Source organism: Alligator mississippiensis, chromosome 1 (genome assembly GCF_030867095.1).
Source record: "Alligator mississippiensis isolate rAllMis1 chromosome 1, rAllMis1, whole genome shotgun sequence".
Classification (NCBI taxonomy): domain Eukaryota; kingdom Metazoa; phylum Chordata; order Crocodylia; family Alligatoridae; genus Alligator; species Alligator mississippiensis.
This window is the reverse complement of record NC_081824.1, coordinates 328283217-328859932: the sequence shown is the minus strand read 5'-3', so window position 1 is coordinate 328859932 and position 576716 is coordinate 328283217. Positions and strand designations below refer to the sequence as shown.

At 42.1% G+C, this 576716-nt stretch overlaps 2 protein-coding genes across 5 annotated transcripts; one reads left to right on the top strand and one right to left on the bottom strand.

Annotated features, from left to right (window-relative positions):
* Positions 1 to 189321: 189321 nt before the first annotated feature.
* Positions 189322 to 510957, top strand: TBL1X (transducin beta like 1 X-linked). 3 transcript variants are annotated; one of them, XM_019495106.2, is made up of 18 exons: positions 189322 to 189463; positions 189685 to 189749; positions 273923 to 273996; positions 354040 to 354147; positions 407794 to 407901; positions 434479 to 434624; positions 438691 to 438946; positions 459066 to 459198; positions 481702 to 481843; positions 483862 to 483925; positions 484047 to 484144; positions 485858 to 485918; positions 491393 to 491514; positions 495293 to 495367; positions 501405 to 501532; positions 502597 to 502762; positions 504079 to 504180; positions 506603 to 510957. In XM_019495106.2, exons 5-18 carry the CDS (start codon positions 407844 to 407846, stop codon positions 506627 to 506629), a joined length of 1578 nt encoding a protein of 525 aa, XP_019350651.1. In that variant the 5' UTR covers positions 189322 to 189463; positions 189685 to 189749; positions 273923 to 273996; positions 354040 to 354147; positions 407794 to 407843; the 3' UTR covers positions 506630 to 510957. The 3 variants fall into 3 exon arrangements, with proteins under 3 accessions (XP_019350651.1, XP_006273553.1, XP_059576913.1); XM_006273491.4 differs by lacking the exon at positions 189322 to 189463 and having other exon boundaries at positions 189568 to 189749; XM_059720930.1 differs by lacking the exons at positions 189322 to 189463; positions 273923 to 273996 and having other exon boundaries at positions 189568 to 189749.
* A 7577-nt stretch (positions 510958 to 518534) lies between these two features.
* GPR143 (G protein-coupled receptor 143) lies at positions 518535 to 547020 on the bottom strand. Of its 2 annotated transcripts, XM_006273490.4 has the most exons (9): positions 546725 to 547020; positions 545184 to 545293; positions 541469 to 541563; positions 539455 to 539547; positions 538366 to 538475; positions 535708 to 535816; positions 532574 to 532691; positions 530721 to 530973; positions 518535 to 519879 (listed from the first exon to the last, which is right to left on the bottom strand). In XM_006273490.4, the coding sequence occupies exons 1-9, from the start codon at positions 546966 to 546968 to the stop codon at positions 519800 to 519802; spliced, it is 1212 nt and encodes a 403-aa protein (XP_006273552.1). In that variant the 5' UTR covers positions 546969 to 547020; the 3' UTR covers positions 518535 to 519799. The 2 variants fall into 2 exon arrangements, with proteins under 2 accessions (XP_006273552.1, XP_019350686.1); XM_019495141.2 differs by lacking the exon at positions 518535 to 519879 and having other exon boundaries at positions 530287 to 530973; positions 546725 to 547019.
* Between the last annotated feature and the right edge of the window lie 29696 nt (positions 547021 to 576716).

The window sequence follows — 576716 nt, the reverse complement described above, 5'->3', positions numbered from 1 at the left end:
CTGAGAACTGGATTAGACAGTGATGCAGTGAAGAAGCCCACATTGCTGGGCACACACTGTGCTGTGAAATGGTTGCAACATAGCCATCTTAGAGCAGCACATGCCTCACAGTAATAATATTACTCAAAATACACAGTTTATTAGTGAGCACCAGTACTGCAAAAACAGCTCAATCACATCCATTTTGGGGTGTTATGCAGCAGGAGTGGGCATGGTCTGTACCACCTAAGGACTCCCTAGTGCAATTCTTGGATGGTATGGATGTATCTTTAGGAGTATGGGACCATCCAACATGCCAAAGTATGGACCTAGTAAATTAATTTGCAGGCCCTTGGGTTTTAAAATATTATCCTTTGTCTCTATTAAACAGTCTAGTGGTTAACAGACTGAACAAAATGAGAAATCTGAGTTCTGTTCCCATCTCTCCTGTGGTCTCAGCTGAGAATGTAGCCTTGGACTATATTAGGCAGTATGCAGACATCTATCAAGGGAGAATTCTTGCCCCAAAGAATTAGGCTGCTCTTCACTAATAGGAAAATAAAGGGAGGAGGGGGTGTTTTAATTAGAGTGGATCTCAAGAGCCACTCTAATTAAAACACCTGCAGCATCTCGTGTATTTAGCGTCCCACATTTCAAAATGGGGGCACTTTAACTAAAGCTCATTCATTGTAACTAAAGCTCATTTGACAAGCTTTGGTTAAAGTGCCCCTGCCACCATTTTGAAATGTTGGATGCTGAATACACAAGATGCTGCAGCATATTCTGATTAGGACGCTCCAGCAGATTCAGTTAATCGAGTCTGCTCTAATGCCTTCTAATCAGAACTTGTTGGAGCATGTTTAAAAGTGCCCAAAAGATCTTCTTAATTTGAGTCTGTTAACTCCAAATCAGCAAACTCAAGGTAAAATCTTTGTGAAGACAAAACAGTTTACAGGCTCCACAAGCAATGGCAAGCCAAATAAAAAACTATGAAGAATCCCAAGATATGCCTTAGCCAAGCTAGTATGAAAATTATGAACAGACTTGTATTCACCAGGATTTTACTTCAAGTTTACTCAAGTTAAGGACAAACATAAGTAAACTGGATGAATAAAGAGTAGGAAGATAAAGCGACTTGGCCAGGGGTGGGTAAAATACACCCTGCAGCCTGGATCTGGCCCACCAAGCACTTTCATCCAGCCTGTGGCACCCCACAATGAATTGTGTCCTGCCCAGCCCTTCCACCCACAAGGGTGGGAGTGAGGCATCTATGCCCACCCCCAACATATCCTATTATGCCTCACTCCCACCCTTATGGGTGGAAGGACCTTCCCTGCTAGCACAGACTGCAACTGCTACTGCAGGCTTCACTGGCATCCCACTCTCTCCTTCCACCAGGTAGGGAAGCTAAGGGTGGAGGCAGGGCTGCAGCTGGCCAGAAGCATGGAGCATGGTGCTGGGGGTAGCTGCAGCACAGAGCCCATGGCCAGGGGGGAAGCAGCACAAAGCTCGGGTGGGCAGGGCATTGGTGTGAGGGGAGGGGTATGGGGACCCTTCCCACACTTTCCTCATGGCAGGGGTGGGCAAAATGCAGCCCAGGGGCCAGATGCGGCCTGCCAGGCCATTCTATCTGTCCTGCGGGGCCCCTAAAAAATTTAGAAAATTAATATTTATCTGCCCTTGACTGCCTGTCATGTGGCCCTCGATTACTTGCCAAAACTCAGTAAGCAGCCCTCTGCCCAAAATAATTGCCTGCCCCTGCCCCATTGTGTATGCAGCCCTGGCAGGCAGCAGGGAGCAGCAGCGGGAGGGGGGGGTACTCTGCTTGACACTGGTGCCTGGTCCCTGGGTTCAGCCAGCGTTGCAAGGACCACAGCCCCTACTGGGCTGTTTGCTTCCCTGGCGCTCACCGTATTCACAGGGCACAAGAAGGAAGCCCCAGACCTTGGCGCAGGCTGTGGTATGGAAAGTGCCTGTCAAGGGTCGGGGCTATCCATGCAGCTCTCAACAGCTCACCAAAGCTCATTAAGCAGCCCTCCACCCAAAATAATTGCCTACCTCTGGACTTGCCTAAGTGACACAGCAATGGCAGAACCAGGAATATAACTTGTGTCTCCTAACTATCACTCTCCTTCCTGGACAGGGTTGCCAACTGTCCAAAAGTGTACAGATAATCTACTAAAAAATGCTTAAAATAATTGTTCATAAAGTCTGTAAAAGAAATTGAGCTCCCTCTAAAAATGAAAGAAAGCATGAGCTTGATTGAATCTTGCTGCTGAATCCCATCCTTTCACTGTAACAGCTGCTCAACTCAAAGGTAAGCAGGGCCACATGGCCCTGACCAGTATGAGGCACAGCAGAGAAGGAAGTGGGGTAGTACATCTGGGAAAGAACTGCTGGGCCAGGATAGGGGAGAGACAGTGTATGGTGACACATGCCAAGATGGGGGTAACAAAGCTGGCAGGGGGTAATGTTGCAGGTGTGCAGCATGGTGCATTCAGGGGTGCTAGGGTGTGGGGGTGAGTAGGGGATCCCTGCATGGGAGAAGCCTGTTGTAAAACCATTGCTGTGGTCAAGTAAGACTGGGACTTTCAACAACTTAGGTTTTACTTAATGTTTAATAGTTGATATTTTCTCTAAGGTTCTATATTTGTTCCTTATTCCTTCCAATAAACCATGTTTTATTTGAACATTGCTTGCACATAGGGAAGTTCCAGGTTTCTGAGTAAGGACCAGAGACCCTAGTTTTCTCTGATAAAAAAAAAAATCCCCAGTTTTTGGGTTTAAAGAAGTCATCCAAAATCCACATTTTTTCATGATCAAAATGAAAGACCACTATATATATATATATCTATAGCTATATATACACATACATATATATATATATATATATATTTATATATACATATATATCTATATATAGATCTCTCTCTCTCTCTCTCTCTCTCTCTCGCTATATATATATATATATATATATAGGCCCCTGCCACCTATATATTGGATGGATGGATGTATCAGCAGCATTTCATTTTAATCATGAAAAAATGTGGATTTGGGGTTACTTCTTTAACCTGAAAATTGGGGGGGGGGGGGGTTTATCAGAGAATACGAAGATCCCTGGTGAGGACTCAAGCCAGATTTAGAAAATTGGAGTTAAACTCCTAAATTTGAACTTTGGCCTTATTGCTGCCATTCAGAACCTGGCAGAAGGGTTACATTTACATTATGTAAAAGTACATCAGTAAAAAAGTCTTGTTGTCAGTAAAAGTTTGCAGATTTTCAGTTTAAAAAAAATGTTGAGGGTTTGCAACCCTATTCCTGAGCCAGAAGGTCACATAGGTCAGCTGTTTTCAAAGTGACAACAGACTTTGGGTACCTCCAAATATAATATTTTTGGGTTTCATATTAATAATTTCAGCTAAAAACAATGCTCAGTTTTTCATCTGAAAAACTGTTCCAATGTGGCACAATTTGGAGACTAAAAATCCAAGGACCCCTAAATCAGAGGTCACATTACAAAATGTTAATCTATACTATTAAACAAAACAAATGCTGGTGCCAGAATTTTCAGCATTTCCTTGCAACAGTCACTTAAGCAGATGGTTTTAAAATGGTAAGCATGAAAGACTAAGCAGACTTTCATTCTTTTAGATCTGGAGACCTCACCTGTAGAGGCAGGTGGTATTCTAGTCTCCCTGGGCTAAAAACTTACTTATTTAAGAAACATCAATCTTAGTATTCTCTGATCTGTCACTTATGAATGTTTCCTTAGTAATTTCAGGAAGAGCATTTATAGAGGGATTGGGCCTCCAATCCCTCTATATATGCATTCCATAGGAGGAATACAGAGCTAATGCAGTGTTATGTGGACAATTTACCCAAAAATATTTTCTAAGACTTTACCAACTTTATGGCATTCTGCTGTCTAATTTTCTTTTGAAAATAGGGTGAAAAAAACTGTATCCTATTATTCAATATAGTCCTTGCTAGGTACAAAAATATTATTAGAACCAATCTTGCAGCTGTTTAACAATTTTTGGATATCTATAAAATGAATACATTTATATTTATATCCTCCTTCCTATAATTGAATATACCTATAAAAGTACTCTAATAAGAGGATACAAAGAACTTGTGCAAGAATCAACTTGTATAGTTGATCTCACTCATTGTAGTCACTTTTAGGCATGCTATAGAGGGTTCTGGAGAATATATGCTAAGCAAAGCAATCACATTCTCTGATACATTTTATTAATGGGAAAAGCAAAGATCATCCATTGCTTGTTAATTATGAATCTCCAGAAAGCAACCCAAGACTCCTCAAACATCTCTTTCAAGCAATGGTTTTATCAACATATATTGCAATTAAGGTCAGTATTTAAATTAGTGTGTCTTCAACCTTGGATTAAAGGAATTACATGGTTCAAAATAAGCCCACACAGATATAAAACAGTACAATATGCAGTCAATTACATTTATGAGCTTGAACAGTCCTTCCACTTCTGTCATATAATTTCATCCTACCTGCAAAACATACATAGAATTAGAAGGAAATTAGAGAATGTGCCTTGCTTACATATCATACAAGGCAACAATTATTGACAGAAAAATGATGTGACCCCTAGGTGGAAGAGAATATTCCTATGAGGTAGACAATACATTATTGATCAGAAAGTTGTTTACTGCTATTTTGTACTGGAGAGTGAATTTAACAATTCAGTGCCTAACACAAAGAGATGAAACTAAGTATTGATAAAGTGACTGGAAATTGTAAAATGCAATATAGATTTTTCACTTCTAACCTTTTCATGAAAACAGTCCTATTCAGAGATTCCTGGAACATGAACATATACACATCCTCATTCTAAGTTTGTTATAAACCACAAAAATTATTTTCTCAGCTAAAATATTCCTACATCTATCTTTTATTCTGCATTTTCAGCTGGCCATTGTAGGGCTGCATGATCCAAGGCAGAAGTGGGTAGGTGGGGTCTCTGATGAGGAGGGATAGGACTGTCATGGTGCCCAGCTGCAGGTCCGGTACCCCTGGCACAAAGTACCCACTCTCCACCAGGCCCAGCATGCCAGAGTTCCTGCGGGCATTGTGGGCACTGCCTGCCCTGCCAGCACTCACATGTGTGAAGGCATCTCAGTAGTCCACAATGGTGGACAGCCATGGACCAGCCAGCAGTTGGTGCAGCAGGCCAACAGGTCCATCATGGCATCCAGAAGGAGCATGAGGTGCTGGTCATCACTGTCAGGGGCAGGAGCAGGAGCAGCCATGGTGCAGGGAGGGAGAGGCACCAAGGATAGCACTACTGCGTGCTGTCCCAGTGCTGTGCACACTGCTCCTGGCCAGGGAAGTGGCTGGTCAGGAATCAGTGAACACAGCTGGCTTTTGAAGAGGGCTGCTGGCTGCTGGTGGCTACATCTGGAGCCTGGAGGTCCTCCCCTCTCCCCCCCCCCGGTGGTGGCCAGAGCCCATTGCAGGGCCCCAGGAAACAAGAGCAGATTGGCAGCAAATCTGCTTCCACTTCCCTGCACATGTAGAGGCCTGCTCACCACTGTTTACTCATGAGTAATTTACTTGTGAATAAATTGGTGCTGCAGCAAATGCATGTGTAGACCACTGAATCCTAACTAGCTGTTCCCTGAGAGACCATTTACCAATTCCTACCTCCCTCAGTCTCCTACTAGGGAGCATCTATAACTTATAACTTATGTCACAGCACGCCACTTTTGCATTGTTCTCTCAGGAAAGGGACAGACATTACACATAAACTGGTTTAAGTGATCGAAACTGGTTTAAACCTGTAACAGAACAGATGTTCAGTGCACATAAACCAGTTTGAAAATGGCTGAAACCAGTTTGTGATAAACCTGGTTGAATGTAGTATCAGACTTAACTGATTGGGTCAAACTGGTTTATCCCAGACCCCTTGCTGGGTTAAGATAAACCAGACTTCCCCAGCATCTCGGTATGCTTTCTGGGCCGGGCAGGACTCTCTGCTTCACAGCAGGGCTTCTCCCTCCCCTCTGCTCCTTGGGCAGAGCTCCTTTGGCACAGGCTTGCAGATACAGCAGGGTCTGCTGGCTTCCCCATGTCCCCCAACCCCTCCTCTTCCCCGTCCTCTCTCCTCCCCTCTCACCACTTGCTGCTTAAGCAGGGATCCTTTACTCCCTTCTCCCACAACACGGACCATAGCCAGTACGTGGTATACTAGCTAGTGCAGTATAAGGCTCCAGCAGAGAGAGCAGACACAGCAGGAACTGCCTGACTTCCCCCGCCCTACCCGTCCACCCCTCCTTTGCTGCTCAAGCAGGATAACCCACCCCCCTGTCCCTCCCTCCCAACTCTCACAACATGGACCCCAGCCCCAGGGACCCTAGGCATGTGGTATGCTAGCTAATGAAGAGAGGTGCCTGTGTGCGTCTCTCTCCAATTTCACTGGGACAGGCAGGCAGACAACAGGGCTTTTGGAGCTAATCAATAGCCTGGTAAGCTGTTTAAGAAGTTTGCAGTGATGGCAGAGAGGCTATTGTTTTGCTAATCAAGTGATAAAGACTCTTATCAGGCCCCGTGCTGCCTTGCTCTCCTGTCAGTTTGCTGCAGACAGTCTGATGAAGCAGGGGGTGAGGTTGAAAAGCTCTGTATCATCAACAGATGCATGCATTGCACACCCACCTTTGCCTTAGAGTCCTAGCAGAGGGCCGGGGGCCAACAACACTCCTGCCCCTTGAGCAGCCAGCAGGGGAAAGCCTGGGACCATGAAGGCAGACCTCTCTAATGAGAAAGTCCTACCAGGGCCTGGCCATGTCTCCCTGCCTCAGCTTAACTCTGTGCAAGGGAAGGGCGGGCTGCTCTAGCACCCCTCGGCTTCTAGCCTGAGTCACTGCAGGCATGTGCCTGAATTTCCTCAATCCAGAGGGATTGTCTGTATGGTTGGAAACTGGTTCAGCCTAGCCAGCAAAGGTTGAATCAATTCTGGCTCAGGCTTTTTAAATGTCTGTCCCTAGCCTCAATGGCAACCACTTCCTGGTTTGGTTTGTCAGATTTAAGAAAGAAAACCTTATAATAGGCATGTGGATTATTGAATACAGTGAAAACTATTTGCAATTTTATTTACTATATCTAGGCTCAGTTTAATCAACCCATTTTTGAGGCCACACCTTTCATAGGATATTCTGAGGTACATTCCAAAGCATTGTATCATTGCATAGATGAGGTATTTTCTAGGCCTTTTTTATTCAAGTACAATGTAAAACATTTCAAATCATGCAATTCCACTTTAAATATTTTTTCCAGTAAAATAAATAAAAGATAGCATTGCTATAATCAATAGATTCCATTTAGAAAATGAACTACATGAAAATGCTCAGACATAAAATAGCATCAGTTAGGCAAGAAGCACAGGACAGTGTAAACCCTACATTTCTGAACAAGTCATTACAAAATTCCATTTGACTAGAGTTTGAATACAGGGGATATAAAATGGAAACTAAAATAAGGAAAGTGTTCCATTCTAGCTGCACCATTATAAGGCTCTACCTTGTCACCCATTCAGAAAAAAATCCCCAAAATTGGACTTTTCCAGTCCTGCAGAACATCACACATTCACACAGAGACAATTCCACTCAATAACTAATTCATACAGGATTCTCTTTAAGCTTGTCATTTTCTCCACTTTCTAGCCATACGCAGTAGCAGTACATCCTCTAACATAAGGATTGCTTGCAGAGAGATAAATGCAATTGCTATCCTGGCTTCCTCAAACCTTGCTCTTCTCCATGTTTCTGAAAGTCCTGCCCACAACCACACCCCCGATGACACGTAAGCAACAGCATACCACCAGATCTTCCAGTTCAGCAGTGCACAACATGTGCCAAACATACTAGGCATTCACTTCATCAAGGTCCTAAGGCACAGTGGAAATAATTTGGAAAATGACTCACCAACTCAAAAGTCTCTCAGTTCTGTGAACATACTATGAGGATGTCACCATAAGGGGTGGACATTCTCTTTAATGCCATGGAAGTGAACACATTGGTTATTCTTCTTGTAACCCAAGTACACCCAAGGGTGTGCCCTATTCTCAATAGGATGGGATGGGTAGGCAAAAGGGGGTGCTATGAGAAGGATGCCAGAATTCCAAGCAGATCCCTCTTTCCTCTATAGAGTTAGCCCAAGCCCAAAGTTCTTAACTATATATAATTTATTGAATTATAATATACATAAACATAAAACTAAATATCATACACATATATTTACACAGTGAACATTAACCAATAACCAAGGTCAAAACATAGATAACACTATTTGCAACATCACAATACAGCATTTCAATTGCAAAATATAAGGTACAAACATGAACAATCTTAATAGCATCTATTTCCTTAATGTAGTCCCTGACCCATGGCAAGAGATAGTCCTCCTTCCAATGGGGTCCCTTTGGGGGGGGGGGGAGTGTCCAGGAAGCACCAGGGTCCCTCCCCTTAGGGCCTTGACAAGGTTGGGGGGGGCGCTGCTCACCCAGTCCTTCTCTGGGTTTGCTCGCCCCAAATGTCTTTCCCCTGTGGGACTCAAGGGCCCAATGACTCACGCTCCCTCAGGTGGTGATGGTCAGGGCACAGCTTAATGGGGTCTCCTCTGCTGGAGTGCCTCTCCAGGCCTCTCCTGAGCTGCTGGGCTCCTCTCCACCCTGTGCCCTGCTCTGGGCACCGAGGGCTCAGCTCCTCTCAGCTGCTATACCACTGCTGCTGGCTTCTGGGTGCTGAGCCTCACGCTGTAACACGACCATTTCCCCATGCCCTGGCTCAGCACTGAGGTCTCTCTTAGCACAGGCCAGGCCCTTCAGGCTCCGGCCAGCCATCCTGATGCCAGGTGGCTAAACCAAGCAGCCTCCACTGCTCCGTGGCTCCCAATGTTCAAGCCCATGCGCCACCTTGCACAATATGGGATCTGGCCTCTTGCTGGGAGATGAGGCCTAAGCCACCTCACTGCGGGCCCCAAGGCCCTGCCAGGATTGCAGTCTCAAGCCACCGCTCACGGCTTCCAAACCCTGGGCTCTGCACACCGAACTGTGCACCATGATGGGCCCGAGCAGTCTTACACTGCTCCCAAGGCTGCTCCTCCAGTGGCAGCTTCAGGATCCTTGGGCCTATTGCCTATAGCTCCCCAGAGCTTCTTGGCTCCGCTCTTCTTGAGTCCCTTGCTGTATCTGCCCCTTGTGCTGGGCATGCAGCTCCTTTTATATGCTCCAGGGCTCCGCCCATGAAGTGTTCCAGACCTGACAGTTTACAGTCTTCAATCAAGTCTGGGAGAGCTCTTCTCTCCCCTCCCCTCAGGAAAGGCGTGTGACTTTATTTCTCCTGCTGCCTCCTGATTGGTGGATGGGCTCCACCAATCAAAACAGCAGGATCTCAAGCCTGGGACTCAACCCAAGCTCTGAAAAGAGAGCCTGCTACATTCTTCTTGACTTCTGAATCTGAGCAGACCAAGCACTAAAGGATGTAGCCTGTATCAATGACTCAACATTCAGAGACAGATGGAGACAGATTCTGTTTCTTGTGCCCAGGGGTGATGCATAGGGGGTGCACATGGGTGCACATGCACCCCCTAAGCTTGGTGGTCCCCCCTGAGCGTGCAGCCCTGGAGTGTGCACCCCTGCAAAAAGGCACTGCCAACACTGTCAGCAGTGCCTGTGGCTGGTCATCTCTTGCCACCCCACTGCCAACACCACTGGCCGTGTATTTGGGCAGTCTGCAGTTCCTGCTGGCTACCACTGCCAGCTGCAGGTGGTCGCCATCCTCCCCACCCTACCCCCAACAGCACCAGCAGTGTCTGCAGGAGCTCCCCTGCTTACCGCTGCCGTGCTCCCGCCACACTCCTGCCGCTGCCATGCCCCTCCAACTGCTGTGAGGCACATGCTGTTCATGCTTGTGCCCCAAAGTAGCTGGAACAGGAAAAGAGACTCCAGTCTTAATTTTTTATAATTATTATTTAAAAAACCTCCGTATACATATTTGGGCCTCTGACAGCAACAGATATTTAAAGGGGTTTTTCCCCCACTTCTTATCCATGGACCAAATACAGTCACAAAAAAAGGATTTCCTCTCCACTGGCAGTGACAAGAAACCATTAAAGATGTTTTCCTTTAGAACCTCAAGCTGGTTTGAATGTTGGTGGTAGCAATAAAAGGGGTGTTTCATCTGCCTTTACAAATCTCAAATACTGACCTATTTGCAAAACCCAGCTAGACGTTGTCTGGTCAGGTCAAAAAAACTGCATGACTGTCAAAGGTGTAAAATGTGGATTCATTAAGTCATTGGCCCTGTCAGAAAGCCAGAAAATAAAAGAGAAATCTTGGCTAAGATTTGAGATCTACCTGCAGTGAACTCTGGTAGTACCTCCTTAGTGATAAATACTAGGATTATCAACACAGGCCTACAGAAACTTGGGGAGGATTGAATGCTGTGAAGTCATTGTCTTCTTTGTGATACTCAGTGCTGCAAAGTACATACATTTCAGTATTTATATTTCTGTCTACACTCAGTAAATTAGAAGCTGTAATACCTGCATTATCAAAACCATCTGCTTCACTGCATCAAAAATGAGTAGGTGGGAGAAACTCGTGAGTTTTTTCTTGTTCTTGTTGCTACAGAAACCAGTGTTTAAAAGTATGTTTGTCACATCCAAAAAGGAACCCATTATGCTCCCATTCCCCTGCAAATGAACTTAAATGTACTAAATTTTTTAATATGGGCCATAAGCGGTTAGCAAAGAAGATCAGAGAGACAAATCAGGGAGCACAGAGTAGATCTGCATACTACACTGCCTGCACTGTACTTAGCTCTGGTCAGCATCACAGGCAGTTTTAGGACCTAGGAAAGGAGGTTAAAGGACTTCCTTTTCCCAGTCTACTATAAATGCATAGAGAGAAGAGTAACTGAGACTGTATGCCCTTTGTCTGTTTCCACATCTGTAAAATGGGTTTAATACAATTTGTATTATAGTGGGTGAAATGATAATTAATTCATGTTGACAACATCTTTTGTGGTCATTAAGACCATTATCCAATTGTAAGATATCATTATAACTAGTATTATTCCCTAGAAAGTTTCCTTCCCATTTTCCTATTAATTTTAATGACATTTGATTGGATTCCAAGATTGCCTAATAATATTCAAGCTTATATTCCATGAATACACTTCAACAGACAGACTGTGCTTAGCTGAGCTGTTCAAAAATGATTATCATATGAAGCAAAGTCATATTTCCCCTTATTTTATTATTTTAAAGTATACTGTTTACCATTTCTGTTGTCCAAGATTCTGCCATCATTTTCCCGTCCTGTAAAACTCTTCTTCACATCACAAAATGGAAACTGTGGATGTCTGACACTGAGTTAGAATGGGGTGTACTTTCAAGGGAAAAGACATTGAAAGATTTGAAGTTCATTGAACCTTCCTTTTTCACATCTCCAGTCTTTCTCCCATTTAGTCCTTGTCTAGGAATTATTGTACAACTGGTCTTCATTCCTGATCCCATGACTACATGGGTTTATATAATTATTTAATCATGAAAACGTGACTGGCACTACTCAGCACTACTCAGGTCTGATTTCAGCCAACATTGTACAACTATCTCTTTCAGCTATTGCAAGGCCAAGTGGGAAAGTGTTTCATGTTTAAATGTGTTATATGTTTTAGTAGGCAAAATAGAAACTATCTTATCCAAACCTCAGAGACTGGAACTGTGTTAACCTGTACAGAAGTGGTATTAGTTAAAACAGCTCTTGAATCCTGTATCTACTATAAGCATTTGTTCTCAAAGCCAGAAATTTGAGGTTTATTACTGCAATCTTGGAAGTTTTCTTTGTAAGCACAGTGAGTCTAGTATCCTTTTTTTTTTTTTTTTTTTGAGACCAAACTATAATAGCCTCTTGTCTGTTTTCATTTCACCCATTTCTAGACCACGAATGTATGGGTAGAATCTAGCAAGCAGACAAAATTGCAAATAGCTCACTTTCATCATAGTATTGTCCTGACCTACTTAATGCTTTTGATGCAAATGTATGGGCATGCTACAGTAACAATGCTACAGGACCACGTGAACTTGTGTCCTCTGCTATTACATTTCTGAATATTCTTTTGTGTAATTTGTCCTAATATCAATTAACTTCTGTTTTAAAAATCACTTTAGTATCTCATCTGTGACAGGGCTAGGACAAAAGTAATGCAAATATGAAGATATTTTTTCTTTTTTCCTGTAATTTTTCAGTCTCACAAATAGCTTCTCTCTTTTTGCAAGCAGATTTAGCACCGTGGGCAACTGGTGCCTCCCAGGTCTGGTGGGGCACCAGATCACTGGGGTGGGGGGAATCCCTCAGCAGCTGATTGCTAAGCCAGCAGCAAAACCAGAAGTGCACTTCTGGTTTCAAATCTAGTGCTTCCAGGGGGTGCACGGCTGATCTCAGGGGGTGCACATGCACCCGTGTGCACCCCCTATGCATTGCCAATGTTTAGCACCATATTCAATCATGGTCTAAACCAGCTCCCATGAAAATAAATGGACAGGATCCCACTAATTTGAATGAGAGTTAAATTATGTCTACAGTACACAGTTTAAGATGACCCTCAGCACAAGACCTCTTCTATGCTTGGTAAAGGGAGCTGGAATGACACAAAGCGGTCCTTAACCCCAATTCCTGTGGGTGATTGTTTCTGTGGGAGAATCACTGTGCCAGAGCCTCCAAAGAATGCTTGCGCATGCTGCGGGCAGAGGGATATTCTAGGCAGTAATGTGGGTCATAAGAAACTTCGGGAAGTGAATTACTTGCATGACACAAGGCCCAGAGCAGCCCAGTATCGTGGGGGCAGGAGAAGGATGAGGGTAGGGAGGACAGATATAAAGTGCCTTAAACCCATGATAGCTCTCCCTCACCCCAGCCAGGGTGAGCTCAGCAGTTTAGCACAGAATTGTACCCTTTAATTGCATCTGACAGAGAAGATTTTCTTTAAGACAGCATTCCCCTATACTTCATTCATTTGCATTCTTTTTCCTTGAATTTCCTGTAACTTCTTGCATGGCAATCCTTTGTGTGCTTTGTCATTTAACATGAGCAAGCAATCTGCAATCATTTTGACACCATCAACAGATATGTGAGTCACGATCTGATAGATTTCTGGTGGCGATGAACTGCCAAACGGTAGTTTTAGAACATGTTAGGTGTGAAACCACAGAGAATGTTCAATACATACACTCTGAACCAAGAGGTCTAGAGTTTTGCATTTCTAATACATACACTGGCACACACAGTCACAATTCAAACTGTCACAGTTCAATGGCACTTGTTAAGAATGTGTGGCATCTGTAACAGTGAACCTTATTGCTTTGGGAATGATGGAAACAAGTCCATAGGATAAACTTTAATGCATAAGATAGTTTCAGTCTTTAAGGACAAACTCTCATTTTGCATTGATGCCACCCCATTAAATCCAAAGATTATGCAGTTGCCTAACTGGCAGTGAAATTCGGCCCTCAGGGTCCACACAAACCCAAACTTTATTAGGATTCCCCACTGTCACCAGACTTTCAACCTAATCAGCAAGATCTGTTAAGTGTAATGGCATTGTTTGATGCTATACAAACCAGTTGTTTCTTACTATTTTGCCTTACAGCTACTATAAACTTTCTGAGAGGATGTAGGATTGAGTGTATGTGTGCACCACTGGTAGGACTTTTAGGACCCAATTATATATGACTGACTACTCTTATATGCAATCTAGGCCATGGGGAAAAAAATTATCTCTTGAGAGTGGTGCTACTGTGAATTAGCATCTGCATTCAGAAAGTAGATTTTTTTGGTTCAAGTCAAGTTCTTCATCTGTTGAATGCAGACAATCAGGTAGCATTTCGATCTCAAACCCTGTCAGCTAACACTGTCCTCTCTGTTGCCAGGCCAGAGATGTTTTCCTAAAGGATTGTGTTTATAGGTCCCTGAGTGACAATTGCAGCTTTTGATTTCTAAAAAATGGACAGCAATTACCATTTCTAGGACACTCTTGTAAACTGTAGCAGGTTGAATTATTAGCCATGTAATGTACCGGACAAATGTAGCCTCAAACCAAATGATAGTTATAAAAATTCTGTATGTTATTTGCAACTGTTCATTGAATGAATTGGGGAACAAATTTCAGCCACTAGATTGTGAATTGTGTTGTGATTATCTGTTACTAATGATTTGTTAGTCATTATTTGTTTTTATGTGATTGTTATTTGTTATGTATTTGCAGATGAAGGTTTCAGGGCATTGTTTTCTTCCCTGGCTGAACAACCTGTGCTTTTATTAAGGTGCATGCCTGAACAAATAATTAGGTTTTTGAGTCTCTCAGGGAGAGGAACAGAGAGACGGCAGACTCAGGAATCTGGGGGCTTGTTTCAAATCTCCGGTTCCCTTTGGGTAAGAATCAGCATGATAGTTGGTACAAGGATTATTATAGTACATTACAGTACAAGGATGCCAGATTTAAAAATAGATGAGTTTCTTCACCAGGGAGAGGATGACTTAAGCCTCATTTGTCCGATGCCTAACACCCTTATGTTTACTCTTCTCTTCACGATGTCAGTGTCAGCAGCATTATTATTGCTATTAGTATTATTTAGTATATATGAATAATAATAATAAGAACAACAATAATAACAATATAATATTATCATATTATCATTATTTGATGCTAGAACAGTTTTGCTATATCTGTATCATTCCTGGCCTATCCAGACACAACAATTAAAACACAACAGTTGATGCCCTTCTTCAAATGTTCCCCTTTTAACCACCTTCAAACGTACGTATATCCATATTTATTCTCTCTGTTCGTCATCTGAGAATGCTTATTCAGTGGCTGGTTTGAAATTCGCTGCCATTATGGTTCCTCCTAATATCCTGTCTCAAACCAATGCAGTTTTTACAGCTTCTACATATGTAGGAGCCTGTAATCACATCATATAGTCATTCATACCTCTGGATCTATATTGGTAGAAAAAAACTCCTCCCCAAATGTCCATATGCATGTAAAATCCAGTGTTTACAGGAATCCAACCAGTAAGGCACAATAAAATTAAGTCAATTTAATCAAAATGCTTATGAGTACATTTGCTCAGTATTTACCCAGTTTTGTTTGTTATAACATCACACTTGTCTCCTATGTCAGTTCAGCATGGCATTGGTATATTATTAAGGATATACCAGTGTATCCTTACATATACTTACCTGATAGCGTGGCCATATGTACTCCAATTTTTCACCTCTGGTCCCCTTCCTTTATTGCCTGTACACAAACCTCCCTCAGAGCAGCTCTGTAATTTTTCTGCATAGACTAGCATTTCTTTTAAAACACAGTTAGGTTTGCTGTATGCTCTTTGTCTAATGCCTCTTTGAAGGATACCTGATTTTTATTTCCTTGGGCTGCAGTCACATTTACCACTGGTTACTGTATTGTGTGCTGACTTCTGTATCTTGTATAATTTGGTGACTGTCATTTTACAGTGTGGTGCTCTGTTGACTTTGCAGGGAACCTGAGCAAATACTTTAACTCTTCAGTTTAACAGATACCATTTGCTTCTGATAAAGTTAAATTGGATTCTCCAAGTAGCCTTACTCTTGCTGCTTTTTTATTTTATTTTATTTTTACTAGTTATATCTGCCTTTAATTAAACTGTCTAGGAATTACTCAGCTCTCCAGGGCTGCTTTACTTCTGAGTACAGCTGCACCCTGATCAATTGTTTCGCTTTTATGAATTTTCCTAGAGAATCTCTGCCCTTCCCATGACTGTTATTTCACAGAATTGAAATTGCTGAAACTTTCTGATTATTTTGTTGCTTTTCCACTTGTCATCTTCCTGGTTTCTCTGCGTGGAGTTATAATTGTTACAGCCTCTTTTCCTTCGATGTGTAACAGTGCTAAGGTTCTGGCTGCAGCGGCCAGCATGTACAAATGCTGCTTGTTATATTGTCTACAAAGGTCACACCTTTTCCATTTTGAAGGTAATAAAACATTTGCTTGAGAACTAGCTCCGTTTGGTAACTTCAAAGAATCTACTTCAAGTTCTCAAAGGTGTGAGAGCTGTTACTGGTAGCAGTTATCTTTACCACTTAGATTTACTTTACAGTCCTCATGGTTTGTCTGTACATGCTGACTGGCAATATGTTTCTCTTGCAGTTATCGGTTCAAATTGGATGTCCAGAAAAACTTTTTCACAGTTAGAACAGTGAGGCAGTGGAACAGACTGCCTAGGGAAGATGTGGACTGGAGGTGTTCAAGAAGAGACTGGACAGCCACTGGTCGGGGATGATCTAGGCATAGTTATGCCTATTGTACCACAGGTATTTCCATTGCTTCTGAGTTTTGCTGGTTGCCTCCAATCCCTTCCCTCCACACACACATTCCTGCTACATGTGTCATGGTGTTTTTAAGCCTTCCCAGAGGCATTAAGTGCTGACTATAGCCGAGGCTGGGGACTTTGACTGAGGTGTCCTAGTGCTCCTGCTAGGACCAAAACCAGAGGTGCCTGGCTAGAGGGTCTTGTCCCTCCACTCAGACCAATTATCACATTTGGGGTCAAGAAGGAATTTTGCCCCACAGTGCAATTGGTATGGACTGGGGGGGGTGGGGTTGCCTTCCTCTATAGTGGGGGCTTTGGCCTTCTTCCCAGGATCTCTTGAGCTTATATTGAGAACTTTTTATATACTTTGGCTGCCATTGCTCCCCTGCTTTACCTTTGTCAAGTTAGGGTGTTAGGTCTATGTTTTGCCAGGATTGAGGGTAGCTTTATGTAAAGTTTAGATTATGGTTTGTATGGGATACTCTGCCTAGCAATGATCCAGCCTTAGGCAAGGGGGTGGACTAGATGACCTCTGGAGGTCCCTTCAAGCCCTACTTCTCTAAGACTATGAAAACTGGCAAGGATCTAAGCTATGAATATGCAAGTTGCAGGCGTGAAACCAGTAGCCAATTTTCTTGTTGCATTCCACTATTGATTCTGATTTTGGCTGGTATTATTATACAGGTGTGACAGGCTAGCTGGTGGTGATTTAGCCCAGGGGTTTTGAAAGGGTAAAAGATGATTGGAGGACTTGGGATTCCTTTTCCTCATCAATTTGGTAATGATTTGGCCTAGGGGTTTTGAAAGGGTAAAAGATGATTGGAAGGCTTGGGATTCCCTTTCCTCACCAATCAGGCCCCAGAGACTCACCCTCCATGTCCCCTGATTGGCTCCTTGGGTCACCTGGAGGGGGATAAAAGGGGCAGCATGGCTGACTCAGGGGAGACCAGCGAGGGACCACAAGGAAAGAGTTTCAAAGAGCTGGGCCAGCAGGGCGGGAGCTGTTGCCCCAGAAGCACCTGAAGGAGTGGGACCTGCCTGCAGCAGTTGGACCCTCAGCAGCGTGGTGTGCGGCTGGCAGGAGAGGCTCCCCGCTGGGCTCCAGGATCCCCTATGAGAGGCTGTGGCCAGCAGGAGAGGCTTCCCAGCTCCAGCAAGGATCTGAGCAGTGACCTGAAAAGTTCCCAGCTCTGCTTCCAGCTCCTCCAATCAGAGGCCAGGCAGCTCGATGTGAGGCTGGGGCTCCTGGAAGGTCAAGACCCCCTAGCAGTTTAGAGCAATACCAGTCCTGGTGGCTGTGTGGTAGAGTTTCTGCCTACCGCATAGGAGATCTAAATTCAAGTCCCAGCTGGGGTGAGTGCAGTAACAGGGAGAAGTTCTTGTTGCAATGGAAAGGGGTCATTGTGTTTTCCCTCTCCCCCTGCCCCCCTTCCAGGTACCTAGGTCCTATATTCCTTGTTATTTGACATTTTGTATTTTGTGCCTTTTATATTTCACCAACCAGTATTGTTTGTTGTGCTGTTCGTGTTTTATATTTTGTTAACCCTGTCTCTTGTCAACTGGATGAATACATCTATGATTATAAGTGTCTAACCTTTGTTGAATCCTGCCCCCTTGGGGTGTTGTAGTGCCCCCTATACCCCCTGGTTTATACTGGTTATGTTCCCAGTACTGTTCTCTCATTAAAAGATATATGGTTAAGTCCCCATTAGTGATCTGGCTCTGCTCTATACGGGGAGGAGGGTCCTTACACCTCCCACAGCGCTTGTGCACCTGCTCTGATCCCTTCAATTGGTGAGGGGGTACCTCTTGAAGTACTGCCTAGGTTACACAGCTTTTCCCTCCAACTTTCACTTCTGAGCCTTAATCAGTCATGAGGTTTGTTAAACAGGCAAATCAACATAAAACATTTAGATTTATAGATGATGGTACTTATGTAAGTCTCACTCTCTACCTCTCTTCCTCACAGCTCCAGCCAATGCTCCAGAAAGATGCCAGAACAGCCAGAAGCATTCTTAATAAAAACAGCTATGAATAAAACTATTGAATTCTTTTAACAACTAACTTGATTACAACTCACATTCTTTGCCATGTTGCACCAAATAGAACTGTAGAATACAATTTAATTAGAAAACAGAACTGTCCTGAGACCTTTACCTCTTTTCTGTGTAGCAAGAATTATATAAATAATGATCACAAATCTTATTTTTTGGAGAAACAGAATTTAATAAAACAGGTATTGGTCCAACTCTTTTCTTATCTTAGGGAATGAGTATTTCAAGTGTTACTTAGAAGCAGGTCATAGAGAGTTATCTTCTCTGCATTTTTAACTCAGGCTCTAACTCTGGTTTTGGCCTTACCTGTCCCCACCGTCCACACAGAATACACTTTGACTCAGCTTTTGAGGGGCTTCCAGGTTAGGTTAGGTTACCTTAGCTTTTTTAGCCTTGGAGGCTGGGTTTGGATTTTTACCTAGATCTGCCCACTATATAGCAGAAGAACTTGCTATAACTGATTTGGTAAAGTCCTAGAGCTTCTCTGCAAAGAACCATGGGATATGCCTACAGACATACATAGGCAAGTGCAGAGATAGTGAGGGCACAGTAATGTAGTTAGGTCTTTGCATGGGGATTCTTGCCCATGGGCTAGGGTAGGCTAATTGTGCTATAAAGATATAACCAGTTTAGTGGACTTCAGAGGATACATCCCATGATTCTCTGTGCTGCAATCCATCATCAGGCTTAGTCAATCTATCATTTTTCCTAGTTAATGGTAGTTTGATGTATATGACTCTTGAGATGGAACACTGGAACAGAGTCTGCTAGGAAAAGTAGCTTGAAATGGTGCCCAGTTGAGTTGCACAGGTTGGTTTGTTGGTTTGTTTTTTTAACACCATTAGAGATGTTAAATTATTAAATTAAACATTATAGCTGTTCTTGATTAGTAGTTATTTTTTTCCTCAGGGTTACCTTCAACCTAACCAGTACACCAATGATACTCTCAGAAATGTGTGCACAAAGTTCTAGGTGCTGCCTGTAGAAAGGAAAACTCTTTTAGGAGCTGAACAGCAGTCCCATTGAAATTAATAGGCATGTTTTAGTACACACTGGCCACATCTATACAAGAAACTGTGCAGTACGTACTGTACAATCCTTTAATACTTGCATAAACAAGTACTAAAGGACTGCATAGTAACCCAAATTACTGCGTAGTGGTGCTGACACGTGTCTTTTTTGTGATGCTACTGTGCAGTAGCCTAAAACTACGGCACAGTAGCACCCCATCACAGTTGTTGCCAAACAACACTACTGCACGGTAGTATCAAGCTACTGCACAGTCAGTGTCTTGTGTAGATGCAGCCACAGGTCACATCTACATGAGATGTTTACTGCAAAATAGACTAATTAGCTCCACAGAAACATCTTAGTGTCTACACATGCAGTGGACAGGAAAGCCACAGGAAAATAATTAACTTTGCTGCTGCATAGTACTTGTAAATACAAGTACTATCCTGTGCCAGAATTTTTTACTTTGCAGCAATGCATGTGTAGACAGACAGGGTTGGCAGGGGCACAAGGGTACTTCAGTGCAAGGGCTACCTGCTGGCTAGCCCCACACTGAAGCACCCTCATGCTCCAACCAGCCCTCTGTGGCACAACGAACCAGGTTGGAGCAGCCCTGGGCTGGCAGGCTGACCCCCAAGATCCCCTGCCAGCTGGGTCTGCTCTGATCCAGCTCAGCATGCTGTGGTCCTGGGTGCACATGTAAACAATGGTACTCAGGAGAATTAACTCTGATGCAAAATATGCCAGTTTATTTCTGTGCATTAATATCACGTGTAGGTGTGCTCACCAATGAAGCAGAATCAGATCATTCATGCAATGTTAAAAAAGGAAAAGAATGTCAGGAATTGTCTAAGTGTTAGTAGGAGTGGATAAGGTATTTTTCATTCCTGTTTCTATATTTAAATATGTAGGTCACTATGTTATTACTTATTTTCCTATAACTATATAGATTTAGACCCTGACCCTGTACACATATTGCACGTGTGCTTAACTTTATGCACGTGAAAGGTCCCCATTGATGCCAAGGTGACTGTTCAGGTGCACAGTCTTGTTTTGCATACTTGTATTCAGGATCAAGGCCTTAGAATGAAAAATGAAATGAAATACGAGTTTATAAATGCAGTAGTTCTGCTCTTATGTTTTTAGATGCTACAGCATTCATTTATAATAGGTACAGCATTGAAAAAAACTTTTTTTATGCCAAAGAAGTTTGGGAATGTTATCCCAGTATAGGAAACCATCTCTAACAGGGCAAACCCTTTAATGTGGGGTCTAAAGAAGTACTATAATAGAGTACACACAAAATTGGCCACCTGCCATATTTCTTGTTTCAGCTTGGAGTGCCCTGCCAAAAACCATTTCGGAAATCTGGGCAGCACATTTCACAGCCCTAGAAAACCTTGCATCTTTAATGGAGTTAGAATTTAGTATATCTAAGTTGTAAAAGTTAAGAGTAGTGTCAGAAATTATGCATTCTTGTAGACATGGGGAAAAAGAAAAAACATTGATTTACTTTAAACTCGGTGCACTCCCACACCGAGCCCAGCGCATGCCCAGGAGAGACAGCATGTTAGTTGCACCTGGCTTTCCCAAAGTCTCTGGAAACCAGGCACTATCTTATCAGAAGACTTTTTTTTGGCAACTTTAGCTCGCTTGTCAACATGAAGTCTTGATGTCTGGCTTCAATTAATTGTTTATATTAGAATTTAACTTATTTGAAAAATTCTAATATTATAAAAGCCTGAATCTGTCTATCTGCCATAAAGCTTTATTTGTGCTCTGATGGGTTGACAAACAGCCCATCAGAGTGCGAAGAAGTGTTCAGACAGGAGGTGGCGGCATAGACACAGGGGATGGGGGAGGAGGCGTGAGGCCAGGGCAGCTGGCCTCACCCCCCCCCCCCTCCGCCCTGCTCCCTGGAAGCAGCAGCAATGGAGTGAACAGAACAGGGGAGTGGGGGGCAAGGCCAGCAGCGGTGGCTTCACCCCATTTACCCTGGCCCCTGCAGATAGTGATGATGGAGTGGAGTGGTGGGGCAGGCCACCAGAGTTGCAGCAGTGGCCACAGCAGTGCAGTGGGGAGTGGGGTTGAGATGCCGCGGGGAGAGGGTGAGGCCACCAGTGCTGGCCTTGGCCTGCCCCTCCCTCTTTCCATTGTTGCCATCTGCAAGGCTGATGTGGGCTGACATGGCAGCGGTGGGCAGAGAAGCAGGTCCAGCTGTGTGGGTGGGAGAAGAGTGGGTGTACCACAGCAGCAGTCGGGGAGGAGAGAAGTGGGCCCTGGCCCAACATGGGGGGCAGGAGGAATGAGCCTGAGTGGGGGACAAGCTGGTCTGCTGTGACAGTGGAGGGGAGCAGCAGACCCGGCCTGACCCAATGCAGCAGTGGTGGGGGGAGGGGGTCCTCCTCCCTTCCTCAGGCCCGGGCCCACTCCTCCCCCACTCCCTCTCTCCCAGGCTAGCCCTGAGCCCACTCCTCATGTCTCCCTGCTGTTACTGGATCGGCCCAGGCCTGCTGCTCCCCACCACCACTAGGGTGGCCCAGCTTCTCCCCGCTCTCGGGCCCAGTCCTCCCCCGCATCAGGTCCAGGCCCACTCCTCCCCTCCCCCCGCTGCTGTAGCAGGGAGGGGAGGAGCAGGCCCAGACCTCAAGCAACAGGAGGGAAAGGGGGAGTGGGCTCGGACTGGGGGAGGCACAGGGCTCTGTCCCTGTCTGCTCCCGCCCCCCTACTAGAAGTAATTCTGGTCCACCTCCAAATCCACTGCCAAGCATGCGGGGGACCCCCCCCCCCCCCCCATTCTCCCATGGGATGCTCCATCCACCCGACCATCTCAGAGTTCAAGAGCTGTGCCTGGTACCTCGAGGCACATAGAAAAAACATATAAAGCTGTGTCTATAGCTAAATCATTGAATCCCTCCGAATCTCTCTGAATCAAATCAGAGGCTTCTAATTCAATTTGGAGAGATTAATGGGTCTCCTGATTCAATTTGGATGTGGAGATTCAGCCGCAAAATTGGGCCAAATCTCCTCTGAATTGAATCAGTGACCAAAGCTTTGCACAGCCCTACGATCTAATGCACAATCCACACAACTGCACCTCTTGCCATGCCATACATGCATCGCAGGAGGCATAATTGCAGGACTGCACATTAGATCCAATCACATCTCACTGCTGGTGAGGGGAAACCCAATCTTGGGCTCCCCCTGCATCAGCAAGAAGCAGGCTCCCATGGCTGGGCGTCTCCTTTGCTCTCTGGTCCTGCAGCCACAGAGCATTGCTTCAGTCTCCCAGCTGCAGGGGTGCATGGAGCACCTAATGTCTGGGAGATCACAGTAGCTGCAATCTCCCAGCCACTGCCTGGAGTGCCCCTGTACCCCTGGGGCTGGGGAACCACATTGGTTGTGATTTCCCAGCCCCAGAGTTGTGTTGTGCTCCCCTTGTCTGGGGGATCGCTGCAGTCTGCCAGCCGCTGGGCTGCCTACACTTGCAAAGCTAGATAGAAACCAGCTATAAAGTTACTACATATTTTTGAGTAATATTTTTATAACTAGTTGGACCTTTTTTAAGGCATTATAGTTAATTTACATATATAGCCAGTCTAAATTTATTGCCTGATTAACAAAGTAATTGGGCAATACATATGTAGCAAGGGACTCGTACACAAATTGCTCATGAAGGTTAATACATTAATGTCTGTAAAAGCACTTTGAAGTCATCGAAGCTGATGACTGGGAGTCTCTTCTGGAATAGACTCACAGTCTCTGGAATAGACTTCCAGCAGGGGTGCTGCAGGCACCTACTCTGGAGATCTTCAAAAGGAGACTGGGTGCACACCTTGCTGGGGTTATCTGACCCCAGCAGTTTTTCCTGCCCAGAGAAGCAGGGCTGGACCCAATGATCACGAGGTCCCTTTCATCCCTAAACTTCTGTGAATCAGTGTGAAAGTTATACCTTACAAATATTCCATTTATTTGAATTATCATCCTATAGAAAACAGCTACTTTATTTACACTGTAAGTTCCTCGGGTAAAGACTGCAACCCTTTTGAAGTCAATGGGATTTTCAGCAGTTGACTTCATGGACACCAGGTTTTCACCTTCTCTCTTCTGTGTTTTGCAGCATAAAGCAAATTATTATCACCTCAAAAATAATTGATGTTGGCTGGCTGAAATTGTTACATAAAGAGCTTTTTTAATCCATAAAGGATCTATTTAAAAATGAAATGCATTCTGTAATTTTTTTTTTTCATTTTTTAAAAGAAAAGTCACTTGTGGTGACTTTAAAAAAGGCTTCCATAAATAAAATAAGAAACACCAGCAATAAAAAAAAGCATTCAGAGAGACAGATCAATTTTAACCAGAAACAGAAAAAGTAATTTTAAAAAAAGCCACAATAATTATCCTATATTTTTTACCTACTCTGAAATGAAAATAATATTTTCATATTCTGGAGTAATAGAGTGATTGGGGTTATATATCTTCAAGCTTTCAATGACCATGATTTTTCATTCTTGGTCCCCAGTCCTTCAGCAAACTCAGTAGAGACAGATACTGTACTGAACTCCATTCACATCAGAGGTAGTTTGTGCTGACCTAGAGATCACTACAGTTAATTTCAAAATTGATGTAAAATATGTTTAGAACAGATTAAGTAAGTGTACAAAACAAGTATACAAATCCAAAGAAAGATGCTAACCTGTAATATTTACTTAGAGCTGGAGAAGGTCAGGTCAAAAACAGGAAGGATTTTTTTCCAGGATCTATGCATCTGAAGACAGGTTAGTATTCACTAGTCAATTACAAGCACTTAAAACAGTAGGAATTCTCATTTAAAGCTAACAACATGTTTTGAAGAAGAAATTATTTTCATTCCTACTATTAAGAACCATCTGAAACTAGCACAGTATCCGTCTGTATATATTAAGACTATATAAAAATTATAAATCTCTTGCAATGTATTCCCCTGGAAGAAAACCCCACATCATTTAATGGAGAAAAATAGTTCAATAGATTTGTTTTTTAACCAATCTGTTGAATTCTACAATAGGTTGTCAATCCAAATTCTATTAGTAGAACCTGCTATTAAGCCCCTAGCAGATGTTAAAATAATGGCACAATGAGAATCAGAGGAATTTTATGTCTTATCCCAAACAGTGTGTGACATGCATGACAGGACACGTGATGTCTGGGATAGGGCATAAAATTCATCAGATCCTAATTGTATGCCTGCCAGGGCCAAACTTGTCCATGGATTGAGGGAGAGGTGACTCTGTCACAGACCATAGGCATTCCACTGCTCAGCTGAACATCAGGATCAGGCATGGGGAAGTGCCAGGTCCCAGTGTGGGACCCAGAGCTGCCCCCAGCCCAAAACCCAAGGCTGCCCTGGGTCCAACTCATGACCCAGTGCTGTCCTGGGTTGATGAGGACAATTAATGACCTGCTTATTGTCATCAGCCAGGGACAGCCCTGCATCTTGGATACATGCCACACATTCAATTCAAGTTGCCATATAAACTATCCACAAAGATATTCCATATATAATCTAATTCTGTAGGATTTTTATTTCATAAGAAACAGTTTTCGTTACTTTGATCCCAACAGTTTTTTGCTGTTGTTTTGATTTTTTTTTAAATCTCAGTTGTGTTAAAACAGCTCACAATCCACTGCAAAAGAGAAAATGCCAACTGGAGTTGAAAGGCTACTCACCAGCTGGCATTGCATCCTACACTCAGTAGGGACTGACTACATTCACATTTGATTAGGTCTCCAGAGATTCAGTATTCCCAAATTTGTCATCTATTAACTGTTCTATTTACCACCAGAGGGAAGAAAATCAACCTCCCCTCCCCTCTCTTCTTTACTTTTGGAAATATTAATGTACAACAGGGTTGAGAACTAGGCTAAATAATAGGGAGAATCAGTTTTATTGGCTATGTTTTCTAGAGAGATGATTCATTTTGTTTTGTATTTTTTGTTGTTACTCAAGTCAGCAAATTTTGCTTAAGATTTTTCAAGGTTGAACAATTTGTTTCATGTGTGACTCAAGAATAGATACATCTAAGCTTTGACTTGGATGAACACTGTTGCTTTCACATAACAACTTGGTCATTCACCTTCCTCTGTATTCACAGCACCATCCTTAGTCAGGAGGAATGTGCAACATGTCAAAGAAAGCATAAACAAGGTTATTTAATAAAATATTTTCTAATTAACAGTGGGCAAAGTGTCCCATTGAAGTGTAAGTGTTCTAGTCACCTTTTAGATACTAAAAAATGCTCATTTCTGTTGTCCCCAAGCACTCTGTGGTTGTAGTTACTTTCTAAAGCAGACAACTTAGCCATTGTTGTTAAATCCCTACATGCCATCTGGTAAAGAGTAACTCTGTTCTACTTAGCACTCCCTGCTCCTCGTGCATCTAGTGATTCATTCCCATGGTGCCCCCTATGTTGTTCATGAAAGTGTTGAGGACCATTGTGATAATTATAATTAGAAAAAAATAGTTTATTAAATTTAAAATCACGACAGATTTTAAAAATAGGCCAGCTTGGAACCCTTCAGAATGAAAACAACTTCAAATTTTGTCATGAAACTACTTATTCCTTTTACTCTGTTTTTACATAAGTCAAATTCTTTTACCTTCCTGATTTAACCTTCATGTACCAAATGGCACCTGGCTATAGGTTCCTGCAGTGCTCTTAAATATTATTTATTTATAAAGTAACCAAAATATAACATTAATCTTCATGTCAAAGCATATTGGACCAATTTGAAAATGGAGGTGTGAAACGAAATGGTGAAGACAACCTTCAGGCACAGTCAGCATGGCAGTGCTTGCTCTCAGGCTCCATCCATACAAGTGTGGATGTATGCTTCCCTGGGGACAAGAAACAACAGCATACCTTGTGTCACTGCTGCTTGTCCCCAGGGAACGCCTATGCCACGTGTCCTCAGGTTACCCCAGGTGGAGTAGAGAAGATGTATTAGATGTATATAGGTCTGGAGATACCTTTAACCTGACTGGCAATACCTTTGGGAAATCCATGTTTCAGAGGGTGTTTGGAATGCATTGTTTTCTGGTATTGCCAGTCAGGTCAAATGTATTGCCAGACCTGTATACATCTAATACATCTGCTAGAGAAGAGCAGAGAGGAACATAGACACTTAGCCCCAATTTAAATGCTGTCACACTTGCCCTTTGAGCTCAAAGCATTCCTCCTTGCTCTGTTGACTTTAGGCAGAATGCTACAGCTCAACACCCACACTGATTCCTGTAGCACTCCATTGACTTTCAAAGTCAAAATTGAGACTTCTCTAGCTGGGACTAAATTCAACTCCAACTGATTATGTTCATCCTTTTCTAAAGGTTTAATTCCTAAAATCTATGAGATTTCCTTTTGCGGTAGGGGTTGATCATATGCTGCTAACTCTCTACAAGATAGCAGTGTGCTAATTAAGCGAGATACCATTTACCAGCACTGTATTTTTAAGGCAATTTGCGAACCAGATTTTTAGGCAGACTGAGGGGGAGGGAGCAGAGGTTCTATGTTGCTGTGGCAACTCTTGCAAAAATTAGTACTGCACTATCTGTGCTTGGAATGCAGTTTACTTTAAAAATATCATGATTTCCTCAGTAAAGGGAAGCAATTAGCCAGTTTTATAAAGGATGATGTCTGCTTCTCTCCACTTCCATAATGTTAGAAGGTCAGTCTAAAATAAAGCCCCTTCAAAGCACAATAACTTGAGGACTTTCAAAAGATGAATGAAATTAATGTCTCAGTGAATAAAATGTATTATTGCATTTACTTCAGCCACTCGGCCCATGGAAAAAAAAATACTAGGTAATTCCATCACTCAGTATACACTTTGACACAATCTATATTTTTTTTAAATCATTTTGTGGCCAAGCCAAAGCTCACCAATATGAAAACTAATTTATCTCTTGCTCCCTAAGGATCTTGTTGACAAACAATACTGAACAGAGCAACAGGGAGGAGCCTATTGCTTCCCCAGAGTGTGATGTTTGCATGCAGCCTACGATACCAATAGCTAAAATTGTTAAAGTGCACTGAAAACAGAATGTCAATTAACTACCAGGGGATTTGCTTAAAGGGAATTTATGAAAGGGAGAAGGTAGGTAGTGTGACACCCTGGAGACTAGCTCATTCAGAGAAGTGTGAGCTGTCATATGTAACAACCTATTTCGTCAAATGGTATGAATGAAGGGGGAGAGATGATGCCAGATAGATGAGGTGAAGAGAGGTTATTTTAGATGTAGGAGCATGAAAAGGAGCATGAAGTGAAAGAAGATGAAGGAAGGAAGAAAGAGCAAGAACTGGGCTGAACATAAAAAAAGAGAAGGAAGCTACAGCAGAGACATAGAGGAACAATATTATAGGAGGACATGGTGCTTGAAATTGGCATGAAAAACAATTAATTTAAAGGTGAAAAGGACAGAATAAGAAGCTAAAGGGGCCTTACCAGCAGCATTTTGGACAACATGAAAAGGGGTAAGTGAAAAGCAAAAAGTAAACAAGTGAGCAAGTGGGAGCATAAGTCCAGTACCATAGCAAGGGGGTGCCAATGGTACATCACCACCATGCATCCTCTCATGAGGGGCACCAAATCAAATGGAAGTAATATTTTTTCACAAAACGCATACCTGCATATTTAATTTTAAATACCCAGAATATTGCAGCTTTTATGATATAGATATGATACCTTAATTACCCTCTGCACCCTAACAAGTAAATTACTGAATATATTTTCTGAATGTATCATTATTTTGACAGTTAGTGAACCTGGCAGGCCAGTGTCACACTCACTGTGCATGACTATGCACTGCAGAATGGCATAGCACACTGAGCTACTCCTATACACTACCTCTTGTGAAAATATAATGATCAATATTACAATGGATTTTTGAAGGTTTGGTAGTGATATTTTTCATTTGAATGTTGACAGCTCTCCTTTTATGTGTGTGAGTTATTGTTATTATTGTCATGTGAGCCAGTGAAACAATATCATACTTACCTACCAAGCAACTGTGTATAAGTTCCAAGTTTGTTTGATTAGGGCAGTGGTGCCCAACCTTTGGACCCCATGAGCCAGATAACTGGTGTCAGGTCAGTCCATGAACAAGATCCAGTTGGTAGGCCTGATACAACTACATGGGAACAACCCAGATGGGGCCCAATCCCTCCATGTAGTGCTAGTGCTAGGCCCAATCCAGCCATGAAGGGAGGGAACAGGCAGGGCCTGATCTATCCACATGGGAACAGCCCAGCTGGTGTCTGGTCCAGCAATGCAGGAATGGCCAGGCTAAGGCTCGATCCAACCATGTCAGAAGGGCATACCTAGGACCCAATCACTCTGCATGGTGCTGGTCTAGCCAGGGCCCAATCCATCTGCTGGAGAATGGCCTAGGCAGTGCCTGTTCCAGCTGTGTAGCACAGCTGGCAGTGCCTGGTCCAGCTGTTGGCTAAGTTCCAATCCCTTTACACAGGGTGGGCCTGGCCTTAGCTGATCCAGCCACATGGGGCTTGAAAATGTGATGGCAGGGAAGTGGTGGCAGTGTTAATTGCTACCACTCCCCCTCCGTCAGATTTCTGGATCCATAGTGAGCCCCATGGGCTGGATAACATGGCTCTAGGGGCTGGTTCTGACCTGTGGGCCATGGGTTGAGCACCCATATATTAGAGTTATACCATTTCACATTTAATATAGGTAAGTATATCTATTTTTCTAATATTGTGAAATAAATATTACATCAAACTGCTGTGATGCACAATGGAGATTTGAGAAATTGTCTGAGATTTCAGAGAACTTCACCAGTCTCACTGGCTTCTGTTTGTCAATGATGAGGGTCAGTGACCTTAAAAAAGTACTAGTGAGTATTAGCTTTACAATACTCAAATGATTTGGATCCTGCAGAAATTGCAGAATAGGACATTTTAAATTTCAAGATGCATCATTCATGGAAGACGTTGAAAATGCTGCTGCACTTGATCTTTTATTGTTCATACAAAAGTGTTCTGTAAGAGAAAGTTATCCTAATATTGAGATTGCCTTGATTTTTTTGACATTGCTTTTACCTATTGCTACTGCTGAACACAGCTTCTATAAATTAAAATTAGTTAAAAAACTACCTAAGGCCTTTGACAGGACCAGAAAGGTTGTCTAGCCTAGCAATCCTGTTGATTGGACAACACGTAGTGAATTCACTAAGCCACGGTTCCCTAATTGGCAGGTCTGCTACATTAAAGTCAAGAAGAAATAATATATAAACAAACTGTCCGCTGGCCCAGGATTTCCTGAAAATCCTGGAAAAATCTGAAAAGCTGCCTTTAATCCTAGGTTTTTTTCAAAAACTCTGGAATTTATATCAATTTGAGGAAAAAATTTAATAAATATCATTTTTTATTTTGAAGAAGGACCCATTTTAATAAATGCTGTTTATGCTTTTGAAATCAAGATGCCATTTTAGTCAAGAACATTCTAGTGTGTGTTTTCGATACTTTTCATATATTGCATTTTGTGTTAATACAAGCTGCAGCTCGGTCAACTTGTGATCCTTTCTCTTTCTTTTTGACACTAATATGGGGTGTAATGAAATATGCTTGAGGGTCTGTGCTTTTTCCTATTGTTATAATTTTCATGTTTTTAATCTACTGAAGTATTGACAATTCAAATAAAATGCTTAACAGCTATTATTTTGTTTCATTAAGTTACCATATGAAAGTAAAGTTATGCAGTTTTTTACATAACATTGTTGATGATAATCAGAATATGTGAAATATTATGTCAGACCTGGAATATTTTTTTTTAATCTGAAATTCCTGGAAAATCCTATAATCTGACAACTGCTCCTTACAAGAGACCATGTAGAGAGTTGTATGGTCTTATATTTAACTACTTACTGCTGACATACAATACTTATCTGTGGGCACGATAACACATGCCCCCCACAGCACAGTTGTTACTGTGCCATCATTTGGTACTTGCTTTAGGAAGTACCGAATGACGGTGCAGTAATAGCTCTTACTGCACCATCCTGGAGGCGCACAGTTATTTTTATGTCTCCATAGCAATGTGCTATAGCGAGGTAGTTCGTCACTCCGGCGACGTAGTGTCAGCGTCATGGTTTGTGCCTGCTGGTACTACGTCACTGTAGTGATGAGCTACATAGCTGTAGTGCATCACTACGGTAATGTAGTGTCTTGTATAGATGTGACCTGTATGTGTTCGTGGTAGTCCCATATATCATGAAAATAGGGTAAGCAATAATACATAATAAATATTGTAACTGAGTAGTACATAGGAGAGTGCTCTGCACATGACCAGCACTGGGTACCAAAATGCCTGGCTATGGCTCTACATTAGATTCCTTGGGAGGAGAAATTCCTCTCTCCATTGTTTTTACTGAGCAGGTTAAGTGAACCCCTGCTCAGCATCTTAGCTGTTGTGAACCCAATTCTTACGATGCTGATACAGGTTACCTTTAATGCATTCTAAAGGTACTTAAAATGGGAATGTTAACCTGTGCTAAGTCTAAGCATCTTAAAGTTATGCCTCTTTGTGCAAGGGTTATCTCTGAGCTGTTCTACCTATTTCATACTAAAGTATTGTTAATCTGCTCCACAGAGATAATCCGGCAAGATGCATGGCTTCCAGCCCTTCTACCCCAACAAACTTTCCACTCTCCCAAGCTTTACTGCTCAGAGAGTGGTACTGACCTCAAGCTAATATCCCAACCCCGCAACGGATATAACCCCACCCACATGGCACCATGCTGAAGACTCCAAGGACTTTAGGAGGCCCAGCCCAGGCCTGTGGGCTGGGGACCAGGCATGTGGTCTTCCCTGCAGTGGGCTAAGCTTTTGCCCCGTATCCAGGCAGCTCTCACCTAACCAGGAGAATTTGAGCGAGGATGTGTGGCTTCCGCTCCCAACCTCCCACATTCCTGGTGAGGAGTGGGGAAAGGACTGCCTAGCACTTGAATGTAGTGAGAATATGGAGCCTGGGGAGGCATGCTGTCACTGCAGTTAGCCCTGAGGGCTCTGCTCCTAGAGGAAGGATAGAGACCTGACTCCTGGCCATACCCCTCATCTCCAGGCCCCTTAGTGGTAAGTCACTGAGTGGTAAGTCATGCAGATCAGAGATAGCATTAAGCCTTAACCTGCAACTGCTCTGAAACTATACTAACTTTGACACTACCTAATATTCCACAAATTTAGGATGATTTAAAGGTATCCCGTAAAGGCACCCTAACTCCTAATGCTCCCCATTCACTATGTAGGGAGCTTAGGCATCTGACTTTGGTTAATGAATTATATCTCCAGGCTGAGCATTGCCACATCTGAGTCCATCCAGGACAGTTACAAGATTACAATTAACCCTGAACCTTCTGGAACTTCAGAGACAATGTAAGGCAGAGAAAATGGGCAGAACAAGGTAGGGTTTGAATTTTAAGTAGCAATGAAGTGGTTAATGTGTGTCTTGGTGGATACAGATGCTCACTGGGGAAAAAAATCCAGATATAGATTTGGAGTTTAGAATTAAAACAACACAAAACATATATGCCCAGCCTGCAGTTGGGGTAAAAAATGTGTTATGGGAAGAATATAATCAGTTTTCTTATCAGGGTCACATAATGGAAAGAGTGGGCCAAATTCAGACTCCACTCATTCCCATAGTTGGAACACTATGTTTCTGAAATAGCACTGCTTCCCAAGAGCAGGTATTTGCTGAGCAGCCTCTGTCTACCCTTCTCCTGTAGTGCCACACAGCAGATCTAATGGTGCTTGGCTTTGCCTTCCCTCTTTGGAAAAGTCTTTGCAGTCTGAAACAAACTTGTCTGAATTCTGCGTTATATATAGTCTCCTTTCTAAACCAATATTAATGCAAAGTTGCTTACCTAGCAGAGACCTGATATCTTTTACAGGGAAAACCCATTTCTCTTGGAATTTCCTCTTCTTTCCTGGCTAGAAAATGTAATGGCAGATCTCCTGGTCTCATCTGATGAAGATCAGATGTTTTACAGTGAATAATAACCATTTCTAGTTCTCGTAATTATTGTTGGACTTTCTTCTACTGTTTTTATGACATTGTTGGTTGAATTCAATTATAGCTCTAGGGAAGCAAAGGAGATAACATTCCCTATTCCTCCATGTATCTTTGTCTCACACATCCTAGGAACCAGCTTCTAAATTAGTGAGTAAGGCTACTGCTAATGGCAAACATAATCAGAATATAGAAATTCAATTTTCAAATGCATGAAAAAACACCATCTGTAAAAATCTTTCAAATGAGACACTAAAACCCTGAATTCCACTTGCTCTGCGTACATATAAATATGCAATATGAGGGGTTTCCCCTGTGTCTTTGGATGAAATTTTTTTCCCACAATTGAGTAGTCTCTTCAAATTATTCATGCTTCATGCTATTCATGTTGTTCATGATAACATTTTGCTTTCCCTAGTATCATGTCATTACTCCTAATCATGTATCCCTTCTTGACATTTAAAATTTCTTGGATAGGTATAGACATTGAAAAAGCCCAAGGCAGAATTGATCTGTGTTACAGTTTTCTGTAAATGGCATAATTTAGATCAGTAGTACACAGAATACACATTCATCTTGGGGGAGGGGAGGGGAGGGGAGGGGAGGGGGGGGGCGCAATCTTAGATCGGGTTCTGCCATTTTTAGACCAGTCTATGTGTACTGAACTTCTGGTCTGTTATGGGTGTAGACCAGTTTAACGTGCTGAACTTCTGTTCTGTTCCAGTTTTTGATCACTTATAGCAGTAAAAGTGTAATGTCTGTACCAGTCTCAGAGACAGACACTTGTTATGGACCCCATTTAGTTGTGACTTACACAACTTAGGTATATAGTAGAACCCATATTTTTCATACAAGGATGGTTTGCAATTCAATCAGTTTGCGGCCAGTTGCCAATTTAAGAACAAGCTACTCAGAGGTTGGTTGCAGCTTTTGTTTCAAAATGCACCACTTCTCTGGTAAAGCTGGAGTGTAGCCACTGTCTCACACAGCTGATTGGAGAAGCAGAATCCTTTGAAGTAAGAGCTACAGCAAACAGCTGGTGTGCCTCCATGGTCCCATGCAGCTGTTTGCTGTAGCTATATGTATACTTAGCTAGTTCACAAACCTTCATCTTTATAGGGGGTGTTAGGAACACAACCCTGTAAAGAATCCAGGTTCTATTGCATTCAGTACTCTCTGTCCCCTGGGTGATTTTCGCTTTTACTTTTGTCTTTTCCCATATCTAATTTGTCAGTGCCCAGTACTGAAGTACCTGGAACGTAATGAAATATTTCAGGGGTTGTTACAGACAAAAAGAGTATTACCTCTCATTCACACCATTATACAGAGCTGTAGCGAGGTATTTTGATGCTCAGTGCCCAGTGCAGTGATGTGCAGAGCACCCCCTCTCCCCCCAATATGTTACTACATAATTACTTCCATTTGATTTGGAGCTGTCCATGCAAGGGCCACCAGTGCTGGTACATTGGTGGAACTGCCCTTGCTATGGTACTGCCTGTACACAAATCAGAAGATCACCAGCCTATTTCCAGTTCATGGAAGCTTATGCTTTATATATCTCCAGTTCAGTTTGTCTGTAAAGTGTCTGCAAATCTACCCTATTTTCAACTATATTACATGACAAAGTCATGTCCCATTTGCTGTCCACCCTGCCTCCCTAAGTCTCTTCCAAATTAGCATCCCACATTGTAACTCCCACTGAATATACATGGTTTGAATTAGTTTCCCTTAATAGATGTGTTTGCTTTTTTAAAGTGAAACCTTTGATCAATTTTTCTATGTGCATTTTTGTTTCTCTTTAGGTAGCTTTTTTAAATTTCATTGTGTTATTCTTTTGTATATTTTAATTTCTTTGCTCTCACTAGAATTCCTGATTCTTCCTTAGCTGATAGCACCTGCAAACTGCATTAAGTTAGAAAGAACATTAGACCAAGCATAGATCACTGTACTACCTGTACTATCAACCTCAACCTCCCACAAATCCTGATGTTTATATATAGTATTTGTCTAGGGAGCATTTGGTCCATCTAAGTATGGTGTTAACTAAAACAGTTTGTGAAAGTTTTCTAACTAAGGGCTGTATCACATGTTACACTTAGAGTGTTTTAATGGCACTTAAAATATGAGTGTCTACACGTCAAACAGTAAAACGTGCTAAGTGTGATCGTATCACAGCAAATAAATGATTTTTAGGAACGAGTATCTCCAGATTGTATTCCAGGGAGCAGTCCGACAATAGCTGAGCATGTTTTACTTAATACTAAGTCAAGACTCCATGAGATGCTGAGGCTGGGATGGACAATCAGCTGATTGCCGGTCCCAATCTCAGCACTGCACCACAGACAGTTCAAGACTGCCAGTGGCACAGAGCCAGCAGCAGAGACACAGCTCACCCCAATGCACCAGGGGCAGGTACTTTTGGGCTGCACAGTGTTGGGCATGGGGCGGGGAGGGCACAGACTCCTACTATGGGTGTTGCATGTCCTCATGGGTAGGCACGCAAACTGCCCAGTGCCAGGATCAGTGTCTGGGAGGGCACAGCCAGCTCCAGCCCCATCCAGAACATACTGAGATCATAGGAAGCATAAAATATGTTCCAAATTTTATTATGGCATGGTAATGCTTACTAGTCTTAGATAAAACACATGCTAAGTGCCCCATGCAACAAGGCAGTAACTTTACTAGAGGTATAGGGGCTGAGCTGATATAGCCCCTACTGAAATCCTTTTGTGGGTGGGAACCGTTACAGTTTATAGGATATGACTACCCTGCCTTGCAGTCTGTACCTGGAAATTAAGTCCTACCCACCTTCTCACTCCACATGGGCCAGACTTGGAAATGCAGTGGGAAGACATTCCAGGGATGTCCCAGTTTCCACTTTCAGGCACACAAGAGGCAGAGATCTTGAGAGTGTTGGAGGTATGAAGAAAGGGGAAGGGGGGGAAGGGAGGGAAAGGGCTCCAGTTTCCTCACCTCCTCATTTTTGGGTTTGGAGTATGCAGACTGGAACTGGAGGGATGGATCTTAGTTAAGGGACAGGGAGCCAGTAGTTCTACTCCTACTGGCAATTGACCCCTTGATAATAAACTCTGAAGTAAGAGTCACCAGTGGTGAGAAGTTTGTAGTGTTTAACAGGACAGCATCTGTGTGATGAGGGCTTCAAGCTGGATTGGGAATGAAAAGAGTGGAACAAGAATACATTTAAAAAACATAGCTGCCTGGAGGACTAGCACTAAAGTTAAAGGAATATTTCAACTGCTCTCCTCAGTGTTTTTCTTTGAATAAAACTTAATTTATTTCTCATTGGAAATCTTTTCAAATGCTCAATAGTTGCAAAATTAGTTTAAGAATCACCAAGAACTTTGTACAATTCATGCTGGAGAAAATTCCTTTCCCAGTGACTAACAATTAATACCCAAAAGGAAATACAAACTATCTTTTCTGTTTTTTTTCTATTCTCTACCCTGGCTTATAACCAGCATACCAATGACTTTTGATATGCTACGTGCTAAGTATTTTAATTACATTTTAAATATGCTATATCCTGGAAAAGACAAATATTCTGAAATGAGGTAATTAATATGTGAACATACCCTTCCTAATAAATGTATTTTTCATAGCAGCAATTAATTATTCTCAACACAATAGTCTTTTTGCCTATAAATTAGGACATTTCTCCCCTAATTAGTTGAAATTGCACATAAGAGATTATCACTACTGAGCTAAGGAACTTCCTTCAGCTTGTAATTCCAGCCACTAGAGAGGAGAGTTTAAAATAGCAAGAAAAACAACTTCTTCCCCTGTATGTGGACCCACTGAGCTACAAATCACAGAATCATTTAGGCAAAAAAGATAAGATTTTCCATAACTTTTGAGACATCTACATCAGCAGGAATAAATCTTTTACATCCTCCAAGGAAGAACAGAAAGTGTTTCCCTTGCAGCTGCCCATAACACGAAATATTTCTCACATAACTGTGAACAGCTGGCTATTTTTAGGGTAAAAGTGTTAGGTAAAATTATTTTCTGGGTTGCTAATCATACTTATTATATCTACTTTACAGAAGTGTTTTAAAGTTTGGTTAATTAATGTTTGTAAAGCATGTTAATATTCTTTAATGAAAAGCAGATCCATAGGAAAGCACGTGCTACAATTTCTGTTATGCATTTCATTGTTATGGCTTTTATACCATTTTATAGTTAAGAAATTCAACTACTAGATATTATTTTGAGACTCAAACTGAAAAGCAAATTTTCAGGAATGAAAAGTGAGAATCTAAATGCTTAGAAATATCTCAGATGCCTTTATTCTCTTAAAATCTCTGCAGTTTTCTATTAATTATATAGAAAGTTGAGAACAACATTTATTTTCTTGTTAAAAACTAAACCTGGTATTTAGTGATGGTGATGACAAAGGATTCTCCACTAGAGGCCACTACAACCTCAACCTCTTATATATTCCTGTTCCCAAATAGGTCAGTATCTACTTTATCAAGACAGACACTTTGAACCTAATTGAGAACTTAAGCTGCTAGAAAGGAGAGACGTACCATTTGCAGAGGTCAAAATACATTCAAAAGATGTGCCCTTACATTGTACACAGCCAAACAAACATGGGAGGAAGATGGAGTAGAAATATAATCTGATAGGATATAGTTTTATCAAGTAACCTGCATTGACTATACCTGTGAACAGGCATCTGCTGCATGAATTCTAGATGCTTGGCGTATTCAACAGCTTGCAAATATATGCTGGAATCTTACTTACACTGTTATACAGAGGTTTAGTTTGTTTCTGAGGTCCATGCAGCTGTGAAATGGCATAATTCACTGGGTTTGCCAGCTTTTGCAAAAATGATTGTAAGATGCACACATTTGCAACAGCTAGAGTTCACCGTTCCTCACTGGTATTTAACCTTAACTTTTTGTGGTATGCTTATGTTCAAGGAGCAAGGGAAAATGTGATATTTTTCTGTTTCCTTCTGTTCCTTTAAGCATCCATGCTAAAGATCTTGGTCCTTACCTTGAAATGGGCAAAGACAAATTAGTTTGGTTGTCAGCCCGTCTGCACAAAGACTCCATACCTGATTTAAAGTCACAAAACTAGAATGAAGTTAGATTGAAGATGCTATAGTGTACAACTTGTTTTCAGAATATACAAACTCCATACTGCTTGCTATACTGTAGCTGTGTAAAATGTGTTATAGGCAATTAATAACAAATGTCCATTGGGGGGAGGGGAATTATTTGTCTCTTTGGAGGAGTTTGGGGATGAGGTTGGATTAGTTGGATTGGTATGGGGAGTTGCTTGTTTGTCTGGTTTCCTTTTTGGTTCCTGAAATGTAAAAGAGGGAAGGATTTAAAAGAAAACAAAATGGAAGTTAAAATCATACTCGCTCTTCCAAGTTTACTCCCATTCCCATTCTATTGTATCTAAATCACCACAGTTCTGCAATTATAGCTTCCATTAGACTGTTATATGACTGTACAAGAATTCTTCAGACTTACCATGGAGAAAAATGTTGGTTAATTCAATAGTATCTTACTGCATCATTCATTTGTTCAGTCATTCATTCATTCTTTCTTTCTTTCATTCATTGTCCTTGCAATTACTGAATTTCTAAGAGGTTGATGACTGAAAACAATCAGCTAAAACAGCAGTGAATCTAGGAGGCAAGACTGTTCTTCTAAAGAGTTCCAATTATGTTGTATGGATGGATATCACTTAGTATAAACCATATGTCTCATTAATTGCTGTCCTATGGCTCCTTTGTGCCAACTATGACAATGCTGTGACCAACACATGGGAATCCCCAGCTGGCAAAGGATGGGATTGATTGCTCTTTTCCACTCCTTCACAGCTCTTCCAGTCTTCAGGAGTGGTCAGCCTCGAGACAGGTGTATTATGGACATCAATGTGCAGCTCCAGAATTGGTGCCATTGTGCAGGTTTCAGCTTTTTCAACCATGATCCGCACTTCCATGAAAGAGGCATGTTGGAACATGATGGTCTCCATCTCTCCTCGAAAGGTAAGTGTCTGTTCTCTTACAGGTTAGCTGATCTCCTACACAGGGCTTTAAAGTAGGTTAATCGGGGGATGGGGATGCAGAAGACAGAGAGAACCTAGGAACAATGACCCATGAACCATGCACAGGAAAAGTCCATATAAGTACTGTGAGGCCTGATAGACACCAGGACAGGGGGGTACCAAGGGCATCCATCAGGGGGCTTAAGTGTCTCTATACTAATGCTAGGAGCATGGGAAACAAGCAGGAGGTACTCCCACTCCTGCTTACAAACAAAGACTTTGACGTGGTTGTATTAACTGAAACTTGCTTGGACCCTACCCATGATTAGGCAGTAGGCACTGAGGGCTATAGACTGTATAGATGTGATAGAGTGGAGAAAAAAGTGTGTGTGTTGGGGGTGCTCTCTATGTTAAGGAGCAATACACGTCCTCAGTAATCAAGAGGGGATCAGAAGAGGGGCAAATTGAGGTACTGTGGTTCAGAATACAAGGGGGTCGGGGTGAAAGGGACTTGGTACTGGGGGTCTATTACAGACTGCCACACCAGGGGAATGAGCTAAACCTAGAATTCTCAAGGCAGATCTCAGAGGGACATGGTTGTCATGGGTGACCTTAACTACCCTGGTATCTGCTGGGAGGAGCAGTCAGCTAGACCTGACCGTTCACATAGGTTCTTAACCTGCATAGAGGACCTTCACCTAACACTTTAACTACAGCAATTAGTGACAGACATAAAGGACAAGGCTGAGCTCTTCAGTTTTTGTCTCTATATTCCTGAACTCAGATGAGGACAGATCTCCCAATTGGATCATAGACAGGCACAGAAGGGATACCAGCCCACCAACTGTTAGCACTAACTTAGTGAAGAGACACTTGAAGGGGCTGGATGTGTTTATGTCAGCAGTCTCAGATGATCTTCATCCATGAGTGCTGAAGAAATTGGCCAGCATCATAGCTGAGCCACTGGCACAGCTGTTTGAGCACTCTTGGTGCTCAGGGCACGTCCCAGAGGACTGAAAAAGGGCCAGTCTTTTCAAGAAGGAGAGGAAGGAGGATCCAGATAACTATAGACTGGTCACTCTTACCTCTATCCTTGGGAAAATCTTTTAAAAAATTATTAAGGATCAAATTTGTGGGACTGCAGTGGGGAAAGCAATGCTAAAGGGCAATCAGCATGGATTCATAGCAGGTAGATCCTGCCTGGCTAACCTTGTTACTTTTTATGACCAGGTCACAAAATGCTTGGATGCAGGAGTTGATGTCATCTACTTGGATTTTAAGAAGGCCTTCGATACGGTATCTCATACTATTCTCACAGATAAACTGAGTGGCTGTGATGTAGATGATTATATGGTCAGGTGGGTGGCAAATTGGCTTAGCGGTTGCACCCAGACAATGGTGGTGGATGGGTCAGTATTGACCTGGAAAGATGTGGGCAGTAGAGTCCCACAAGGCTCAGTCCTTGGACCAGTGTTGTTCAATGTCTTCATCAGTGACTTGTGCGTGGAAAGCACTCTGTCCAAATTTGCAGATGATACCAAATTATGGGGTAACGTAGACACACTGCAGGGCAGGGAATGGATTCAGGTGGATTTGGACAGGCTGGAAAAGCAGACCGAACAAAATAGGATGCAGTTTAACAAGGGTAAGTGCAAAGTACTGTACCTGGGGAGAAGGAATCACCAACACACGTACAGATTGGGAAATGACTCTAAGCAGCACAGTACCAGAAAGGAATCTCAGAGTCATAGCAGCTCAAAGATGAACATGAGTCAACAATGTGATGAAGTTATCAATAGAGCTAAAGGTAATCAGGACTCGTGGTAGAGATGGTATCTTTTATGTGACCAACAAGATATTTGCAAAAAAAAAAGGTTTACTTTTTTTTTTTTGCAAAAATCTTGTTGGTCTCATAAAAGATATAATCTCTACTATAAGTCCTGATTGCCTTTTCATCGTGCAGGAGGGCAGCAAGGAATAGGAGATACTCTGTTTATCAAGGCACCCCTTGGAGTAACTAGAAACTATGGCCACAAACTGACAGAGAGCAGATTTAGACTAGACATTAGGAAGAACTTCTTTACAGTAAGGGTTACCAGAGTCTGGAATGGGCTTCCAAGGGAGGTGGTGCTCTCCCCTACCTTAGAGGTCTTTAAGAGGAGACTCGAGAAACACCTGGCTGGGGTCATCCAACCCCAGCACTCTTTTCTGCCCAGGGCAAGGGGGGCAGATTCGATGATCTACTGAGGTCCTTTCCAACCCTAAAAACCTATTAAATCTATGAGTGCCTTACGAGGCTGCTGATACTTACCAATGATAACATGAAGCTCTGAGGTTGCATTTACACCAAACCTAGGTCCCTAGGGGAGAACTTTGTCCCCTCCCACCCTATGGTGCCACACTAAGCAGACTCTGATTGGACCTAAGGACATGGACCAGTATGTTAGGAACCTGTTCTTCATGGGAGTGATTTTGATGTACAATGAATCCTAATAACAGGAATATCTTTATAACAAATATCTTTCTTAAACCTGATGTAAAATTATTTATCTGCTTCCACTTGCCATTATATTCAAAACACAGTAATTTTCCCCAAAAAAATGAATCCTCATTGATTATATAATAAAAATAGTTTTTCTTAGTAGTGAATTTTTCCTATAGTCTGGCAAACTCTACCCAGTAGTCTGAAGAAAAGAAAACTGAAGGGAGGATTTGCTTACAGTCTTTAAATACCTGAAGGGTGATTATAGAGAGAATGGAGATAGACTTTTATTTTGTGACTGTAGGAGACATGACTAGAAGCAGTAGCCTAAAACTGCAGTGAAGGAAATATGGATTGGATATTAGGAAGAACTTTCTGATTTATGAGAGTGGTCAAGCATAGAACAGGCTACCTAGAGAAGTTGTAGAATCTCCATCCCTGAAAATGTTCAAGAGTAGGTTAGTCAGACACTTGGTTGTGATGGTTTGTTTAGTCAAGGACGATCCTGCCCTAAGCAGGCAGCTGGACTAGATGACCTTGTGAGATCCTTTTCAGCCATACTTTCCAATGATTTCATAAATGTTTTTCCGTAGTCTGTTGTCTTTTATTCTTACAACAGGAAAAAAAAACCCAGCAAATATTAGAAAAGTCTGTACAGGCTAAAAATGTTGATGGCTAGTGTAGGGCACAAATGATAACATTAATGAGTGTTTCTGGTAGACATTTGGTAAGGCAGTGATCTTAAAATTGGCTCAGTGGCTATGTCTCTTCTGCAAAAAAGCCATGCTTGCACTACCTATTTTAAATAGATTCCTACAGTTGCCATCAAAACATGCCCTGAGGAAGTATGTTGGCTTTCCATCTGCTCTGTAATTGGAGGATTACTTAAAGATCAGAATATTGGCAAAAAAAAAAAAAAAAGAAGAATGAAAAGAGTCTCAACTACCAGTATTAGCACCTGAAAGTAGGCCTTGGTGTTTCTTCCTGTAACAAAGTGCAGGGAAGTTTTGATGAGACTCTCTGACTGATACTCTGAAATGTTGACTGGGTTCTGTACCTCTTTTGGTTAGAAGGAGACCCCACAACTAGGCAGTGGTCTTAAATTTGGGGGATTAACTCTGAGCCAGGAACCAGAGGCAATTCAGGAAAACATTCCTAGATTAGGTAGATTACAGCCAGTTTTGGCTCAACACCTTAAAAGAAAGTTGCCTTAGACCAGAGAAGAGAAGTGACAGACATAGCCATAGGTAAATCCAAGAATTTTAAAAGGGGGTGTGGGAACAGCAACTGGCACTGCAGGGATGACTTCACCCTCCTACTCCCAGCCTTTTCCTCTACGGTGTGGGCAGACCATGCCATAGAAGCAGCATTTGGGGATTCCCCCTAATACACCCCATTCTCATCACTCCCTCCCTTTCCCTTCATGTTCTGTGGCAGCTTTCCTCTCATACCCCCTCCGCTCCATCTCTACTTATACATCTGGCTCCTTGCACAACTTGACTGGAGTGAGCAGAAGCTGTTCTGGAGTTTCCCCGATCCTTGGGTTAGCCATGAACAGCATCAGTGGTGGGTGGGAGAGAAGGGAAATGTGAGGGGAGAAGAGGTCCTCCTGAGCACAGAGGGGAAGGGAAGGGGTACCAAGAAGGTGGGGGAGGATTCTTATCTGTTCTGGGGACTTACATTCCCCAGTTTTCCTGCAGTATGGTCTGATAGAGGGTTGTGGCTATGCCACCACACCCCCTCTGGATCCAACTCTGGACATACCAGTAGGATGGGCAGATGTCAAAGGCCAGCAATCTCAGTAAAACATAGGCTTTATTTTGCATATGCAAGACTTTGTTTTATATATCTAAGTTTTACTACTTGTAAAATTACATGAAAATAATTCAGTCAGGAACTTTTGCCAAAGGGGTGTCACTCTGGGTTTTCCAGAATCTCTTTATTAAGGCCTGACTGACAAAGGGTGATGTTGTATTCAAAGTTGAATCTCTAGAGAATGTTCTTCTCACCTACCCCTGTTTTACATTGCTTCCTGAAAGAAGGTTTCAGCCATTTAAAATATACCTCATTATTACATTCCTTTGTCCATGATTAACTCTATTTCCCTGGTCTGTTTTAGTAAATCAGACAGAATAAAGCCTAGGCAGTTGACTCTAAGGGTTGAGGTAACATCTGCTTTCAGTCTAACAGAAAGCATTTCACAATTACAATTTGATATTACTTTTCAGAATAAAACAGAGGTGACATATGCAAAGCACAATGTATAATTTAAAGAGCATAATTTTGTTCTGTTACAAGTCATACAACTCTTTGAATTTGTTCTTTTCTATTAAATAAATATATTTTCCACAATTATCATACAAATGAAGTTTAAGTTGAAATATTCCACACTGGACTATGTGAAGAAGAACCCTATGCATGTAAGATATAATGTTTAAAATAACCAAAAAAATCAGTGAAACCCATACAGATCAGTAGAAAATGTTGTAAAAAGAAGATGGCCTTTGATGACGAGAGAGGATTTTAATCACTGCTGAAAATCAGACAGTATTAGTAAATGCTTCCAAAGGGTCAAAACTTTATATAAGTCTTTGAATGGTTAACTCTCTGGAGCAAGGCTTGTCATTTATTATGTACTTGTACAACATCTGGCATATTGGAGCACCTAGTGTAAAAGTTGTGCCCTTCAGGTGCTACTATCAAATAATAGTATTTCCCATTTTGAGATATATATAGTTCAGCAAAGGGCTGCTCGATTTGTTCATACGCATGGCCGCTTCTAAGTCCATATGGACAAAATTAATGAGTTTGTTCCTTGGATGATTCCATTAAACAACCTGTGATGGACCATTAAGGGAGTTCCCAGTAATTTAACAACTCTGCTTAGCAAGGTAGGAGACATACAGAGGCCGATTCACTTCATATATTTTAAAGATGGATTGTTTTATTTTTACCCAGTGGCTTGATTAAACCATAGGGTTCCTTTTTTACTACTACTACTACTGCTTCTTTTTAAAATGTGCCATTGTATTGTTTTACAGTATTTTAAAGCTACTCGTTTTTATTGTAGCCCTAGAATATTCCAGTTGCTGCTCTTTTTTGAGGAGAACAGAAATTCTGGAAGGTATTTTATTTCCCCAAGTTAGCTTAACTAGGATGCACCATATGCTTATCAAAAGGGGGTTTTGGTTTTATTTTGTAGAGTTTGACTGTTGGCTTGATCCTTTGTACAAGGAGATCAAGAAATTCACTTAATAATCAAGAATCAGTCCACTTATGAACTGTGCCCCTTAATTCATCAGACCATCCGGTTAAGTCTGAGTTAAAAGAAGTGGGATTGGGATAATTTCAAACCCACTTGAGAACTGTTCAAAATGTTTTGGGCTGGTTGAAACTAAAATTAATTGAACTCAAATTCAGGTCCTAGAGTTTGACAAAAGAATAATATGGACTTTTTATTCAAAGTAGAGTTATAGTTTTACTGTTTCTTGATTTACCCTGTCTGAAAGTGAATGGCTGTAAATTTTTAAAAAATATTTCTGGTGCAATGATTTTATAATTTGTGAAATTATAAATGTTGCCAGTGTCATAAATAGTGACATCTGTAAGCTATTCAAAGAAAGCTCAGAAAAAAAAACTAATACAGTTTACAGAATAACCTTACTCAAAAAGATAAACAGAGTACACAATTTTGGCCTGATTTATGCCTGTGCAAATTTGGCCCACTGTTCCTGAATGAAAGTTTTTCACCTGACAATAAAAACAGGAAGAGATCTTCATTAGTGAGCTAAGATGGGACTATTCATATGTTTAAATGACAAAATGAGAAAAATCTCCCTAAAACTAGTGGTCAATCAATCTGGTTGAGTTAAAGCACAGCAGTTTCTGTAGGCATTGGCACATGGTGAAATACGGTGGTTAGTATCACCTTTAACAGCCCAGCCTGAGCAATTGGAGGTGGCCTTCAGGAGAAGTCTGGAGTGAGGTTCAAACTCTGTTATCCCTGGAGCCGTAGTGAAAGGCCTCCAGAACTCCGCTATTGCACCCCGCATTTTAGAAGATAAGAACATGCATAATAGGGCTGTGCGAAATTTTGCAGCGTGTTTCATTTTGTAGCTGTTTTAATGCATTTTGAGCTCAAAACAGTGAAATTGAAATGAAACAAAAGCCTGATTCAGATCAGCTTCGAAACAAAACAAGGGCACTCAAAATGTTTTGAAAGTTTTGAAACGTTTTGAATTTCAAAGTTGGGCTTACTTGGCTTCAGCGCTGGTCCCAGCAGGTAGCAGCAGCCTCCTGTCATCCAGCACGCAGATCCGGGGGCCTGCACCCCCCAGGAGGAGTCTGGCACAGTCCTGCAGCCCTCCTGGGAGTGTGGGCCCCCAGATCTGCATGCAAGATGACAGCATGCTGTCACTGCCGACTGGGGCCAGCGGCAGCACCAGTCTTCCCCATTCTGTTTTAGTGTGTTTCTAGACCATCCTGTTGTGGTCTTTCTGAGTTCTTTGCAACACTATTATTTTTCTGTATTCAAAAATCAAGTGAAAACTAAGAGTAACCATTTTCCATTGGTTACCTTGAGTCTAAGAAAGGGGTGCCTTGAGTTTAGAAAGACTGAGAATCAGTGGCCTAGAATCATTATCTACCTCGTGTCTTGTGATACCTTTAAAGAATCATAAAATCATAGAAAATAAGGGTTGGAAGTGACTTCAGGAGGTCATCTAGTCCAATCTCCTGCTCAAAGCAGAACTACCCCCAGACTATATCATCCCAGGCAAAGCTTTATGTAGCTGGGTCTTAAAAACCTCCAAGGATGGAGATTCCACTGCCTCAGTAACTTTTTCTCTCCTTGTGAGAGAGTTTTCCCCAATATCTAACCTAAACTTTCCTTGCTGCAACTTGAAACCGTTGCTCCTTGTTCTGCCATCTGCCACCACTGAGAATCCTCTTTGGAACCACTGTTCAGGTAGTTGAAGAAATAGCACACATCTGCACAAAAACTGTATGCTTTGTATTAGTTAAAGTGACTATAAGCATAGTTGCATATGAAATTTATTAAACAAAGATCTGAAAAACCTTCTCTTCTTCCTCCTTACTCTCCCATATACATTTTTTAAACCAAATTTTGCACTAATGATGTTTTCTTTGGAAGCTGTAGTGCTGTATCATGAAGCAAATGTGGAGGATGGCATTGCTAGCACTCTTGCTTCAAAAACACTGCTAATTACCTGTAACTGAGAAAACAATACAGTGATTTATCACCTGTTTATGCAAACAGCAATAGTATTGAGTTGGCAGGAGAAGGCAGAATGCTGTTGTAGTGGTTAAACTACAAATCACAGATTGAAACTCTTCTCTAACCCTGGCACCTCATGTAACAATAAGAATGGGTCTGTTTGGGGAAGAAAATGTTAGAAATGGCCAAACCACTGTACATACTTTGTTCTATAAATCTAGGCAAAAAAGTTTGCATGGTTCCAAAAACACATGTAAACAGATGTAGCTGTACAATGAAACTTAACTTTTACCAAGGGGAAATAATTTTGGCCACAGAGAAGAGAACCAAAGTATGAGATCCTTATCATCATACAGTACATACTTTACACCAGAGTTTCTGCAGAATGTATCTCTTGTGTTCTTTGATGAACTGAGCTCATCCTGTTTGGGGAAGAGTCGGGTAGTGAGTGTGTATATGTGTGGTTTGTTGTTTTGGGTCTCTCTCTAATTCTACATATTCTTGAGGAAAGAAATGTAATTCAGAGCAGCTAAGTATAAAAGAAAATGCTTTGGATCACTGAATCTGACAGACAAACCAAAATACTGGATTTCTTTAAATTTATGCTTCAGTTTGATTTTAAAAATGGGGGGCATGTTTCTTCCAGTTTATATTTATAAATATAGTTCCATTTTAAAATTAAGCATCATTTGAAAAGAGAAGATCAATCCATTTTAAAACTATCAAAACTCTTTTTTGTGGGGAGAGAGGGAGAGCAGCAAAACTACTTTGACTAATTTAAATCAAATTTTGGAATAGTTTTACATTGACCAACTGCATGCTTGGGCAAATATGGTCTTTGGTTAAGTAATTTCACTTAGCTTGACTGCATGCCTCCTGGATCAGTAATCTTACATTTCTTCTTCTATTTTGTCTTCCACATTTTACTCCCTATTCATATAACATTGTTTCAGCATCAAGTGTACACAGAAATGCTTCTATTTTCTCCCTAGTAGACATCCCAAAGAAAAGAGACAGAAGAGAGAGAGCAAGATTCTACCCTAGAAGCATCTGCCATTCTGTAATGCTGCCATGCCTGCTCTTTCCCTGACAGCAGAAAGACAAATTCAGAAGCTTTGCTATGACAGACTCTTCCATTCGTGCTTCCAAAATAGCTCTGTCTGAGTATGACGCTAGCACCACACGTACATGCGTACTGCAAGGAGTAGCATTAACCTCTGCACAGCTATTTGCCAGATCCCCTGAGGATTGTATCCAACAGAACAACTGCTCCCTCCCCTGCTTTCATTGTGTTATTTCTTCATTTCATATTAAGTTCCTGTGCATGTATTCAAGTATTATGTTAATTTAATAAAAATGATTAAAATATCAATGTCTGGGGTTTGTTTTTTTTTAAATAGTTGCAAGCTTTTTTCCTTTTTGCATTAATATGAACTCAGCCCACCTTTATTCCTCAGTCTCCAACCCCCCCCACCCTTCCCTACCACCACCATCACCACCACCTTCACTCCTCCAGTTCCTGTTAGTTTACAAGATTTGGTATAGCATCATAAAATAAATAAGGATGCCCAGCCCCGTAGACATGATCTAAAATCTCTAGAGCAATAAGCCCCAGAGTTTATTCGTGTACACTACTTGCACTTCTAGACACACCCAAACAATGGTAAAGAAGCCTGGATAGCATTAAAAAGGACCTACGATATCTACTCTCAGATATGAATGTACAGCTTTGGATAGTTCCCTTAGGAAATGTTTGTAGACCAAAGAGTGGAAAGTGGATTAGAGAGTAGGAATTATCTCAAAGCAATGTTGGATGCATACCTGTCTGAAAAAACAAATAAAAACATGTCATGTAGTACTTTCCTACTTTCTGAGAAAAAAAAATCTGGCTATTTATGTTCCCTGACTTCACTATAAGGATGCAGGTCATTTGTAAAATTCATTGGAGGTGACTACTGCCTTCATGTGAAGGAAAATATCAGTCTTACAGGTGTGGCAGGCCAGTAGGGGGAGCTCCTGCATTGAGCCTCCCTCCTCACTACTCCCGTCCACCTTCCGGACTCCACGTGACTCCCCAGGGGCGCCTAAGCCCTGGCAGACCCCCTTTCCAGCCCCACCGCAGTCTGGGAGTAACATGCTGCCACCACCCCGAGAGGGGACCTTCTAGGTTCTGTGTACTTGGGGAAACACAGGCCTAATAGCCCTATGGGTACTCGACCCAATACAAGCACTTGAGTCTCCTCCCCAAGTTGGGGGCCAAAAAAGATAGTCTCCCTTAGTCCGCAAACCTAAGGGGCCCCCTCGGCATAATTAAACCCACCCCTCAATAAGTCTCCTACACCAGTCACAAAGGAGAACTTTCTTGGTTTCAAAGGGTAGGGTTAGAATAGGGTAAGAGGTAGAGCACTATCAAGTGATTACCACTGAGCAAAACAGTCTGGCTGACATAGCTGTTTGATATGCAAATGCAGCCCTGGGAGCTGACTAACTCTCTAGAAACACTTACAAGTATCATCCAGAAGATTGTAGAGATCTGGCTTGGAGATTTCCAGAGAGAGTGCGTTTCAGTTGGATCAGACTCTCTCCCCTGTGTCCTGGTGTTTGGGCCATGCTGCTAAAATGGCTTCTCTCCCCCTTCTTCTTGGCCCAGGCCCTTATATAGCCTTTCTGACCTCAGCAGTCCAGTCCAATAGAAGCCAGCAGTGTTGGCAACTAGCCAACCAATTTCAAAAGCATCACTGGTTACCTGGGCAGAGGAGCAGGGGCTTTTCCCTCCCCGCACTCAGGTGACCAGAGGGACCACACCCTCGGCACCAGGCTTTTGTCATGTAGGCAGGGAAGAAAATCCCCCCTCCCTTAGGAATTCGACCCTAGTGTCCCAAGCTGACTGGGACAGATTTCTGGAGAGACACACAGACAGTGGCATTTCTGCCACACAGGCATCAAATTTGTGAAGCTCAGTAATAACCAGGAGTCCTGGTTTTCTCTGATTTAAAAAATCCCCAATTTTTGGATTAAAAGAAGTAACCCAAAATCCACATTTTCTCATGATTAAAATGAAATGCCACTAATATATATAATACTATATAGTATTATATAGTAAAATTACATATCTATAATATATATAGTATATATTTTATATATTACTATATATTATATATATGTGGTGTTTATATAATAATAATAATATAAAGTAATATATATATGTGTGTGTGTGTATATATATATATATATATAATATTACTATATAATACTATATAGTGGCCTTTCATTCTAACCACAGAAAAATGTGGATTTTGGGTTACTTTTTTTAATCTGAAAATTGGGGATTATTTTTTTTTTTTATCAGAGAAAACCAGGATCCCTGGTAATAATATTATCAGAGTTCTTTGGATACAATGGAGAAGACAACCAATGATACGGAGTATCCTGCCAGAAGTTAGTTTAAAAAAGGTCATGTGCTCTATTTAGAACTTTACTGCGGCTCAGTGCAATCCAAAATACCATTACAGTTATTGTATTTTGGGCTGGACTGCTGACCAGTGTTAAAATTACACACAGTCGGGTTTAAAAAAAGAAAGAAGATATTTTTTCAACGTCTGTTATGCTTGTTAAGACTTTATAGAAAAAAAGTATCTTCCATCATTGCCAGTTTTTTCCATACTGCTAGTATCCTAATGCTATTGGGCGTGTCTACACATGGCACAATTATTACTGCACTATCGTTTAGTACTTGCTTTAGTTAGTACTAAATTATGGCATGGTAACAGCTGTTACTGCACTGTCCTGGTGGCGCACAGTTATTTTTAGCAGCTGTGTCACTGCTAAAGGGCTCTAGGTGGCAAAGGACTCTGGGGTCAGCCCGCCAGCCCTGGGCTGTTCCAACCAAACCCAGTGTGCTGCAGAGGGGCTGGCTGGAACATGATAATGCTTCATTGTGGGGCTAGCCCACAGACAGCCCACGTACTGAAGCACTCTTGTGTCCCATCCAGTTGGGTCAGTCTACCCACGTGTGCTATTGCACATGTAAATATAAGTCCTGCCCTGCTGCAGAGTGTATTCGTTTTGTGCACCCTAATAGGTGGGATGTTTACTGTGTGGGTAGTTAGTCAACGGTTCAGTAAATGTCTCATGTAGACTTGTCCTTTGTCTTTGAAATTCCAAGAATAAAAATGCATATCACCAGTACATATTTTGTTGAAAAAATGGACTTGTTGGCATGTCAGGTTATATAATCTGTAATTATATGTTTCAATAAGCAGCAAACACCTCAGAAGCAAATATAACACAAACTTTCATTTGAAAGGAACAAAAAAAGAACATCCAATTCTTATGACTGATTTTGACTATTAAAGCACTACTTTTTAACTGCACACTCACAGGGTCCAGTTCTCCAATGACTCACACCAACTGTTACCAATGTAATTTAAGTAACATCAGTGGAATATTCCTCATATACCGCATTGTTTTATATAAGAGGAGTCCAAGATAGTTCCACATAGGGAAAAGTAAACAGCTATTTACAACTACTAACTATTATTTTTCTGTTCTTAGCCCAGCAGTTCTGGGTATATGTAAATGTGCATTACGGAAATGTTGTTGTTGTTAATGGTAACAACTCATTTTTCCTTCCCTTTATCCATTCTTTCCTTTTCATCCATTCCTATGCCCCAGTGTAATCTCAAGGGATCATGCTGGGAAGAGTTTTTGCAGATTTCTTCACTGCAGACTCTAAGGTCAGTCAGAAAGTGTTCCAGTTTTCCAGTTCACAGAGGTTGGTGAGGTCAGTCAAAACCATTGCTTTATAAAAATAACTTTAGGGGAACATAAATGACACAAATGAGACAAAAACACATTTTTCGTGGAGCTGCCATTAATTCTTCTGAAAATCTGCATTCACACAAAGTTATGCCACATGCTTTTTTTTTTTTTATGTTTCTGTTCTTACAGTGTTTCTTGATTTCCCAGAAAGGCAACAAAAGTGATCAAGCAAGAACATGGGGCATGTCTTCTCTGAAGAAACCTTGAAGCGTTGTGCTGCTTGAGCCAAAACAAAAAGCTAACATCACTTCAAGGTGCAAGGTTGCCCTTTTCTTCCCACCACCAATGCCTGTGCTGTAGCCCCCACTTTTAGTCCACTGTTTGCTTTTTTATGTTCTTTTTGCCCTTGATATTTAGTTTCGGTTTATTTTGGTATTTCCCTTGTGCTAGTACTCGGGCCAGGAAGAGTTAGTTAAAAGCAGGAGTGCTTTTGGAAAATTTGTTGGGGAAGGGAGGTTAAAGTCTGATTTCAGTTCAAATTGAATAGGAAACAAAACTTAACATTCTCTGCAAATCAGAAATTCCAAACAAATCTTATTCTGGAAACAGTATTTCTGAAAGGAAATATGTTCTCCTTGCATCTTGCAGTTGTTTATTGAAACTAATATTCTTCTCATAGTGTCACTACTGCCATTAACAGTGCAGAATATCAGGATTGCTGAACATGAATCCAGGATCCCTGGGCACCTATATATGCACAGAGCGGCTGCTCTGACGTGCTGTAATTACAGCACATCAGAGCAGACTCGATTAATCGAGTCTGCTGGAGCATGGTAAGTCTCATGCTGCAATGGGACTCCAATATCATGTGCATCAGTGTCCCTGTGCTGAAAAAATGGTGGGGGTGTTTTAACTAGAGCTCATTTGATGAGCTTTAGTTAAAGCACCCCTGACACCATTTTTCAGTGTGGGGATGCTGATACACATGACATTCCCAGCACTTTAATTAGAACAGCTCTTGGAGCCCACTCCTGGAGCACATCTATAAATGCGCCCAAAGGTCCATGTAGCCAGTTTGAAGTGAGGTCCCTGACTCCAGGACAGAATACACAGAAGCAGTGATACTCTCTGATATCACTGCTTGCCCTGGAGCCATCAGCCCTTGAAACACAGGGTCACCAGTCTCAGACCTGTCTGCCGGATTCCACTCTCCCAAAACTGTAGATCTTGGAAGCATTTAGTTCCCAGCCCTATCATGGTCTGCTAAGAATCCAGGCCAGTGTAATGGGATATGGAAGTTCCCATGAAACTCTCTACCATGGATTCAGTGAAGCTTTGTTGCATCTGGAATGGCTTGCATTAAATATTTTGTACTCAACAAATTGGCATGTTCTGACAAAGCTGTCTTTTGGCAGAACATTTCAAACCAGCTTTATGTCCAGGTTCACAAAATACAAAACATGCCCTGTTGTTAGGCCAACCAAAAATCCATCCACATTGTAACTGTCCCAATGGAACTATTTGAAGTCACTTTTAATCTGCTTTTTTTGGATCTGGGACTATATGGGCTTGTCTACACTGCAATAACAGTGGGTCTCAGTGACAACCAAGCCAAGCATGCCCCATCCATATCCCACCCACTAGCATCTGCATGTACTCTCCAACCCCAGAAAAAACATCAGAGAGATCACTCCAGGCTGCTCCTGCTCCTGCTCATCCATCTGCTCATGCTCCTGAGCACTCAGTCTCTGGCTGGCCTGAGAGCAGATACAGGGATGAGCCCTGAAAAGTATAAGTGGTGAATGTCTGAGTCTGGAACGTATCAGGTGTTGGTGGGTTGGGGGGGTGGGATACAGAGCATGGATGCAGTGTAAGGATAAGCTGTACAGGGCCAGATTTTCAAAAGTGTCTCATGTTCATTTAGGCACTGAATAAGGACCTATTTTTAAAAAATCTTTAGCAACTCTTATAGTGCCACTCTGGCTTCTGAGTCCTTCTGAAAATACCAGAGGCACTTCTGAATCCTGTACTTATCTCTCTGCTTTCTACTTGCTTCTTGTTGCTTTTGTTTCTTCACTGCCTGTTTTGTTTTTCTGTGTTGTTTCACATGGTGACATCTGTGCATTACTGGGGGGACTTGTAATTACATCCTTATCATGCAAATAGGTAGGTTAATCATGATGAAAGGAGACAGAAACGTCTGTAAAAATTCTACAGGTTCTCCACAGAATTGAAATGAAACCTGGCCCCAGGTCTCTCTTGACTATTCTCATAGCTGCCATTCTTGTTCCTATAGGGGCTGAAAATCAAATTGCAAAGAGGGCTGACTGGGTCTCTGATCCTTATGTCATAGCTCAGTGTTGGATACTGGATGATTCACAGCGCTACAATTCTTATGTATTTTTCTTAATTTACATAGTGTCACTGATGTGTAAACATTGATCTTTGAGTTTTTAATAGCTCAGGAATATCTTAAAACAAAGATTTCACTCTGTGCTTGTTTTAAATGAAAGATTAGAAGCACCACAGCAATTGTTATGTCCCTGTAAGACACACCTCCATTTGTTTCTTCACAGCAGTTACATTTCATCTGCCAGAGACTGAACTTCAAACCAATGTTCAGAAACTGCTTGAGCAGACAAATATACATTGTAGGAGCTCTTGGATACCTCTACTCAACCTTACTGCATCGGTCAGGTCAAATGTTTGTAAAGCTTGTGCCTACACATTTCTACATGTGCATATACTTTGTCTAAAATACATTAAGACATGGTTTTAGGTTTGTCTCTGAACTTTTGATGGTATCACTGTGCCAACAAGTTTGTGTACTCTAATGATTATTGTTCATGGTCTGGTTGCTGATATTTAAGAACATTTAGAGCTCATGAAAAATGTTGCATAGCTCTGGAGCACTGATTTCTTTACGTCTCCAAAGCAGATACAGTGCTGGCAGCCACGGTGCCAGGTTCTTTGTATACTGGGCCAGTGCACTTCACCCTGACCAGGAAGGACTCTCTTTCTCAGTGACAATTTGGAGCAGTTTTCATACCCATACATTTTTTTATATCTCTGTGGAGTGCCAGTTTGACCCTCTTTCTGTTTGTATAGACATGAGCACAGAGGCAGTTCACCATGTTAGTCTGATTTACTTGGTCTATACAGTGCATTTCTATCTTACATGTAGGCATGGCCTCAGTTCTGATGTAGGTTGTAGACACTCAGGATCAGTGAAACAGTTTGCCACCCTGGAGAGCTCCTTGAGGTGGGAGTTAGCAGCTTCAGTGGCTGATAGGACTATTCTTTTAGTCTGCAATATTGCCACAGCACAGGCTTTGAGAAACTTATGTTTTATCATGCCTATATTGCCTTTTTGCCTTCCTACCATCATCTGTTGAATTTCTTCCTCCCCCCCCCCCACATTTTTTGCAGAATGTAAGAAAACCAATTAAGTCTCTCTGAGGAGGAGGAGGAGGAAGGAGCAGACCTCAAATGGAGCCGGGATTTCACAATGGTAGAGGTAAACCTTCCTCTTTTCTAATCTGAGACCACTGAAATAATTGCAGGAGAGCCCTTATGGCCCCATGTTCTTGGTACCCAGAACATACTAATAAGCATCACGCTATGTTAGGAGACCTCATTTCTGCTGGTGCTGTCGCTTCACTGAAGAGATTTAAAAATAACTATGAATTGATAATATGAATGTATACATTTTTTATTTCCCTCCCCTGTGAGGTCTGTCTCTTTATGTTTTGAACCAAATTAGCTTCTATTGATATTGTTGCCTTTATTTGTATGAGGCACTTTGCTGCACAACCACTAGCAATTATTTCACATTTACTTTGATCATAAATCTTGTTAGGCAGTTTAACTGTTATGTATATTCAAATTTGCTATGCTTTAAGAGCAAATGAAAGATTTTCAGATCCTTTACAAAATGCCACAAAGCCAGTCTACTGTCTGAGGTTTATCAGTTGGTTTTGCTAATCTATATATAATAATAATCTATTGTGTTCATTGCTTTTTCATATTTTAAGCAAAGAGAATGAATCTTTTGGTAATAAATTATAAATAATCCACATAAAGATTATTTATAATAGTCCATTTGATCAGAATAATTACCAAAACATTCAATATCTAAGCTGTGGTTAGTGGGTCAGTTTCTAGTGGAAACATGATTTTTTTCAACAGGAAAAAAATGGAACATCCCGCCAAACTTCCTAACTGGGACCTCATTTAATCTCTCTAGGAACTCACATAGAGTCATAGAGAAGTAGGGCTCGAAAGGACCTCCAGAGGTCATCTAGTCCAACCCCTGCCTGAGGCTGGATCATGCCTATCCAAACCATCTCAAACAACTGTAATCTAAACCCAGGATGGGCAAAATGGTGGATCTGACCAGTGCCTGAGCTCCATTTCCCAGCAGCTCCTGCCCATATCACTGCAGCCTCTTTCCATGGAGACCGCAAGAGGGGCAGGGCCAGAGTTTCTATGGATACCAGCCCAAGCAGTGCTGGCAGGGCACATGGTTGGGTGGGGAGCTGCTCCATGGCAAAGGCCAGGATTTTGCGGCAGTGACAGCCTTGTCCAGAGCTGGGACAGAGCCACAATCCTCTACCTGCATGTCCCAGGCAGGAGCGTGCAGGCAGCAGATTGCTGCCTTGTCTCAGTTCTGAACCATGCTGAAACCATCAAAAAAAACCCCCACTTCCCCCACTACACAGCAAGATAAAACCCCTCACAGATCATATCTATCTGGCCATGGGGTAAAACTCCTTCCTACCCCAGCTATGGTGATTGGTCTGACCCTAAGTGGAGGGACAAGACCCTCTAGCTAGGAACCTTGGGCTTTACTCTTAGCAGGATAATCACCACACCCCAGTTGAAGTCCCCAGTCTTAGGTGTAGCCAACACACAATGCCTCTGGGAAGCTTAAAAAGACTCTGTCCCATAAAGCAGAAAAATGTGAGGGGGGGAGGGGGCAGGAGCAACCAGCAAAGCCCAGAAGTATGGGAAATACCCATGGTAGGAAATAGGCATAGCTACACCCAGATCATCCCCAACCAGTGGCTGCCCAATCTCTTCTTGAACACATCCAGCCCACAACTTCCCTAGGCAGTCAATTCCACTGCCTCACTATTCTCACAGTGAAGATGTTTTTCTGGATATCCAATCTGAATTGACTTTGCTGCAACTTCAAGCCACTGGTCTGTGTCTTCTTCTCAGTAGCAATAGAAAAAGGTGCTTTCCCTCTTCTTTATGGCAACCCTTCAAGTATTTGAAGATTGTTCTTAAGTGCCTTTTCTTCAAGCTGAACATGCCTAGCTCCTTCAGCCTTTTCTCATATGACTTGCCCTCCAAGACCTTGATCATCTTTGCTGTCCACCTCTGTACCCTCTCTAAGTTCTCCATGTCCTTTTAAAATTTGGAACCCAGAACTTTACATAATACTTCAATTTAGGCCGAGAGAGGTAATATCACCTCCAATGCACATAATGTTTCTATTAATGCATCCCAAAATCACATATGCCTTTTGTGCAGCTGCATCACACTGCAGACTTATATTGGCTCTGACTTGGGGGGCTCTACCAAGACCCCCAAGTCCTTTTTAACAGAGCTGCCACCCACCCAAGTGTTCCACATTTTGTATTTGTGTTTTTTATTATTTCTCCTGAAATGTAGCACTTTGAATTTTCTGTGGTGAACTTCATCCTCTTAGCTCTAGAGCAACTTTCCAGTCTATCAAGATCCTTTTGAATTGCGCTCATATCCTGCAACATGTTCACAATCCTTCCCTGTTTTGCGTTGTTCACAAACTTGCTCAAGAAGCTTTCTATGCCAGCATCCAAAGAATTAATAAACACATTAAAAAACACTGGACAGAGGACAGACCTCTGTGGAACTACACTTGAAACCTCCTGTCATTCTGAAATGGACCCATTAATAATTATCCATCACTCATGGCTATTGAGCCAGTTATCTATCCACCTTATAGCAGTTTTATCCACCCCACATTTCTCCAATTTGTTTATGAGAAGTTTATGCAGGACCTTGTCAAAAGCCTTGCTAAAGTCCAGATACAAGATATCCACAGCATTCCCTTCCTTCATCCAAGTAGTTAATCAAAGAAAGAGATCAAGTTTGTTTGATACGGTTTGTTTGTTTTTTAAATCTATGCTGGATGCTTGTGATTGGACTTTCCTCCTCTACATGCAAATGGCTTTCCTTAGTATATGCTTCGTAACTTCCTAAGTTTTGAGGTGAGGCTAACTGGTCCATAGTTCTCCAGGTCCTCCTTCTTGCAATTTTTAAAAAGGGGCACTACATTGGCCCTTTACCACTCCTTTGGTACCTGGCCCATTTTTCCACTACTTCATGAAGATCATTGCTAAGGACTCTGAGATCTCTGAGAGTTCCTTCAGGACCCTGGGTGAAGCTCATCCAGCTCTGCTGACTTGAATTCATTCAGACCCAACAAAAACTATCTGACCATCTCTTTCGTTATCTTCTTCAGCTTGCCCACCCCCCCACCCCCCTTCCTTATCCAGATAATCTCTAGTAGGTGTCTGGCAGCTTACATTTTGTGAATACTGAGGCAAAGTAGCTGTTGGGTAGCTCTGCCTTTTTTATATTTTTGAATAGGAGTTCCCCATGGCTTGATAACAGAGGACCCACAGCTTCCTTGGTCCTTCTTTTCTGGCCAGCATATGTATAGAACCTATTCTTGTTGTCCTTAACCTCCTTTGCCAGGTGCAGCTTATTCTTTATCTTTGTCTTCCTGATTTTGTCCCTGCATGTTCTTGCTGTTGTCCTAGGTGATCTGCCCATTGCCCATTCTTCCATTGCCTGCATGCTTTTCTTTGCACTCGAGGCATTTTAGCAGCTCCTTCTGCAGCCACATTGTTCTCTTGCCATTCTTTTTGTGCTTGCATCGTGTCAGGACAGTTTCTTGTTGGGCTTCCAATACTGTACCCACCCCTTAGAAGCACCCAGCCCTACTGGGCACCTTTATCCTTCAATCTATCCTCCAATGACACCATACCTATTAGCTCCATGAGTTGGATGAAATCCGCCTTTTTGAAATCTAGCATCCTACTTTTGCTAACCTCATGCTTTCCCTGCTCAGGATCTGGAATTCTAGCATATTGTGATCACTTCCTCCCAAGTTATCCATCACCTTCATATCCTCCACCTGTTCTTCCCTGTTGATTAGGACAAGATAAAAGATATATGATGCCCTAGCTCAGGCGTGGGCAATTATTTGACCTGGGGGCTACATAGGGAGTTTTGGTGAGTTGTTGTGGACCAGGTGGATACCACCATCCCCAAAAAAAGCTCACCAAAACTCCCTATGTGGGAATGGCAGGGAGTAGTGTTTGGGAGCAATGTGGGTAAACAGAGAGCAGTGTTTGGGAATGAAAGGGCCTGGTAACTGTGGGGCCATGGAGTGGCCCCCTACCCCATGGCAGATGTGTGGCAGGGTAGGTGTGCGCATGTGTGTGGGGTGTATGGAGGGCACATGCATGTGTGTGTGTGGGGGGGGAGGGGGGGAGGGAGGGAGACCAAAACCTTGGTTCAGGAGCTCTTGAATGTGCTCCCTCCACCATGCATTGATGGTGGATCTGTCTTTAAAGAGAGATTTCCGTCCTTGGATCTGAAACATATGGCTCTTTTTGTGCTTGGCCTATAGATGGCTTTGATTGTACTGAAGAAAATATGCATGTTGTGGCTCCTGGTAAACTTTTGAATCTCCTTTGCTTTGCCCTCATACTACTTGTTCTTTCACTCTTGAATCTTTCTCAGGGTCTCAGCTTTAATGTGGTGATAAATATCTTGTTTCTGTTTGAAGTTTATGTCATTCTACCAAGCTTTTAAGAGTGTCCTTTTTCTGTTAGTTAGAGTTTGAATTTCACTGAATTGATCCTGATGTTTCTTTGTGAAGAAGCCTAGAGATTCTATGAATGCCTCATGGACGCCTTTTTGAGGCTTTCCTAGTGGTCATTGATGGCAAAATCATCCAGGAGGTTAGAAAGTTTTTTGCTCAGGCACTGCTGGAGATGACTACTTTTAGCAGGGTCTTTCAAACACTCAATATTGAACCTCTTCCTTGGTTTCTTCTTTTGTTTATATCATTTGGGGACAACGAATGGGCATGATAGAACATATCAAATGAGGATCTGTTCAGCAGTCATCTGTGCTGGTCACAGCTGTGGTGTTATGGACATCACAATGGTCCCAGGCACACACTATGATATAGTCAATCAGGTGCCAGTGTTCTGAGCAGAAGTGCATCCATGATGCTTTGTTCCACTTGTTGCTTTGGCAGAATAAGGAGTATGTAATAATGGGGTCATGTTATGAACTCTTGTTCGGGAGAATTGAATTTATTTTGCCCACCCCTTCTTTTCTAAGTGTTCCTTTGTATAACGAAGAGTCCCTGCCCACTCTAGCACTGAAACTGTCCAGAAGAATTATCCTGTCTTCTTTGGGCACAGTTGACAGGACCTGATTGAGTCTTCTTCTGATGACTGTTGCATGTTGTCTGTTGGCCAGTGGAAGACAGAGGGTCCTGTAGCACTTGTTGGTCACAACTGGATATTCCATCTTCTGAGTAACTATATTGGTAACATAAACCAATGCTGTGAATATATCCATCTTTTTCAGCTTTTCCTTTCCAAGAAAAGAGGCATAACCACTACTGTGCTCCTTGAGTTGTTGTTCTCCTGCTCATCTGTTCTCAATAAGTGCAATAATATCAATGTCAAATCATGCAAATTCGCTGTTTGTGAGTTCTGTCTTTCCCTCTGGTCAGTCACTGTTGGGGTTGTTCACAAGGGTGAGGACGTTCCAGGTTTTATACCTCACTACTTGATTTGGATCACAGACAGAAGTGATCCCCTGGGTCCCACAGTTTTCCAGTCAGGTGAAATGAGACAATGTTTAGGGTACCTTTTTTATTCCCCTCCCCATACAGGATGAGCTGAGTGGATCTGTGGCAGGGCACCTTTAGTGCCTGCCACTTTAAGGGCAGAAAAAAGGTAGCAGCCAGGTGCCTGATTAGGGTAGCTATTTTGGACCCAGGAACATAAGCTGGGCTGCAGTTTACTGCAGGAAGAAGGAGGTAATATCAGGCTGAGAGGTTGCTCCGGCCAAAGTCAGGATATAAGAGTGAGGGCTATGGGGTGGAGGTGACCCCTTGCCCTTGTAATACATAAAACTGCATCCTGCTGAGGAAGGGTGGCCTGGTGGGGCTCCGAGTAGCCTGGGAGTCCCCAGGAAATGCCACGTCATTTACCTCCCTGGTGAAAGGCTGGTCAGGGTACCTTATAACTCCAGCCCCATATCCCTGGTGGTGGTCTAATGAGCAGTGGGAGTCCAGGCTTGTTAAGGAGCGCTGGTGAAGAGCTCAGGCCGGAAGAGGGACCTGGGGCTGCACCCAGGCAGTAAAGTTAAGCCTGAGGGCACAAGTAAGACCCTGAGTGAGAGCAGCCCAGTTGTAGAATCGTTCAGTCAGCGCTCTGGTGAGGGTAGCAGGAGACACGCAACAGACTGTGCCGGGGCTGACTGAGGCATGGAGAGCTAAGCCCAAAGCCAGATGAGGCTGGGCAGGATGAGTGTGGTTCTCAGAGAGGGTGAGTGAGAGCCAGTGGAGTAAATGGGACCCTGGTGAGAGAGGGATGGCATGTGAGTGGCCCTTCAGGGCTGTAGCTGTGTACCCAGCTGTGTACCCAGTTTCTCCGGCTATAGGCCGGAGAAGTAACACACAGAGTAACACCTGCGAAGCATGGGACCCATAGAGGGGGGGTTGGAATGGGTATTAAGGTCCTTGTCAGGAGGGTGAGGAATGTGTAGCCTCCCGCCTTAGTAACAACTCTCATATTTTTCCATCAAGGTGTGGCAGATGAGCAAAGTGGGTGATTATCCCAGGAGCAGGGCAGTTGGTGAAGACCTGACGAGGAGGCCACCCTATTACAGGATCCTAAATAAGCCTGCTCAATCATGATTGCAGCTCACAAATTGCACACCTGTCTCTGTTCCAAGTACAAAAAAGACCATCATAAACAAGAATCACCTCCATGTAGGTCCATGGCTAGGGGCTTCTTGTAATCATTAGCACCTGCCCCATTGTCACTTGCCCATTACTGTAGGACTTGCTGTTGAAGGAGTCATACAGCATGTGTCTTCCTTTAATGTGGGTATACATTGTGCATCAATGACTGCACAATACTTTCTGGGAAGGAGACCTTAATCCAGGGTCAGACAATTAATCCAGGGTCAAGACTTTGGCAGGAGGGTCACTTAAATGAGTTCTGGTGAGCCATCAAGGGTCACAAGGTTAGCTCTGCCCCTTGGCAGGTGCCCCACCCCCTGGTCACCATCTTGTGACTGGAAGTCCCATCCCCTAACACCTGACCTTTGCCACTGGAAGTTTGTCTCCTTGCCCAGGAAGTACTCCTTTTGGGGGTGGTGTTTGCTTGTATATTGTAGCAGGAAATATGTGGTTGAGGGTATGGTGCGTGCATGGGTATGGTGCAGGTGTGGTGTGTAGGAGGGGTGTGTAGGTATATGTGTGGGTGTGGTTGAGGTATGGAGTGTGTGGGACTGCTGCATGTGTGTGCGAGTATGGTGGGGGCTGGGGTGTATGTGTGGGTATAGAGGGGGTGTGGGGTGTATATGTGAATGTGTGTGGAGTTTGGGGGGTCTGGTTGGGGTGTGGAGTGTGTGGGACTGGGATGTGTGTATGGGCATGATGAGCGGGTAGGATGTGTGAGGGGGTGTAGGTGCATGTGGAGGCTAGGGGAGCCCAGCAGTTCCTTGGGCAGCAACAGCAGCAGCCCTGCTCAGAAGCTGTGCCTGCAGGCAGGGATGGTGCCCTCCAGCAGAGGCTGGGAGTGCAGCACACTCTGCCCCAGGTGGGGCTTGGCCCCATGCAGAAGGCAGCAGGGGCAACCACCAGCAGGGCCAGATACTATTAACTGGTGGGTGTGTGACTGTGGCCTGGATCCAATCAGCTGGCAGGATGTATCTGGCCCGCAGGCCGTATTTTGCTTACCCCTGTCTTAATCCAATGGCAAGGAAAACCTAGACAACCAGAGGTTTCTGTTCTGTTACAACCTTCACCTGTCTTTGCAGTCTTCATGAAATATTATTTCTTAAGCTGCCTGCCCCACCAGTGAGGACTTTTATTTTTATCTTTGGATCACTCTTAGCCTTGAAACCTCACTCTTCACCTGGTGACCCTACCAGGAGAACAAAACTCCAGATGGCATTGCTCTCAAAGTCATTGGTAGCATACAAGCCTCTCCACCACATCAAGGTTGCGATCCTTGGGAGGTTAACAAATACCATATTGATATTGTATGTTTGAAAATAAGCAACAAAACAAAACACCTATAAGTCTTTGCAACAGAATGAAGTATTTAAGAAATAATTATCATTAAATTACAGAGGTTTAAAAGAAAAAAAGTGAGGAAGCTAGAAAAGAAAGTTGATATTCACAGAAGGACAAATCCATAAAAGGATGAAAACTGCAGGATCTGTGAGGACATATTCTGGACAATGTGAGATTTCTGGTGTTCTCCAAATAAACACCCCGTACTATAACCCGTCCCCCCACCCACTCCCACACAAATTAACTAGAGATTAAAAAAATAAAATAAAAGATAGGAATATTATATAGGAACCACAGCATTATTGGTTCATTACAGTTTATATTTCAACAAGTAAACAGTAGTCTAATGAGGCAAGGAAGCTTCCATACATGGACTGTTTAACTATATCTGCATCTAGTCCTGCCATGTGTTTAGCTGCATAAATTTTAAGGCATTTTTTCAGTTCACCGTAGAAAACCCATATTCCAAAACTGCAAGCATGAGGCAGTCATTCTATCAAGAGCAATATATCCTGAAAGCCAGCTTTCTTGGCAGTTAAAAGCTTTGTTAAGCCTGCATGTGTTGTACATTTAATGACACTTAAGTGCAATTTTAGAGACAACTACTGATTTTAGTAGTATAGGGCACTGTCCTTTTCCTCCTCACTCAATACTTGTATGAGGTAGTCAAGCAGATTGTCAATTTTTATAGTGCCATAATGGGGCAGTTCCTTTTTATCACCAGGTACTGTGTTGAGTCACAGCACTGTGTGACTGGTGGTTAAATCTGACATTCAAATGTTTAATGGTAGTGTCTGGCACAGAGATCCCATTTCTCAGCAGCTTTGCCTCTGAAGACTCAGAAATGTTTATCCTCGGATCAGTCATCCTTAAAAATGAAAATTTGGGCGTAAGGGCCATTTATGTGAGTTCTGTTGTGACATTTTCTAGCTTCTGCAATGTTTCAAACAAAAACATCTCCTTGAAGAATAAGGGAGACTTCAGCACAAGTCTGTCATAGGCTCATGATTAAAAATGTCTTATTTCATGAAAGAATGCCCCATAGTGGGTATGTCAGCCTTCAACCTGGTTGTTCAAATGCCACTGACAGCCAAATAATGGTCTCTGATTGCGTTCTGCTTGACTAACAGCCTGCTGAACCTGGTGGTGCTTTTAAAAATAGCTTTAAGTTACCTCAATGTCATTAGCAAAAATGTAAGTTACCACCACGTGTTAGAACTTAACCAGTAACATTTCAAAATAAATTTAAACTTTTCCTGAGGCTTAGCAATTTTTTGAGATCCTGACTTGCTAACCTAAGGTTGTGGTTGATTTGATGCACTCCATCAACATGCGGCTGACCCGCACTTCAAGGAAACATCAGACCTATGCTTTTGCACCAGACTTTCAAGACAGCCAAATGCTTTTGCCTTGATTCCTCATAACTTCAAATATTGTTTGAATATTTTGTATGAAGCCCTCAGCTATCCCAGAGTCAGAGTTAGCTGCATCAACCAATAAAACCAGGTGTCACATCCTGTATAAATCTGATGCATTTCTGCACATCATTATATACAGCAGTTTTTGGTCAGCTAGACCTGTTAGCAGATCCATCAATAAACAGACATGATAATAAGCCATGGTAATAAGTAATAAGGTCTCTGTGTTACTGAGCCACTTTGGAATTGCCTCTATCAAGTCTGTCACCCTGTGGATGTCCATATAGATTGATCAAAGACTAACAACAAATTTTGGTTTGTAGATTTTACAATATTGTAAAATGTCTAAAACTGAGATCATGCTTAGTCATCTGCCAGGAATGGAATTTAAGATGGGTCTCATGTTGCAGTTTTCATAGCTTCCCAATAATAGGAGCTTCTTTTGGACAAAGCAGTACTTTTTTTCTGTTTCCTTGCTTTTCAGATGAGGAAAAGAGTTATTATGTATATTTAGGGAATCACATCTAAGGATTGCATACATGCTTACAAAAGCTTATTTTGATTTCTGCAAATTGCAAACACATTTCATCATTCTGACATGCAACTTATGTATATTTACATTTCTATGAGTTCTAGAAAATATATTTACATTTATGTTTTCCGTACTCCTTGGCATACTCTTCTGTGCCTTATGTTTTTTGCTTACTTTGCAAAGGGCTTTAAATATTAGCCTCTATAAAATCAGGCTGCTGGGGGTTTTTAATCCTTAAACCCCAGAACGTTATTTGATGTGTCCCTGACCTATTACAAATAATACTTTTTTAAAAAAATCAACCAGCTCTGTATGTATGGAGCTATCATACTAATGTATCATCATCAAGCAACAACCCTGGTACTTCTCCATATAACACTTCTTGGGTTTCTAGACAAGGTGTGGCCAACTTATGCCACACATGCCACCAGTGACACAGGCAGCCTATATAGCATATGGCTGATCAGGGAGGGACTAAGGAACACTAAGACAGATAGGAGAGACAAAAACACAGCAGTGGATTGGGCAGGGAGTACAGGGCAGAAAGCAGAAAGCAGAGTAACAGATTGTGCAAGCAAAAGGGACTGTAGTGGCACTTAGGGAGTGTGTAGGGCTTACTTTGTGGCATGCCTGCCAAAAAGGTTGGCCCCCACTGTTCTTGATGATAAGGATTTTTTCCCAGTATTCCTCCATAAGTCTCCAAAGTCACCATGAATCAGAGGGTTGGAAGGCTTCTCACAGATTGATCTAGTCCAACTCCCTGCAGAAATGTGGGATTTGCTGTTCTTAAATCATCCCAGGTAGGTGCCTATCCAGGTTCTTCTTAAAATATTCCCAGTGGTAGGGAATACTGAGATTTTTCTACCTTCTTTATGGTAGTCTCTCATATTTGAAAAACCATTATTATATCCCCTCTTAGTCTCCATTTCACCAAACGAAATATACCTAGTGCCTTCTGCCTTTCTTCATATAGCTTGTTTTCCAACGGTTTCATTACCTGTGTTGCTTTTCTCTGGACCCTCTCTGGTTTCTCTACAGCCTTACTGAAATACAGCAGCCAAAACTGGAGTACTCCAACTGAGACTTAACCTGTTTTTACTATGTTGCTTACAATGCTTTGGGTAATTCCACCCAAAATAGCATGTTACCATTCATACAGCATCACATTGCTGTCTCATGTTGAACTTATGATCCAACATAACCATAGATCATTCTCAGATGTGCCTAGCCAGTTATTCCCATTCTGCCTATTTCATAAAGCCTAAGTTTACATGCAGGAAAAATGAATAAATGGCAATTAAGTACAATTTCTGTTACATTATAATTCTTTATGACTGCTTGAAAGTGCTGAGGGCAATTTAAGTGTAGGAAAGTCTAATCATCTGATATCGGTATTGTGATGCATTGGCTACCTGACTGGATTTTATTAGTTAGATCTATTTGGACATTAGCACCTAAGCTTCCATCATTTGGCTGTCTCGTTCCAAGCCATCAATGATCAGAAATGCTGTTCATGTTCTTTCTGCTCCTAAGAGAGAAGTGCAGGGTTCATGGCACTCATCACCTGTGGCATCTGTTAATCAGAGGCAACAATAACAGAAGGGATACATATAGTTAAACATTCTGTGCAGTTGCCATGCTGATCCACATCATCACTAGATAATTTTAGCTTTCATCTCTGTTTAATTCTACTTTGCTCTCACATAAATTTATTCCAGCAACAACTCCAATATATTTTCTGCAAAATGATACTGTAAAGCTGCCAGAATTCTCCCTGCTGTCATACTGCCTGATATACTTCTGTAAAATTGCCATTAAAATTAGGCTAGCTTTAGAGAAAGAGGTCAGTATTGTAGTGAAAGCATTTGAGTGGCTTCAGTTATGACTTTATCATTGTTTCCATTATGTGCCTCTGTTTTTAGGGATTGCAACCCAACAAGAAATCTAAACAAAAAAATTATCTACTCTATTTTTTCAGGTATTTGTTTGAGCTAAAACTGCATATGAAGATGCTGTGCATACCTTGGGGAAATCCTCATTTATGACTGAAGACCATATAGCACAACACAAGACAGAGTTGTTAAGGTTTAGACTGTCTGAATCTAAGCAATGTGTGTGCTGGCATGGAAGGAATTTCAGACCACTCCCTTTGGCTAGCAGGGGGGTGGGCAGTTGGAGTGTGTGTGATTTTACCATGGCTGGCTGCTTTGTGCTGATGGTATGATGCAAACTGGCTGCTCTGCAGAGCAAGCTTAGGGTCTGTTACTATGAAAGGCTCTGTAAAGCTTATATGCCCCAGGTAACCAAAATGGAGCGGCCATTTAATCAATAATGCATACTGTAGCCTTGTCTGCACTTGAAATTAGCACCATTTCAGCAATTGTTTAACTGGACTGGTGCTGACCAAGGCTTAACTGGAAAAATTTAGGCAAGGGTAAAACTATTTTCAGGCCAGGTTAAGCTGACTAGTTTGTTAACCCCCATTTAGGATAGGGGTTAACCGCAACCAGTGGAGCTAGTACTGCCCATGCTTTTTCTTATCTAGATTTACAACTAAATTGGTTATCTTGACTGGTTATCAGGTTGGTTTGACAACCTGAATGGACGAACACAATTTGACTATTGTCAAGAGTAAAGAAAGCCTGTATATATAGCCACATATCTTACAACAAATTAAATGAAATGTTTGAATCACCCTTCAGACAGGTCTGAGGATGCCAATTCAGAGAGAGAGAATTGCTAAGTCATCCTTACCTTATACTATGGCTTAAAAATGCAACTCTGAATTAAAACTTGAGCACACTCCTCCAGTACCAAAAACAGTCATTTTAATTATTTGTAAGTCATTCTGTTCCTTTACATTTAATTTTTCTACTAGAATGACACATGATTACATTCTGAAAAGTAATTATTTGTAATTCTAACCTTTGGGCTAAGTACATATGTGACAGGCCCACAGCATACTCACCACAGTGGCAGCATCCAGGTAGCCAGTCTGCTGGGGAACTGGCTGTCGCCACATGACTGGAAGAGGGCCCGCAGAGTGGTCCAGCCCCAGAAGCCTGCAGCTGGAGCGGGACCAGCACACCCCTATGGGGAAGGGTTTCCAGGCCAAGCTGCAGGAGTCCCAGTTGCCACTGGAACCCTCCCTCGGAGACAAGCTGCACACTTACCTGCAGCACCACAGCAGGGAATCCTTCAAGGGGCAGGAGGTCCTGCCAGAAGAGGAGACACCATGCACAAGTGAAAACCAGTAAGAGAAAGGGCAGGTATCGGTGCAGAAGCTGTGATGGGTGAGACCTGACAAAGCCTATGCCCACACACCATGACACTGAAAGGTACTGCAAGGGCAGCTGGGATGGGAGGAGTCATGTGCAAGAGGGACTGGTAGAGCCCATCAGGGGAAAAAACCCAACTGGCACTCCTGTAGCGACTGTTGCCACATTTGAGCAGGTACAGGCCCAAAATCTACTGCTAGAGCAGCAGCAGTCATGGAGGACCCTAGGGAGGATGAGGGGATGTTGCCCAAGGTACTGAGGTACATGGCCAGGTGCCAGCAGGCCTAGAACCCCAGCTCACCTGGGAAACACCCACGAAGGGGAAGCCAGCGGGGGCTAGGTGAAGCCTGCTTTGCCAAACACAGAACACTGAAGTAAAGCATTGGGATGCGGGTAGCATCATGCCCTGTTTGCTCACACCACAAGCACATGTTTAGTTTTATTATTGTTAAGTTGTATATTCATCCACCAAGAAGCCACACAACACTTGCGCAGGGACTGTGCACGCAGGCATGCCAGGAGAATGGGTGGTGTCAATGGCCTGTCGCAGACATCACTGAGACCACAGTGGACCATCTGAGTGGAAAGGGGTGAGGTGTAGGGATGGCAGATCCTTACAGAAGAATTATTGGCTGAGGTATCCAGGGCCAGAGGGAAGCACTGAGCAGCACCTCCAACTAATCTCAAATAACATCAAGTCATGGCAGGTGAGTAGGCCTTGGGGTGGCACCCAGGTGGGCAGGGCATGCCAGCATTGGCACTGCAAGTTTGGGTCTGCCACAACATACATTCAAAAAGTCTGAGCCTGAATTGATTCAATCTGTGCAGGTTAGTCTACCCGACATAGATTGAACTGACAAGCAAATGAATAGGCATTCAGTTTTGATTCTGGTAATGCAGCCACGTGCCTGCAGTGGCTCAGGTCAGAAGCTGGGGGTGCTAGAGTGAGCCTCCTTTCCCTTCTACAATGGCCAGAAGGCTGGAGGTAAACTGAGCTGGGGGGGAGGGGGAGAGGGTGTGGCCAGGCCCCAGCAGGCCTGAGTATGATTGGGGAGGGGTTTAAAACCCCACCGGGGCCTGCAGGGACCCCACCTGGAGGGGGAGAGGGGAAACAGCCCCTGTCAGGCTTTTGGTGGGGGGAGAGAGCATGGCCAGACCCCAGCCTGACCAAAGAGTCGAGGACACCCCAACTCGGTGGAGGGGGAGGAAGGGGAGGGGAGAGCCCCGCCTGCCGCAGTGGCTCCATGACAGCCTGGCCTGAGCTAGGCACAGGGTGCTGGGAGCAAACTGGGCACACAGCTGCCACGGCCCAAAGCCAAGCTGCAGCCAACTGGAAAGGGACCAGACCCCATGGCCTACCCCAGCCCCTCCATGCCCACCCTTATCAGTGTCCATGGATGTGGGCTGGGGTCTGCCTGGCCAGGGTATAGCAGCCCCTGTCAGGGCCCCCCCTCCCCCTTGCTGCTCCAGTGGCAGGGGTGGGGGCATGGCCAGATACCAGCCTGGCATAGCCCCCTGAGACAAAGGGGGCGGGGGGGGGGTTTATTCCTGAGGGAGGGAGCCATTTTGAAACTGGTTTATGTGCACTGAACTTCTGTTCTGTTATAGATTTAAACCTGTTTCTGATCACTTAAAGCAGTTTATGTGTAACTTCTGTCCCTAGCCTTGATGTTCTCTTTTCCCCTTCATGCTTTTGATGGCTGAATTCCAATGACTCAGTCCTGACTACTCTAAGGCCCCGGACCCTTATCTACCCGGGTGGGAGTCAGGGAGAGCTGCTGGCCGGCTGCCCTGGGTCCCAACAGTACTCTGTCCAAGTTTGCAGATGACACAAAGCTATGGGGAGAAGTGGACACGCCGGAGGGCAGGGAACAGCTGCAAGCAGACCTGGATAGGTTGGACAAGTGGGCAGAAAACAACAGAATGCAGTCCAACAAGGAGAAATGAAAAGTGCTGCACCTAGGAAGGAAAAATGCCCAGCATACCTACTGCCTAGGAAATGACCTGCTGGGTGGCACGGAAGTGGAAAGGGATCTTGGAGTCCTAGTGGACTCCAAGATGAATATGAGTCGGCAGTGTGACGAAGCCATCAGAAAAGCCAATGGCACTTTATCGTGCATCAGCAGATGCATGCCGAATAGATCCAAAGAGGTGATACTTCCCCTCTATCGGGCGCTGGTCAGACCGCAGTTGGAGTACTGCATGCAATTCTGGGCACCGCACTTCAAGAGGGATGCGGATAACCTGGAGAGGGTCCAGAGAAGGGCCACTCATATGGTTAAGGGTTTGCAGACCAAGCCTTACGAGGAGAGACTAGAGAACCTGGACCTTTTCAGCCTCCGCAAGAGAAGGTTGAGTGGCAACCTTGTGGCTGCCTATGAGTTCATCACGGGGGCACAGAAAGGAATTGGTGAAGTTTTATTCACCAAGGCGCCCCCGGGGGTTACAAGAAATAATGGCCACAACCTAGCAGAGAGCAGATTTAGACTGGACATTAGGAAGAACTTCTTCACAGTTCGAGTGGCCAAGGTCTGGAACGGGCTCCCAAGGGAGGTGGTGCTCTCCCCTACCCTGGGGGTCTTCAAGAGGAGGTTAGATAAACATCTAGCTGGGGTCATCTAGACCCAGCACTCTTTCCTGCCTACGCAGGGGTTCGGACTCGATGATCTATTGAGGTCCCTTCCGACCCTAACATCTATGAATCTATGAACACACTGGCAGATAGGTCAGAGAGCAGTCAGCAGAGCAATACAAAGAAGCAGGGAATGGCAGTAGCGCAGGACTTACTTGTGGCATGCCTACCAAAAAAAGTTGCCACCCACTGGCCTAAGTATTCATGACATGTGAACAGCATGGATATAGCAATGGACTGATGACCCAAGTTATATTCCTAACTTTGCCAGTGACTTGCCGAATGTTTTGGGACAAAACACTTACTCTCTCCATGGCTCAATTTCCCCATCTGTCAAATAGGGAAAATATCACAGACTCCTTTGAGATCTACCAATGGAAACATAATGTAAAACAGATTGATAGTTGTTATTATAGAAACTCCAGATGAATTTTAATTGGTTTGATCAACCCTCAAATTTATCTCAGATCAAATTCATCTTGAACAACGGTATGGTAATAGCATTGATAAAAACAGCCTAAGGAAAAGAAGCATGAACCAGTGATCAGGGTATTAGCCTGGGGTCTGGGATACTCAGGTCCATTTTTCCCTTCTTCCACAGACTTTCCTTATGAGCCTGGGTTAATTGTGAAATCTCCTTAGATCTCAACCCCATTTTTGCAGATGTGGAGCTAAGAGCATTTTCCTCCTTCACAGAGGTGTTATGATGCTAAGTTTTCTTTAAAAGTTTAGAGGAACTTAGATTGTCTGGCAGTGAATGCCATGTAAGTGTTTAATCTAGGAAGATGAGCATCATGTTGTCTATTATGTCCAACTTCTAGTGGATAAGCCAGTTACAACTTTTTGCGATTATCTGTGTAGGTTAGTGCAGCCTTGTCCTTGCTTTGACCTGCACCAGCTGGCAACTGCCCTAATAGGGCTGTGGAGCAGCTGGGAATGGCTGGCACACACTATTGCTTGGCTCTCCCTCCTCCTCCTCCTACAAGTGTCCCCTGAAACAATTTTATGTCCTATGAGTACTCCCTTATGTCCAGAAATTCCCAGCACTTAATCTGCAGCCAGGTTCTACCTACTTTGTCCTATCAGAGATTCTCTACTCCTGTGTAATGATATATGTGGCACATGTGGGAACCTCCTGAGATCTGGCTGGAAAATTGTGAAATGTTACTGGGTAGGAGCAGGGCGGGGATGGGTTATATATATCTATATGTGTGTGTGTGTGCATGTGCAGGCCCCCAAAAAATTATAACGGCTCTAATTCCTCCTCAGTGGATCTGTGAACCAAAGTCCTCTAGCCATACATGAAAATGGGAGTGTATTCACAACACCACATCCCCTCTGGATCTGCCCCTGAGGGAAAGCTAAATTTGCTATGGAGGTAACATTCTTGTGTCCATGCATAACCACTAAAGAAATTATAAATAAATACTTTTATTTTAAATAAATGTAAATTAAGTCTTATTTATCTAATACCTTTGAAACATATATTAGAGTTGTAAATCAAGCATTCAGCAGTTCAGAAATGGGAGGACTGAGGTCTCCAGTGATGCTTTTATTCAGTCCCTTGTATGCAGTCCTTAGTAACATGGTCACAGCAGCCCAACCTCCACTGCATTATTTAGAATTATTCATTTCATCTTGGGGTTTTGTACAGTGCAGTCCTCATGCTTTTTAGGGCATACCTGCTCTTTGTGAAGGTCATGATAGGGCATGCAACCATAGAACACAGCACACCAGTTAGTCTGCTTTTTTGGCAGAAACATGACAACAATAAGTTCTTTTGGGAAAGATCATTGGCACGTGCCTAGAACCATATTAAAGCATCACATTGGAAAGGAAGCACACATGGAGCAAGTGGGGCACTCCCAGTGGGGTCTTGAGGCAACACAGATACACCCTTAATGCTTTAAAAACATTAATCCTTTTTTTTTTTTTAAACACAACATCCCTGTGGAAAAAGGGAGTTGTATTCAGAGCTGGCCTTAGGGGAGGGCAGTGGGGGCAACCACCCAGGGTGCTATGGTCAGGGAGTTGCCACACACACAGATTTCACAGATGTTAGGGCTGGAAGGGACCTCGCAAGATCATTGGGTCCAACCCCCTGCCCAAAGGGCAGGAAGTCAGCTGGGTCATATCACCCCAGCAAGGTGAGAATCCAGGCATTCCTTAAACGTGTCCAGAGTAGGTGCTTGCACCACTTCTGGGTGGAGTCTATTTCAGACTCTGGAGACTCGAATGGTAAAAAAGGTTTTCCCTATATCCGGTCTAAAATGGTCTTCCAGCAGTTTGTGACCATTAGACTTTGTCTTCCCTTGGGGTGCCCCGGTGGACAGACGTTCTCCCAGTTCCTGATGCACACCCCTTATGTACTTATAGGCTGCCACCAAGTCCCCCTTGAGCCTTCTCTGCTCCAGGCTGAAGAGTCCCACATCCCTCAGCCTCTCCTCGTAAGGAGTCTAATCATGCGTGTGGCTCTCCTCTGGACTCTCCCAAGCTTCTCCATGTCCTTTCTAAAGTGTGGATCCTAGAATTAGATGCAGTACTCCAGCTGTGGCCTCTCCAAGGCTGAGCACAGAGGGAGGATGAGTTTTTGGGTCTTACTTGAGATGCATCAGTAGATGCAAGCCAGGGTTTCATTTGCTTTGCGGGCTGCGCCATCACATTGGTGGCTCATGTTCATCTTGTGATCAGTCATGACCCCCAAGTCTCTTTCATTGTGGTGCTAGTGAGTGTAGCACTGCTGAGCCTATAGTCATGATGTGGGTTCTTTCTCTTGAGGTACAGCACATTGTATTTCTCTGTGTTGAATGTCATCAGATTTTGAACTTGCAAGCCTGTCTATATCGGCCTGAATTGTCAGCCTATCCTCTAGTATGACTGTACTGCCACATAATTTGGTGTCATCTGTGAACTTAGTCAGTCCACTTCTGACACTTGAATCCAGATCATTTATGAATATATTAAAGAATACTGGTCTGAGTGTTGAACCCTGGGGGATGCCACTGGTCACCATGCGCCATGTTGACTCAGTTCCATTGACTACCAATGTCTGGGTCCAACCATGAGGCCAGTTCCCCAGCCATTGGACCATGAGGTTATTGAGGCTGCAGTTCCTTAGTTTTACCACAAGGACACGCTCACACACACACACAGAGCAGCACCCAGTCCCCACAGGTTAGCTGTACTATGGCAGGCAGAGAGTATGTGGGCAGGGGCACAGGGCACAGTCTGGCAGGGAGGCAGAATCGCCCACATTGCCCAGCCCACCCCTCCCACCTGCAGGTGCTGCTCAGGAGGAGCCGAACTGGGCAGTGCCAGTGGCTCCGCCTCTCCACCAGACCGTGCCCCACATCCCACCCTGCAACAGTGCCATTGACTTGGGCAGATGACACCAGGGAGATGACAAAATACTAGTTCGCTCAGGAAACCATTTTCCTAAAGGATGGTTCTTGTCATATTATCCCCAATTTATGGAATGGGGCTCAGAAATTTAAGCTAATTTAAAGCCAAAGACTCAGCTACATTTGAGTGTCTATCCAGAGAAGTATAGAACCTGATTTTTTAGAGTACTTGGCATAGCATTTTATTACTCAATCTTAAAGCACTTTATCACTGAATCATAAAACAATGGAGAAATGGAAAAGGCCTCAAGAGTTCACTGAGTCAAAAATCCTGTACTGAATCAAGACCAAATGTACTTAGATGATCTCAGACTGAGGTTTGTCTAACCTGTTTGTAAAATCCTCTAGTGAAGATTTTACAACATGCCTAGGTAATCTGTCCCAGTGTTTCACTGTCCTGTTAGATTTTTTCTAAGTCAACCAAAATCTTCTTTGATACAAATTAAACTATTTTTTCTTGCCATACCCCCAATGGCTTGCAAAGCAATTGATCTCCACCTTCTTTATAACAACCTTTTACATACTGGCAGTCTATTACCATGTTTCTCTTCAACTTTTCTGCTAGGCTAAATACATAATTATTTCAACCTTTCCTCATAGGTCATGTTATCAGAACCTCTTATCATTCTGTTGCTCTCCTCTGAACTCTTTAGCATTTGTCTACATTTTTCTTAAAGTGTGTTGTCCAAAAATGGATACAGTATTCCAGCTGAGGCCTCACCAGTGCCAAGCAGACTAGAAAAAATACCTCATATAAATTGTATATGATTTATGTACTAATGCATGCATAAATGAGATTTGCTTTTTTATTTGTTTGCAACAGCATCATGTTGTTGATTCATATTCAGTCTGTGGTCTGCTACAATCTCTGGATTCTTTTCTGCGATTCTGTTGCCTAGCCAGTTATTCCCTAGTTAGTGTTTATACATCTCCTTAATTGAAATACTGTGCTTTTCTCTTAATGGAATTTCATCTTGTTGATTTTGGACCGTCTTTCCATTTTGTCAAAATCATTTAAAATCTTATCCTCCAAAGTGCTTGCAACCCCTCCAAGCTTTATATCATCCACAAATGTTACGGCACAGTTTCTCATCCATCACGCAAGTCAATTAATAAATATATTTAAAAGTCTTGAATCCAGAAGAAACTCCTTTGCAACCCAACTTGAAACATCCTCACAATTTTCTCAGAAAACCAATGCTAACCCCTTCTTAGTATAATTTTTCAACCAGTTGTGTAACCACTTTCTAATAATTTAATCTTGACTGTATTTCCCTAGTTTGTCTAAAGGAATGCCATGCAATACAGTGTCAGAAGCCTTACTAATGTCAAGGTATATCGCATCTACTCCTTTCCCCTATCCAACTTACATACCCATTTTCTGTCAAAGAAGGAACTTAGATTGGTTTGAAGTGTTCAGAATAGTGTTCTTATGTCCAAATGCAACTCTTTGTGGTCAGCATTTCTTCAAGAGGGAACACAGAGGTCTCAATTTCGGTACCCAGAAACTAAGCATAAAGCTGTGAAAATGTTTCCTTAATTTTTGAGGAACTCTGACACTGCCAGGGATAAGACTGTTTGCCAATCTGACTTTTATTGTATTAGCAACAGGACCATCCTTTGTCTTCCTTTAATTCCCTGCCTCATTCATTGTATAGCTTCAAAATACTACAACAAATGAGGTAGGGATCCTAAAGACAATAGCCTTCATAACGCAAAGCTAATTTATTCCCTGAGTACAGTCTGTTCTGTGTGCTGAATGTGGCAAGGATTGAAAAAATAGAATGTGATCACTTAATTAAAGGCTATATCATAATGCATGCTTGTAATGGGGAGAATTAGATAGCAGAGGCAAGATTAATCTTGGCATTTCCTAGTTTAGTTTGAGTGCTTGACTTTGCAAACTTAATGTAGCTTTGATGTAGATTTTTAATGTAAATGTTGCATCATAATCCATTATCAGGGCAGGGATTTTTAGATCTACAGAATATGCCTCAACTGTAGCATGGAACAGTTAGCTACAGAGAACTACCGTCTTCTCCGGTGTGGGATTCACAGAAAAGGAATCATGTCATACAGAAGTTGCTTTGTTCACCATTTATAGTGCTTTATTGTTGTGACTTAACAGACTTAACCCTTGTTAAATGAGATATTAAGTTTGAAGCACTGTATTTTACAACACATTAGCAACCTACAGCAGGTGTGGCTGGTGAACTCAGACTGGTCAGATGATAGAGCATCCTATGGGAGCGGTGGGGGCATTTACAGCCGGCTGGCAGCGGGGCAAGGGGTACTGGCTGGAGTGCATATCCAGCTGCAATCCCCCACCCCCAGCCAGCTAAAAAGCCTACCTCGCTGCCAGCCAGCTGCAAAATCTCTCCCACCACTTCCATGGGCTGCTCCACCACCCCACCAGTCTGAGTTCACCAGCCATGCCTGACCTACAGCACTTTAAATACTTCTGTACGCTGGTCAAAATTCTGACTTGTGGAGAAACCCCAAGAAGCCATGGAGTGCCCCCTGCCTCCTAGCCTGGAAAGTGCAGAGAAACTCAGAGATCCACGGAACACTGCACTTCTGTTATGTTTAACAGCACTGTAACTTTAGACTGCTATAAAAAGTGCTCTAAATTACATAGCTGTACAAGGTGCATGGAACACTTTTGTACACAGCTGTACTTTTCCTGTGTGTTTCATAGCTATTTGGTAAACAGCACAGGCATGTTTGTAATCCTGAGCTCTGTAGGAGGCTGTGCTGGAGTGGTTACAGACCATTCTAGTCTGCATCCACAGACTCTCCCTGTCCACCTCCCCTTCCTCACATGTTCTTATTGTTCTTCTCCCACTCCTTTTCCCTCACTGTGTTCTGGTCCTCCACTCTCCCTCCTGTCTTGCTTCTTCCTTCCAGCTCCTACTTCTAACTCCTAACCCTCAGCCCTAAATTTATCCCTCTGCATTCATGTCAAGCTGTTCTTCCATGTCATCTTCTAGCTGTTCTTCTTTGCATACCAGCATAAGAGTGATGGAGTGAGCACTCCACAGTGGCACTCTAGCAGCTGGGAAAAGCAATTGCATTGAAAATCCTGATCTATCACTACAGTAGCCTGACGGTCATGCTGTGGGCATGGTGCATGTGCAGCCAATAACTAGGCTCAGTTTAAACATGGTTTATTTCCCAAGATGAGTGTGGGCAGGAGTGAGTTGGAAGTATCTGTTGCAGAATGATGACGTTGGGCTTGTATTTATCATGGGAAGAGGAATTACTTTTAAAGCATTGCATCTGTGATGGTGGTCCAGGCTATATTTCACTTGATGGATCACTGAACTGTATAATACAGTATGTGGAACTATTCTTTCCTAAATGCCATTAGCAATTCCTGTTTCTCCACTGGATTCTTGAAAAGAAATGGTCCTCACCAATGATGGTGCAAGTGTAAAACATCAACCTATGCCCCATCAATAAACTGAGGGACAAATGAACTTAAATGCAGTGTGAAATGAATATTGGGACAAGTATATTGTAATTTGTTTATTATAATAGACTTCAGTACCATGAAACTGTATGGACGTGCAGTAAAATGAAAGACCTAAAATGGTTTGCCACAGTGCAACATGGTAATTACAGTCCTCATTTGATCAAAACCCTGCTTATAATGATGCATATTTTTTAATTCTATTAAAAATGTATTCTCTATAACAGGGCTCCCTCCAGTGTAGGTCTGAACTTGTGGTTTTAATGAATGCAAAACTTCTGTTGAATTAAATGGGAGTTTTGCTTGAATTTAATTTTGCAATTAGTCAGTCTATGCTATTGCAAGAAAAACAGTACAATAAAAGAGAAAATAGGAAGAGAAGGGTAAAATAAAAGAAAAAATAAAGACAAATATGCTAGAAGAAATTATCCCAATGTATACCATATACATAGTCTATTTGCCATACCCTGAGGGTGGGGGGTGGGGAGAGAACAGAACTCCTAAAATCAGTTTTTGAAAAAGCAGGACTCCAAACATTATAAAAGCCTCCAGGAATGGGGCGTTCATCCAAAAATCAATCAACTCAAAACATTTAAAGAAGAAAAAAAATAACAGCAGTGTAGCAATGTGTATACACAGAGAATATGTTATTATGTGGTTCCTTAAAGAAATATTGTAATTAACTCCATCAAAAGAATGTTTAAAACTTTATTGCATTTCCCTATCTTACCACACTTTTTTGAAAGGGGAAATATGTTCTTTCCCCAAAAAAACCCTCCAAGGTACAAAACAACTCAATTTCTAGATGAGTCAATTCAGACAGGAACACACACTGTTAAAAACAAACAGTACAACAAAGAAAAATGTGTCAGGATTCAAAACTTTATAGCAGAGTTCCCTGCTGCTGATATATGGGGGGTGAGGGGGAAGGGGGGAGCGGGTTTCCAAAGCAATAAACAGTCTCAGCTCAAAGAAACGATTAATTCATAGGACTGTTTAATGTTCTCCAGTGTCAGCAGATTAATCAGTCTCTCTGCACACTTATCCTGAAGTCAATTTTCCAAGTTTTAATATTGTCCAAAAACAGTTCCTTGCTTGAGCTGTATTTGCAATAACCATTTCATTTTCCAATGTGCAGTTTCAACGGGGTATTATGAAGTGGCCACTGCTAACATCCTAAAGTCTTTACCACTTTGTGGAGATTAAGTTTATCTTCAAGAGGGAGCCCTTTCTAACCTGGCAACTCAGGTGTGTGAAGGCTCAAGGAATTCAGAAAGAATAAAATGTTTCTGTATTGTATGCAAGGACACCTAGGAATTGTTCTTAGGATCCCTAAGAACAATTCATCCTAATGTAAAGATTATCTCTGTACTGATTTCCACACAAATGTTAACCACAAATATTAAAACCAAGCAAGATAGATTGAACTTTTTCGCCTGGTTTTATTAAATGTTTGAGTTTATGATTTAGCAAGTGTATTAAGTTCTCATTCTATTTTTCTCTCTCTCCACAACTTATTTGCCTGCTCTTGCATATATGGAAATGCCAATCTGCCCTATTGGACAGTGCAATCAGCAATGGTTTTCTGTTATTTTTCTGCCTCAGTTCTCTGGTAAACACCAACAAGTATCCCCGGTGTAGTGGCAGTCATATTTTCAGCACTACAAGTTTAGTGTACAGCTACATACATGCTCCAAAATCAGGTGTGTATTTTCTTTAACATGCATCTGAGGGGATAAAGAAGGAGCTAAGGAAATGGAGTCTGGTAAACAGGTAGTTAACAGTTATTGTGTCCGACAATTTATAAGATCCGAGGAACTGATATAAGATTATAAGAAATAGTAGTCAACGTGTGTTTGTCAAAAGGAGTCATACCAGACTAACTGAGCACATCTCCTTAGGATGGAAATAGTTTTGGTCCCTATTTCTGTTCTTTCTTTGAGTAATGTGGTGAAAACCATGGGCATCTTTAGGTCCTATTGAAAACAATGGGACTTCATACCCAAGTAAGTTTTTAACACTATGAGTCAGAGTTACAGAACTGGGCAGTTAAATGATAAAAACAATTCACTGGAAGTTTTAGATCAATGCCAGGGAGTAGAGGCCTAGCCACATACTCAATCTACGGCATATCTGCGTATGTATAATACCTAATGCAATCTATGGTTACAAAGATGTAAACACTGGCAGATGGAAGCTTTTGGTCACAGCAAGTGACAAATTACTTAGTAGGTATTGGTTTAGACAGCATTAACAGCTACACAGGATCCTGTACCCTGTCTTTGATTGATTGCAACAGTTGCGCTAACCATTGGCAAGGATCTCTAACACACTGCCATTACCTTGGCCCACAATTCAAGATAGCACAGGCTGAAGCAGACCAGGAAAAAAGAAACAAAATCTGTTGAGCTGCCCAGGGCAAGCCAAACAGGGACTGTTTGATGAAGATGAAGTTGAATTTGCTTCCAGCATGAAGAAGCTTCTGATTCGCACACAAAATCCTGTGTGTGGCTGACCTGAAGCTGAAAATGAAAATTGGCGTCACATCCATGTCAGTGTCAGTGAACTGAAAATAAAATGGATTATTTCTTCCCCCTCCCTCCCCACTTTTTTCTCTTCAATGCAAACAGACACTCCTTCTTGGGACTATGCAGTCAGTTCCACCCTGTGTTTTATGCAGGGAGGAGCTAATTATGAAATAGATAAATGGTAATGATTAACAAAGTCAATTATAAAAGCATTACTCCATACATGCAAGATACACACACATAGAATATGACCTACATACAATGAAATGACAACTAATTCCCATTAAAAGCAAACAAAGAACAACACAAAGAAACAATATGTTATTGTCTGAACTGAAGATGGAATCTAAGTTGTCCTTAGACTAGTCAGTCATCTTAATTTATTTTTCCCCCGAGCTGCTTTGAAGGAACAGAAACATTTGACTACTCTTGTTGAATTGCTTGTGACCTCAACAACATACATACATTTCAATTTCCAGTAAAGCATTGACATACACAGATGTTTGCTCCTTTGCTGAAAATTAGAATGCAGTACATTCCTGAGGTAGCAAATGAATCCTAACGCCTCTCTCTACAACTGGCAGGGCTGAGAGGCATGGAAGTGTAGACTCTACTTCCTCCAGATTTTGCAAAACAAAAAAACAGCAACAGAGCTGAGGAAAATGAATCTGACTCATCCTCCTCTAGGTTGTTACTCGCCCTGCTCTTTGCAAAGCAAAACAATATCCTTTTGTGAAGCAGGTCCTTTGTTTTTTAGCATAGAGAGAACAATATGGAAGTGAAAAATACTTTTGTCACCCTGTAAAATTAATTCTCCCTTGCTTCAGACTTGCCACAGGGGAAATACACACACACTTAAAAGATCAAGCTTACAATTTCTCATAAAGAAAATACTGACAGCTTGCATATTAATATGCTGAAGATACATATACGTAGGAGCCTCCGGACTGCGTGCTGCTCACCCTCTTGTGCACACCAAAAACAGAAATGAGCTGTTGTTCCCACTAACTACTGGCAAGCATACTGGGAATCCAGGTCTCAAGAATACCCTTGGAGGTGTGCCCCAGCAACAGCTTCATCCATGCAATTCCAAATGTGTTGCATATGTGTGAGTGCAGATGGTACCTCCACTCGGAAAGAACCCCCTTCCCCTCCAGGAACATGCAGGCTATGTGGTGTACACATTCTCTAAGGAAAGAAAGACTTGCTTCATAAGAGTTATGTAATTAGGAAATGTATGAATGAGAGCCAAACTGAAATCCCAGATCTATGTTAAAGCAAGGCTATGAACCTCAGTCTTAGATACATCTCAAGCAAACATCCTAAACTCAAGGCTGTTGGGTATTCTGATGGCCCCTATTTTGACTAACAGTTCCCTTTCGATCTGAAAAACCGTTTATTGAAACACTTTGATTTTGACAAAACAACATGTTTTAATAGAAAACAATGCTTCTTTGACCAGATCTACTTAGTAACTATTTAAATGTAAAGGTGCACCTGTAATGCTTGGAAGTCAGCAAGTGGAAACAGCAACAAGCTGCTCTGTGTCCAGGAGAAGTAAGCTGAAACACTGCACCGCCTCCCACCCTGCCACAGGGCCGGGGTCCCAAACCTGAAACCTTTCCAAACAGCCAGACAAATCAAATCAGTTTCCTATTGTAGTATATTATTTACATATGTACATTATTTAGTATGTACATAGCATGTACATATTATTTATCAAACCTCTATCGTCTAGTCTGACCATGTTACAAAACTGACTCCGCTCCTCTGAGGGTTTATTGAAATAATATTATTTTTACATCTAGTAAGCACTAGAAGGTTAATGTTACCTCCAAACATTTTTTTCACCCGCATTTTTCCAACATATGTACACAGTACTCTCACAGTTACATGGTTTGATATGTTTATTTCTCCTGTATGGCAGCAAGGAAATGTTTTGAAAGTACTGCTGCAGAATCTGAAGCATACAAAAGGGAGAATCTATCTGCAAACAATAATCATGTCTAGGAAGGTATGCTGCCTTTACAGTGAAAGTTAAATAAGTTTGGTGTTTCCCCTTCTCTACGTTTTCCTGGTGTTGTAAAACACACGAAGTCTCATGAGTTGGCTCTGTCTGTTCAAGAACACATTAAAAATCCCCCTGGCTATCAACAATGTGAATTCTGTCATAATCAAAAACGCCTTGTTCAATCTTCCATGCATTCTTTCCCTTCCTGTTCCAGGCTGTCTGGAGTTTTTTCAGCAATAGGACTACAGACATGGCTGGCTCGGTAATGTGAATGACCTCATCTGCACGCCACACAGCTGCAGAAGCAAGCTGTGTGCACTCTGCTTGAAACAACAGATTTCTGGGGAATTTATTTGTTCACACATGAACAGTAAATCAACATTCAACACTTCTAAGCTGCAGAGGGTTTTCACTTTGTGGAAAATGTCTGAGCACTGGGTTTCCATTTCACCATGGAAAAATGAGGAAGAGAAATGAGAAATGAGGGAGAAAAATATATTGATTATCTAACAGGCATAGGTAAGGGGCATCCTAGAGAAACCTTGAAAATCCAGGAGCACTAACTAATGTTAGCAACATTAGCATCTTTGGTACTCTTCCCCGATATGGAATCATGCATTATATTCGGAGGGCCAAGCCTCAGTTCATGCAAATAGTATAGCTTCACAGAAGTAAATTGAGCTGTACTGATCACATCTGCAGAGAACAAGCCACCAGACAGTAAACTCTTGATTTCAAAATTTGCCCCTGCTTAATTTTTACTACTAAAATAACCTCCTGTATTGTTTGAAATGCTTAGGAATAATCTTTGGCAGCCCAGTGGTGCTTGCAGTTATCACTGGGTATCTCTGCACTGTAGTCCAAAAGGGCGATTGCGTGGTTTGTAAACATATACAAGCTACCAGCAGGGCAGCAGTGGCTTTAGCCACTGAATATTTTACCCAGTACCATGGGTAGATTTGTGCAGCCTGCGTTAAAATCTGTACTGCCATCGTGGGATGCGACTGGTGCCCACGCTAGCCGGTCTAAAGCTATTTCAGTTAAACCTACAGGAACTGCAATCACATCTCAGTATTGCAGTGCAGATATACCCTGTAAGCTGCTATCAGTGGTAGCAATGGTGAGAATACTGATGTAGATACAGATCCAGGGTACTACTGGCTTTTTACCACCTCTTTATCTGCTTGTAACAAGAGTCCTTACAAACCCAGTGGCCAGGTTGCACAGTTAGATTCAGCTCTTTTACCCTGCTGTGGCACATAAAGCAGTCATAAAACTGGAGAAATCTTTTATGTCAAGGGCTGACATAGCCACTTCTCTGCTGCCCCTTTCTAGGCCCCAGAGCAAGAGGCATGGAGAAAGACAAAGGCTGCTGTGACTTGGCTTTGTCCAAGTAACGTTTTTTTTCCCCAAACTATGTAATGGGCATGTGTCAAAATGATGAGAGAGAAGCATGATCCAGCCATAGCAAGAACCTGGAACAATTATTTTTATGCAACTCAGCTGCTTCCTAGATAAAATAGGGAGGACTGTTGTTAGCAACATTAGCAACCAAGCACAGCTGGGCAGAATTAAGTCTTATCTCCATGTAAAGGAGATAAGATTCCAAGTGCCCTAGCTCCAACATCCCACAGGATGGTTTGTGCTCCTACTCCCCTCTATTGTATACTAGGCACAGTCAAAACCAAGTTGGTAAGGATACCATGCCATTCTGAAGCAATCATGCTTAGCTAGGATTGCAGAGTAAATACAGCAAGCCATGTTAAGCAGAACTGTGCATAACAGTTTTCAAGAAAAATTTGTAGCAATCAGATCTTGATACTGTTATGGAGGTGAAGTTTCCAACTCTACATCAAGCCCAATTCTAGGAATAGAAAGGAATTGTACAAAGGTATAGAGAAGGTATAAAAAACCTTTTGTCTTCTATTCATCAAATGTAAAACAATTCCAAGAAAAAACATCACTGAAGGCATGGAGTGGGAAGCCCCCGTGTAGTATTTTGTTGTGACATAGCTTAGTTTCCTCAATTTTCAAGTAACAGTAGTTTAATAAATATTCCCTCCTAATCCCAACAGCTTTCCTTGATGGCAGTTAAGAACAAAAGTGAGACAGCATCATAATGCCAAAAGATAGTGACTTTCACACTAGGAGCATCCACTATGATGCCACCTGCTATTACATTTTCAACACACCAATATTCAGGGTTATTCATTTTCAGTGTTGTGGTTCAGTCACTCATAGCTGCGTATCTAATTCTGTTCTAGATCTATAATTAAATATAAATCCACCCCAAAATGGATTTTTGTCCATGCCCATCTCTGATGGGAAGTGGGTTCACTTCTCAGCTGATGTAAATTAGCATTTTTCATTTAAATTAGCAAAGCTTCAATGATTTACGTTGGTCTGGGGAGGATCTTGTATAGGGACTTCATACAGTCAGCTTATGAATCACCTTTTGCAGTGTTGAATTTATGCAAGGGGGGAGGGTATCTTCCCACATATTCTGCATCCTCTCATTATTTCCCTTCTGATCTGGAATAAACTGTTGCTGTCAAAGGCCATTCTGTTGAGGCACACTGTATTGTTCAATCAACACATCCCACCAATCAACAAAACAAAATGTAAAATAATCCATGATACACAATGGTAGGTAGATTCCTGTCACACTGTGGATTTGCTTCTGACCTCTGCTCTGCATAAACTGTTTTTGATCACAAAATTGCTCTGCTCCATATTACAGCTGTATGGAGGATGTGCAGCAGAACTGTACTCTGTCTGACAAGCTATTTAGCTGTAATATTTATAACCACCAAGTAGAAATGAAGAACAGTACTTTCAGCACCTCCAAAATCTGAGTTCAATAATCAGCTCAAACAGCTAAGAATGCTGTCATATGTCATAGTTACAGACTTCCCTAATGGTACACATTTAATGATGGAATGGAAGAGCAAAGTGGTGCATGAGATGCCAAGAAATAGTAAACTTCATGTATTTCAACTACAGTCTTTGAAAGGGACCTCTGACATTTCAGAAGGCACCATTCCAGCCTCTGTGCTACTATTAATATAGAGGGAGATATGCCAAGAAATTGCACAGTTTGCATCAGAGAACATCTAAAACCCCAAAGCCTTTGAACATTAGACGCGACCTAAACAAATCAATGGAAATGTGCTCCCCTGCTCCTGTGATGTTTTCTCCAGCTCTGCTAGTGATAGATGTATGGAAAAAAGTAGGTCACAGAAATGGTATGAGGGGAGGGGGCTGTTATGAAATTAAGAAAGACGGGACATTCAGATAGAGAAGAAAGTTAAAGGAGAAGTACAGGACAAGTAAAAGGAAGTAGCACAAATAGAAAGGAAGAGAGTCAGCATGTTCAGTAGTCAGGGGCAGACCAAGGAAAACAACAGGTATATTGAGATCACTGGAATTTCTGAGAAACAGAAAAATTCAGTTTGGTTCAAACTGTGAACAAAACTCTTTGAAATTTTTAGCAAATTAGAAAGTCAAAATAGTATTTTAAGTCAAAATAGTCCATTTCAGTATTGGTCCATTTCAGGGAATGGCAAACCTTAAACATTCGATTATTTTGGAATTTCTATTAGTATTTTTTTAAAACAATTGACAAAAATCAGTGGAAATTCACAAAATGACTTTGTATTACAGAATCACTTATTTGTCAATGTAAACAGTTTGGATCAAAAGATTTCACCCATCTCTGGTCGGGAGAAATAAAGGTTGGGCACAAAAGGGGAGAAATTAAACAGGATACTTTAGAACTATATTTGGGTGCACTGTTTTGCATATTGTACGTTTTCTGCTGCTATGATAATATGTCATTTTTACATAATTTCCATATGTAGCAGAGTGCCATACTATAATTTTCTCATTGTAACAGGGATGATTTCATTAAGAAATATTATATCTTTCTATAACAATGCTTTTCCCCCCTACACTTTACAAACTAGAATGGAAAGTGTGTGGGGGGGGGGGAATATAATAATTATAAATACAACAGTACAGATTCTGCCCTGAGATGTAGCAACTGACTCCCATGAGAACTGCACACACACATCTGAGGGCTAAATATGGTCTTTTATAGTATTTTAATTACATACTTATTAATAATGCATACAATCAGGTGTCTGCAATAGTAAGTAAACCTGCTGCATATCTGGTGAAATCTTACAGCTTAAAGCAATAAAATAATATACCAGTAGTTAGAAGCCACAGAAATAATGCTGGCTCCTTCTGACCTCACCCACCATATGCAAACCTGGCTTCTACCTGAGCAAAAAGCTGACTGTATATTGCAACAGTACAGACAGTCCTCAACTTACAACATTTCTCATTTACAACGTTTATAAATTGACACCGTTTCAACTTTCTGACATCAGCTTCAACTTTACAGCACTTGATCTGACACGATACCATATCAGCAAACAAGTTCACTGCATCACCCATCTCCCTGTAGAACATCTGTCCAAATTTTCCTGGACACTTTAAGAAAGCAGACAAGACTCCAGAAAAACCTGCAGCCAAGACTCCCGAGACAACTCCAGCCAAGAACCTTTCAAAATGTCCAACCAAGAACCCTTCAAAAAGTCCAGCAAAGTCACCTCAAAGAAGTCCTTCCAAATCAATATGATTGCTATTTACAGTACAAATACATTAATGTAGCTATAGTAAAATGGTTCCAGGTTACAACGTTTCAACTTAACATGCAATTTTCAGTAACCAATTGTGCCGTAAGTCCAAGGACTGCCTGTACTCTGAAAACATGTTCAGTTTCTGACACTACCACCAAACCCTGTATAAAGGTTGTAAAGAACTCTCAGAGTTCCACACTACTTACTAGTACCAATTAGGCAACATGTCTCTTCTGCTTTCTTCAGAGGGGATAAAAGAAATGCATTTGTCTAGGTCTTTTTGGTAGCTGCATAGCTAATGAATAGGTCTGCTAGTGTATTTAGAATTAAGAGTCATAGACAGCACTTCTTTATAGTGTATTCTGTAACACAGATCTTAGCAGCAGTTCTTTCATGAGCTGGGAGAACTCCTGACTACATGCTATCCCTTCTCTGTAACTGCAGCTCCTCCACTGATCACCTGCTGCAAGAGAATGAGAAACTAACTGCTGCTGCTCTATGACTTGCTTCCACATTTAGCCTTGAGAATGCCAACAAGAGTAGAACAGCAGTTTGACAGCGTACCTAGACTAGGAGAGTGGAAAGAGAAAGATCTTCCAGCTATTCCATCTTATCCCTAGGATTCCACCTGCATCTGCACATGATTGCTCTGGCTACGCCCAGCAAAGACACTGCATAGGAAGATAACACCAGCAGGAGGCTTGTAGGTAGCTTCATCTTCCTTTGTGTTCTCCAGGCAGTGCAAAGAGAGCAGGGAAGAATGGGGAATCTATTTCATCATACTGATTGTGAACCTTGGATTTCTTTGCAATAGCATTTTTGGCCCTTAAGCAGAAGAGTTTGAACATCACGGACTGATATACTAAACTGTGTCTAGCGTAACTTCTCATTCCCACCAGTGCATCTCCACTTGAGGCATCATCAATGGAGGCTGATAGCAATCTGCCCAATTAGGCTAGGAACAGAAGTTACACATAAAGCAGTTTAAATGATCAGAAAGTGGTTTAAACCTGTAACAGAAAAGAAGCTCCATGCACATAAACCAGTTTCAAAATGGCTGAAACTGGTTTAAGATAAACCTGGTTGAATGTAGTATCAGACTTAAACAATTTGGGTCAAACTGGTTTATGAAACTTCTGTCCCAGACCCCTTCCTGGTTCAAGTTAAATCACAGTCCACCAGCATCCCAGCATGCTTTCCAGTCTGGGGCTGGGCTGGGCTGTCTGCTCCAGAAAGCAGGGCTGGCTCTGCCCCTCTGCTCCTTAGCTGGGGCAGTGAGGACTGGCTGACAAACAGGGAAGTGGGGAATGATAGGCTGGAGATACAACCCAGTCTACAGAAGTGGGACTGACCCCCCCCACCAAGCAAACCCTGGTTGGAGTCTGGGGCCAGAGAAGGGGGTTACCTCCCCCCCTTCCTGTGCTCAAACTTACTGATGGCTGCAACACTGGACTACAAATCCAAGAGGCACCTGGAAGTAGGAAGAAGTGATAAGCAACCCTGCAGAGTCCTGCTACTGTAATTCTAGACTGCAAATCCCAGAGACCTTTGGGGCAACAGCAGGAGGAAGTGAACACACAGCCAGAGAGCCCTGCTCTAGTGTTCCCCAGCCTCTGGCATGAGTCACCACAGGCACGTGGCTTTATTTCCTGAATCAAAAGTAAATGTCTATTCACTTCTGTTTCAATTTAATCCGCACAGAAACTTTAAAGAAAAATAGGTCTATGTAGCATTGACTTATTCTATAGCTGTAAAACAAACTTACCACAGATGGGTTTTTTAGCATGGGCATGAGCTTATCAACACCTTCACTCAACAGACATAATTAACCAGCCCAAAATGCTGTGCAGATGTGGTTACACTGCTTCTGTCTTAGGAAGCTGCCTTTTTGGAGAAGTGCAGCCTGCACTGTAAGTTTGCTGTCTTCTTTCTTTATCTCAGTTCATTCAATGTTAAACAACGGAAGTGTACTACCTTACATTTGGCTATATTAAACACAGTTTGTTTAACAAGATCATTCTGTAACTGTAATCTCACCACCTCATTATTTACTACCCACCAATCTGTAAGTCATTTGTAAATTTAACCAGCAAAGATCTTATATCATAATCTAGGCTGTTGATAAAAATATTAAACCACTTTGGACAAAGAATCATTAACTACATTATGATATATGTCAGTGAGTCCTCTACTCATTCCACATAGTGCAAGATTTTTAATCAAGATTAAATGTGGTAGTAAATCAAAGATATTAGGGAAATCCAAAACTGAAGGGGTTTTTTTTTATGAACGAGATTATTACAGAACTGCCTAATATCCCCAGTCAAAATCGATCTCTGCTGCATGTTGAGTGTTGTACATTGATAGAAAGCAATCCCTATTGAGTCTACCTAATAACCAGGGATCCTGATTTTATTTGATAAAAATAAATCCCCAATTTTCAGATTTAAAAAAGTAACTCAAAATTCACATTTTTCCATGATTAAAATGGAACACCACTAATATCACCACTAATTATATATATACACACACACACACACACACACACACACACACACACACACACACACTTACACTTGCTTAGTGGCGTTTCATTTTAATCATGGAAAAATGTGGATTTTGGGTTACTTTTTTAAATCTGAAAATTGGGGATTTATTTTGAAATCAGAGAAAACCAGGATCCCTGCTAATAACTCATGTACTCAGCATAAAAATAAAAAATGTTCTGTGTTCAAAATACTGCTTCTCTTCAAGCTTAACAGAATTCTCTGTGGAGCAGAATTGCCAAATAGGGTGGGTTTTTTTGAGGACTCCATTATGCATAAGGAAATGTTAAAAATGTATGTGTACATTTTTCCTACATTTCTTTTCTGGTTAGCTTCTGGTTGCTCAGATCAGGGTGGTGTAAAAAAGCTTTCACATTCATAATCCATCACCTCCTCTTCTTTCTTTCCCCTCCTGCCTCATCCCTTCCACATCCTTAAGCCTTTGCTCATGGCAGCAGTCATAGAATTATATTTAACTTAGAAATTCAGAGAAATCAATTTATGAAAAAAATCAAAAAAGTAATCTCTTTGACATTTTTTACAAAAGCATAAAACTAGGAATTTCTTTTTCCTATGACTTCATAATGTATGCATCTGAAAAACACATTTTAAGAAATATTAGGCAAACTGAAATATTTAGCCCAACACTAATATGGAATTGATGGAAATATTAAAAAAAGGAGGGGTTATGAAACCACTAAGAGTGTTTGTTTGGTTATAAAATAGTTTCTCTTTTTGCATAAGGATCTTGATCAGGAACAATGGAAACATGGGAAATATTCATGACAATGTTCTGTAAGTTACCTTTAAAAGTGTGAATTTATATTGAAAGCCTAGAAGTTTTTTTTCCTCTGTGAAGATGAATTGTGGCATACATCTCCAACAATCCCAACATCCTCTAATTAGCTCTGGTTGGATGGAGCACCATTTGAGTCATCTGCCTGTAAGGAGCCCATTACAATGTAATTTGGATTAAGATGCTTGAGATGTTCGCCTTTTCCTTCAAAATGTGAAGATGTTCAGAGGCCCTGATTCTGGCCTATATTTAGATGGTACTACACGATGTAATTAAGGATAGGAGGAGAATCTATTGATTATTACATTTCCTCAGTCATAATTCTTCTGCTCTGATTAGAAAAATAAACTTTTAAAAAACTGAATCATTTCTATAGTGAAAAATTACAGGAATCGCAAAAGACAGTGTCTCAGTGGCTTAAAGTCGTGAGAAAGTTGCAAAGCTCCAAGACTTGAAGCACCTTTTTGATTATGCTTTTTCAGGCAAGCATTTTCATGCTTTTCACATTAAAGGTAAAGCTGCAGCCTTGACCATTTGTGGCCATTAAGCAGCACATGTTATTTTTCACAAGAACAGATGTGTTATTCTGTATTCTGGCTAAATTCCAAACAGGTAATTACTAGCTGGCTACCTAAATGTGCCTTAGCTATTTAACAGAATCACCATTTCTTTAGATCCTGTCCTGAAGTGTTTTGCATGGTGTGGCTAATGAATGTAAGCTATGGGGTAGGTGCCTTAAACACCATGGTTACTGTTCCTCTGGATAGAGAACATTATCTGTCAAAGAGTTGAAAAATGTAACAATTTAGTTGGGAGATGTTGTATCCAGAGATTAGAGACTAGCTCACGAAAGAACTAGAGTTTAAAAACAAAATGTTCTCACTGTGGTAGTTAGATTTATTTTTGCTGTCGTTTATTTTTCTTCTTGTTCTAACCCAATGAAAATTCCTGTAGCGCTTACTGATTTCCATGACATAATGCATCCCAAGGGCGTCTACATTTAGATAATGCATGCATGAAACTGTAGTTGAGCCCAAATCAAGCCCCTGAGCAATACCCAGTGTTGAGAATGAGATTGAATTCCCTGGATCTGTTTCTCAATTTCTCCATACCTCATGCAGTCATAGGTCTGTGTCAGGTCAAAGGTACTCAGTAAGGTGTCCCATAAGCAATAAGGACTGAGAAGGAAATAAAGGAACCTGGGATCCATTCTAGGACATGGGCAGCATGGAAGGGTCATTCAATAGTTACAGTTCAGCAGTTACAGTGAAGCCCTATACTAGCCTAAGAATCCAGGTTCCAGACTTGGGCTATAGACACAGCACAGACAAAACCTGATAAAGGCTTGTAACCTGCATAGTCAAGGGAAAAGATCTATGAAAGTGGGATATAACATACATGGAGAGAGAATGCAGGGGAAAGATAGGGAAGCGAGAAAAAGGAAGGACGAAAAGCGGTGGAGAGAAGACCATTAGAAATTCTTTAAAGACGTAAACAACAACCAGTAGGAATGACTGCAAGTTTTTGAGGCAAGAATGTTTGTAAGTGATATAGATAAGCTTTCAAATAAAGCACATGCTTCTTCAGATCTTGTCTAAATCTATCCCAACCCTGCAGTTGGTTCAATAAAAGATATCACCCACAAACATTCTTGCCTCACATAATTTCTGGATTGTCAAGGCTAGAGCATCACCCAGGAATACTACAACATGGTGAGTTTTTGTAATGAAAAAGGGTTAGGAACAGCCATGAGAGTCATTATTAACAGACGCCATAATGATATTGGAAAGAAAAGTTGGTATGATAGTAAAATTTGCAGATAATATTCAATTAGGCAAGTTAGTCAAGTCCAAAGAAGACTAAGAAATGCCAGAAGGAGTGGGTTTAACAGTTTCAAATGCTCAGATTCATGATGGTTTCTAGATCACTTGTAATGAACAAAAATGCATTATTGTGAACATTAGGTTTCAGCACTAGGGCTGCATATTCTTTTATCCTAGGATTTTTTTGGAGGGGAGGAAGGGCTGTTGAAATATATTTGTGTACAATAATTAGCTTGTCGTTATCTGTTAGCCATTTGTTTCTTTTGTGTTTACTAAGATTTTTTTAACAACTCGCTCCAGAATGTAAGTGCCTCTGGTAACCATTTCAGGATAACAGCAGGATTATGGAATTTGTATATATGGTACCTTAACTTAAAAGTGCAACTGGCTACAAATGGGTTGTCAGCAGGAAATTTAGCACAAGAGAAAAAGAGTTTGGGTTTGACTTAGTATACTATTTTCCTGCCATACTTCTACTCATTATTCTTCGATGTAGTCTATCAGCTACCCAAAAGGTTCCATGGGGCTTCAGAAGTCATTAATGGGGGAAATGAAGCAATGCCTTGACACTGTCATGTGCTTTAACTTTTATTATATTGGCTATTACCATACATTAAGTTGCATTGAATTGACATCATTATGATCATGATAAAATATAAACAAGGTAATATTTCTACATTCAGTTTTCCAGTTCCTATTTTATTTTCTATCTTTATATAAGTAACAGAGTTCCACTGTGTGCCACAAAGTCGGTATTTAGTCATTTTTTCCCAAGTCTGATATGCATCAGTACTTCTGATCATCTGCTTAGCCCCACACATTTCTCCAGTACATTTTGGCCGAAGTATTTCATTAAAAACTGCTTCTGTTTTGGAAAATGAAATATTGACTACAGGAAAAAACAAAACAAAACAGTACTTTATGCCTCTACCGTTATAAAAAGAGGCAGTAAAAAGTTGCCAGTCTAACCAAGCATTAAAATAAGCATTAAAAAGAAAAAGAAGAAAAAAAAAGATCCATTAACAAAAGGCTCAGATGTACACAGAGACCATATAAGGTAATGGTGTGCAGCTGAAAGATGAATCTTTCTAAAAAACAGCCAGCTAGAGAGCGCTCTGATGGAAAAGATTTACAGTAAGAACTGGATAACTTTAGGGGATTTCAAACACAGGTAGAAAATGAGAATTTCTTTGCATTGGCCACAAATCATACTTGAAAGAGAGAGAGAAAAGAAATGACTTGCATGCCTGATGTCAATGATATAGCATTTCTGTGTCACAACAATATGACAATGTTCTGACCATCTTAAGAGGACTGGTGGCCCCATCAACAGTGAGGATAACTACACGTTCCAGTAATAGCCTGGGCTTTTCATTGCCACAGATAGAAAGTTTAGGCACATTGCAGAAATGACATATGGCACTGTGGTGGTAACAGCAGCTAATCCAGTGGAGCTTTATTGGCATAATCTCTTTAAAGGCTGCTTACCTTCCTTATCAGTATTCAAGAGGTAAGGGTTAGGTGAGAGGATAGTAAAGAGCATGTCCAGATGCCAGACCCTGGGGGTGGAACAGGATTCCTATTATGAAAACAAAGCTGAAAATTGGTAAGCACCTCTGTGATGCTGCCAGTGCAGATATGGAGAAACTGCCAACCATACAGGTTGGATCTGCCCAGGTCTAACAAGTTCAACTTGAAAGCCTTGCTTGATATTTGAAACATTTTTTTTAACATTAAAAAATAGCATTCTGCTCTCCAAATGAGAATTCAATATAAGCAGTTAATTTGTCCTAGTTTTTTCTCCTTTTTTTTCCTTTGGTCTGATCTCCAGCCTTCCAACTGCAACTCAATCAGGAAGCTACAGAACTGTCCAGGAAAGCTGTTTTGACTTTGATTATTTCTATACTGCTCCCCTGGTGCTCCTATGTGTGCCTCTGAGAACAGCCCCACCTCCTGCTCCACTCCTCCTGCACCAAGCACAGAAATGAGGCTCTGGGTAGCCCCTGAGCTTTCTGTCTCTAGTGTACTTAACGGCAGTGAGGGCTACAGCCAGGGTGACTCCCCTATCTTATTTACAGATTTAGCACATGCCTAGTGGGAGCAAGTAGGCAGGGCCATGCTTCCCAGCTGCTCTCTCATCAGCACTGTAGACCTACCCTCAGAATCCCAAGGTCATCTAAATTTATTTGAGCTTCTCCATGACCTGAAGCAGCCTAAGTCAGGAAGGGTGTGAAGAGCTTAAATTTGAGCAACTCCCATTCACCACCCCATGCTCAAGGACTTCCCAAACAGATTCTCACCTCAGGTCTTTCTATGAATTCATACAACACATATCACAATGGGATGGTGTTTCTGCTTGGATCCTCTGGGCACTACCCTGGTTCATATTTTGCTACAACTAAAAATAGCACCATACAATCAACTTCCAACTTAGATTTTTTCCTCCTATGTATGAAAAACAAAAGAAAGCAAAGTGGAAGGTAAACTATGGCAAAAGGTTAGTTATAATAGTAACATGAAGTACATGCTATCACAGTTGTCTAGATATAATCAGACGCAGACCACGGAGGCTCATCTTGCAAGCCCTCTCTACTTTCTGACTAGAAGATGAGTTCTGACAATCCACAGGACCAGGCCACTAATGTAAATAAGATCAAAGATCTTATTTCCTTTTGCATAATCCACTTTTTCCATTTAGCTACAATAGAAAGTAAATCCTTCCAGATTTGCTCACCCTGCCATCCCCATGTGCTAAGATGCAACTTATTTGCCAAGTTCCATTTTTACAAAAATTTGCTTTTCTGGAATGCAATAACAAATCCTTTCCAGATCATTTTGTTTCTGCCATTTGATGGTTACCAATTCTCTTCTTAGTTATTTTAGGCTGGTAAATATTATGATTATTATTTAGTGTCATAGGTGTACAAAGTAGTATATAGATAAAAAGCTAAGTGAGATCTCTACCCTAAGGAGCTTATGCTCTGATGTAGAAACAAACTAAAAAAATTAAAATGAATGAAGGAGCAAAGCACAGCCACCATATAGCAGTGTTTCCCAACCAGCATGCCGCGGCACAAAAATGTGCTGTCAGAAATTAACAGGTGTGCCACATAGTTTTGCCATGGCAATGAACTACAATGAGTTACAATGGGTATGAGGATGGGAAAGGCCTTAACAGGTGTGCCATGAAAATTTTTTATTGATATAAGTGTGCCTTGGGCTGGAAAAGGTTGTGAAATACTGCCATATAGCCAGGGAGGTAAAAAGTTATTTTGCTTGTAGGTCTGGATTGTGGTTTACACATAGTCCTCTGCTGAAGTCTATATAGAGCTGAAGTGCCTTGGTGGAAGAATTAAGAGTAATTGATGGATAGATTGAAGCTCTATTCAGCCAGCTCTGAAGGCCCCTAAGAAGGCAGATGAGCAAAGAAATGGGTTGCAAGGAGAGGTGTCCAGGTGAGAGATATCTCAGCATTTGGAGATGGGTGTAAGGAACAGTGTGAAAGGCAGTGAGGAGTCGTCATGAGTGAGAGAAGGAGACAACGGGGGGCACGAAGGCAAAACAGATTATATTTAAACAGGACTTTATAGAAACAGCCTGTATTTCCAATCTGTCCTTCAATTCTATAGGGTTTAATATAAAGGTATGTGCCATGTATTTTCTCTGCTCCTGAACAGTGGGTGACAACAGCTCAGTACACTTCCCTGTTGTTTCATTCAGGATACTTTGGCATGCATGAGGACTATGCTGATTAGACCCAGACTGCTGATAACCCTATTCAGGATTTTTTTTTCCCTTTACAAAGGAAAAAAAAAAGTGAGAGGGGAAAAAAAAGCTGATGTAATTCCCTGGAGCCCCTGCTCTGGTATTCCTATTGCATAGCTGCATAATCTCACTGAGTAATTGTCTTCCTTGAACAGCATCCCATCCCCCTGCCTTGAGGAGCCATTTGTTTAAATAATTTTTCCTGTGTCTTTCTTCCATGTGTTTTCTTTAGGTAACTAAAGAAGTGTGGAGGCAGGGGGAGCAGGAGGAGTGAGTTGAGAAAAATAAGGAAAAGTGATGAAATTTTCAGTTAAGAAGCGGAAACTCCACACAGTATTAAATGACAGAGAGAAATTTGAGAGACTAGTTTTTGTGCACCGGCCTCAGACTTTTTCCATTGATCAGACGAAACTCAAGTGGAAAGCAACAAATGACAAACTGCTGTTTCTCTTCAGCAGAGACCCTTTCCCAACTATATCAGCAGCGCAGTGACTCAGTTTCAGATCTTGTGCCTTCGTCTCATGCACACCAAGCCATCATTTAATTCATTCTGAAAACCTGCTTGTTTGAGCACACCCACAGGTCTCATAAATGCAGTACAGTTAAATTCATCGTGGCCTGAGGGTTGAAGGATCATATATCTAACCCCTTGTCTAAGCCCCTCAGAATATGAGCCTGGAAAAACAACAACAAATCTGCCTTCAAAGCAGCAGAAAAAAACATACAAGCTACGCTCCTCTTTAAAGGAATTAATGTTGCATTTCCTCTCAATCTGTGGCCACTAGCTTCCAAAAGCAGCATCTTAGGAATCAAAGTAGATGTTCAAATTTGGAAGGGCAATACCATTTGAATACAAATAACTGTTTATGTACAGGGTAAAATCATTTTGTAATATATCACAAAACAGCTTGCTGCCTCTGTGTCTTTTTTCCTCGCCACCTGAAAAGTAGGTCAACAATTCTCGCTTTGAAAAGAAGAAATGAGGAATGCTTGCTGAAAATGAGTACAGTTTAATTTTAGTTGTAAACAGACAAGTGCTAGCCCTACCTAGTCCATTAGTGATTTGAGAATTAGGAATCAAGTCATATTGTATTATACAGAAGTCGAGCTATATTGCATTTTATATATATATCAATGCAAAGTGTGTGTGTGTCTTAATAATCATATATTTTAGTTTTATATATTTTTACTTATGTATAAGATTCAGTAAAGCATGGCTTTTAGTTGTATTCTGGATTTCCATTGGCCAGTAAAAAGTTGGAAAAGTATTCTAGAAGAATGTATGTAAGAAGGAACTTACAGCAACATAAAGTTACTACCTTCCTTGCACAACAAATGAGCCAGGGCAGTCCCCCAAACTAGGTAGTGCTTTTTGGAAAAGGAATTTAGCAAAGTAGCCAAAAGTTTTTCACATCCGATTGTAAACTTCCACTGATACAGAGCTGATTGAAGATGGTCTTAAGCTGTCTGTATACCTCCCCTGCCACCACAACAAAGCCAAGAGAAAGTACCAGTCATTTTACCTGGCTTTCCTCAGAGGAAACGGCTCTGGGGTAATCCGCCCCCCCCCCCCCCCCCCCCCGGGCTCACCACACCAGCACTTAGTGAATCCAGATATATTTTCCATGCTACCAAAAATATTAATAATAAAAAATTGATATGCTTCAAAAGATTGTGATGAGTAGCTGGGAGGAAGGTTTCAGTTTTTGCTGTTGGGGGATTTTCAGTAGCAGAATGAATCGCGTATCACTTGTAGTGAGGCATAGAAGTCCTGTATAGAACTTGAAAATATAAGAGCAGACATGCAAACGCACACAAAATCTGATGTATTTCATGACAGCTACAATTATGCACTTTTCTTTATAATCTGTTGGAAAAAAAACTTTATCTCAGTGTTACAGAGAGAGAACCCGTTCCCTTTGCAAAGTTTCTCCAGGTTAATTTACTTGTAGATCTCAGTTACTGCAATGCCCTTGCATCACTCCATTATACAATACAATAACTGCACAGAGAAGGTACTGTGCAGGACTGAGCTTTTTAATATTTTTTTAGCTTAGGCATGCAAAGTTGTATACACATTAGTGAGATCAGCTGAATACTGAAATCCAACTAATTTAGAGTGGAATAATTGTTCTCAGTCTGGATACACAAGGAATTTTCAATGGCTTTTTTTTTAAAGCTTTTTTATTTCGTGGCTTCTTTTACAAATGTAAGCATTAGTTGTATTTGTCATGTGTCCAGCGTTTCTGGTGGATACTCATCAAACTGTAATAGGCTTTCCATTTGGATCTCCTCCATCATTAGGTCTTATTTTCCTGTCAGTTTGCCCATTTTATCATGAAGGCCTTTCATATAACAGATTGGATCGCCTACCTCCTGAAACTAAATCAGACTATGTAAAAATAATAATTCTTACTTTCCACAAGAGATGATCAAGTAATATGAGAGTTCCATTTTTCTTATTACCCAATCAGTTTGCAAATGATGACTGCAGTCTCTTTTGCCTACCTAACTTAAAGAAAGCTAATATGCCAGGAAGTTACATTTAGCACTAAGTCTGTGGCAGAGGCCAAGAAAAGCTAACGGGCCAAAGTAAGCAATGTCATAAACTGGGGTTTAAGTTACACATGAACTTTGACTTGGTCAGAAAAGGGGCATAAAAGAGGATAAATAGCTTTCACTTGTGCAATATGGCATTCATTGGGGTATACAGTGAGTATAAATTACACTGATTTGGCACAGAAGGGGCTGACCAAGCTTACTGGCCCTTGGTTTAGGGGTGAAGGGGTTCTGCATAAGGCTTTAGAATAATTCTATTGGAGCTAGACCATGGGGCATTTCTGTGATGTACAGGAACTCTCTTCATGGCATGAGAGCAGTGTAATATATGGGCACAGTTGAAGCAAGCTAACAAACTGTCAGCTTGAACTCATGTGCTGTTGTTCACTTGTGTCCCATTACTTAAATGAAAGTTCTTCCTCTATAAAGGTACTAAATTCTAGTTAAGACCTGTGGAGAGTCTACCATATATATAGGAAAGGTTACAAATACAGCCTGTGGGCCTTTGATAGACTTTGTCCAGCACAAAAACACATACTTTCTTAGACCATTTATACATTGCCTGTTATTTATAAAATAAACAGTTGGGACACCGGGGGAGCTATTATTCCCAATTGTGTAAATATGCATTTACATTTGTTTTAAAATGCATGTAAGTATAGAGAATAACAATGATGATATAGTACATGGCTAACCATTTTCCTAACTACGTTAACAATTAACAAGAAATAATTAAGGACCAGGGTGAATAAAAGTCTTTAAAGGTTCTGCATAGTGGAAGCCCACACAAGAATTGGAAAACAAACTTAATTTGAGAGGGTGCTTGCTCAGCCTGGCACAGAAGTATAAGCTTTTATTGAATGTGGTTTTCAATGATTAAAGCAGATTGCAGACTAACCCTTTGCCAAGTTCTTTTTTCCCCCCCATGTCAGAGCCATTTTGAAGTCATACGAGCACAAAATGGCATTTACAGTCTTACATAACTAAATAATTGGCAAGGAAAATACTTGGGTTTGGGAATGATTGGGGCTATGTATATATACCCCCAGGCAGCTACTTTGTATGTCAGTTTCCAGCACAGAATGAATTGTCATTATCATACTATTTTCCAACTGGGCTATATAAAACTTTATAGTAAGGCTCACACCTTAACTGCTTCAGTACAGGATGAACACAATGTTTGGGAGCTGGGGGCAAGTGAGCTATGCATGGTGTCACGATGACATCAAAAATATACATCTTTCTATATCTGTCATTTCTCAAAATCTTTTTTCCTTTTTTTTTTTAATAACCTGAATTCTGAGAAGGATCTTTTCACCAGTGAACATCTTTTTGCCTTTTATATAATTTTTTCACCCCTTTTATTATTTCTAATAAGCGCTTAATTAGGCCTTGGCAGAGATGTGTTTGATTTGCAGTCACAAAACCTAATGTGTTTTAACATTGTCTGAAAAGGAAACTGTAAATTTATACAGTCTGGTAAAAATATTTGGCATTTGCATCTTAATGAGACTGTGGAATGAAACTGGTCTGGGTTGGTCCCTTCCCCCCACCTCTCCCACTAAGCTTTAAGTGCAGCAGTGCAGTGTGAGAGCTGCCCGCTCCCCTCCCCCAGCACCACATATTACCATCCAAATTCTGTGCTGTCTAGAAAGGTCATGTGACCCTCATCAGTCTCCTGGGGTGGAGGAGGGGAAGCAGATTGAACCTGTTCTTTGTTAAGAGGTCAACCCAGCTCCAGGAGCAAGGGAGGAATTACCAACAGCTCTAGAAAAGCTGGGCACTCTCCCCTCTGCAGGCACTGTCTCTTGTCTTTGGCTGACAGAGGATTCATCCTCCGTTCCTTTGCAATGTGATCCTTCTCCCTGACATATTTCTAATGGAGGGAGCCCTGCAATTAAACCTGTGAGGAGGGAACTAGCAAACTCAGAAGCTCAGTAGGGTAACCATATTTCCAGTTTCCAAAAAGGGAGCCCCTGTGGGGAGAGAAGGGGGGGAGGGGGCATATGACTGTGGGAGGGGGGCAGTGATGTACCCATGCCCTGCCCTGGGCCCTCAGCCCCAAGCCACAGCCCCTGCCCCCCAGCCCTGCTGCTGCCCCTCATTCCAAACCTGCAACCCCCCCCATCCCTGCTGATACCCCTCACTTCTGATCTGCAGCCCCTTGTACCCCGCAACCCTGCTGTCCATGCAGCTCCCTGCTGTCCCTGAAGAACCCCTCCCACCCTCTTCTCCTGCTTCACTGCCCTGGTACAGCCCCAGTGTGGCAGGCATGCACATGCACATGCACACACGTGCACATACGTGAGCATGCATGTACATGCGCACTCAGGCAGACGTACCTGCCTGCAGCTGCCAGGGCCTGCACACAGACAACGTGATGGCCTGGCCTCCAATCACCTTCCCCCACTGCCCCCAGCCCCAAGCAGGTCTTTGCTGGAGCACACCAGGAAGTGCTGGAAAAGCAGAAGCAGAGCAAAATCCTGGACATTTGCTGATATTTTAAAAAACCTCCTGGATGGAGATGGTAGGATCCAAAAAGAGGACATGTCTGGGAAACCAGGACATACGTTAACCCTATGCAGAAGGGCATGGAATAGGTCTGAGACCTTATGGTGTATATAATGTTTAGGGGCATTGGTTGTAGCCATATTGGTCTAAGGGCATAGGCAGACAAGGTTCTGTGGGTAAATCTAATATCTGCTATTAGACCAACTAAATAGCTGGAAAACATCTCCTTTGCAAGCTTTCAGGTACAAACACTCTTCTTCAGGTGCTCCCTCTGCCTGATGAAGGGTATTTGTACCCGAAAGCTTTCAAAGAAGAATTTTTCCAACTATTTTAATTGGTCAAATAAAAGATATCAGATTTACCCAAAGAACCTTGTCTTTAATGTTTAGGAAGAGCTAGAGAGGCAAGAAGAACCTTACTGATTCAGAGCTTTATTATAATTATTTGATTTGATGTATAGGTTGCCCCTCCCAAAAAAGGCTCAAGGCTGCTTACAGCAAGAATCACATATGAAACAGGAGAAACTGTAGCAGAAGCTGGTTTTGATCCATGAACTTCTGGATTACAGGCCCAGCAGGCTTCCCCTGTGGCTCTCTGCTACTGAATAGTTTGGACTGATGTCCTTAATCCTGTGTACTTGAAGGTGTCTGTCTGTTCTGACTAGTACATTAGATAAGGACCAAATACACAGGGCCCTGCTCATTCAAAACTTCCATTGAAGTGAATAGGGAAGTAAATCAGACCATGTAGTACTACAGATAAAGGGGAGGGGGGATGGGGGGAAGGAGTAGGGAAAGTGGAGTAGAATGGCCCTTGCAAAGTACTGCATATGATCCTCCTTTCTTTAGTGCCATCTTTGCAGGCAGAGAAGGGAGTCAGGGCCTTGCTCTCTCCTCTCTCGTTTGGGAGACAGATAAAGCTGCTATAGGACTGGTTGGGAGCAGTAAGTACTCTCTCCTCTAGCCCTGTCTACAGCAAGGAAATTTTCTGGCAATGCCTCGTCAGTTACACCAGTTGCCACTTTGATTTTATCCACTGTTCCCAGTTTTGAGCAAGGTTATGTGCACAGGTACATCCCAGTGAAGCAAAAAGACTCTGGCCTTGTTTGTTGGCACATTTAATCCTGCTCTCTGTCACCAGTGTGGTTCTGTCACTGCAAACCCTTACAGTAGAGAGGGGAGGCTATGAATTGCATTTGTGGGGTGAATTCCAGTTTTAAATGGGCTTTCCTTATATTCATTAAGGTTTTGCAGCTATGCTCCTGGTTGAAATTAGGACTACTTAAAAGCATAAACAAGGCCCAGGGTTGCAGCCTGGCCCTAGTACAGGAATGCAAGTGAGCAGAAATCCTTTTGCATATTCCCCCCGCCCTCCCATCCCCCATCTCCTTGTTACAGCAGAGTAGGGGAGGCCAGAATTGCTTTTCAGTATTGCAGGATTTGGATTTGACTTGTTGAAAATAGCAGAGAAAAATGACATGATATCACTATTGCTGCATAAAGTATTCCAACCCCCACTACTTCCTTAGACTGCAAAAACACTTCTCCAATCCCCTCCCCCTCCCTTTTCCAGGCTTAATGATCAATTAAATAAATACTAGTTTAAAAACACCTTTCCCTCACTTCCTTTCCCTCCCTCCTCCCACCCTCCCCTTCTAAGCTATGCAGACATCTGTTTCTCACTGCCTCTTAAACTCTCTCCTTTTACTGTTTGGTATGTTCAGAACAAGAGGAAAAAATGTGGAAGGGAGACATGTGGGGGGGGAAGGGGGTGCTAAGCTAGAAGCTGATTCTTGTCCTTTGACCTCTGTTTAGATAGAAGAGTAGGTTAAAAGGTCAAGGAAAACAATTGAAATGCTGCTTTGCTTGAATAGCATGCTAAATAAACTTATCCAAGGGATTTAGAATGATCCTTTTATGGGAATTTCTACCTCCCTCTGGATTGTACATGCTGACTTTTATGGGAGCTGAGGACAAACTGAAGTATTTTGTGCTGGGGAAGGGAATCCTTGAGCTCTTCCTAATGGTATAGCTTGAAGAAGCAATGACATTTAAAAATAATAATAATATAGAGGGATTTGCAGCACAGTGTACCCCATCCGAACTTTTTCCCCTCCCTTTTGACAACTTCAGTAATTCTGGAAATTGTTTCTTACTACTATCTAGAATGCCTAGGGCTATTGAGATGTTTAAGGAGGAGGGGTGGAGAAATATGGGCCCGGTTTGGGTTTCACACCATCTTTACACCACTGTTACCCCATCAGCGTCAGTAAACTTACAGTTCTATTACACAGGTCGCTGTATGTGTGAGAAAAGATTTAAACCTACATATGCTGCTTGACATAATGCTTAATTACATATAATTGTGTAGTGGTTAACTGGATTGTGTCCTTCAACATTCTTAGGCAAGTGTCTAATAAAGTCTTCCGTTTTCCACTGTTACCCAAGCTGACAAAAAAAAAATATTGTAAAGAGAGTTTTCTATCAGCTTGCAGACTTCTATCAGGCAATATATACATTCCACCTGATTGAAAAATTTGAATCAAATCCTTTTCCAGATGGAAAAGAATATTTTTACATGAAAATATTCAGCAGAACTTGTTTGTTTCTTTCTTTTTTTCCCTGTCCAATTTTTCAATTCCAGGAACTATTTTTAGTATTTGAAATCTGAAATTGTTCAGGTGTTAGTTTCAGTTTTTCATCATCATCCAAGGGTTTGGGGTTGTTTTTGTGGGTTTTTTTGTGGGTAGGGTTGCACAAAGCTTTGAAAAAATAAAATGTCTTCAAAATTTCCTGTGGTAAAACTTTCAGCAGTTTCAAACAGCAATCAAGTTTTCCAGTATTTTCATACCAGAATTTCCCACCATTCCCAGAATCCTTGCAGCTGCTTCAGTCATAATAAACGTGGGAGAGCCTTTGAAAGACAATCAGTGTCACCCGGTGGTTTTACTACAGTGTACTTCTCTGAGAAAAATGAAATGCTAAACTTTATAATAATGAGTTTTATCAGTATAGATATGGTGTTCAGGCTTGTGGGGGAAACAAAACCTCTTCCTCATAACTGACACATCTATACTAGAGGAGACTAGACAGTCACTTTGCTGGGGTCGCCTGACACCAGTTGTCTTTCCTGCTTGGTGTAGTGGGGCTGGACCTGATGATCTTCCGAGGTCCCTTCCGGCATTGCAATCTATGAATCTATGCCAACAAAAGCCCTAATGTAAACCCAAGCAAACCCAAGCAAAAACATTCTTCTGCATGAGCAGACTATTTTATTCAGTGTACACTGCCAGGGAGGGTGGCATGGGAAGGCATGTACCCCCCCCCCCCGATTTGTGCATGCAGCAGGAGCAGATGCAGGCTGCCTGCTGTGAACTCATGGCTCACTGCCCTGCCACCTTCCCCCCAGAAGCCCCATGCTGGCTGCATGGCCATGGCAAGTTGCCCCCTTCTTGCCTGGTGGCAGTGAGGATGGCTGCAAGGAGTTATGCCACCTGCTGCTGCTGGGTGGGAAGGAGGCACCTCGCCATGGCAGCGTGGCTGGTGCAGGGCTCCTGGGGAGAGGGCGGCAGGGCAGGGAGCCACAAGCCCATAGTGGGTGACCCACATCTGCTCCCATTTCCCATAGGCTCCACTCAGCTCTGCTCCAGCTGTGCCACGGGGTGGGGGGGGGGGGGAAGCTGGGATGCAGTCATGTGTCCCACCTTTGCATTTTGAAAAGGTGGTCACCCTAGCCCTGTGTACATCTTGGAGCTGAAGCCTGCGTGGGCTGCATGTGGTGAGGGAGCTGCTCTGGTGCAGGTAGCTCACAGCGTGCAGGGCTGGAGCTAGGGCATATGCTGTATGTGGCACCTGGACTGGACTGGCCCTGCACAATGGATTTAGGCCCAGTCTCAAACAGCCCATAGATCCACGTCATGTGCCCGACGCAGTGCTCAAGGCCAGTCACAGGTGCCACCCTCAACCAGCCCCCAACATCATAAACAGCACACACTCCAGACCAGCTAGCACACATAATGTAAGGAGCACACAGAGTCATGTCACCCACATCAGACTGTCCCCACACACTGGATCCAGCAGGTGAGGCTAGTCAGTAGGCCTGATCCAGCCCTGAGACTGGCTCCCTGCTATTCATCCAGCCCATAGAACTGACTGAGTTTAACACCCCTGAGATAAAACTGTACTGACAAGAGACTTCTTTTGCCAATAAAATTGTATCTCCATTAGGGTAATTTGTTGATAATGCTGCCAGTAGAGCTATACTAGCAAATGCACATCAGTGTAGACAAGGCCTAGGTCAAGGAGATATGATAGTGAAAACACCAGAGGCCACTAGGGTATAGTTTGTACTAGCACAGGTGATCTTATGCTGCTATTAACAATAGGTAAAAAAGTTAATGTCAGTATTATAGGGTAGAAAGGTCTCAGAGTTTAAGGTCCACAACTCCAGGCTTCATACAAATTCAGAGTTTTATTTTTTTTAGTATCATAATAAATATTTAAAAGTGCACAAAAGGCTTCCTCTTATCATCGAGTTTTATAAAGGGCTGCTTTAAAAAGCCTCAAGGTTAAATTACACATGTTAATGATCAAACAGAATGCTGGTTCTCTCTCTTTAAAAAAATCCAAAATTCTCTAATTAAAAAAAAAAATCCAAAACCTGTTTTTCCGCCATTACAATGAAATGCCATTTTATATCTATCTATCTATCTATCTATCTAGATATAAAATGGCATTTTATATCTATAGATATATCTCTATATATATGTGTGTGTGTATGTGTGTATGTATGTTTTATTGATATATTTACAATGTTAAAGCAGTTTGGAAGCCTACCGGTGCCTCAATCATTATAATAAAATAAATTCTAAATACCTAAATATATTAAATATATTTTGGAGGTTGATTTGGGGTTTTTTTATCATGGAAAATCAGAGTTCCCCCTGCTCCTTTCACGCACCAGGACATGGGTTCCAGCTTCAGCTGTCCCCTCTGCTGTTTTGTGGTGCTGAGCAGCTTTGATATGCTGGTGCCGCTCACTCCCAAGCCACAGCCCCTACAGCCCAGCTGGTGCCCCTCGCTTCTGACCTGCAGCCCCTGCCTACCCTCCACTCGCTTCCTCCCAGCAACAGCTCCCCCGTGTCTCTGCACCAGGATGTGGCTGTCCAGGATGTGGCTGTCCCCCTGTGTCTCTGCACCAGGATGTGGCTGCACCAGGATGTGGCTGTCCTCGCTGCTTTGTGGCACTGGGCAGCCCTGACATGCCACTGCCTTTTCCCTGCCCGTGCCATTCCCAAGCTACAACCTTCCCAGCCCTGCCAGTGCCCTTCACTCCTGACCTGCAGCCCCTGCCCACCCTAAAGAAAATTCTGTCAAGCCTTACCAGAGCCTTGAAACATGGGAGCAGGAGCCTGAGGGCAACACAAGCCAGGTGCCAACTGGCACTGCCTGTAGGGCTTGTTCTGGTGCAGCCCTCCAGCAGCTGCTGTGAGATCCCAAGCAGAGGCCATGCCCATACTGCAAAGGAAGGCAGCCGCTCTTCCCCCTCTTCCCTATCTGTACCAATCTGACCAGGACAAAATTCATTCCTGCCCCCAGTGCAGCATCGGTATGACCCTGACCCAGAAGGCCAACACTCTGTAGCCAGGACCCTCCAGGGCTGAGTCTCAAGAGGAACATTAGCACATCCCCAACCAGTGGCTGGACAACTTTTTCTTCAACACCTCCAATGCTGGAGAGTTCACATCCTCCCTGGATGTCTGTTCCACTGCCCCCTGCTCTAACTGGGAGTAGAACTGGAATCAAGTCAAAATCTAAGAACTGGTTTGAATGGGTGTTTTGACTTGAACCTGGACTCAAACCAAACAGTCATTTGCCCTATCCTACTGAACCACAATGGGAACTAAGTCACAAAAAAATCACCGGAGGTGCCAGAGGTGACTGGATTAGTCTTCTTTAAAACTGCCTATAACAATTTTTTTTTAACTATAAAAACCACTGCCTCACAAGAAGACACACAGAGATTAAATGACATACTTACTGCTACCACAAAAACATGCCTCACTGCTCTATCATGAATCATCAGGATTTCCTCTGAATTTGCAATTTCTATCATGTTTTTTTTCCTCTTTGGCTCTTTTAGTCTTTACGATCGATTAACAGAAAATGGAGTTAAATGTAGGTAGACAGCTGTAAATAAATATTACTGCTTTCTCACTTAGGGAACTCTTATTCTTACAACGGCTTATTTTTCAGGTCAGCTACTCCCAAATGCCCATTTCCAAAGCTTGCTTAACACTTCATGAAGTTGTAGCATGTATTATGTGGAGGGAAAGGGGGACAGGCAGGCTCCTAGGGTCTGTGGAGCAATGGGAGGTTGGTGGCATGGCCGCAGGAGCTGTGACGGGGTGGAAGGCTTGGAGCAGGATCCCTGTCTGGGAGGGGGTGGGCAGTGAAGAAGTCTCTAGGCAGCTTCTAAGGGTGAGAGGGTTGGGGCCAGAGTTGTGAGTACTCTGGTCACCTCTCTGGGTTTGGGGGATGGGATGGGATGGGATGGGGGGCTGGTGCCACCTCTTGCTGGAGCTGATTTAACATTAGATTTCCTACAGTGATGTAGCTGCATCTGTGTAAGTGCCATTGTAGCCAAATTACACTAATATAAATTAAGACTTTATACCATTGCCATTTACCCTGATTTGAGTCATCTAATGCTTGACAATATTGACATTAACACTTTTTTAAAACAGGGGTAAGCAGCAAGTCACAATTTGCCACAGTGTGACATGGCCACAAGGCTTTAGCTACCCCACTGCATAATATCCTTCTGTAGACAAGTCATTCCAAGGTAAATACTTCTTCCTGAGAAAATCAGAACTGTTAACATCAGAATTATTCTAATTTCTTGATTAGAAATTCACATTTATGAAGGCAGCTATATGGGTGTGGGTATACCCCTTAGTAAGGGGAGGAAAAGATGGTGGATTGGAAGGCTATGACCTCCCCACCAGGACCTTGTGTTCTAACTCAGTCTATAACCATATGCCATTTCTCTATGCAATGAAACCTCTGTTTAATGGGGATTCTTGAGAGCTAATGAAACCAGTTAGTGAAACCAACCCCAAAAGGAAAGCCCTAGAGTCATTGCAAGAATTCATTGCAAGAAGAAAACAGCCTCTAGAGGAGGCCCAGAGCTTGGAAGCAGAACTTCAGCTCTTTCTATAGGGAGATCAACCTCATCTCCACAGGTAATAATTTGAGGGAAAATCTACAAAGAGGGAAATTGTTTTAGCTATCCATCATTTGTGCTGAAACCCATCAAATTCCTAATCAACAGCTGAGCAACAATAAACCAATAGTGACTGCCATCTCTGCAACAGTAGATTTTCATGTTCATGTTACAGTTTCTGCCCTGGCTGTTTTGTGGGTACATAAGTCACTAATTTTCTACTCTGAGTGAAAAGCATGTCTTAATTTCTAGATACATGGACTGTACTTTTTTAAACTAGTAAGATGGCCAGGACTTCTGAATGAAATTGAGGTCTTGCTTCCCTGAGTATGAGGGCAAGATGCAATAGACCTAGTATAATTAGGGACAGTTTTCTAATTTAGCAGAGCTATGTGATAGTGTTGTTCTTCCCCTACTAGAGAAAAAGAAAAATAGTCCCATCCTCTTTACCATTGCTATGGGAACTTCTTCAGTTTCTGCCATTTTTATTTCAAGGCTGGTGGAACAACGCTGAATATCGGGCAACAAAAGTTTAATATTTGTCCAAAGCATTTTAATAAATATCAAGTTTTATTTAAAAGTGCAGAACCATGAGCTCTTGCCAATGCTTGTCTAATTACTGTTGCATCAAATACAGTGGCTTTCCAAGAAGTTCCCCGCAGTTACGCTGCTCATGCATTTGGGTCACCTACTGAGATACATTCTGCTTTGTGATAAGGGAAATTCCATGTGCATTTCTTCATGATGGTGTAATTAATTTATTTACTAAAGCAATATGCTGAAACATTAGAATAGAAAGGCATATGGTGTGAAATAGATACACAAGTCAGAGTCAATTTGTTAATTTCAGCAGTGGTAAATTATTAAACTTGATGACACTCAACTGATTTGGTTTTACTAGTAATTCTTGTATCTTTAAGATGCAAATCAGAAGTAAGTTAGATTTCAAACATGCATATGCACATAGAATAGCACTAGGTTTTTTGGATGTTAGGCAGAAAATCTGAGGAGAGAATCCATTGGGATTCATTGTTGAAATCCTTCTGCTGAAAGGCTTGGGTACTTTTAAATACAAAGCCTCTTCCTTTCTTGGTTCTGCAGATACTGTAATATAACATCCTGCTTCACTTTGTATGAGTCAGTCACAGACTGTGATCAGGCTGAAAATTTCTCAAGGGGAAACTGAAATCTTTCTTGACCATTTTTTTCATATCCATCCACTCCTTACAGCAAATCAATCAGGATTATACAACTCATTTTTCTTAAGATTGATACTACATTTATGTTTTCATCCTATGACAAGCACATCTACTTTTTTTTCCAATTACATATTTGCCTATTATATATGTTTCATTGTTTGTTTTGGGGAGACATTTCTGGATGGAAAGAAGAAAGGGGGATATTGTATTTGTATTTTTAATGTTGTGCTCTTTTGGGGGGAGAAAGATCACTCTTTTAAACCAAATTATAAAGCAGACCCAAACAGCTGCTTCCTCTTGTATCTCTCCCCAGAAAGATATGGTGGGTCTATGCCCTATCCGTATCTATCACCAGTTTTAATTAATAATCACTAAGAGAGCTGCTAAAGGTATAAGAATAAAATGGTTTATTAAATAGCAACAAACAACAGGTAAGTAAGCAACACATATACGCACCTGGTTCCCACAATGACCCTTACCAATACAACAATATAACATTTACTCAAGGATGGGGTAGGCTTTATTAAGGGAGAGGGGAAACTTTATTAGGCTCGTGTCCCTGCCTCTGGTCTCCGAGCATGGTCTGCTCCTCAGGCAACTGCTCAATAGGGCTTACCTTCCCCTCACAAACAAGAAGTAACACACAACCAGGACAAGAGTGAGGGAAAAAAGGAATGGGTTATACTTACAAAGGAAGTAGAGGGTCACTGCTTTATGTAATACACAGACCCAGAGGAAAAGAAACCCGGGGAGCCAACCCTATCTACCTCCAGTGAAGGTTCACCACAATGGAGGGAGGAGATCGATGGAGCCTCACAGATCACTGAAATCTAGTATGGTGTACCTCCACAGTGCACCGGCCACAGAAACCAGTCACTCTATCCCAGCTCTCACTCCAGTCTCTCACCCTAGCAACGCAACCACCAATTCCCTCACCAGACACCCTCCTCCAATCTCTCATAGCCTCTCCACACCCCAAAAATGTACACATATCTCTCGGTCAAGCTCTCAGTCCAGTGACACCACACACCCACAGTCTCACGCACACCGACCTATCAGTCAGAGCCCTCTTTTATATGGGTAGTGCACCCCATTCACTCAGACTCTGCATTCAGTACGTGGGTGCGCACACGACACTCTATTCCAGGGCCTCTGCAGGTAGCTGACATCACTCTGCAGAGGGCAAGTCAGGTAGAGATCATCTGCTGACCTAAGTAACATAGAGTTTGATGATCCAGACCTGAATTTGCTTTCAACACTCTTCCTCTCAGAAAAATACATTCTTTTATTTTCCTGGCAAAAACCTTCTGATTGACTTAGCTCATAGATTTAGAAGATAGAAAAGCTAAGGGAAAAATACTCTATGTGAAATTCATGCTGTGGCTAACCACAATTTCATGCTCCTGCCTCACTCGACTGGCTCTGTGGGTCCACATTGGGCAGTTCTTCCTCCCCTGCCCACCATAGGAATGTAAGTGGCCAGGGTGGGAAACCATAAGCCCCTCTCAAGTCTTTTGGCCAGGGTCAGGTCTCCTGGGGTCCTTGAAACTAGCTGGGCAATGTGGTGTTGTGTGTGGTGGGGTCATGCCCACAGAGGGGTATGTGGGAGTGTTCACTTGGGGACAATATCAGCGGCCAGGCAATAGAATTCAGAAAGGAGGAAAGTTTGTCCATGAAGTAGATGTGGAAAGGGCTGGGGACAGTGCATCCTGGAATGCTGAAAAACTAATAATACATTGTTTTATCTCAGTGGAGCAGCCAGAAGTTATGGTTACTTAAGCTGGGTAGGATGGTTCAAAGATAATCCTCTCCAGAATGACACTAGGTTTGTCAGGCATGATCTACCCTCAACAAAGCCATGCTGGTTGCTTCTTAACACCTCATCAGTTACCAGCTTGTAATTGATGGCCTCCTTAACCAATTTTTCAAAAAGTTTACCCAGGACTGACCAGTTTGTAGTTTACAGGGTCATCCCTCTTCCCTTTCTTAAAGATGGGCACCATGATGGCCCTCTTCCAGTCATCTGGGACCACTGCCGAGTTCCGCAACTCTTCAAACAACCTTTTCAGTGGTGCCGCTATCAGCTCAGCCAGTTCTTTCAGGACTCTTGGATGCGGGTCATCTGGCCCAGCAGACATGAAAACATTCAAGTGTTGTAAGAGATCCCTCACAACCGGTCAGGACTGATTTCATGTAGTCTGTTGTCTTCCTTGTATTCCCTGGGTCTCTGGTCAGGTGAACAGCCCCTGTTTGATTTCAAGAATACTGATATGAAATATGTATTTAGGTGTTCTGCCTTTTCACTGGGATTGACTGTGGGCTGCCCCTGAGTATTCAGTAGGGGGTCCCACGGTATAGCTCAGTTTTTTTAAAAATGTTATTGCTCCCTATGTATCTATAGAAGGACTTCTTGTTGTTCTTTATTCCAGTTGCCAGCTTGATCTCCATGCTTGCCTTGGCTTTCTGTGTCTCCTATCTGTAGGCCCTGGCAAAATAGGTGTATTTTTCTCTGGGTGGTGAACCATTCTTCCATTGCTTATATGCTTCTTTTTTCTTTTTCAATAGCTGCCTAATATTCCTGTTGAGCCAAGCGGGTCTCTTGGCTCTTTTTCTGCTTTTTGTCAATGTGGGGATAGCCTGTTTTTTATCAGTGAGAATTGCCTTCCTAAGGAAGCACCGCTGTTCCTGAGCTCCCATATCATCCAATAGCTGGTTGCAGAGGGCCTCTCCAACTAGCCTCTTGAGTTTGCCAAAGTCTGCCTTTCTGAAATCTAGGTCTTCTGTTCTGCTGACTGATCTTCCAGTCCTACGATGGATGGTGAACCTGATCAGGTCATGATCACTGTCTCCCAGAGTACCACCAATCCTCAGGTCACTTATGATATTGTGCCCACCTCCGTTCTAATAGGCGCTCCCGTGCAACCTTTGCCCAGGCCAAAGTTTGCGTCTGCCCAGGGCCTGTGGGTGGGCCCCACAGGCCGCCCCTGCTGACATCAGGGGGACCCCTTAACTCGCCTGCCACGACTTGTGATGGTATCTCAGTGGGGGGTTCCCCCTTGGGGCAGTCTCCAGGGCCGTCACGCCTCCCGGCGGGCACTCTCAGGGCTCCGACCTTCTCTACACCCCGGCCACTCGCCACCTTAGGCTCTCCCTCTTCAGGCCTGCTTGGTGTCTTCGGCTTCCCCCTCTCTTGCCCACAGCTAGTCCGTTGAACGTCTAGGTCTTTGGGCCCGATGTGTAGTCCACTGGGGCCATTGACTCAGCCCTTCCACAGTGGCTCCTAATACTCTATCCTGTTCACCCTGTGAGGATGTGTGCTTAACCCACCACCAAGATTAACCAGGTTTCCTAATCTAATTGGACCCGGAGACTCATGAAGGGACTTCTAGCCTCTGGGCTGTGCGGTACTCTTCCTGGGCTCGGGTCCTGCCACCCAGCCAGCTCACCCGATGGGGTGTCAGATCCCCTTTTTCCTCTCCGGGCCGCTGGGGCTGCGAGGGTCAACTATACGGCTCCGCTTCGAGTCACAGCCTGTCTGCTAACTCCGCCCAACGAGGGCCCGCTGGCCCTGCCCCATTGTTACCTCTCCTCCGGTCCCTCCGTGGGCGCTGCTGCTGGCTCTGCTGCGGGCGCAGCTGTGGCTTCTCTCCGGCGGCATTACCCCAGCCTTCCCCACCACCTCTACGGTCGCCTGTGCTGTGGGCTTCCCAGTGGATCCTGCTGCCAGTGCTGTCAGCGGAATCCCAGCCGGCTTCCACGTCAATATCGCCTCTAGCCTCCTTACCGGCACTCCTGCTGGCTCTGCAGCCGACTCCTTCACTGGGTCTGCCGGGTATTGCACAACCGGCTTCACCGGCTCTGCTACTGGTTGTGCAACCGGCTTCTTCCCTAGCTCTGCTGTGTATTGTGCAACCGGCTTCACCAGCTCTGCTGCTGGTTGTGCAACCGGCTCTCTCAGAGCCCTCCGTAACTCCACCTCCGGCTTTCCCTGCTGCTGGGTGTGGCAGCTGATTCCCTCCGCTCAAGGGCTCGCTCCTCCAGCATCCTCACATCAGCTGCCCCGTCGCTTCATTGGGGCTGCCTTTTGAACCTTCTGGAGAGCGTCCTCCACCCCTGCTGCTCTGCTGCAGCTGTATAAATGCCCGGCTGATTACCCGCACCGGCATTTTTGCTGCGAACCCCTCCTCTGGCTCTTCCGGCTCTACAGGGTGTAAGTGGGGCTCTTTACTGACCCGGGGTTCTTCCGTCACCCCAGCTCCCCTGGGACAGATATCCTCCCTTTTGGTCAAAACTAGATCCAGAGTGGCCTTACCCCTAGTAGGCCCAGATCATCTCTTGTTGCCAAGAAGTTGGCTGACCTGCTGGAGGTGGCCGATAGGTCCTCCCAACAGATGGCAGGGTAGCTGAAGTCACCCATGACAATCATGTCTCTAGTGCTAGCTGCCTTAGTTCTCCAGAGAGTGCCTGATCACTCTCCTCTTCTTGGGAGGAATGCCTGTAGTAGACTCCCACCATCAGGTCTCCCTCGCCTGATCCCCTTGTATACTGACCCAGCAGATCTCAAGGGATCCTTCCCTTTTGTCAACCCTGACCTGCAGGAAGGGGTAACATTTTTTCACATAGAGGGCCATACCTCCACCCTTCTTCCCAATCCAATCCTTCCTACAAAGCCTATAGCCCTCAGTATTCACTGCCCAATCATAGAAGATGTTATGAAGATTAGAAAATTACATTTACTAGGTATAGTTCCCACAGGTGCATTATTCCTTTGCTTTTTTCCCATTTGAGAATGCAGGAAAACAATGCATTTTAAAGAATCTTTCCTTCAGCTGTTTCATAGGCAACAATTCATATCCTTTCAGTATCTTCCTACTCACAATCATGGAACAAAGCTTGATTGCATCTTGTTGGCACAGGGCTCAAGAAGAAATTAAAACTGTAGTTTGTCAGGAGACTCACCAGTGCTAAATGCGGTAAGTAACTGTACTGCTCTTTGTGGAGCAGCATTTAGATCCCACAGGTGCTAAGCTACAATAGGCCACTTCCACATCCTTTATGAGATCCAGAGTACTTCAGGGATCTGGGCTCCAATCCACCTATGCCTCTCTCCAGCTCAGGCCAGGCAAACCCCAGCCTGCAGCTTGCTCCCCTTCCCCCCTCCTTTCCTACAGACCAGCCCTGTGGGTGGGGCTGGGCTACATCATCCCAGCCTTGATAATGCAACAGATTAAGCCTAGGGAACATAAGTCCCCAATGGAACGCCTTCATATGATTCCTCATTTGATGAGGGTTAATTTTTCATGTGATCAGCCACTTTTAAAGCACTCTGTGTTATATGTGTCATGACACAGCTGTAGCACACTTTCAGGGCACCAATTGTGCAAGTATAACTTGTCTGCACCCCAAGAGGCTGGGGAGAGAACAGACCTATCTAATGAAGGCCTACATGTCTTTCTGGCCTGAGTATCAGTCAGAAAAGAAGATAGCAGGTTTTTTCATGCCATGTCTATCTACTATATACTCACCTAAGGGCTGGTTAAACCTAGCTTAGAGAGGTAGAGCAGAGAGAGAGAAAAAATTGCATTATAGTTTTCAATTTAGTTGCAAATAAACCTTGTTCTGTTAAAGTTCAACAACTGCAGTGTAGGTGCAAGCCTGAATGTGTTTGGCTCCACTCATTGTGTTTATTTACAACTGAGATAATAGTTAAAGAGGCACTGGTGGTGAACCCTGTGTAGACACATCCCCCCCGCAAATCTCTGTCCTTTTGAGATCATTTCTTTAAAGTCTCTCAGTAAAGAAACTTGAATGTGATTCATGTTAAATTTTCTATTCTATAGATAAAAGGTTTTTTTTCAGGTTCAAAGGTATAAACTATGGTGATTATAGCATGTTACTTCCAAAAGCATTGAAGTCAGCAGTTTGTAATGAAGTCAGCAGTAAACTCTCATCCACTACCATGGGAACAGAGTTAGGCCAATTCTAAGCACTTTTGAAAAACCTACTTGGGCATGTTTAGTTGTGCTGCTTGAGACAGCAATTCCTTGAGTGTTCGTTATTCTGTACTTTAAAAATGGTTCTTTGCTTTCCTTAGGTACCACGTTTTCTGTTAGTAAAAGAATATCCACCTCATCCGTTCTGACCATTTGCCCTAGTTGCTATTGGCAGCAAGGCTCTTTTACCTGCACCATCATGTATTCAAAGTTCATCCATGTTTGTTGTTGTTGAGTTTTTGTCATTGCTTTCATTCATCCCAGACTTTACCAACACAGCTGTTAAGCCACTAATCATGGAACTTCAATAATGAGAAGTGTGTTTGCTATATAACTGTTTTAAATGGGATTTTTTAAGGGTTTTTTTTTTATATTGTATTTAGTAGGGATGTGTGAAGCCTCGGTCACCGATTCAATTTGGAGGAGATTCAACCCAATTTGGCAGACAAATCTCCAAATCCAAATCAAATCAGGAGACCCTTTAATCTCTCCAAATCGAATCGGAACCCTCCAAATCAATTTGGAGAGATTTGGAGAGCTTCAACGATTCAGCCATAGACACAGCTTTATATGTTTTTTTCTAAATAACTTTAGGTACCAGGCATTGCTCATGAACGCTAAGATGATGGGGTGTGTCACAACCCAAGGGTGTGATTTTTGTTTTGTGTGTGCTTTGGCACCACTGAATTATTTTCCCGCCGTTTGTAGCTTTCTTTGCAGGGTGCATTTCTTTTTTGCAGCATAGAAATGCACGTTGCAAGGAGTTCCCGCCATTTGTATTAAAATTTGAGCCCCATTATTGGCTTGTGTTAAAATATTCCCACGTGGCGGCTAGCGATTGGCTTGCTAGCCATATAAGAGGCTTGAGTGGTTTCTGCCCAAGTTGGAGGACTCCACGAACATCAGGAGGAGGAGACTTAATGTCTCGTGAAGATCTCTAAGTGCTGCGGAGCCTATTGGACCCAGCGTGAATATCAAGAAGGCAACAGGGGTCTGATCAGCCTCTAGCCTCTCCCCGTCACTGAGTGCAATCCTCGACGTATCCCTCTTCCCTGCGCGCAAAAGGATCCACGGAGCCTCAACAACTCCATAGGAGTGATCCGAGTACAGTCTGAGTCCTCAAACTGGGGATTTAAGCGGAGCTTTGCCTGGGAAACTGTCCAGCCTACACCTCAACCATCTACGGTGTAAGTAAACAATCTTGAATCAACCATTACGCGTCCGTGCCTAATTCTAGCGTGTCGCCTGCTTTCTCCGAGCCAGCGTGCCCGGGCTGCTGGCCACAGCCCGCATGGCGCGAAAAAGGGCCCGGATCGCTCCCGGCCCACGCAGGGTGGATGGAGCATCGCATGGGAGCATGGGGGCGTCCCTCATATCCTTGGCGGTGGACCCAGAACCAGAAGTATTTCCAGTCCACTTCCAGGTCCACTGCAGAGTGCACAGGGGACCCCCCTGCCCCCTGGCTTGGAGACTGGTGCCTTCTGGGTCTGGGGGGGCACCCAGGATTCCCCCGCAGCTAATTGCTGAGCTGGGGGGAGCGCAGGGGGTACTCAAGGTATGTAGAAAAAAACATATAAAGCTGTGTCTATGGCCTAATTGCTGATTCTCCGAATCAGAATTGAATCTTCAAATTCAGATTCAGCCAAATCAAATCGGGACAGTGATCCAAATCAGCTAATTGAATCACTGTCCCTTGAATCAAGCCAAATCAGAATAAAATACTGCCCGTTTCACACACCACTAGTATTTAGGGAAGGGGGGTTTTACTAAGGGCTGGGAAAATAAGGAAAATGTGCAGATTTCACAAAAAAAGAAACCAAGCAATTTTTCACAATTGAATTTGCCAGTAAAGTGTGGTGCAGTATGAAACTACTTCATTTTCTTGAATTTATCATATACCTTACACTACATTTCACCCTGCCCCCGAAAGGAGCTGACAGCAGAGTCTAAAGGTGCAGACAGATGTGCAGGTCCATAGGCGACTGGTGCATGGGGGTGCATGGGGGTGCACGTGCCTCCCTGACAGGGCTGGTGCCCCTCCTGATGGCCGACTCTGATGCCGTCAGTAGGGTCGACAGGGTTGCCACCATCAGCGGGTGCCCCCCAGATTCAGGAGGCACCAGTCATTCATGTGCCAGTCCCTGCTGTAACACATAGCACTTCCCAGGAAGTGCTATGAGTTACAGCAATCCCCCAGATTCAGGCTATGTTCACAGTTGAGTCCTAGGGATTGGGAGATTCAACTGCAATTTGAGGCAGCTTCATATCTGCAGTCACTCTCCCCTAGCCCTTCCCCTCTTCCCAGCTCTGTCTTCAGAATGGGAGGAGGGGAAGGGAATGAAAGTATTTTGGTCTGAGTTTTTTTCAGTCATCAATTGGAGACACCTCAGGGGGCTCCAATCCACTTGCCCTACCCTCCAGCACTGGCTGAAAAAAAACCAGACCAAATTCCCTCTGCTTCTTTCCCCTGCTTCCATTTTGAAGACAATGCTAGGAGCAGGGCTGAGCTCCAACAGCCCAGCCCTGTTCCAGCATGTGCAGACAGATGTTAATGAAGACACTTTGCTTTGGAGCATCTTCATCTGAACCTTCATGAATATTTAGAATGTCACGGGCTTGGGTACTTTTAAAGCACTCTGAAGCTGTGCACTTGTTTGGTCATGTCTATAGAGTGGTTTCAGGGGCCAGATCAGGCAAAAAGTTACTTCTGTCTGCGCCTTAAATTCACACTGGAACAAAGTAGGAGGCAGTTTATGCTTCAAGGCTGAAAGGCCTTCACTTTTGCCTCAGAACTGATCAGATTACTTGCATTTCTTTTGCCTACTCCTTGTTGTCATTTTGAGTCAGCAAAACAGGAAATGTCAAGGGACTTCTGAGGAATGCTCAAGGTATAATAAATGGGTGAAATAAATTCTCATCTGTTTTATGTATTAAGAAATCTCTGTTAGATTTGGGATGCACTGCTAGGAATGAAGGACATTTCAGCAATTCTCCAGAGATTACAGTTCAGAGAACAAACTAATTCAAGGGCAGGAAGAATTTTCTAAACAGTAAAATACACACAGGGAACTCTTCTTTTAGCTACCAAGCTATGCATAAGCTACATGTCTGTTTGCATAGAGTAACATTTTATAATGATTTAAATACGCAAGAGATAATTAATCAAGGCAGCTTTGCAGGGCATAGCTGGATTCTGCAGTTAGTGGAACAGCAAATCTAACAGAAAGCGACCATTTTCAAAATGTTTAATCTATAGTCTTGTAACCATGTCCTTTTCTCAGTTATGCCAAGAAAAAAATGAAGTATTTACACTGAAGACAATTACTCTAGATTTAAATTAGACTAAGATCAGAATTTTTACATGTTTTTTTCAGCATTTGACTTGTGGTCTCATGTTTAGCACAACACTGGTTAATTTAATTTAAAATTAGTTTGAAGAGGAAGAGTTGAAAGAAATGCTTTAATAATTGGACCTATTTTTTAAATATTTTAGCCAGGGCAGAATTTGAGTGTACCGTATTTTCGTGCATATACCCCACCCAAGGGTATAAGCCGCACCCACGTATAACCCGTGGGAAATTGTATTTTTGTAAATAAATCCATGTATACGCCGCACCCATGTATTCCCCACGGCAGTGTATACACGGAGAGGTGGCGCAGCCCAGCCTGCCCCAGCAGCGGCGGCACAGCCTGGCCTGCCCGGGCCCAGCAGGGAAGCTACGCAGCCCAGCCCTCCATGGCCCCCAGCCCCCGCAGCAGTGGCAGTGCAGCCTGGCCTGCCTGGGCCCAATGGGGAGGCAGCGCAGCCTGCCCCAGCCCCCTCAGCAGCCCCAGTGGCAGCGGCAGCATAGCCCAGCCTGCCCAGGGCCCAGCAGGGAAGCGGCGTAGCCTGCCCCGGCCCCGGCCCCCTCAGCGGTGGCAGTGGTGCAGCCCAGCCTGCCCTGGCCCTGGCGGCAGCAGCAGCACAGCCCAGCCTGCCTGGGGCCCAGCGGGGAGGCGGCGCAGCTGGTCCTGGCCTCTGTGGCAGCGGTGGCACAGCCCGGCCTGCCTGGGCCCAGCGGGGAACGGAGAGTCACAGCCTGGCCCTCCCTGGCCCTGGCCCCATCCCCCTGTGGTGGTGCAGCCGGCCCCAGCCCCCACAGCAGTGGCAGCAGCGGCGCAGCCCAGCCCTGGCCCCAACCCCAACCCCTGTGGCAGTGATGGCGCAGCCGGGCCCCGGCCCTGGCCCTGCGGGGGAAAAAAGTTTGTGGATAGCCCAAACCCCCATATAGCCCGCTCCCATCCATTTTTTTTGTAAAATCGTGTATACCCCGTGGGATATATGCACAAAAATACGGTACTCAGAGAAACTTTAAAAAATCCACAGTCTGGCAGATTAAATGATGAAGTCATATGTCTGCATGTGAATGTGGCTTCACAAAAATAAACACTATCTGCACTCTTCCATCAATCACCTATCATCCCTGTCGCTCCAGCCTCTCTATAGTCTGCATGTGACACAAGTGTTGGCCAGCTTTATACTTAGGGAAGTAATAGTATGTGGGCTGATCTACAGGCAATATTTTGAAGACAGCTTGTGAGGATTCTTAAAAAACATGTAAAAATAAATGTCTGCTTTAATACCCATATGTAGTGTATTTACTTAACATATATTAGGGGGTTATAGTGTACAACAAGATCTCTCTTTGTTACAATTATTAAAATAATATAGCTTTTTGTTTTGTTACTTCTTTTTACTTAGTAAAGAATAGAGTCTCTGAAAAGCACCCTCTCTTTCTCAGATGTTCTCTTCGAGTCATAACAATGATTACTGAAGGCCTTGAGGTTGCTATAGAAAAACTGTCTCATTACCTATTTATTTTAAATGTTCCACTGGAGCCCCAGTAAACAGGGTGATTCCTTAAAAGAGCTGGGAAGAGAGGGGAAGGGAAGGCACAACTGGGCTTCCTCAGCCATGATCATGAGGCCAAAGAAACACCAAACAGAAGGCAGTATATAAAATTCATGAAGGGTCTTGGCACAAGGAACTGTAGCATTATGAACTTGGCTGCTGTAGCTGAAGGATGGGCTCACTGCATGCTGAAACAGCACCCTGACTAGCACAGACTTTCTGGGGCTACTCCTGGTACCCCATTTACTCCCCCTGGAAATGCTTCTGGGTTCAAGGCTGTGGACAGGGCATGGTAACAGAAAGCACAGGGAGCAAAAAGCAGAGCAGCAAATTGAGCAAAGGAAAGGGATCAGAGCAACACTCAGAAAGGTTGCAAAGCTAGCTAGTGGCAGGCTTGCCAAAAAGGTTGGCCCCCACTGTCAATCTCTGGTTAAAAACAAAAATAAACCAGGTAACAGGGACTGGAATCCAGGATATACTCACTCTCAGAGGAGTGATAACCAACAAGCTACAGAGCCAGGCTCTCTCTTCCTTTTTCTCTCTTTAACTCCATGAATTTTGTACTCTTGATTGTCCGCTAGCCTAAGGGTGAGAGTGATTCTCGCTATATTGTTAGGGTACACTGCTGTACATGAGTATTCTAACCACTAGGCTATTGGAAAATCAGTGGACATGACCATCAACATGGTGCCTACACTGATTTGCAATTGATTAGAGATACTAGGGCTAAGTACAGACAGTCAAAAAAAGCCCAAGGCTGAATTGATTCAGTCTTTGCAGGTTAGTCTAAACTGCAAAGATTAATTCAAGAAGCAAATGAACAGACATTCACTTTTGATTCAGGAAATGCAGCTACATGCCTGCAGTGGCACAAGCCAGAAACAAGGGGCCACTACAGCATGACTCTCTGGCATGTAACCAGCATGGGCTGTATGTTTGCTTCCTCTTCCTGCTGTTCCCAATGTCGCTAGGACTTGCAGTCCACAATCACAGTAGCAGCACTCTGCAAGCTTGCTTATCACTTCCTAATCCTGCTTCCAGGTGCCTCTGGGATTTGTAGTCCACAGTTGCAGCCAGCAACAAGTAACCAGCAAGGCAGGGCAGCAATGTACTCGGGGAAGGTGAGCTTAACCTCCCTGACCCCAGACCCCAGTCAGGGTTTGCCAGGGGTGGACAATGAGCCAGCCACTGAGGCCAGCAAACCAGTCCTCACTTATCCAACTAGTGAGCAGAGGGGCAGAGCCAGCCCTGCTCTCTGGAGCTGACAGCCCAGCCCAGGGTGGCAAAGTACGCTGGGATGCTGGGGAGCTCTGGTTTAACTTGAATCAGGAAGGAGTCTGGGAAAAAAGTTTCATAAATGAGTTTGACCTAAATCAGTTATGTCTGATGCTACATTCAACCATGTTTATGTTAAACCAGTTTCAGCCATTTTGAAACCTGTTTATGTGCACTGACCTTCTGTTCTGTTACAAGTTTAAACCAGTTTCTGATCACTTAAACTGATGTATGTGTAACTTCTGTCCCTAGCCCTGGTGCTCACCTCAAAAGTGGGTGAGCACAGTGAAATGGGGGTGCCTAGTTTTAAGCCTGAGGCAGATGCCTACACTTCTTAGAAAAGCAGGAATTCAAATGTAAACCTACTTGGTGTGTCCTATTAGCTCCCATTGTGCTTTCTGGATTGCTCTTTGGAGGTAAGGTGTTCCTTCCCATTCTCTTCATAGATCATAAGGGTAATACATACACTGGAGCACACAAGTGAGATTCAGTTGCTCCACTGAGGCACCTGAATTGTAACCTAGACATGCAGATGCATGATCTACTCAATATCAATATAATCATATCATATCATATATCAATATCAATATAAACAGTACAATTTTTTTTAAATCAAATGGAATTTAGATCTTTAATATGATACCTAAAGAATTTTTTTCTCCAAAATAATTATACACTTCACTGAAGAGGACACAAAAAATAGAAAAGGAAATGCATATCTTGAGGATCTTGATAGGAGCTTGGGAGATGGTGGGGAGTGGGAGAGGTACTCTGCTCTTAATAACTCTCAGCAAAACTCCCTTTAACCTAAGAGGAATTTACCCATATAGTATAATGTGTTGCTTCCCTCTACCCAGAACATTTCCTTTCTGCTAATTAATAGTGAAATTCTCATCTTGTTTGATAAATGAGTTTCATAAATATCTCTCCTTAAATCCAAAGCTTTGTACACGCTGTTGTAAGAATGTCCCAAGTCTGTAGAGCTTTCTATTTAAAGGGAAACCATTAAGGTGTGGTGGGGGGGGGGGAAGGGGAGGAGGGGAAATCTTCTGAATTAGACCTAGAAGACTGCATGAAGTCTTGCCATGAAGACTGCCTAGAAGTCTATGAATATTTTGCATTTGTCAAGGAAAGTAATCTGCACCTGCTAAACCCAATGCCATTATCTTTCAGTTTAGCACTGTGAGTTCCCAAAAATATCAACAGGAAAAGTATATTTTAAAAGTTTAGAAGACAGATATGACTTGTTTAAATCCCTGACAAACTTCTCATTTCTCCAAGTACCCACACGAGATAAGCTTGTCTTCAACTGCTTATGGTGCCATCCTGTGCTAGAATTGTACCCAGATGCCCTATTCTCCACCACGGGCCAAGCTGTGTACTAGATCATATCTCTCATGATGCACTTGTGGCTACAGGACTTTCATGATGCACAATGTAATAGTCAGGAAGAGACCACAGCTATTTACAGGAGCTAGTTTTCTACTGGGAGAACCACTGCTCTCCCAGTAGAAGTTACCAATATACAAATATTTATTCAATTTTTGTGGATAAAATGTGCCTGAGAAGAGCATCCAGCTTCACACATGGAAAATCTCCCCTGCAAGAGTTTCTCTCACTAGAATGAATGCCTGTACATTTCTGCTCAATTTCTCCATGTTCAGGACAAGTCCAGCAGCAGCTTCTCCTGTGCTGTCCCTGTGCTATGCTCCAGAGGGGTCCAGCTGCTTCTATCTTCCCAGAGTTCCAGTTTGATGCAGGTTTCAGTAAGATGTGGGAAGCAGAGAAGAGGGGATTTCTGAAAGGCTGGAATACTTATACAGTCCCTCTCTTTGAAAGATTTCTACTGTAGCAGATTTCCCAAAAATTTGCAGTGGTAGAAATGAATGCCTGTCTATTTCCTAAATTGCATTAAGAGAAATATACTCTGGCTAGGAAATTTTGCCAAAGGAGTGCAGTGAGAACATTGGTAATGTTCTTTGGGATCTAAGTTATTTGTACCTATTCTTTAGAATGCATTTTATGCTAAGATACAAACACAGTCTGGCAGCAAGGAAGAGAATAAAATGAATTAATTTAAGCATGGAATGACGAGGAGCCCATTATAACAAGAGAGTCCATAACAATGATGCTTCTGAAAATTCCATCATGATGGGAAGCACTTAAATTGACTGGGCTTGTCCTGATGGAGGTTATAGCATAGGAGATGTGCTTCAGGACAACCTAAAAGAGTACAGCATGCCTGATTTTTCAGGGCATTCAAAAGTGTCTTAAATAAAACTGGGCTATTAACATTATAGTAGTGGAGTTTTGTACATACTAGGAGAATAGGAAATGTAAGTACATTTTTAACATTTTTGTCCAGGTTCTGCTCTCTGTCATAAATACACTTTAGTACCCAACTTCTAATTATCTGATGGATAAAGGACAAAAAAGTATTTAACAGATGATTGAAAGGCGATACTAACATGAAAGAAAGCATCAGTTCAGCAGAACAAGCTGAACCATTTTATTAGGTGACTTTGGCACATCTGCACCCACACAGTTATTTTAAATCTGAACTGAAGTACCTTCATTGAATTAAAATCTGCTGGATGGCCAGTACATAGTTGACTATTGGCTTTTCTTGATTGTTTTCCCCATTGTAACAGAGATAAGGACTAAGGTTGAAGGTAGAAAGATCAACAGGTATCTTGCATGGTTTCTTCAGTTTGTTTTGCTGATAGGGCATGCATCTCTACAGATAGGTAGTGTGAAGTTGTGTTCAGCCTTACTGTTCTTATGTGGGCATAAATTATGGCATTTGGTATAAATATAATTTTGATATATTTATTATAGCCAAGGCTATTTTAGTGAGGTAGTGATTAACCTAAATAGCCCTCATCTATTCACTCTTTGAATAGAAGTAATGGCTTAAAATTACCATTTGACTTGAGTTGTTTAATACCTCCCTTGAACTTACATTTTAAAAGAAATAACACCTGCCTACTCAAACTACTGGGGGAAGAGAGAGTATACTGGATGGTGCTGCAGTGCTCAGTTTTTCCCTGAAATCCCTCTTGTGAATCTCCTTGCTGAATACAGATCAAATCACTGAGATGCCTATCAAGCTGCAACAGAATGAGGGGGAAACACAATGAAATGTTAATTAGTAAATCTATTGCTACCAGTGTGAAGGGGGCTGTTTTCTAGGGCAGTGTGAAACGGCTGTATTTCGATTCAGTTTCAGATTCGGCTGTTTCAGAGTACAGTGATTCATTTTGGTGTTTCTTTCAGATCACTGTCCTGTTTCATTTCAGCTGAGTATGTTTTGAATGGGTTGCAAGCTTTGCACAGCCCTACCACCCAGCTGGGTGGGTCTTGGGGCCAGGGGCTGCAGAGCCCCAGTATGAAGCAGGACAGGGCTGTGAGTGGCTCATCCAGGGGAGGGTGAGGGCCACTGCCCTCTATGCAGGCGAGGAGACCCCTGCACAGATCTCTGATTCCTGTCACGCCAGGTCATGGGGCAGAGAAGCAGCACAGAGCAGCAAGCAAGCCTGCCATGCGACTTGACTCCACAGGGAGCAGAGATCTGTGCTGGGGGTCTCCTTGATGACACTGCCCGCCCCAAACTACCCTGGCAATGTGGGGCTGTGTGGGGTGGGCAGCAGCAGCAAGGGGACCCCCAACATGGATCTCTGCTCCCTGCAGAGCCAGGTTGTGCAGCAGAGCAGTGCTGGTCCCTGTCACGTGACCTGGCTCTGCAGGGAACAGAGATCCACGCTGGGATCTCGTCACCACTGCTGCCTGCCCCATGAAGCCCCGCATCACTGGGGCAGCATGGGGTGAGTAGCCGCGGCAAGGAGACCCCCAGCGCGGATCTCTGCTTGCTGCACAGCCAAGTCACGCGACAGGGCAGCAGTGTACAGCTGTTTCCCTGCAAGCCTGGCTCTGAAACTCCAAAATTTTCTGAAATGTTTTGGATGCCTTGTTTTGTTTTGGAGATGTTTCAGAGCCTTCCATTTCAATTCGGATTCAGTGTTTTTGGCACTGAAATGGGCCAAAACACCTTGAAGCGAAACAGCTGCCAAAATTTCACACAATTCTATTGTTTACCCTTCCTATTTTGTAAGCTAGTAGTTTCCATGTTTTAATATAAACTTCAAGAATAGGGATGGAGAATTAAAATGCTCTCAGGACTGAAACTGAACATCGATTGTAGGCTTTCTGGACTTCAAGTGCTCCTGATTAGTCAGAATCCTTTTCATCTTCAAGCTCCCTGATAGGAAGCTCTTGAAGATGAGAGAGTGGCAATCATCAATATCATCCCCGCCCCTCCCAGATCTACAACTACTTTAAAAAGAGGAGTCAGCCTTTACTCCCATTAAGATAAATGCTCAGTTGCACAATATATATATATCTATATATTAGTGGTGTTTCATTTTTATCATGAAAAAATGTAGGTTTTGTGTTACTTATTTTAATCCAAAAATTGGGGATTTTTTTATCAGAGAAAACCAGAATCCCTGATTATTACTGAAATGCAGGTAGAATTGTGTTTACATTATATAGGTTTATCTACCACTGCTATTTATGCTTGTTCCCAAAAGCAGGTACAAGCATTTTACTACGTCTCCTAGGTCTCTAGGTGATAATATTCCACTGATTCTCAGGAGAGAAATATGGATTTGAATGCCCAGGCTAATGCCTTTAGCTAGGTGGAGATATAAAGAGAAAGGGGAGGGTAAATGGGTAAATTATAGTGTGACCCCCAAAATCCACATTTTTCCATGATCAAAATGAAACACCACTAATATATAGATATATCTTTTTTTAACTCAAATATTGGGGATTTTTTTTTAATCAGAGAAAACCAGTTTCCCAGTAATAATCCAGCAGGTTTCCTGGACCCACAATTAAATTCCTAGGAGGTATATAAATATATTTATCCAGAGCTCACCTAGCATTTTAAACCAAAACTGGTATCTAATGTTATTTTGCACACTTGGGGAGGGATGATGCCTGCACTGTGATATACCTTGATACAGGTAGACATAGCAATAAAAAGACTATATTCAAAAGCTAAGTTCAGTTTTTAAGATATATGCATAAATGAACATACGTGTGTGTGCATGCATGCGCACACAGGTCAAGATTCTAGAAATGGATGTCTAAATTTAAGTTATTGGTGCCATAATTATATAGGTAAATAAGCAGCCTGATTTTCAAAAATGCTGAGTACCCACAGTTTCTGCTGAAGTCACTGGACTGACTTATTAGAGCTGTGGCCTGGAAAATTTCCCAAGCACTGTCTTATAGACAGAAGCCTAAAGGTTTTGTTTACAGACTCTTTCACAGAAGAATAAGCAAACTCTGTAGAGAGCTGTTACTCTGCTTACTTGCTAGCCTTAGTCTGACAGCCTGTGCTAGCTTGGCCTACATTGACAAGGGAAATGGGAGGGTTGGGGTGGAAGCCAAAAAAGTGAAATCATATTTATTGTCATAAGAACAAGCATGTTTTAAGCTTTCGTCTGCCATTAGCAAGTAATCAAAGATGGCAATGGCAGCAGCTCACTTAGTTAACCCAGTGCTTGTTCATTAAACAGCAGGGGGTACCCACAGTGTTTATTTCAATAAAAACAATTAAGCATATATATTTTGTTTGTTCAGTGTTAATGATTCCCTGTTGACAGAGCTGTAAGGGGTGTACGTCTTGAATTTCCAAGTGTGATTATTAAACAGAAATGACTGTCAGTCTAGTAATTTGGATGAGTGCCAAGCAGACCAAAGGTAAAAGAAAAGAAAAACGGGCCGGGGGGGGGAAGAAACAAAGAAAGAAAAATCCAGGGCTGATTATCAGCAGAATTTTTAGTGCTGCCAAGAATTAGCTTCATGGCTTACCCCATTACCAACCTAGCTGCTATCATTCAATCTTTTGTACAATGCTAAGGTAGGGCTCCAGCTATATGTGACTTGGAATCTCCATCCTAAATTCCTTCTTTGAGCTATTAATCATTTTCTCCATAAAACTCCTCCTTTTTAGCTGAAATTCCTCAGGCCTCTTTTTAAGCTAGAGATGAACTGTTGATAGCTATTTTTGAGTTAGTGGACCTTTCATTAATTGTCCATATAATAATATATGAGTTTCTCCCTCCTGACTGAATAATAGTTGAAAAAAATATAATAAATTTGTAGAGAAAACAGATTTGTACAATGAGAATTTGTGTATAAATATATAGTGGAAATTTGACAGCGAAGATACTTGTCACACCTTGGCTTTGCACCCCTGCTATGCTGCAAATCAGCCTGAAAGGTGGCTTAATAGGCTTCCCCTGAAGAAACCAGAGCTAGCATTATGGTTGTAATCCAGTAATCTTCAGCTTCTTTACTAGCTTCTTGGTGCAATAGGAAGCTATGCATATCTTAACTTGGCCTTAAGGCATAAGACATAAATGTAACCTAGGCTAAAGAGCAAACAGGGCAACCTGGAGGCTGAGATTCCAGATCATTGGCGATGCACAGTGAGTGCACGTGGGTCACATGCACCCCCCTGAGATCAGCTGTGCACTCCCTGAAAGTGCCAGCTGCGAAACTGGAAGTGCTGGTGGAAGTGCACTTCTGGTTTTGCTGCTGGCTCGGTGATCGGCCATGGGGGGACACCCCCCCCCCCAGTTGGCTATCAGTGGCTGGGGGACCCCCTTTCTCCCCCACCAGATTCAGGAGGCACCAGTCGCCCATGATCCAGATACAGACTATCACGGCCACAGCATCAGGCTGAAGACTAAAGACCAGCTGGTGGGACAAAAAGGAACTATCAGGTGACTACAAACAGGTGTCCTTTTTCTGGTGGGATCAACTGTGCCAGGATGTATCAAGTATAGACCTTGCTGTTGCCCTGCAGGGTTGGGCCCCTGCCACTGCTGGAGCTTCAGGAGCCCAATCCTTCAGCATAGCAACCCCACATGGGGCACATGTCTGCAAGAATGAGGAACCTCTTGTGTGGTCCCTGCTTCATGCTTGCAGATATGGGACGGGGCTTAGGGCCAGGAAGTATGAAACAAGTTCCTGGGAATCCCCAGCCCCCTGCCAGTGTGGAATGGAGCCTCCATGGAAGGGTCTCCAAGCTGACCCCAGGTCAGGGCCAGGCAGTGTGAAATGTGTGCCCCAGGAATCCCCTACAGGGAAATTTCTGGTGTATCACACCATAAGCATATAGATGTCCACCATGATAAGCAGCAAAAACCCTTCATAGGAATTATTGTGCAGCCCTTTGGTCATGTGTGGTAGAACAAGGGGCAAGGGCATCTGTATGCTTGCATTTTGGTGGGACAAGGGTGACATGTTTGTAGCCAGAGAACCATTAAATTAATTAAAACTACAAGCGGATCTATGAAAGAAAAACAAATGTCTCCCCAATCCTCTAGTTTGTCTAGGCCACTCTGAATCCTGGCTCTACCCTCCAGCATTTCTATGACTCCCCCCAGGTTCGCATCATCCACAAACTTGCTGAGGGTGCACTCCATCCTATCTTCCAGATCATTAATGAAAATATTGAACAAAATTGGCCCCAGGACTGACCCCTGGGGCACTCCATTTGATATTGGCTGCCAACTAGACATTGAGCCATTAATCACTACCCATTGAGCTTGATGATCAAGCTAGCTTTCTGTCCACCTTACAGCCCATTCATCAAACCCATACTTTCTAAGTTTGCTTGCAAGAATGCTATGGGAGTCTGTATCAAAGTTAAAGTCAAGATGTATTGTGTTCACTGCTCTCCTTGCATCCACAGATCTAATTATCTCATCATAGAAGGCAATCAAGTTGGTCAGGCACGACTTGCCCTTGGTGAATCTATGATGACTGATCACTTTCTTCTCCTCTAAGTGCTTAGAAATGGATTTCTTGAGGACCTTCTCCATGATTTAAAAGGGATTGATGTGAGGCTGACTGGTCTGTAGTTCCCTGGTGTTAAATATAGGTATTGTAAGGTTTGTGTCCTCATAATTGCAGCAAGGGAGTTGCACCACCTCTGGAGGTAGTCTATTCCAGGCCTTGGGGGCTCAGACAGTAAAGAAGTTTTTGCTTATGTCCAGCCTAAAGCACTCTTGGAGGAGTTTGTGACTGTTTGACCTTGTCATCCCTTGGGGCACTCTGGTGTGTGCGGGCCGGGAGCAGTCCCAGGTTCTCGGGGGCACGCGGCGGGCTGTGGCCAGCAGCCCTGGCACGCAGGTCGGGGAATGCAGGCCGGCGGACTAGAATTAGGCACGGACGCGTAGCGGTTGATTAAAGATTATTTTACTTACACCGAAGATGGTCGCGGTGCAGGCAGGAAAACTTGCTTGAGTTGCAATTACAGACAGAAAAGAAGAGAAGCGGACAAGAGTTCCTTCCACGCAAACCTCTAGTCCAATCCAGTTGAAGGCTCTAAACACGCGAGCCCGTCGCGTCAACCGAAGAAAACAACTCAGAGAAGAGCTCTAGATACACTCACATGAAGTTTGCTAGGCTCCGTGGAACTTGCGCGCAGGGAAGGGGTTTGTCGAGGGATCGTTCGGTGATGGGGAGAGGCCAGAGGTTGATCAGACCCCTATAGCCTTCTTAAGGCACACGCTGGGTCCAATAGGCTCCGCAGCACTTAGAGATCTTCACGAGACGTGAAGTTCTCCTCCTCCTGATAGTTGTGGAGTCCTCCAACTTGGGTGGAAACGGCTCAAGCCTCTTATACGGCTAGCAAGCCAATCACTAGCTGCCACGTGGGAATAATTTAGAACTGGCCAATAGTGGGACACAAATTTGCATGCGGGTAGCAGGAACTTCTTTGCACCAGGGTTTTCTCTTTGCAACTGAGAAATGCACCCTGCAAAGAAAGCTCCGAGTGGCAGGAAATAATTTAGCAGTGCCAAAGCACACACACATCAAATCACACCCTTGGGTTGTGACATGGTGAATAGGTGTTCCTCCAGATCCTGATGCACACCCCTTATATAGTTAGAGAAAGCCACCAGGTCACCCATGAGCCTGCACTTTTGCAGGCTAAAGAGTCCCATGGCTCTCAGCCTCTCATCATAAGGCCTGTTCTCTTGCCCTCTGATCATGTGTGTGGCTCTCCTCTGGACTCTCTCAAGCTTATACACGTCCTTTTTAAATTGTGGAGCCCAGAATTGGGTGCAGTACTGCAGCTGCAGCTGCAGCTTCACCAAGGCCAAGTACAGCAGGAGGATGACATCCTGAAATCACCAGATTAAAGGCTTTTTTTAAGTCCAGTTGTATGATGTCAATCTCTTCTTCCTTGTCCAGGTGATATGTCACCTGATCATAGAAGAAGATAAATTGCTCAGGCAAGACCTACCCGCAACAAACCCATGCTGGCTGTCCCTAAGGATGTTGCTATCAGCCAGTTTGTCAAGAAGGGTCTCTTTGATAATTTTTTCCAAAATCTTTCCAAGGATTGAGTTCAAGCTGACTGCCCTGTAGTTCCCCAGATCTACTTTCCTCCCTTTCTTAAAGATAGGCACCACATTGGCCTTCTTCCAATCTTTGGGTATTTCACCTGAGCGCCACTAGTTCTCAAAGATCCTTGTCAGTGACTGGACTATGATGCCTGTCAGCTCCTTAAGTACCCTGGGGTGTGAACTGTCAGGACCAGCTGACTTGAAGGTGTCCAGCCTCTCAAGGTGTTCCCTCACAAGGTCTACACCAATGTTGGGTATAAATTAATTCTCACCCTGGCCGTGTCACATCATGTTAGGCAAAGTGGTCCATTTGGGCTGGTGAAAAACTAATGCAAAATACCCATTAAGCAGGTTGGCTTTCTCCTAGATGTCAGTTGTCAGTTCTCTCATTTGGGTTATCAGGGGTCTAATGTTGCCTTTGCTTTTTTTCTGACTCCCCACATATCTGAAAAAGGACTTTTTATTGTTCTTGATACGTGTAGCCAGTTGGAGTTCGATTGCAGCTTTGGCTTTCCTGGTTTGCCCCCTACAGCTACAGACTAGTGCAGAATACTCCTCCTTGGTGCTGATTCCAGTCTTACATCCTTTATAAGCCTCTCTTTTTAGGAGGTCCATGAGTTCCCTGCTGATCCAAGGGGGTTGCTGTGCCCTTTTGCTACCTTTCCTCTGAGATGGGATGGACATCCCTTGTGCTTTCAGGGTTGCTCCCTTAAGGAGCAACCACTTATCCTGAGCTCCCCTCCTTGTTGAGTCATGGTCCCTTAGAGCCTTGACAACAAGCCTCCTGAGTTTATTAAACTAAAGTTGAGGACTTCTGCATTGCTGACTGACTTGCCAGATTTGCAATGGATAATGAAAGTAGTTTAGACTTGAAAGCAGTTTAGACTTCAGGAAGGCCTTCGATACAGTATCCCAATCCCACCCCATACTGGTGAACAAGTTAAGAGGCTGTGACTTGGATGACTACACAGTCCGGTGGGTGGCGAATTGGCTAGAGCGTCGTACCCAGACAGTTGTAGTGGATGGGTCGGTATCGACCTGGAAGGGTGTGGGCAGTGGGGTCCCGCAGGGCTCGGTCCTTGGACCGATACTCTTTAATGTCTTCATCAGCGACTTGGATGAGGGAGTGAAGTGTACTCTGTCCAAGTTTGCAGATGACACAAAGCTATGGGGAGAAGTGAACCCGCTGGAGGGCAGGGAATAACTACAAGCAGACCTGGACAGATTGGACATATGGGCAGAAAACAACAGAATGCAATTCAACAAGGAAAAATGCAAAGTGCTGCACCTAGGGAGGAAAAATGTCCAGCACACCTACTGCCTAGGGAAAGACCTGCTGGGTGGCACAGAGGTGGAAAGGGATCTTGGAGTCCTAGTAGACTCCAAGATGAACATGAGTCGGCAGTGTGACAAAGTCATCAGAAAAGCTAATGGCACTTTATCGTGCATCAGCAGATGCATGACAAACAGAACCAAGGAGGTGATACTTCCCCTCTATCGGGTGCTGGTCAGACTGCAGTTGGAATACTGCATGCAATTCTGGGCGTCGCACTTCAAGAGAGATGTAGATAACCTGGAGAGGGTCCAGAGAAGGGCCACTTGTATGGTTAAGGGCTTGCAGGCCAAGCCCTATGAGGAGAGACTAGGGCACCTGGACCTCTTCAGCCTCCGCAAGAGAAGGTTGAGAGGTAACCTTGTGGCTGCCTATAAGTTCATCATGGGGGCACAGAAAGGAATTGGTGAGGCTTTACTCACCAAGGTGCCCCCGGGGGTTACAAGAAATAATGGCCACAAGCTAGCAGAGAGCAGATTTAGACTAGACATTAGGAAGAACTTCTTCACAGTTCGAGTGGCCAAGGTCTGGAACAGGCTCCCAAGGGAGGTGGTGCTCTCCCCTACCCTGGGGGTCTTCAAGAGGAGGTTAGATAGGCATCTAGCTGGGGTCATCTAAACCCAGCACTCTTTCCTGCCTATGCATGGGTTTGGACTCGATGTTCTATTGAGGTCCCTTCCGACCCTGACATTTATGAATCTATGAATCTATGAATCTAGTCAGCCCATGGTCACTACCTCCCAGCTTTCCTTCAGTTCTTAGGTCACTGACTAGATCACCCCCTTTGGCCAGTACCAGGTACAGCAGCGCTTTAGCGCTTGTCAGTGCATAGGCTTCTTGAGTCAGATAGAGCTCGTCCATGCATGTGAGGAAGCTTTGTGACCATTTAGATTTAGCCATGTGCTTTTCCCATAAAATGTCCGGGCAGTTGAAGTCTCCCATGACAACCATGCACAGAGAGTGTGCAGCCTCAGCCAGCTCCCTGGTGAATTCCTGTTCAAGCTCTTCCTACCATTGCATCCCCTGTGCCATGTTCCCCATGTATTTTAACCCACAGGGTCTCTAGTCATCCTCCCTGGGCACCAATGTCAGTTTGCAGGAATGTGTAGCTTTCCTTGACATAGAGAGCTACAGCCCCGACCCTTTTTTTCACAGGGTATAGCCATCTATACCTGTACAGGGTATAGCCTTCTATACCTGTGGCCCAGTCACAGGTGGAGTCCCAGGTCTCTATTATGCCTATGAGATCATAGTCTTTCTTGTTTAGCAGGAAGACCAGTTCCTCCTGTTTGTTCCCCAAGCTCCTGGCATTGGCGTACACAAAAGAAATAAAATGTGACTGATTTAAATACCACATAAATCTATTTAACTGAAACTTTGAAAAATAGTGGATACAACCCAAGCTACTTTGCTCCCATTTTCCATAAACTTCAAACCTTCCCTTTGTTTGTTTTTCATAATTTTCTTTTCAACTAATATTCTGATCAAAACATTCCAGTAGCACTTAAGTGTTTTTCTTCATTTAAATGTTGTGTTTGGTATATGTTTTAGAAAATTTTCCCTCTGTATTTTATCTGTTGCTGTATCTATTACATTTTATAAATACAATGCCTACATTTAAAAGGGCAATGAAGTTGCCAAAGCAATTAGTAAGAAGAGGGTAACTTTAGCTAAGGCCAACATTCTTATGCTAGTAAAAAAGATATATCAAGTGCTTTAAATGAAGTAGACTGGCTTTATTTGTTTACTTAGGGATTGGGAACAAATTCCATGCACAGTGAAGTTGATAAAGAAAAAAGTTAGGTGTTAACTTTGATATGACCAGTACTGGAACCTTGATTTCTGATCCAGAATATATGATATTAGGCATACATGGGACATAGCTTGCTGCTTAAAGAGAACTGCATACAGTGAGTGGGATTCAGCGTGGTGAGCTATGGGACCACAGCACAAAACTAGTTGCTCTGGCAGCTGCAAGTCCCAGACATAAGATAGTCAACTCTGAGCCTGTTATGGCAGCATCATTGACTGCAGTAACACTGACTGCAATTTCTGCAGCACTGCGTATTGAAACACAACTCCCAATATAACTTCTCTACCAGGGCTTATCCATGGGTCCTTGGGAGAGAAATGGGTCCTTGGGAGTGAGAAGAGAGACTCTGCATTCCCATGATCCTACCTTGCTTTTTCAAATTATTTTTCCAGTGTGTCATATGGGAGCACTGATTCTCAATCAGGCTGATGTGGCACTATGGGGTGCCATGAAATCCTTTTAAGAGTGGCATAGGGTGCCATACAGTATTAACACTGTTAGGTGTGCACTGTGGGCCAGAGCTGTACTGCTGTGCAGTGCGTCCACTGGTGGCAGATAGCGGAATAACTTTCAGCAGATAGCTGTGAAATAAGCAGGGGTAACTGATGATTAAGCAGTCTCAGACCAAGCAGCACCACCAGGATGTGGTGAGGACAGCAGATGACAATGCTTTCCCTCCTGAAAAGCCACATATATCCTTCAACAGTACTGTGACATGGCAAATACGATGCTGTGACATGGCAATCTCCATTATAATATGCCTGCCCAACCCCCAGCCATGAGTCTAAAAGTCCTCAACAGTGGAACAGGTTAAAGAAGACATTAGAATCTCAACAGCTGCAAAAACAGATGAAGGATGCAGCAGAATGAGATTCCCAGTTGTCTTGGTCTCCTTGGCACTGGATCAAGATCCTGTTCTGTCAAGAGCTGTGTAAAAGATAATGTGCAGCAGGTTCTCCACGATAAAAGAAATCATGTGCAGTCATGTTCTATGAAAACTGCTTTTCCAGCACATTCCTCAAGCCCTTTGGTAACCAGCTAATGATGATGGGAGCAGGATTGTGAGGTGTGAGACTTCCTAGTCATGAACTGGTATGAAGGTGGCAGTTACTAGAAGGATGTCTAGCACTTGGATGAGGCGGGAGTGCAACTTGGCAGCTATAACTGTGATTGAGCAGCCCTCTTTAGGATCATCTTTGCTCACTCCACCTGGGGAGGGGGCTAGAAAACATGCTCTAAACATAACCTGTCTAATATAATCTTCTGTATTTGTTCCAGACTGGATAACCATGTCCAATGGGATTACCTTTACTGAAGTCCTGCCTGACCAACCTGATTGTCTTTTATGACCAAGTAACTAAATCCTTGGATGATGTTGTCGCTATGGATGTAGTCTTTCTAGACTTTAAGAAGGCCTTTGACACTGTTTCTCACCCCATCCTCATCAATAAATTAAGTGACTGTGGCATTGATGCCTGCACAGTTGGATGGGTAAAAAATTGGCTGATGGGGCACACCCAGAGAGTAGTGGTGGATGGGTTGTACTCAACCTGGTGAGATGTGAGCAGTGGGGTACCCCAGGGCTCAGTCCTCGGGCCCACACTGTTTAACATCTTCATCAGCGACTTGGACGAGGGGGTGGAAAGCACACTGTCCAAATTTGCTGATAACACTAAGATGTGGGGCAAGGTGGACACTTGAAGGGAGAGAGAGGCTGCAACTAGATTTAGACAGACTACAAAAGTGGGCAGATGAGAATAGGATGAGGTTCAACATAGACGAATGCAGGGTGCTGAACTTTGGGAGAAGGAATCCACAGCATACATACAGGCTGGGGAGTTCCCTTCTTGAAAGCACAGAGGCAGAAAGGGATCTTGGAGTCATTATTGACTCCAAGATGAACATCAGCTGCCAATGCCAGACCGCAGCCAGCAAGGCCAGCCATACCTTGTCATGCATCCAAAGGTGCATCTCAAACCAGTCCAGGGAAGTGATACTCCCCCTCTATGCGACTTTGGTCAGGCCGCAGTTGGAGTACTGCGTCCAGTACTGAGCGCTGCACTTCAAAAGGGATGTGGCCAGCATGGAGAGGGTTCGGGGGAGGGCCACCCGGTTGGTGAGAGGGCAGCAGGACAGGCCCTACCAGGAGAGACTAAAGGACCTGAACCTGTTCAGCCTCAGCAAGAGGAGGCTGAGGGGGGACCTGTTGGCTTCCTACAGACTCATCAGGGGAGATCAACAGCAAATAGCAGAGCCCTTTTCTCCCCAGCACCACCTGGGGTGACGAGGAACAATGGTAATAAGCTGATGGAGAATAGGTTTAGGCTGGAGATCAGAAGGCAATATTTTACAGTTAGTGTGGCCAAAATCTGGAACCAACTTCCCAGGGAAGTGGTCCTCGCCCCTACCTTGGGCAAATTCAAGAGGAGGTTGGATGATCACCTGTCTGGGATCATGTGAACCCAACTTTCATTCCTGCCTGTAGCAGGGGGTCAGGCTAGATGATCTGTTCAGGTTCCTCCTGACCCTAGCTACTATGAAACTATGAAGTCAAAAATACCAGCAAAGATGCACCATCATTTTCGGAACCTGGAAGGTCAGGACCCTCATAGACAACCCTAACAGTAAATGCCCAAAGTCCTGTACTGCAGTTGTGGCCCAAGAACTCAGGCAACACAGCATTGATGTAGCTGCATTGGGAAAGACCTGGCAAGTGGGAGATGGGCAGTTCAAATAACATAGAAGTGGATGTATCTTCTTCTGGAAGGATAAACAGGAAGGAGAACACGGACTTCACGGAGTTGGTTCTGCCATTAAGAGTGAACTCATAAACCAACTCAATGCATTTCCTATTGGAATTAATAAGTGCCTCATGACTCTCCATCTTAAACTGTCGGGGAGCCAATATGTCACTGTCAGCAGTGCATATACCCCTACTCTTGATGCCACTGATGAAACCCAGGAGGAATTCTTTGTCAGCCTTGACCAAGTCCTTTCTGATGTTCTGGAGGGAGACAAACTTATTCTTCTCAGTGATTTCAATGCCAGAGTCAGAAGGGACAACAACCTCTCGAAAGGAACCATCAGGAAGGAAGGAGTAGGAAAGGTCAATTCCAGTGGCAACTTTCTCTTGACCAAATGAACAGAACATGGTCTCACCAGCACCAGCACCCTGTTCCACCAGAAAAAAAAAGGCACAAGACATCATGGCAACACCCATGATTTAAGCATTGGCACCTGACAGACTATGTTATCAGCTATGCCCAGGATCACAAATTTGTCCATATCCCTGAGCTATGCTAGGAACTGATGCTGCTGGACTGATCATTGACTCATCCATTCAGTTATATCACTCAACTGGCTCCCAAATGATGACTGCAGCAGAAGTATCACCAATGGAAGATCAACACTGATGGACTCAAGGATCCAAACAGGCGAGTCCCATTTCACCAGTGCCTCAAAGAAAAACTGGTGAATTCCAATCAACAACAATGTGATAATGTCAGTGGTGTATTGGGTACCTGCAAGGCCACCATCTTCAGTGCATGTGAAGAGACACTTGGATTCTCTACCAGGAAACATCAAGACTGGTTTGTAGAGAAAAACTGGGAGATCCAAGGGTTGATCAATTGCAAGTGCAAGACCTTTTGTGCTTGGCAACATGACACCAACTCCAAGCAAATGAAATTGAATCTCCAAGAAGCCAAGGCAGAGGACCAAGGGGAGAACCCGTGATATGAAGAACGTGATTTGAAGAACAAATGGTGGGAAGACGAGGCTATGGAGATTCAACATTTCACTGACATACAAAATACGTGTGGTTTCTTCAGTGCCATCAAACCCATCTACAGTCTGAGAACTCAGGAACCAACCCCCTTGAGACCTAAGGATGGAGGAGACCTGATCAAGGAACTGGGAGTCATCAACCCATTGGAATGAGAGTATTCCAACTCCATCCTGCAGCACAAAGTCAGAGATGATCTTGGAATCCCTCCAACCCTTGATGAGGTGAAGAAAGCCATCAAGCAGATGAAGACCAACACAGCATCTGGAGAGGATGGAAACTCCTTGGAAATTTTCAAGCAGAGGGGAAAGGAGCTCACATCATAGCTTCATGCCCTCATCTTAAGGATCTGGAATGATAAGGACATCCCAGACAACATCAGGAATGCCATGATTGTCACAATCTTCAAGAAAGAAGACAAGTCTGACCGTGGAAACTAGAGAAGTATCACCTTGCTGTCCAGCACAGGAAAGTTCATTGCAAGAACCCTTCTGAACCATCTCCTTCCACTTGCTAAAAAGCTTCTCCTGAAATTTCAGTGTGGGTTTAGGGCACCAAGAGGCACAACTGACATGTTCTTCACAGCTCATCAGCTGCAGGAAAAATGCTGGGAACAATACAAACCTCTCTACGTGGCCTTTTTTGACTTCACAAAATCCTTCAACTTTGTCAGTCAAGAAGTGTTGTGGAGGATCCTTCTGAAGTACAGATGCCCACCATAAGTTGTCACCATTCTCTGCATGCTCCAGGATGGTGTGCAGGTGGTGGTTCTCAGTAATGGAACTATCACAGATACCTTTGAGGTTTAAATAGGAGTTAAGCAAGGTTGCATCATCACTTCAACACTCTTCAATATTCTTTGCTGCATTGCTACATTTGACCATCAACAAGCTTCTAAACTACAGAATGGATAGTAAGCCGTTTAACCTCAGCTGACTCCAAGCCAAAACCAAGACCCTGACCTCAGTCATTGAGCTCCAGGACACTGATGATACTGTAGCATGTGCTTAGTCGGAAACAGACCTTCAGGTAATCGCTGACATCTTTACTGAGGCATACAAGAAAATGGAACTGATGCTTAACTTTAAGAAGGCTAAGGTTGTCCACCAACAAGCTCCTAATGAACAGTGCCCAGCTCTGGTAATCTAAATCCAAGGTGAGACTCTGGAGAACGTTGAATATTTCCCATACCTCAAAAGCCATCTCTTGGAGAAGGCTGACATCAACAAAAAAATCCAACATGGCCTCAAATGTGCAAGTGCAGTCTTTGAATGCCTGAGGAAATGGGTTTTCGAATATCATGACATCAGATCCAAAACCAAGCTCATGGTTTATTAAGCAGCCATGATCCCCACCTTGCTGTATGGAGCTGAGACATCTAAAGTTGTTGGAGGAGTGCCACAGCACTGCCTGCAGAAGATCCTCTGTATCCAGTGGGCAGACAGATGCACTCACATCAGTGTCCTCCTGCAAGCAAACACCATGAAAATTGAGGCGATGATCATCTGACATCAATGTCATTGGGCCAGCTATGTCATCTGGATGTCCAGTACCACCCACCCCACACAGAAACACATGTCCAAGCTGCAGTAGAGTCTGTTGATCCCAGATAGGCCTCTTCAACTATCTTCATACATACAGATAAGACAGTCATGGAAGACAACCATCCTCAACTGTGAGGGATTGCCAAAGAGGTGTGCAAATACTTAGATGTCACTTACAAGATAAACCCAGACCCTTCAAATCTGAATTCACAGTATTAAAAACATTCTTATCTGTTTCTGAGTTCCCTGTAACAGAATTGCTCAACTGTTTTTCTGCAGTCAAAGAAAAAAGAGCATATTCCAAGGGGTGCCTTGAGTGGAACATCTAGGATTTTTCAAGGGAAGTCTAAGATTGAGAACCACTGGGAGAAAGGAAAGGCACAACTGAATCTCCTGAGCAAGTCACATTAACAAACTTACTGTTAGCACATATCACTAGCACAATATTCAGTGCTCTAGTTAAGGTTATGCTTTCCTTTTAATGGGGTTTAAATAACATTCTATTTCTCTTCTTAAATATTTTGGTGAAAAGTCATTAGAAATATAAATCTGAGCATGTTTCCCTCCTTTCCACCACTTCTGTTTAATTTTATGGCATTCTTTCCTTAGCTAACAATCCTAGCTTTCAGCTCACTAAATCCATTCAGGTGTTAGAAAGGGAACCATCCTTAAATCCCTGCAGTGCCAGACAGAAACATCTTTGCACCTTCCAGCCCTTAAGTTGGCCTACTTTTATGATGGTTTGATTTACTGAGTCTCATATTTTCCCAAGGAATTTTTTTCTCCATTGCCTTGTTTGGGCTTTTACTTTTTTATATTCTGTCAATCACAGCACAGTGCCAAAACCTGAAGTTTAAACAAATGGAGAAACTTTCCACCATTCCAAGTCTGACCATAGATCCAGGGCAGCTTTGCAGTAAGGATGTTCTTCAAAGCATGTTCTGTTTTTCCCTCCTCTTGTGTTGAGTGTTAAACATTTCTTCCTTTTTTCTGTGCTGTATCATTATTGCTGGCTCTGTTTGATCCCTGGGGAGAGCAACTTTCCTGCTTTTGCCTACTGCCCACACAAGAGCGTTTTTAGTGTGAATGCTAACAGAATAGAACAGGAATACAATTTATTTTCAAATTGTAAAACAATTGCGCTTTCATATGAAAAAGACTGCATGCCAAAGCTTTGCCCAAAGCAAGTTAGGAAAAATGGCATGGCAGCAACACTATTCTATTTAGGTTGTTACACCATGTTACTATGTTACAAGTGCCTGAACAAGCTGACTGGGATACTGGAAGCTGTAGAGCCCTGTTGCAAAAGAACAAAGAGAAGGAGATGATGGCAAGAAACAAATAGGGGAAAGATGCGTGAGGCAAGAGCTGGGAATAGCAGTTGGGAAGAGGGGCAAAATTGTGGCAGGAAATGACAGGAATAGGAGAGGAGAAGAAGAGGCTAGGGGAGATGCCACAACTTGGAATTAAAGAAAAGAGTCCTGCCATCAAGTATAGGCAACTTTAATTTTTGAATGTCCTAAATTTTTCAACCTTAATGTTTTAACATAGATCTTAAGGGTGTCATAAAACATAGCTATAAGTAGCATTGGGGCACATATACATGGGGGCACATTTTCAAAATGAAGTCATTTGGGAATATCCAATCTGAACAAAAACAATTTGCAGATTTTCTTTCATGCATTGTTATTTGATGTAACAAACATAATGTAATCAATCTAAGCATATAGACCAAGCAAATAAAGGTTTTACATATAAATGCCAAAATAATAAAATGTGTAAGAAAAATTTGCAAAAACTGGGAACAACAAAGATTTGAAGTCATGTATAAAGAGGCTGGATAGAAAAGGATAGTGTGAATGGGGAAAAACTCGCAGTTGGGCTCATAATGAACACTGTTTTTTTTTAGATGCTACCCGATGTGGACTGTAGAATAGACAAATAGGAAAGAAAACAAATAAAGAAAATGTTCTGTGAAATTGTTTTGCCTGACATCTGAAGTAAGAGCTCTGAGGATATGGAAAGCCATGCTTGGCAAACAAACTCACTTTATCAAATAAAAACATAATCTAGGTTTACAAACCAAATAGAGTTGTAATATAATTTAAAAGTAGTGGAGAAATAGTCAACAAAAAGAAATATTAGATTTAGAATCACAATTATTTCCTTTACCAAGGAGGCAGAGAGCAAGTATACTTAAACATGTTAAAGGATGGAGAAGAGAGCTGTTTATTTTATTTTATTTTTCATTTCCAGCAGAAATGAAATAATATCTACCCAGCTTTTTGTCTATTGACTTACTGAATAAAGTCAGGCAAGTCACTTTACCTCTTGATGTCTCAGGCTACATACACATGTTTGTGTTGACCATGAACAGTGCGGAGTGAGGCAGAGGCATTTTCCCACAGCATGAACCCCGACAAGAAATTCCCTCCCTCTCCTGCCAATCAGCTAATTGCTGGGCGATGGTCATTTTTTAGCCTTGTAGAGAGGGAGGGCAGAGAACTATGGGATGTTAGGTGTCTTCCTCATCTGGGAGAAGTGTACAGATGGTCAATTTAGATTGGGAAAAGGAAAATCACCCTCATAGGTTCCCCATCAACTTCTTGTGGAAGGGCCATTTCTCTTCCACAAAAGATGTCTTGAACATCTGTGCAGCAATCTGTGGTGCCAGGATAAAAGGCTTTTCCCCTGCTACTAATGGAAAGTCTGTACCTGTCCTCAGTTTGCACATCTCTAAAGTCAGTATAATAACACTGAACTACCTGTCAGAGGGGCTTGATTTCCCTCTCACTTATTCTTCCTACCTGAGGAAATTAAGAATCAAACATTGTAATATTGACTTCCAGCATTGCACTGCTTAATCTTTATGTGCATCTTGTTTGCTCTTGGAAGTTTCTTCTCTTCATGGTCCATTGGATAGGCAGAAAAACAAAAACCTTCTTTTCCCTTTTATAGGGTCCGAACAAAAAACAAACAAACAAGAAAAAGACCAAGGAAAACATGAACATCTCTCCCAAGTGAAAGATGCACCATTCATTTAACACTCTTAGTTCTATTTCCTCCTCCCCTACTCATTATAAGCCAGACCTTTTGTCTTCTTTCTTTTTCTATCAGACAGCTGAAACTTGTAGCTTAAATGAGCTCCAACTATATTAGCTTTACTGTCATTGAACCCCTGGCTTCCTAACCTCTTGTCTCTTAAGGGAAGTGAATCCTGTAGGACTATACCAGTGGCTTGGAACACCTCCTAAGAAAAAACCGGCTACTATATACCATTGTGTTATCTCACAGACATGCTAGAAAGCTCAGTTTGTTATCTGTGTGATGCTCTGAAATTGTCCACTGAGGAGGTATATGATATTATCATTTATAATATTATTTTGGCTTTTAAATTAATTCCAGTAGTTTAGTCAATCTCCTCTTGTTGAGGAAATGTAGAACTGTTAAGTGGGAGCTAAGAATATCATGCATTTACATAGTGGCTTTCAACAGGAAAATCCCCAAATTTCTTTGCAAAGTTGAAACAGTCCTGTTCCTACTGAAGTCAATGGCAAAACTCCATTTTATTTCAGTTAGCATAGGAATGGGCTTTGTGTAATGTAAAGACATTGTTTCACCAATCATTGAAGTACAGCCACTTCAGAGATCAAAAACAGATGCTTAGACTACTGTTCAGAAGTTGCTTTTCAATAGATTGAACCACCAGATCTTCTATCATGTTTATATGCCACTTAGCTCCATCAACGTCCTGTTACATCAGTATCTGGAGCTGTAGTAAATGTATCTTGGATAAATGAAAGCTCCTTAGTTTACTGTGTCACGCTATTGTGGTGCTGAATAAGTAATATACTGGTTTGAAGGAAAAGATTGTAACTGAGATTCATATCTGAGGAATTCAAACACCCTACACTTCCTTGATGGAACCATGAGACAATAATTTAAGAGGGGTCTTTGCAAGAAACATGCTGACTTTAAAAAAATGTCAGCCCCATTCTATACAATCTCTCAGCCCCACAACAATTTTATTTATACATTTTTTTAAAGGGGGAATTTTGTATCAAAGGGGAATTTAGCTCTATCACTTTTTTTCTTTACCACCCAAAACCCAAATGTGGGATAAAGAAGAGACACTGAAAAAAACATTATTCAGACAGAAAATGTAAATTGCTCTGGGATTCATTTGCATGAGGAAAAATCGTTAAGTACCACATACCAATCCATCCCAGTTTTACATTTGCTGATGTTTCCAGATTCAGCTACTTCTTCTTTCCATATCTTAACCATTTGGGTGCCAAAACTCTCCCTGATACACATCTTTGAAACAGGACATGACAGTTACTAGGAATACTAAGGCTAACTTGGTCTCATAGCCTAGCTTTTTTATAATACAAAGATTTTAAGCTGTTTAAGATTTTTATAATACAAAGATTTTAAGATCTTTAAGAGCTACAATGAATTTTTGCTGTGGTAGAGTATATAACTAGAATTGAGTTTATGTTTGTCATTTTTCTTCTTTATTGTCTCACACACTGTGTAGGGCTTCCAAAATGTTTGTCTTGTCTTCCATGTTTGCTCTGATTTATTGAAACTTTGAGTATCAATATTGGGGTTTTTTCCTCCATGGTTCTATATATTGTTTCTCTAGATTAAGAAAGCCCTAATTTTTTTTTTAATTTAAAAAAGTGACTTATTAGGAAAATTATTAATAAAAATGGAATATTTCCTTCTAAACTCCTGCTGATTCTTTTTGTAAAGATATAGCTACTGCTAATGCTGGGTTTTTGTGAGTTTAGCCATAAAAGCCTTAAATCATACTAATGGTAAAGATAATTTATAATGGCCTTGAAAACAAAGACCAAGATGTTTACTACATTATCTCTGTATTAAAGTTTCTGAGTTTTGTCTTGAAGACCAGCATAAATCATTATGTTTTAACACTTACATCAAATAATGCTTGTGAAACTGATCAGTTGTAGAAAAAAAGTGTGTGATTTTAATATGTTTGGCAGTCAGAAATATGCTTTTTGGGTTAATGTTTTTTGTTTGCTGAGAATTGGACTACTCAGGGTAAACTGAGTAGTGTTTATATTCTAATCTGCTGGATGACTGACTTTCATTGGATTATAGCTGGTTCTGACTGCATGGGAGGGATAAAGTGATGTATGATGGTCTACTTTTCTGCCTTTTTTATTCTGATTCCTTGTCTCTTATTCTATGAGAGCTTAGATTGTGCAAGTTAGAGATTTAAAATATTGCAAATCAAGATAAAGTGGAAATCTGTGAAATTCCAGATCATGTGGTACTTTTAGCTCCTGTCTCTCTTTTCCCTCTGCCCATACTATATATGTGCATTGTACTTACTTGTATAAAACTGGGAAAGCAGGATTAGAAATCATGGGGGCAGAGGTCATACAATTGAGGATAGAGGAGAATGTAGCCTTCATAACTGAGACACTCTGTGTCATGTCCCACTCACTCACAGAAGCACAAGTTGCAGAAGGAAGATAGCCTACTGAAGAGATAAATTAAAAATAAGAACTCAGAGGGATGAAAAATAAGACATTGTAATTGTTAAACCTGTTTTCAGTTACTTTTATTTGTTAATTATACAGCATCTAAAAATATACTAAACACTTCGCAGACAATACTCCAAAGAGTATACAAACTAATTAAGGGCATGACATAACTAGTAAAAATAACACTAGGGGTAAAGGGAAGGGAAGTAGACGGATAATAATAAGATTTTATACTTGGGTTTTGTTGTGGTCATGTCCAGAAGTCTTAGCTATATTTCTTCATGCAGATCTTTTTCAAGGATAAGGTGATAAATAGCAGAGACTGGGTAGGAGGGAGATGGATGTGAGAGGGAAAAGAGAGGAAAAGGCTGAATGAATGCAGGTAACACAGAGAGAAAGGCATGTGTATAAAACCAAAATGGTGACAATATAAACTATGAGACTGAAAAGAAGTGAAAACACTATCAACAAGTCATGGTGACACCTAGGAGCAAAGTGGAACAAAATGAAATGAGATAAGCTAGGGTGGCCATATTTCTCAAGTCTCAGAATTAGACATAGACACAGCTTTAAATGTTTTTTCTACATACCTTAAGGTACCAGGCATGGCTCATGAACGCTGAGAAGGTGAGGCAGATGAAGCATCCCACAGGAGTGCGGGGGGGGAGGCAGGCCTTGAGTGGTTGGTGGTGGACCCGGAAGTACTTCTGGTCCACTTCTGGGTCTACCACCAAGCACGCGGGGCAGCCACCTTCCCCCCCCCCCCCGCATGCCCCCCCCGGATCAGCGATTGGCCATGGCAGGACCCTAGTTGCTCCCCCAGACCCAGGAGGCACAGGCCTCTGAGCCGGGGGGGGGTGGGGGGGCATCCCCCGCATGCTCCACAGTGGACCCAGAAGTGGACTGGAAGTGCCTCTGGTCCACTTCCAGGTCCACTGTGGAGCACACTGGGGACCCCCCCCCCCGCACTCCCGTGAGGTGCTCCATCCTCCCCACCATCTCAGCATTCACGAGCCTCCTAGTACCTTGAGGTATGTAAAAAAAAACATATAACGCTGTGTCTATGTCCAAATGGTTATCTCCAAATCAATTTGATTTAGTTTGAAGAGATTAAAGGATCTCCTGATTCGATTCGGATTCGGAGATTCAGCCGCCAAATCGGGCCGAATCTCTGCTGAATCAAATCAGTGACCAAAGCTTTGCGCAGTCCTACTATAAATGCATAAAGCAGAACAAAAAAAAATAGGGAAAATAAAAGTACATGAACCCTGAGGGGATTTGAACATCACAAACTTTACCAAACCACAATGGTAAAGCAAAATTTAATGGCTAAATGTGAAGACTAATACATTAAAAGAAACTGAAGTGGGTGGAAACGAGGGAAGAATAACATTGTCTGGAAAGGAAGCTTTGTAAATCACTTTAGTAGGAAGTAAAAGTGGAGTAGACTGATTAAAATTAAAGATAATATACCAGTTATCCTGATTCTTGGCTGAATTTCAGACTTTAAAATTTCTCCTGTGCTGTAAAAGGATTAGAGGGCAACCAGGTATTCACAACAGGAAATTTTGACCAAGGTTGGCTGTTTGAATAGCTCTAGGTTATCCCTGTACACCAATGCAGGCACTTCCTGGAGATAGGCAAATAAGTTTTATTTGGTGTGTCCACAGTGCACTTCACCTTTTGAGGACTATCAGAATGTTCCTCAGGGACCATTAGACCAGGTGTGAATTAAAGCAACTGAAAAAAAAAACAGATAGCCCTGGGAGAACAGATAGACCTTGCAGGAAGACGTAAAAGTTTAAATGGGTTTGCCAAATCAGATTTAGAATAGAACATTTGACTCCATTATATCAGGGCTTCCAACTGCTAAGAACTGGGACCTGTACCAGTGGGGACCACACATCATGCAGGCCACACCAGTAAAACCCCTTTGCCACACAGGCATCCTTCCCCCAGCTACCACTGCACCATGCTGCATGAGCATGCCCTCCCCCTCACTGCACCATACTGCATGGCTTCCCAATCCACACCCTGCCCCACCACCTATTGAACTGTAACCTGGTCCCCACTTGCAGTGCACAGCTATGAGATCCCTTACCACTGTGTACTGGGTATTCTTCCTGCCCTGATTCCTGGGGTGGGGACAAGAAGGCAGAGGAGAGAGGGGGAGCCCTGAGACCAAGCTTGCTGCTGCAGCCAGAGCAGCTGGTGGGAACCCAGTGGCTATGGCTAGGGACAGACATCCAAAAAACTGGAGCCTGAATTGATTCAATCGTTGCAGGTTAGTCTGACCTGCAAAGATTGAACCTATTTGAAGTAAATAGACATTCACTTTTGATTCTGGAAATGCATGCACATGGCTGCAGTGTCTCAGGCTAGAAGCCAGGGGGTGCTAAAGAAGCCCTCTCTTCCCTTTGGCAACAGTCTCAAGGGTGGAGGGAAACTCAAGGGTGGCAGGGGCAGGCGAGGTAGCAGGCTACCCAGGCAGCTTGGAGGTGCCAGTGGAACCAGAGCCAGGCAGCTGCCCACCATAGGCACCACCATGGTCCCTGTCCTGTGCAGCACCCAGCACACCCAGTGGCTGCTGTTGCACCACAAATTGCATGCTGGCCGGGGCTAGCCATGCTGTTTTGCCCCCCTCGCCTCCAGCTGCTGCTGCCTCTGCCCCTGCCAAGCTGTATGGAACTGCTCTGAGTGGGCAGGCAGGAAGCTTCAGCATGGCAGCTTCTTCCCAGTGCACGGAGCTCCAACTGCTTTCCACCTGCTGCACTTGCCTGCAGGGGCTGAGAGCTGGAACCACTGGAGGTGAGGGAAAGCTAGGTTGGCCTGGCAGGGCTGTTCTGCTCTCCTCACCTCCAGCTGCAGCTCTTGTAGCCCTGCACAGCACTGCACAAGACAGGGGGAGCTTCAGTCCCACAGCTTCTGTCCAGCTCATGGAGCTCTGGCTCCAGCTGCTTTCCATTCCCTCTACCTACCTGGCATGATGAACAGCCCCTGTGGGAGGGTACAGTGGGTGAAAATCAGCCTGAGCTGGAGCCAGAGCTCCATGTGTTGGGCAGAAGCTGCTGGGCTGAAGGTTCCCACCCACCCACCCACCCAGAGCAGTGTGGCACAGCAGGGGCAGGGGCACCAGCAGCAGCAATGGCAACTGGAGGCAAGGGGGCTAGAACAGACCACCCGGCCTTGGCCACCCCATAGCTTGTGATGTGGCTGCAGCCACTGGGTGCTGCACAGAACAGGGGGTATGGTAGCACCTGCAGCAGGTGGATGCTGGGCTCAGGGCCTGCCGGTGCTTCAGAGCCACCCAGCCAGCCCCTCACCCGTGTTGCTGGAACCACTGTCACAGAGCTGCAGCTGCTGGGAAGGGCCCTGCCCAGCCAGCTGTGGCTCCATGACAGCCCCACCTGGCCTGGGCATGCAATCTGGCCACACAGCCATCATGGCCCCAGCCCAAGCCACAGCCCTCTGAGAAGGGCCTGGACCCCATAGCCCAGCCTGGGCTGGCACCTCCATCTCTGCTCAAGAGCAACTGCAGGCTGGCTTGTCTCAGCCCCACAACGTTAGACCCAGCTGCTGGTGAGGCAGGCAGATGGTGGGGTCATGCCGGTCAGCTCTAGCCACACTCCCTCCCTTGCCACTAGAGTGGGGAAGGAGGGAATTGCTGACAGGGGCTACTTTGTCAAGGCCAGGCTGCTGGTGGGACAGAGGATGGAGGGGAAAATGAAATCCCCTTTGCTTTACCCATTTGCTTCAGGCTGCAAATGCAGGGAAGCCTGACTGGGGCTGCTACACCCTGGCCAGGCAGACCCTGACCGCAGTCCCCCAGTGAGGGTGGGGGGAATAAGCCCCTTCCTTGCCCGCTTTGCCTCAGGGGCCATGCCAGTTGGATAGCCCTGCTTTATATCTTCCTAATTGGCCTGGGTCACTGCTGAAACATTCTGCAGGAAGCTGAAAATTCTGTTGTATTTTTGATGACCAAATCCTTCAAACCAGTATGTTTGTTAAATCTAAAAATGAAATGTTCAATTGCCATGAAACAAGAGCAGTCCATTCACATACTTTCTTTGCTAATGTATCAAGGACATTTTTACAAATTTTTCTGTTTTGCCTGGTAGCAAAGGAATGCCACTTGGCATGTACGGGCTGCAAAAGCTCCTATTCTCACTGCTCATCCCAGGTGCATGGGTTATAGAAAGCTCCCTTTGTCTGTTCATTCCTCAAATGTGAATTAACAGTGGCAGCTTTTATAGTTCTGACACTGGGTTTGAGCCATAACAAGGGAAAACATGAAAAGCCAGTGTGCTCCAAATGGGAAAGAAAATGGAGTACAAGGGAAAATAGGAAAAATTGATCAGATTTAAAAATACCAAAACAATGGCAAGTTTTGGGGAGACATTATAAAACAAATAAAAGTATAAAATTAATTGTGAATTCCAATTAAGCCAGAGGTTAAAGAAAAACTGATCGAATGGAAATACGCAATCTAGAAAAAGAGCATTGCTTGGTATCAGTGGGATCCTTTCTTTGATTAATCTTTCAATATTACTTAGTCCATTAATTCAGTTGATCATTTGCCACTATTCCAAACTCCAGGTTAATTATATATATTTAGACATACAGGGTCCATTTAGGTGCCCTGATGGAGAATCAAACAGGTGCAGCTGGAAGGGACCTTGACAATTCCTTGAGAGACCTTGCCTCTGACACTGCATACCTGGACCATTCATAGATTCATAGATGTTAGGGTCGGAAGGGACCTCAATAGATCATTGAGTCTGACCCCCTGCATAAGCAGGAAAGAGTGCTGGGTCTAGATGATCCCAGCTAGATACTCATCTAACCTCCTCTTGAAGACCCCCAGGGTAGGGGAGAGCACCACCTCCCTTGGGAGCCCGTTCCAGACCTTGGCCACTCGAACTGTGAAGAAGTTCTTCCTAATGTCCAGTCTAAATCTGCTCTCTGCTAGGTTGTGGCCATTGTTTCTTGTGACCCCCGGGGGCGCCCTGGTGAATAAATACTCACCAATTCCCTTCTGTGCCCCCGTGATGAACTTAAAGGCAGCCACAAAGTCGCCTCTCAACCTTCTCTTGCGGAGGCTGAAAAGGTCCAGTTTCTCTAGTCTCTCCTCCTAGGGCTTGGTCTGCAGGCCCTTGACCATACGAGTTGCCCTTCTCTGGACCCTCTCCAGGTTATCCGCATCCTTCTTGAAGTGTGGTGCCCAGAATTGCATGCAGTACTCCAACTGTGGTCTGACCAGCACCCTATAGAGGGGAAGTATCACCTCCCTGGACCTTTTCGTCATGCATCTGCTGATGCATGATAAAGTGCCATTGGCTTTTCTCATGGCTTCGTCACACTGCCGGCTCATGTTCATCTTGGAGTCCACTAGGACTCCAAGATCCCTTTCCACCTCTGTGCCACCCAGCAGGTCATTCCCTAGGCTGTAGGTGTGCTGGACATTTTTCCTCCCTAGGTGCAGCACTTTGCATTTCTCCTTGTTGAACTGCATTCTGTTGTTTTCTGCCCACTTGTCCAACCTGTCCAGGTCTGCCTGCAGCTGTTCCCTGCCCTCTGGCGTGTCCACTTCTCCCCATAGCTTTGTGTCATCTGCAAACTTGGACAGAGTACATTTCACTCCCTCGTCCAAGTCACTGATGAAGACATTAAAGAGTATCGGTCCAAGGACCGAGCCCTGCGGGACCCCACTGCCCACACCCTTCCAGGTCGAGACCAAGCCATCCACCACGACTCCTTGGGTGTGACTCTCTAGCCAATTCACCACCCACCGGACTGTGTAGTCATCCACATCACAGCCTCTTAATTTGTTCACCAGTATGGGGTGGGATACCGTATCGAAGGCCTTCCTGAAGTCTAAGTATACGACATCCACCCCTCCTCCTGTGTCCAGGCGTTTCGTAACCTGGTCATAGAAGGAGACTAGATTGGTCAGGCACGATCTGCCTGCCACAAACCCGTGCTGGTTTCCCCTCAGCATAATTTGCCCTGCCGGGCTCTCACAAATGTGAGCCATTCTTCATAGATGTTTGTCTATGTTGTCCCTAACCTACCATATTTGCTCACACATTACACACACTTTTTCCCTTGAAAATTTTGAAAATTAGCTTTCGAAAATTAGCTTTCAAAAATTAGGGTACATACCTTAAGCAAAGAAGCAGCAGAATGGAATTGTGGAGATTCTGGAGTGGAGGCTATGATCCTCTGGCCACATGAAGGAGAAGCCGAGTCCGCTCATCCGTGTGTCTGATACTCTTGCTACAGCTCTACAACTAGATGTTTATTTCCCCCACAGTTGCTGTCATATTGGCTGTAACTTTTGGCTGACCAACAGATGTAAGGCCATGTGTCTTTATATGCTGAAGACATCTCTCCTGGCCCATATTCACACTGAGCAAGTGGATAACTAAGATCACTATGTTTTCTTTTCTGTTCTTTTGTTTATTTGAGGGGGGAGTTGTTTGTTTTGAGGAAACTCAGCTTGACTGCATGTGTGAATCTCTTGCAAAAACAAGAAAACAAAAAAGATTTAGGTAGGGTCAGCAGGCGGGTAAACAAGACCTCATTAACCCAAGGTATGAATAGCAGCTGGTAAAAAAAGCAAGCTGGACGTTTGATTTTCCTCCACTACTGTGAGCAGATTTCCACTTAGCATGGTGAGTGAATTTTTCATATTTGTACCCAGAACGTTTTCAACATGACTTTCTTCATAACACCACCCCAAATTGCAAGTGGGAGTTGATTAGAAACACTAGGAACATCCTGATGAGCTCTAATGTGTGGTTTGTAGCCCTTCAAGCAGGTTTCAGGGGCTCTAAATCTCACGTGGCATATGTGCACCAGTTCACCGTGCTGTTAATTTGCAGCATGGTGAGTTTTTTGATACCGGAGGTTCCAGTGTAAAAAGAAAAATAACTCTGAAAAAAAGTGGCCTGGCGCACGTGGCAGCAGTGTGCACCACAGGAAACCAGAGCCTGGCTGGCCAGAGCCATGTTCTGGCTGCTGGCCAGGCTCCAAGCAGCTGGCTTGGTACTGCGGTTGCCCTGGGAGGCCCCCAGGATCCCCTAGCCCACCTCAGTCCATTTGCTGTGTGTCAGAACATGCATGCAGAGGCGTGCCCAGGGGCAAATAGCAGTGGCATAAATATCTGCCACTGCTATTTGTGCTGTAGGAAACACATGCCCCTGCACATGCGCGCTTGTCAGGACACACCCAATGTCCATGACAAAAAACTGTACCTTAGTAAGGAATCTAAGGCTGCAAAAGAAAATTTGCATTTATTCCAGGATGAAATATTTTATCCCAAGACAAAGTGTAGTCATACACATATCCATCTCTGGGATAAGAAGTACTAACAGTTTATCCTGGGATATTGCAGAGTATTTTACTATGATAAAGTATGTATGATAACTATGTATCAAAGTATGCATGATAACTAAAATGCTGGTTCGGTTTTTCCAGGATCGTATCATTGAATCAAAGGCAGAAAAGTAGCAGTGCATTCAGCCGCTCACTAAACCCTGAATAGAAGGACAATGTGTGTACACACCAATCCCAGGATATTTTTGTTCCATGACAAAACAAGGCACAATTTATCCAGGTATAAAAGCAAAGTTTGTTGCTACTCAAAACAATCATTCTCTTGACACAATTGAACCCAACCAACCCTTGGTCATATTGACAATCATCTCCAGCAATGAGTCTGGTACTGCCCTGTTGGGTTTTGTTAAGTATCAGATACATTTATCAAACCCAGAAGTAGCAGCCTGTTTGTTTCTACAGCACCTCTAAAGCATTTACTTTAGATCCATTAAAAAACAGGAAGTGTCAATATTAAGAAACTAAATCTGAAATAAAAAAAATAAGCGATGTCCCCTTTTCATTCTCAAATTAATGAAAGGCACATGTGTCCTTTGGGCTCCCGTGAGTCATTTTGACACATCTACTTCCCCTACTTGTCTCTATGACCTTCAAAATTGAGCTCATATACATTAAAAGAAAAGATGCGTAGATCCCCATTATGACTCCTTGATCTTGCCTTGAATGTAGTGATAGCCTTTCTTCTGCCCCTTGTGCTTGGAATAAATTGAATTTCCTCATTGACTTTCTGGTGGACAGTTTTACAGATTTGTACTGACTTTACTTTTCATCTGAAATCTGAAATTCAGATGTTGATTAGCTGTAGAAATCCTAAAATCATTCTTCATTAGAAGTCTAATAATGGAACAGCAGTGCAGAATTTTTATACCAGGATGAGAGAGGCTGGGATTGGGGGGAAGTGTGTGGGAGCATACATGTGTTTGGGCAGGAAATAAACTTGCTCTCCATTATTTGCATCTCAGGCAAATGTTTTTTTGCAATTCTAATCTGAAACCAGAATGATTCCAATAGTTTGTTTTTTTCGTTATACCTTTGCCTTTCAGCCAAGTCTTAAGTTTTGTTTCCATATGCATTCTACATGCACAGAGCTATATCTTATGCCTATCCATTATTGGATTAAGTAAAAAAAAAGATGCTTACAATCTGTACATTTTGATGACTCATTTTACACTGAGTAGTTGCCAGATACGCATCAGTGCCAGTTGCTGGGAAATGCTGTTTCAGTCAACTGGAATTGTTTTTGATCCAGTGTGGGGGGTCTTCAACCTACAGGCAAATGGAGACCACATGGTAATTACCCCTGTGTTGAAGCTTAAGCCAAAAAAGCTGCTGTTTTAAGAAAGCAGATCCAAAAAGAAAAGGAGCTGCATTGTTAGAATCTGTTTATAGCTGGATTGCAATGAAAAGTATGTCAAAATAGATGGGAAGAAATAAGGAAGATTAACACTTATCTGCTGTAAGTGATCAAAAATATAATCAGCAGCACTGAAGCACCTGACTATCAATAACATCTGAAGTACAGAAAGACTAGAAAACTCTGCTAAAATAATTCAGGTAATTGGCAAACCATGAGTACTATATTTACTCTAATATAAGACAACCCTGAATATAAGACAACTCCCAAATAATTAGATTTTATATATGGAAAATTTATAAATTTGATAGAATTTTCCAAGTACAGAATCTAATTATTGAAGGTTTTCCTTGAATTTGTCCTGCTCCAACTGCTACAGCAAGGAAAATAAATTTGGGAGGATCAGGTACCCCTCAACTTCTTCCCTACACAGCCCTTTCCCCTTCCCTACTGTCAGACCCTGATCTTCCTGAGCATACAATTTAAAACAATGACATATGAATTGATGTATATTATCTTTTTTTTTTAACTGATGCAAGTTTTAGCACAAACATACTTTTAGGCAGCACTTTTGTGTCTCTTTAAATAGAGTACAAACTATGCATGATATCAGTCCAAAGCCAAAGTCTCACGATTTACCATATAGTTCATTGGGCTGGGTCCCAGCAGAGACAACAGCATTTCAAGCCATAGTGACCCCATAGCTCAGCACTGCTCACTCTGCGTGTATACTCCAGTTATGCCCCCACAAATGATCCGTGCACTAATTAACCTCCCACTCATGACTGGAACTGGGTGTGCTTGTCATGAGTCCTAGGATCCTCTAAATATTTATATTTAGATGGGATGCGAGGCCACGCAAATCATATGCAAAAGGCTAAGAGAGGGAGTGACAGAGGGATTCTCAGCGAACGGGTTGGGGCCCTGTTTGATGTTTGCCTGTCTGTCTGTCTGCAGTGGTGCAGGGGGAGCAGCAGGCCTGGCCTGATGTGGTCCAACAAGGCAGCAACTGGTGGAGGGGAGGAGCGGGCCATCTCCCCGCCTCGGGCCCGGGCCCACTCTACCCTCACCCCCGCCCATGTCAGCCTCAAGCCCGCTCCTTCCATCCAGTTTGGCCTAGACCCACTGCTCTCCCCCCCCACCACAGCAGCCCAGCTTCTCCCTACCCTCTGGCTTGGTCCTCCCCCACATTGGGCCCGAGCCTGGTCCTCCCCTCCCCCTGCCGCTGTGGCGAGGAGGGCAGGGGATGGGCCTAGACCCCAAGCAGCAGGAGGGAAGGGAAGAGTGGGCCTGGATGGGGGGGGCATGGGGCTCCAGCCCCCCCCCCACTCCCCCCCCCCATCATTCTTGATGGGCAATTGGCTAGTATCTATTTCTAAAGTTCAAAGAGGGGAAAAATCTTCATTTTGTGTACATTTCTACTACTGGTATAGTTCACAGCTGCCACTGCATATTAAAGATGGCATTAACACAAAAATTATGGTAATAGAAATGTAAGCCTAGTTCTGTAGTTATATTAAGCTTGTACAGCAAAGTTGCCCTGCCTCACATGGTTAGTTGCATCAAACTGTTCCTCTTGTGCTTTGTGGCAATGGACCCTGAATTCCTTTCACCCTCAGCTCCTGCTGATATCTGCACATGATGGACATGATATGGACTTAGCTACTCTTCTTTGGAAATACTACCTCTAAAATTAATTCTTGGGTCCCTAGTAATTATGGAGACCAGAACTGATAAATTATTTTAAACATAAATTGGTTAGTTATTAAATGAGAAGTTGAGGAGTCTTTCTATTCACATACCAACTTAAGCTATAATTATAGAAATCTAATATGTTAAAGAAAGCCCTTAATGCCTTCACCCTGATAAACTGTAGAAATGAATCATAGAAATTAAAAATGTGAAAGACCTGTTTGGTCTTCTAGTGCATTGTCTGCCAGTGCAGGATTATTCCTCAGTAATTAATTGGCCAGGCTAGTACTAAATACAAACCTTAGATTATAGTTGTGACCAGAGAACAAACATGGAAACAGCAAATAATTCCTTATCCATGTGTACGTCTTAATCCATCACATCAGCTACAGGTAGGCTTGGAAAAGAAATGGGATTTAATAGTGAAAGAAGCACAATACAAGCAATAGCAAAATGTTCCTCTCTAATATTATTTTTGGACAAACTCTCTGTCCTAATTTCAGCATATCCCAGCCAACTCTCACCCCTGTAAACTCAAGCATAAAGAACAAATTCTCAGTGGGCCATTTTCGGCGCTCATTTAAATTGGTGTAAATCCAGAGTAAGTCCAAAGAAGTCAGTGAATGGAGTTGCTTAGGGCTTACTGCTGTGTAACTGGGAGTAGAATCTGACCTCATGCTTATAATCCTTTCTCCAAGTTCTTGGAAGAAGTTCTGAGATCCTTGCATAGGCAGAACTCCTGTTTGTCATCAGCAGATATTCTGACACAGCAAATACTGATGGACTTGGCCTTTAAACTCCTCTTTATTTTTGTAGGTTAGCAGTGTACTCTCAAGAGCTAGGCATGTAGGGTTATCACTCTATTTATAGACAAGACAGTACAACAAAGACTGAAATCTTTGTAACAGGGGCCATTGGTGGCATTTGGTACATTACAAAGTCATACCTCCTTAGAAAGAAGAGCAGTGCTTGAGAGATGGGACAGATTTTTAAGATAAGTTTTTCCTCTGGAATAATTTAATCTGTTTGTTTTTTTAATATAGGAGTAACGGCCAACTCAGATAAACTCACTCCCTATTTTTACACTTTCTTGAAGTTCTGCTTCTGTTTTTAAAACATTTATCTCTCACTATGCAGCTCAATTGTGATACAATTCCTTCAGACTTCAGTATGGCAAACTGCAAGATTGGAGACCCAAGATACAGGCCCCCAGCAGGGCTTATCCATCACTAGCTGATGCAATGCTGAATTTAGTTGCCTCTACCATCAAGTCAGTTTTGATTATCATTATATCAGGTAGCAAACTGTCACAATTCTTATGATTTCCTATAGGAGACAAACTCTTAGTTGCATCACAACTGAACTTAAATTGAAAATGGCTTTGGCTTGTGCTCTGAATAGCCTACTGTACTTGGATATATTAGGAAAGAAGTTGCATATGCTATATAGATATTGTAATATTCATTTTACTATAATTGTATGTTATTTCTCCTATTTAGTCTGGATATATGATGGAATCATTTTTTGTATGCTTTAATTTCATAAAAGTACCCTTTCTGCTGTATGCAATAATAATCAAAAATAAAAGTGTGCATCAGCTGACATTCTATACAATATGTAGAAAACAAAAAGAAAGATGCAAAACAGAAAAGATAGGAATAATCTAAGTCGGCTTTGCTAGATTTCCATACCAAAGGAGAGTAATTAACTTTAATAATACTACAGTATTATTATGATCTGAATAGAGGACAAACCAATGTCATTGATAATGTGCCCTAAAAATGAATGTCTCCTTGAACATGTTACCTTTACTAGGGGGAAAAACAGCTCCAGAAAATTAACAGAAACTGTCTACACAGATGGATGAGTCAATTGGACATAAACCCAAGGTGCTATGATTACGGTTTATGTATATATATTGCTCATTTCTTCTGTTTTCTCTGTCCATCCTATTTTTCATCCAAGTGTAGAAAGTTAGACTTGAAACAAATGACTGAATGGTTCATTTAATCCACAAGTGTCAAAGATATGGCCTACTGGCCAGATATGGCTTGCAAAGCCTTATCATCTGACCCATGGTGCATAGGGCTGGGACTGAGTTGTTTTGTGGACCCAGTCTGGCCTGCTCCACTCATCCAGCCCAAGGGACCTGAGGAGTTTGATATGCCTAATACAGCCTATCCCACTACCAGCCCAGGGTTGTTGATCATGGCATCTTGAATATTTTGTGTAGTCTAGTTTTAAATTACTCTGGAGTAAAAGTGTGGGAAAAATTTCTGTCTCAAGTGAACAATTCTGAGATGTCTGGCAGAACCGCAGACAGACCCCATTCCACTACGCTTGTGCCACATTCCTCTACTTCATTCATTAAACCAGGAGGGGGGGTGAAACCGCTATGGAGAGTGGAGGGATAGCATAGTGTACAGGAATAGAATCAGGATCAGTCACCAATGCAACAGCTTCATTGCTGGTTCCCACATGTAAGGGATGTAGCTGTCTATATACTAATATGCTAAAGAATAGAAAGCCTAAAAACATTTAAAGGTATTTGCACTAACTATATGCCCACATATTATATATCATTTTAAAACTTGTAGAGTGTAGATTTGCACTAAGTCAAAAATCACAAAAAAAAGTCAATACGGACACGCACCAAAGACAAATTCTTAGCAAACTGGCAGGCAGTGCTGGGCTTCAATCCATTGTGAGACTTCATGTGAAGTTAATCTCTGCCTGATTTTCACCTGACACACTAACACCACCAACTTAGAACAAACTGTGTGTGTGCGACTTTTAAAAAAGATTTAATTGCAGTTTCTTTGCTTTTTTGTTGTTCCCCCCTTTTTTTTTCTTTTTATTAAGCCAGACTATAAGTAACTACTCAAGTGACTACCTTTTTATTTCTAAGCTACAGGTAACTGCTTAAGTTATGACATATTCACATTTTAAAATATGTATCTTTATTCCTACTGTACTTTTAAAAAATCTGCCAGCAGGATGTTCACCATCATGTAGATAGCAAACACTAACAGGTTGCCATAAAAGTCAGCTAAACAGGCAAGCTGAATATTATGGAAATGAAAGGACTTATTTGAAGCATAGCAAATTGCACTGTATGGAACAAGGGAAAATGAACAGAAGAAAAGCAGGTAAAATGTGAGAATGCTGTTCACACACATTTAGAGGATATGCCACTGACAACTGCCCATGGGATTCCATCCAAAAATCACCAGTTGCTCCAAGATCTGCCTTCACTGAACATTGCTGTACTTGACATTGGTGATATGTCAATAGCTTGCCAGTACAGTGCCACAAGACACTTCATTAGTGAGAAAGTTGGTGACTATTCAAAGGAAGTTGCCTCAATGGCAACATAAATCTGTGAGGTTGATGTACACCAACCTGAAGCATCTTTTATCTTTAAGTCTTCAAAAAGCTTGCAGTCGACAAAGAAAATACTGTGCAACAAGTTATTTGAGTCTTATGCTTAAAGCAAATGTGCATCCATAATAATTGCTTTTAGTGAAAATTCTCTGGGTACACTTGTATTCGAATAATGACATCTCTTTACCTCTTCTCTACTTCTAAGGTCAAATTCATGCTGAGTAGTACTTTCCACACAAGTGGTGTCATACCAAGAGAGCAGAGCCAAGATATGTCTTACCCGCTTCTTCACTCTGAACTGGCGCTGTCTGAGGAACAAAGCTGATCCTGTCTTCAGGATTCAGCAGTTGCTGCAGCTGCTGCTACATAAATTCCCCCAGTCTGCTAGAGATATTTTGTCTCTCTCTTGTGCAAGCAAAATGCCTGCAACTACTGCCTTCTATGCACCTCCCCTACCATACACTGGCTAAAAAGACCAGAGGTATCCTTGTTCAGAATGCATGCAAATAAATACTGTAATTTATAGAATACCACTTACAGAATACTTAAGATTTGCTAAATTAAAAGTAGTTGAAAAATGAATGCTGAATTATAAGCAAGTCTATTCATTTGCTAAAGACAGGTGACTTAAGCACTGCAATCTCTGTATTCACTATTACAAAACTGAGCTGGAGATTATTTTGTTTAAATTTCAGTTTTAAGCATTCAGCCTTACAGCAGACAAATGAAATCTAGAAAGGAATTTGAGATTACTTTCCTTTGGAGTCACACTGATACAAATTATTTTTCAAAAGTCTGTACAAAACATCAGTGTTGTTAGACCTTTCTGTAATGCTGACTCTAACCTGGCATCACCAACAAATACTGACAACCATGGACCTTTTATATTTCCTTTCCAAATTCTCCACTCATGGAATGAGATCTGAGACTTGCATTTTAAATATGGTATTTGTTAAATCTGACCAAATGACTTGGCTGCAAGTACAGGCACTACATTTATGTGTGTAAATTTGTTTTTATTAGGCAGGGATTTAAAAAAAATGTAGGCTCCATATGAAAGTATTTTAAAGTATTTTGCATGTCAATTTAGTTATATTTTGCCAGCTCTGGAGGAAGAGGAATGGATCTTGATGGCTTTTTTTTTTTTTTTTTTTTTTACCATCAACAAGAGAAGAGGATGCTTTCAGCCCAGTAGTGATCTTGTTTATTGGCATAGATTTGGGATAATGTTATATATAGTCCTCTCAGTGTTCATTGGCTTCAGGCACATATACCATTTACATCACTCTTTTAGACATCCATTTGAGGCTTTGAGGAGAAGTTGTTTCTCTTTAGACTCCCTCTCTGTCTTCATTCATTTCTACCAAAGTCTTCCTTCAACCTCTCACAACAGTCAGCTGAATTTGGGAACGACAGCTGAGTAAACTGGTAAGTGAGGACCTGAGGAGGCCCAGCTCTGCAGATTAGCTGTTCAGAGGTATGTCAGTCTTCAGGGGTTCACCACCTATTCCTGCTTGTTTAATGTAGTATTCAAATTCAATTACACAAACACACCTAGTTGTTCTACCACAAGGTATGTATATCATGCTGTGCAGTGTGCTTACAGTTATTGAAGACCTATATAATGTTCAGGCAATTTTGCTTAAAAGAGATTATCTTAGAAGAGATCCTCAAAAGCATTTTTTGACAATTTTTTGAAAGAAAGAGAGATATAATTTTTGTTAATGACTTTAGGGGAAGTTATGTGAACAATCGGGAATTGCTTTGAACAAAACATTACCAGTTATGCAACAAGCTCTAGTTCCATTTATCTGAGAAGAAACATAAGAAGGGCATTCTGATGATGCTACTATACTCATCCAGGACTACAGAAATAGGGAGTGTTGCCTGCTTTGCTCCTTGCCATTAACTCTTAAGTGTACAAATGGACAGAGTTGTTTCCAGTGTACACCCTACCGGGGTCTTTTGTTACAGACTTGCCATGTACGGATCCCAAGGCATTAAGAAAGACAGCAGCATTTCAACAGCAGCCTTGGTTTTTGTTTTCATTTTGGAAGTGTAGGCCATGAGTTCTATTCCCAGTGCTACATACATGTGTGCATGTGTGTGTGTGTGTGTGTGTGTGTATATATGTATATGTGTGTGTGTGTGTGTATATATGTGTGTGTGTGTGTATCTATATCTCTATAGATACATACAAATACACATATACATATATATATAAGGGTCTTCATAAAGTCCTTGTGCACTTTTAAACTTTAATAATGTAGGTTATGCACAAAGACTTTATGAAGACCCTGTGTGTGTGTGTGTGTGTGTGTGTGTGTATATATATATATGTGTGTGTGTGTGTGTGTGTGTGTGTGTGTATCATTGTCCTGCGACAGACCAGTGTGACAAAACATGATAACATGACTACCTACAGTCAAAGAGCATTATTTTTGTTCTTCAGATACCAATGAACAGTTGTAGCCAATATACATGTCTGGCTCACACTACTGCTAAAATAAATCCAGGAAGTAACACAGCATTTCTCTAAAGATGGCATATTTATTATCAATATTATTCCATTTGTAGACAAAGATAGACATAGTAGGCATTAGAAAGGCCCCTAAGGCAGCTCTGCATTAACTCTCTGTGATTGCTATGCTTAGCAGGGCATATACAGCCTCTGGTCCTCAATGAACTCTAGGTTCTTTTAAAATATTTTTGGAAGTGTGGAACGCATAGCTTTAAGAAAGAAGACATTTGCCAGACCACACATCACTTCATTTTTCAGCCCTTATGTTTAATAAACTATTACTTCTTCCACAACATTGTAATATTTTCCACAACACTCCACTTTTCCAAAGTATTGTCCAAACTTCCTCTGCACTATGCTTCAGCCAGTGCTCAAATGCTCATGATTTATTTTTCCAGGCAACTTTAGTTCTCTTGTGGATATTAAAAATGTGAGAGTTTATTGATCAGTCTGTGTTACAAATATTATCAAAAACACAGAGAATTAAGTTAAAAAATACTGCTATTTTTAATTCTTTCTCATGTATAATTAGTCTGCTTTAATATAGCCTCAGATCAACTAAATACCTGATTCATTGTCTATTGTAGGATGATGTCCTGCCTTCATCCTCAATTTTCTGGGGTGTGTTTCTCTCTCTAATTCCTGTGAGAGTTCTATAACTTGTTGGCTTTTTAAACAGTGAGTGATAAAACTACTTTGTTTGCATTTCTTAAATGATCTGCCAATCACTGAATGTAATTTTTATATTTCAGGAACAGAAATGCCTTGATGCCTGAAGCCAAAAATAATGACTAGCTTAACAAAAAGCATACTGTACTGAGGAGACAAGAGCAAAAAATTGCCTTTGTGATTAATATATTTGCTCAATACAATATATAACTTCTATGAGAGAAAACTTGAGCTACATTTTGAGTTTTGGTTCACTTGTACCTCTCAACATCTTTTTTTTTTTCTGTAAGATCACAGGATCATAGAAAAATAGAGCTGGAAGGGACCTCATATCTAGTCCAGCCCCCAAGCTCAAGGCTGGATCATCCTCAACTAAAGCATCCCAGCCAAGTGTCTGTTTGACCTGCTCTTGAAAACTTCCAAGGATACATATTCCACAATTTCTTTAGGTAGCCTATCCCAATGCTTGACCACACTGCTAGTCAGAAAGTTTCTCCTAATCTCCAACCTACATTTCCCTTGCTGAAGCTTGAGGCCATAGCTCTTAGTCCTGCTCTCTACACTCACAGAGGAAACTCCATCTCCTTCCTCTCCGTAATCACCCTTCAGGTATTTGAAGACAACTGTCAAATCCCTACCCACCCCCCCCCCACCACCACTCTTGGTCTTCTCTTCTCAAGACTAAATAAACCTTGTCCTTTCAGCCTTTCCTCATAAGTCATGTTTCCCAGATCTCTAGTAAGTTTTGTCATTCTCTGCTGGATTCTTTTCAATTTGTCCACACCTTTCTTGAAGAGTGGGCCCCAAAACTAGACACAGTACTCCAAATGAGGCCTCACCAGTGCTGAATAGAATGGAAGAATCTCTTCCCTTGATTTTCAAGTGGCACTTGTTTTAATATAACCCAGTATGCTGTTGGCTTTTTCGGCAACAACAACACACAGGGCACATCTACACATTCATTAATGTGCCTTATATACTGCTGATTTAGTTTAGTACTTCCTTAATAAAGTACTAACTAAATGCACAGTACCTAGAGTTACTGTGCAGTAGCACTGACACATGGTTATTTAGTGATGACTTACTGCTCAGTATTATTAAACTAATGAGCAGTAATCATCTCCTGTAGATGCACCCACAGTTGGCTCACAACATCTGCCTGCTGCTCTCCCCTCTGACCTTTACACAGATATGCTTTCAACAGGCCTATTTTCCAATTCATACTGAACCTCAAAACACATGTACGTTGCTTTCATGCATAGGACAACACTTTCTCCATTTTCCCCCTGCTATCCTTCATCAAGAAAAATTCTGGAATGAAATGTGGTTTAATTGAGAGAGACAGAAGATACGTTGTAATAGGTACCGCTTAATGAAGTAACTGGGCACAGTTTGCATGCTTGTCAATAGTTCATGTGTTTAAATCATGTATTGTTCATTATTTCATAGAATTCTATGGTCAAATGAGGATATTATGGCTCTTCATCTGGTCTCCTTCAAAATATATGCCTTCAAACCCTACCAAACATCTCCCACATGCTGAACAACCACTTATTTTTTAGAAAATAATCCTGATTAAAGCTGAGGGATTCTGATTCAACAATGAAAATAATGACACAAAATGTGTATGAAATGCAGGTAACTTTATGACCGACCTGAACGAGGCCCCTTACAATCACTTTAAATGGTTTTGGTGGCTTCTGTTTTTGACTCCCTGACTTGAGACGTCACAAAACTATTTTTATAATAAATGTTTTTCAGAACTTCCAGAGCATCCCTTCAAAATCAGGTCTCTGTAAGGGATCTCAGAAACAGAGGCACCTAAAAACCCATACTCAGTTTTGACAGTCTTTAATGTCTTATCCAGAATTTATAGAACACATCCCTGAAACATAAACATTGAACACAGTACAGTCTGGAGGGGAAAAAAATCCTTTACCAATCCAGTAATCCCATACCAATGCAGTAAGATTGGCACTCTCCCATAACCAGTTCATGGATTTATTTGGTGTAGACACTACTTTAACAAAAAGCAATCCAAAAGTATGTTCAAGCATCTGATGCTATTTGACTATTTTGTTCACTAAATGAAAAGTAGACTTAGATGAAAACTTAGAAGTAGATTTTTAGAGGGTCTTACATGAATAGCTTTCTAGGTATTTTTGTTGCTTTAGAAGAAAATGGAATGACCACATTTTGTTTTTATTAGCTATGTGTCACTGTGTTCACTGTCTAGCACGGCTGTGAACAAAAGTAAAAAATAGATAAGGATCAATGCTCTTTAATGTTGATAAACAGTATATACTTATCAGATAATTTGTTGGCCTTTTTGTTTTGGTTCACTAGGAACATAAAGTCTTTCTTCCACAGGTGGAAGTTAAGTTTGAAATTGCACAAAAAGCACTGTGGTGACTGAAACCTCCAAGAGAAAGCCATTCCAATGTTTAATCACCCTCAAAGCTTGGAAATTGCAAGGTTAAATTTCTCTAACTGCAATTTCCAGACACTGGATTATGTTACACCTTTGTCAGCAAGGTCAAAAAGCCTCACACTATCAAACATCTTTTCAGTGTGTAGCGCAGTGATCAAGTCTCCTCTCAACTTTCTCTTTGATGGGCCAAACAAGTTAAGTGCCTTATCCCTCACATTGTAAGTCTTGCTTTCCAACCTCTGGATCATTTTTGTGACCTTCCTATGAACTCTATTCCCACTTCCATCTTGAAGTATAGACATGACACCTGAACACAGTATCCTCATAGCTGTGTTCCTAAGGAGTACAGGGTAAGATACTTTCCCTAAGCATAATTAGTACTCCTGTTTTCATATTCAGGGATTGCATTAGCTTTCTTCGCAACAGCATTGCACTGAGACCTCACCTGAAAGTGACTTCACAACTGTTGACATAACCATCGTTTTCAGTAGCACCTCTCAGAAGACCTCACCTGAAAGCAATGATGACTTTTAATCCTTGTCTCAGTCAGTGCTTCCAAGACGATCTCACCTCTTGTAAGCATAACTTGCATTTTTTGTTCCCAGGTGTGTTGAGTGCTTTATATTACCTGTGTTACCATGTATCTAGCTGAAGTATGAATGTTTAAATATACCAACCAAATCACTGTAATCAGTAATCTTATCATCCTTATCATTTGTAATCTTTACCAGAAGAGACCATATATTGTTGTTGAGATTCTTCATAAAAATATTATGTACCTTTGGACCAAGAACTCATCTTCAGGCAACCCCACAAGAAGCTGTTGCACCCATTGATATCTCCCTACTAACAAGTGAGTCAGTTTTTTAATTAATCTGAATACATGCCTTGTTAGGTCCATCCAATACATATAGCATACTTTTTAATCAAAACGGCATGTGGTGCTAAGTTGCTACTGCCACCTCCTGCACTCATCCTGTGCCACTGGAGACCAGGAAAAGTTTGCATCAGAGTGCCAATACTGATTTTACAACAACTAAGGATCCCTGCTATATCAGTTGTTCCCCTTGAGTCATGTCACAATACAAAAGGTGCCTTAGCTGAGGTTAAGTGTAAATGAATGTCCAAAGGGCTCTGCCTCTGTTTCTTGCCTCTTTACCAAAGTAGTTGTATATTTTGGCAGCTGTGCAGTGAAGTTCTTGTAGCTCGGGAGTTTCGTCACTATTTAATTTCCAGGTCTTACATGGGTGAGCAGGAATGATTGGGTGTGATGGGGACACAACTGTTGACATAGGCAATGTTTTCAGTGCCACGTCTCAGAAGCACAAGTAAGTTTGCTTTTACATATGAAGATAGGACAGTGTTAGGAGGCAAGCTTCCCGTCCCCCTTTCCCCCTTCCTATACCAAGGAGATGTTCAAATCCTGCCAGGATCTGGCCTAAACACAGTAGGATTGATTCAGCATGACAGTGTTAAAATATAACTAGCAATTTGTTAATAAAAATCCTAATGTAGAACAAAAAGGCTTGGCACTACATCACTAGGAGTGCTGAGCCAAATCCTCAGCTGGCATAAATGAACTGATCTCCAGTGACTTCAGTGGTAATATGCCAGATACCCCAGTTGATGATTTGGCTAATTTTCCCTAGGAAATTAAAAACAGCACACAATGGCTATCATGCATACTTACTCCCACGTTTGATAACCAAATTAATTTAATGTCATAAAAGCCTCCTTCCAGAACTCCACAACAATGCTGGAGTTTCAGTCTTACCTTGAGAAAGCTGCGGCAAAAGCAGGAAATGCCTACAACCACTGTAAGCATGTGTAAAAATCAAAAATCTTCTTAAAATGTTCTGCCAAATGGTAGTCTTCAAACCTTTCCATATTTATTGTTTTCACCTATGACACATCTTCTCTGCATTATTCAGTCTCCTTGTTTTTAGGTAAAGCTATTATGTTCTGTACTTTGTATCAACTTTAAAGTCATTCACATTTTGGCTACTAACCTTACCTCCAATTCCTCATGTGCCTTTAAATCACCCTGACTTCTCGCCTTCCTATTACATTTCAGTCTCTCTGGCCTCAAATTCCTCCTGCTCGCTTCCCCATACATATACTTAGGGCATGGAAGCTCCTTAGTGCAAGCAAGATTTATGGAGGGTTCTCAATACGATTTCTAAGAGCTGTTTCAGGACTGTGGCAGTGGCATTTTACAATAATATAATATTATATATTCTTACATGTTTTTGTCTCTACGAGGATGGCCTGAATGCACAGTAGTTAGCTTTTACATATAGTTTTTAAATTATAGATAGGTGCTAGAGCCACACCTTTGGTAGTCTTTGAGGGTTGCATATTTGCATAAATCTTAGCCTTTCAGGATTTCTTGAGGGACCAATGTAAACCTTGCTGAAATGATTACATGCTATAAAAACTATCAATTTTGTTGTGTTTTCTAACAAAATGAGAGTAGGAAGCAGTAATAATTTTTTTGCCAAGACAGACATTTTAAATCAGGACAATATTCTCAGCTCATTGCATTGGTGACACTCTATTTAGTTTCAAAAGATCTATGTTGATTTACACTTGCTGAGGATTGGAGCATAATTAAAAAATTCCACTATGAACTTATCTGCACCTTGTCTCCACTTAGACTTTTATAGGAAAACTTTGGTTTTCTTACTGTCAAAAACCCATCTTTTTCTGATAATAAAGGCATGCCACAATATCAGTCCATTATGTATAGCCTTACCTGTTATGGCCTTTGAAAAATGCCTGGGATGAGATAGAAATGAGGTTGGCAAATGGCCACATTCATACTTGCATTGCTTCAAAGCGTCAGATAAGATTATTTTTTTTTAAATGTTGCTTGCAACCTTTTGTTTCTGATAATGTGTTTTCAAGTGTCCTTTCAAAATTACTTTTATTTTTGCTGCGGGGGAAAAATGTGACTATACTTATAACAAGGGCTGAGTCCTTTGTTTCTTCTTGTTTTTATCTTTGAACGTTCAAGAGTGCAAATTTTTGTCTTCTCAAATATTGCTGTAAAGTCATTAGAGGTCTTAGATGTATACTTTGAACTTTTTTACCATGTCATAGAATAAGAGTTAATTTACACATACTTTTCAGATGTCCTCATTCTATCCATTTCTTTATCCATAGAAACTTCCAGCAAAGACAGGGTAGATATCACTTAAATTTCTACTATTATAGCAACAAATAGGAAGCCTCTTTCTCTGAGGCCCCTGATAGACATTAAATTAAAGGGCTCTGGTGTGTTCTGCAGGCTTATACCACTGGCCACACTTTCATTTAATGGTCTGATAGGAACCCTGCACAAAGTTATTACACATATTTTGTGTAATAACTTAATGACTTATTCCTCATTCTATCATGCCATTAATTGATTGAACATGTGGCCCGGTCACTATTTAAGATGTGATTAATCGGTTAATCATGTCTTAAGGGTAACATCTGTCAGAAGCCTGAGACACAGGAATTTAGTGATTATATTTAGAAATAATAAAGCAGAAAATCTTTTTCTCTCTTCTTTGTGGTTCATTAACAAGGATATCACATTCTATATTGTTCTCCATATGTATCCTTACATGGAGTAGAAGCATCAAGGAATCACAAAATCATAGAAAATGAGGGTTGGAAGGGACTTCAGGAGCTCATTTAGTCCAACCCCCTGCTCAAAGCAGGATCATCCCCAACCAGTTCATCCCAGCCAAGGCTTTGACTAGCTGAGTCTTAAAAACCTCCAAGGATGGAGACTCCATAATCTGTCTGAGTAACCTGTTCCAGTGCTTTATTAACCTCCTTATGAGAGTTTTTTCCTTTTTAGGAAGCCAACCTAAAATTCCCTTGCTGCAACTTGAGACCATTGCTCCTTGTTCTGTCATCTGCCACCACTGAGAACAGTCTAGTTCCATCTTCTTTGAATCTAGCCTTCTAGTAGCAGAAGGCTGCTATTAAATCCTCCCTCAATCTTCTCTTCTCAAGCCTAAATGAGACCAGTTCCCTCAGCCTCTCCTCATAAATCACGTGACAGCCTGCAAACCATTTTCATTGTCCTCCTCTGGACTCTCTCTACTTTATCTACAGTAGTTTGACTTTGGTAGTTTAACTTCCAATTCAACTTCAATAGTCACTTGGTCAAGCACATAGTTAGCAAATGAAAAGGTTAATAAAGTGAGAGCTATGATTATTCAGTCACCTTGGCAGTAAGTAAGAGAACTGTGGAATGGATAGGGTGTAAGTTATGTCAAGAAGGCTGAGATCAACTGCATTAGTCCATAGCCACCATCACTAACAGCCAAGGAAGGATCAAAAGAAAATGCAGGTGAGTTTTTATTTAGTAAGAAATTATTTTATTGACGTAGAGCAGAGGTGACTGTACTTTCTTGCCTCCTCCCACAGCAAACATAAAAGTAATTTAATTTTGAAAGAATATTTGAATGGTCTTTGAATATATGCAGATTGTTATTAGGCCAAAAGATTTCCAGATTTTCAATGTGATTAAGAAAAGTGAATAGTGGTGAGGGAATAAAGTTGCAGATTTTGCTCTAAGTAAAACTTACCATAATGCAGTTTTTTTACTAGAGTTATTGCCTTCACTTTAACATTAACTTGAAAGTTATATGCATGAAAGGAGATTTTCACAATGGTCATATTTTAGCTATTTGATTTGTATGCAACCCTTCTGAAAAAAGCTCCAAAACATTATTTTAAATACCCAGAACAGGGTCAAGATTAACAACCGATTGCTTACACAATATTTCACTTTTTTCAGACTGGAAAATAAACTATTCCTGATGAGCCTGCTAAGCGGAAAGCTACCATGCTCACTAGCTTGTTCCCCATGGATTTATGACTCGCTGGCATAGACATGCAGTCACGAACCCTATGAAATACTCTAACCCAGCAAGTAACCTCTCACGTGGAGAAGAGGTGATTGCATGACAAATCGGAAGTACCAGGGAAACTGAATACAAGGGAAATCTGCTCCATGAACAGACCAGACTGCAGCAGAATCTCAAGCACTGTGGGTAGGGCAAGAAGTGACTGTTTGACACTACAGCTATACAGTATTTGTGAGGAAGAAGGCCCTATTGAGACATATCACTAAGTGGTCCAGGCCTGGAAAGCTGTAAGCTCCTATGTTCTGTCAATGGCAGAGAGAAATGTATAGTGTACCCTGGGCACCAGGCCAGAAGAGCCCTAACTCTCCTCTGGAGTGCCACCTAGAAAGGTCCATATAGGACCTGCTCATGCTTTACTTTGGGTTCTACACATTCAAGCCACTGTATCTAGCATATATTCTACCATCTTCTCTTTTGACCTGACCTGTTCCCCTGCCAAATTCAAAAGAATTTGGTGATGGTGTCAGCTGTGTGTATATTTACAAAGCTTGGACAAAGTCATAGATTCATAGACATTAGCGCTGGAAGGGACCTTCATCAGATCCAGCCCCCTGCCCAAGGACATCAGCTAGGGTAAAAGGATCTCAGCAAGATAAGCATTCAAAAGTTTCTTTAAAGTATCCAGAGTAGGTGCTCACACCTCTGGGGAGAGTCTGTTCCAGGCCTTGGAGGCTCAGACAGTAAAGAAGTTTTTCCTTATGTCCAGCCTAACACAGTCTTGCAAGAGTTTGTGACAGTTGGACCTTGTCATCCCTTGGGGTGCTCTGGTGAGCAGGTGTTCCCCCAGATCTTGATGCATACCCCTTATGTACTTATAGGCTGCCAGCAAGTCACCCCCGAGCCTGCGCTTCTCCAGACTAAAGAGTTCCATAGTTTGCAGCCTCTCTTCATAAGGCCTGTTCTCTTTCCATCTGATCATGCGCATGGCTCTCCTCTGGACTCTCTCAAGCTTCTCCACGTCCTTCCTGAACTGTGGAGCCCAGAATTGGATGCAGCACTCCAGCTGTGGCCTCACCAAGGCTCAGTACTTTCCTCCTCAACACAGGAAGAATCAAAGAGTAGCTGGTGCTGTTTTTGGACACACTTCTAAGTGTCTTCCAGGCTGTAATCAGCCCCCAAAACATGCCCTTGTCTGCTCTTTCTCTCTTTCTCCATCTCTTCCTTTTTTCCCCAGCGCTCATTCAGACTAGGCTAGGTCTGGTGCTTTTTGCAGCCATCTGTCTCAGCTCTTCTGTTCCTTCTCTGCCTCTCTTACTAAAATCCCCAAACTGTCACAAAACTACTGCCAGTGAAACACCTAGCTGTGATTTGCATGTGCCTTTTTTGTGTAACAACATAAAACTGCTTGGGGTGAAGACCTATATGATTTCATAAAGAAACTTAACTATTTCTTACATCTGCCTCAAATGAATGGCAATTGTTACGTCCACAGTTTGTTAAGCAGATTTAACCCAAACCACAACACAGCTGTTCCTTTTCTTATTAACCCTGGTAAGATACCCCTTTGCTTTAGCTACATGCAGGCTGTAATAATTACAGAGGCAATGCGCATAAGCAGAAAAGTGACTTTTAACATGAGAGACAAAGTGACATCATACTGCCCTATTAACTTGCTGCATGCTGCTGCTATCTGAGGAGTTACTCAAATTGGTGCTGGGTACTAAGTCAGACATTTTAATCTAACAGGAGATTGAGAGTACACTCATGGAGCAGAAAGAATGCAAATAGAGAAGTCTGAAAAAAGAATAACATGGATGTAAAGGTGACAGGTAGGGAAGATGGCATGCAATGCATTAGGAAATTATGGCTGTGTGTGTAGACAAGATGAGGTGCATGTGTGCATGACAGACTTTAAAGTGGGCTAAATGCTTTTCCACCGCTTTAATGGTATTGGTGTTTGCATGCCTCAGCAGCATATTGTGCATTAATTCCAGCCACTGTAGGAAATTCAGTGGTGTAATAAGGAGTTTTAGTTTGCTGCCCTACAGCCACAGACCAAAGCACCAGGCTCTGTGAAGCTCCACAGCTCTGCAGGAAGCCCTGCAGGCAGCCTGGCAGCAGCCTGGGAAGAAAGAAAAGCAGCAAGCCTGATCTTTTATTTTTTCCCCCTGGAGCCTACCTGAACTGTGCGGGGGCCTGGTGCTTCCCTCCATAGCTACAGTGCCCCCCAGGACCACCCGAGCCAGGTGCCTGTGGGTGAGTGCTGCCTGGGAGGGGCTGTTGCTGCCACAGAGGGAAGCACCAGCTGCCCCCCGTCCCACCCCGCAGCCCAGGGACCACTTCGCCTGCCGGCAGCTTGCCCTCCCCTCCCCACCAGAGAGGCAGGTAAGTCAGCAGGGTGTGTGCATGACACAGGGGTTTAATCAGCCCTAAATTGAAGCGGTGTTTTTTTAAACCCACCGTTCCAATTTAGGGCCTCTGTTTTGTCTACACACTATATTAGGTTATAGTATGAATTCTTGTGGAAAATTTCAGAAGAAAAAAGATTTCACCCAGGTAATTTTTTCTGGACAGGGATTTTTTTTTGCATGATAGTACTTCCTTTCCATGGATTGTACACACCAAGTCATGTTGTATGGAAGGGGAGGGTCAACATATATGTATTGGTGGGGTATTTTTAGTTCCAGATTTTAATTTAAAGTGTGTGTGTATAAAAGATTGAAACAGGCAGAATTCGGATGCAGTAGACTGGATGCAGCAGCTGCTGGAATAACAGAGTTGGGTTCCTGGCCTCATCTCCAAATATGATCTCACTGTTGTTAATGTGTAGCTATAGACAAACCATCACTCTATCTGGTCTGTCGTTGTTTCCTCACATGCAGGCACAGACTGAAAGGGCACATTTCAAAATGCAATTGAATATAAATTCAGTCAGGCAGCTGCAGCAATGCTAGATCCAAATATCCCTGCAGGAATCCATTATGAATGTGGCTGTGCTACCCTTCAGCATGAATGGGACAGTTTATAACTTTTTTAGAGCTATTTGGCTTGATTTTGGTCTGTCTTACACTGGCATAAATTAACAATAACTTCAAGTCAGTAAAATTACACAGGTGTAAAACCACTGCAGGAGAGATGAGAAGAACCAGTAAGAGAAAGAGAAAGACATTGCCCATTCCAAGCATTCAAAAATTCTGAATCAGGCCCGTAAAATCAAGATACTGATGTAAAAATTCAGTTGCTTTTAGAAAGCACACTATGAGATCTTTATATTTCCCTTGCCCTTTCTGAATCCCCTGGGTGAATTGACTGCATTTTCAGGCTTTATTCTACAAGCAAGGGGCTACAAACTTGCAAATTTTTTGCCAGTAAAGTTTCCTAGTCACCCAGGATTCCCCAGTCACCTCTGTTTTGGCTGAAATGAGTGACTTAGGCTAGGGACAGATATTGCACTTATTGCACGGTAAGTGCACAGAAAGGGGGACTTATTTGATGTTGGTATAAAATACTGTAGGAATAGATTTCAGACCAAATTAGTCTGATCATTTCATTTCCATTCAACCTACCCCTTATCTAAATTTAGTGCAACACACAAGGCCACAGTACCCAGGCTACCGGGCTTTCCATGAATCCAGAAACTTGTCAGCAGGGGAGTGGTTAGGGTCTGTCTTTTTATATCACTTGGTATAATGCCCTAGAGCACAGGGAATACATCTCTGTGTGTTAAGTTGTACAGCCTGTTATGAATCTGCACACTGTAAAGTACAGTGTTGGGCTTTTGTGTGTGACAACTTTGGGACCATATAGAAGCACAACAATTTGCTGGCATATACCATTGCAAGTGCAGTGGTTCTGAGCACTTTGAAGTTGGCACCCCATGTCATGTTGGCACTTTACTTCTGACCTTCTGAATGTGATGTTTATGAGTGAGGGAATGGTCTAATGTGACTCCTTGTTAGGTTGGGGTATACTCATGGGGAAGGACTCCTTGGTAGGTTGGGGTATGCTTACCTACTCTCAGGGCCGTCCCTGGTGGTGGGGGGTGAATCAGGATGACCGCCCCAGGCCTCAAGCTTTGGGGGGCCCCGTGGAGCTGGACAGAGCAGTGGTGGTACAAGGCTGGGCAGAGCAGCAGCTCCATGTGCAGCCGCTTGCTACCCACCCCCACCACCAATGGTGACGGCAGCTTTTTTGGGTCCAGGGCCTGTGAGATCAGAGTGGGGGAAGGGCCCTGCATGGGCTGATTTGCCCTGGGCCCTGCACCCTGCTCAGGTCGCTTCTGCCTACTCTAATATTCAGCATGCTCTTGGCTCAATGACTGTTCAGGTGATACTGATTTATTGATACTCCCCATTGATCTCTTTCAAACCCCTCCCCTTTCACCCCCACAACCCCCACACCATTGGCCTGGAATAAAGCTGAAGCACCAGGGTCATTATCCCCTACTGTTGTTGTGAGTGTACCAGCCTGTCTTACATTAAGTGGGGCCAAAAATCTGGTTAATTGACAACTGGCTGCCCCATCTCTCAAGATCACCTTGCTTTCCTGAGAGAGGCCAGTGTATTGATGCAGAACCACTTAATGCAAACTGGCACCTAAACAGATCCAAAAAACACTGAAAGCTTTTTGTGAGCCCCACAACTGAGGTGTAACCAACAGTCACTACTACAGGTTTTCACTAGTATGCCTCTGGGTGCCATCACCACAATGCAGTTTTGCAGAGCACCTATGTATAAGCACTGCTGCAGGTAAGGCACAGCAGGACTGGGAAAAATTCCCCCTAGCAAAAATGGGCCCACTCTCCCTTTCTCTCCTTTCAGAGAACCATGGAAGTCTCCTCCCTCCAGGCCTGGACCCTTGAGTTCCCACACAACCTAGTTCCCACAGCAGAAAGATGGAACCCAGATGCCTGGGTTTTCCCAGCTGGGAGGTAGAACACATGGCTTTCCATGGCATGGCCAGTGCTGGCTTGTGAGCAGCTGTGTGGCTTCCATCCCCAGGTGAGGGAAAGGGTCTGGAGAGGGGACTCAGCACAGGTCCCTCAGTATGTCACTTGTCCGCAGACTCTGCATTTGTGCATGGGAGGCCCAGTCATCGAGGCCAGATTCTGGAACTAGGTTGGCGGGCTGGACACCTGCACAGTGCAGGACATGTGTAAGCAGTGCTGGCAAAAAAAGGACCAAATGTGACTCAGCGTGGAAGGTAGGAATAGATAGGTCGGCGACTGTTTATACCTACACTGCCATGGCACTTGAAAGAGCCGTTGAGGCCCAGAAACTCAATGCAAAGGTCCAAGAATAAGGTCTCCAGATGGCTGCCTACTATCTGAGGGAGGCCAGCCACAGAGCTGAGAGAGTCAGAGTGCAAAAATAAGGAGTTTATGCACAAGTTCAAAGACCTCTTGAGATCCAGCAATGACACCCCTGAGTGGTGTCAGCCCCACCTCCCATAGAGAGACCATTGCTGTCCTGGGCCAGAGAGTTTGGAAAGGCTGACACCCAGCCCTACAAGGCATGGTGAGCCTCACTCCAGGGACTCTTCCCTGGGGCGACATGACCTGGAGTCCCATGGGGGCCAGCCCTGGTTGGAGGCTGAAGCAGGGATGATCCACACCACACATTGACTGGGAGATGCTGAGGGGCAGCCGGGGGGGGGAGGGGGGGCAGACCAGGAGATGTGGCACATGGGAGCTTCTGACCTGTGGTCCAAGAATGCAGGAATGTATCTGGTGGGGTCCACTCTGGGAAGCAGCAGTGGGGGTAGAGAGGGAGCCCAGGCTGCCTGAGACCTGATGCCAGGGCCAGAAGAGACAGAGCCCACCTTCCAGAGCCAACTCACTACTGCTGGCCACTGGTGGACACCAGCATAGGTGCAGGGCCCCGAAGAGGTTCCAGCCCAGTCCTGGAAGGGTGCAGGAGCACTCAGAATAGGGGTGGGGGAGAGAGTGGTTCACTAGCCCACTAGCCCACTGGGCCAAGTTCCTGGAGGCCCTCTGTGGGGGAGCAGCACAGCCTCTGCAGCGATAGACAGCCCCCTAGGCTCAAGTCCAAGTTCTGGAATGGATAACATTCCATAGTTTTTCTTTATTATGCACACAAAATATTTGGCAGCTGCAACATTTAATTAAACCAAGAGGTGGCAGTTTTTCATGTAGCTTTCCCTCTGGTGCCCCAGTGTTTTATGGTTGTTAAGCTCACCTCTCCTGGCTGCCCACCCCCCTCCTCCTCTCTATGGCATAATCCCCAAGTGTAGCCAGGGTCTTTCCTCACTCTCTGTGTTAACTGAGAAGACAGTTTCAAGGTCCAGAGTGGGCAACATTCCACAATTTTGTTTAATAAACACACTAAAAAATTGGCAGCTTCAACATGTGATTAAAACAATGCAAGTCTCTGCCTTGGGCCATATTATTCCCCTGCAGCCCCGGTGTGTGCCCCTGAGTGGTGCCAAGCTACACACATACACAGAATCCAGGCATTCAGGGCACCAACACACACACAGAACTCAGGCATCATGATGGCAGAGAGTTGGTGGCATAGTGGCCTGTGCCCAGCAACCAAACAGTGGTTGGCTCAGCCATTTGGTTCTGTTCAGAAGACTTTGGCAGCCCGAAGTTGATCATCAGCCCCGTCCCAGGCATCCCCTGGTCTGGAACTGGCTAGGAACTATGTGTATCCCTGGGTGTAGGACAGAGCTGCTCTCTGCTCAGGCAGCTCTGCAGTGGTACAGTTGGGATTAAAGGAATTTTATACCCCATCCCAAACATCACACCCCCTGTCATGAATGTCTGGCATGGCAGGAGGCACAGAGTTTGGGATGGGGCATAACATTCCTCTGTTCCCAATTGCGCCATTATTTTAATGTCTGCCAGGGGCCTGAATACAATGTTTACCCTGCTACAATCAAAATGAGTGTTAGGGGAAACATAAGAAAATGATTGTTACTGCATTTCCTGGTTTCTGGTTAGACTGGAGACAGAACTCAGTGTCATTCCAACCTTCAAGGTTTAATTAGTACCAAAATATAAAGAGCATTTCATGGATATAAACAGGGGCCTCACCTAGCACAAAGCTAAGCAATAGAAATATTGCACTTCAACTAGAACAGTAAGTTATGTTTGAATTGTTTTCAGCTATTAAAGTAAAGCAAAGGGCCAAACCTACCCGTACTTTAGTCCCGTTGATTTCATTTGAGCTCCTCAGGTAAACAAAGGCTGTAAAATCAGGTGCTAAATTTGTTTTGACAAGAAGCAGATTCCTACAGCATGCAGATACCCTTCTTTCTTAACAAAGGTGCAAAACATACAGCCAGTTACTGCTGCTGATATTTTTTTTAGCGTACAAAGGTATTTTAAAGAAGAACAGCTTTTAGTTTTGTTTGATATGTTCTTCACCTTGGTCTAAAATAACATGTCCATGTAAACGTACAGAAAGTACATGTCTGCACAAGTCCTTTAGGTGTATTGTTGCTGCCTATTTCTGTGGATAGCTGATTCTTTAGAATTTTAAGGTGACCCACCTGGAAAACAAGGTCATAAGTTATGTGTGATTGAACCAGTGGAAATTCCAGTTGGAAATATTCAAGTGGTTCCTAATTGGTTCCAACTGGCAGTTAGGTTTTCCACTTGGGCTCCTTGTTGCTGGTGCTAGTGCAGAAATAGACCGACAGTGACTAGTAGAAATGCAGACCATTGTTAAAATAATATGACATTTAAAAACCTTGAGCCTTATCTTCCTCCCATTAAAGTCAACAAAATATATGGCACTGACTTAAAAAAGAATACAATGAGCCCTTAAACATGAGTCTATTCTGTAAATGCTTACTGGGGAGTGCAGAGCTACACATAGAGAAGGAATTTCTCTTTATCTAATATAATTTTTAACCAAACCATTTTACTTTATTACATATATCATGCATTGACTATTATTTTTAAGTCTTTTCAGTTCAAGGTATAGTTTTGCTAGATGAGGCCCTTTATGAGAAACACAATGTTTTATAGGAAGTGAGTAGATAAACATACAAAGCATGTAATAAGAAGAATGAAAAACTGCTGGGTGGGTTCTTGTCAGCTCCAGTCCTTTGTGGTTTCATGGGTGTATGCAGAGGGAAATGCTGAAACACATCTGACAGAAGTGCTGATCAAAGTATTTTGAATTTTTGTCAAGGATTTTTTTTCCTTCAGTAAAAATATTTGACAATTTTAAATGATTTACACAATTGCTAAAGTTTTCAATAAATTAGAAATATTAAATATTTTTATCCAAGTTTATTTATTCAAGTGTTATTGTTAATTATGGAGGTGAAATTTCAGATAGCCCTACCAATTCTCAGTTCCTTATTTGGCATATTTATAAAAACCCTGAACTTTCCTCTGACATCTTGGTGGTTCTTTTTTTTTTCAGTTCTTCTTGGCTGACAGTTAGAGATGTAATTTATTTGAGCTGAATTAAAGATTTTCAGTCTAGTCCAAAATTAAAAAGAAAAACCTCTGTATGTTCTAAAGAGCTTATCTTCTTCAAGGGTTTTATTTGATCAAAATGTATCAATAATTCTAAAATGGGGAATGGTATATAAACGATCCAAATTATTTAAAACTAGATCCTTCATAAATCTGAAAATGTGTCTTTGGGTGTGTCTTTGTGAAGAATGTTTGATCATCCTTTCCAATGTAAATGAAACTTTTTAAATTTACACAGACTTGAAAAATATGCTATTTCACTCAACTGCTGCCCTCCAATGCAAAATGAGGCTCAAATGCTGGAGTAGAAACTGCATGAAGAACATAATGCACATTTTAATTTTAACAGTGCTCCTATACAGGATTAATAATCCAACAACATTTATACAAAGAACATTGTATGGAGGAGCTGTAAATAATACAGTCCTTGACTGTACTGCAAGTTACAAATTTGTCATGACATAATGCAGGAGAAGCTATCGGTTGAAGCCAAAGCTGTCAAATCTTGTTGTTTTGGGAGGTTCAGAAACTGTATGGTTAAACTGGCAGACACATTAGGGAGGCATTCAAGTAAGATGGCTAAGGGGCATATGGGAATTCCCTTATCCCTTATTATCTGCCCAAACTTATGTTTCTAATACATAAACTAAAGCCAATGGTCACACTTAATGACAAATCATCAGTACAACAGACCATGATATAAAGGGATGAGTATATTATGTGTGTGCATGCACGTGTGCAGGTGGGAAGGATCTGCATCTGTTGTATACAACCCCCATAATCACATGCACAGAATTTATTTTTCAAAAGGAAAAGAAAAGAATATCTAATGCTGTTGCTTTCAAATCTGAAAATCTCTCCCTTTTCATACTCCTGTATCACTGAATAGCACTGACAGATAAAAGGAGGACACAGAGAATACTTGATTAAAACCCAAGGGCAGTGGAGAATTAAGGAATCATTTTTATTCTAAGGGAGATTAGGACTAGTTTATTGAAGCTATTTTCCCCCTCTACCTATCACTAATTACATTCTTTAGCAAAGTAGTCAATAATACAGTCAGGCATACATAAACTCATCCCTCTTGTATCATTTATTTTTTCTGATAACTATAAAGTATTTGATTTTGCATTGTTTAAGGACCATGCTCCAGTTTAAGCCAGTGACAAAAACTCCAATTGATTACAAAGAGAAAAGGACTGAGCTTTCAAGTAACCCTGGATACAAGTGAAAATACCGGTATTTTTTCTTTAATTTCCTTTATTCTGAACTCCTCTATTACAAAGTAAGGCCCCCTCTCCATGTTATAGGTATTGCATAATTAACTGGTTAACTGGTCAATTGTGCAATTACCTTGAGACCGGCTATGCATACAAAGTAACTATCATGCCATAAAAAGCTCCAACCAGCTGTAAAGTTAGACTTCAAAAATGTGTATTAACTTTATGGCTGGTTGCTATCAAGCTTTAATTTGCACATGTAGCAGGGTTTCCCCTGCAGCTGGAAGCATTGTCAGCTGATGGGATTCCCAGCTACAGGGGTGCATCATGCCCAACATAAAACTCCTTGAGCCTTAGGGATTGTGGGAGCCATGATCCCCAAGGTCCAGGAGTTTCCCTAGGAATCACAGCAATCCCTTGGACTTGAGAGTGTGGGAAACCCCTGGACCCTGGAGATCGTAAGTCTCACAATCTCTAGGGCTTGAGGTATGGAAAACCCCTGCAGCTGGAGGACTTCAGATGGTCCGCCAGCCACAGGGGTTTCTCGCATCCCCAGAGTGGGGGAATCACCCTGTGGTGATCCTGTGGCCCTGGCGGTTTCACGCAACCCCAGGGTGAGATCACTGAAGCAATGATCTTTAAGCTCATGGGTTGTGGGTGTCCCCTTGTCTGGGAGCCCCTCAACTGGGGTGCATGGGGCTCCCAGAAGCAGGAGCCTACAGGTGCAGGAGGAGCCCTGCACCAGCAATAAGGTGCAATGGGACCTAGTGTGTGATCCCACAACCCTGCCTCCTGCCATGTGTGTGTGGCCATGGCAGAAGGCACAATTGTGTAAATTGCACATTAGATCCCATCCTGCCTCTAGCTTCGTGTGTAGAGGGGGCCTAAGACCCATCTTTAAACAAAAGTGTGCCATTAAAATGTATATATAATATTATATAGTGGTGAATACTGTCATTTCAGAACAACCATAAAGAGAAGCTGAATTTGTTTTTGCACTCCAGCATTCTTTTTGATGTCAGCAGAGATACACAAGTGCCAATAAGAACAGAATTTTTTTTCACTTACCATGACTTTATGACATTTAAAACCGAAAAAAGCAAGACTTACCCGCTGGTTTGTAATAGTGTATCTTGCTGCTATATGGGAAAATTGGACTTAATTTCCATTGTCAGCCTCTATTTCCTTGGACTCACTGTCTAGAAGGTCAGAGAAAGGCCTTCTTTTATAAGGCAAAGGGAGTGTTTCATGTTGCTCAAAAGTGAAGTTTTCTAACTGAACAAGGAACTGCAGTAGCAGGATCTGAAAATTGCTCCTAAAACAGTTCATCTGGAAAGACAGGCCATGCTGAAGCTTTCATGGGGGCAGGGGTGAGAAAGGAAAGCTAGTGTAGGTTAATCTCCATGGATATGATGTAGAGAGAGATTTTGGAATAGGCAAATCATCAGTTGTGGAAAATTGATATTTTATATGTGGCAGTTTCTCTTAGAAATAACCCTCCCCCACTTTTCACAATTCCTAACAATATTCCGTATATGAATCCACTATGGTAAGTAAAATCTTGTGTCAGTACATTAGCCCATTGTGGAAACTGGCATTAAATTTGGTGGTCTCTAGACAAGATGTCTACTTAGAGCTTATGCTGAGAAATACTATTTCTCATCAATTGTTTTTGCAATTAATTACTTTTACTGTTACAAAGTGCCTGATTTCTAATATAGCATTTGTTGAGTTTCAGTTTACCACTTCTTACTTTACCATTGTCTGCTAAATCGAAGAGCTATCCATTATCCAATTTCTATTCCCCATGTATGTATCTATAGACTGCAATCAAGCCACCTCTTAGCTGTCTACTCAATTAGTAAAATACATACAGCTGTATATGTCTTGCACAAGAAGCCATGTTTTCTAATATTTTAATAATTTTCTTGGTTCCTCTCTGCAACCCCTCTAGTGATATCATTCTTGAAGCATGACTCCAGTATTCCAGAAGCAGTCATGTCAGTGCCAAATACAAAGGTAATATAACCTCTCTATGCTAACTTGATATACTCTTGTTTATACGTCCAAGGATCATATTTACCCTTTTGGCCAGAGCATTTTCCTGGAAGATCATATGAAGCTGATTATCCACCATACATCTCTCCCATTTTTTTTCAAAGTGGTTGTTTTTCAGAGTGGCCTCCTGGAAATATTGCCTGCGTTCTTTTTTCTGAGATGCAGGACTGTACATTTACACATTATAGGACTTCATTTGCATATTTGAGTTTGTTTGGACAAGGTATAAAAACTCTGGTATGCAAGTGTGGAGCCATAGACTATATTTGATACTAGCACTGATATTTGCAACTAGAATATTAAAACAAATCTGTTGCTTTCAAAGGGATTTGTTAGGGAGTAAAAATATTGAACAGCGTAAAGGACTGAAAACTTGTTGAATATTTCCTGACAGATGCCCTACAGCAGGGGTGGCCAACCCATGGTATGCACGCCACAGATCTGTGGCACACAACAGACTGAGGAGGGGACAGTGGCACAGCCACAGGTAGGACAGGAAGCAAAAAGCAGAGCAGCAGATTGGGAGCACGTAGCAGGGAGCAGAAGGCAGAGGTATGGAGTGGACAGGGAGCACAGGGCATGGAGAAGAAAACAGAGCAGCCAATTGGAAAGGGGTAGGGAATTGACGTGGCTGTTGGAGAGGCAGTGGGGCTAATTTGTGCATACCTGCCAGAAAGGTTGGCCCCCACTGCTCTACAGGATCTTTAGCCCAAATACTCACGGTTCATATCACCAAAGACTCACCAGGAAATGTGATTGTTCTAATACTAGTGAAATCCAGATTTGTGGCTGACTTCATCCACATTCAGCTTCTAGAGATGTGCTACTTGGTCTGCTCCTGATGGTTGCTTCCCATATAACAGTGAGAGTCAGCTAAGCAGCACCATGGAGTTAGTCAGCTGTGGGAATGCAGGGTATGTAGGAATAGCTGGAGAGGGTCAACTTCTATCCACCATGGCAAGCCCCTAAAAGATCATGGGAGTGGGTGGTACAGAGATATATACATAAAGATATATTTTACCTTAAGTAAAAGTTATAAATGAGAAAGTATTAGAGTCCACTTACCAAATGTATTTCCTTCAATCAGTTAAGCCTAAGATTTTTGCATGTACGCCTTGGGAGAATTGGTTAATATGGGCTTGCCTTTATATTCTGAGAAACAAAAATAGTCTTAACACTTATCTAATGCATAGGTGTCTGTGAAGAGTCAGGAGTGGGAGTTGTACAATGATTACATAATGGTATAGGAAAGAGAGTGCCTAAAATGTACCATGCTGCATAGCCTCTGTTAAGATGTAACAGCACTAAAACTCCTACTAAAGGATATTCAATCTTCCCTTTTAAAAAGTGGATGAGCATAGTACCAATGCAGTTTACATGTAAAATATAGCAAGCTTTGCTAGATAGACCTTTAAGTGAAAGATGAGATGGAAATAATTAAGGAACATGATCCTCTCTTGCTTAGCTGAAATATCTCTTGATTTCAATTTCCCCAGCTTTGCTGTTTTTTTTCATGCCAACTGCATGATGAGTGTTAATAGTGAACAAAAGAACAGATTATGGTGCCAACTTTATTCATTTTGATGAAAGCTTACTCATATGAGCAGTGCCTCTGAACACAATGGGGCTACTTCTGTAAATGCTCATCAAGTTGCAAAAGGCTTCCTCAAGTTGAGAAAGGTCTAGTCCAAACTTAGTCAAATGACATCTTAAAAATACCAGCAATGACACACTCAATTCCAAATTTTCAGTTGCACAGGACTATTTTCTTGAATTAATATTGCTCTTGTTATTAAGGTTAGGAGCCCTTCTGCAGGTTGATGAGCAGTTACTCACATGAGTAACTGCATTTAAGTCAGACGAATATGACTCTGAGGTCCCTGCCACACTGCTCAGGGCACTAAGGTAAGCCTGCTCCTTTAAGGGCAGAAGTAGTCTGGCTAGAGAGCCCTGTGAGTATCACAAAGCTTCACAGCTGCAGGTTGCCTGGGCAGCAAGGTCATGAGGATATTAGCTGGCACTTGTGCATGATCAGGTGACCGGAAGGAGGTAGGGCCCTGGGCACATATAAGTTCCAGCACTAGAGCTGACAGGAGTTAGTTCTCTGGCACTTCCTAGGGGAAACAACTCCTGTGTGAAAGAGCTACCTGGGGACATTTGATTGCCTGATCTGCTGCCTGCAAGATTAATAGGGCTTTAGGAGTGCCCTAGGTACCTGGGGCTAGGAGGCACACAATAATAAGGGAGAAGTTTACCTTCTTAAAGGGGCAGAGCATGGCCTCCATTTATTATTGTTATGTTGTAGCCTAGAGGGCTTGTATTTCTGTTGTCATTTGAACTGGCAGACTGGAATGAGGATAATAAGGGAGGAGGAGGTCTCATTAGGGTACACTATTGTGTAGAGCCCCAGCGCCGGAGAGGGCTCAGCTACAGGGCTGCGGGAAGCCTAGCACCAGAGAGGGTGCAGCGACAGGGACCGCAGAGCCCAGTAACTACAGGAGGCTGAGTTAGGCCAAGACTGTATTGGAGAGACATTATTTATATACCACCTATGAAGCATGGGGCATGGTGAAGGGGAGATTTTGGAGCCATGCATCTAGCCCATAAGGTTTAGGGTGTTGCATGAGGCACCGACGGAGGAAGACCCAACAAAGGATTCAAGAACCTGCAGGGTCTGGTGGGGTTCTACAGGATCATGACCAAACAAACTCATGGGCAGCCTCCCAAATTGTTATTTTAACCAACAAGATGTGGCAGAAGAAATTAGAAGGTACCTGCAGAGTGGAACTGGCATGGTCTTGGAGCCCTAGGGGACCCCATGCCATGGTAACTGGTGCATTGACTAGGAATTGGGCCATGCATGAGGAAGAAGCCCATGTCCCTGAGAAGTGAAATGAACCTTTGGGCCAGAATAGAATCTTAGAAGAGGTTTAATGCAGACAGTGGTACCAGAGCTCAGGGGGAAGAGCCGAGGGTAGAAAATACTGTGGCAAGAGACTGTAGAAGGGAAGACTTTAGGTCCTGGCCAGAAAAGAAGTAAGGCCAGTAGTTAATCATGAAAGAGACAGAGACTATGGAAAGTCTGAAACAAGAGGCTTTCACCTGGCAGTTGTGGGTGGACAAGGCAGAGGAGAGAGTGGACCATTTACAATGGAAGTGAGAAGTTTTGAAATCTAAAAATGAGCAAACTGAGGCGAACATGGCTGCTTTAGAGTTGCATGTGCAATCTGAAAAGAAAGAAGGAGGGTCCGTGGAAATCAGATGTCTGATTGCAGCGGAGGCTGAAAAAACTCGAGTGCTGGAACAGCTCATCGAAAATGAGGCTGAGAAGAGCTGGAAGTGGGAAGAGAAGATGAAGGAGATGACAGCATTGATGGCAAGGTCGTCCAAAGCTTGTGCAGCAGACAGCCCAGCACCAGAGAGGGCATAACTAAAGGACTGCAGAGTGCCCGAGGGGTGCAGTGACAAAGGGGCAGACCAAAAGGGCACAGCAACATGAACCGCAGAGCCCAGTGAGCATAGAAGGCTGAGTTAGGCCAAGACCATATTAGAGAGACATTATTCATATGCCATCTGAGAGGAAAGGGATGTGGTAAAGGGGACGTTTTGGAGCCATGCATCTAGCCCATAAGGCTTAGAGTGTCCCATAAGGCACTGACTTGGAGCAAGACTTGACAAAGGATTCAAGAACCCACACGGTCGGGTGGGGTTCTACAGGATCGTGACCATACAAACTCATGGGCAGCCTCCCAACTTATTATTTTAACCAACAAGATGTGGTGGGCAAGGTTTGAAGGCACCCGCAGAACGGAACTGGCAGGATCACGAAGCCCTAGGGGCATCATGGCTGTCCCTGGGGACCCCATGCCATGACACACACAATAAACTAGTTAATTTTGTCTTAAGTTATTACATGATCACGTGTTAAAGCAAATAATGTTGTCATAAAACAAGGAATAAGCCACAAAGTTATTCCACAAAAAATGTGGAATAACTTTGTGGCTGGTTCCTACTATGCCATTAACTGAATGTGTGACCAGGTGCACTCACACAGCTGGAGACACACCATGTGTATCAGCTGATGGGGCTCCCAGCCATAGAGGTGCATGGTGTGCTGCTAGCATAGTTGGGAGCCTGGATCAGCTGAGAGGGATTTGCTACTTGCTGATGTAGGGGGAGCCTAGGAGCATGACCCTGTGAGAGTAGGCTGTCCCTCAGAAAACAAAATGAGGCCTGAAACTTGCAAATGGTGAACTTTCCTTACCACCAGTTATCACATTGAAGTCTGTAGGAGAATTCATGGTAGGAAAAATTAAGCACGTGATACAGTAAAAGCCCTGTCATCCGTCATTTTACTAACCAGCATTTCTATTATCTGGAATTTCTGGCTGGCTGGATGGACATGGGTGTGGGGGGGAGCTCAGATGTGGCATCCACCACTGCCACCCACTGCCCTGCACTATCACTGCTCCATGTGTGGCCACTACCACCCCTCCCACCCCCTGCTCTGCATGTGGCTGCCCCCCCCCCCCCCCCCGCGCTCTGCATCCGGCCAGAAACCCCTGTGCCTCAGGTAACTGGCATTTTTAGGTTACTGGTATTCCCCATTCCCTACTTATGCAGCATAACAAGGCTTTACGTGTGTATATGTATAAGCATTTTTATACATAACAAGATTAGTGCCTGATTCATGTTGTGATGATAAAATACAAAATATCTTCACTTTACAAGAGATTTATAAAATTCTCTCTCTACTCCCCTGGCACTTCTATATGTGTAAATATGTGCCTATATATATAGTATCCCAGCAGTTTTTGGGATAAAGAACCATTGCACTTGTGCTCATGCTATCACTTTAATTTGGTTTTGGCTTCCAAATCAACTGTATTTGTATAATATCAATTAGAAATGTCACCAGAATTTGTTCTTTGCATGAACAGCAACAACAACACAAAAAAATTGAACACAACTGCTTGTTTTTGGTTAGGAAATAATAAGAATGTGACAAAAAAATGGCTTGTATTTAAAAATGATTCATAGTATGCCCTCAAATCAATTTTATTTCCATTGTATAGAGAGAATACAGGTGAATATGGTGTGGGGGTGGCTATAGCTTGAAGCACTTATGAGCTAAACAACATAAAAGTCAATGAAGCATTTAAAAATTTGCCGTGACTTTAATAATTTTAAATTCAGCATTTTTTCAGAGCTTTGCAGTGATACCCACATCTTTGGAAGCCATTGTGTCTGTTTCAGTTCAGGAATCAACTTGAAACTGCTTGTCCCTTATTTTCAGTGGCACTGAGAACCCACAGTTCCCATATCCTTCATTGAGAATTAGGGCTACAGCTCAACTAAAAATCAAGGCCAAAGCATCTTACATTGTGGATTCGAGCAATAAGACTCTCAGAATCTGATTATTATAAACATCTTGGCCATGCCTTTCTCAGTTACCTGAAGAACTGTGCGCCAATGTTAATTCAATGTCTCCAAAATTATTATATCCAGTTTTGGGTTCTCTCCTCTACTTGCTCCTTACCTTCAGCCTCATTTTGTACTTTGTAGGTTAGTTGAAAAACTCCTTTTCACTGGTTTTCACTGGCTGTGTGCATTGAAAAATGCAGCCTGAGGTATGCAGGTGCAGCTCTTAACAGGCCTATTTTGTGCTGTACTTGGCACAGGTACTGAGGAATGGAAGTAAAAAGAAAGCTACCCTAGTTTTGCACCTCTTCAGTTTAGGTGCTGTGCTGGATTTCAGTTTAATTTGTAGGGTGACCGTGATCACACTTAGGCTCAACTGACTGAAAAATAGTTTAGGATAAGGCCTGAAGGAATCACTTCAGAAGCCTTATAGTCGGGGAGCTGCGTCAATTTACCCCTGCACCCCTTCATCCAGTTTCCTTTGCTGGTAGATTCATTGGGTGGAAATGGTGTAGAGCCACTGAACTGGTGTTGGTCTATGAAGATATCCCTTTGTGCTGTAGTATCCCATGTAACTTGATGCACCTGCTTTACAGCTGTAAAGTTCATCCTGTTGGAATAGCATAAGACTGCTGTATGGTAACAAGCAGTTGGGTCAAATAACATCAGTGAGAATGTTATCTGCCCCTGCCAGTGCTGAATTTGATCTCCACAGAATGCAAACCAATATACAATTACATTCTCTTACCCATCCACTGAATGTCCCAGCCCTGGAAAATACAGTAATTGCTGTTTCTACCTAGTGTTTGATCAGTTGACACCATTTATGGGCTTACCCACAGACTCTCAGAAAATGGAGGATGTCTACTAAGCATTTGGAAATTATGTCTTTTCTGTTTGATTTTAGCAGTTCATTCATTACACGTACAGTCTCTACATTTCTAAAAAAGAAAAATAATTAAAAATGGGTCCTTGAAACCCAATGTAGTTTTGATCTCATCAGTATAATGAATCAAGTGGAGGATTATAACAAATGGGAGGAATTTGCTTATTTGTCTTTCTGTCTAGGGATTTTTTGCATACCACAGTATTTAGCTTCTGAATTTAGTTTCATTCAGCTTGAAATATATTTCCAATGTTTTAGAATGTCTTGGCTCTTCCCACCATTTCAGATACTTAGATGAATGTAGAGAAGAAGTTTTGTTTTGTTTCTATTTATGATGTCGTCATTTTTTTCCTTGAGCATTCTCAGTGACAGGACATGGATAAATCCTTTAAGTCTTGAATAGGGACTACAAATACAACCAGGATGACATCCCCTATAATGTTAAAATAACACAGGATGCATCTACACATGCACCCCACTGCACAGGTGGGACTGCACAGGCGCACGGGTCTTTTCCAACCCTCCTGTACTGTAGGTCATTGGTACTGCGCAGTAGGGGTGGCATCACGGATAGTGCCTGCCAACACTATGTCACCATAGCTCGTTGCTATGGTGACATAGCATCTTATGTAAACAAGCCCACTGAAAATGAGTGGTGATTTGAAAAACTATATGAATTGCAGTGCAAAATAAGCATCGCCACTGTAGGGAGTAGTATATCAAAACAGACACTCCAGGCAATCTTTCGGGGTGATTATCACATCATTTGTTTTGTATATGACACAAGACCAAAATGGTGACACAGTTTTATCACCAGAAAAGTGTAATAGTCTTTTTATTATCTGCTTGGTATAATGAAACAGAAATTGAATGATAAAGATGTATGCATAGGCCAGTGCCTTACCTGATTTATTACTGACATGGCTTGCCTGATTATTATTGACATGGCTTTATATGAACAGATGGGGGCTGCGGGACTTTATTTCTGTCCAAAAATATGTACCGTCACCATTTAAATGGTTAAGCATTTTACATTTAAAACACACAGGCAGGTTGTTTTCAAAGTCTATGCTGTGCCAGGGCAACCAACAAAACACCGGAATCCCAGGCTTTAAAAAAAAAAAGTGGGTTTTGCTGCGCAGCTAATAGATGGTGTGTGGTAGCAGAGGAATGTGTCACAGTAATGCAGAAAGCTGTAATGATGTCAACTTGTTATTTACTTTCCAAATCTGAATGACTGAGCAAGGCGAAAGGAGAATCAATCAACCACAATGTGACCCTACAGGCGGAAAAAACACGGCACTCTCACCAGTAAGAGGTTGGGGGAAGGGAAGCACATGTAACCAGGGCAATGTTGCATCATTTACTTGCATTGGTTTTTGTATTGCTCCCTTCTTTCCTCGATTGAATGTAATATCTCAGTATCAAGCTGTACAAATCCAGGGAAAAATAAGGAAAGAAGGGCATGTTCAAGGCAAAAGAACAACAACATTTTGTCTGGGTGCTGAATTTCAGCTGATATGTAATAAAATCCATTCTGCTGATTCACAATTATGGAGACTGTGTAAGTCCATGTTTTAATGTGCTCTAATAATGGGATAGAAACATTATTTTTAACATCACTCGTGTTGTATAATACAGTATATAAGAATTTATTTTTTGCTTGTGTGCCTTTTTTTTTTTTTTTTTGACTGGGGAAGCTCCCAGTGATTTTAAAGCCTAAAAAACACCCATTGTCTTGTGATGTGATTCTGTTATGTTTCAAATTACTGAGAATTAGGCTCTTGCTTGCCTGGCTCAATTTATAGAGGAAGGCACATAATTAAAACGGGAATAAGCAGGGAAATAGAAAATGGTTCTGGAGATTTTGTCCAACTGGGTCCACACATGACTGTTTTGGTGTACAGTGACTCTACATTATTACCATTATGTGTTCTTAGCATTGCAGACATGTACATTTAGCTCTATGACAAGTAGACTTTTCACAGAGTCATTTTTATAAATACGTTTTGAGGATGCAGAAAAGATTTCCAGCAGCCTGAAACTTGCATGATGATACTGCTACTAATAAAGCCATTTTCATTAGCTTTTGCACCATCACCAGACCTTAAGGAGATATATTATTTATACCCCTCCATGTACACACAACCTCTTACAAACTATGTGCATATGGAGAAAGAGAGTTATATATATATATATATATATATATAATATACACATATATATACATACAGACAGATATAGATCTATATAGATACATTCTATTGTGAGTCCACAGACTTAATCTTTCATTTTTCTACTAGATGGAGAGGAAAGGGGTTTCTTTTTATTTTGTTTTGATTTGTTTTAGACCAGAATTCAATATGACATTTAAAATAAGCCTTACAAGTGAATTGCAATGAGTTCCTTATGGTAATGTGGGGGCTGGGGGGGAACACTTAATTTATTGTTGAGAGTGTTTCTGGTGGCTGAAGTTTTTTGGGGTGTGGAAGGCTGATTTTGGAGGAGGGAGAGTTCTTAAAAGAGGTGGCCTTTTATATTTTTTCTTTCATTTTTTTCTCCCCTCCCCCCCCCGCTTTTTTTTTTCTTCCCCTAGTTCAGGTCAATGTGGTTGATTTTTTTTTTCCCCCTAGGAGGTCACTGACTGTCTCAGTGAGGATCTCTGTGTGTGTGTCTCAACAGTGCTGCTGCTTCTGCCTGTGCAAGCCTGGCACTCTCACATTCAACACCAAACACACTAACTCTGCTAATGAAGTAGTGAGCAACAGCAGCAGCACCTCCTGACCGCCATTCCGTACCAAAAAACTTTCCATTTTCCTCTTCCCACTCTCTGGGACTTCCTTTTTTTTTTTTTTTTTTTTTTTTGCTGTGTGTGGAGGAGGAGGAGGAGGAGTGTGTGTGGTGGTGGTGGTGGTGGGGATTTACAGTCTCCTTTAACGCTTGCTGGGACCTAGGGAAAGAAGAGTTACACCATGTACAGCAAGTGAAAGAAAGTCTCTGTGTGTGTTTTTGCAGAAGTTGAGGGTTTTCTCTGCTGCTTCCAGGAGTGAAAGCTGTGCCTTTAATACTCATTGAGAGAGGTGAGTTTGGAGGGCTGATTATTCATCATTTGGACCTTTTTGTGTGCCTCTGTGTGACAATGTAATTTAGTGATCATTTACCTTTGCCATAGGGGTTTTGTTGGGTTTTTTTTTTCCTAGTGCATGCAGCCAACTTCCTCCTGTTTCTTTTTTATGTGATTATTATTATGAAAACCACTGTTGTTTCTTCTGCATCTGATTCTGGTGGATTGATGGCAGTGTTTCTTTTAGGATTTCCTACATTTCGGGGGGAGGGTGTGTGGATGTGACTTACAAGTGTGACTTGATTTTGTGTGTGTTGTGTGTTTAACCTAAAGTCACTGTTTAAAGACTCCAAAGTGTTTCCTTTTTTTGTAAGGTTTATTATGCCAGAGTTTTGAACCCCTGGTTGGTTATTAGAGGCAGAAATTGTGTTAGTTTCAGACTTATTTCTGTGAATGAGGGGAAGATTTGTTTGGGGGGGTTCTTGTTTTTGTTTAGTTGGCCTTTGTTTGATCTGTGCAGGGGGTGTTTGAGAAGTTTGAGCAGGAGTTTCTGAAATGATTGTCTTGGCTTTAAGATGCTCTTATTTTTTTAATTATTATTATTAAAATGCTGGGGGGGGGAATGTAAGGTATTTACACTGTAGAGAGTGTGGAGTTTGCACACCCCAGTGTGGGGGAGGGGAATCCCATTCATCTCCAGTGTTTGAATCAGCAAGCACACAGGAGTTGATCACTCCACTCCAGTAAATCGAAGTTGAGCTCCAAGTAGGTAAACAAGTTAATTCCCCCCCCCCAATGATTTACAAGGCTGTCATCTAGCTTAAAAGCATGCCTTTAAGGAACTTGATGGAACAACGCTGGTGTTGTGGAAAAAAATATTCAGTGTGACTGATATTAAATGCAGAGCACTGCAGTGTTTGCACAAAAACAAAATTGCAAACCTGTTGCATGTGTTATTGAGGCAAAAAAATATTAAGGGTTTTGTCATTTGGCAATGCCACTTGAAGACAGTCAGATGTTACTACCAAACTAATATGCCCACTGTTGATACTTAACATAACTAGAAACTAGCACTTTCCTCTCAACTGTAGTAATCTTCTTGATTCTGCTCCCTATTTTGTGGTGCTATTTTAATCTCAGCAGTTGGCCTAATATTTTGGTTTAATAGAGTGTGAGGTCAAGTATTGTTCCAATATCATGTTATGCTAATGACCCTTGGCCTATTTAATTACATGTTGAATTCTTAAGTAGGCATATTGCACAACACAAAAACCACACCCTAAAAGTTTGACTTTTAGTAGATATTTATTTCTCCAAGTCAGCATTTGTATTTATATCATATTATATTACAAGATCTGTTGCCATCTTGCAGAAGGGTTTGGTATTATTGGTATGGTCATTTTCTTTTCTGACATGCAACTCACTTTTAAAGCTGGAGGCATAGAGGGAAGTAATCTATTTATAGGGCCACTTGCAATACTCAAAGGAAAGAAAAAAGAAAAAAAATAGTGTAATATACTAGAAGTGTAACCTTCTTTTCATTCCTCCAAAAATATCATTCTTCTGACAGATTGTGAACATAATGAAGATTGTGCTTAATATCAAATTTTCTCTATTGCTATTTTAATCTAACAGTATTAAAAATAAAGTTATTTTTGGTGTTCCTATGGGAAAACTGAAGACAGGTAACAAATGCAGGTCTTTCCCTGTGCCAGCTGTAATATCACATCTTTCTTCTTTGACCTATTTATTAGTGAGCCTTTAACTGAGACTGCTCACACAGCATATACAAGACTTAACGCAGTAAACCTCGCTTACCACATGACTGCCCATGGTAGATTTAGGCCTCGAGCTATGTGGGCAACATGTTCTCAAATCTGAAGGCATTTCATATTTTCAAAATAAATAATAGTTTGTTTCTATGTTATGAAACATCATTGGAGCCAGAGTAGGATTCAGATTCTTTGAACAGTGACAGTTAATTGCAACATCACAAATGCCATGATTTTCAAACAGGAAACCTTTCCCACGGTGGGTCTGGTACATGAGCTGGAGTGGAAAAGAAGGGGGAGGAGGGAGGGAAATAGAGAATCTATCACATCAAAAATGCATTAAAGCTTTCTTAGGCTACATTCAATAATGGTAAAAGTGGCAGGGATTTAAACAGAGCTACTGTATGCATCTCACTTTAAGTCCTTCACAGGGCTAAAGAACAACCAGTCCTTTTATAAGATTAAAAAGTCTGTCTGGGAACTAAAGAGGATACATAATTATATATGCATGTAAACATTGGCAGCTACACAACTGTCCAAGTGCCCTTAGGACAAAAATTCCCTGAAAGTTGTCTTCTGAATTCACCCCGACCTCCTCTTGCCTAAATAAGTTAACTTTCATAGCCTACATTTGTCTTAATATTGGGACTTCTTATTATTGGAAAGACCATATGTCCCCTTAAGACTTTCTTAAGTTTAGGATTTTTATATTCTTTAATATAATGCATGGAAGAGCGGAGGAACTTGCTTGACTGTGTGCCTTTCAAAATTCTGAGGCTTCTGTCCCACCAGTTTTTCAGGTTTTGCATTTATTTAAAAATGGGATTTCCCCATCTCTATGGTTACCGGGCCTATCCTTTTGAGCTTTATAATATACCTTGCCTCCTGGAAGACCTTCTGGAATTGTAGTCACTCTGTAGACAGCAATAATTTATTGAGGACTCACACCCATGTGACTGAAAAGGACCAGATGAGACATCCTTTGGAGCTCATTGATTCCATGCCTTAATGGTCCCCAGAGACCAGTACTGGGAAATACTGGGTATTAAGTACTATTTGTGTCCCATCCATCTTGGGAATCCAGACACTAGGCTGTGGAAAATGACCCAGGGCTTCTGCATGGCCATACAGATAGACAGTGCTTAGGTCATTGGGTCTGTCTACTTTTAGTATTTCCTGTTGTTTCTTGTTATTTTTAAATGTAGGGGTCAAAATTTACCCTGTAAATTATTTTGCATGGATTCTGTTTTTATCACAGTGTTGTCTTGAGCCCCCAACTCAGCTCAGGGCTCTGTTATGCTTGGTCCTCTACACCCATGTACTAGGAAAAGGTACTGACTACCCTAAAGAGGTCTGTTTTGAGATAGGCAAGTTAGAGCGTGGGTGGGAAGGGAAATAGCTTGTGTAAGTCTCATAGGTCAGTGGTAGAGTCAGGTTTGGAACCCAAACCTTCTGACTCATCATGATGCACTCTGCTACATAGAATGTGTCTCCATCTCTTTATGGGTCTTTTGTTAAAACCACCTGATAGTGCTGTAATTGTTTGAATTCATGCACTATGGGGAGGGTGTACTTTTCCTGCATATTTGCTGTACAACTTTCCCACCATTTATTTACATTGTAGTTGTTTTAATTTGTGTCCTATATTAACTTCTGTGCTGGGTATACTCCAGCCAGCCTTATAAAATAACAAAGAATCTCTACCTCTCATGAGCAGGCCCATTTAGGAAAAAAAAAATTAACAAGCCATCATGCAGCAAGATGGAAGTAATTTTGTAAACTCTTTTTCAGCTGCTAAATTAAACTCTACTCCTTCTTTCCCCCTATCCTCTTGACTATTTTTAGTTGGAAGGAAATAGCTGACCTCTTTACAGCAAGAACCCAGACCCCTTGGGTGCCATTTATAGGTTTCTACCAAATGGCCTACTTGGACAAGTTGGTTGAAATTAAACAAAAACAGTGGAATGGCAGTTCTACCTAATAATAACAGCCTCTTTTGCAAATATAAAATAGATAATTCTAACTTAAATACCATGAGGTAAAAATGTGGCTTTAGGGCGTTTAACTTGTCTTTGGTAGGCAAGTCATGAAGGACATTTGTGACAGTCTGGAAATTAATTTGATAGAATTTCATTTAATAGTGACTATATAAAGCATTAACAGTGTAAGCCTATTTTGTTGCAGTGTTCCTGTGTGGAAATAAAGATGCTCATTTTCATAGAGAAGGCTTATACTTTCTCAGATTACAGAGACTGTATCCTGTATAGAGCTTCAGACATTGTAGCTATTAAAACATGGTAGTTGCACAGAAATATAAAAATGGCTTTTGCAAGCTGTTTTGGCTGTCATGAATTCAGACCTAAATTTATCTGCATAATATCCCAGATATAATTTCCCCCTCATATATTACTTTTCATTCATGTGTCTGCTTTGTCCTTGGTTTCAGTGATGTCAAGGCCTTGATAAATATTGCCTTACATCAGCATTTGGTGATTCCTGCATTTGCTGTTTGAAGATAAAAGATATAGTATGGCTGTTGGCACCTTCTCTCCAAGCCCCTTTGTCCCTAATTATGCTGCTAATATGACACTGAGTGAGGGAGAGATTTAGAATTAAGAAAATTTGATCATGTGAGGGTCTATCTTTATTGTTTGTTTGCAATTTGCAGTACAGACAGTCAATATATGCCTGCTTGTCCTAGACTTAGTATATTTAGAATTCCATAATGCTGGCTGAATATTCTACAAGTTTAGATAACATATTTGAGATAAAACTGCATTATGCCCTAACATATGTGAATATAGCAGGCCCTTAGGATGGGGGAAGGGTAATCATTTTGAATGCTTTGAATGCTTTAGCAAGATATATGGTGTAAGTATATTTTTGTTTGGGTGTTGAAGCTAGCATATTTATCAGATTGTACAAGTGCAATAGATGGATGGTTAAAACAACTTACTGTGTTGCTTAGTTACTTGATAAGAATGATAGTCTGTGTCTGAATACATCAATAGAAATAATCATGTGTAGTAGTTAGATTCATACTGGTCAGAATCCTTTGTTTTATAAGGTGATGAGTTTTATTTTGCTACTAAGTGATTATCTTTGTCATTTTTCCTTGGAGGCTAGGATGAGCCTTTTTTAAAGCAGCATTTTTTACTAATACCTGGGTAATAGCTGGTTTGTATATTTACCATGCTACTAACTTTCATTTGATGACATTTCTGACTTAATTTGATTTTCTGTCTCCAACTTAAGTTGTTACTTGCCTTTTACCTTGTCTTGTCCTATGGAGATTAAATGTGTTTTGTAACAGAATTTTATATACAGAAATTTCTTGAAATGGAAGATCTGGTAACAGATTTGAATCTTCCCCAGTGAAACAAAACCGCCTATGCTGGCAAATATATTATTTATATGCTAAAGCAGCCAAGTTGTTTTCTGGCTTTTAGATTAAATTTGAAAAATAATAAATAGTCTTATTAATAGTGTTACTAAATAGTAATATTATCTTTAATAAGCAAATAGGAAGAGGGCTTGCTTTCAGTGACTAGATTAACTTTATTGAACTGTAGAATAATGCATTTGTTATTTTTTTGGAACTCTGCAAACTCCAGTGGACATTTAACTTTGGCTTCTGCTGTATTTTGCAATGCAGCATTATCAGCTATTCATTAATCCTATACCATTGAACAGACTCTCTGCAGAGTACTCCCTGAAGCTCAGTGGTAAAGGCAACCATTTACAATTTAACACTTCTGAACTGAATAATCATATGGAATAATAGCACTGATGAAAGGACGCTATTGTGTTGTTATGATTAGCACATGCGCAATTCTTATTACATAAGGTTTATTATACTTGAAAATGTGCACTGATGAGTTTATGCTGATTTTAACACATTCCAGTAGCCTACAGCAGAATGATTCAAAACGTCCTGCCAAAAGAAATAACCTTTATGGTGTACAATGAAAGGTACATGCAGGTTTTTTGTAGGATTAAGTAAAAACATAGAATTAGGGGAAGTTAGTAAGATTTAAAGATTTACAATTTTAAAAAGTCTGATTGTTATGACCATATGACAGCCTTAGCATATCTCAGCAGCTACAAGTTGCTTGATTGGTTAACAATAACACACACAGAGAAAACTGTCTTAATTAACACTCTTGACTGTAGTCTCAGTAGAGAGATCAATGCTGAATTATCCTCTTACCCAGTACTTCTTCACAGCCAGGCCAAGTATAGAGATTACATTTTTAGTAGCATAAGTGTTCGGAAAACAGTCTCTACCCATATCAGAACAGAAGTTGGGCATGCAAAACCAGTCTGTATTCATATCAGAACATATGTTCTGCACACACAGGCTGGTTTAAAAATGGGAGAACCTGGCCTAAGATTTCCCCCCACACCACCAATGGGCAAATGTGTGTTCTGTTTGCTACCGATCTAAACTACGCCGCTTACAGAAGAGCATGTAACTTAGCTCAATTCCGCCTTGAGTTTTCTGTATGTCTGTACCTAGTTCTACAGTTGAAGTTCACTGACAAGATAGGCTGGAGAAGCCATGTAAAGACAAAATCTGATATTTATTACTACAAATATCTTTTTGGTGCCTTTGACAATTACAAAATTCTCTTAATTCTTCCTGTCCCCATCCTTATGTGCACATGAGTAAAAGAACAGTTTGGTCTTACTTTTTTGCTTATTGAGTCCTACCAAATGCTTTCTAATGTTCAGAATGTGTTGCCTTTTATTTATATACTTTATTTATATGCTGTTTTATCTAACTTCTGTATACAGAAGGATTACAGTTTTAATCTCTCTCTTTTCTTTGATTTTTGATGAAGCAGTATCACATAAAAGGACAGCTAATCATGTCCTGAAAATTATTCTACAGCAAAATTAATTTCTTATCCTTATCCAGATCCAAAAACTAGACAAAATGGTTGAAGGATGTAGGCTTCCAATAATACATTTATTGTAGGGGAATATAATACCAGAACTTTGTGGGGATAGGGGGTTTGTTGCTTGAATTAAGCCAAATTGAATATATTTTTAAAATGTTGTCTTGTCCCTTTTGTTACTGAAATGGTTCCTTTGGTCTTTTGTACTATTACTCCTTTGGGTTTGAGTATTAAATAGGAGTCCCTTGTACATTACAGACCAGATTATAGGCTGTCTCTCAGTACAAACCTACACGCCTCTCAGTACAAATACACTTATTTAATGAACAGTCCAATTTATTTCAATGGGTCTATCTACATGGGATCAGAATCTGGACCTACAAGTGGATCCAGTCTCAGTCTGACCGTAAATATGACAGCATGTAGGCAGAACAGATGTTTTTATTGCAACCTTTAAGAGACCAAAACATTTAAAATGTGGCATAAATGTACTTAATATGTATAGTTTAAAAACACCACCGGTGTAATATAATGATTGATGTAAGTACTGATATGTCAGCTGGATTCTGTTTCTTTAGGAGCACAATGTTGTCTCTCTATTGTATTTTCTAGCGCTGCCAGCTACAGACTAGATGAAACATAGTACTCTTAATGCAGGCCACAGTGGGTGGTGTAGGAGGAAGAGGAAAAAGAGCAGGAGGTTACCTCACAAACTAAGCTTCACTGGTTAAAACTTGCTTACTGTCAAGTAGCCAACAAAAACCGTTTCTGGAATTTTTGAACTATGCTGTCTTTCTTTTTTGGATTGGATGATGTGTGTTTCTGCTGTTCTAATTCCTGTGCAGTTCTTTACTGTTACAATACTTAAATATGGGTATTTTGTACGTTAATGTACATTGATGGTATTTTATGGTTAGGGAAGGGAAGAGGGTTTGGGCTCTTTAAACTTTTGCGCGTATGTATATGAATGTTTGTGTTCACCATTACATTAAACGTTTCACCAAAACTTAGCTCAAAGTAAATTTTGTTCAGCTGGATGTATTTATGTCTCCATTTATTCTTTGGCAGCCTGTAGCATGGATTGACTGAAAATCATGCAAAAGAAGGAGAAGGGCGCTTTGTATACTGTATGTAAATATGATGTTCAATTGCACTTAAATGAGCAGTCCTAAATGAGCTGCATGCATTAATCCTGTGAAAGGTAGCTTTTTCATATAAGTTGTGCTGTACCGATGGGTTGTGCACAGACTTGTATCTTAAAATGGAGGAAATACTAAATCACAGTGAGTCAGTAACTATAATTGCCTCCTGTGTTCTTCTAAAACTTACTGTGTTTTATGCATACCCTTTTAAAATGTTTTGTAATTACAGTGAAGCAGTTGTGTATGATTTATGGAAAACAGATTGCTAAATTTGCTAATATCTTCAAACTGTTATAGGATTATGTTTGGAGACGTCTTACTCCTTCATTCCTCTAAAGTCAGGGCTTTTTAACTTCTAAGTGGCTGGGGGCCACATGCTGCACTGGCCTCACAAATGGAGTCATACAGCACATGCCACTTCCTCTGTTGCGCCACGTGGCTGATGCTCCCTCCCTACTACACTGCACCCCAATGTCCCCCTCCCCCATTCAACACCTGCAGTCATGCCCTCCCCCCCCCACCCCAATGCATCACATGCCCAGATACCTTGCTTCTTCTAAGCCAGCATTTTTCAACCCATGGGTCATGGCCCAAAAGTGGGTCACAAGAATATATGAAAGGGTTATGAACAAGCTTTAAAAATGGATGAGCAAACTTTAAAAATGGATTCTCCTTTTAAAGGAGAAAAACGTGAGAAACTGTGGCTTTTGCCTTGCAGGCTGGCAGAGCTCCAGCCTGCCAGGGGCTGCCTGTGGCCTCCCATACCCCCCCAAACCCACCCCATGACCCACACACTTGGGGCTGATGCCTGGGGACAGGGGGCAGCAGGTTGGGAGTGAGGGGCACTGGTTTGGGACTGGTCATCTATGTTTACAAATGGGTCCTGGTACAAAAAAGGTTGAGAATCACTATTGTAAGCCAGGGGTTCCCAACCCCCAGGCTGTGACCCAGTGCTGGGCCACGAAGGGTCGGCTGCCAGTCTGCAGGAGGGTCAGCTGCCAGACCGGAAGTAAGCATGGACCAGCAAACTGCAGACTGGAAGTGATCGGCATACTGTGAGCCGGCAGCCAACCCACTGGCTTTTTTAATACTCAGAATACCCTTTTATACTGAGTGTAAAAAAGGGTTCGCTGCCGGCCTGCAGTATGCCGCTCACTTCCAGTCCATGGTTTGCTGTCCCTGACCTAAAAAGGTTGAGAACCCCTGCTCTAAGCAACCCTCCTGCATTGCGCCTTTCAGGTACCTTAGGCCACGGGCTCCCCCAGCACTGTGGCTGTGCCACACTACATTGCAGGGGAGAGTTTGCCTGCAGTCTTCCCTCCCTGCCCTTGACCTTCCCCCTACTTCTGCAGCTACAGCAATGGGGAGGAGTAGTGATGGAGTGGGGACAACAATTTAACCCCTTGTGGGCTACATGTGGCCCACAAACCACCAGTTGGACACCCTCTTCCAAGTACATTTACGTAAATATTTGTAAAAGAAAAAGGCTGTTCTTTGTAATTTTTACAAGACATTTAGTAGGGCACTCACTTTTTCAACTTGATAATTACATTGGAATTTGAATGATTTATTTTACCACCTGTCCTGGCCTATAGAAGAGCTCAGGATAATTAATGTGTATTAATGTTTGAAAAGCATTTTGAAGATAAAAACATAATGTGCTAATTGTGTGTATGTGAATGTATTAAATATATTAAGAGCAAATTTTACAAGCAAATACAAAATCCTGTTCTTGCCCCTTTCAAGCCATAAACAATTTTACCAAATTATGAAAAATAAATAAAAATTCATCCATTTTCTGGGAGCACTTTCTGCTTTATTTTGTCAAATTCTTGTTATTCTGTCACAATTAGATCTTAACCTTCTTTTCTTGGCTCACAAACAGCATTCCCTCTGCTCTAGATTGTAGTTAAGCTGCTATTGGCAGTTCATTGTAAAGCCACTGAAGTAAGAGGAGGAAAGTCTATTTATCAAGCTTCTTCTCTACACCACTGCCTTTTTTGCCTGCCAATGCTATCAAGGCTAGAACCTATTTGTCACTTGATTCTGTGAACCCTTATTTATGCATCCTTGGCCTCCTCCCCCAACAGTTTCATGAAGAGTCTTCAGGGGGAGGGGTGGTGTGTACAACATACACTCCATTATCTTTTTTGTAGACCATTCTTATTTTAATGCAAATAATTCACTTTTTATACAGTAGACAAGCAAGACAGCAAGATCTCTCCCCAGCTCTGTGAAGTCCATATTTGCTATGAGTGACCTTCTTGAAATAAGTAGTAAAAATATATCAAGCTATGTTTTAAAAATTACTACTTAAATATAAGATTAATAGAATGCAAATCTAACTATACATATATTTAATTGGGGAAATTCATAGCTCAGATCAGACAAGTAACTTTAATACCTTTGCGACTTATTCATAACCATCGATACCTATGGGTCTGAGGCCCAAAATAGTCAGAATACACCTCGTGAACATCATCAGGATACTAACTTTATTGTTCTCCTGTGTTCTACAGGCTATATAAACTCTTCTGCCAACTAGTTCCAAGAAGTAGCCATACTCTTTTAATTCAGCATTTGGTGCTACCCATATGTTAGTTTTGTGAATCTTATATTCACTGTCCCAGGTGTATGCCAACTGTCTGGTAGTAGATGTATCCTGTATGCTTAGGTCCATTTAAAGTCCCAAACTACTTTTTTTTTTTTCTGTTTCATTTGACTATAAACATGAGAAGCCAGATCCTCCCTATCTACAGCGCAAGTCTACCTTGCTTACCTACCCCACATAATTAGAATACTGCATTTATTTGCATACCACCTTCCCTCCTGGAAATCAGACTTCCAAAATGGGCGTGTGAGACTTAAGCAAGGAAACTGTTTTTTGTGCCAGTTCACAGTGACAGTAAGAAAATTAAACTTCTACCTGCGCAACCACAGCAAGAGAGGGAGTGACACTAAGGAGTGAACTCTTTCCCTTCTACATGGGGCTAGAAGCATCTAGGCATGGTGAGCACATGTTGTGGTAAAAAAGACTGAAAAAAATCTTTTTCTCCTTCTTCCTTCCCAAAATAGTGTGTGTCTGTTTTACAGGTGTGTGGTATACATGTAAATATAATAAAGCCATCTTGATACAAACTGGGGCTTGATCCCACAATTGACTCAGCATGGACAGAGATCCACTGAAATCAGGGAAGCCCATGGGCATGTTGGAATCTGAATCTCTGAGGCCATTTTCAGTATCTTAAGTTTGATGTGTGCTAGATTCTCACCAGAGAGGACCTTGTTCTCTAATTTAAATGCTTAACACACCACATCCAGGAGTAACAAGAATGTCAGCGTGTCCGGGGATTATTTCAGAGTGCTTATTTAATTTAATTTAATTTCAGTTGTGCTTAGTATGCTACCTGGGATAGTTATTCAAAACAATATTACTGTTTGGTAAAGATGCGCAGTGATACAGAATGAGAGTTAAGATTGTCTGTCTAGTCTTAACAGTGAATTCTCTGACTTTCAAACTTTGGTAGCATGAATATTCTACAATAGTTTTGATAAATTAATATAGAATTATTTATGGGTCGAATTGTATCTTAGTGATTTTTTTTTTTGTCCATGAATATGTGTATTTCTTCTCATATTTTTTAGTATCACAGCTGTACAGTGGGTCTTTCCAATCTATTTAACGTACTTATCTGTGTAAAAATATGTAGCCCAAAAAATTCACAGGAAACAACATCTCTGCATTGCCCCTGCATTTAATTCTTTCCAGTTCTGCTCAAGTGTCTTGTATATGTTTTGGTTGAAATTATTGAAAATTTCAGTTTTTGGCAAATATTCCCCTAGCCAAAAAATTTTAACTGTATCTTTTTAGAACAAGAACTCCACTCCCAAGGCTCCCTAGATGCCTTTGTTGGGGTATTCATGAAAGTGGCAAAGTAAAGAAAGAAGAAGTATATCTGCCTAAAGCCTTAATAGACAGATCAATTATTATTATTCATTATTTTATTTCAGTTAGATCTCTTTTTTTTTGCTTGTTAACGGTCACGAGTAAACAGTGTTCCAGTACCCTAACCACTTTAAGCCAGAATAGTCTGAGTGAGGCATCCTCTACCCATTCTGTTACACCTAGGCCTCTGTGCAGCCAAAACTGCAGGCTATTGAATCAGAAGAGGACCAAGCAATGGGTGCCTGCCCCTGTATCTTAGTGGTTAGAGTAGTCCATTGGATGAGGGAGGCCTGGATTCTCATCTCTGTTCTCAGGTTTATTTCTGCTTTTATTCAAAGGCTATCTACTAAAAACTACATGACTGTCCAGAGAGTACAAACCAAATACCAGTCCTACCCCAACAGGCTCTAATCACTGGGCTACAGTATCAGGTTTCCTTTTGCTTGCTCTCCTGGCATCTTGAGTCTTGCATTCCTGGCTATGAAGTGGCCCACCTTTAATAGTATGGATAGAGGATGACCCCAGGCAGTCCAATATTTAGGACATACAGTTGGGGGGTGGGGGGGTAGAGGATTTTGGTTTGAATCCTAGAAGCCAGGTTTCCCACTTCATATCTGAATGATTTAACTCCTAAGCTGTTATACAAAAGAGGGACTCCTTCTCTACTGATGTTTCTGGGTTAAACTGACTTTGCTGCTCTGATGAGGATGCTTCTATATATTGCAGAAGCCTAAGAGTCTAGGGATTTTTACAATCCATCATGGAAAAAACAAATGAGGTAAGGCAGGGCTGTCCAGCTTCTGGGCAGTGGAGCACTATATCCTGCATGGGCCACATCAGCTGGGGGCACATGCACCACAGGCTGCAGTAGTGTGAGTTATGGGCCCCACAGGCTGCCCCATGTGGATTGCCTGACGCACCATGCACACAGGAATTTAAGTATGTGAGGTGTGTGTATGTGCACGCACGAGCACACAACATACATGTGTTTACATATTCCAGTCAACAGTGGACCTGTTCTCTTTGAGGCCTCAAATATTTTTCTTTTTATTGTCAGTCTTGTGGAGGTGGGCGACTTAAGGCAGCAGTCCAATACAAATAAATAATAATCTGTTAATCACTTAGGTTGACATGAAGTACTTGTGCATATGACAAAAAGAAATTAAATTCACTTGTAAGATATATTATTAGCCATGCTTCAGTTATAACAGCCGCCTCTTCTTCAAGAGTCATGTATAAAAGGATAGAGTCAAATTTGATTCCTTTCTTCTTCCTGGAGAGTGTCTAAAGTGATGTGGTCAAAATGTGATGGCATATTAGATTTTTCTGTTTTCATCATGATAACTTTTTGGTCCACATCTGTCTATGTGATTTCCAAATTGTGTGTGTGTGCATGTGTTGTTATTCTTCTTTTGTTTTAGAGGAGTTTTAAGCTGTTCTGCAAGCTTTTATTAGACTACTCTGTTTTCAAACACTTGGACTTCATAATTCTGATGTTCTCTATAAAATCATGTATGTGAAGCTTTACAGTGACCTATTTTATTTTATTCTGCATACTAAGAGGAATTTTGTTCATGAAGCACTAAGCTGCAGACTAAATAGGCAGCTTAAGCATTATTTCTCCTACTGTTTATATTATGGGTTGAGTAGACCACCTGTATATTATTATTTATTATTAACATTTTTATACACATCCATTTCCTTCCATGATGTCATTTCATTAGGTTTTTGTATAAAGCTAAAGTTGCTATGTATGCAGTTATTAGTATTAAGCTTGTTCCCAGGGGTGTGTTAGGGGGCCATATTTTTGCTCTAACAACTTGTTCTTTCACCCTGAGATGATATGCCTCAACTTTTATTTCAACTTTTTAAAAAGTATTCATTGTCTCCAGAATATCAGTATAAAGTTATGGCACAGGACTCCAAGACAGCCCCCTTGGGCTTGCAGTTGTTCCCTTCAGTCTTCAGGCTGTCCTCGTACATGTGATGTAATGTGTAAATCAGGCCTGTACAGTTTCCCTAAAGACAGTTAATTGTTCAGAACTTGCCACATTGTTGTGACTTACATTTAACCCTGAGTTAGAAGTGTTAAACCAAGTTCTCAAAAGCAGAAGGCTACACCAGTCAGACCACCAGCCACATGGTCATGTCCCTTTCTTAATTTAATTTTAAGACAATATGTCTCTGTCAGTCAAGTGGTCTACATCTAAAGACAGAATTTGCAGCTAAAGGTCGTTTATGCTGCTGTCAGACAAGGCCAAGTACACTAAGCCTAAAAGTAGTAAAGAGTACGGTTACCCATACATCATTATCACTTTTCCTTTTTTTTTCTTTTTTTTTTTTTTGACCTAAGACACTGCTTTCCTCAATTGATCCAATTAAAATTTAGGTGACTTCAGGTGGGCAGACGTGGTTTAGCCTAAAGGATATAAGCAAAGTAATTTGACTATATTAAGGTATACATTGTTTTTATTTATTGTAATTGATTGAAAAAGCAATAAGAGGAATATTGTGGTAGTGCATTGTTTTACTGGTTGTTCAAGATTTTCATTAAGGAAAATCTTTTAAATGGAAGCTGTTACTGTTTTTGTTTTGGTTCAACATAGAAGTATTATTTTTATTAAGAGAAACATAGTGACATCTAACTTTGTTTGGCTGTGTAAATGTTCTGCGCTGAAAACAAAGCAACCCTACATTGGCTTGGCATTTCACATGCTGTTATCTGGACGTATAAAAAAACTGAAAGCACTGGTTCAGTGCTTTAAATTAAGTGAATGCTATTGAAGAGAATTTAATTTGGTGAAAAATGTGATGAGCTGTTGCTCAAGAGAAGCCTTTATCCTTTAGCTCTTGTCAAATAGTAACTAACTTGATTTTAAGCTCTCTCCTTATTTCTTTCTTTCTATGTAGGCTAAACAGGTGTGTATGTGTGAAGCATCCTGTGAACTGTTTACATGTATGTCTAACATGTCAATTGGCTGTTTATGGGCATTTATACACATACATTTTCATTTTCCAATGTGCCAGAGATCCAGTGCATCAGAGCAGGCTCGATTAATTGAGTCTGCTCTGCATGTGAGCTGACGCGCACTGCACTGCGTCACATGCAGGTGTAAAGGTGGCAAAATGCGCATCAGTGCACAGAAAATGGTGGTGGTGCACTTTTGAACTAAAACACCTTTAATGTGTTTTAGTTCAAAAGCACACCACCAACATTTTTCTCAGGTCTGATGCACATTTTGCCACTTATACAACGGCATGCGATGCAACTGATGCTGCGCAAGCATATGTACGACTGCCCCACGTGGCTAGATCTTAATTGTCACTATTTAAAGCAACTGGGACCAACCTTTTTGCCAGGCATGCCAAAACTCAGCTCTTCACCCCTCCAAGTGCTACTCTGACCTCCACCCCCACCCCGCCATCCACCTGGTCTGCTGCTCTGCTTTCTGTTCCCTTCTCTGGGCTCTTTGACCAACCTGCTACTCTCCTTTCTGCTTCCTGCCCTTTCTGCCACCGTGTTGCTTGTCCCCTCTCTGAGCAACACTCACAGGCACCCTGTGATTTAAAGTATCAAGCATTGTATATTTCTTGCTAGTAATAATTGCTTTTGCTAGTAAATCAAAGCATAACAAATGAGCATGCTAGGCTTAGGCTTTTATATGTGTAAAAATATAGATATTAATTAACAGTGAGATTATTTAGGAAGCTCTAGTCACACAGCATCTTGAAGCTATGAAGACCTAAACAGAAAAATGATCCCTACTCAAATGAGTATATAATCTGCAGTAAAGAGGGGGGGCCTTCCACACCTAATATTAAAATACTTTATACTCAAGCGAAGCAATCCACAGTGCAAATCCTGCACAATAGTTCCATGCTGTCTTCAGCAAAGTTGTTTTATAAGTCCTGTTTCCCTGAAAGTAAGCCCAACCAAGATGAGTATAATTCTGCTTCTCCTTTCATAAGACACGCACCCCTTTATGCAGCAGATTTTTGTTAATCCTTTGAGTTGTTTAAGGCAAGTTTCACTCAACTGGTTTCACTGTTTTGTTTTGTTTTTTAACTTGAGCACATGATAGTTTCAAGCCCTATTTTAGGCTAGTGTACTTCCTGCGAAGAATGAGGTTTAATGAAATGTTATTATGTGCCTTATCAGTCTGATAAGGACTATATTGCAAAGGTTTCTGATATGTAAAATCTTGTACAGTCTTATGTAATGGGTTGCATGTTTCTTCAGAGCAATGAGAAATAACAATAATAATGCAGTGACATTATATAGGAGATGAGGGTATGTATATTGGCTTTTGACCAAGTTAGTTCTTCTCGTGGTTTTTTTTACTGTTTGAAGATTGGTATACAGTTTTGTAGCCTGCATGTCTCTAAGCTTTCCTTGCTAGCTTTAAGCAACTGTAATGTTTTATACCTTGGCTCTACACTGGAGTGGTGGTTTAATCCATATGTAGCCCTTTTTAAAAGAGGGAGTCAGTTCTATAAGCATTAATGAGTTCCTACAAATAAATTGAGGTGTGACACAATGTAAAAAAAATTAAAACGTAATGCACACTAACCTAAATTAAATAGATGATGGACTTATTATTGTACACTGGAGGTTATCTCAGGACATAGTAGCTTGTATTGTGAATTCATCCTAAATTGTCAGGGTATGGGAAGTGAACTGTTCATGAAATTCTTATGAAGTTAAGGACAGTTGTTATTGACAGATACTCTAATATAATTATTGTTACATATGTGACATGGAGAGGAAATTGGAGATGGAATATTAAGTACTATAGAGAATGGCTGTGCTTAGAGCAAAGGACAGAAATATTATCTTTCCTATTTCAAAAGATGTCTGCATTTCTTTTCTTACTTTAGTTTATAAGTATGCTTAAAAAGACTCATGTTTACTCCTTACAAGTATCCTACTATATTTTTAAACTTTAAAACTGAACACATAGTTATGCACTGTTGAATACATTTGAGCTGAGTATTAGGTTTGATCCACATGATGTTTTTATTCCCATCCAAATAGATTTATATGATTATTTATGATTCCCGTGCAGCACTTATCTTTTCTTATGGAAGCGCTTCCAATATATTAGGGCCACATACTGTAAACACTTAAGCACAATGGGCCTGTCTACACCTGCATTTTAATGTGCATTAAAATGTCACTGAAAAAACCCATGCTATTTAGTTAATGCACATTAAGACAGGCTAATGAGCATTTTCCTAGTACTTCACAATGGAGATACCAGATTTAATGCCCATTAACTAAAATACATTAATGCACATGTAGACATGCCCACTGTATCGTGCAGTCACAGAAATCTCCCTTAAGTAAAGGTATATGTCTGTATATTTGTTCATTCAGGATCTGTGCCTTAATTGCTAGGTATAATCTTACAGCTTTAATGGATGGGGCATTTAATAACAATATCACTATAATCACATCTCCCTCTGTTTTAACTATGTTTAAATATTGAAAGTGTCAGGTATTAAAAGCTTTAAATGGGCTAGGGGAGATGGTTACTAGCCCTTTTGTATCACTGACTGCTCTCTGGATTAAGTTGTATGTTTTATGAAGATGTTGATACCTTTAATTATATGAAGAAGTTAAGCTTCTGTGAAAAATAAATTTGGCGGTGGTCTGTATTGTCTGTCTTCATGTAGAGGAAGGGAGAACATGAAGCTCTTTGTGTAAAAGTACCATGGAAATAACACATGGGAGAAAGTAAGTAGCTATTTGAGTTGCATGCAAAAAAGACTTGTTTAAAATTGCACTTTTAAGGATGGAGTTATTAATCAATTCATCCTTACTCCTCCTCTATCTAGCTTGGAATTTCAATTTTCACCAGCAGTGTTTAACATCCTTTCCATATATAATAGCAATATCTAGATACAGCACATACTGCATTCCTGATAACATTTATGCTGTTTCTTAGGTGCCAGTCTTTCTTCCACAAAAAGCATAATATCCGTGACTTTAAGGACTGAAAATGTTGAAATTCTATGTATAACTAAGCACAGAATATAATGAAAATACAGCAATATTAAAATCACATAATTATTCTAATATAACTTCAAATAGATTAATGAAATATCAGTGAATATATTCTCATTTTAGTCCACAAGCACTAATCAAATTGAGGTTGTGAGTACCAATGGATAGAGTACTTTCCTCTGGTTAGCAAACAGGACTGTCCCAAGACTTTCTTCCATTTTTAGGCCCTATCTACCACATGATATTTGCTATGTTAAAAAGCTGTTCTTAACTGTTCAGGTGCTTTGTCACACACATGACAAAGTGGTTAGAACATTTTAAAAAATTAAAAACAAACTCTACCTAGCTTTGAAACATTTTCCAAGATCTTTCAATAGTTATGGCCAATTCTAGTGTGTGACAATGTTGTCTTAACTTAAATTATTTTTAAAGACAGATTTGGAGCACAGCCCATTCTGTAGTCTAACTGGGTCCTCATACCACAAAGCCTTTCAAAACACAGATGTGTGTACCTGAAACTCTTCTGTGTTATGAAGTAAGCATATTTTAGGGCAAAAGTAGTATGTCATTTGGACTCTCTGTGCCTTTGTTTACATGGGGCTGGGGGAAAAGAAGACCTGCAAGCAATGTTTACCGTGGTCAAATCAGTTTGTCTGGGGATGTTTTGGGAAGCCAGTGAAAAGGTTAATAGCAACAATAATCAGCTTCAAGGTCAAACTTCCCTGGTACACCCATATGGCTGTTGAAATATTATTGTAAAATTGCTTCCTGTCACTGTGTCAAGAACACATTTGTGTGTGTTCTAGGGGAGGGAAAAGAAAAAGGGAAGGATTGTTGAGAGTATTTCACTTAAGTGATTTCAACATTTACTGAATGGTTGGGACTATACCTTGTGGTGGCCTCCTGTAGTATTCACAAGCAAGGGTTATCCTTGGTTCACTGCTATTGTTTGAAGCAATTAGATTTTATTGACTAAGACGACCTTAATAGGTTTCATTTATGTACCTGAGGTTTACTGCAGTTTAGCCCTCCAAATGCCCAAGAGGCGACTGCAGTAACAAAGATATTATTAATTAGATGTTAAAAGGCTTATAAACTGTGGAACAATACTTCTTCTTTTTCTAATTGTTAAACACAAATATATTTAAAGATATTATCAACTTCAGAGTTACACGTGCCACTAAGAATGTTTGTAAAGAAGTATCCAAGATTATAGTAAGAGACAGATTAGAAAATACACACACATACATATGAATATATTTATATATATATATATATATATTCATAATTATGTGTGTGCGTATATATGTGTGTATATATAATTTTATTTAACATCTGCACTTAATGGTCCTTACCTACAGTCAGCTCTGCTGTTCTCCTTTAATGCCATTCATTTTTCACCCCAGATACTTTTGGTATTTTACACAAAAACTGGGAGAGGATTTTTTTTTTTTTTAAGTAAAAAAATAAAAACCTAAAATGTAATTTCAGAATAATATGAACTGATGAGGGGGCTGATGCAATGTGTGAAACTATTTTTTTCCTGCTCACTTGAAAAAGAGTAGTTTTCAGGCTGACAGTCTCTCCTTAAAAATGGAGAAGAAAGCATGATATTAAGTTATGACTAAAATCTTGTACTTTTACTTCTACCACTATCACAGAACTAAACAAGAGACTATGCCGATCACAAAAATTAATTATTGAATGCTGTGTTGCAGCATATTGAACAATTGATTGCTTTATTATTTTGTTACTATGTATCATTGGTTTGTTGTTAGTAAATGTAGACCTAATCAGTCACCATTTGAGGCTCACTCAAAATTTAGTTTGGCAGAATGTAATGGAAATTTTTATCATACTTAAATCATAGACTGAAGCCTCATTTACTTATTTGTATCTTTGCTGAATTAAAAAAACTACAGTAGATTGAAAGAAGTTAATTGGGGGCAGGGATAACTAATGTGTTCAACTCAAGTAACACATTGAAATTGTACTATATATAAGTTCTGAATTAAAAATAAATATCCAATCATGCTTTAAAACTCAAGAACCAGCAAAGGTCATAAATAGAACTGAATGATTAAATACCAGCACCTACATTCTTTGAGACTTATCAGTTCCTTCCTATTAGATTAGCAGTGTGTCATATAGCCTGTGTGCAGTTAACCAGATGAAGGAGCTAATAGTCCACGATGAAGCCTAGGGCACCTAGCATTTCACCTTTTTATAAGAAACTATGGGAAAACAAAGCACTCTAGTCTTTCTCACATTAAATAATCTTAAAAAGTTACCGAAGTGGAAATCTGAACTCACCAGGTATGCTGCAAAATAGTTCATGTGACAAAAGGTTCTAGTATCAACCTTTTAATTAGCTCTTAACTTGGGCTTTTTGTTCTTAAAATGATAAAAGGATTTAGAGGAGCTAGAAACTGAAGTTACCCCCACTCTCCTCACTAGACATGTAAAGGCTAGACAGCTGCAGGGTGACCTTTGCTGCATGCCTTCAACCTTCGCCAATACAAGCCAGGGTTTCTAGGGTGAGAGCTAATGTTAGGTCAGCCCAGAAACTTCCCTTGGGCAAAAATGCCAATCAATTTTAGATTGTGCTGGAGCTGGTCTGGGTTTTGTTTTTGTGCTCATGTATGTGTTGCGTGAGAGAGAGAGAGAGGGAGACATGTGGACTGCCATCCAAACTAAACCAACTTACGTGTCAGTGCAGATGCTGAGCCAGAGATAGATATGAGCTCCTTTCCTTCCCCATGGTTTTTTAAATTAAATGAAATAACTATAGATGGGGTGACACTTCAGTCTGACATCTTTTGAGCTGACACCCCAGATATGTCCCATAATTCTAGCTGTTGTAAAAATAAACTCATGCTGTGCTGAAGTAAAGTATCTTCAAAGTTGTATTTCCTTTTCATTGGATGACCCCAAACATTTTGTTACAATCAGAAATTAGTGTCTCTTATATTGTTTATTTTTTGTAAGACTTGCATCAGGAGTTTATGTATTATTAAAAATATGTAATTAGAAGTCTACAGATTCATATGAGTTTTTTGGTGTTCTATATCAACTATTTCCAAATGTTTTTCATTATCTATACTATCAGGATGGCTAATGATAAAGCACAAACTTGTATTACACACTTCTCATTTTTTTTGGTTCATATGCCTGTCCTCAGAAGTGTTAGAAAATACACACATCTCGCTTGTATAAAAATTGTATCTCATGAGAATGGCTAACACATACAGCCTTTCCATCTATGAACTGAGCTATGCTTTCTGTGTGAGAATGGAAGTTGAACTGGTGCATTTTAGACTGGTTTGAGAATATATAATTGTTCTCTGACATAAGGAAAACAGGAGCTCTTTTGGACTGAAGTTTCTAAGAAATATGTTTATTGTAGGGATGTAATAGTACAGGCATTTTGGAATTTCTGCTCTTGGCAGTAAATTCAAAGAATTCTTTACAGTCTGCTCTTGATAATATCCCTGATTTTTTCAGACACCGGCAGCCTTATACTCCTTTAATGGTGATACTAACATTGAAAAGCACAGATCTCTGATGGCCAGGGATCCTGGTTTTCTTTGCTTAAAGAAATCACAAATTCTCTGATTAAAACCTCCAAAATCTGCATTTTTCCGTGATTGAAATGAAATGCCACTATGCATAGGTATCAATTGAACACAATATTTTATTGATATATTTACAATTTTAAAGCCATTTGGAAGCCTACTAGTGCCTCAATTACTATAATAAAATACATTCTAAATACCTATACATTTTGGTGTTTGATTTGGGTTTCTTATCCTGGAAAATCAGAGTTCCCCCTGCCCCCTTTGCTCACCAGGACACTGTCCAATATGCCAATTCTCTGCCCATGCCTTTGCCCCTTACTTCCAACCCACAGCTCACCCACACCTGCCCCCCATCCCTGCTGGGGGGACCTCCCAGCTGCCAAGGCTACAGGGCTGGGGATCCAGGTTCACAGCAATGCCCAAACTAGGGGGCCAGGAATCTGGGGCGCCCTGCCCACCACAGCAGTGCCTGAACCCTGGCTGCCACCCATTGCTGTGGCATAGCAGGATGCAGAGCTTGGCTCCCTTTTCTCCATGGGTGGCATGACCAGACTGGAGCCTGTCAGAAGGGGCAGATGTGTGCTGTCCACTGTGGGTTCAGAGCTCCCCACCCTGATGCCCTATCCTTCGGGCCTTCACAGCCCACTGGACAGGACCCAGCACAGCAGGGCCAAGCAGGGAAGCTCATTACCACTGCTGGGAAGTCTGCACCACCATGGTAAAGTGCTCCCTGGCTGTCTGGCAGCCACAAGGGACGCAGTTCTGTGCCTCCATGTCCACTGCTACTGGGTAGGTAGGGGGCGCTTTTCCAGCGTGGTGTGGGGCACTGAGCTTCCCCACCCTGCTTTGCTCTGCTGTGCTGGGTCCCGCATGCTGGGCTCTGGAGGCCCTGGGGCAAAGGCAGTGGGGCAGGGAGATGGGACTTGCAATGGGAAGCCCACACCCGCCTCCACCCTGCACAGAAATCTGGGGGGGGTACATGTCCCCCTTGACCCCCCCCAGGAGTGTGTGCAGCAGTGGGGAGCCAGCCCCCCCCCGGACAAACTGCCTGTGGCCCCATTCCACTCCCCACTCAGGCCCTGCAGCCATGCATTCAGCTCCAAATGCTTAGGGCTCTCGGCTCCAAGCCCTAAGCATTGCACCAGCTGGGCAGCAGGCCCAGGCCTGCCCAGCTCCTTCCTTCCCACACTGTGGGGGGCCTCAATTTCCCCTGCCTACCTGCTGCTAGACTTACCTGTGGGGAGCAGCTCTAGGCTGCCTGGTGGCCATGTGCATGTGTACATATGCACATGGTGCACCCTGCTGATCACCCTTCTCCCAGTCCCCCAGCCCCTTGCATGCCTGCAAGGGGAAACCCACAGTTTCCTGCATTTTTCTCCTTTTAAAGGAGAAAATCTGGGTTTTACTGTGTTTTTCCATGGTAAATGGAAAACCCAGATCCTCGCTGATGGCCCAGTGGCACCATCCTAGTGTTACTGCCTAGACTGTTACAAATGAGGCTGTTGAGCTATGGGTGCTGTTTTATTCCCTCTGTTGGCATCTGCTTAAAACATGGTCTGTTTACCTGTCCTATTGACTCTGAGCCAGCCACAATGAAGTATTTTAAACAGAGTTACATTCTTTCTCTAAATCCTCCCCAATAACTAGAAGCATTTATGAGCCATGATTTAAAAAAAAAAAAGAAGAAAATTTATATAGTGGTGAAAACATTAACCAGGGCTAGGAAGAAGTTATTTGTCAAATGGCAATATATCGTATTTACTCAAATCTAAGATAAGGTTAGCAGGGTAAGTGGCATGGCAGCTCCAGCCCCACCTGCTAGGCTGGTGCTGGAGGAAACATCTGCTCTGTGCCCCAGGTTGGAGCCTGGCAGATTGCCAGAGCAAGGGTAAGTGGGGCACATGGTGGCAGAGGTAGAGAATGAAGAAGGAGGAGGGCAGGGGGTCTAAGGCAGTACCAGCAGGGGGCAAATAGTTGAGGGGACAGGATGGCAGGATGAAACTTGGTTGACCCGCCATTGCCTGGCCCACCACCTGCCCCCTACTGCCTTCACATCACCTGCCCCCTATTGCCTCCCCATTGCCTGCCACTGCTTTCTCCACTGCAGCAATTGGGAGGACTACTTTAAGATGATCCTCCAATAATTAGATTATGTACATGGAAAATTGTAACACATGTATACATTTTCCATGTATAGAATCTAATTATGAGGGATTAGGAGAATCTTGGATTTGGGTAAATATGGCAGCATATAATTTATCAGTGAAAACGATATTCCCTGTATATTTACAGAATGCCAAGCAGTGCATAATAAGTATGTACACATCATATAAGATACTTCCCAAGCTTTATGACAAGTGGCAAAGATTTCAGTGAAAACAGAAAATGACACAACACATCTATTTTTGAGGCAAAGGTTGGAATTGGATTGAGAGGCAGAAGAAAGCTTAAGAGAAGGTGTTCATTGCGTTGGCACATCCAGGGTGTAACCAGTGTCTGTTTCAAGACTGTCTTCACATTGTGCTCTCAGACTTAGTCATCTGTATTTAGGAATGTGACTGCCTGAAAACGGGAAAAGTAATTGTTGTACTTTGAATCCTTTCTCAAACACAACTCCCACAACAGGCATTTCTCTCTTGCTAGGGATGGTAAAAAAGCAGAATCCTTTCAAGGGAAGCCCCTACTCTACAGAGGCTAAGTACAGACAGCCAAAAAACCCGAGGTTGAATTGATTCAGTCTTTTCAGGTTAGTCTAAGCTGCAGAAATAAAATTGAAATAGAAGTGAACAGACATTTACCTTTGATTCAGGAAATGCAGTCACATGCCTGCAGTGGCTCAGACCAGAAACTGTGGGGTGAGGGGAGTACTAGAGCATGGCACTCTGGCTGTGTGCTCACTTCCTTTTCTTGTTGCCCCCTGAGGTCTCTGGGATTTGCAGTCCAAAATCACAGCATCAGGATCTGCAGGGTTGTTTATTACTTCTTCTTTTTGCTTCCAGGTGCCTCTGCGATTTGTATTCCACAGTTGCAGCCAGCAGTAAGTTTGAGTGGGAGTGTTTAACCTCCCTCCCTGGCCCTAGACCCCAGCCAGGGTTTGCCTGGGGTACAGTCCCCCCTTTGCTGACTGGGCTGCATCCCCAGCCAGGCTTGCCACCCCTCCCCGCCTTGTCAGCCAGCCCTCATGGCTGCAGCACAGCCCAGCCTAGGGCTGCAAAGCATGCTGGGATGCTGGGGGACTGTGATTTAACTTGAACCAGGAAAGGATCTAGGACAGAAGTTTCATAAACTGGTTTGACCCAGGCTGGCATCTGGCCACACACTGCCCCTGCTCAGGCTAGAGAGGAGGGCCAGCTCTGCTGTATGAAGCAGACAGCACAGCCCAGCCCAGCCCAGAGCTGAAAAGCATTTTGGGATGCTGGGTGACTCTAGTTTAACTTAAACCAGGGAGGGGTCTGGGACAGAAGATGCATAAACTAGTTTGACCCAAAGTAGTTAAGTCTGATACTACATTCAACCTGGTTTATCGTAAACCAGTTTCAGCCATTTTGAAACTGATTTATGTGCACTGAGCTTGTGTTTTGTTACAGATTTAAATCAGTTTCTGATCACTTAAATTGGTTTATGTGTAACTTATGTTCCTAGCCAGATTGGATGGAGTGTCATCCATATGCACAAATTGAATGGTTCAAACTTTGTAGCTTTATTTTTCATGCTTCTCCTTTTTCCCCTCCTCCTCTATGCTTTCTCTGAAGAACTATTAACATGTCCTGAGGACATGGCCCTGAACTGTCTAGGTAGAAGTTAAAAATAAAGAAACAAAAATAGGAACCACAAAGGTTGAGGGTAAATGATGTGAAGAAACATACTAACTATCCTGAGTAGGCTTAAATCATATGGGAAATATTACCTTGTGTATTACAATCTCACCTCTATCACTTTTCCATCTGTATTTTCATGTCCATATCGCTACAGGGAGGACACTTACAAAATGAGGGGGAACTGAGACTATTTTTATAGAATGAATGGTAAGCATAGTTGAGAGGCATGGTTGGAGGTGCTGGGCTTAGAGGAAGGACTCAGGCACTCTTCCAAAATAAGTAAGGTTATTTTTCCTGTTCCCTTCACCTCATACTGACTTTCATCCCATCCCCACATCATGCTTGTTAAGCTGTGGATTCTGAAAAAGATAACACTTTTCTTTCTCTCTGTATCGCAATCTTGATCTCATCTGTGCTGACATTTCAGCTTTAGAAAGGGAAAATGCAGTATGTAAAGTTTCCATTAGTCTATAAGGTATTTAATAAGTGTTGAAAACATGAGTTGATTTCTTGGCAAAGTTAAGTAGAGCAAACCGTTCATATGGTTTTGTCCTCACCAAAAGTAGAAAAGGTTCTTTAGGTTTCTATAACATTCCCTTTCCTTCCCCTCCCATTCTCCACCCTTTTCCAGAAAATGAAATGTATGTGAATAAGGGCCAAGTTCCTAATATGGCAAGTGAAAACATAGCTATAATTTGTAGCTGAGAATACTGTGAGCAGTGTATGTGGCCACACATTCCTTTGGCAAGATGTTATTCATAATCCCCACAAGCATATAATTATTATATCATTGCTTAATAAAGAGAACTTTTTGTCAACCATTACGGTAATGTGTGATGCTTTTAAAAATCAGATTTTAAGAAAGAAGTTCTGAAAATCTTAGGGGAATTGGCTATTATTGTAATTTAATTTCTTTCTGATTGAGGATGATTTTTTTGCCATAACATGTAGTGCACAGTGTTATAAGGAAAAATATAATACAGGGTTGTATGTTTGTGAATAACAAGCACTGAGACATAAATGAAACTTGCCTTGACATGCACACATGATAACATTTTTCCTGCTTGTTTACAAAATGGAAGAAAATCTGTCTCTGGTAGAGGAGTCTATGTTTTAAGCAGTCTCCCAAATACTCTTTGAAGTGTTAAATCCTCCTGGGTTTCATTTTTTTTGGCACAGGAGAAGTGGATGTTTAAGCAGCCAACAACATTAGCTTGCACAGGAGCATTCCTGTCTTATTTTTGTTTCTAGGTCTGTTTCCTGTGTTGGGGGAAGGGGACTGAGAACACAGCTGCTCCCAAAGTTCAAGATGAAGCTGCTCCTTTAGTATGTGTTTTAAGCTTTGGTCACACTTACTTACTGGAAGTCTTGAAATGGGCTTTAGTTTAATCTTCTATTGCTCTTTTATAGGCATGAAGCAAAAAAAAAAAATCGCCAGAGTATGTGCAAAATAAACAAATAAAAGAACCCGCACACGGACAAAATGTCGACATAGACATTTCTGGAATGAAATAGACATTTGCCACAACATCAGCCTGGCAGGGTGACCGATCAATATTTGTTCTTATTTCTGAGACTTTTCCATCCTCTTTTTTAATTTGAATGTTTACCAACACAAAAGATGACTTGGATATTTTAGACCCCAAAGCTGAATCATTGATAAATTATATATCTAGCAGAAAAGGGAAGATCAAACTTTCTGATTGGATTATTAGGGTGGCAGCTGCTCTAGTTAAGATTGAAAGGCAGCAGCATGTGCATCCCCTTTCCAGTTCTTTCTGCCTCTTTTAAATAAAATCCCTTGGGATTGAAATTTTCCCATGCACATCCCCCATTTACCAAAAAAAATTTCAGCTGTTTATTTCCACACAATATTAAAAACAAATTAAAACCACCCCTGGTAATAGGTGTTCAATTATAATTCTTATACACATGGGTTTATACACATACACCTCAGCAGTGTCTGAAAATAAGACCTTAAAAAGGGTGTATTTGGTACCAGGGTAAAAGGGCTGCATGTGTGGTGGTGGCATTCATCTCCTGAGGTGCCAGAAAAGTGGCTTCAGTCAGGAGCTGCATGGATGAACCAGTAAGCTCAGGGAGCTCACTGCACATGCACTGGACAGCTGAAGGGAGGTCTGATCCGTTCTGTGCCCCCATCCTAGATTTGCCCACTCTGATAGAGAGCAATCAAGATTACTTGGTAAAGTGGGCACAAGGAAACAAAATAAGGATTTTACTGTGGCCACATATGATGTCAAAAATCTAGGAACAAAGAATAAATGTAATGTTTACAGGATGGGGAACAATGATTTTGAAAAAGCCTTGGGAATCATTTTGGAAATCAGCTGTGTCTCAAAGGGCTAATGCAACTGTTGGTGTGTGAACTGGATGAGCTCATGCGGGGGTAGAAAGGATATATTGCCTGTCTGTGGCACTAATGCAATTGTTGTTGGAACGCTGCATCCAATTCTGGTGTTCATTGCTCAAGAAAGGTGTAAATAAATTGAACCGGGTTCAGAGAAGAGCTACAGGAACGCTTAAAGGGTTGCAAAAATATATCTTATTGTAAATGACTGTAAAAGCATAACCTGTGCGCTTTAACAAAGAGAAAATTAAGGGATGACTTGATTACACTTGTTAGGGAACAGCTTCAAAGAGTTCTTGTGTAGGTGCTTAACTAAGACTGGGGTGGACATCAGGCATATGTGAAAAGTGATCCTGAAAGACCCCACTTCAGCAACTGCAGAACTGGTTAGGCATCTAATTTCAGTTAGCATCTCCATTTTGGCTTAGACTTTGTTCCTAAACACAAGCAGAAAACTATCAAGACCAGGGATGTCAAACTCACTCTGGGTCCCAGTGAGATCTGGATTGTGCGGAGTCCTCCTGGGCCAGATCTGTGGGGCCAGTGGCAGCTGCAGAGATCCATGGGTGGCACTTTGAGTCTATATTCTGTGGGTCCACAGAGTGGTGGAAGGGGTCAGGCAGTAGTGGTGTGAACAAGTGCTGTATTTGCACAGCAATGGCTACGTCCATCAGGATCCAGGGACCCCGAATTCTGTGTCAGGCTATCCCCTACTAGCACCGCTTTCCAACTTCCAGTAGCTTGTAAGGCTACTGGTGGGCTGGAGGGAATGGTTCCATGGGCTGCATGTTTGATGACCCTGATCCTGACCAAACACCTCTGGACCTCCTAACTCCTGCCTAACTTTCACTGTAATCCAGACTTGGAGGTGGGAGGTTCCTAAGTTTTTCTTAGCCCCTGAGCTGTTAATTCATCCACTGAATTTGTCTGACAGAGATAGCACTGAATTCAGTATGAAGTACAGCATGTTTGGTCAGTCTTACATTGAAACTTGACTGATGATGGAGATGCTGCTCACTTTTTATACAGTAGTCTATGGGAATCAAATAGTTGGTCAGGAAGTGGGAAATCTGGATTCTTGGCCCTTCTCAGCATGAGGAGACTTAAGCCTCTGACTCCTGAATGGAAGCTCTCTCCAGCCCTCTTATTGAAACTGTAGTACTGGGAAGCTTAGAATCAAGGTTAATGAGGCTATCATTTTAAATGGACATGGTTTTGGTCAATAACACCAAATAGATAATGGATCCAATTCAGCACAAGTTATCCCTTAGCAAGAAGACCTTGAAACGCCTTAGCACAAAATGGTGTAGAGGCATTTATATGCATGTATGGGATACACTGATAATTGGCCAGATGGTATTAGTGTAGACTACATTAGATTATTCCACATTCTGCATTGCAGATGGTCCCGCTTTGAGCAGGGGTTTGGATTAGATGACCTCCTGAGGTTTCCTCCAACCCTAATTTTCTATGATTCTGTCAAAGAAGAGCAGGGATTATAAATTAAGGAAAGGAAGCATTTAGAGGAGAGTAAAGCATATTAGAAGGGTATCCATGTGGCAGTACGTTGTGCTCCCCTTAACTCTAAAAGATGAATCCTTTTTCAATGGAATCTAAAACTTCCCCACCCCCGTCAATTATATTTAATATATTTGTTATCTTTGCAGTTCTATAAACATAGCTGGAAATGTAAAAACAGTCATTTTAAAAATATTTTCAGATATTGGAGTTTTCTTGTAGTTGGTCAAAATAATAATTGAAGAAGCACATTAAGTTGGTGTCCAGGTGAATAAGCAGATCTTTCTTTCTTTTTTAAATTATTCCTCCCATTTCGTTTATACATTGGTCATTTCTAGAACTGCTTTTGTGGTATTAAATATGATTTTCTATCAAGGGAAAAAACTGTATCTTCATGTAACTAAGCTAAATCCCAAGTTAAACAATCTGATGAAATACAGTGTAAAAGAAAAAAGGATTCAGCCCTCAGATCATTAACCATAACTTAGATACTACAGTGCATTTCCGTGAATTGAGTACAATAAATGAACAATAAACAGAAAATGAAGGAAACACAAAATACAGATAGATGTTTCTCAAGGAATGTTTATAGTTACTTAAGGTAGTAACTCTAATTACCCCCTAAGTGCACCTGAATTAAATGCCATGAGTTAAATGACAAGGCAGAGGAATTAGAGATATTAGAATTAGAGAAAATATATATTTTATATGTAAGTATTTAAAATATTTAAAATACTTTAAAATACTTTATGTTGATGTGTGTAGGCATAGTTTTACATATTTCTTGATTAAACATAATCCATTTAATTTTTCTCAAGGAAGTCTGAGTACTTGCCATATCATGTCAAGTCACTAGTTTTCAAGTGTAAACATGTCTACAGATGTTCCAGTGCTCTCATCTGCTTCCACCCTCATGATACGATGGGGTGTGGTGTTCCAAAACTTGAATAAAGTCTACCTGGGAATAGTAAATCAACTTTAATTAGGTATGTCCTTTGATGATGAAGCCCTCAAGCTTTCTAGTGCCCTAACAGTTATATGACAGGGTTGAGGCAGAAATTAAATTTACTAATCCTGATGTCATATACATATGCACATGTTCCCAGAGTTTTAATACTTGGAGAGTGAACTACAATTTGCAAGCTTAGAATTCAGTACTCACATGAGTACAGAGGTAACAGAATAGTTTGGGTACTACAGTCTCCCTTCACCTCTGCACACCAAAGTGTGATGTGTGATGAGAACTTTCTGTTTAGAGTTAAATGTCTTCTGTAGCTCATTCCAGCAATAATAAATTATTAAAACAGAGCTCTACCTGTACAGGTTTCCCTCAATTTATGTGGTACATGCATTCTGGGAATACTGCATAAATCAAATTCACTTGAACCCAGTTTACAATGTAGGCTTGTCCCCACTCACCCCAGCCCCTCCTGCAGTGGCCCCGGGAGCGGCCGATGCCAGCTGCCTGCAACCACTGGGCTGCACAATGGCCCATACCCTCGGGTCTGCTGCAGCAGGAGCTGCGGTGAGTGGGGACAAGTGGAGGCCTGGGTGGTTCGGGGCACAGTGTAGCTCAGCAGCTGCGGGCTGCTGGTATTGGCTGCTTCCTGAGCAGCTGCAGCAGGAGCTAGAATGAATGGGGTCCCAGCCCCAGGTCCCTTCCCCACAGACTTACCTGCCCTGGGCAGGGTTCCTATGCCTATCACATAACAGTGAATTTAACTCTCATATAACAAATTTTGGTTATAAAAAGGGTCATTGCATAAGAGCAAATTTGCATATACAGAACCCGCATAAATTCAGGGAACCCTGTATTGTCTAGTTTCTGGTTCTTCAAAAAACAAAAACAGATTATGGGATTCATCCCAATATTGTCTTCCTGATGAATTAACTGGAAAATTATTTTTTATGTTTAGCTAGCGTATGGTTTTATTTATGACTCCATTCCAAGATTACATTATTTCCCCCCATTTAACATGATATGCCTGTCATGTTGGAATCAAGTATAAGGTAGTGGGGGGTCAGGCTGCTGCAGCTCTGGATCTGGGAGGGGGGCACGAAGAGGGCAGAGGCTGCAGTAGGGGGCAGGCACAAGGGGAGGTAAGTGGTGGGAGGACAAGTGACAAGGGGCAATCTGCCTGCCTCCCATTTTCTGTGTTCCATCACCTCCATTCCACCTGCCCTGCTACTGCCTGGCCCCTATTGCTTTCCCTCCCCTTCTCCTATCTCCTTAGTGTTTCCCCTACTGCTGCACGGGTGAGGATGAATTTAAGATAATTCTCTAATAATTAAATTCTATACATGGAAAATTATAACACATTTATAAATCTTCCATGTATAAAATCAAATTATATGGGGTCATCTTAAATGCAGGGTCATCTTGGATTCAGGTAAATATGTTTGCTTTTGTTCCCATCTTGCACTATACATTTCAGGGCTGGAACATTATTGTTATAATATCTGGAGAGTTGTCCAATATGGCCTTTTTTTAAATACTCGTTCACATTAATTGACCATTATGCTATCTCTGAATCCAATTTAAATGTCAGCTTCTGGATTTTCAGATTTCCTATAAACTTATTTTTAGATAAGGCATTTTTGGACCTTCTTATTCTATAGGAAATTCCAACAAGCTGAAATTTTGACATTTTCCAGGAAACAAAGAATTTAATTTTTGACATTGCTTCATTTTGGTTATATCACAGAAATTCATTACAACTTTATCATTTTAATTAATTTGATTTCATGTATAAAGATATCATAAAACATGGAAATCTAAACTAAATAAATTGAAACATCTTGTTTCTACTTAATTTTTTCAGTATTATTGAAACAAAACTAAACATTCATATTCAGTTTTACTTTTTCACCATTAAATTGCTTTAAAATTGAGATGCTGCTTTGAAACGCCAAGACTGCAAATAGACATCACATTTTGTTCTGGGAGAAACCATTTTGTCCTCGGATCCTACAGATGTACAAGTCCACTTCCACAGTTCTGCTTCAAGTCCCTCTGAAGTGTGTGGAGATAAAATATCCTAATGCTTTTTTTCTAGGACATGGCTGTGTGCTTCTGCAAGTTTACTGCATTTTTCTGTGGGACAGGCTGGCCAGGTTGTGTGCTTATGTGTGGTGGAGGAATAGCAATGCAGTTTGCAAGGAAGGCGTGTAAATGATTGAACCATTCCTGTTTTAATTTGTGTCAAACCCTGAAACAATCAGACCTGCATTAGATGAGACATCTATTTGTAGTCCAAAAGTTCTATGAAACTGCATTTTTGATAGCAAGTGAATCTGTCAAATATTTTACCTGCTTTGTTTTTTGGTATGTTAGATTTCAACATGGAGGAGGAAAAAAGGTGTTTTATTTTTGTCAAGAATAGAAATAAAATACTTTTTTGCAATGGAATCTGCAACATTTCCTACTAGGGGAAATGCCTTACTAGACTTGGTGCTGGCCACAGGGGATGACTTGGTGAGGGATCTACAGGTACAAGGTAACCTAGGGCATAGTGACTACCTATTGATAGAGTTCATTATCTGGTGAAAGGTGGGGAAGATAACTAGTAGGGCTGAAGTGTTTGACTTCAGGAAGGCCAACTTCAACAAGCTCAGGAGATTAGTTAGAAGGGGATCTGACAGGCAAAAGCATTGGAGAGATGGGGGTCCAGGAAGAACAGGCATTTCTCAAAGGACTGATCCTGCAGGCACAGAAAGGAGCCATCCCAGTACACATAAAGCGGGGCAAAAAGCAAAGAAAGACTCTTGGTTGAGCAGGGAAATCCAGGAGAGCCTGGAGGGGAACAGAGAGGCCTACAGGCTGTGGAGGCAGGGGGCAGCCACCAAGGAGGAGTATACCTGCTTGGTTTGAGCTTGCAAGGAAGCAATGAGGGGAGCCAAAGCAGAAATGGAGCTTAGGCTGGCAGCAAAAGTTAAGGATAACAAAAAGTCATTCTTTAAATATATAGGAAGCAAAAAGAAAGCTCAGGGTAACATAGGGCTCCTTCAAGATGGACTAGAGTAACTGGTAACAAATAAGATGGCCAAAGTGGAGCTCCTAAATGATTTCTTTGCATCTGTGTTCCTGGACATGAATACAAGCATACATCCCAATGCGACTTTAGGTAAGCGTGAGATAGATACCAACCCACCAACTGTTAGCATTGATCTGGTAAAGGGGTACCTGGAGGGGTTGAATGTATTTAAGTCAACAGGCCCTGATGATCTTCATCCTAGGGTACTTAGGGAATTAGCTGGAATCATAGCAGATCCTCTGGCGCAATTTCTTTGAGCACTCGTGGCACTCAGGACAGGTCCCAGAAGATTGGAAAAGGGCCAATGTGGTCCCTATTTTCAAGAAGGGTAGGAAGGAGGAACCAGGTAACTATAGACTTGTTAGCCTCGCCTCTATCTTTGGCAAAACCTTTGAGAAAATTGTTAAGGATCACATTTGTGGGGGACCAGTGGGTAAAATAATGCTAAGGGGCAATCAGCTTGGGTTCATAGCAGGCAGATCCTGCCTGACTAACCTGGTTTCTTTTTATGACTGGATCACAAAATGCTTGGATGAAGGAATAGAGGTAGACGTTATTTACTTAGATTTTAAAAAGGCCTTTGACACAATGTCACACCCAGTTCTTATAAATAAACTAAACAGTTGCAGTGTAGATTATTGCTCAGTCTGGTGAGTGGAAAATTGACTTATGGGACACACCCAGAAAGTGGTGGTGGATGGGTCAGTTTCTACCTGAAGAAATTTGGGCAGCCAAGTCCCCCAAGGCTCTGTCCTTGGACCGGTTTTGTTCAATATCTTCATTATTGACATGCATGAGGGAGTAGAAAGCACCCTGTCCAACTTTGCAGAAGACACCAAACTATGGGGGGAGGTAAACAAACTAGAGGGCAGGGAGTGAATCCAGGCAGATTTGGACAGGCTGGGGAAGTGGGTGGAACAGAATAGGATGCAGTTTAACAAGGATAAGTGTCATGCGTTGCACCTGGGGAGGAAGAATCATCAACACTCCTATTGCCTGGGAGGTACCTTTCTAAGTAGCATGGCTGCAGAAAGGGATCTCAGAGTCGTAGTCGACTCCAAAATTAACATGAGTCACCAATGTGATGAAGTAATAAGTCAAGCTAACCATGCTGTTTCTTGCATAAGTAGGTGCATTACAAACAGGTCTAGGGAAGTGATACTTCCCCTCTAAGTGGCATTGGTCAGGCCACAGCTGGAGTATTATGTTCAGTTTTGGGTGCTGCACTTCAGGAGGGAAGTAGATAACCTAGAAAGGGTTCAGAGGAGGGCCACCCATCTGGTTAAAGATCTACAGAAAAAACCCTACGAGGACCAATTGAGGGACCTGAACCTCTTCAGCCTCTGCAAAAGAAGTCTGAGAGGTGATCTTGTGGCCATCTGTAAATTCATCAGCAGGGAACAGCAGGAAATAGGGGATATGATGTTTACTAGTGCGCCCTTTGGGGTAACTAGGAACAATGGCCACAAACTGAAGGAGAGCAAATTTAGACTGGACATTAGGAAAAAAGTTCTTTACAGTGAGGGTTGCCAAAATACGGAATGCATTTCCAAGGAAGTGGTGCTGTCCCCTTCCTTGAAGGTATTTAAGAGGAGATTGGACAAACACTTTCCTGCCCAGGGCAGGGGGTTGGACTCGATGATCTAATAGGTCCCTTCCAACCCTAAAATATATGAAATCTATGGACATTGTCCATTTATATCTTTCCCTAAAACTTAACTGTTAATCCTTATGACTCCATATGCTGTAAAGGCTCATGGATGATATGCTGATGAGTGCCATAGGTAATGCTAATAAGCAGGGATCCTTGAAATCCATTTCCCATGGAAAATCATGTGAAAAATCAAAATTTGCTTTTTTTGTTTGTGCCCTCCCCACCACTGATTGGCTGTGGGGCCTGGGTGGCCCTGCACCTTGCCTCTGCTCGGTGAGAGGCAAAACTGTGTTTCTGCTGCAGTTTTTGTGTCTCAGTGATTAGTGGCAAGTTGCGGGGCTGCCAGGGCCCACCCTGCTGCCAGTCAGCACCGGGCGGGTGGGGAAGGGGGAGGAGGAGAGGGGGTGGCAGAGCACAGCAAGAAGACCAAGAATAAAGGCACCACTGCCTGCACACTTCACACTTCTGCTGTGGTTACAGTAAATACCTACATGTTTCATTTTACTTGTGGGAAAAATGCAAGTTTTTATGGTTTTTCCTGGAGATTTTTGCTTTTTTCTTCTGCATAAAACTAGGTTCTCTGCTAATAAGTGAATAACGTCCTTTGATTCTCTTGTTCTCGGCATTTCAAAATATGTTACAGAAAGACAATGGATAAAAAAAGTTTGAGTTGTGTTATGTTCTTACCTTTTACAGAGCCGTAGTTGTTATTGCTAAGGGCAGTGCTTGAAAATGTGAGTTCTACTTTTGTTTGCATAGTCCTGTGCACACTGTTATCTGTGCATACTGCATTGAACAATGAGCCATTTTAATTCTGGAAGTGGTTTAAGCCATCCATCCTAGCCAGGTGAAAGTTTAGTTCCTACACAAGTTATTCTAGTTTGCTCACAAGTTTTTCTGCTCCAAGTACCAAGTATTCTTGTTAAAACACTGAACAATTATATTTAACTGCTAATCTTTTTTTTTTACTTAAACATTGCATAATGTTGCAATGATAGATTGCTGTAAGCTTCAGCCAGCTTTAGTCTGTTCTGTGCTATGCAGTCTAAAATGGAGGATTGTGAACTTGTAATTAAGCATTACACAACACTTAAAGAACAGCAACCAGACCCTGAATTCTACAGAAATCAATGGCTCCATCCAAGGATGGAGGATGATCTTTGGTTTTTGCGGTTGAACCCAAATGTTTGTATAATAACTATATGCTTATCTGAAGAACAGTGCACATAGCCTTATAGCTTCTTCTGCATGCTGGAAAGACCTGTTAGTGCTGCTAAAGACTTAAGTGCTGATAAGGAAATTAGTGTTTCTAAACTTCTGATCCATGCATGACTGCTACCATGTGATGACCATAAAGCTACCCATAGCCCCAAAATTTATTTTGGCTCCTACAAGTGGATTTCTAAGGAGGATGTGCTATCAAAAAGAGAAATAAATAAATTAAGCTTCAATGATATATTCTTCTTCTGTTCTACCCTAAAGAGTCTTAGGAAAGGCTTGTTTTGGGTGATAGCTTTTAGTGGATCAACTTTACACTGGGGAGGGACATAGACAAGCTTTCAGGTACCATTGTACCCTTCCTTAAGACACTGCAAAGCACTGACAAAAATGTTTTTAAGTGCTTAGTAAATAGAAAGCAGGGTTGCCAACTTTGAATTGCACAATTTTGATCCTTTTTTGGAGTCAGTCTTATACTTTTTCAAGAAACTCTGGAATTCATGTGAATTTCTCTTCTGTTGCTTGTATGTGTGCGTATCCAGGGAAGACTCCCTTCTGTTTGCTCACCTGCCTATCTCTTGGTAACAGTAGCCAGTCAGCTCTGCTTCCCCCTTGGGAAGCAACTGGTTCCATTCTCCCAGAGAAAGGAAAGAGTGACTGAACCCAAGATCTAAGGATTATTGGCTCACTCCTTACCTCAGAGACATAAAGAGATATACCTTTAAATATTGGTGCCCTGGCCAGAGTGGGGGGAAAGCAGGAGGAGTGAGCCCTTACCACCTCACACAAGTACTGTGGTGGCACATCTCCTGCAGCCTGGGTTCAAGACCCTTAACAGAGGCTGTGGCAGCACAGGCTCCCTGGTGGCTGCAATTCTGAATCAATGCTTGGAACTGGTACCCAATCACCCCCTCTCCCCCTACTCCAAGTTGTGCTATGGGCTTACTTCTCTTCTAGAAAATAGCTCCTCAATTTCTGAATTACTAGGTCTAAAAAAGGGGAGAAGAGAAAATAAACCCTTCCCTCTTAAACCTGAAAAGAGCAGAAGAATATCCAGCTGCATCTGTCTCTTAGTCCTGGGAAGAAGTGCTTTTGAGTGCACCTGTATCCACAGGCTGGGCAGAGAGGGTCATTGAGGGAAAAGACACTGATATGGGGCATGCCAGAAATGTAGTATTTTCAGGATGGTAAGCACTAGCTATAAAAGCTGATAATAGTTTATTTGCTAGATCCCAGGATGGTCCAGCTGGTGTGGCACAAGTGTAATTAGATGTTTTGGGCTGCTGGAGAGGATGGAAGCTGTGCATTGCTCTGTACCCAAAAAATGATCCGGGAGGGGACGGGAGGAACAAAATTGCCTTACTCTACTCTGAAGGAGTTGGTGTCACTGTAAATATTGCACACATCTTTGGCGAGGACAAGAAGAGTTCAGCATTTACAAGACAGTTGCATTTTACCTATTTTGATATATGATTTTACAGATTCCCTAGTATGTTTCTGGTCACTAGTATATAATCTGTTCACTACAGATTTTGGCATGTTTTCAGTTGTGACATACTTTTTTTAGTTAAACATAGTATTTCCAAGCTAGCAAGCGCTAGCAGTATAAACTGATTTAGCTGAAAAAAACATTCTACTTCATAGGAGTAGGGGAAGAATTTCAAAAGTGACTAGTAATATGGGTGCCTTCACTTTGGGATGGCCATAAGCCTTATTGATGTCCATAAGCTTGATTTTTAGAGGGATGAGATTCAAAGTTTTTCTTAAAAATCAGGATATTTTTAAGTTGTTCAACTTTGGCATTTGAGATGCCAAAACTGACACATCCCAAATCACTAGGAAATTATGAAAATACTAGGTAATTGCCCATCAAAAATGATGGATTTTAGGGAGTGTTTATATGCCCCCCCCTTGCTCCCTGCTCACCCTTCAGGGCCAGCTATGTAAACACTCCCTCCACCACTGCTGCCTCTTCCTCCAGCCTGTGGTGCGTGGGCTCCCTCCCCCCGCCTACCTTCACCTCCCAGCAGGGCTTCCCTCTCTCCCTCCCTTCTTACCACCTCCCTTCCCTGCTGGCTGTTGTCAGGGGCTGGCAGCAGAGATGTGCCACCACCATGACCCCTCCTCCCCCCTCCCTCCCTTCCTTCCTGCCCTGCTGCCCAGCCCCGACAACAGCCACCACCACGATGCCTCTCCCTGCCCCACACCCGCCCGAGCCCATGCAGCCTTCTTCCCTCCCCACTGCCTCTCCCTCCACGCTGGCTGTTGTCAAGGCCCCTCCCTGCTCCCCTCCCTTCTTCCTTTCCTCCCTCCCTTGCCTCCTGCTGCCTGGCCCTGACAACAGCTACCACAGTGACCTCCCACTTCGCCTCCCCACACCCTGCTCCCCTCCCTCCCTGCCCGCCACCTCTCCCTACCTGCCAGCTGTTCTGGGGGGCATCAGGGATGAGCAGTGGGGGGGCACCACCACCATGACCCCTCCCTTCCCCCTCTGGGAGGGAGGTGTAGGGAAACCCCACTGCTCAGGCAGCCAGGGCATGTTCGCCACCGCCCCAAAAAACTTCCCCTGTAGCGGCTCAAACTTGGACCAGCGCAGCCAATTGCCACCCGCCCTCTCAGCAGCACATGCGCAGTTGGCCAAAAGCATTACAGACAAACAGACGCACAGACAGACTAAGCCTTTTATTATATTAGAATATACTGTTGAATCTAAATGAGCTTACCTTCTTCAGACTGCTGGATTTTATAAATTCAGTCTGACTATTAACAAAGCTACAAGCCCTTTAGGATATAATGCATCTGTCCAGTGATTTGTGAAGGACTCCATAATATCCATGTCCTGGTCCTGTTAGTCCTATGAGCTAGACTGCAGTGGCCACAACTAGGATTATTCAGATAACCTGAAGTTTCTAGTCCAAGCTGTCTTTGGAATTTATATTATCTAACTTTTGCTAATTAAATACACAGTGAAATTAACTCTCAGAATAAAACATATAAATAAATCACACGTTGGCTACTTGCAGAATATAGGGGAAAAAAATAAAATATATTTTAGAAGTGGAAATAGAAATGAAATTCTGTCCTACAATGTAAAGAAAATGCCATCTTTAAATATGGAATCATTTCAATAACTAAAATATTTAGAACAACTGTACAGCAACTTTTCGTAATCTAATTTTGATAAGTTAAAACTGTGAAGCTGCTACTACTACCTCATACTCTTAAGAGTTAAAAAAAAAAAGAGCTCAAATTCATTTTGCAGTGTTTCGTCAGTCATGCTCATAGGAGTTACTGGCTCTATTATTCATGGCTCTGATCCTGTATACTCTTAATGCATTCTATTGAACTGAATTATACTAGTCATGTGTGTAAACATGTGGCAGGGACAAAGACTGAACTGGTTGAACCTAGGCTGTAGTTTCCACAGTGTCTGCTGTAGTTATTAGGAAGTTCACAGGCACGTGCATGTGAAATGAGCAGAACCACCTAAGTAATCACAGGGAAGTTAGAGACTTTGCCAATATAACCTACAGAGCTTTTAATTGTGTAACTCTGTGTTTCAATCTTTACTGAAGTACGTCTACAAATTTGTATCTCATGCTGTCAAAGCAGTGGCAGTCTTAAGATTACTATATTTCCCTTTTCCAATTGCCTCAGAATTAATAGTAAAAAAAAATGTTCTAAAACTACTTCATGCTTTCCAGAATGCAGTGGCTCCAGAGGGAGCCAATATAAACCTTAACTCCTCCTTGGCAATGTCTGTTTCTAGAACCATGGTGTCCTTAGGAGGTAAGCCTGACTGAACACTTTCAAATATGGACAGAGGGAAGCCCTATATCTCTCCAAGGAAGTCTGCAAATCAATTCCATCAAAATCAGTGCCATTTTCTGGATGATTTTTTCTCAAGTGTTCAACCAGCAAAATGTCCAACCCTAGGTCCCATTCCAGCTGGAGAACCTGGCATCTAAGTTGGGCTCTAGTTATTTTCTGTTGCTTTCTTACTAATATTTAAGAATCATCTTACTTAAATATTAGTATCATAGAATACATCAAATAGATGTATCATCAGAATACACCTATTTTTTCATGTATGCATATATGCATATAACATATACACAGGACTATAATACAGTAAAAGTTCTGTTATCTGGCATCTTACAAGCTGGCATGCTCCACTAACTGGCATGCCAGCTTGTAAAATAAAGTGAAACCAGAAGTGCCCACCATGGCACTTCCAGTTTCTCTGAGCCCCCATGGCTTGGGGCAAAGCAGCCTGCGCTGTCAAGCCCCCATGGCCCAGGGGCATAACAGGCTGTGCTGGACCTGCCTCCCTATTCTGCGGGACCTGCAGGGCCCTGCAGGAGGTGCAGCAATGCCATGGGAGGGGTGGCAATACCACAGGAGGGACGGAGGGACGCCCCAGACACGGCATGAGAAGTGGTGGCCAGGGCCACTCAATTAACCAGCATATTTTGTTATCCGGCATCCCTCAGGGGATATCATATTCATAGATTCATAGATTATAGAGTCAGAAGGGACCACAAAGGATCGTCATGTCTGACCCACTGCCCCTAGCAGGAAAGAAGACCAAGGTCAGATGACCCCAGCCAGGTGTCTATCAAGCCTCCTCTTGAAGACCTCCAAGTTAGGTGATAGTACCACCTCTCTTGGAAACCCATTCCAGATTCTAGCCACCCTTACTGTAAAAAATTTCTTACCAATGTCCAACATGAATCTAGTTTCCACTAGTTTGCACCCATCCTGCCAGGTTGTATGGGGACCCTCCATCCCTGGGCTCCAAACCTCACACACACACCCCCAAAGCCCCCAACACCTTCACAAATAACCCACAGATAACAGAGCTTTTACTGTAACTAGAAACCCCAACAGAAATCTAATTCTGGGAAGGCTCTCACTCACCTTTAGGAGATTAAGGCTAGGGATAGCCATTCAAAAAACCTGAGCCTGAATTTATTCAATCTTTGCAGGTTAGTCTAACCTGTGATCTTGTGGCCATCTACAAACTCATCGGGGAGAGGGGCACAGGAAATAGGGGATACAATGTTTACCAGGGCACCCATTGAGGTAACTAGAAACAATGACCACAAACTAAAGGAGAGCAAATTTAGACTGGACATCAGGAAAAATTCTTTACAGTGAGGGTTGCCAAAATATGGAATACGTTTCCAAGGGAGGTGGTGCTGTCACTTTCCTTGCAGGGATTTAAGAGGAGATTGGACAAACACCTGGCTGGGGTCATCTGAGCCCAGCACTCTTTCCTGCTCAGGGCAGGGGGTCAGACTCGATGATCTAATAGGTCCCTTCCAACCCTAAAAAAAATCTATTAAATCTATGATTTTCAAATAGATAGACATTCATTTTTTAATCAGGAAACACAGGCACATGCCTGTAGTGGCTCAGGCTAGAAGCCGGGGTGCACTAAAGCAGCCCTCCCATCTCTTCCACAGTACTGAACTGAGTGGGGGCATGGCCATACCCTGGCAGAATGCTATGATTAGGGAGGGGTTTAAACCCCCATCCTGGCCTGCAAAGTCCCAGCCAGGGTATGCCTGAAGGGGGAGGGCAAAGCAGCCCTCACCAGGATTTTCCCAGCTCACAGCTTAAGAGGCAGGGAGCGTTGCCAGATCCTGGGCCCCGGCCAGCACTCTGAGGCAAAGGAGGGGGTGTAGGGAGGGAAGACTTCTTGTATGGAATGCATGCATCTGTTGATGATACTGAGCTTTTCAATCTCCCTTTCCCTGCTTCTTCATACTGTCTGCAGCAAACTGATGGGCAGTTACAGGTGCCATGCATTGCAAACCAGTTAATTTCTCACACCTCTCTCTGTCCCCTCTTGAACACTGACAGATTGTGGTCTTTGAAGCAAGCAAGTGAGCAGAGAGCTTATGAGAACACAGAGCTTATCAGTCTATCTTCTTAATTCAAACTCTTCTTAAGCAGGTTCTTTCCAAGGCATTTGTAAGGAAAAATGGAGGAACATTACCAGCTGACCTGCTGATTAGTTCCAAAAAGCCCTAAGTGAATACTGTTCTGTTTGCCTTTATTTAAGTGAAATTGGAGACACACACACATACATCTCTCAGCATTAGATAGCGTGGGGGTGGCATGGCCAGATGCCAACTGGGGTCTGTGCCACTGGGGTCCCTGTTGTGGGAGATCCCTGCTTAAGCAGTGAACAAGGGGAGTGTGGGGCAGGAGGAAGTCAGGCATATGCTGCTGTGCTTGCAATCTCCACCTCCTTCTCAGCCAGCTGGAGCTCTGGCTAAGGAGGAGAGGGGCAGGGCCAGTCCTACTCTCTGGAGCAGACAGCCCAGCCCAGCCCAGCCAGTCTTTAATCTGTGGGGCTGGAAAGCATGTTGGGATGCTGAGGAACTCTGATTTAACTTAAACCAGGAAGGGGTCTGGGACAGAAGTTCCATAAACCAGTTTGACCCAAATCAGTTAAGTCTAATACTGCATTCAGCCAGATTTATCTTAAACCAGTTTTGGCCATTTTGAAAGTGGTTTATGTGTACTGAATTTATGTTCTATTACAGGCTTAAACCAGCTTCTGATCACTTAAACCCATTTATGTGTTACTTCTTTCTCTAGCCAAAGACTACATAGTCTTTGATATACTACATAGTCATATACTACATATGACTACATAGTCATACATACTTCCAGAAATTTTGGCCTGTAGCTTTCTAGGTTATATGGATCAAAATATTTGCTTGAGCAGCAGCATCTTTTTATCATGATGATCAAAATTAGTAACATTTATTTAAAAAAACAAACTAAAAAGCTATAACTCTAGGGAAATTTATGAGATTTAAAAGAAAATAATATAAATATTCCTTATATCTTTTCCCAAAGTTTACCTTTCACCATATTGCAAAACAGTTCTAATGCAAGAAGAAAATGTCTCACTATATTAAGCAAATATCCTATTCATTTTACCCAGAAAAGTATATTCAGTTTCTAGAACTTCATTTACATATTCATTAAATTTCATTATATTTTTAATTGTATTCTGTGTAGAAATTATATGAAATCAGTATAAACAGTAAAAACAACAAAACTCATCAAAATAATCTCTTAAAACATAGAATCAGCTAGATGACCTTTATTCCGCATTTAGCCTTGCAAAACTGTGAAAAGTTTACATTGTAAAATTACTTGAAGATCAAAGGCCTACAAGTTGTGTACTAAAGAAAAATTGTTCCATAGTGAAGAAAAGTCATTTTTTGATTATTTGTCCCTATTATTGTTCTAGCAATGCTTTATTTTTTTTAATGTTTTCTTGTAAAGCCAGGACACCATGATATCGAGTGTTGTGCCCTAACAGCACAGTTCTGGGTCCGTTTCAATATATGCTGCCTCAAAACTTTATTTTCTGCAGCAAGGTTTTCATCATGTTGCATGTAAACTAGATTTGCAGGCCTGGAGCCACATACAAAAAGCACTCCAGGGGTTTTTTTTTATTTCCATTACGAAGTGATGGCAAGTTAAGGTTGAGAATGAGTTTCCATTGTTAGCCTAATTCTGGCTCTCTTTCTAAACTCCATGAAATAATGTTCTAGCAACTTCCTAATTGGTAACATAGATAGAGGGCCAAGGGAAATTCTCTGTAACTTTTGAAGTGAATCCAAGAAGGAATTCCTGAATTAATTCACTGTATAAACACCATTCCAATTTTTTCTATGTTTGCTGCAGTGTAGTCATAAATAAATAAGGACTCCTCTTGTAGAGATCTATCTCATGATCAGTACCAAAATTTAGTAGATTAAAGTCTGATTTAAAGAGTTATTAAAGTTTTGATTTAATTGTGTTGTCAGGAATTATTAGTCCATCTGGTTGACTTTTTTAATGGAAGTCTTAGCACATTTACTTGCAGAGAGAGTTTAAACAATTCAAATAAGCTTGTTAATAAAATATTTCCCTCCCAGTTAAAAAGGCTCATAATAGGGCTGTCCCCTACAGTAAAACTTGGGGAGATCTATAAAAAGTGATGTCTGTCCTTTTTCTAGAGACCCCCTTTAGGCTTCTTGAGGTCTACAGGCAAGGAATCCTGTCTCCATTCTACCTTAGATCTGCATCTGGTAAGAGTGGAAACCCTGGGGTGGGATTCTGGATTATTGGACTGCTCTCTAACCCTGCCTGCGTCTGAGAGGCTCTTTACCCCTTACAAGAAGGGAGAAGCCCTAGTGAACTGTAGGAAATTAATCATTTGCCATGAAAGCTTTAGTTAGGTTAGCATGCACCCTTTCCCTGCACAAATCTGAGAGTCGAGGGGAGTGTGAGAGCAACCTTTTTGTCCGGTGTACCACAGATAAATCAGGGGTGTTGTCATAGCCTTGCTGGTCTAAGGACGTAGGCAGACAAGGTTCTTTGTGATATCTTTTATTAGACCAACTAAATAGTTGGAAAAATTGCAAGCTTTTTGGCCCAAACACCCTTCTTCAGGCATAGGGAGAGTCCTGGTGTGTGCTCTCCTGGGTGGAATAGAAGCCTGTTTTTTGTATGTTGGCTTCTATTCCACCCAAGAGAGCACACACACATGCCAGCACTTTCCCTATGCCTGAAGAATCATACTTTCTATGATTATAAGGGCTGTAAGGGACCTCAAAAGATCATTGAGTCCATTCCTCCTGCTCTGGGCAGGAATATTGCTGAGATCAAATGATCCCAGCAAGGTGTCTGTCCAGTCTCCTATCGAAGACTTCCAAGGTTGGGGACTGTACCTCTTCCTTGAGAAGTCTATTCCAGATTCTGGTCACCCTTACCATAAAGTAGTTCTTCCTTATATCCAACCTGAAACCATCCTCTACTAGTTTATGGCCATTGCTCTGTCCTCCCCTGGGGCACCCTAGTGAACAATTTTTCTCCCAGCTCCTGATATTCACTCCTTAAATACTTTTAGATGGCTACCAAGTCTCCTCTCAGCTTTCTCTTCCCCAGGCTGAACAGTCCCAGAACCCTTAGTCTTTCCTCATAAGATTTGTTCTCCAGGCCCTTAATCATTCTTGTGGCCCTTTTCTGGACCCTTTCAAGATTGTCCACATCTATTTTGAAGTGTGGTGCCCAGAACTGGACACGGTACTCCAGCTGTAGTCTCACCAGCACTGAGTAGAGAGGAAATATCACTTACTTAGCCCTGCTCACTACACATCAGCTAATTAATGCCAGTATGCTATTAGCTCTGTTGACGATAGCTCATGTTCATCCTGTGATCAACCATAACCCTGAGGTCCCTTTCAGCTATCATTCTGGCAAGGACATCTTCTAACCTGTATTCATATCACTGTTTATTTCTTCCCAGATGAAGCACTCTGCTTTTATCCTTATTGAACTGCACCCAGTTCTGCTCCACCTACCTTTCCAGCTTGTCCAGGCCTGCTTGGATCCTCATTCTATCCCCTAGCATGACTGCTTTTCCCCATAACTTAGTATTGTCCATAAACTTGGCCAGCGTGCTTTCCACATCTTCATCTAAATCACTGATAAAGATACTGAACAGCACGGGTCCAAGAACCAAACCCTGCAGGACACCACTGGCCACCTCCTGCCAGGATGATACAGATCCGTCCACTAACACTGCCTGAGTTTGACCCCTTAGCTAGTTCCCAACCCACCTGACCATGGACTTTGCCTGCGCACAATCCCCTAGTTTTTTTTTTTTAAAGAGCATCATAGGAGACCAGATTGAAAAGCTTTTTTAAATCCAAGTATATGACATCAACCATGTCTCCCACATCTAAATGGATCGTTACTTGATCATAGAAGATGAGGTTGGTTAGACGCTACTTGCCCACAATGAAACCAGGTCGGCTATCCTTCAGCATAATACTTTCTGCCAGTCTCTCACAAATAGATTTCTTCATAATTGTTTCCAAAATGTTACCTGGTATTGAGGTTAAACTGACCAGTCTATAGTTTCTCGGAAAGGTGTTTGTGCCCAAAAGCTTGCAAAGAATTATTTTTCCAACTATTTAGTTGGCCTAATAAAAGATATCATATTTACTCAAAGAACCTTGTTGACAGATGAATCACACACACATTCCCTGAATGCCACTCCACTCCAATCACCGTGCCCTGCCTGATCTGCTGCTCTGCTTTCTGTTTCCTGCTGTATCTGCTGCTATGCTGCACGTCCCCTATCCTTTGCCACATGCCATACACAGAGACTGCCTGTGCCATTACCACAGTTTACTGTAGTTTGGCTCTCCCTGATGTAGGTAGTTGTGGGTATCAAGGCACAAAGCTGCACATACTTATTGTATGAACATTCTTGTATTCTTACAAAATGCATTATAAATATTTCATGTTTTGTTAACTTTAAATTGTCTTTTGTTTTGTGAGAGAGAGTTGGAGAACCCACACAGTCACACATTTACATAATATTTTTGAGCAGCTGTTATTTTATAACTTCCCAGTTGAAGTACAGGCAGTCCTTCACTTACAATGTTTCGAGTTACAATATTTCACACGTACAACATTCATAAATTGACACCGTTTCAACTTTCTGACATCAGTTTCGATTTTACAATGCTTGGTCCAGTGCAACACCACACCAGCGAACAAGTTCACTGCATTGCCTATCTCCCTGGAGAAGATCTGTCCAAACTTCCTTGGACACTTTCTTTAAGAAAGCAGATAAGGCTCCAGAAAAACCTGCAACCAAGACTCTTGAGAAAACTCCAGCCAAGAACCCTTCAAAAAGTCCAGCAAAGTCACCTCAAGGAAGTCCTTCCAAATTAATATGTCTGCTATTTACAGTACAAATACATTAATGTTACTCATCTGTAATAGATTGAGTACAAAATTCGGGGATATTTTTGGTGAAAATAGAGTATCAGGCCTTGGTTCAGGAGCCAGTCCCCCATTTATAACATTCCTGTGGGAAAATCGGTCCTGAGTTGCAACCTTTTGACTTAAGATGCGGTATTCAGGAACCAATTGTGTCATAAGTCCGAGGACTGCCTGTATGTACTTAATGGCAAAGGCTGCTATTTTATTTCATGTGAGAGTATTTTTGAAATTGTGTAGCCGTCACTGTTTTTGTAATGTATAATAGAAACTATATGAAACCCTGTAATTATGCAAGAAACACAGATGAAGACACCAAAGTAAAATCCTTTGCTTTTCCCTTGCATTGTATACTGCCTTGAGTTTATATTTTTTGACCATTTAAAAAGTCATTTTTGAGAAAAAAAACAGCCTAACAGATTTTAACCCAATTGTATCTATTTTTTGTCTTTTCATCAAGCATATGATTTGCATTTAAGAGTTTAAGCAGCAATACAGGCCTATTCTTTCTCACTTTAATGCTACAACCTTCTGGTATTTTTCCTCCCAGAAAAGATTGCAGCAATATTAAAAGTAGATTATTTTTTCTTTTCCTGATTTAATATCTAACACATTTCTAAAGATGTTTATTTGCAGTGTCTCTCTCCTTTTATTAAATCAATGCAGAAAAAAGCATGTATTAGGGTAGTTTTGAGAAAATCATGGGGTAGGTTGTCTACAGAAAGGACCAGTCTTTCAGCTGAGAATGTGATTTAACTTAATCTTTCCTATGTTATGATTATGCTGCAAATAATTTATAGCTTTTTATAGCAGAAACTGTGTATAAAGCTGAATTAAAGCCTAGCTCCCTGATAAGCAAGAAAACTGCATAAAAAATATCCCAGCAAGTATGTTATGTGTGGGTTTTGTTGTGTTTGTGTTTTCCTTCTTTCAAAGCTTAATTAAGTATTAGAACAAACAGGGGCTTAATGTTTCAAATAAAACAGCTGAGATAGTGGGGGAGGAAAAGAGGAAATTATTCTGCTTTGTACTGCATTAATGCTTTTTTATAAGAGACATTTATTTTCTAGTGAACAAAATAATGTTGTTGCATTTTCTACATTTTAAATGATTTGATAAGTTAAAGTTGTTTTTGGTGTCATTTCTAGGCATATGCTCACCCCCCAAGCAAATGGATGGCCACCAGTTCAGCACTTATAATTGGATAATTCCCCTAAGGGAATTGGAGTCAGTCAGAATTGACTACCAGCCCCAGATCTCTTGAGGTAGCCACCCTTTTAGATAACAAAAAAAGTAGTCCTTGGTGTTCCAGGTCACAAGGTAGTCCTATTTTCTTTTAGCAAAGTAAAAGTCTCTCTTTTTTTTATTATGATTCCTTTCTAATGGTCAGACCTAGATTAATTAGTTTGGTGATGCCACAATAATGTCATTAAAAGGTGGTATTAGGAAAGGAGAATTTAGGCTATATATTTCATTTAATTCACAGCATGGACGTAGAAGAATCTTTTTATTTAAGGAATGAGGGTTTTTGGAGCTAGGCTCTGGATTGACTTGAAATCAAGGAGACTTTCACTGTTGACTTCCTAGGACCAGGATTTGGCCTGCCATGAGTAAGGCGGGAAAACTTACTACCCTGTCTGGTAGGCAAGTCTGAATTTCCTTGGTTTCATATGAGATTTATGTTGTTTTATTTCTAAATGTGGTGCTTTCTCCCTTGATACCCTACACACATTGGTATCTATATGAATAGTATTTGGATTTCTGACTCCCTCTCCTTTCTCCAATATGTTGCATATTCATCCTTATGAAGACCTGTATTTCAGACATACAGCCTTGTGTTACTTGGTACTTATGCACTGTATTGTGGTGGCAGATGATTTAGTGAGATATTGAGCTGCAAATCTAGTATTTACTCTAGAAACCATGGATAATCTATGAAACTTAATATTAAAAAAAAAGCAGTATGTGGAATGTGTACTCTACCCAGAAGTTAGTGGTAACCTTGTTCTGATTTTCCATGCCCCACTAGTGCCTTTAGGCATAGGAATAGATTATTCTCATGCTAGGATATGCAGAGCGACCACAATTCCTTTGAAAATTTTCTTTGTTGCTCTTGATGCAAATTCTGTGGTTGGGGTTTTGAAATGGGATAATCCTTTGGCAGCTTGTAGAACTTCAGAGAGGAACATCTATGATTATCTGTTCTTTGACCATAGCTGGACAGAGGATCAGGATAGTGTCAGCAGGTCTCCGGATAGCTCTGCTGCTATGCTTCCTCACCCACCAACCATGTGCCCAAGGGAAAGAAGGTGCAACAGAGAATATTGTTCAGCATCTCAAATCATTTTTCTAACATTGAATTATTTCTCACAGTACCACTTAAATATAGAAAAGTATTACCTTTGTTTTTTACAGACAAAGAAACTGAGTTATGGGAAAGTTAAATTGGTCATTGAAGATTAGAAAGGAAGTTTGTGTTGGTATCAAATGCTTCATTTCCTCTCTGTACATGTTATAAGGCCTTTCTTGGACTTAGTACATATGTGGTATTCTGCAGCGCGCCAGAAAATATATTATTGTTCTTTTGAGGAATCTTTGGTAGGGCAATGTAGGATACCAGATTTGAAAGATAAAATTAATTGGCAGGCAGTATTTCAATTCGCTAAGCTCTTTTTAAGGACTGATAAAGTAATGACCCGAGTCAAACATGGAGGGCATGAAAAAGTCAAGGCACCTGTCCTTAACTCTTTCTCTTGTGCATTGATATTATTTGTTCCCCAAACCCAAGGTTAAGTGTCAACCATAATTCTTCTGGCTTTTCGTGTTAGATTTATCACCATCAATATGATACGTGTATTCTGTCTTTTTCTTTGGTTTTTGATGTCTGTTCTTCACTAAATTATTTCCTACTTCTTCTATCTTTTCATTTTTCGTAAAACTGATTTACCTCGTCTTATGGAAGATACTCAGACCTGGGCTCTTTGTTAGTTTTTAAACTTTTTTCCCCTTAAACTTGAAGGTTTCACAAGTCTGAATAGTCTTGTCATGGTAGGGAATCGTGCAGCTTGTTAAATTCTCCATTGTTCTGTTTGTACAATCACACTCAGGCAGAAATATTTTGTTTCTAACTCTATCTAGTGAGAGAGGCTCTGTCCTTGTTCCCTGCTTTGGCTAATTGCACATTTGTTGCAGAGCTAGAGAGGGCTTAGGTTTTTCCTCTATTTAGGGTGTGAAGTATATTTGAGCTTTTAGTTGCCAGGCCAATTCAATCACACCTTGACTTGGAATGGTACTTGAGTATTTGCAGCCTCCCAGCATGGCCATTGAGAGATGATAAGAATTGCTCCAGATAAGATGAAATTATAATTTATATCTAAGCAGCCACATAGGGCACATCTACACATGCGCATTTGCTGTGCAGTAACTAAAATTACTGTGCAGTACAGGTGTACATCTACATGTGTCTTGGTTAGCTGAACATAAATTTGAGTGCACCTTGAGTGAAATTTAATACCTGCATCATGCAGGTATCAAATTTAAGTTTGATTAGTTACTCTGCACTAACATGTGTAGATGTCTTACTGTGCAGTAACACTGTGTGGACTGACTTGGAACTAAGTCCACATACTGCATTAATGCATTTTAAAGCCTGCAAGTGTAGACACTGGCCTATTCCCACTTATTGCACAGTAACTTTAAGCTGGTATAAATGCACATGTAGACATGCCTATAGAGTATATCTGTTTTTCTGTATGCTGTATTACTCATACTTGTATGTTATGTAGTTAGAGTTAGAGCTTTGCACTTTGTACATTTTATTTTGGTACATTCAGTAAATTGCAGTAGATTAATAAGTTTTAGGGAATTTAATTTTTCTTGTATGTATTCATTTTTGGTTATGAATTATTTATAATCAGTAGATCTACTTTAGAGGTAATTTAAGTATAAAATTTGCTTTATATCCTGATTATTGGATCCACTGACATGACCAGCTTTCTCTACTCAAGTAGTTCCATCATTTATATCTTCACTAAGATGTTCCTGAAAATTTCCTATGACTCTTAATACCAGTGCAGTTTACACAGTGAGAAATGGTAAGGAAAAATGACAAGTGGCAGTGCTGAAGTGATGTTGTTGCCATGTCAATCCGGGAAAAATTTGAGGAAAGGATTTTTGTGGGAGATATCTTTCTTTGAGAGGTATGTAGACAAGATTTTTGGTACCAAGTACCTCATTGGCCTGATTTCATGTACCTTCAAGCAGAGAGCCTGATCAATCATTTCTGTTGGTAGTTCTTTGAAAAGTAAGTTTTTTAATAGCAATATTATTGTTTAGAATTTTGACTCTGACTATGGTCAAGTACAAACATTAACCTTTTTCCAGTTTAGGTAGTCAGAAACCAGTCTGCAGATACCTGTAACAGGACAGAAGTTTGGAGCACATAGGCTATTTTAAAAATGGTGGCCTAAGCCAGACCTGGATGTCAATGAGTAATATACATCGACCCTTATCAAGACGGAATCGAAAGAGGAGAAAGTAGAAGGATTGTGGGTTAGGTTACATGGTGGTCAAGGAGAAAGGGATTTGGTGGTAGGGGTCTGCTACAGACCCCCACACCAAGGGGAAGAGCTAGATTTGGGGCTCCTAAGGCAGCTTTCGGAGACCATAAAAACTGAGAAGGTGGTAGTCATGGGGGACCTAAACTACCCAGACATCTGCTGGGGGACGCAGACAGCAAAGTCCCACAGTTCACGCAGGTTCCTATCCTGTGTACAGGACCTCCACCTGACGCAGGAGGTACATGGTCCCACTGGGGGGAATGCCTTACTGGACCTGGTATTGGCAACGGGGGATGATATGGTAGGGGACCTCGAGATCGGTGGTCACCTGGGGGACAATGATCACCAAATACTAGAATTATCATAAGACGTCGAGTGGGTAAGGTAACTAGTAGGGTGAAAGTGCTAGACTTTAGGAAAGCTGATTTCAATGAACTCAGTCGATTAGTCAAGGATGCACTGCAGAGTAGGAGTTTTGAAGAGATGGGAGCCCAGGAAGCGTGGCAGTGCCTTAAAGAAATGATCCTTCAGGCACAGAGGGAGATGATCCCGATGCGAGGAAAAAGAGGGAAAGGGGCCAGAAAGCTTCTCTGGCTGACCAGGGAAATCCAGAGCAGCCTACGGGCTAAAAGGGGAGCATATAAAAAGTGGAAACAGGGAGAGATTACCAAAGAGGAGTATACCTCCTCTGCTCACACTTGTAGGGAGGCAGTTAGACAGGCCAAAGCTACCATGGAACTGAGGATGGCATCCCAAGTAAAGGATAACAAGAAATTGTTTTTCAGCTATATAGGGAGTAAAAGGAAGGCCCAGGGTGGAATAGGACCCCTACTAAATGGGCATAAGCACTTGGTGATGGACAGCAGGGACAAGGCTGAACTCCTCAATGAGTTTTTTGCCTCAGTGTTCCTAAGTGAGGGGCAAGACAAGTCTCTCACTGGGATTGTAGAGAGGCAGCAGCAAGGCGCCAGACTTCCATGCGTAGACACTGAGATGGTGCAGAGTCACTTGGAGGAACTGGTTGCGTTTAAGTCGGCAGGCCTGGATGAGCTCCATCCGAGGGTACTGAAGGCACTGGCTGACGTCATTGCACAGCCACTGGTGGGAATATTTGAGCACTCGTGGAGCATGGGCCGGGTCCCGGAGGACTGGAAAAGGGCCAATGTAGTCCTGATTTTCAAGAAGGGGAGGAAGGAGGACCCGGGCAACTATAGGCCAGTCAGTCTCACCTCCATCCTTGGCAAAATCTTTGAAAAAATTATCAAGGCTCACATTTGCGAGAGCCCGGCAGGTAAAATTATGCTGAGGGGAAACCAGTATGGGTTCGTAGCAGGTAGATCATGCCTGACCTATCTAGTCTCTTTTTATGACCAGGTTACAAAATGCCTGGACGCAGGAGTAGGGGTTGACGTCATATACTTAGACTTCAGGAAGGCCTTCGATACGGTATCCCACACCATACTGGTAAACAAGTTAAGAGGCTATGACTTGGATGACTACACAGTCCGGTGGGTGGCAAATTGGCTAGAGCGTCGCACCCAGAGAGTCGTAGTGGATGGCTCGGTATCGACCTGGAAGGGTGAGGGCAGTGGAGTCCTGCAGGGCTCGGTCCTTGGACCGATACTCTTCAATGTTTTCATCAGTGACCTGGACGAGGGAGTGAAGTGTACTCTGTCCAAGTTTGCGGATGACACAAAAATGTGGGGAGAAGTAGACACGCCGTAGGGCAGGGAACAACTACAAGCAGACCTGGACAGGTTGGACAAATGGCCAGAAAACAACAGAATGCAATTCAACAAAGAGAAATGCAAAGCGCTGCACCTAGGGAGGAAAAATGTCCAGCATACCTACTGCCTAGGAAATGACCTGCTTGGTGGCACGGAAGCGGAAAGGGATCTTGGAGTCCTAGTGGACTCCAAGATGAACATGAGTCGGCAGTGCGACAAAGCCATCAGAAAAGTTAATGGCACTTTTTCGTGCATCAGCAGATGCATGACGAACAGAACCAAGGAGGTGATACTTCCCCTCTATCGGGCGCTGGTCAGACCTCAGTTGGAATACTGTGTTCAGTTTTGGGCGCTGCACTTCAAGAGAGATGTGGATAACCTGGAGAGGGTCCAGAGAAGGGCCACTCGTATGGTTAAGGGCTTGCAGGCCAAGCCCTATGAGGAGAGACTAGGGCACCTGGACCTCTTCAGCCTCTGCAAGAGAAGGTTGAGAGGCGACTTTGTGGCTGCCTATAAGTTCATCACGGGGGCACAGAAGGGAATTGGTGAGGTTTTATTCACCAAGGCGCCCCTGGGTTTTACAAGAAATAATGGCCATAAGCTAGCAGAGAGCAGATTTAGACTAGACATTAAGAAGAACTTCTTCAGTTAGAGTGGCCAAGGTCTGGAACGGGCTCCCAAGGGAGGTGGTGCTCTCCCCTACCCTGGGGGTCTTCAAGAGGAGGTTAGATAGGCATCTAGCTGGGGTCATCTAGACCCAGCACTCTTTCCTGCCTATGCATGGGGTCGGACCCGATGATCTATTGAGGTCCCTTCCGACCCTAGAATCTATGAATCTATGGATTGATGTGATGTGGTGGGCTGCATAAGCTTGTCTCACTAACTACTTGTGGGGGTGGGGGGGTGGCTCTCTGTATGTTATAGATTGATTGAATTAGCCAGGTTCAAATTAGGTGTTATTTATTTTCTTTTGTGTCCTGTCCCCCCTCCCCCCAATTCTTTGCTTCTCTATAGAGCTCTTTGGGCTATGAAAGGTTTTGGCCATGACGGGGTTGGAGACAGCCCTTCAGTTCAGTTGGTTAGTATGGGCTGCTAATAACACCAAGGCTGCTGGTTCAATCTCTGGTTGGACTAGTTGATATCTTGAGGTCCCTTCCAGCCTAGCTTTTCTATGCGACACCACTGCCATCCCTTCCTCAAGTGGCTGTGCTGTGCTGTGTTTTTTAAAAAATGCTTTAAATTAAAAAAAACAACAACAAACCCTCCTGCCCCCACCATGGTGATGATTTCTGCCTACCCTTCTCTTGCAGCACCAGTGAGCTGTGTGCCACTGCCCCCTCCACAGCAGCCCTCTTCCAGCCCAGCTAATGTGGGTTTTAGCCATATATTGTCTCTGCGCTTCACTGTGCCGTATGCAGTGTGAGGGTCTGTCAAGGTAGGGTGGGAGGGGATGGGGGTGTGTGTAGGTGTGTGTGATCTTAGGGTGACAGGTTTGTGTGAGTCTCTGCTTGGCGTATTTATTTCCCCCCATCCCTATCTCCCCCACTCCCCTGTGGCATGGATTCAGCTCCCTCCTTGTTTCCCTATGGGCCAAGGTAACACAAAATAAAGTGAGTGCCCCCCTTCCCTGTCTCTTCATGGGTGGTAGCTGTGTAGCTTTTTATGTGCTCCCTCCCTGCCCCACTCCCTCTCCCCCTCCTCGCAGAGTGACAGGCTTGCCCAGCCTGGTCTGCTCCCTGTTACTGACTACAATGCTGGACAGTCCCCAGCAGCCCATGGAGGCTGCAGGTCATGCTAGAAGGTGTGCTTGAGAGCCCCCACCCTGCCTCCTGCCAGTGCAGACAGTCTCATGTGCTCCCCACCACTGAACAGTGAACTTCTGGTACCTCCCAACCTAGACTAGGGCACTTACAGAAATCTGCGTAGCTTGAGCAATTCTGCTTCTGGCTTTTTCAGTGTCTGTACTCAACCTATATAAATAGTCATGGTATGGTCAATTTATGAAAGAGAGTATATTGAAAGGGATTATGTCATGGTTTCTTGTGATAGCAAGGGAATTAGACTCAGTAGCCCCTCAGAGGACAGGTGAGCTACTTTATTGGCGAAGAAAATATTTCAACGATGTCTACTTAAAATTTAGATTTGTGGGAAAAAATCTGGTGACCTTGAGTTTGAAGAATGAATCTCATAAATAAAGAACAAGAAATCAAGAGGATAATTATAACAATTGAGAAATTAGAAAGAAAAAGTCTGCGTGTATGTAAAAAAGGACAGAAGATATAAGAAAACAGAACATGCAAATATTAATAGATGTTGCCCATAACTTGCACATGAAAACTGCTGCTATTGACTACCGCACTGTAGCATTGCGTGGCACAAAGTAAAGAACTACTGTGCAGTCAGCATCACCAAAAAGCCATTTGGAGATGATACTGAGCAGTAATGTTGGTTGATATGCAGTCATTTAGTACTTGTGTATGCAAATACTAAATTACTTCTGCAGTAACAACTGTGGAGTCAATGTCTTGTAGACACAGCCACTGTGCATGTCTGCATGTGTAGTTAATGTGATGCATTGCTCCAGAGTTTTACTCCTGGGTGCCACGTTTACACGTGTGGCCAGGACCTCATCATGTTGAGCTGGGTTAGAGCAGCCCCAGCTGGCAGGGAGTCCTCGGGGTCAGCCTGCCCGCTTGGGGCTGCTTTGACCTGGCTCACTGTGCTGTGGAGGGGCTGGCTGTGGCACAAGGGTACTCCAGTGTGGGGCTAACCAGCAGGCAGCCACACGCACTGAAGCACCCTCTTGCCCCAGCAGTGTCTCGACACACATTGCTGCAGCGTTATTTACTCTGGCCTAATAGCATTGCACATGTAGATGCTGATGTTTTACTTCAGTGCTAATTAGTTAGTTCTGCATTAAACGTCTTTTGTAGACATGGCCACTGTTTATTAAAATGCTACTCTGGTCACTGGATACTAAGTGCTTGGACTCGGGAGTGGAAATCGGTAAGTATTTTAGTCATTAATGGAGCTATGTTTAATCCTGCCATTTCTTTATTGCCTCTGAGCTATAGAGGACTTGTGACAAAGCTTCTCCTGTTTTAGAGCAAGAGCTGTTCATCTACTCACCCCATACGCTATGAAGAGAGAGACCTATGATGTCATGGCAAGGAAAGTGGCTTAACAAAAATAAACAAGCAGGACCTATATTGTAGAATTACTAGCAAAGTGAAAGTCAGAGATAGGGAGCAGCAATAAAAGATTTTTGTTGGTCCCTTGAGTAGTCCCTGAAGACAGGTTTCCCTCTATATAGAGGAAGTTACCAAGAGTCCCTGAAATAAGAGCTGTAAATTAGAACCTTTAAGTATAAAATCATAAAATTGTGGTGATTAAATTGCCAGACAGGTTGTTATTTGACCTGAATCAATTCCTAGGAGGAATGTGTTACTATATATACAGAAAAATATAATATACATTTACAGAACTATAGTCCTGGTTTTATTATCTTAATGTTTATTGCTGCCTTTATTAATCTGAATCTTTATTTGTTATAAAATCTCCAAAGTAGTGATAGTTCATAGTACTATTCATACTTAATACTGTCACACCCCAAGGGTGTGATTTGATGTGTGTGTGCTTCGGCACTGCTAAATTATTTCCCGCCACTCGGAGCTTTCTTTGCAGGATGCATTTCTTAGTTGCAAAGAGAAATGCACGGTGCAAAGGAGTTCCCTCCACCCGCATGCAAATTTGTGTCCCACTATTGGCCAGTTCTAAATTATTCCCACGTGGCGGCTAGTGATTGCTAGCCGTATAAGAGGCTTGAGCGGTTTCCGCCCAAGTTGGAGGACTCCACAACCATCTGGAGGAGGAGAACTTCACATCTCGTGAAGATCTCTAAGTGCTGCGGAGCCTATCAGACCCAGTGTGTACCTTAAGAAGGCTATAGGGGTCTGATCAACCTCTGGCCTCTCCCCGTCGCCGAACGATCCCTCGCCGAACCCCTTCCCTGCGCGCAAGTTCCACAGAGCCTAGCAAACTTCGTGTGAGCGTATCCAGAGCTCTTCTCCGAGTTGTTTTCTTCGGTTGACGTGACGGGCTCGCGTGTTTAGAGCCTTCAGCTGGATTGGGCTAGAGGTTCGCGTGGAAGGAACTCTTGTCCGCCTCTTTTCTTTTCTGTCTGTAACTGCAACTCAAGCAAGTTTTCCTGCCTGCACTGCGACCATCTTCGGTGTAAGTAAAATAATCTTTAATCAACCACTAAGCATCCATGCCTAATTCTAGTCCACCGGCCTGCATTCCCCGACCTGCATGCCAGGGCTGCTGGCCACAGCCCGCCGCGCGCCCCCGAGAACCTGGGACCACTCCCGGCCCGCACAAATACATGGAGAAAAATATTTTTATCTCCTTTTTTAAATTCGATCAGACTTCCATTACTATTTTAGGCAAGGTTTGTAAAATTTCTCCTACTGTGGTGTAAATCAAAGCAGCCTAGGGACTGCCCTAAATTTTTTGCTACTTGTCTGTGTTTCTCAAGGGTGTAGACAGGCCTTATAATTTTATCCCGATGGGCTAACAGTATTATTATCTGATTGTTACTCCTGCATATTCCTATAGTTATTCAAGTATAATAAAACCCTTGTAACGTTCTGTTTCATTCAGTGTTAAAGTTACAGCAATTTACCTCTTTGCTAAAGGAGCAAGCAGAGGTAACAGTAAAACCATACAGCTTATTTATATTCTCAAGCAGCAATCCATCTCCCCTTTAAATGGTTAAAAGCTATATCTGTCTATAACTACGGTAACCCTAAGTTATCAGTAGCAGAGCAAATCTCTGCCTGGATTCTTATGTATTCCTTTTTCTGAATGCCTTTTACGCCAAAGATTCAGGTTTACGAGCGCAAAACAGCTGGTGCAAGATCTTGCTTCACTGCTTTCATACCAGCTAAGAGTCCTTGGCTTTATTCCAGCTGCCCATACAACCAGGGGAGATCTCAGATGACCAGTTAGAGCCAGAATCCATCCCTTTCCTACCACTTAAATAAAGTGACACCAGGGGTCAGCTCACATGTGAGATTCTGGCCTGAAGCACCAGCTATTGCACTGAAGTGCTTTCAGTAAATGCATTATTTATGCTTATTCTAGGTTCCTCTTGTACTAAAATAGTACAAGGTTGATCCAGCAAAAGCTGCTAATGAAGAGGATCAATACAAAACTCCCATGAATGTGTTTATGCTACAGTTTTTGAGAGTCCCTGGGCTTCTGGTATTTAATTTATTGCCAAAAGAACTAAGATCCATAAGTGCCTCACTTAGCCATGGGACAAAATTATACTCTTGTGCCAAGTTTGAAAAAGGGATAAGAAGAAACAAAGGGGCAAAAAGATAGAAGAGGACCACCTTTTTCTTTTCCTCTCTCTCTTTTTTTAAGGTCACCATTAATGAAAATTGCTTTTTATGTGGGTTTAATTTGCAGCTGCCCTTTCAATCTCTTGTCTACAGGATGACTAAAAATAGGAAAGTAAATGTAATATTTATGTTACTGTGAAAGCAGGCAGACCTTTGGCCTGATCTGAACATAGTTTTGTACCAATAGAGCTATTCAATGGCTAAGACTATGATTATTTTTAATGATACCGTTGTACCAGTAAAAACTCTAGCTTGAATACAAATATACCACTATCACTTAGTCCCCTTTTCATAAGAGAATAAAGTATAACAATATACCATAAGTATGTGAATAATGCCTCAACAATAGGCAGGATGTGCCGCTTCCATTTCCATGGGAGTATTTGAAGCAGGGCAAACTGTGTGTAGATGAGCCTTTTGTGTTCAAACGCTCATCTTCATCTTCCTCCTGGGGATATTGGTGTTATTTGTGACAATAGCAACACTTCATAAACCCCTGCCTAATTATCATTCCTAACCATGGCTGCCATTGGATTTTCCCTCCAGGACCCTCCTCAATTCTAGTTTCGTAGTTTTACAGAGGCACTACCTAACTAGCCTCAAGCAACCTTGTGCAGGGCTCTAATACCTGCGGGTAGAATAGGTCAATAAACGAGCCCTCTCTCTTTGTAAGAATGACCTACATAAAGGTGGGCCACAGCAGGAAAAGATGGAATCTCAGCAGCACTGCAGTAGATCTAAAGAGTGGTTCATCTGAAACAAGCCTTGAGGCTCTGCTGCAACAAATACGTGGAGCTTTGACCATCAAAGATGACCAGAAATTTTCCATCCCAGTGAAATTCTAGCAGAAATATTTTTTGCATGGGAAAGTCGCTTTAAAGTTTCAGAAATAATGTAATGTATAAAAATGTATTAGAATAAAAACAAAAATGCTCCTATTGATTGAATTATTTAGAAGGAAAAGATAAATCATGTGTTTGTACCAATATCGTTTCATTTGGTATGCTGTTTTTCTTGGCCATCTCTAAGTTTTGAAACATGCTTGAATCTTCTGTATGAAGAAATTTTCAACAGTCTATCCTATGAAGTGGCAGTCTCTTTCTTTCCTCGTCTCCACAGGATTTAACTAAAAATAATAATAATCTGGATGTATACAAGATTTTTCTCAGAGCCAAGCTACTCTGCATGTGTATATGATAGTAGGCCCTCTGTGAAAAAATCCCAAGGTTTTCCTTTCCTTCTCCTATTGCTGAGGAGAGGGTGTGGATGGGACTTGCTGACCATCTACCTAGGGACTTTTACATGGCCTCCATCATGCAAATACCTCATCCATTGTTTGTATGTGGACAGTATTTGGTTTATTCTCAATGTCTAGGAGGAGCTAGCAGTAATCAGTAACTTAGCAGCTCTAAACCATTATTACCCTTGCATTGTACCTTGGGGGCAGAGAAACTTAAAATAAATAAAGATGCGCACGCATGCATGCACACACGCACACACACACACACACACACACACACTTTCTTTCTGTGGCTAGAGTTTGGGATTTTCAGGTCTACTTTGTTTTGGTTGCAGGGTTAAGGTACAGGGAAGATCCTTGATATCCCTGAGCTATCACTCCCTGATACCTCATTAGTCACATTTCATTTAATCACCAAATAAAAGTCTGATCCTTTAAACACTGAAGTATGTAAGTAACTTGATTAGGTAAGCAATTGTATTGATATGAGTAAGACTAAGGTGAATAAAATGACTCATTACAGAAGTGTTCGGGGATTCTGTCTTGAAAGCAGTAACTATGTATTACCCAACTATGCATTAAGTAATATGTAGATTTGCTGGCTCTCAGAAGCATGAAGTCTTCCTGAAATTATATTTAAATCCTTTCTCATATATATCACGATTTCCTTCTTCAGGAGATAGTTTTTATGTGATTTTTATCTCAAGCAATAAAAATTCTCCCAAGTATTCTTTTCTAAAAGCCTCTTAAAAGTCACACTCATTATACAGAATGTGTCACTTTTGGTGTCTAGATTAATTTTCAGAGGTCTTGACTGTTCTGTTTAGTCTAACTTGCCCTATAAAAGTGTATTAAATAAAACCTATATAGATTAAAATGTATATAAAATTAATTGCCTTCTTTAACAATAACACCTTAGATTAATAAACCTAAACCAGGATTTTAAAAGCTCTTGCTTCCACATTGATACACTCTGCTTTTCATTGTAGACTGTGAAAATGAATAGATTAGTTTGTTTTACTCTCTAGCATTCATGTATTAAAAAATCAATTATGCAGTGTTTAGACTGCAAGCATTTCAGCAGATGTCTATAACCAAATTAGCATTGGGATTTTTTTAAAAATAAGGGATATATTTTTATAATAAAACCTTACCTTTGCATCAAAATTTACCTGACTGTTAAATATGGACTCTTTTATTCAGTTCAAGTTTCCCCATCCTGACCAACTACTCTTTTATCCATGAACAGAAGGCACATCCTGGAAGATAAGGTGTTCAATGCTGTTTTCATCATGTCTTTAACCGTGCTGCCTATAACTTTAGTAATGGCGCAAGTAGTGGTATTGATGTTCACTGGGAAGTGAACATATTTGCTGTGGTCACATAGGGGTACCAATACAGATATGTACTGTTACCTAGTTTACTGTCCACTCCTATTACTTATCTTTGGAGAGGCCAATCTTTCATTCTGTTTATAGGTTTATTTTATGTATAAACTGATGTGATTAATTTTGGGAAACTCTTTATCTGAAATCTTATACTCCACCTTGGAAGCAAAAAACAAGATGGCATGCTGAAGATGATTCAGGTCTTGTGCTTATTATAGTGTCAAACTTCTAAATATACTTCAATTTGTTTTACAGTTTAAAGCAACCTATTCTAGCTGCCCATTCCTGCCCATTAACTTAAGTATATTGCACCTTATAAGTGGGCTATTAGTTATCACACCTGAAATTAGTGTAGGGCTATAGGCTGAGCTTTCCTGCTGTGTCATCCCTATACTTCTCCTCATGTTTAACATGCACATGCAGGGGGAGATCAAGGTGTGGGGAGAGGCACTGGTGGAGTTTCACTCCTCACCCCTTTGATTCCTGCTCCACCCGAAGTTTAAAACCAACTGCCTAGTAGTGGCAGGAGCACTTCTATGCAGACAGCAGTGAGAGCATCAACTACATTCATGGCTCATTAAAATTTATCTGTTTCCTTCTAAAGTCTTCATTCCACAGTTGTTAATGGCTCGCTCTCCTTTTAATGGTTTTGATATTCCAGTAATCAAGTTCGTTTTTCTTGTGCAGTTCTGCTATCTGTTAGCTGCTTTTCCTGGTAATGTAGCTTCTCTTTCACAGCCATGCTGTCTATTTTTAACTCATTCCAAAAAAGGTCTATTTGTTTTTGCTTCAATCTTAAAGTGACTAGTGTAGCCCTTGGCATAGTTATCTGTCTGTCTCATGAGCAAGGATCCTGGTTTTCTCTGATTAAAAAAAAAATCCCTGATTTTAGGGTTTAAAAAAGTAACCCAAAATCCACATTTTTCTATAATTAAAATGAAATGCTGCTAATACACACACACGCAGTGGTGTTTCATCTTGATCATGGAAAAATGTGGATTTGGGGTTACTTTTTTTAAACCAAACATTGGAAATTGGGGATTTTTTTTGCCAGACAAAACCAGGATCTCTACTTATGAGACAATAGTCTACTTATGAGACAATCAGCTTATTGAACATCTGTGAGTGTGGCTGCAGAGCCCAATTCTTGAGTGACAGTCCCTTTCACACTTATCCCATGTGAAGTTCATATTTAACAGTCCTTAATATGGTGCAGGGTTATTCTTGGGGCTGCTTCTTTCCTCTGCATGCTGGACTCTTGTTTTCTCAAAAGCCTTCATTCCACATTTAATCAACAATTTCCAAGTGTTTCGTTCTTCAGCAATCATCTTCCAGGACCTTATCATATTAGTAAAGTTAAAGTTTTAGTTTCTTTTTACCTGGACAAAAATGTGTTGTGTTATATGGGTTAGTACATCACACCATCTACACCCCTGTTTTCAAGATCCTAGATCCGCCTATGTGCACATGTTGTCTTACTCGCTCACAGAATTCATTCATTCCCAGATATGCTAGTCCATCAGTTAGAAAAGACAGTGAAATCTTTTGCTTGTCTACTCCAGTGGTTTTGAAATGTTATAATAAAGTCAGAGTGTTAAAAAATTAAAAGTTAAAGAGGTAAGCGGTGGGCTTATCACTGAGGATGGATATGGCCTGCTCACAACAAGTGTAGTTATCTAACAACATAAGGACTATTGTGCATTGTGACTTTAAGAGCAAATCAGTCCTTTTATTATTCTTATCCACAAAAAAAGTAGTTAACACTTAAGTAATTTCCCACAGATATCAAATTATTAACTAAATCAGGGTTTGAGTATAACAAGGCAGTAGCAATATAAAACTCCTCACAGATCTCATGAGTCTCCTCCCTGTCTCACAGCTGTGAACCCTGATCGGTAGGAGTAATGTACTTTAAACTGTTTTAATTCTTGTTCCCCTGTACTACTGCCAACAACATTTCAGTTGTTCATCAATTGCTTGCTCCCTGCTACACGTAAACAATAGCATTTACGTAAATTAGAGAATGCCTGATTTTCAAGTTTGGAGGTGTGTGTTTAAGTATGAATAAAATTCATGCCACGTCACTAGGGATGTACTGAAATCATGATTTCATGATTTTTGTGAAAAATGCAAAATCAGCCATGAAAATCAGAAAAATCTGCGGGGGAGGACGGGAAGGAGCATGCAAAAAAGCAGGGAAAAGTGGGTCTTTGGGTAAAAAAAGAAAGGTTTCTCTTTTTTTCCTGCCCCTGGCTGCTGATTGTGCGAGAGGGCTACCCTCATACAGCCTTCTCAGCCCAGGCCCAGCCCTGCTTTTTTTTCTCTGTAGCCACAGCCACTAGGCTTGGCTGGGCCGGGGGACAGCTCAGGTATCTGCCAGCCACGCCAGTCAATCATGGGGGGGGGGGGTTGCAATTTGCCCGTAAAATTGGAACCTGGAGCTGCAGTGAGCCCCTAAAATTTGGGCCCGGGTTCCATGATTTGAGAATATCCCTACATATAACTTAGCTATCTGATCACATGTACAGGCAAACTAGGAATTTGAATACAAACACCTGTGCAAGTTAAGCATAGATTTTCATTCAAGTGCAAGCGATAACTAAAATCTCTTGAAAATCAGGCTAATTTTCTGCTTAAAATTTCCACATTAGAAATTTAGTTATATTTTACAATGAAGTCTATGTAATCAACAGTTTTAAAAGCTTCTTGTTTACTTCAACCTAAAACGCAACTGCAAAATAGGAATAATTTTACCTTTGCTTTCAGAGGAATAATTTTTGTAGGAGGTATTTAGTGTGTGTGTGTGTGTGTGTGTGTGTGAGTATATATTTGTACCTTTACTTCACATGAGCCTTAATTTTCAGAGAAATCTAGTTTGTTCTTATACAACCACTTGCCAGAAACTAATTTAAATTGTATTTGACACTTGTCTACAATTTCAGTGAGGCCTAATCTTACCCTGATGAAGAACTATGCCAATTATTGAAGGTAAAGGGGCCAGATTGTAGCCCTGAGAGCTGACAAACAAGCATGTGTCTTCAACACCTGAGTAACAGATGCAGACAGTTTGACAGGATAAGCCACGCTTCCTTAATGTCTGGACTTTTCTGAAAAGTTGCTTATACTACAGCTATATAAGGGATGTAGTGAGTTGCTACAATTGTGAGTGCTTCTGTTGCTCTTCTAGCATGACTAGCTGAGGGATAGTGCAGGAGCTGTGTTCAGACCTTCCCCAGGCATGTGGCTTCTGTTTTGTGCAGTACTACTAGTAGCACTGGTTTTCTTCGTAATTAGGCTGCATCATGCAATCTTTTATCCCTTACTAGCATTCCCCTCACTTGTGAAGAGTAGGCTGGAATAAAGCTCTGTTAATTGCTTAACACAGTCGTTAGCAACATTTCACAATGGTGTGCTGTAATGGTCCGGCTTGGGTCCTGGGCTATCTGGCGCTAGGACCCAGCCATTGCCACTGCCTCTTTCTGCTTCTGCTGCTTTTAGCTGTGTGGCTGCGGCATAGCACATGAAAGCTCCAACATACCAATTGCACAGCTGTAGCCAAACACCATCAAGGCCCCAGCTATGCAGGCCAATTCCAGTGGCTCCACCACCTGAATCCAGCTTTTGGACTGTAGGTTTATGACCCCTGGCTTAGAAGAAAAAGGTGTTTTGAGATTGAGATGTTAGAACCATGAAGCAGGCAAAAATTTTTCAAGGCAATTAAGAGATCCTGAGGACTGAGGAAAATTTAGGCTACATACTATCATTTTAACCATAGTCCAAAGTCTCCTGCTTTGCAAACCAAAATATTTTGGCAATACATGTATAAATGCATTCAGAATTGTGCTATCCTGTGATGCGTGGCAACTATAAGCCAAGCTGTTTGCTTGTTATCAGTCAGCTAGCATGTCCATTATGATTATGATTAGCACTGCTGCATTTTCAGTATTTTTACTGCAACATGTGCCTTGAAGTGGGATATAATATCTTAAATGGAACAAGAAACTAAGAAATCATGCAATATTCATTGAAACTCTAAGCAGTTAGATTTGGAATCTTGTGAAAAAAAATCTTGAAAATTTATTTGGAAAAAGGGGAGATGAATGTTTGGCATTTTAAATAATGATTTTGGCAAAAGTAAAGATGACTGAGCCAAAAGCTGTTTTTTGGAATTGTTTTTGAGGCAAACATTTTCTACTCTTGACTACCATGATCTACTCTGTGTGGAAAGGTAGCCTAAAGCTAGAGGATTTTTCCTTCATGGGAACTCTGCCCAAATGCACAAGTAGTACCAATTAAAAGCATCTACAGGGAATTAATGTAGAGTAGCTAGCATACTATCCCTTTCTTAGTATCTAGTCACTTCTCCATATAGATGTGTGCGCCATGAATTAAGCATATGCATGAGTGTGAGAAAATCCTGGTTGCTGTGACCAGTTTTGTCTGTGTCCCCTTGAGCAGGTTTCTCTAATTTTTTCTGGGGTTCCCCATTTGTTAAATGAAGTTACTTACCATTACCTCCCAAAATCATAGAGATGTTATGTTCTATTATTTAATCATTGTGAGAGATTTCTTATTGGGTACATCTCCACATCCCCATACAGTCATGTTGCTACAGTGCTGTCCTTACTTTCTTTCGGAAGTACTAAAGTATGGCACAGTACAGGTGGCTATAGTGCCGCGTGCATGGCGCATGGGTAGATTTTGCCACTATGTTGCTATAGTGGCATGCTATAACCGGGGAGCATGCCACTATGGCAATATAGCTGGTGATCACATATGGACATATGTGATCATTACATTGTCATAGCTTCGTCATAGGGTGATGTGTAAACGTAGCCGATATTACTTTTTCCTTGAAATTACGTTGCAATGTAAGAGGCACAACAGGTTTGTTAGTAATGCAAGTGAGGTTCCAGTTCTTTCTGCCCCCAAAACAATGTTCATCCATACAAAGTGTTGTGCTCACTTTTTCTTTATAACTGAGGAATATACATAGGCTTACTTAATGCATGTCTCAGGAAGGAATTTAGTTTGGATGAGTTTTTAGGGTTCTTTTTTCCTTCTTTCTCTTGTGTTTCTACTCTGTGGATACTGGGCTTTCAGGGAAATCCGCACCCGAGCAAAGACCTCTAGGTTGAAAGGTCAAATATGGGAAGGAAATGAGATGCGAAATTCTTTAACAGGTTTCCAGTCTAAGTCTTGGTATTAAATTCAATCACTAGAACGTAGGCGGGAAGTGGGTGTGTGTTGAAGAGTGGAGAATAAGAAAAAGCAGCACTTCCATTAGGGTGTCTGGTTATTGAAAAAACCACAGAAGCTTGTAAGCTTGTTGGTATGTTTACAGTACATTTTTGACATAGTGACTTCCTGTTTAAGTGTACAATAGGAAGAAGTGTGGTTCCTAAATTAATAAGTAAAGTTGCAAGGAAAACAGCTGGTAATGGACACAGTAAAGCTTTCTAGACGTCATACAGTACAGAGTTTAAAGAATTCTTTTTGACCTTTCATAAGAGGTTAAGTGAAAAGAAATTAATTCAAAGGAAGCTAATTACAAAGAAGCTACATTTTTAAATTATTGCTTTATTTATCATCAGGCTGCACTGTGTTATAGAAGTATGCAGAGGTATATGGACCATGTGTCTTACTATCTTGTGTTACAAATGCTTTGTTCATTTTCCTTTTATTTGAATAGAAAGGCCTCTTTTATAATGTCTTTATAGTGTTTTCTGTTTACTTGCACAATATGGGTGTGATCCTGATAGGAGCCTCCTGATAGGATCTTGATTGGATACCACTGAAATAGAGATACGATTATTAAATAATACAGAGTGATCCAGAAGAGAATTTTTAGAGCCTGGAATTAGGAGACCAAGATTCTGTTCTTATCTTTGCCGGTTGGTTGCTGTATGATCTGAGGTACACTCTTTTGAAAAATAGGCAAGAATTTTGAATGGTTCTTTTTGTAGGAACTTGAGATGAGATGAATTGAGTCTGATTTTTTTTCAAAGGTTCTTTCTACCTGCAGCTGTACTTGGAAAGACAAATAGTCAGTACTTTGAAATTGAGACAAGGTGATTGAATTTAGTCATGTAAAGTCAGCAGCCATTCTTGAAATGTGGTTGGTCCTAATATCTCTGCTTTAGTTTTCTATCTGAAAATTGAAGGAATTATCACCTCCTTTAGTATGTGCTGGCAGGAAATTTTCATTCTTAGTTCTCAAAGTATTTTTTGAACTGTTGGGATTCCCTTTATGCATCTCTCCCCGCTCACAACAAAACGGGACAAAAAAACTGCAAAAGAAACTTGTGTTTCATGGACAACAGTCTCTGGATTTATATGAAATGTAAGATGTCAAACCCATCTTTAATACTTTTGGACGATTGAGAATATACTTTGGGAAATGTTCTTTATATAGAGCTGCTGTCAGTAGTGGCTTCTAAAACTAGCAGGTCCTTTCTCACCTCCAAGCCCCCTTGAGCTGTTAAATTCAAAGAGAAAGTCAATCTGAAAACAATATAAGTTGTGTTTAGGAGTTTGAGTGGTCCTTGTGCTTGTCTATGTAAGCAAGTTATCTGATGTAATAGGGTATATTACAATGTATGAAATTTAATCAATTATCTCTGTTCTTCTCTTATTCCAAGAGGAATACCTTTTCTCCAGTTTCCATGTTACTTTGGAACAGGTTTAAACTAATTCTCCCAAAGTCACACTTATTTCAGAATAAATATCTCAACCTGAAGGATTTATACTAGTATAAAGCTAGTGATTTATAATTATATCACTAGTGTTATCGTGATATAACTGGAAAATTTCCCCAGATAAGTAAATTCTTGTAGTTATTATGTATCTAGAGTATCTTCATTTTCCTTCAAATATGGGCCTTGGTCTTATAAAGATTTGGCATATTAATGTAATTGAACTAATAGGCTAGTCTGGTGAAGTGCAACTCAGGGGGGAGTTCTTCTCCTCATGTAAATTTTATTAGTTAAAAAAGGATGACTTGGTTATTAAATTGTAAACAATAACTTTGACCTTTCTTATGATGAGGGGGTGAGAGTAAGCAGGCTATGTTTTTACATATAGCACCATGATAAAAACTGGAATATAAACACCATTGTATCTGTGATGTTCTGTTACTTAAAAAATGTGAATGTACAGATACAACAGTAAGTTTGACGTGCATGCTTCCATAAGGTTTAATACTGAACATACAAACATTGAGGTCTGTTTTACCCTGTTTTTTCTTAGTTCGACAGCTTTCTAAAGAACCTGAGCCTCAATACCCTGACAACTGTATGATAACAAGAGACATTCTTATACGTGCAAGCATGTAAGGTTAAAAGCGCATCGCTGCCATTTTCTCTGTGCTAATGCATATTTTGCCACTTATATAACTGCAAGCGATGCAGCATGGTGTGCATCAGCTCCCGCGCAGAGCAGGCTCAATTAACCTTTTAGTTCTCAGATGCAGTGGATCTCTGGCACATCCAAGAACTAAAAGTTACATGTATAAATACCCAAGAAGTCATTTTACCCTAGTGAATAATTATTATCCTTGAGATTGTATAGCACCACTTTTTAACAAGTGTTGAGCAGTTCCAACTCCATTTGACTAGGGTGTGAGTTAAAGGTATTCAGTTACTGGATCAATCCACATGTATGTAGTCCTACTAGCATAGGAAATCCGCATGAAATGTGCAATCCACATGTATGTAGTCCTACTAGGCTAACGGAAACCTGGTGGGATTCATCCCACGACTGGGCAGTACATATTGAGGGTTATAGATTGTACAGAAAGGACAGGGTGGGGAAAAAAGAGGGAGGGGTTGCGCTGTATGTCAATGAGCAATATACGTAAACCCTCATCAAGGCGGAATCCAAGGATGAGGAAGTAGAATGATTCTGGGTTAGGCTACATGGGGGGCAAGGAGAAAGGGATTTGGTGGTAGGCGTCTGCTACAGACCCCCACACCAAGGGGAAGAACTAGATTCGGGGCTCCTGAGGCAGCTCTCAGAGACCATAAAAGCTAAAGAGGCGGTAGTCATGGAGGACCTAAACTACCCAGACATCTGCTGGGAGACATAGATGGCAAAGTCCCACCACTCACGCAGGTTTCTAACCTGTGTACAGGACCTCCACCTGACACAGGAGGTACATGGTCCGACTAGGGGGAATGCCATACTGGATCTGGTATTGGCAACAGGGGATGACATGGTAGGGGACCTACAGATTGGTAGCCATCTGGGGGACAGTGATCACCTAATAATAGAATTCAACATAAGACGTCGAATGGGTAAGGTAACTAGTAGAGTGAAAGTACTAGACTTTAGGAAAGCTGATTTAAATGAACTCAGGCGATTAGTCAAGGAGGCACTGCAGAGTAGGAGTTTTGAAATGATGGGAGCCCAAGAAAGGTGGCTGTGCCTTAAGGAAACGATCCTTCAGGCACAAAGTGAGACAATCCCCATGCGGGGTAAAAGAGGGAAAGGGGCCAGGAGGCTTCCCTGGCTGACTGCAGAAATCCAGGGCAGCCTAAGGGCCAAAAGGGGAGCACACAAAAAGTGGAAACAAGGAGAGATCACCAAAGACGAATATACCTCCTCTGCTCGTGCTTGTAGGGAGGCAGTTAGACGGGCCAAAGCTACCATGGAGCTGAGGATGGCATCCCAAGTAAAGGACAACAAGAAATTGTTTTTTAGATATATAGGGAGTAAAAGGAAGGCCCAGGGAGGAATAGGACCCCTGCTAAATGGGCAGAAACAATTGGTGATGGACAGGGGGGACAAGGCTGAACTCCTCAATGAGTTCTTTGCCTCAGTGTTCCTAAGCGAGGGGCACGACAAGTCTCTCACTGGGATTGTAGAGAGGCAGCAGCAAGGTGCCAGACTTCCATGCATAGACCCTGAGATGGTGCAGAGTCACTTGGAAGAACTGGATGCCTTTAAGTCGGCAGCCCTGTATGAGCTCCGTCCGAGGGTGCTGAAGGCACTGGCCGACATCATTGCAGAGCCACTGGCGGGAATATTCAAACGCTCGTGGCACACGGGCCAAGTCCTGGAGGACTGGAAAAGGGCCAATGTGGTCCCAATTTTCAAGAAGGGGAGGAAGGAGGACCCAGGCAACTATAGACCAGTCAGTCTCACCTCCATCCTTGGCAAAGTCTTTGAAAAAATTGTCAAGGCTCACATATGCGAGAACCCGGCAGGACAAATTATGCTGAGGGGAAACAAGCACGGGTTTGTGGCAGGCAGATCGTGCCTGACCAATCTAGTCTTTTTTTATGATCAGGTTACGAAATGCCTGGACACAGGAGGAGGGGTGGATGTCGTATACTTAGACTTCAGGAAGGCCTTCGATACGGTATCCCACACCATACTGGAGAACAAGTTAAGAGGCTGTGACTTGGATGACTACACAGTCCGGTGGGTGGCGAATTGGCTGGAGGGTGCACCCAGAGAGTCGTGGTGGATGGGTCGGCTTCGACCTGGAAGGGTGTGGGCAGTGGGGTCCCGCAGGGCTCGGTCCTTGGACCGATACTCTTTAATGTCTTCATCAGCGACTTGGACGAGGGAGTGAAATGTACTCTGTCCAAGTTTGCGGATGACACAAAGCTATGGGGAGAAGTGGACACGCCGGAGGGCAGGGAACAGCTGCAACCAGACCTGGACAGGTTAGACAAGTGGGCAGAAAACAACAGAATGCAGTTCAACAAGGAGAAATGCAAAGTGCTGCACCTAGGGAGAAAAAATGTCCAGCACACCTACAGCCTAGGGAATGACCTGCTGGGTGGCATGGAAGTGGAAAGGGATCTTGGAGTCCTAGTGAACTCTAAGATGAACATGAGTCGGCAGTGTGACGAAGCCATCAGAAAAGCCAATGGCACTTTATCGTGCATCAGCAGATGCATGACGAATAGGTCCAAGGAGGTGATACTTCCCCTCTATCGGGCGCTGGTCAAACCGCAGTTGGAGTACTGCGTGCAATTCTGGGTGCCGCAATTCAAGAGGGATGCAGATAACCTGGAGAGGGTCCAGAGAAGGGCCACTCATATGGTTAAGGGCCTACAGACCAAGCCCTACGATGAGAGACTAGAGAAGCTGGACCTTTTCAGCCTCCACAAGAGAAGGTTGAGAGGCGACTTTGTGGCTGCCTATAAGTTCATCACGGGGGCACAGAAGGGAATTGGTGAGGTTTTATTCACCAAGGCGCCCCTGGGGGTTACGAGAAATAATGGCCACAAGCTAGCAGAGAGCAGATTTAGATTGGACATTAGGAGGAACTTCTTCACAGTTCGAGTGGCCAAGGTCTGGAACGGGCTCCCAAGGGAGGTGGTGCTCTCCCCTACCCTGGGGGTCTTCAAGAGGAGGTTAGATGAGTATCTAGCTGGGGTCATCTAGACCCAGCACTCTTTCCTGCCTATGCAGGGGGTCGGACTCGATGATCTATTGAGGTCCCTTCTGACCCTAAATCTATGAATCTATGAAATGGGACCTTCTGTGTCATTGAGGTTTGGAAGGTTCAGGGCTTTGGCCTCTAAATAATGGCATAATGTACAGCATTCTGGTCATATATTAATGACTTCTAGCTTTAGCTGAGAAAGAATATGCTCAATTAAAGAAGAAAGAGACGGAACAAAATCTGCAATTACATGTTCTGCCATATCTATTTGAAACATCTTCCTTAAGAAAACAGAAAGATAAATACCATCCTCTGTTCTCCTGGTACTCCCTTTTTGTTTTGAATTATTTTGCTGATGAAAGTAAACTTTTTTTTTCTGTCCTTGTATGGAGATCAAGTTAAGACAGTCAGTCAGTCATTATTATATGTCACTTTCTGAATTTAACATGTCGTAGATGTCTAACTCTGGCTGTACAATGAAATAAGTGAATAAGCAGTATGTACATTGAAGTACTATCTGTGTGTTCATTTTTAAAAATTTTTTATAAGCATAAAATTTGTTTTGGAAGCCTGTCATGCTCAATTATGGAAAAATATACATCATTTGTGAGTAAAGTATAAAACATGATATTATACTGTTGTTTCCATTATTTAAGTTTTGTTTTCTTTTTTTGAATATAGAAAGAAAGATGCAATAGAAGTCTAGCTTCCACAGATATCTTAATTTTGAAGCAGTCATTTTTACATGTTGATTAAAGTACAGCATTATTAAATGACTGTTCAGTGGAAATAGAAGAATATGAAAGAAGCAAGCTTCTTCTGAATCTGTTCTGTTATAATGAACTTGAGATTTTTCAAAGAGATTCAGTCACATAATTTCTCTTACCTGCAATGGGACTTGTAAGGCAAAATCCCCTTGTTGGTTCTGAAAATCTCATTATGAAGTGACTTAGCACCTGGCAGACGTTATACTTTAGATGTGATTAGTGTACTAATTGCATTTAAATAGTAATCCAGCCACATGTTCAGAGAATAAACGACGACACAGAAATGAAACCAGCCACAAAAATATTACACAATATTACACACCACACCTTAAACTGAACATGTGGCAGGGCTAGGCTGTACTGGTCTCTAACCAGCCCTGGTGTGGTCCCCACTAGGTGACAGTTAGCTGACTGTCTACCAGGTCCAGGACCAGATCAGGGCTCTTACTGACCCTGATGAGGTTCCTACTAATGATCAGCTGATTATCAATCAATTGTGGGACCACACTGAGGCTCAAACTGACCCCAGTATGGTCCCAGGAGACAACTGACAATCAGTGGACCATTGACTGGCTCCTGGGACCATCAGAGCCAGTTTGAGCCATGCTGCAGTTCCAGTCCAGCAGAAAATTAGCTAATTTGAAAGCTTGCTGATGCTGGGGAAGCCTAGGATCATGATCCTAGACCCACCGCTCCGCCCTCTACCACTGGCAAGTAGGGTGTGATTTGGATTTGATCTTCAGTCCCAAAATTGCACATCCTGCCATGTATATGTAGCATGGGAGGAGGTGCTATTGTTGGGATTAGGGATTGGATCCCATTGTGCCTTTAAATGAATGTCCATTAATGGCCTTAGATTGGGGCTCTTTCTCCCTCCCTTCCCCCCTTATTGTTTAATTTTTTTAATAATCTCCTAACTCCCTCTGTTGCACAAAGATAGACAAACTCACTTTCATGTGAAGTGTAGAAATTTGGCCTTTAATAGTGAGAGGAAGACAGAGAGCAGAGCAGCTGGAGTTGCTGGGTGTCAAGCTACGTAACAGAGCACCCCAGTCTAATACTTTTGTATAAGGAGAGATAGGACCATGGAAATAAAATCAACTGGGGGCAGCTGTTGTTTTCCCAAAATATGGGAAGCAAAATGGTTCAGGAAACAAGTGAAAGAAAGTTTCATGACTTTTCAGACTAGTCAGGAGATTTGATCCTACAAGCAGGGTCTGTGCCAGCCTATCCATAGGGTGAATTTAATTGCTGTAACATAAAACTAAATGGTGTATGAAGTCTACTGTACAAATCTATGTATTTAAAAATTAATTTCAGAATTAATTATTCCACATACAGGAGGGGAAAAAAATGCCAAAAGAAAAATCTTCTTGCTCACAATAATCGACAGATGTGTTTTGGTATTAAGCACTTTCTCAATGGAATTGCTGTGTTTACTTGAATATGAGTTTTTTTTCCCCTCGGTTGGCAAGGGGGAAAAATGCCCCTCATCTTGTAATTGCATACACGGAAATCTCACTAAATATATTATTATCATTAAACTGCTGCCAAAAGCAGCATGTGCTCAACAATGGAAACCAACTGTGAAGTTGATTAAATGTAGCCAATACTAAGAATGACTATAAAACACAAGGCCCATATTGGACAAACATGCTGATGGGAACCTACCACAAGAACAGACTATTGTCTTATTAGGTCCATCTGAATAAGATATATGGTTGTGCTCATTAAGTGCAGTCTCCATCCTTGGCAACTCTTTTTAAGTTATGGTGAGCCACTACATTGCGTACATAGGGTTCTACCTAACTCGACGAAGTGGAGTGGAGGGCCAGTTTCATGGGGAGATCTCAGGGCTGGCTCACATATACATGGGCTGATCATGGTGGGGCCCCCCATGTCCCTGATTGGCCAAGGGGCCCTGGTGGCCCTGCCCCTCACTGTTGATTGGCTGTGAGAGGTGTCCATCATACCACCCTGCCCATCACTGCTAATTAGTTGCAAGGGCTGTCTATCATGTGGCTCTGCCCTTCACCATCAGTTGGTGGAGAGGGGTGGGGCCAAATGATGGGCAGCCCTCTCAGCCAGTCATTGGCAAGTGGAAGAGGCAGTAACCATCTTGGGCTGCCCTTCATGTGGGCAGCCTTCCCACCCCATTTCCCCTGGTAGGCTGCTCAGCCAGGCTGTAGCACCATGAGGACTTCTGGCTTACTTTGGGGAGCCAGCATTTTATTTTCAGTAAGTTTCCTTTGATTTTTTTTCTTTTGTACAGATTTCATTGATTTTGTGGATATTGCCCACTTTTGCAATCTCCACATCATGATTTCAGTATGTCCTTTTGCAAAGATTTTGACTTCCTCTTTATAGACTCCAACAGCTGAGCTGTGCCTTTATTTCCAATTTCCAATAACTCCTGTTTCTTCACCAGCCTTAAATTCATAGTAAAAATTGCAGAACAGGGCCCCAAACAATTTACCCAGAGTCCCTCTGTTGCTTCCTCTCTTATTCTGGTGCATTTGATTAGTATGGCCCCATGCTCCATGAGATAAAGCTGGACCAGGTTGTATGAGCCTCACCTGCATATACATTTTGGGAGCATTCCAGGACTTGTGACAAGAACACTCAGTTCAAGTCACAAATTAATTAGCACCTAGATACTTTGTGGGGATGTATCTGGAGTACACACACATTCTGAGCAGTGCTGAGCATTGAGGTCACCATGGCTTGAAGTGCTGTTGACTCTGGTGAGGCCCAGCCCAAAAAACTATGTGGCAAATCACGAGCCTTTGGCTTTGGACTAATATCATGCATAATTTATACTACATATAAGTAGGTGCCAAAGTACTGCTCGGAAATGTGTTTATGGAATATCTGTGCTAAAACTTGCAGCAGTTTAAAAAAAACATGCCTCAATTCTGGGTGAACCAAGTATATGGGTACTATGTGCAAATTACTACAGTCTTCTTTAATTTCAAGGTTCTTGTTTTCAAATTTGCTCCTCACTTCCATGCGCTGAGAGAGAACAGGGTCTGACAATAAGGAGAGGGGGAAGGGGCTGCTGAGGGAAAAAGTTGAGGGGAAGCAGAGAGCAAAGGGGTCTCCCAGATGTATCTTCCCTGCTGTAGCAGTAGAATGGGGACAAATTCAAAGGAAACCTCCAAAAATGGTGTTCTCTACCTAGAAAATTATAACAAATGTATACATTTTTCAAACATAGAATCTAACTATTACAATCTTATAATCAGGTTCATCTTCTATTTGAGTAAGTACAGTATATACTTGATGAACTCCTGTCTTCTGGTCACTAAGCACATAAATTAAAACAAATTATAACAAATTGACTCAGTGAGCCAGTTGCAGAGGTCTTGTTAGTTTATGGGAATCCCAAGAGATTCTAAATTGTTCTAACTTATACCAGCTTAACCTGGTATAATTATATCTTCCCTCAGATTCATCTCTGCCTTTGACCTACAGCCTATGATACATGGGTCCTGCACTCTGGAGTTAATTGGAAGCCAATGCATCTTCCATGTGTTTAATGTGTCTCTAACCAGGGAAGCAGCTGTATTCTGCATCCGTTGAAATTTGAGTGGTAGTTAGGTTAGGAAATGTAGGTAGAATAGGAAGAGGTGGAAAAATCAGGACATGAGTTGAGTTGGGGAGGAGGATAATGAAGTGTATTATGTGAAGAGGAAAATGAGACATGAGATTATATTCATCAGAGAGGTAGGGATATGTTTTTTTAAAGTGGATGTATGAATACATAATAAATTACAATTGTTGTGTTTGGTATTAAGAGACTCTATATTATGGTTTATAAATGCTACTCTTACCAGTTACATTTTAAACTTTTTCCCATGTACCCTTTTATCTACCTCCCGCCAAAACTAGATTTGGGGCCCAGATAATGCAACAGTGACCTCTTTTAAATTAATAATATTTAGATGACATTTTTAAAATGTGCAAGGAACTGCTTACAAATAGTGACCTAAGGTAAGCTGCATACAGTGGGATTGTTTTTCATGCAGGGCTTGCTGTGTGTGTGTGCACGAGACACTACTTCACCATAGCAATGAGCTACATCACCATAGCTCATTGCTATGGTGACGTAGTGTCAGCACGCATGAACCATAACAGTGATTCTACTGCTCAGTAGTTAATGAGCTACTGCACAGTAGGTCATTGCTACTGCACAGTAGCATGGGAAAAAACCCATGTGGTGTCAGGACTGCGCAATAACTGCTTAAGGAAGTACTAAATGACTGCACAGTAACAACTGCATAGTCCGACTCATGTGTAGACGTGCCCACTGTGAGGCAAAGAACGCTTTCATTATGAACTTTCCATAGTGTTTGAGTTTCACTACAGGCTATACAGGTCTGATTTGGTTTGTTGGCAGCCAAACTCTGATGATGCAAACCCTGGTATTACCAACCCAAAACATACAAAACTTATGAGATTGAAATAAAAATTAGTTAGCAAATCAACTTGTTTTATGGTGGCCTGATTTTTAGGAGTATTTTAGCTTCTGGGGAGTAAAATCAGCCTACCTCCCCACCAACCACAGCTTGGGAGAGATCATCTCAAAATTCAACATAATAATGTCTGCACAGGACGGGGCAGAGAGTAAAAATCTCACCCTTAACTAAAAGTTCCTGAAGAAAGACCGAATTAAGGACCATGTTGTTTACAGGGAAGTGGAAGCAGAGAAATACAGAATGAGTCTTCTATTACTAATATGTCTATATCAGAGAACATTTGGAGTAGAATTGTCAGAAAAGATGGGGCCGTGGGGGGGTGCCCCCTGGATATGTGCGTAGTGGGGTGGACTGCCACTGTGGGCTGGGGTTGCACTGAGCTCTTCCCAGTGGGGTCTGGGCCAGGCTGCACTTGGGGGAGGCAGTGGTGGCACTGGGAGGGGATTATGGGGGGCGGCCTGCAGCCATCCCAAAATTCACCATAGCCCCCCAACTGGGAGTCACCACCCCCGCCCCCCCGTGCCTTCCAAATGAGCTGTGGCTCCATTCTGTGCCCTGCCCTGCCCCAGCCCCTGCTCCACTCCCTCCCTCACCACAGGGGCCTCACGCCCCTTCCCTCCCCTCTACCCTTCCACCACAGCAAACTTACCAGCTGAACGCAGCTCTCCAAGCTGCTGGGCTGTGCTCCTGGGCCCATGCATGCTGTGTCTGCATGAATGCATGGGGCTTTAATTGGCCAAATATTCGGCCACATCAGGCAAAAAAAGTCAATTTCCAAAATAGTAGATTTTCTTTATATGGGTGCTGATCCAATACCAGACTGATATATCAGTGCACCACTAATAAATAATGTTGGATTAAAAATTGAGACATGCTTGTGGATTTAAGACAAGTAAAACACTAGTCATCAACAGCACTACATGGCACTAAATTATTTATTTTTTTGTGTGATTTAAAAGAGCATTTGAGCAGGGCATTTATTTATTTTATTGAGTATTTTTATATATATAGGGCCAATCCTAGACTTGTCAGCATAGGAGCTGCAAGTTCCGCCTCTATCTATGCTTGGTGTATGACCAGTGTTGGTATACTACCTAGTTCTAATCCTAAATATGAGGATAAATTCAATACCCCCACTATACAGTAGAGAAGTGCATAGTCCCTTTTATGAATGGGGAACTGAGGCAAAGAAAATCTAAGGGATAGATCCTCCCAAAAAACATAGATGCCTAAACTCAGGCAATCATTGACTCAGACACTTCAGGCCCTGATAAGATGTTACTTTTATTGCATGATTCATCTGTTAAATCATGTAATAAATTATAACATGCTGCAAGATAAGCCAATGTATGGCAAGATAAAATGGGAAACCAGCCACATCTTTTCACATCTTTGTGGCTGGCTTGCATTGCACTTTTATTTGAATGTGTAGTATTGGGCTGCACCATGGTTTTAGGTGTTGGCATGTGGGGAGCTGATCAGCTGAAGGGCTTCCTGCAGGCTGGCACCTAATGCTATATGGTGCATTCCGATCCAGTGCTACACCATACAGCTTTTAACCAGTCAGCATGCTGGGAGCCAATTGGAGCTGATGCTCATGTGCCACACCTAAACCCATGTGATGCAGCCCAATTCAGAGCTGCATTGTGATGCTTTGAACTTCTGACACATGGGGAGTCCATGGACTCCTTACTCTGGCAAGTTGAAATGGTGCTTCAGGAAGCATGCCATCAGGGACCAGTCATACAACTAGGCCCAGATCCCCAAAATTGTGTAAATTCTGTGCGTATGCACATCTGTCAGGGCAGGGCATTTGATTTTTGGGATATGGGATAAAATTCATCAGATCCCAATCACACATATATATATGGTCATCTGTCAGGCACTTATAGCTGCATTCAAGGGAGCCTTCTACACCTCCCCCTGCAAAAACAAACAAACAAACAAAATCCCATACCCCACCTATTTTCTAGTGTGCGGTACACTTAGTTAAATTGGGACCAGGACAGGGGGACAGTGAGGAGAGAGAATGTGATTCTGGAGAGGGAGAGGGAGAACAATAATACAGTGGAATAAACTGGAGTGGCAAGGTTGGAAGGATGATGCTAAAGTTACAGAGCAAGGAGACTGGAATTAAGATCAAGAGAAACTGGGACTAGGTCAGGAGAATGAAACTGGGCTGAGAAGACAGTGGTTGTTAGCTTTATCTGGGAACAGGAATAGGTCTAAACGAGGAGACAGGGTAGTAGGAGTTGTATCTAGGGGGGAGCTGAAAGTGGAGACAGTATGCACATCTACATGTGTGTTTTAATGTGCATTAGCCTATTTTAATGCTCATTAAAGCATTACAACGAAACGTGTTTTCTTGCTAATACACATTAAAATAGGCGAATACACATTTTTCTAGTACTTTACAATGGAGGTGCTAGATTTAATGCACATTACATAAAGTGCATTAATGAATGTGTATATGCACCCAGTATGATTAGAGCACAGCCTGTTTCAGAGCCTGAAACAGGACTCAGGATCTGGGAGTCTTAGCATTACTCTGCAGTCTACAAATATCTGTTGAACCCATTGGTATGATTTCCTTTTTTCCTTTTGCTGCTTGTTCACATAGAGGATAGCATTCTGCTGTGGCTACCAATTGCCCATTAGCACAAAGAACTGAGATCTTCACAGTATGCCTGAAGGTACTAACCCTCATGATGGCCTGTGAATGTCCAGATATCACAGAAGGGAATTTCTGTGGTTTTTTAGTTTGCTTTAAAGTAAACTAGGAAAGTTAAAAGCTGCATTGAAGAACATTGTTAAAGTTGCAAGCTAAGCACTCAGCAGTTAAGAAATGGCTGAATTAAACCCGTCTGTAATATTTTAATTTGGTTTCTTGTGTGACAATGCAAGGTGATTATACAGTTTAATTTGTTACAGAGGTTCAAAGGTGTACACTGAATGAGTCAGGGGACTGCAAGAAGAAAAAGAATGGTTTAATGGTTATAGCAGTTGAATATTGTCCTGGAGAACTGAATTCTGCCCCTGACTGACATAAATTTCTGTGTGATATTAGGTATAAGTCACGTAAACAGAACTTTAAAAATTTTTTAATAAACCTTGATTCTAGGATTTCCTACCTTTTATATGTATGTGGTTTTGTAGCTTTGTGTGCGTGCGTGTATGCATAAAATGATTCTCAATTGTAACTAAAATTAGTCTACTCATCTGTATGCTGTCTTTATATTCTTTCTGATTATTTTATGATTAACTATTCTGTAATTAAGACAAAACAAATAGAGTTTTAAAAAGTGTCCTTTTGGTACAGTTATATTTTATAACTATTAGTAAACAATTTGACAGTAATTTTAGGGATTTTTTTGAAGTGGAACTTCTATTTGTGTAAATGTATTAGGACACAATTTTTAATTATATTGTTAATTATATGATTTTTTTTTCCCAGAAGACACATGACTTAGTTGGACAAGTGAACAGAATTGTGGTCTTATGTGTATTTGTGAATCTGGAACTTTCCAATGTTCAAGTGCTTGATTTTGCTACCTAAATAATGTTCTTTTAATGTAGTTGTGTGCCTGCATATATAGTTTTGTTGCTATATTCTATGGTTCTTCTTAGAAGTCAACTGGATGACATGTGAAGGAAAAATAAAAACAAGATATTTGTGTTTATTATTTGAAATATTTGTTACACGTTAAGCATCACTTTATGAATTTACTATTTTCCTTTCATCAAAGAAATTGATAAATGATAAACTATCATATTTTCTCTCTCATTTGACACTGCCATTTTTACTACAGATGAAGTAATTCAGATTAATATTAACTCTGGGTTTTTTTCCATTTGGCTTCCAAATTTTGGCCCTGTGTTGTGAACATAGTTAAAAGTAATGTTATGGTTATTGTTTAATAATAATTATTTCAATGGGTGAGAAAAAGCAGGAAGAGCCATTTCTACAACATTTTCTTCAAACATGCCAATTCTTTAACTAAATCCATGCAGGTGGACTCTTGTGTATGTGGAGAGCAATGCTTAATTAAAGCTCCATGGCCAGGTACAGACATTACACATTTACTAGTATAAGGGATCAGAAACCAGTCCATACCTGTAACAGAACAAAAGTTTCACACACATAGAATGGGTTCTGCCATTTTTAAACCAGTCTAAGATTTGGTTCCCCTCCCCTGCCAACAAAAGAGTGAATGTGTGTTCTGTTCACTACGGATCTAAACTATGCCACTAAACAGAAAACTGCAAAACTTAAATTGATTCTGCCTCAGGCTTTTTGAACATCTATGCCTAGCCCATATGTGTGCAAAGATTAACTCCATATGGTTGAATAACATACTTTGAAAATGTTTTTTTTAACTATGATGCAGAGGTAGGATGATCCTTTTTTTCTTGGGCTCCAAAAACAAAAATCCAATGACCCTCCACAAGCCTTATCCACACAAACCTCTCACAATTCATTAAAAGTTAATTGAATACATAGGATTTCCACTTTAAGCAATAACGATTTTCAGGTAATTTAAATATGTGGCCAATAGAATTTTGAATAAGCCATTTTCAGTTAGTACATTTATACCTCCATCTTGTAATCTGCCTTTAAGATGCACTTATTTTCACTCAAAAAAATTCTGTTCTGTTTTTGCTTGGTTCTACACAAAGAATGACTTAAGGAAGGTTTATTTTGGTCTTTTCTGGTCAAGTAAATGGTTGGGATCAAGTCAGACATCTAGCACTTTTAACTGCTGACAGTTTTGGATCATGGGAGTATTGGGATAAACTCTGAACTCTTTGGCTAGGGACATTCAAAAAGCCTAAGCTTGAATTGATTTAATCTTTGCAGGTTAGTCTAACCTGTCTAGACTGAACCGATTTGCAAGTGAATAGACATTCACTTTTGAGTCCTGAAATGCAGGCACGTGTCTGCAGTGTCTCAGGCTAGAAGCCAGGGGGTGCTAAAGCAAGCCCTGGGCTGCAGGGAAGCTGTGCTAGGGGGCGGGGGAGGCAGATGTAGCCAGGCCCCAGCAGGCCTGAGAATGATTGGGGAGGGGTTTAAACCCTGGCCTGTAGGACCCCACCCCAGGTGTGCCTGGAGGGGAAAGAGGGAAGTAGCCCTTGCCAGGCTTGTCCCTGAAGCCAGACACCAGCATGGGCAGCGCCCCAGGTGAAGTAGGGCAAGGAGATTAAACTCCCCTATCTCCTCTCTTGGGCATGGGCATAGTCTGCTCAGCTTTCCCCTCTGCTTGCAGCTTGCACAGCAGAGGGCCTGGTCAGAGCCAGCAGGCATGCCCCTGCCATCCACCCAGGACTGCCAACTACCCAGCTGGGGCTGTGGGGCTGGGATTTGGGCTGTAGATCTGAGCCAAACTGGCCCATGGGCACTGTTGAGGGCAGATGGGGTGGGGCAACCCAATCTGGGTCACAAGGGCTGGGCCCATCCCAGCAGGCTGGGCTTGGGCTAGGTCTGTGACAGCTGGGTGGCTGGATTGCTCCCAGCTCCCCATGCCCAGGCTGGGCAGGGATGTTGTCAACCCACAGCTGGCTGGGAAGGGACCAGCAGAGCTGGCTCAGGCTAAGCCATGGGGGCAGGGCCCTTCCCAGCCAGCTGCAGCTCCATGACAGCCTGGCATGGTGGCATGGGTGGTGGCTGGCCAGGCAGCAGGCTGCCCAGACTGGCTCAGAGGCAACAGCAGGCCCAGACTGTGGCAGCCACCTGCTAGGGGTTTGTGTGCCCACAGCTACCACCACAATCCCTGTCCCTCACTGTGCAGCACGTGGCTGGCTGCAGCTGCACCACAGGCTGCGCACGGGATAGGGCCAATGGGGCTGTTCTGCCTCCCTCACCTTCAGCTGCCACTGCTGTTGCTGCTGCTGCCCCTCCCCCTTCCATGGCGCTCTGTGTGGGCGGGCGGGAAGCTTCAGCCTGGCAGCTTCTGCTCAGTGCATTGAGCTCTAGCTCCCGCTCCCAGCTGCCTTCCATCCACTCCACCTTCCAGCATGTTGACCAGTCCTTGCGGGCAGGCAGAGTGGATGGAAGGTGTCTTGGAGCTGGAGCTGGATCTCCATGCACTGGGAATAAGCCACTGGGCTGAATATTCCCCCTACCCTTCCCCACCACCCAGAACAGCACAAAAGGGGCAGGAGTGGGAGGAGGAGCTGCTGGACGTGAGGGGAGCACAGCAGCACCTGGTGGGCTGCAGTGGCACCTGATGTAGCTGCACCCCAAACTGCGTTCTTGCTGGGGCCAGCAGAGCTGTTCTGCTCCCCTCACCTCCAGCTGTGACTCCTGCTCCTGCCACCCCACGCTGCTCCAAGTGGGCTGAAGCTTCAGCCTGGGGGCTTCTGCCCAGCTCATGGAGATCTGCCTTCTGCTCAGCCCATGGAGAGCTGGCTCCAGCTCCCAAATGCCTTCCACCCATGCTGCCCGTGTGCAGGAGCTGCTCATCATGCTAGGTGGGCAGAGTGGATGGAAGGTAGCTGAGAGCTGGAGCTAGCTCTCCATGGGCTGAGCAGAAGCCACCAGGCTGAAGCTTCAACCCACCTGAAGTGGTGTGGTATGGCAGGAGCAGGAGTCACACCTGGAGGTGAAGGGAGCAGAACAGAGCCCCTTTGCCAGGGAGCCACGAGCCCCTGTGGTAGGGAGCTGCCTCTGAGCCTGCCAACCACCACACATGCCACCACCCATACTGCCAGGCCAGGCTGTCACAGAGCTGCAGCTGGCTGGGAAGGGCCCTGCCCCTGCCTCTGCATCCCAGCCTAGACTGGCCCCTCCATGCCTGCCCTCACCAGTACTTGTAGGCTGGCCTAGCTCAGCCCTCCAGCCCCAGCCTCAGCCCCAGCCTCAGTTGTGGGTGAGGCAGGCACATGGTGGAGCCATGCCAGCTGGCAGGCTCTGGCCATGCCCCTGCTGCTGTAGTGGCAAGGGGAGGAGGCGTTACCCTGACAGGAGCTGTTCCACCCAGCCAGGCACACCCTGCTGTGGTCCCTGGGAGGAGAGGGAAGGGAGGGAAAGGAGTAAATCCCCTCCTGTCTCCTTAGCCTTAGGGGGCCATGCTGGGCTGGCATCTGGCCATGCCCCCACCCCTGCTCTGGCTAGAGAGCAGAGGGGTGGGGTCAGCCCTACCCACTGGAGCAGACAGCACAGCACGGCCCAGGGCTGGGATGCTAGGAGACTCTGGTTTAACTTAAACCAGGAAGGGGTTTGGGACACAAGTTCTATAAATCATTTTGACCCAAATCAGTTAACGCTGATACGACGTTCAACCAGGTTTATCTTAGACCAGTTTCAGCCATTTTGAAACTGGTTTATGTGCACTGAACTCCTGTTCTGTTACAGGTTTAAATCAGTTTCTGATCACAAACTGGTTTATGTGTAACTTTTGCCCCTAGCCTTTAAGAGGACTTGTGTGAAACTTGTATTTGTTTTCTTTTTGTCATTTACAGATACCCAAGGAAGAGAGTACTGCTCTGAAGGGAAAAGTTGAGGGAAACTGGGGATTCAGCTACATTTGCCCCGGGTAAGTGAAAGTTTGGATGGAAATTTTTGTTACATAATGACATTAGTGTGAGCTTTTAAAGATTTTCTTTCCTTGAAAAGTAAATATTAACTATATTGGCTTTACATGCTGGAAATTATGAAGATGACTCATGGTTTCTTGGAATGAAATGGGAAAGGAATATTTGGGCCAGTTTAATAAAATGTTGTATAAAACCTTCAACACTTCATAACAGGCCTTGTTTTTACTTCCATCTTCAAAGTCTGTATAAAATTAAATGCAGAACAAGATTGTAGCTCACATGTTTCTGGTATCATGGGTTGTTTTTGCTTTTATAAATTCCCTTTATTTTTATCTTTATTTTATTTTGAGAATAAATGTTTAATTCAATGTTTTCTTAAAATTAAGCCCATGCTTTGCTGGATTGGGAATAAAGCGCAGAAGAGTTTGCAGAGCTGAGGGTTTACAGTGGAAGCATTCGAATATCAGGGAGCAAAAATGGACAAAGAATAGAATGTAAGAGAAAATGGTGAGCTAATATAACAATTTAGCAAATTGCAGAGAGTAGCTTCTCATTGCTGTATTGATTGAGGGGAAAGCTACTGTCATTTGAAACATTAAGTAACAAAAGGGTGCTCTTTCACTGCTAGGGCTGAGTATCCTGGCAAAGATTCCTAGGCTTCTGCCATTCATAGATGTAGAAACAGAAACCAAGGATCCAAGAACCACACCTAGTGTCCTACATGGCAGCAGAAACAATTACTGTTGAGCCCTGGGACAAGCCTGACAACTTTACAGTTTACAGGGAAAGGTGATTAAAAACTTATTATGGTTAGATTAAGTAATATTAGAGGCCTAACAGATTCATTGTAATCCTTTAGGGTTTTTTGAATGAGTAGCTAAGTACTGACCACTTTTCTGTTGAGTATGTGTTCTTAACATAGAGACAAGAGTTAGAATTCCCTTAAATGACTGTCAAAGTTTTAGCACTTATCCATGGTAGCAGCTCGGTAATTGGTAATGCTAATGAAAATCATATTTTTCATCCTGAGAGGTTTATATTCATTTATACCTGATGAATATTATATATTCTTCTATATACTATATATATTATTCTTCCTGCGTTACCTTTTACAAAAAATGCTTCTAATGGTGTTTCTTGCCTTTTGTTCAAATCTGGTCTATACTAATATTAATGCGGTTTATTCCAAAGCATTATCATAGCTTAATCAGATTTGTGTTGTCAGTACATTTTAAATAAGAAATTGATACATGCAGTATAACTATGTAAGAAAATATATTTTAGTCCTCTACAGTATTAACTGTATTTTTTCTAATGGAAGTGTCAATGTCTTCTATTCATTTATGCTATTAAAAGAATCAAGTTTGAAACTTCTTGTAACAAACTCCAAATTAAATAAACTTTAAGATTTTGATTTCACGATGTGTTGCACAAGTACACAGCAGAAGCATGGATCCTTATCTTCACTGTGAAATATTTAAGACTTCACTTAAGGTCAGTTTTGATTGTATGTCAAACATTGTTTATGAGTCTCTGCATTCAAACTGACTGGGTTGTTTTCATGTACACTTATAGTCAGTACTGAAGGGATGATTCTTGCAAATGGTGCATGCCTTTTGCATCACTATGGATCCAGCTCCAGCATCTAATCCTGAGATAATGGTGCACAAGTGTAAAGTTTTGTAAAGGAGTGGAATACAGTATTCTTAAATAACACTGGCACATTTTTAAAAAAAGAATTGGCTTAACAGTTACATTTCTAGTGCAACAGCATTGAGATATTTTCCCCTTTTTTCTTAACTTTTGTACTTGCACAGTTGTGAATGTTTTCAGTCCATCTTTGCATATTTTAGTCTATTGCTTTTGACAATAATGAAAGACAAGGTATTCCTTGACCTTTAGGATTTGGATCTTGTATAAGTTCGGCCATTCATTTTAAGCTCATTTTCTTTCTCTGCATGGTTCACACTTTGTCATTTTGAGTGTTGCACTAGAATTTCAGCAAAAAATAGAGTCTCTCTAGAATTATAGTTTATTTTTTTTTCTTTCATGTGACAAAGAAGCTTGTCAGATAAAAAAAAAAAAAATTGTCAATCAGCTATTCTTTGCAAAGAATATGTAGTTGCATTTGTCTTGCCTTGAAACAGAGATGTAGCTGGTGTAGTTCTCTGGAAAACTAAGCATGTGAAGGCCATGCATGCCCTTTGTAGAATCCTGAAGAAGGCAAAAAGTTAAGAAACATAGAGCTGAGCTAGTACTGATTTAGTCTGTCCTCATATTGATACAGGGTTGTTCTCTGCAGCAATTTATTTAGTGCTTTACCCAGCTTGCTCTTTTATTTGGCACTCATTTGTGGTTATTGTGGCATTTATATATTTTTTTCTTTTCCAAAATTGAAATTTACAGTCCTGAAGCCAGATTTTCCCATTTAGGCACATAAATGAAAGCACTGATTTTTTTTAAAGGAGTGCATGACCAGCAGCTTTTAGTGGGCACATCATTTTAAATGAGAGCTGAACTTTTGTGAAAGTCTGGTCTTCTGTTTTCATCAGCATAAAGTATGTTAGTGCAACATTGCCTGTTATAGTACATTATTTTTCAAGGATCATTGTATAATTTAAAAGCATTTGTTTTCTTTGCTAATCAGCCAAGCAAAGACTATTTGTCCTGTAAGACAATAGCAGTTCAACTATTTTTAACAGTTAATTTCAGAGGGATTATTATTATTATTATATTCTGTGGCTTCTGACAGCAATTTTTAGGATACAAATGTATTTCTGTTCAATTGACATGGCAGGTAATCTGTCATTCTGGGGGATTTAGGGCTGTTTTTTATTATATCTTTTCTCATGGAGGTAAATTAAGTTTGTGATTTGACTTGAATCAACTTAGAAACTGAAAATTCCTAATAAAATTTGCATTTTATTAGACGTTTCTGTAAGATTTTCTTATCTTCTGTGGAATTTTTTTTCAGTAGTGACTTTTTTTTGTTAATGGGAGGTTTTAAGGCTAAAGGTATAATATTCTGAGTTTTAATGAAAAGAAACAAATCAGTTTAAACAGTTGCATGTGTTGAAATCATTGGTTCTCAAGGAAGTAATAGAATGGATGTCTGCAAGGAAGACTTCTTTCCATCTTCAGTGTATAGTCTGTTATTTTAGGTCTGCTGACCTAAATGATAATGAAATTAAATCTTCTTGTTTTATTTCACAGCCCAAAGCAAATTGTCACAGCCTTTCCTCAGTGTTTGGAAACCTATATATCAGTAAACTTGAAAGGTACAAATGCCCCTTGGTTGGCCTCAGCATTAAAATATATAGAGACTGCTGCTTTATGAGGCTGTAAATGAGATAATTGATCACTAGTCCGGGACTTGGAGGTAGATGTTGGGTTTTAAAGAACAATATGTTATTTTACTAATTCCTTTAGAGGTGAATGTTTGTTTTTAGTGATTCCTGGAGAGTTGGAGTCTACTTTATGATGATACTCTGCATTAATAAAATACATAGGTTTCTATCTGTGATTTTTTTGTTTAGGACCCAACTCCTTTTGAGCACCCTGCTACCATACAACTTCCCAAGTACTGTTTACCATTAGCATGGGGTGGGAGATTTTGTTTACAGTTGGTAAGAAAATTTCACTTGCTCTAAATTTAAAAGGAAATATGACTTCAGTTAATGTGCACTACATATGAGTAGCAATATGGTTATTCTGGTTTTGTGATCCAACTATTGAGAAGAATTATAGAAAGGAAGGCAGAGGGACTGTTGTGGGAGGGGTGGCAAGAGGGGGTGGCAGTGGAGGGGTGCAGTTGTGATATGAATGAATATTTTGTATCCTCTTTAGGTGGATGAAAAAAAACTCATTAAAGACTAGGATTGCCCAATTTATTTGTTTATTGCTCTTTGATATTTAGAAAGCATCTTCAGCAATCCTTTTTGCAAACCAGCTCATGCAATAACTGGCAAAACAGAAGCAATTAGTGGTGTAGTCTCAAAGGGAATCTCAAGCTTCACTTTAAGTGCAATGATTAAATCCTCTAAAATGGTAACCAGTGCTGCCAAAAATTCTTGTAATTGGTCGCTAATGTATTTTGTTGTAGCAGTTGATAGCTACTAGATTTCAGGCACATAATTAGTAATGCACACACGTTTGGTCAGTAAAATTGAAAATCCTAATAACCAAGGCTAGAGTGGGCAGAAAGGAGCGTAGAGCTAGAGCACTGAAATAGTGCTCCGTTGATAGTACCTAAGTAGAACTGTATGCTTCAATAAAACAAGTGTCCTACTGTGCTGGAATACAAATGGGCTGTCTGTGGCAGGATACAGCAAAGACGTTTGGCAGAGAGGGATTTGAGAGCTTCTGGCATAATGTAATTGAATTGGCCATTTCTTTAAAGATACAGCAAATTGTTTGTTGCAGCATTCGTCATCATAGGAAGGTCAGACAGCTTGCCAAACATATGATATTCATAATAAAAAATAAAACAGTGACTCTTACACTTAAACACAAATCATTTTATCATATTTGCCGAACCTGCAAAATGAATGGGAATATATTTTGAGGCACTGATACATTTGTAATGTAAGTAAGATTGCAATTTGAGAAGGGAAGAGAGTATTAGTCAGTTAAAATTACCCCACAGGAATTTAGGTGGTTCAACAGAGAAGACCCCTGGTATGAGGTGACCGTAGGTATATTGCCAGTGGTGCTTGTTCACTCTTCCATGCCCTTTCAAGAGACTAGATGTTGTGCAATCATTTTTTTCCATTTAAAAAAAAACACACACAAATGAAGAAGGGAGACTTAAAAATATCTCCCTTAAAAAAAGAAAAAGATTGCTACTCCTTGTTAGTATTGGTTATACTGTGACAGAATTAGATGATGCAACAAACTACAGCGTATCTAAAGTGTTATATGAAATACTTAGTATCAGTACATTGGGAGAGCCCTTTCAAGTCGCATCCAGAACACTGAACATAAATTGTATTATGACAGGGGCTTTGGGCCACACAGTGATGCCTCAGCAAATGAGAAGCTGTTAGCTTTTAGGTCCTAACACATTCAGAAGACTGGCATTTTGATTTCTTGCACCAGTGCACCACTGATAGGGTTGGAAATTGGAACCAAAATAATTAGATTGGATATACAGATCCCAACAAACCAGCCAGGAAAAGGGAGGGGAAATGCTTTGAATTTTAAAACACCTTGCTCTTTTTATTTTATTTTTTCATGTGTGTGTGAAGGAGGAGGAGGAAAGCTAGAGCACAGGTGGCTATTGTTTATATTCCAGCCATGTAAGTTAAATAATTACAGAAAGCTTTCTTCATGTCAAAAGCTGGGAGGTTAAAGATAATGAGCTATGTTAAAATAGATAATGAAATTCATAACTATTATTACAGTAACAGAATCGTATATTTTATGGGTTAGGTCTTTGCTTTAAAAACGCAGATTCTAGATATTAGAAAAGGGAAAAACCTACCTGATTATCTATTCCATGCCTCCCTTCCAGTGCAAGATTGTTCCTAACACTATATTTTCTAATACTTTGTCCAGTAATGGGCTCCCTTATTCCTCTATGGAGATTTTTCTACAGGCTAGTAGAGCTAATACATCATTCTATCCAATATGTCTTTCCAGATATGTAGTTTATATATTTTTTCTTTTCCCCCATTTACTTCTTTTTACATAAACTGTTCCATCCACTGCTCAGTGGGTGTATCCTTAATACATATGTGAACTATAGTCTGACTTCATGTTGAGCCTTCTCCAAAGTTGTTGCTTTGTCAACATATTTAAATCTAGTAATCATTCCTGATAAGTCAGGTTTTGTTTTTTTCCTTACTTCCACATACTGGTTTGTTTGTTTTTTTGCCATTTACAGGACTCCATTTATTTCACCAGTGGATCCAGATCTCCAGGTGTAGTCGTAGCTTATAGAGAGCAAATATTATGTCTTAGTTCCATGATAGGATATCTTTGGATATGCTGCCCAAAACTTAATCTGCTTTTCCTCCCCGCTGCCCCTTGCCATATTCTGTTACAAACTTCTGTTTAGACTGCTGCCTGCAGGCACATCCAGACGCACCCGCACGTGCTTCTTGCAGCATCTCAAACCACTCTGAGATGCTGCAAGAGGCATGTGCAGGAACAAGAAAATGTTCCCCTCACTGCAAGTTTGTAGTGCTGGGGCAAAATTAGACCCCTGGATATCCAGGGGTCAAAAAACCTGCACAGAAAAAAAACAGGCAACCGGAGGCTGGGTCCTCCATAGAGATGTTCTGGCTGCCAGAGCGTCTTTATGGTTAGCCCTCGCCCTGGTGCTGAAGCATGCTGCCTGCCTGTGAGGGCAGGCAATGTGCCAACAGCAGGGAGCTGGACCTGGGCTCCAGTGCCGGTAAGAAGGGGTCAGGGGGCTGGAGGAGCAGGAAGGGGACCATGTGGGGGGACCCCTGCCAGCCCCGCCCACTCCCCTAGCCCCTGTGGGGGGGCTATAGCCCCTGAGGGGGGCAGCAAAACATATATTCATGAATTCATGAGACATGTATTTAGAATTCACTTTATTATGATGATAGAGATGCTGGTAGTCTTCCAAATTGCTTTAACACTGTAGATACATCAGTAAAACATTGCCCAGCTGATCGCTGTCTCTCTGTCTCCCTCTCTCCCTCTCTCTCTCTGTTTATAGCAGTCTTTTGTTTTAATTGTGAGGAACATGGATCCTGGGATATTTTACAGAGTGATTTCGGGATTTTTCTATCGGGGATTTTTCAGTTTTCCGATAGGGAACACCAAAATTCCTGCTAGGGAGGCAAGTGGCAGGACCCAGGCAGAGAAGCCTGCTCAGAGCTGGCACCTTGGACTCAGCTGGAGGTGGCTGACCTTTTGGCCAGTTGAGGCCAGGAGGACATGCTTTGACAGTTCAAAGCAGGCCGCCACACTGGGAACAGCTTCCAGGCAATACCTGCACAGATGGCTGAGCAGGGGGCACACATGGCAGTAGTGCCGCACAAAGGCCAACCCTGCAGCCATAGCCCACTGGCACCTGGCCCAGAGGGGCAGATGCCTTATCCGAGTCTGGCAGGTGCGCAGCAGGTCACAGGCAGGCAGCAGCCCCCACTGCCAGGCTGCCGCAGTGGGTAAAGGGTGCAGGGAACAGTCTAGGCTGCTGCAGCAACTCTCTGTGCTACCCCTGGCACAAGGGGTAGTGTCCTCAGGTACCAAGTGGCCAGGCCCCAGAAGCTCCTGAGAGCGAATAGCCCTGAACAGGGCAGCTTTTTGCAGTGATGGGGCCAGGACAGGGCAGCTTTTTATACTGCTGGTGACAGCGCAGGTGCTGGCCCTGGGCTCTACCTCCCCCTGGCTGCCGATCCAGGAAGAGCCAGGCAGGGTTATTTTGCCCCAAGTGGCACAATTTTGCTCCACAACAAAGTGCATGTCCAAGCACCACTTCTATTTGAAATGCTGCAAGCGCACGGGCTTGACTGTGTGGACGTGCCCTGTATGTTTAATTTTTTTTTATTCCAAATATGTAGTGTCCTGAAGTGTTCAAAATCATTTCTCACTGTAATTTTCTGTTAATGTTTTATCTGTCCAGCTATCTTTGCATTATTTCTCAGAATACATTTGTACTTGTGACTACCTCCAGTTTAGTATAATCTACAGATTCATTAAGATGCCCTTAGAAATCACTTATTCTGATGTTAGAAGATTGGATCCTATGGTGTAGTGTTAGTCATCCACTTCATCTGTGAGCAGCTCTCAGGCAACATGTCTATATTCAAGCCAGACATCCTATATATATATAGCTATGAAATAGCTGTATATATATATAGCTATGAAATAATCTTTAAGGTGTTCTGGGATTTTGTAGAAGTCTGACTTTTTGTCCTGCTCTCAAAGCATTGCTGACCTGACTTTTTCAAAGGGCTCAGTGCCTAGCAGCTCCCTTTGTTTTCAGGGGTAGTAGCACCTGAATTTTGAACCTTTAAAAAAATCTAGTACTGAGCTTACAGGCTGATGTTAACAGAAACATTTAGGATAAAATTGTTATTTGTTTGTATTTTTGTTCTAATCTTCAACTCAAGTTAATTTGCAACAGTTATGCTAAATTATAGAAAGTTATACAAGATTTTCCTTCTTTCTGGCATTTGTTTGTTTGGTTTTTGTCCTTATGTTGTTTCTGTAAAATTGGGGCATATCAAGGCCTTGGCGGGTCTTATCTGTGGGTCTGAATCACCTGAACATGAGGTCCCAGTGCAATGCCACGGCTAAGAGCCAATATGATTTTTGGATATATGAACAGGGGAATATTAGTAGGGAGATGTTGTAATCATATATGGCAGGGGTCTGCAGGCTTTAGGTTGCTGACCCCTGCCATATATGATTAAAGCCGTGGGATCCAGCCTGCAGAGCTGGGGCTTTGGCAGTATTTGGCAGCAAGGGGCCTCAGTAGTGTTCAGTGGAAGGAGTTTCACCTGTGCCATGCAGCATTGGTGCAGCTAGGTGGCAAGGATCCTTCCCATCCCATGCTGCAGCCAGATAGCAGGGAGAATCATTGGTGCTAGCTGCAATCAGGTCCAAGTGCTGGCCTGGCTAAGACCCAAGCTGGGTCATTCTGGCCCAACACTGCAAAACATTGCTGACCTCTATTATATCGTATTGATGATACCATTTCTGGAATACTGTGTCCAGGTCTGATAGTCACGCTTCTAAGAGAAGTGATAATTATCTGAATCTGAAGAATCTGTCTTGCAATAGGAGACTGATTAAGCCCAATCCATTTACCTCATCAAAGGGAGGGTTAAAAGGTGAATTGATCATGATCTATAAATACCTATACGAGGATTTCTGGTAGCAGATGGCTCTTTCATCTAGAAAGCAAGGGTGTGAAACAACCCACTGGCTAAAAGTTGAAGTTTAACAAATTCAGTTAAAAAAAAGTAACAAAGTTTTTATTTATGGTAATTAAACATTAATAAATAATATCTTATCTAGGGATGTGATGGATTCTCAATTACTCAGTCTTCAGATTAAGTTTGTCTTTCTAAAAAATATGCTTTATTCAGCCAGAAGTTATACACTTAATGCATGGATTGCTGGGTGGAAGTCTATGGCTTACATTATACAGAAGATGAAGTTTGATGATTATATTGATTCCTTTAAGCCTTAAAGTCCATGTAGGTCTCTAGTTAAGGTAAGATGTGTGCATATGTATTGTCACTGGTAATCTCTCACAGTCAAAGATGATTGTCTTTCATAATTATCTTTTCTGTGGGTCTGAAGATGGCTGACAAGGACAATTGGGGGCCAACAGGTCCCATTGCAACTCAGGCAGGTATTTCCTTTTGGGGTGGATGGCTCTGGATTTCTGATTCTGTCCATGGCACACTGTTTCTGCTGCTCCTGGTTTTCGGTCTCCTGTTGTTGACATGAGGTTTCAAAGTACTGAGATCCTTGCAGCAGACTCTTCCTTCATTTGGGGTGGTCCTCCATTGTATATGCATTGCATATGTTTATAAGCTGAGGCAATAGTTAATTTGGTCACATGCCATGATACATTTCAGGAGCACTACAGTGCTATAAATACAGTCTTGTACAATGAGGACCAGGTATGGTAATATGATAAATTCTGTGTTCCCAATTTAGCAGCTGTGACCCACATGTATGCCATGCTTGCTCTCTATATAGACTGCCTCCTAATCCAGAAGTGGTGTAGCTGCATCAGTGGGGCACTTCAAGCAGGGTAATTAACACTGTTGCATGATAAGGCCAATAAATACACCCCTCCCCCAACCTGTGGTGCTGGGTCTTTGCTGGCTTGTGGAATCGGGGGACTCAGCAGTGTTCAGCAACAGGATCCTGCACCATGGAACACTATGCTGCAGTCTATTTAGTTAATTTAGGCTGCTCAGCACCATGCAGGAGTGGTGCCACTGCTTCTGGGTATGGACAGAGCCCACATACAACAGCTCAGCATGCTTGAGGATGCCAGTGCTGGAAAGGGCAAGTTTACCATGCAGATGTAGCCACAGTCCCTTTAGACAAGAACCCCTCAATAGAGGCTCATGTGCAATTGTTCCTTTTGTCTTTATGCATAGTCTTGCAGTGATGCAGGCACCATTGATACAAAGTTTCATTCATTTTTCTAAATTTTAAAGGAAGAAAAAAAATCTCCTGAAGTTTGTGAAGGAAGGAGGGAGTAAAAGACTTTTAGTTTAATAATACAGTATCATCTGAGTATGAACCAGTGCAAGTGAAACTGGATTACTAAAGAGAATGATGAAATACCTTGCACATAGGCTAAAATGCCTGTCAGAGAGGACACTTTATATTTCATCTGTCATGTTTTGACAGGTGTCATTCAGTGAGGAATGGCTGTTTTTAGATGAGCAACAGTAGAGTTATACACAGGTAGTCTCTTCTACATCTGTTTTACTGTTAAATGTACAGTGAATGTCATTAAATAATTGTCATGGCATGGTATAAATATCTCATCGTAGTGTGTTTTCCAAATGCAGGAAACACCTCATTATTGTCAATGGTTAGTTGTTTTAATAAATCTCCATATATTTCCATCTTATCTCTTTATTTTGAAATTGTGTCACAAAATAAGAAGGATGTGCGAAATAGCTAGGGTGACTGTAAGGAAATCCAGGACATCCAGGACATTGCCCTGCCCCCACCAAAGTCAGTGGTGGTGCCACAGGCAGTGGCAGAGGCTGGCAGGCAGGGGTGCAGGTGCAGTCCAGTAGGAAGGTAGAAGTGCCAGGAGCACCAAATGGCTCTGCCTCCCTACTGGACAGCACCCCATGCCCCTGTGATTCCAGGACTTCTGTTTAAATTTTGACCAACCAGCTGGGACTGGCCAATGAAATCCTGGAGTGTCCCAGTCAAACCAGGCTGTATGGTCACCCTACAAATAGCTAACCTGACTGTTCTGTAACTGAGAGCAAATTTGGCAGATCACAAACACCTTGACAGTAAGGCTTTTTTATCCATGTTGCCTTATTTCTGGGTTTTGGTCAGTCCTAGCCAAATACATACTATTTTTGAAGTGTAACTTTTAAAACTGATGATGTATAGTGTGCACTCATGGTGTGGTTAACTATCCAATTATCAACTTGGACTGTATCCCTTGTATTATAATTAATAAGTAACTACTTATTCCATGCTGATTTTTGTCCCTGGATAATTTGTATAAGCATGCTCATAAAACATAAAGACCTTGGTTGGTCTGTTCTGTGATTAGCAGAAATAATGTTTTGGTCACTGCTCCTATCTGCTTCATGAGACAGGATGGGATGATATTCAACCATGTGGATTGTTAGTTTCATGGCACCTTTGCATAGGAACTATGCACACAAACTCAATAGGAAAGAAGTACAAGCAGTTCGTTATAGATGGATAAAGAAACAAAATCCCAATTTATGCAGGTTTATACCTAACCAAAAGATGTTGAAAGCACAGCATTTTATGAAGTAGTTTTGGGCTTGCTGAATTCTATGCGTGTCTAATTTAGCTAGTCTATAAAGGGCATCTTTACCCTGCCTTCTGCCAGACTTCAAACTAACACAGCCTACTACCTTTCTCTGCAAACATATTGATTGTGTATAATTTAATTTAAAATGTCATTCATGTGATGGTCTTTGGGAAGACATAAGCAATTGGAATCTATTTCATTTTCATAGTCATCTTCCTTGTTTCTGTATATCCTTCAGTAAGAATTTTGGAATATTTAAAATTTTCAGAGCATTAATTCCTAAGTAAGGTGATATCACACCTTCTACAAAGATATATGCATTTGTGGAGGATTAAAATTATAAACTGGTTAGTGACAATGGTGCTGTCTTCATCCACAATAGGATGTACTCTTCTTTTTCCCTTTCCCATGCCCCTCTCCAAGAACAAAAGCAATACAAAAATACAGATGTTGAAAGGCATGAAAATGTGTTTAAAGTATTTTCCTTCTGTCTTGGAACAATGGTTGCTGACAGCAGAAGGCTCACTTGCTTGTTAAAATTAGATTTGAATCATCAGTATAATAGCTGTAGGAAATTGTAGGATGGAAGGATGCCAGGAAATCTATCTAGGTCTGCTTTATCCTTTGAATAAGCATTAAGGTGGTTTCTGGATGACCTTAGCTGGTTCGCTCTATATAGGGAATTAGGCCCTCTCTGAGAGATCACAGGTCTTGGTTTAAGCATCCTTAAAACAGGATGTTTTGTATATCAAAAAGGCATTTTAGTGGAGCACAAAGGAGAAATGTGTGTGTGTATGTGTGTGTGTGATATATATATATCATATTTTCAATTACATATGTGTGTGTTATCAGCCCAAGCCTCCTGAAAACACTTTTACCATTTCTTCTTTCTTTTACCATCACTTCTTTCTTCACATTAAGTGGACCTAATCCTAGAGGTCTCTCCTTTCTCCCCTTTTCTCATCTAGGTTGCAGCCTGAAAATCAGAGGGCAAAGTTGCTTGAGAGTCAGCGTCATTATGATTTTCTTCTTTTTCTCTTTGACAGCTGGATGCAACGCCCACCCAGTTAGGTTTTTCTTTACTGTAGTTACTATGTTGCTGTTTGCATCATTTTGTTGTTTGCCTATGTTCTCTGTTTTTCATTGGCTTCTGTGTCATTCCAGGTGCTGTTTTAAGCCTGTTTCAACACCTCAGTCACTTGAGTCATTTATACACATGCTGCAGGAGGTTGGGAGAGGGGGACAGGGAGAGGGGCTCATTAATTAAAGCGGCTGTAAGAGCTACTCTAATTAAAGTTCCTGGAGCATCATGTTTATCAGTGTCCCTGCTCTGAAAAATGGCTGTGGGGATGCTTTAATTAAGGCTCATCAAACAAGCTTTAGTTAAAGCACCCCCGCCACCATTTTTCAGCTGTGAATGCTGATATATGTGTTGCTGGAGTCTGCTGGACTGTAGCAATTACCACGCTCCAGCAGACTTGATTAATCAAGTCTGCTCCAACACACTAATTGCAGCACATCGGAGCAGCCTCAATGCATGTGTATAGGTGCCCTTGTTTTCTAATTACTTTAGTGAGTAGCTTGTGTTATACAGTAATAATTGGTATCAGATGAGGTGCTTGTGCTAGCAGACCTCTAATATAAATTGGAAAAGGGAGAACTTTTTCAGTGAAAATAACTTAAGGCTTTAAGGCAGAATTATAGTTTGGATATTGGTACAAGTGTTTTAATACCTTCTTGATAAGGTTTTGCATATAGCCAGGCACTTAAAAAATCTAAACAGGCACCAAACAGTCATTCCACATTGTCAATTAGCAGCTGCTTCACTTAACTGCTTATTACTATTCTGGTCACTTTTCAGATTTCTTAACTGCCCACAAAGTTTCTGGATTTAAAAAAACCCCAAAACCTCACTGTGGGTTATATATTTCCACAGATGGACTGGATGTGTGTAAAGGTGTTTCACATCAGTTGCCAGGGGCCACAGGTCAAAATTAACTGACCTGGAAAAAGGTGGTACAGTGGTGGCTTGGTAGTGCACATAAGAGTAAAGCTTGAGTTACATCGACACCTTTAAATTGTATATATCTTACAGTCTACATGCCTCACTGTAGGGTACAGTAGCATAGGAAGGAGGAGTTTTCAGCAGAAACTGAAGATGTATCTGTAACAGCATCATTTATGTTGGAAAAGATGTACTGCGGTACATTTAATTTGTTCTGTTACTTCCTGGCAGGATTGATATAGTTCTCCCTAAATCATCCCTGGTAGTCTTCAGATATCATGTGATGGTAATTCTAACAATTTTCCTGGTAGCAAGCTTTGTGTAACTGGGTCTATAAAGTCTTAACAGATCATTCTGAAGTTCTTCTATGTACTGAATTCCATTACTTCTTGTTCCTTCTTTGCTGATTGATGAATCTATTGGTCCCTGTCCTCTTCATAGTGTTCTGTATCATATTTATAGACAGTTATATTTGCTCTGTTATTTTCCTTACAGCATGCTTTTTCTTAAATTTTCCCCTTTCTTGTTTCCAAAAGTCTTTAATCATTTGTGTTGATTTCCTTTTACATTTCTCCCATTTTTTTCTGGCTCTTTTCAAAGTGTAGTTCCTAAACTAGAATGTACTGTGTTTAAGGGCTAACTATCTACATCATAATTTGGCTCATGGTATATTGTTAGATAGCATATATTCTTCAACATGCTATTCAGCCAATGTAATTTTTAAACATATTCCATGTCCCCTGGGTGTCTACCATCTGCTGCTTTATCCCATTAGATTTCTACCAGATTTCCCATATTCTCTCCAACATGCGGTGCTGAAAAATAACCTTCTTATTTTCCTGTTATTGATCTCACAGTTCAGCTTTAATTACATACCTAATCAGATTATGGTCAGTCTTCCTATTTCTGTTTCTCAACTCATGTTTTCCAGTTTAATCAGAATAAATGAAAATATTTTTCTTCCATATGTGCCTAGCCCCTGATTCTCCACAAAGCAACATAAACTACTTTGAATGTTTATATTTGAAAAATCAGTATGAATTTATCCTAAAACACAGTTACATCAGTATTTTGAAGTCATTTTCCATTCATCTCTCATCGTCAGTGTAAATGCTTCTATAAGGCCTAATTCAGTGCTACATATATAAGTGTAGGTGGTCTCTCTGAATAAGGGCAGCAGTAGGCCAGGATTAATGATCACAGTCATTTCCTCTGGCCTTAAAATCTATCAGTAATAGGGTCTCTGAATTATTGGTATGAGGAATATGTCTACAAACATTTCTGAGTTCTTATCTAATGTACCTGACAGGGGGCCTGTAGAAAATTCTCTTCTTTTTTGACAACAGATCAGAAATCAAATTTGATATTTTTTCCCCAAACATATGTATGAATGCCTGTATTGTTAATTGATAACTTTTCTTAAGTTAGGTCACATTATCTCCTCATCTTATGAAAACAGTCTTTAATTACTTATTCCCTCTACCTGGAGGGTGAAGGCTAAACTTCATTGTACGTAAGCTCAGCCAACATGTGCTTTCTATTCATGTGCATAAAGTGCATGGGAATACTGTTACGGAATGTTTGGTTTTGGTTACCAATACATGTGCTTATATATGCAAATCAGCTGCAGTCTTAATTGGTTTAGAATCCTGATAATGATATTTTCAATGTCAACAGTAGCACCCCACAAGATTAATTGGACAGGTTTTCCTCTCAGAGCAATTTCATTTTCTTTTTGTTGCTTTTTTCTTTTCTTTTTTTTTTTTTTTTTTGAGCCTGAAGACCCTGTTACATACCTTTGCATATTTTAACCCAACAGAAGGGAAGGGAACATGATTTTTAAATGAAACAACAGATGCCGGAACTGCAACAAAGGTATATTCCGCGACATATTCTGTGGCACCTGAATTGTGGAATTAATAAGAAACTATTTTACAGTCTTCATTGTGGCTTCATAAAGTGCCAACACCATGCATTTTTTCTTTACCTAAACCTGTCAGATTGAAAGCATAAAGTAATGCTTGTTTTTTCAAACGATTCAAAAATCACCTTTTTATTACTTTATATGTTCTTTACTCATTCTTTCTTGCTTTGATTGATAATGATAAACCAAAAATTACATAAAATTAAATATTTTTACATATTTTGCTGTGTTAGTAGAGGAGGAGATGTCAGTATTGATTTGTGAAGATTACATTTCTGTCTAGAGGGAGTGAGTAAGTGGAGGGAGGTTCTCATTGAGATAACTGCTATTGAAAGGGGTCATTTGTTTTCAAAAGGCTCATCTGCTGACATGAATGTTACAAAAATTGTTCATGAAAGCACTCCTTTGCTTTGACTCCTCCACTGCACTGTAGTTGATAGTACTATGCCGGTTCAGTTGGTTGTATCAAACAAAAAACATCCTTTGCTCCAGCAGTGTTTCAGAAACACATCACACTACAAGTCAGCAATAGGGGTCTGTATGGATATCAGCAACAATCTCTTTTTACACTTACCTGTAAGACCTCCAATCTCCTCCTGCCAGTATTGCTAGTTCTGACTAGAGCTACAGGAAACTATTTGTCTCAAAATCTGAACCTTCAAGAAAAACCAGCAGGTTTTGGTTTTAGTATGACATTCTTGAGTTTTTTTGACATTTTGGTTGAAGTGAGGGTGATGTCCACCCCTGGTTACTTCCCAAGAGGCTCAAGGATCCTGCTAACCTTGTACTGCTTTTCAAAGAGAAGCCCTTTGTCTTTTCACCTACCCAAATCTCTGACACCTCCCGGATCAGCTGGCTTGTCAGCCTCTGTTTTCAACTTCTTAGGGGTAGACTTTTATTTGCTTAAAGGAATCTGGTTTATTGTATTTGTTGGTTTGAAGGGCCCATGGCCCTGCTTTATCCTACTTCAAAATTGGGGATTCTGATAATCTTTGAGAAATAGATTTTTCAACAGAACCTAGGAATTTCCTGCTAGGCAGTGGTACTGCTAATCCTTGAAACTTGGCTTTCAGGCTTCAAGTCACTCAAGCGCAGTGGTATATTATAGAAAACCCCAATGATGTGTTGTTTCAATTTAAGAAAAATCTAAGGAGTAGCCAACCTGCGGCATGGGTGCTGTAAGTGGGTGGTATGGGCAGCCTCTTATGTAGTATGCAGAAGATTGGGGAGGAGACTGAAAGGGTCGGGCAGAAAGCAGAAAAAGCAACAAATCGAGCAGGGAGCACAGGTTGGGAAGAAGGAAACAGAACAGCAGATCAGGAAAGGAAATTAGAATGGTACTCAGGGAGCATGAGTGGTTAATTTGTGGCATGTTTGCCAAAAAAGGTTGGTCCTCACTAGTCTAAGGAATACTAGTAGCATCCAGCAGGTAATTGCTGGTTTCCTGTATTCAAAACAAAACACAAACAGAAAAACAGGAGTCAAGCAGGCTCCTCTTTGCTCCACAGAAGTTTGCACAGATACAAAATTGGGGAAATTGGGGTTGCAGATAGGTCACTGGAGAAGTGAGCCACATAGCATGCCCTTGTAGATGCTCAGCAATGAACATATAAAAGGGCACAGTACCTCACCCAGTTACAAAAGGCAAATGGACATGATGGGAAGGGAAGGTGCTTTGTTATTACAAGTGGATATCTTCAGCATCTCTTTCCGTTCCTTGAAAACAAAGCTGAAGACACTTTTGTTTGTATCTTAAATTTATGCCTGTATTTGGAGGTTTTTTTGGATTTCAGGTATGGAAATAAGGAATTTTTCCCTACCCTAAATATACTTTATGGAATGTTGCTTTATTTTAAATTGGATTTCTGAACCAAACAATTACACCAGTCGGGTGAGCTACTCTGAATTGGTGGGCATATATCTCCCTAAAGCCCTGATCCTAAAAAATGGTTTCTCAGGGATAAAAAGGCACCTTTGTAGGATCTTTCTGTCATGTACCACATTTATTTGTATGTGTACACCAAGTACAATCAACTAAACATCACCTTCTCTTTTTGAAGTCAATAATATCATAAACTTAGGAGTAATTTCATAAGATTGGGAAATAGTAAAGGTAGTGCCTTTTCTAAGAACAGGGTCAGAGGGCAAGGGGAGTGTGATCCAGGTAACTCAAGGCCTGTAAGTCTGACCTTGAGAATCTGCAAGGCTTTGAACTGATCAAGGAGTGGATTATTAATGACATGCAGGTAAAGGGAAAATAGGATACAATGCAATGCAGATTTACCAAAGGAGGCTCATGTAAAATGACCCGATAGACAAAAAAATGCAATAGATCTCATCCATCTGGATTTCAGTAAAACATTTTATAAAATGTCACATGGGAAAGTGATTAGTTAAGCTGGAGAAGATGGGGCTTATTAGAGGAACTATAAGGTGGGCAAAGAGCTGGCTCACGTGGATGGGCAGTGTTAAGGGAGGAACTATAAAGCTGGAAGTGAAGTTACTGAGGGACTTCCTCAAGGATAAACCTTGGGACTGACCTTGTTTAATGTTTTCATGAGTGAATTTGACAAAAAGAAGTGTGCTGCTGAAATTTGCTGATAATATAAGTTGAGAGGCACCTTCAATATAGAAGAGAATATAGAAGATTCATAGATGTTAGGGTTGGAAGGGATCTCAACAGATCATTGAGTCCGACCCCCTGCCTAGGCAGGAAAGAGTGCTGGGGTCAGATGACCTCAGCCAGATGCCTATCCAGCCTTCTCTTAAAGACCCCCAAGATAGGAGACAGCACCACCTCCCTTCGAAGCCCATTCCAAATTTTGGCCACCCTTACCATGAAGAAGTTTTTCCTGATATCTAGCCTAAATCTGCTCTCTGTCAGTTTGGGACCATTGTTCCTTGTTACCCCAAGAGGTGCCGTGGTGAAGAGACCATCTCTGATCCCTAGCTGCATCCCCCAGTGAATTTGTTGGTGGCCACAAGATCACCTCTCAGCCTTTTCTTGTGGAGTCTGAAGAAGTCCAGGTCCCTCAGTCTCTCCTCATAGGGCTTGTCCTGTAAACCCCTAACCATATGAGTGGCCCTCCTCTGGACCCTCTCGAGTCTATCAACATCCTTCTTAAAGTATGGCACCCAAAACTGGACACAGTACTCCAGCTGCGGTCTGACCATCAGGCTTTAAACTAAGTACAACAGGGGATGGGGAGGCAGGAGATGGAAAGAGTCTATAGAAGAGGTTAGGGATATCATACATAAAGAAATGGATGAGGCTGAGGACTGAAGTAATAGCAATGAGATGAAAATCAAAAACACAAAATGCAAGATCACTCACTTAGGACTAATAAAACTTTTTCTGTAAGCACAGAGAGTTAGAAATGGCAAAAGAGGAGTAGGACTTGGCCATTAGTGGATTGCAGGATGATCCTGAATCTCCCATATTATTTGGTTTTGAAAGGCAGGTATGATCCTAAGATGCATCGGAAGAGGTATTGCAATAGAGAGGGGTTATAAGTAGTGCCATTGTGCAATGCCTTGGTGTGACCTCATTTAGAATACTAAATAAAAATTCTAATGGCTCACACTTAATAATAATACATTTGACCTGGAAGCAGAGCAGAGAACAGCTAGTAGGATAAGCAGAGGAATGGAAAGCATGTCTTATGAGAGGAGGCTTGAAAAGCTCATCTTATTTAACCAAGCAAAATGAAGGCTGAGAAAGGGGATATGATTGTTATCTATAAATACATCAGAGGCACAAACATCAAGGAAGGAAAAGAGTTATTTAAGCTAAAGAACAATGTTGGCACAAGAACAAATGGATATAAACTATAATGAATAAATTTAGGTGGAAAATTAGAAGAAGATTCCTTATCATTAGAACAATCAGAAAGTAGATAACATTTCAATTGGAGGAGTGATGGGGAAAAAACAGCTCATTTTACGAGGAAGATCAATAAGTTTCTGAAAATGTAGGATTCGAAGCTTACAGTATCAGCAGAAGGGATTCAGTACCCAAGAACCCCACATTCTTAAGTAATGAAAGACCCAGACCAAAACTAAAAGCCTAAAAGCAAAATGTCACTGAGATCTAAAGTAGAAGTCATTCATTTAGCTGCAAAAAACAATTGGCACTGCCAGTAGCCCAATTAAACTCCATAATTTGACAGAAATAGAATATGCAGTCTTAAAATTAGTTTGCACAATTGTAATATTATTATAATGAACCTGTGATACAGCACAGAACAGTAATAGTAAAATGTGTCCTTTCTAATAAAATGTTAATGTAATCAGATTCATGTACTACCTCAGTATTCCCCTTACAGTTGATAGAGGAAAAAAAGAATAGAACAATTACTGATATCCTTGGGTGCATCTCTATTTCTTTTAGAACAGCAAAAACTGTTCGGTTTAACACAAGATGATTATATTCTTACAGCATTGTGTAAAATGACAAAGCATCTAGGAGTATGTGCTAGGCAAGGCAAAAGGTAGTGACTTAACTTCAGTAATCAAACAGGAAGTATCACAGCAGGGGGTTGGCAACTTGTGGTATGTGTGCTACAGGTGGCACAGAAGGTCTCTGTGGCATGCAGCAGAACAGGAAGGGCAGGGAAGATATCAGAGTACTCAGAGTGCCATAACTGGTTCTGTGTTACTTTGTTTTGTCATGTGTGCTACTTTTGGATTCTCCATTCTTCTTTTTCCACTCCTCTCTTGGAAATTTCTTGATTTCCCTTTCATTGCAGGGTATATGATAATATCAGTTTGGATATTTGGTGCCTCCTAGGATGATGGCTCTTTCTAGGTGAGATTCTCTGCCGTGTCTCCTACAGATGTAATTCAGAGTATGTAGCTCAAGGAGATGATATTTTTACCCTTACCACCTTGAACTGCTCTATGGTGCTTGATGTAACACAGGGGGGAGGGAGACATTGGGGCACCTAAGTTATGGGAGTTACGGTAGCAGTAATGCCTGAAATCACTGTGGTTCTGTGTATTGAAGCCTTGTTTGCTCCTGGCACATTCCCTATACCAGAGCCTGTGAGAGGTTCTTGAAAGGCTGCTTTACTGCAGACTCCATAGTTCTTGCAGGAATTCGCCCTAGGAGAGATCAGATCTTTTAATGCCCCTTTGTCATGCTCCAGCCCTTTTACCGAGTATAAAAGCATCTAAGCTGGTGTGGGGCTCTCATCTACATTTTCTGCTTCTGGAAATGGAATTACAGCACTGAAATGTACCAGTGATATTGACTTTGGCCATTCCTACTTATTGATTCAAACAAAAAAATAATCCTGTAATCTTATGTGCATCTTCTGTGATACATTTTTTTACTTTGTCACCTGCACATGATATAGTAGTGTTATGAAGAAAGAATGGCATTTCCAGAATAGATGGCATGGTTATTAAAAGGAATGCTTTACATATTTTGAATTTTAGTGGGGTGAGGAAAATTAGTACTTAATACTTTCATGCGTACTAAAAAAACAAAAAAAGTCCTGTGATGCATCTGCATTTGTTATATATTTCTGGTGCAGACAAGACTTACATATTTATCTAATAAAAGAAAGAAATAGCAGCAGTACTGAACATTCCTCTACAATGGTTTCATTGTATAGGAGTTGACTGAGCTTCAGTAACTTATTGGTCAAGGAATAAATGTGTTTGAAATACAGCTATCTTTACACCCGTAATACTTACTGGAGTTCCCTAAACTACCAAGCTTCATTCTTGGCATAATGCCATTATGTATAATCTTGTCTGATCCCAGCCACAATGTAAAGAAATGTTGGGAAATAATTACATAATTTCCTGCTGTATGGAGGTGGAGAACTTTAAATGATCATGCAATTAAAAACTGTCTCAGCATTCATACACAAAAGAATATAATATTAAAGTTGTATGGGCAAACTTAATTCTTACATTTCCTGACATAAGAGATTTTGGCAACCTTAATTACATCCTTTAAACAATTTTTTATACATAAACTTCTGGATTGCTGTTTTTTCTAAAGAAAAAAAGAAACTTTATTCTGTATAACTATTACCTCCTCCCATACCATGTGTTGTCAGCAGGATTGGAAACATAAACCTTCTACATTGTCTTGCAGATCTCTAAAATTGGAGCTGAAAGGCTGAGTCCCATCATTGTTGGCAGGATTGCAGTGGTCATGAACAGGTGTTAATTTCTAGCAGTGGAAATTTTCTACTGCTAAAAATGTTTCTGGGAGAAGGTACAGTGCAGGCACTCATCCTGCAACCTCCTACTGTCCCCTGTCCTCACACCTTCCTCAGACTAGGTGATTCCAGTGGGTACATCTACACATACAGTTAATGCACATCAATAAACTGGTGCATATTGCACCAGAGTTTATTACTCCTGGGCACCACGTTTAAACGTGTACCCAGGATTGCAGCATGTTGAGCTGGGTTGGAGCAGCCCTGGCTGACAGGGGGCCTCGGTGGTCAGGCTGCCAGCCCAGGGCTGCTCCACCCTGGCTCAACATGCTGGGGAGAGGCTGGCTGGGGCACAAGGATGCTCCATTGTGGGGCTAGCCAGCAGGCACTGAAGCACCCTTGCGCCCCAGCCAGCTGGCTCAGCGTCTACACGTGGGTTGTTGCACACTAAAGAACTCTGCAGTATGATAAAACTTGTATATAAAAGTACTGTCCTATAGAATACTGTCCTATGCAGTTAATTAGTTTACTGTGGCCTAATAACCTGCATATGGAGATGCTGAGATATTTACTGCAGAGCTAATTAGTAAGCTCCACAGTAAGCATTTCATGTAGATGTGCCCAGTATGTACAAAGAGTGGGGAGCAGCTGGTGCTCCAGTTCTCCTATTTCCAGTTGAGATTTTCAGTCCAGATGCTCAAAGAAGAGGGCATAGAATGAGGAGTGGCTGCTTCTCCAGTTGGCTCCCAGTTACAGGAGGTGTAGGCACAGCTGCTTCCTGCATATTCTCCATGCCAGGGTAACCCCATCTCAGGAAGTTGCAAGAAGCATTTCCCTGTGGCTCAAGTTCTTCACGTCCCCAGAAGGAGTCAAGTGACAGGGAACTGAACAGGTGTTCATTCTCTCAGGAGAAACTCTCCCAGGAGTGACCTCTACAAGATTGAGGGTGGGATATTTTTCTCCTGGAAGCGCCATTTTTTAATGGGATAAATTGTAAGCACCGGTACACTTGCAATTTCTACTGGGAGAGCTGCAGTTCCGCTTGTAGAAACATAATGCCTGTATGTGGCCACTGTTATCCTCTTTAGACTAGCCACTAAAGAAGGATACCTAATTCTGAAACAGTGAATTACACATCTTTTGTAACAGCAGAGCCAGACAGTGTTTGGCAGTGAAGGGTTGTGTGGCTAAGTGGTTGAGGCTTGGGTCTGTAAGATTTATTTTCCAGATTCTGTTCTCATTTATGTAATCTCTCAGTCGAGTATGAAACCTTAATCACACTTGCAGAATATGGGTTCACTGAATTATTATAGTTCAATAAAAGATTTGAGAGTTGGACTGATGGTGTCTGGAATCCAAGGCCAGTTTACTTCTCCCTATGCAAGAACGGGAGGTTAAGAAGCAAGCACAGAAGTGCTATTCATATTGCCTGCATGCTGGCAGGGCAGTTGTGTGTGTTCAGATGATGAAGTGAGAAACTAGGACTGTTCCTGTGAGGTGGCAGGGAACTGAGGGAAGATCGAGGAATTTTAGCAGCTAGCATTTAGTAAACTGTATTGAGCAACTGTAACTGGTAACTGGTATTTTTAAGCTGCCTTCAATGTGGCTGAACCTGAACATATTATCTGTGTGGAAAATAAGGGACACCTTCCTGATACTAGATCTACTTGCTGCCAAATATCAGGGTGTACTGAGAAATGGGTAAGAATTACTCGTGTTAAAAAAAATCAGAAACAAGTTTACAAGGAAAGTACTAGGACCCTTGAAAAATAAAGAGCATTGCTTCTCATGCTGTAGTTAGTATGTGTATGTGAACATATTCAGCTTACATTTTCAAAAAGGGCTAGTACTTTTGAACGTCCAGTTTGGGTTCTCTTAAAGAAGACTTGTGTTCAGTCCTTTTTGAAGCACAGTTTAATGTGTCTTCATGTGACGAGTGTCTGAAATGTGAAAAATCTGTGTGTGTGTGCGCGCGCGTGCACGCACCTGCATGCATGTGTCTGTCTATATAGAGTACATAGTTAGTTTTCTTTCCTTCTTTAATCCCTTAAACATGTTTTGAGGCTTCTCTAAATAATGTTAGTGAATTATTCTGAGAGTCTCCCTTAGATGAAAGGTTTTGTAGAACTGCAAAGTATTTCTGTAAAGTTAATTAGCAAAAAAAGGTTTGAAAGTGAGGCAAATCGTTTATTTCTGGGAAGTTGGATTTCTAAGGAATTGTGGGGACAAACCATAAAATCCGTAAATCGTGTAATGCTGGAGTGTTTCATGTATATTGATTTGTTTGTATTCAGGCCTTCCCATCCCCACCCCTCCCCCTCCTGGTCCCCATCTGTTGTTGAGTCGTGAGTCATATCAGGCAAGTACAAAAATGGATGTGGTTGCTACCTGTTTGTGGTTGATTGGTTGTTTTTCCCCTCCGATTGCTGCAGGCACGGAAGAGAACAGCGGCTTATCAAGCACTTCAATCTGGTTTGCTGAGTGTAACAGCTTAAGAGAAAATGGCTGCCTTGTTTTCCAGAGCTATCCTACGGATGACCATGCAAGAGAAAATGAGGATCTGAACATGAGAAATCTCAAAGTAGTTTCCCGGGCCATTTAGCATTTATAAATACACTATGAAGCATCCTTTTTCTTTCCAGGTAGCTGCATGGCTTAGTCCTCTAAGATTTACCACTCAGCACAATCATTCTAGACAAGTTATTTGAAGGATGGCTCTTTCTGAATGTAGGCAGAAGGGAAGCAATACCAAAAAATGTCATAAATACTCTTTGGGAATTCTTTCTGTGAATAAATGGAGACTTTAAATGTTTTATTTTGATCTAAAATATTAGTTGTTTACAAATGCATTTAACCATCATATTATTTTTTTAAATTGTGCAGTACCTCACACTGTGCCACGTAGCATCATGCTATAAGCAGATACATTGCAACATAAAATGGAACTCCATATAACAGTTACAGTGCAGTATTTCCAAGCCTACACATTATAAATATTAATCTCCCTGTGGCTGATGAAAAGCAGCATTACCAATTCTCTGTGAATAGTCAGCTGCAAAACTCTGAACTGTTGCAGGTATTATTGTCATCCCATTTTTGTGAAAGGTCAGAAAGACAATTTTAGTGGGTTTCTCTAAACCTTTGCAGTGATATGGATCTCAAACTGCATTAATGCATTAAGCCTTGCTAGTGGAGAAGTGAGTGTTCGGAGAAGTGAGCGTTCAAGTTCTATAGATGGGGAAACCATGGCACAGAGTAAATAGGTGAACTTTACCCAAGATCTCTCAGGAAATCTTTGGTAAAGCCAGGAGTAGAGCCTTTTCAAAGCCTTTGATTTTGGAAACAGCAGCTTTCAAAACCTGAAGCTACTGGCAATATCAGTATCGTAGCAGTGATGTATTGAGGTTTCTCAGGGTTTGTTTCAGCTTATTGGTATGAGAACTTGCTTCTTTCCTTGAACAGGCTTTTCCTTCTCCTCCTTCCTATTTCTTAAGTTCAGCTGCAGAATAGCCATTTTCTGGAGCCCGAATATTGTCTTCTAGTATAATCATAAATCAGTTGAACACAGGAAGTAGTGTGTCTTTATTTTGTAATAGAAAGTCAAACAGGAGTTACCGTAATTACTTAAATCTAAGATGAGCCCACTGCTGCATCAGCATAAAGTCCCTTGTTTTAGATTTGCATATGGGGGTGGGGAGTACACAAGGGACTGCTGTGGCTCTGACTCTGGCCCTAACCCAGGCTCAGGGCCAAAATCACACCCACAGAAGCCTCCTACCCACCCACCCCCCATTTGTCCTCTGCAACTTCTTCCCACCCCCCACCTTCCCCCACACACACTTCTCCTTACTTCCTTTCAAAGATAGCTCAGTTCCAGCTTGGCTAGATTCCCTCCTGAGCACAGAGGACAGGGAAACTCTACCCCCTGTCCAGGAAATCAGCAGCTCTGCTGCTGCACTTCCACAAGCTGTGCTCTGTGATCCGGCAGGGTCAGAGCCCAGGCAGTGTCTGACAATAAAGGGGGGAGGGATAGGCAGAGTATGTAGGGAGTGTGGGAGAAGGGTCAGAGATTGTTAGGGGGGAAGAGATTGCAGGGAGAGGATGAGGCGGACAGGGCAGGGATCGTGGGGAGTGGGTTGGAAGAAGGGACAGAGATTTTGTGGAGTGCAAGGGAGGGGCAAAGAGTAAGGGAAGCTGGGGGTGGAAGGGTACAGGTGTCTGCAGGGCAAGAAGACTGTAGGTGGAAGAAATGTGGGGAGCAGAGGGAAAGCAGACTGCTTGACCCCTCCTCCCGCCAGCCACTGCTTTCCCTGCTGTAGGAGTGGCAGAGTGTGGAATTCAAGACAACCCCCAATACTGAAATACTATACTTGGAAAGGTCTAACAAAATGTATTGATTTTTCCATATAGAGAATCTAATTTGGGGTTGGGGGGAGCATTTTAAATTCAAGGTCATTTTAAATTTGAGTGAAAACAATACTTTGGCCCCTTCTTTCTCACTTGCACATATGCAAATGAGTTTCTTATTCCTAGTGCACTTTAATACAAGAGAGTTGTTATGGGATAGGACTATGCTAAAATGCCTCTGATTGCACATGTGCTATTCTTTGGGTCAGCTGGAAACACCCCTACCTTAGTGAGACTTTTTCCCTCATACAAAGATCAAATGTGCTGTTTTGCTATGAGAGGTATCTGTGAATCTTTGGGCTGGTATCTTTGAATACTAGCCCAAGGATCAAGTGTAAAAACTGGCTTTGGTGGAGACTGGAGTGATACCGGTGTTAAACAAGAGAAAAATGGTGGTGAATTAAACCCTAATGCTATTGTCTTGGTATTTTGTAGAACTCTTACCTCTGTTTTCCCATGGGAAAAGGGAGGAAAAACTGGAGTGAGGGAATGTAAAAATATAAATAGACACAAAATGACAAGTTTCAGTTTGAAATATTTGTGTGTGTGTGTAAAATACCCATCTCACGGGTTGGGGTCCCTAGAGATAGCTGCGATGTCTTTAGGGCCCTGTAACCATGCCAGCTTCACCCTGTAGGCACCTTCTAGTCTCACCTGCCACATTTTGTTGTTTGAAATAATAAGTTGGGAGGCTGCCCATGAGATTGTATGGCCACGGTCCTGCTGAACACCACTAGACCCTGCTACCCTTGGATCCCTTGCCAGGACTTACTTGAAATCCGTGCCTCTCAAGACACCCTGAGCCCAATGGGCTAGATGCTTGGCTCCAAAATTGCCCCTTTACCACACCCCTACCTTGCAGGTGGTATTCAAACATTGTCCCTCTAAGGCCTTGATCTAGCTCAGCCTCCTGTCATCACTGGGCCCTCGGCCTCTGTCTGCGCAGTTTCCTCTAAATTCTCTTCAAAGTGTTAAAAAAAGAAAGAAAGAAAGAAACTTATACCAACACCTGTAATGCTACCAAAATTGCCTCACTGTTTTCTAATCCTCCCTGTTTCTCTACTTGTCTGCAGTCTCTTGTCTAACACTTGAGTATAAAGCTCCCCAAACCACGAGAACCCAATATATGACTGCAGCTCCAAGGATTTATAGCAGGGGTGGGCAAAATGGTGGATCTGACTGGCAGCTGGACTCCATTTCCCGCAACCCCTAGCTGCCTCGATGCAGCTGGTTTCATGGAGACCCCAGTAGTGGTGGTGCCCTGGCAGGGCATGCGGCTGGGTTGGAAGCTGCTCTGAGGCCAAGGCTGGGACCTTGCAGTGGTGACAATGTGGTCTAGAGCCGGGGCACAGCTGTGATCCAGTGCTTGCATGCCCCTGCCCAAGGCATGCGGATAGCAGTTTTGGACCATGCTGTCACCGCCGCAGATCCCAGCCCCAGAGCAGCTCCCTGCCCAGCTGAGCACCCTGCCAGTGCCGCTGGAACTGGTCTCCATGGAAAGTCTGGCCCTGCACTGTCCAGGCACCATTGTACCTAGGGTCTTCATGAAAATCAGCTGCAGCGATGCGTGCAGGAGCTGCTGGGACACGGAGTCCACTGCTGGCCCAATCTAGACCGTAAGCCTGACTTTGTCAACCCCTGATCTATAGTAATAATATGCTTATTTCTAAGAAGACTTTCCATATTCTCATATACTAAAAATAAATTGTTGAATTGGATGCACTCAAGTTCTTAGAGGCTCAAAATGTCTCTTATTGTCATGCCACAGGCTTGCAATTCTAATGAGATAAATAAAGAATTATAACTGTTAAGATCAAACCAGAAGACTTGCTCTTATTTTTATCATGTTTGCTGCAAAAAGCACTTGATGACATTATAATAATGTACCTAGGATCAGTTTGGGCTAAATTAAATTTAAGTGATTTTAAAATACAGACATTATATTGATGTGCTATTTTATCAAAAGCATTAATACATTGTAATGATTTATGTCAAAAGGCTTTCAGAGAAGTCTTTTGGTATTTTTATAGCACATTACACATGTTAGAGCTAGATTGTGAATTTTGTACGCCCCAAATATGACCTATTGTCAAAATGTCACAGTATAGTGTAGTCTCTATACTATAAAAATTGTAATTTGAGTAATCCAGTCCTTTTGTAATTTCTGCCTTTTCACTATTTAAAACTGGAAACCTGCTTCTTGTTTGGTTTACCCTGCAGTGGTGCTTCCATTGAGGATGTGGTACCAGTAGGAGACAGGCTTTTCATCAAATGGTGATGTGGCATTTCTTCAACTGATATCAGTAATAGTAGATAGCAGGGTTTGAATAACATTCTTCCTCTTGGAGGGGTCTTTGGCAGTGGCAGCCAAATTCCTGAAGGCGCTGCCACTGCCCAAGGTGCAGGGTGGACCAGGGGCTCTCATTTCTTACAGGAGGGTTCTCATCCCTTGTGGGGGAAGGGAGTGGCTCAGTCCCCCAAGCTCCCCTGTAATTTGGACCCTGGTAGATAGTAGTAACAGATTTACAGTAAAAAAGAAAAATTAAAATCTCTTAAGTTTTAGAATTTTGCATGCTTCACAGGTGAGCCTACATCAGTGTGCAAAATGAGCATGGTTTTGGCCCAATATCTTCACGTTTCTCAGCACATTATTCTGATACTTCTTCAAGTTGAACAGTAAACTAACAGTACCAAAAAAATCTGCCCTCCAAAATTGAGGCGTTTCTTAATAGCAGAAAGCTAATTTTTTTCTATGATGTAATTAGGGACACTGTAGGACCCACTATGTTAAAATAGTTACCAAGATGGCTATTACTTCTCAGCCAGTGTTAACCCTCTCACAGCTGCTAGTTCGGCAATAGCTTTTGGCCGAAGAGCCACTCAGTTAGCTAATGAGTGAACTGCCGCTGCATGCAGTCTGTGGTATCTTGCTGCGGCTTGTGGTGTGGAAACAACAGTTTTATAAAGAACTATTTACAGTAAACAAGTAAGAGTCTTGGTACTGCCCTTGCAATGTGTTGTGGGCTTAGCTTTTTTTTCTGTCCTTCTATACAGGAAGTTCCTGCTGCCTTACCTACATTGTCAGTTGGGTTGATACACTTACTGGATGCTCTATGTCAAATCGTCAGACAAATGTTTTTGTTTTCTACGTTATGTCTTCCAAAAAAAGATGTGTGTTTTATTTGGGAGATAGAATATTTGAGAAAATATGGTGTTATTTTATGATCAGGTCCTGACTCTGCCCAGTCTCCACACCTGATATACATTGGGTTCGGACTTTGCAGCTACAACTGGGCTTTGAGATTGCATTGTTCTTCACAGGTTTTGACCCTTGTAAAAGACTCAGAGATCTGAACCAAATGTTGAAATTAAGGGAGAATGATAAATCTCTCTGTACAGTTTAAATCCTTTTAAGGAATATTGCACCGTATGTGTTGGGAGCAAGAACAATTAATCTTTCTTTGCCAGAACACAATAGCAGAGACATAATATTCTTATTAAACTCTCTAGGATGGTATAAAAATAAAAACTATAGAACCCCCGATCTTGCCACTTCACCTTGTTGTGATAAATGCTATTGGATTTGTTCAAAAAGAAAAGGACTGCATCCCTTCTCTCCCCTCTCCACCATATACAGTACAACTGTTTTGCTGTTGGGTGAGGGGAGACAGGGTGGACTGAATATCCCAAAGACACTGTGTGGTTGACCATTTCAGCACAGCAGAGAATGCTTCTTCTCTGGTAAGATTAACACGTGCACATGCATGCATAAGTTCTTCCTCTAATTTGACCTGGTAAATTCTGTAGTAATGCCCACGTAGTGGAAGATATACTTCAGTCCTAAACAGTATGTGAATGGATTTCCTTTTAAGTTACATGCCATAGGCACTTGAGAAAGGTCTGGTTTAAGAACCCAAGCGATGGCTTGCTTTCGATTTTTATCTGTCTTTACTTAACAAATAAAACAAATGCTGACTTTCAGATTTAAAAGCCTTTTGTTGCAGTTTCATTTGATTTGCCTGATTGTTCTGTACTGCCTTGTTCTTGCTGCAAATCCACTGTTGTTGACTTTTTGTGTTCCTGCTTGGCTTTCACTTGCTGTGAATTTCAATTCACAATTAAGGAGCAGTTTTCCTATGAGGTTTGGCCTATGCTACAAAGTTTTGCTGGCATAATTGTCAGCTACAAGGAGAAAATCATAGCTGCTACCTGATTTAGCCATGCTGGCAAAACCATCATTAAAGAGGCAGTTATGCTGACAGAAAAACACATCTGTTGTCTTAACTAACATCATTCAGGGGATCCCCAGCCTGGCCACCTGTTCCAGTAAGGTTGTGATAGAAACCAGCCACAAAGTTATTACATATTTTTGATGTAATAACTTTGTGACTTATTCCTTGTTTTATCATGCCATTAATTGCATTAATGGGTAACAACTTAAAACATGAGTAACTGGTTAATCACATGTTAAGTGTAACTTGTGCCTGGAGTCAGTGACGCAGTTTAATACCGGAGATAGCTTAACCCTGCTTTCTTCATTTAGATTTGTGTGTTGGCAGTAATAAACTTATGGCAGCAAAACAGCTGCGTCTGGATAAATTCTGCCCTGGGTTACATCCAGGTGTAGCAGACAGAATGTGAACATAACAGGACTTTGCAGGTCTAACTGACGACAGAGTAAGACTTCACAATCTTTTGTATGTGGTACAAGAGAAGGAAACGGTCTGCTTGGCTTGTAGATTTTACATCAGTTGGTAGGATTGGCAGTTAGAAAAGCATGCTTTTATTTGTAAACGAACCAATTTGATTTGTGACTAGTAAGACACAATAAGTATAGAACCACATGCCGGCACCAGAGTCACTTTCGAGTATAATACAGTTGTTTATACAGGCTAGAGACAGACTCATAAACTGGTATAAGTGATCAGTAACCAGTGTAAACCTATAACAGAACAGAAGTTCTGTGTACATAGACCAATTTCAAAATGGTGGAATCCAGTTTAAGATAGACATGAATGGATGTAGTATTGGATTGAATCACTTTAGGTTAGAGTGGTCTATTGAACTTCTGTCCCAGATCCCCTCCTGATGCAAGTTAGGTTGCAGTGCCCCAGAATCTAAGGATGCTCCATGACTCCCTGCTAAACCCCACCTTGCAGGGCTTGTGGGCTATCCTCTGCCCCAACTCCTCTGCTCCAGCTGAGCCAGGTGGCCCCACTCCTGGGCTGTCACAAAACAGAGGCAGCAATGTCTCTGCTCCCCAACCCAGCCAGTGGTGGCATGGGGGGTAGGTGAGGTGGGGGGGACAACACCCACCCCAGCCCTGGCTCCCCCCAGCCAGGGTCTGCAAAGAAGAAAGTGAAGCCCCTGTGGCAGGGACTTCCCCCGACTTGCTTTGCAGAACCTGGCTGAGGGGTGGGGTAGGGTAGGAGGGTCTATTCCTCCTCTCCCTGTGCCCCTGATGCCTGAGAAGTGGGGAGCTGGCAAAGGGGAAGAGCTGGGATGATTGCAGCCCAGGAGAGCTGGAAGGCATGTAGGAGCACCTCTAGTTTCTGGACTTGGCCAGTGTAGGCATCTACCTTCCTTAGACAACAGAGGAATGTGTGTTCTGTTCATTAATGGCCTAATTTACACAACTTACAGAAACCTGTGTAGCTTGAATCAATTCCACATCAGGCTTTTTGATTGCCTGTACTTAGCCATGGGATGATTTGCAACTCATTGCAGGTTGCCAAATGAAAGCAATGAATGTTGCTGATTCTCCACTTTGCTGTGGCTTCCCTTTCAAAGAGCATCTATTCTGGGGTCAGCAGTTGGTTGTCAGACCCTCTTCTTTGCTGGAGGGTAAAGAACCTAATTCTATGAAGCATTTTAGTGTACTGAAATGGAAGGTTTGAAGAAAGGATGCAGACCCAAGGTTCACCAGTGAAGCCTGGCATAAATTCATCTATAGATTCTGGTTTCTAGATTTGCTGCCACAGAATTCAGAATCAGGTATTTGAGTCTGGACAGAATTTTTCACCTGATCATTTACCTCTTCGTTCATTCATGTTCTTACCAGCTGACCTGCATATATGTTTCTTAGGAAGTTAAAAGATATAGGCACATTTTACAAATAATTCGTAACTTAAGATAGCTGTGACCAATAAACAAACTTAACCATTACTATTCCTCTCAGTTATTTGGCTTCTGCATTTTATGGATCTTAATGTAACATTTTCTTAAAAAATCAATCTCCTTTTCACTCATTATTTATAATTCATAGCATTAATAAGAGCTTGCTGCTTTGCTCTTTTTTTTCTTTTCGTAGCTTGGTTATTTATGTAAAATTTATTTAACACATTAAAAATGCTTGCGTATCTCTCGGCTGTAGCATTTTGTACCGCTTTTTCCAGATGTGTTTTCCCACTCTGTCATCTGTGGAAAAAAAACCCTTGTATATATCTTTTTCTCTATCCAGAATGTGAAGCTGTTAGCCAGCAAGGACCATCTCTTTTTCAGGCTTTTGGAAAAGTGAGGATATCAAAAGGATGAATGAGGGTCTGACATAATGAGCTTATTGGTTTGCTTGCTTATTATTTGATTATGGCTTGGATTTGCTCAGTGATGAGGATGATTTATGCTTTACTGAATTGTTTAATTTGTATCTAATTTTTTTAGGTCAGGGCTGTCTAACTAGGAGAGTAGTAAAACACTACTGGAACAGGTTACTCCGAGAGGTTGTGAATGGAGGATTTAAAACCTACATTGGTTTTAAAACCTCCATTGGTTTAAATCCTCCAATGAAGGATTTAAAACCTCCATTGGTTTCAAACCTCTATGCTTGGAGGTTTTCAAGACCCGGCTAGACAAAGCTTTAGCTGGGATGCTCTAGTTGGGGATAGTCCTCCTTTGAGCAGCAGATTAGACTAGATGACATCCTGACGTCCCTTCCAACCCTAACTTTTTATGATTTTAAGTGGGAGTGGGGGAGAAGGGTGGAAGGGCTTATGGGCTACACAAGTAGGCAGCACCAAGGTGAGCCCTAGGACCCATGTCATACAGACAACATCCCCTTCTGCTGCACCACACACATTTTTTCCACTACTGTGCCACATGCTACACCATGTGCATATCCCAGCTGCACCATGTACACACCCCAGCTCTCCTTCTGCTCCGCTTAGGGTTGGGACAGGCAGTGAAAGCCAGAAGATGGAGGGGCAGCCTGGAGACTTTGGCCACTGTTGCAGCCAGAGCAATAGGAAAAGGCTCAGAAGGAGCCAGGAGGCTGCAATGTAACCCTTTGTTAAGTTGGGCGCTGGTTCCAGCAGGGTGCCAATTGAATAGCCCTGTTTTAAATGATGTCAGGACACCAAGACCTAGATTCTATTCCATCTTCTGTGTGTCTGTAGTCAATTTAGGTCCCTATGCATTATTCTGTTCCACCTGTTTAGGTCCTAAAAACATTTTCTGCTTATAGACATAACCACCCCCCAAATGGCACTTTACTTTAAATTTAGCATACCCCAGGACATGGACAGAAGAGGCATCGGGTTAGTTGGACCTGGCTTGCCCATCATCTGTATAGATCAGGCGCTTCAGCAGGGCCTTGTTGGCACTTTTATCAAATATGTGATTCAATCAGCTATTAGATAAAAGTGCCAAAAAGCCTGAAGCACCTGACCTAAACAGATGCTGCAATAGCAGGTCAAACTAATGCACTGCTGCTTCCAGTAAAGCACAGGTTTTTTTCCACGTCTGTCAGCAGCCATTGTGTCTACCTTTGTAACACACTGTGAGTTTGCTTTAAAATTGAATTACAACAAAGCAGGGAGAAGGAGGACCCTCCAACTTTTTACATTAACTATTTTGCAGGGACTCAAGCAGGATAGAATAAATCTCTCTTAACTACTTAAATTCACTTATGCTCTTAATAGGTAGAATAGAACCTGGCTCCCTTTTTGAGTGGGTGTCTTTTTGTGTGTTGGGTATCAAAATAAAATCCAGTGGCCTCAAATGGTTTGTTAACTGCAGGCCAGTTCTGGAGTTAAAACTGGGTTTGCTGCTTTCATGTTCACACTGTTTTACTTAGAATACAGTGGCAGCTAGAATATATATTCAATTCTAATGTCAAGAAGGACTTGATTACAGATGGAGAACTTGGAGATAAGATAATGACACACCATGTACTTAAAATCTAGCAAAACACTGTGGTTTTGAAACAGTTTTCCCCTTAACTTATTTACAAGAGACAATTTGATATATAAACACCTCCCCCCTCGTCTTGCCCCCCCCCTTGCCCACGCTGACACACAACTGCCTAGTTTAGTTCAATTATTAATTCACATATAAGAGACATGCTTTCATATCTATTGTGTTAGTGGCTCTCTGTCAAAGAAAAAGATTGAAATAGCAGTGTGGGTCTGACATGTATTTATGTGCAAAAAATGGCAAAAATAGGATGTCAGTGGTTACTCCTTGTCTTTGTTTGTAAAGTTTGGTGCATGTCCCCCACCCAAGGAGATAAAGTTACGGGCCTTTCTTCAGCATTTGGGGATGTGGTTAGAACTTCATTCTCTCCTTGCCTTCCCCCACAGCCAGAAGAAACAGTCTGAATGTATCATAAGGTGTAATTTATCAGACTCCTTATTTATATTTTCAGTATTCTTTTTGCATTACCCTTATGTTTCGTGCAACAGTATATGTCATGAAACACAAAGTGTGCCATAGAGCCTAAGGAACTCCAGATTCTCAGCTAGAATAAATCAATGAAACTCAAGGAATTAAAATATATCTTCATGTACTTAGAATATGACCCAGCCTCTTCAAAAGATGTAGAAAAAGAACTAGAGTTATCTGCTCTAGAAAAAGTGTAGGAAGGTATATTTGTTCTAACTTGAAAACAGAACATTGAAAGAATAATTTTTAAAGAAGTGAAGGAGATTTTAAAGTAGAATTTACAACAGCAAAGTAGAACTGTTGGGTGCTATTATGTCTAGTTAAGTAAAATCAGTGGGGGTTATTGAAGGGTTAATTTGGCATCAACTTTTTTTACATAAGTTCTTTCTATCTTCTTCCTTATATTTGAGAAAGGAAATTATGAAATTATACATTTTTCCCACTTAAAAATGAGTGGTCGGGCTTTTAAAGGTCTAAGCGATTCTGCTTGAATCCAGTTGAACACTGGAGAAATCTGAATTTGTAAAAGAAAACACACTAAGTATCATACACATAAGGACAGTTTTTTCATTACCCTTGTGAATTAGAGATATTTCATATTTATCACAAGCATTTTAGACTGACATTAGTTTATATTAGTGTGTCATTTTGACTTTGTTTATGTCTCTCTTTGTCCATTGCTTTACTTCATAGGTTGTAATTTTGAGAGTGAAGGAAATAAGACTTTTTGGACATATGCAGCATATTTTAAAGGGTCACTTCATCTGAAACATTCTTTTTTGGTTCATAACCTATTATGAACACTAAAAAAAATTGTGTCAATGAAGCTTCAACATGTACTGTTGTGATGTGTTCTTTGGCAGCGGCTCTTTTTTTGACCATCAACTTAAGTGTTTTGGGTGTAGCGATACAGCAGTTCAACAAGAAGACTATTTGTTTTTGTCTTGGGATCTCTGATGCTTACAATCAAAAGACTTCTTTTCATGAAGACTTGCATGGCTTACTCTTGCAGTATTTCCAGCAGGGAGTCATAGGTCTTAGTAGTAGATATATATCTAAACTACTACAACTTTCTTCAAAGAAATGCGTTAAACATAACACATTTGCTAAAAAGTGTTCTTTGTTCGGAAAGCTTCTTACAAATATGGTGTCCTTGGAATTTCTTTATGTTGGTAATTATGGTTACTTACAGTAAACGTGAAATAGTCCAGGTGTAATGTCAGCAGAGAACAAAGTTGCAGAGTATGTAAGTATGCAAAGTATCAACCTGCAGGTGCAGTTCTTGGCAAAATTGAAATGGGGTCTGGACAGATTAATAATTATGGCTTTTTCTAGTGTGTGTGTAATAAAAAGAATTATAAGAAAAAATATGGATGCGTGGTTTTCCAGATAACATAAAGTATAAAAGATGCAACTATGACCCATGACGCAGAAAAAAGCCAGCTTGACTTCTGGTTTCCCAGCTGAATTTGTTGACTAGGAATCTGGAAAAACCTTGTTGATGAGCAAATTGGGTGTAGAAGACACACGAGTGAAAAAATGGAAACGCTTGCCAGCCACACATTTCTCACAATTCAAATTTAAAAAAAAGACTGTGAAACTGACCAAAATCTGATTTTTTTCTAATAGAATATTTATATTTTCATTTTAAAAATGGGGAATTGGCAGTTTTCCCCTTTACTCTGCTTTTTTCTTTACTTTTTACCTCCCTGGGAAAAAAAGAGAAAAGAAGGGAGAAGGGGCAGGCAGCATTAGGGGCAGATCTTGAATTCCTGACAAGTTAATTCTTCAAAAACTCAGGTGAAATAATTTTTAACACAATACAAAATCAAATGAAGGTTTTAATATTTCTTAAACTAGAAAATTGAACCTGGGAATTTCAGTGTCCCTAAAAATATTTCACTTGAATTTTTTCATGGAAAATGTATATTTTAGTCTTTTTCACTCCTTGTTTCAGGCTCAACAACCTCTGTGTATGCTTTATTTATTACTATTTATTATTTTACTTGTATTAGTAAGGTACATAGAAGGCCAGTGCAGGGGCTGTACCATCTCAGATGCACTGTAGGTCCTTCACAGATAGCCTCTGCTGCAAGTTGTTTACCATCTAAATCCAAAAGTGAAGAGCAGTATGAATACAGGCCGACAGATCAGGGAGCCAAAGAAAATGATGAGTCAGTATCAGTTAACATGATAGCATAATCTCCCTATTGTTGTGTGCCCTTTAGACATCACGGTAAAGGAAAATTTAAGGGAGATTTTGAGGGAAGGCCAAAAGGGTAGCTTTGCAGCTATTTATGCTGGGCTGTTCCCAAGTTTTTGGAGTAACCTGACAAAAATCATGTAAGTGCTTGTTTGAAAGCTTAATAAGTAGACAATAGAGGCTGGTGAGTACTAGCTGGAGGCAGGCATTAACATTTCCTTGGGAATGTGAAATGATTGATAAGGTGTAAATATGGAATAGAAAGCATAAAGGAAAGACAACTCATTTTTTGGAGCCCTTAGAGACCAATAAGGCAGTGAATAAGAACAAAACAATTGGGAAGTCCTGGAGGAGAAGATTTAATTTTCTTTTGACCCAGTGCAGCTTGAGTTGACAGCTGGATATCCAAGTGATGATGTTAAGTATGACAGAAATGATACCTGAATTTGTATTTGTGAATGAGCTGATCCAGTTGTTAGGTGTAGAATGAGAGGGAAAAGGAACCAAGGGCAGAGCACATGAAGATAGAAATGTAACAAAAAGTGAAAATAAACTGAGCAGGAAATTTAACACTTTTACATTGCTATTTAATACCACGTTTGCCATTTTTTCAAGCAGGTAATGTGTTGATATGGCCAGTTGTTTCACCATTGCTGAAAGGAAATCTCAGTTCCTTGACTACATGAAGCTACGAAAATTTAGTAACCTCGCAAGTCGTGACTTGTAAATCAAATGGCATGAATAAGGCTTATTAAAGTTTCAGTGACGAGTACTTGACTCCATTTTTATTTTAGTTTTTTTTTAATTGAAGAGAAAAAGACATGTAACTTTTCCCTGACATAGCAAGCTTCCATCTTAGTATGCATGCATGCCTGCCTGTATAAAATATATGTATAAAAAGAGATACCCATTCAATTCAGCCATATAACAGTCTGCCATACTTGTATCATACTCCTGGAGGTTAATTCTAAAGTAAAGAAGAAACAAAATATTGAAAAGAGGCTACCTCCAGGTTACAGTCACTCATTCAACTGTGTTGTCAAATTTCCAACCATTTTATTTGACCTGTTGCATACCCTCAAATGGTTTGTTTACATCAAGATAAAAAGCTCCATCAAGTTACATGGTGTCTATAATAGTTTGAATAAGTTTACCATAAATTATAATCTGAAAGGACATCATGTTTGAGAAGGTGAAGCAAAATGAGACTAATGAGTTAATATTTATAACCAGAGTTGTAATAACACTGTCAGCTGCCTAAGGCAGCTGCCACACACAGGGGCAACAGTGACTTCTGGTTGCTGCCACACTGCTGGCATGATTGTGTGGCTGCAGCAGCAGCAGGTTTTTTCTTCTGTCCCTCCAGCCTCCAAGTCAGCCCCTGATTGGCCCACCCTATTTACATCACCGTTTATAACGTACATCTCAGTCTTAGGCAATGAACAGAATATCGTACACATGCTTACCCCTGGTTTCCTCCTTTCTGCTCAGCTCTTCCATAGATTCATAGATTCATAGATGTTAGGGTCGGAAGGGACCTCAATAGATCATCGAGTCCGACCCCCTGCATAAGCAGGAAAGAGCGCTGGGCCTAGATGACCCCAGCTAGATGCTCATCTAACCTCCTCTTAAAGACCCCCAGGGTAGGGGAGAGCACCACCTCCCTTGGGAGCCTGTTCCAGACCCTGGCCACTCGAACTGTGAAGAAGTTCTTCCTAATGTCCAATCTAAATCTGCTCTCTGCTAGCTTGTGGCCATTAATTCTTGTAACCCCCGGGGGCGCCTTGGTGAATAAATACTCACCAATTCCCTTCTGTGCCCCCGTGATGAACTTATAGGCAGCCACAAGGTCGCCTCTCAACCTTCTCTTGCGGAGGCTGAAAAGATCCAGTTTCTCTAGTCTCTCCTCGTACGGCTTGGTCTGTAGGCCCTTAACCATATGAGTGGCCCTTCTCTGGACCCTCTCCAGGTTATCCACATCCCTCTTGAATTGCGGTGCCCAGAATTGCACGCAGTACTCCAACTGCGGTCTGACCAGCGCCCGATAGAGAGGAAGTATCACCTCCTTGGACCTATTCGTCATGCATCTGCTGATGCACGATAAAGTGCCATTGGCTTTTTTGATGACTTCGTCACACTGCCGACTCATGTTCATCTTGGAGTCTACTAGGACTCCAAGATCCCTTTCCACTTCCGTGCCACCCAGCAGGTCATTCCCTAGGCTGTAGGTGTGCTGGACATTTTTCCTCCCTAGGTGCAGCACTTTACATTTCTCCTTGTTGAACTGCATTCTGTTGCTTTCTGCCCACTTGTCCAACCTGTCCAGATCTGCCTGCAGCTGTTCCCTGCCCTCCAGCATGTCCACTTCTCCCCATAGCTTTGTGTCATCTGCAAACTTGGACAGAGTACATTTCACTCCCTCGTCCAAGTCACTGATGAAGACATTAAAGAGTATCGGTCCAAGGACCGAACCCTGCGGGACCCCACTGCCCACACCCTTCCAGGTCAAAACCGACCCATCCACCATGACTCTCTGGGTGCGACCCTCCAGCCAATTCGCCACCCACCAGACTGTGTAGTCATCCAAGTCACAGCCTCTTAACTTGTTCACCAGTATGGGGTGGGATACCGTATCGAAGGCCTTCCTGAAGTCTAAGTATACGACATCCACCCCTCCTCCTGTGTCCAGGCGTTTCGTCACCTGGTCATAAAAAGAAACTAGATTGGTCAGGCACGATCTATGCCTGCCACGAACCCGTGCTGATTTCCCCTCAGCATAATTTGTCCTGCCGGGCTCTCACAAATGTGAGCCTTGATAATTTTTTCAAAGACTTTACCAAGGATGGAGGTGAGACTGATTGGCCTATAGTTGCCCGGGTCCTCCTTCCTCCCCTTTTTGAAAATGGGGACCACGTTGGCCCTTTTCCAGTCCTCCGGGACTTGGCCCGTGCGCCACGGACTTGACCAGTTTAGTCTCCTGTTAAAACACATTGCAGGAGCTATACCAGCAGTATAGAAAATCTTGTCCTACTGGCCATCTGCTGTGACTACAGACATCTCTGAATGCAGAGAGCATAATGCTTGAAGTTGGCTTGCTGCCTGCTTAGCATAACTGCATTTTAAAAACTGACTTCTGTCTTTTATTGTTGCTACGTATGTTTTACATCTGTTTTAATTTGTTTTTGGTAATTATATGAGCTGATACTGGGGTTTTGGGATAAAAGCCACAGAAAGAAAGAATTGTTCGTTCTTGAATATTATCTACATTTAAAGAGACCTAACATTGATAGTTATATAACATCATTACAATTTTTTTTCAAATTTAATTTTGTGATTTCACAATGCATTCTTTTTATTTCAATTATGTGTGTACATCCTGACAATTACAGTTTCTCTCTACACTGTTCTAATAAATTAATGCTTAAAAGATTTGATCATTATTTGATAATATTTAATTGGTCAAATACCCAACCTTACCTGAGTCCTGAGTCATATTTGTTTTTATCATGTTACTCTTTAATTTCTACCTTATGCTAAATAAACAATTTTATTTTTGGTAACAAGTAAGGTGGATGTCTACAGTCAATTAGGCCAGTTCCACAGACCACCTTCTGAGAAAAGAAAATTAGTATGCTTTAAGGGAGACAGAAGAAGGTGAAAGTACCAGTTTGGGCTTTCTGTCAAAGAAGAAATGTGTTCCAGATACTACAAGTGACTCTGGAAGGAAGTTGGCAGAGATCAGTATAGTCATCAGAAGGTCTAAATAGCACAAGCAATGTTTACAATATTTGAAATATGAAATATTGCAAGTGTAATTCATATTATAAATACTCACATGTTCATTAAGTAACTGGAAGAGAAAAATCTGGGAAAAGTTTATCCAGACAGTCACAACTTTTTTTTTCATGGTGGCTGATATCTTTTATATGATTCTCAAGATGAGAAGCAATTGTTATCTCTTGACTTTGCTTGTTGTTGTCATAGCTGCAGCAAATGGAAAGAGCAAAGTCATCATTCAGTTTTTAAATGCAGAAATGCAAAATGTATTGGATTTTAAAGTTATATTGTTTCCCTGGTATATCTTTTACCTCACAGGAAACTTTTCTGTGACTTGTGTATAGCTCTTCTGAAGAACTTTGATGGTTCTGGAACATTTAATTTATTTACTTAAATCATTTTTATACTGAGTATCAGTCAAAAATGCTGGTAAAATGCTTGCAGAGACTAGGAACTGTCTACATTCTCTGCCTGCCAAATTAAAGATGAGTAGTTCAATATAATTTATATAATTTACCGTCATCTTATATCTCAGAATGCAGTGTTTTCGTATTTTTCTTTCTTATTCAAGCAGAGCATAGAGATAATGTACAGAAAGGAATAGGCTTTGTGTCAGGGTCATACAATGGAAAGTGCATTAATAAAATAAGCAAGCATAGTTGATTGTGAGAGACTGAAATAGATATAGATTACACTGCAGATGCTATTATAAATGTCAAGTAGATTCTGACAGCTGGTAGGTTGGATACATAATTTTAAAAAATTCCATACATGTACAGACAGTCTTCTTGAATGAGGAATTGGCATTTTGCAGTGTAAGTGGGTGAGGGGTACATGGGGATTAAAGCAGCTGAGTTCTAGTATATATTGGAGACAAACAAGTAGGCCTTTGAGACAAGGAATACTACAGCAGTAGCTCTGACACTTTATCCCTTTTGGTTCATAGCATAGCATTCAAAGTTGATTAAGAAAAGCTTTGTTTACTGAAGTTTCCTACCCCACGGAGAGGTGGTATAAATCACAGTAGTGGTAGCAGGGTTGCATTTATGGACAGTCAAGAACCTTCTACCAGAGTCCATAAATTTAAAGTCAGTCTGTAAAAAAAAAAAACCAGGCTAAAGATGCCTGTCCATAAAATGAGTAAAAAAAAAAAAAAAAGGAGCTGTCTGTAAGAACCAGTGAGCTCATTTGAAGATCTGTCATCGCCATCAAAATGAGGATAGATTCAAGTGTGGAATCTAGATTGAGCAGAGCAGATTGAGCAGAGCAGCACCCCTGGTGCTAGTCTAAATGGGAGCAACTTGCAGGTAACTGTCTGTCAGGTTTATGAGCTCACAGGAGCCTTCATTACTCCTTCTGCAATACCGCCATGTGCTGCTGCCACGTGAACTACCATCATCTGCCTGTAATGGCTGCTCCGTGCTCACCTCAAAGATATGCAGGGATGCACAGTCTTGGGTTTGTTAGGAGAGGGAAGAAGATGGTCCAGCCAGGATGAAGTTGAGGGGCTGGTAGCCTAGGGAGAAGCAGCAGGTTGGGGTCAATGCTGGGATGGGAGCAGTGACACTAGTCAAGGTCAGTTTGGGGTGTGGGCTTGAGGGGTAGCATGGGGCAGGGTGGAGTTAGGAGTATCAGGAAATAAAGGTTAATAGGGAGTCCCTGAAGGGGAAGAAGCATGGTGTAGTCAAACAGGGTTACCAAGCCAATGACATTTCTTTACTGACAATCTGCAAACTTTTTACTGAAAACAAACCTTTTTTTCCCTATGATTGGTGTTAAACCCCTAAATTTGAACCCTGCCTTTCCAGCTGCTGTTTAGGAATGACAGAAGGGTTACATTTACATTATAAAAAATATATGTTGGTTAAAACAGGTCAGTAGAAAAGTTTGGTTGTCAGTAAAATGTTTGCAGGTCGTCATTAATTTTTTTCTTGGATTGGCAACCCTGAGTGGCAGATGCCAAAAGGAAAAGTAGTCTGGGGATGGGAAAGATTGATCTGGAATATGAGCAATATCCCACATTGAGGTAGAAGAGAAATTAAGTTTTTGTCAGTACAAAGAACTACATTTATCATCCAAGATTGTAGCTTGGATTTGTGGGGAGCAGAGGTCCCTTGCACTGATCGGTTGTATATCATATCAGCACCAATAAAAGGAAAAATAACATTATCAGCAGTTGGCTTTGTTTGGTTGGTGTAGCCCATAATGTCACCGATAAATGCTGTGTGCACGCGGACATACGCAGCATGCACGCAGTCAGGAATGCAGCCTGGCAGCTTGAAGAGCAATGCCTTGCCAGTAAATCTGTGCAGGGAAAGAGGTGGAAGGGAGGGACAAGGTATGGGGGGGGAGGCAGATCGAGGCCCCCATAGTGAGGGAGGAAGTGGGGCAGGGGCAGGCACTGCCCAGCCAGGGTAGTGAATGTGACCCCAAGGCCAGCTTGTTTAGAGGGAACTGGATGGGATGGAGAGGGGAGGGGTGGGTGGCTTCCCACTGCTGTGCGCACCCCTGCAGGAGGAATGGGGGGCATGTGTCCCCTTGGATTTGTGCGCAGAGCAAAGGCAGATTGCCTGCTGTGGGCTCAGGGCCAGGGGCTCCACCAGCCTCTTCCCAGCAGGGTGGGCTGGGTTGGGGCTGCAATTGGGGTGGGAAGGTGTGGGGTGAGCAGCAGTTCGGGGTGGCTGTAGCCACCCACCCCTCCCAACTCCAGCACCACCCGCCCTGAGCTCAGCTCCCTAGCTGGGAAGAGGCTGGCACAGCCCCTGTCACTGAGCCTGCAGTGGGCAGTCCACCCTTGCTCTGCACACAAATCTAGGGGGACACATGCACCCCATGCTTCCCCTAGGGGTGTGCGCAGCAGTGGGGAGCCATCTACCCCTCCCATGCCCCCTTGCCACTCCCCTGGACCCACTTGCAGGGTCACATTTACTGGCCTGGCTGGGCAATGCATGCCCTTACCCCACTCCGTCCCTCACCGTGGTCAGTGCCTGCCCCCTCCATGCCCCTGGGGCACTCTGCTATGTACTTTAACTCCCTGGCTTATAGAATCATAGAAAAGTAGGGCTGGAAAGGACCTCCAACCCACCTCATCTAGTCTTACCCCCTGCCTGAGGCAGGATCATCCTTATCCAAACCATCCTATAGAAATCCTTTTCTAACCTAATACTAAAACTACATACTTGATCCTGCCCCACCCTGGTCCTGTTGTACAACTATAAGGCATAGCACCATAGTTTACCACAGATAAGGCAGGGGATATCAGTGGTCAGTGTCCTGCTGCTGCAAGTGTTGTTAAACTGCACTGGAGAGATCCAAGAAAGAGGGCTATATCTCTGCAAAAACCCCCATATAGCCATGAAATAAAATCTCTTTCGGATCCCAAAAGTGGCACTTGATCTTATCCCAAAAGTGGCAACCAGCAAAGCCCAGAAGTGTGGGAACTCCTTCCATTCTGCTCTGCAACCCAAGAACAGATAACATAGCTTCACACTTCACACGCTCTTTCTGGACAGCCAGAACTCCCTTTTCTGCATTCTCTACATCAGGGGTTCCCAAACTATGATACACATACTCCTTGGGGTACACCAGACACCTCTTAGGGGTATGTGGGAGAAATTGTGTAATGGCGGATTTAATTTTCATTATAGTAATAATTGGCATTTAAGGGGTTAACATAAAATTTATGCTGGTAGGGGTACGCAGGCAACTGGTAAAACTGGAAGGAGGTACACAATAAGGAAAAGTTTGGGCACCTCTGCTCTACATAATCTTATCCCAACTCACTCACTCTTTCATAACCACTTGTGAAGTTCTGCTTCATTCTTCTGCTGCTGAGTACGGTCATCTCCTATATCCACTTAGTTTAGGCTACAGAGCTCTTTTCATTATCTCCTAACAATCCAACTGTTGGTCTTTACAGAACACCCCAAGCATGGCTCTCCCTAGATGGTGCAAAAATGAATGGGCAGGGCTTGTTTCTTTGATGGTGGTCTTGGGCAGCCGGTAGATGCTCTAGACAAGTTCTTAGTGCATATTTGGAAACATGTTATCTGAACATCCTTCCTTTGGAGCTTGTTGCACACCTTTGGGATTTACAAAATAAGCGGTGCACTTTAATAAAAATTATATACATGGTTTGCACATAAGAGCTTACCCCCAAAAATATGATGGATGATACTACACTTAAGTCATTTTACTGCAACACTGGATATCAACTTAAATAACTCCTCTGAGAGCATAATATTAAGAATCACTTTAACATCAAATGATATTTCTTACTTCTGTAGTAGGCATTCATTTTAAACTATATTTGGGTTGAAGTTGATTTACTTTGTTTCATAAATATCAGATCATTAAACATGAGAAACTTGGGAGGCCATCTAGCTCAGAGAACTGGAAAAAGGAATATAGAGCCTTTTATGTCTAGGCCAACAGCTTGATGATAGCAACCACAAAACCACTTTGGGGGGGTTGTTACCCTTTTGGACCAAATGTGGTCTGTAGAGCCCCATTATCCAGTTTCCCAGTGTTGCCCCTGAGTCCGAATTGACCTAGACTACCCTTTGAGTAGGGCAGAGGGACGGTGGGGAGGGCAACGTGTGGAATGCCTGTTTCGGCTGCTCCAGGACTTATGCTGCATATGACAGCAGCTCCACTATAACCACAAGCACTGTATGTAGCATGCATCTTGGACTAAACAAAGCAGGCACTGTGTGCTGTGCAGTCCTGGACCATGTGCAGTTCACCACATGTAGTATGGTGCCTGTTCCACCTGCTCCAGTATGTACGCTACATGTGGTGCCCACCCTGACCACTCCAGGACACATGCCACGTACAGTGAGGATCTCAGAGCAATGGTAGTGAGTGCTACAGGTGCTGGATCCAACACTGGGGGGCGAAGGGGTGGGGGAGGTAAAGGTGGGAGGCACAAGTCCATGGAGCTGTTGATCCAGTCTGGCCTATGTACTGGATCTGGGTCACTTATCTGGCCTGCAAGGCCATATGAATTTGACTCCTCATCTAGTAGAAGGTTATATGTGGTCTCAGTTCTGTTCCTGCTGGACACTTGCCAATATATGGCACTACTTTGAACCTCTTGAATATCTCAGCAGCAGAAAGAAAACTCTGAACGGACAATGAGACTAAAATGTCTGCCCACCTTGTAGCTTTACAAACTTGTAGGTGTATAACAGCAGAGGCAGTAGACCAAAAGCTTATGCAGGCTTTTTCCCTATACAATTCATTTTGAATATTTAGTTTTTCCTGATTATCCATCTGATACCTGGTACCAGTACTAAACCCACTCAAACAATAAGAAAAAAACCTCAAACTTTCATGGTCTGTTTAAAAAAGCTAGAAACCTCACTTCAAATTATATATCTGTAACCCGCATTTAAAATATTACTTGTTGCTTTCTTTTGCTACCTTTTTCCTATTGTAAGCACTAAGGGCTTAGAAAAGTCCCAGGCCGGTCTAATTTACCTGGCAGTCTTGTACAGTCTTGCTTTCATGCAGAGAGTTTGCTTCAGACCATGGAACGTGGAGGCTTGGAAGTTGGGAAGTGATGGAACAAGAACTAACATCACAAACTAACAAAAGGTCAAATCCTTTAAAGTCTTTGGTTAGAAGTTTCACTCTGCTTGTACACATATGCAAGTGCATGCACTTTCAGATACACAGTAAAATACCAAAAATATTAGTCTTGTATTATAAGACTCCCTTGATCCCCTTCCTGACCCACTCTAAGTTGGGATACAGTTGCCTAAGCAGAACTACCTTTTATGTGTTATTGATTAATGGTCATGCTAAGGCAGGGACTATAGGAACAACAAAAGAGTATTTAATTATTTAACTAGAATAAAGTAGAAGGCAACGAGTCAGCAAAGGATATCTAGGAAACTGTATCTATTTATCTGTAAAATTTAAGAATTGCTCAATACTAATTTAAATGGATTTTATCAACTGATTTAGGCTCCCAGGGTGCAGTCTTTGAAAAGAATGTTTTTAAGTCTGTATGCATTGAGAATAGATGGGTAAGCAATAAGACTGTACTGGGGGATCATTGCATCCCTTGGGTATGTTCTTAGGCATGAAGCCAAGTGTCTACAATCCCATAGAGAGAGCAGTGATTATCCAGAAATGCAGTGCCCTCAAGGCTAAATTTTAAAGGGGCAGAAGTCTGCATATCTGATTATACTTCTAATTTTCATATACACTTAACACTACCTCACATTCAGAATGGATGTTTGCACATATGAATGACTTTTAACAAGTAAACACTGGGAAAAAAGTTCCAATTTGCAAATGAAACTTGATAATTTCTCATTAAATTAAGTCAGGAATTCTGTAAACATGTTTATGCTATGCTGGGCTTCGGTTCTATTCCAGATTGAGTTATTCATGGATTATTAATAAGATCAGGCTTTCTTAGATAAATATTCTGAAAAGGCTTTTTATTAATATTTGAAAAGAAAGTATCAAAATAAGAGAAGTAGGTATGGCATTGGCTAGCTTCATATATATAGGTAAAATCATAGGTAAAACGATAACTAGATAAAATGTTCCCTTGCAAAATTATCATATAATAGGGTTAGAAAGTTATTGTGACCATGATGGTTCAGGATATGTACAGGAGGCAAGGATTTTTTCTGCTATCTTTCCTTGAACCAACTGTGAAGCTGGGAGAGCTATTGAACAAGCTTTTTGGCATCCTCAGTTCTAAATGAAGGTCAAAATTATCATTAAATGTGTTAGTAGAAAATGTTTCCCATGGCATTATATGTTCATCTGCCCAAGTTGTGCATTAATACGTGTATAAATAGAGCTGTCCAACTGGTGGCCCATGAGCTACTTTCAAGCCCTGAAGGATTAAGCTGCAGCCCCCAGGCTCCTGGTTTGGGCACCATTTCCCTTATCACTCTCCTGCTGCTGCCACTGCCACAGCCTTTGGGCTCCTTCTTCCTCCTGCAGCTTTTGTGTCCTGTGTGGCAGTGCAGTGTGGTCAAGGGACCCTACAACCGGAGGTCCCATGGCATGGGACCACTGCATGGAGTATGCAGGGGGACAGGGACACTGACACGAAATATTTGGTGGGTCTCCACATGGTGGGCAGGGTTTCCACGCAGTGCAGTGTGACATGACATTCAGTGAATGACTTGCAGCCTCGCAGCCACTCAAAGGCTGGACAGCCCTGCTATAAGACACATCCTACTATATGTTATTAAGTATCGTAATTTGGTTCTTTACATTTAAACTTTTCATTTAAGTGTTATTGATACAAATCTTGCACAGTAAGAACACGGAAAATGCATGAAAATAGTTTTCCATTTAAGGTAAAAACACAAGCCACTCAGGCCTCATAATACAGAATACTTGGTTTAAAGGCTTAGTGTTAGGACTGCAAAAAAGTCTATGCATTTTTCTAAAGTTAATGTAAATAATCAGTGCTTATTAAATGAACAGCACTGTCAGAGCTCTTTTATTAGCAGTCCCTGATATAGTCTAGCTTCCTTCATTTTCAAAGCTCCTCATTGCAGCCCTGACTGTTTATTAGACACTAGGCCTGTGTGAATAGGGAAGTATTTGATTCGGATTCGGAGTTGGATTCAGCCAATTCAGAGGACAGTGATTCGCTTTGGTGATTCAAATCACTGTCCCCGTTCAATTTGGCAGAATCAGAATCGGAGATTCGGCACTGATTTGGAGATTCAGATCGGCTGGGGAGGGACAGGCTCAGCTAGGCAGCTGCAGGTTCTCCCACAGCTCCTCCAGCTCTGCTTGCCTCTGCCTGGGTGGGGGGAGTTGCAGGAGAAGCCCCCATGGCTGCCCTGCCCGGCCCCATCCCCCACCTGGCCCCAGCCTCCTGGCACTTAAAAAAACAACCACAAAAAAGCCCTGCACTCACTGGCTGTAGCAGTGGTGAGCAGGGCCTCTAAGGGCCCATGGCAGAGCCCCACATGCAGCATGGAACAGTGTGGGGCAGCAGGGATCACCCACCCGACCTGGCACCCGCGTGGTAGTTGTCCCATAGCATGGGTGCAGCGTGGCTTGGCAGGGTGCCGTGCACTGTTTGGGAGGTGGGGCAGAGCCCAGCACTGCTCAGCCCCAGTGGTCCCAGCTCCCAAGCAGTACATGTTGCCCTGCCAAGCCACACTTCACCTGCGCCATTGGGCAGCTGCCATGCAGGTGCCAGGTGGAGGGGGAGGACAATCCTCTCTGCCCCCTGCTACTCTGCGCTGTGCTGGGGGGCTCTGCCACAAGCCCTCAGAGGCCCCGATCACTGCTGCCAAAGCCAGTGAGTGCAAGGCTTTTTTATTTATTTATTTTTAAGTGCCAAAAGACTGGGGCTGGGCAGGGCAGCCATGGGGGCTTCTTCCATGGCTTCTCAGGCTGTGCCTGCTTCTGCCTCAGTGGGGGGAGCCACAGGGGCTATGCCCTACTGCCACTTGCCCAGCCAGCAGGGGTGGGGGCAGGATGCGCCCACATCAGCACTGGGAGTGGGGACTCTGCCCTGTTGCTGCTTACCAGCCAGTGCGGTGGGGTGCAGGATGCAGGTGTGACAGCACTGAGAGCAGGAGCTATGCCCTGTTGCCACTTGCTCCCTTTTGCCTGAAGCGAGCCGCGCCCACGTCCTGCCCTCCCACCCCCAGCCTTCTCAAGCAAGTGGGAGAAGGGCAGAGCGCCTGCTCTGAGTGCTGCTGTGCCCACATCCCATGCCTCCCCTCCCCCTTCCTGAGTAATGCACCCCCTGCCCCAGCTGGGTAGCTTGTCCCAGCCCCAGCCCTAGTCCATCCCTTGCCCACGCTCCTTCCCTCTCCCACCCCACAACCCCAACAGACTTACCAGCTGGAGGCAGCTTTGTCAGCTGCCTATTTAGTCAATGGCTGAATCTCCAAAGCGGCCGAAGCTTTTCCAAATCTATTCAGATGCTTCAAATTGATTCAGAGCTTTTAATTGGTCTCCCGATTCAATTTGGATTTAGAGATTCAGTCCCTGAATCAGGCTGAATCTCCTCTGAATCTAATTGGCTACCAAAGCTTTGCACAGCCATTTTAGACACCTTGAAAATGAGAATAGCTCGCCAGATTTGGGGCTGCTAAAACCACAACACTAACAGTATTATAAGCAATGCTACTTAAGTAGAGTCAGTTCTGTGGTCTTAGTATCTTGCTCTTAGAAGCCTTGGAAATGAAGGGATATGCCATGAAACTAACTGTCTCCTGTCACTTTCTAGATTTCTAAGAGCAGCTTTTTGACATGTTCTTAATTTTCACTGGTGCATTTAAATGGAGTCCTAAGTACACAGCTGTAGTTAGGCTGCAGTTAAGCAGGGGACAGTTAAGTTACAAAATAGGCAGTGGGGCTGAAAGATGGTCTGCACTAAAGTGATGTACTTAAACAATATTCAGATAACTGGATTTTGCTGCAGCATAAGAAATAGGCAACAAATTAGGACTGGCATTGTGTGAAGTGGTTAAGGCAGGTATGTCAGCCATTTCATAGATTTCATAGACATTATAACTGGAAGGGACCTCGGAAGATCATTGAGTCCAGCCCCCTGCCCATAGGGCAGGAAGTCAGCTGGGGTCATAGGATCCCAGAAAGATAAGCATCCAGTTTGCTCTTGAAGGTGTTCAATGTAGGCGCTTGAACCACCTCCGGTGGCAGGCTGTTCCATCCTATTCGTCAACCACGCCCTGCAGCTGTGTATTTCCACCCTGGCTGGCCAGCACTCCCAGCCTCCAACCCTAACCCACTCTCTCATGTGCACATACATGCACTTAGCATCCTCTGCATGCTGCTCCCCCCAGCCCGAAGCATCCCCTTGCAAGCTAGAAGAAAATCCACTTTTTTTCTGCATTTTTCCATGGTGAACAGAAAACCCAGATCCCTGCTTATCAGATACTATAGGAAGGATACTGAACTTCTTTCTTGTACAGGGAGGATCAATCTGTGAAACTGATAATGAAAATAATGGGTTTTGCTCTTTTTCTCCCTAATATATATATTAGGTCAGTGTAAGACAAAATTGGCAGCCATACCAGTGCTTTATCAACAGCTGTGATGTGGGTGTGATGCCATCTTAACAGCTCTTTGCTAATAAAAATGCGAAAAACCAGGTTTCAGATAATATTGCCTGGTACTGGTTTTTATTTGCTTTAAATGTATACAGTGCTCATAGACTATATTCAGTGGTCCTGCTTTGGGGGTTGAACTTCATGCAGAAGTGTTTTTTCCTCTTAACAGCTCTTCCCTACTTGATTTTGCATAGATATTTTTGGAGAATACTGTTTCCATCTAGATCAGTTTTATTTTTCTGTTTTTCTCATTTCTTAATTTAAAAAAAACCCCCAAACATTCCTATTTTTTTACATGGTTTCTACTGTTATGAAACCCTAATGCATATAGGTTCTGGCAAGTTATGAAACATTAAAAAAGGAAAATTAGAAAGCTCATTCTTTATGAAGAATTAAGGGGAATTTTGGATTGCCATTACTTTCCTATAGAAGTGGTCCATAACTTTTGGTTTTCTATGCCATGGTCTCCATTGCAATTAAACAGGACAAAGATGGTTACTCCAAACTTGTAGTTTTCAGCCTAAATTCCTTAACTGAGGGTGTTTCTACACATGCTGCAGGAGTGGTGGTGGTGGGAGAAGAGGGGGTACAGCTCTAATTAAAGCACTCAGAGGTTCTCGTATATCAGCATGCCCGTGCTTAAAAATTGTGGTGAGGCCACTTTAACTAAAGCTCATCAAATGAGCTTTAGTTAAAGCACCCCCCCCCCCCCACCACCATTTTTAAGCACGGGGATGCTGATATAAAAGACTGTGGAGTCTGCTGGAGTGAGACAATTACCATGTTCCTGCAGGCTCAATTAATCGTAATTACAGCATGTCAGAGCAGCCTTGCTGCTCATGTATAGGCACACTAAATTTCTCTGTGTTTTTACTATTCCTCAAGCCATACAGATAGAAGTTTATGTAACTAGATACCCCCTGTATATTAAGTGTGTGGTGTCCAGTACCCAAGGGTTTGGGTGAATTTTAGTTCTTTCATAGTACTGTGTCTTGCAAATACCTACATATCCAAACCTGTATATGAGATAAGATACATGTATTTATTCTTTTTTACATATGAGGAAGCCTCACAGCAGAGTTAAGTGATGTGGCAAGGACCATGTATTGAATTAGTGTTGGCACTGGGATCAGAATAGAGGAATTCCTTGCTCAGAATACAGGCCTCTGCACAGCAAACTTTCCCATGCTAGTAAGCACCTCTCTTCCTCTTTTATCTTCCATTACATTGGTTTCTTTACAAAGGGTCTAGGTGAGCTCTGGCAGCTGACTGGGAAGTTGCTTAGACCCTACTGTAAAGCAAATAAAAAGCATGTATGGTATTTGAATTCTATGGATGATATTTTAACTACCTCATCAAATAGGACACTAATTTGTGCAAGATAACCCCACATACAAAATGTAATCATCCTACAGTCTTGGGATATGTTATGCTTCATTTTCCTCTTAGATATGTGATTTTCCTATAGCACTTGACAAGTCCTACCTTTATACATGTAAGTACATGCAAACTCTTGAAAACACATACGGCACTTCCCATAAGGGCAGACAGGCTGGATCTGTATAGAGTGCTTATTCATGAAATACCACCTGGCTTCTCCCATGTTTCCATGTGTGAGACGTTGTTCTTAGTGTGAGGAGAACCTGCAGTTGGATTATTGAATATAGTCACATCAGAAAGAGAGTAACATTAAGCCTCATGGGAAGAATTTGCATTCAGTAGTACAACTTAAAGCTGAATGCAAATTAATGCTGGTCTATCATATTTGTTATTAAAGTGGTGAACTTTGTTTTGACTTTGGAGAATAGGTCATAAACAATGTCATTTTTATGCTCATGAAACCTAAAGCAGGTAAATAAACAGAATGGGCCAATGTGAAAGCAACTATCTGCACACTCTCTGGGCAGTTAGGGCTATGAAAATTTTTTTTTTAATTCCTGTGAAAGCTAATGAGGTTTTCCCTATTCCATAACATCAGATTTTACCAGTTACTAATAATTTTTACAAGAAATTAACACTGTTCAATAAGTCTTTTGGCAGATACATAATTTCACAAGCAGTGAATACATAGGAGCAAGGGCAAATTAACATGTATATTTCATTTTTATAATGAAATAGCTTCAAAACTAGACATTTCATTGCCTATCAGTGATGTCAGAATTACAATAATGCTCACTAAATATCTGGAAATGCTTTCTTTTTGTGAATAAATTCCATCTCTTAGTAATAAGAGTCTCAAAGCTTTGCATTTCAGTGCAATTATTTTTGCATTTATTGGGTGGTTAAAGTTACTCAGCCTTTGGCCTTGTGCCTTTGTAGCATGCCTCAGGTGGTAACTAAATTGCCTACAAATGCACTGCCTGTCATGTATTATTGCTTAATTTGTTCTTTGGGATAAGTGTAGTATCATAATATGCACATCATGCAGCAAACAAGCATTACACAGGCAGAATTTTAGCCTTGCAAAGATTTTTCCAAAGTAGAGTCATTCACCTTTCACAGAAAGTACTAAATACCAAAATTAATAACTACCAAAGCTCTGACTGCTTTTTCTCTGAAGAAGTTTGCAGAATGATTGTATATCTCAGTGGACTGCTAATGCTAATATTCCTTTTCTGCCTAGCAAGTGGTTTGCATCTGGCTTCAGTTGGTAGTGAAAACCTTTGACTTCTGATGACTTTGGTTAGCTGTGTTCATTGACAGGCATAGGTACAGAATATTGCCTCTGAAAAACACCAGTGAAATTCTAACACATTCCTCAACTTTAAAGATTGTGCCAGGAGAGGCTGACTTTTTCCTGGGCACCAGTTCATACAGTATAATTTTTATGATGGTCTCTCTTTAATTTGTGATATTTCTGAAAACCTATGCTAGTGCTCCTCTTGGAAATAATGTATTTTTTCCATCCAAAAATTCTCCAGTATATTTCAAATATATGATTTTGAATAGTTGAGTATCACAAGCAGGGAATAAATGGGGAGCAATGAGCCTCTCCTCATTTAACTTCTCCATAACAAACTTTGTGCATCCACAAAGTAATATATATAAAAATATATTACAAGAATATATTTTTATTGCTAGCTTCAAGTGATGCAGAAATCACTCAGACATCAGCTATGGTTTATGTTAGTAGAACTTCTTAATAAAATTACCCAGCCATATGACAGAACCCGTAATGCATTATTCTTTGCATATTGTTTTGTATTATATTGCAGTATATTATACTGTATTATATGGTGCTGTGTTATAGAATGAATTGAACTGCAGTTTCTGATCAGGTAGAAATATTTATGGCCCATTGGGTGGTTGGATCTTTAATGAGAAAGTACACTCCTATATCTTGCTACCTTCAATAACATTGAAATGTGTCTGTAAGTTCTGCACCTCTTGTGATTTCTGCTTATGATAGATTCACTCTTACTAGGACAGGAAATTTTTATTACCTTTCTTTCTTGTCAGAATACCAAAACATACTTAGCCACTGTTGGTACCTAGGCCTAGACCATGAAGCATAAATTAATGGGAAGCAACTAAGCAAGTATGAGCAGAGGTTAGAAACTGCTTAAACTGAGTTGTGGCATTGGTTACCACGTTTCATTTCAGAGTACTGGACAACATTGCTTTGGTCATTCTCATTATATAGCATCACATTTTGCCAGTTTTGACTTTGTGAAGTATAATACAGTTTGATAGGACCAGAACCAGAAAACCACGTAGAAAATGTTTCAGTTTTAATATAAAGCATAACTATGAATTTAATATTACATCCTATTTTACGCTTTTCCCCCTTGCTTACGTAGTCATCCTTTCTGCATCTCGTACATACGTTACAATTGCTCCTGCCTGCTTCAGAATAAGTGGATAAAATTGCTAGTTTGGGTTGTCACTGATGCCTCCAGGGGAGTGCTTGCTCCAGATTCCCAGCCTTGTCTCATCCCTCTGAGGATCCCCCTGAAGCCAGCCCAAGTATAGCTTCAGGAGTGGGGTGAGCCCTTGACTCCTTTCATCTCTAGAGAACCTTTGGCTTTCCCTCAGGGAACTACCTTCTACTTCAGCTCCTGAGAAAGGGACTTCAGCTTTCCAGAGGGGAAGGCACCCTGATCAGCAAAGCAGGCAGCTTATCTTCAGCAGAGGGATTCATTGGGCAACTGCAGTGCAGCAGTCTTTCCTCTCCTGGAAAGAGTTAAGCAATCCCTTCCTCCCCAGTCTAGTCAGCATAGCACTGAGCGCTCCAAGTTAGCTTAGCTGTTCTCTCTTTCCTGTTCTCCTGCCAAACCCATCTCTTCCAGGCTCCTCTCTCCACTGTTTGATACCTCTTCCCTTGACACCTCCCAGATGTCACCTTTAAAGGATGTTTATGTTGTTCTTGCATGTAAAGTGTCACACAGGCAAGGCAATTCTGACTTCAGTCTCTCTTAACCCCTTCTTTGCCCTAGTACAACCTAGTTAGGGAAACTGAGGTATGCTACATTATAACAACATGAACACATTTAAACCAGAAATATTACAACAAAAACATAGTCTGTCACAGAGGTGTATTTTGGGGGTTATTTTCCTTTCTTAGTTTAGGAATAGCAACATGTCAGAGAAACCTGTTGCATATTTGTCCTTCACTGCCTTTTAGATGTAGGAATTTTCAAAAGTATCCTAAATGCTCAATGTGTACAACCATACAAACTCAGTAAGTTTATTCATACTTTTAAAATTAGAATAGCTAGAAATCTATAAAATTTTCATATAGTAAAGCATGCACTTTCAAGGGGTAAGAGGAAAGTCAGGGTGTTATAAGACTAGAATACCTAGAAATATATACTTTAATAGGAAAGGCAGCATAAATTGTACCACTGCTGAAAACTGGGAACTCCTGGGGGGGTTGTTCTAGTTCTGTCTTTGACTTACTTGTATGCCTTTGTATAAGGGACATTTTGGTTGTGCCTCCCAAAGCTCCTATCCTGGTGTTTCCCCTAATCTGGCTGTCCTCGCACAAAAACTTGGGACCCAAGTTTGGTGGAGGGTTTAATTGTGGACAGCTGGTTTATATATATCCATAAGTTAAGTTAAAAACAGGTACTTAGTGGTTAGGATGCAGACTGATATGCTCAAACTCTAGTTTGCCCTTCAGTGGCTTCCCATAATTCCCCAGTATCTTCACAAGGACAGACAACTTCTCTCGCAGTTCGCTGGTTCAGTTTACTACAGGTCTAAGAACTGTCAGTGAATGATGAACCCTGGTATGGCTTTGCCATGTGATTGTTCTCACTCAAGTGCCCATCTCCCGAGTTAACTGCAAATTACAGCATACCCAATGATGCAGCATCTCCTTGTCTGAACTGTGAATACTACTATGGTTTACTTCAGAGCACTGTATTTATTTTGCTAGGATTTGGTCAGAAGTTAATGCCCCTTGACATTCATCATCATGCACTGTTCATTTTAGTTATTTCTCAGGCCATAGCAGAAGTACTTATGGCCATGTCAGGTTCCAACAAACCTGCAAATTTTGCTAAATACCTTGTCGCAACAATGCAAAAAAGGAAAGGGAAGGAAGTTATTTATCATTTATCATTTTCATTAGTATTGTTCACTTGTTTGTACCTGTGAGTTAAAAATGTGAGGGGTGGAAAATAGTAGCGTAGAAATAATGGTTAGTTGTGTAAAAATATGGGTTGGCAAATGGAATCCTTATAGGAACTGCACTAGCACAATAGCTCATCACTGCTTTGTCTAACCTCCCAAAACAGGCCAACCTAAGATATGGCACTACATGCATTTTAAATATTATATTAAATTTAAAGTATGAGTAGTGTTAATCTACAAAGAGTTTGTTGATAACAACTCATTCCCTGTGAGGGATATATTTATTGCATAAGGGTCTAGAATTGTAAAGCCTAAAAAAAGTTTATTGATTTGCTGTGACATGTAGCACTTGGACTTCCCATGCAAACAATCTCTTACACTACATGAAAAATGTGAAATAGTTAAGAATTATCTAGCATTTTATTTTATTTTGCTGCCTTCTAAGTAGATGGTTTTGATTACTCCTTAAATAGGAAGCTTACCAGCTGAAAGTTAGAGACTAGCTCATGGCTAGTGATGACAATGTCTTATGCTGAGAATGTTGTTTTGATGCTAAGCTGTTTAAAATATATTTGTTTAGTGTTAAGTAGCCATACAAACAGAACAGGAGATTTTCCTAGCACTATCCATCTATATCTTGGTATCTGTATTTTTCTTTCTCTAGGTTTAGCCTAAATAAATTAAATTGCAAAATCCGTCATTAAAATAAATAAGGTTGGGGGACACAGAGCAGTGAAATCAAAACAATCCTGACTTAAGGCTGCAGAGATTTATTTCTCTTGCCCTGCTGTGTCTAGGTATTCCAAAACATATGGTTCACCTTTAGGGGGAGTCTCCAAACAGTGGGAGGTGTTACATGCCGTATGTGCTATAATAATTGGCGGTGCAATAATAAGGTGAATTAAGGACATGCGTAATTCAAATTCATTGTTCGTTTATTGTTTTAATTGTCAGCCATAATGTTAATCGGTTAATCTTTTCATCTTTTCCATCATAGATATTAAAACACTGATATTATTGTCATAAAAACACTGATTTCTGTCGCCATGGTACTGGTTCATATTGAAGTCATGTCTAGCATCCTGAGTCATAGATAAGGGTATTGTGGTAAGAACTGTACAGACACACAACAAAAAAAGTGTCTTTGCCTCCGTAAGTTTCTGAACCAAACAAGTATAATAAGGTTCTCACTTAATATTCCCAATACCGCCATAATGATGTTATTTAATTTTTGGTGCCTTTGTTCCAAGCCTCCTGGACTGCTTAATGACTAATAATGAAATCACCAGGGGTCCTGGTTTTCTGTGCCAAAAAAAAAAAAAATCCCCAATTTTTGGATTAAAAAAGTAACCCAATATCCACATTTTTCATAATTAAAATATATAAGTGATATTTCATTATAATCACAGAAAAAATGTGGATTTTAGGTTACTTCTTTCAATTAAAAAATTGGGATATTTTTTTATCGGAGAAAACCAGGATCCCTGGTAATCACTCATAAAAGTGTAGTTTTTATGTAAAAATGTAAAAAAAAAAAAGTAAAATTAAGCTAGATGTGTTTTAATGCCCACCAGGGTTCAACTTACACACAGACTCTTGTTGGGTGTCTGCGGCAATGGCAGCTGGAAGCCAGAAGGAGCTGCTGCCACCACCTAAGCTGCTTAGAAAGGCACAGATTGGGCTGGGGGCTCTTGTCTCTTATGGGGGGGCTTTTGAGGGGGCTCTCATCTCTTATGGGGGATCTCAGCCCCCAAGCTCCTCTGTATGTTGAACCCTGGTGCCTACTAAAGTCTCTCAACCATCCTTTTGTTTGTCATTGACACTACATGCGAGTCCTGTTCTAACAGAAGTCATCAGTAACTTCTGTTAATATGATGAGAGGGACCAAGTTGACACAAAAATGATGAAATATTCTGCCTTGAATCAAAAAGATACTGTGTTGACACCTTTAAATCAAAAGATGCCATTTGACAGTTTTGATTGACAGCTTGAGGCACCCCAGGTACTGCCAGTACTGCTCCCACAGCATCAGCAGCAGGTTCTGCTCGCTGGCCTCTTGGGCTGATGTTTCCTCTATGGCAGAAGTGGTCCTTGTAACCATGGTGAGCTGGATTGCTGTACTACTCTGGTGGGCTGTTAAGGAGCATGCTGCTCTGCCTTCCTCCTCCCTTTGAGAGGGATGGAAAGCAAAGCCCTGTGGGATGGTGGGGGAGCAAGAGACCCCCTCTAGGGGGCAATTGAACATGTGGCACTACAAAATGCAGTGCTACAGAGAAGTTCCTATTTCTGACAGGAACATTTCTGTAGAGCTTATTCAATTTTTGTAGTGCTACAGGTGGGACACACTTCTGTCCACGTACAATTTGTAGTGCTTCAAGGGCATCTATATTTACAAATACAGACTGCTTAAAATGTGGGGGGAAAAAACCAAAACAGTGCTTTATTTTGAGTGCGGTACACTCCCACACAGAATGCAGCACGTGCTCAGAAGAGGAATTGTGTTAGTTTGACCCAGCTCCCCAATGTCTGTATAGCTCAGGGGTGGGCAAAATGCAGCCTGTGGGCCAGATGCGGCCCTCCAGGCCATTCTACTTGGCCTGCAGGGCCCCTAAAAAATTTAGAAAATTAATATTTATCTGCCCCCAGCTGCCTGTCATGCAGCCCTTAATGGCTTCCCAAAACTCAGTAAGCAGCCCTCCACCCAAAATAATTGCCCGTCCCTGGTATAGCTTATAGCTCACGCGCTTCAGTGGGGCTTTTTGGTACTTTTACCTAATAGCTGATTGAATTGTAAGTTTCATAAATGAGAGATTCATAAACTAATTCCAGTGTCACTGTCTACATGTGCGTTTAAGCAAAGTAATTTACTGTGCTGCTGGATACCACTTGTATCTGATGGGACTCTCCAGCAGCATAGTAAATTAGTCTGCTGCACCGCATTTGCTTTGCATGTGTAGATGGTGATGCTTTACTGTGCAGCAAATTAGTCTGCTGTGCAGTAAATCATCTTGTGTATATGCGCCCAGTTTCTTCCACTCTGTGTCTTAAGAATTTGTCAGTTCTCATAACCCCCACATTTTTGTGATTTTTAGGCTGAACTGTTTGAAACATTCAGGTTTCTCACAGCTAACAGTTACTACAGGAATGTGTGTTTCAGCCTGTCTCAGTGTTTGACCATCCTCATAGTCAGAAAGTACCTTCTAATTTCCAACCTAATGTTCCTCTGCTAAAGCTTGAAGCCATTGCTTCTAGCCTTATCCCCTATGGCCACAGACAAAAGCCCATTTCTATCTTCTTTATAGTTGCTCATCTGGTATTTTAAAATTGTTACCAAATCCATCTCCATCCCCCTCCCACCACCCAGTTTTCTCTTCTCCAGACTAAATAACCATAGCTCTTTCAGCTTGCTCCCCTAAGTCTTGCCTCCATGGCCCCTAATCATTTTTGTTGATCTGTGCGGGACTCTTTCCAGTCTATGCACATCCTTCTTAAAGTATGGGGTCCAAAATTCAACATAGTACTTTAGATGAGGCCTCGCCAGTGCTGAATAGGATGGAAGAATCTTTTCCCTTGATTTGCAAGTGACGTTCCTATTAATACAACCCAGTATGCTGGTGGGGAGGAGGGGGGTTGTAACAAGAGCACGCTGTTGGCTTATATACCACTTGTGAGCTGTTGAAACCCCAGGTCCTTCTCTGTAGTACTGTAGCCTAGGCAGTCATTCCTCACTTGGTATTTGTGTATGCATTTATTCTGCCCAAAGGTGAGGACTTTGCACATGTCCTTGTTGAATCTCACCTGATTGATTGCAAACCAATTCTCCACTGTGTCCACATCATTCTGGATCCTAACTGTGCCCTCCATAGTGTTTGTAACTCCATGCAATTCGGTGTCATCTGCGAATTTGCTAAGCATGCACTCAATCTCATTGTCGCAGGGCACCTCGGTGCTCTGCTCCTAGAGAGGAGAAACTGCCAGGGAGAGAGAGACAAAGCCCTGGCACGTTATAACGAGCCCAGCTGAGGGTTGCCAGGGTAACAAGCGCAGCTGCGGGTTGCAGGAGCAACTAAGGGGAGCCAGCTGCCTGTAGGGGGCAGGGCCTGGCCCTTATAAAGCCCAGGGCTGAGGCCAGGCTGGCAGTTCCCTGCCAGCAGCCGGAGAGGCAGGAGCTCCCTCGGCCAAGAGATGGGTAGAAGCCCGATGGCCAGTACAGCTCATGAGAGCTCCGAAGGTTGGAGTAATGGTGCTAAGTTATAGCCAGGTGGCTTACTTTGTAGCGGCTAGTTGCCATAGGTTTTAGTTGTAGCCAGGAGGCTTGCAGTATGTTTTGTGGTTGTTTATTACACCGGAGGTTTGGGTGAGGCTGTAGGGGTTGGAGGAGGCATCATAGGGACCCCAGAGAGTGTGGGGTGCCCCAGTGCCAAGAGGGTGCAGTGTCCTCATATGGGAACCCCAGTGGTATGGGGGCCCTAGCACCTGAGTGAGGGTGCAGTACTTTAAGGGGGAACCCCAGTGGTATGGGGACCCCGGTGCCAGTGAGGGCGCAGCGCCAGTGCAGGCGCAGCTTACAGTAAGGAGCGCAACCAGCGGGTTGCGGGCAGGGAACAAAGACCCCGGGTTGTGTGCGGGGTACGTAGACCCCAGCCCCAGAGCGGGGCAGCATTGAGAAGCCCAAGGTGGGCACAGCAAGCCCCAAGGAGGGGGAGTGCCATATTGGACTATTGAGAAGCCCAAGGTGGGCACGGCGAGCCCCAAGGAGGGGGAGCGCCATATTGGACTATTGAGAAGCCCAAGGTGGGCACGGCGAGCCCCAAGGAGGGGGAGCGCCATATTAGGAAGCCCAGGACGGGCGCAGCAGACGCCAGCAAGGGCATCACTTGCGGGGTGCATAGACCCCAGCCCCAAGGAGGGGCAATTACTGAGGAGCCCAAGAGGGGCGTAGTAGACCCGGGTGAAGGCTAGCACTGCAGAAAAACCCAGGACAAGGGCAAGGTGCTGCGGTTGTCCCCGGCAAAAGGGGAGAGCAGCACGGTGAGCCTGTACCAGAGAGGGTAATAGTGCGGTGGGCCCAAAAGACCGGTGGCTCGGCAGGAAGTCCCAGAGGGGACAAGAGTCCCAGTGAGGGACATTGTGTTAGAGAGAGCCCAGGAAGGGGCACTAGTGTAGATACATACGGGGAAGGCCCAAGAGTGGGCTAGATTATAGAAGAAGGGCCTGGAAAGCGGGCATGCAGACACACCAACGTCTATTACATCAGCGAGGCTAGGGGCGTGGTGTTAGGGGTGGTAGGAGCCACGTGCAGCCCATAAGGCTAGGGTTCCTGGGGAGCACCCATTACACCGGGAGACCACAGGAGTCCAGAAGGACCGCGGGGACAGAAGTCCCGAGTAGCCGTGCCCAGGGAGTCATAGGCAGCCTCCCGAACCTACTGAACATCAAAGACGTGGAGGGCTAGAATAGGAGGGTGCCTTGGGCCGGCCTTGACATGGAGCAAGGGACTTCGAGGAGACCACAGCCCTCCTAGAGGACCCCGCTGTGACACTCATCATCCAATTTAATAATGAAGATGTTGAATGATATGGAACCCATGACAGACCCCTGAAGAACCCCACTTGTTACCTCCTTCCAACTAGCCATCAAGGCATTGATGACTATTTCTTGAGCACAATGATCCAACTAGCTTAGTATTCACCTTAAAGTACTCTGATATAGTCTGTATTTTCCTAGCTTGTAATGAGAATGCTGTGGTAGGTCTGGGACAGACATTGCTTAAACTGGTTTAATGCCAAATCAGTTAAGTCTGATACTACATCAGGTTTATCACAACTAGGTTTATCTCAAACAAGTTTTGGCCATTTTGAAACAGGTTTATGTGCACTAAATGTCTGTTGTTACAGATTGAAATTAGTTTCTGATCACTTAAACCAGTTTATGTGTAATGTCTGTCCCTAGCCACAGTGCCAAAAGCCATGCTAAAGTCAGGGTATATCATCCTTTGCTCACCTCTCATCCACAGAGCCTGTTAGTTTGTCATAGAAGGAAATCAGGCATGACTTGCATTGGTGACTCCATGCTGGCTCTTCCTGATAACGTTGTATTCCTCTAGGTGCATCACAGCAGATTCCCAGTCATCTGGGACCTCACCTGACCTCCACAAGTACTCAAAAAGGATAGTTAATCACTTTGAAATTACCTCACCTAGTTCCTTCAGTACCCTAACGTACAACCCATCTGGCCGTACTGACTTGAAAGCATCTAGCTTTTCTAAGTACAGTAAAAGCTTTGTTATCTGGCATCCCCCAGGAATGGGGGATGCCGGTTAATCAAATATTCTGGTTAATCAAATGTGCACTGCCTGGTGCACTCCCCGGTGTCAGTGTACCAGGGGACAGGGAGGGGGTCCCTGCACAGGCTGCTTTTTCCCATGCAGGTTACTTTGCCCTGGGCTGTGGGCCGAAAAAGTGGCGAAGAAAAACTCAGCTCGTGGTGGCATAATGGGAGTCCTCTGGAAATGTTACTTCTGGTTTCACTTTTGCCGTGTCACTCGGATGCTGGTTAATAGAGTTTTCTGGCTAATAAAGTGGCAGTTAAACTTTTACTGTAATCTCTAATCTGTTCTACTACTTTAGGCTCCCTCTTCTGCACCCCACCTTACCCCTTCCCACCTAGCTTCCCATGGCAAGGCAAGAGCATCCTGAGGGGGCTGCCACATCTCCAATCAGGGAGATAGGAGAGACCTCACAGGGCCAAGGGGCTCCCCCTGGCCAGTCTCCTCCAGAGGAGTCACAGGGCCCCAAACCCAACCGGGGCAGGGGAAGAGGCAAGGACTCCTCATTCTCCTCCTCCACAGGGGGTAGGAAAGGCAAAGGTCCTGCAAACAAAGCCAAATTAGTAACATCTGCAGGCACTACCTTGTTAGCAGGTGCCCCACCCTCTTAACCTTCCCCCAGCTAAACTTCTTACACACCAATACTGGGAAAATTTCTCTCTCCATATGTGAGAAGCAATTATGTGAAAAACAAGGATTTTTTTTAGGGTGATATCTTTTATTGGACCAATCTCATGATTGAAATAAAGTTAGGCAAACTTTTCAGTGCAAGATATTTTTCATCAGGTGATGGCGACCTGATGAAGAATATATTTCATTTGAAAGTTTGTCAAACTTTCCAGCCATGCAAGTTGGTCCAATAAAAGATATCACTCCCCCAAAAAACCTTGCTTCTCTCCATATGCAGGTTTTCCTTGCTTTACGCGGGTTCTGTATGTGTGAATTCGCCCTTATGCAATGACCCTAAATGACATTTAGTTTTGAGGTATAAAATACATAAATATTCTATTTTCATATTCATATTTTGTTGATGTGCCATTAGCAGTTATCAAGACCTACAATATTTACAGCATGTTTCTACTTAGCATGCTCCATCCCTTCAGCTGTAGTGTAACTATTGTGTGACATAGAAAGCAGGTTTTATTCATAGATAATTCCTCCTTCTGTCCCCTGTTTTCAGGGTTTTTTTAAAGACTTTACCTGTAGTTCTTTAACTGTAAAACTGCTGCCATTTTTCCAATAGTTTAAAATAAAAGTCAGTGGTCTATTTTTACAGTATTCTGTAAGTATTCTGAAGATATTTCTTTTATCTCAAGAAGAAAATAATGGTCTTCACTCAGAAGGAGAACATAGGGAATGCAGCTTTAGTGATTTTATAGTAAGCTTCCTCCTACTGTGTTTAAATGAAAATGATGTTACGCTGCATGGACCCAGACAGTGTCCCACTTCTTTAAGTAGGTGATCATGATTTGCTTGTTAAAATTAATTGCAGGTGAAGACAACATTTGCTCTTTAATATTTCAGGCTATGTCTCAAATTGGGTCATGGCATTTACTCTTAAGTTGCAGGCCAGTCTCTTTTAAGGCAGAGGAGGCCATCTTTTTTGGCAGGTGTGTCACAAATTAGCCCCTTACTTCCCCAGTGCCATCCTGTTCCCTTTCTCCTCCCATTTGTTCTACTCTCTGCCTGATATGCTATTCTGCTTTCTGCTTTCTTTCCATACTCCCTTCCCTATTTGGTGCCTTGTTTTCTGCTTCCTTCCCCATCTACTGCTGTGCTGCCTGTCCCTCCCTGATCTCCTGTGTACCACACATGCACAGGCTACCTGTGCCACAGGTTGGCCACTTCTAGTTTAAGGTATATTTTGAAAGAGGGCTGGAAGAGAACATAATTTCACTGAAAAATAATCACTCACTCCAATGTCTGTTTATTGTGAATGTGAATGTGATAGGGTGTTTATAGGTGAATGTGATTCAAGGTGCACTCATGCCATAGGGCAATTGATTGGCTATCATGCCTGGAATAAGTTTTCCAGCTTGACGATGGAAGAAGGGAGTGGGTGGAGAGTAGAAGTGAAATTGAAATTTCTGCTGCTGGATTCACACCCTGTTCATACCCAACAGCTGCTTGGTATATAACACCCTTCTACATACTTTAAACAGTAAACAGTCCTTTAAATAGGCTAAACACCTGTGGTTCATGTATTTATTTGAAATATAATTTCCTTGTCATTCCATGGCACAAACCCAAATTGTAGCTCATAATAGATGTCATTTACTACTTACTTTCTCAGAGTGTCCTTTGAGACATGTTTTATCACTAGTTTGATATTCTTGGAAATCTATACATGTGCTCTGGGGTGGACAGGGGGAGGTTTAATTAAAGTGCCCTGAGTGACGCGCTAATTAAGGCGCCCCAAGCGCTGCTCTGGGAGCCACTCTAAATGAAGCACCTGCGGCAATACATGTATTCAGTGTCCCTGCATTTCAAAATGGCAGTGGGGGGCACTTTAACTGAGCTGTAGTTAAAGCACCCCCACCGCCATTTTGAAACATGGGACCCTAAATACACATGACATGGAGGCTGCTGGAGCACACTAATTAGCACACTCCAGCAGACTCACAGCCGACTTGATTAATTGAGAATCTGCTTCGACGTGTCCTAATGCATGTGCTGGAGCAGGACTCTGTCACGTGTATAGGTGTCCCTTGTCTTTTTTATGTCTGCAGTCAGAAATCAGATCATTTGAAATGTCCTGTCTGAAGAATTGTGTTTTGGTGACATTTTTCCTTGTTAAGTATCTAAATATATAGCATCCTGGCTCATCTTTTTTAAAGAATAATTGAACCTAAATAGACATATTTATTTCCAAAAACAAAAGTGAGATGCTTTGTAGGTGTAAGAAGAGAGACAGGGTCTGGACAGATGTGTAAATTTGAACTTTTTGCTGTATTTCAGTTTCTTGTTTAGGTTTAAGTGGTGCTTCTTTGCATATTATTAGCTGGCTAGCTCAGCTAGGCAAATCTGTGTTTACAAAGGAATTAAGCTGATGTTGACCTGGATTAAATAAAATTTCTTACTAAGCTTTTGCATATATCACAGTGCTTAGCTCATAGTGTCTCTTGCTGAAAGAAGCAGAATCCAAACCAGCCACAGATTTCTTTTCTGAGTGTCATGCCTGCTCTTATTTTCCTGTTGACCTGAAGTCAAAATTCAAATACTTTAAACATCCAGTGATTGGTTAGAAACTTTTCTCTTTAAAAAAAAAAAAGAAATAATTTTACTTTCACCCAGGTTGCTTTTTCTCTTAAATAACTAACTATTGAAATTCTGCTTCAAAATAAACACAATGTATGCTCTGATGGAAGAGTAGCATAATGAGTTATTTCTTATTTCATTACAGCAGCATCTTCTTTCCCCTATCAAACATTTCAAGGAACAAAAATAAACAAAGCAGTGCTAGGATAGTATCTGCTCTTGGACTATTCTAAGCACAAGTTGGTGTTATTGTCCAAAATATAATGAATTTAGTATAAGAGAAACACTTTAAACCTGCTCATTCTCTGCTAGCCATTATGAACTTTAATACCATTTTTGGTCCCATGCCCCAGTTACAAAACATCTAAACATGCTGTCATTTTGAAGGACTTTGTTTTAAATCAAAGAAAATCTATTCTTTAAAAGTGATGGTATGAAAGCAGTTAGAGATAAATATTTCTGATATATCTATTGATATTTCATGGTTTTTTGTAGACAAGGACTCTGAACCTACAATTTGATCCTTATGGGAGGATGTCTACAATCCCCGTAGTGTCCCATTCATGCAGAGGTCCACCAGTGGGTTTCTGACTGAAGGATAAAGCCTCCTTACACAGAAAGGGTAACAAAACAACAGTCCACTCTGTTCCATTATAGCTCTCTGTCCAAGAACTAAACTAAAAGCATCCAGCAATTGCTACTTGAAAATTTGTAGTCTTATAAAACAGCAGTTCTCCTTCAGCATGCTGTTACAACCATAAGGTTCATTCTAGTGCATCGTTGGGGTGCTCCTGAGTTCTCTTGCTTTATTTTATTTGTAAAATTGCACAAGAGCAGTTAATTGTAAAAGACATCTCTGACTGTGAGCAGTATTAGAACTGTCTTTAGGAGGGATGCCCAAGGCTAGGGACAGACATTACACATAAACCGGTGTAAGTGATAAGAAACTAGTTGAAACCTGTAACAGAACAGATGTTCAGTGCACATAAACCAGTTTGAAAATGGCTGAAACCAGTTTGAGATAAATCTGTTTAAATGTCGTACCAGACTTAACTGATTTGGGTCAAACTTGTTTATGCAATGTCTGTCCCAGACCCCTTGCTGGTTTAAGTTAAACCAGACACCCCAGCATCCTCTCTGGGCTGGGCGGGGCTCTCTCCTCCACATAGGGTAGCCATCATAGACGACAGTCCAGTTGTCCTCTGTCCTCTTTTGATACAAAACCCAACGCCTTTATGTCCTCTATTTTTTCTTGAAGAGAAAAATAGAGGACATAAAGGCGTTGGGTTTTGTATCAAAAGAGGACAGAGTAGCAGAAAACTGGAATGCCCTCTATAATGGCCACCCTAGCTCCACAGCAGAGCTGACTCTGCCCCCTTGCTCCCTGGATGCAGCTCTGGTAGAGATTTGCAGGCTGCTCCCTCCTTTCCCCTCCACACTACCTGCTAAGCAGGAATTCCTCCCTCCCCTCTGCCTTGTAGAGAGGTGTCTGTGTATTAGCTAGCAGACCACCTCCTGGCTACAGTCTATGCTGTGACAGGCAGAATCAACAGGTAGCTGGTATGTCCCCTGTTGTTTTCTTAATGGGATGATAAACACTGAGTTAGGGGTGATAAATACTGTTATCAATTCCCTGATGGGCTAATCAGAGCATCCTGTTGGGCCCTGGCTGTGCACACCCTCAGCTCAGCACTGTGAAGCGAAGGGAGGGCGGCTCTAGTGCCCCCCGGCTTCTAGCCTGAGTCACTGCAGGCTTGTGCCTGCATTTCTGGAATGAAAAGGGAATGTCTATCCACTTCAAATCAGTTTAAGCTTTACAGGTTAGACTAACCTGCAAAGATTGAATCAATTCAGGCTCAGACTTTTTGAATGTATCTCTTGATCCACAGGAAAATTTCCAGCAGTTTTGAGCCATTGAAACATTTCTGATAGTTCATGCACTATTTTTAGCTTCATACTGTTCTATAGCACGTTTATTAGATACACATTTTTCAGTACTGTAACTTCAATATTTGTTTATATCTGGCTAGTCAATCAGATATAATTATTCAGTGTTACTGATGAGTGTATTAAATGTTTGTTTTTCCCCACCCAAATAATGCAAATATTCCCTAAAACTCTACAGTATTAGTAGCAAGCTGACATTTTGACTTGAGAAATATTAATAGAATGGGACCCACAGTACCAATGATTCAGTCATCTGTCAGCCTGATAAATGGATTAGTGTAAGAGGTGTTCCAGTGGGGAAATGTAGCCCATAGGGCTTCCAGCTAATTATATTTAAGTTGTTTAGTACTGCTGGGAAGCAGCATCCAGGCAATTACTGAAAGCTTTGATGCAATGTGCACCATTAGAGTGTGTGTTCAGAAACTCATTACCCTTTCATGCTTGTGCTGGATGGATTCTAGGAAGCTGACATGAAATAGAGAGGAGGAATCAATACCTGAAAAGACATTTTAGTTGTCTTCTGATTCATTTCCTGATTCAGCAGCTACTGGTCTGTAGTGTTTTATACAATTACTACATATGAGGGAAAACGTTGCTTAACTTCATTAGTTCCTGTCCATATAAAACAGTTTAGCGTGATGTGCATCAAAACAAAACAAGTTAAGCTCCAGAGAAGCCAAAGTTATAAAGGCCAGTGAGGGTCTAACTACTCCCAGATCCCTAGTGGGTATCAGCTGTCCAAAGTGCCCACCTTATCTGTATCTAGTAAGTTGATTGCATTCATTTCTTTCAAAGCCTGACCTTGCAATCAGTTATCCAATGCTTTGCAACTGCAGGATTATATTTCTTTAGTGTGTACTCTTTGTTACCTTTTAAGACATCTTGAAAAGTACAGCAAGGCAAAATACAACTGCCTCCCTGCTTCTCAGCATTATCTACGAGGAGTATTTTAAATGAGTTTTCACATGGCTGTCTTGGTTACCTTTTGCTTTCACGTGAAACTCGCATTAGTTACACTGATCTCACAGTTCCATCTGTTTTGTGTCCTGACTATCTGGGAAATGAGATCCATCTGACTGGACCACTCAGGGACTGGTGCAAAAGAGTTATGCATGCCAAAAGTTCTTCCCTTCAATTGAACATCTGGGCCACGTCCAGACGAGTGCAGCCATGCAGTATATGGCATCGCAAGCACGTCTGTGGTATCATATACTGCACATTTAGATGTTCTCCATGCAGCAGGGAGCGCTGCCTGTGTGTGTGCTGCTCCACATTTTTTTTCCGTAGGTTTTTTTACCCCTGGGTATGCAGGGGTCAATAAAACCCATGGGGGAAAAAAGCGGAGCAGCACACGCATGGGCAGCGCACACCGCTTAAAAATGGAGCCAGGCCACCCAGAGCCACACTGTGGCTGCTGGCCAGACTCTGCATGGCAGAATCACTGCTGTTGCAGCCCTGGGAGGTCCCCAGGATGCTAGGTAAGGCTGCTGGGGCCAGTCCAGTGCTGGCCACAGCCTCCCTTACCCCACCCACGGTAACCTGCTGCACGCCAAAGCGTGTGTGGCACAGGCATTCCCTGGGGACACAGTGCAAGGTGTGCTGCCTCTACTTGTTCCCAGGGAAATAAACATCTATGCTCGTCTGGATGCACGTGGGCAAGGGCAAGGTGCAAAGATCTCAGTGGACATTCTGCGGCTTACTGCTTCAAGGATGACACAGTCCAAAAGGCTTATCAACAAACACAAATGCATGGATTTAACGAAACTATTCTCTAAAATGATTTAATGCAATCATTGCCATCTCCACTTCCATTAGTTTGAGAGAGGGTAGTAAAGCAATGCATAGGGGTCCTTTTCTCAGGCCCTTGCTTGAGGTGAGATTAGTTGGTGGATGTGGGTTATTTTATATCTTTCTCTTTTTTTTAACATAATGTTCTTTTTATGCCTTTTGCCTAGACAGTATTTAAATGAAAAAGTAAATCTCATGAATGAATTGCACAAAATATGACAACGCTATGGATACTGAAGCTTATAATTTCACAGGCTTTCCTTGGCTTTTAGAGAAAGTATTCAAGAAAAAGGGAGGAAAAATTCCCATGAAAACAAAGGTTTTAAAGTTAGATGCACCCACACCTATGCCAGTCTGGTTTCTTGGCATTTTTCTGTGGACTTTGCAGAACATAGTAACACCAGATTTTTATTTTTTTGTCTCGTGGATCATAACAAATAATTCTGCCAGCTATATATAAAAAGGGACTGAAAAATTCGATGTAATATTGAGGCTGCATATTTTGGTTTTGTCAAGGTTTTGTTGATATTGTTTTGCCTATTAACCTCTTCTGGAAAAGGAAAATTGCATCCTCTCATGCTCTAATGAGCCTTTGGCTCAAAGTTGATTTTTATGATTTCTAGCTGAATCTGGCTACTTTTTGTCCTCTTCTTCCATGGATGTGACATAGACTATGTCTCAATAGTGCTACTCTTAGTCAAATTGACCTTTTAAACATTCATAAATGCATGATTTAATGTACTGATTGCTCAGGTGACAGGAACATGTATACCTGTGTAGTACATGGGCCAAAAAATTATTAATAAATCAAGTCATTAAAGGATGATTGAGTTTGATTTTCATGCTTGTAGGATAAATCGATTGAAAACTGGACTTTACTGTGCTGGGGTTTGTTAACAGGAACATTAAAAATTCCTCTGGATGTTGCTGTTGTACACTGGGCTGTATGTGCAAGTTGATTACTGCCTGAGTCCCAGAGGTGACTGCATTTTAGTGGGACCCATGTGATTGCATGTAAAATATTAAAAGAAATTAAAAAAATCTAACTTACTTTCCGCAACACGGCAGATGCTGGCAGATTTTGTCTTTTTGATTTATACACTTTTTAGAAATTGCTTCATATATTTTAAAAACATCTTTCAGACAAGATATCTTGGTTTTTATTTTGCAGGGTTCTGGCATGTTTATTGATGGCATGCTACACTTCACCACATATTCTGGTTTTTGTACAAGGATTATAGGTTATCCCCCAGGGATTGTTTGAAAAATATTAAAGCTGTTTATCATTTTGAAAGAATACAGAACATTCATCTCATGTATTAGGTAGACTGTGCTTCTTTTCTAGAGGCTGAAAGTTAAATCCCTCTGAGATGCTTCTGCAGTTTACAAGTAAGATGGTTTACTTAGTAAATCCAGGTGTAGAAGGAGTGCCCCAATTAATACAGTGGCTTGTGGAATGCTGTTAAGGAATTGTACTTAAATTCCAGAATTGTGCAGAATTCCAGCAAAACTGATAGCTGGCCTGCTTTGCCTAGCATATACTGGCTGGCTGGTCAAGCCACTTGAAGATGGTTTGGTTGGAATTGAATTTGGAATTGTTTAAACATAATACCATATTTATAAATAAATGTAGGCATATAGAGATGTTGTTAGGAGCCTATTGGGCTTTATCAAAGTACTATAGAGGGTTAGATGTCTAATTCTCATTGATTTTTAAACTGGGAGCTAAACACGTAACCTGTTTGAGTGCTTTTGTAAATCCTACTAATTACCAATTTGCATTATTAGGTATATATGAATGCCTTTTGTAAATGGGTCTTCTGATGCCTAAACTATGGTAGGCAAGATGTAAAGGGAGACTAAAGGTAGAGGTATAGTACAGTGGTTTTCAATATTTTTAGACTCAAGACACGCCCCAGAAAGTGTCAACTCACTCATTTTTTGACTGTGGAAGAATAATGAAACAATTCTTCTGTGGCAAAGAACTCAGACCATAGCAGGTCAGAATGTTTTTGACACACTGGATTCCCGGCTGAAATCTCTGGGTTTATCTTGTGAGTCCTGTATAGGTTTTTCCACACCTAACAGTGCTAATATTGTGAAGCACCCTTAAAGGATCTCATGGCACCCTAGGGTGCTGAAGCATTGTGGTTAAGAATCGCTGGTATAGTGATAAGCATACTAATCTTTCATCTCTGTGCAAGAAAGGTACTGCCAAAACTCAAACCTGGAGTGAATGAGTTTAACTTTATTGGTTACTAGATCAAAGGCTTACCCCACAATTTAGCACAAATAGAGATCTGTTACTCAGCCATATCCAGACTGTTAGCCTTTGATCAGAAAGTCAAGTTCAAATGGCAGAAGCAGATAGGCCTTTCAGTTGGCCAGGCAAATAATGAATTTTCAGTTATAATGAACTTTGTAAAGCTCTGGCAAATAAGCTAGACGTAAGCCTGTGACAATGATCCCTTTTAAAAAATCCCCTCCCCCAAAGTTTTTTGAACATAATGGACTGTCTTTTATCTTTACAAAGGCCACAGATTAGAAAAGAAAACCCACAGAAAATAAAATGTCTTCATAGCAACTTCTGCATGAAGTGTTTATAGCCAGTGATTCTTTATTGAGAATCATGTCCTTCTTTTCAGTTAAAGATTAGAGTTCCTGAATTAAATTCTGGCATCACTTAAATCCAAATAATGTTGCTAGTGACTTCAATGTGAACAATATATTATTCCTGGAGCTTTTTTTATTGTTGCAGTTGCTTTTTCCATGATCCAGCCATATTATATTATGCACATCATTTGAAATTTGGGGACTGTACTGGTTGACAGGCATGTGTGGTTCATGCAGTTTATGATGGCTGATTTTCACATTTTGAGTAGCATTGTAACATCTAACTTCAGACTATGGGCAACAGATATATAATAAAGAGAATGTTCAAGGTACATTAAAACTTTTTTGTTTATAGTTGTTTAAACACATTCATTTTAGATGGAGTACATGCAGCACAGGGCATAATAATGACATACAAGATACCTTTAAATGGGAAAAGAAAAGAAAAACTTTCAGGCTACTGTTACGTTAGCATATAAGTAGCAATGTCTAACTTTCATGTACTTTTAATCATTTTTTAAAGAGAAGATGCCAGTATGAGGCGATATGAAAAAGAATAGCTGTTTATATGCAAGATAGGTGGTTAGTGTACCAACTATTATTAGTTTACTATTTGTACTACAATAGTACTGAGATGCCTGGTAAGATTGGGATCTGAAGATATACTTACTAAGAAAGATTTCCTACTTCAAAGGATTTACCATCTATTTAGATAAAATTGACAAAAGGGTGGGAAAGAAATGACGTTTATTATTCCTGGTTTTATACTATGTTCCTTGTTGGGAACTATGACATGGGATGAAGTAGATAAAAGCTTACATTCTCTAATATCAATATGGAATATTGGGGAGTGGGGTTGTGTGCTTGATACTCTATAAACAAATACTCCGTGGAACACATCCGTTCTTTAAGAAAAAGACAAAATACATGCCACATATGTTAGTCACATTGTTTAAATGCACTACTGGAAAGGGTCCAGATATTATAGTGATTAGTCTTGTGTAAGAAAATATATAGAATACAGATTAAGTGATATACTCAAAATCACACAGAACATCTGTGGCAGTCATAGAATCATAGAAAATTAGGACTGGAAGGGACCTCAGGAGGTCATTTAGTCCAACCCCCTGCTTAAAGTGGGACAGTCCACAACTATATAATCCCAGCCATCTACCCAGGTCTTCAAAAACCTCCAAGGATGGAGATTTCCCCACCTCCCTGGGTAGCCTGTTACAGTGCTTTACTACCCTCCTAGTGAGGATATTTTTTCTAATATCTAACCTAAGCTTTCCTTGCTGCAACTTGAGACAATTGCTCCTTGTTCTGTCATCTGCCACCACTAAGAATGGTCTAGCTCCATCCTCTTTGGAACCAGCCTTCAGCTAGTTGAAAGCTGATATCAAATCCCCCCTCAGTCTTCTCTTCTCCAGAATAAATAAGATCCGTTCCCTTAGCCTCCCTTCGTAAGTCATGTGCTCCAGCCCCCTAACCATTTTATTCATGCCGCATCCAGATTGTTAGCATCTGATCAGAAAGTCAAATTCACATGGCAGATGAACATAGGCCTTTCAGATGGTCAGAGTTCCCCTGGACTCTCTCTAGTTTGTCTACCCTCTGTAGTGGGAAAATCCAAAACTGGACACAGTACTCCAGATGTGGCCTCTGGAGTCCAGAACTGATATCTTGTTAGTGCCTTCACCATAAGAATAGACTATAATCTCAGTCCATAAGAAATGTTCACATTCATGTAGTTTAAAGTCAGCAGACAATCATTACTAAAATATAACTGTTATTTTGGTGGAAGCATATCTTCTAGGACAGCATCATGTATTGATGTGAAGTCATCAAGAAATGGAGTAGCTATCTTTGTTAGTTTGTTCCACTGGCTAAATACCCAACCAGTTAAGCGTGTGATTTATTTTTTATTTGAATTTGTCTGGGTTCAGTTTCCAGATATTGGGTCTTCTCTTGTACTTCTCCACTTGATTAAGGAGCCCATCTCTACCTGGTATTGAGCTCTTCCAATATCTCCCTGTAAGACAGTTTCTTCAGCCTTCTAACATTTTCTGTGTTTGCTTGCTATACACTTTTCAACGTCCTTTTTAAAGTGAGGAGATCAGAACAGAATGTAGTAGTAGTTCAGTATCAGTTTCACCAAAGTCATATACAGAGGTTTTGGGGGGTTTTAAACCCTTCTTGCTCACGATTCCTCAAGGGTTGCATTTGTGCTTTTTGCAACATTAAATTAGATGAAGCATATTTTATTTTCACAAAGTAAGCTATGCATCAAATATTTTCTTCTTCCATAACCTTAGCTTTCAAACTCTCTATTGCATACTCTTAATACTGTTGCTTTGCCTGTGGTGAGATTATCAGTCTGGGCACCTATACATGTGCAGTGAGGGTGCTCCAACAGGCTGTGGTAATTATCACACTCCAGTAGACTCCAGCATCGTGTGTATCAGCATCCCTGCACTGAAAAATGATGGCAGGGGTGTTTTAACTAAAACTTGTTTGATGAGCTTTAGTTAAAGCAACCCCACTGCCATTTTTTCAATGCAGGAATACTGATACACGTGATACTCTAGGCACATTAATTAGAGTGGCTCTTGGAACCACTCTAATTAAATCATCCCCCACTCCCAGTGCACATCTGTAAACACCCTATGTGCTTGAGTAGCATACTCAATACGTGCTTTTCTCCAGAATCTAACAAAATAGACTAAGTTTGCTCAGAGTTTTACCAGTTATCTCAGTACTGGAAGATTAGACAATCTTAGATAGAGAAGACCTAGTCAGCTCCTGAAGCAGTGGTCCTCAACCTTTATAGACTCAGGATACCCCTCAGTATACTCAAGGCAGTCTTGCAAATTTCCAGCTCTTTGCCTTCATGTATTTTTTGGGGACTGTAGACAAATAATAGAGCAATTTTTCTGTTGCAGAGAACTCAGAAAGACCATAGCAAGTCAGAGTGGTTTTGATGCTATAGATTCCTGGGTTTATCTTGTGAATCAAATGTAAGTGTTTGCACACCTAACTGCTAATATCGCAAAGCACTCTGCAGTACTCATAAAAGGATCTTGCAGCGCCCAAGGGTGCTGCATCACCCTGGTTGAGAATCACTCTCCTGAGGGATCAAGGGAGTAGTATGCTTCTCCAAGGTGACTGGGTCTTCTCTATCCAACATTATATATAACTAAATGTTTGATTGCTACTCACGATTCATAGATGGCCATGGACATTCTCCAAATTGTGTTACCAAATAACATTAAGAAATTGTCTTGTAGATAATCTTTTTGATTTTATAATTCTATATTTGTAAATCAGATGAAGAAAAAGAGTTAACAGAACCTGGGTGCAAAAGGTGTTTGCAGAGCTAAAGAAAAATTAAGTTCTCTGGCCTTCTGTTAACTATTTTTGAATTATGACTGTTCTATCTGCTTTCACATCAATTTAAAAATGAATATGCTCCTGCCTTTGGATGCCAAAGATCGTTTGTGCTAAGACCAAAGTGTACTAGTCTGACCATGTATTACAGCACAAGCTCTATTTTTTCCCATTTTTCCCTATATGTTGCCTATAACATGGATCTTAGACTCTAACCCAGTGAAAACACACCTCAATTGACCTCTATGGGAGCCTCCCTTTGTGAAGTCAGTTTCCCTAAATAATATTATAGACAACAAACCACATTGGAGGGTGGAGCCAAAGTTAAGGATGCATAATTTGCATTATGACACAGTCTTTAGGTACATGCACAAATTCTATTTTTCCACTGTGCTTCTATCCCCTTCAGTGCACTGAATGGTAGGTGCTAGGTCTCCATGATCAATTACTTATATGGTAGGGGAATGGTAAGACTCAAATTTCTTGTGAGGAAAGCATAATTTGGTGGACATAGATTTTTCTCTCTGTTTCTTCCTAACTTGACTTCTTCTATCCCATTACCTGCAACTTGTTCCTATCTCATTTCTGGCCCTTACGCAGCATTGGCTCATTTTCCCAGTTGGCTCATTCTCTTCACCTACTCAGCTGAGCTGTTTGTACCTGCCACTTTAAGGGGCCAGAAGGCAGAAGCCGGCAGGTGCCTGATGAGCGCAGCCATTTTAGATTCAGGGCTGCCCAAATAAACAGGGTGTTTCGCTGCTGGGAGGCCAGGCAAAAACATCGCCTGGCTGCAGAGCTGCTGGTATCATCGGGAGGTAAGGGAGAAGCTGTAGGGGATGGTAAGGAGGCTCCTGGTCCTGGGCATGACCTAAAACTGCACCCTGTCAGGAATGGGTGCCCTGGTGGGGCTCTCAGTTGCACAGGAGCCCCCAGGAAATGCCAGGCCAGTTACCACCCCAGTGAAAGGTGGGTCAGGGCACCTTAACTCCTAGCCCCCACAACTGGGTGGGTTACTCCTTTTTGGAGGGTCTTGAAGGTGGACCCCAGAGTGTGAGGCCATAGACTCACAAACCTGTCTGACATTTCCCCTGACTGGTCAATGCTGAGGCTAGGACCAGAAGGGTCAAAGAGCCAAGGGGCCCACCACAAGGAATGCCCAAGAGCTGAGGGCCTGGGGTTCCAACTGGCCTGGAGGTGGGCCAGGGCTAGTAGCCCAAGGTCCCACCCCACCCGTGAGGGGGAAGCAGCTCAGGGAGCTATGTTGCTGAGAATGAAGGCAGATTAAGCCGCCAGAATGGAGGGATCTTAGAGGAATTCAACAGTAGGATTCTGGGGGCCAGTGAGGGGCTGGTGATTGTGAGAACTATGGATGCCATCTGTGAGGCTTGGGCTGCGGTGTAGGGGAGGATAGGAGCTGCAGATAGCACCCCTGGCATCGGGGCAAGAAAATGGGCAGCCTCCCGCTTTATTAACATCTATTTATTAATTATCATCAAGACATGCTGGGAGAGAAGTTGGGTGGTTAACCCAGAAACAGGTGGGCGAGCTACAGGGAAATCAGCCCCGAGAAGGCCTCCTGTTACAGTCACCTAGTCAGATTTCTCTCTTGCAGACTCCATACTGTTCCCAGTCTCTTTGATCATCCAGTTCCCTACCTCCCTACTCTTATTTTACTGCTTTCAGTCTGCTTCCCTCCCTCCCCACTCCTCTCCCCTCCCCCCAATCATGCTCTCTACTTTCACCAACTCCCAGTCCCAGTCGCTACATGGGCTGCACCTCCAACATCAGTTTTCTCTTCTTGTTTCAATCTGGCAGTCCAGCCACTGCCTAATCTTCCCCCATATTCCAGCTCTTTTTCCAATATATCTCCTCCTAGTAGGTACTCCACAAGTTCCCAGTCCCAGTTTCTGCCTCTGGCTCCTCAGCCTATTTCAGTTCCACACCCACCTTCTCCTCTCCTCCTCTCCATGCCCCCTCCCTCCCTTCATTTCCATTCAAAGCTCCTAACAACAGTCTCCTTTGCCCAGTCATTCTCATCCTCTAGCTACCAGTCTCAATCTCCCATCAATCGGGCTGTTTGTTCCAGTTGACTTCTCCAGCACTACTTTGCCATGCCCTAGGTCTAATAGGGTCTTATAATGGAAAGTGTTGGGTAACCTAAGTCATAGGTGGTTCTACCAGTCCTGTTTATAATAGCATCTTGCTCTTACATGGGCAGGCAAGGTTCTTTGAGTAGAACTGAGATCTTTTATTAGACCAACTGAGTAGTGATCTGATTCCTTGGAGTCTCAGACCAGCAGAGACTCCCTGTGCCTGAAGAATGGTGACTGCACCTGAAAGCTTGCCAATAACTTTTTTCCAGATACTCAGTTGGTCTAATAAAAAATATCACTTCTGCTCAAAGAGCCTTGCCTGCCTATGTCCATAGACCAACACGGCTACAACCAAAAACCCAGCAACATGGAAGATTGCTCTTACATGGCACAAGTGAAAAGATGAATGGCTTTTAAATGGCCTATCACTTTGCTAATAGTATTTAAAGAAAGCTATTGATAAAAGCTGATACAGTGCACCAACATTTGTTAGAAAACATAGTCTGACAAATTTATGAGTATAATTAGAATATAAGCTATTAAATATGTAACCACACAATATTTAAAAGGATTCAAGCTCAGCATGAGCCTTTGTCTATTTTTGTTTGGCTTTGTTTTGAGAGTTTTTGCAGGGAGATGGAGGGGACAAGATGAGTTAAAAATTAAATATCCCTGTAGAAGTATAGAATGTGTATCAGTCAGTTGTCCTATTATTGTCTCTAGACCAGAAACAGTGAAACTTAGCTTTTGTTGTATTGAAATTATAAATAAAGAAGGTACAGGTTTACTTTCTATTGATAATTTCAATATATAACATTCTTCCAATGTTCCAAAAAAGCATGGAAAGAAACACTATGATAATAAAATCCTTCAAATTCCTATTTAGAGTACCACACTGTATATTATTAACATCACAATTCATAGAGGTCTTAAACACAGTACCATTTGAACTTTCATAAGAGGAAACTAGAGGAGAAACAACCTCAACATGTTGGGGTGATATAAAATGAAATAAATTCAATCCTCTTACTGTTTGAGAGATACGTGGGATCATAGATGCCAAGTAGAAATAGTGTTGACTTTCACTCAATGCATCATTTTTTTTCATATCAAAGACCATTGGAACAATATAGAAAGCTTAAGTCTCCATTTCTTGCCCCTTGCATAATCATATTAGAAGACAGTGTGAAAGAATATTATTAATTAAGAAATTTAGTCTCCACTGAATACTTTTTATTATTTTATTATAGAAACCCAGCTGTAAATGGGTACCTGGTCATTTGGGCTGAGAAGCCACAAGTGTCTAGGCCTTGTGGGCATTTATACATATGCTTAGAGAGTGGGGAAGACGGGGCACTTTAGTCAGAGCACCGTGCTAATTAAAGCACCTGGAATATCACATGCATCTGCACTGAAAAAATGGCATTGAACCAGCTTTAGTTACCACACCCCGCCACCATTTTTCAGTGCGAGGACACTGATACACGTGACACTGGAGTCTGCTTCTGCGCAGTAATTACCACGTTCCTGCAGATTTAATTAACTGAGTCTGCTCTAACGTGCTGTAATTACAGCATGTTGGAGCAGCCTCACTGTGTGACTATAGAGACTTGGGTGCCTTAACTGTGCTAGCCTGCTAGGCCCTCTAGGTTTAGGTGGACCATTAAGTGTAAATCTCAGGTCATTGTACTATGAACTGAATCTTGAGTATTGTGTTCAAATGCAAACCTGGACTCTATAATCTAGATTAGAGGCTACTTGAGAAGGCTGTAGGAGGTACGTATTGGTTGGGTAGGTATGGAACACTGCCACACACGGTCCCGCGCTGCTACACAGGTGCCATCTGCCTGGCTAGACGTAGGGGCAGGAGAAGCTCATATGTAGCAGGTACTGCCACTCCACATTCAGCCGTGTGCCATCTCCCTCCCCCACCCCAGCTCCACATCCGGCCACCAGGGGTACACTGCTTTGTGTCTGGCCACCAGGAGTGCACTGATCCAAAAAAGTTGAAAACCCCTGATCTAGATGAGTTTTTAGTTTGTCACATAAGAACAGGTGCAAATGATTGATGACAATGAAGAATTTTGGGCACAGTCTAGTTTTCATCAAGGCACATTTTAGAGTCTTGATCTGTAAGTAATCTGGACATAGATTGAATAGCATGAGTCTTTGGATCTTGCCTTTATAATTTTTCTACCAGATCTTTTGCTAAGCCTCTCACTTTACTGGGTATTAAAAGTGATTGATGAACTGGAGAAGTCAAAGAGGAAAAGGGACAACGGCTCTTCTTCTGATGAGGCCATGCAACCATATTTAATTGGGTCATTTTGCTTCTCATTCCAGACCTCTTAACTGTTGGATGTGGTGATCTCCATGGTAACTCAAACCCCCAGACTCTTGACAGCAGCCTGCGACAAGCAGCATTCAACAGCTCAAAGATCTCACGAACAGGTAAGACAAAGTAATCCCTAAAATGGTCTTACTTTGGAGACATGATTCACCCATCCTCTTGCCTTTCAGATTTTTATCTGCTGGCCAAAGTCCTTATAACCACTAAAACATAACATAATAGCTTCTGCATGCTTTACACCAAGGCCTGTTGCCAGAATTTCACATTCATCATCATTCAAGGCTAGGAGAGTTCCACCCTTTCTGTAGTATTTGTTAAAGTGTCTGTAAATATTCTGGGCTGTTTTTTAAACTTTTTATAATTTTTTCTTTGTGAAAAATGCAAGGTATGAAAGTAAAGTAGTGCTGTATTACTCATAAAGAGGATTTTATGTTATAGTGAACATAAAAGTTATAGGAGGTCTTTCTTTACAGCTGAAGGAGCCTAAACCCAAACATGCAGTTTAGAGTTTTTTACAAAGTTTTTATACCTGTTACTGCTTTCTAGTTCTTTATAATAGGCTAGAACCTGCTGTGTCCACCTGGCTTCAAATACCCGCTCACGAGCTGCCTTAGCTCAAGCACCTGGGGGTAGGGATGGTGAGGGTTCATGTGACCACTGAGAGGGACCTCGATCACCCCGAAGAAGGCCCCTGAACTCACCTGCCATGACTCTGAGTGTATTTTCAGTGGAGGGGTCTTCTGTTGAAGGTCCCTCAGGGTCGGTCGCTCCTCCCGGCGGGTATTCATGGAGCTCCACCTCCCCTACACCCCTTCCTTATACCAATCTACAGCGGGCCACCTAATCTTATTGTGGCTGTCCCTCCGGTTCACATGATCTTTGGTCTTCATGCCTTCTCTGGTACTGGTCGCTATCTTCATCTCTGCTGGTAGGCTACAGGCCCGCTGGATTCACCTCTTCTGTCTATCGGTCTTGCCTTTGCCGGCTGCTTGCCGAGCCTTGTGAGCACCCCGGTTTTGGAGTGTTGGTTGGATCCCCTCAAAGTGGACCTAACCCCTGAATAAGCAATAAGGAACACAAACAAAAAAACAACACAAGCAACTACATCCTGACGAGCAGCCACTAAAGAGAGATAAGAGACTTAAAGAAAGAAAAAAAAAAGATGGTGGATAGAGCAGGATAGATTAGGCTGAGCCGCCCTTTCCTTCTCTCAGCCCTATAACTTAAGCCAGGTGGCATCCCCCAGTGATGCTCCGTGCTTTTCCTTTGCCGAGGGTATCTTCTGTTCTCCTCCGAGTTAGCCTTTCTCCTTGGCTTTGCACCTGTGGTAACTCTGAGTAGGGAGTCTCTGCCATCTCCGAGACTCCTGTGACTCCTTCAGGAGCAAGGTCTTCCCCTGGACGCCAGTGTTGCTCGTGACCAGCATGAGGTTGAATTTTGCTACCACTTGGGATGCCTTTTCCCAAGCAGAATCTGTCTCCTTACAGCCTGCTGCCAGCACAGGGAGTCTCTGCCGCCTTCAGAGCCTCTCCCCAAGCGGGACCTCCGTTTTCTTGCTGGCGCTGGCCGTTGCCAATGTGGAGAGCCTCTGCAGCCTCCGCTGCTTCTCCCGCTCTCCTCATTTCTCCCCCAGCGTTCCTTTTTATATTCGCCAGCTGGTGATTGCTTCTGACGTCACTCACCAGCATGAGCTAGATATAAGCACGGCTAACGAACCGCGCGGGTTTCATTCTTTGTTCGTCCTGTGTCTGGCATCCTGTAGCAGGTAAGTGGTTTTTGTTTTCAGGGGTTTTTCTCCTGGGGTGTGTATCCCCCCATCCCAGGGTCCCTTGTGTGGAGGGTCTCTAGTTCCCCTATGGTCAAGCCCCTGGGACACCTGAATTGACTAATTTGCTGAATTGTTTTTTATTTCTGTGCATGTGCATTAAAGTGACATTGCCTGTTGTTGTATATGGTATCAGAATGTTGACATGATGCTTTCTATAGTCATTTATGCAACAATCTGTTGGATCCAGAGTTATCTAAATAGAGCTTGAAGGACACTTTTGTTGTAACCTTGAGTTGTTGGAGAAGACGTATAACTCTCCCAAATACACTATGTGTATGCATTGAATATGTAGGTCAAGGCCTTGAAGATCTTCCTGGGAAAAATACCTGCATGATTTGAATACTGGGGAAGATCAAAGCCTCTAGAGCAGATTTTCATCCCAAACTAAACAACTTGGCATTTTTTACAAAAATTGAGGATTAGCTACCTCATGAGTGTTTAATCATGGAGTACCGTTTTTAACACTGGCAATTTCTGATCCCTTTATAACATCACCATTGCCACTTCAGGATCTCTGGCATCCAGGCAACTTTTTGTTGAGGGTTACTTTACAGGGCTTTTTTACAGCTTTCTTTCATACCCCTCCTATTTCCAAATTATTCTTTCTACTCTCACCATTGCTCAGAAAAGAGCCAGCATGCTACTCTTTAGAGACAGATTCACATTTGTCATAAGGGTGGTGACATCCACCTCCCGAAAGAGGTGATTCTTGATTTTTTAATACATATGTTTCAGAAGAGATTAGGAGAGATTAATGGGTCTCCTGATTCGATTTGGATTAAAAAAATTCAGCCGCCAAATTGGGCTGAATCTCCTCCAAGTTGAATCAGTAACTGAAGCTTCACATAGCCCTACTGAATATACTATTCATATTCTATTCCAGTGATGAGGTGCCAGATAGCCACACATCCACATATATGCAGGAAGTCTTGTTCACCTTCAGTGTCTGTTATTACCTTGGAAGTTTCTGTGTCCCATATTTTGTACTGTTCTGTTTTTCATCATAATGTCATAGGGTGCTTACACACATGCAGGGAGCCTGCTCTGATGCATTAGAAATCCAGTACATCGGAGCTGCTGGAGCATGTGAATTGATGTGCTTTGGCAGCCTTGACCATCATGTGTATCAGTGGTGTAGCATGCCTCTGCGCTGAGAAAATGGTGGTCGTGCACTTTGAATTTAACCACAGTCAATGTGCTTTAGTTCAAAGCATCCTACCACTATTTTCTCAGCACAGGTACTCACTGTGCTGCTGATACATGTGACATCTGGGTGCTTTTAATTAGTGTGACTTGCTAATTAAAAGTGCCTGGTGCTGTGTTGGGAACACGTGTAAAAATGCCCATAGAACTTAATGTCAGACGAAACTTGTAGATCTCCTGATCAGTTCTTCTGTACATCCCAGGCTATTAAATTCTGATCAGTTACTGCTACTAAGCCAATAACTTGTGGTTAACTAAATCTCAAGTCCCCTTTTGGCAAAAGAATGTCTCCTATATTCCCTATGTGTATAACTTTGTATTTGGCATTCAGATATGATTAGAAAAGATCAACAGTTAGAGTCCTTTACTTTCCTTGTTGCTTTGTTCCAATGGTTAATTGCCATATATGTTAAAAATGTGTTCCCAGTTTCTCATATTGATTTATTTGGCTTGAGTTTCTAGCTATTGGTTTTTGTTATGCCCTTCTCTCTTAGATTAGCAAGCCCTTCAGTACCTTGTGTTTTTTCCCATGAAGGTATTTAAGCACTGTAATCAATTCACTTCTCAGTCTTCTTTTTGATAAGCCAAATAGATAGTGAGAGACTTGAAGAGCCCAAAGATATTTTCTCAGTCCTTCTAATCGTGTATATGGCCGTGCCATAAAAATGAAACTCATTTTTTAACTTCCTTTTTTGAAATGTGAAAACTAGAATTGCATGTTGTATTCCAGTGTCAGTCTCATTAATGTCATATAGAGAGATAGGGGTGTAGGTTGTAGTCGTGTTGGTCTAATAAAAGATATCAGATTCACCCAAAGAACCTTGCCTACCTATATAGAGAGATACAATCACTTCTGCTTCTAGGTGCCTCTCCTCTGTTTATAGAACCAAGGATAGCATTAGCCCTCTTTGCCATAGCATTGACTGGAGCTTATGTTGAGTTGCTTGTGCACTATAATATTTAAATCCCATTTGGGGCCACTGGCCTTTACTATGTCATCCCAGTCCCTGAAGTACTTATTCTTAGGTGTACAACTTCGAGTTTGGCAGTACCAAAATGTGTTTCATTCAAATGCTTTTGTTTTCTAAAGGATTTGGATTGCTCTTTATAACTGCACCGTTATTTACCACTTCACCAATCATAGTGTTATCAACAAATTTTATCAACACTGATTTTATATTTATATTGAGATACGTGATGAAAATGTTGAAAAATGTCAAGCTAAGTACAGATCCTTATGGAAGCCCATGGAAACATCCCCATTAAGTATTACACATTGACAACTACTTTTTGAGATCTGTCAGTCTGCTGTTAATCCATTTAATGTGTACTTTATCGATATTATACAATACCTTTTCTTTAATCAGCATGTAATGTGGTACCAAGTTAAATGCCATACAAAAAGTATAGATGTGTTATATCTCCTCAGTTGCTTTATTAACTAGTTAATCAGCTTTCCTATTACATTGTTTTGGATTTATGTCAGGCTAAGCAATATCTAATTACCCAGGTCATGTTTGCCCTCTTTGCATATTGTTAAAAAATTAGTAGGCTTCCAGTCTACACATTTATTAACGTGCTGCAATTGGTGTTACTATGCATTAGCACAGATGAACGATTTTTAAGTGACGTTAATAATCATTAGACTAAGTCTAGTGCACGTTAGAACGGTTTTTGCCAGCCGTGCTAATGCACAGTAGACTTGGCCTTCTGCACATTACATGTCTCGTGCAGATGGACCTCTTATAAAGGAATTCTTCTACTTCTTTCCAAATACGGGGCAGGAATATTTATTGAACCAATCTCCCTTTTATCCATTGTTCTTAGTAATTTTAATTGGGCTGTCTGCACTGGGATTCCTTTTGCTTCTAATATAATATAAAACTCTTATTGCCCTTGCCAGCCTTTTCTGCATTTCCAAGCTTCCAATATTAGTTTCTGTCTTCCCTTTTCTCCACTTGTAATATATTGTTTTTTATTTTGAGTTACAGTCTTCACTTCACCACTGAACCAGAATGGACATTTAGCCAAACCTATCATCTTTTTGATTGTGGAATTGTATCTTTGGCCATCTAATTCTTTTAAAGAACTCCCATTTTTTCACATTTTTCTGTCTAAAATTTTCCTCCCGATTAATTTTATTTATGTTTTTCCTCAGCTTGGGAAGATTACAGTCATTTAGGTTATAGTAATGACAAATATAATTTCTTATAAATAAAAGAGTCTTCTGTTCCTCTTGTGGTATACTTTACATTATATACCACATAGCCTCAGTTTATTTGCATCCTACTGAGTTTGGGTGTATACTACATTTTCCTCCTTACATTTTTAGTTTTAACACTCCAGCTAGTCTCCATCTGAAAGGAATAGCCTGCCCAACTGCATGATGTGGCCCAGCATGTGTGTATTGCTGCTTCTCCCATTGCACATGACCAAATATTTCACAAAACCAAAATCTTCAGCTTTATAACTGAGATGGAGCCAAGGGTTCCACTCCAGTATCTGCTAATTTTACAAACTCTTGGGACAAGAGGGATTTCTGGGGAAGTTCCTTATACGTTCCTCTTCTTGGGAAAACAGAACTTAAATTTATAATACACTTTTCTGGATCTCCAATTACATAGTATTACCAAGACTAATATCTAAAAGGGGATTTGTATATCCAATTTTACAGTGGATTGTTCTTAAGATGGGCAAGAGTCCATGCTGTTGAATGAGAATATGACATGAGGGAAATCATTCTAATAAAACTTCACATAACTTTCTAGAACCAAAGCTTGAAGAGGTCTTTCTTAGCAAGCAAAAATGAATACAAGTCATGGCAGACCATTACATGATAGCGGCTTACCTGAACCACTAAGAGGGAAACCAAAATCCACAGCCTTCTGTCCGAGTTAAGCAGACTGAGAAATATCTTCTCATATTTCTGAGGTTTGCTTGGCTTCCAGAAATAGGTTGCTGCTTATAATTTGATTTCTTCTCCCTGGTACTTCAAGGCCCACATCACCTACCCCACTGAAGGACTCTGTTATGTTGTAATTCACAGCATGGGAAGGGGTCTGGACATTCCTCCCTTCCCCCCACCTGTTATGCATCATGGCCCTGATGAAAAGATTTAGGCCAAAAGACATGGGTCATCTTCAGATCCCTGTATAAATAAAATAAGTCCTGTTACTAGTCTTGTCTACTGTCCATGTGATTTCTTGTACCACAGCTTTCCAACTTTTTCATAGGTTTCTTGACCCTAATCCTGATATAGTTGTAAGACAGGAGTTTTAACCTGATTTATCTGACTCTTGTATCTGACGTACAATAGAGGTACAGTTAAATCCTACGCCACTCCTATATCCAAAGGTTTAGAAAATAATTAGTTATTTGGGATGACCTTTTTGAGAAATCTTCACGGACCTGTGAAATGTTGATCATCAAGCCATTTCAGTGTCTGAAGCAGGGAACCAAAAATGGAAGTGCCCCCAAGTTATTTGTCTTTGAAAATGTTGGCCATTATTTTTACTATGATCAAATAAATGTGTGTTTTATCACAAAATAATTCTCTTAATTCTCTCCTGTGGATTACTATTATTGTTGTTCCAGGAGACCAACCATGTTGTTGTGCCAGGGGGCTAAGGTTAAGACCACATAATGCTAAACTGTATAAATATCTGTCCCCAAGGCCTTAGAGTATAAGAAAAGAGATATGACAGATGGATAAGCCAGACATGCAAGATGACTGGAGAGTTTAGTAAGGTGGGGTAATAAAAATAAGATGAAAGTTAGAAACGGTACTTACAGATTTCCACCTTCCCAGGTCATTATTTCATTTTAATGCATTATGTTGATATCTAGATTATATTATGAAGTAAAAAATGTTTTATGACTCTAATTAGTTGATAATAGATTTATTTTTGGTTAATGGCTTAGAATTGATGTTTCTTGAGAATGCTGTTGTACAAGAAGTTAAATAGGACAAGTATGCAACATTATCAATTTCTTGTAAACATTCATCATGTGCATATGGATTAACATTTGAAAGTTACCAATTTTTTTTCATCTCCAAACATCAGTATGATACATTTTCATAAGGGTTTTTTTTTTTTTAAATTAATTAAAATATGGGTCAGGGTGATGAGGATGTGTAATGAAATGTTCATGCCTTTGTAGTACATAAGAATGACATGTTTTATATTCCTTGGGTAATATAAGATTTATCCTACAATTAATTATTATTTTTTTTTGCTTATAAGAAGTTTTATCAATGGCATAATACCTCATTGTACATCACTTGAGAATCTTTTTTTTAATAAAAAGGTGATGTTTTACTTTTATTTTTGGACCAGTTGGATTAATTTATTTTTAACTTTAATTTTGCTTAGGCATTGTTGGTTCAAGGAGCTGCCAGCATCGTAAACATAACTTAGATTGGCACTCAGTTCTGTAATTTCATTGGCCATTCACACATTTATTATAGCATAATGAACTAGAGCTTGTCAAACCACTCATTTCAACCCATATTGATTATGAACTTAGCTCCCTTTTTAGTTAATGAACCATTTATATAGTGTTTTGATTTCTGAAAATGTATTCTTCAGAGAATTTCAACAAATAATTTAGAGCCTATGGGACGATGCATGATCTATTCACTTTTACTACTCAACATTCATTATTCACGATGTGTGGTTTCTCGCGTAAGTCACATGATGTTGTTTCTGTTCACTGGCTGGAAAATAATGAACTGCTGATATGAATTATTGGAAAGAATAAACATTAAAAACAGAACATGAAAGCACTGAAAAAGTTTCATCATTTTCAAATATTTCAGAAATATGCTGTGGCTATTTATATATTCATTAATATTTCCTATGCAACTCCATGAATCATCACTAATTTATCTGTGCACTTTTAATCATGAAATATTAATGAATCAGCATTTTTTATTTATCCTTCAGCCATCTCTAGTGAAAATGTGTCTGGGTAGAATTTAAACTTGTCTGTCATAGAAACAGTATTTAGAGGTAGGAAAAGTATCATTCTGTTTCTTTGAAGATTTGGAGATTTTTATCATTAGTCTTTAGCTGTATTGTATGGCAGCGGTGGAGGTAATCTTAAGGTACAGTTACTGGAACCAAGTTGTTACCTAAGAACCTTAATTTTTAAAAATGAGTTCCTAGCTTTTATACTGTATGAAGAAGCTTAGAAATTTGAGCTCTAAACACTCTAGTAGGGGAGCACAAGATGCATTATTGTAAATATCTTAAAAAAAAAAAAAGAAAATCTCATGATTGTTTGGTGCCTGGTTCTTGAGTTTTGAACATTAAGAGTTTGGCAATGCTGTATTTTGTACTCTTTGTTTCCTTTGTTGGTTTAATCGGGATTCAAAGTTGAGTATCCTGGTCACTTGCATGTTGTGATATTAGAGGAGGAGCAGGCAGACGGGCAGGAAATAGGAGATATTTCCCAGCTAATATTGGTATTTACCTTGACTGTAGTACCTGTTTATGTCATAAGTGCAATAAGTCTGCCCCTAGGGTACCAACCCATCCTAATGTCACAAGATGAGATCAGAATCTCAATTTTCTTTTATATCTCATGGATTCACAGAAGATCTTGAAAACATGAGCCATACACATAAGTGATGCCTGCCTGTACACCAACGTATGGACTGCATGGAACAATAGCTTCCAGAATTGTGAACATCTCCATTTATGGGAACTCTGATACCATTTATGAGAAGTGAGGCCTTGAATGAGTGCAGAAGCAAAGAAATAGTATGTGCCCAAGGGGGTTTTTGAATGACCCAATTTGGTCCCATCAAATTGTTCAGAACAGGAATTGAATTGGTGCTTTTAGAATTTTTGTTCACCGAGTTTTTTTTATTTCCTTTTCTGTATTACAATAGGATATAAAACTGCAGCTATTACTGTAATCTAACTAAACATCTCCAAATTCTAGTCTTCAATCCCACCCACTGAGAGTTTCACTAAGCAGCTAATCTATAAATTCTGTAACAAAAATTACATTCATGCGGGTTACTATAAACAGATTTTCTGGACTCAGAAGCTGGCCAAAGTGGTATGATTTTTTAAATCCGGTTAAATTTGTTTCAGATAAAAATCAACAAAGCTCTTTCTGGTCCTTTTACTAAGTCCTGATTCTAAATCTGTTAGCCTGAACCCCATGTAAAATTAGTTAAATATTTTCCTTTCTGAATGCAAGGTATAGCAGGAAAGAATCACATATCTGTATTGTGTTATCTTTTGAATATAGCATGGGTGGGAAATGCAAACAGTCTCTCACATTCTGAGAATGGCAGAATAAACAGTGAGATCTGAGGTTTTGTTAAGACTATCATGGCATGATTTATCCTTTTGTCAGTTCTCAAAGATTTTTTTCAGTTTGATGTTATGGCTGCTCTGGATTCCCCTGTGTTTCCCCAGACTGGATTATCCCCATAGAATATATTCTCTCTTTCCTTTCATTGTTTGATTTTGTTTTTGCCACTTCCATTTATTTTGAAAAATATATTTTGATTGTTAAGAAACTGAAGGAAAATGAAACTGGTTCATTGATGTATTCAGGGGAGAGGAGCAGGAAAGAGGTGTGGAAAGCAAAAGAGCACATCTAAATGTAAAGGTCTGAAATACTGCATCTGTGAATGGAGAATTTATAATGGAGTAGAAAGATCTCCATGAAAAACTAGGAATTAGCCTTAGCGAGAATTAGCATGCATAATATGTTTCCCTATGAATGAATATATATGACTTTAGTTGCCTGTTTTTAATGGAAGAACATGGGACACTACAGCATGAATAATCATGCTGCTACATAGACCTTACTTGTTTATAATCTGTATGCAAGTGTGTACATGTGTCAATACAATATCTACGTAAATAGGTCACATATTCACATTGATATTATACTGTAAATCTCTCTCAGTATAACTACCACATTGACTTGAGTCCAGAATGAGGTTTCTTTCCCATTCAACAAGGGGAAAAAGAAACCTCATCTAATGGCCTGGGGCAGGTAGCTGATGTGTCACCAACTCCAGAGCTGCAGCAGCCAATCCAAGGGAGATGCAGGATGAGGGTAGGGGACAGCACATGGTGCAATGAAGAGTTGCCCGGGGAAAATAGAGCAAGGCAGGAAAAAATGGGAGAGGCCACTGCTTTCTCCACTGGTTGCTTGCCTGTACTTCTATTCTCCCTGCAGCAGAGGGGATCAGCTTAAATTTAAAATGGTCTTAGATTCAGGTAAATTTCAATAGTATGAAAAATACTCCACTTTCTTTTAACTTTTTCTGGGTAAGTAAAACACTATAAGTTAGGTGAAAATTTTAACAAAATAATCAGAGATAGGTGTTCTTGAATACAACTGCTAATTAATAACATGTGAATTGAATATTTATCTCTTTACACTTGGAGCAAACCTATTATATTTTTTTAAATTCCTTATAATTATGTACCTAAACTCTGCTTCTGAATTTTTGCAACCAAGCATCCAGCTCTTCTTTTAAAAATATGCCACTTTAAAAAAAATGGTATATTTAACAAATACATCAACCAAAACATCAGTTGCCTTTCTGAGAAGGCTATACTTATGACCATGGATGTCACTTACTTGTACATTAATATCCAGTATAATGAAGGCACAGCTGCCCACCTGAAATACCTACAGGAAAATGGACTACACGCTTTGCAACCACAACATATTGCACAAAATATTTATTTATATTGCACAATCATTTATTTAATCCACACACATAACAATTATATTTTCACCACACAAGACTTCAAAACTATAGGCACAGCTATGGGCACTAGAGTAGTTTCCCAATATGTCAACATCTTTATGAGCCACATAGCAAAGGAGTTTTAAGAAAATTGTGCCATCCAACCTGCACTATACCTGAGCTACATAGGTGACATTTAATTATCTGGACAGATCTGTTGGAAATGCTTACTGCTTCTTTCAATCAAATGTCTCTGGAATAGTCCTACGCTAACAGCAACTTTATCGATACTATGATCTATATCTGGGGGTACCCTACAAACTGCTATACACAGAAAATCTACTGACCATCACACAAAAACAGCAGTCATCTGAAACATACTGTGACGGAGGGCCTCCTCGGGCCGATCTCCACGGCCCACCCCCTGTCTCTGGGCAACCGCCCGCTTATCTCGCCCGCCACACCTTTGATGATAACTAGTTCAATTAAGTTGTTAATTAAGCGGGAGGCTGCCCTTCGTACTGCCCCAATGCCAAGGGGCGCTCTGCGGCTCCAACCTCCCCTAATTCCGCAGCCCAAGCCTCGCAGATGGCATCATGGTGTTCTACCTCACCGGCCCCGCACTGGGCCCCAGAATCTTCCATGCAAGACCCCACTATGATCTTCGCTACACAGGTGGCCACTTTGCTGTCAACTGAGCTACCTCACCCCCCCCAAAGCTATTTTCCCCTCTCGGGTGTGGTTCCCCCGGAACCTTCGGCCTCTTGCCCTGGCCCACCTCAAGGCCAGTCGGGACCCCAGGCCCCCGGCTCTTGGGCGTCCCTCGCGGTGGGCCCCCGGCCCTTTTGACCCACTTGGTCCTGGCCCCAGCATGGGCCAGTCGAGGGGACTCTCCCCTTCGGGCTGGGTCTCTCTAGCCACTCACTCTATCACTGGGCCTCACCGTGCCACTACTCCCTTCCTCCTAGGAGCCACCGCAGCACCACTCCCACATCGCTGCCACTCTCGGGATCTGCCCTCTCTGGGCCCCTCACAAACACTGGCCCTCTAGGCCCCCCATAACACTGGCCCTCTAGGCCCTCATAACACTCAGGGGTCACCCACCCGGTGGTGTTGGGAGCTAGGGGTTAAGGCACCCCGACTCGCCTTTCACCGGGGTGATAACTGGCCTGGCATTTCCTGGGGGCTCCCGCGCCACTGAGAGCCCCACCAGACCACCCACTCCCAGCAGGGTGCAGTTTCAGGTCATGCCCAGGACCAGGAGCCTCCTGCCATCCCCTTACAGCTCCCCCTTACGTCCAGTTCATACACAGCAGCCCTACAGCCAGGCAATGTTGCTGCCTGATCTCCTGCAGCCAAACTGCCTGGTTTATATAAGCCTCAAAATGGCTGCCGCAATCAGGCACCTGGAGGCTGCCAGCTCCAGGCCCTTGAAGTGGCAGGAGCACCCTGTGCTCTGCCACACATACCTACAAGGCACTGAACTGCAGTCAGGCCCTCAGATACTACCACATCTGCTTGAAGGGGAATACTACTGATGCCATTTTGCCAAACTGAAAACTGCCTTTTCCAACAAAGACACTCCAGCAGAGAAATAGACTTTACATTTGAAAGAGCCACCCAAGTGCCCCACAATAATCTACTACAATTCAAGAGAAAAACTGCACACCCATGCACTAATCTCTGCACTTCACAGGTGATAACAACCCACCTGAACAATCATGTTATCCCATTATTAGGTTTTTACTGCAATTCTCTTGTCTGTTGGTTACCTGATCATTTCTATTATATCTTGTTTTATTTATATATGGAATTTTTAGCTAGCTTTTGTTCCATCTACTACTTAGCTGTGCTGTGTCTACTTCACTCTCTGAGACCTGAGGTGGGGGAGGGGGTACTCTGATATCCAAAAGCATGTCTATCCCAACTGTGCAGTTGCTTCAGTTGCATCACCCCCAAACATCTTTGCTTTTCCGCATAGTTAACAAGGCACTTATGATCTGCAGGTGAAATTATTCAAATATACCTAGCTACCCAAATTTTCCAAATTAGTCCAACTTTTTTTCTTCATGTAGGTGATTACATGGATTTGGCCAAGTACAGTGAATGTGGGCAGCTGGAGGGTAAAACGGGAGAGCCAATGACAGCTTGTAGCTGGGCTTTCCATTGCAAGATTGGCATTACATTCAGACTTCAAGAAAGGAGGCTGCTTCTAGTACTATGTGAAAACTGCTTGTTTTCCTGAGATCTGATTCAGAAGCAGGGGTTTGAGGATATCATCACTGTACCATACTGAGAAAAAAATGACTTGGGGGCAGTAGTGAGTGGGCTTTTTGTTACAAATAATGTAGTAAAACAGTTTTGTCATAATTTTTTGTATTCTTATGTATTTCTTTGAAGTAGTTAAGGTTCTATTGTGGTTACTGTGTAGCCTGCAGAGCAAATTAGCAAATGTGCCAGAGATCTGTAAACATGAATTATATTTATAGTCAACTTAAATCAGTTAAAATAAGCTCATCTCAACTGGTGTATATGCAAATACAAATTAATTTTCTTTTTGTCTAGTCTCCTCGCAGACCTAATAAACAGAATAATCAGTTTCATAAGCCCTCTTCTGTAACATGACTGTGCATCTCTGATCAAGAAACCATTTTCCTCCCCGCCCTACTTCAAAACAACAAGATGTCTGGATTTATTTAATTATCCAAATTAATTTTTTTTAAATCCCTTACTGAAATATAAGGAAAAGAAGTATTATCCAATTTGGGTTTCAAATGAGTATTCACAAGCTTAAAGGAAAATCCTGTTTTACATTGTAACAATTAATGAAAAGGTATGCAATATATGCTATACCCTTACAGAAGAAATTGGGAAAACAGATGTCAGTCTGTCTATAGATTTTTCCATAAACAAGGAATATAGAAATCCTTCTCTGAAGAGCCCATACCATAGCACTCTATATTCTTTATCAATAAAGGGTGAACTCCTGACTTCATTAAAGTGAGTGTCAAAAAGCCCGTTAATATCATTGAGGTCAGAGCTTCACCCACTAGTTTTCTGTCTTTCTTGATGTGTGGTATGAAACTGCAAATCAAAGAAGTGAGTTGCTATAACAGGTAGCACTAAAAGAAAACAAATTTGCCTGCAAGAATGATACTATAGCTCTCCTGAGCAGGTTAACTACACTGGGTAACAGAAAAGTACTTATATGCACACTTGTGCGTCTTGCCCATCTTTCATAAAACTGGGATTGGCCAGTAAAAACATCTAATCTTTTTGCCCCTGCATTTATAGTAAAAGAATATTAATTATTTGCTAAGTTTTAAATTATGGCCATCTTTTGATTTTATACACACATATGTATATACATAACTGTTTACGTACAGTAAAAGCTCTGTTATCCAGCATGAGTGGGGAATGGGGGATGCCAGTAATCTAAAAATGCCTGTTACCTGAGGCAGGGTTTTTGGCTGGACACGCAGCAGGAGGGGGAGGGAGTGGCAGCGATCGCATGCAGAGCGATGGCAGAACAGTGTGGTGGGTGGTGGCCACCGCTGCTGCATGCAAACTTCGCCCCCCCACCCCCCCTCACCCTGTGTCTAGCCAACTAGCCGGAAATTCCAATTAGTAGAGTGAGCCGGTTACTAAAATGCCGGTTAACACAGCTTTTACTGTGTCTATTTTTGGCCGACTGTAATTATCAAAATATGCAGCACTTACAGAACATGTGAAAAATAAACATTTACTATATATTTCTAACATTATTTTACTGTTTGCTAGACAGAATAAACATGTCTACACCAGCTATTTGAGACTGTTAACACAACCAGAAGGGAATACCAGTTACTCAATTGTGCTTTCCTCAGAACATTCTGTGCCAAATAAAAATCAAAAGGAAAAATTTTCAAAAGAACGTTTACATTTCAAAAAGTTTTAATCATAAAGAGCAGTGGTGGAATGACTAATGAAAACTTGCATCTGGGATTTTGACTACTTCATCTAATTCAGGAGCGCTCAGCCTTCAGCCCACGGGCCAAATCCAGTCCACAGCACTGTTTCATCTGGCCTGCAGGACTCTTTTCAAGTTCAGAAATATGATGGTGGGGGAGCAGTGGCAGCACTCCCCTGCTGTCAAATTTCCAGACCCATGGAGATCCTGAGCCCTGCATCCTGGATTCAGCTCCTGATTCCAGCACTCGGGGCTGGGTGGGGGAAGTGCAGGCCCCAGGCCTAGTTTCTATATGGGGTTCTTGGTAGGGTACCCAGTATGTAATCCCAGCATGTAGGAGGTAGGAAAGGTGGTGCTGGGTCCCAGTGGAGGGGATGGTGCCAGGCCTCAGGGCTTGATCTGGCCCACAGACAGTCTCCATGCCACTCATTTAGCCCACAGGGCCAAAAGGCTGATCACCACTGATGTCTTACAATGAGGTCAATCTATCTATTTAGCTTATCAGTTTCCTTACTGCCTGAAAGTACCTATAAAGGACCTAGTTAGCAAGAATCTAACAAGATCCAAGATCCCAATAAATCTTATATTTGTATCTTAGATATATTTGAGTTAAAAATATAACTCAATATTCTAATAGTCGAGTTAATTTACCGCTGGAATAGTTAACTAAAGCTAGTAATGAATGCACCAGTTTTCACAATACTAGTCTTGATTGAAGGAGGAATTAATAGAAGTCTTATAGACTGTATTATTTCAAACCAGATACTACGATGTCAAATTAGATGTTCACAGTGGTCTCATATGTAATTAAAACCCATAAATCTGTGAATTTACGCAATTGTGAATGCTTTTAACATTACAATTTCTCTCTACACATATATAATATAAGACTTCATTAAACCAGGTAAGCACTGCTATTTATCCTGTGTAACTTCAAGTTAGTTATCAGACTGGTTTCAAGAAAGACAATGTGGATTTGCTTTGACATTTTAAGAGATGGGGAAAACCCAGTTTCAAATTGAACTTCATTATTCAATATTAGTCATCACTCATTAAGTAAAAGGATGGAGTTCACATTTCTAAATCAACATAACAGTTTTGGCTAGAACAAAGTGAGAGTTCACTTGCAAAATTCTCTGCCACTAATAGAAAAAATAAAAGTTGTATAGCCATTGAAAGTCTAATTATGTCTTTCAACAAACTTCTCAAACTCAAATGTAAATTATATCTACTGCTAAGCTTTTTGTTTAAAGAAAAAACAGGAGATATCAATTTAAGTTCCCAAATAATGTATTAACAACTGTATAGGTAGTTTTATGCAGCTTCCTTCCTTGCCTTCTGCCTGACTTCAGACAAAGACAGCTAAATATCTAGCTCTGTTCATAAAAAGCAAGAGAAATCAGCCCCTGTGGGCTAAATGAGTAGCTTGGGGCTGGATCAGGCCCATGGACTTCCTCTTTCTCCCCCACTCCCAAGCATACCTCACCCAACAGTCACTCCAGTTGGTCTGAGTCTGCACTGTGTGCAGTATGGATCTTGGAGTGGCCAGAACAGACTCTGTATGTCACAGTCCAGCCAGACCAGCAGCCATGCTACATTCAGTTGTCTCCCTGGCTGGACTGTACCACAGGTCACAGCTGCCTGGTCAACTCCAGGACTGCACTTCATAAGGTGCTTGCCCAAACTGCGAGCACTCCAGACCCAAGCACCATGTGCAGCGTGGATCCCAGAGTGGATGAAATAGGCAACTTGTGTGATATGTGTCCTGGAGTGGGTGCCATGTGTGCCGCAGTCTCAGTGGGGTGGCCAGCATGTACAGCATGGCTCCAACTACTCCATGATCCACGCCATATGCAATGCAATCCCAGATTAGCTGGAGTGGCCACTGGATCAGGCATGCAAGGGAAAGGGGATGAGAAGAAGAATGGGCCCATGCGCTGGATCTTGTCCACAAACCATCCCCATGCCACAGGCACACACCATGCCCCATGTGGGTCTAATGAGAGCCAGGGACAGCACTGAGGACCAGATGGTCCATGAGCCATGTATGTGACATCCCAAGTTTAAAAGCTTCCAAGTTTTTGCTATAGTGTGTTTCATCAAACTTCTACCTCCACATCCAATTATGGTCATTCATACCATAATTGTAAGTCTGCCTTAAATATTACATGGTGGGCATGTCCACACATGAATTTAAGTGCTCTTAAATTTAATGCGCATTAAGCTAATGCTCACTAAGGGTTTTTTGTCAGGTGTCTATATGTGCTCGGACTTGAGACTAACTTTGGTCCCAAGTCACTCCAGCCCTGCCATGTGCCCCTGTGGCCACCAGAGGGAGCTCCAACCTCTGGACACATGGTTGCCAGCCCTTGGAAGTCATGCTGAAGGCAGAGCCAGATTCCAGCACTTGGCAGCCATCTTGAAAGCACATCCTCTGCACTGAGCTGATGCTTCCTGTGTCAGAGCAGTAGCATGGCAGAGACACAGGCAGCACATGCCTGCTCTCATCCTGCCACAGCTGTACTTCCCAGCCCTGGCTGCCCCAGCTCCTGGCCCTGGCACCCAGGGACAGGGTTCCCCATTCCTCATGGCTGTCACCGCTGTCCTGCTTCCCTGCCACTGTTCTGGGCACCTGGCACTCAACCACCTTCCACCGCCTGACTCCCCCATCCATTCTGGCCACCTGCTGGATGGCTGGTATATGGCCTTCCAGGGCCCCTGCTGCTGCACAGCTGCTGTCACCAGCCACAGTGACCATGGGCTCCAGGACAGCCCCACTGGGACCGGCATCACTCTCCTGTCCCACCAGCTCTGCCACCTCTGGACCCACTGTGCCAGCCAGGACTGGTGGCAGCACATCATGCTGCAGGAATAGGATAACAACCAATGGGTCAACATGTTCCGGATGACCTGGGCCATCTTTGAAGACCTACTGCACCACCTCCAGCCTCAACTGAAGCACCAAAACATGGAGGTGCACCTGCCTGTCCCAATGACAGCCAGTGCCCACACACCTCCTACCCTCTGTCCACTCCCCAGCACCACTCTAGGACACACACATGTTTGCTATGAAAACTTTTATTCCTCTCACAACCCCTGCCCCCATCCCCACTACTTCCTCCCTCAACCAACAGAGCCCCCTCCTCCCTTCCTCCACAATACACAGAGCCCCTTCACCCCCCTCCCCACCCACTAACAATAAAAAATCATCCTCCCAAACTGAAAATTATGTACAAGAGTCTCAGTCTTTCTCTGAGTCCTGGAGTGGGGGGCTGTGTGGTGGGGGCACCCAGGGAACAGAGCCCAGTGGCCAGCACCCTAGCCATGGACGGTTCCTCCATGAGTCTGGGCACTATGGAGAATGTCCTAGGGTGGGTCAGGCCAGGCTGCTGGCAGCACCTGCTACTGCAGCTCCAGATCCCGCTCAGGACAGCTGCTTTGCTGCACTGCTGCCCAGCCTACAGCACCCAAGTTCAGGGTGCACAGGGCTCCCAGACAACTGGAGCAAAGGGCTGGCTGCCTCCCCGCCCTTCCCACAGGGAGCTTCTCTGGGAAGGTTCCACAGGGCTGCCTCCCCACCTACGCTGCCACGGTGAACTGAGCATACTTCTGTTGCATGTGCCCCAGGCAGTGCATGATGAGCTGTTTGTGCAGGCAGAGGGCTGCCCAAGCAACTATGCCCTGCTGTTGCTGCTGGTTCCCTGGGCACACTTGCACTCCTAGCTTGGGATCTTGAGCTATAATGGAATAGGGGGTAAGCCTGAGCTTCCCCACAACCTCCAGTGCCACCTGGAGGGGTACCTGTCCCAGCACTAGATGTCCTTGTACCCCACTGCTGAGGACATCACTGTCAGCATTGACACCTTCCTTGGCATGTGAGAGGCCCATATCCACCCAGTTGTGGGGACATGGGCCGCTCAATAAATTTTTTAACTGTGTTTTGCCCTCTCTGCATGTTGGGGGAAGAAGCAGGGAATCTGGGGCCAGGGAAGTGTGGGTGGGCCAGGCAGGAAGCAGGGGCAGGGGCCAGGGGCAGGGGCAGAGCCAGAGTCAGGGACTGGAAGGGCCTTCCCCAGTGCAGGACTTACCATGTGTCCAGAGCTGATGAGGCTGGTGGCTCCGTGCTGGGCTCCCCATCAGTGATGGCATCCAGTTGCAACTGGTGTCCATGGTCTACGGTGTGCAGCAGATGAGCGCCTGGCCAGGGCCCCTTCCCTTGGGGAGGAGCTGGTGGTGGTGTGGCCAGCCATTCCTTGTGCTGGAGTGTGGGGCTGGGCCAAAGAAAAGGCAGCCACTGGATAGGGCTCCCTGACCTGCAATGGATAAAGCAGCCGAGGATGTGGGTGGGGCGGGTGCTGAAGGCCTGAAGTCCTATCAGGGCAAGGTGTAGGTGAGGTAAGGCCACCCCTGCTGGTGGCATTCACAGAAGTGCGGCCTGTCTCCCAGAGTGCCAAAATGAGGGTCAGCTCAAAAAGGCATGGTCTTTTGTGCACAACCAGCCCAATGATTGAACATGGTCATGGCCACCCACTGGCAAGACCTTCTTGCTGCAGTAAGCACTTGCATGTGTAGACGGTGATGGTTTACTGAACAGTAGATTAGTCTACTGTACAGAAGAGCGTCACATGTAGACACAGCCAGTAGTGATGTGTAATGCTGGGGTTCTTGTTTTGCTAGAACCTTCCCTTTTGCATTTGTTCTTCTCATTTATTCATGACGAGGTTTTAAGTTTTGTTCTGCACAGACGATTCATCTTTTTTGAGGGTGGGAGGTGGTGAGGCATTTACTTTGTGACTAGTGAAACCCAGCAGTAATATTTTATTGGAGTCAAATGAGTTTTTGTTTGTATTGAGTTTTTGAATATTTCCTGCTTTGCAGTGGAAGGAACATATATTACTTTGGTGTAGGTGAATATTTTTCTTCTCTGTGCTGACTAGGAAATTTTTTTTACTAATGCCAGGCAGTCAGTGTTTGAGTTAATATGTTGCTGTAGTATGTGCTTATGGTATTTTAAGTCTAAGGTTTCTGCTTGTGGTTTTGTCCCAGTTTCTTTAGTTGCCTACTAAACTTGTCTGTAGACTTTGCTCATATAATTTCAATTATGCTTTTAAATAGATTCTGAGAGAGCTTAATCAACAGTGTATATTCCTCAAGTGGTTTCTTGATGTCATAGAAACTTGCATAGTTCTGTTTATTGCTGATCTTGATTTTCTCAGAAATATATGAAAAGTGTGAAAGAGTTTGTAGAGGTTGAAGGATTTAACTAAAATATCTCAAGGTCCATAGATCTTTCTCTCTCTCTTTTTCTCATTTTACATGGAGACCTCACTGCAAAAGACAGATGCTGAGCCATTTACCACAGTCAGAAGTGTTTCACTAAGTTCTAAATTAGGTCTACACATGAAGGTCAGCAGAAAGCTAATCAAATCACCTACACCATTTGATCTGGTTCCATTGGCTTTAAATTAGCTTTGATAAATGAAACTGCTCTACACTGGAGCTGAACTAATACCACCAATAACTCATGTTTCCATGATAGCATTTTCATGCTGCTCTGTAACATGTGATATGAGCCTAAATTGATAGGGCCGAAAATATTTATTTTAAAGAAGCAAAAGTAAAAACCAATGTAGATCATCAGGATACTTTAGTTGCAAACATTTTTTGTTAGCTGTGTGGAGGGTTGAATAATGTACTACATACCTGTGACAGGGGGCCATTCCTGGGCATGTCCAACATTGGCCTGACCCTCTGTTTCTGGGCTAACCATCCACCTTTCTCCCCTCCCACACCTTGATGGAACAATAATTATGATGTTACTCAGGCGGGAGGCTGCCCATTTACTACCCTGACACTATCCACCGCTCTGAACCTTCCCTACACAGTGGCTCATGCCTCGCAGATGGTATGTAAAGACTAGCACTTTTAATTCTGACTTGGCCTTGAGCAGCCTCAGGCTTGCTGCAGCCCTGTCTCTGTGCCCTGTCTCTGCACCCTCTCTGGCACTGGGGCTCTACACCATAGGTGCCCCCCCACATGAGGTCTCCTCCCCAAGAGCCTCAGCTCAGTCCACCAGTTAAAACAATAATATACATTTGAGCCCCTGGGCTATAACATAATACAAGCCATGCAAGCCACATTCTGCCTCTTTAAACCCCCAAACTACTCCTTGTGTATTGAGTACCTCACAGCTCTGGGTACCTTGTAGACTCCTGGAGCCTCACTAGCCATATAAACAGTCTATCCAGCAGCCACAGCATTCCTGGGTAGTTCTTTCCTGCAGGAGCTCCTTCCCCTGGAAGCTTGCCAGAGAACTAACTCCTGCCAGCCTTGGCCCTGGGGTTTCTATGTGCCCAGAGCCCTATTTCCTTCTGGTCAGCCGAATGGCCTGTGTGGTTGGGCTTTTAACCCCTGCCCTCCTGGTACTTGGTGTTCCTAAAGACTCTGGTCTTAAAGGGGCTGCCCTGCCACCTGGTAACAGGACTAGGGTTTCCTGTTACAGTGCCACAGAAATTTCCTGATATCAGACATAGAGTAAGTCCTTCTGGATACATAAAGAAGTGAGGCACTAGAGTGATGCCAGCTTCCTCACCCAAACTATCTTCCTGTACACTTTGTTTCCAGGAGGACATACTCTGTGTTGCACAAGGCTAGGTCCCAGACTTTTGCAAGGGCAGTAGCAAGACTTTTAGTTCTTTACTGTAAGTAGTTCTTTATGTGAGTTCCTATAAATAAAATGTTTACACATCACAAGCCACATAAATAGTGACCTACCGAAATCATGGTGGAACTGGGCTGTACAACAGCTCCTTTAATCTTGCAAGTTCCCCCATGTACCCTCTCCTGCCAATTGGCAGAGGGGCCCCGCCACTTGCTCCTGATCAGCAGGGAGGTAAAAACTGTGGTTTTAAATATGGCACCGTTTTTGCCTCCCAGACAGTCAGCAGCATGCAGCAGGATTGCTAGGGCCCCTCAGCCAATCAGCAACAAGGTAGAAGGGAAGGGCACAGGGGAACCTGCAGAATTAAAGGAGCTGCCATGTAGCTCACTTCTGCCATGAATTCAGTAACTCCCTACTCATAAAATACTGTTTCAAACTTTACAAGGTACAAGCTGTAGTGCTCGGCCAACAGCTGTGGCTGTGAAAGGATTAACACATCTTGGCAGCTGTGTGGTATGCATGGTGCCTCCAGGTTTTCTTTTTTTTCTAGAGAAGAAAGTAGCCTCCCTGCTTAAAACATGCACCCCAATTTTGGGAGAGGTGCCTGCTGTATGTGAGAAAATATGGTATTCTGTAATATTATTCTTATGTATTTTTATCAATTTGCATTTGTACTGGATAAACCTGATTTGTATCAATATAATCAGATATGAAGATAGATTCTCAGTAGTGAAAACAGACTCCACTGAATGGCATTTATATATTCTTTTTTATATCATAGCTATAATTGTAAGATTGAATTGGCTGATTAACTATGTTTGACTGTTTGCAAATGTTGAAGTTGGTTTTGTGCCCCTGTGTATACACTTCATTACCTTTGATCTTACAAATAAAGAAAATAGACCATTTAAAGGAAAATAGCAATTGGGACTTGATTGCTTTTCCTGAGTTCATGTTGCCTTCTTATTTAATTAGCAAACCACTTCTTCAGTTAGAGCCACCAGGCTGAAGAGGAAGTTAAGGGATGTGGTCAAGACTTCAAAACAAGATGGGGTTGGTTATTGTAGGTACTGCGGATGTGACTGATTTTTGTGGAGCTGTAGATCTTAGGAAAAGGCTGAGGTAGTATATTTCTATTCCTGGTTAATTTAAACCAATTTGAAATAATTTTGGCTCCCAAATCTGATAGATTAGCATGAATTATTTTAAACTGCCTGAGGGTTTTAGGAGTAATTTTAAAAAACCAGTTGTTTATATGGTTTGCTTAATTATGGATCTTATTTTGGAATCCTAGATCTGTGTGTTTAAGTAGTGAAATAAACTGTTATTTCCTCTGATGTTTAAAGAGTGCTTAATTATGTTAGAAGTAAAGCTGAAATTGTGGTTTTTAACATGGAGTTGTCCTCTGAGAAGCAACTGTGTATAAATGACCCAGACATGGTCCCTATCTGTATTCAGAATCTGCACAGATCATTTTAGTATCAAGTGACTGTTCACTGCGTTTTTTATGATTGTTAGTCCAGTAAAACCAATACAGTTGAGAGGTAGTGAACTAAAAGCAGGAGGTTCTTAATGTATCTCAGAAGAGCAGTTTACTAAATTTTGATCAGCTACACCACAGCAAACCCATGTCACAGAGGATATAAATACGTCCTAGAGAACCTTCATTATTGGTGATGGAAAAGGATTTACCTTCTTTTTTTCAGGCCAACCAGTTAGGTGGAAAATTAACCATACTTGATATGGAAATAATGAGAAGTGGAGAATGGCACACAGCAATACTATTGCTGAGTCATTTTTTGGAAGGCAGTGAATACAAAGTCAGGTCTCTTTTACTTACATTTCTTGCACGGAATTTTTAATTGAAAAATGTGGAGGTATCTATATCATAATAAAACTTTGTATAGTACTTTTCATTTTCAGAACTCTATAAACATTAGCCAGCTAATGCATGTAACACTGGTGAGGTAGGAAAGTCCTGAACATATTCCTAGTGCCACTGTCCACTTGTGGAAATAGAAGGCAAAGGTTGAATGATTTCCCTAAGGTCATAGAGTTCTTATTCAAGTCATGATCAGTATTCAGGAGTTCTTCACCCACCTCAGATTACTCAGTGTTGCCTCTTATTATTCTGAGGTATAAACCACAGCCCACTTAGACAATTAAGAGCATTCTTGCAAATTTTCACACTAATTACGTTTCAGTATAAAAATGAATTAGAACATTTTTACTAGTATATTACAGTTTCAAGAAGTGAACAATATTCAGTGCTAAAGACTCATTTCTTTTTCTCTGGTGCTAAAAAGGGCTAGGGATTATACAGGAAAGGGTGTCCCTTGAGGCACTGTGGAGAAGGATTTTATTATATTTGAATAATGCTGTTTTGGAAAGAAGCTGAAGCTGTATATCATTCAAGTTCCACAGTTTTAAAGAATGCTTTATGGAAAGCATGGGATGAATGGTGTTTTATAGATATATATGTAATAAATCGAAATGAGAAAACCCTGACAATCTACAAATTGTCCTTGGATTTACTTTGGGACACTCTCTCTGTAATTTTTAAGGATGAGAACTACAGGCTGATAATGAGAGAGAGATGAGACAACTACAAGAAAAACAGTGGCACACTGGGAAAAATAAGATGTCTCATACTGTATATGATTTTTGCCCATGTTTGTAAGATATGTGTCACAGATAGGTTACATGCAGAAGTATTCAAATAGATTTTCTGCTTAGCACTATTAATGTATGAGCAAAAAAGACCCCCCAAAAACAAAACCCCACTCTTGGAATATTTTCAACCAAACTTCGGCATTTCTGCCAAACAAAATGTATCCTGATTATTGCCCACTTAATGAAAGATATTTTGGAAAGCTGTATCAGCTCTCATTGACTGGAACTGACATTACACAAGATCAGGCTCAAAATCGCATACAAAATCTATGGTTGCGTCAGAATTAGAAGATCACACTCATAATTTCCACTCACTTGACTTAACTAATAGTAGTAATAGTAATAGGGGCTCTAGAGCCGCTGTCACGGACCAGAGCCTTATGGTTCCAACCACTATAGAAATGCAAATCAAAAAGCTTCCCCAAATAACTTATGACCTATAATTTAGGTTCAATAAGCTAATGAAAGGGGGAAGGGTACTCTATAATAGAAATATTTTGATAAAGCACTTACTACCACATGCTTTTTAAATATCTGTGATTCATGTTTGTTACCTCAGATTGTTTTCAGGATTTTTGGTGGGCAGAGGCTGATCATGGGTTCACTGGTGGGCAGAGGATGATCATGGATTCACTATGGCTTCCAGACTTGCCTTTAAAAAACTACTAATTTTCAACAATACAATAACATCTTGTAAATAACTCTTGAAAATACAAACAGTTTACTATTGGATCTGTAATTGTAAGGAAAACAACCCCTCTTGATTTTTTTGCAGTAATAATGGAGAAAGACTTGGAGGGGGCTTTGGGAGGGGGGGTTGTGTGTGGTGTTTTTTTTTTGGTTGGTTGGTTGGTTTTTTTGATGGTGTCTGCTATAAAGAACCATGTATTTAACTTAAATTTAGAAGTTCTGCAAAGGACAGAAGGTACATTGCAGTCTTGTTTTACTTGTGTCATCTGGGTTTGTGTGTACTGTAACTTTTTTTTCTCACACTTACATTCCCATCAAATCCTAAATACAGACCTAGCTGATACCAATATGCCACCTGCAATCTTCCCTTTTTATACATAAGGTTTTTTTAATAGATCCTAGAAATGAAATAGGATGTAATGGGTATAACATGTGTCTAGAATAGTTGCTTATATAGAAAACATTATATGCTGTCTTTGTTAGGACTCTAATTCTGAAGTTCTTTTCTGCCATGTGTCTATTTCATTCATTGATTTATAGTTTGGTTTCAGTTATGGCCCGAAGCTAGGCAGTAACGAGCTGAGAAGGGTAATGATTGTATAAGGGACACTTTTCAGACCCTTCACCATAGCTAATATTTTTGTTGAGGTAAACAGCTACATTATTTTTATAACACAAGCCTGCCCTCCTCTGTGGTCTCCCAAATCTGAGTCTTCATTTACTTTTTATTGCTCATGTAGGGTCTCCATATTGAGAAAGGAGACTCTTTCACATTATAAGATCCTTGGACTCATCCAAAGCATTGGTCCACTACATAAAATAACATCATTTATGTCCATGGTGCAACAGTGTGTAAAGTGGATGTATAACTGTGTTGAGGAAGAATTTATTATGATACCCAATCATTCCTTGAAAGGAAAGATTATGGCACAAGTTGTGGGGGATGCCTTGATGATAGCCTCAGCTCTGTCTTGTGCTCACTTTATTAATAGTGTGACTACAATATTTGAATATTCATAGAATTTTCCTTGTATTTTTCTCATATTGCTGTACAACTATGCTCAGACAGTTTTGTAAGCATCTTTGGGATGTTTGCGAGGTGGGCATCCATACTAGCTCCTGTGACCAACGAATATTAAATTCCATTAATCAGTGCAGCATGGAGGGAGATAACTGCTGGGTGTTCACTGTTAAAGTACTAACCACTCAAAGTACTAAACAGCAAATGAAGGCAGACTATCGTGTTGCCACTGGAAGCAACAGTTAACAATACTAAAGTGGACCTGGAGACAGTCATTCTGTTTTACATGACACAAATTGAACTCCTCTTGGTGGCGAATGCCATGATACTTTGTTTGCTCTAGATCTTGTTAAAGTGTATGATATTATCATTTGGGAATTGTTAAAATGAAAGTCCTGGTCAGGAGTTTGTGTGGCATCTAGGAATAATACACACACAAAAAATGACAGAACAGTATTGAATACAAGCCTACAATGCTGCTGCTAGTAAAGCAAGCAAAATGCTGGCTTGAATCCATAGATGCTTCTCAAGCAAATCCCAGGACGTCATTCTCCCATTGTACTCAGCCTTGGTGAGGCCGCAGCTGGAGTACTGCGTCCAGTTTCGGGTTCCGCAAATCAAAAAGGATGTGGAGAAGCTTGAGAGAGTGCAGAGGAGGGCCACACGCATGATCAGAGGTCAGGAAAACAGACTTTATGGTGAGAGGCTGAGACCCATGGGACTCTTCAGCCTGGAAAAGCGCAGGCTCAGGGGTGATCTTGTGGCCACCTATAAGTTTATCGGGGTGCTCACCAGGATCTGAGGGACTGTCTGTTCACCAGAGCACCCCAAGGGATGGCAAGGTCGAACGACCACAAACTCCTCCAAGACCGTTTCAGGCTGGACGTAAGGAAGAACTTCTTTACTGTCCGAGCCCCCAAGGTCTGGAATAGCCTGCTGCCAGAGGTGGTTCAAGCACCTACTTTGAACGCCTTCAAGAGACATTTGGATGTTTATCTTGCTGGGATCCTATGATCCCTGCTGACTTCCTGCCCCTTGGGCAGGGGACTGGACTCGATGATCTTCCGAGGTCCCTTCCAGCCCTAATGTCTATGATTCTATGAAAGTCTATGAATCCAAATAGAGTCCTTTGTATCCTTGGGACTGGCCAGTGATACCATGACAGCAAATCCATAGTGACTATGTTGGACCATTTACAATGCATGTAGTTTGAAGTGTTCTGTATGAATTTAATTAGTCCAGTACAGTGTTGAGGCTTTGCCTTTAGAAGCAGGAATTCTAAGTGCCAGTGGAACTTAATTCACATCAGAAACAGCCAGCACTTTGTTAAAAGATGCAGTGTCAAATGCCAGTTACCAGCCTGCCTCAGGTAGATTAGTGGAAGCCTTTATTCAGATATCAACAGATGATTTATGTTAGTACCTAGAATAAAAGTAGCTTGCACCACAAGACTGAAAATTTTCTATTGGCCTATAAGAATGCTAGACACACTACTAGAAGTAAGGCACAACAATTATGATTGTGGAATGGAATTTAAGGTCTTGCTTTGAATTTTGAAAGCCCAATCTACGGAGGGAGGTTCTGAATAAACAGCCTGATCAAATACTCTGACCCAGCTGTACAGTTTTCACATAAGAGAAGAAGTATTGATAAAAGGTTATCCAGATAACTTACAGAAACCTGGAGTGTGATTGTGCAATTGTGTGGATGTGTCATAGGGAAGACATATAACCTATCTTTAAGCACAAGTTCAGCAGAATGAACTATGCAAGCAACACCTATGGAAGGTACTACATCTCCAGTGCAGCTACAAATGGTAACTTGTAATACCACATGAACTTCATGTCCTTGTTTCTCTTATGTCACTAACACTACAGAGCAGGAAATTACTTTCCATACAGCAACACGAGATATTGCAGATGCTGTTGTATAACATACATTATATTATTCAAAGAAATGTCAGTAAACCATTTCTCAGAAATGATCATATTGGCCAGGTACAGACATCACACTTTTACTGGTATAAGTGATCGGAAACCAGTCTATACCTGTAACAAAATAGAAATTCAGTACACATAGCCTGGTTTAAGATTTACACCCCCTCGCCCCAGCCTTCCCACCACCAAAGGGTAAATGTGTGTTTGTTCACCACTGATCTAAACTACAGTGCTTACAGAAAACCTCATAACTTCGATTGATTCCTCCTTGGGCTTTTTGAATGTCTGTACCTAGCCATTATGAAGCTTTGCTGATGTATTTGTCATTTTAAACATACTGTTTGAAAGGGAAGAGTATGCAGAGTATAGGAATTGGCTATTATACCTTTAAATAGTTTATAAACTCTCTAATGGCTCTCTGCATCTCCCATGCTTAGAAAAACTTGTCAGAGCAGCAGTGAATATGGGTAACTAGACCTTGAATGCTGAAAATGTTTAATAAACAGTTATTTAAACCCTGCTGTGCCCATGTGGTTCCTTCACATTGAGTTTGCAGATAAAGATTAAAAGATAAACCAGTCTCTCAAAGTAATGGCCTCTGAAGTCACTTCCAAAAGAAAGAGAAAGCATATCCTTGTTGACTATATTCTCAATCTGGAGGTCCATTTAGTATCTTTGGTTTTGGTAGAGGCTGCTTTCACTGTGCTGTGCCGCCTTTGGGATATGAAGATTTTACATATGCCTCCCTAAAAAGAGCTTTGCTCATTTGGAACTTGCCAAGTCAGTAAAATCTTGTGTTAATAAATTTAAGTATTAACTGCACAAGTGCAGCAAATCTGCTGCCATGGTATAATGTAATATTCTAGATCATACATTTCCTCCTGAAAAAAAATGAAGTCTCTTCATAAACTTTGAAGGAATTAAGCCTTGTCATCTCTCTGGAAATTTAAGGTGATTTACTTTGAGAGTTGTAAATTTAGTGCTGACATTTTGGTACAGCTTCACTAGAGCAAAGGGTGTACAGTTTTTAGCGAAGCATTTGCACCTAGGATTTATTTAACCTGGTAACATATGCCCCATTTCAACTAATACTTTCATATTATTTACCACTTAAGAACCACCCTTTTCCCCATGTGTAACTGTATCTGTCCACCTATTATGCCTAACATTGGTAATGTTTCATACTCTGTCTTGCATATTTCTTCCTATAGTATTATTTCCTCCTATTCTGTTTAGCATTACCCCTGACTTCTTCAATTTTTTTTTATACTTCTACTAAATGAAAAGTGACAGTTACCCCCATCAGTTGCAGTGAGTTTTAACCTAAACCATAACACTATGGTTTTGTTTGCTTTTATAATTTTAATAGTTCCCTATTGTAAATGGCCTGAGATGCTTATATGAAGGATATTATGTAAAAATCTTGCTGCTGCTCTTAGTTGGATGAGCTCATGTCCTTTGTTCATGGAGAGCTAAATCTAGCATAAAACATTTCCTCATTCACTCTCACTTCCACAGTGAGTTTATGCAAAAAAATATGTAAAGAAAACTCCTTTTTCAGGTGTAGGTTGTAGCCGTGTTGGTCTAAGGACATAGGCAGACAAGGTTCTTTGGGTGAATCTGATATCTTTTATTAGACCAACTTAAGCAGTTGGAAAAAAAATGTTAGCAAGCTTTCAGGTTTAAAAACCCTTTGTCAGGCTGAGAAAACGTCTGCAGTTGGTGTGTGCTCCAGGAAGAGCACATATCAACTGCAGAGGCTTCCTCAGCCTGACGAAAGGTTTTTAAACCAGAAAGCTTGCTAAAAAATGTTTTTCCAACTACTTAAGTTGATCTAATAAAAGATATCAGGTTCACCAAAAGAACCTTGTCTTACTCTTACTCTTCTCGTTTTAAACAAACAAGTGTTTTGCCTCCTGTCTCTTCTTACCCTGGTGCACCCATACTGGATTGATCAGGCCAAATACATGTTGTATGTTAAGTAATTGGAGAAAGAATTTGCCTTTAAAAAGAAAACCTGCTACAGAAAAGACTTACATTTTAAAGAAAAAATAGATATGAGACTTGGCATGGTGATGCTTATCTCAGGAAACTATGACAACATTAGATTAGTTAGGGTCAATTTTGAGAACCATTCCTTTTAACAATAGTAGACATCCCTTTTATTTGCAGATTACATACCTTTAGTTGCCTTTTGTACAAAATACTGATTTAAATAATGTAAGATCAGATGCTGCATTATAGTAGAGAATAAATAAGTAAATAATATAGTAGATAAATATAAGCATGTAGTCATAGGGCTACTTAATTCATTTGAGTTATTGATATATGTTTTGAGTTATTTGATATAACACATGACATGAGTTATTTGTTCATCTTTTTCCAGTTCCACAGTTGGGGTAATTTGTTCTACTACTCAGCCTCAAGTCTTTCTCCCTTGATTTTTCTATTCAGTTCTATGAAACTTAGTTCAGAGATCAGTCAACTAGAGATTATCAAGTTCTTGAACCCTTCACCCAGAACACATCAACCACCCAGTGTGCTAATTAACAGGTACCTCAGAGAAGTACACTGGTGAAGATGTTGGCAGCTGTGCCCTCCAGTGTTCTTAAACTGCTATAATAGCATACAAAATAAGTCAGAGCAAAAAGCTCCGTTGAAAATAGGACTGGTGAGAAAAATGAACAGTGCTGACACATGGGTGAATGTCCATGATATGTTAAAATACTTTGTGACAGATGAGTTACTGGAAATCTTTAAAGAGCTGGGCTTACATTGTTACATTATTGGTAATTTATATCATGTTATACCTTACTGGTATAAGATGGAACTTTAAAGATAGTAGACATTTGAGTATTGGGAAGAATGACATTCAATTTATTGCCAACAGTGAAGTGATTAAAAAGTTAAAGATCTGAATTTGTTGAAATTTGCTTTACATCTTGGTTAAGTCATAGATATATTGCATTTCCTCATTTGGGAAGAGAAAGGAATCCATTGTTTTAACTGTATTTATTAACATGGTACTGAAGTCTAATGTGGGAAGGGAAGGAATGTGACTCACTCTGTTATGACAAAGAAAGTCATACAGAAATGTCCTAGACACATTGGTTAATGTTTAGAGGGCACTCTGAAGGTATAAAGCAATATAGAAACATTAGGTGATAATAGTGTTAATTATTCAGTAAGCCCTTAGGTTTCTTGCTTAAGGGAAAGTCTGTGATTATACTAACAAAAAACAGTGACATAGTCAGTTAGGTATTATACTTTTCTTACCCTACAATTGTTGTTGATTACATGAAGCTGTGGCCACTTTCTTATGTTTTAATTAAAGCAGCATAGTAATATTATGACTCAAAAGATTCCTAATAGACACATTCAGATATATATGTACAGTGATCTACGTCTTCCCCTTTACCCTTGCTTCCTAGTCAGTGATACTGGCATGAAAAGTAACACTAGTAAGTGTGGTGGCAAGAAGCCAGTGGGAATGCTTGATTTTAGCATTATTGAAAATCCAGGACATTGTTAGGTGCTTTATGAGTTAAGAAAGGAGGTTTATTTTATTCACCATTTTTAAAAAACCAGGATGTACAAAAAGACCTCTACTTCAGCAGCATGTAGTACGTGGCCTTGGCTGGTGTAGCAATTGGTGATAGAATACAGAATGTTTACTATTCAATTAAAATTTGGTCCCAGTAATGCCTGAAAATTTATGTAATGATGCATCAGTGATCTGCTTGAAAAGACATCGTTATATTGGTCCAGGTCGCAGTGGAAAAATATTACTTAGTGTTCAGGTGACCAAACCGAAATTTATATCCTCTTGAAAAACATATGTAAAAATTGCTGCATGGTAAGAGAGAAGGCCTGTGCTCCTCATGCTACTGTGAATCAGATTCCTTAGCATGATTGTGCCTTTAGCAGTGTGTACTTACACACATTTGGTAATCATCTGTGATGTTCAGAGCAGATTCCACTATTGCTTAAATGTCCAAAAATTGATATTTTTCATGCAAAATGTGTTTCTTGGAAAATTATGATTATTTGAAAACTGGAAAAAATATTATCCATAAACAGAATGCCTGCAAGCCAGAAACATTTCAGGGGATATAAAAGACAAAATTGTGCTTCATCAGCATGGAAAATGTGGTCTAGCCACAGAGTCCAGTTCACAGAGGAGAAAGGGGCTATGTAACTTCTCTACTGCAATCACCATAAAGCACAGAAGATATTGGCAAAAGTAATTTGGGACTTTTCATTTATTTTTTCTGGGAATGTGAAGTTTGGATGGGTAAGGGATGAGGAAGGGGAGCAAATATTTTTCAAACACATCTAAGTAGAATCTATAGCTTCAGAGCACAGGATTCTGCTATTTACACACACAACTGACTTGATCAGGGTGTGGGGCCCAGGGCAAATCAGCCCATGTAGAGCCCCGCCCCCACCTCGGACCCAAAGAAGCTGTCACTGCTGCCAATAGCGGCGGCGGCGGTGGAAGGGTAATGAACAGCTGGATGTGGAGCCACCGCTCTGCCCATCTCCTTGCTGTTGCTGCCCCACCCTGCTCCACAGGGCCCCCCAAAGCATGGGGCCTGGGGTGGTTGCAAGTATTTTTTCTCTTACTCTGTACAGGTTTACAGTATAGGGACAGCCCTGCTTACACAGATTAATAGGTAGCGTGTAGCTTTGTTTGCCATCCCGTTCAAATGATTGTCTTTCTCCTCCATGAAAAGCTTTTCTCAGCTCTGTAGCCTGTCAGTGGAGCAAGCTCAGTGCAGACAAACTGTTCAGAAAATTTAGCTACCAGCTAAATCTGTCCTGTAAACCTGTACTGCGTAAGAGAAAAAAAATACTTGCAAAGGCATAAAGCTCAGGTAAACCTGGATGGGTTTTTATTGCAACGCAGAGAGAGTTTCTCTGATACTAGTCCAACTCCTCTGCCAAGTGTCAGGTTCTGCTTCCAAACGTGGATAGCCTAGAGCTTCTCAATGTACAGAGCAAATGACCGAATTTCAGGGAGAAAAACCTGATACAGAATACTGGATGATCCACAAATAGTTCCACTGCCACTGCCAGGTCTTCTTCTTTTTATGCATATCATATGTCTGTCTAGGAAGGACTACTTACCACCCAGCTTCCACCCAGGTCCTGGCTTAGTGTTTGCAGGGTCTTTTCAGTGACAGCCTGGTGGGGGAGTGTCTGTGATATGAGCAGTGTCTCCTAGTGGTGTCTTATCAGAGAGAGGGCAAAAGAGCTGCAGGAGGATGTCCCCCGAAATATCCTCAGGCATGAGGAGTTCATAAATTTGATGCTGGAAGAGACTGTTAGGACTGCAAAAGAAGGACTGCCAGAAGTGTGGTCCTGGAGAAAGGAAGACATGGACCCCCAGGAAGGTGAAAGTTGAAAGTTTGTGACCTCTGGCAGCAAGCAGAAGTGTTCATCCCCACCTGCAGCAGTTTGCCTGGAAAATAGATATGGAGTCCTAACAATAGAGAAGGAGCACATTCCATCAACAGAAAAGGCCAGGCCAGCCTCCCACCCCCCCCCCCCCCCCGGTTGAGACTACTGCCACCAAGAGGAAGCAATAGATGGTGATAGTTGTTATCCAACTCCCATACTGCTCAGCCATGTGGTCACCAATAATATTGCCAGGGAAGACCCTGAGAGGATCAAAAGGGACTACAGGGCTCTGGGTGCAAAGTTGAAGGGAACAAGAGCCCAGTTGGTGTTCTCCTCAATCTTTCCAGTCAAGGGGAAGGGCTTGAGCAGGAGTGGATAAATGCAGATAAATGCATGGCTGTGCATATGGTGTCACCAGCCTGGCTTTGGCTTCTTCAACAACAGGATGTTGTTCCAAGAAGGATTGCCAGGAAGAGACAGGATCCACCTGACGAAAAGAGGAAAGAGAATCTTCACAGATAGGTTCTCTAACCTAGTGAGGATGGCTTTAAACTAGGTTCACCTGGGGAAGGAGACCAAATCCACAAGGTAAATGGGGAAGCAGGTGGCCTGGAAGAAGCAGGAGGGGCAACTGGAGAGGCCTTCTTCTTCATGAGAAAGTAGGGCAATTGGCTAGTTACTTCAGAAGTCTGTACATGGAGCCTGGGAAACGAGCAGGTACAATCCTCACACAGTCATGAAACTATGATATGAGTGGAATAACATCCTTGGCAAGATAGATCACATGACTGGAATACTGTTATGAAAGTGTATAAACTGTTCAGGGAGGACAAGAAGGGGAGAAGAGGAAGAGACATTTTGCTTTATGTAAAAGAGATGTATGATTACTCAGAGCTCCAGTATGAAACTGGAGATAGCCCTGTTGAAAGTCTGAGTTAGGGCCAAAGGGCAGAACAACAATGGTGATGTCATGGTGGGTGTCTGCTATAGACCAGCAAACCAGGAGGATGAAGTGAATGAAACCCTGGTTCTCATAGAGGCACTTCAGTCATCCTAACATCTGCTGGAAGGGCAATACAGCAATGCACAAGCAATCCCAGAAATTTTCTGAAAGTATTGAGAACAACTTCCTGGTATAGGTGTTGGAAAGGCTAACTAGGGGCTGTGCTCTTGATCTGCTAGTTACAAACAGGAAAGAATTGGCAGGTAATGTAGAAGTGGATGACAACTTGTGTAGCAGCAACTATGAGATGAGGATCCTGAGGAAAGGAATGAAGGAGAGCACCTGGACTTCAGAAAAGCAGACTCACTTAGGGAACTGATGGGCAGGATCTCCTGGATGGCCAGTCTTCAGGGGAAAAGATTCCAGGATAGCTGGTTGTATTTTAAAAGAAACCTTATTGAAAGGGCAGGAACAAACCATCCCAATGTGCAAGAAGACTAGAAAGTATGACAGAAGAACAATTTGGCTCAGCAGGGAACTCTTCAATGAACTAGAACACAAAAAGGAAGCTTACAAGAAGTGGAAACATGGACAAACAACTGCGGACAAATGTGAGAGCATTGGCCCAGGCATGTAGGGATGAAATCAGTAAAGCTAAAGCGCAGTTAGAGTTGCAGCTGGCAAGGGATGTGAAGAGTATCAAGAACTTCTACAAGTATGTCAGCAACACGAGGAAGGCCAGGAAAAGTGTGGGTCCTTTACTGAATGGAGGAGGCAACCTAGTGATAAATGATGTGGAAAAGGCTGAAGTGCTTAATTCCTTTACCACAGTTTTTACAGGCAAGGTCAGCTGCCAGACTATTGCACCTGGCAGCACTGTTTGAGGAGGAGGTTAGCAGCTGACAGTAGTGAAGAAACAGGTTAGGGATTATTTGGAAAAGCTGAATATGTACAAATCCATGGGGCCAGATGCATTGCACTTGAGGCTGCTGAGGGAGTTGGTAGATGTAATTGCTTCTCATTATCTTTGAAAACTCATTGCAATCAGTAGAGGTCCTGGATGTTTGGAAAAGGAAAAATATATAGCCCATCTTTAAAAAAAGGGAAGAACATACTAGTCAGCTGCACCTTAGTCCCTGGAAAAATCATGGAGTGGGTCCTCAAGGAATTCATGTCTAAGTACTTGGAGGAGAAGGTGATTAGGAACAGTCATCGTGGATTCACCAAGGACAACTCATGCCTGCCCAACCTGTTTGCCTTCTTTGACAAGATGCTTAGCTCTGTGTGTGTGGGGAGACCAATAAATGTGATATACCTTGACTTTAGCAACATTTTTGATATGGTCTCTCACAACATTCTTGCAAACCAGCTAAGGTAGTATGGGTAGCATGAATGGACAGTGAGGTGGATAGAAAACTGGCTGGATTGTTGGGCTCAAAGGGTAGTTAACCAGTGGTTGTATGTTTAATTGGCAGCTGATATCCACTGGAATGCCCCAGGGGTCAGTCCTGGGGCAGGTTTTGTTCAAAATCTTCATCAGCATTCTGGAAGATGGGATGAAGTGCACTCTCAGCAAGTTTGGAGATATCATCAAATTGTCAGGGTCACAGATATGCTGGAGAGTAGGTTTGTATCAAAAGAAATCTCATGAGGTTCAATAAGGAGAAGTGCTAAGTCCTGCACTTAGGATGGAAGAATCTCATGCACCAGTACAGGATGGGGGCTGACTGGCTGGGCAGCAGCTCTGCAGAAAAGGTTACTAGCTGAATATGAACCAACAGTGTGCCTTTGTGAAGATGTCTAACAGCATACTGGGCTGCAGCTCTATTTGCCACTAGTGAGGCCACATCTAGGGTACTGTGTCCAGTTTTGCCTCCCCCCTCTCCCCCCACACTGAAGAAAGGATGTGGACAAATTGGAAAGGTCCCAGCAGAAGGCAATGAAAATAGTGAGGGGGCTGGGGCACATGAGTTCTGAGGAGAGGCTGAGGGAACTGGGCTAATTTAGTCTGGAGAAGAGTAGACTTGGGGCAGGATTTAATAATAGTCTTCAACTACTGAAGGGTGGTTCCAAAGAGGATGGAGTTAAACTGTTCTCAGTGGTGGTGGCAGATGACATAACAAGGAGCAACGGTCTCAAGTTTCAGCAAGAGAAGTTTAGGTTAGATTTTAGGAAAAAAATTCTTATTACGAGGGTAGAACAGGGAACTGGAACAGGTTACCCAGAGAGGTATGGAATCTCCATCCTTAGGGGTTTTTAAAACCTGATTAGACAAAGGTTTGGTTGGGCATGGTCCTGCTTTGAGCATGGGGTTGGACCAGATGACCTCCTGAGGTCCCTTCCAACCCTAATTTTCTATGCCTGTACGATAGTTATTGGTAGTCATGAAACTGATGGCAGGCAATTGCATGGTTTGAAAGTGCCTGCTCATTGCAAAGTCCTTGTCTTTACCATGTCACAGCCTTCAAATTTAGGACCATCCCGAAAATCCAGGATGCTTGGTCATTTTATTAGTAAATAGTGGTGCAGATATCAGGAAAAGACCTTTGTCCCTCACCTTATTCTCCGATGTGTCTGGACCACCTTTGTTTGAATCTTCCATAAAAAATATAACATAGGGCAAAGGCATGGTATAGAGCATTACAGCCCAATTAATTGAAATTTGCTCATGTTTTAAGTCATAGTAGGTTGTTAAAATATGTAAACCTTAAATATAGGTATTAAAATGTCAACTCCCTCTAGAATAATTACAGAAATATTTAGTTTTTTTCTAGAAATAATAACAAGCAAAGAATTAAATGCTCTCTTCCCAATGAGGAATTCTAAAATATATCTAAGGGCAAAATATCGCTGATGAAAATGGTTAATGCAAATTCAGTTGTAAGCAAACCATAAATAAATGATAATAATACTTAACATTTATGCAAATGTTTTCACTGATACTAAGCAAATACAACATATAGCATTCAGCTTTCACTTGCAATGTATCTGAGAGGAACAAATCCTGAGCAAAATTTCTTGTTAGTAATCATTAACCTCTACTTTTCTTCCCCACTAAAATATTAAGCTTTGCCTCAAGACAATTGTTTGTGTCATCATAGTTCATAAAGAATATAGGGGAAAAAAGATGGGCTTGCAGTTAAGACACAAGGCTATGAGTCAAATTATCTGAATTTTATTCCTGGCTCGCTCATAGTTGTGATCCTGGGCCAGTCATTTAGTTTCTCAGAACCTTTTGTGAAATCAGGATTATAATGCTTTCCTTACTTCATAAGAGAGTTGCTGAACTTAATTGCTTCCTGATTATTTGTGAAGTCCATTAAGTTATTTGAATGGAAGACTGCATAAGTAGAAAGTACTGGTATTATTAAAAACATTTCATTCTTTGGAATAAAGCTCTAATAAACTGGGGCTGTTATAATATGAAAAAGTCATTCTTGAAGTACCTAAGTACCATTTCTGCCTTCCTTGGGTACTGTGTTTGGGTATAAATGTATTGTCCACGCATGCAGCATTTTTGTCATTTCTCCTTGTTTTATCCTAAACAAGACAGGATTTAGGCAGACCCTTCAAAGGAACCTAAGGCAGTTAGGCATTCAGGTCTCATTGAAATTCAATGGGATGCATGTCTTAACTCTGATATGGTCCTTTTAATATCACACTGAAAAAGTGAATGGATCACATCTCTTCTGTCACTCTTTTAAGTCTCTTAGAATCAATAGAGCAGGAACCAGAGTGGAAGTCAGAACCTTAAAATGTTGTCAATATCCAGGGAAATAAATCTAGTATTTCCTAAAAAATCCAAAATCTTGTTAAATTCAAGCCTTTAAAAATTTCTCTCAAATCCAATATTAAAATTTTAAGCCTCAGTTTGGTTTTCATCATATAGGTTTTGTATTTTTAATTGGAATATTTCTTAAAATGAAGCTAGTTAATACATGTAGCGTAACATATTCCTATGAAGTATTCAGCTTGAACATTTTCTTGAAAAATTTTAGTTATATCATGCCTATTGTAGAAAAACACCCACGGGAGTCAAAGTCCATCTTAGCTTCATAAAAAGTATTTTCAAAAATACATTCTGTAATATTGCCCTTTCTAATTATAGATTATTCAGTTTTTGTTTTTGTTTTTTTTCCAATTTATTTCTAGGCCAGTGAGGGGGCAGCATGATGCTATCACCACAAGACTAGTATTTCCTCTCTCTACACCCAAGCAAGACAATGTTTTAGGCCTTTAAAAGGCTCCAGTGACCATTATCACAGGTTGAGATGGTTTGTAAAACTGCTAATAAATGCGCACAATAAAAATACAATAAAAAATAAAATAGTTTTTAAAACAGGGCTTATAAAGAATTTTTAACAATGAATTTTAAACTCCTGCCTCCCTAATCCAATTATACAAAGATGGAAGGAAACAACAGAATTTTATAGTGAATTGAACTGCACCTGACTAAACAGGGTAAAACCCTAGAACTCTGTCTGTATGGGTGCTTGTAGATGTGCTGTGAGGCTGCTCCAATGTGCTGTAATTACAGCACATGAGAGCAGACTCAATCAAGTCTGCTGAAGTGTAGTAATTACCATGCTCCAGCCAGCCTCCACATCTTATGTATCAGCATCTTTGTGCTTCAAAATGGCAGTGGGGCACTTTAAAGTTCATCAAACAAGCTTTAGTTCAAATGCCCCCAGCACCATTTTGAAGTGCAGGGAACACTGATACAGGAGATGCTGCAGTACTTTAATTAGAGAGGTTCTCAGATCCACTCTAATTAAAGCACCCCTCCCCCACCTCCAGAGCACGTGTAAGAGTGCTCTATATTACCTGCAGACTAGAGACTATGGGTGCCTGTAGACATTCAGGGAGGCTGTACTAATGCTTTGTATTTGCAGTGTGTTGGAGCAGACTTGATTGATAGAGTCTGCTGGAGTGTACTAATTAGCGCACTTCAGCCTCCACATCTTGTGTATCAGCATCCCCATGCTTCAAAATGGCAGCGGGACCACTTTAACTAAAGCTTGTTTGATGAGTGCTAGTTAAAGTGGCCCTGCTGCTATTTAAATGCAAGGGGACACTGATATATGAGACGCTTTGGCACTTTAATTAGAGTGGTTCTTGGAGCCTCTCTAATTAACTGTCTCCCGCCCCCCCCCAGCACACTACAACCTATAAAACACCCTATAACCTGAGTTTTTCCATCTTCCTCAATGATACACACACACACACACATATATATATTATAATATATATATATATTATATAACTATAATTATAATTATATTATATAACACATATATATTATATATATAATTGAGGAGGGGGGTTATATATATTATGCATTACATTATATATTAGGTTGTGTGTGTGTGTGTGTGTGTGTGTGTGTGTGTGTGTGTGTGTGTGTGGCTCAGGGTATTTTTGCTTTGTTTATCAACTTCAATAATACCTTGAGGCTCCATGATCTCAAGCTTACTTCCAGTTTAATTGTGGTTTTTTTAAGGGAATTAGCTTTTGTTTCATCTAACCACTTAGCAAAAATTAGAACATGGCTAACTTAGAGTTGAAAGAAAAAGGTTTATTTAGTCATCTGGAATTTCAAAGCCCCAAGTATATTTCAAAAGGATAATAGTCATTCAATACGTGCATGTGCCTGTCTGAAGCAGTGTCTGTATTAAGGTACACTGGCATTGTATGAAATAACTAGCTTTTGGCTCTAGAAAATATAACTCAAATTAAAAAATGTTGTGCCTATTCAGTAGCAGCTTAGAAGAGTCTACCGAGACACCATTTTGAAAGGGAATTATTTGTTTTCCTGCTAGAAGACAAATAGGAAATAACCCAACTACAATATAAATGGAAAACAAAATGTACTATTTCACATATGCACTCTTCTCTAGAGTAGCAGTTTGAAATAGTGTCCTGGCAAAGCTGGTCTATCTAACCTCCCTTGACAAGAACGGATAAGTAAGTTGTGCTTGTAGGATTTCAACTTATCACTGAGTTGATACTAGATCTCAAACCTCTGCAAATCTGGTGTAGCTGCAATTAAGTCAATGTAAAACTATTAGAAGTAAGATCAGATTGTATCCAACAAATGACATAAATAATGTGTATAAGCGCATAATGTGTAACAGTAGTGTATCTTGATCTCTGTATTTTTCTTCCCCTGACAGACAGTTTTCCTGTGTATGCATACTTAAATCAGTTAATATTGGCAATTTTATAGAATTACCTATTACAACAAATAGTAGGCAGCTATTTATCTACCTCTGATGGAATAAGCAAATTGTTTCTGTAGCTCTAAAATGTTTCTAACATTACATTTGAAGAGAGAGGGAGATATTTTACCTATTATAGCCATAGTTAATGTATATTAAAATAGCATCAAATGACATCTCCCATGTTTAAAGTTCCAAATAGTTTCCATTATAAACTTAGTATTTTCACATGGTCCAAATTTTCCAAAATATTTGTTTTAGGGATGAAATTTTCCATGTTTGTATGACTGAAAGTTTTATAAGTTGGGGGATATTTTTTCTTTTTATTTTTAACTCAGAACACAATCCTTTCAGCTATTTTTGAGTTATGGGAGAGTGGAAAAAAATACTTTTCCCATTGTGTAATCATAAAAGATAAACTTACAGCCACACTTTTTAACAATACTACAAGGAAAACAACTTAAGGTTGAATTATGGCCAAGACCTACTGCCTTTGCTTGGTCTGGGGAAAAAATGAAAAATAAGGTATAAATGATGGAAAATAATGAGTAACCACTCCTAGTAATATCTGCTTAGCTTAATAGCAGAGGTTAATGAAAGCCCACCTCTTTAATGACATCAGTGAACTTTCCCTTTGTCCAGTGCCACCCCAGAAGTGAGCTAACCATACATGGTGAATCTTTCAGTTTTTGCCTACCCTGCTACAAACTCCTAGCATAGTTGTATTTCATGGCATAACCTTACACACACAAAACATACTTTAGTGTACAGGTGTTCATATCATTACAGAAAATGCATTTGCTCTGAGCAAAAGTATCTTAATCTGTATCACAGTGCAGGGTTAGCCTCAGATGAGCAGCTACAAAGGTAGTTGTGCAAGTCTTAACATAATCTTATTGGCTATATTCAGACATTCAAAAAGCCCGAGGTGGAATCTAAGTTATGCCTTTTGTTGTAAGTGGCATAGTTTAGATCAGTAGCAAACAGAACACACATTTGCCCATTGGTGGTGGGGGCAAAACTTAGACTGGGTTCCAACATTTTTAAACCAGTTGGTGTGGGCTGAACTTCTGTTTTCTTACAGATATAAACTAGTTTTTGATCATTTATATCACTAAAAGTATAATGTCTGTACCTAGGCATAGTGTTTCTGCCCACCCTTTAGACAGTTAGGCTTTGATAGCTCAGCCTGCCATCTATCAAGCTGACTGTAAGCAAGGCTGCTCACAACTAAAATGGTTCCTGGCTGGTCTCTACTCTCCCTGTTTCTTATTTACACCCCAACAAGCAGCAATAATACAAAGATAATGAAAAAAAATCAGCAATAATACCAAGATAATGAAAAAAATCAGCTGTACAAGAATTTGAAAAAAAAAACACCTTTTTTAATTTTTATGTCGTACAGAGATTCTTCTGGAAATCACAGATAAAATATCTCTACACATAAGGGCATATGAGCCTTTCTGCCCTCCATGGCCTGTTTTTTTTTCCCTCAGCAGCATAACATTCTAGAGATTGAGTAGAAGAAAAAATAGTTAATAAATACTCAATCAAAATCTTTAAAAGGCTTCATTTCATGAACCTTCACAATGTATATCTGGTCACCACACTTCATGTACTCATCCTGGGTTTTGCAGGGCAACAGCAAAACTGTCAGGCATAACAATGCTTAAACAACAGGTTGTGTGAAAACACAATGGCGTGATATATATGTGTGAACATGTTGAGTAATATCTTCTTGTTCTTCCTGTAGTCGCCTGCCATGGCTTAGATTTAATAAGAAAAGGAAGAAGATCAGTAAGTTGATAAAGCCCATGATCAATGAATAGAACCCAGATGTTACACACTCAAAGTAGAAGATATAGAAACAGTAGCCTTGCCAATTACTTCATTGGCAAAGATAGTTGACTTGAAAGTGAGAAAAACCCCGAACTGAAAATTTTGACGATACTTTGTTTAAACTAATCTAAACCACTAATTGCCTTATTAGCGTAAGACAGTCCCCGTGTCTTTCGCTCTTCGTCCATGGCTCGTGCCAGGAGCGATTCTCTGCAGCTCCTCCACAGTTCTTCTGATTATTTCCTAAACAGTTGTTGTCCCAGCAGGGTCAGGGACTTATCAGAAGCTCTGTTTCCCTGCACATTGTCCCAAAGACTCATTCTTTTATTCGACTCTCTGCCAAGCCTGTTCCCACTGCCTCAGTGTCCCTCCAGACTCACCACAGCAGCATGATTCTTTGTATCAGCGTTCATTGGGATCTGACCTGTTGAGTCTTCAGGTAGTCTAGAGCTCTCAACATCCTTCCCAGTTACAGGTTAGACTTCTTTCCGTTTATCTCTCTCTAGGGTCTCAGTTACCGCTGTGTTCCTCTTCTGGTGCCTGAAGGTGATCTGTAAATGTCCCACTGCTGGTTTTATCCCTAGTTTTCATGGGCTAATCATCTGACCTCTTTCCAGGTGTGAAATCCTCTCCACCTGGCAGGGTGCATTTGGAAGTCACTCCTCCCAGGGTTAGCCCAAGTAACAGGGCTCCTGCTTGAGTCCCTGTCACAATATGCATGCCTTTTTTCAAGTGTAAATATCCCCCATTACAGTGAGATGATTCCACTGGTTGGTAGTAATATATTTTCTAATTTTAGATATACCTTCAGACTACATCAGGAGGCATATTATAAAGAACTGTGAACTTCTCAACAAATCACATCACAGTAACATATCACATAACAGTATTCTATCCTTGCCATGCTACACCTTCTCCCAAAATGAATGTCCTTGTGTCAGAAAGTGGAGAAAGTTTTGGATGCACAAACTATTTTATTTATTTTAAAATATAAATATTTTTAAAATATAAATATATTTATTTTAAAATGTATGTGGTTCTGTAGCCACACCTGATGGTGTACAGATGGAAACTGCCAAACAAGCCTGTGAGTGATGGTTGGATCTGACCCTTTCCATTTCCTTCACCTCACTGAGGTACAAAAGTGAAGGACTCATGAGGGTCTTTTACATGCTAAAATTGTTATTCTTGTGCATTATTTGCATTGTTTAATGAAAGCCCAGATACATGAAATGTAAAAATCTATTTGAACATAATATTAGTAATATACATTTTTATTGTACTATTACAGTATCAGTAATATACACTGTTTGGCAGAATACCCCTTTGGGCCCAAGGGGGTGTAAGACCCGGGCCCTGAGAGTGGCAGGGCAGAGTTATGGGGCCAGTTAAGCTCAGGGAGGAGTGGTTGAGTCCCAATGGAGTAGAAGACCCTAGGCCCCAGTGTAAGGGGCAGAGTTGTGGCCTGAAAGAGGGACAAACTGGTCTGGTGAAGGACCAGGGGTGAAATAGGCCCATAGTTGAGCAATTGCTCAGTCCTGTTCGGGTGAGGGTCACAGGAGAGGCCCAAAAGACCATGCCAGGGCTGACCGAGCGGTAGAGAGTAAAGCCTGAGGATCTCTGAGTAGGGCAGTGTGAATGTGGCCTGGACAGGCAGTATGCAAGAGACTGGGTGAGAGCCAATGGAGTGACCCCGGTGAGAGGCAGGTGGTATGCGTGGGAGAGACACAACTATGTGTCCAGTTTAACCCAGCTTTCAACCAGAGTTGGAACATACTGTGAGACATCAGCAAGGCATGGGACATGTGTAGGGGTGGTAGGAGTATGTACATATTGCTTATGGTCAGTTGGATATACAAAGGGCAGCCTCCTGCCTATTTAATATCACAATCATTTGTCAACAAGGTGTGTCAGGTGAACAAGGTGCACAGTTTGCCCAGAGACAAGGGTGGGGCCATACTACTACTGGGCCTGGAAGGCGCCCTTGTCACACACTGATTAAAAAATATTGACATATGTAAATATAAACATAAAAATATCTCAGTACCAAAGTAGATGTACAATATTTTCTTGAATAAAAGATGACCCTCCAATAATTAGATTCCATATGGCTAGGGACAGAAATTGCACATAAACTGGTATAAGTGATTGGAAACTGGTTCAAATCTGTAACACAACAGAAGTTCACTGCACATAAACCTCTATCAAAATGGTTGAAACCAATTTAACATAAACCTGGATGGATGCAGTATCAGAGTTAACTGATTTAGATTAGAATGGTTTATTGAACTTCTATCCCAGATCCCCTCCAAATTCAGGTTAACTCACAGTCCCTCAGCATCCTAAAATGCTTTGCACCTACCCTGCAAACTTCCCCTCATAGGGTAGGTGGGCTAGCCTTAGCCCAAGCTGTCTGCTTCAGCTGTGCGGGGAGGCATGGTCTAGTGTCCCCTGGCTTCTGGCCTAAGCTACTGCAGGCATGTGGCTACATTTCTGGAGTAAATACAGTAATATCTTTCTTTCCTTTTTTGGCTTGTGTGTGGCTTTATATTATTATTTATACATCATATTCAGGGATGCGTTCTCCTGTACTTTGGAATAACTCATTGAAATCTATAGAAGTATTCCAGGTTTTTCATCCATAATAACACTTCAGCCCAGTGCTTTAACTTCTGCGTTTCCTGGATTTTTATTGCTTATGATTTTGTAACTTCAATGTAGAGTTTGTGTTATTATGTACATTTCTTGTGCATATTAGGAGTAAATCAGAATATATCCAGTTAGTTGTGCCAGGATTTCACACAATCTCTGTTCTCAACTCAAACCCAATAGTGAATTCAGTTCTTAATGCCTCTAATCCCTACTCCTTGTTTATCTTAAAATACTAATTTCAGCTATGAGCCCTAGAGCTAGCATTGGTATTCTTTAATCTTATTGTTGGTTCCCTACAGCTCTTCATATAGTGTGTGAATGTTAATGCTAAAGTTATTTTTATTTATTCAAAAAAACCCCCAAACTAACTGATTGAAGTTGCCTCTTCTCAAAAGTAGGTCATGAAAGAAATATAACACAATTGCAGTAATTAAGAAGGGTTTTCTTTTCTTAGCAAACTGCCAAGACAGAAAGATCAATACAGTAAAAACCCTTTTCACATTACAGCAGAGGGAGTTGGAAAAGATCCACTTGAGCTCTCAGAACTGAAATGCTGGAGGCTGATGTCATTAACGAAACCAGCTGAGGGCTGAAAAATAAACCAAACAAACAAATAGGTCCTAAGTATAAAATTAGTGGGGCAGATTATAGACTAGTAACATGCTTTGCGGATGGTTTCTTGTCTTGGTAATGCACAGTACCACCTCTGAATATAGGGAATAGGACTGATCAGATTTTTTTTTTTACTTATTTTTCTGTCCACATATGCCAGCTTGTTGAAACCTTTGTTTGTAAGAAAAGTTTAGTTTTCATATATATGGAATTAACAAAATGAAAAATAATTTAAAATTGGTGAAATACCTATTATTGAAATGAAAAAATAAATGTATTGGACTCAAAATTCCTTTCCTTTGAAATGAAAAACAATAGTCATATGGAAGTACCCTTAACCCATAGGGAGTCCTGATTTTAGTCCCAGATTTATCCACACATTTGATTGTCATATCTGAGTCATTAATAACTATTGTCAGAAAAGACCTCTTCAGGCCAAATTTTTTTTTTTTTTTATCATAGTAATAAGTATTTTTTTTTTCATTTTTACTCCCTCCACTTCTTTTTCCTGTCAGGAACTAGGCTCTAGATTTTGAACTCTGGTATATTAATTCAGTGATTTGTCATACAAGATACACTAACATATCACTATCAAGGCTAGACAATGTCTTGTTTATATCAGGGATTTCCAGAAAGAATTGTACAGATGGAAGTATCGTGCCTCATTTCTTTCATTTTATGAGAATGTGAGATTATGGGTAGGAATGAGTATTTTATGAAGATGTTTTGAATCTTGCTGAGTGGATGCAGCTTTATTTTATTTTTCTGGCTAGTACATAGGCAAGGGACAGACATTCAAAAAGTGTGGGCCTGAATTGATTCAATCTTCGCAGGCTAGTCTAACCTGGCTAGGCTCAACTGGTTTGTAACCATATAGACATTCCAAAAATGCAGGCACATGCCTGCAGTGGCTCAGGCTAGAAGCTGCAGGGCCACTAGAGCATCCATCCCTTCCCTTCTACAGTGCTGAGCTGAGAGGGAGCATGGACAGGCCCTGGAAGGATGCTCTGATTAGGGAGGAGTTCCCCCCCCCACCCGCCTGAGCAGCCCAGCAGACAATTGAGTGTTTATCACCCCTAATTCAGTGTTTATCTGCCCATTAAGAAAACAAAGAAAACAAAAGCTTCTCTCCATTAGTTCAAGCTCTTCTTAAACAACTTTTTCCAAGAAGAGATGTTACCAGCTACATGTTGATTAGCTCCAAAAAACCCAAACTTTTTGGTAATCCTGTTTGCCTTTGTCTGGTCTCCCACAGCACAGACATCGTGTGGTATGCTAGCTAATGCTGAGCGGTGTCTGTGTAAGGCAGAGGGGAGGGGGAAATACCTGCTTAGCAGGGAGTTGGGGTGGGGGGCGGTACCAGGAAGAAGCCAGGCAGACTGCAGTCTCTGCCAGAGCTGCACCCAAGGAACAGAGGGGAGGGGCTAGCCTTGCTGTGGAGCAGAGAGCCCATCCCATCCCAGAGAGCATGCTGGAATGCTGGAGAAGTCTGGTTTAATTTAAACCAGCAAGTGGTCTGAGACAGACATTGCATAAACCGATTTGAGCCAAATCAGTTAAGTCTGATACTACATTCAGCCAGGTTTATCTCAAACCAGTTTCAGCCAGGTTTCAAAATGGTTTATGTGCACTGAACGCCTGTTCTGTTACAGGTTTAAACCAGTTTCTGATCACTTAAACCAGTTTATGTGTAATGTCTGTCCCTAGCCTTAAGGGTAGAAGAAAGGTTAGGGTAAATAAATATAATTGCTGAGATGGTTGTAAAAGACTAGTTTCAAAGTTAGGGTATTTGGGCTTTCAGAAAGCCCTGCATCTTTTGTCTTGGAGTTCTTGGCTCATGATGAGCTACTATAAATGTTCTTGACAGGGCATTTGATTAAGGTGGCAGTTGATGGTTCAGCTCATTGGGACTTCATTGAAGCTGTTATCTTGTTCTCCAGAATCTCAGCTTTTCATTTTAAAACAACAAACCACATCTCTAGGGCTAGGTACAGACATTCTTAAGTCCAAGGCAGAATCAATCTAAGTTGCATTGTTTTCTGCAAGCAGTGTAGTTTAGATCAGTAGCAAACAGAACACTCATTAGCCCTTTGGATGGGGGCAGGAGGCGGTGCAAATTTTAGACTGGGTTCTGCTATTTTTTAACTAGTCTTCATGTGCTGAATTTCTGTTCTATTACTGGTAGAGACTAGTTTTGTGTGCTGAGCTTCTGTTCTGTTATGGCAGGGGCGGGCAATTATTTTTCGTGGAGGGCTGCGTACTGAGTTTTGGCAAGCCATTGAGGGCCACATAACAGGCAGCCAGGGGCAGATAACTATTAATTTTCTAAATTTTTTAGGGGCCCCACGGGCTGGATAGAATGGCCTGGTGGGCTGCATCCAGCCCGCAAGCTGCGTTTTGCCCACCCCTGTGTTATGGATATAGACCAGTTTCCAATCACTTACACCAGTAAAAGTGTGATATCTCTACCTGGCCTAGGTGTTTTGGTTGTGAAAAAAACTAAAAATATGCCTCAAGTAGAACTTTTGCAAAGACATTTTTGTGAATGTGCAGAGAGCCTGGAACAATTGCTTAGAAAGGTTTAAGCTGCCCCATTCATGTCACTGAATAATTCAGGACCCCAGTGATGATGGTTTCAGTGTTAATATAGTTAAATACTTAATTCCTCTCATAAGGAAGGAAAGGGGGAGGTTTATAGATCTCTGCAGTTCACTGCAGATGACATCTCATTTTGGTGCCACCTCCCAGATGCCAACACTTATTTATTTTCCTCAGTCACAAAGAAATCAGGTTCAAGCCTCACAAAGGCAAAGCACTCAGAGGGCATTTATGAGCCATATTTTGGCCACTCACGTGGGCAGAGCTTATTGTTGATGATATCTTGTCATCAGCTGGAATTGGGAGATTGTCAGAGGATGCCTAAAATGAAAAAATGTCTTTCAGTGTAGCTGCTGAAATTGGCACCAATCTAAGAACTGAAGTAGGCATGAAAAAGAGGGGGCCGTCTGCCCTCTTTCACCCTACAAGAATTCTGGCAGCCTGAACATGGAACAGGGTGAAGTCCCTACTCAAGAGAGCTAGAATAGAAGACAAACAGAAAGGTGTGGGGGGAAAAACACACTGTCAGCCTATGGGTTAAGGAGTTGCTGATTCTTAATGATTGTTGTGCTACAGTACTATGGTAAGGCTCGTGAATTACTGGTGCTTCCCACGACTGGGGGGGCACCATGGGGGTGAGTGGGAACTGCCTGCAGATGCCTCCTGCGATATCAGTGGCAGTGAGCAGGGACCACCCATAGACACCACCGGCTGCGTCACACTAATTAAAAGTATCCACATGTCAAGTGTATCAGTGGTGCAGCACGCCTCCATGCTGAGAAAATGGCAGCGGTGCACTTTGAACTAAAGCACATCAAACATGCCACTGATGCACATGATGCGCGAGGGTGCCAGAGCGCATCAATTTACGTGCTTCACTCCAATGCGCTGGATTTCCAGCACATTGGAGCAGGCTCCCTGTATCTGTATAAATGCCCAGAAATATCCCCCCCCCCCTCTTAATTAGAGAATTTGGTATGAAATGAGAAGGAAGAACCCTGAGGACATGATGCCTTTTCTGTGAGGGTGTTTTTAGAAATTCGTGGCAAAAATAGCTGCCCATGCCATATGTCTGCAACAAAGTGAGAGCAGCAGCAAAGAACTCTGATGGCAGCGCTGTCAAATACACCCATTATTTACAACTACCTAGATAGGTTATCTGGTCCAGTAAATGGTCATTGAACACTGGATAGTTTTATTTCCAAATTGCCATTATTTTTTGAAATATCTTTGTCCATGCAATTTAAGCAGCCTGGAGCTGCCGTATTCCACCAGTAAACAGTGCAAGGACCCACCTAGTTGTTTGCCATTTTCTCCTCTGCCTGCTTCCAGTTCCTGGCCCTAACCTCTTCCCCCATGACCTTCCCCAGAAGAGAAGGGATTAAAAAATAGGAAGTTTTGGGCACTCTTATTTTCCCCATGTCCTACCCCATCTCTCTTTTCCTGACTGAGGCAATGATCATGCATTGATTGCACTGTGACTGTTTGAAGGGGAGGAAAGCGTGGCTGAGACTACACCCTCCCTCTTCCTATGTGACTGACGGCTTCCAGCAACAAATCCAGAATCCTCTTTTGAAAGAGCCTCTGCTGCCACCTACAGTGTCCTCATCCCAGGCCTAGCAATGGGGCAGGCTATGAAGATCAAAGTATAATAGAGTATAATAAAAATTAGGGATTAAAAATAAGATGTAAAGGCTGGCATCCAATTTACCTTCCTCAGTTTCACAGTATAATTAAAGAAGGGCATTTCAGTGGGTTCAATGGCTGCTTCCAGTTATTTAAACAACCCTGCATGAATATAGCAGATAGGAAAACTATACTGTTGCTTGGGGTCAACAGAATGCCCGTTCAAATTTAAGTATGCAAATACATTCATTGAGTTTATTAGCGCTGCTATCATGCCTCACATTAACCACACGACTCTGTTCAGAGGACTACAATTCAATTTTGTTTTACGAATGATTGAAGAAAATAGAACGCTGTAATCTGCAAGTGGGTGAGGGGGAGGTATTTCAGATAAAGAATGCCTGGATGTGTTTAGGTCATTTTCCTGTGTTTTGTTTTGTTTTGGGTTTGGGGTTTGGGTTTTGTGTATGTGCATTGCAATTGCTATGGGGAGCTAAAAATGCTGTCACTTTAAATGAGAAATAGTCCTAAACACACACGTTCTTTTTCTGAACTGCACTTTGAAAATAATTATTCACCTAAACAATATTGATCCCCACTAATGACAGGAGACTATCAGTTTACAGAAATAATTACATTGTGGCATCAACTGGAGTCTTTTGCTGGCTTTTTATGTTTCAAACTCGGTTTTATTGTGGGGAAATCTTTTTGTTTGTTTGCTTGCTTGCTTATTTCTTCTGAGTAGACTTAGAGCTACACCAGAGATAATTATATTCCCCTCCTCCCCACTCTGTGTTCTGCCATCCATCGAGTTTGGGGTTTTCACGTATAGGGATGGGGGTAATCAAAAAGCAGGGTTAATGAAACTGAGTGAAGTCTTTCATGGCTGAGCCAGATTCCTAATGAATAGATTACTCTGGGGCAGAGACATGATCTCTGGATCATTTCAGATGGCTAGAGCCTGATAGTTGTGTATCTGATTGCTGCAATGGCATCTGAGGGAGGGGAGACCTTAAACGCATGAGCAGGGATCATCTGGTTATTTATGGCACGGTAACAATGTGTATAAAGATATGATCTGACACATATGTCAAAGTAATTCCTGCTCACTGACTGCAGGGAAAATGCATTATAAATCCAGCTACTTACTGTGTTTGGAATTCTAATACGAAAAAAGGGGAGTGGGGGGAAGGTAGCTGCTGTGGAGGCTTTCTTCATGGTTGCCAAACTATTTATTTTTCAGTCAGGCTGATTTTCTCTGGTTTTTAATTTATTTAACAAAGGTGTCCTCTGGAAAAAGTAAAATCCCCTCAGAACAAGGAAGGATTATAGCACTAATAATTTAACCTAATCAGATGCATCACAGGCAGAAGGAGCAGTTGTAATTTCTTGTGGTTTTATTAATAATGTTCATGCCACTACAATGTACGTCATCACTGAAACTGAATTTTTGTAAGAGGTTTCAACTTCCCTGTCTTTCCTACCACCAAAAAACTGAAACTGCTATTTTTAATGCACTGAAAAAAAATTGTACATGTTCCTTTTTAACAGTAGCAGTCACAGTTTCTTGCATTACCACAGCTGTAGCAATGAACAACTATGAAAAAAATATATTTTTAAATGTAATCAAATGGGTGGAGATAAAAATGGCCTTAACAGTCATCATCAGTGTCCTTGTTGAGAACCATTTGGTGAATTATTCTGAAACCAGTTCTGTTTCGCAGAAAGTAATACAATTGTATGTAAAGTTGGTCCCTTTTTTTAAGGGGCCTGTTATTGAAACTCATAACTAGTGAGATCTTATAATGTGTACTTTTGTCATTTTATAACAAAATGTTGTGGTTCATGAAGGTACTTTTGCCTCCACCATAGCTACTAAACTGCAATACTTGCATACATTAATGCATGTATACCCTCAAGGATGATGGGCACTAGGAATATCATAGCTCATTTTACAAATTAAAGACCCGAGGTGCACAGGTTTTCCCAGGGTTACACATAGAATCGGTGTAAAAAAAAAATGAAATTGTACCAGATTTCTTGAGTCTCAGTCCAGCACCACCTTGATGATAATTATTTTCTGTGAAGATGAAGCCACCTTTTCCTGTTGAAAGCAGCCCAAGACTTGCCATATTTATGTTTCTCAGCTGCATGAAGTATAAACTGCAGCACTATTGAATAGACTACTAGAGAAGAATGTCCCTTAAATTAGCAAGGTATCCGTTGTTATGGAAAAACAGCATCTGAGTCATTGATGAAATATAGCAGGGAAGGAGAATAAAAGGCATAACACAGTTCAAAAGAACTCCATTTACATAAATATGCAGAGACATCTGTTTCAGTCATGAGTGACCTGCTGGTTTAGATCAGCAGCAGGGGAAACTTGTAGTTGATCAGCACTGCCTGCCGTAGCAGGTGCTACTTTAGGCAACAGGAATTACTGAAGAGGTTTTCAATGAACAAAGACAACTCTGCCTGCCAAGAGGAGACATACGGGAAATTAAAACAAACAGCAGACTCCTACGAATGTTTAATTTATAATTTGTGGCAGCAATAGCATAACTAGGGGTGGGTGAAAGGGGCACCTGCCCCATATGCCAAGTTAGGAGGGATGCCAGAACCCTCCCCACCCCTGCACCCCTGGAAAGTTTGTACCCGAGCAGCATACCCGAGCCAGGAACTCCAGAGCATCCCAGGCTGCAGCTGCTTTAAGAGCAACAGCCAGGGTGGACAGAGCACACAGTGGCAGAAGCAGCAGCAGCAGCTCAGCCACTAACTGTTTAGGATTTCCTGGCATGGATAAGATGGTTACCCCAATGCCCCACTTCTGCTCTTGAAATCATGTACTCCCTTTCCCCTGTGGGCTCCCACTCTTGACACTACACTCCCCTCGCCACCACCCCACTCTCAGACCCCACATATGCCACCACGTCTTTCCCCTGGAGCCCATTCCCAGGCTCAGAACCATGCACCCCCTGCCCTTGTAGAGTTTGCCCTGGGTGCCAAGTCTGCTTGTTACACCATTTGCCTGACAGAGTGTAAGCGCACTTTTACATCCAAAACTTTCTAAGGCTATTCTTCAGTTCACGGTGAGTATCGAAGCTGTGTGAAAAGTCATTTAAATTGAACTAGCTGAAAAAGAACAAAAAAAAAAAAGAAAGAAATGGATTTTTATCAAAATTCAAAGGAGATATTTTAAACTGGACTATCATCTACATTTAAACCCAATGTGCTATTCATTATCAAAGAATATATCCTAACTGGTTGTGCAAAACCCTTCCTTTTTATGTTATGGTTTTCTTAGTGATCTGTTTAGGCTTCATCTGGTACATCATAAATAATGAAGTACTTCAAAGACATCAAATGGGTGTGTGCTTACCTTATTGCTCAGTACTAGGTGTTCTCTAGTATGCCTTATTAATAAACACTGTTTGTTCTTCCTTTTGGGTTTGCTTATTAATTTTACTGCTGTTTAAAGTTCTCGGAGTACTTTTATGCCTTGTTCCTTCTTTCAAAGGGAACGATCTGTTTCCCAAATTATAAACCAGTAAGCAAAAGACCAGATTATTAAGTGTGAGCTAGAAAAGAGTAGGTGTGGTATGATATACTATCTCTGGCAATAAATGTCAGCAATACTGATTAGAAGGTGCTCATGCAATGAAGAAGGGTGTCCAAGAGAACTGTAGTAAAGCTCTTTAAGAAAATGAGTTAACAGCAGTAAAGGGCTTTCATGATTTAAAATACTTTCTCTGCCTCTTTCAAATATATAATATTTATGTAAGTACTGCTTAAGTCAGGGGTGGGCAAAATGCAGACCGCCAGGCCATTTTATCCAGCCCATGGGGCCCCTAAAAAATTTAGAAAATTAATATTTATCTGCTCCTGGCTGCCTGTCATATGGTTGCCAAAACTCAGTAAGTGGCCCTCCGCCTGAAATAATTGCCCACCCCTGGCTTAAATATTGCTTGTAAATAATAATAAAATGGCACAGCATGGTGTGAATACTAGATTCACAGCATTTAAATAATTCTTCACATTGGGTCACAACAACTGTAATTCATATAAACATATTAGACCTTAAAAATGTTAATGATGTCCCTTTAAATAATGTTTACATATTATCATGATAGAACTGTAACTCTTGTTTTCTTCCCTCTTTGAACAGAGTGTGGATCACACTTCTTATAAACCTCATCATATTGAGGTGGGGCTAAGATGAGCATAACCAGTGACGAAGTGAATTTCTTGGTGTATCGCTATCTCCAGGAATCAGGTAAGTTTCCTGACTTTATTACAACACTGGATCATGGGTGTGAGAAGGAAAAGCCAACTCCCATAATAAAAGTTCAAATATATCAAGTACGGAGGTGCTAAATATTAGGTATACCCTGCCCATGGAGGTCCTGGGTAAAACAAGAAAATAAATATCATTATGTCAGTAAATATTTAGCAGAATTGTCATAATAGCTTATGTTCTTCTTGGCAACATACATGCACAAATCACAAATATTTCTATTCTTTGCTTTCTTAGCCACTTGAAAGTATTTATATCAGGTCCTTGTTAAATGTGGGGAGATTTTCTTCAAAAAAGCTTTATACCAGGTTGCAAACAGATAGTCATCTACATAATCAGTATGTTTGTAATAGATCCAGTGTGTGTGTGTGTGTGTGTGTGTGTGTGTGTGTGTGTGTGAGAGAGATCAAGGAAATGATGTATTTAAACAACTACATAGGTTGGCCTCTCTGTTGAGACCCTAAGTTGTATGCTCTTCCCTTCACTTTGCACATCTGGCACTGTTTTTTTTATATATATATAGGGGAATCTTTTGAGAGTAAAACCCTAACCTGTGCTTTTAAAAAATATGTTCAGATTGGTATTTTATTATAGAATCCTTTTGTTATTTCAACTCTGACAGAAAATGTTGTTTTAATGTTTGCAAGGGGCAAGCACATTGCTCAGGGAGTGACATCCAGGATCTCAGCAGGTTTGAGGCAACCTCTGTGAAGTTGGGTAATGGGTATGGGGAGGGAGGAAGAAAAGAGATGTGTGGGGAAAAAAATTGTCCCCTTTATTTTGACAGAAGGAACCAAAAACCTAGCAGCTGAAAAGGGGGGAAAGGGGCTAGTGGACTCCAAGATGAACATGAGTCGGCAGTTTGACGAAGCCATCAGAAAAGCTAATGGCACTTTATCGTGCATCAGCAGATGCATGACGAACAGATCCAAGGAGGTGATACTTCCCCTCTATCAGGCATTGGTCAGACCACAGTTGGAGTACTGCGTGCAGTTTTGGGGGCCACACTTCAAGAGAGATGTGGATAACCTGGAGAGGGTCCAGAGAAGAGCCACTCGTATGGTTAAGGGCTTGCAGGCCAAGCCCTATGAGGAGAGACTAGGGCACCTGGACCTCTTCAGCCTCCGCAAGAGAAGGTTGAGAGGCAACCTTGTGGCTGCCTATAAGTTCATCATGGGGGCACAGAAGGGAATTGGTGAGGTTTTATTCACCACGGTGCCCCCGGGGGTTACAAGAAATAATGGCCACAAGCTAGCAGACAGCAGATTTAGACTGGACATTAGGAAGAACTTCTTCACAGTTCGAGTGGCCAAGGTCTGGAACGGGCTCCCAAGGGAGGTGGTGCTCTCCCCTACCCTGGGGGTCTTCAAGAGGAGGTTAGATAAGCATCTAGCTGGGGTCATCTAGACCCAGCACTCTTTCCTGCCTATGCAGGGGTTTGGACTCGATGATCTATTGAGGTCCCTTCCGAACCTAACATCTATGAATCTATGAATCTATGAAAATCAGACCCAAATCTCTATTTGGGAGTTGAGAATGCCTCCTATTAGCCATTCTAGCCTGGATCCACTCAGTGGATTATTGTTTTTCTGCCACCCTGATAGAACAATTCCAGTACTATGAGCCCTCAATACAAGAAACGTTCATTGAAGCTTACAAGGCGTCTCTACACGTAGTAGACTTGCAAGGTTTGATCCTCTAAAGGGCTCTTGATAATTTAGCTATCTGTCATATTGGCAGATCTGTTTGCTCTAACTGCATGGCCCTAACCCACATCCCAACATACTAATCAGCAATTATTTTGGCTGGAGAGATCACTGAAGGACTTTGGATGAGTTCTTGAGAGCTGGAAGGCAGAGGCGAGGAGGTGGAGTGCTGACCCAGCATCAGCCCTGGCCCTGTCACAGCTGTTTACATGGCCTGGTACGGCAAAGAGGGGGCCAGAGGGGTGCCAGTTTTTCCTATCTGGCCCTGGGCCTATGCACCCCACACCCACTGCTAGGGGTGTCAGATGGAGCAAGTGGGCAAACAGGTGGGTCTCCATGAAGCCCACCCCAAGATCCCTGTGGGTATGGTATGCTCAGATGGATGGATAGGGCCACAGGCAGGCAGGGAGCAGTGTCTAGGAGCAGGACAGTTGAGCAGGGCATGGGCCAGAGCTGGAATTGGGGAGCAATGATAACATGAGGCCAGGGCCTGGGACACAGCCATGATCCTGCCCCTACATGTCCCTGTGTTGGGCATCAGTTCTGCAGGGAACCACAGGACAGGGGACTTGTGCCCATTGCAGGGATGAGTGAGGAGCAGATTACAGCTGTGCTCCGGGCCCTGAGCCCCAGCTCTGCACTGTCATTGACTCACAATCCCATCCCTGGCCCCATCTGCCCATCCAACTCCTGGACACCACTATCCACCCAGCCAAGTGTGCCAAGCCTGCAGGGGTCCTGGCCTGAACTCCATGGAGACCCCACCTGCCTGCTCTATCTGGTACTACCGGCAGTGGGTGCAGGGCAGATGGGCCTGGGGGTGCCCAGGCAGTGGGGCCAGGGGCTTGTGACACTTGCTTCCAGGCAGCAGTGGCTGCTGGGCACCTGAGACCAGCTGCCACCCCACCCCACCCTGCCCCACAGATTACAGCTACCAGCATGCCCAAGAGTTGCATGCAGGGATACAGTGGGCCATGCCATGTGGCATCTCCACACCAGGGGGGAAGCAGGATCAGTCATACTCACAACAACTGCCATGGGCCAGATGGAATCACTTAGCAGGCTGTATCTGACCTACATGCTGCGTTTTGCCCACCCTTGGATTAGAATCTGGTTTTTGGCTTCAGTTCACGAGAATGGGGGGAAATATAATTTGATCACAAACTAACCAATTTTTTCAAAATAAATTGACTGGAGTTTATAGGCTTTTGAACATTCAAAGAGTTGCATAAATCTCATTAAAATTGTTACATTTGTACTATATTTTTTCCACATTATGTTGCTGCAACATAACAGCTTCTCCCCATTGGAAAGAAGAAACTAAATATGGTAGGCTTCATGTTCTGCTTGAATTGTCAATAGCCAAACTGATGCTGTGGATTGATTCAAAACAAATCTTTAAGGACTTACTGATGAATGACAGGATCAAAAGAACAATGGCTGAAGGCTCTTATTGATTTTTTTTCTAGCATTTTTAGAGAAAATATCGTTGTTACTTCATATTCACGCTATTATTTGACAATAAAAATATATAATCCTGCACACACAGGAAGAGTGTGAGTGTAATTGCATTGACATCACTGATTTTGTTTGATAATTTCTACAGGTGTTATTAAGTAAGCAGAAACTGGTCTAATGATATTAAGAAAACCAGATCAAACTGAGCATATTAGGACCTGGATGATAATACATAGTCTTAGTACTAGTGCCTGACACAAGACAAGACACAGTAGTCTTGTACAGTAAATGAGAATTATAAGTAACGCTGAGCCAACAGATCTATTTTTAAGAAGCATGTACTGTACAGTTGGTTTTGATTTTCTGAGCCATGCTCATACTGTTTTCCCTTATGAGGTTTTACATTTGTATTTTTTGTTAGACAAATAAAGAAATCCCAGCTTGTAAGATGCTGTGCCACCTGCTAGCATAAACAATGTAGAATGACGAGATACAAATTAAAAATGTCTAAACAAGAACCTCTAATTATTGTAAATTTGACATGCACTTTTTTAATCCTTAGAGGGACGGTGTTTATTTTGCATATAGTTTGAGTTCAGTCATCTGTAGTTTATGCTGCCAGCAAAACCAGGAATCTTTTCTAGTTTTTGTATAACTAATATTATACATTGGAATATGGACCAAGGCTCATGACACCTAGCCAAGCCCAGATAGCATCAAAAAAATTAAATAAAAATGGAGACAATAAAGTAATTTTAAAAGAAAACAAGGGCTCAGGTTTCCTCGTTGGTTGCCTTTTCTTTAATATTCAAACAGAAAGGAACATATACCACACCAAGAATTTAAATGCATATAAGGCAAGTCCATACCCAGATCATTACAAAAATTTGGCAGCACTGATTCTGCAGAGTTCTTGAGGATATTTCGAATATTGCCATGGCAGTGGTACTAGTGAATGGTGGTCATGAAAATACTCTAATGATGTTATTAGAGAGAAAGTTAAAATCTTCTGAAATGGTGGTAGTAGGGAAATCATTGATTAAAAGTGGAAGTCAGAGGTTGCTTTCTGTTATAATTGAATATTTGAATCTGGAAGCGTTAAATCATTGAACTATCTATATTAGTACTGTTGTTTGATGACAAATTTTAGGATACAGGAGGAGTTTGTGAGGTATTTGACTTAAGCTTCTTAATCTTGAATAACACCAGGTGCATCTACACATGCTGTTTGCTGTGGAGTAGACTAACTAGCTCCATAGTGAAATGTCACGGTCTACACGTGTGCTGGTATTAGGGCATAGTAAACTAATTAATTCTGCCATAAGATAGTATTGTACCTGGCAATACTATCTTATGGCAGGATAATTTACTGCGCTAAAACACACATGTGGACACCGACCACAGGCATAAATTGTGCCCGGCCAGCCCAGTCAGCTGGGGGCCTGCTTTGCCCTGGCTCATTGCTGCTGTCCCAGGCACATGTGTAGACACTGCAACTGAGAGCAGTTTACTCCTGTGTAAACTGCTACAAAGTTTATTGCTTCACATTCATTTCATGTGTATATATACCCACTATAATAAAATTAACACTATATGTAATCGGTATAGTCCACATCAAATGGATTAAAAGCTGAAAGATTTAACTGTTAATGTTAACTGAAAGATCTTGAAAAGTCATTGGAAATGGACAATATTCATCTAATGGGATGTTCCAGTTGGAATTCCAGAGGGATCTTTTCCCATTCCTATACTATTCAACAGCTTTATCAGTTATCTGGAAGAAAATTTAAAATCATTGCTGATTTAATTTGTAGATAGGAAATAATTGATGAAGTGGTAAGAGATGGCAGCACTTCAGTTATAGAGACTGATCAACATGGTTTGGAAAGCCAAGCTAATGTAAGCGACATGCAATTCAATATATCCAAATGCAAAGTTGTCTATCCAGAAACAATGAATAAAAGAAAAAAAATGAAACCCACCAGTTCAGCCCACAGAAAGAAAATGGCCATCACAGTAAAGAAGACGTGAAAAATTCTTTTATTTTATTTCTGAGATGGTAATTTTTTATAGTCATTTTTGTGATGCTGCTCATTGTGTGTGGGAAAATATCCACAGAACACTTTAAACAATTTGAGCTGGTAGAAGACTAACAGCAATGTTTAGTGCTGGCATGACAAGGCTCCCAGCCTGGCTGGCTGCTGGGCTCTGACCTCCTCACCCTTTGTTTCCAGACTCTGGGTCCTGCCCCCCCCCATCTCACCTGCTGCGGTTTGACTTTATAGTTTTGAAGGGAGGCTGCCCCCAGAAGGTGGATGTGGGTTTTGGGGTAGGTCCTTATCTGAAACCAGATCCTTCCCAACCTTAGCTCATGTTTAATCTGGCTGGGTCCCATTGCCCAGAGTCCACTACACCAGGACCTAGATTCTTGGGCTCTAGCTCTAGCCCTTTGTGGGCTCTGGGCCACTTGGCCCCTAAGCATATCCCTTGTGGGCACGAGAGTTATACTCCCCAGTTTGTACTAGCAGATATCTGACATGCCACAGTCCTTTGACATGCCACAGTCTTCTCTCTGAATGTATTTGGACTTCTTCCTGTACTTAACACCCTCCAAATGTAAATCAAAAGCATAAGCTCCTGCTTCCAAAACATAAAGCTTGCAAAACACAAGCCCACGGTGGCACCAATATGAAAGGTTCAAGGCACTTACTTTGTGTTGCTCACAGTGCGGGGTCTCTTCCACCCTTCTGTGGCACAAAGTCTTTTCTCCCAGACAGCCTGGACTGGCTCTTCCTTGGAGCTCTGCCTCCTTCAACCCCTATGGCCAAACTGCCCCTTCTGGATCAATCTCTGGACTTTGGAGCCTCTCCTTGGGTCACTTGACCTTCTATTTCTGCCTCAGGCATGCCAATCACTGCCTACACCTGGGGCAGGCACCCATCTTATCCCTTTTTGCCGTTAAGTCTATTCAAGAGGCTGGACTGGCCAGCATGCCCTGGGCTCCCTCCCCTTCTCAGTAATTTGGGGGTAGCCATGTTAAAAAGACATGCCAGAGACATCCAGGCAGAACCATACAGTGGTGATATTAGAGACTAGCAATATTGTGGATACTCTCTAAACCAGAGGTTCCCAAACTTTTTCTTATTACGTACTCCATTCCAGATTTACCGGCTGCCCACATACCCCTACCAGCATACGTTTGATATTGTAAACCGCTTAAATACCAATTATTATAATGAAAATTAAATCTGCCTGTAAGGGGGGGTGGTCCAAAGAGATTGATCCTGACCCCCCCCCCCATTAAGGGCAGTCTGTCTGGCTCTCACCCACCATACCTTTGATATAAAAATGAATAGATGTGATGCAAGAGGCTGCCCCATGCACTGGGCCAAACACATGGCTCCAAACCGACCCTACACTGTGTCCCATGCTTCGCAGGTGGCACCCTGTTCCACATACCCTTGGCCCTGCACTTGACCTCTGGCCCACTCTGGCCACACTCACACTCGACCCTCACTGAGCCACATACTCACACTGGCCCCTCACTGGATCACACAATCACACTCTAAGCCTCAGGTCCCTCACTGGTTCCTGGCCCTGGCCCCTCACTGGACCTACACTCTCCTCCTTAGGCCTCAGGCCCCATTCAGTGAAACTTGGCCCCATAGTGCTCTTTTGTTGGGGTGTGCTCCTCTAGCCTTTCCCCTCCATGGGGTCACCCACAAGGCAGTGGGGGATGAGGCTTTCCAGCACCCCATCCTTGCTTTTCATTGGGAAGGCACATGTGTGGCATTTCCTGGGGACTGCCCCACCACCAGCAGTCCCACCACACCATCCAACTCCAGCAGGGTTCAGTTTCAGGTCTTACCCCAGATGAGGGGCAGACTACCCTGCCCTTTCCCTGAGCTCTCCCTTGTTCTCCTTCAGGGTATACCTCCTCCCATCTGGGAGACTTTTTTATTCTCTGGGCCCTAATTCTCCTTCAGGCTCTCCCTGACCCCTGTCCAGCCATATGCCCAGTCCCTTGCATTCCTACTTTCAGGTGGCTCTACTCCCCCCCCCCCCCCATATAGTTTCATAGTTTCATGGATGTTAGTGTCAGAAGGGACCTATTAGATCATCGAGGGAATGAGCACTGGGGTCAGATGAACCCAGCCAGGTGTGTGTCCAATCTCCTTTTAAACACCTCCAAGTAAGGGGACAGCACCCCCTCCCTTGGAAGCTTATTCGATATTTTAGCAACCCTCACTGTAAAGAATTTTTTCCTGATGTCCAATATGAATTTGCTCTCTTCCAGTTTGTGGCCATTATTTCTAGTTACTCTGACAGGCACCCTGGTAAACATTGTATCCTCTATTTCTTGCTGCCCCTCACCCCCCGCCCCCCCCAATGAGTTTGTAAGTGGCCATGAGCCCCTCTTCTGTGGGGGCTGAAGAGGTTCAGGTCTCCCAATCAGTCCACATAGGGCTTTTTCTGTAGGCCTTTAAGTAGACGAGTGGCCCTCATCCTCAGGTCCCTCACTGGTTAAGATGGCTCTGGCTCCCACCTCTCGCCATTAGTCCCCCACTCTAGGGACCTTCACCTGTCTAGGCCTGGCCCTGCTCTCTGGCCAGTTGGGATTCCAGGCCCTCTACAGCACTGACCCACCCCTCACAGTGGGCACCTTTGCCCTTTGGCCCATCCTGGGCCCTGGCCCCATCCTGGGCCAGTCAAGGTGATACAATGGCTCCCTGGCCATCTACCCTCTCACTCACTCTGGGCCTCACTCTCAGAGCTATATACCTTACACTGGTTCGGGGGCCTCAAGCCCCTCACTTTCTTTATTCTCAGCACTGTTCTGGTACCTATTTTGCCCAGCACTATTGTACTCATGCCTCTGGCCTCCAAGCCCCATAGGCCTATTCTAATTCATGTGGTAGCCTGCTGCACCAGCCAGGCAGGCCCCAGTCTCTCCAAACCCACAGGGTACTCTCTGGGGTCCTGGTTGCATGGCCCCACTGTCTCCATCCCAGCCAGGCTAGGGACCCTTTTGGGGTATCCTGGAACTTCCTCCATCCCCAAGAGTTCCTACCCTTTCCTCCAGTTGTTTCAAGAATTTCAGTGCTCAAGCTTAGAAACCCCTGCTCTAAACCTTAGGTCACACTTACAAAATAAAGACTGTATCCTGGAACACACAAAAGGACATAATCCATTGAATATAAATATCAAGTGAGAAACTGTGGCTAAGAAAGCTATATAGGGTGTATAATCAAGAAAAAATCAGATAGGAGTAGTTAGATGGATATTGTATTAGTGAGACCTCAGGATATGGTATTAGTGAGGCCATTACTAAAATACTATGTCTATTTCTAGTATCTACACTTCAGAAAAGGATTTTTTTTTAATTGAAAAGGAATCAGCAGACTGATAAAAAATTGAGTCAAAGTGTCTGGAGAACATTCTTTTTTACTAAAAGTTGGTGATGAGGGAACTTGATCATAGTCTACAACCACCTACATGAGAGAATGTCTGATAGCAGACAGTTCTTTAATCTAATATTAAAAGGGATAACAAGATCTAGGGACTGTGAGTTGAAGCTAGACAAATTCAGAGTAGAAGTAAGGTATGAATTTTGTATGGGCAATTAACCACCAGAACAATTTACTTACAGACATAGTCTACAGGTGTTCCTTACAGTCTTTAAATCAGCACTGCATGTCTTTTAAAAGACATGCTGTGGCTCAAACAGAAGTTGTGGACTTCATTCAGGAAATATTGGTTGAGATGATATAGCTTGCTAGACAGGACATCAAACCATTTGATCAGAATGGTACCTTAGGCCATAATATATATCGTATTACTTTCCTTACACATCACCTGGAATTCTCATAATGGTTTTGCCCAAGGGGGAGGAGTGGGAGGTTAGTTGCTTAATTGCATCAGATGGGACATATGTGCCCAAGTACAAGAATCTGATCCTAAATACTCACCTAACCCTATTATAAGTGCTTCAAAATTTGTAGTTGCCTACATTTTCACCAATACAGTTCCCTGATCACCTAACGTTCTCTTACTGGTTGTGTCCAGAGATGCTATCATCTTGGGAGAAGTGTGCTGACATTTATTGCACTCCTAAATGTGTTTGAAATTCACAGACTAACATCTCTGCACCTAAGTTCTCTGAGGGATCTGATAGGCATGTTCTGATCATGCCTTATATTCATGCATCACCAGCACTGAGTTGAGCACAAGATGCAGCAGCCATGGTTACTTACATTCAGAAATGAAGAGAAGAAGTCAATCTTTATTGAAGTAGTAGCCAAGATAGAGCATTTGTGCCCAACAAATGGGAGAGACCTGGCTTTAATGCCCATTTCTACCTGAGAGGGTGAAACTTCCAAGGGAAAGTTCTCGAATCACCAAATTGTAGGGTGGAATAGGGCACTTTCCATACTTTTGAATGTGTGCCTAAGTTCAGTAAAGAATGCATGGAGAATAAGCAAGAAAGAGTGTGACTGTAGCCCAGTCATAAGGGCATTCTCTTGGGAAGTGTGCAATACTGCAGCCTAAACTGTCCTCCCCCACTTTGTATTTGGCCATTTAAAGTTCCTAACAGTGGTATATTGCACTTGTACCTAATAAATTGCATCCTATTTATTTCAGACCAATTTTCCAATTATCAGGACAAATTTGAATCCTAATAGTGGTCTCTAACTTAACCCACCTTGTCATCTACAAACTTAAGTAGTGTACAAGCCTTAAAATATAAGTAACAAATCCATACTTGAATCAAATCCAGCAAAATAGTTGTTCCCCATCTTGTTGCTTGCAGTTTCTTAAAACTAAATTAAAATGATGTTGGTTGGGTGATTCTGTTCCTCTTCTCCCTTCTTATGAACTTTCCTATTGTTCCTCCTTTTTATTTTGTTTTCTAATATATTTTCATAGATTTCATAGACATTAGAGGCTGGAAGGGACCTCAAGAGATCATCGGGTGCAGCTACCTGGCCATAGGCGGGAAGTCAGCTGGGATCAAGTGACCCCAGCAAGAAATAAATCAAGCTGTTTTTTGAATGAGTCCAGAGTAGGTGCTTGTACCACCTCTGGGGGGAGTTTGTTTCAGACCCTGGACACACACACCATAAAGAACTTTTTTTCTAATATCCAGTCTAAATTGGCCTTCCTGGAGTTTATGGTCATTAGACCTTGTTATACCTTGGGGAGCTCTGGTGAACAGATGTTCTCCCAGGTCCTGATGTACCCCTGTTATGAAGTTGTAGGCTTCCACCAAGTCCCCTCTGAGCCTTCTGTTCTCCAGCCAGAAGAGTCCCAAGTCCCTCAGCTTCTCCTTGTACTGCCTTCCCTCCAGGTCTTGGATCATATGAGTCTCCTCTGGACTCTCTGAAGCTTCTCCACATCCTCCTTGAAGTGGGGGGCCCAACACTGGACACAGTACTCCAGCTGCAGTTTCACCAGGGCCAAGTAAAGTGGGAGAATGGTTTCCCTGGTTTTGCTTGAGATGCATCGGTGGATGCATGCCAGAGTTTTGTTAGCTTTGCCCACCACCACATCACATTGGTGGTTCATATTCATCTTGTGGTCATTCAAGACCCCCAAGTCCCTTCGGTCATGGTGCTAGCAAGAATAGCACTGCTGAGCCTGTAAGTATGCTGAGGGTTCTTCCTACCAAGGTGCAGCACCTTGCACTTCTCTGTATCAAAGCCCATCCAGTTTGGGTTGGCTCACCTTGACAGCGTGTCCAAGTTGGCCTGTATCCCCAGCCTGTGCTGCGGTGTGACAGCCCTCCCCCATAGAATCATAGAATCATAGAAGTAGGGTCAGAAGGGACCTTGTAGATCTTCAAGTCTGACCCCCTTGCCGGGACAGGAGGAAAACTGGGCTCAAATGACCACAGCCAGGTAGGCATCAAGCCGCTTCTTAAAGACCCCCAGGATAGGAGCCAGCACCACTTCCCTTGGAAGTTGGTTCCAGATCCTAGCCACCCTAACTGTGAAGTGGTTCTTACAGATGTCTAATCTAAACCTACTCTCCAACAACTTGTGGCCGTTATTCCTTGTTATCCTGGGGGGCGCTAGGGGAAACAAGGTCTCTCCCAAACCCTTCTGGTCCCCCTAGTGAGTTTATAGACGGTCACCAGGTCCCCCTTCAGCCTTCTCTTGCTGAACAGGTTCAGGTCCCTTAGCGTCTCATTGTAGGGTCTGCCTTGCTGTCCCCGGACCATGTGGGTGGCCCTCCTCTGGACCCTCTCAATGTTGTCCACATCCTTCTTGAAGTGGGGTGCCCAGAATTGGACACAGTACTCCAGCTGTGGCCTGACCAGTGTCGTGTAGAGGGGGAGGATCACCTCCTTGGACCTACTTGAGATGCACCTGTGGATGCACGATAAGGTCCGGTTAGCCCTGCCGACCGTGACCTCACATTGTCGGCCCATGTTCATCTTGGAGTCAATGATGACTCCAAGATCCCTTTCTGCCTCCGTACTCTCAAGAAGGGAGTTTCCCATCTTATAAGTGTACTGCTGGTTACTACTGCCCAAATGCAGCATCCTGCACTTGTCAGTATTGAAATGCATCCTGTTTTTGTTAGCCTACTCCTGCAACCTATCCAGGTCTTGCTGCAGTCTTTCCCTCCCTGCTATCGTGCCCACCTCACCCCAAATTTTGGTATCATCAGCAAATTTAAACAGGTTGCTTTTCACCCTGTCGTCCAAATTGCTGATAAAGAAATTGAACAGTGCGAGCCCAAGGACCGACCCCTGGGGGACTCCGCTGCCCACTTCCCCCCAGGTCGAATATGACCCATCCACCACCACCCTCTGAGTACAACCCTTCAGCCAATTTGCAATCCATCTGACTGTGAAGGCATCGATGCCACAGTTGCCTAGTTTGTTAATGAGGATGGGGTGGGAGACAGTGTCAAATGCCTTCCTGAAGTCCAGAAAGACTACATCCACGGCGACACCTGTATCCAATGCTTTTGTGACCTGATTTCAGAAGGCAATCAGGTTGGTCTGACATGACCTGCCCCTAATGAAACCGTGCTGGTTGCCCTTGAGCATCATCCCCGATGCTAGCCCATCACAGATGTGCTCCTTGATGATCTTCTCAAAGAGTTTCCCCAGGATTGAGGTAAGACTGACGGGCCTATAGTTGCCCGGGTCCTCCCTCCACCTTTTTTTAAAGGTGGGGACCACACTGGCTATCTTCCAATCATCTGGCACCTGGCCCGAGCACCACGAGCCATAATTTGGTATCATCTGCAAACTTAGCCAGTTCACATCTGACTCCCAAATCTAGATCGTTTATGAAAATGTTAAAGAGTATTGGCCCGAGTACCGAGCCCTGAGGGACTCCACTTGTAACACTACACCAAGCTGAATTGCTCCCTTCAACTAGTACTCTTTGGGTCCGACCCCATAGCCAGTTGCCTAGCCATTGGACCGTATGATGATCTAGACCACAGTTCCCCAGCTTAACCATGAGGACATCATGGGGAACTAGGTCAAAGGCCTTCTTGAAGTCCAGATAAATGACGTCCACATCATCTCCCTTGTCCAGGGCATAAGTTACAGAAGGAGATAAGTATAAGTATAGAAGTTATAAGTATAAGTTATAGAAGGAGATGAGTTTGGTCAGGCAAGACCTGCCAGTCACAAAGCCATGTTGGCTGGCATTCAGAAGCTTGCCTTCCATTAGTCTGACGTTAATGGATCCCTTGACAATTTTCTCCAGAATTTTTCCAGGGATGGACATCACACTGATTGGTCTATAGTTCCCCGCCTCCTCCCTCCTCTCTTTCTTGTAGATAGGGACTATGTTGGCTCTTTTCCAGTCACCTGGGACCTTGCCCAAGGGCCACAATTTTTCAAATATCCCTGCCAAGGGGGATGCAATGATGCCCACCAACTTTTTAAGACCCTTGGGTGCATTCCGTCTGACCCCATGGACTTGTGAATGTTCAGTTTCTTAAGGTGTTCCCTCACCTGATCCACATCAATTTTGGGCTGGTCACACACTCCCGAATTGGTTTGTGCCATTCTTGGCAAAGTGACCCTTTTGGGAAGGTGAAAAACTGATGTGAAAAAGTCATTTAGGAGATTGGCCCTTCCTTGGGCATCTGATGTCAGTTGCCCCATTGGATCTCTCAGGGGCCCAATACTATCCTTGTTCTTTTTCCTACTTCCCACATATCTAAAGAAGACTTCTTGTTGTCCTTGATCCCCGTAGCAAGCCTAAGTTTGGTTTGTGCCTTGGCTTTTCTCAACTGCTCTCTGCAGGTGTGGGCAAGAGCAAAGTAATCCTCTTTGGTAATGCTTCCTGTTTTCCAGCTGGTGTAGGCTACTCTTTTGAGCTTAATGAGATCCAACAGTTCCTTAGGGACTTCCTTGCTCGCTGACTGCATTTCTTGTAAGAAGGGATGGCTTTGCCCTGTGCTTCAAGGATTATGTTTCTGAGCAATAACCATTCCTCATGTACTCCCTTTTCTGGGGGAATATGGCCCCTGATTGCCTGACTGACCAGTTCTCTCAGTTTGCAGAAGCTGGCCTTCCCAAAGTTAAGGACTTCTGTTTTGCTGAGGGGTTTGCCTGCTCTTCGGTGAACTAAGGTGACCAATTCATGGTCGCTGTCACCAAGTTTACCCTCAATCCACAGATCGCTCACCAGGTCCTCCCCTTTGGCCAGGACCAGATCCAGCAATGCCTCTCCCCTAGTTGGCGCATAGACCTCCTGGGTTTGGTAGAGGTCATTGATGCACATGAGAAAACCATGCAACCTGTCAGATTTTGCTATGTGACCATCCCAAGAGATGTCAGGGAAGTTGAAGTCTCCCATAACAATATAGCATCGGGAGCATGCTGCTTTGTCCAGTTCCCTAATTAATTCCCGATCTAGGTCTTCCTCTTGGTGGGGGGGTCTGTAGTAGACTCCTACAAGTAAGTCACCCTCCCCATGTTCTCCTTGTATCTTGACCCAGAGGGTATCAAGATGCCTTTCCTGGTTTGAAAATCAATCAGCAGGGAGGTGAGCTGATCTTTGACGTAGAGAGCAACACCCCCACCCCTCTTCCCCACGCAGTCTCTCCTATACAAAATGTAACCCTCTACTGCCACCGATCAATCATAGGTGGAGTCCCACCAGGTCTCCGTAATTCCTACAAGGTTATAGTTTGTAGTCATTATCACATAGGAGAAGGGCCAGTTCCTCATGCTTGTTTCCCAAGCTCCTGGCATTTGTGTACAGGCAGTTAAGTCTGCCATATGAAGCCCAATGCTTCCCTGAGGGGTTAAGAGGGGCCTTTCCTTGGGCTGTCACCAGAGTGGGATCCCATGTCCTAAAATTTACCTTGTCCTAAAATTACATCCCTACCTGTCTGTGGCTTATACTGATCTCCAATATGTCATTTATTGTAGTGGACAGGAACTATTATAGTTAAGATTGTGTAAGAGTTTCCATTCTCGCTCTCCAAACTTTATGATCCTTTCAGCCTTTGGTATGAAATTTTCCATGCTTTATGACCTAAGATTGATTCCACACTCCTCAACATAAAACCAACATCTTCCACTATATCCAACACAGTGGCAGAACTGAAACACTAGTCAAATGATTTTGCTAAAATCTTTGGCAATACTGGCATGCAACTCTTTACTATTTGCTTTCAAAGCTGTTGTCCATCCCACTTCAGCCAAGATCCTACCTTATGGGTGTTTCAGCTTTTCTTTTTGGAGATTCAGGAAGACAGCAGAGCACCAGTGTATTTTTGGTTGATGTTTAACAATTTTTCCTTGCTGTCACTGGACACAGGTTTTCCCTTGTCATTTAAAACTCAGACTCCAGGGCTGTTATAGAGGTCAGCTTTTTATACAAACAGAGTGAGCCTAAACCCACCAGGAAACTACAAGAAGACAAGGCTGTGCACTATCAACAAAAAACAAAACCCCTTTTAGATTTACCTTGGGAAAATGAGAGAAGCACTCCTTCCTACTCTGGTGGACAAGAAAAGCACACTCTCCCTCCACCAGCAAGCCTCCCAAACTTTGTGGGATTTAGGCATTCTGCTGCTGTCTAGACAAATAATTCTAAATTATTATATTCATATGTGCTGTTTGAAAGCTGACACACCCTTGAAGAGGAACTACCTTTTCAATTTTTTTTTCATTTGCTTTTATTAAAAGAACTTAGGAAAGGTCATACCAAAAATAGACAAAAAAATTAAGATTTCTCAGAAGTGAGAAATGCTTTAAGTTAAAATGATTATTCTGTCTCTGAATTTATATCTCATGAATGAAGTAATCTTTTAGTTGTATGATCTCCTGAAATCCCTCAGATAATAAAGAGTATCACAGTTTTTTGTATCTTTAGATGAACATTTATAGAATCTGGAGCAGTATAAACTGTTGTGTGCACCACAGAGTTGTGCCAGTCATTTATATGAAAATACCTTCTTAAATGAATTCAGATTAAGCGTAGAAAAGAGTAATAATAAAAAATATTGGCATATGTAGGTCATCTAAATTTGCTTCATAGTTAGTTGCCTGATGGTTAGTGTGTAAGGAAAACTGTGCTGCGAAAAGGAAAAGAACAGTGCCTAGGTTTTGATGAAATTATTAAAATACAAACTTTAAAAATAATTTATCAGAAAAATGAGTCAATAAAGGACCACTGTGAAATAAAAAATATTACAGTATTCTTGTGCCTCTGGAGCCTACTAGTGATAAATCCTCCTCTTCCCCACCCCGGCCCCTCCCAAATTTTGCTCATTAGCTTCAAAGATCTTTTTAAAGAGCCTCTCTATAAATATGTTCTAAAATGTTAATCACTCGAGTGCTCTTGAACTTCTCCGGTACATGCACAAAATTTACATCAGCTGCTATGCTTCAGCATGTGCTCCACACATCCAGATTTGAAGATCCAGATTTTTCTGTGAAAGGGACAAAAGACTGCAGCAGAAAAAAAAAAAAGAATAGTTATACTTATTTTAATTGTATTTATTCCAAAGTGTGAGAAAATTAAAGACAGAGGTGCAGGGTGGGCTTGGATTTAACTACATGTATTCCAAGGAACTGGGTGGCAAGACTGAGTTAATGAATCCAACCTTTCAAGTATGTAAAAGCACTAGTCTGTGTGACAATGCAAAGTCCATTTTTAGCCCTTCTGATTTAGCAGAGATCTGTTTAGTGGGCAAATAGGCTTATTTATGGGATGTCTCATCCTCTATTCACCTTAATCTACTCAGTGAAAACGGAATGGCTTCTGCAGATGAGCCAAATTTCTGATGAATAGGCAGCTGGCTGTAGAACCAAGATTTGGATGACCTCAGTGAACAGAGTCCTCAGTGTGCTGGGGATAGGACAGAATTTGCATTTACTATGTTGGAAAATAATGCTTGAGAAATTTAACAGAATCGGTGTTGGTTCAAATAGAAATATCTCCTAGTGTCATTTCATGACTAACACTGCCATTTTAAGAAAAACTGTCAATTTTATTTTTATAAGTTGACTAATTTCAGATAAATATATTTTCTGTTAAATCGTCCTCAACATAGTGTGTCATTTTTTTTAAAAACTCTTTTGGAAAAAAACTTGATTAACATTTTTCCCCACCGTGTTTATGTTTCTTTTTAAGTAGTGAGAAAGTGATTATATAGCACAAGGAAACAGTAAAACTGACTATGTCAAGCATTGTCAGGAGCACAAAATTGAAAAATGAAAAATGGGGGGGAAGTCTTTTGACTAATCTTCTTTTCCAATAATAGTAATCTTAGGCATTACTTGTAGCAGTAGCAGGTGCAACATTTTCAAATATAAATGTTATTTTTCATTTGATGATGTCCCTTTAGATGAAAAGAGCTCTCCATCATAAAACCACGCAATACATTTTGATGTACTAGTGATTCTTTTAACATCCTGCATGGGCCATGCAGCTGTTTTCATTCAAATTTAGACTTTATTTTCTTACCTAATGGGGGAAAAATCTATATCTTGAAGTAAAACTATATTACTATACATAACTCTTCACTCTTCTGGCCACTGTCTTTCAATGTGCGAATACTGAATACATTTACATGTTCCAGAATGGAATTAGACATCAATGAGCTTTACTAAACTGAAGTCACCATACTAATATCTATTTACGATCAAAGCTGTTTTGGGATTCAGATTTTGTCAATGGTGAATGATTTGCAATCATTTTACCAACCTCCTGTAACTAGAAGCAATTAACCTGAGAGCATCTTTATATCATATAAAAATGTGGACATCTTGATTACATTGTACACTTTTTCACAGAAGCTCTGGCAACACAAAAGTCATAGCTGACACAATCCAAATGACATATGAATGAAAGAGATGATGCTTCTTGTATTACAGCAGTGAGAGGACATCAGTTTGGTCATAAATTGCCCCACTTAAGTTTTTGTCTATTAGAATGTAAATTTCTAGTTATGTGCTCTGATATCTACTTTGCACCATAGGTGCATATATATGTGAATAGATGTATTGTAAGACCTTTCATAGCTTTTTCCTTTGTATTTTTTCTTCCACTTTTATTCCTTTTTACATAAGGAAGGTCATTTAAAATATCATGCAAGAAAAACAGAATTTAGCAGGTTTCTGTAAAAAAATAAAATACACTGGCTATCTTGTTCCCTGTGACATTTGCAGAACTCTATTTAGTTGGTATTTCCTTTTAAATCTTTTTACAGATCTTGGCTGTTTAAACTTCTCTTTGGCTAAAATTTGGCATAAAGCATTAGATCTCAGTCACTGAGCAAATATGGCCATTTTTCACATTATATTCACACAAACAATTGTACCTTTGTAATTTATTACTCTATAATGTGGTTTTACCTATTGTGTTGTTTTTAATAAATTATTAAACTGACAAATTATTTTGAAAGGATTGTTACACATATAAAAAGGAAGATGAATAAGAGGGGGAGAGGTTACTGTATGAATTTTTAAAAAATTAAAAAAGAACAAAAGAACCCCCCCCAGTTTTAGGCCAGATAAGCTTCAGGCTAAATTTTTTCTAATATGGACATACCTAATCTGGATCCCTGTGAAATAAGGTATGCTACAAAAATTGCTCTGAGTTTAGAGTCAGGACTTTTGCCTGCATAGTTATATCAGCTATAAATCTTGCATCATTATACTTCAACCAACATTGATGTACTGGAAGTCTTTGTAGTGCAGGTCTGGGCTTACAGTCTTGGGAATAAAAACGGTACTACAACAACCTGTAGTGTTGAAATCCTTTCTTGCTCATTGATCATCACAGGTGATGTCCTAGTCACGGCTGCTTGCAAGTAGTTATTATAAGTGATGCAAGAAGAGAGCTCAGGGCAAAACCTGCTAAATATGATCTCTTTACCTAAAATGAGTCATGTAATAATACACATCCTCTCCTTTGACATTTGGTGCAGAGGGCAGGTCTGGAAGGTGATAACATTCTCATTAATCTAGTAAGAGAGGTGTTGCAGTAGCCATTGGAAAATATCCCAAGTCTTGCTGATAGATCTGTGTTGACATTTATTTGCACATTGTCAGACTAATTTATATGAAGTGAGTAAAAAGGAAGCCTTGCTTTTAAAACGAAGTAAAAAATCTTTCCCATTCTCCTTGTTCTGCCTTCTCCCTTTATCACATTTTTCTTTTAATTAATTTGCATTACTCAAAAAGATGGAAACAGTAAGAGCCAAATACTGCTCATCAAAAGATCACTTCCAAGTTTTATTAATCTTTTCCAATGTGTTCTGCTTGAAAAAGAAAAACCCTGCCAAAAGCACTCTTTGGCATGTAATTAAATAATTTAGGGTAGCAGACATTCACTCTGAATTCTTGGCAGCTGTTAAGCAGGTCAGGTATCCAAGGAGAAGGGTGTAACTTTTAATATTTGTGAATAATTGCTTCTACAAAACTTAGGGCAACTATGCACACTATAATTTTGGCAACTGACATAAACTACAGTGTAGGATCTTTTCTTTATATTTCCCCAGGACTGTGAAAAAGCTTGTAATACAGGACACATTTCCCAGGGTTCTGGAAATCATTTTAATGGTTGAGCAACCCTAATCTTAAAAAAAAATGTGCAGGCCCTATTGTTCAGGAGATTTTCTAAAAATATATTTCAACTGCAGTTCTTATTTTACATTGCTAATGTGTGTCCTTGTTAAGCCCTTTATGTAATCACTAAGGTAAGTCTTCAGAAATAAGTAGGCGCTGCCAAAAAGGAGAGGGGCACTCTAGGACATATTGCAGAGAATGAAATAACTCAGCTTAAAGGAAAAATTGAGTCTGCTGTGAATAATAAACAAGATGTGGTTTAGGATGTTTGCCTACCTTTTTAACCATCATCAGCATTAAAATAGAATTCAGGCAGTAGCTTTAAGCAGCAAACTGACTTCAACTGCATCTAAATAGTTTCTTGGCAGGGGAGATCCAGGGATCCACATGTGATGCCATTGGTCTGCCCACACTGCGATCTATTTAAAAAAAATGACTCCATAACTGCCCTATGATACAGAGGGATTTGGAATCAAAAGGATTAGTGGCCCTACATACTTGTTAGTAATTGTCTTTGACAATTCATCATCTAAACAGGAACATATTACAATTTCAAATGGAGGCTGTAGTCCACTACAGTGCAAAATATAAATGTAGGTCCTGTTGGGCCCTAGACAGCAACATTAAGTCATATGCTCCAATGGCCCTCTGTTAATCATGGGGGTACATTGTTTCCAAGACAGGCAATTTATTCCAGTGGCTGCAGACATGGATTGAGGTCTTTACATGTATTTTGCAAATAAGTATCTTAGTGTATGTGCTTTCTTTCCCCTCCCTAGCCCAGTAAATCTCACGCTTCAAAATACCTGTTTTCAACTTCCAAGTATAGTTATGCATTGTACTTGGGGATAATGATCTTATTTATTCTTCTGTTCTTTTAATCTGTGGTGGTAGGATTTATTTATTTCTAAGCCTCACATCATACCAGTCTTCTTTCTTTTCCTTCATCTTTAGATGGTGCTCCCAAGACCCAGATGTCAGACTGTGGAAAATATTTTCCTGCAGTTACATCTGGTTTCTTGGCAAGCTCTTCAAGCAGTTGTGCTGGCAGCTTTGGAGTTATTTAGGGTTGGTGACATGGTTAAACCACAGATGGGACTGTGGGATGTCTTGTCCTCCTGAATGCCACTTTCTGGACTCACTTAGCATTCTGTAGAGTGCCTCTGCTTGATGCATCTAAATCTCTCATGCAGGTTGTACATAGGCCCATGTGTGGAAATAAAGACAGTGCTCGTTCACCACCTTATGCCCATATATATTTTTTTTCTGCAGGCTGAAGTGCTAGCCAGCTCCCTAGTATATATTCCACCCCCCACACAATTTTTTTACAATGATAAACTTCAGTCTTGGTACCAGATAATATGCTGTTTTTAGAAGAAATGTATTTATGAACACAAAATTGCCAGGATCCCACTATAGAAGTTGGAAACTGGCTGTGAAAGCTAGGAGTCATTTTAATCATTTTATAACCCCTCTCAATGTTGTATCTGCTACCTGCCAAGTAGTCTTAAGGAAACAAAAAGGCTATCTGAGAGATGAAGAAGGGTGAAGCAATACAGCAGTTCTATGAAATATGTGTAGTACTGAAAAATAAGTAAAATAGAATATACTGTATTACTTAAGTTATAATTAGAGCTGTGTAAAATCTGCAAAAAAAGAAGTTGGCAAATACTCTATCACAACTCAAGTAGGCTCTTTCATTTGATGGATTGCATGCCTTCTTTTTTTTCACAATTCACAAATGTAACAGATCCCCTTGTTAGGTGGTCTGTGGGAACTGAACCCAGGATCTTTGAATTTAAAGATATCAGTTCTTACTGCTTGAGATACATAATGAGGGTCAGTAATTCAAATGAGGTAGTACAAGCCTCCATAAGTGGTCTAACTACTGCTGTAGACAAAGCTGTACTGGTAGCCTGGGTTATGCAAACATTTGTGGGACTGAATTTATAATGGTGGCACTTCATATGAACTTGGAATTGTGTGGGAACGAGAATGTTCATTAAATGCAACGCACAATTTACTGTTTGTATTTCCATTTCATTCACTCAGAGACTGATAATGAGACTTAAGTGACAAATCATACCTTATAAAAAATTAAGGTAAATCATTTGCAAATAACCTGAGATTGAATTTTGTATTATTAACTCTTTTCAAAGTTATAGTAAGTAAATTTAGTAAATAAAGTCATTTCCCTAGTAGGTTAGAAACAGAAAGAAAAACTTAGCCTAAACAAATAATTCAATCATTCCTACCCATTAGCTCTGAAAAAAACAGCCCAAATCTGTAGTAATTTAGAACTTAATACTCCCAAACAGCTGTTTATGAAAGAGTTGAGTTCTGGTTACCTGTCCAAAGGCAGCAGAAGGTACAGTAGCTATTTCAGTGTAAGGATATGGGCACATGAACAAGGTAATGTGAGGTAAGCTAGGGTGTAAACTTGCAGCAGTTTAGTTACTGTCCAGTAATTACCTATGTGTTGCCTTTACCATTGGAAAAGAGCATGTACACAGACAGTTACCGAGGAGTAGCTGGCATGCTGTAATTTCACTCCTTAGCTTACCTCTCAGTAGCTTGTTCAAATGCCTATGTCCTAAAACTGTAATTTTAAAAAGACAGCAATTTACAGAGTTAAAGGAATCAGAACAAGAATGTCAGCTACTTGAGTCTAGATCAGCTAGGACAGATAATAGTCAATAACACCTTGTTTGTATGTTTTTAAAGAAAAATCCTTAACTGGCAAATCAAGCTGAGAATTAGAACTACAAATGGAAGGAATTCTCAGTTAAGACAGACTGGTATGATAGCATGATTTTCTTTGTTGCACCTATGTTTTGCAAGTGCAATGTTGCATTGCCAAAAACATACTAGGTGCATTATACATAATTAAGATTACAAGAACTCTGTCCCAAAGAAAACAGCAGATCCTTCGGAGAGTGAGAGAGTATGAACAGGGGAGCATGGCTAGAGTGATCCATCCCCTGTCACTGCTTCCATGGCATCAACCATCATTGGTTTAGAGATGTCAGATGATACATCCCTGATTGCTTTATATAAATCCCCTAAGGAACCTGTCCTCCATGAATGTGTCTAATCATTTTTTAAAGATAAACACTGACCATTAAGGGTTCACCATCTCTTATTATTATGTCTGCATAATAATTAGCATATTAGAATATTATTTCCTGGGTGCAACCGGAATACAAGTGAATATTTTTTGGAACAATACAGGATTATTGCAATGACGAAATCATCAGATAATGAAATCCAAGCTACAGGAAGCTGTGCACCTGGGGAAAGAAAGGCAACAGCTTTTCTGCCCTACTTTTTTGAGCACTGTTACTATGTCCTGACTTAAAAGTTCATGTTGTCCTCATCACATTGTATCTTAAGGAACCAATTTGTCAAGTATTTTCTCTCTGCTTTCCTTCTCCCCCCCCCCCCCCGCCCTGCTGCCTTGACAGCCTGCATGTAATCAATCAAGGCAACAGTGTTCCAGGTTTTTGTTGTGTGCTACTTAATGTGGGTTTAAGAACATTAGAAGAGTGCCAAAGTTCGTTTTTGTAATGTGACTATTTAAACAACTAGGACTTAAAAATGCCTTTGTTCTGAGATCACCACTTCATAAGGCTGATATAGTGATACAGCACTACTATGTAATATTGCGCACATGTGTGTTAATTCACACACATACATCAAAGAGACTTGATGACATTGGGTAACCATAAAAGCAAAGCTCAAGTTATTTGCAGTGTCCCAGGAAACCTGTTGTGTGCGCAGATTCTCTTACAATTTTCCTGGTGTATGTGTTGCACTTCAGAATCCCACACCTTATCCCAGTGGCCCAAAATGTCCATTTTCAGAAAGTCTTCATAAACTTCTCCTGAGAAACATAGGAAACAAGGAAACTGGTTTAATTTGATTTGCTTTTTAATTCCTTTTTAAAAACTTACAGTTTTGAGATTTGTTTTAAATCTTAATCAGGTAGGGTATGCTTCGCCATGGTGGCACAGAGTTCCCAGCGGCAGCACCAAGCTTCCTCACCTGGTCCCAATCTGCCCTGCTGTGCCAGGTCCTGCCTACTGGGATGCAGAGGCCCTGGAGAGAGAGCAGTAGGGCAGGGAGCCTGAGCCTGAAGTGGGCATGGACAGGGCACCAGCATATCAGGGCTGCTTAGTGCCACAAAGTAGTGGCAGGGAAGTGGGGGGACAACCACAGCTGTACCCACATCCTGGTGAGAGAATAGGGCAGGGGAGCTCTGATTTTCCATGATAAAAAACCCAAAATCAAATGCCAAAAATTATAGGTACAGTATAACCTCATAAATCCAGATATCAAAAATCTGGCACTTCCCCCTGCCACTTAGGGACTGGCTGCTGCTCCCCCACCCCACTCTCCCGGATGCAGAGGGGAAAGCTTGCATGCAGCAGCTGCTGCCGCCATTCACCACCCCATGCTGCCACTTTGCATGCAACTGCTGCTCCAGGACCAGCCACCACTACCCCCACCCCTCTCCCCCGCTCCATGACCAGCTGCCAAGACAGTTTAAAAAAACCGGCATTTTCACATTTCTGGAAGGTGCTTGGTCCCGAGCATGCGAGAAGTTATACTGTATTTAGAATTTATTTTATTATAGTGGATGAGGTACTGATAGGCTTCCAAACTGCTTTAAAATTGTACGTATATCAATAAAACATTGTGTTCAACTGATACTTATATATATAGTGGTGTTTCATTTCAATCACAGAAAAATGCAGATTTTGAGGGTTTTAATCAGAGAATTTGTGATTTTTAAACTGAGATAACCAGGATCCCTATAAGCTATCATCTACTAGCCCAAGATGCAACCTACAGTCAGCCAACAGCCAAAATTGCAAAATAACAGGTGCAGTAATAACAAGTGTATTGGTGTAGCTCGGGGGTGTCAAACATATGGCCCATGGGCCACATGTGGCCTGTTAAGGTGGGTCAGCTGGCCCACAGGGCTGGATAACCCATAGCCATGAGTGTAATGCAGCCCATGGGGCATATCACCTTACCTATGTAAGCAATTGTATCAGCATAGCTCTGGAATCCAGGAAGTTAATGCCTGCTGCTGTCTGCTTTCCCTTCCCTGACCTTAGCCTCTGCCAAAACTGGTTTGGTCACCTTTGGCAACTTAAATCAGCAACAGGGAAAGGTGCATAGGAGGAGCAAGCAGCAGTGGAATTAACTCCCTCAGTTCTGGAGATGTGCTGATACAATGGTAGCTACAAGGTTTAACGCTGTTGTCAGAGATGGATCATCTGGCCTGTGAGAAGCCCTGTGATCTGGATCCAGCCTATATAGCTGAATGAGCCTGACATCCTTGAAATGAAGCCTCTCATACACATACAGTAGTAGGTTTATATTCATCATTGCCTTCAGTAATTCAAGAGTTAGTTTTACTTTCACCAGTTTTTGGACTTCTTCAGAGACCGCTTAAAAATCTTAATCTGTCAAAAGAACAAAGGCCTCTTTAATAAAAAAAATGTAATGCTTATGGCCCCCAGATTTATGCATCTGACTAGTCTCAATTTATATGTGCTATCATATCCATAATACAGTTCTGACAGGAGTAGCAGAAGAATATGCACAAGTTTCAAATAAAGTAAGACCCCTGTGTGGATTATTGGATATAATATACATGTGGTGATTTCAGTGGTTAGTGAATATTGTAAGGCCAAGTCCCTGGACTAACAGTCTCCAACATGGGCTGCCTGTTCTCTTTGTTGTTATTTATTTTTGCAACACCCCAAGTTACACTACTCTTCACTGCTTGTCACTTTTGACTATGCATCTAATCAGTGGTGAACCCCTTGAGATATGCAAAGGGCCATGGGGGAGGAGGCATGGCTGAAATCAAGAGGGGGAAGAGAAGAAGACAACCAACATAACAGAAGAGACAGAGAGAGGGAAGGAGAAGTAGCTATCCCAGTTTTAATGCTCATAGGAGCATTATATTTCTTCGTCCGTTTCTGCTCCTAATCTAAATAACTGATTATAGTTGTACTGATTGTGAAAGAATCTCAGCCAAAATAAATAAATGATAGAGCATCCTTCCTAAAATGTTGGCATGAACTTGTAAGCCCATTCCCCTGCCTACATATTGTCAGCCTGAGCATTGATATAGGGGAAATCCCTTAACGAACAAAACTATAAATGAAACCACTGTTGACAGGGGAAAAGAAATAGCTCAATTTAACGGAAGTATTTTCATTTGAGAGTTGCTGTTCTTTCCTCCTAGTCGTCTAGCCGGTGGAGAGTGCTAGGGTGCTTCCTGTTTGAGACAGTGCAAGGGTGGTTTCCCCAAGGCTTCTAATGTTAGAATAATGCTCTGGAGACATTGCGGTGATAAATGGGTTCCTTCAGTTATATCTGCGTCCTGTTCTCCCTTCCCCATCCTGCATGTGAATACAGTTGCACAGTCCAGGCATTCAGCAAAATCATAGCTCTCTCCTTTGTAAGAAGTAACAGTTCTGACCTGTTTCCTCTAGTATTTCAGCTGCAGTGCCTTCTTGAAAAGTTTATCTACTTGGTCCATTAATATGAGGTTCAGAGCGCCGTGTTATCAGCTGCTTCCTAGGAAGATGACAAAAATGAAATGGGGAGTTTATGATTAACAGAGAAGTGCTAGTGAATTGGCATGTCGTTTGTGATGTGCCACAATCTATTTCATTATTTTTCACTTTTGCTGTTCATTTCCAGATAATAGATCCATGGGAGTAGCCCCTGTCATCTTGTTGTTGATTCGTAGTGTAATGATTTTGTTCTGGATGTCAGATTATAGCTCGTAATAAAAGCTGCAGGAAGAGAATTCAGCATTATTTATCTTCTGTAATAGAACTTTCCCTCCTGCATATGTTGCATCTATGCCCTGACCAGATATGACCTATACATTAATAGAAATGTAAGTGTAAGGCTTCTGGACACCTTGATACTATAACCTAGGCAGAAAAAAAACCAAAGGAGTAATATTGTTATTAGTTAGCAGTGCCCCAAGGTTGGTTCCTATTCTTCTTCTTTCTTAAAATAAAAAATCAGCATATTTGTGTTTGACACTGATTATTTTCCTCTCTGTGTGTTTCCATTTCTATATAATTTCATATGCATATGAAATGCAATTGAAGGGAAGAGCAACAAGAAATAAAGATGGCTCTCTTAACCTATTTGACCCAGTTCAATCAACTTGCATTCTTGTATTTATGTTTCCATGCATTTCACAGTAGAGAACAATATTATTTTTAGATTTTAAAAGTTGTGTGTTGTTGATAAGTTAAGATTTCATATCATGGCTTCCTTTTCTGCTTCCAGGTTTTTCCCATTCGGCCTTTACATTTGGTATTGAAAGTCACATTAGTCAGTCCAACATCAACGGAACACTAGTGCCACCTGCTGCCCTCATCTCCATACTTCAGAAAGGTCTGCAGTATGTGGAGGCTGAGATCAGCATCAATGAAGTAAGTATACTGATTGCCACAAGGAGAAAGTACACTTCTCTGATAACAGACATGCTAGGAGTTGACATATAAAATCCCATGTTTTAGTTTCTCTTAACAGTTCAGATGCACATGACAACTTCTGAGCTTTCCATAGATTGGCTTCATTTTATTCCTATGTTTTCACTGAAAAAACATCCAAAAGGCTCCAAGATGGTTCTTTTCAGTTTGCAGTTATTGTTCTAAGAATTTGTTAAATGATTTAAATGGATTTGATTATGTCACTGGTATTTAGATAAGGAAGTTAAATATATACAGAGCCTTACGATATATAAAAGAAGTGTTTTTCAAAAAGTTAAGCGAGAAAAGCATGCAGTGTAACTTAAAACTTCCAAGTGCTAACCAGCTACAAGAAACTTGATCCAAAATCCACTGAAGTTAACAGAAAAATTCTTTTACATTTAGTAACAGATTTTGGATCAGGTGCTAGAAAAGTTAAGCATAATCAAATGGTATAACAGCTCAAGGCACTAGGAGCAAGGAGTTTGCTGATTGAAGCCTGGCTCTGTTGAATTTAGGCAAGTCGCGTAACTTGACCTTTGAATGTGCCATTTCAAAATATACAGCATTTTTTTGGTATCCTTCATTTATATATTAATATTATAGAAGCACCAAGAGAACATCTCTGTCTGCTAGCATAATGTCCTTTTAAGCTGGTTGTAATATGGCAAGATCTGTAGAAGAAAAGCCAGTACTTCTGCCTCACCCAGCTGACCAATGTGAAAACAGACTGAAATGAAACAAAGCACAGCAAAAAGACATTTGCTAAGTTACTATACTAATCAAACAGGCTCTTTACTACACATTAATGTTTATATAAAAAGCTGATATGTCTCTTTATTGTTGAAGGTTAGTGCCTGAGCAGTATGGGTGAGGACAAAAGGGACTGGAGAAAGGGTGAAGAAGGACACATATTTTATAATATGTGGTTTGGGTATTTGATGTTTCTTTTTAAAAGTGAAATTCTGTCTGGTTTTCTTATTCTCTTAAAAAAGATAACAATATTGTTTAGGTGATATATATATCTATATCTATATGTCAATATATAGATATAGACATAGATATATAAAACCGATGACATCAAAGATTAATGGCAAATTATACAACCATATATTTGTAGGTAATAAAATATCTGTTGCTGTTTGACCTCATTTTCTACCACTTAAGATTTTGCTGTATCCCTTTAATAAGAACCACATGGTCTAATCCCTTGAATCAGATCTAATCTCTTGACTCTGAAAATGGTACCACTACCAATGAAGTCTGTGTGCAAATACATGGGTCCACATCTGGGTTTTTTTCCTCTTTTTTTTTAGCACTGATAACCACAGGGAAGTAAAAATGATGCACTGCAACTTACCTGAACTGCACTTACTAATTATAAAGTATCTAGTGTCTGAATGTGTTATTTAACTTATTTCATTAAGTTGCCTCAAAATCCATGTCCCTTAATGTATTTCACTGTATTTTATAACAAATAAAATTATTGCCACACAGAATTCTGAAGCAATACATAAAAGACAAAAAATAAGTAGATGGGACTGGAAATGCTTCACTGCTAATTGAAGCTTCAGAGAAGGTTAGATGCGACCTTAAATGCCTCAGCATTTTCTTTCATTCAGAGAATATTGATTGACCTTTGATAGTTATTTTTTTTAAATAAATCGCTCTCTCCTTATCCAGAATGCCCTCTTTGTTGCTTCATCCCAGATTTGGATCCCTTGCAATGAGGGAATCATTAGCTACTTGCTGTTTTGAAGTTTTATGTTAGTTGCGTGCTGTCTGTGGCACAAACTTAAGAGCAGGTTGATATTGTGTACCTAGACTTCCAAAAGGCCTTTAGTATCTCACAATATCCTTGTGAAAAATTGGAGGATCATGCACTTAACTCCGAGACAGTCAGGTGGGTGAGAAACTGGCTGCAGGATAGGACCAGGGTGTCATCCTGGTGAGAAGTGAGCAGTGGTGTACCGCAGGGGTTGGTGCTTAGTCTAGTACTTTTCAACATCTTTATTAACAATTTGGATGTGGGGGTGAAGAGCTCACTGGCCAAGTTTGCGGATGACCAAGTTATGGGGAAGCGTGGTCATGCTTGAAGATACGCTGCAGATACAGGTGGACCTAGACAGGCTGGCAAGTTGGGCAGATTGGAATCTGATGAAGTTCAACATCGAAAAATATAAAGTGCTCCACCTCGGGATGAGCAACCCCCAACATACCTACAGGCTCGGTGGCACCAAACTGGTTAGCACCATGAATGAAAGAGGCCTGGGGGTAATAACAGACCACAGTATGAATATAAGCCAGCAGTGCGATGCTGTACCCAGTAGGGCAAATAATACTCTGGCATTCATCAATCGATGAGTCTCCAACAGAACCAGGGAGGTGATTCTTCCGCTCTACTCAGCACTGGTGAGACTGCAGCTGGAGTACTGCATCCAGTTCTGGGCACCGCACTTCAACAAGGACATGGGCAAGCTTGAGAGAGTTCAAAGAAGAGCCACCCATATGATCAGAGTCATGCATTGCAAGCCATACAAGAAAAGGCTGAGGGATCTGGGACTCTTCAGCCTGAAGAAAAGAAGGCTAAGAGGGGACCTGGTAGCAGCTCACTGCTTCACTAGGGGAGTACATCAAGTGCTCAGTGAGCAACTTTTTACCAGGGCACCTACGGGGAAAACTATCAGCAATGGCCACAGACTCCTGGACGACCATTTCAGGCTCAACATTAGGAAAAACTCCTTCACAGTCAGGGTGAATAAGCTCCCTCCAGAGGTGGTGCAATCACCTACCCGGGAAATCTTCAAGAGGAGACTAGACAGTCACCTTGCTGGGGTCACCTGGCCCCAGTTGTCTTCCCTGCTTGGTACAGAGGGCTGGACCTGATAATTTTCCACGGTCTCTTCTGGCCTTACAATCTATGAATCTATGAACTAAAGGCCAAGGAGTTGATCCTAACATTCCAGCTATGGTGAAAAGTTATAGTTTTATACTCTATCCCCTTCTTCATGCCGCAACTATTTTACTTTGCATATCTAAGTGTCTGACAGGAGGTATTTAGGAAGTACTCAGACATCTAAAATGGCCTTAACTTGTCCCAACAAAGTTATGAGTGCAGAAAAGGAGACCTGGTTATTGATTTCTCTAATCCCTGATTCTGCATCATAAAATCAATAATTTTGTTTCATTGATTTCAGTAAGCATGCAGCCAAGTCTTGCATGTGTTCAATTATTGATTTCATATTCCACTGATAAAATTCTTAATATAGAGTGTCACTTAAGTGAAAATGTTCCTTATTATGCCTAATCTATAGTAATTGTTATGTTGGTATCTCTGTTTTTATGTGCAGCAAATTATTTTAAATTACCTGAACCAGCATTCTTAAAATCTCAGTAAAATTTGAGATCTCTGCAAAGAGTTGGTCATTTTGTTCAGAAGAATGCTCTAGTCAGGAGTTTTTTAGCTAAGAATTCAGATGCTACAATCTATCTAGCAAAATATTTCTTCATTGCACAGCTAGGATTTAAACCAAAACCAAAGAAATGTTCTGGATTAACATAAAAATCATTTAGGAAAATGAAAGCTTGCTTTTACTTGTCGTCTCCACTAACTTCTCCATTTTTTGCATAGTTGGCTGTGTATTTTCAGACATTTGTTTATATATTGGGTGTGGGACACCACCGTCTTTTTCTCAGTTAAAACCATGTCTGTTTCTCTGAGTAACCCTTGACCCTTTTTTGGACTGTAAAATCAAGTGAAATTTTCTGGCAAGATTTAGATCATTATTTTTGTGTGGCTCTATTTCTTTTCATCCAGTCTAATAATTTATATATCTGACTTATCTGCCCACACAAAATATTCCCACGCACAGCTTTGATATCATAGATGTAGGCACTGTCTAAGATGGAGATTCCCAGTCTTAACATAGCCTTGTATCCCCATGCAACCATACATTTGGTTTCTCTTTAATATTCCTTTGCATCAATTTTTCTCATTGTAAGACCCCCCATTTATTTTTTTCCCTAGGATGGTACAGTATTTGATGGCAGGCCAATAGAGTCACTATCGCTGATAGATGCAGTGATGCCTGACGTTGTTCAGACCCGGCAACAGGCATTCAGAGAGAAACTAGCTCAACAACAAGCCAGTGCAGCAGCAGCAGCAGCAGCAGCAGCAACGACAGCAACAGCAGGAACAACGACAACTGCTATTTCCCAGCAGAACACACCAAAGAACGGAGAAGCCACTGTGAATGGAGAGGAGAATGGGGCACATGCAATAAGTAAGCTAAAGTGCAGAGCTGATTTTCCTTTATTCAGATGGACATTGGTTTGAAACAATACAATGTTCACTACTCGAGACCACTGCAGAGCAGTTGGTCCAGAAAGTGTGGGCCTAGTCAGGAAAGTTACTGTACAGGAGTCACCTATTTGTGCTATGTGCTGCACTGCCAACGTTCCATATTTTCCTGATTCCCTTTGCCAGTCTCAGCAAACTTTTCATACCTGCAAGTTCATTCAGGAATCATAAAAATATGCCCCCTGCTTTCAGTAGGCTGCTCAAACATTGTCTAATTTTCTAGCTTGTCAGGTACGTTAAGATTATTCAGTTTGTATATAACATGGAACAGATTGCCACCCCCTTGCCTGGAATTTCCCAGTTTATCTAGGGACAGGACCAGCAGACTTTATAAGCTGCTGGACAAAACAATAACAATGACCTAGCTCCCATCTGATGTAGGCCGGGGGCCTTCAGCGGCACATCAGCAGTGGGGATCTTTGCCTTCACCCAAGCAGGGCCAAGCAGGTGGCAGTTGTGCTGCCACCATTTTTCCCTGCTCTCTGGCTTCTCTACGGGAAGCAGATTCCAGCTGGTGGGGAGCTTCACCAGAGCTGGGAAAGTTGAAGCTCTGTTCACACTGCCATTGCTTCTCCCTCACCCTTTTGCTCCTCTTACCGCCCTCCCACATATACACACAGCCTCTCAGCTGTGGGATTTGATGCAGCTGCCAGCTGCTCAGCCCCAGATAGATTGCGTACAAGCAAAGTCCTCTAGCAACTTGGTCTAGGTCAAGTGGCTCTGCAGGCTGGATTTGTCCTGTGGACCATGGCTAGGGACAGATGGTACACATAAACTGGTTTAAGTGATCAGAAAGTGGTTTAAACCTGTAACAGAACAGATGTTCAGTGCACATAAACCATTTTGAAAATGGCTGAAACTGGTTTGAGATAAACCTGGTTGAATGTAGTATCAGACTTAATTGATTTGGGTCAAACTGGTTTATGCAATATCTATCCCAGACGCCATGCTGATTTAAGTTAAATCAGACTCACTGAGCATCCTGGCATGCTCTCTGGGCTGGGCAGGGCTTTCTGTTCCACAGCAGGGTTGGCGCCTCCCCTCTGCTCCTTGGCTGCAACTCGGGCAGAGACTGCAGGCACAGCATCATCTGCCTGGCTTCCTCCTGCTTTCCCCCTACTTTCCTCCTCCCCTCCCCACTTTCTGCTAAGCAGGGATTCCCATCCCCTCTGCCTTACACAGGCACCTGAGCATTAGCTAGTGGACCACATGCTGGCTACGGTACATGCTGTCGCAGACAGTAGTGGCAGCTTAGGGCTTTTGGAGCTAATCAACAGCTCAGCTGGTAATGTCCCTCCATTCCTTCTTTGTTTAAGAAGAGTTTGAACTAATGAGAGAGACTGTTTGTTTTCTGTTTGTAAATACCTACGACTTAGCAGGGCTATCTGAAACCTGGTGGGATTCTTCCCACAACTGGGCGGTACATATTGAGGGTTATAGGCTGTACAGGAAGGAAAGGGTGGGGAAGAAAGGAGGAGGGGTTGCGCTTTATGTCAATGAGCAATATACTTCAACCCTCATCAAGACGGAATCAAAGGAGGAGAAAGTAGAAGGATTGTGGATTAAGTTACATGGGGGGCAAGGAGAAAGGGATTTGGTGGTAGGGGTCTGCTACAGACCCCCACACCAAGGGGAAGAACTAGATTCGGGGCTCCTGAGGCAGCTCTCAGAGACCATAAAAACTAAGGAGGCGGTAGTCATGGGGGACCTAAACTACCTAGACATCTGCTGGGAGACACAGACAGCAAAGTCCCACCGTTCACGCACGTTCCTATCCTGCATACAGGACCTCCACCTGACGCAGGAGGTACACGGTCCCACTAGGGGGAATGCCTTCCTGGACCTGGTATTGGCAACGGGGGATGATATTGTAGGGGACCTACAGATTGGTAGTCACCTGGGGGACAGTGATCACCAAATACTAGAATTCATCATAAGACGTTGAGTGGGTAAGGTAACTAGTAGGGTGAAAGTGCTAGACTTTAGGAAAGCTGATTTCAATTAACTCAGTCGATTAGTCAAGGACGCACTGCAGAGTAGGAGTTTTGAAGAGATGGGAGCCCAGGAAGGGTGGCTGTACCTTAAGGAAATGATCCTTCAGGCACAGAGGGAGACGATCCCAATGCGAGGAAAAAGAGGGAAAGGGACCAGGAGGCTTCCCTGGCTGACCAGAGAAATCCAGGGCAGCCTGCGGACTAAAAGGGGAGCACACAAAAAGTGGAAACAAGGAGAGATCACCAAAGACGAATATACCTCCTCTGCTCGTGCTTGTAGGGAGGCAGTTAGATGGGCCAAAGCTACCATGGAGCTGAGGATGGCATCCCAAGAAAAGGATAACAAAAAATTGTTTTTTAGATATATAGGGAGTAAAAGGAAGGCCCAGGGTGGAAAAGGACCCCTACTAAATGGGCAGAAGCAATTGGTGATGGACAGAGGGGACAAGGCTGAACTCCTCAACAAGTTCTTTGCCTCAGTGTTCCTAAGTGAGGGGCAGGACAAGGCTCTCACTGGGATTGTAGAAAGGCAGCAGCAAGGCACCAGACTACCATGCGTAGACCCTGAGATGGTGCAGAGTCACTTGGAGGAACTGGATGCCTTTAAGTTGGCAGGCCCGGATGAGCTCCATCCGAGGGTACTGAAGGCACTGGCTGACATCATTGCACAGCCACGGGCGGTAATATTTGAACACTCGTTGCGCACGGGCCAGGTCCTGGAGGACTGGAAAAGGGCCAATGTGGTCCCCATTTTCAAGAAGGGGAGGAAGGAGGACCCAGGGAACTATAGGCCAGTCAGTCTCACCTCCATCCTAGGCAAAGTCTTCGAAAAAATTATCAAGGCTCACATTTGCAAGAGCCCGGCAGGACAAGTTATGCTGAGGGGAAACCAGCACGGGTTCATAGCAGGTAGATCATGCCTGACTAATCTAGTCTCTTTTTATGACCAGGTTACAAAATGCCTGGATGCAGGATTAGGGGTTGATGTCGTTTACTTAGACTTCAGGAAGGCCTTCGATACGGTATCCCACACCATACTGGTAAACAAGTTAAGAGGCTGTGACTTGGATGACTGCACAGTCTGGTGGGTGGCGAATTAGCTAGAGGGTCGCACCCAGAGAGTTGTAGTGGATGGGTCGGTATCGACCTGGAAGGGTGTGGGCAGTGGGGTCCTGCAGGGCTCGGTCCTTGGACCAATACTCTTCAATATCTTCATCAGCAACTTGGACGAGGGAGTGAAGTGTACTCTGTCCAAGTTTGCGGATGACACAAAACTGTGGGGAGAAGTGGACACACCGGAGGGCAGGGAATAACTACAAGCAGACCTGGACAGGTTGGACATATAGGCAGAAAAAAACAGAATGCAATTCAACAAGGAGAAATGCAAAGTGTTGCACCTAGGGAGGAAAAATGTCCAGCATACCTACTGCCTAGGAAATGACCTGCTTGGTGGAACAGAAGCAGAAAGGGATCTTGGAGTCCTAGTAGACTCCAAGATGAACATGAGTTGGCAGTGTGACGAAGTCATCAAAAAAGCTAATGGCACTTTATCGTGCATCAGCAGATGCATGACGAACAGATCCAAGGAGGTGATACTTCCCCTCTATCGGGCGCTGGTCAGACCGCAGTTGGAATACTGCGTGCAGTTTTGGGGGTCGCACTTCAAGAGGGATCTGGATAACCTGGAGAGGGTCCAGAGAAGGGCCACTTGTATGGTTAAGGGCTTGCAGGCCAAGCCCTATGAGGAGAGACTGGGGCACCTGGACCTCTTCAGCCTCCGCAAGAGAAGGCTGAGAGGTGACCTTGTGGCTGCCTATAAGTTCATCACGGGGACACACAAGGGAGAGTTTTTATTCACCAAGGCGCCCCTGTGGGTTACAAGAAATAATGGACACAAGCTAGCAGAGAGCAGATTTAGACTGGACATTAGGAAGAACTTCTTCACAGTTCGAGTGGCCAAGGTCTGGAACGGGCTCCCAAGGGAGGTGGTGCTCTCCCCTACCCTGGGGGTCTTCAAGAGGAGGTTAGATAAGCATCTAGCTGGGGTCGTCTGAACCCAGCACTCTTTCCTGCCTATGCAGGGGGTCGGACTCGATGATCTATTGAGGTCCCTTCTGACCCTAACATCTATGAATCTATGTGGTAATAAATCCTCTGTTATCAAGGAGTGGGGGGAACGTCTCCCTAATCCTGCTCGGGCCTGGCCACGCCCCCCCAGATCAGCCCTGTAAATGGGGAGGGAGGGCTACTCTAGCGTCCCCCAGGCACATCATCAATCTGACTTTCTTTTTTGTAATGGTGCAAGTATCTGGTGTTGTGCCCTACAGCAAAACAGCTCTGGAAGTTGTATTAATCGTTGGAGCCTGGGTATTGCAGGGTAGAAATTTAGATTTGCTGCCCTCCAGGCAGACTAGTTAACAAAACTGAAACAGTGGGAGAACGGAAGGTCCCTGAGGTATAGCTGGCCAGCTGGCATGTGTTTAGCAGCACTGCTGTGCCAGGTGCTCCTCCTGGGAAAAGGTATGAGGCCTGGAATTAAGAAACAGCAGAAAGCTGGGAAAACCATGGGGCTCTGTGAAACAAGTTGTTTGTATCACTTTCAAACAAGTTGTTTGTATCACTTTCAAACAACTGGAGCCTCTCCATCTCTGAGCTGTTCGCATCATGCCAGCTTAGAGAAACAACAGGTCTGAAAGTTTTAAAATATAGGTGGAAATATGCACAGACCTCTCAGCTCTCCACAGTATGTTTCAATGGTGAAAAATAAGAGATTGTACCCGGGAACCTTGAGCCTGAGCTTCTGGCTTAATAGCTGTCAGCTCCCACTGCAAATAAGGGTTCTGTAATGAATCTGTCTGGTGAATTTGCTTGTTGCCTGAAGCTAAATGGCTATGCTATTGTTGTGTTTGTATCTGCAGTGATACAGTAGAAAATATATGTAGTAAAATAACTAGAGGTCTAGAAACTGCATTTTTGTTGGTTAAGTTGGCTGAGCTGTATGACTAGCCCGGTCTGTCTCCCCTTATCTGAGTGCCCAGGGCCTGGCCAGTCAGAATGGACAAACAACCTGGCTGAGGAGGGATGGACTGAGTTATGGGTATAAGCAGCCTTGGTGGCTGAAGGGACAGAGTGGAACTGAAGGAGGGTGAGAAGCTTCTAGTAGTCGGCTTTCCACTAAAATCAGGCCCACACAGTGTTGTAGATAGAAAAGCTACCTTCTCAGACTAACACCTAACCCTAACCCTGAAGTCACTATCTCAGTCTTGCATCCAGTTACCAAATGTTGATTTTAGTGGAAACCAGACTTTTCACATTCTCTTATCTTCACCAAAGTCAATAGGAATCTAGGATATTCCCTGAAACTTTAGAATCAATTGAATGTGAGTTTCAAAATGTATTATGTTGCATATCAATAAGGAGGGAAGACAAAAGGAGAAAGAACATGTGTTGACTACAGGTTCTTATTTTACTTGAGCAGTATGATGTGATGTGGAAGATAGGCAGACACAGGTTCCTAATCTACCTCTAAGGCTACATCCAGATGAGTGTGGCTGTGTGGTGTGTGGCACCGCAGATGTGTCTTCACGTTCTTCATGCTGCAAGGGAGCAGTATTGGGGGGGAGGGGTTGACCCCTGAATATCCAGGGGCCAAAAAACTTGTGCAAAAAAAAATGCAGAGTGGTGTATGTAGGGGCAGCTCATGCCACTCAAAACCAGAGCCTGGCAGGCCAGAGCCACACTCTGGATGCCAGCCAGGCTCCAAGTAGCTGAAACCCCAGAAAGACCCCAGAACCCCAAGTAAAGCCGCTGGAGCCAGCCCAGTGTTGGTCCCAGCCTCCTCGCCCCAACCCAGGGTAACCTGCAGCATGCCAGAAGGTGTGTGACACGGGCATTCCCAGGGGACAACTAGAAGCGGCACAAGGTGTGCCGCTGCCAGTTGCCTCCAGGGAACCAAACATCCACACTTATGTGGATGCAGCCAAAGGGTTTAGACCAGTGATTCTCAACCAGGGTGCCAGGCACCTTTGAGTGCTGTGCTTTTAATGGTGCTGTACAATATTAGCACTGTTAGGTGTGCAAACATTTGTACATGATTAACAAGATAAACCCAGAGATTTCAAATAGGAACACATAGTGTCACAAACATTCTGGCCTGTTGTGGTCTTCCTGAGTTCCTTGCAACATATTTGCAAACTAATAGAAAACTGTTTTGTTCCTTTTCCATAGGAAATGAGTGAAAGCTAAGAGCTGGCATTTTGTGAGGGATGCCTTGAGTCAAACAAGGTTGAAAACCACTGGTATAGACAGACATTAATATTTGCATTAATAGCAAATGAGAATGATATAACTGTTACATCTCCACGCCTTTGTAGTGAATCGAGTGTTTCAAAACCACTGCAGCTTTAACTCTGGAGAGGGAGTTAGCTATTTGAATCTGAAGTCAGGCAAAAGGCAGGGACCGAGTACCTTAGAGACTAAACTCATTCAGAAAGTCATAAGTTTTTGTAGGTGGCAGCCTACTTGGTCAGGGTTAAAGTTACAGTGATTTAGCTAATTTGCAAGAACATGTAAATGTAACAGCATTGTAACAGCTGATGTGTGCTCCTATGGCAGCTCCCTCTCTCCTTTCTAAGTGGTTAAAAGGTAGATTTGCCCATACACTAAGATAGCTAAAGGGCACTTTATTGACTGCTAGAGGTGTTCTCGAGAGCAAGGTTCAAGAAGCCTGTCCCACCAAAAATAGTATTCAAAGAAATACATTTAAATATGTTATGTAAATTTTAATATTAAAATGCAAATAGCATATAAATAAGAAGACAGTACAAGAAAGGAATATTAAGCCACTGACTAAAAATAATGAAATACTTGTTAACCTAAAGGAATAACAGAATCATTAGTCACTGAAATAATAAGAATGTAATCTTAAAATTACTGAGTTTCAAAGACCTCCAACAGGTGGCCAGCCATTAGGGAAAATAACTTCTTACTTAGGTTTTAAACACTAGGTTTCAAAACTTAGTTCACCTGTACATGAACAATTCAGAAAGGACTAGAGTTCAAGGTTGAAGCGCAGAAAATCCAAGGTAGACCTGGGTGTTATGCTCAATTACCTTGCTAGAATTAAAAAGCTTGCCAAACAAATATATCTTAAATAAGGCTAGTGAGGATATATATGGAAGTGCCTAATATGATTGAGATGAAGCGTGAACAATCCCAAATTCTGAATTGCTCCAAAAGAAAACTGTAGACACTGTATCAGTACAGTGATCTGTATTGATCAGCTTAGTATCATAAGTACAGCTTAGTATCATAAGTACAGCTGTGTCCAGCTGAACAAGTTTCTGGTCCCTGAAACTAAGGATTTTCACCCTATTTCTATGTTTTAAATGCATATGGATTTGTGTTTAAAATATATTTACCATATGAGTAATGTATAATCTCTTTTTCTAGAAATTTTACCTTGTCCTGATTTTTGCATTCTTCAACTTGTGCTGAGTTTTATCGTATAACTGAGCAGTCTCATGTGTGTTAAATGCTGTGAATCTCACTTTCTGAGCAAATCCTTCTACATTGGAAACCATGGGGTTAGCCACATGATTGGCAGTGTCCTGTTGGACATAGTCTGTATGTCTTTACATTTTCCCTCCATCCACCTTGTTCCAGACATTCCTAAGCCAAAGAGACCACTAACAGTTCCTATTTCTTCTAGTGTCTGTCCTAATCTTAGGGGTTTGTAATCTTTGAGAATGACCTGTAGAAAGGTTGGCCACATTTTAAATTCTTAGCTGATAAGAGACCATCCTGCCTATTAAAAGATGAGAATAAAGTGGAGCCACTTCTGTTACATTTACAAGGAGGCGATTCCTTCATGTTCCACCGAGATAGATTAAATAATACTAGAATGTGCACAGTCGTGTATCTTGATCTGTAAAATTAGAAAGTATGTATTTTCATTAAGAATTCCAAGATGTCTTGACAAAGGTCTTCTAGAGGGGTTAGACATTTTTACTAAACCCATCACACATTCAATGCCTTTCACATCTGCAAAAAAAAAAAATGTAACTGGTAGTGAGAACTGAATCAGAGCTGTGTTTCAGAGCCTGCATTTCCTGTATCTGCCTTCCCCTGATCAGAAAGAGAGCTACTGCGTTTCTGAATAATTTCTCCAGAGGAGGGCATAACATTTCCAGAACCACATCCTTTCAACCAAGTAGTTACAGCAATATCATTAGAACAAGCTTCAGACATCAGAGTAAGTTCAGGGATGAACAGGACTGTGGGCTCAGAGCAGTCAGATGAGTAGAGGATTGCACTGCCAGTGGTGGCACATTTCCAGAGGGACTTCAGTAACCCTGGTAACAGTCTCAGCATTGGAAACCAGAGAACCAACAGTACTGTCACCTTATCTGTCTCCCCTAGAGGCTCAACAGCCAATGGTAAGTCTTGTAATCATCCCTTACTCTTTGTCCAGGTGCAGTTAATCCTAAATGAATTACCCTGTTGTGACTTTTTTCCAAGCTCTTCTTAAAGGATTTGCTGCCTAGAAATGTTTAAGATTGTCACAATATGTCATCATCGATTTCTTCTGTTTCCAATTAAGAGATTTTTCATTGGAGATGGTGAATACGTCAGGTTTTGATAGGACCTGTGGTTTGTTTTCTCTCAGTTGAGTAGCTAATGGGACAGCATCTTTGGGGTTTTCTCTGGGTTCCTCCTTAGGTGGAAGTAACTCTTCCGGCAGGAAGCACATTACCCTTATCTGCACAGGAAAAAGGGGGCATTTACTTCTGTCATAAATGTGCTCTTTCATTCATTGGCAATTCAACAATGTGACTATTCCAACTTATGGTCACAGGATTCACTTGTGCAAAATATTCAACAAGTGGTGTAATTTCCTTTGTTAGTGACTTCCTTTACACTTTCTTGCACTTTTTTTACAGCAGCCATTTTGGCAGCCTGACTCTCCTTTCCTCCAGGAGATAGGGCTTGGATAGGGCTTGGATTCAGAGTTTCCTAGGCAAATTGGAGGATTGGGCCAAGAGAAATCTCATGAGGTTCAACAAAGTCAAGTGCAAAGTCCTGCACTGAGGACTGAAGAATCCCATGTACCGCTACAGCCTGGGGACTGCCTGGCTAAGCAGCAGCTCTGCAGAAAAGGACCTGGAGGTTACAGTGGACAGTAAGATGGATATGAGTGTCCTTGTTGACAAGAAGGCTAACAGCATACTGGGCTGCATTAGTAGGAGCATTGCCAGCAGATTGAGGGAAATAATTATTCCCCTTTATTCTGCATTGGTGAGGCCATATCTGGAGTAGTGTCCAGTTTTGAGCCCCCCACTATAGAAGGGATGTAGACAAGTTGGAAAGAGTCCAGTGGTGAGCACTGAAACTGGTTCAGGGACTGGGACACATGAGTTATGAGGAGAGACTGAGGGAACCTTGTTTTATATAATTTGGAGAAGAGAAAACTGAGGTGGGATTTGATAGCAGCCTTTAACTACCTGAAGGGTGATTCAAAAGAGGATGGAGCTAGACTGTTCTCAGTGGTGGCAGATGACAAAACAAGGAATAATGGGGTCAGGTTGCAGCAAGGGACGTTCAGTTTGGATATTAGGGAAAACTTTCTCACTAGGAGGGTGGTGAAGCACTGGAATAGATTACCTAGAGAGCTCATGGAATCTCCATTCTTGGAGGTTTTTAAGGCCTGTCTTGACAAAGCCCTGGGATGATCTCATTGGGGATGGTCCTGCTTTGAGCAGGGGGTTGGACTAGATGACCTCTTGCGTTCCCTTCGACCCTTAACTTTCTATTATTCTATATAAGGATGTGCCTAATCTTTAAGATGGTGCTGTATTTATTCTAATATAGCAATTTGATGTACCTTATTTGCCAACTTGGAAATGTGCCTATTTCAACGCCAGATGAAACCAGATTTAACTGTCATCAAACCACTATAAACTATCTCTTTTGCTTACGTTTTGAATTTTCATTTATGACATTTTTCTTGCCCATTACCACTTACTTTGCTGTTGCGTCTTGTATCTTTGTTTCTCAGCCTAACTTGACTTAATGCTAATTATAAACAGGGATCCTGTTTTTTTCTGATTAAAAAAAAATCCCCAATTTTGGGGTTAGAAAAAGTAACCCAAAATCCACATGAAACACTGTTATAATATATAGTGGTGTTTCATGTGGATTTTGGGTTACTTTTTCTAACCCAAAAATTGGGTTGTTTGTTTTTTAATCAGAGAACACCAGGATCCCTGTTCATTAAAATCCTATTCCATCCTGCACAGCTGCCACAAAAGTGCCAAGACATCCAGATTCATTATACATTTGGCCTGGAAAGATTCTGGGTGAGTGGACTTGGACTACTGTGCATGTTCAAAAGTAGCCAGAATGACTACCTAGACTTTTAGGTCTACTACAGTCTAGTACCCCCTGGTCAACTCTATGGGCATGTTTACACACGCTTGGGGGGTGGCGGGGATGCACTTTAGAGTGGCTGGAGCCACTCTAATTAAAGTGCCGTAGCGTTTTGTGTATCAGTGTCCCTGCTCTTCAAATGGCAGCAGAGGCACTTTAAAAGGTTGCTGAATGAGCTTTAGTTAAAGCAGCCCCGCCATCATTTTGTAGTACAGGGATGCTAATACATGAGATGTGGAGGCTGGCTTGAGCACACTAATTAGCTGTACTTACAGCATGTTGGAGCAGCTTCCTAGCACATCTACAGGCACTCTGTAAATCCATGATTTCTTAGATGGAAAGCCACGCTGAGTAACTGTTTGAAGCTGAGATTATGCATTTAACTCAATAGAGGGGGAAGAGGACCTGCCCACCTTTTCCTGAATATCTAGTTGTTAAGACTTGGTATTTGCCTGTACTGTGACAGACTTCCAATTCCAAGTCCCACCCAACAAGAGAGGATGCTGATGTACAGCTCCCAATTCTTAAGAAAGTGTCCTGACTACTAGGTTATAGGCTAGACTGGGCTAGGAACATCTTGTATCTCTCCTATTGAAGTTGCCTGCCTGTTGAGCTGCCTGAAGTTAAAAATTCTTAGGGCAAGAAGGAGAGCAAGCAAGAAGCAGCATGACTTTGTGGCCTACTGAAGTGGGCACTTCCCTAGGAAGGAGGAAGGAGCCTTGGTTTCTTGCTCCTCCTCTCACTGCTCTTTATGCTCTTTTACCAATTGGCTATTTCATAAAGAACTGTCCAGCTGTGGCATGGCCAGGGGCCACATGTCATGCGGAGTTTGCCATGTGGCTATGTTGACATCATATGCCTCCCTGCCATGCAGACTGCACGTGGCACCACAGGCCATCCCCAGGGCTCTCTCCCACTGCACAACAGTGGGGAAAGCGACTGCCACGGCCAATGGGCCATGTGTTAATGGCTCACAAGCTGTATACAGCCTGTGGGCCACCAGTTGGACAGCTCTATTGAAGTCAGAGCTGCTGTCAGTTGGGTACACTGCTGCAGCTGGAGCCTAATGTGATGGAAGGTTCAAATAGACATCTCCCCTGTGAGCAGGATGGATCCCAACTTGATGTAAGGGATGAGCGGTGGGAGAGTTGTTTGCCTTCCTAGTCAAAATAGGAGTGCTTTCATAAGGTATGACAGGCATTTTCCTTATAAGCAGGGATCTGGGTGTTCTGTTTCCCATGAGAAAACAGAAAAAAAACACGGATTTTCCCTTTTAATAGAGAAAAGTGCATATTTTTCATTTTAACAGAGAAACATGCAAATTTTCCACTTTTGTGAAGAGCTCTCTGCAGGCTGGCAAAGTTGCAGCCTGCAAGGTGCTGGGGGGAGCAGGAGAAGGGTAGTCAGGCAGGGGGCACCATGTGCACGTGCACGCTCACACATGCGCGTGGTTGCTGGGCCGAGCAGGGAGCGAGATGGAACGGTGGGCAGCTAGCTCATCCAGGAGTTGAGGGAGGGGGAGGCTGGCTTCTTGCCACTGTGCACACTCCCAGGGGTGTGCACTTCTTGCCTCCCAGATTTGTGCGCAGGGTAGGGGCAGGCTACCTGCTACGGGCTTGGACTCCCTGCTCTGCTGCCCTCCCCCCAGGGCCTCTACAGCCCAGCAGGTGGGACCCGGAGCAGCAGGGGCCAGGCAGGGAAGCTCCTTGCTGCTGCAAGCTGTGCACCTCCCTGGTGAGGTGTCCCCTACCTGCTCAGCAGCAGCAGGGGTGGTGGGGCAGAGCTGTGCCCCTCACTGCTGCTGGGAGGGTATCAAGTGCCTTGCCACAGAGCTCCCTCCCAGTGGTGGCAAGGAGCTTCCACAACTGGTTCTGCTCTGCCCTGCCGCACCGGGTCCTGTCCGCTGGGCTGCAGAGGCCCCAGGGGGAGGGCAGCAGGTCAGGGAGGCCAAGCCCTCAGCGGCCAACCCACACCTGACCCCCACGGACGGGCTCTGCTCGGACTATGCCACCCATGAAAGAGGGGAGGACAGGCTTTGTGCTCTGCTCTGCCGCATCAGCTGCCACCTCCCACAGGCGGCATCCAGGGATTGGGCACTGCTGCAGGGGGTGGCAGAGCTTTGTCCCTGGCCCCATAGCCCTGGCAGCTGGGGGCCCCCTCTAGCGGGGCTGGGGTGGGGGGAGTGCAGCTGGGGGTGGGGAATGAGGGGCACCAATAGGGCTAGGAGTCTGTGGCTTGGGAGTGAGGGGTCTGGACCTGTGTCCTGGTGAGTGAAGGGAGCAGAGGAAGCTCTGATTTTCCATGATTAAAAACCCCAAATCAAATGCTTGTGTATTTGGCAATTTATAGGTATTTAGAATTAATTTTAATATAGTTATTGAGGCACTTATAGGCTTCCAAATTGCTTTAAAATTGTAAATATATCAATAAAACATTGTGTTCAGTTGATACGTATCTATGTAGTGGCCTTTCATTTTAATCATGGATTTTTGGGATTTCTATCAGAGAATTTGTGATTTTTAAACAGAGAAAACCAGGATCCCTGCTTAAAAGTGATTGCTAACAGGTGGAACAGGATTTAGGCCTCTTAACTGAGCCAAATCAAAGGAACAATGGTGTCCAGGATTTTAGGCTCATAGATTTGCCACATTTTTGGCTAAACAGCCATGGAAACTGTCTCCTCTCAGAACAAAGCATACTAAAGAGACCACAGTCAAAGGTCCTAGGATCTTCTTGACTGAGAGTTCCACTTTAAAAATCATCCCACAATTAGGAGGGGCTTTTTGGCCTCGGTATTACGTCTGCCACTAAAGAAAATAAATAAATGAGATTATGCCCTGCGGGGAATTCTTCTCTACTTGGAAAAATCTCTGGAACTCTTTGTCAGCCTTGCCGCTAAAGTTAATGAAGTTGGTAGGAAAGTGTGCTGGTAATGAAGTCAGGAAAAGACTCAGGAGGTTAGGAGCTCATTTACGTGAGATATTCTCAATCTGTTTCCCTTGCATCTTCTGGAACCTTTCCCAGGTACACATTATAGGCAAAAATAAGATGCCATTTCTCAGTTATTTCTTTGATTGTGATACTAAAGTATTGACAAACAAATGGCAGCATGTTAAAGGGTTGGGAACTTATTACATGACAGCTGATCCATGATAACTGTCTGTGTGCCCAGTATAAGGAAAAGACAAAGCATAGTAGTTTGCCCTGTTTTATTAAGAATTACACTGCCATGTATTTGTTTTCCCTTACTACATGGAAAGAGGGGGCACATGAACAGTTACTGCAAAACAGCTGGTGCACAGCTATTCTTCTTAAATCATTACATCTTGTTCATTTATTCATACCCCAAATTGAGATTCTAATTAAAAAATGCCGCTCAATTCTGCTTCTGTTTCTTAGGTAAAGTGCTTTTATTTAAAATCATCTTTAAAAAAAATTATCACCTGGAACTGACATACAACGTTTTGAATTATTTTACAATTGAAAGATATTTTTATAGTGCCATTTTTTTCATTATATAGGAAGGGCTGGCTCGAATTTAAGCAAGATAATTCTTTGAAGAAATAATAATCCAACTCAATTATTTCATTATAACTACAGCCATAAAGATCAGCTTCAATTAATAGGCTGCTAAAGACTTTAAGCCAAAAATCACATTTACTTAGGAGGGACTAGAGTTTAGTAACGATCACTCAAGGAAAAAAAAAAAGGAAAAGAAAAAAACAGCATGTAACATCCCAGTATTGTAAGTCATTTTCAAACAATCATCATCATTATGATCATAAAAGGTGTCTAGAGTGAAACTGTTTATCATTTCTTGTGATTTTAGTTTTTAATATATTTGGAAACTTTTATTTGAATACTTCAAGAGTGCAATGTAGCTTTGATAAAGTCTCTAATAATATTCTAAAAATGGTGAATGTTAACAAACATTTTAGCTGCAGTCGTACCATATAATGCATGCAGACTTCAGCATCCATAGAGTCCCTTCTTTGTTCAGAAATCTACTCTCAGTTCTCCAGTGCACAATGGTACCTTAATCATCAGCACAGGACTTTTTGATCCAAGGGAACTTTTAAACACAATATCAAACAATGTCTTTGGAAATCAGAACCCCTGGGCCTTGTTCCTGACTCTTTGAACTCCTTACTTTGCCCCTGAATCATCAAAATGCCAAATGTGATTAACTTTAAGCACCTGAGTGACCTTGTCCCTATTTTATAGATTTCATAGACATTGGGGCTGGAAGGGATCTATAAGATCATCAGATCCAGCCCCTGCCCAGAGGTCAGGAAGTCTGCTGGGGTCAAAGGATCCCAGCAAGATAAGCGTCCAAATGTTTCTTGAAAGTGTCCAGAGTAGGTGCTTGTACCACCTCTGAGGGGAATCTATTCCAGACCTTTGGGGCTTGCACAGTAAAGAAGTTTTTCTGTATGTCCAGCCTAAAATGGGTCTTGCAGGAGTTTGTGACCATTGGATCTTGTCATTCCCTAGGGTGCTCTGGTGAACAGGTGTTCCCCCAGATCCTGATGCACACCCTTTATGTACTTGTAGGCTGCCACCATGGCTTGTAGGCTTTACCATTTAGTAAAGCAGTCAATAGACACTGAGGTGTATTTGACTTCTCAGACACTTAAAGTAAAGCATGGACATAAGTGCCTTGCTGGCTCAAGGCTTTCTATCTCAGTTAACTTAGCTGTGAAATAGATTTAATAACATGGAATTCCTCAGCTTTGTTAGATTTGCTAGGTTCTGCAAATCCTGCTTAATTTTTTTTAAGTTCTTTGAGTTTCTCGTATAAGGTCATGAAGAGCATGCAATATCAAATGAGAGAGGTGTTCATTTATACCTGGAATCATGTCAGTGCCCTACTAGCAGCCAAACTTTCAGGTTTCCTTTCTCCCTTTCCCTCCTTCTCTCCCTCCTATTGCTATTATTGTTGCAAATCAAACCTTCCAGGCACAAATAGTATGGAGCAGTATGAACTGCCTCATTAACAGGGATCCTAGTTTTCTCTGATTAAAAATTGCAAATCCTCTGATTAAAAACCCCAAATCTGTGATAAAAATTAAAGGCCCCCCACAGCCCCTCCCAATGCTGCTGGTACCCCACACTCCCTCCCCCCACAGTCTCAACAGCCCTCCTGATGCCCCTTGCACCAGTCCCCCAGACCCACAGATATGCAGACACAGACACTGACACCCACCCCAGCAGATAAGTGTGTGTGGGGGGAAGGGAAGGTTCTGGGGGGTAGATCAAGAAGGGGGGAGTGTGCTTCTGTGCCCACTCCCACTCCCAGGGCCAGGGGATGAGGACAGGGGTGCCACTTTGTGGGCCACACACATGCTGGGCGGCCTGACAGGAGGTTCACACATGGAGGCTGCCACGGCAATTCTGCCACTGCACCCTGCACTACCATCCCATGGCTACCTGCATGGCTTTGTGGGTGAGTGGCGCAGGGCACAGCAGCAGCAGTGCAGTGACAACCACCGTGTGTGGGTCACATATGTGCTGCCCAGCCAAGGTGTGAAACGGGGGGCTTGCATGCAGCGGCATGCCCCGTGACCAGCTGCACAGCTCCACAGTGGTGCAGGGTGGTGGCGGCTGCATGCAGGGTGGCAGGGATTTGCAGGAAAGCACTGCCACCATGAAGCCATGCCCTTCACCCCTGCGGCAGCAGCAGTGTGGTGATGGCTGGACAGCATGCAGCCATCCCCCCACCACCACCACCACCCCACACTGCAGAGCATGGCTCCATGGCAGCAGTGTGAGGTTTTGTAGGCAGCGGCCATCACTGCCATCACAGGCCTCCATGTAAGTGTCAGTGGCCACTGTGTACTAGCCCAAGCCCCCGTCCCCCACCCCTGTGCCCCCATCCCTCACCATGGCTGCAGAGCTGGCCACGGAGCTGTGCTCTGGCCACATGCCAGCCTCCCTCTCCCCCTCCCCTGGGCAAGCAGCTGGGCAGCATGTGCGCGGCCCGCACATGGCAGGCACTACCACATTGTGCCCTGCATCTCTTGCCTGCAAAGCCCCCCACAGAGGTGCACCCCTGCCCTCACCCCCTGGCCCTGCTCCCAGCTGCAATATGCTGCCTGGGCCCAGCAGCACCCCCTGCTCCCTCAGCCCCCAACCTTCTTCCCCAGCCCTGCCCCACAGCCCCACTTACCTCCATGCTCCAGGGGAAAGGGTAAGTCTGAGTCTGAGTCCAGCCTTGGCTGCCTCAAAGGCTCAGGCCCCTCCCTTCCTCCTCTCCCTCCCCCTCCAGCCAGGGCTGGCAGTTTCCTGCCCTTTTTGTAGCTCCTTTTTGGAGTTGTGCCAGTCTGCAAGAGCTCTTTGCAAAAGCTGAGAACCCATGGATTTCTCTACTAAAAAGAGAAATCCGCGTTTTCTCTGATAAAAACAGGGAATTCATGGTTTTCTTCATTTTTCCATGGGAAATGGAAAACCCAGATCCCTGCTTATTAATTTGAAGAGGTGTTACATTTTGTGGCTTGTGATGATAACTTGTTAGCACTTTTAATTATTTCATGGCTGATCAAAGCAAATTAGAAAGCAATGCATGATTGTTTTCACAGTTTCTCAGTCTTGTCTCATTTTTGTGCTTTGAAAAAGTAGTAGTGTATTTTCCCCTGAAGTCAGACTTGTAGAGCCAAAAGGTTGGTAGGAAGAAACAGACCCTCATGAAGGGGGACCTGAGCATCACAAAAGAGAAACCAGTCTTGCAGATTGTAGTAAGACTTACAAATCCTACCACGTTGACCAGACTGATCTTTTACATAGCAATAGGGATGTGTTGTAACCACGGCCATTAATTTTTCTCCCAGGATGTAATAGTTACTGATTTAATTGTACTAGAGACTGTCATTCGTTTTAGGTAGACATTGACCCACTAACTAATTTTTGGGTTTCTCTATATAACTGTGCATGTTAGAAATGTCATCTTCTTAAATGAAAGCTGAGATTATTTTGTTGATACCATCCATGTATCCTGAAACCCTGTTATGTCTTTCCCTCAGAATGGCCCTGTTCACTGTGGCTAGGGACAGCCATTACACATAAACTGGTTTAAGTGATCAGAAACTGGTTTAAACCTGTAACAGAACAGATGTTCAGTGCACATAAACCAGTTTGAAAATGGCTGAAACTGGTTTGAGGTAAACCTGGTTAAATGTAGTATCAGACTTAACTGACTTGGGTCAAACCAATTTATGCAATGTCTGTCCCAGACCCCTTCCTGGTTTAAGTTAAACCAGAGTCCCCCAGCAACCCAAATGCTTTGCAACCTTGGGTGGGGCTCTGCTCTCTGCTCCAGCCCAGCAGGGCTGGCCCCACCCCTCTGCTTCCTGCCCAGAGCTCCGGCAGAAACTTCAGGTACAGTGGCATCTGCCTGGCTTCCTCCTGCTCCCCCCCCCCCACCCCACTCTCTGCTCAAGCAGGGATTCTCCACTCCCCTCTGCCTTACACAGATACCTCTCAGCATTAGTTAGCATACCACATGCTGGCTACAGTCTGGGCTGTGGAAAATGGAACAAAGGCAGACAGGACAGTGTTGGCCTAGGGCTTTTTGGAGCTAATCAACAGGTAGCTGGTAATGTCCCTCCATTCCTTACTTAGAAAAAGTTGTTTAAGAAAAGCTTGAACTAAGGAGAGAGGCCTTTATTTTGTTTGATGGGCTGATAAATGCTAACAGCTCCCTGTTTAACTCCCTTCTGTTTAACTAAACGTTCTGTTATCAACAGGGCGGGGGGGGGGGGGACCCTTCCCTAATCAGAGTGTCCTGCCAGGGTCTGGCCATGCCCCCGCCTCAGCTTAGCGTATGGAAGGGAAGGCAGGGCTGCTTTAATGCCCACCCTCCAGCTTCTAGCCTGAGCTACTGCAGGCATGTACCTGCATTTCTGGGAGGTCTGTGCACTTACAAACTGATTCAGCCTAGCCAGATTAGAATAAACTGCAAAGATTGAATCAATTCAGGCTCAGGCTTTTTTAATGTTTGTCCCTAGCCTATATGTATCTGGTCTAGTCTAGACTACAGTCCTCTGCCAGCAGAACTTTTGAGTGTATCTATACTCAGAGCTACTCTGAAGTGGCACAACCCTTCTTTGTGCTGCTAGAGTTGCATTGCTTCTCCTAAATGAAAGACATCTTCTGCAACTCTCTGGTAGGCACAGAAGATCCATGTAGATGCTTCTATGCCTTCCGATAATTTTAGAGGTTTATTGTTGCGAATCAAACCTTCCCTTTCCAAGTTTTACTTTGTACAGTGCCCATCTAGCATCTGCAGTGGACCCACAAGAAGTGGTTTCTCTTTTGACATCAACTTCTGCCATCCGTACCAGATAAGTGTAGACAAGGCCACTGAACCTCTCAAGAATTCTCATGATCACATGTACAGTCTGCTGAGGTTAAAGTTCCATTTTAATCAATCACATTACTTTTTAAAATCCTATTCACATCCTGAATGGAACACATGCAAAATGAATCATCCTCATCATTGTTCTGTTCCATTCCCAACAACCCTCTAGCATGGGTGAATATGTTCTGTGTTAAGAACCAGGAGAATGTGAACTGTTCTTCAATATGTCTTTAATAGTGCTTTGCCCTCCATAATTCTTATTAATTAGCTTGGCCTCATAGTTTTCATAAACTATGGATTAAACCCAGATCTCTTACATGGTAAATTAAGTCTCCGCTACTCACTCATGCAGTCTCCCAGAGAGGATTTGCCAAGCATTAGCTCTTGACTGAACTTCTTCTAAAAGAGGTTATTCTGCCATAGGTAATGCTGGTGAACTGCTTTTTCAGTGCATTATTTAGCTTCTATTAGTATATGCGCATAGCCTTATGCTGCTGTCAGCATAATGTAATTTGTCCTGTAGCCCAAGTGGTAAAAGTCTGTGCAGCAACACTGAAGTTTTGGACATTAAATTCCACTGCTGATGCATGATTGGAGGGTTTTCTATAGTTAAAATGTAATTTTAATTTGCCATTTTTCATTATGAAAGTATTTACATATAGAGGCTTCATTTAAAAGAAAGTTGTCTGGGTTGCCAAGCATTCAAAAGTTAGGGAATTCTAGATTTGAAGTCACCTGTAATTTAATTAGGTTCAGTTATTGTCAAGTATAATGGTGTAGTCTTCAGTTAAGTGAGAACTGGATTTCTTGTCCATGGGGCTTCAACTTTGCTCAGAGCTTGCGACAGTGGTAAAAGAGTGAGGCAACTATTTCATAGTTCACTGTATCCCTTTATTTTTCCTTGTGACACCCCAGGTTTTTTCTACTTGTGCATCATTTATTATCACAAAATTTTGTTTTTTCAGTCATGTGGTAATATATATTGTTTTTAATGAATCGGTAAATGTATTTTTCTTAATAAAGCCAACTTTAAACAGTTCAGTTGAATCAAACAGCAGTAGATTTGATGAAAAACTTCAAATTTTTATTGAACATATTATGGCAAAGGGCTTTATTTTGAGGAACTGTCATAAAAATCAATCCCCCAAAAAACCCCAAAACAATATAGTAATATCTTCAAACTAACATGCAGTCCCGGGTAAGTTTTAAAGTGGTTTCTACCAGAATCTTACTGAGTACTTATATTCTGTTGTACTTTTTTTCAGATAATCATTCAAAGCCAATGGAAATTGATGGGGATATTGAAATTCCTCCTAACAAAGCAACAGTCCTTCGGGGCCACGAATCAGAGGTGTTCATCTGTGCCTGGAACCCTGTCAGTGACCTACTAGCATCCGGGTAAGTCAGTTACTGAAAATATTTTCCCTGGGAATAAAATATCATCTGCTGTAATTAGGAGCTATTTAAAGAAGCAAGAATATAAAGGAGACTGTGCAATTTTGATAGGTCATGTCTCTCTGAGGGTAATGGTATCAGTGTGCTATTTGAAAGAATTGTGAGGTGATGCACTGCCTCAAGTCCATGCACAGTTAACAGATGCTAGGTCTGAAGACACTATTGTCCTGAATATATATGTCATACTTTATTGATTTATATTTTTAAATACCCTTGGAAAATCCTCAGTGTGCTAGGAGCTCATCTACATGACTCTCACTCTTGTTAGGCAAGGCTGAGCACTCCCATTTCTCCCATTTCTTAGCCTGCCTCTTCAGCCTAACAGTTTTCTATTAGATTGATTAACAATACTTAGGTAAGATCTTAGTTCTCACAAGGACCAACCCAGACCAGTGGTATTAGGAACATAGAACAGATATCTGGAAGTGAGACCTCCTAGTCATTAAGTTCAGTCCTCTAGTATCTCAGACAGTCAGGTCATAGAATTACTTCACTCAGATCATTCTCTTCCTTAGGGAAGACATAAGACAGAGGTGGGATGGAAAACTGATACCTATCCTAAAATATTTTTAAAAAATAGAATCAGCAACCTCCTCTCCCTCTGCATGAAGAGACAAGGGAATCCCTAACCTGCAGGAAACAGAATTGCAAAGGAATCATACCTCTTCCCTTTTGGAAATGGAGGCAATAAAAAACCTGACCTAAAGAAGCAAGAATGAAAACTATGAACTCCAGAATTAATAGCGCTTCAAGAATATAAATGTGAGGCTCAAACAAACAGAGCAAAGTCTGTGTGACACTGCAGATAGAAAACAGTCATCAGTAACTGCTGACAGCAAACAGACATTTTGGGAAAATGGAGTCTTTTATGAAAAGTTATGTGACTGGTAGAATAGATCTAGGGAGAAGAACATCTATGATATGAGATTTTTTTTGTGAATTCTAGAAGGCATTAAGTCTGAGGAATTCACAGAAACCTTCTGAATACCATTATTTTTTTTTAAAAGAGAACTTAACTACAGCATTTCCTTCTGATAATCTGAATACAATATGGGATTAATTTATCCCATAACATCTTTGTATTATATTGGTTTCTAAATTGACAGAGGTACAAACTACATGTAGACTAGGCCCTAAAATGTAGATTGTATTAATTATTTGGATTGTATTAAGTATTGTAAACTCTTTGGGACAGGAATTGTCTTTTCTAGACTTTTGCACAGCACCTAGTACTGTAGGGCTTTGATCTTCGATTGGGGCCCACAGGTACTACTACAAAACCAGTAACAAAGTATCATCCTACTAATTACAGCAATAAAATGGACCTATATCATGCATTCACAGTATTCTCACTTAGCCTGCTTCCTCAGCCTACCAGTCTTTTGTAAGGTTGATTAACAATGGCTGCATCTACATGAGACACTGACTGCGCAGTCATTACTGCACAGTCATTTAGTACTTGTATAAAGCAAGTACTAAATGACTGTGCAGTAACTAGAGTAACTAGAGTTACTGCACAGCAGCATCTCCAAACAGGATTTTTTGTGATGCTGACTGTGACTACTGTGCAGTAGCATTGCATCACACTTTCTTCCACGTAACTCTGTTGTACAGTAGTCACAGGCTACTGTGCAGTCAGAATCTTATGTAGATGCTGTGAGATCTTAGCTCGCACAAAGGCCAACCCAGATCAGTGTTATTAGAAACATATTGCAGTAATCTGGAAGTGACCGCCTAGTCATTCGGTCCAACCCCATGGTATCTCAGACAGTTAAATCATAGAATTACTTATCTTGGATCATTCTCTTCCTGACATAGTGTAGAGATGCAGAAAATGAAACTAGCTTCCAAGTTATATGTTTGATTCCTATTAAGGAACTATAGTGTGCACCAAGTCTTCCTGGTAAGACTCAATGAATATTTTCCAGAAACAGACATTTTTTTTTTAATTTGCATTCATAAGGCCAAAACAGCAGTAAAATTCCAGAATGCTACTCTCTTCATAACTACCCACTGCATAAATCTTCCGGCTCTGGAAAACTGCATAATATTAAGTTAAACTGTGACCCAAGAGTATATAATTGAAAAGAAGACATTAAGGATTCAGGAAAAATTAAGAATTAAAATTAACCTCAAAGCCTTAAAATAATTCCTCCTTAATCTGTGAGAGGGATAGAGGGGAGGAATTTCTACCCATTTAGAGCAGCGAGGTTCTGGAACAGCTTTTTACGAAATGAGACAAAAAAAACCTGCTTTTTATTTTATTGATTTTTTTTTAAATATATCATTTAAAGATAAAAATATATAGCAACTATAGATGTAAAACTAAACTATGTCACAAATAGTAAGCAATAAAATAAAAAAAAGGTGGGGGAAGGGAAGAGAGAGAGAGAGGGAGAGAATAAAAAAATAGAAGCATGAAATAAACAACAATCTATCTACTAAAATAGTTCAAGAATTCTTTCCAAATTGCACCAAACTTTTCAAAGCAGTTATGCTTGCTAAACATAACTCTCCCCATAAATGACAGCTGCACCATCTCATTGTTCCAGATTTCAACCTTTCCAATGCAACAGTATAATCCAGCATGTTTCTAATAAGACCTGCTGTCAGAGTGCAATCTGGGAAGGATTCAGTTTGAATTCCTTGGGGATATACCGAGGAACATACACATTTTCCAAAGGTATCAGTGTTGTATTAAAATCCATGGTACTCTGATTATCATTTCTTTCAATAGGTTATCATTTCTTTTCAAAAGGAATAGATAATGGGGCATGACCAAAAACTTTGACTGAGCATTGCCTGAAATATATTACATATCCAACATGTATCCACCCTCATGCCCCAGCCAGCTGGGGCAGCGTCTACACATCAGTTGATGAGCAGTTTTTTACTCTGCAACAGCATAGTATTTGTATTTACAAGTACTATCCTGCTGCGGAGTAAATTAGTTTACTCCAGTCTAATAGGGGTGCATGTGTAAATGCAAGATGTTTGTGGCACAGCTAATTAGTCTACTGCGTAGTAAATGTCTTGTGTAGATGTGCCCACTATCTCCTACCTTAATGCCCTGGTATCAGCCTTATTCCATATAGCTATAGTCAGTGGTTCCAATGTTGAATCAAATAAAAAGGGGGGATAATGGGCAACCTTGCCATGACCCGCTTTGCAAGGGAAATGGATCGGATAACTTACTATTGGTCACAGCTCTTGAAGTGAGATTTGTATGCACCATCTTTGTAATACACAAAGAATTACTTCAGCAAACACAAAAGTCTGCATCTAGTGCTAAAATAGCCAGAGGGACATTGGAATTTTGCACTACTACTACTGTATCAATAACTTGATGTACATGACCTAAAACATGCCTTTTTGATAAAGCCTAATTGAGTTTTGCGCATTAACTTCAGGAGCACCTGTTCAAATCTATGAGATAAAGTTTTGGCTAGGATTTTGGTATCTAAATTCATTAAAGAAATTGGTCTAGAGTTAGTACAGTTAATAGAATCCTTGCCTCATGTAGGAATTACAGAAATAATAGCTTTACATAATATTTCTTTAATTTTTTTATAAAACTCCACAGAAATCCATTACTGTCCAGAGATTTACTGTTGTTCATGCACTTATGGCCTGGCCAAAGTTATCTTATCTAATGATAAAAGAGCCTCAAAAATTTCCTTTTCCTCATTTTCAGTGTACAAATTAGAATAAAATTGACTAAACTGTTGGTTGATTTCATTGGGTCATATGAATATTCCCAAGAGGGTCTTTTATAGATGACATTTTATTGTGGGCGGATTTACACTTTAGTCTATATGCTACTAACTTTCCTGTACATTATCCTAATTCCTGGTAAACTTGATGTAATCTAAATAAAGAGCATAATCTGTCTTCTGGGACAGTAATTTATTCAAATCATATCTCATATTGGTAATAATGCATACTTTATCAAGCAAAGGGTTTGTGACATAATCCTCATCTAAAGCCTTAATTGTTCTTATTAAAATATCTATTTCTATACCCTTTTTTCTTTTTTTGCCAAAGCATATGCTATTATATGTTCATGTAAAAAGAAGGCCTTAGTAGTTTCTCATAATACTGTAACAGAGTAAGGAGTATGTTGATTAAGCTCCATAAAATTTTTCAGCTCCTCTAAAACGAAAGCTTCAAATATATAATCATTCAACAAGGAGGTGCTGAGTCACCAGTAATTATTAGGGCTGTGTGAAGCTTCAGTAGCCGATTTTATTTGAAGGAGATCTGACCCAATTCGGGAGCCAAATCTCCAAATCAAATTGGAAGACCTATTAATCTCTCCTAATCAAAACATAAGCCTCCGAATCGATTCAGAGATTCAGCCATAGACTGTATAGGCAGGCACTAGGCAATGCTGGTGGGAGCAGCTGTGGAAGCAGCTGGACAAGCCGAGGGAGCAGCTGGACGAGCTGGGGCTGCTAGCGCAAACCTGGGCTCATCCATCTGCTCCCACCAGCACTGCCTGCCTGTATAATCTATAGCTGAATATGATTTGGTGCCAAATAGGTTTGGATTCAGCCAAATCAAATCAGGACAGTGATTCGAATCACTGAATCGAATTATTGTCCCTCCGAATTGCCAAATCTGAAGCAAATACTTTCTGCTTTGCACAGACCTAGTAATTATATACAGCCAGTCTATCTGTGAGGAAAGGTTGAAGCTCCACCTCAGTGTTATCTGCCACAGCTATAGAGGCAATAGAGGCATTAACTACAGTCAGTTCTGCTTTGAGAAACTAAACAGTAGTCAGTTCTAAAATATACTGACTGAGGTGTTGGAAAAAGAACCTTATAAACACTTATTGTTGGATTCACTATTCACCAAATAACAATTAAACCATGGTCTGACATATAACTTTGAATGACTTCCCTCAAAGTCAGTTTTGTGGATGGAGATACCCAAGACCTATCAATGACAAGATCCAAACATTAATTCCGATGTACCCCCAAAGCATAACAGTATTTCCCAAATACAGAGATCTTTCCAAAAAAAAAAATAAATTATAAAATGTTCATTGTCTGTTTTGGGACCATAGACATCTCAAAGTAAAAATGAAATCTACACGATAACATTTGCAAAAACAAATCTACCTTTGGGATCACCTATGTCAATTAAATGGGGGCAAAATCTTTTATGCACTAAAATAAGAACTGCAATAACTTTGTGTTAAATACACTAGGAATTGCTAACCCCACCCAACTGTGCTCTAATTTCTGAGAATCCTCTGTGAAGAGATGAGTTTGTTGGAGCATAGCAACATCAGTTCTCTGTCTTCTAAGAAAAGATAATATTTTCTTCTTTTTAATAGGACTGTTGAGGCCATTTCCATTCCAAGATACACACTTAATAGACTGGCCATTATCAATAATGTTATCTTCTGTGTTCAACTTGGTGCATAGCTGGCAATTTGCCAGTTTCCTTAAATCAAATGAACCACACTTAATCTGTATCCTTCCATAGTTTGTAATATCACCATTCTTTCATATGTTTAGAGCTAAGGGTGCACTGATATATTGGTGGCAATCAGATTGGCACTGGTAAAAGGAGAAATCGCCTTTTTTTGGTGATTGTAGCCAATAATTACGGTCGTGTGGCTGGACCACACTGGCAAGTCTTGTCTGGCCCCCACACTCTCCCGCCAGCCTGAGCCCATTGCAAAATACAGGTCCTGGCAAGCAGCACAAGTGGGAGGAGGTGCCAGGGAGCAGTCTCAGGGTGTGGTCCTCAGCAACAAAGGGACCGTTACCAGCTCCTAGCACTGTTGCTTCCACTGCCATGGCAATACTGTGCACACAGCAGGGGCCTGAGCACCAGGGCTGTTGCAGAGAAATTGGGCTATGTGCAGCTGGGGTAAGGTACTGTGCAAGGGACATTCTGTTCCTCCAGGCACCTTTGCAAAAGTGGCTTTCCCCTAGTGGCTGTGGGAGCTTGACTGCACAGAGCCCACCAGCACTGAGGCAGCAGCATGCTGTGGGGCTCCAAACGCACCCAGTGCCGATGTCCACATGAGGGTACCGCCCTGCCCACTTGGGAGGGAAGTGTGGGCTGTGCGGAGAGTAGAGCTGAAGATAGGTTCCATGGACAAGGAGGCAATGTGCATGGGAATAAAGCAGTCGCTGCCTTCCTCATTGAGGGCTGGAGCAGGTAGGGCGCGCGTGCGTGCGTGCGTGCGTGCGTGTGTGTGTGTGTGTGTGTGTGTGTGTGTGTGTTATAAATGCCAAACAAACTAAAAAAAAAGGTTTATGTCAGTAGTTTAAAATGCCTTTTACTATTACTCAATAGTAATAGTCAGCCGATCTGGTTGGTTAATCATTGGCTATCGATATCGGCCAAGAAGATCTTGATCGGTGCACCCCTATTTAAAGCTCATAATAAAATACACTCTCAAGCACCCTCTTGAAAAGATCATGAAGCAGAAGAGGATCAGAAATGAAAAAGAACAAGAAAATAAGTATAAAGTACAAGAAAAACTAACATATCTGATGGGAAGGTTTGGACAGATGTAACCCAAAACTCTCTGCCTCTCTGCAACAATAAAAACAAGGACATTAACAAAAAATCATATGAATGCCACTCATTAGTAAGCAGCCTTAAATAGTCTAAAAACCTGTACTTTTTCTTTGTTTTTGGTTTTGTTTGGGGGGGCAGTTTGGTACAACTCAGATTGTTCTATAAATTTACCCTCTCCACATGGTATCAATGTAATAAAGATTTCTACTTCCTTAGGGTCAGATTTTCCCTCACTGAATCAGATTCAGAACAGCAGGATGACTCATGAAGTATCTTAGCTGCTTGCTTGCTGCAGTTTTCCTAGTTTAAACAGAGCCTACTTTTCAGCCACCTCGCAGTGAAGATCAGAACACTAATATGAGAATGCCAGGCTTTCCTAGTTCTCTAGCAGCTTTCAGCACTCTCTTCTTCATGGTAGATTGCAGGAACATGGCTATGAAGGCCATTAGTTTTTCTCCCAAATCAGGCTTCTTATAGTGAAATCTGTGGGCCTTCTCTCTCGCCTGAACTTTTATCAGGGAGTTTTAACACACTACTTTTATTACAAACTCACAAGTAGTTTTATTACAAACTCAGTGGAATGACCTTTTTTGAACCAATCAAGTACTCCAACCATGTGGATATTGTATCTCCTAGATCTGTCTTTCAAGTCCAGTTCTTTGTTTCTCAGAGCCTTCAGTTCCTTGCTGTGAAAGCCTCTCTATGTGGCTGTTTCCACAATCTAATCTGCAGGCAGAAACTCTGTCCTCCACTCCCTGAACCAGCTTTACCATGCCCTAGATCAGAGAAGCAAGTCCTCCATCTGCCCCTCAAATTTGACCTCAAAGGCATTAATCTTGGAAGCTAAAGTGCTTCGTGGTTTTTTGATGGCCTCTGACAACAGAGTGGGGCAAGACCTTTTTCTGTCCATAAAGCAGGATCTGTAGTGTCCCAAGAATAATTTCTGCCAGAGTTTGACAGATATTAAGAGCCCAACATGCTACACAACTAAAAGTGGCAGAAAATGTTGCAAAAAAGCTGGAGCCTATTAGACTTGCATCTACTTCAGTCCACAATAGTACATACTGGATACTTTAAATCTAACTATGTTTAAAGTAGAGCTCCATAATTTCAGAATGAGATTATATAACTCTGTATAAATTTATATAAGATTATTTCTTGCTGCAGCAAGTAGGACATGGACCAATGGCTTGAATTTGCAGCAAAGTAGGTTTAGATTGGATATCAGGAAAATCTTCACTTTCAGAACAGTGAGGCAATGGAATAGACTGCCTAGGGAGGTTGTAGGTTCTCCATCACTGGAGAGGGTGGACAGGGATGATTTAGGTATAGCTGCTGCATGTCAGAGGTTTTTTTAGGGGTTTGGGTTGTAGCTGTGTTGGTCTAAGGACATAGGCAGACAAGGTTCCTTGGGTGAATTTGATATCTTTTATTAGACCAACCCAAATGGTTGGAGAATAGTTATTAAGCAAGCTTTCGGGTTCAAAAACCCTTCGTCAGGCTAAGGAAGCTTCGGCAGTTGGTGTATGCTCTTCCTGGAAGGAAGAGGTTTTTTTAAGCCTTCCTCAGCAGCATTGGGTGCTGACTGCAGCCAAGACTGGGGTTTTTGACTAAGGTGTGCCAATGCTTCTGCTGGAAATTAAACCCAGAGGTTCCTGACTAGTGGGACCTGTCCCTCCATTCAGGGTTAGACTGATTATCATATTTGGTGTAAGGAATTTTACCTTATGGTCAGATTGGTATGGACTATGGAGGGGTTTGTCTTCCTCTGTAGTGGGGGGGGGGGGGGGGCGGGAATAGCCCTCTACCAGGGATCTCTTCAGTGTATATTAACAACCTTACAGAAACAGGACATTGGCCACTGTGGTCCCCCTGCTTTATCTGTGGCAAGTTAGGATGTTATGTCTTGTGACAGGGTTGACTGTCATTTTGCTAAGATGTCAGACTGGACTTTTTTAGGATAGTTTGGATAGAGGTTATCCTGCCCCAGGCAGGGGTTTGGGCTAGTTGACTTATAGAGGTTCCTTCTGGCCCTGCTTTTCTAGGGGCACCTATACACATGCAGGGAGGCTGCTCCAACATGCTGTAATTACAGTACATCGGAGCAGATTCAATTAATCAAGTCTGCTGGAGCGTGGTAATTACCATGCTCCAGCAGACTCCAGCAGATGAGCTTTAGTTAAAACACCCCTGCCACCATTTTTCAGCACAGAGACACTGATACACGTGACACTGGGTGCTTTAATTAGAGCGTCTCTCAGAGCCACTCTAATTAAAGTGCACCCTGCCCCCCCCCACAACTCTTGTACCACATCTATAAATGCCCTATGATTCTATGATCCTAAAATATGACATAGTATCTAAGAAAGTAGGGGGGCTGTTTCTGATGACACAGGAGCTCCTTCAGTCCTATATTCTAAGAAATGTGTTCTATTTATTTACTGGTAATTTTTCCCACAGCATTACCAGTTCTGTGTAGCAATCTTTGGATGCTTATGGTGTTGTCCTGATTTATTGGAGGAAATTACTTGGAGAAAAGATTGTAGGGAATAATTCTGGGTATATGGATTCCAGAGTTAAACACCGTTGTAAAAGAAAGCTACCATTTTAAACAATTCATTGGCCTGAAAGGAACGACCAGTTTTATATTGGTTAATATTCCCCTAGGTATAAAGCATCCACAGTAAAATTCACAAATAACTGTGGCTGGCTCCATTAAAGAAATAATTAACATTCAGGATCTTAATCACTCCATAGAAGAACCAGAACTTTCCCATAGTTCCAGTTTTGCAATTTTATATTGCCTTCTCACAGGAAAATCATCACTTAAGTTCTGGTCCTTGGAAACTGAGGAAGGGCAATGGTTTGAGGCTTAAATTCAGGAGACACTAACATGCTTGTGGATGATACAGAGAGTTTGATTTTACCTTCTTGAAACCTTAATTGCTTCAGTTACCACATGTGTGTCAATAATAGGACAGGGACAAAATGAAAAAATTGTGCTTGAGTCAAACCATGCTTGTCAAACTAATAGACCAGTTTCCTTTTTAAAAAACGTCATTCATTTTTGAGGCAAAATAATACAGACATAACTTGCAAATACTGTCCAATATTGATGAGGTATATGCCTACTAATGAGAACACTAAGGGAAGTACAACTCAAGTAGATTCACAAACACAGTTTTTAATCTACTCACAGAAATAGCATGAGCCAGTTCAGCTGGGATTCACGGACTACAGAGACTAGTGCAGTGTATCACCTAGATGATCGAATTGATACAGAATGCATGGCAGTAATATCAGGCTGTAATATTATATCTGATGGTTTGAGCCTGGCAACATGCCATTGCACAAAAAATATGGACAAGCAATTAGGAGTCATTTTCCTCAACACAGCGATACAAGTTGTCATGAGTGAGGAAAATACATGTTATTGAGGACTACTAAAAATGGAACCAGAAATTTTCCCAAGTTCTGCCTTATAAACACAGATCTTGTGGTCCTTCATGAATCAACTTTTCCAAAGAAGGAATTGTGGCCATTTCATTGTGCTAACACTGAAGCGTTGGTGACTATAACAGTCTTATCATCCTGTCCGCTACTGTCTCACAGTTTCTTTGTACTCATATCTGTCCGTCTGTATGCTTCTGTTGACTGATCTAATGCTCAGAAGATAAGATTTTTCAGAGAGGGACCATATTTTGTTCTTTATATAAGACTGATGCCCCTAGGCACTATCATAATAGTGACTGACTGCACAGTCCAGTGGGTGGCGAATTGGCTAGAGGGTCGCACCCAAAGAGTCGTGGTAGATGGGTCGGTCTCGACCTGGAAGGGTGTGGGCAGTGGGGTCCCGCAAGGTTCGGTCCTTGGACCGATACTCTTTAATGTCTTCATCAGCGACTTGGACGAGGGAGTGAAATGTACTCTGTCCAAGTTTGCAGATGACACAAAGCTATGGGGAGAAGTGGACACGCCGGAGGGCAGGGAACAGCTGCAGGCAGACCTGGATAGGTTGCACAAGTGGGCAGAAAACAACAGGATGCAGTTCAACAAGGAGAAATGCAAAGTGCTGCACCTAGGGAGGAAAAATGTCCAGCACACCTACAGCCTAGGCAATGACCTGCTGGGTGGCACAGAGGTGGAAAGGGATCTTGGAGTCCTAGTGGACTCCAAGATGAACATGAGCCGGCAGTGTGACGAAGCCATCAGAAAAGCCAATGGCACTTTATCGTGCATCAGCAGATGCATGACAAATAGGTCCAGGGAGGTGATACTTCCCCTCTATAGGGCGTTGGTCAGACCGCAGTTGGAGTACTGCATGCAATTCTGGGCGCCACACTTCAAGAAGGATGCGGATAACCTGGAGAGGGTCCAGAGAAGGGCAACTCGTATGGTCAAGGGCCTGCAGACCAAGCCCTACGAGGAGAGACTAGAGAAACTGGACCTTTTCAGCTTCCGCAAGAGAAGGTTGAGAGGCGACCTTGTGGCTGCCTATAAGTTCATCACGGGGGCACAGAAGGGAATTGGTGAGGATTTATTCACCAAGGCGCCCCTGGGGGTTACAAGAAACAATGGCCACAAGCTAGCAGAGAGCAGATTTAGACTGGACATTAGGAAGAACTTCTTCACAGTTCGAGTGGCCAAGGTCTGGAACGGGCTCCCAAGGGAGGTGGTGCTCTCCCCTACCCTGGGGGTCTTCAAGAGGAGGTTAGATGAGTATCTAGCTGGGGTCATCTAGACCCAGCACTCTTTCCTGCTTATGCAGGGGGTCGGACTTGATGATCTATTGAGGTCCCTTCTGACCCTAACATCTATTAATCTATGAATCTATAATAAAATAATAGTAATAATGAAATTTTCACAGGATGTTTGGCTATTCATCAGAAAATGACTGTTTTAGAAAACATCTTTAGGTGATGTTTGTGACACTACAAGTGTAGTCCAAACTGAAGCCTCCAGGAGCCAAGGACAGTATTTTTCAGTTGAGAGGATCTGGTTGCATAATGAAATTTCAAAGGAGATTAGACTGTTCCATCTGTTTACTTCATAACATCTTAAGAGAGTGGTTTGTATGCCACTGCTGGAATAGGTAAGTCCAGAGCCTTTAGGAAATGATACAAAACCCTCCTGTTTGATAAAAGTTTCCTACCCATAACAAGAACAACTTCCATAACATTCAGGCTAAATACAGACAGTCAAAAAGCCCAAGGCTGAATCGATTCAGTCTTTTCAGGTTAGTCTAAACTGCAAAAATTAAACAGAAACAACTGGACACACATTTGCCTTTAATTCAAGAAATGCAACCACATGCCTGCACTGGAGCATGGCTATCTGGCAATTACTGTTCCTGTTGCCCCCAAGGTCTTTGGTATTTGCAGTTCAGCATCACAGAAGCAGGACTCTGCAGGATTGCTCATCAATTCCTCTTTCTGTTTCCAGGTGCCTCTGGAATTGGTAGCCCACAGTTGCAGCCAGCAGTAACTTTCAGAAAGTTTAGCAGCTCTGTACTTGGGGGAAGTAGGGTTTAACCCCCATCCCTGGCCAAGACCCCAGCCAGGATGTGCCTGGATGGGGACAGTCCCTGCCTCTCTTCCCCCCATCCCCCCTGCTCTGCTGGAGCAGACAACACAGCCCAGCCCAGGCCTGAAAAGCATGCTGGGATGCTGGGGGGCTGGGATTTAACTTGAACCAGGAAGGGGTCTGGGACAGAAGTTTCATAAACCAGTTTGACACAAATCAGTTAAGTCTGATACTACATTCAACCAGGTTTATCTTAAACCAGTTTCAGCCATGTTGAAACTGGTTTATGTGCACAGAGCTTATGTTCTGTTACAGTTTCTGATTACTTAAACCAGTTTATATGTAACTTCTGTCCCTAGCCTAATAGCTCCCCTTTCTGTTCTTCTCTCTAGTCATCCAAACAGACATTTCTATAAGCTGGGTAGAGAGAAAAAATAGAGAGATAACTGAGTGCACAAAGGATTTGCAGTTGCCCATCTCTTCTAAGGAAAGTATCCAGATATTATTATGATAGGCAGTAATACAAAATCCACCACTAGACAGTCATGTACTTTATGAAATAAACTGAAGTTCCAAAACAAATTAATTGCATGTTATGTTTCAGGCAATTAAATAACATTTGTTTGCATGATGAAAACACACACACTGTCTCCCCAGCCACAGCTGCAGTATTTATCATCTGCACCATTCCTAAAACCCATTTTACCAGTCTCTGAAGTCCAAACTGTTCTCTGCAATATTCACCATCCACACATTATTTTTGTAACCTAGCTAATTTTCTGTGTGGATTAATATATATATTTATATTACAAACATCTCTGACCTAAACACCTCTGGTCCTTTAGTTTTGAGTGATACATATAGATTCATAGATTCATAGATGTTAGGGTCGGAAGGGACATCAATAGATCATCGAGTCTGACCCCCTGCATAAGCAGGAAAGAGTGCTGAATCTAGATGACCCCAGCTAGATACTTATCTAACCTCCTCTTGAAGACCCCCAGGGTAGGGGAGAGCACCACCTCCCTTGGGAGCCAGTTCCAGACCTTGGCCACTCGAACTGTGAAGAAGTTCTTCCTAATGTCCAATCTAAATCTGCTGTCTGCTAGCTTGTGGCCATTGTTTCTTGTAACCCCTGGGGGCGCCTTGGTGAATAAATCCTCACCAATTCCCTTCTGTGCCCCCGTGATGAACTTATAGGCAGCCACAAGGTCGCCTCTCAACCTTCTTTTTCTCTTACATAAATATATTGTACCATTATAAACAGGTAAATGGTATTGTACCATTATAAAAAGTAATCCCAAGTCCACATTTTTCCATGATTAAAATGAAATGCCACTATATAGATATAGATATATAGAGAGATATCTATATAGAGAGATATCTCTCCCTCTATATATATATATATAGATATCTATATCTCCTAGATGTAGATATCTATATAGATATATATATAGATATCTGTATATCTATCTATATATTAGTAGTGTTTTATTTTTATTTTAATTATGGAAAAATGTGGGTTTTGGGTTACTTTTTTAATCCGAAAATTGGGGATTTTATTTTTATTGGGATCCCTGATAAAACCAGGGATCCCTGATTATAAGTAATTGTAATTAAGAAGATGGTACCTGTACCAAAGCGTTTAGAGTCAAAGACCTCAATCCTGACTTGTATTCATGAAGCTATACAGGTTTTACCCGAAGACAAATAATGGCAGGATCAGAGACTTTAAAGCAAGATACAACAAGGAGTGTAACAGAAGGTGGTATAGGAGGGGTGGGATCAGTGACAGTGACAGGAACACGTATATACTTGATATGAGAAAAAATAACAGATTTTCATAGAAATGGGTTTGGGGTACGATGGCAGAACAGTCAAGGTGTTTGTTACAGCTATAGATGTGTGCCTTTGACCGTGTTCTGCACTCATCACAAAGGCCACCCCTATCAACCCAGAAGGAAATGGATACACGGTCTTTCAGGGGTCAAATACATCTGGATGTGGTGATAGTCCCATGAGGGCCTGGTGTCCTGGTGCCTGTAGAATCTGGTGTACTTTAACCAGGTCAGCCCAAGGGCTACTTTTTGATTAACTAGTTCATAGGGTTAATTTCATACATTTTCTCATAATCTGGGAATTAAAAATATTCTGTTACCTTTCCGTGCTTAAGATTCACATTTTGAAAAAATAAAAAGTTGTATCTAGTTGTTTTTTCTTTTATTTTTGTATACACATTTTTATTTAATTATGGTAAAAGAATGTCTATCCAATTATCTGGATGCCCTGATAAGCTCTTAGGGTGCGTCCAAATGAGCATGCATGTGCAGTTTCCTGGGGACCAATAGCAGTGGCAAATAGTTGTGCCACCGTTACTTGTCCCTGGGGAACACCCCTGCACGCATGCTGTGGTGCATGGCAAATTGCCCCAGCTGGTGGAGGGGAGGCTGGGGCCATCAACTGAGCTAGCCCCAGCAGCCTTACCTAGGGTCCTGGGGGCCTCCTGGGGATACAGCAGGAGCAATCCGGGTGTGTGAAGCCTGGCCAGCAGCCGAAGCATGGTTCTGGCCAGCCAGGCTCTGGTTTTGGGCAGCACATGTGCCACCACACTTTTTTTAGACTGGTCTTTTTAGATACAGGAATTTCCCAGTATCTAATTTTGGCTCAGCATGGAGAAACTTTTCCTGTGTATTTTGCAGCTCCTCAAAGGCCTTTGAAGTGCCACAGAGCGCATGTGCATGTTCGTGTGGACGCACCTTTAGTAATAAATTGAGTGATCTAACCTGTTAATTATCCCATATTAGTTAAATCAAATTATTCAACAATAAGTAACAATATAGCAGTAAGTGTAACCAAAAAAAAAAAACCCATCTGAAACTTATTAGTAACAAATTCTGAAGATTTGGTAATAAATTAGCCACTTACTTTAAACTAGGAATGCTCAACCCCTGCCTTGCAGGCCAGATTCAGCCACTGAAACTATGTCATCTGTCCTATGGGGCTCCTCACAGGTCCAAAAATATGGTGGAAGAGGAGTGGCAGATGCATTAATTGCTGTTCACTGGGCACATCTACACGTTTATTAATGCTCCATAGTTACTCTGCTTTAAGTTTAGTACTTAGTTGACCAAATGCTAAAGCAATGCACAGTAACTTGTGTTACTGTGCTGTAGCACTGGCACATGGGTTTTTAGAGAAGTTTACTGTGCAATAGCCTAATACTACTGCCCAGTAACTTATTAGCATGGGTTTTATCTGGCACTGTACTGCACAGTGTTATTATGCTGCTGCTCAGTTAACATCCTGTATAGACACACCCACTGGCTGCCAAATTTCCAGACTCATGGAGTGCCCTGTAGTCTGGATAGCTTGGCCTTGTGAGCTACATCAGACACACAGGGCCCAATCCTGGTGCATGGCCAAGCTGAAGTGGAATGGATCCCTGTTCTGGATCACAGAGGTAGCACAGGGCCCAATCCTGGCATGCAGGGCTGGGTGAGGGTGGCATGAGGCCCAATCCCAGTGTGCAGGGTTGGGCAGAGACAGTGGGGAGACTGATCCTGGCATGTAGGTTTGGGTGGGGGAGGTGTGGGGCCCAATCCTAGTATGTGGGACACCAGGGTCCAATACCAGCATCTGGTGGTGGGTGGGGCAGCATAGGGCCCAATCCAGACATAAAGGGGCTGGCCATGTCTGTAGAGCCAAATCCAGAGACCCAGCACCCAATCTGGCACTTGGATGAGCTTCACAGCCCTCATCTGACCCACCAGGCCAAAATGCTGAGTACCACAGGTTTAAACATCTGTGGCTATCTTAACTTCCACCTGGTCAGTCATACATGGGGGATTTCACTCCAGAAATGAAATTCTGGAGTGCTCTTCCTCTGGGAAGAGCATAGTTATGTGGTGATTGGACAGCATACTTTTTGGGTCCCACTCCCCCCTCCCCTGCCCCACAAGAACTAAGCTTTCCTAAAATCTGGTAGTATCCCACACCTGTGAAAAACTGTACTCTAGTTACCCATGACTTGCATGCTGGAATCAACTGTTTTTTTGCCATGCAGATAGAACTACTTCAGAGGGTTAAGGAGATTAAATATATTTCTGAGTGATGCTTGAGTCTTGGTCCTCTATAATTCACTGCATCATTCAGCAGAAATCAAAACACTTTTCCAAAGCAGAAAATATTTCTTTCCAGTAGCAAAAGGGAAGATGCACAAAACCCCCTGCTGCACATTGATAGGCTTATTCTGCAGGGACACAGCATAGCCTATATAGCCTTGGGAGGAAGGAACAGAAAAACAAAATTAAAATACTGGAAAATAAAATTGCTCAAGCACAGCCAGAATGCTAAATAAAGTCATTGAAAGAAAAACATGGCCTTTCTAAAACTAGCAAACAGGAAATTGTTTGAGATGTCCAAGTTGCTGAAAATTTTATTTCAAGAACTCCCTAGCAGGGATACTAACTGGGGACAATCCCAGCCCTGAGTTTTACATAATGGAACAGGCAGCAGGAAAATTCAGGCAGTTTCCCCATTACTTGATATGTTAACCCATAACCATACTTTTAAAAAAAAGAAAAGACAGACAAGGTTCTTTGGGTACATCTGATATCTTTTATTAGACCAATTCAAATAGTGAAAAAAAGTTAATAACAAATTTATGTTCTATCCAGCTTTAAAGCACCAGACTAGAAATGAATCTTAGCTTTTAAACTTTATGAGTAATCTAGTCAGTCTTCATAAACATGCATTTCAGTTTCAAGTCCTGTAGAAAGAAGAAGTTAAAAACATAAGAATTGCCATTTACTGGGTCAAATAAGTTATCTTACCCAGTACCCTGTGTAACACAGTGACAGAGAGTGGATGCTGAAAGAGAATGAACTGGGTTTTTCATTCTTCCTCTCTCTTTTGCAGCTTCCAGCATTTAAAGTCTAGGAAATAGGGTTGTGTGAAGCTTCGTTCCCTGATTCTATTCGGCGGTGATTCGGCTGAATCTAATCAGGAGACCCTTTAATCTCTCCAAATTGAATCAGAACCCTCCAAATCAATTTGGACAGATTTAGAAAGATTTGGAGATTCAGACATAGACACAGCTTTAAGTGTTTTTTCTACATACCTCAAGGTACCAGGCACAGCATGTAAATGCTGTGATGCTGGGGCAGATGGAGCATCCCACAGGAGGACAGGGGGGAGGGGACCAGCGTGCTTGGCAGTGAACCCAGAAGTGGACCAGAAGCATGTCCAGTCCACTTCAAGGTCCTCCAGGGAGCACACTGGGGGGCCCCCTCCGTGCCCCCTCAGCTTAGCGCCTGGTGCCTCCTGGGTCTGGGAGGACACCTGGGGTCCCCCTGTGGCCAATCTCTGAGCCGGGGGGGGGAGGGGCACAGGTGGGCTCCCCAGCAGACCCAGAAGTGGACCAGAAGTACTTCTAGTCCACTTCCAGGTTCACTGCCAAGCACGCTGGGGGCCCCCCTGTGCTCCTGTGGGATGCTCCGTCTGCCCCAACATCACAGCATTTATGAGCTGTGCCTGGTACCTTGAGGTATGTAGAAAAAACACTTAAAGCTGTGTCTGTGGCCAAATCGCTGATTCTCTGCATCAGCATTGACTCTTCAGATTCAGATTCAATCGAACTGAATCAGGAGCAGTGATCCAAATTAACTAATCGAATCCAAATCCAACTCAAATATGACCCACTTTGCGCACCCCTACTAGGAAGTTCTAATTCAGAGGCTGTGCCCCTAACTCCCATGCTTTGTACCTACTGATGGTACAATAGCTACTCCTCCAAGAATTTGTCCAATCCCTTTTTGAATCTAGCTAAACAGGCAGCTTCCACAACATCTGGTGGCATAAGTTCCATGCTTTAATTGTACACTCTGGGAAAAAGAACTTCCTTTTGTTAGTTTTAAACTTACTACCTACTAGTTTCATTTTGTGATCCCTAGTTGCACTGAAAGTTGCATTGAAACTTCTTTCCACAGCAAGCTTATCTCTGTAGCAGGGGAAAACACATTATCCAATTTATTTACTAGTCATTACTATGTTTAAATATGCAAGAGTGACTGCTGGGAATGTTTTAACTGGTAAATTGCCTAAATTGTATTGGGCTAGATTGTGGGTAGCCTAAGCATATCATACAGGTGCATTAGGAGTAATAAAATAGTCCTCCTATGAAAATCAGTTTTATAAATAATTATGAGAGTCCCACAGGCTAATTGCCTTTGTAAACTCTGACTGAAAAAGCAATGATTGCCTAATGAATAACAGTGATTAATATCAACATTTACTGGATGCATCTACACATCCGCTTTACTGTGGAGTTGACTAATTAGCATCGCAATAAAGTATCACTGTCTACACAAGTACCAGTATTAGGGTGCAGTAAATTAATTAACTCTGCTGTAAGATAGTTCTGTTGGGGACAATACTATCTTATGGCAGTTATTAACTGCTGTGATATGCATGTGTAAATGCTGACCCAGGCATAAATTGTGCCTAGTCAACCCAGGCAATGGGGCCAGACGCCTGCCTGCTGCCTAGCTACACAGCTCTGCACTTTAGGCACTTTTGTGCCTCAGCCAGCCCCTCTGCCACCTGATGCCACCATCCAGAGCCCTGGGCTGATCTCCTGAGCCTGATGCCAGCCTGGGGCTGCTCTACTCCACCTCAAAATACTGCCATCCCAGGTGCACGTGATTTAATTGATTATTAAATCAATTTACAACAAATCATTTTACAGATAATTTAAATTATTATTTAAATGCATCTATACACACAAACTAAGCCAGGGTTTATTATGTCGACTTCATAGCATGTGTAGATGCACCCAATGGGCGCATCCAGACAAGTGCGGTTACATGGTATGTGGTGCCGCAAACATGTTTGCAGTGCCACATCCCGCACAGTCTGGTGTTCTCTGTGCTGCAAGGACACACTGCCCAAGTGTGCTCTGTGCCAGGGTTTGTTTCCATGGGTTTTTTGACCCTTGGATATCCAGGGGTCAAAAAACAACTGTGGGGGAAAAAATCGGTGTAGCGCACGCTCAGGCAGCACATGCCACTGAAAAGCAGAGCTGGGCTGCCCAGAACCATGCTCTGCTGTCAGCCAAGCTCTGCGCAGCAGAACCACCAGGGCTGCAGTCCTGGGAGGCCCCAGAATCTCAGGTAAGTGTTGCCCCCAGCCTCCCCTACCCCACACAGGACAACTTGCCACGTGCCAAAGCATGAGTAGCCCAGGCATTCCCTGGGGACTGGTATCTGTGGTGCAAGGTGCACTGCAGCTAGTTGTCCCCCGGGAACCAAACATCCACGCACATCTGGACACACCCACTGGGTTCCTTCTGGTTTCATGCCAGACAGATCAACAAAAGTAACTTGATCTGTATATATTTTAAGCATTTTAATATAATTTAGATTGATTTGTAAATTAAATTGTTGAAAATTGCTTTAATAATACATGTTTTAATAGTTTTGAATACCTTTTGAATATTTTTGGATATTCTTAATATTGTTAGCATCTATAACTCAGATTTTTTTGGTTTTTGAAGCCCACTGTTCAATTCAGTGCAATTGTGTTATCAGTGCCCTTAAAAATGGGGGTTATGGAGAAAATAATTTTATCCCAAGATTCTGATCTTACAAGCTGCATTTTCTCCTTTTGTGGTTTTTCTGTAATAATAAAACTTCTAATTATTATTTTTTTTAAAACAACAATAATGTTTGAGAGTGCAGCTATAGACAATATAATTTCACTTTACATGTATGAATTTGTGAAAATATGAGAGATTCTACATGTTCCACATTCTATTTACTTCATTTGAAAGGAAGTAACATGGGGTGGTGTGTCCAACAAATGCAATGTAAGGTAACTACTAAGAACATGCACCGTTTTTAACTCCAGAAATTTAATTTAGAGACAATTGCAACTTCTCTTTTATTCCTTAATACTTCAGAGAGCCAGGTTTCTATTCTGCTCTGTTAACGCTCTGTTTTCAGGTACATATGAAGGACTGAACTTTGGTTTGCTGTGCTCAGAAATTCCATAAATTTTGCCACTAGGGATTAGTAATTTGTATGTATTATTTATATATTTATTGTTTATATATTTATTTTTGGAAGTTGCAGTCAGCACCGAGTACTATAAAGACTGGGCTGGGTGGCAGTGCCCTCAGATATGCTGTCCTGCCCCTTTGGATCACCAAAGTAGTAGCATCCCCCAGCACTTCAGAAAGACAAGTTAGCCTCCCCAGTTTGTTATGCAAACACTGCTACCCTGGTTCTGGTTCAGGAGGTAGCCCAAAGGAATCAGTATGACGTGTCTGAGTGCACCATTGCCAGGCACAGTGAATCTGTGGTGTAGCCCCCACCACACATACACACCTCCCTCAGTGAACAAACACAGGTATTTTTTGTGCAAAAAAGATTTCCAACTTCAAGGATGTTCTTTCATTGGAAAACAGAGTCTGACTTAATCGTCACAATTTTGTGATGATAAAGGATCATGGCCTCAGTTTTCAGGAAAATGCCTCACTTACTTAGACAAGACTCAGTCCATAAAATGGATCTATACAACTACAAACACTTTACAGTTTACCAAACTTACTGCCCAAGCAGTGACTCTGCTGGTATTAACAGCTATTTTACCGCTGCAAGATGTGAACCAGATGACTGAGTTGGGCCAAGTTTCAGTCAAGACAGCTCTCAGTAGACAAGAGACAGTGGAAGGTACAGCTAAGCAACCTCTTTGCTCCACTAATTCTGGGACTCACTGTAGGCTGGTCTGGCTCCTCATCTAGCCTAGAGGTAAGGGACCGTTCTGCAGACCAGTGAATAATGGAGCATAGTTCACCTTGCTCCAAGCCTGGATGTCCCTTAAAATAGTGCTTCTCAACCTGTTTTGGACAGTGACCCATTTGTAAACGTCAATGGCCAGTCCCGACCCAGTTCCCTCACTCTTGACCTTCTGCCTCCTGCCCTCGCCCCTCCCCCCCCCCAGTGCGGCAAGGGATAGATGTGTGTAGCAGGGGGTGGGTGTGTGGGGCATGGAGGCAGCCCCTTGCAGGCTGGAATCCTGCCAGCCTTCAAGGGAAAAGCCTTGGTTTCCCAAGTTTTTCTTGTTTAAAGAAGAATCCATTTTTAAAGTTTGTGCACAACCCTTTCATATATTCTTGCAACTCACTTTTAAGATGCAACCGATGGGTTAAGAAATGCTGCCTTAAAGAACAGTGCTAAGTAGGTGGCTTTGAACCAATAGTGCTAGCTTGTAACCACTAAAAAAGGCATGGGCCAGATCCTGTTTTAAGGCAGTTGTACGCCAGCTTTCTAGACTTGTGGTATAGAACTATCTTAGACTACACCAAAGAGTGGACTGTATATGGTTTTGTTTAAGTTTTGATAAATTGTTATTTGTCAATTTCTGAAACGTGATCTGAGTTGTGTTCTAATTCAAATGTGATGTGCGCATGAACGGTGAAACAGGGTGAACGAATGTCAAGTCCACAACTTGGTTTTGAAAAATATATCTGCGATATAAATTGATTCACAAGAAAAGGTTTTCTTTGCATTTAGTTTAAGAACGTGAACAGGAATGATTGTCACTAAAAAATCTTGCAAGTAGAGAACTGGAGAATGGGAATGAAGGGAAAAAAGTACTTTTTAAAAGTCTATAACAGAGGCTGGCAACCTTTGTAGGCTGCAGGCTGGTCTGATGCGGACCAAATGACTTCTGGTGTATGTCAGCAGCAGAGAACCATGCCTGATCCAGGTGGCTGGGAACAGCACCCATGCTGCCAGCCACTGCTTCTCCCAGCCTGCCCACTTCCCAGCTGGGATTCAAGTGCAGCTTTCATTTGGAGGGGAACTGAGTCAGGGCTGAGAAGCTGGGAGCTACATCCACACTGCTGCTGCCTTTCCCTGCCTTTACCACCCTTGCTACCCGGCATGATGCAACCACTTACTGGCTGGAAGCTGCGTCCATGCCATTGCCATTTCTCCCCAACTCCCCTGACCAAAGCTGTGGTTTGGACACAGCTTCCAGCTAGTGGGAAATGTGCCATGGCCAGTCAGCTTCCAGCTGCACCAGCGCTGCAGCTGGATATAGAGGAAGGTGGGGGCGAGGAAAAGTGACAGCAGCATGGACTCAGCTTCCAGCTGCCGGGCCTCATGCATTTCCTCACTGCTCAGCCCCCACATGGACAGAGGTACAGGCACAGGCAATGCTTTCCAGCTCCTTGAGCCAGATGCAGCCCACAAGCTGTATGTTTCTGACCCGTTCTATGAGTTCTCTCAATCCCCAGTGTAACTGGAGGTTCCAACCACCTGTATTAAAAGGTCTCATTAAAAAATGGTCCTTTCTTTGTGTTCATCTTTGTAGATCTGGAGACTCAACAGCCAGAATATGGAATCTCAATGAAAACAGCAACAGCGGTTCCACTCAGTTAGTTTTGAGGCACTGCATAAGGGAAGGAGGACATGATGTCCCCAGCAATAAGGATGTGACTTCATTGGACTGGAATGTAAGTTAACTTCTAAGAACATGCATAGTTTTTAACTCCATCAATTTAATTTAGAGGCAATTGCAGCTCCTATTTTATTCCTTTATACTTGAGAGAGCCAGGATTCTACCCTATTCTATGAACCCCCTGCTTTCAGGTACATATGTAAGACTGAACTTTGGTTTGCTATACTCAGATATTCCATGTATTGCTACCAGGGTTTAGTAATTTATGTGTTTATATATTTATTTTTGGAAGATGTAGTCAGCACCAAGCTCAATAAAAACAGTTGGGCATGAATGAGAAGGACTGCACAACTTTTTTTTGTGGATTAGCAGACAACCTTCTGAAGTTCCTTTGTCTCTGACTAGCTACTTGGCCCAAAGAGGGACAATCTCCCAATTACCAACTCTTCTAAATTAGAGAGCATGTCTAAATTGTAACTTTTATCACCACAGAATTGTAAATAAAAATGGTTTAACTGTCTTTAAGAATGAGGAAATAAAAAAAGTAAATGTTGGTCAGACTTCACATCAACCCAAGTTGCCATTTGCAGGTTTGGGGCTTGCATATATTGATTGATCATCACTACATGATTATTGTGACCCCACAGTGAATTGAATGCTTCACCAAAAAAAGGGTTAAAGCTGTGGAAGTTATAGCTTCCACTTATATGGTAAACTTGATGCTGTGAACGAAGGCAATGAAAAGCAGACACAGGTTACAGCGATGTTAAAAAGGAAGATAAACATGAAAATAGTGAATCTTCTTGAATACTTGATCAAGAATGGCGTGAGCAGCATGGAAAAGAACAATATCCAGGATGATTTGGAAAAAGGAGTTGGATGGTAGTTAAGTAGGCCAGAGTAAAGAAATGAAGAATTCACTACAGAGAAGGAAGCAAGAAGGGAAAAAAGACATGAGTATGGAAAAAGTGGAAGGAATGGTTGGGAAGAGGTATCCTTCAATAGCTGATCTTTTCATTTAATTTCCAAAGCTATTGTATCTATCAAGATATATCTTAAAGTTTATTCTAGTGTTTACATAAGCAAATGTTCCTAATGTGATCCCAAATTGTTCAGGTGATTTACAAGGGAAGTGAAAACAAGAAAATTACTACTATCTTGTGGGGTGGAAATCTGAACTATATTTGTGCATCTTTTACTTTTGCATCTTTTACTTATCTTTCCCCTCTCTTGTTTTCCATAGTGGTTATCACCAGGGATCCTGGTTTTCTCTAATTAAAAAAAAACCTCCAATTTTCAGATCAGAAAAGTAACCCACAATCCACATTCTTCTGTGATCAGAATGAAACACCACTTTTACTTTTTTTAACCTAAAAATTAAGATTTTTTTTTTTATCAGAGAAAACCAAGATCCCTGGTTATTAACTGTGTGCTTACCATCATGTAACTAAATACATGTCTCAGTAAAGTTGATTCAGGTTGTGTTTGCTTTATAACTTGAGCTAAATAAGAGGCTACTTTCTCCCATTGTTTTTAATGATATGAATGGACATAATTTATCAAGGAGTTATTCTGTGTTTTTCTTAACTTAAAGGTATCTGCCATTATTATTTAGTTAGACGTATGATAGTATTTGTATTCTGAGGTGAACCTTTCCTACTGACTAATACATTTTTATTCTCTTGTGTTTTTATATGATTAATGTTGTAATAGAAACATTATCAAAGGGATTCATGTTAAAAATTATATGCTAAATGCCAGAAAATGCTAGCTATGTTTATCAACCATAAAACAAATCCCATAAAATCATTATATACCAAGGATTTATCCTAATGCTTTTATTAAGTTATTCTGTTATACAGTATAGCCTAATATTTAATGTCATGTTTGTAGATTTTATTCTCTCATTGGTGACAGTAGTGCTAACCTCTAATTTAATAACAGTAATTGATGTTTTGCCATGTGGGCTATCACATTTCCCTAACTTCAGAAGACACTAAGTTAAAGAATAAGTCAGTGAATCAGTGTGTAATCTTTATTTACATGTTGTTTTTATTGCTCTTTTCACATCAGAGTGATGGAACACTATTGGCTACAGGATCATATGATGGTTTTGCAAGAATATGGACAGAAGATGGTAAGTCATACAACAGTTTTGTTTTCACAAATGGTTACTAGTATTGTGCTATTTTATCCTTATTCCAGCTTCCAAACAATTGTGACATTCATTTTTTTTTATTTTTATTTTTATATTTCAGGAAACCTTGCTAGTACCTTAGGTCAACATAAAGGTCCCATATTTGCCCTTAAATGGAACAAAAAGGGGAATTACATTTTAAGTGCTGGTGTTGATAAAGTGAGTTTTACATAGATGTAACTTTGATGTATAAATGTTCTGATGCTGTGAACCTGTCTTGTTTAAAATCCCAGTGCCCCCGCTTCCTCTTACTTTGCGAATTTGCCCTATTTTAAGATTGTTTTGTTGGGCCTTGATTTCATCAGATCAAGTGACTGATTACTCTTCCATGGCTATATAAGTTTATACCATGCAAGGAAAGTTTTTAACACATCCTTACTTTGCTATATGTGTCAAATTGAATTTTGAGCCTTTCCTATATCAAGGAAACAAGTGTCATTTCCTTAAGTATTTACATCCATCTCCTTTAGCAAATGAAAATATCCTGGGACAGGGAAAAAGTTTTAAAAGGTCTTGTTTTCTACCTAATCTCAACATCCAGAAAGACAAATTTGAATAAACTATTTACATTTTTGTTTGCAAAACATGCTGGAGTTAATTTTAAAACCAGGCCTACAGTGCCAGGTTTCAGTTGAGTATCCCTCCAAGATAGAGCTTTCAAATTTCTAATGAAGGACGAGCACAAACCCTTTTGTACTGAAACAGGAAAGTAATTTCCTAAAATCCTTCCTTGTAAATGAAAATTTTAGTTTGATTCCATTTTACTGCTGGTCCATACCCAGTGGGATCATCTACATGAGCCCCCCACGATGTATTTGTTACTGCACCATTATTTAGTACTTGCTTTAGGAAGTACTAAATGATGAGCACAGTAACAGTCATTACTGAGCTGTCCTGGAGGCACACAGTTATATTTAGCAGCTGCTTCACTGTAGCAACATACTATAGCGAGGTAGCTTGTTGCTACGGTGATGTAGCATCGGCGTCATGGTTTGTGCCCGGTGATGCTACATCGCCATAGCAAAGAGCTACATCACTGTAGTGAGTCGCTATGGCAATGTAGCATTATGTGTAGACATACCCAATATCTCTTATTTCCCAACAGTGGCTCCATTATTCCAATAGATCCATTTTCTTTGGATCAGCATCAGTTCTTTACATGACCGCATTATCCGTGAGTTAAGGCATCCTGTGTTTATTTTATGGAAAAAATATATTTTTCTAATAAACATACAATTCACTCCAAAGATAATGCTCAGTTCTATAGAATTTTGCTGAAGTTTGCTATAGCTACGGGGAGAAAAATCCATAGTAAGCCAATTATACTTTCATCTGGCCACCACAGTGACAGCACACACTTTATATTTTTCGTTTAAATGAATGTTCTACATGGTGACTTAGTAATGATACTTACAGAATCTTTTAGGTCCATGATAAATAAAATCAGTCTAAATCATACAAAACATGGGAAAAGAGCTTTATTTAAGAGATAAATAAATCTTATTATTGAAATTTATTGAGCTACTGAAATAGCTGTAACAAAGTGTTCCTAAAGCTCAGCCTCATGAAATTTCTCAGTCCGATCTCCTGGCGAATGCATTTCAGAGTTGTGCAGCCTATTTCCATTGGTTTCATTGCTTTCTTCGTAATGGTGACAGTTCAATATCAACACTTACATTATTTTCCCATCACTAGTGTATTGGAAAAGATTTATATTATACAGCATTGCAACAGCCCAAGGGACCCCGCAGTCAATAATTTTATCAAGCTATCTTTTAGAATTGGTCCTCAGGGAGCTCTTTTTTTCCCCCCTGTTACTTTCCAAGAGGAATGGTCACTAATCTTTTTTCTTTTCCCTCCCTCTGGACATAGACAACAATAATTTGGGATGCTCACACAGGAGAAGCCAAGCAGCAGTTTCCTTTCCATTCAGGTAATTGCCATTTTAGCTTTTTGTAAATAAAGTGATTTTTTTCTGAATCCCTTGATGTTAGCAATCTGAAAATATCCCTTTGAAAAAAGATACAACTGAAACGAAAACCAACTTTTAAATGGATGTGTGCCTTGCCGTTCATAAACAACTGGGTTGCATTCTTGTTTTCTGCTTAAGAGAAGATGAGGGGCTCTGTGAGCACTGACCATGTTGACTCGGTTACATGCTCAATTAGAAATTCTTTGAGAGCATCATTTGCCAGGCATAGGTACGCAGTTGAAATGGACTTTCAAAGAATTTAAAGTATTTTTCTAGCACAGTGATTCTCAACCAGGGTGCCATGTCCTGCTTTTTATGCATTACCAGCTGTTTTGTGGGGATTTCTGAGACCTGTTTGGTTCCCGCTAAAGCCCTGAGCTCTAGGAAAGCTCCCTGGGGCTAAGAAGCAGACCCATCACCATCCAGAGTCAGCAAGTGCTACTAAAACTATTCCCACTTAACATTTCTTGAATTAAAAGACCTAGACCCAGGACAGGATTTTAAACAGCCCAAAGTTTAGATCTCAGATTTTGGTTTTGCCCTTTCTTACAAATGAGTAGCAAAATTCAGATGTCAGTGAAAATTCTGGATTGTACTATTCCAGAAGTTTGGTGGAGATCATGTGTAAGGTTTTGGTCCCATCTGAACAAGCTACTTATTAGTCTTGCCCACACGACCAACCCAGTAGGATGTCATCCTTTACTAAATAGTAGTTGGGATCAAAATCTGATCCTGGAAAAGTGTTTACAGTGAAAGAGCTATATCAGGCATAGTCATATAATGGCATTCCAGGTTAAAAAACTACTCTAATTATTTTAAAACATCCAAATTCTTGTTCAAAATATGTTATAGTCCCCTCCCATAGGATAACAGCAATCTATGATTTAGGGTTTTTTTAAACGTAATGGTCTGGTCTACCATAGGTCCTAAATGGTGCTTAGAAATATGTTATTTTTGTTTTATTAACTAAAACCCCCAACACACATTACATTTAAGGCACCATTAACAGGTTAATTGTGCTTTAGTGACTGGCCACATGTGCAACTCAATGCAGTAAACAAGCCACAAACTTATTCCACATACAATGGAATATACTATAGAATAACTTTGTGGCTCATTTATGTCACACCTTAAATTGAACATGTGGCCAGGACTTGTCAAAACCTCATATGTCATACGTGAGGAGTTGTATATGTGACTCCCATCTGGCCAGGATACATGGTTTTATAGCTCCCTTGGACATGAGACTACAGCAGCCTGATGCTGGTCTCCCCAACCATTGGGACACATCAAAACCATGTGTGATACTCAATTGGGCAGCACACATGATTTTATAGCTTGCAGTACCCAGGGAGTCCAGCACTGGGCTGTCACAACCCAATACTAGGCTCCCCGTGAGCTGAGATGATTGTCATTTGGGGCTGGGGACTGGTTTGGTTCCTAGCCCCAAATGACAATCAGCTTGTTGGTTTCATCTTTCTGGTGCAGGGGGATCCCAGAATAACCCCAATTCCAAAATCATGCATCTTGCTAAGCATGTGTGGTATGGTAGGATGCATAGTTGTTGGATCAAGGATTAGATACTATCATGTCTTAAAGTGAACATCTGCCAGGATCCTAATTTTTAAAACAGCGCTTATTTCCCAGTGTAAAAATCCAAACCAACCTAGATATTACTGATGTCCATTAGAGGAAGAGATATTTATAGTAGAACCCGGATACTTTGCACAGTTAGTTTCCTAGCTCCCCTGCAAAACAAGGATTTGCAGAATAACTGGGACTATTCAGAATTGCAGTTAAGAGCTTGCATGGGACTACCAAAGAGCTCTAGATGAGTAGACATATGGTACCCTTTGAAGTAAAAGCCATAGCAAACAACTGAGTGGCTTATTTACTTTTAATTCATCAACCCACTGAGAATCAAGCGAGTTGCAAATCACGTGAATTTAAATGATCCACAGTCTGCTGCATTCAGTAGAAAACACAGGGCACATCTGCACGAGATTCTTTACTGCATAGCAGATGAATTAGCTACAGAGTGTCACTTTCTGCATATACACAGCAATTAGGGCCCAGTGCTGCCTGATAGTCCTGTCAGATACAAGTAGTAAGCTACCATGTTTAAATGCACATGTAGATGGTGATGTAAGGATTAGTTTACTCTAACACAAATTGAGCCGGAGTATATTCAGTCACATTAGTTCTGCCCACAGAGTATGTCCATTAACCTGTCAGATTCTCGCTCTGCTGCTTTGTCAGTCATCATCTAGCCCGTGCACTTAACAGCCCTCATAACAAAAGCAGCCTCCATTTGCAAAATTATGGTGTTGTTCATTTTCGAATTTTGTTTTTTGTCAAGAGAACCAATCTTCAGAATCAGCCCCTACACTGTAACATGGCACAGCTGATAAAGATACTACATCTGCTTAACTCATTTTATCCTAGTGAAACTGGGTGCACCAAGGAAATTTAGCCATAATTGAAAATGATGTGAATCATGCACACATCCCCATGCTTTTATATTAATAATAAACTAAGTCAATGTTGTAATCATGATGCACATAACAAAGCATTCAAAGTAAAACTTCTACCACATACACAGCGGTTTTGTTACACTCACAAAATATGAATGAATAGGTGTATGGAGGCTAGTATTATTGTTCATTTCAGATTGATTATGTTAATTTTCAAAATGGAGTAATACAGTTAAGAATGTTGCATGCTTCTGGGATCTCCACTCTTGCCTGGCCAAAAGCCTATATAATTCTAAGATCGCTGAAATCAATCGAGTCTTTCTATTTGTTCCAACGGGCTTTGGATCAGCTTGTTACATCAGAACAAGTCTGTCCTTGTAGCCCACATTCCCCAGAGCAAGCTGTTCTGTGCCCCGTCCTGCCCCCACCCAAGAAACATCACATACCACCAAAGTCCTTGTGCAGACTAGGATTTAAAGGTGCAACATTTCCAGCTAACACAATTTAGAAGTCTAGTCCAAACAAATCACACTGCCTTTAGCACTTATTAAATGAGTTATATAAAGCCATGAGAGGAACTTGTGTTTTGACTATCCCATCATAGCACATGATAAAAGTCTGTACTGCCTGGTCAGCCATAGACTTTTAGCACATATTAATGAAAACATTCACACAGATTCACACATGTATGCGTGCATGTACACAGAACCCTTTTATCCTAGTCTAGGCAAACCAGAATCCTTTTGTATCTGATCCTGGAGACCTCTGATCCCCTTGGAATTCCCTACAGCCTGGGGTCTTGCTGCAGGTTTAGGTTCAAACCTACAGTTTCCATAAACCACTTTTTTTAACCCTTTTATAAAGTTGCCCTTCTGATTTCTTCAGCCACATACAGACTTCAACCAGAACATGTTCCAAGTGCTCATTTAAATAAACGTAATTGGAAGAATCCTATTTTCAGATTTATCGAAATTTGGACATGCATACAAAGTGCCACCCAGGAGTAAATTATTAAACTGATACAGTGTAACAAGCAAGAGAAAGCTGAGCTAATTAGTCATTACAGTACCATGCTTTGTCACTTGCCTCTCTTCATAATAAACATATTTTACTGTTGGTATTTATTTTTTTGTAACTGCATTTCTTGAATTTTGGTGGTGATTTTATGAAATTTTTAAAGCAACCAGTTGGCTAAAAGCCTGTGTGGCTTTCTCTGCTTTTGCAGTCACATTACTCATTCTGTAAAGCAGGGATTGGCAACATTTTTTGGCTGGGGCCCGAAATGAATCAGTTTGGGTCTGAAGTATACGGGCACTAAGACCCAGCCACCTCTGCTGCCTCTTTCTGCTATCTGACAGTGGCACAACACATGCAGAACCCCCCTCTGAGAGCCCATGCTGCCTGACTGGTGAGACATAGGCTGAGTCACCGATGCTAAATGCCACCAAAGTCACAGCTCCCTAGGTTGGATCCAAAGGCGCCATACACCAGGTCTTGCTGACCTTTCTCATATAACACCCTTGGCTGTTTTCTCCAAAATCTTTTGTTTGTTTGCTTCCTTATATCTTGAGTAAACATGTTATTGATACTAGAGATGTTAAGCATAATTTACTGAACCAGGCTTAATTTACCATATCTTTGTAACACTGTTCTTATTTGTATGGCCCTTCCATTATAATTCAATAATTTCAGGTCTAGATAGGTCTTAGAAAATTAATTCTAGACTGAAATTTCTTAAATTTACCAGGAGACCCAAAAGGAAACCAATACTAATGATTATCCATCATTTTTTATTTAAAAACACAAGATTCAAAGCCGCACAGAACAAATGTAAGACAGACAGCAGTCCAAGGAAATCAAAATCTCAGGCTGCCTCCCAGTCTCCACATTGACTCCCCCTATCTCTGTAGCAGCCTCTTTTTTAAAACATTATTTTTTTTTCTAATATTTCCTCCTGTACCAAATCACATGGATGCTTTGGTTTGGTTATTCATTATTATAAATGACAGTTTTAATTGAAGCCTTTAATTCAGCCTTTTCAGTATAGCTGGGATTTTAGGTTTTGGGTGTGGTTTTGTTTGTTCATTTGTTTGGTTAATGGGAGAGAGTTAAATGAAAGCCACCTGCTGATTTAGAAAGTGCCATCATCTCTCATGACGTGCTTATTTTCATTTCAATGTTCATGAGGATAGAGACAGGACAAATGTAGTCAAGTTAATTGGTATCCCCGTCCCACCCGCCCCGCCCCAAGCAGATAAATTCCCATCCTTATACTTTTTAAAGTGTTGCTTAGAATAACTCAAGATTATGAATGTCAATGGTCTCATTTTCGTTTTAATGATAAACATGCACCACGTATTTGGCCAATATAAATTGTCATCATTACTGGCACATGCACAATAAGAGTATTTGGAAAATAAAAAGTAGATTTCATTCTCAGGAGGGCAGCTGAAAGATTTCCTTGGCAACAAAACAAAACAATACAATACATTAGGCCTTGTCTGTATCCAAAGTTGAAGTGGTTTAGCTTTAAATTGGCTTTTGGTCAATTAACGTGTTTTTTAAAATGTGTGTGGATATTCTTAATTTACTTAACCAGGCTTAATCAATTTATCCTAGGTTGATCCCCTACCAAATAAAGGTGCCTCTCTATAAAACAAAGCTAAGCCAGGTTGACATGTGTGGAAAACAATAGGCTTAAAACTGCCTGAAGGCCTAAGGGCTCTCATCAGAAGATGCCAAATGAAATATCCAAGTTTCCCTCTCTCCAAGCAGATAAAAAATTGAGCTCCTAAAACAGCTACAGCATATTTTCAGTCTCTATACTTCACATCAGCAATGAACTCTTCCAGGTCTATAAGAGGCCAGTGACTATTTTTTTTATCCCTTTGGTTAGGTCGGTGGCATGGGGACTTTGTATCTCTTTGCCTTAATGCTCACTCTGTCATTTATGCTTTGCAGCCCCTGCTCTGGATGTAGATTGGCAGAACAACACTACTTTTGCCTCCTGTAGTACTGACATGTGCATTCATGTATGCAGACTTGGCTGTGATCGCCCAGTTAAAACTTTTCAAGGACATACAGTAAGTTTCAACCGCCTGAAATTTTAGCCTTGAGAGTCGTTACCAACATGTAGCCAAGGTGGTAACTGGTGATGTTAAACAGTGTCTGTGTTTCAGGAGCAAAAGTGTTTATCTTCCAGCTTTTCCCCAAAGACGCATACTGTGGCAGTACCTCACTGCCTGAGAAAAAGGATGCGCTGTTCTAAATCACAAGATAAAGCAAACCTGTAGCTCAAACAACATCAGCATTTTATATATATCATGGAATAAAGGGCACAGTTCTAAACAGAATTTCATCTTCCATAATTTTTAATCTCTTTCAATAAATGTGAAGAAGGGAACAATTTGCTTTTCATGCTTTTTCAGTTTTAGAATCAATTTGGTCTAATCAGGTGAGATCCATGAAGAGGTACTTCCCACATCCTTCTCCCCATTTCTCACATTCTTCTGTATTCATAGATTCATAGATGTTAGGGTTGGAAGGGACATCAATAGATCATCGAGTCTGACCCCCTGCATAGGCAGGAAAGAGTGCTGGGTCTAGATGACCCCAGCTAGATGCTTATCTAACCTCCTCTTGAAGACCCCCAGGGTAGGGGAGAGCACCACCTCCCTTGGGAGCCCATTCTAGACCTTGGCCACTAACTGTGAAGAAGTTCTTCCTAATGTCCAATCTAAATCTGCTCTCTGCTAGCTTGTGGCCATTATTTCTTGTAACCCCCGGGGGCGCCTTGGTGAATAAAAACTCACCAATTCCCTTCTGTGCCCCCGTGATGAACTTATAGGCAGCCACAAGGTCGCCTCTCAACCTTCTCTTGTGGAGGCTGAAAAGGTCCAGGTTCTCTAGTCTCTCCTCATAGGGCGTACTCTTTTTTGTGTTTAATGCTAATGTTTAATGCTTCAGACTTTGCTTCATAAAAAGAACACCGCTGCCCTGTATAGGTTTGTTAAATCACTTAGTGACTCCATTTTACTGGCCGTCAAAGGAAATGTAGACCATATAGGACTACAAATCCATATGGCTACAATCCTTAATTCATCTCAAAAAGTGTAGCAGCCAGACCAATGGCACCATCCTGCACATGGTCCAGAGTCTGTTCTGAGGTATGTGTGCGCAATTCCTGATAACTATATGTGGAACTGAATGTGTGCATTTGTGGATTAAATATAAGTTTAAAATATTTTCAGGTAATGTCATTGCCCACAAGAGTATACTTGCACTTTCCTGCCCCTAAAATGTTTTTCTTCTTATCTGTTAGTATTAAAAGGCAGGTGAAACTAACTGACTCAATAGGGGAAATATTAGGCTTACGGAAAGCAAAGTATTGTAAAATGCACAAACTGGAAAAAATAGGTTTCCTCTAATTCCATGTATAACAGTCATTTCATAGGAGTTTTGCAGACAGAAAGATGATTTTGAAATTTTAAAGAGCCACTAACTCTCAAGTAGTCCAAGTTGGATTTTATCTTTGCACTTTAGAGCACATGCCTTTTTAGGTAGATGAGCACTACTCTGAAGTTGCATTATTTGGGAATACAGATCTCTGCAAAATGTTTTCCCTACATTTCTTCTAAGAAGAATATATGCCTTGTATTAATTGATATAAGAAACATAAAAAATAGAATCAGAGAATAACAGAGGATCAGAGTTGAAAGGAATCTTGAGAGGTCATCATCTCTATCCAACCCCATGTGGCAAACAGCAGAGCCCAGAAGCCTGGGAAATACCAGTAGTAGAACATAGGCATAGTTATGCCTCGATCATCCTTGACCAGTGACTGTCCAAACTCTTCTTGAACACCTCCAGTGCTGGAGGTCAACAACTTCCCTAGGCAGTCTATTCCACTGTCTCATGTTCTAACTCTGAAGAAGTTTTTTTTTTCCTGATATTTAATCTAATCCTACTTTGCTGCAACTTCAAGCCGTTGGTCTATGTCCTGCTCTGCAGTAGGAGAGAAAAGGTGTTCTCCATCTTCTTTATAGAAGCCCTTCAAGTATTTGAAGACTGCTGGAATGTCCCCTCTTAAGAGCCTTTTCCACAAACTGAACATGCCTAGCTTCTTCAACCTCTCCTCATATGATGTGCCTTCTGAGTACTTAATCATTTTTGTTGCCCACCTCTGGACTCTCTCTAACTTCTCAACATCCTTTTTAAAATGTGGAACCCAAATCTGCATGCGGTACTCAGAATGAGGCCTAACCAAAGCCAAGGAAAGAGGCAGTATTACCTCCCATGTCTTGCACCTACTACTTCTGTTTATGTGTCCCAAAACCACATTCACTTTTTATGTGGTTGCATCATACTACAAACTCATGTTGTCTCTGATCTACCAAAACTCGCAAATCTTTATCTGTAGGGCTGCCATCTAGCCAGGTGTCACCCATTTTGTATTGTATTTTTGATTATTCTTCCTGAAGTGTAACACCGTTCATTTGTCAACATTGGACTTCATCCTGTCCAACTTTCCAATCTTTCAAGATCTTTCTGAATTGCAGTTCCATCCTCCAGCATGTTCATAATCCTTCCAAGTTTCATCTTGTCTGTAGGCTTACTTAAGAAGCTCTCACTTCCAGTATCAATAAACATGTTGAACAGCACTGGACCCAGGACAGACCCCTGTGGGATTCTGTTTAAAATCTCCTGCCATTCTGACATGAATCCATTTATAAATACACTTTCCTTATGACTATTGAGTAAGTTGTCTATCCATCTTTTAGCAGTTTTGTCTAGCCTACATTTCTCCAATTTGTTTATGAGAAGGTCATGTGAGATCTTGTCAAAAGCCTTGCTAAAGTCCAGATACGCTATATCCATAGGATTCCTTTCATCCACCCAAGTAGTCACTTTGTTGAAGATCAAGTTTGTTTGATACGATTTGTCCTTAGTAAGTCCATGCTGGCTGCTTGTGATCAGCCTTTCCTTTTCCAAATGGATTTCCTTAGGATATGCTCCATTAACTTCCCATGTATTAAAGTGAAGCTAACCAGTCTGTAGTTCCCTGGGTTCTCCTTTTTTCCCTTTTTCAAAGAAGGACACTACATTAGCCCTTTTCCGGTACTTGGGTACCTTGCCTGTCTCCCATAGCTTAGTGAATATTATTGCCAAGGGCTCTGAGATCTCAGCCAGTTCCTTCAGTACCTTGGGTATGAAGTTCATTAGGCCTTGCTGACTTCAATTTGTTTATATTCATCAAAAGCTGTTGGTCACTTTTGTTATCTCATCCCTCAGCTTGCCCCTTCTTTACCCAAAAGATCATTATTAGGTATCTCAATAAAAACACTTTTTTGACTGTGTGAAGACTGGGGCAAAGTTCCTATTGAGGAACTCTGCCCTCTTTGCAACTTCTGTTAAGTTTTCCTCCTGGTTATTTAACAGCGGGCCCGCAGCTTCCTTGGTCTTTCTTTTCTGGTCAACATAATATAATTGTTTTAAATTAGTTGATTGCAACAGCATTAAAAAATCTAGGTCTAGAGTTGGTTTAAATCTGTCATATGTGGGAGGAGTATCCCAAACTTGTACCAGCCACAGATCAAGTCAGAAATTTGATAGCTAATTGTATGTAACATTCAGTAATGCATGCACACATGCATAGTTTCCATTCCTAAGCTGTATTTAGGTATTAAGATGTGGAAGAAAAGTTCTGTTTTCATTCATGTATAAGCTAATGAAAGCATAAAAGATAAGCATTTGCAGTGTTTTCACGTGTTGTAGTGATAATGCGTGAGAGCCCTCTGCTGGGTGTCAGGTACAATGCAGGCTACTTGGAGCATTCACTTACAAAATCAAATTTTATTTCAGAATGAAGTCAATGCAATTAAATGGGACCCTTCTGGTATGCTGCTAGCATCCTGCTCTGATGACATGACATTAAAGGTAATTTTCCATTCATGGTGTTTAAAAAACATCTTGTCTCTGTTTGCATAATTTTCTTTCTAGAATGATGCTGTCATACTACTAAATACTGGGCACGTCTACATGTGCCCCTACAGCACCGTTGTTACTGTGCTGTCATTTAGTACTTCGAAAAGGCCCGTACTGCTGTAACAGCCTCTACTGTGCCAATGGCACATGGTTATTTTTAGCCACTACATCCCCATAGCAACATGCTGTACTGAGGGAGCACACTGCTACAGCGACATAGCAGCAGTATCACAGTTCTTCCCCATGGCCACTACATTGCTATAACACGTTGCTACGACAATGAAGCATCATGTGTAGACATGCCCACTGTGTGTGAATGCCCACTTCATCTTAGGATCCTGGAAGACATTAAAAGTATCACACAGTTGGGATGTGAGGAATTTTATGCCTTATCCCCAGAATTGCATGTTCTGCCATGCCAGATGTATGTAGCAGGATGCATGTGATTGGGATTGGTGATAAAACTCTTCAAATCCCAATCACCCAACTGTGGAGAAGGAAGCTCTGCATAGGGAATGGTTCACCCATGCTGGGCTGCATTGGCACTCCTTCATAGGCACTTAAAAGGTTCAGGTTCTGGAACCAGGACTGGGGGCTGCCTCAGGAGATCTGGGACCTTGTGGTGATCAGCACCAGGTCTCAGACTCAGGATTCAGTGCTACCTCCAGGGATTAGGTGGTCCCAGTGGAAATGTGCAGTTGGGACCAGGGAGCCCCTTGATCCCCACCTGCATGCACCCCAGTGTGGACTGGCAACTGAGGAGCTCCCTAATAGCCATGAACATGCACCCCAGCCCATTCTGGGGTGCATCCAGCTGAGCACTGGGAAGTCCAGGTCCTAAGCTGTCCTTGTTATATGGACCCATAGAATCATAGAAAATTAGGACTGGAAGGGACCTCAGGAGATCATCTAGTCCTACCCCCTGCTCAAAGCAGGGTCATCCCCACCCAATATCAAGCTGCATAGAATAGGTTTAAATATTTGCACACCTGGGGAGCCAATAAGTTCTCTGTGCAGGGACATATAAAACTATACCAGATAGCCCAATGCTACATGCTATAAATTCATTCATTCAAATTAGGACATGAAACAGATAGGCCACAGAAATATTATACATTAAATGTAGAATGTCCTTGTGGCTTGTTTGCCATTTTATCATGCCATAAATTCACTGATTCAATGTTAAAATGTATAGCATGATAAATACATTAATCGCTCCATGCCAGCAAAGCATGCCTAGTGGGGATTTAGCTATGTCACCAATCAGGGAGTGTAATGTATCTACTCTAACAAGTGAAACAAGCTATACTGTTGCAGTTTTTCTAGTATGGGGGTATCTACACTAGGGTTTCTGCCAACACATCTCTATCAGGCAGGGCTCACATTTCTTCACAGCCCTGTTTCATATAGTTATTAGGCCTGTGTGAAGCAGCTAGTATTCACTTCGGATTCGGTCGATTAGGGGGCGTGATTCAATTCCATGATTTGAACCACTGTTGTGAATCAATTCAGCAGAATCTGATTCAGAGATTCAGCTGTGGCTAAATCAGCCGAATCTCCAGATCAAACAGGCCTCCTCCACCCACTCTCTTAGCCCCATCAATGGCTGCACCACCTGGTCCTAGCCTCCTGGCTCTTAAGAAAAGAAGCCCAGCACTCACCAGCTGCTGCCAGGTGGGATGGGGTGATCCCCACTGCCCCCCAGTGCCCCGCGCTGTTTGGGGGGATCTGTTATGATTCCCCATCCCCCACCTGCTCTCTCAGCTCTTTAAAAAAAAAACCACAACAACAAAACAGCCCCCACTCACCAGCTGCCAGGGCCATCCCCAGGGGGTGGCAAATTGGGACAATGACCCCAGTCCCCGCACTTTGGGGGGCCCTGCAGAGCCGGGTGGACCAGCTACAGTGACTCCACACTGCTGCCTACTTCACGTCCAACTGCTTAGCACACCCCCGCCCCCACCCCGACCAAATCCGGCACCTCCAGTTGCTCAGCACCCACCCTACCACCACCAAATCTGCCACTGGCTTCCTCATGTCTGCGGGTGGAGCCCCACAGAGGCTGATTTGCCCCGGTCCCCACACCCTGTTTGGGTCGCCTCTGCTGGCTGCTGCAAGGCAGGGGGGGCGATCCCCACTGCCCTCCACTGCCCCATGCTGCATGGAGAACTGTGCCATGAGCCCCTATCCTCCACCCACTCTCAGCCCCATCAATGGCTGCCCCACCTGGCCCCAACTCCCATCTCTTTTAAAAAAAAATTTTTTTAAAAGCCCTGCACTCACTGGCTCCTGCCAGGCATGGAGGGCTATCACTGCTGCCCCCCACTGCCCTGTGCTGCGTGGGGGGCTCTGCCATGAGCCCCCAGAAGCCCCAATGCCTGCTGCAGCAGCCAGTGAGTGTGGGGATTTTTTTTGTAAAGAACCGGGAGCTGGGGCCAGGCGGGGTACCCATGGTAGGGGGGAGGCTGGGAGAGCAGGCAGGGGTCAAGGGGCACTCAGGGGGGCTGAAGGAGCAGGCAGGGGATAGGGCCTCACAGGCCTGTGATCCCCCCATGATCCCCTCCACCCTCCTCCAGCCCTCACCCCCTACTTAACAGGACAGAGTCTGGGTCCAGTTCCCTGCAGCATTGAGCAAGGACTGCCCAAATCTCCAAAGCTCTCCGAATCTGTTCCAAATTGATTCAGAGAGCTTCAAATAGATTCAGACCTTTTTATTGGTCTCCCAATTTGATTTGGATTCAGAGATTCGGCCACCATATCAGGCCGAATCTCCTCCGAATTGAATCAGCACCCGAAGCTTTGCACAGCCCTAATAGTTAGACCAGCAGAATTTTGTAACACAGAGATTGCCTCAGTTATTAGCAGTCTAAGCACTGTTACAACTGAAGTGGCATCTTTTAGCAGTATAATGCTCTAACCATCAGGCCACAGGTTAGGCATTGCCTTGTCACCTATTTAAACCTCCTCTTGAAGCTGAGCCATTAATTGCATCTTGCATTTAGTTGATAACAGGGATGGAAAGCAGTGGGGAGTTTTCTGCTACAGTGCTTGTGCTGTGCCTGAGCAACTTCTGTCTCACCAAACCCCAAGCCTTCTAAGTTGCTCTCTTTCTCTGGACCCCATGTATCTCCCTCTCTTGGCTGCCCAAGAGGCCAACTTCAAGAAGAGAGCTGGAGATATCTAACTTGTGTTCTGGTGGTTAGAGCACCGTGCTGGGAAGTGAGATGTAGGTTTTGGATGAAAGGGTTGTAGAGCCTCAGTCTTCTACTTCCTGAGCGAACACTAGACTATTTCCTAACCACTAGGCTTTTGGGCTAAAACATGGGAGGCCTCTCCTCTGTTACGAGTTCCTTCTAGGTAGAATTTCATGACTTAACTCACACATACGGAGCCACATGCCTGTCCAGCAAAAGTACAGCCCACTGCAAATGCTGCATAGGGAGTCAGATCACAAACTGCTCATGAATGCCAAAAAATGGCAGTTATATAGCTAGGTAATCACCATTTGGGTATGTAAAGTAAAATAGAATTTGCCAGGTGTGGCATTTCCAGGTGTAGTTTTATGTTCCTAGTTAACAATAGGAAGCTGCTGTTTGCGCAGCTTAAAAACACATTGGCTTTTTCACGTGCTTCTAATTTACATCCTGTGAGTTGGAGCATTATTGCTTTTTCTGGTATCTCTTTGCCACTGAATATCTGTAATTTTGAATCATTTTTTACCATATCAATTTGCTTGATTTTTTTTCATTTGTCAGGTAGCTGAACTATAAAATTTCTCGTATCCATACAACTTATTCTTTTGCCGATACTGAAGTATTGGACTTTAAAATGCTGCATAAATATTTTCCTATCGTACATGTCATTAAAGGCATCAATAAAACCAACCATTACATCAACAGAGTAGGGATGGAAGTGGAAATGAAGATTAATCTGTGAAGTGATTTGATAAATTGGTACCATGGTGTCACCCTCTATTTCAGTGGTTTTCAAACTTTTTAGACTCGAGCCACCCTTCCAAAACTTTTCAGAACTTAATGGTATCCCATTTTAAAAATCTAATATAAATTATTATGAATATTATAACATATGCACATTATAACTCTAGTATTGATTAATATGCCAGTCTATCATTATAATTTAGGGCTGTCAAACTATTAAAAATTAATTGCAATTAATTGTGAGATTTAAAAAATAGTTGTTATTAATCACAATTTTAATCATTCAGTTAAACAATAATAGAATCCCAATTTATTATAAATATTTTGGATGTTTCTTCTATATTTGCAAAAATAATGATTTCAGTTACAACTCACTGCCATAAAAACACAGTAGAACTGTGCTAATTTCTGCATAGTAATTAAGTACAGTAAGTGAAAGGGTCAAAGCTAGGGTTAGTATATTTCCAATTCCAAAAAAGAAGACACCTGTAGAGGGCACAGCTCACTCCCAACGCACAGCCCCCTGGCACTGCTGGTGCCCCGCACTCCTGATCTGCAGCCCCTGCTCCCCCCAGTTCTCCCCAGCAGCTTCTTCTGGGGCTGCCCAGCCCCTGAAAGCACAGTCACCATCCCCTGTGCCATCCACCTGGCCACAGAGCTCCCCGCCATCCTCAGAGAGCCACCCCACCCCATTCCCCTGCTGGAGGGGCAGGTGCCTCATCCTGCCACAGCCCCAGTGCCCAGATAGCTTTCCCCAGCACCAACAGGCACTCATCCCCCCTCACACATGTACACACACCCTAGACAGTCCGTAAGACCTGGCTGTTCAACTCCTGCTCCCCACCTACACTTACCTGCATCCAGCTGCCGAGTCTGCTCCCAGGACCCTGCCTGGCTGCTTGCTGGCCACGTGTGTGTGCGCAGCCCAGCAGCAGTGAGTGGGGAAGGGCCCCCCGCCATGCATGGCCTGGCATCAGTGTTAATTGGGCCTGTTAATAGTGATTAATTGACAGCCCTATTATAATTCTGTTATATTCACCTCTGGTCACTGGAAGGGAGTGCTCTCCTGGCTCTGCCTGTGCAACATATGGACTCCCCACACATGACCCCAGGTCACTGGTGGAGACTGGGAACTGCTGGGCCAAACTGTGCCCTTAGCTATTCCAGTGTGATCACTCCTGAACTCCAGTCCTGGGGCCATAATGGACAGAGTCTGGAAATGTCCAGCCAGCAGGGATGAGGTGCCGGGCTGAATGTGCAGCACTGAAGGAACAGGAGGGACAGGAGATGGATAAAATGATGCACATGGCCCAGGAGGAAGGAGAGGGCAGATCAAGGGGTGCACTACCAGCACTGCCACAGCCAAGCAGAAGTACACGGCACACCTCTTGCATGCTTCCAGTTCCACCTGCCCCTCACTCCTCTTTCCAGGAGACTCTAACTAGGGTTGACCTGGGAAGGGCTACAATGAGAGCAGATGCTCCTGCCCTAACCACTTCCTGATCTGGCTGTGCAGGAAGTGCATGGTATAGTTCCACCTGATTATAGCTGCAGTGGCAGCAAGAAGCTAAAAGGGTCTTGCATCACCCTGCAGTGCTTTGGCAACCCAGTTGAGAACCACTGGTCTCCTTCCTTCATTGGGGGTTTATAGGACAGTTAGTGAACTCTAATCTGTTTTAAGTATTCTAGTCCTATTTTTTAAATTGCTAATATTAACCTCTAAATAAATACCCAGCTAAGATGCACTACCTATGAAAGTCAGAATTAAGTTAATTCAATCCAGGGTCCATGGTCAAGGTAACTCTTGTCAGCTTTTATTGATCTAGTGAATAAATTTTACTTTCATAAACTTTATTCTAAATTATATAGCTGTGTATATTGCATTTGCCAAATTGCTAGGTCAATAAATTAAGCTGAGGTCTCTTATCTACATGTCAGATATATAACTGTGATAAATAACATGCACATAGAAAAGGGTTGAAACTGCCTACCTGGGAAAAGATGATGAAGTTTAGCTACCTCGCTGATTTTCCCTCATTTTCCTGGCACAGATTTGGAGTATGAAGCAAGATACATGTGTACATGACCTTCAGGCCCACAGCAAAGAGATTTATACTATTAAATGGAGTCCTACAGGGCCAGGCACCTGCAACCCAAACTCCAACATCATGTTAGCAAGGTAACCTGCTCCTCTGTCTATCCCTAGTACTTATAAAGGTAAATGAGTTGTGTTGGCAAGGGATTCTCTAGAGTTACCCAGCTGTCTTTAGTCCTACATCCAGTTTTCCTACAATATCTGTAAATAAAACTGAAAATCATCTATAAATCCTAAGGAAATGAGTAGCAAGAAAAGGAAAATTAAGTGATATGAATGGATTTGTTTACTTGCGGCCCTATTGTAAAATCTATGGATCTGATCATCCAGTAGTCAATTGGATGTGCTCTAATGAGAGACATGGACAAGCAAAATGACATGGATATTAATATTAATATTTTTATAGTTTGATCAATTGATGCAGAATAGTTGTTAAACTTTCACCTTCCATTCATTCATTCAAGATACAACGTCCTTCAAGTTTTTAGAAATGTGTTTTAGTAATTACAATCGATAGCTGTACTACTGGGTTAGTATTCAGCACAGTATGACTTCCTCTGCTTTATGGCATTATAGGGGAATTGCCTTATTGATTTTGTTCATCAGTTAGTTTTGGTGGGATTTGTGCCTTTGTTGTTCTTGAATTGTTTTTTATAGAATATGAAGGATTTCTCTTCCTGCTCTCTAGTCCATAATGTTGTATTCAGGAGGATCTTTGCAAAAAACTGAGTAGCTCCTAGGTAGTGGGTGTAAAAAAGGATGAGAAGAACCACTGCATTAGGGAATCTGAAACAAGGTTTGATTATTAAGTGAGGACCAGGAAGTGAAATTCTCTGGAGGCAGGTTATCCTAGTTTACAGTTACTAATACTCTTTATTACAGAGTGGTGAGCTAGTCATTATGGACAGAGATAGTATTAGAGTTAATTTCTTTTACATTTGTTCAGTAAACCTCTATTAATGTTTAGAGATCTAGCACACGTCTACTACAACAAATTTCTTGCAATGAGGCGGTCCAGACATTGATGGATAATCAGCCATTCTATCCTTTTCCTGTTTAAAATGTTTATTTAAATGGGAAATGTTCTCTTTAAATATTTCCAATATCATTTATTGATTAGTTGCTGATTAATTTGAATGTTCCTGTAGTGCTTCATTTGATTCTACTGTTCGGCTGTGGGATGTTGAACGAGGAGTCTGCATTCATACATTAACCAAACATCAAGAACCTGTCTACAGTGTAGCTTTTAGTCCTGATGGAAAATACCTGGCCAGTGGATCCTTTGACAAATGTGTCCATATATGGAATACACAGGTATCTGGTTTATATGCAGAATAGAATAATGTTATAAATGCAATATTAATGGCCAAAATCATAACTGGAAAGTGTATATACCTGTATGTACTGAATGTGTTAGACAAGGTGAATCTGAGGCCTCCTCTACATGTTATAGCTATCGTGCAATTAACTGGTTATAATTACTATTGGTTAAAAATTAACTGGTTAATTGTGCAATTACCTGAGATTAGCTACACATTCAAAGTAGCTATCACACCATAAAAAGCTCCAAGCAGCTGTAAAGTTAGACCTCAAAAATGCATACTAACTTTATAGCTGGTTACTATCAAGCTTTAATTTGCATGCATGCTGCAGGGTCTTCCCTGTGGCTTTGAGCTCTGTCAGCTGACAGGGCTCCCAGCCATAGAGGTGTGCCCTGCCCAGCCAGGGCTGGGAGTCCTGCAACTGAGGGGACACTCAGCCCCAGCAGCTGTGGACTCTAGATCCCGGCTCTGTGCCTTCTGGTGCTGGGACCCAGCTGGGTTCCAGCAGCCCCAAGCTGTGACCTCCTGGCCCTAGGGGTGCATGAAACCCCCGGAGCTACGAGTTTGCAGCTGGTATGGTCTCCCAGCCTCAGGGGTGCCCGAAGCCCCTGAGTCTGAGGGATCATGTAGATGTGATGTCCCAGCCCCAGGGTTTCATGCACCCCCCCAGGCTGGAAGATTGCAGCAGTCTCCCAGCCATGGCAATGCATGGTGTTCTCATTTGGCTGGGCACCCCTCAGCTGCGGGGGCTCCCAGCTGTGGGATCTTGCTCCCAGAATTGCACAGGTGCAGGGCACAGTCTAGCAGAGTGGCGAAGTGGCATGGTATGCCAGAGCGGGGTGTGGAGGTTAGTGTCCCAGATATCCTTAAAAAGAATATGGTTACCCTTTGTATAGAGCTATCTGTCCCCTAGTGAATAAAAAAAAAATGTTCTGTATGTGAATCACCTATTTCTTTCTACAGTGGAAACCACAGAGATCCTCCCAGCTGTGAAACTGATATGGCTCAATCATGCAGTGCAGGTGTCAGATTTGAAAGAGGGCTATTGAGAAGGGTATAAGTGTGAAGTCCAGCCCCACAGAGAAGAATTGAATGAAATGCTGGGCCCACTGAAATCAATGGCAAAAACTTCATTGATTTGAATAGTTCCAGGATTTCATCCTTGGTATTGATGCCTCACTGCAGACTTACCCATATACTTAATAGCAGACCCACAACATCAAGTGTGCACTGCAAGTGTTGCCCATCTTAAAATGAAAAAAAAAAAGAAATTAAGTATCAAATATTTATCAATTGTTTGCTTTCCAGAGTGGAACTCTAGTACATAGCTACAGAGGCACTGGAGGCATCTTTGAAGTCTGTTGGAATGCTAGAGGAGATAAAGTGGGAGCAAGTGCATCAGACGGATCGGTAAACATTTTGAATCATTTATTGTAAATATTTTGGAGGAAATATGCCCTGTGAAGAGTGTCAGCAATAAGTTCATGCACTATTGCTATCTGTGCACAAAGATCAGAGATATGGAATTTTTAAAAATAAATGTAAACAAATATATCCATAGATAATATAAACTTTTTCTGTTCTGAAAATCCTTATATGTTTAAGGGGTGTTCCCTATATTTAAAATGAGGAATTCCACTGGAATTGGTAGTATCTCTGAAAAAAAAAAAACACTTACATAAAAATATTTTAAAAGATATCTTTATCGCATCCATTATCAACCTTATGCAGCAACATGCTGTGGAGGTTGCAGAAATTTTAAAGTCTTTGCTGTCTTAAGACTTTCTCTTTTCATTGTTTTCATTCCTTAAGTTCCCTGTTACAGCAGAAATATACCCTAGGATAGAACCTAAAGAAGGAATTTTTCAGCGTGATACCCAGAGCTTTACTCATGAGTAAAGAAGAGGTTTTACCTTGGTGTTGGTGGTGGTGCTGATCATTATACTAAAATACCAATTAATCATGATTGCCACTGAAATACAATACTGTACAATACTGTAAATATAGTACAATATGTACAATATCATTATAACAACACTGTTTATAGTGACTTCCCACTTTTGACAAGAAGAGCAGGAACCATTTTTTTAATTATTATGTTGCAGCCAGTTAACTAACCATTTTATAGCAAACACCTTCTTTAAAGGCCCTGGCAAATGTTAAAGAAATGTTGCAGTGGGATCTTCAGCATTTTATATGCCGTCCCAAACATCACATGACCTGCCATGCCAGAAGTCCATGGCAGGATGCGCAGTTTTTGGGATTGAGCATAAAATTTCTAAGATCCTGATCTTGTGATAACTGAGGCTAAACCGTGACCTGGAACTGTCTCTTGCCCAAACCCAAATTGAGCTGAGCATGATCCTTAACTGGATCAGGCAGGTGGGGTTGTATACTGGCCCCTGGGGCTGCCCCATGCACCATTCCAATACTCAGGTGACCACTGGAGCAGGGCACAGGGCAGCCCCACATCTGGCACATGTGCCATATGTTCAATTTAAGGCACAACGCAAATGATACAAACCAGTTACAAAGATGTCCACATTAAAAGTAAACTATCTGTGGGCCTGGTAAAAGTACATAAGAGTAAAAGAAAAATATTTGTGTGCCTGGTTTGCCATTGTATTATGGCATAATTTGAACATTGAGCATGTAACATGTAAAAATTCATAGCATGATTAACAAAATCACACTATAGATGTAATGTCTGCCAGGGCCCTTAAACTTTTCTCCTGTTTCCAAGTGGATTTATTATAACGAGGTTGTACTGTAACTGACAGCTGACTGTCACTGCCTTTAGTATACTCAGCAGCTTGAGAAGCCAATATGCACTTTTCTCAGCAGTTGACTGAGTGATCACCACGTTTGCTGTGCCAGAAGAACACAGAACCAAAAGTACAGACTATTCCAGGGGTGGGGCAAGCTATGACTTTATATACTCACATGACACAAGCACTGGCAGTTATCTTGACTTCTGGCACAATCAGTCTTTCAGAAGACAGGCAACCCTGGATTTCTTTGATTCCAGTTGGTTTTTCAAATCTGTTGCAAATTGCTAACGTAGTACTATGCTTAGTTATTCTCAGGAGTACATTTAGGTTGTGTCACAAAACCATTATTAAATTATCTTACTGGCCTACAGAATATAGTATACTTTTCAGTGGCAGGGCAAACCTATGCTTTCCCATAAGCATAAGAAAATGCTGTGATCACACAGCCAGATTCCCACTTTTTCCTTCTTTGAATAGTCATGCATTTTCAGTTTTGTTTTTGTTTATAGTTACAGGAATCCTGTTTAAGGGGGGAAAATACAATAGTAATTTTTGTTCTATTAATTACTATTGCCTTGGTTGGTCCTTGGTCAGCGTTGTCTGAAGTCAATGGAGTTTTCTTTCAACTGATAGGGCTTTGGATCAAGTCCTTCAGTAGGTTTTTCCATACTAGTCTTTGCTCAGAAGTCAGTAACAATTATTACTTTTTCTTTCTCCATGATCCTTAATATACAAATCCTGGAGATTATCATAGAGAAGATAAACAAGTAGAAAGGAAAGGTCCTGCTTCATCTTTTAATTCACTACCTGGTAGAGGCAGAATATTTCCCCAGTCACTGATATCCTGGGATGCATTATCTCAGTTATTACTAAATTGCCTTATGGCAAGATAAGCTTGTATAGAATATACAGTATATGTGTGTGAAACATATGCATACATATAGATCTATAATGCAATATGAATACACACACACACACACACACATGCAAATGAAGAACCCAGAAAAAGCATTCAAGAAATTTTTTTTTTAATCTTGAGCCTTTTCTCTCTATCTTTCTAGGTTTGCGTTCTAGATCTGCGGAAGTAAAAATGAAGTGTTTTAGAAGAAATTTCAAATGGACCAGCAGTGAATGTGTGGGGAGAAGCACTCTTCAAAACTATTCTTAACAGCTCCAGAACTGTATGAACTCGAAAAAAGTTAGAGTGTACAATGAAACAACTCTCCCTGGCCACAGATGTCTAGTATTTTGTCCGTAACCTTCATCAAGGAGTAAAAACACAGTCACTTCAGAGGGGGAGGGGATGGTTTCCACCTGAAACATTCAGCCTTGGAAGCATGAAGCCACCAGCTAGACATTGCACTGTTTTGTTTGCATCTGAGAACTTGCTCTGATGGCTGAGAAAAAAAGCTGTGCCAAAAAAAAAAATACAAACAAAAAAAGCAAAATGCTGTGATAAACCAAAAGGGAAAAAAAAATCCTCCTCCATGTGGTGTTGTATTTTTTTTCCTTCCAATTTGGACACTACAGTTGCTCTCCCAAAGGACGTTCGAAGACCAGTTTGTACTGATGAAATGCGCAACTTTGTAATCACAACACTTTCTATTTTCTAGACTACTTTTTTGTTCAGTGGTTTTTCTATCAGCTGGAATATTATAGTCTGGAAGATCCCAGGCTTAGGTTGGAACTGATTTTTTTGCCTTTTATTTTCCCTGCCACTTTTTCTTCTTCCTTCCTTTCTTTTCTTTCTTTTCTCTTCTTTTTTCCCCCTCTTTTTTTCCTATATGCCCATAGTAGATGCAGCCAGGTGGACATGACAGTGAAAACTTCTGACAGACTGCTTCTCCTTTCTGTTCTCTCCCTCTCTCTTTCTCTTCCCCTCACCCCCGCTTATTTAAAAAAAAATCCTCCATGCTTCAGATCTTAGCGTCTCAAGGGCACTTTCAGCAAATTGTGTAATAAGTGCTTTATATAAGAATGCAGTGCCGGGGAAGCTTTTTACAGGAGAAAGATGACTTTTAAGAGAAAGAACCCAGTGTATTTTTGGAAAAAAATATTTTTTATGTTAAACACAATTTTAAAAGCCTAAAATGGCCACTGAAGATAAACTGGTTGTGTAATTCCTAGAAAAGAATGATGCAAATGGAATCCAAGATACATGAAAGATGCAGTATCCTTTACTCCTCTCCCCCAGCTGAATAACCACTGTAAGAAAATTGTCATTCGATATAACAGATCAGTCATTTTTTTAAAGAAATATTTTCCTGCAGCCAGAAGTTTCAATAGTTTAATTTCATTTTTGTGGCTCTGTGTTGATGCTGATTTAAATTTATTAAATGAACTTAGAAGTTTGAGGTTATAATACAGTATTCATTTCTGTGGGTCCATATATACAAATACTCATGGTAATAACTAAAAGAATAGTGTGTTTTCTTTCCTATATGAATGGTCCTACATTCCTATAAGGCTTGAATTCCGCTTCCCTCCGTCCCTTATTTTACTTGTCATCTTTTTGGGCTGATCCTCCTCTCATTAAGTCAGTGGGACTTGTACCACTGATTTAATAGGACCAATAAGACTGGACATCTTAGGTGACATCCTAACGTTATCCACTTAACGGGTGAAAGGCTCCAAGCAGAGAAGAAGGTTTCTAAATGCCAGCTATCCACACAGGGGTAGATACTCCAGCACAGGCATGCCAGAAGAAAGTTAAAAGCCTGCTTACTAAAGAACCCCTTGTAAGATGTGGTGGGGGTACATGCTGGAGGCAGAAGAGGCATGTTATGGGAAGGGCCACATGGAGAGATTCCTGGCAGTATTGTGGACCATTGGGCAGCCCCAGTATGTTGCCGTAATGTAGACCAGTGGTTTTCAACCCTTTTTTCATTTGTAGACCCCTAAATGTCAAATGGAGGTACAGACCCCTTTGAATTGTAAGTGGGGGTATTCACATACTTTGATTGATCATAGTCATCTTTCATGGACTCCTTAGACATAGTCTACAGATCCTTAGGGGCCTGTGGACCACAGGTTGAAAACCATTGACAAAGACTGTACCTCAGATCTACCTGGATCAGGCCAGGAGCTTCACCAGGCCCTAAACCAGCCCAGGACTGGGAGGTTGCAAAGGTGCCTTCAAGCCAGGTCCATAACAGTGAAATGCTGAAGTGAAAATTGCTTAGTGTATGCAAAAGTTTCTTAGTGTATGGAATTAGCATTTTGTTTCCTCTGATATTCTCTCTCTTCCAGATTATATATGTAAAGTACCTCAGCCTTTTCACTGCAATAAAGCATCAGTGACTCCAGGACTGTATGTAAAAGATATGAAACTGGAGAGTAGCTAATTAAGACAAGTGAACTACCAGGAGGATTATTTAGTCCTGAGGTGGAAACATTTATTTGAGATTTGGGTTCTTAATTACTATTGCTATTTACACCAAAGAATGAAAGGTTGGATGTGGCAAGAGTCATTGTACTTGTTTTAATGTACTCATATTAGTTTCTTTTTCCTTAGAGAGCATGCCTTTAGTTGATCACATGACATTTTTAACTGTTTTATAATAGCCACTTACCCGACCGCTTTAAACTCACAATAAGAAAAAAAAACAGTATGTGCTCAAAGGGGAAACTGACCTTTATTACAGTTTCAATGAGGTTTTATAAAGAACGTTGGATTGATTACTCAATAGAGCAATTGTGTGAGTGTGTATATGTGTGTGGTTGGCATCTTAAGCTTTTCCCTGTGTTGTGTGTGAGTCCGAGGCTATATCTGTGGGGCTCATGGGCAAATAATACCTAGTTTTGAAGGTGCACAAGGCATTGATAAGTCCCTTTCTTTTAAGTCTGCACTTTGTGTGACTCTTGAACAGGCCAAATTTGAAGATGTGGAGAGATGAGAATGAGTGATTTGAGTTCAATTACTTTTGCTGCACAACTTTCTGGAGACAGACAGTGCCTGTGTTTTATAGCTGATGGAGACAATTCCAGGAATATTAACTACAGACACTGCAAAGGTGTCAAAGCAGGGGGTTTCTTTTCTGAAGTTATCTGCTGCATACAGAGGGAGGTAAGGAGATAAAACACGAGTTTCGAATTCATCAGGATCCAAGCCTGTAAGCGAAAGGTGCTGTCATCCCAAAGAATTCTGTGTATGTTCTCTGGTCTTTTGCAAATGGTGCACTGAAAGCTAGAAAAAGACAAATGCTAAAAGAATGAGAAAACCTTCAATGGCAGTTAGTGGATAATCTTCATATAAGCTTACACTTCATATAAGTGTAAGCAGGACATACGAGGTACAGCAGCATGAAAAAACAATGTAAGAATATAATTACGGTTTGTACAGGGTTGTTTTATATAATGTTTTTGTTTATAATGCTTAGAAGGAAAAAAAACTGAAAGGGAAATGGCCAAGTGACCAACTTAATCAGGGGTCTGCAACCTAAGGCACAGGCTGAAGCCTGCCCTTATAGGTCTGATCTGGCCCAGGGTAGCCCAAAGGTTAGATGGCACAGAGCTGTATTGTGCCACCCATCCCTTCTGCAGCATTTCCCTCTCTGCTGATCTCTCGTGCCTGAGCTTACCCTCAGTGCAGAGGGGCCAGGGATCAGCAACAAGGGTAAGTGCTGGCAGCTTGGGTGCTGTCAGAGGCAAAGATTTGTGGCCTGCAACAGGGGGCTGGGTCACAAGCTTCATCCTGTAGCAGTAAAAGGTTGCCGACACCCAAACTAAACCAGTAAATGTTACTAGCATGATACTTTTACTGGCTGCTTTGGAACTGTCTTTGAGGTGAAGCTTCAGTCTTTGAATACATACCCAAGTTCCATATGGTAAGAGGATACTGCATCTTCAATGTAGAAAACACTGGGTCCCTTATGGGGCATTAAAAGGCCTGACTTACAGGGTTAAACACGCACTAATCCCATGCTACGTCTTAGAAATTTCCTTTTGACTTGTTTTTTTTTTTTTTAAAGATAAAAACTAGCTAATTTTAGAGCCAAGTGAAGTGCACTTTGTCAAATGTAAGGGTCTGCTTTGGTTTTTTTGGGGTTTCTTTTTTTTTTTTTCTTCCTTTTTTGTTCTTTTTCCCTTCTTTTTTGCTCCTCTGTTCCTCTTTTGCCTTTTTTTTTTAATTGTGGTTCTTTGTCAATTGCAGAAATGCTCTTTCAGCCACTCACTGAAATTCTGAATTCTGGCTTCTGCAGTTTTTATTGTCTGTGTCAGACTTGCAGCCAGACTTGGTTCTCTTTTAAGCATTTTCCAGATTCTGTTGAAACAACGTCAACCCCTATTTTGTTTTCTCCCTACCCACACACTCTCAAGATTCACCTTGTGTATTGTAGCTCATTTGTTTTAAGGAGAGAATCAACAGATCATATTCAGTGTCTTGAATAAATTGCTATATTTTGATATTAGAGAACTCTGTGCGTGTTGTTCCTTATTCTTTCCTGGTTATTAATTGTTATTGCTTTCATTCAAAGGTTGGAGGAGTGTATTCATTCTATGATGTTTATTGTATCACTTTGTTTTCCAAAAGACCATCTCTGTTGAAAAACACCCTTCATTTGCATGGCAGCAGAGGGTAATGATTCAGCGTTAGCAAATTGGTCCAAAACACTTTAAAACCAAAACATAGCTCCACATTTGGTGGTGATTTGCTTATTTTTTATCTATTTAACCACTTACTGATTTATTTACTTACCTAGATTGTACAGTTTTGAGTTAAATTTTGCAAGTTTCTCATAGACATGGATTTAAAATTAATGCAAGTGCATGATGTGTGGAATCTACACCAGCATAGATGCTATTATGTAAATAGGAGCATATCCTTGCTTACAAATACCAGTCCAAGTTTTTAAAGCACTCTACAGCAGTGTGTGACACGAGGAGCATGGGAAGCCTCTGTGTGTGGCATGTGGCAGATCTAAGAAGGAACAGACAGCACAGCAGTAGATAGGGCAGGAAGGAGAAAGAGCAGCAGATCAAGCACGGGTAGGGGATCAGACTAGCACTTGGAGATGTTGCAGAGCTAATGGCTGCCAATTGGCTCCCACTGCTTTAGAGGATTTAGATGCACATTTTACATTTTAATGAATGATGTGGATGTGTACAACTCTTCTGGGCTTCATTCCTCCATTACCAATTTTAACCATACAACTTCAGTTCATGCTATAGGGCTGTAAATCCTTTCCCTGCCTTCTTCTTCAACTCTGCTTCTCTGGGGCAGGCAACAGCAGCAGTGGCCCCAGCTCAGGCCTAGTACAGCAAAGCCAGGAAGAAGCAGCGGCCACTCACTGCTTAGCTGGGTCAGTGCTGGAGAGATCAGAGCCAGAGCAGTGGTTAGGGTAGGGGAAAGCGGGTATCTGGGGTAACGGGGGACGACAACAAGGGGTCGAGGGCAAGCAAAAGCTTGGGAGTCAGGGGTTTGGGGGACAGGCTGCAGGTTCCTCTGCACACCTCAAGTCTCCCCCATGCTCTCCTGGCCACATGTTTGGTCCCCTCCCACACCAAACAAGCCATTCTGGCCTGGGATGGATGGGGGGCCAAAGCCAGAGATGAGCCATTGCCAGCCCTGGGGTACGTGAATCCAAGATGAGGCTGGGTTTTTTTTCCCTGTGCTGATTGGAAGGAAAAAATATCATCTTGGATTCAAGTAAATATAGTATCTTTTTGGTTATCCAACAAGGTGGCATTTGGGGAGTATATAAGCTGCCCTGGATGACACGTGAGAATATTTGACAGTCTCACTGCATTATCTTTTCACCAGTCAAAGTTTAAAAGATTGTCAGTGAGTTGCCTGCCAAAAGAAAAAGGACTCAGTCCTATACAGTGTTTTAGGTGCAAACAGGCTCAGCATCACAGAACCAATTTTTTATTCCATTAAGGGGATCTAGCACCCTGGCTTGAGCACTTAGGCCCAGTATAAAACACAGGGAGATGTGTATCCCATTCTGAGACTCTTCCAAAAGTGAGTTACCTAAATTAGCCAACAGAAAATGTTGGGGAGATGCATGTGTTTTAAATCTGTCATTTAAATGTGTCTGAGGAGGAGCCTTTCTCCATTTGGGACTCAGATGCTGGCACCCTCCCCTTCATGGTAGGAACCTACACCTTTTTTTCTTAAAAACTGCATTTGAAAGAAAACGTGTTTCAAAACACAACTGAAGGAGGAGGTGGTGCCATCTCCTTTTCCCCTTAATTCAGCATCTCCCTGGTTACAATGTTTAACCAGGATGTGGGTTGCCTGGTCTCAGTTTCACCTTCTGCCTATAGAGATTCAAACTCCCATCTCCTGAGACTCCCATATGCAGAAAGCTATGGGCTATTCCAGGATGGGGCACACTTACCTTCCTGTTTGTATGAAATACTTTGATATTCTTTGGGCCAATGAAAGAGAGTAGCTGGGGAATGACTTGCTACCCAACTAGCTAAGGCAAGGACAGTTTCTGCATTTTACATTAACAGTAAACAGATAAACTACATAGAAGTTATTGGAACAGGGACTGGAACTCTTGCCACTTCTCCCATTTGAGTGTTCCTCTGCTTTGAAAGAAAATGTTGATGGCCTCTGCATTCTCTGTGCAGAGCTCAATCAGCAGAAGACAGATTGAGTTTTGCAGAGCTCAATCTGGGAGGAAGAACCAGCAGCATACGTATGGGCTCAGCGGCATTACTCTCATTAGCACCATGACCGAAAGGGACTTGGGAGTCTTGATTGACCACAAGATGAACATGAGCCATGAATGCAATGCTGTGGCTGGCAGAGCAAACCAAACTCTGGCATGCATCCACCAATGCATCTCGAGCAAAACTAGGGACATCATCCTTCCACTTTACTCAGCCTTAGTGAGGCCACAGCTGGAGTACTGCATCCAGTTCTGGGCCCCCCACTTCAGGAGGGACGTGGATAAGCTTGAGAGAGTCCAGAGGAGAGCCACTCACATGATCAAAGGCCAAAAGAGCAAGCCTTACAAGGAGAGGCTGAGGGACTTGGAACTCTTCAGCCTGGAGAAGAGAAGGCTCAGGGGGGATTTGGTGGCAGCCTACAAGTATATAAACGGGATGCATCAGGACCTGGGAGAACAGTTGTTTCCACTAGGAATAACAAGGTATAACAGCCACAAACTCCTGGAAGGCTGATTTAGACTGAACATAAGAAAAAATTTCTTTACAGTCCAAGTGTCCAGGGTCTGGAACAGACTCCCCCTAGAGGTGATGCAAACACCTACTCTGGACTCATTCAAAAGGCTATTTATCTTGCTGGGATCATTTGACCCCAGCAGACTTCCTGCCTATGGCTGGACTCGAGGATTTTGTGAGATCCCTTCCAGCCCCTAATGTCTATGAAATCTATGAAATCTAGTAAGCATGTTCTGGGAACGTTTACCATATTGAGCTTTTGGGGAAAATTGGAAAAGAAAACCTAGTATTTAGGTCCTAACAGGGCTTAAGCTTAAGCTGAGGGTAAGATACTCAGCCCTATAAAGACCTGAGGCACATCGGGCATGCCCAGAGACAGAACTTTTTAAGAGCATGGAGAACTTTAATGTCAGGGTGTCAGAGACCAAATCCATAAAACACACCCAGGTGTCTAAGCGCAACCTACCTGGAATTTAAGCTTCTGAATCTAAGTAATTTGATCCATGTAGGTAACTGAGAAGTCTGTTGGTGTCTGTTGTGTTGTGAGCAAAGTTACTTAGGCACTTATTTGACTTTGTTTTTGCCTGTGCCAAACTTCCTGTATAATAGCATAATAGTGATTGGTGATTTTGCCAAGGTAGTGAGTGAACTAGTTCAAGTGCCCTTCTCAGCCTGAAGAGGTTTAAACTCAGCGTTTCCTCCTGACAAGCAAATGCTGTAACTACAAGGCTTGAAGGCAAGATTGGAATGGAGGGAGGGAGCTCTCCAGCCTTCCTTATGAAGCAGGGTGAGAGTGCAGCCAGGAATGCCAGATTGATGGGGCCAGAAAGAAAGCAAGAGGGAAGCTGACCCTAACCTAACAGCTAAAGCATCTGGCTGGGAGGGCAAAGTCCTGGCCCCTGCTCTCAGAGTTGCTTCTAGTTTCTAGCAAAATGACTGTCTTCTAAAAGACATTAATAGTCCTGGCACTGGGTACTGGAACCCAGGTTTCCCTTCTCCCAGAAGAATGCCCTCTTCGCTTTAACAGAAGGACACAGGAGCTCCCTGCCCAGCCTATCCATCTCCTAGTGTTTAGGACACTCTTGGAAAGTGGAGTACATGGGTTTGAAATCCCTAATGGACAAATACTTTTAACACTAGATTATTAGGTCGAGAAGATGGGCACAAGCTTTGCCATGTTCAAGAGTGACTACAGGGTTGTTGTGCTTTATACTGAAATCATTGCTACTGTCAGTTAGAAGTTGTGGTTCAATAGGGGTTCCAGTGTGAATGACAGGGATCCCAGCATAATGGAAGTACCTTTCTTGTAATCCCAGGTCAGATGAAAGAGCAACAGTTCTGATATTTCCTCTTGGCTAGCTGTAGGTATTTTCCGGTTGAGTGACTAAGTGATATGGATCACTCTTGAGAGGTGCTTAAGTCTCCCATTCAATGAGAAGAAGTCCATGGATTAGGATTTCCACTGCTCCATTCCAAACCACAGACAATGTTCCTAAATTTTAAATATTGTGATACATAAGTGAAGGCATATTTGAGGATTTAGGATCCTGCTCCTTAATCTCCTGGAAATTATTAGACTGCTAATGAAAATGAAATTATTAGACTGCTAATGAGCTTGAATGGTATCACACAAGTCCCATTGACTTTCAGTCATCTACATAACAAATACTCCTCCAACAATTAGGAATAGCTGCCAAGAGAGAACCAGGAATGCAACATATGGAGAGATCATGGAGAGGTAAGCTTTGTTCTGAATCTATAGATGCATGGGAGAGTTTGCACTATACTTGGTTTTGTGGCGTATACTATATGATCTTACTCTTTTTGTGACAACCATTTTCAGATGATGTTCCAGAAACTTTATTACAGTTAACCTAAATATGTAATTAATTTATGCCGTTCCATATGTATCACATGCAAACATCAAGCAGTCATGAAATCAAGTACTCTATGTAGTGCTCATATAAAGCAACAGAATAGATGATTAATTTTTCTATATCTGGTACAAAGATACAGTCCATCTCAGTGCACCAGTCTTTCCAAAATTGCCTCTATTTTTTTCCTACCAGTGTGTGTTTACCTACCCACTCTTCATCATCCAGCCAAGGAAAGGACAAGGCCACTTTAACCCAAATCTGTGGCTAAATCCCAAGCTTCTAGAAGCACTTCTAAAATCTTTGAAGTCCTATAAGATTCATAAGTGAGGAAATGAGTCCTTTGGCAAGGAGTGTCATCCTTGCTGACTCTCTTCCCAACAGGAAGATCTTCACTCTCATCAAGATATTTCTCCTCACTTCTTCAATATGCTCAAGAAAGGCAAAAGAGAGAAAAAACATCGCAGAAAAACAGCTCAAAATCTTGCTAGATCCTCATTTCCTGCTGCCAGACCTACAGACTTCCCCAAAGATAAGAATTCTCCATTTCAGACCATGAAAGGATTAGATAGAAGAACAGGAAGAGTTTCTACTCACCCACTTCCAGAAATGAGCAAGAAGAAACTGGTGGCACTACTAAAATAATTAGCTTTGGAGATTGAATTTACTAAAACCAAAGACAAATGTTTTTCCTCAAAAGTGAGGCAGAATTTGCTATCTGCCAGCATCACTCCCTAGTAAACAGCAATTTGAGAAAACAGCATGGTTGGGAAATCTCTAGGGAGATTTTCAAAGACTGCATAGACAGAGCTAGATAAAAATAGCTCTTCAGCAGTGACCCCTACAATAATAACCACTTGGTTAAATAATCAAAAGAGCTTCATATTTTTAGTAAAAAAAAAAAAATTCACTATCCATTTGTTGTGGATGGATTCCTGGACTCTATGAAGTTGGTAGTGAAAGTGGAAAATTCAATGCAATGGTGTCAGTCCTGTTTCAAGCCTTGGACAATTGATTATTTCACCAAGCCTCAGTTTCTAAATGGAATCTTGTTTCAGAAGAAAGAAACTTAAGATATTGTCCAATCAGCCCAGATCCTAACACATCCCCATTCCAGCAAATCCAAGAACTACAGGCACAGATGGAAGCTTCTTTTACTCCTACCTAATACAAAGATCACACAGAAACATCCCTTTTTAGTAGGGGCGTGTGAAGCAGGCTGTATTTGATTCAGATTCAGCCTGATTTGGGGGACAGAGATTTAATTTGTTGATTTGGATCGTTGTCCCAATTCGATTTGGGCAAATCTAAATCTGAAGATTCAATTCTGATTTGGAGAATCAGTGATTCGGCCATAGATACAGGTTTATATGTTTTTTCTACATACCTTGAGGTACCAGGCGTGGCTCGTGAACACTGCGACAGTGGGGCAGATGGAGCGTCCCACAGGAGCATAGCGGGGCTCCCCATGTGCTCGGCAACAGAACAGGAAGTGGACCAGAAGTACTTCTGGTCCACCTCTGGGTCCAATGCCGAGTACGCAGGGCTCCCTCCTGCGCCCCCCCCGGTTTGGTGATCAGCCACGGGGGGACCCTGGGTGCTCCCCCAGACCCAGGAGACACCAGTTGCCAAGCCACAGGGTGGGGGGGTCCCCTGCATGCTCTGCGGAAGACCCAGAAATAGACTGGAAGTGCTTCTGGGCCACTTCCAAGTCTGCTGCCGAGCACATTGCCCCCCCCCCTTGCCCCCCCTATGCTCCCGTGAGATAGTCCATCTGCCCCACCATCTCAGCATTCATGAGCTACCTGGTACCTTTAGGTATGTAGAAAAAACATATAAAGCTGTGCCTATGTCCAAAGCATCAAATCTCTCTGAATCAAATCGGAAGCTTCCAATTCAATTTGGAGAGATGAATAGGTCTTCTGATTTGATTCAGATTTGGAGATTTGGCTGCCGAATCAAGTCAGCAACCAAAGCTTCACACAGTCCTACTTTTTAGCCCACAGCTATGTCTTGCATCTGAAATATGAGATCGAACCAGGCTAATTCCAGAGAGTTTAGGGGTTGGTTCTGTCTGCCTGGAAAAAAAAAAAGCTTTGCTCCATCAGGGAGTCCTGTAAAATCTATCAGAAGGCAAGGTAACCTGCTTCTCAGACAAGTGTCAAACTATCCTAAACAAAATGACAGGGGAAACAGAAGTCACCTCTCCAAACAAAAGATGTTTAGGCCTTTCTTCTCCATCTTCCAAGCTAGAAAAAAGATTATGAGAAAGTCTAGCCCATCTCAGACCTCAGAACACTGCTTTGGATAGTGCAGGTTCTCTAGTCAACCTACTAACATTGGTAGAGCTGACTAACGATTATTTGCACAGTGCATGCAACCCCTATTGCCCCCAGCGTCTTTAGTTCATCAATGTAAATCACCACTATCAGCACAAAATGTACCTTTCCAAACCATAAGTCTTGACATCCATTCTATCACATACATGGCCTTTGGTAGGAAGGCACTCCAAGCACTGACCATAAAATAAATAATTACTGATTTTAGGAATGAAGAAACATGTGGTCTTCTGTCTTATCTCACCTAATACACCAGTCTTCTTTCTCCTTCTTTCTACCTCTTTCTTGGTAGTATGTCTTGGGCTGTGACCCAGAATGAACAGCTTACTCGATTTATTTTCAGGGACTTTCCTTTCCCCTAGTTTACCCCTTCTGAGAAAAGTTTTTGGTGTAGTTTTGCAAATGGCCTATTCACAGGCCTTGTATAAGAATAACACTAGTGTTGGTTAGATGGTTCTGAAAAGAGCGAGGGGTTTGGTTGAAAAAATGTCTATGCCTGAAAATAATTTAAAGCAGAAAAAAATAGCCTGAAAGCTTCATGAATAGTATTCTCTCTGTCTCTCATTAGTTTGTTAGCAAAACTTTGATTGAAACATCTAAAAGAATAAAATGGTTATGAAAATCTTTTACAAACCAAGAAAAAATTCATTTTAATAATGATTTTTTATTAAAAAACATTTAAATCTGGGAGGACAATCACAATTGAAGTATAAAACCAAAACACATTAGCCTACAGTTCATTTATCTTTATGAAGTACAAGCCTAGAGTGGACATTAAAGGAAAAGTGTGTGTGTGTACACACATGCACATCTGTGTATAGCTGTGTATAATAGTCTAAAGTAAAGCTGTTAAACATATGACCCACAGGCTGGAGCTGGCCCATGTAGCTGGGTCAGCTAGCCTGTAGGACTTCTCATAAGAAGAATCACCAGTCTTCATGGGCTGGATTTGGCCCCTGGGGTTCACTGTCACAGCTGCCAGAATCTCTTCAGCAATGATGTTAATCCCATTGTTTCAGTACAGTTCCAAAACCCAGGGAGTTAACATTACTCACCTCCCCTAGCCACTCACCAGCTACCAAAGAGGCTCTGCCATGATTTTTAGTGTCCCCTGCTGACTAAGGTTGGTAGCAGGAGATAAGGGGGAACAAGCACTAGCAGTATTTATTCCTTGGGTTCCAGAGGTGTGCAGAAAAAGTATCTCTGGCAGCTGTGGAGATTAATACTGTCACCACTGCTCACAGGTTGTTCAACCTGCAGATAGCCCCTCAGTACAGATCTGGTCTGTGGAGCCCAGTGAGTTTTACACCCCAGCTCTAAAGCCACTAAACAGAATGAAAGTCCCACTGCTTAATATACAAGGCCAGACCCTCAATTACTGTAGACTAAAGATCCACTGACTGATAGTCTAGCCTATGGCAGATTAACAAACTGAAATAAAGCAAAGCTAGGCCAATAAAAGTCTGGTATTATTCACTGACTAGTAATGCACAATTTTCAAATCCAAATAGATTTGGTTTCTTCCATTAAAAACATACCTAATATATAAAACCAATACCTTCCAAAGTTTTCCATGAAAAATGAGAGATACCCAACCCAAATAGCCAATGGTATGATAGTATTCCTATGACATGTAGAAGACCTAAGTTCAAGTTCGTGCTCTGCCACTTTCCCACCTCTTAGTAGAGGGGCCTAAACTTGCCTATTCTGAGATGTCGCTCTTGCATTCTCTTCTGTTGGAACTGCTCCATCTTGTGTAAATACATATAGAGTCATAGATTCAAATTGGGATTTGAATGTAAGAGTGGGAAGATACATGCATCATAAAGGAGGGAAAACTAGGGGGCAAAGCCTTGAGAATGTTGTCACGTCTCCAGCTCACCAATTTATACCTTTCCCAGTTTTCCAGTTATTCAACATCAGCATCATTACCATCTAAGTCATGTAGCTCACTTGAGATGTGGATTTCAACTGTGCTATCATCAGAACCTAGCAAACAAAAGAGAAAGGACTCTGTTACATTTATAGATATAGGTAGATGGAAATTGTTTGATTTTGATTCAGTCATTTAAATAATTTGTCAGACTAGACAGTAGATCTATATGAGGAAGGAATCCTTGCACACAGTGTTTCAAAAGCTAGAGCTTTTTGGCCAGATTTATGCATTCAGTGTGTGTGGGGACCAGGAATTGTTAAGAGCTACCCTGCTTCTTGTTGTCGTCAGTCTGATTACATTCCTAGTGAATGGCTGATTGCAAGATGGCAGTAGGGGAGCTTGGTTGTTAAATATAAAGTACTTAATGTAGTTTAGGAGCCTCAGCAAATAATTTCTGGTGCCTTGAACAAGGCTGTGTGTTAAAGGAAGAAGAATGCAGATTGCCCTATCACATGTGAGCACATGACTGGGAGGTGGGGTGGGCAGAGTCCATGATATTTTCACAGGAAATGTAGAACTTCATTGAAAACTGTAGCCTGAAGGGGAATAGCAAGTTTTGCAAAAGAAAGCTCACACTAGAGATGCACTAGATGAAGTCAAAGGGCAGCTGGTTGCTGTTACATTCTTCTAGCCAAAGTAAGGGTCTGTCAGAGTTTTAGTATTGTTATTAGATCTAGTTCTTTTAGTGAGAGAGAATGACTGGGCAAGAAGACTACATCCACTGAAGCCATTACAGAATCCAATCCTTATGTTTCATAAACAAAACAACTGCCCAGTCAAGGCTAAATGGTCTTAAATGCTATCTTTTAAAAAAAAGGAGGGGAGGAAGGAGTTTCTTGTACACATTTTCCTAGTTTCTCAGAAATATTTTGGCCATGTTGCAAAGGGGTGGGAGGGGCGGAGATACAGGACATTACAGCATTTCACAGCTCAAGATGATCACATGGTTGTACTACAATCTAGTGAATATTCCAACTGAGCAATCTTAAATATGTCTTTTTGTGGCTTAGAATTATTCTTCTGCATACCTTTATTGTCATCTGCACCTGGAGGTTGTCTAAAACATAACATGTGTTCCACATCGTAACAAGTGGGCCATCCCAGGGCCAGTCCAAATGTTGGCCACCCATTTGTCTAGAGCAGGTGGGTGGACCACCTCGCCTGGCATACCTTTAATGTAACTTAAGTTGCTCCCAGGTAGGATCTCCAGCTGAGCAATGTGTTGTTGCTTCAGCCCCCTGCAGCAACTGCCAGCTCTGCTCTTGGGGCCTGGCCTTATACCCAGGCTCCCAGCCTTTCCACCAATCAAGTGGACTCCTGACCACCATGTGACTGCCTGATTGGGTCTGCTCCCACCTTCAGGCTGCTTGCTGCTTGCTGCCTGCTCAGACCCCTTAAAATGGCAGGCACAACCTGTGCTCTGCCACACACATCTATAAGTTAGGCATTGTGAGTATCAATTTCACCCTTATGGAAATCACAGTTTCAGAAATTATTTATTTTGTAGTAAGGGGGTCAGAGTTCATAGGATCATAGGAAAGTACAGACGGAAGGAACCTAATGAGGTAATCTAGTCCAGCCACCTGATCAAGACAGGATCGCCCCTTACTAAACCATCTCAGCATGCTTAACCTACTGTTGAAAACTTCCAAGGATGGTGATTCCTCAGTCTCTCTAAGTAGCCCATCCCAATGTTCACCACTCTCATAATCAGCAAGTTCCTTCTAATCTCCATCCTAAACTTCCCCTGCTGAAACTTGAGTCCATTGCTCCTAGTCCTGTCCCATACCATCATGGAGAAAATCCTATCTCTATCCTCTATGTAACTGACCTTCAGGTATTTGAAGACTGTTATCAAATCTCCCCTCATTCTTCTCTTCTTCAGCCTAAATAACCCTTTCAGTCTTTCCTCATAAGTCTTGCCCTCAAGGCCCCTAATCATTTTTGTTGCTCGGTACTGGACGGTTTCCAAAGCACCCATACCCTTCTATTCCCATTCTAAAAAAATCTGTTTCCTCACTCTAAACAAATGACTTCCCTTCCAAGAAATAAAGTTCTCCTCTTTAAATATTTTTTTCATGCTTGGCATTTTTACTTCAGCCTGCAGCTCTGAGACCTCTTTAGAGCTCATACTCCATTCCATTAATCCAGTGGTTCTCAACATTGTTAGACTCAAGGTATTCTTTGGAAAATTCCTTCTCTTATCTTTGACTTGATTCTTGACTACAGAAAAATAATAGAGCAATTCTTATATTGTGAAGACCTCAGTAGAATGACAACAGGTTAAAATGTTTTTGATACTGTGGATTCTTATTCATTTTGACATCCCCAATTTTATCTTGTGAATCATGTGTAGCTGCTCTTGTGCCTAATATTATGCAGCACCACTAAAAAGATCACATGGCAGTCAAGGGTGCCACAGCGCTCAGGTTGAGAATTGGCATCTTAATCCAAAGAACTTTACAAAGGTGTTAATTTTCCATAGTTAAATGTTGTTCCTGTTTCCAGCATAATTTACATCAGGGGTCGGCAACGTTTTCAGGCAGAATGCCAGAAACACCCACAACTTTGACTTGTAAGATATTGGCATGCCAGGGACAGATGGCAAAGGGGCCACGAGGGGCCTAATTTTTGTTGTGGCAAAGCAGCCCTGGCCCCTTCCCCACTGCCTGCCCTGAGGCGCATATGCACCTGCCATCAGTGACAAGCCAGAGTGAAGCTCTGCGGACCAGTGCAGCCACTTGCATCATCCCAGCTGCCTGCCATACCCAGTTCAGGCTCTAGGAAGGCCTCTGCTGCCTGCCATGGAACCCGGACAGCTTTCAGCAGGTTGCAGGGCTGCTGCAGGCAGTTGCACTAGGGTCTGGAGAGCCCTGGCCTGGCTTGTTGCTGGCAGCAGGTGCACGGTGCACACACACCTCGAGGTGGACAGTGTGGAAAGAGCCAGGGTTTCACTGCCACAACAAGGATCAGGCCCCTCATGGCTCTCCCATCATCCAGCCTGAAATGTGAGTGCCAAGCAAAATGCTTCTGCACGTCACACTCTGGCAAACATGCCATGGGTTGCCTACCCATTTTACATCTTCTAAAAATGTCCTACTACAGCATTGCAGGATATTAGGCATCAATCCAGTGGCACTTAAATTCAATATAGCATCTTCACTTCTCATTCTAACTACATTCTTCTTATATCTCTATAGAATGGCAGTTGGACCTGGTCTTGCTGGAGGCAGGGCCACATTAAAACAGTCAAATCACAAGCTGGCTATACATGCATAAAAAAGAAAATACCTCCAAGAAAGTGTTATGATCGCATAATCACTTTAATTAATGCCTAAATAACTTTGTTTCTTTGTATTAGCCTCCTGCTGCCACTGCACTTGTCTCTGTGGCAGCACAAGGAGATCACCTATGGCCAGGTCCCCTCTCCACTGAACACTGCTGAAGCCTCAGGTCTGTGGGCTGGATTCAAATATTTTGCAGGCTGGATCTGACCTGCAGAACAGTGGTAAATTGCTAATCCCTGCATAAGCCCACATGAAGTTCAGGACACATCATGAATTAAGAAGACCCAACAAATTAGTTTTGTTTCATTGTCTATTGACCTGCTCCCAAAGGTTAAGTACAGAATAAACAACTTCCTCCCTAAAACACATACCTGAATATCTCCAAAAAGTTCAAATCAGGACCTAGATCTTTGTTTTTTAGCCTGTGTCCATTGCTACCTTTAAGGGATAAATGTTTTCATGTTAATTGGAAACTTGCTTTTCTGGTTCTTACTGGGTTTCCATTACTTTTTATTTTTTTCTACCAAGTTTCAAATGGCCCTGTCCCAGTGTGTTTTGGTGATGTCATACATTCCATCTGCCTTTGAACCTGCAAATGATGCTCTCAGATGTGAAATATCTTCTAAGGGGCTTTGTTTGAACAGCAAAAGAAAAATGCCCTAACTTTTGTTGTGCCCTTCTTACAGTTGATCTTCTGTGTCAGCTTATAAAACAACATCTCATTATTATAGCATATCTAAGCACGCAGGGGGCATGGCCGGGATTTAGGTTAGAAAAACATTCTAAACCATGGGGTTGCTGTGAGTCTTGAGGTTGTCACAGTGTTTATCTTTCTAGTTAGGAGACTCTGATCTTCCCAGGAGTCTTTCCAGCCTCTGCAGTTGCCAGCATGTTAGGAATTTGGGGGAGGTCAGGGAGACAACCAATTTAAGGTAGTTTCACAGCAAAGAATATTTTGGTTTGTTTTTGGTTTCAGTCAGTGAATTTTCACAATCCTGAGAGCTTCTTCAGGAGAAGTCTTTGAAAATGTGAAACCATACACTGTCCCATGCACGCAACTCTCCCTGGTTGTTTACACAGAAATGTTTGGGATCCGTATCAGGGTTAGGCCAATCCCCATATTTGGGGTCAGGAAATAATTTTGCTGCATGGCCAGGTTGATATGGACTGTAGGGGCCTTTGCCTTCCTCTGTAGGAGAAGGTCATAGCCCTCTACCAGGGATCTCCTGAGAATATATGACAACCTTTTAGACAGATAACCTGTGGCAGGTTAGGGTGTTATGTCTTGTGTTGTGTCAGGGTTGATGGTAGCTTTACTAAGAGGTTAGATTATGGATTAGTGTAGCATGATTTGGATAGAGGTGATCCTGCCTTAGACTGGGGATTGGGCTAGATGATCTGAGGAGGTCCCTTCCAGTCCTATTCTCTGTGATTCTATGATCCAGTGAGGAAGGAGGGGGCACCACTCTTGGGTTGGGGGGAAGGGGGAACATTAATAAGGAGGCAAAAAGAGAACCATATGTATTGATGGCTTTGACAGATTCCAATATTTTGTTTTTAGCAAGGTCAGTACTTCCCTATCAATCTATACCAGTGGTTCTCAGCCTTTTTGGACTCAAAGCAACTCTTATTTTGGCTTTTATGAATCGAGTTTCACCCCATTTAAAAAACTGATGTATATATTATAGTGCTTTCCTCCTTGCAGAGGGGCTGAGCAGTAGGGATGATGGATCATCTAGGCAGAGATAAGCCTGAGTCTGCACTTATCTCCTTACACCTTGCATCACCCTTCAATGGTACATCACCTTGTGTCACCTTGCCACAGCACCTTGGTTGAGAATGACTGGTCTATAACACACACACACATACACTTGTGAAGGAGCATGTGAGACTCAATCACTATCTGAATTAATCTAGCCATTCTCCGAATCAGGTTGTCTAGCTTGTGTCCTTCACATTCCTGTCTGTTATTGTTGTACATTTGAGCTTGATAAATGTACAACAAATGTACCAAGGTCAACAGAATCTTCGAAAGTGAACTACCTTTTCTTCCTATGCCTTATTACACTTTCAGAACCATAAGTTACATAGCAAAAAAGAGTCCATCATAGACCAAAATCATGATTTCAGGTTCCAAGTAATGTTTCTTTTTCAGTGTATATCAGGGGTGGGCAAAATGTGGCCCAGGGGCCAGATGTGGTCCACCAGCCCATTCTATCTGGCCTGCGGGGCCCCTAAAAAAATTAAGAAAATTAATATTTATCTGCCCCTGGCTGCCTGTCATGTGGCCCTAGATGGCTTGCCAAAACTCAGTAAGTGGCCCTCTGCCCAAAATAATTGCTCACCCCTGGTGTATATGGTTTGGGAGACCAGAAGAATACTTAATTAGAGATATACAGAGCCTTAGGCTTTTGGCTAATAAGGGGACCTCATAAATATGTAGCTTAGGTATGCAAAAAGTCTCTTTCCTTAACTAGGTTATTATTTTACTGGTGCTTGTATTTCATCTCTCCAATTAGCATGAATATTTGGCCAAATAAAATACTAATTAGATGTCTGAGACTGGCAGATTGAAATCCAGTCCCCTGCCTCGCTGTATAACCGCTTTACAGGAATGGAATAAGACAGATACATTCATGCAAGTCTATGAGACCTCATCTCGTTGTAACAAGTGCTGAGAAGACACTGTTTTCTTCACAGTGGGTGCATCTATACTAGGTGCTTACTGAGGAGTAGACTAATTAGCTCCACAGTAAATATCTCAGCATCTACACATGCAGGGCTATTAGGCTGGAGTAAACAAATGAACTCCACAACAGGGTCGTACTATCCTGTGGCAAAGTTTTTACTCCGCAGCACCACACATGTAGACACTGACCTAGCTGGCTGGGCATGAGGGTGCTTCAGTGCAGGGGTTGCCTCCCAGCAAGCATGTTGAGCCATGTCGGAGCAGACCCAGGCTAGCAGGTTGACCCCCAGGTGTCCTGCCAGCCAAGGCTTCTCTGACCCACTTCAACGTGCTGTGGTCCCATAGCACCCGGGAGCAATAAACTCCACCATGATTAGCACCGGAGTTTGTGTCACATTAATATGCACATGTAGATAAAACAGTTTGTATTTTTTTGTTGTGAGACAGCCAAATGTTGGGTCAAGACAAAGAAGTTTATCTTGTTTGCATATGTTCTGTTTAGTGGTTTGATCTCTACTTGTCATCTGACTTTTGGAACATATCATATGCACTTTGGAACTATAACATGTACATGCCACTATGCACACACAACCGTTTTGTAAATAATTCATGGCATTAATGCAATGATTTTATTTTAATGAAGAAATTCGTCTATTTGTTTTTTGGTTTTGTTCAGGATTTTTCACAATGTTTATTCTTTCATCAGCTGTTCATTCAACTGGTCTTTGTTTTGATGTGCCCAAAGTATGATCATGTAAAATGAATAATGCACATGTTCCTAAACATCTTAACTGAGTTGAATATAACTTCACAATTAGTTTGAATGTAGAGATCCTGCTAGATTCCTAATCACTATCTCCCACTTAATTTTTGCCTATGACTCACAAATGTCATGCTGCCTTAGAGCAAATTCAGTGTACTGGCCCATAAACTGTAGAGATAGCCATTCATTGGAATCTAGGCTGCCTGTCCCCAATTTAGAGGCAAAATGTCACATATAGTCCATACATGGAAAAATAATTATGTCTTTTCAGAACTCCTATAATGCAGGTAACTTTAACATAGTTCTGTGATGAGTCCCACAGTCTAACCTCCCAACTTTCTAACATATGCTTTAAAGGTTAACTTTTAATTCCTTCTTAACTACATATTCTTTTCAATAGCTTACAACATCCCTATCTTACTGAAGATTTCCATCACAGGTTACATCTACACTGCAATCCAAAGATGTTATTTCAGCTCATGTGGATATGTTAAAAATACTTAGGTACCAGTATCAGTGTACAGTAGCCCATGGCATAAGAAGTCCACAAATGGTTACAAAGACCTGTCCAGGGATATATATAACATGAATGCCTAGTCCAGGCTGAGCTCCATGATAGCATGGTTATATTCTTTCAGGTACGAAAATAACAAGTTTAAAGCTAGTACAGGCAAGTATTGGAACTGCAGTGCAAGCATGGCCTTTAAAGATGTACTTTTTTTTTTAAACACTTGCAAAAGCCAATGATAAGTTGTACTTAATTATACATGCTTTACATGCAATTAACTGAACAGTTGGTGGTAAGCAAAGAAAAGAAATGTTATGGTTTTCCCACAGTAAAATTAAAGGCTGATATGCTTTCAAATAAGCCGAAACTACAGTAACCCTATTTTCAGCAATGGAGGCAAGCCTCAGATGCATGAACCACACAAACTGGAAAGAGCCAGAATGTTTATTATTGTAATAATAAACATTTATTTATATTTATAAAAATACATATATGTGTGTGTGTGCACACGTGAATGCACATTTGCACATGCTTATTATTTTCCTTTTAGATTAAAAATCACTGTTTTGTCCCAACACGCACTAGATGAAGTTCTTAAGAGAGTTCATCAGAATGAGCCTTGTCAAAGAAACAAATGTTGTCAAAACAGCAAGAGGTTTTCATCAAAGCTTTGGGATTTTTTTCCTTTGTCTTTTATGATAACAGCTCCACAGACTAACAATATGTTAAATCACCGCTCATCTCTCAAGAGCAATTTTGAAAAATAGTTCAGGCTAGATTAGAGCCAGGTATATATGGATGAAGAAAATGCAGTGACCTTCCACAGGGTAACCAGGAAGATAACCATTGCTCTCTGCTCAATGCCTTCCATAGCATTAGCCTCAGAAATGGGATGCTCCCTCAATCCTTGCTGAGTGCAGAGGGCAGGAGGCTATTGAATGATCACAGCCCCCCTTCCATATGTGCTCAGCAACTTGCAATTCCCTGGAGTGGCAGAAGGAATATTGAATTACTCAGCCAGGCTTCTTCTGCGGCCTCTTGCTACAATCTGTCACCTTTCAAACACATCTGTATCACATGGCTATGCCTTTGAAGGTATAATCTGTTTGTTTATCTTACTTTAGTGTTTTGTACCACTGCCTATCACCATAGCATCTCAGCATAGTTATCTGAATAGCTATTTTACCTATCTGTAATAGTCCTTTTTATTATCATGGATACCAAAACAAAAACAGATTTTTTATTTTGTAAGCATGAATGTAAACTGTTCTAGAAGTTGTTATCCTCAGTTTGTGGCATCACAATTAGCTACAGCTTTGCAAACAAGAGATTAGGATTTTTTCTGGAGTTGAAAAAAAATGATTCCTACAAACTAAAGATCTTGCTATGTGCAAAAATCCTTAGGAACAAAAGCAGGAGGAAAAATAATGCAGACGTGCTGAGCATAATTTGAAATGTTTCCTACCAGGCAATAGCAGCTCTTCAAGGATCTGTTCCAACAACTCCAATACTATTTCATTTTCTTTTAACACCTGTTATTGAGCAGCTAAGGAGGCTATTTATTTATTTTAAATAAGAAATCCAATTTTTCTTAGCTCTTGCTGAGTCTGCTACTTTGACCTTCCTAGAACGTTCTTAAACAGGGAGGCTGGTATTCTAAACTTTACTAGGCACACCAGGCTTTCAACCTCATGGAACAGTCTTCTCATGTTTAAACATGGCTGGGTGAGAACTGGTCTATAAAACAATTTGGGCTGTCAGTGGAACTTGGCCAAATGGTATTTGAACAGTTTTGAAAACACTGATTCAGCCATTTGTCTCTAGACTTAAATATGTTTAAAAGAATGGTGATCATTCCATTTCACCTTGTCCATGCCAGCCTGTCAAACCAAAATGTGACCTAGCTGAGCCATAACGATGTTTAAATCATAGATAAGCACCAGTGTTTTTACATGTGGTTGAAATCCTGGTATGGGCTGGGTCATAATTTCTTCTTAATCTTCAACCTGTTTTAACAAGTATTTGAGCACAGGTGTTTATGCACCACAATGCTGACAGCAGTGATTAGGAAAATAGATTGTAGTAACTGTGTTTCTCACAGCCAGTAATCTAGGATATAAAATAGAGCACTCCCCAGAGAAAGGACTGCAGGTTTAATTTCATTGCTGTTAGATGAGACATGGACATCTAATTCATTTAGATGCTTTTGAAATGTTGACCCAGTATCCCTTAATGATTTAAATAGTAGACTTTATTTTACTGGAAAAGCTACTATCCTGTTCATTTCAACCACATTTCGATTAAAAAAGTAAAACATTAAAATAGGTGGGTTAAACAAAGAGTTTGTAAGTAAGGCTCCAAGAGTGGATCCAGGATTTTGCAAAGGGAGGTACAGGAGCAGTGACTAGTGCTAAAGGACTGGTTGTACTCCCTTCTCCTAGACTCCTTCCCTCCCCACCACTGGGGTGGACAGACTGTATCACAGGAGCAGCAGCTGAGGACATTTTCAAGTGCCCAAAGCAGCTAAGAACTCTCCCTTTCCCCCTCTCTAATTAGAGACACATCCCCATCCCTCCTCTTCTCTCCTTCACTTCCCCACATTCCTCTGCCTCTGTTCCTATTGTCACAGGGGTGAGGGGAACTCCTGTTCTACTCCAGCCAGGCTGCATGGGCTCCAGACTCAGCCTAGGACAGTGGAAGTGGAAGTGGCAGTGGGTGGATGGGTTGTCTCTCCCCATGCCTTTCCATAGACTGGCAGGGAACATCCAGAAGGACCTGGCAGGGAGGGGGAATTTGCCTGCCTACTGTCACTGCCACTGTCCCAAGCTGAGCCCAGAAGCTTCCCTTGACCCTGGGACAGCAGAAGTGGCAGGCAGGGGATGAGGAAATGGGAGGGGAGGGATGGGAAGAGGAGAGGAGGGGACATGCCTCTGAGCATGAAGGGGAAGGAAGAGGGGAAATTTTACCTTTTTTGGGGACTTAAAAAAGTCCCTAGCTGCTACTTTTGCTGCATGGTCAAAAAGAGGAGAGAGGCCATGGCACTGCACCCCTTCTGGAACTGCCCCTGTAAGGTGCTATATGCAAACAATGCAATTCTATGTTTGTGTCACACCAATATTTGCTTTAAGGATGCAATCTTGTGTTCCTGAAATGCTAGAGACAGAATTCTGGGTCGACAGCTGTACTCTTCAGCAAACCAGGCAACAGACCACATTTAGAAAAACCCAACACAAACGGCAATCTGTTTATTAAACAAAGGAATCTTCTGCTGTATAGAGAGTTTACAAGAGAGGTTAAAACAAAATGTAGGAAAAGAAATAACTGAAGTTACTAAATAAGCACTGAGCCCCAGAGAAACACTCCTGCTAGCATCAGAAAATGATCAGGAATTTATCAAATAGTTCACCTCCCCTCAGACCTGCTACACAGGGATCAAAAACATTCACTGTAATTTATACCTCTAGAAAATAAATGTCGAGGAAGTGGCCTGGGCCAAGCCCCAGACCAATCAGTGCTATTCTCTGTGCAGTCATTAATCAAAGATGTGGGCAGCGGGGGAGGTAAAATTCAATTCTGCGTATACACGCATTACCAGCCTTGGTAGACAGGAGAGTTCCTGATTAACCTGTCATCACTGCTAAGGTTACCTTCAGACAACATGCTTAAGGCCTCATCAATCTGATGGCTGCTGGCTATTGTTGTCTTCTTTGAGTCACGGAGGCTGTTTTGAAAATTAACAGAGGATCCGATAGGTGAGGGGTAGGCATTTTCACCAACAGTTGATGTGGACAGTGATTCCCAAGGAATTTCTCTTTTCTGCCACTTCAGGTCTAGTTTCCATCCAGTCCAGCCATAGAAAGCTAAGGTGAAGAGAAAGCTTTGCATTGGATTTAGTACCCCCTGGAAGAAAGAAAGAAGAAAATTGCTGTGGGGATTATATCGACACAGGAATTTTAAGTCCAGTAAAATAATGTGTGTGCATTAAGGAACACTCTTCGCACAGTGAACAACTGCTTTCTCACAGCCACCCAACCAACAGCTCAGTTCCTAGACTTGACCTCTTTAATGCTAGGTTAGTGAGAACAGAGTCCTATCATATGATTAGATTTGGTTGTTGGATGAAAAGGAGGGCACCCTTCACAGCATGAGTTTATTCCTCCATAACACTGCTGGCCAGTTTACTCAGTCTGCCACAGGGATGAAAACAATTAATAATGACACTTCACCATTTGGTAGACATAGAAGCTGTGCTTGTGAAGAAGCCCTGGTCACTCTGCCTGGTGTAGGGCTCCCCCTCTGCTGGAGCCCACAGCAGCTGACTGCGGCACACTGCAGGGAGAGCTCCTAACTACTGAACACCACCAAAGGCACAGCTATTGCTGTGTTCAAGGCTCCAAAGGATGGATCTGGCCCATGGGCTGCTGACCCCTGGGTTAGACTATGAGGGGAACTGGTGAATTCTCCACCTCTCAACATCTCAGTCAAGACTGGATGCCTTTCCAAAAGGTAAATTTTTACTAAACACAAGGTATGTTTTAGTCAAGTTAAGTTTATTGGGCTCAACATAGGAGTGACTGGGTTAAATTTAATGGCCTGTAATACACTCCAGAATAAATGTTGGTGCCTTCCAGGCTTGGGAACATGTGGCAAGCAAAGAAGTTATTCATGGCTTGAGGTAAGAGAAAACTGCTACTAATAGATTTTAAGTGATTTCACAGGCTAATAACTGATACTACTTAATTAAAGCACTCTCCCAAATAGCCCTTCTCCCCCAATGAAAATTATTTCATTAGTTCAAAAAGAAAAACAAAGAATTAGGTTTCCCTGAGAGGTTCTGCAAATATTTAAGGTCTTCCAAAATAAGCTATCCTGAAAAGGGAATGCGCATCATTATAACTGGGAAATTCCTTTCTGAAGAACATACTTCAAAGGGGGGAAAGGAGGAATCATAGTACAACAATGATGCAAAACCCAGCAGTATTGTTCTTACTATCTTTATGATCATTGCTGCAATATTACCATATATTTGCATTTGAGTATTTTTTTGCCTGTATACGCATAACAGCTATTTTCTACTTAGTAGACTTACAGAGTGGAGAGTCTAAGTAGGTTTACAGAGCAAAGTATAACTTTATTTATAAATATAGAGAGAGATAAGCATCTAAATTTTTGAACTGCATTCACTGGTGACTGGTTGAAACTCTGTAGCCTGTATTATACCGGAGGTCACACTGCATTATTATAAATCAGCAGGGTGCGCTCTGGCCATAAAATTCTATGAATCACCTTGATTTCACTGAGGAAACACAGTGTGAGATTGTTTTTTGGTACACAAAGTTTCATATAAAGAACAGTTCCTCTGATTTTGAAAATGTACTCTCTTGCTCTCTGTTTCTCTCCATTTGTATGGTGGGGAGGATTATATTTCCAAAGCCATAAAACATTATATTGATGCTCCTTCCTATCCTATAAAAACTAATATAAATCATAGTTGACCTACCATTATAATCCATGTGATCAGTGCAGCATTTCTAACATTTTTCAAGTGGCTTCCATTGATATCTGGCTGCATTTCAAGGTAGAACAAAAGGATCTCATTGATGATATTTGATGACCAGCTGTTCAGGATAAACAGGACAAGACAGGCTTTTTTTTTAATTCATGATTGTTTCTTTTTAAAAGCATAATTGCGGTGATAGTTGGCAGGGAGACAGATAAGGTTGAGGTTTTTAATGCTAAATCTTGTAGCAGGTCTGAGAGAATATGATTAAAAGACAAAGACCATTCTTTAAACCACACTGAGTCAAAGGAACCAACGTAAGTGATGAAAATTAAATCCTATCACCTAAATACAGCTGCAGTGTCCAAAGATAAAGAAACTAAATGAATATAACATTGCTGAGCATCACCCCACTACCGCTACCAAAAAACAAAGCAGCAATATTAAAATGGACTTTCAAAGTAACACTGAAACAGGATTGCAGCTGACTGAAAATGCCTGAATGCACCAACAAGGAATAAAAGCAATATCTGGGTAAATTAGGATGATGCACAACCAAGCATCATCAAGGTAAATGAATGAATACTTCTCCAGCATTGGTAAGAGCTTCCGCTCAGAAAGCCCACATTTTGATCCTAGTGAACTGTCTTCTAGTTCATATTTTCTTTGCATTTCTCTTGTATATTCATATGCAACTGGCTTCCTGTATCATATTTCTTTGGAACAGATTGGCTATTTTCTTCTTGTAATTAAATTTTCCCACTGAAAAATCCTCATGTTTTCATCCTCCTCTCTGTCCTCCAGTATATTTCCTCTCTTTTAGTATCCCCACAGCTGCCTGCTTTGATAAAATGATCCCATGTATGACCTTACACAACCCACCTCCTCATTTTGTGACATTGTCAATGTATCTACATCACTATTTAAGGGTAGCTTTGAAGGTTGCCCTCAACTAACCTGAAACATATGAGTTATCCCTCCCTGTCTATGTTACCTTCCTAGTGGTGTGCAAACAAGGGAACAAGAAACAGAGGCCTTCTAGGTATTGGTGTGCTCACTGCTTGTCTTTCCTGTGTTTGGCTCTAGTTACAGATAACAGAGACAGGAAGAAGGGTGTCAAAAGGCTGCAAGTCAGGAGCAGGGACTTACAGGATTGTTGCTAGCCAATTTCCTGTATTTGAACCCTACAGCTTCTGGGGAAGTTCTGAACACAATGTTGGGAGGGGTGGGCTAGCAGCAGACTCAGGCTCTGGTCTGGCTGCTCAGCAAAGCTTTTATGGGTAGGCTAAGATGTTATTGGTGGTTTGGGGCTAGAGGATAGCCATGAGCAACAGGATGGAACATATTCTGCCATTATTGTAGTGTTTAGATAGGTTCTTCAGGGCAGAGACTGTCTTTTGCTAGGAATTTGTATGGTGGCTTGCACAATCAGGGCCTAGTCCTATCCAGTATCTCCAGGCATGAATGTAATGCAAATAATAAGCAATCATTTCTTCTTCCACGTGGAGGTTCTCTTTATGTTCAGCAGTTTACCTGTGTATTCAATACCTCTAAGCTATGTCTTTATCAGGAAAGGGGCATCATGCAGAGATACCCTCTATGCTAGTTTTAAAACCAGAAGCAATATAGTGGTGTTAATTCAGCACTTTAACTGGGCTTCCAGCTTCAGTGCTATACCATGTGATGTGAATGAGTACACTGCTTCTGTGTCAGGAACTAGCATGCTGTCAATTAGGTGTTGAGGTGTTCATACAGTTTCACCTTGGGCTGTGCAGACATACCTTTAGTTTTCAATAGACTGTTTTGTCCTGTATGAGGCACTGCTTTAATACAAGATGTTACATAAGATTAGGTAAAAGATAGTGGTCAAATCTATGACTCAAGGAAGAAAGAGACCATGTGTATTAAGGTAACACACTATATCCAGCAGCAGTGCCTTCCAGCCTGCTACAGGACTCCATGTGGGATGTCTCCTAACCTGTTTAGTATGTTTGTAAAGAACTGTAGACAACCAAATTAGCATAGACCAGGGGTTGTCAATTGGGGATACGTGCACCCCTAGAGATACTTAGGTCAGGGGGCACGCAGGCAGGTGGGGATAGAGTGCACCCCAGGGTGTGGCAGCAGCATCTCTCCTGCCGCATTCCCACTTTGTGCCTCTTACCAGGGGGAAGGAGAGGAGCATTGCCGCTCTCGAAGCAAGCAGCAGCCGTGCAGAGCAGAGCAGAGTGTCTCTATGGCTGGAGGGGGATGGGGAGTGTGTTTCTGTGGCTGATCCCAGGAGGGAGCAGAGCTACGCCAGGGGGGCAGCAGCACCCCTCTGCAGGCCACACAGGCACCATCTGGCCCGACGGGCACATGTCACACACGGCAGCTACCGCACCCTGCTTTCCTGTTGCCAGTTGCACATGCAGCTCTTCAGACTGCTGATGGGCAGTGCAAGATTGACCAGGAACAAGGCCCACCAGCAGCCCGTGGAGCTGCATGTACAACCAGCCACAAGAAAGCAGGGCATGGTGGCAGCGGTGGCATGGGGTAGTAGGTGGCAGTGCCACGGAGTAGTGGGTGGTGCCAGCGGCACTGGCCACCATGTGCAAACCTCTCCCCCTCCCCTGGCTGCCACCACCAGAACGGGTACATGTGTTAAAAAAGGTTGAAAACCCCTGGCATAGACTAACTAGCACTCATTCAGAAGTGGTAATTAGCCAGTTTGAAGCATCTTGCAGTTATAGCTACACTGCTTCTGATTCATAAGGCCAGCTGTATAGAGCACCAAGGCTAAGAAAGATAAATTTACTATGTAGACATGGCCTGATGGGCAGATGACATTGTAAAGAGATAAAGTGGTTAGAAACTCACAACCAGAAGATATTAAAATTATGCTTATTGAGATTAATCATTGCAATCCCTGTATTTTCTAGCCATTGCCCTAGAAACCATCATCCATAACCTGTGCTTGCCCATGTTTTTATCATTTTTCTGTGAATTTACCATTTCCATGTTGCTCAATTTTTTTTCCAACATAAAGTAAATATTTTATGTCACAAATATGACAGATACCTTACTGCCTCAGTGGATAAATTACATCATTTAGAATTTAGAAAATATTTGGCTTGAAACAATATGCCTCTTACCAAATAACGAACACCAGCATAATTTTGAAAAAGCGGATTTGAATCTCCGTTCCCAGGCGTCTTTCATTTTCTGTATAGATTCCTTGTCTTCCTTTCAGTAAAGAGGCAACTGGAAAGCATACAGTTATGTATGTGAATACATGGCTGTGGTTTTTGTTTACAGATATAGGATCCAGAATATGTGTGTTTGGTGATGAGCAGGGGGAAGGGCTGTAACTTAGTTCCTGATAAAATGAGAGTATTTAAGAAGATGGAGAAAGCCTCTTGAAATAATCTTCTGCATCTATTTAGTTACTAAAGAAAACAGCAACATCCAAGCAAAAGTGGGTGATCTCATGAGATATTCCCATTGGCTCTCCTCTTCTTCCTCCCAAAATAGAAAAATAAAGTTGAAGTCACCATACCAGTTTTAGTCTTTTAAAAACCTGATTTAGTGCTTATGTCAGGTATGTCATTATGCAATTGTTATTTTTTAATATCCGAGTACTTCACTTTTAAATCTCTAAGGATTCTGGTGCCTGCAAAGACAGACAGCTAGGTTGTATGAGAGACAGACTGTCATAGGACACAAACACTGTGTGTTCTCTCATAGACACCTCAATTTTGTCCTTTCTTGTTTCTTTCTTTTGAGTAATTTAAATAGGAAATATAATAAAAGTATATGGCTGTTCTAGTAATCACCACTTGTTCATTTTGGAACAGGGAGACCCAAAATGCTGCCTGCAGAAGCCCTCATTTATTAAAGATACTCATGTGGGGACCATACACCTATAGCACTAAGGTATGAAGACAACATCAGAGTGGTCTTCCTTATTAGTAATAGATAATGTGCTGCATCATCTTGAAGCATTGTCCAAGTAGCAAACGTTCTCATCTGTATCACAGTTTGTATCTGTATCATTATTTGCTAACTATCCACCTGTTGCCATCTCTAATGCAGATTATTTCAGTGTCCTGTAGGCAAGGCTATGCCTTTGAAACATGCAGAAATAGAATAGCAGCTGGTGCAGAACTTAGTTACCAACCTGTCAAGTAGCGCAGGAGTAGCCAACCCACAGAACGTGTGCCGCAACCGGCACAGACAACCTCCATGTTTAGGACATGGCTAAGTGGGGAGCACAAAAGCAGATTAAGCAGAAAGCAGAGCACCAGATTGGGCAGGGGACTGGAGTGGCATCCAACTATGATAGGGAGCTTAATTTATGGCACACCTGAAGTAGTGTTTCATGTAGATATTGAATTACATTTGTGATCTGTGCGGACTCCCAGCAGAGTCATGGTTGAAGGTTAAAGAAATTGTTTTGACCTATAAAGTCCAATATTGTTTATGTACTAAGTGTCCAATAGAACCCCCTGCCTTGCCTCCTGATACCCGCCTCTCCCCACACCCCTTCTCCTTGTACAGGATCCCTGTGATCTTCTAATGTGTGTTTGCTGACAACTCTCTCCTTGTGTTAATGGAAGGGATTCTTGACCAGGCCATGCCCTCTTCACCCACCAGGCTGGATTGGAGGCAGACCACACTCTCTTCCCCATACAGCTAGACTGGGACTGGGCCATGCCCCGCTTCCCTCCCACCCCCAAGGCTGGACAGGGGCCAGGCTACACCCTCTCCCCCCCCCTTCACCCCCCATGGCTGGCCATGCTCCCTTGCCCCTAAAGAGCTAGATCAGGCTCCCCAACCAGATTTGACCTGTAGAGGCACTGGGCACCACTAATCTAGCCTATGGGGCAAAATTTGAGCTCCATGGGATACTACAATGTGAATAATAGCAATAGATTAAATACAGCTTACCTGTTTTCCTAACCTCATCCTTGGAAGTGGGGACAATTGAGGGATGTATGGGTTCTGATAAGATAAGGATTGTTTTCAAAATGAAATTGAGTGTTTTAGGAGTTTGCTACATATTTTAATGTATGTAAATTTTAACACAAATGTTGTAGGTTTATATTAGATAATCCACCTACCACTTCAGTAGGTGTAATGTGATATTTGGAATTGTTTGGATTTCAGGTTTATCTGCAGTGTTTGTAAAAATAAGTTGTGTGTGACCATCAGGCCTCAGAAAAAGTTTTGTCAAAGCCTAATTTCAGTCCTTTGCTCCTAATGTAAAAGTCACAAGTAACCAAAAATTAATCATATTTGGCATCTACAAAATGGCTTCAGGGAAAAGGAATTGGTATGTTATTATCACATCTCAGAGATTTAGGCCTTGTTTATAGGTATGTGGACAACCTGAATTGTACCAGTTCAAACAACATAGTACAGATATTTTAAAATGTTATGAGGTATGGTGTGCACCCCAGTGCAGCTTACCTCAGCTTCAAGGAATAATGCATCTTTGCCTATCAGGAGCAGGATTTTGTACTAGCACAATTATGTCAAGATCCAGCCTATAACTGGGGCAAATTTTGATTGTAGCTAGAGCTTTGTTTTTGGTATCTATTCTAATAAAAATTCTAATACTGTATATTGCTTTCTCCTAACTAGCTGTATCCCTACATAAGTAGCTCCTGTAAAACTTACAGCAGTGTGTGTGTGTATGTGTGTGTGTGTGTGTGTGTGTGTGTGTGTGTGTGTGTAAAATAATGCAAGAGTCAGCCAATATATATACATTAATCATTTACACTAATTTATGAGGGCATTTAGGAACTTACCTGCTGTTATTGTCCTTCTAAATAGGATTGGATTGGCAACCAAAACTAGCAGAAGTGGAGCATAGGTAGTGATATAATGAGGAATCGCATGCTCCAGGCCATTTTCACAACTGAGAAGAGACCAGGAAAAGCTTAATTCTTATTCACATCCTATAGTCTGGCCTATCTACCTCTTTCATTAATAGGTAAAAATGTGGAACAAAATAAGGAGCTTCAAAAATGTTTGATGCATTAATCCTACCCAGCTTAAGTGAGTTACAAAAATGGATTATTCAAATGAAGTCTAGCTTTTTTGTATTTCTCCCTTATCATCCGAAATTCCATTTCAGTCACTTGAATGGAATTAAAAAATGATTCCAAAAAAAGGCTGGGGGAGAAAAGAAGTATGATAGATGAGTAACAGTCCCCAGTATGATCACATCCCTCCCTTGCGGGAGTCTTATCAATGTGGCCATGTCACAGTGCTACAGCAAAAGCAAGCATTTATTTCACATGGCCTGTTTCCTGAAGACCTAGAAAACTCTCAGGCAGTTATCTGTAGAGTGATAATGACACCATGAGCCATGTCAATAAACTGTTTAATTTATATTTACCAAAGTTCAAAAAAGTTATGCCATTCATTAGTCAACCAAACAATGCACAACAAGTTAAGAGCATCTTTGTGATTCCCAAATTGTTTCTTTTGGTGCACAGTAAGAATAAAGGAGGCTGAACTAGGATGAGTGACTGGTGAGAGAGTGAGTTTTGAGAAGGAATTTAAAGAATAGTGAGGTCACACAAGAAGGAGATAGCTTGTTTGCGGTGTAGGGTTTAAATGTGATACCAGACAACAGAGCAAAGAGTAGGAAGAGAAGGTGGTGGAGGGGAGTTGATGGACAGACGTGACATTTTTTATTTATTCAAGGCTGAATTTTTCTCTCAGTTTCAAAGTAACTATTCTTAGTAACCAAAGTAACTAAACTGAATGCAGTTGAGTAATTTTGGATTTATAGTCCAGTAACTGAGAGCAAAATCTGGCCCCTGACCGCCAAGGCTGACAGAGATACATTCAAGCAATCACAGAGATGATTATGTTAAAATCCTGCTTACCTAGCAACTGAAGGATAGTAAAGCATTGCAATTCCCTCCACACACAGCAGGACTGCCAGGCCCCAGGCCATCATGTGATACAACACAATTGTACTGGAAGCATATTAAATAGAAAGAAGCTGCTAATGACACTGCATCACACACATTTGGAGTACTTTAGAGTTTCATACAGGCAAGCTCAAAAAAGAATTATATATATATATATATATAGTTAAAATAGTGCAATATAACACCAGCCATACAGTAACTAAGGAAAGGAAAAACAAGAAGGAAAAAATAAGAGTTTGGCTATGTTAAAACATTGGTTCAGGTTTAGACAGGGGGACTATCCTTTTCTGTTGATATAGATGTTAACTCTCTCCTGCCCTCCAGATACCCTCTCAGTCCCTCCCTTTTTGTGACACAGTGGGCACAGCTACACAAGACACTTTACTGCACAGCAGACCAATATGCTGTGCAGTAAATCATCACTATCTGCATACGCATGACAATAAGGGTGCAGTAGACTAATTTACTGCACTGCCAGATAGTCCCATCAGATACAAGTGATATCTGGCAGCACAGTAAATTACTGTGCTTAAACACATGTGTAGATGGTGACATTGGGATTAGTTTACTCCAGCTCAAATTGAGTCAGAGTTTATTCAGTCGCATTAATTGCACAGGTAGACACACCCAGGGAGAAAAAGCTTTAGGCAGGAAAAGCAACATAGAAAAGGCAGCAATGAGCCCCAAACATTTTAATCAGTAAACTTCTGCCTGGTTGTGGTTAACAAATCATAAATTTTAACTATTATGATCAGATTCTAATCTCCTCTAAGTAAATGAGGGCTCAATCCAAAGCCCTTTTAAAGTCAGTGTGAGTCTTTCTATTGACTTCAGTGATCTTGTCCTAAGAGTTTTTTTCCACTGACTTTGCTAGGAGCAAGATTTAGCTTATAGTGCCTTAGGCCAGAACTGTGTATCATATATATCTATGAAGCACTTGGATCACAGCTCACAGTAAATAATGTGAATGTTATTACAAAGCATAGCCTTGTCAGGCACTGGGAATTTAAGTAGCCTCTGATGGAAATAATTAGGTTAAAATATGTGAAGAATTTTCATAATATACACTAGAAATTGAGTAGAATAGCTTGTCACTGTTTGGCAGTTTTATAATCCCTGAATGTCAAAGCTTCATATGCAAGTAAAAGTCAAGTTTGTCATGTTCAGGCTGGATTAAATGTACTTTAAATATAAGAATTTCCCTTATTTTGGAGGAGAACTGCCAAATGAGCCATAACACCGATATCTGTGCACCCTGTATTGTCTATGAATAATATTATATAAATCATATCATATAATATCACATTTAGAACAGGAACATTTAAGGTCTTTTGCTCTTTGACTCCATCAAAGGGGGAGCCAACTTGGACAATCTTTATACTTTGTCTGTAGCATCACAGCATGACTAGTTTTAAAGGGCATAACTATTCCAGTAATGGCACTACAGATGGATATAGTTTGGGTTTTTTCTAATTTGAGTTGATTTAATTTTTAAGACATCAGCATGATATTCATAACAGTCTGCAATGTAGATAAAATAGAAAAACCTCACACAACTTCAAGAAAGAATTCCAGGCACATGTCATCACCTTTTCTTTTTTCTTTTTTTAAGGGAAAAAAAGCCATTATTGCTATGGGGGTTCAGTTCAAGTTGGACATTAAGGATCAGAGGAGAAATCCTGGCTCAGAATCATTGAAAGGAATTTTGCCAGTGATTTCCTGGAGACAGAACTCCCCCCCAGCTTTTCCAAGTTCAGATGTACATAACCCAGTATACAAAAATAAAGCTATATTTGAGCATACTTAGGGCCATTTAAGCCTCTAGCATGCCATGCATGCAAACCACTACCTGATTACCTGGTGCACAAAAGATGCTGGTGCATGCTTCATTTATGTGCATATACATGTGCACACAAGCATGTGCACATAATGCTGGAAATAAAGGCCTAGTTTATTAATTATTTACCTGAGCCCTGCTGATCTTCTAACCACCAAATAGGAATCTACAGCATAGCAAAACAGCCACCAGAAGCCAGCACTGTATAAGAGCTGGATCCACATCTGCAGAAGAAAAGTATTCCAGGAGTCACAGCTTCTGACAAAACTTCTAGGTGATCATGAAAAAAAATTCAAACCATCAGTTACTTCTAACTTAGATGCGGGTTATTTGAATATATTTGATAGATTCTGTGTGTGCGTGCATGCTGGTCTGTCTGTCACGCAGACGAGAGATTGCAACAAATTTTGTTCATAATTACAGGAATAATCCCGTTGAAATGAACAGGTTTATTTTGATAAGCAAGTCAGTGCAACCTCAGGACTGACTGACTGAGTTTGCCCTACAGCATGTAAGAGATATTAAGCCTACCTACTCTTCATACTGAGTTTTTCATGTGTATCCAAAATTAAAACTTAGCTACAAATTCATAGAGATTTATCCTGAGAATGTTCAAAATCACAATGTTTGCAATTTAGTCCTTGTGATATGAGAGGATAAGTTATGTGTCTTAATTGTTATTGATATACTGTGTCTTCATATTTTGGAGATTGACTTACCATAAAAGGAAATTGCTATGTATATTCAAGAAACTGCTCCCAAGAGGAAAAAAAAAACAGGATAACAGAAAATTGTGTACATTTTAACTTTCTGATGAATTCCTTCAGTAAAACCAAAAAGAAAGTGTTGTGAATAAATTTAAAACAAGTTAAATTCCACTACATTTGACAGTTGATAACTCACATTTTTCCCATGAGTGTATATTAGATAACTGACCTTTCCTGTCTGTGTTTACAAATTCCAAAATTCTTGCCCACAGGAGCTGGTTCTTTTGCAGAATACTTTTTCATTAGCCTGAAACAATTTTACTATTTAGTTTAACTTTCCCCTCAGCCCTTTGAGTCCCTCTTTCATGTCAGCTCCATTCTCATCTGAATATCCTTTGTCATCAGTCCACAGCAGCATTCCTTCACCATACAGCAGTCAACATGGTTCAAACATCAGTGAATAAAGCCTTCACATTCCCTCCTCCAAAAGATAAACCAGTCTATGAAGTGCTGCCTTTTTCCATGGAGGTAGAGCTTAGGCCCATGAATGAATCTGTGGTTTCAAGGCACTTATCACTGGAATGCAGCTTACTCATAACATTCTCTGGGTAACTTAAGCTTAGTTTTATATCTCCGTGGGTGCATCTACACGTACTGATTTAAGGTGCTTTATATCAATTTAAGGTGCGTTAAGGGCACACTTCTACATGTGTGTGCCCTTAATGCTCCTTAAAAATGGCAAAAGCAGGTATCAAATATAGGCACAAATAGCTATAGCATATTAATGCACGTGTAGACATGTTAAGGCACATAAATGATGTGTATGGACTGACTTGGGACTAACTTTAGTCCCACATCAGTCTGCACACATGGCGTTAACGTGCTTTAATGTGTGCATGTGTAGACGTGAGCCTAAATCATCTTAATGCGCATTAAACTGATGTGCATTAAATTTAGGTCTGCCTACATGCATGTGTAGACACACCCTGTTTTTATTCTAAAATGTACATTTCAAGAATAATATTAACAAAAAGAATTTGTGGATATGTTTAACAAAGGTATTGGTTTCTCCAACTCTAGCTGACCAACTGGTGTGAGTCTACGAGGCCTCAAAAATCATCAGGTAGCAGATGCCTGCCAGGAATGTGTTCTTTCCACACATCCCCTGGATAACCTCCATAAGATACGAAGTAGAACTGTCACCACAGCATCTATTACAGTGGGAATCCCCTGAGCCACTTCTGCTAGTAGGAAAGTTACTTGCCAAAGGGGAAGGATGATGGACAGATGATTTGGTTAAAACCAAATATCTATTGGCTTTAAAAAAAAAAGGTGTGGGGGGAGGAAATGGATTAAAATTTACATTTGAATGAGAACATGGTAGAGAAGAATTATTTATTTATTTGTTTGTTTATTGCTTTCATCAACTGAAATATTTCCTTGCGCTGTAGTGGACCCAAACACTGCATCATTGCTCAAGAGACAGAAAATGAAACTTGCTAGTAACAGTTATGATGCACAAGGCACATTTCATCATTCAAGATCAATACCAAAAGTGAACAGGCTACACAAATGATAAAAACAGTTATTTAAAAATAGCTGTTCTTTTTATAATGATAACCAAAGTGAAATTAAATGGAAACCGGTACTTAGAATAACACCTCACTGTTCAAGATTTTGATCCTGGTAGGTTATCAAAAAAAAAAAATTAAACTTGGGCTCTGATACAAGCTTGTATCCACTGAACAGTTAACAATAAATATTCCTTTTGTTTTTCACTAGTACTATGCAAAGCTTAAAGTGTATGATAGAAAATAGAGAAGAGATACACAAAAAGTAGTATAGATAATTATTCTCTCTTTGGAATATTTTGACACTGACATTGTCAGCAATTGGAATTGGTCCCTTGCATCTCTATGCACAATATTATATCATTTTTACACACAAACTTACACACGCAGAGCATTTTGAAATCTAATGATAGTTTTGCTTATATGTGCAAAAATACTTTAACAATAATGAGATTGTAATTCTAAACTGCTATTGCTCAATCCTGAATTCCTTAAATACCAACATGCCTAATGCCCTTTTGTAAATCTTTGTTTGATCCTATTTGTCAGACTCCATGTTACTGTAGAAGCTGTGAACTTAAATGAATACTTGTTAAACACAGCATCTATACACAGTTTCCACATAAACCTATATCTATATGTATGCATATTCCTATAAAGTATGGATGAATATGGCTTTAATAAACCATTACAAACAAGGTTGTCACTTGTGCATCAGTCAATGTGTGACTGAAACATGTATTGACATACCCAGGATAGCTTTAACCTAGCCATCTTGTGTGTTGATTACAGTATAACCATGCAACATGGAGCTCAGTATGGACTGCAAACCTTGCCCGAGAAGTTCAGTAATACTACAGAAGTTATCTTGTACTGAACTCCTTCCTGCGATAGCTATGTTGCTCTACTAGGATCCTGAACCAAGGGGTTCAAACTAGCTCACATCTATAACAGCTGTAGTCGCACCCTTAACTGCAGTGTAGGAATACACTTTGAAGTTCCTAAGGATCTGAAATCCCTACAGTGTTGAATGCTTCAGTTTTTAGGGGGAGGGTTTCCAAGTCAACTATATTGGATGCTTAGGAATAGGGGTTACATTCTTCATCTATGATTTCCAGTAGGATTTTTAGCATACAATACCTAATTACAAAATACATCACTCAGTTTAGATCCATGGTTACCTCAGTCCCTGACAAACCAGGAGCCACATTCTGTACTCAGATACTGTACACCTAAGTTTAATAGAGTTAATAGAGTTTAAAATTATAAAAATGATTCCTCTGAAAGCATACAGATTTAGCCACTAACTAAGCAACCTGTTTGATAATGTTGTCCTCACCTTTCAGGAAACAGCTGGCTCTCCTCCCACTTCAAGTTTTTGCTACACAATTAGGCATGATAGTACTTGTAGCTTTTGGAAGAGGCAGAAATCCAGTGTGCTTGTATACATGTAAAAGGAAAATCAGTTTTCTTCAGAATAAGGGTGGTTTGTCCTTCAAGCTCCCTTCACCAAATTAATGTAATTTGCAAAACAGAAAAGAAAAGAAAAAACCTGTTTGTACCCACCGCACTCCCCACGCAGAAAGCAGTAGGCCACACATCAGTTCCATTTATCACAGAGATGTTTGCTATGAAGTCTGGGAAGCTTAACCATACTGTTGATCTAAAGATAATACCTAATGGGGGAAAAGAAAACACTTAATGCTATGACTTTTTTTACATGTTTTGAGTAACATGCTTTCTCCCAGTCCCATTTCTCAAATTATAACCTACTTTTCATGTGCTAACAAAACAAGAACCATGAATTAGTTGAATGGAAAACAGTTCAGTTATTTAAGCTTTGACATAATGTAGTGACTGTAGTTAAAGTTGAAACTAAATATGAAAACTGTTGAGATGTACGATTTTTTTCTATTAACAAAGCTTCTGTTTAGTAACAATTTTGCCAGCCTACACAAGCGTATTGTATACAAAAACATTTCTCATATACTTAAGGCTTAGTTAACTTTTAACATCTTCTATTTTCATTTACAGAGCATTTTCTTTCATTTGTTGTCAATGAATGAAAAGAAGAAGATGTCAATATTTTTCCACTTAATACTGCTTTAAAAAATACCATTTTCATCAGTGAACGTTTTTACTTATTTGTAATAATGTGATAACACCATACATGGCCCACAAGAATGGCACTCAAGACAGATAAAAATGAGACTCAGACAAGGAAGATACAGGGAAAATAGTTCTATGGCTTATTGATCTTTTTTTTTAAAAAAAAGGAGGGAGATGGAAAGAAAACTATTTGCACAAATTGCTGACATCAGATTTGAAAAAATGATTGGTTGAGAGAAGGTCTGGAAACTGTTTTTTATTTATTTAGCCTTACCATATCATCTGAGCATATATAAGGCAGGAAGAATAATGCATCTAGGCTGTTCACAAAAGCTAATAATAATAATAATAATAATGATGATGATGATGATGTGAGGGTTAACAACAGTTGCAGGAAACCCTGAATGAAGAGGTTTTGCTCTGAACACAGCATAATTAGTGGTCATACATGATTTGTTCAGCAGGAGATTGATTAGAATTAGGCATTTTTCTGTAGATCTAATTCATAGGTATACATGCATATTGCCTTATGCTTCCATCCCATTACCCTGTGAGCATGCAGAATAGTATCCTTCATGACCCAAGTTCTAATAGATTTTAAAATCTCTGGCTTGCTGCTAGTATGGTTTGCTCAGAGGCATAACTGACATTTTAAAAAATAATACAAACTTTGTTGCTAAGGATTAAGGGTCAGATGATTATTTTTTAAAATTACACTTTAAGATCAATTAAATTTAGTATCTGCTGTCCTTGAAAAAAAACCTTTTATTGCATCTTGTGTGGATAGCTTTAAGGATAGATTGTTTGAACCGCAGCTGATTTTAAATTCAAGCTGTTAAACCCAAAATTTCACCCAAAACCTTCACCCTTTAATCTTAATCATATAAAATATAACACTCTCACTCCAAAATTGACAACAGGCTGATTTTGAACCCACTTTATCAAAGGGAAGGGAGCCCAGATTAGCCCATGTCAAGGAACAGCAGGCTTGTCCTTACCTAGCCCACCGAAGATGTCACAAGCAGAGATGAGGAGAAGGATGGTAGAGGAAGAGGAAGCTTTGGGCATTTTCCGGGGGCTCTGTCCCTGTTTGGGGAGGAGCTGCAGGATACTAAGGAGTAGACTAACTGAGGCGCTGCCAATGCAAACACCACAGAATACCCCTGGTTGGAAAGTCAGAATCAGCTCTGTGGCTGCATCCCGGTTAGGGCAGCAGTAGGTTTCTAGCCTAGGAGAAGCCATGAATGTCTGGCTGGTGACAGAAGACCAGAAGCAGAAGAAATCTGTCTTGCTACTGTAAGGCAAATTTACCTTTTCTCAATCCTTCCCATTAGTCCTCAGTGGTGGGAATCATGCGATTGATAGATCATGTGCTGCTGCTGCTAGCGCTAAATCCCCTGGGGCTGACTTTCTCAGCCTCTCCTAGAAAGGAGATCAGATCAGAACAACAGAATACAGTGTAATCTGAAACATGCTTCTTTCTTGCTCTGAGCCATTGGCAAGCGTTCACTCAAATATTTCTGCTTGCATTGTATGTGTTGCATGAAGATTAAGCCCACTGGAGCACAGAAGAGAATGTAAAATGAATGAAAAGAGAGATACCGAGGACAGAGCAATAGATTTTTAATTGCTTCTTATTTTAGCTCCATATTCACCTCAGCCTACATATCACACTTTTAATTAAATTAACTGGAGAGAAAGGCTCAAAGCCAAGCAGTTTCAAAATTTTGGAGGAACAGGAGGAGGTATGCAGCCATACTAGATCCTAGTTCTGGTCAGATCCACTTCTGCTATTAAATCAGAAATGTTAGACAATAAAAATAGAGAGAGAAAAAAACCACATTTAGACTCAACACATGAGTCCCATTAAATTGTGAATATTGAGAGGGACTACTCTTTATCCTTTGACGTTTTTCTAAGTCTTTATGATTCTTCAGCAGTGACAAGTTAATTGACTATGTACTTCTCATGAATGTTTTTTGCAAGGATTCAGAGATCACATTTCAGAATTGGAGCAGTTTTGGTTGATTTCTAGTATAGTATTTCTACTATTCCTAGATAGAATAGTATGTTTGTATTCAGGGATATTACTTGCATTATGGGCAAATACTTTGGGTTCAGGCTTGGAGGCACTTTGGGGAAAAGTGAGGGGGATCTTCCCTGGGGTTGAGGTGGGGTAATGGGAATCAGTGGGTGGGGATTGTGGGGCGGGAGTAAAAGGTTTTAGTGTAACTGAATGTGAACTAGATGCAAATAGCTGTTGAGAGGTATGGTTGAGATTTGTGGAAGGGTTTGCTTTTATGGAGATCTGGCCAGGGAGGTATGGTTGGGGGAGAGAGGCAGTTGGAGTCCTTTGGTTTCGGGGTGTTATGTGGAGAATTTTGCCTGTGGGATGTTTGGTTACTGTAAGCTGCTCTGAGTCCTTTGGACAGGGTGGAATATAAATCTAATAAATTAATCAATGTGTGGATTAAGAATTAGATTTCTCTGAACATTTTCTAATATATGCTAGAAATAACCTGTTTCAACTTCCACCCCTGCCAGTAAATTCATTCATTAGAACAAACACTGAAAATAAACAAGCATTACAAGAAAAAAAAACCTGAAGTGAATCAGATTTAATAGTATAAATAATTCTGAATTATTTCAAGCGTGTTCTCAGAAGAAATAACCTGATCCCTTATATATAAGGATCCAATTTAGATCCCAAGTCTGCATTCCAACATTCTGATTAACTTTAGTTGGATGTTTTGTGCATAGCAGATGCAGAATATCTGAACCTGACCTGCAGATCAAGGAATAAAGTAAAGGGGTAGAGGCCAGAGCTTGTGTCCTTCAGCTGTGAGCTCATGCAGTGTTCCAGCCTGTGCTGAACAGGCAGTGAGCTCTGAGCTCATTGTGTATGCAGAGCCCAGACAAAGGGGGAGGTGTAACCTCACTGCTGCACCCCATAGATCCTCACTAGGCCCTTACCCTATGAGTTTGTCGCTGCAATAAGGAAAACAATGGCCTGACTGATATTGAATGATGCTGTGTAGTGACCATATCATTGTTACTACATCATGCCAAGATTCACAACACCTCCTATGAGTCAAAGTATTGCTACCTTCACAGCCAAAAACATAGAATACATTTAAATGCAACTTTGCTGCAAATGAAATACGTTTCTTTGACTTATGGTACTTCACAAAGAACATAACTTCATTTTATTAGATGACCTCAACATAACTGAGGCACTCACCTAAAAAGAAACTCAGGACTGGAAGAGTAGAACTATGATGCACTAGCAGAGTTGTATAGCGAATGGTACAATGTATTTCATTGTGTCATAGAATCATAGAAAATTAGGGTTAGAAGGGACCTCAGGAGGTCATCTAGTCCAGCTCCCTGCTCAAAGCAGGACCCTCCCCATCTAGATCATCCCAACCAATGTCATGCTGTGGCTGATGGTACAGCAAAAGCTGTGTTGTCCAATACTTTATCAACCAGAAAGCTCCACTAACTGGCATCTGAGGGACACAGCAAAAGTGAAACTGGAAGTCCCACTTCCAATTTCACCGCCACAAGCCAAGTTCTTCTCCTTCACTACTTGGACCCATGGCATGGAGCAAAGCAGCCTGCATGGGGGCCCCCCTCCCTGTCCCTGTTCCCCAGCACACTGACACCAGGGAGTGTACCAGATGGTGCACATTTGATTAACCAGCATATTTGATTAACTGGCATCCCCCATTTTCAGGGGATGCCGGATAACAGAGCTTTTGCTGTACTGATCTGCTGCTTTATTGTAGGCTTGATGCTGAACTCTCTGGGTACTAAGGGCCTAAGCCAAAATATTATATCTGAACAAGCTTGAACCCTAGGACTAAGTACAGATTGTCAAAAAGCCTAAGGCTAAATTGATTCAGTCTTTGCAGGTTAATCTAAACTGCAAAGATTGAACCAATAAGCAAATGAACAGACATTCACTTTTGATTCAGGAAATGCAGCCACATGCCTGCAGTGGCTCAAGCCAGAAGCCAGCGGGCACTAGAGCAAGGCTCTCTGGGATATAGCCAGCATAGACTGTGTGTTCACTTCCTCTTCCTGCTGCCCCTGAGGTCTCTAGGATTTTTAGTCCACAATCACAGCAGCAGGATTCTACAGGGTTGCTCATAAAGTTCTCTTCCTGCTTCCAGGTGCCTCTGGGATTTGCAGTCTACAGTTGCAGCCAGCAGTAAGTTTAGCAGGGCAGCTCTGTACTGGGTGGAAGGGAAGTTTAACCCTTCTCCCTGGGCCCACACCCCAGGCAGGGTTTGCTGGGAGGCAGTAAGTCAGCCTTCATTGCTTCAGCTAGGGAGTGGGGCCATCCCAGCTCTCTGGAGCAGACAGTCCAGCTGCAAAATGTTGGGATGCTGGGGTGTTCTGATTTAACTTGAACTAGGAAGGAATCTGGGACAGAAGTTTCATAAACCAGTTTGACCTAAATCAGTTAAGTCTGATATTACAGTCAGTCAGGTTCATCTTAAACCAGTTTCAGCCATTCAACTGGTTTATGTTCACTGAACTTCTATTCTGTTACAGGTTTAAACCAGTTTCTGATCACTTAAACCAGTTTATGTGTAACTTCTGTCCCTAGCCTAGGACAGGTTTGCTCCAGATGCACCCTATGCAAACAGGCTGATCACTTGCTGAAGACATTCAACTACTGTAATGCATAGAAGGAAGTGGTACTCAATCAATGTCTGTTATTTGCATTGCCATTTTTTTATGCATCTGTTCTTATTTTCCACTGCTGCTTTTTTTATTATTTAATCAGTTGTTTGGGAAAGGACATACTGTTCTGTTGTGCTAGGCAGTTAGGCTGGCTTTCTTGCTAAGATTATTCCTTATATTTGTTTGGCTCTTTCTATTTTGCAGTTGCTTTCATTCCAACTAACTATTGTTATCTTTTTTTTCCTCTTGTAGATTTCTCCTTCCATTATTTTTCCCTTTCTTTCTCATTCTGCTCTTTCACCAGGATTTTCATATCTTAACTATGCTCTGGAATGAGATTTTATTTTCCTCTCTGTTTAATCTCCACACTAAAGTCTCCTGTCTCCTATTTTTATTGCTTTATTTCTTTGAGTGTTTTGTGGGACTGTTTTTAAGTGCATCTTTGTTTATGCCCTATCTTTACCCAATTTTTTATAAAGGGAGTAAATCTCCAATGATCGTTGTGCTAGAGGAAGAGTATTCTGGAGTTCATAATTCAAAAAGAAAATAAAGTGACTCATAGGTATATGGATGAGTGCCAGAACATTCAGATGTGCCTTCAGACAGGGACAGTTAAAACTAATTGGGACACTATTGAGATCTATTTGCATTTCACAGGACCTCCTACCCATCCCAGACCAATTCTCAGCTGGCACAATCTAGCCAATTTTTCCCTGCTTGCGCTTTTCCAGAAGTAGAAAGAAGCCACAAAATCAGACTCAGTGGACTTATACCAATGATAAGTTGGGCTTGTTATGTTTACGGAGATAAGAGGATAAGAACTGGGAGCCTAGGGGGAAAAAATAACAGAAGTAAGCGAAAAGGTGTTCTGACTTGTAACTGAACATATTACAAGCAGTAGTTCTGGTTCTAGTGCAACATATTGTAGTACAACAGAGGTAGTTTTAAATTGCCTGATCCTATTGTCATTGAACCCTTAGCCCCTAAGCCCCAAAGCTAAGGCGGGGTCCCTAACCCCCAGTACTCTAAGAAAAGTGGAAGTCAGCCACCACAATACAGTGAGAGAGACTACCTAAATCCTGCTCACAGGCAGGAGTGAGCAGCAGAACTGGGGGAGTTGCAGTCACCAAAGGCTGAAATTGGCAACCTGCAGAAGACAAACCCTGAGCAGTTGACTGAGAGACACTCACTACAGAGGCAGAGGCAGCCCTACTAATTAGACTATTAGAAAGCTGCTGATATTGGTTAAGACAGCCTCAGGGCAGGTGTCCAGGAAGAGGAAGAGTTGAGACACATATCAGCTAAACCTAGGGGTTATAGACTCAGTTTTGGTCTCACCTTGGCAGAAGCAGGGTATGGCATGCCCTGGGGGCACAGGAGCAGTGCAGGAACAGGGGAACATGAGCTCATGGACCCGGGAGGCAAGGCAGTCCGCAGGCCCTGATTGGAAGGAGACTGTGAGGGACTTCCTAAAAGACTAAGTGCTGAAGCTGTGCATTATGGTTTACGTTGCAGACTGGCTTAAAGACCATGAGGCATGGGCACAGCTGAAGGGGAGAAAACAAGGCCACAGGAGATGTTTCACAAAAGGGCTTAGAGCACACAGAGCTGATGGGCTGACAGAGGCCCAGGGAAAGAATAGCTGGCTGTCAGAGGTGCAGCAAACTGTGACCAAACTACTAGAGCCCTGAGAGCCATCATGGCAGGTATGGACCCCCAAGAGCTAGTGCAAAATCCTAGGAGGGGAAAAAAGAGTCAAGCTGCAGACTAAGCTGAGGAGAGAGGGATCCCAATGAACAGGGAAGAGAGGAGTAGGATGCCCCAGTTAGCAGAAGACAATGTCCCAAACATCCCTAGAAACTTCCAAGTTGGCACAGGTGAGAGCAAAAGAAGAAACCAGCAGGTGGCTAAGGTGGTTAAACCAGCCTATTCAAGCCACTAGAGGGCACCAAGTGACTTTGGGGAAACCTAGGTTTTTGTTATAGACCACCAAATAAATACATTTTTCCTTTCTGTACCTTTACAATATTATAAATTGAATATGCAGATACTGCAGTAGGAGAGAGACATTAGCACAAAGAAAAATACCACGTGGAATAGATGAAAGCATATTATATAGCCCCTTTGTATTAATTGGACATTGCACAGTACTGAGAAAGAGCTCTGTTTTTTATGAATTCATAGCTATAACTGAAGTGGAGAAAGAATGCTGTGCTTTAAAGGGAGAACAAGCTCCTTCTTCTTTTACCTGCATTTCAGAAGCAATTCCTTATCTCAGTCCACTTTCATTGCTGAGCTGAAATACTTGATTTCCTGGTCCCAAATGACAAAAGTACAAATGTAAGGAGAATGTCCTTCTATTACTATGGGGTGCAGCATAGCTTATTATTGAATGCTCAACTGTAGACATTTTAATTATGCTGTTAAGGAACTCACAGTATCCTGGCCTAGAGTACTGGTCTAACAAGAAAAAAGAAAACATGCGGACTGCACTTCCCTAACTGGATATGTTTTTCTACATTATGCATAACATTCTTACCAGCACTTATGGCTGAAACTAGTCTACATAGAAACTGTTACTTTTATCTGATTCATGATCGTGTTTTCCCCCTCTCTCCCTCCACATGCACCTAATTTAAGACAGCAGTTTGAGTCTTTCAGAAATTGAAGAGAGACCTGTATGGGGCCATTTGTTGTTGTCTATCATCCTGAATTTGTATATCTTCTACATTCACTAAAAATTCTTTAAGACCCCCCCCCCCAACTACGTTGACTTTGCAAAGCACTGATAATCCCTTCCCAAAACCATATTTCTTCTATTTAGTTAACAATACTGATTTCTTTTAACGATATCACAAATGATATTTCACTTCACATCAATTCAATTCATATGTCAGTGCTACTACTTCAGGATGCTTGTATAGTGATTTCAAGTGTTTGAAGAGTTTCTTCACAAACATAACCACCAGATACTTGTTTAAACTAATTAAAGCAGTCTCTGAAGAACACTAGAAGCCTGTCTATACAACCGTACAGGTGTGTCTCATGGAGGATGGGGCTGGGTGTGTCTTGCTCACTCCCTACTTACCGAAGTCCCCAGTGGACACTCTTAGGTCTAACGGACATGGGGCACATTTACACATACAGTTAATGTGCATGAATAAACTCCAGAGCTTATTGTTCTGGAGTTTATTGCTCCTGGGCACCACATCCTCACATGTGCCTGGGTCAGCAGCATATTAGGCTGAGTCAGAGCCAGTTGCAAGCAGGGGGCAAGCAGGGAGACCACTCTGGGCACTGAAGTAAAGGTGCACTGACAGGCACTGCCCAGCTGGGGCAGGGAGTGGGATGGAGCCATGAGTGGCTTGTATGGGGGGGCACAGGGATGGGGGAAGTGTGGCTCCTGCTGCTGTGTGCACTCCCAGGCAAGGATGGGGAGCATGTGCCCCCTGGATCTGTGCGCAGGGCAAGGGCAAGGGCAAGCTACCGCTGTGGGCTTTACCCTGGGTGCCAAACTTAGTTGCTATGGCACTGGTCAAAGCAGCATCAGCTGGCAGGGGGCCTGGGGGTTAGCTTGCCAGCCCACAGCTGCTTCCCCCAGCTCAACGTACTGTGGAGGGGCTGGCTGGGGCATGAGGGTCCTGGGGCAACATCTACACATGTGCTGCTGCAGAGTTTTTTTGCATATACTATCCTGCTGCAGAGTAAATTAGTATCTTCCAGCCTAATAGGGGTGCATGTGTAGGCACACTATGTTTACTGCACAGCTACTAAGCCTACTGCTCAGTAAATGTCTCATGTGGATGTACCCCCTGGAGGCTTGAAAGTGGGCACTGAGGATGAGTTGACAGATATTTGGGTCTGGTATCTGTCTTTTGACTTGGGTGGTAAGGTGCACTCAGCCATGTTCTTCCCTGGAACCAGGCACTGCAGCAGTGTGGACAAACCATGAGAAATCTACCTGTGCCCCCTTTCACTTCCTAGTCTGTTTTCACTATCCTGAATTTATGAATACATTTATTAATACATAAAGTGTATGTGTGTTTACAAACTTAAAATGAATATACATTTATGATAACTGCTTGCAACTTAGCATTTGTATGTTTGGTTCAGCTGCTTTACATTTTACTGGCCTGCTGCACATTCAAATATCTGCTTTGCATGTACCAAAAATTTAATCTACAAATTATTTATAGAAAGACATCCTTATTTTGTATAGAATTAATAATCTGTGTTTATGCAAAAAAATATGAAAGAACTCGGGGGAGGGAGGGGTGCAAAATGCATCCAGCAGCCTGAAGATAAAATTCTCGCTTATGGGCTGGGATAACAGTCAAATTCCTCAGGGGTCAGTTGTGAGGAATTTTTGAACCACTGGAGCTCCATTTGGAAGATTCTTGTGGCCTTAAGAAATCCTTGAGCTGCCTCCATTATTTTTTCATTGGCACCTTTTCTACCAGTTTGTAGAATGCCAATACAGAGACAGTCCATATCAGCACACTTGTGATAGAGGTTAGGGCTGCACAAAGGTTGGGTCACTGATTCAAGTCAGAGGAGATTTGGCCCAATTAGGTGGCTTTTAATCTCTCTGAAATGAATTGGAACCCTGCAAATAGATTTGGAGAGATTTGGAAAGATCTGACGATTCAGACATGAGCACAGCTTTAAATGTTTTTTCTACATACCTCAAGGTACCAGGCAGCTCATGAGCGCTGCAATGCTGGGGCAGAAGGAGCATCCCAAAGGAGCATGGGGGGGTCCCCAATGCTCTTGGCAGCAGACCCAGAACTGGACCAGAAGCACTTCTGGTCTGCTTCTGGGTCTGCCGGGAAGCATGCAGGGCCCGCCCCCCTGCCCTCCCCAGCTGGTGCCCCCTCCCCCACCCCCAATGCTCCTGTGGGATGCTTCATCCACCCCAGCATTCACAAGCTGTGCCTAATACCTCAAGGTATGTAGAAAAAACATTTAAAGCTGTGTCTATGGCTAAATTGCTGATTCTTCAAATCAGCATCGAATCTTCAGAATCGGGGACAATGATCCAAGTCAACTAATTGAAGCAGTGTCCCCGATTTGGGCCAAATCCAAATTGAATAGGGCCCGTTTCACACACCTGTAGTAGAGGTACCACCTCATACAGCTAATCTAACCTCATAACCCTAACACGTGAGACTCAAGCAGGTTGAAGAGAGCCCTGTATAGGACCTCACACTAAGGTGAATGTGGAACCTGCTACCCACAAAAATGGTGAAAAACAAGCCCTAAGGACGAATGCATAATGGGAAAAATAATTTACAATGTGAGAAAAATGGGCATTAAAATATAAGTAGTTTTGGCTGACCAATGTAATGTAGCCACCGAAGTTTCAACTGAGAACCCCAGCATTTCTTAACCTTAAGAACTTTATAATGTTAAGCTGAATATAGAAGTCTTAGAAGTAAAGAATATTAACTCTCTACTGTGTATATATCCTCCTTCAGGCTACTGGAGCTTCTGAATTCTACCTGGCAGTGATACTTGTTTTATATGTCTGAGGGCCCTTCTACATGTGCAGGTAAAGGTGAAGTGGGATCTAATGCACAATCTACACAATTGCACTTCATGCCACATGTACATGGCAGGAGGCACAACTGTGGGATCACACATTAGAGTCAATCACAATCCTGGGCTCCTAAACTGACTCCTGCAGGTGCAAGCCCCACAGCTAACAGGGCTTAGCAGGGCTGGCAGTGGGGGCAGTGTTCCCTGAACTGTCTCTGCTGCAAGCCCCACAGCTGATGTGGGCTGTAGGGCTTGCAGCAGGGGCAGCATGGGGAACACTGTACCTGTTGCAAATCCCATACCTCATGAGGTGTTCTCCCTATTGCAAGCTCTGCAGCTGTCACCAGTGCAAGCCTTGACAACTAAAAGGCTGGCAGCGGGATGGTGCACCCCCATGGCTTGGAGCCCCTCAGTTGATGGGGCTCTTGGCCACACATTCAGTTAATGGTGTGATTAGAACAAACTATAAATTTATTACACATTTTTTGTGGAATAGCTTTGTAGCTTATTGCTTTTTTTATCATGCCATTAATTGGTTGACTGTGTAGCTGGGTCACAATTTAAGGCGTGATTACCTGGTTAATCACACCTTAAGTGTAACATGTAGAGGGGGCCTGTGTGTGGTAAGTGAGAGGGTAGTTCATAATGATAGACTATGACTATTTATAAAATGCATGGAAAGAAAAATTTGCATAAAGCTGATAGGCAAAAAAGAGGAAGGTCTGGTCTGAGAAAACAAGCAAGATATAGAGTAAATGAAAGCAAAGTTCAACAAAATATAAGCTTTGTAATAAGCTTTACTTATCAACCATGGCTACTTCCTGTTCTTAAAGATTACCTACAAAAAACTAGAACTCTTGGTTCCAAAATGATACCTTTTATTAGACCAACTGGAAAATGGCAAGAAAATTGTCCTTTTCTGCAAGCTTTCGGGAATCAAATTCCTTTCGACAGACTCGGGGAAAAGTGTAGATGGTACAAGATGGTAAAAAGTCCCCATAGTTTAGAAATAAACTTCATTTTTTCACAGAGAGAGCTGGAGATGGAAGTCTGTCCCTCTGGGTCCATGAGAGTGTCTTTGTGAGCTGTGTTGAGTAGCTCTTTGATGTGTTGATCAGGTAGAATTCCTTCCCTGAAGGTGTCAGATGGGAGGCAGGGAGGTAAAAAAACTTCCTTGTTGTTCTGCAATGAAGTTTAAAATCCAAAATCTGCAGAAATTCAACATCTTCCATGTTTCCGTGTACTTAGTAGCTGTGTTGGTCTGAGACAAAAAGACATACAAAAAACTAGAACTCTTGGTTCCAAAATGATACCTTTTATTAGACCAACTGGAAAATGGCAAGAAAATTGTCCTTTTCTGCAAGCTTTCAGGAATCAAAGTCCCTTCGTCAGGCTCTCGGAAAAGTGTAGATGGTACAAGATGGTAAAAAGTCCCCATAAGTCAGAAATAAACATTTTTGCACATTCATTTTTTTTGCCTCCCTACTTACCATCTGACACCTTCAGGGAAGGAATTCTACCTGTAGCATTATTAGGGACTGTAGCATTATGGTGACTAGGAGCATACACTAAATTATTAGATCATTATAAATTATTTATAAGGCCCAAATGTTGCTTGTTTAATATCTTCCCTGTTTAATAGGACAAGCGTGGAGTTGGATATTTTAAGTCTGAGGCATTAATACTGCAGACAGAAAAATGCCTGAGGTTTTATTTATGAAAAGTGTCCTTATAATCTCTAGGATGCGAATGTTCATCCTCAAGAAACTGTACTGAAGAAATGACCATTAGAATATTGTCCTAACTACAATTCCCTTAAAACATGCCTGCATCCCCATCACATTTCAACAAAGATCCCTTTTAATTCTCTTACCCCACTTTATCTACTGATGCAATCTTTGGAAGAGGTAAACTGTTCCCTCTACATCCATCTGTTTTCTAAAGTTCTCTTTACTTTTGTGCAGAGAAACTCTTTCCACCTGAACCTTATCTGTGGCTACATATTTGCCTCTTCAGCTTTCTTCCTCCTTGATTGGGGAAAATGGGAGATAAAGAATTTGAACCAGGAAATAATGGTAGGCTGAGAGTTTAATTTTTAATTTTTTTTAAAAACTGAGTGCCCCTCACTCCCAACTTGCTGCCCTCTGGCTTACTGCCAGTACCCTACACCCCTGATCCACAGTTCCCTGGCCCTGCCAGTGCCTCTCACTCCTAAGTCAACATCGCCCCCACCCCTTGCAGCCCTGCTGGTGCCCCTCACTTCTACCCTGTAACCCTAGCCCTGCCAGAAGGAGCCCCCAGCTGCCCCTGTCCTGCATAGGCTGGAGTGTGGTGGTTGTGGCAGCTCCAGCTAACGCAGGCAGAGGCAGAGCAAGTCTGGCCCTGGCATGGGCTGAAAGGAGGAGGAGGGGAAGCCTGTGTCACCCCTTACCCTGGGCTGGGGCTCCTGCACCATGCCAGATGGCCTGGCCATGCCCCCCTGCCATGTCTCCCCCACCCCCAGGCAGCATCTCCCAGCTGCCCTGCCCTGCCCCTGTGAGCATAGGTACCAGCCTTGGTGTCACCAGCCAGGTCACACAACTCCTTGCTGCCCACAAAGGGCCCCCTGCCCACTTCCTCCTGTGGAGGGGCAAGTGACTCCTCCCTGCCCCACCCCTGCTGTCCAGCCCCAGCTCCACCTCCAGCCCATGCCAGCACACCTTCCTTGGGGGCTGGCAGGCACCTGCCCCCCTCACACACCCATCCCCTCCACACACGGCACTTCCTGCCTCCAATCACCCCAAGCAGCTCCTTGCAGGTAAGTTGGAAGGGCCAGGGCTTAGGGACTATCTGGGGCACTGTGGGGTGTGTGTGTGTGGGGGGGGGAGTGTCACCTTCTATGTCAACCTCTCTTAATCTTAGGTACAGGGGAAAAGTTTGACTTACTAGATAGGGGTCTGGATTGGACTCAGAAATCCTGGGCTCTATTTCTCATTTTCCTACTAAACTACCTAGTGACTTCACTGTGTGTCAGTTTCCCCAGGTATGAAATGGGGATATGGATACTGACCTCCTTGGTGAAACACCTTGACATCTATTGGGAATTATTACTTAATATTAAAAAATATGCTGTTAATAGATTCCAGGCAGAAATCATCCTGTCCCAGAGAGTGAAATCCTTGTCCTTACTAATACTGAATATCGGTTTCAATGGGATCATGATTAAAGGAAACTTATTTGTGGTGGTAAGACTAATTGTTCTTCTTACCTAATTTCTGCTGGCTTTCTTCTGTGATTGAATATTTAGCATTTGTAGTTATAGTACATACAAGTGGTAACAGATGTCATCTAGAGTGCAAAGCTACCTTTATTAATCTGTTGGTAATACAAACCAACGCTGCCATTGCTACAGTCCTCAATGGCAAATGTGCCATAGCAAGTGTAGTAACAGCTTCACCCTTTTACATCACTAGTATAGTATAGTCTTGGTGCATCTACATGTGCAATTAATGCAACTGAATGAACTCCAGTGCAGTTTGAGTTGGAGTAAACTAATCCAGATGTCACCATCTACATCTGCATTTGAGCACAGTAATTTATTCCACTGTCAGATAGTACTTGTGTCTGTTATCTCCATTGATAACATTCTTTACAGCACCTGGATGTCTCACAGCTACTTTATATCAATAAGAGCTTTCATACTCAGTCAACCACATTTGTAAATTACAGGAACTGCCTGGGGAGAAACCTGTGTGATTCACTGGGGATTTTGGTAGACAAATGTAGATGTTATTGTGATGGCTAAATACTTTGTTGTCAAAGAATTGTCTGGAGAAATAAAATTGTTGACTAGAGCCAACTGTTGCTATTTAGACAAACTCTTATAAATTCTTTGTTACATGTTTGGAGAGTAGCTAGCACAATGGTGTCCTGGACCATGATGAGAGCACCTAGATGCTGTAGAAATATAAATAATAAAATAATAGTAAAATGTAACCTGGACGGTACTCTAAGAGGTACCCCCTTTCCAATTGAAGGGATCAAAGCATGTGCACAAGCACTGTGGGAGGTGTAGGGACCCTCCTCCCCTTATAAAGCAGAGCCAGATCACTAATAGGGACTTAACCATATATTGTTTAATGAGGGAACAATACTGGGAACATAACCAGTATAAACCAGGGGGGGTATAGGGGACACTACAATGCCCCGAAGGGGCAGGATTCAACAAAGTTTAGACATTTATAATCATAGACATATCCATCCAGTTGACAAAAGACAGGGTTAACAAAATATAAAACACAAACAGCACAACAAACAATACTGGTTGGTGAAATATAAAAGGTACAAAATACAAAATGTCAAACAACAAGGAATATAGGGCCTAGGTACCTGGCAGGGGGAGAAAGGGGGAAAACAGAATGACCCCTTTCCACTACAACAAGAACTTTTTCCTGTCACTTCACTCACCCCAGTTGGGACTTAAACTCGGACCTCCTCTATGGTAGGCAGAGACTCTACCACACAGCCACCAGTGCTGGTGCTACTCCAATCTGCTAGGTGGTCTTGACCTTCCAGGAGCCCCAGCCTCATATCGAGCTGCCTGGCCTCTTATTGGAGGAGCTGGAAGCAGAGCAGAGAACCTTTCAGGTTGCTGCTCAGAAGCTTGCTGGAGCTGGGGAGCCTCTCCTGCTGGCCACAGCCTCTCATAGGGGATCCTAGAGCCCAGCGGGGAGCCTCTCCTGCCAGCCACACGCCGCGCTGCTGAAGGTCCAAATGCTGCCTGCAGGTCCCACTCCTCCAGGTGCTTCTGGGGCAACTGCTCCCGCCCCGCTGGCCCAGCTCTTGCCAGCTCTTTGAAACTCCTTCCTTATGGTCCCTCACTGGTCTCCTCTGAATCCAGCTGCCCCTTTTATCCCCCTCCAGGTGACCCAAGAGGCCAATCAGGGGACATGGAGGGTGAGTCTCTGGGGCCTGATTGGTGAGGAAAGGGAATCCCAAGTCCTCCAATCATATTTTACACTTTCAAAACCCCTGGGCTAAGTCACTGCCAGCTAGCCCATCACAAATACTTCAAAGCAAAAGTAAAATTCTCCAACAACTTTTGGTGTTTCTACCCATAGCAGGTGTCAGATCCCACAGGGATGCTATATAAAATGCCTGTTTTTTGAAGTGGTGATTTTGGGGACTTCTTCAGTAAATGACTGCCTACAGACACATGGGCTCAGACTTGAGGGACCAAAAGGTCCCTTCCAGACTTATCTTTCCATCTGGGACAGGATCAGACTGATACAGCAAAAGGCACTGAGAGCAATTCCCTATAAACCAAAGGACAGAATTACTGATTTGTGATAGCATATAAAATTTACACCTATGAGGAAGTTTAAACTAGGATTGTCTAGTTTGAGGGACTTCCCTTCCATTGCTAAGCCAAAATAAGAAGTTGGCAGAAAAAAATATTTTATTTAATCTTCAGGGAGGGGGTAAATTTTGACTAAAAATGTGTGTTAATACCAAAGTTTCCAAATTGTGATCTGTCTTTAAATACTTGCTTTTCAAAGGTGTTATGCATTTACATAACTCTGAAGTAAATGAGAGCAGCATAAACTCGATACCTGTCTTAATCAGACTATTCTTACTGGAGTGTCCAAAAAACAATGTTGGAGTCGGGCTGTAGATACTCAATTTTAAAACTTGCATCTGCATTCTTTTCATCAGGTGAAGAAATGATATCTGAAAATCTAAATAACAATGTAAATAATATATCTTCTTCTTTATGGATAATGACTTACAAAACAAAATGGTCAAGATGAAGGAGACTGAATAAAGCAAAACTATATTTGAGTTACTGGAGGACAGAGGATATAAAGCAACAAAAAACACTTTATAATCCACAGAGGTCTGTGGTTGCATGAATTTTGCTCTTTTCAATTTGATAAATTTGATGTAAACTGTTATTAGACACCCAGATAAATTTACCTTTATATTGTTCCTGTTTTGAAATCACCTTGTGTAATAACACAGATTCACTTTATAATTAATAAATAAAAATTATAAAGTTTATATTTAGATTTATAATAAAAAGTTATTAGTAGTTATGCACTAATAAACAGGCAAAAAATTAGTCATAGTCTCACTCCCTCTGGAGCATGGGGCACTGTCTAGTTTACACATCTTTGCATATTTTATTTAGCTAATTCCTTGCCGTTACAGACCCACCAATGTTTGGTGGGTCTGTAAAGTATTCATGGTGCCCCTTTTTTCTCTCCTGTTCTCTTCTTGTGGCTCATTGTAGGGTTCCTATTGTAATAAAATCCTGTGCTTTGAGTGCTTCCTGGCTGTGGGATGTGGAAAGATGTTCTTGTAGATCCTCTAGGTCAAGTTTATTATATGATTGCTTGCAATGGCGAGGAATTGAATTTTATGACCCAGATCTCTTCCAGTCCTGTGTATGAAACATGAACGAAGAGTAAGCCTTAGTCAGAGACAACAAAAAAAGTTATAGATAAGACAAAGTATGGAAGAAAATATTTTGCTTCTTCCCCTTCCCTTACTGTTTCATATTTTGGAGGAAAAATACTTGGTTGGACATAGATGAAGAAGTGAGAGAGATCTGATACAAGGATCTGCCAGCTACCTTGGGCCTTACATAATAAAGGCCCAATGTAATAGTACACAATGCATAATTTTGGTGTCAGTATCAAATGGGCATACCTAAATCCCTTCCAGGGGTTGTGAAGTGTGTCATTTGGCTCCCTTACCCAATGCTTTTCAACTGTACCATGTTTATCTTTCACCCTATGCAGACTTAGTGATTTTACTTTGGTTGCAACCAGTGTTGACTTCAGATTTGCTCAGTCTTGAAACTGATTTTAGTTTTTTTTATAAACGGTGTGTCTCTTAATTAAATGAATTTCATTACTATTGCTTGTAGTCCCCAAGTCAGAACTGGATAGCTTTCTGAAAGATATGCTTTTACTCAAAAAGAAATTATGAGCTTGGTACAGGAATCACTGAGAAGGCTCTATGGCCTGTGTTATGCAGGGGATCAGAATAAATGATGTCCCATTCTGGCCTTAAAATCTTAACTTGATGACACAATTGTGACTTCTGAATTAATATCCAGCCTTCAAATCCTACTGTGCGTTGCATATCTTATTTTGAATTTGTCACACATTTGAATGATGTGACAGTCAACCTCATAAATACTAAAACAGATTTTAAGGCTATTTATTTTTGTTTTTGGATTAGTCAAAGCAAATTTTTAACTAGTCTTTTGCCCAACCCTGGTGAATGTGTGCTGTTACTTTGACACCTGGAATAAAATCCAGACTTGATATAAGCTTTTGTCAGTCGTTGTGATAAAGCAGGTATGGTATAGGCCAATGAGTCAGCAGACTTTGCCAGTAACTCACTTGTCTTATAGGGTACATCCAGATGAGCGCACATATGACTCTTGCCCTACCTCAAACCCCTTTGAACCCCCCCAAAAATGTTCCCCATGCTGCAAAAAAAAAAGAAGCAAACAAAAGTCCCGGACCGTGCCCAAAGGCAACCAGAGGCTGGGTCCTCCAGGGAGATGCTCTGGCTGCCAGAGCATCTCTGTGGTCAGCCCCTCGCCCTGGTGCTGAAATGTGCAGCTGGCCAGGCCGTGTGTTCAGCACCAGGGCTCCAGTGCTGGTGAGTAAGGGGCCTGGGGGGCCAGAGGAAGGGGGAGGGGACCATGGGGGGAACACCTGGTGGACCCACCTGCTCCCCCAGCCTCCCCTGATCCCTGCCCAGCCGGGTCCTGTCACCCTCGGGGCCCCTCTGCCGCCCGGCCAGGCCGGGCCTATGGCAACAAGACCCAGCCCTGGTGGGCAGCAGAGGGGTCCCCAGGGTGGCAGGACCCAGCTGGGCCCAGCACACAGGGACTGTATGCCGTGCTGGGTCCCGCTGCCATGGAACCGGCCTGGCTGGGTGGCAGAGGGGCCCCGAGGGCAGCAGGACCCAGCTGGGCAGGGATTGGGGGGCTGGTGCAGGGAGGGGCCAGGCAGTGCAGGGATCGGGTGTCTGGGGGCTGGTGGGGGGAGGAGCCAGGCATGGAGGGGATCGGGGGGCTGGGGGAGTGGGTGGGTGTCCCCCCCATGGTCCCCTCCTCCATCCCCCCCCCACCCCTTACTCACCAGCACTGGAGCCTTGGGGCTGAACACGAGGCCTGGCCAGCTGCGCATTTCAGCACCAGGGCAAGGGGCCAACCACAGAGATACTTTGGCAGCCAGAGCGTCTGCCTGGAGAACCCAGCCTCTGGTCAGAGGCGCCCCGAGGGCGGCAGGACCTGACTGGCCCATCACATGGTCCCTGTGTACTGTGCCTGATTCCGCCACCAGGGGACCAGCCCAACTGGGCAGCAGAGGTGCTCCGAGGGTAACAGGACCTGGTTGGGCCTGGCACGTGGTCCCCACATGCTGCGCTGGGTCCTGCCACCATGACTTGGCCTGGCCGGGCAGCAGAGAGGCCCCAGGCCCAGCTGGGCCCAGTGCATGGTCCCCGCGTGCCACACCAGGTCCTGCCACCATGGCTGAGAGCGCCCCACTCCCTCTGCTGCTGCTAAAGGTAAGTTATGGGCCATAGGTGGGTGGGGGCTAGGGCCCTCCAGGGTGCCTGGGACCCTGGGGGGGTGGGCTATGGCCCTCCAGAGTGCCTGGGACCCTGGGCAGGGGGGCTGTGGCCCTGTGGGGGATAGGGGCTGTGGCCCTCCAGGGGGGAGCTGTGTGGGGGGCATTCCATGTGCTGTGTGGGGAGGCAGCACCCTGTGGGGGCCAGAGGACCCACCCTTCTTGAGCAGCCCCCCCACAAGGTCCCACACACCCACAGTTCCCCCAGTAATCACCCCACACCTACCCACACACCAAACCACATCCCTCCACACACTCACCCACCTTCCCCCACATCTCTTCCCACCCCCTTCCTGCAAACACTACATCCCCCCATCACACATCCATCATGTGCGAAGAAAACCAAAAGTAGACATCAACACATATAGGTATTTAGAATTTATTTTATCATGATAATAGAGACACTGGTAGACTTCTACATTGCTTTAACTTTGTAAATATACCAATAAAGCATTGCCCAACTGATTGCTGTCTCTCTCTCTATATATATATATATGTGTGTGTGTGTGTGTGTGTGTGTGTGTGTGTACAGTGGTCTTTTGTATTAATCATGGAAAAACATGAATTTTGGGGTATTTTAAAAAATGAATTTGGGATGCTGCTGCAGCAGTCCAGCTGGCACAAGGGGTAGTGTCCCCAGATACCAACTGGCCGGGCCTCAGAAGCTCCTGTCCATTTGTAACCTTCAAGTATTGTGGGCTTTAAGGCCCACCTGGCTAACTAATAGCCCCTACTGTGCGGGGCCAATGGGTGAAAGAGACAACAGAATTCTTGGGACAAAAAAGGCAAAAAACAGGATAGGAGTGTCGTGTGGGTCAAAGGGGCAAAACGTGAAAATAAGTGCACCTGAGGGGGACATCAAGCAGAGCCCCCCAGGCCACACCCTCTGATCCTCAAAGGCATCCAAGGAGCCGGTGGATGCTTCCCACTGGTGCTCTGCCTGGAGACATGCGTGGACAAGTGAGAGGAAAGCGGTACCTTCCCAGCCAGAGCCTCCTTTGTGGTCAAATACAGGGCCCACTTGCCCAGGGTCAGGGCCAGAGCCAGGGCCAGGGCCAGAGCCAGGAGGAGGTTGACCAGGATCCCAGGACTTGGTGGGGCTGCGGTGACCAAAAACAAAACAAAAAGGTGGAGGTGAAATTCAACCAGAACCTCAACAGGAGGCTCTGGTGGTGGAGGGGCTGCAGCCTGGCACGCTCAAGAGTCATGTGCACCAGGGTCTCCCTCTGCCCGCAAAAGGGGCAGGAGACCGGGGTGTCCATGAAGCTTGCCACATACACACCTGTGGCAATGGTTCCGTGGAGGAGCCACCAGCTGAGATCCCCAATGGCTCTTGAGATGAGGTTGGAGTACAGACTCAGCCACTGGGGGGCCCCAGCCATGCCATCGCTGAGCAGGTCCTGCCACTTGGTGTCTGAGCAGGACACAAGGGTGGCGTGATGGACAATGCAGCGCACGAACATGTAGAGGTGATGGCGATGGACAGTAGAAAAGCGGACCAGTCTGGTGTCCTCCAGCTGGCTCAGGTGGTGGAGTGGTGAGCGCCATGAAGCCAGGTGAGGCGCTGGACCCATGACAAATTCCAGTGGGCTGGAGGACCCGGTGGGGGGGGGCGGGGGGGCCCGCTACTGTGCAGGACCTGGTCAACAAAGGCAAGGGTGTCGGGAGGTAGGGCAGATTTCACCTCCTGGACCAGACGGCCAGTTGCATGTGATATGGGTAGACCCATGCGCCAGGCCAGCACAGAGGGGTCCTGCTTATCGTAGTCCAGGAGGTCTCCAATATGGGTGACACCAGCCAGGATCAACCTCTGTAGCAACCAGGGTGCCTCTGCCGTTAGCACCTCCAGCTGGGATTCCAGAGGAGGGGCTCGATGAGCAGGTTGGCACCCTGGCCGACTGTTGTGGGGGAACTGGAGGAGAAGACCAGCCTCCAGGCCTAGGTCCCAGAAGCTCCTGAGAGCAAGTAGCCCTGAGCTGCTTGCTAGGGCAGCTTTTTGTATGGATAGGGCCAGGACAGGGCAGCTTTTTATACTGCTGGGGACAGTACAGGTGCTGGCCCTCTGGCTCTCCTTGCAGATCCGGGAGGAGACAGGCAGGGTTAATTTGCCCCAAGTGGCACAATTTGCTCCACAACAAAGTGCATGTCCAAGCATGTGCGCTGAGGCAAAAAGCCCTGGCTCAAATTTACACCGCTTCTATTTGACCTGCTGCAAGCGCATGTGCTTGCATGTGTAGACACGGCCATAGGGTAAGTCCCTAGAGTGTATCCATTTCCTACCAATTGTAGCATGTCAGGGCCCCAGGGGTAGCAGTGACACTCCCTGGTGGCTCCACGACCATGCCTCTCTGCCCATAGGGTTCCCTCCCTTCTATCTCACCCCACGTCTTGCCGGGTGTTACAGTAATACTGTTCACAGTACTATTGTTCAGCCTCCTCAGCCTCCACCCCTTTACTTTCTCTAGGCCTTCTAGCCCAGGGCCATTTTATCAGACCTGGTTTTGAGGTACTAGCTCGCCTTTGGCCCTTTTGGGCACTGAGCTCCTAGCCCTTGTCTGCCATGCCCCTGTCTGGCTGGGCCCCTCTCGGGCACCAGGCCTCTGGCCCCTGTCTGGCACTCTGCTTCTCTCTGAGCTCAACAGTCAATTAAGCCTTGAGTCTGCCCCTGGCAGGGCTCAAGATGATCATGTGCCCCACGGGTACTAATGGGACCCCCCTATAGTACCCACCCAAACCACCAGTGTAACTTCAGCATAAACACTAAGCCCCTGAGCCATAACATAAGCATAAACAGGAAGCAGTCCTCTGCCTGTTTAAGAGGGCAAACCTTCCCTCATCTCTAGTGCTAGCATACCTTCCAGCCCTGGGCTATCCTTTCAAGCTCTCCAAGCCTCATTAGGGTTCCACAGGCAAGACAGCCATCCATTCAGGAGTCCTGAGTCAGAGCTTCCCTCCCAAACTATTTCTCTCGTTAAGGAACAGGGAGCCTCAGGCCCTCTGTTACACCTATACAATAATATTGTCCTCCTTTGAATTCTGCTTCATTACTCTTCTACAAACTCTCCTTGGCCATGATGATTACATAAATAAATTGACAATGGTTATGCAGTTAGTTTGCTGAGACTTTTGCCTTTTAGGCTGAACAAATTGTCTCAATTTTTTAAATTGTATTCCCAGTCTTCCTTCATGTGCTGTCTCTATTAAGGTGTAGAGCAGTGATTTTCAACCAGGGTGCCTTGAGATCTTTTCAGGGGAACTGCTGGGTGCCATACCATGGTAGTGTTATTAGATGTTCAAACATGATTCATAAGATAAACCCAGAGATTTCAAGGACGAATCCATAGTGTTTAAAGCATTCTGACCTGGTGTGTTCTTTTGGGTTCTTTGCAACAGAAGAATCACACAATTATTTTTCCATAGTAAAAAAAAAAAAATGTGAAAACTAAGAGCTGACAATTTCCAAGGAATGGAATGCCTTGAGTGTATCCAGGGGTGTCTCAAATCTAAAAAAATAATGAGACCCACCTGTGTAGAGAGACAACACTTATTTTATTCAAGAGGAATAGTTGAATAGCAGGCACAAAATAGCAGGCACAAAAGGTGCAGCATTTACACTGGAACAAATGCTGTTTTCCAGTGTCAGATTACTTTGGAAGGTACTCCCCTGCAGGTAGAGGATGATCCAGGGAGTGCATTGCTATACATGCACCCCAATTTGATTGTTGCTCCACCCAGAGTTTAAACCAACTGCCTGGCAGTGGTGGCAGCATTTCTAGTCAGGTAGTGATAAGGGAGTCGACACTGGGAGTTTCAGCTGTGTCAAGTTGCAGCAAGGAAAGTTGAGGCTAGATATTGAGAAAAATGTTCTGACAAGGAGGGTAGTAAAGCATTGGAATGGGCTACCCAGAGAGGCTGTAGAATCACCATCCTTAGAGGTTTTTAAGGCCAGGGTAGACAGCCTTGGTTGGCATGATGTAGCTGGGGATGGTCCTGCTTGGAGTAGTGGGTTGGACTAGATGACTTCCTGAGGTCCCTTCCAACCTTAATTTTTTCTAGGATTCTATTAGTCACTTGACTTCATGGCTCATTCTCAACATGTGCCTGCTCCACTGGCCTAGGAGGAAAGCTTCCAGTTTCTTTTTGAACTGGAGAAAAATAGGTATCATGTTCTGTGGGATGATGCACCCCCCCGACCCCTCTAAATCCTAGATCCGCCCCTGCTTGCAGGTGTCACAACCCAAGGGTGTGATTTTTGTTTGTGTGCGCTTCGGCACTGCTAAATTATTTCCTGCCACTTGTAGCTTTCTTTGCAGGGTGCATTTTTTCGTTGCAACATAGAAATGCACGTTGCAAGGAGTTCCCGCCATTTGTATTCAGATTCGTGCCCCACTATTGGTCAGTTCTAAATTATTCCTACGTGGCGGCTAGTGATTGGCTTGCTAGCCGTATAAGAGGCTTGAGTGGTTTCCGCCCAAGTTGGAAATCTCCGGAGGATAACCTTGCAAGGGGGGACTCTGTAAACATCTTGAGGAGAACTCTAGGCGTGCTGCGGAGCCTATCGGACCCAACGTGTGTGCCTTAGAGCTGGCTATAGAGGTCTGATCAACCTCTGGCCTCTCCCCGTCGCCAAACGATCCCTCAATGAACCCCTTCCCTGCGCGCAAGTTCCACGGAGCCTAGCAAACTTTGTGTGAGTGAATCCAGAGCTCTACCCGGGTCCGAGTCCTTGAAACTGGGACTTAAGCGAAGCTTTTCCTGGAAGTCTTTCCAGCCTACACTGCGACCATCTACAGTGTAAGTAAACAATCTTAAACAACCACTAAGCGTCCGTGCCTAATTCTAGCGTACCGCCTGTCTTCCCTGACCCGGCGTGTCCGGGCTGCTAGCCACAGCCCGCTGCGTGAAAACCCCCCGAGGGCCTCGGACTGCTCCCGGCCCACACATGGCTTCGAGGATGGGATCAGGGAAGGCACGTTGGAGCTAGAATTAGTTAAGAACTGCCCTTGGCTCAGTGGAAAACACCAAGTAGAAAGCTTTATGGAACTGGAGGCACATATCGCTTACCACCAGGCGGGCGGAACGGGTGAGAGATTTATCAGCGGACGCCTTTCGCTGAAGGGAGAAGAGGGAGCTTCCGAAGATGGAGCCCTGAAAGAGAGGGAAGTGTATTTTCACCCCGCGGCATTCGGGTGTATAATGGGTGATGAGCAGGTCCTGTTCAGGCCCCTCGACACTGTGTCCCTCGCCAGAGTCAACCCAGCAGGCGAAGTAAACCCGACCCTCACCCGGGAGTGTGCCCATTGCCTAAGATGTGCTCGGGGGAGTGAAGAACCGGTGCTGATCGACCGGTTCGCCCCCTTTATGCTGGCGTCTAGATTAAGGGGTCGCGAGCTTCCATCTGAGCTCCGCAAAGATCTGGAGACGGAGGAATGCGCCGTGGATGAAAGGGTGGCCCCACAATACGACAAGGGGGGAGTGTTAACTGCAACTTTTCGTACAGTAACTGATCTAATGCAAAAGAATTTAAGTTTGAAAGCCCAGCTGCGTATGGCCATTCGAGTGGTCAAAGAAGCAGCAGTGAAAGAGAATCCTGAAACGCCACGCCAAGATGGCGCCGAGCAAGAGGGAGACCGCGTGGAAGAACCGGAAGAGAAGGGTGGAGCTTCGGAGGAACCCGTGAGAGTTCGGTCAGTGACTCCGCCCACCGACGCAGCGTCGTTTCCAGCAACCCTGCCCACTGACACAGCGTCGCTGCCGGCAACCACACCTTCATGCCGACAAAAGGGAGAATCGAGCGGAGGAGTGCATCCGCCCCTCCTGCCTGAAGCAATAACAGCAGCAATGACTCCCGCAGCAGTAGTCCAGCCTGTAACAACAACTAACCGAGTTGCTACTGCCTACTATGCTTGCACCAGAACTGAACTACAGAATTTATGCAGAGAATCAAGAATCCAACCTGAAGAAACTCTAGCTGTATGGTTGGGACGTTTGGTCGTGGAACTTGGATCCGACCTGCTAAACCAGGAAGAAGCAAGCTTCTTGGTCAGACAAGCTTCATGGAGTAGAGAACATGTCACTGACATCGACATGGTAGCGGTTAACGTTCACTGGCCTACTCCACTGCCAGCGCTTGTTGCAGGACTGATCGGTCAGAAAGCCCACGCATGGCATGACGGACGACCAGAACATACCGGTGCAGAACATCTTATGCTAGCAATCATTGGAGTCTCGTACTGTGCCTGGAACCCCAGAGCATGTGCGCTGGGATTGACATCACTCCAGTGAATAAGACCATGGCCTCACCGTCATCTATGAGACCCTGGAACCATTCCAGTGACCGTTCACAGAATAGATAGTTGTCTTGAGGTTTATGGGCAAAAGAACATCGCTGTCCTCCGGATTCTGCTTAACCGAATGGTTAATCAGCCTGTGAGTAACCTCCTTCGTCAGTTGTCCTGACTGCGTATCCTAATGGAGCCAAGATTATCCGGTGATTGGGAACGTTGACACCCGACCGAGATTCAAGGCACAAGACACCGTGAATCCGATCTTCCATCATTGCCACAGAGAACACCAGAGGAGCAATACATGTTTGGATTCCTCCTACAGCGTTCTGGACTCAATAAGCGGCAACTTCGGATTTTAGGGGACGCAGGCCAATGGCAACTGACCTATGAGTTAGGTTTCCGTTACCTAGAAGAATTAGACGACGGCTCCTCGACGATTTCATCTAGTTGAGTGTGCAAGAGAGGGTGGTTCAAAGTAGCAAACACCTGTATTATATGTTTTAGAATTGATAGTATAATTCCATGGAAACTTTGTGAATATTTTGAGATACGTTAACTTATTTTTTGAGAGTTTTGTTTACAGATCCGGAATTCAGAGTGCGTGGTGAAGAGAAGCCCCAAGAAGGATAACACCATCGGAAGAAGTGAGTGCCTGATGCGCGACTTCACCATGACGCCCACTGAAGCCCTGATCATGCAGTTCTTTGTTATGAATCTAATTATGTGTATATGTGTTTGTGTTGGTTATTATTTGATTTGATCCCTTGAGGACGAACTTCTCGTGTTGGCGAATTTTATGTTTACTGATTTAGTTCAACAACCCGTGGTAAGAGCTCTTGATAACCCGAGTGACGAGCATGCAGCATAATTCAGTTGTGCCTTCAGCAAAGGGGGATGTCACAACCCAAGGGTGTGATTTTTGTTTGTGTGCGCTTTGGCACTGCTAAATTATTTCCTGCCACTTGTAGCTTTCTTTGCAGGGTGCATTTCTTCGTTGCAACATAGAAATGCACGTTGCAAGGAGTTCCCGCCATTTGTATTCAGATTCGTGCCCCACTATTGGTCAGTTCTAAATTATTCCTACGTGGCGGCTAGTGATTGGCTTGCTAGCCGTATAAGAGGCTTGAGTGGTTTCCGCCCAAGTTGGAGATCTCCGGAGGATAACCTTGCAAGGGGGGACTCTGTAAACATCTTGAGGAGAACTCTAGGCGCGCTGCGGAGCCTATCGGACCCAACGCGTGTGCCTTAGAGCTGGCTATAGAGGTCTGATCAACCTCTGGCCTCTCCCCGTCGCCAAACGATCCCTCAATGAACCCCTTCCCTGTGCACAAGTTCCACGGAGCCTAGCAAACTTTGTGTGAGTGAATCCAGAGCTCTACCCGGGTCCGAGTCCTTGAAACTGGGACTTAAGTGAAGCTTTTCCTGGAAGTCTTCCCAGCCTACACTGTGACCATCTACGGTGTAAGTAAACAATCTTAAATAACCACTAAATGTCTGTGCCTAATTCTACCGTGCTGCCTGTCTTCCCCGACCCAGCGTGTCCGGGCTGCTGGCCACAGCCCGCCGCGTGAAAAACCCCCGAGGTCCTCGGACTGCTCCCGGCCCGCACAGCAGGTATTGGTGTTCCTTGCCATGGGGCCTTTCACTCAGGCCCAGCCACCTCTTGAGTCCCAACCAGCTCCCACCACCCTTGGGTCTTCCTCCAGGATTTGACCTACAACAGGGCACAAAGCCTCACCGTACAATCAGGTGTGGCTGTTTGGGGGAGGATGCTGGAGTGGGGAACAAGAAGGGACACCTCTCTCATCTCCTGACAGGGAATGCCCGTTTCCTAGAAGAAAGGAAACTTTCCTTTAGTTTTCTAGGTTGGATATTAGGAAAAACTTTCTACCTAGAAGGGTGGTGAAGCACTGAAACAGGTTACCCAGAGAGGTGTGGAATCTCTATCCTTGTAGGTTTTTTAATGCCCGGATTGACAAAACCCTGGATGGAATGATTTAGTTGGGGATGGTCCTGCTTTGAGCAGGGGGTTGGACTAGATGAGTTTATGAGGTCCCCCCCAACCCTACTTTTCTATTATTCTGAAATCCTATAAGGTATTGAGTATGCAGCCCTGAGTAAGTTGCTGAGAGATCAGGCTGAGATTGTAGGGCAAAATTCTTTCTGGAGAAGTGTCCCCAGCAGCAGAGATGTGTGGTTTTGGGTGACCTGGAAAGGATTTTGCCCCATAATTTCAGCTTCTTACTCAGGGCTACTGTACTTGATATAGGATATTATTTTACATGTCTATTAGTCAATATACCTTTCTGATGAAATACCAACTCTTTAGCATATCTAATTAATGACTGTCCATCCTTCACTGTGTACAGATGAGCTCTGAGAAAGGACCAGGAACCAGGAATAAGGAACTGGGAATAAGGAACCAACTTGAGCCTCATGGAAGCTGGTAGGGCAGGAACCTCCCCCTGCACCCCAAATAGGCTACTGGCTCCAAGCAAGGCAAGGCAGCCTCCTGTGACGCTCTTCTTGGCAGCCTCAATCAGTTGTGCCCATCCTTGTGCAAAGACAAAGTACAGGCAGTCCTTGGACTTATGACACAATTGGTTCCTGAAAACCACATCTTAAGTCGAAATGTTGTAACTCGGACCCAATTTTCTCATAAGAAACAATGGTAGAAATGGGGGATTGGTTCCTGAACCAAGGCCCGATACCCTATTTTCACCAAAAATACCCCAGAATTTTGTACTTTTTCGATTATAGATGAGTAATATAGCTACATTAATGTATTTATCTTGTAAATAGCAATCATATTGATTTGGAAGGACTTGTTTGAGGTGACTTTGCTGGACTTTTTGAAGGGTTCTTGGCTGGAGTCTTCTCAGGAGTCTTGGCTGCAGGTTTTTCTGGAGTCTTGTCTGCTTTCTTAAAGAAAGTGTCCAAGGAAGTTTGGACAAATGTTCTCCAGGGAGATGAGTGATGCAGCAAATTTGTTCGCTGGCATGGCATTTCATCAGATCAAGCTTTGTAAGTTGAAACTGGAATTGTAAAGTTGAAACAGGGTGTCAATTTATAAATGCTGTAAGTGCGAAACGTTGTAACTCGAAACGTTCTAAGTCGAGGATTGCCTGTACAGAAATGCCTCCAGTAATAAGGGCCAGGCACACCACACAGGAGCCCCCATGGTCATGTGCCCCTGGCTTTGTTGCCCACCAAGGATTTGCTGACCCAAGGTGGCTGCCTGAAGCAGGCTGCAATGATGCACCTTGGCAGTGGTTGGTGGTGGGGCGAGCTGGTTGGCACCCAGCAGGTGGTTGAGCCTGAGTGAAAGGAACCATGGCAGGGGACACGCTGTACTTGCAGGCAGGGGCAGATCTAGTATTTGAGTGGGAGGCATCATCCCATAGAACAGTGTTTCTCATCCTGAGGGTTGTAACCCAAAAATGGGTTGCATGAATATATAAATGGGTCATGAACAAACGTTAAAAATGGACCAACAAACTTTAAAAATGGATTCTCCTCTAAAGGAGACAAATGTGGGAAGCCATGGTTTTTCCTTTCCAGGCTAGCAGAGTTCCAGCCTGGAAGGGGCTGCTTGGGGCCCTCCCATGCCCCATGTATATCCCCCTCTTGCCCCGCACTCTCACCTCCTACCCCACATACTGGAGGGCTAGGGCCTGGGGATGGGGGTCAGTGGGTTGGGAGTGAAGGGCACTGGGTTGAGACTGGTCATCAACGTTTACAGATAGGTCCTGGGACAAGAAAGGTTGAGAACCACTGCCCTAGAACATGACACCTATTTTTTTCCAGTTCAGAAAGAAACTGGAAGCTTTCCTCCTAGGCCAGTGGACCAAGCACATGTTGAGAAAGAGCCATGAAGTCAAGCACAAGCAACTGGTAGGTGGGGCCTGAGGAGGCATGTGCCCTCCCCCCCCCCCCCCCCCCGGAGATTGGCCACCGACTCAGCACTGCTTAGGATGGGGCAGTTTTTTTTGCCATGCAGTGTTGCAGTGGGGGGGGGGGAGGGGGGCACTAAGCTGTGGCACAGAAGACTAGGAGTGGATATGGGGCTTTTGGCTTGCTCCTGAGCCCAACCAAAAATTGTGCCCCCCAGACTCAGGAGGCACCAGTCAACCCTGAAGTCAAGTGACCCATAGACTCCTAGAAAAAATGAGGGTTGTAAGGGACCTCAGGTGGTCATCTAGTCCAGTGGTTCTCAACCTTTTTTGTATCAGGACCCATTTGTAAACATCAATGGCCAGGCTCAACCCAGTGCTCCTTGCTCCTGACTCGCTGCCCCCCCATCCCCAGGCTCAAGCCCCACACTGTGTGGGGCAGGGTGTGTGTGTGGGGGGGCGGGGGCACAGGGGGAACTCTGCCAGCCTACAAGGGAAAAGCCATGGTTTCCCATGTTTTTCTCCTTTCAAAGAAAATCCATTTTTGAAGTTTGTTGATCCCTTTTTAAAGTTTGTTTGCGACCCTTTCATGTGTTCTTGTGACCCATAGGTTGAGACAGGCTGATATAGTCCAACCCCCTGCTCAAAGCAGGACCATCCCCAATGAGATCATCCCAGCCAAAACTCTGTCTACCCAGGTCTTAAAAACCTCCAACCTCTCTGGATAACCTGTTCCAGTGCTTCACCACCCTCCTAGTGAGAGTAATGTTTTCCAATATCCAACTTAAACTCCCCTGGCTGCCACTAGAGACCACTGAAACACGCAGTGCTGACTTCTTCAGTGCTAGCAAAGCAGCTGCTCCTGCCAGGCAGTCTCTTTAAACTCTGCATGAAGCAGGGAGCTTCTGACCTTTTGGCTCCAATCAAACGTAGATCTGTTCCTTTGGCTAAGATCAAGTCGGGGTATCCAAAACCCAAGACCTCTGGGCTTGGGCCTGCACGTAGGATGCCTGCCAATGGATTTGGGAGTATCTGAAGTGCCAGGGTGAGAGGCTGGGATGGAGGATACCTGCTGGTTGTAGCACCATACACAGTGTTTAGCATGATTGAGTTCTGCCTGCTCAATCAATATGGGTTTTGGAATTCAATCAATATGATCAGGGCTGGATTAACTCTTTAGGAAACACACTTATGGGCCCTGGGCTGGTCAAGATCCCTCTCCCCACCCTGACACTGCCACCAATGGGGAGCTGGGCACGGCCACTGCGACAAGGCCAGAGGAGGAGAGGGAAGGAAAGGGAAGGGTGGTGGATGCAGCCATTAGCACTGCCACACAGGGAAGGCCTGGGGCCCCTGCATCTGGACCCTAGACCTGTGCCTAGTTTGCCCATGCATTAACTCAGCCCTGGATATGATTTGGAACTGATTTGACCTGTAACATGAAATATCTTAATAAAACAAACAAACAAACAAACAAAAAACCTGTTTCAGTGCTTCACTACTCCCCTGGTGAGAAAAATGTTTCCCAGTATCCAATCCATGGGTGACTGGTGCCTCCTGAGTCTGGGGGGGCACCAGATCACTGACAGAGGGGTGGAGGGGGTTGAACCCAGCAGCACTTTTGGTTTCATGGCTGGTGCTTCCAGGGGGTGCACAACCATTTCAGGGGGTGCACGTGCTCCTGTGTGCACCCCCTATGTGTTGCTTATGATCCAACCTAAACTCCCCACAGGTCCCTTCCAACCCTCATTTTTCCAACCCTCCCCTGGCTGCAACTGGAGACCACTGAGCCTCCCAGCCTTGACTTCCTGGGCACTAGAAATGCTGCGGCCCCTGCCAGGTAAAGTCCTTTGGGTTGTTGCAATATCTTTTATCTTTTAGGCCAACTAAATAGTTGCCAAAAAAAGTTCTTGGCAAGCTTTGGGGTACAGACCCCCTTCCCCGGGC

What these genes read in the sequence shown, in the direction of transcription:
- GPR143 (XM_006273490.4), bottom strand. Translation starts at nt 546,968, where the DNA reads ATGGCTTCTCCTAGGCTAGAAACCTACTGCTGCCCTAACCGGGATGCA. An exon ending in TGATCACATGGATTATAATG is followed by an intron (nt 530,974 to 532,573) that starts GTAGGTCAACTA and finishes TCTTTCTTCCAG; the next exon opens with GGGGTACTAAATCCAATGCA. An exon ending in CTTAAGCATGTTGTCTGAAG is followed by an intron (nt 519,880 to 530,720) that starts GTAACCTTAGCA and finishes TTTGTTTGCTAG; the next exon opens with GTTCTGATGATAGCACAGTT.
- TBL1X (XM_019495106.2), top strand. Translation starts at nt 407,844, where the DNA reads ATGAGCATAACCAGTGACGAAGTGAATTTCTTGGTGTATCGCTATCTC. An exon ending in CTGAGATCAGCATCAATGAA is followed by an intron (nt 434,625 to 438,690) that starts GTAAGTATACTG and finishes TTTTTTCCCTAG; the next exon opens with GATGGTACAGTATTTGATGG. An exon ending in TAAGTGCTGGTGTTGATAAA is followed by an intron (nt 484,145 to 485,857) that starts GTGAGTTTTACA and finishes CTCTGGACATAG; the next exon opens with ACAACAATAATTTGGGATGC.